At 39.0% G+C, this 576,716-nt stretch overlaps 15 protein-coding genes and 3 long non-coding RNA genes across 56 annotated transcripts in view; 8 read left to right on the forward strand and 10 right to left on the reverse strand.

The window, feature by feature from the left end:
• Positions 1-3,612, forward strand: part of NIPAL1 (NIPA like domain containing 1) — an 11,688-nt gene extending 8,076 nt beyond the window's left edge. For all 4 annotated transcript variants that reach the window (XM_051790058.1, XM_051790056.1, XM_051790057.1 and 1 more), the window contains exon 6: positions 64-3,612. In XM_051790058.1, coding sequence (XP_051646018.1) covers positions 64-668 — 605 coding nt within the window. In that variant the 3' untranslated portion in view covers positions 669-3,612. The remainder of the gene's footprint in view (positions 1-63) is intronic.
• Positions 3,613-7,234: 3,622 nt separating this feature from the next.
• LOC127472224 (tyrosine-protein kinase TXK-like) lies at positions 7,235-9,119 on the reverse strand. Its single transcript, XM_051790129.1, has 3 exons — positions 8,995-9,119; positions 8,665-8,767; positions 7,235-7,903 (listed from the first exon to the last, which is right to left on the reverse strand). The coding sequence occupies exons 1-3, from the start codon at positions 9,063-9,065 to the stop codon at positions 7,769-7,771; spliced, it is 309 nt and encodes a 102-aa protein (XP_051646089.1). The 5' UTR covers positions 9,066-9,119; the 3' UTR covers positions 7,235-7,768.
• A 369-nt stretch (positions 9,120-9,488) lies between these two features.
• Positions 9,489-59,519, reverse strand: TEC (tec protein tyrosine kinase). Of its 7 annotated transcripts, none has more exons than XM_051790001.1 (19): positions 59,359-59,519; positions 58,804-58,879; positions 45,526-45,708; positions 31,474-31,575; positions 30,413-30,494; positions 28,793-28,921; positions 27,473-27,513; positions 26,821-27,002; positions 25,841-25,906; positions 24,048-24,102; positions 23,806-23,885; positions 23,130-23,263; positions 21,855-21,929; positions 20,913-21,084; positions 20,532-20,748; positions 19,946-20,010; positions 18,791-18,909; positions 18,297-18,454; positions 9,490-15,021 (listed from the first exon to the last, which is right to left on the reverse strand). In XM_051790001.1, exons 3-19 carry the CDS (start codon positions 45,661-45,663, stop codon positions 14,944-14,946), a joined length of 1,893 nt encoding a protein of 630 aa, XP_051645961.1. In that variant the 5' UTR covers positions 45,664-45,708; positions 58,804-58,879; positions 59,359-59,519; the 3' UTR covers positions 9,490-14,943. The 7 variants fall into 7 exon arrangements, with proteins under 7 accessions (XP_051645962.1, XP_051645961.1, XP_051645958.1 ...); XM_051789998.1 differs by lacking the exons at positions 58,804-58,879; positions 59,359-59,519 and adding exons at positions 48,888-48,978; positions 49,803-50,039; XM_051789995.1 differs by lacking the exon at positions 58,804-58,879.
• A 10,337-nt stretch (positions 59,520-69,856) lies between these two features.
• On the reverse strand, positions 69,857-73,408 carry LOC127472240 (uncharacterized). The gene is made up of 3 exons (XR_007904933.1): positions 73,325-73,408; positions 72,082-72,244; positions 69,857-69,931 (listed from the first exon to the last, which is right to left on the reverse strand). It is a non-coding gene; the product is annotated as an uncharacterized LOC127472240 (long non-coding RNA).
• A 968-nt stretch (positions 73,409-74,376) lies between these two features.
• SLAIN2 (SLAIN motif family member 2) lies at positions 74,377-111,004 on the forward strand. Of its 3 annotated transcripts, XM_051790007.1 has the most exons (9): positions 74,377-74,833; positions 84,436-84,584; positions 89,349-89,513; positions 90,959-91,120; positions 92,335-92,694; positions 94,740-94,877; positions 99,870-99,947; positions 104,648-104,957; positions 108,345-111,004. In XM_051790007.1, the coding sequence occupies exons 1-9, from the start codon at positions 74,478-74,480 to the stop codon at positions 108,409-108,411; spliced, it is 1,785 nt and encodes a 594-aa protein (XP_051645967.1). In that variant the 5' UTR covers positions 74,377-74,477; the 3' UTR covers positions 108,412-111,004. The 3 variants fall into 3 exon arrangements, with proteins under 3 accessions (XP_051645967.1, XP_051645969.1, XP_051645968.1); XM_051790008.1 differs by lacking the exon at positions 99,870-99,947 and having other exon boundaries at positions 74,378-74,833; XM_051790009.1 differs by lacking the exons at positions 99,870-99,947; positions 104,648-104,957; positions 108,345-111,004 and adding an exon at positions 96,689-96,753.
• On the reverse strand, positions 93,793-99,845 carry LOC127472236 (uncharacterized). Its single transcript, XR_007904929.1, has 4 exons — positions 99,767-99,845; positions 96,985-97,139; positions 96,151-96,249; positions 93,793-94,057 (listed from the first exon to the last, which is right to left on the reverse strand). It is a non-coding gene; the product is annotated as an uncharacterized LOC127472236 (long non-coding RNA).
• Positions 111,005-131,111: 20,107 nt separating the features above from the next.
• On the forward strand, positions 131,112-133,691 carry SLC10A4 (solute carrier family 10 member 4). 2 transcript variants are annotated; one of them, XM_051790075.1, is made up of 3 exons: positions 131,112-131,512; positions 131,881-132,091; positions 132,762-133,691. In XM_051790075.1, the coding sequence occupies exons 1-3, from the start codon at positions 131,127-131,129 to the stop codon at positions 133,275-133,277; spliced, it is 1,113 nt and encodes a 370-aa protein (XP_051646035.1). In that variant the 5' UTR covers positions 131,112-131,126; the 3' UTR covers positions 133,278-133,691. The 2 variants fall into 2 exon arrangements, with proteins under 2 accessions (XP_051646035.1, XP_051646036.1); XM_051790076.1 differs by having other exon boundaries at positions 131,950-132,091.
• Positions 133,692-133,889: 198 nt separating this feature from the next.
• On the forward strand, positions 133,890-138,781 carry ZAR1 (zygote arrest 1). Of its 4 annotated transcripts, XM_051790069.1 has the most exons (4): positions 133,890-134,785; positions 134,871-134,963; positions 135,033-135,107; positions 135,187-138,781. In XM_051790069.1, exons 1-4 carry the CDS (start codon positions 133,931-133,933, stop codon positions 135,328-135,330), a joined length of 1,167 nt encoding a protein of 388 aa, XP_051646029.1. In that variant the 5' UTR covers positions 133,890-133,930; the 3' UTR covers positions 135,331-138,781. The 4 variants fall into 4 exon arrangements, with proteins under 4 accessions (XP_051646029.1, XP_051646027.1, XP_051646028.1 ...); XM_051790067.1 differs by having other exon boundaries at positions 134,871-135,107; XM_051790068.1 differs by having other exon boundaries at positions 135,033-138,781.
• Positions 138,735-298,588, reverse strand: FRYL (FRY like transcription coactivator). 11 transcript variants are annotated; one of them, XM_051789872.1, is made up of 65 exons: positions 298,413-298,588; positions 285,527-285,735; positions 272,429-272,557; positions 233,086-233,285; positions 226,912-226,965; positions 221,033-221,172; positions 220,529-220,625; positions 218,121-218,200; positions 217,545-217,625; positions 216,915-217,083; positions 215,967-216,059; positions 212,710-212,808; positions 211,256-211,357; positions 208,448-208,492; positions 205,287-205,390; positions 204,574-204,682; positions 203,506-203,592; positions 202,678-202,849; positions 201,809-201,941; positions 201,445-201,552; positions 199,991-200,228; positions 199,182-199,367; positions 199,005-199,091; positions 197,978-198,246; positions 197,366-197,561; positions 196,265-196,389; positions 194,406-194,463; positions 192,998-193,089; positions 191,214-191,386; positions 190,612-190,772; positions 190,002-190,112; positions 188,947-189,101; positions 188,611-188,710; positions 187,335-187,503; positions 186,325-186,584; positions 184,580-184,720; positions 183,111-183,279; positions 181,727-181,811; positions 181,067-181,179; positions 178,580-178,730; positions 178,139-178,242; positions 177,397-177,582; positions 175,871-176,075; positions 175,387-175,508; positions 174,723-174,913; positions 173,925-174,019; positions 172,310-172,917; positions 171,646-171,743; positions 170,504-170,674; positions 169,378-169,518; positions 167,637-167,834; positions 166,244-166,405; positions 165,926-166,000; positions 165,306-165,482; positions 162,488-162,691; positions 161,317-161,487; positions 158,024-158,277; positions 155,708-155,915; positions 153,641-153,790; positions 151,171-151,269; positions 146,928-146,996; positions 143,673-143,690; positions 142,597-142,707; positions 141,025-141,221; positions 138,735-140,688 (listed from the first exon to the last, which is right to left on the reverse strand). In XM_051789872.1, the coding sequence occupies exons 3-65, from the start codon at positions 272,505-272,507 to the stop codon at positions 140,430-140,432; spliced, it is 9,264 nt and encodes a 3,087-aa protein (XP_051645832.1). In that variant the 5' UTR covers positions 272,508-272,557; positions 285,527-285,735; positions 298,413-298,588; the 3' UTR covers positions 138,735-140,429. The 11 variants fall into 11 exon arrangements, with proteins under 11 accessions (XP_051645832.1, XP_051645834.1, XP_051645828.1 ...); XM_051789874.1 differs by lacking the exon at positions 272,429-272,557; XM_051789868.1 differs by lacking the exons at positions 285,527-285,735; positions 298,413-298,588 and having other exon boundaries at positions 197,366-197,558; positions 272,429-273,701.
• A 340-nt stretch (positions 298,589-298,928) lies between these two features.
• On the reverse strand, positions 298,929-302,965 carry LOC127472230 (uncharacterized). Its single transcript, XR_007904919.1, has 3 exons — positions 302,854-302,965; positions 301,316-301,384; positions 298,929-300,153 (listed from the first exon to the last, which is right to left on the reverse strand). It is a non-coding gene; the product is annotated as an uncharacterized LOC127472230 (long non-coding RNA).
• A 16-nt stretch (positions 302,966-302,981) lies between these two features.
• On the forward strand, positions 302,982-319,705 carry OCIAD1 (OCIA domain containing 1). Its single transcript, XM_051790103.1, has 8 exons — positions 302,982-303,067; positions 304,480-304,564; positions 308,049-308,102; positions 308,579-308,626; positions 312,426-312,555; positions 314,688-314,896; positions 316,301-316,450; positions 319,269-319,705. The coding sequence occupies exons 1-8, from the start codon at positions 303,023-303,025 to the stop codon at positions 319,304-319,306; spliced, it is 759 nt and encodes a 252-aa protein (XP_051646063.1). The 5' UTR covers positions 302,982-303,022; the 3' UTR covers positions 319,307-319,705.
• An 8,840-nt stretch (positions 319,706-328,545) lies between these two features.
• Positions 328,546-343,788, reverse strand: OCIAD2 (OCIA domain containing 2). Of its 2 annotated transcripts, none has more exons than XM_051790126.1 (8): positions 343,627-343,788; positions 339,854-339,982; positions 337,310-337,403; positions 336,453-336,506; positions 333,577-333,624; positions 332,468-332,573; positions 331,165-331,251; positions 328,546-328,752 (listed from the first exon to the last, which is right to left on the reverse strand). In XM_051790126.1, the coding sequence occupies exons 2-7, from the start codon at positions 339,911-339,913 to the stop codon at positions 331,170-331,172; spliced, it is 444 nt and encodes a 147-aa protein (XP_051646086.1). In that variant the 5' UTR covers positions 339,914-339,982; positions 343,627-343,788; the 3' UTR covers positions 328,546-328,752; positions 331,165-331,169. The 2 variants fall into 2 exon arrangements, with proteins under 2 accessions (XP_051646086.1, XP_051646088.1); XM_051790128.1 differs by having other exon boundaries at positions 339,854-339,979; positions 343,627-343,767.
• Positions 343,789-348,693: 4,905 nt separating this feature from the next.
• On the forward strand, positions 348,694-376,697 carry CWH43 (cell wall biogenesis 43 C-terminal homolog). Of its 2 annotated transcripts, XM_051789816.1 has the most exons (17): positions 348,694-348,893; positions 349,752-349,943; positions 353,641-353,761; positions 353,899-354,053; positions 355,388-355,589; positions 356,523-356,611; positions 358,550-358,804; positions 361,551-361,676; positions 363,827-363,906; positions 364,849-364,954; positions 367,701-367,836; positions 369,016-369,165; positions 371,454-371,598; positions 372,182-372,243; positions 373,288-373,443; positions 374,986-375,111; positions 375,829-376,697. In XM_051789816.1, the coding sequence occupies exons 1-16, from the start codon at positions 348,851-348,853 to the stop codon at positions 375,071-375,073; spliced, it is 2,106 nt and encodes a 701-aa protein (XP_051645776.1). In that variant the 5' UTR covers positions 348,694-348,850; the 3' UTR covers positions 375,074-375,111; positions 375,829-376,697. The 2 variants fall into 2 exon arrangements, with proteins under 2 accessions (XP_051645776.1, XP_051645775.1); XM_051789815.1 differs by having other exon boundaries at positions 374,986-376,697.
• Positions 376,698-382,213: 5,516 nt separating this feature from the next.
• Positions 382,214-385,167, reverse strand: LOC127472502 (collagen alpha-1(I) chain-like). Of its 2 annotated transcripts, none has more exons than XR_007905031.1 (2): positions 383,500-383,620; positions 382,214-383,359 (listed from the first exon to the last, which is right to left on the reverse strand). XR_007905031.1 is itself a non-coding variant. In XM_051790838.1 (2 exons), the coding sequence occupies exons 1-2, from the start codon at positions 384,765-384,767 to the stop codon at positions 383,317-383,319; spliced, it is 612 nt and encodes a 203-aa protein (XP_051646798.1). In that variant the 5' UTR covers positions 384,768-385,167; the 3' UTR covers positions 382,214-383,316. The 2 variants fall into 2 exon arrangements, 1 of the variants encoding a protein (XP_051646798.1); XM_051790838.1 differs by lacking the exon at positions 383,500-383,620 and adding an exon at positions 384,199-385,167.
• Positions 383,575-424,167, forward strand: DCUN1D4 (defective in cullin neddylation 1 domain containing 4). Of its 9 annotated transcripts, none has more exons than XM_051790837.1 (12): positions 383,638-383,645; positions 392,874-392,944; positions 393,938-393,977; positions 399,841-399,870; positions 401,191-401,305; positions 410,826-410,917; positions 413,173-413,243; positions 414,810-414,901; positions 415,660-415,768; positions 419,047-419,151; positions 419,588-419,690; positions 419,804-424,167. In XM_051790837.1, the coding sequence occupies exons 5-12, from the start codon at positions 401,235-401,237 to the stop codon at positions 419,857-419,859; spliced, it is 699 nt and encodes a 232-aa protein (XP_051646797.1). In that variant the 5' UTR covers positions 383,638-383,645; positions 392,874-392,944; positions 393,938-393,977; positions 399,841-399,870; positions 401,191-401,234; the 3' UTR covers positions 419,860-424,167. The 9 variants fall into 9 exon arrangements, with proteins under 9 accessions (XP_051646790.1, XP_051646794.1, XP_051646795.1 ...); XM_051790828.1 differs by lacking the exon at positions 383,638-383,645 and adding an exon at positions 383,763-383,904; XM_051790836.1 differs by lacking the exon at positions 383,638-383,645 and adding an exon at positions 384,079-384,164.
• Positions 424,168-429,424: 5,257 nt separating this feature from the next.
• On the reverse strand, positions 429,425-438,041 carry LRRC66 (leucine rich repeat containing 66). Of its 3 annotated transcripts, none has more exons than XM_051790841.1 (5): positions 437,859-437,994; positions 437,138-437,293; positions 434,634-434,803; positions 433,776-434,103; positions 429,425-432,603 (listed from the first exon to the last, which is right to left on the reverse strand). In XM_051790841.1, the coding sequence occupies exons 3-5, from the start codon at positions 434,766-434,768 to the stop codon at positions 429,926-429,928; spliced, it is 3,141 nt and encodes a 1,046-aa protein (XP_051646801.1). In that variant the 5' UTR covers positions 434,769-434,803; positions 437,138-437,293; positions 437,859-437,994; the 3' UTR covers positions 429,425-429,925. The 3 variants fall into 3 exon arrangements, with proteins under 3 accessions (XP_051646801.1, XP_051646799.1, XP_051646800.1); XM_051790839.1 differs by having other exon boundaries at positions 429,426-432,603; positions 437,138-437,635; positions 437,859-438,041; XM_051790840.1 differs by lacking the exon at positions 437,859-437,994 and having other exon boundaries at positions 429,426-432,603; positions 437,138-437,848.
• Positions 438,042-438,125: 84 nt separating this feature from the next.
• Positions 438,126-445,537, reverse strand: SGCB (sarcoglycan beta). The gene is made up of 6 exons (XM_051790843.1): positions 445,436-445,537; positions 443,787-443,996; positions 442,775-442,960; positions 442,471-442,662; positions 441,807-441,938; positions 438,126-440,935 (listed from the first exon to the last, which is right to left on the reverse strand). The coding sequence occupies exons 1-6, from the start codon at positions 445,457-445,459 to the stop codon at positions 440,732-440,734; spliced, it is 948 nt and encodes a 315-aa protein (XP_051646803.1). The 5' UTR covers positions 445,460-445,537; the 3' UTR covers positions 438,126-440,731.
• A 167-nt stretch (positions 445,538-445,704) lies between these two features.
• Positions 445,705-458,250, forward strand: SPATA18 (spermatogenesis associated 18). Its single transcript, XM_051790842.1, has 12 exons — positions 445,705-445,910; positions 447,948-448,053; positions 448,165-448,280; positions 449,651-449,772; positions 451,281-451,415; positions 452,055-452,289; positions 453,295-453,453; positions 454,007-454,182; positions 456,121-456,244; positions 456,594-456,662; positions 457,480-457,519; positions 457,996-458,250. Exons 1-12 carry the CDS (start codon positions 445,824-445,826, stop codon positions 458,001-458,003), a joined length of 1,377 nt encoding a protein of 458 aa, XP_051646802.1. The 5' UTR covers positions 445,705-445,823; the 3' UTR covers positions 458,004-458,250.
• The last annotated feature ends 118,466 nt before the right edge of the window (positions 458,251-576,716 follow it).

The raw sequence follows: 576,716 nt of genomic DNA on the forward strand, positions 1-576,716 counted from the left end.
GAATGTAGTTCTGGTATTTTGTCTCATGTGCATTACTCTTCTTCCCTTTCCTCTTTCTTACAGGATTTGTCACATTTGCTGTTCTCATAACAGTTGTTGCCGTTGTCCTGATTTTTGTTGTGGCTCCAAGGAGAGGTCAGACAAACATATTGATCTACATTTTAATTTGCTCGCTCATTGGTGCCTTCTCTGTCTCATCTGTGAAAGGCCTGGGCATTGCCATTAAACAAATGCTGGAGCAGAAGCCAGTTTATCGGCATCCGCTGGTGTACATTTTGGTGGGCATCTTGGTGCTCTCAGTCAGCACTCAGATCAACTATCTCAACAAAGCACTGGACGTGTTCAATACATCTCTAGTGACACCTATTTATTACGTGTGTTTCACTACGACAGTTCTGACATGCTCCATCATCTTGTTCAAGGAGTGGAATAGTATGCAACTGGGTGATATCATTGGAACCCTGAGTGGATTCTGCAGTATCCTTATTGGCATTTTCCTATTGCATGCTTTCAAAAATACTAACATCACTTGGAATCAGTTGATGTCCACTGTTGCCAAAGAATCATCACTACCACACCGTAGATACGAAACCCGTGACACTTTACTAGAGAGCATGGAAGATCCAGCTTTGGCATATGAGGAGGACGACATTTTATTCAGTCAATGAAACTCTCTAAGCAGTGCTCATCATCAAAGAATCATGAGTTGCCAACTAAGACTACCCATGTTTACTAAACTTTTTTTTTTCTGCAGTCCTCTGGAAAATGGTTTGTGAGGCCTGTTAAGTGTGGGCCGCTCCTCTGTGTGTCAGCTGTTGGCAGTAATGAATGAAATGAAAATGTTCAGTAATTAATATGACAGACAGAAACAGGAGGGTGATTGTATGTTAGACAATGAAAAACATTGTCCTTTTTTTTATGCAGCATCTCCTATTGGAGAATTTTAGCAAAAAATTAATAGTCTTTGTAAGCCACATTTACAAAATGCAATTTTCTTGTAATGATAAAGAGTAATACTTGCTGAAGTGACAAGTAGTCTGCTATTATCTTGGTGATGGCCTTAATATTTCAGGCTTTCTTTATGTTTTTATAATTTATTGCCAAGCAAGCATGTCGATATTCTACATGAAGGATATTTATTGGAGACACAATATGAAGAAAACAGTGTTTAACCCTTTTAGCCTTTAATATGAAATTTTATACAAGTTTTTTCCATTTTGGTCACCTACAAAAACCTTGAATAGATGTCATGAAAAGAATTTATCAAATACAGTTTTTGGTAACCTGTCTCCTTCAAAATCCTTTTCTACCCAAGGAATCCTGAGTGGATTGCAAATCCCTGAATATGCCTGTACCTTTTTATTTAAGATCAAGTTCAAGAAAAAGAAAATTCATTAGAGACCTGAAAACACTTACTATTGGCTTAAAAATTACATGAAATGAAAGAATAAAGTATTCAAAGGCAGAAGAGAAACAGAATGTACAATTAAGAATTTCTACTCTGTTTTATATTACTTTGAGGTTTAAGAAGGGACTTCGCTTATTTCCGTACATTTTCCTAATATTGCCAATTAAAACTCAGTTAAGCTTTTCAATTTTTTTCTCATTTTTCTGGAACACTGTCATTCTTTATTAATAATAAAGATATTTTATATTCTGTTAGAATCCATCTTACAGACCATGTGCTATTTCTAAAAATACTAGGATGGACTGTAAACAAGGGGTGAAAAATATCAAAACATCTTTTTTTTTAGTTTGGCGTTTTCATCATTTCTAAAAATGAGTTTTCACCTCTATTAAATGTTTAGCAATATGATAATCTACCAGAGACCTAGAAGACTGGTATCTGTACCACAGAATGCTCCTCAATTCTGGTCACTGATCTTTATCTCACAAAACCAGCTTGCAGAGTGGCTGATTTACTCATTACAATCCCCTTTGTTTTCCACTTTGTGAGCAAGAAAGTAGCTTCATCTATCGGATGTATGGGTCATTATGAGCTCACCAGAAAGTTAATAGTTCCAATCTTTGGAATCTTAAGTGTGAGTCTAGAACATTTTCCAGAAGTTACTAGCACTTCAGCAGTTAAAAACTGATTTTAATCATTTATATATGCCAAGCAGAACTCCCTCATGAAGCAGACTGTAGGTTCTCCGATGTTCAAAAAGTGTAGTAGAAGAGGACAGTTTGGATGGATAACAAATTATTCCACCAAAGAAAGCTCATAATTTAGATGTAAGAACAGAAGGGTTGCTGCTGATATTTCATATGTTTGCGTTGTGCAAACTTTCAGTACTTCCTTTTTTGAAAGATACTCATGAAACATCTCACTTGTTAATTATTTTTGATGATGCTTTAGAAGCTATCAAATACTAGAAAGCAACAGTAGGGATACTAGCTTAAAGTTATTTCTAAATTATAAGCACTTTTTTTTCACTTGGCTAGGTTTGTAGTTGACACGCCTACAGGAAGAAGTAGAAATTGTATCAATCCCCTGCACCTTCTTTCTAAACTCTCATTTTTATGATGAAGAGCATATATGGAAAATGTGTTACTGAAAAGTGTGTCCAGTTCTTCTTCTCATGGTAGTTTATAAAATATTGCAGGTAGTCTTGGTGTAAAGAGAAGCTCAGATAATGTCATTATGCAATGGGTCTTCAGTTGCCACCTGTGATTACCTAATTTGAGATTACATTCCATAGCGCAGGAGATGGCAGCATTGCTACCCAGCAAAAGAGACATTTTCTCAAAAAATGTACTTGCCTTGAAAGTATAATGATAGTCCATACAGCTTTGGAATATTTTTCAGATTCTTGGGTGATGAGACTTGCAGTAATTCTTTGCTGTTAAAATGCATGTGTCAAAGAAGCTTTAGGGAAGAAAATCTACAAACAGAGTTTCATTACTTCTTAGTTAATGTAGATGATACTGTGGCTTTATTGGCCAGATTCAAGCTTCAAAATCTTTGTTAAAAACAGGTAATGCAAGTAATAAAAAGACTGAAGATGGGGTTTTTATTACAGTTTGTCTGTTAACAAAAATTTGAATTGCTTTTCATTGTGAATTACTCCATTTAAAGAATAACTGAAGAAAATATTTACACTAAAAAGAGAAAAATAATCCCTTTCCATAGCTCGTGGTCCCTTTATTTGCTTATACAGTCATCACTGTGGTATGACCAAATGGGTTATTATTAAGAAAAAGCAACCAGTCCAGTTCCTGAATGAATGTATTGGCATTTTTTAAAGACAGGTAATATAATTCCTTTGAGAAGGGTCTGGACATTCTTTATACCAACTGTTGACAGTCAATTAACTTGTACCAAGCAAAAATTCTGTTATTTTCTACTGGACCTGTCTATCTGCTTTTATACATAAAAAACAACTACTAGTAAAAGAATGCTATGTTCTTACAATGTCAGAAAACCAAGTTAATGCTTATTTTCATGGTGTACAGGAAGTCTGTCATGTTAAGAAGTAAATTACTGATTAAGTTTTTGTATAAAAAACATTTGCTGTAAGAGATGTTATTTTTTAAGTGTTTATATTTAGTTTGGAATAACTTTGATTTTTTAGTGAAATTATGCTAATATTTCTCTTGTAATAAATTATTCATGGCTTATATACTAAATTATCTGTATTTTTTAAACAAGGGATAAAAAAAAGTGTAATTCATATTTTTAAACTGGAGAAGAAAACCTGAAGCTGTTGTATTAGGCATCTCTTTCTCACAGGCAGTTACAATGGAGAGTATTTCAGCGAGTTGTCAGGTTTTCCAGGCAGTGAAATGAAGGATATTATGTAAAGTAATTAGAAGTGTTTTGGTAAGTAGGGCGAATGATTAAGAACAAGAACAAAGAAGCCTCAGAGACAATACATTGCTATCAAAATTATGGCTTTTAAATGCTGATACAAAACAAATCTTGGCAGCTGCTCATTAATTACCATACCTCCGGACAAATTAATGGGTAATTAAGTTCCTTACAAAGCTGCACTGACTAAATGTAGGTAGGTCAAGAAGATTTGAATAGGTTAAATAATCTGTCTGAGTTTAGAAGGAGATACACCAGTTGTTAGTTTCTATAGAAATCTGTTCTCCCATCTTCCTCTAGCTGCCTTTCCAGCCACACTTGAAAGAGCTGTGATGTAAAAAATTTTCATCCCAAAGAATACAGATTCAAAACCTCAACCTCTGCTCATCAGAGTTGCATCCTGGAGCTATATGAGGAATTACATACTTCTAGAGAACATCGTTCTCTCGCTATTTAAATTCCTGCAAAATAAAACTGGCAAGTGTGTTAGAAACCATCCTTCCAGCAAAGCAGGTTTCCCATAGCTGACTCCTTTCTGGCAGATTTTAAAATGATGCTGAGGTTCAGAACAAGACTGGGAGGCTGAGCAGGATCCAGGCTGGTGGTGCATCGGGGAGGAGTGCTAGTGGTGACGTGCCTTAGTGTCTGCAGGGCCTCCCTGTTTGTGAAGCTTTAGAGTGGCAGGAGACAGGGGAGTTGGTCTGAAAACTAAGTAGGACTGGAGAGAAATGTCACCAGACCTGTACACGCAAATTATTGATCTGCATTGCTCCTCGGGAGTACCTAAACAAGGAAAGTAATTTCACTTTCTGAAACTACATTTCAGTTTGTCAACAGCGTGGGGTTTTTATAGAGATATATCCTAAGTGCTGGCTCACAGAATCTCAGAATTCTGCCTTTTTTCCTCCCATCCGTAACACAGACTTGCTCAGGTTTTCTGGTGTTTGATCAGGAAGCATCAGCTAAATTTTTATGAATGCTCAGCACTCCTACAGCCTTTGACCAGATGTTTCCTTTATGGAGGTGTTATAGTGTCTCCTTCTAACCTTTACTGCTCTTCTAGGTCTCATTTTTATCACACAAAATTTTGTTCTAAAAAAACAGCAGACATCTCTTTGTGGTCAGTGACAAGGGTGGCTCTCACTTTTCACCCATTTTTGCCTGTTTGAATAAGGTTAGAATTTGACCTAAGCTCACAGATGCCATGTGGACTAAGGTGGCCTACTCAGTCTTTAATTATGGGTGTAGCTGTTCCGGGAAGTAATTACACTGTAGATACCTGACCTTTGTCCTGTAGACCTTTCTTGCTGACAATTAAGCACCAGTTTCACTGAAACATGTTCTAGTGCATTTTCATTTGTTTACTGCCAGCGTGATGATAGCAGCTATTAAATTTATCTGAATATTAATAACAGCCTGCTCATAATTTTCCCAGAGCCACCTACAGAAAGATTTTATTGAGAAGTGGAAGCCTGGTAGGCAAGCATTATTGGCTCATAAAAATACAATGTCAATTTAGAAACAAGGAAATGATATCACTAATTTAGTATAAAATGCACACAGAAACCAATACTGAAAGCTATGCACTTAAAGTGATTTCTGTTTAAATGAATGATTTAGATTGTTTATGTTGGAAGAAAATATATTGATACCATCTGTAAGACTGACAGGATGGTTGTTATTGTCATCTTTTGAGTGTATATTGATAGGACACCATGGGCAGGAAAACCAGCAGCAATAATTAGTCTTCTTTTAACAGGATCCATTTTTCCAACCACTTGTTCCACACAAATACTACTGTTACTGCCCATTTTCACAGATATAATATCTGGGACATTGTTACCAAAGCAACACAGAAAGAAATGTTCATCACATTTGAGGCAAAAGTTTTTGTAGGGGCACTAAAGCAATTTTTTTTGCCCATGCTTATAGGAGCTAACCTCCCAGATAAGATGAAATTATGTGTCTAATGCAGGCCTTTATAGGGCAACACTTTAAAAGGTTACTAGTCTGACCCCTACACACTGAAAAACTCTGTGCACATTTTCTCAGTATTAACATTCCTGAGCCCACAACAGATGGGCAGGTCTCAGGGAAAGCATAATGCTTTATCATTTTAAAGCACCTTTAGCACCTTTTAAAGGAGGTCACTTGAAATAAATAATCTCTTTGCCTCATTTTCTCATTTTGGTGCAGGCACAGAAACATGGGAGGCTACTGAATAAGGAACATATGAAATACCAGCACAAAATAACCTGTAGTGGCAGTTGTGTGGGCTCTGAATAATTAGGTTGTGTTCCCATCACCTCTTCACAGTTTCCCCAGAAGAGTGAGTACCTGTCCTAGAGCCACACCACTGATCTCCACTTTTTGGCAACAGTGAGCCGTTCGGGTCCGTTATTCTCAGGCTGGACCTGACAGCCCCTTGGTCTCTTACTGTGTTTTCTGACTCATTTGGATGAGTCCAAACCCCTGATACTGATCTTATCCTTTTGGAGAACAGTGCCACCATGGTACAGGACAGACCTTTGAAAAACAAGTATTTAGTTATGAACTGCTAGGGTGTTGTAAGCCTGAGGTTAGAAACAGGAGGCAAAACCAAAGGGAAAGGTAAGCAGCATGGCTGTGCTGATCTCATGATTTGTAGCCACAAGATAGATGTCCCCACCATCTCCTGCTCTGAGCCACTCACTGCCTTTCAAGTTCATCTGCCTCCTAAGTGAGCTGATTCATTCTACTAATCCTGCAGAAAAAACAGCCAATAAAACTCGAAAGTGGAGAGCTTTGTGCTGGGCTTGCAGGAGGAAAGAAGGAAGGAGACAAACTCTCTGGGTAGCAGTCAGTCATTTGATCAGCTCAGCTATAAAATATGGCATGTCCTCTGAGGGAAGACTGTGAGGGCAGAGCTATGTTTCTCTGGCCAGTGCTTGTCAGAATACAGTGTGCTTTCTTTCCCCACTTTGGCTGCTGCTATCACTAACGAGAAAAACCACTTCCCTGCTAGAGCAGCATGCATCACACTTCCTGACCACCCTCCCTGCATCCTGCCCTCCCTGCGTCTTGCCTCACGTCCTCAGCCACAGCTGCCTCAAGAGCTCATCACCAGCTCCTGGTTCTGTCCCTAGGAACCTTCTGTCTCCACTCTGCTAAATCAGAAGCCACCCTCTTCATTTCTGGCCTATACAATGCTTTTATATGAAGAAATATAAAGTGTGTGCTTGCTTGTATATACAAAACACAATCTGTACACTTTCGCTAGAAATATGAGTTGAGAAAAAAGCATTTAAAGTATTTAAAGGAGAAATTTGAATGGAAAGGAGATGGTTATTATATAACATATAACCACTCCCAACATCAGAGTACAAGATATGCTGAAGAAAATGCAAAGGAGAAAGGGGAATAACATGAAACAAATATAAGTGTGAAAAGGATCCTAATTGAAGTTATCTAGCTCTCTAAAATACCGAGGTATTTTGGACCAGAGGTTTTATTTCAGGCACATCTTCATGATTGCTATAGTTTTGCAAAGTGTTTACACACATACACTCCATTGTAAAACACGAAGTATAGAAAGCTGGATTTGCACATGGCTCAGAACCCAGTTATTCACATGGTCCTCAAACACCCTTATGTTGCTTGTGAAATTACTGAGTCTAGGGCTTAACTCTGAATTCCCAGCAGATTCTAGATTCCCTGTCCATTTCTGGGATGCCAAACACTGCTGAAAGCCTGCCCGGTCAACCTGTGTGCCTCATACATAGCTGAACACTTTCAAACATGTCCCTAAATTGTCTCACATCTTGTTCTATGTGCCTGCATTTGCAGAGGTTGTTTTAGGCTTTTTTCTTTCTGTGTAGGGAGATTGAAATAGATGCCCACTCTCTTACCCATGTTGGTCTCTCACCTTCCACCAGTGGGGATCATTCTGTTCAAGGATAATGTATTCTTCTGACTTCTTTAGAGGTAATCTGAAGGCCCTCTAGCAAAAACATCATAGAGTGCAATAACTCTGGGTTTCTTGGTGTAGTCTTCCAAGGCCTCGGCAGGTAGAGGAGGTAACGGCTTGTTCTTAAACTGCAATTGCCTCTTGTGCTAGTGAAAAATAAAAGTATCTTTCATAACTAGTCTTTTCTCTCTACTACTGTTTGCTTAATTCCCCTGCTATTATACTCTCTCAGTAAATAAGAGGAACTCATCATGGTTGTTACTTCCTCTTGTTGGTGCAGAAAAGAAAATTATAATGGAAAGTACAGTGAATAATAAATAAGCTATCTACCTAATGGGGGTGACTTCTACACAGTAGGAATGCTGGGACAACTCCTCAGCTGTTGTTAAAGCAGAGCAGCATTAAAGTTACAATGTCTGGAAATTCAGTCATTTGTCTGGAGAATCAACACAGAGGACACTGCAGACTTTCTTAGCAAGTTATCAGAAACTTAGCAAGTTTTCTTTTGCATCAGGGGAGGTTCTAGCTTAGTACTTAGTTATGATTTGAAGACTCAGATTAATTGAACTAAGATCTAGTAAAACTGAGGTGAACATTTCACATACCAGCTGAGCAAGGCGAGCTTGCATCTGCCCATCAAGGCAGTCCCACCCTTTCCATCTCTGTGACCCAAAACAAAAAGTAGGAGAAGGAACCACCTTCTTCATGACAGCAAGCTTGGGAAACCTCACCATGACCCTGTATTTACATCAGTATGAATCTTCAGTTACTTTTACTCTGTAATTTTTATGCAACGAAGTACCTTATGTGCTCAAGAGTTAGTTCCTCCCCTGCTTGCCCTGGTACTGAGCCAGTGTATGTCAAATCAGCTCAATTCTCCCTTTTCACCTCCCAAAACATTACTTACCCTGCACTTCCAAGTTGATGCATAGGAAACATCTGGTTGTGAGGCTGAGTAATGGGTCTCCAGGCCAGTGTCAGGATCCAGGTTCACTTTTGTTCTCTTTGCTCTGCTTTTGACAAACATGAAGCATTTATGTGAATGCATATCTATAAATATTCACATAAAAATATCCAAGGATATACATGCCTTCCTTCATTAAGGATATGCAGAGTACAGTGTCTTTAAACTTCTGCATATTTAATTCCCACTGAAAATAGAGGGATTTTAAGAAGTCCTTTATGTATAGATATTCTGATCATCATAATCACTGAAAAGATTAAGCATTTCACATACCTTTCTTGCACTGTGCAGCAGCAGCAGCAGCAGAAAACAGACTGGATGGTGTGATCTGTGAACAAGAACATTTTCCATATTTTCCGTGTTTCTGTTTGTTTGTTCACAGAATGTACAGAATTAAGAATACCATATGTGCTTAGCCCCACTATTAGCTCTGTCTTCCTGTGAGATATCTAGCAAATATTAAGGCTGAATTTGGAGCCACCAAAGACAGCAGAGCTTTTCTACTACCCACTGTCTTCCTTACAATGTCTTAGCAATTATGAGGCCACATGTATGAGTTAAATCATCTTACTAAATCAGCAAAAATAAAATAAAAAAGAGACCTTGTCAGCCAGATTAGTACTGATCTGACTGATCACACCACCCTGCACAAGCTCCATCCAGTGCAATGAGGGGGATAAGAATCTCATCAGGGACAGAAAGTGGAGAACTGTCTGCTTCAGCACTGACAGTTTTTAGATCATTCAAGCCAAATACAAAATAACACTTGTATGACAAGCTTTTCTTTATTGCACGGTTTATTGCAGGAGACACACTTCATTCAGTTCTTTGAAATAAAACTGATTTTCTGTTGCTGACATTAATATAATAAATGCATTAGACCAGGTTTAAAGTGCTGACAGATATATGCTTTGCTCTTACATATCAAGCGTCTTATAATCCTGAGAAAAATACACTGGATACATCATCACAGACATCAAACATTTAAAGAGAAACCAACCCAATATATCTTGTATGTGCAGCAGGGAGGATATGATATTAAATAGGTCAGAAGGCATTAAGAAGATCTGAATGAGGTAAATAAATGGTTCACATCTCTCTGGACTTCTGCTACTCAGACTGAGACCTACTTTCCACAATCTGTGTTCACACAGCAGTTTGAGGCAAGTTGTAGCAGTTATGGTCCCATACTCTTTCCCTCTACACTGTTGTTCATCTCATTTCAACATGAGCAAGACAGGATGCTAAACCAGCAGGTAATCCCTTTCTGCTGGCTCAGCTCCCTGAACTGTCTCACCATCATGCATTGCCATGGGCGGGTGGGAGGTCAACAGCATCAGCAGGACAGGCTCAAGCTCTTGTATGCAATGTACAGTCTCTTAAGAAGCATGAGAGTCAAGGCTGGAGAGACAAGGTTCCTCTCATATTCAGTTGTACTAACAGAAAATAAACTTTATATCCCACTCCAGTGTGTCCAATTTTTCTCTGCCACAGAAATCGTAGTTTGCAGAGCCCTCAGACAGTTACTTGAAATAGGTTTCCCAAGGTTTCAGAATTTTGCTGCTTTGTATTTCACATATTTCTTTGTGTGGTCCCATTTAGTCTCTTCCACTTTATTTGGTTTTGCCTTCTGGCATTTTTGTGTTGTCAATCCCAATGACCTAATCCAGCCTGGAATAAAGAGAGTGTCTCTTCTGACGCCTTGTGAAACTTTTTGCCAGTGCCTGTTACCAACTGAAAAGCCAAGTGTGGTGAGAGTATGCATCCTAGCATTCAAAACATTAAGCAACCTTACTACATGATGAAAATGTAATTATTTTCTCTATTTAAGTATGTAACTTAGCAAATCTTGCACAAATAAAAGAAGTGAAAATGTCAGATATCAGACTGATAAGACCAATTCCAGTTCTTAGTTGGAAGAGACCCGTCTCATAAGTGTTTTGTTTAGGACTGTCTTTAAAGCCGTGGCGCAGTTTCCCTTAGACTGTTGCATCCTGTGATGAACCTATCATGTGGGAAACTGGTGGGCCTACAGTAATCAGAAGACACCATCAGTTTTTTTATCAAGTTCCCACTGACAGCTCTGCAAAATGCAGAAATTTAAAATACCACAGCCAGCTGACAGGGACAATTTTCTTCAAAGAAACCAGGCTTAAAAGATATGGGCAATGCAGTTTATTTGCTGCACAATTTTCCAGTGTACATCAAACTGTCCCTCAGCTGTTTAAAACTGTGTTTCATAAACAGTGAACCCTGTGGGTGAAAAAATTCTTGGGTTTGTTTACTTCAGCCAGTGACATGAAGTTTAATCAATGTTTATGAAGTATTCAGTTATTTGCAAAAAGGAATATGCATTTGAAAGCTTGTTTGTTTCTTCTAATTGAAACTGAAAGCTAGTCCCATAAGAAGAGAGAAGGCATAGTGAAAACACATCCTGGCCTAATACAGTCCCACAACACCCACAGTATGCTTTGGGCTGATAACATTGTCTGTATATGTGGCCAATTCCCACACTTATATACATACTTACATACATACAATCTTCAGTAGTAACTCACTCTAATTGGCAGCTTCGGAGAAGTAGCATCAAAGATAAAAGCAACAAGTTTAGAGATCAATTTTTATAATTTGGATTTTATCATTTTATTATTTCACAGGTTTCTTGACTTTTCTTTTTCTGAATCACTGTTTCTCAAAGCACTACTAATGTTGAAAGTGCTGTAGTCCATGTCTAAGGTTTGCACTCTTCTAGCATGTTTTGCAAGAAACTCTTGCTCTTGCAGTGAAGCAGCACATTAATTGTGTTCAACACTACAAACTCAGCTTCACCCATCAAACCCAGATCTTTGCTGTAACACATGGTGTGCCTCCTGATCTGGTCTGTCAATTTTCAACAGTACTAGAAAAATCAATAATCTGATAGAAAGCCACTGTACAGTTTGCTTCTAAAAACAACTTAAAATACAACCTTTCAGCTTTTCATGTGTGCAAGCTGAGGCTTTGTTTTTTCTGAGTTAAGTCTGCACTGGAGGAAAGAGAGCTTTAGTTCTACCAAACTTTTTACACATGTCTATGCAGTTCCTGCTCTTAAGAACTGTATGTGGAACATCTGTCAGTATGTAAAAGTAGTAGTTGCTTTGTTGAATCCATCGTACAATGGACTAATATTTGTGCATTAATTTTGAAAGTCAAGACAAGAAGTCTGAACAGAGATCACCTTAGCAGTGCAGAAAACAGGTTCATATTTTTACGGTAATATTTAAATACTTCAATTGCTAAGTACATTGCTGTTGTACAAAATAAAACTGCAAGATCAAAATATGCAGCCAAGTTTACTTACAGGTAGAAAGAATCATGTCTGGTTATCTGTTTATATTCAAATGAAAATGGAAACCTCTCTTCATGAGCTGTGCCAGTGAAACAGCCCAAGCTGAGCTCTTTGCTCTGATATGAAACATGGTAAACCACAAGTATTGTTTGACCATGCCTACTTACCTTTTATTAAAAAAAAAAAAAGCCCCAGAAGGGGGCCCTAGAAGGAGAAAAAAGTGTCTGCTTTCTAGTAGCAAACATTTTACTGCAAAAAAAAAGTTATTAAACTGTTATCATAGGTTCAAGTATTTCTTTTTAAAAAAGGATAAAAGCCATAATAGATGTAAATAACAGCATTTGGTTCTGTTCAGATGGATTTTTGACACCAACATTTGAAAAAAATCAGTAACAATAAGAAGGGGAGGAAGGACTGAAGTTGCTTAAGGGTGAGTGAGCTCATCCAGAAGAAAGGATGGTACAACATTTCAATCTGCCTTTGAATACATCAGGAGTCAGCAAGGCAGCTGCCTCCAAAGGCATTCTGATCCTTTCTAAAATTAGCCACCTAAGGCTACATTCAACTAAAAAAGTGCATTAATTGATACACTGGGTCCCTCAGAGTTCCTGACATCCTAAGTATCAAATCCAAAAGCAGGTAGGCAGAAATTATACTCAAGTACTGTGAAAAGGCAGGTGAAAGTGTTGGATTCAGAGCACCCATCCCACTGAGAAAACTACTGCCAGAAGTCCACATAGTTAGGGTGTGTTTTATCATACAAAGTAATGATAAATATTTAATTACTTTAAAGAAACAGGTTTAAGGTTCATTGGAAACTATTTATCTTCTGATTTTCCTATGCTTCGTTTGTGTTTTAAGAGAACATTACTTACTACTGTAAAATTCTTCATGATGTATTGTTGAAAGTGTTGGCAACACCATACTTTGCAGGATCTCCATGGTGAAAGTGGGGCTCAAAGGAGTCGTTAGGGAAGGAAAGATGAGCTTGGCTTACATTAAATGTTCCACATCATTTTTTCTACTACATGTAGAAACCCCTAGATTTTCCCTCTTAACAATACATGCTGTTGATATTGATTGGGGAATGGCTTGGACTCAAAAATTTGACAGATTGGATTGCATAGTTGGAATAATCTTCTGAGACTTGGTCATTAAGAAAAAAGAGATAGGCATTTAAACCTTTTCTGACAGTCTGTAACTTTTCAATGGAATACTGTCAGAAAAAGAAAGCACTTCTTCCAAGAGAGAGAAGGCTTCCTCCTTCTGAACATAAAGGTTTAGGCAAAGCAGTGGAGGGATTTAAGCATCTCCAAAACTGATTACAGAAATACTCAAATGCAAAAATGATAGAATGCATTAAGCTAACTATAGTTACCTTTAATAATTCAATTGGAAATAAAGTCCACCGTACTCCTCTCTGACTACTTGCAAAAGAAATTACAAAGGTTTTGTGCAATATATTTCCTATTATACATGGCACAAGAGTACAAGTAGCAAAAGAAAAGGAAGTGTAATAGAGCTACTCAGGAGGTAGCTACAGCAAAACTGGAGTGTAAATACTCCTCATATCCACTTGCACAAAGTCAGATTAACTGAAACAGGCTTCAGCAAGGCTGTGGAGACACTGGCTTCTAGCAGAGGGGACATGGCAGGTAACTTCTAAAGAAAGTTCAGGCATTTCTGCACTTAACATTTCACTATGGCCAAATTAATTTAAATATATATCCATTCGACCATTTATGTATTTAGTATAGAGTGTGTATACACACAGAAATATACACATACATGGATTATCATAACACTATAATCATGTGAACAATTAGTTTGATTTATGATGTACTGACAGTAAATTATTTGCTACAAATTAATTGGTCCCAAACAATAGTTAACATTCAGTTTATTTACACATGTGTAGTATGACATTTTTTTGTTATGAACAGAAGGGTTAGATCACTCTATGTACAGATGACAGAAGAGTTCTCCTTAAACACACTTGAAAATTTACTTTGTTTCATTTACAATCCCACATATAGAGTTGTGTATTCAAGTGAGGGTAGGTCAAATTTCAAGGCAAACCCCCCCACTTTATATAAATAAATGCATTGAATTTATATATTTACATTACATACAGCATATAAATTATTTTATAATTAATTCAAAACTTGGTACTATGGTACACTGACAGCCAGTTGTGCTGAGTCTTGGACTTAGTTTTCATTAGTAACATCAAGACTAACCATGGGAGGTCTCTGGTTCACCAAACAGCTTAGAATGACTTTAGAATATCACGGCTCAGTTCTGAAGCAAGGCTTTTAGAGTGTTACACTAAACTGAAGACTGTGCTGGCAACAACCTACTATGTGCAAATGAAAGAGACATGTTTTATCTTCTTGATGTGCTATAAAACACCCATCAACTGAGAAAAATAATGTTTCTGGAGAATCTCTGGAAATTTTTCAATGTCAGTAAATAGTAATTTATGGATACCTTCCATTTTTAAGCATGCAAATCACTACTAATACTACTGTCTGTGTAAAGAGAAACTCAGAAACGTGGACTGTATGTACATGAAACCAACCCACTAAATGCAAGTGAGGCTCCTGACCTTTGGTCACATTGTCTCCCTCCATAAAGAGTTCAACTTGCCAGCTAAGCAATGCTGACTTTTCAGAGAAAATATAGAGATTGTTAATATTGCTGAAGACACTGTGCTCATTTCCCAACATCATGTAAAACTCTCCTTTGTGCTTGAGTGGATTAGATGTTACAGGTTCCCCACATTGTTTAGCGACACCCAGCAGCTTACAGGATCAAGCTCTTTAAAAGAAATTATGTAGCCCCATCTCTGGAAAGTGGCTTTTTTTCTGTGCTTATGCTGCTGTTGTCTTTCTTCAGAAAGCATCTTCCCCCTCTGCAATCTCAATGATCGCACGAAGCAACTCTTCAAAAGTCGGGCGTCCCTCTGGTTTCTAAAAATAAAAAGCATGCACAGCTGTGATCAGAAATCAATAAAGTTTTGTTTATTTTGATAAAATACTGGTCATGATATCATTCTGTGGCAATGAATTTACCATTTCATTAGATATGAAATGCAAAAATATTTCCTTGTCTGGATTTTGGATCTGTCACCTAATCTCAGTAAGCAACACCTTTTCTTTATGCTTTGAAAGAGCATAAATAGCTCTTGCTGGACTACTCTTCATATAGTTTATTATTTTGCATAGTTCTACACCTTTTTATTTTTCTTCCCCATCCCCACTTTTCCCCAATGAACAGCTCTAATCTTTCTTTATGCAAGTTTTTTATGCTCCTAAGAGCTTTGAGTGTCATTCTCTGATGCCTCATTTACATCAATTTTATTTTTAGACCTCCAAAATGAGACCGTGTCACAGACTTACACAAAAGTATCTTTCATTTACTCTATTTTCCATACAGTTCCTCAATGTGTTTTATTATCCTGTTTGTTTTGTTTATTTAAATATTGAATCGCCATCCCTGGAAGTATTTAAAAGACATGTAGATGTAGCACTTACGGACATGGTTTAATGGTGGACTTGGCAGTTCTGAGTTAATGGTTGGACTTGGTGCTCTTAAATGTCTTTTTCAAGCTAAATGGTTCTATGATTCTAGGACTGTGGCAATACACTGAGGTAATCTCTTCGCTGACTGCAGGAGCTGCTAGACAGACAACAGTGGCCAGCTGGATGATGAAAGAAGAAGAATAAAATATTAAAGCAAAAATATTATGGTCCTGAGCCAGCCAGAGCTAAGATTAGTGTGTGTGAAAAGAAAGACAAGGTCAAGCTGGAAAGCCGCTTGAGGCATGATTGTTCTTTGTGACCGAAAGCAGTCACGTGCGCATGTGCTGATAAAGAAACATCTGGCCTGGCTTGATAGCTCGGACCACAATATGTTTGCTTTAGTATTTTATTCTTCTTCTTTCATCATCCAGCTGGCCGGTGTTGTCTGTCTGTCTGCTCCTGCAGTCAGCAAAGAGATGACCTCAGTGTATTGCCACAATCCTAGAAGCTGACCTCCCTGACACACTTAATTTCACATCTCCTGAGGGCCTGGATAGCTTGCACTTTTCCTCCCTTTAGTTACATTTAGATTTGTATCACCTGATGAATTTTAAAGCCTGAGTATTCATTTCAGTCTACAAACCATTAATAAATTTATTAAATGAGGACTGAGGTACCTACAGTTAGTCATATTTCATAAGAAAGATTGACAGAATCTTGCCATTACTTGTGCTCTGTTGGTGATTTGCAAAGATCCTTTCTGTCTCACATAATCACTGCTTAGATTTTAATGTTAATAACCCTTTCTGAAATGAACAAATTTTCAACCAATTTGTGGATGTTCATATAAGTCCTATAAATACATTCAAAGAGCATTAATGATAATAATAATAAAAGCATTAGCAATAAATTATCATTGTTTTGCTGGTAATTTATTATTCCATTTCAAGCTGGTTACCAAGTACAAACAAAATGTAATGCTTTTTTGAATCACAGACATGTCTGTCATTCCACAACTCTCTAGGGCACTGTTGCTTTTAATGTATTTTTTGCTGTGTAAACCAACTGGTTTGTAAGTTTTAGATCTCCACCAGTTGGTATGGTAAGTAATTGCTCTCTATTCCAGCACCTTCTTCTCCAAGACAAGTGTCAGAGAGTATGTCATCTTGATTATTTGAAAAGAGCATTTTTTCCACAGCTGACTCTGTGGCAAGGACTAACTGGAAATAAATCACAGAATGGATAAGGTTGGAAGGGACCACAGTAGGGTCTTATGATCCAACCTCCCTGCTCAAGCAGGGCCATCCTAGAGCACATTGCACAGGATTGTGTCCAGATGGCTCTTGAATATCTCCAGTGAGGGAGACTCTGCAACCTCTCTGGGGAATCTGTTCCAGTGCACGGTCACCCACACAGTAAAGTTGGTCTTCCTCATATTCAGGTGGAAGTTCCTGTGCACCAGTTTCTGTTCACTGCCTCTTGCCCTTTTGCTTGGCACCACTGACCAGAGTCTGGCTCCATCCTCTTGGTATCCTCCTTTCAGATACTTATAGACATTGATGAGGTCCCTTCTGATGTCTCTTCTCAAGACTGAACAGTCTCAGCTCCCTCAGCCTTTCCTTTTAAAAGAGATGCACCAGTCTCTTAATCATCTTTGTCACACTCCACTGGACCTGCTCCAGGAGCAACACATCTCTCTTGCCCTGAGGAGCCCAGAACTGGACACAGCACTCCAGATGTGGCCTCACCAGGGCTGAGTAGAGGGGTAGGATCACCTCCCTTAACCTGAATGTATGCCACGATCCCACTGGCCTTCTTGGCTGCAAGGGCCACTGCTGGCTCATGGACAGCTTGTTGTCCACCAGGACACCTAGGTCCTTCCCTGCAGAGCTGCTTTCCAGCAATTCAGCCCCCAAGTTGTACTCATGCATGGAGTTATTTTTCCTCAGGTGCACAACCCTGCACTTGCCTTTGTTGAATTATGTAGCTCTCTACACTCTTGGTTTCCTTGATTACTCTCTCAAAAATAGAGACAGCCCATTAAATGCACCTATCTTCTTAGAGATTTTCTGTTTCAATACTACAAAAGTTGTTCCATTCTAATTTAGTTTCTAAAGTATTAAATTTGAGTTAGCTGCCCCTTTGACTTCTGTGAGAATTGTACATTCAGTATCTTTCTGGGTTAGGAAAATTAATAGTAGAGTATATTTTCATCTTTCCTTATAAACGTTGGAATTTGTATTTACATTCAACTGCAGTTAATCTTTACTTCCTACAGAATTCATAATCAGGTAATGAAATATTCCTTTAAAAATATTTTCAGTCATTCTAACTTGGTTCTGTAATGACTAATAAACTGAGGCAATACAAAATCAGATTCTCCACCTCTGGGCCTTTCTGACCTTACTTTTTTTGGTACCACTATTTGAATGCAGATATAATTGCAATCAGCGCAGATTTAGCAATTATTTAATTTTGTTACTAAATGCCTTTGCATACTTAATCTGACAGTTCATTTATTTCATAAAAATGTCTTCAGTGCTTTTTCTTATCACAGTTCTAGTTCATCTGCAAACCAGGAGGAGATCTTTGTCTTATGAATAAACACATGAATAGCTCAGAGAGCTGGATACACTCAGAATGCTACTTTAGAGAAGATTAACTACTGTTGCTAGATTGACCTTTATTTCAATTCAAAGACAAAAAAATTAAAAAGTATATACCTCCTGCCAGCACATCATCATCATTTCATACACCGGCTTACAGGCTAGTTTGGGCCGATACAAACGATGTCCTTGGCTAACCATTGTTACCACTTCATAGTTGGAGCTTTTTTCAAAGGGCATTTTTCCTTCTGTAAATACTTCCCACATTAAAACACCTGGAAAAAAATTAAAGAAAATAAGAAAAGTCTTAAACATATGTGTTTATTTTGAGCCCTGGACTTAGGATTTCTGATAGATAAAAAGTTTGAGATCCATATTCTAGAAACTGTTCACATTTGTCATCACTGAAAATGCCTTATTCTAGTAGCATGGTTTTTAATAAATAACAGTACTAAAGGTGTCTGTGGAACTTTATCTGATCGTAAAACCATAGCAAATGGTTTCTCTCAGCTTCTTCTCAGTTGTCTGATTCCTTCCCAATAACTGGAGCTTAACGGTTATAGATAAAATATAAAACTGGTGCTTTCTCTCCATGATGAAACATTTCTTACCAAATGACCAGACATCTGATTTGCTGCTGAATCGGCTGTAATTAAAAACTTCTGGGGGGCACCATTTCACAGGAAATTTAGCCCCTGAAGAGCTTGTGTATTGGTCATCAAGGACATACCTAAAAAAAAAAAAAAAGGCAGACATATCCTTCAGTCAGCCTCCAAATCTGCAAAAAACCCTGAGATGAGCTCAACTGCTTAGAGCATGGTGCTAATAATACCAAGGTGAGGGGTTCAATCCCCCTATAGGCCATTCACTTCAGAGCTGGAGTCGATGATCCCTGTCTAAATCCCTTTCAATTCAGAATATTCTGTGGCTCTGTGAAATTATAGTTTAGTTTTGGATTGGAATATTAGAAGCTCACATTGCCACCTAATGGCCATGACGTTAGCATCACACGATAAAAATAGCTTCCCTGGGGCAGTATTAAGGCTTAAGTCAAGACACAGTTCATTTTTCATATTACCTCAGAATCCTTTCTTGTGATTTATTAGCTACACAGGTCTAAGCTGCCTGCAATTTAAACATCTGTATTACGAGAGAAAATGAGGCAAAAGCAGAAATTTCTTGTTCTTTTTTTTGCCAGCCAGTGTGAGTTCAGATGTCAGGGGACTTGCAAGCTCAGCAGCACAGAGAGGTGGCAAAAGCCAAGAGCATGGTCAAACCACGGTGCTTTAACACCTTTCTTGGAAGAGCTGCTCCCCACCACTGCCTCACCCACACATCACCCACGCCAGTGCCAACAAGGGCAGGAAATTAGCCTCCCCTCCAGATCTCAGCACCTCCCAGCCCTTCAGCTAGCACAATGCAACTCTGAACCATCTACTCCCCAAGAGGATCTGAAACTCACTGAATAGCCTCTTACTAACATTTATTTACCAAAATGCAGATTAACCATTATTTCTGCTGTCTAATAAAAGCTCTAATATGCCTTTTTTAAAATGAGTAGGGAAATCAGCACATGATCACCTAAAAAATAAGCTTTAAAGACACTGGGAAAAAGAAAAAAAAACACCAAAGGCTGTTCCCTAGAGAGGTCAAAAAAATCATTTTTGCAAGTAATTTTGCTCAGCCTATGTTGCCATTGGGCTAAATAGAAGGGTTAGGTGAATTTTTCCAAATTCCCATAAATATGTTGGTACACTCAGACATACCTTGTCATTCCAAAATCTGACACTTTGACCACTCCTGAGTCACTCACTAAGCAGTTCCTGGCAGCCTGCAAAGGGAATGGTTAGAGTTGGATGAAAACTTAGTCTTTTGCAGACAAATTACAACAATATTTGTCCTCACTGCAAGTTCACACATTTACCGAGTTCAGTGGTGTATTTTCATTATAAAAACTACATGTGCATCTCCACTTGATAGTACTATTTTGACAACTAGACCATTTTGTAAAAAATCACCAGAAAAAAAATTATTACCTCAAGGGATTCATGAGTGGTGAAAATGGCACCAATACAGAACAGAGGCTATTACATTAGCACAAATAGCTACTAAGTCTTTATAAAAATTTCAGACAGATTTTATTCCATTTTCTTGGGAGAGAAAAATGTCTCATCATTTTCTGCACAGAGCAGTTTTAGAGACTTGCTTAGACCCTAGAGAGCCAACTTCAGTCACTTAGAACTTTCTGCAAGAACAAAAGTAGTTGTTTACAAACAGGCTGTTTCAAAAAGGAATAGTAAAGTTCAAAAATAAAAATTTCAAAGAGGAGTATATTGCTTAATGGGATGTTACCAGGTCTCTGTGGATAAAGCTGTTTCTCTCCAAGTACTCCATTCCCTCACATACATCTTGGCACATAGTGAGCAGGATGTCTTTACTCAAAACTCCCCGTTTTTGTCTCAAGTAATTGAGAAGGCAGCCATGCTCCATGAACTCAGTCACGATGTAAATGGGTCTCTGTTGTGTGCACACACCATACAGCTGAACTAATTTAGGATGTGTTAACTTCCTGAAAAGATTGAGATCATGTCATTATTACTTCCTCCACACAGTGCTAGCTCTCCACCCCACAAAACTGCAAAAGTACCACCTACCCCAACTGTTTTATTTATAATCAGTATCTGACACCAGAGACCTAGAACTGGAAATAAAAGTGCCAAGCACACAACTCACATCATTACTTTAGCTTCTTCAATGAAATCCTCTTCGTACATTGCCCCTTCCCGTATTGCCTTGATGGCCACTTTATACTGTGCCCTCCATTTCCCAAGGCGCACTACTCCGAACAGACCACTCCCCAGTTCTCTCATGAAAGTCAGTTCCGAGGGATTAATTTCCCATTTTTCTATTAAAAAAACCAAGGAACAGCTAAGGAACTGGTAGGTGATAAGGAAGAGGAAAGGGAAACTGGATTAACAGCAAATTAAGGATTTTAGGGAGAACACGTTAGAATTAACTTGAAAACCAAACACTCCTATACCTCACAAAACAAACAAACTTTTAGATAGACATGACATTTAAGCTACTTCTGACCAACACAGCAGTCAAAATTCAAACTTTCCCGAGGCCAGCAATTACATTCTGATATTTTCAGTCGATTTCAACAAACTGCCACCATAGAAAATTGTGCCAAAGTGTAGAAGCTGCTCACATCTGATGTGGTACATTTAAAGAAAGCTTATTGCAAACTTACATTTTAAAAAATTAATCCCTCCACAAAGATCAAAGGTCCAAGACGGAGTCAGAAGCCTGGAGGCTAATGAAGGAAGTAAAGGCACAGCTCTTTAATCAGACAGAGCTCAAGGTATCCACAAAAGCATGGAGGAAAGTACTGAATTCCCCTGGAGTACCAGTGACACGCTCTGCCTCTCCTCACTGCTCCCCTTGGCACCACACACCTACAACCAGCTGTGGTGCCTTTGCATACTGATACTCCATGCAAGGGCTCAAAGATACACCTGGACCAGTGTAAGTTAGTATAGCAAATCACAGTACAGAATTGGACCTTTTCAAAATGTTTAGAAGATATTTTAGCATCTTAACATAAAATCATAGAAAATCTTAACATAAAATCATTAGAAAAAATATGTGTAGATGAATACAACATGCAATCACCATAGCTGAATCCTGCCGTTGTTGGTGCTGTCGTCTTCTTTGGGGTCACTGGGTAACGCAGCCTGGTAACAAGACCTGAGGTTCAATGATAAGACACAGTTTACTTCTGAAATAGTGCCAGGCAGCAACTCGGCCACTTGTTCACTGCAGACTCCAACCCTGATTAACAGTCAGCTTATTGTTATGTACAGCTTTGACCGTATTTTCTGTTATTGCACTGTCTTGATTCTAAGTGGCTGTGAGAATTACACAAGCCCTCACTACATCTAACTTGTTGCATCTTCTTTACTGGTGAGAGATGGATATGGATATATGCATACATATTTGTGCTTTACAGTTATGCTGGCACCAAAAGAGGCTGAGAACACCTTTCATAAAGCAAATCAGAAAGATTATCTAAAATGCACAATGTTACTTGATCATTTCTCTTTCAGACATATAAATCCCACATGTTTCACATAGGGATTTTATATGTCGCATGTTGAATTAGCTGAATATATTCTCATAAATATTTTCAAAACTTGATACGACAAAAGGAATGAAGCAATTAAAATATGTAGAAAAATCATTTATAATAAATGAAAAGTGGGCTTGTGTTTTTGTGGTGTATTTTTCAGAAAGGCATTTTCCAGAATATCATCAGGAAATGCTGGTAAAGATCTGGAAACCATAGGTCATAAGGAAAATTTATGCACAGACTGGACTTGAAAAAAAAATACTGTATCAGTATATGTGCCTTGAACTCAATTCCTAAACTCTTCTATTATACAGTGGGCAAACACCAGCACCAGCCATCAGCTATAGATTTGAAGTGAAATAGGGATTTCTTGAACAACACGTTACTGTTCTCCCCATCTATTTGCTATATAGGAAGGTTAGATCATTCTAAGTGGCAGCAGCCAGCAGGTAAAAATCTAGTGCCTGGAGAGTATTTTGGGGAAGTACCATCCCTGTCCATCTGCTGTGGGTTACAGGGAGTTGATAAAGGCACTATATGGGGCCAAGTGAATAATTCCTGACTTGATACAGTATTTCTTCTGTTACTTTGGGGACAGTAACATATCTATACATTTTATATATATATACACACACACACCTTTACATAAAACCTTTCAAATGATTGTCTGCATTGAAATAATGTGAAAATGCAGTGTTCCATGACTTCCCTTGAAAAGAAGGATCTACAAAAACCTAAAAATTTTCATTAAAACCCTAAAATGCCTCACTCTCCTTTTCAAATCAACCCTAAGTGACAGAAAAATCCAGTCCATCTACCTGCTGCATTATGTTGATGATACTCGATTATGTCTGGAATGGAGTTAAAGAGATGTTTTTCTGCCAGGTAGTACTGCTTTGGTGATGTTACTGTTTCTTTTATATGATAGTGTCTTACTCCTGATGAGCCTTCCCTGGAAAAATAATAACAATAATATAAATTAATAATAATACATTGCCATTTGTTGTGACCTTTTTAAGAGGAGCGCATTGACTAGGAAAACGAAGCTGAAAGGGCCCACAGAGATGCCCAGTGTCACACACTTTGAGAACAGCTTGAATGTCAAACATCCCAAGCACTGGTGACTCGCCTTTATCTCAGTGCTCAAACCAAGTTGAAGATTAACCCAGAATAGGTTAATTTTCAGCCCAGCAAGCTCCCCAGTCCAGCTCACACACCTGACACAAACACGGGCTGGAAGGAGGGAAAAGACCAAATGGGCTGAGAGAGAAAAACTTCCTTCTCTGGGTAGGGGTTTAGGTCTCCTCTGGTTTAAACCAAATGTGGCCTAACCATGGAGTTGAGAATTTCATTTTAATCACCCATCTTTTCTATCACATCAGCCCTTGTTTCTTTATTGAGTTCTTTCCTGGGCTTTCCCCCATCCAATGGATTTAGATACAGATACAAATAGATTCGGGCAAGACAAGTATGCAGAGCAGAACAGAAACTCACCCTCCAAATTTTGTATAAAGGGAAACTGTATACAGGCCAGGCTGACTGGAGTCTCTCACCACAAAACCACCTTCTTTATCCTGAAACACATGCACATTGACGGTTTTGTAAAACTGCTTTTAAGCTACATGACTCTTTTACTTGTTCTAGGATATGCACTTGCCAAAATAAGCCTCCGCTTTAACAAAAGAAGCTACTTGAAGCAAAACACACAGCTGATACTGCAAGGCTGCTGTGCTCACCTCATTTCTGAGGAGCTGTTCTGCCTTGCTTCTGTTCAGGTTTCGGCTGTACCACCTGCAACGCAACATCAGTAAATAAAACTTCTCCAAGGTGCATGATTTACGTAAAAAGCTTCTAGCAAAGTATTATGAAGCTACAGATTCAATAATTTTATGATTAATGAAGATCAAGAATTCAACCTTTGACAATGTGTAAAAATCAGTGTCTATTACACTGTGCAGTTATCCCATAAGAATGCCCTGAAACAAATCCAGAGAGATCCCACAGAAGCCAACAAAACTCAGGTAACTGATACACATTTTCAGAAAAAACATTTTTTAAACATTCACAGGCTGATGGCAGTTGCTGCGAACAGCAATCTGAGGGCAGGCTGGCAGCCCTGAGGAAGCAGCTGCCTGCACACTGGTCAAGCCACCTGTGGAGTTGGCTGCTAGACTGCTATGCCATTCAATAACTCCATGGTTGTGGGCTTCCAGGGAGAACCCACCTAGCAAAGAGGAGGCTGAAATTAAGTGTCACAGTTACACATCCCTGAGCTCTGTGCTGAATGGGCAGGTGAAAGCAGCCACAGAAGCACCAACATGTCAGTCAGTCGCAGAGAATATTAAAAAAAGGAAAAACAGGCAGCTCGCAAATGGTGTGGTGCAACTGTTTTGAGCTATGCTGTCATGGTGGTAACCAAGCAGGGAAGTGGCACAGCAGCCTTTAATCAGATTCTGCCTGTTCCGGAGATAGTGGTTTCTTGCAGTTGGTAGATGACCTGGAGTAATGCTCCCTGGATTGCGCAGTGACTCAGAATTACGGCCCCAAGTTGGTAAAAGCACAAAGTGGCTGGACCAGATAAGGCAGCTCAGTTCCTTCCTTCCCTTTCTGCTAGCCCTGAAGCCCAGCCTAGAGCAGAGCAGAGGTCTTATCAAGAGCCTCTAAGATGAGAAAGCAACAAAGAATTCCCTCTAGTGAAGCTGAGGGCAAAATCCCAGACAAAATTTCACCTTCTGTCAAAACACAGGAGCAGGAGCCATATGTAGCTGAGAGTAGAGTTCTGGAGCTACTAATGTAGTTTTCTAAACTGGTTTTAATTATTATTTTCTTAGAGCTCCATTTTATCTACAAGTTATTAAATATGTTGTAAGTTCTCAGGCACAACAGTTTATGCTGTACTGATATTTGAATATCAAGAATAACAGGCTCGGATACTTTGGTGTTAAATTTTATCCAGATGTTCTTAAGTAAGTGTTCCATGATTAAATATTAATGGGGAAAAGCATTTTTTTTAAAAAGCTAGACATCTATAGCTGTTAAGTAAATACGCTGAGACTTAAAATGCACTGAATTACGTATTTTCTTGAAAATTTGAGCTGCCTTCCAAAATCTGTTAAGTTTACTTTGAATGATTTCCACTGTTTTCTGCTTGACTATCTTACTGCCACAGACTTTGGATAGAGATGTCACTTTAATATTAAAACAACATTCAGCACACTTATGATGGGTGAATTTCCTTTAAAGTTTTCCTTTGTCTACCAGAGAATTAGGAGGGCTTTCTTTGCTTTAACAGTGATAGCCTAAGTACTACGTGCCTGATGGCCATCTCATTGACTTGATCTTACATTAAAAATCACAACATAATCAATGAGGAGAATCTCAAAAAAATATATGCCTATTTCAATTGTTTAACCTCTAAGTTCTATCATATGTAAACAATTGCTTCCAAAATGTTAAAAATACATTGTCATTCTTGAAGTATGGGTTTGATTTTATGACATTCCAAATTTTAATGCAAATATTCACTTACTCATATTGATCAAGGTTGTTGGACTTCTTTTCTGTTACATAGTTGCTTGGAATATATCCTTGTTTTCTAAAAAGATATATGATACATAATCTGAGTGAAAAAATGTAAAATTGCATGCCTAGAAGACAGTGTTTCATTCTGCTAATTACCAGAGGTCTCTCAATACAATTTATATACTACTGACCCACCCACTCTACTACTGATTATGCAGGAACTAATTTTCCACAGCAGCATTTCCACATTCACTTTCAGCACCCTGGGAGAAGTGACATGGGAAGCAGAAGTGTCCAACAAAACCAGCAGAAAGGGTGAAGGAGAGTAACCCTCTGCTGCTCTGTCACTTCTGCACTCAGAAGTCCCAGTCAGTCACGGGAAATACGTTTTGGAGCCTGCCACAGGCTGATAACTCATAATTACCTGTACCATAAGGCAACAGGAACCTGATACATATTGAAGCATGAAAACTTTCATCTTTAAAACCACAGGGAAAAATTTTAATTCAGGGAATGTAAAGTTGTAGTCATTACAATTGTAACTCTCAACTCATTCAAAGATTGTCTCTAAAGATACAGCTATTAAATAAAACTATGATGATTATTCAAGTCTGGAAGTCGGAGCCTGCTGAGCAGAGTGTTAACCGTATTGCTCCCTAATGAGATGGTCCTCAGGGAAGTGGGAGTACTGTACCAGTCTAGCAAGGTTTTACAGGATGGCTGGTGCCTTAATTGGGAAACCATAAAGTCAGATAGAAAACATAACTGGAAAAGCATCCAGTTCTGCAACCGTCTTTGCACACAGGCCCCAAAACCTATCGAGTACCGCACTTTTTAAAATTGGTTTCTGTGTGGGAATATATGAATGAGATTTCAGGGCTGGGGTCCAAAGTGCAGTTATTTGATGACATATAGTCAATATGAACTACTACAACATGGAAATAGCCTTATGAACTTTATAAAAAAAAATAAGGAACTCATCTTTACCCATATTTGTCTCTCGCCCTCCACCAATGAATGTCGTTCTTCTCAATCACTGTATATTCTTCACCTTTCTCTAATCTTAAATCATGATGTTCTGTAGGCTCAAAGTCATACATTGCTACCACTATCTCCTCCTCTTCATTGCCATTTTCTTCAACTGGAGGAACAGGTGGTGGAGGCCTTCGCTGAAAACAACACAACACTATTATCATCCCAATCTGCTCCATTTTTCCACCCCACCCACCTTTACCATCACACCAGTGCATCCTGGAGGCAAAAGCTGGGATATTCCTGAGTTGTCCCAGGGGGAAGCTGTGGTGGGGCCCGAGGAGGCAGCTGGATGCGTGGCAGTAAATCACATAGGTGGGTGGTACCCATGGGGCTGGTTTGTGCTGCAGCTCTGCAGATGCCAGTAAAGGGCAAAGCTGGCTGGCATTTGTTTTTTGGCCACATCTTCCACCAGAAGTACAGACACAGCTAATAGATACAGCTAAATTTCAATGGGATTTTTTTTTACCCTGTGACAGAGCATGATGTCCACTGATGTGTACAGGAAGAGACCTTTGCTCCAGGATATGGAAAGAATCTCAAGAAATTTAAGCACTGTTTCAAAAAGCAGCAATTATCTATTCAATGTTTTAAAGACTCTACCTACCACACTTTTTTCTGGCATTGGAGAGGACAATCTCATTACATCTAGAAACAAAGCACAGAAGAGGATTTATGTCTATCCATTTAGCTATAAATTTAAAAATTAAGTAAAAGGTTTAAATTTCAGATAAGGTTTTAATACCTCAACAAGCCTCCAGGATGGCTTAGAAAAGCAAAGACAACACCAGTTAAGCAAGAGGAAAAATGATTAAATATTCTTGTAAAAACATCCTAAATGAGTCAGCAGGTTGCATTCACCACAGATTCAGCAAAGTCTGTGCCACACCACAGCATGCCACAGAGAGCCCTGAACTGCTCTTCTATGCCCCTGACCCCTGCTTTGCTAAACAAGGCATAACAATTGTATGTATATTTTTATTACATCTCTCTGATCCAGAAGTATTTTTCTCCTGCACTGCCTTTTTTCAGCAAATACAAGGTTGAGCTGTATGTCATGCTTTACATTTTACTGAATAAGAACAGCCATGAGCCACTGTTTATTCTTTAGTCTTTTACTGCAACTAAATCCACAGGTCCCCACCCACTACCATTTAAGGCACTGACATAAGAAATCATTGAGTGCCACTGATTTAAATGGGAGATAAGCAATGGCTCCATTTCTTTTCCTACTATGGAATTTTCCTTAAACCAAGGACAAAATAATAACTATATCCTTTGTAGGACAATATTGCAGTGCTACAGCAGTGCATGCATGAGCATCCACTGTTGAATAAGCAGAATCTGCAATTTGGATGCTGGAAGATGCACATGCCTACAGAAGTCACAGCTCATCCCAGTTAATACTGGGACATTTACAAACCTCTGAGAAAATTCAGTCCTGTGTCTGTAAAAATATTAAACCTTCTTTTACTGTTTTTAGCCTGGTGTAGTAACGCTGAATGTAATACAGGTATTATTCTTTCACATGGGTTAATAGAGGTTTTAATAAATAACTGAAGAGCTGACAAGATTTCTGGCTGAATCTTTTCTACCATCAGGTTTTATCCTCAGTCTGAGATAAACACTTGGTCAAATAAGTTTGAAATGGGAGAAACAAATCAAGTGAAATGCAACCTCAATGATTCCTTTCAACTTTCTGTAAACATTTTTTTTTTTGGCAAGGACATTTTGCTGGTCTTTCTATTTTTTACAAAATACTTGGAAAGGAAACAAACATTTTGACTTACTTTATGCACAGTATCAATGACTGAATCTGCTCTATAAATTTGACTAATATCCAGGTCATTCAGGGGTGATGACAGTATCATATAAAAAAGCAGAAAAATATGCCAGAGCAACTTCATATGAAGACACATGTACTTACTGTTTTCAAAAAGATTGTATTTTTCACAGCCAGGAGCTAATTTTTCTGTCTGTCTGCAGCACTGATAAATTCCCTCTGTCCAGAATTTAGGATGATATTTTACCATTATATTGCTGTTGTTCTTTATTTCTACAAGAAGAAAAAGAACATACAATGAAAGACACCAAAAAAAAAGTTTACAAGAGGGTAATTTTTAATACGTATTACAATATCTTTGCCCTTACTTTAGCATTGCTTCTCTTAAGCGCTTTCTTGCAAGTTTATATGGAGGTGATACAACAATCATAGAGGATATTTTTAGGGTAATAACATAACTTTACTCCAGAATGGAGTGCTGTCCTCCCCACCTACAACAGCCATCCCAGCAGGGTTTTGGTGCACCCATGAAAGGAGACCCAGGTGCCCATCTGCACCGTACGAATCATTCAGGCAGCAGTGAAGGCTCTGGGAGCTCTGCCTGGTCCTTTATTACTGCTGCAAGAGTCTCAAATTCCTCTACAAACAGTGTTCTGGAGGGAAAGATAGCTGACATTTATCTCTAGTCCATGGCACAATTCCTGAGTTTGGTTTGAAAGGCTCCTTACCCCCATGCTAATGGCTTGCTGAGTTTCAGAAGTCACTCCTTGACCTGTGATCCCCAGCCCAGAAATCATTTCTTATTATTTTACAGACCATCTGTAATTAATGTGAGCATCTGATGGTGAAAGAGAGCATTAAGAGGCTCATGAAAATAAAGCTTTACTCACTGTGATAGAACTTATCAGATCACATAATTTTACATGGCCCACAATCTTGTCTAGCTGCATCCAAACAAAACTTTTGAGTGATGCCATTTACTAGCTTGGACAAACTTTTTGATGATTTACTCATTGTGCAAAACCAGAAAGTCAAATTCTGATTGCAGCTGGACTTCACAAAATCAAATCAGTCTGGATGTTTGATACTCCCAGTGCCTGTTATCACACTCTGTGTATGCAAGCGATGAGCTGGCCTAGTAAGAAATTATAATTGGTGGATATAAGCAACAGAAGCTCTAACATTTTATTTTTATAATTTGCTGGGGGTTGATGCTGGCCAGCAGCTAAGCATCCATGCAGTCACTTGCCCACTCCCCCAACCCAGCAGGGTGGGGAAAGAATAAAAAGAGCAAGAGATAAAAACTTGTGGTTTGAGATAAAGACAGTTTAATAACTGGAAGAAAGAAAAAACCCAAAAGGCAATCACTCACCATCTCCCACAAGCAGACCAATGCCCAGCCAGTCTCTGAGCAATGGCCAATATGGAAGCAAAAACACCCAATCCCTGTCTTCCTCTACCCCAGCTTTTGTTGCTGAGGACAATTTTATATGGCCTGGAATATCCCTTCCGTCAGCCCAGTTCTGCTGTCCTGACTGTGTCACCTCCCAGCCTCTTGCCCACCCCCAGCCTACTCACTGTGGGGACAGAGAGGGAAAAAGGCTGTGCAAGCACTGCTCAGCAGCAACTACAACATGGTATGTTTTCAACAGTGTTTTGGCCACAAATTCAAAACACGGCACCAAGTTAACTCCAACACATCCAGACAGCTAAAGCAAAGGCATCTGCCTATGTCAGATGTTACATATAAGCAATTCCCATTACCTTCTTTCAGGTTCTTCACCCACTGATCCCGGCTTTGTGCGCTCGGTGCAAAAATATAAAGCGTATTAGCGTCATATACAACCTGAAGGGAGGAAAGAAATAATCAAAATACATTTACCTTGTAGTATTAACTTATTTTTGCCTCAGGAAACAGAGGAAACAGAATAAGACTAATGACTGTTGTATTTAGCAAGATTAGTGTATTGAGGCAGAAAATGCAGAAACTGGGAAAGGTTATTAAGGTTTATTATTCATATATGATGCTTCCAGGAGAATAAGGAAGGATTTTGTAATGGTATCTATCTTGACAGCATTCCATAAAATGCTTCACGCTTTGCTTTGTTCATTCTTCACCAGGTGTTTTCTAAAAACAGCTCAATTCAATCATTACAGCTATTTAATAATCAGACATCCTTTGTTCCAGCCATTTCACAACTCCCTGCAATTCTGTACTGCCTGGGGTGACTCTTCCTTTTTTTTATTTCACTGCTTGTATTGCTCTGGAAGAAAGGGATCAGAGTCCCCTCTCCAGCAGTGGAATTCATCCTCACTCCAACTATTCCCTCTACAGAGGCACAGCATCCAACCCACCTTAGTTTTCTTTTTCCCCTCTAAGCAATTTGTTTTCTGTGTTTATTTCCATTCAATTCACAATGAAAATAAAGCAACAAGTTTTATCTTGATTTTCTTATTTCTAAATAATTTAATGGTAAAGTTAATTTAATGTGGAAGACTGAAGACAGAAAATGGGTTGCCAGCTTACTTGTTTTGGAGGATGACCAGGACTTTCCAGTCAAAACTCAAGCAGAAAGGATGGGGAAAAGAAAAAGACCAAGTGTATGAGGTACAACTCCCAAGGGAGGGGACTGCAGGGGGAGCAGAGCTTGCTGGGGATGGGTTTTAACCACTGATCCTGAACTACCTCCCACCAGTCCAAAAGAGACAGAAAATAGGCTCAGTATTTAGGAGTGACAGCAATTTTAAGGGAAGTTACATCCAAATGACTTGGCACTGTTGAAAAGAGCACTGTAATTTATATATTTTATATAAAAGAAACATACCTGAAATGGATATTTATTTTGACAGGGAATAATACCATCACTTTTTACAACTTCTACACATTTAATCCTTGAAATATCCACAGATCCTTTTCTGTACTTTTTCTAGAAGAGAAAACCAAAAAAATATTAGTAAAAAATAACCAATTTATTTAATTTCCTTTTCAGCAGAGACTTCTTGCTTTCTTTTCCATTTAAAAATTGATATTGTTTTAGCTGCAGAAGTCATTTGAAAAATATCTCTATAGAGGATATAAATATCTACGCTTGTGAAAGTGCAGAGTACAGTAAAATTGCTTAGTGAAAAATACCACTTCTTCATACAGAAAGTTTCCAATCAGTTGTAATCATAGGCTTAATCTACTCTTCTTTACAAAAAATAACTTGAGTACAGAAGAAGGAAGAGCTTCCCTTTGGCTGATTTTAAATTATGATTAAAACTGGTGAAGGAAATAGGTGCCAATGCATCATCTCATCTGGTCACTCACTCCGTTGCTGAAGTGCTACCACCATTTGGTGGCTACTGCTATGTTTCACCAAGTTTCCAGAGAAACTGGGATGCTAAACAGGCAATACAAGTCCCTGATGAGGCAGGAAGCAGAAGACAGACATGTCTGGGCCAAGCTGGGGTCTGTATTGAAGGAACTTCTTCGACCAAGGCTAGCAGAAGCCCAGAGAAGCAAGGGTGAAAGCAAAGATATCTGAGAAGATTTAGGTCACCTAAACTGATTTTTATGAACCTTTTAAAGAAGGCAAGGGTGTTCGGCAGGTGCTGCCCACAGCATAGAAATACACTGTAATTCAATGCTCTGGAGAGGCAGCCCCTTGGAAGAACAGCTCATAATGGGAGGGGAAGTGTACTGGGCTTTAGCCTACACTGAAGTCTCTAAGGAGACTGTATAGTGCCACCTCTCACTTCTGGGAGAGCCAAATCTCTAATAGGAGAGGAAGTTTCTTCTGGAATCTGAACAAAACAAAATCACTAGCAGCTCATGACTGGTCCTGAATTAACACATATCAAAAGTTTTGATTTGCAAAGCACATCCAAAAAACATCCAGTCCAGAGTATGGCTTATGAAAGATTGACACTGTTGACACAATGTGGACATAATCAGTAATTACTGAATTATTTGAGACATGCCAATCCGTACTCAGCTGCCCTCTTTTCTCCCAAGGTTGGAAATTTCAGCCCAATAGCAGAAGTCTGGTACAATCATAAGCAACTGAAAACACAGTCTTGTAAACAGAGACAAAGAGCAACTACAAATGTAGCTGTCATAATTCCATCATCCTAGAAACATGATAGTTACTACCCATGGAAGCTTGATCAGCACTTAAAATGCATATAGCACTCTGTCTCTTATGTAGGTTGCTGCAGAGAAAGCATGCATGAATAATTCATGCCTGTCATGGTCAGCATCAGGAAGAATGACAGGAGCTAAGTTCAGATAAAGCTGTAGCTGTTACTTAACGCCAAGAAAACCAACACACACAGAGGGATTGGGGTTTCTTTTTATGGTGAGGGTTTAATTAACCATAAAAAAAAAAAGTCAAATCATAAACATTACCACGAGTTGTACTACATAGATATATCATGTAATGCTGAAAAATAGTTTTCATCAAGTATGCAACACTAGATTTTTACATTTTAAGTCTTCTGTTTATTTTATGTGGGTCTCTTCCAACTCAGGATATTATATGATTCTATGGTATCCCCTTACTTGAACACTGGTTCCCTAAAGTAAAACACACATCCCTGCAAAAGCCAAAAACTGAGTTGCTGAAGTGTACAACACTTGGTACAGCAGGCAGTACTGCTTCTCCCTCAGTGACAAGGGTCACTGTGTAGCAGGCTTGGCAGTTTCAGGGCTGCCAGATTAGCCAAGACTGAATGGGAGACATTCAGTAAGTGCTCACTCAAACAGAGGATACAACTGCCAGGAGGATGAAGGACAAGAATCCAACTAGATAATCATCTAACATTTGGGGGGATAAAATAAAGGAAACCCAATGATTTAAAGCACATCATTCTTGTAATTGTATTTCCTAAATCATCCCTTTCTACATTTTTATGATTTAAGATGGCTCAGTCTGCTTCACCACAAGATGTTGAATTAAGCCACCTCAAAGTTGACTCACAACTCAATGCAGCAAATTAAGCCTAACATCAGAGATTATTCTTTTTTTGCGTATTTTATAGATTTTTCAAAAAAAGCTTACATATGTGAAATTAAATACAAATCTACTGTTCCAGACATGCTTCAGATTACATCAGAAGCAACAGTTATTAATGGTCACCAGCCTTCAAATTGCCAAGAGTGAAGCTCTGTTTTAGCCAGCATTACTCACTAAAAACTGAGGCACCAAAGCAGGAAAGGATGACTCAAGAAAAGTGCTAGAGAGACCACTGCAATTCCTCTCTCCTCCCTACTTAAATGATTTCCCTTTGTAATAGGACACCTAGCATACCATCACTATGTTGCATTTATTCTACCAGCCAAATGCCTTGCTCTAGACTCAGGCAAGCAGCAGACATGAAATGCAGAATTAAGGGAGAGCTCAAGCCCTGAACCAGTTGGGAAGCAGAGGTGCAGGCATGAACCAGCCCTGAGTAATCCACCCAAACCACTCTTTCCAACAAGTGACCTCTGCTACAGAGGCAGAATTAGTACAATTAGTACAATGGCTAATCATTTGCCAATGCCAAATTCTAGGAGGCAGAAGGCATTTTTAAAGTGGTGTTCTTTGGAAGGTGGAAGACTGCTAACATAGTAGAAAAAGGTTAGATGCACTGTAGAAACAGTAGTATTTCACCAGAAGATTCGTGTATGCTGTCTCCACCTCTTTTCCGAAGATAGATATACACCTCTAGAGGGAGGCCTACAGAAGCAAATATGGTTAGAACAGTAATAAAGGTATAAAAATACTATATCCAAATAAGGATAACAAATAGGTAAAATATGTGCTCCAAAGTTGCACTAAAGGTTGGGGTTTTGTTGTGGGTTTTTTTTAATGTACCTGCTTGCTGAAAATAACAAAAGGGAAGTGACTATATAGAAACTACTATACAAAGTTGGTCAAAATGCAAAATGCCATACATATTTGCCTATACTTCAAAAAATTGATTTACAGTCTTAGAAGCCCTGCTCCTTGCTCACAATGGGAATGGCCAGTCCAGGCATTAAGTCTTGGTTCCATGCAATCCAAACAGAATAAGTTATTTCTATTTTTTTTAAAACATATAAAACAGCAATATTAAGAAATCATAACACTAGACCTGTGTTTTCAGATATGGAACAAACATATCATTACACAATTCCTTAAAAGAAATAATCTAAGAATACAGGAAGACAAGAAAAATCTAAGTGTTAAATAAGTGTACAGTCACACAGCTGATCCTCTGTACACTTAGGATTACTCCTCTGCTGATTACAGCAGCTTTACACCTTAAGAAGCCCATACCCTCACTATCAGATAAAAATATTTCTTCCTCTTTGCTGATGAAGATATTGTGCTGTTTACCCTCACAAAAGTGTGTGTGTGTTGGGGGTGTTAAACTACACAAAGAACATTACATTTCGAAAAAAAAAACCTCAATGAAAACATGCAGAAGTTAGCCCAGTTGTCAAGAGATATCAAGATTTGTCTCCCCCATGCTGTCTCTTTCTCTCTTTCGTTGCTGTTCATATTTCTTTCTCCCGTGCTTACCCCCATGTAGGAACTCCTGAGGTCACCAGCATGTGACCCATGGAACTTGTGCTCTCAGAGCTATAGCAGGTCACAGCTTTACTGACATCTCCTTTTATGGAGCTGCTCTACAACTTTACAAAACCTCGAAAAGCCTGGCTAAATCAACACTGCCCGCAGACAGCTTCTGTGGCAGAATATTTGGCTCCAGAGCCAAATGTAAGGGTATTTTCATTTTTGGTTTTTGGTCGGGTTTGTTTTGTTGTTTTGGGGGGGAGAGGTTGGGCTTTGGGGGTTTTTTGTTTGGTTTGTCAGGTTTTTTAATACTATTGCCATTTAGCAATAAGAAGCACTGACTGTATACTGCTGCAGTTCACTCTTGAGGCAAGCAATTCCTCATTATGCAAATATAATGACTGTAGCTAGGTGTTAGATGGCCACATTTTCCATTCCCATATTTTCCAGTGTGTCAGAGGTGTTAAAGAACGCTCTGTCTCCTTTCAATTAATTTTTTAATATTATTTTAAGAGAAGCAAATATCAAATATTTTTATTTACCTTTCCAAAATGGCCAGAATTGATACAAAAAGCAAGACGTGACTACTATTCTGATCTCGACCTGATCCAATATCTGACTCCTGAGAAGAATTTAAAGGGGAAAAAAAACAATCAAACAAAAAAACCCCACAAAAACACCTGTCTTGCAAATTAAGAAACTGAGAATCCGTTACCATCATCTGGCTGCTCAGCAGATGTAAGCCACCAGCACTGGAGAGACTGAAAAGCACAAAAATTAATTATCCATCATAGAACTGATACAACTTCCTAACCATGACTATAATGCATTTTTTATAATTTACTCTTCTCCTGCAACTGAGAGGCAGTCAGTCAAATGTACACAACTGCAGTTATGATACATTGCTGCAATCACACAAGAGTAATGGACACAATAAATCAGCCAGGTCTCCATCCATATCAGGCCTTAAATAACCTACAACCTTCCAGCTGTCAAAGTAACCAGCACATCTCTTTAGATTCTTTCAAACAAATCTTCTCGTCTTGGTTTTCTCTGAAGTCCTCACAGAGCTCTGAGTCTGCCCAGCCCAGTTGTAGCATTTCTGGTCTGTTTTTTCCCCTCTCAGGGCCACTGCTCTTTCTGCTGGGTGACATCTTGCATTCAGCCACCCCCCTAACACAGCCTTCATGCTGTCTAACACTAGACTTGGACAACCCAAGCCAAAAAGAGAGGATACCCAAGTTCACAGGCATCAACAGGTGAGTGACCAGAACACAAGAGAGGACCCAAGAGGTCACCTAGTCAAGGCACCAGCACTCCAGGTGGGGTCTCACCAAAGTAGCAGGGCAGAGTCACCTCCTTGATCTGCTTTTGATGCAGCCCAGAAAACAGCTGGCTTTCTGGGTTGCAAGTGCACATTGCCAGCTCGTGTCCAGCCTCTCATCCACCAGCACCCCCAAGTCCTTCTCGGCAGGGCTCTCAATCTGTTCATCCCCCAGCCTGTATTGGTACTGGGGGTTGCACTTGTTCTTGTAAAACCGCACGAGATTCCCATGTGCCCACTTCTCAAACTTGTCCAGGTCCCCCTGGATGGTATGATGAGTGTCAACAGTACCACTCAGCTTGGTGTCATGTGCAAATTTGCTGAAGGTGCACTCAATCCCTCTGTCTATGTCATTAATGAAGATATTAAATAACACTGGTCCCTTTTGCACTTGTCCACATTGAATCACATTCTATAAAACAAAAAAAGTAAACAACCAAACCCACCACACACCTAATCCCAACATACCACTTGGATTTCTAGACTTGTTTCTTAAAATGCTTCTTCAAGTTTTATGTCACCTGAGAACTCAGCAAGTTTCTATTCCAACAAATCACTAGAGAAAATATTGCAATGTAGAACAGGACACCCCATTCAAGACAAGCTTTCAATCTGAAAAGAAGACACCAATGCTTATTCAACACTGTACCAGTTTCCCATGTGCTCTGCAATCAGATTTACATTAGGCTTTTATAGGTAATTTCTAATGTGAAGTACATGTGAAAATGTGCCATACATCACTGTCAAAAAAACCTTATTGGAATGAAAACACAGGATATCTGCTTCTTCTCTGCTACCCACAAGACTTGTTACCACATGGCAGAGAGAGCAGAAATGTCTGAGATTATTTTTTGTTTCTTCATTGGTTGGCGTGCAATTTTTGTATCTTCCAGGTAATTTCAACAAGCCTGGTTTTTCTCGCACTTTTCTTTAAATTATCTTCATAGATTACAGTTTCTCAGCTTCTCCTTTGCACTTTTTTAAAACTACGTCTTCTCTAGCCTTCTCTCATTTATCTTCCAGCACTTCCTTCTTAACCCCTTAAAGACTGATCCACTCTAGTCATAAGGTAAATATCCATGTCTTGTCTGTGTCTCAACAACTACAACTTATGTTTTTCAACTTCACCTATGTCTGATTTTTCTGACCTTTCTTTTGTTGGATGTTACAGAGAACAGGGAGTCATTACTACAACATAACCAACTTCTTTACAACTTAAGTTTCTTTATGAATTGCTCTTTACAAGTGAGTATTCCCATGCATCTGTTAAGCTGCCCCCACATGAATAGCTTTAAGTTATTTCTCTGACTTGAACAGTTTTCACTTGCCCCTGCTTAAAATTTCCAGTAAGTACAGCTTCAATGTGATTCATGTGGAAGTGTATATCCACTTCTGTTTCCTAGGTGGGAAACAGCAGACAACTCACAATCCTCTTCCAGGACTAGACAGAAAAAAATTACTGTGCAAACTTGCAAGCTCTATCTTTCTCTCCTTAAGAAAGCTCTATCATTATGACCTGTGACTTGGAACAAAAAAAGCTCTGTCAATGTACTCATTTCAGAAAAAATCTTACATTAAAAAACAAGAGTAAGTGATCAGAAGCATTTTAATGTGCTTTCATTTATATAAAATAATTAAATCACGAACGCAATGACTAATGAAATCACCTAAATCAGGGTAAGTAAGTTAAAAATAATAAAGGATAAGCACTATAGGAATAAACAACAGTAGAATGTATCAATATTCTGTTAAAAAAAAAAAAAAAGTAAGTAGCACAGCTTTTTGGAACTCTCTAATGTTGTTATGCTCCATAGGAAGTATTTGTGCAAGAGCAGTGTGGCAATGAAATTACACAATTTTACCCTGAAACCTGCAGCTTTACAGTGGGCCCCAGAGCTTTTATTTTTCCTTCCTTAAAATATCACCACAGTAATTTCAATAGGTTCTGTCTCCGCTATATTCAAATTACAAGAACCAAACACAACTCTTAGAGAAGAACCTTTTTTCCTTAGGAAGAGACTATCAAAATGGGCAACTGCCAAGAATGTTCAAGTTTTTATTCTGCCTTTTTCATTTAAAACCTGGTTGTTTTTTGGTAGTTGTAACAGTTCTGCTGTTTATACAAAAAGGTTTTCACACAAGTCTGATCCTGATGGCAAATACCACTACTTCCAGTGAAGACAAGAGCATTCTGCACCTCCCAAGATCAGCTCATCAGAAAGCCGCCTTCTACTTGACTGCACAGAAAAATCCTAAATAAGACTCTTAACGTTTTCCATCAGGGGCTATCCAATATCCTCTGTGCGTCCATTCCAGAGCTAGCAGGTATTGCAGCACTAAGTCTCCCCCATCTTGTCCTCCCTCTAACACCACAGACCTCTGTCCCTCCAAACACATGCAGGGTAACCACAGGGACCAGGATTAAGCCTATAATGTCTGAAAGCGAAAAATCCAGGATAAACCATTTATTGCTGTGAACTGTAATACATACAGTAAACGTGAGCAAACAATAAAAACACTAAAGCTTAAAGAAATTTAGTGTTAATAAACACTCAGCTTCAGACTCATGGTCAGTGCAAGTTGCTGTGGGCTGGAAAGGTTAATGCAAGCACGTGCTATGTGTGGGAGGACAGTAACCAAACCACACACATCAGCACACTTTCAAACTAAAGAGTATCACTGCTAAGCAAGATGAGAGACACAGAGAAATACTATGGTGAAAGGGAACATTCCACAGCTTCAATAGATATGAAGGATACTAACAGTCCACACATTGATAAGAATCTTTGAAATTATAACCAGATCTGTGGCAGTTTTGAGGAAGCACCACACTCATGAGAAACATACGAAAAGTTTTCAAACCAACAAACTAGAAGGACATCTCACTTGCGCAAACCAGCTCCTTTTAACTGCTCCACTGATGAGAAGTACTTTAACACCTACATTTATTATCTTTCCTTCATCTCGAAGAATTTCCCTTGCCTAAAATGCCAACTAGAGCAGAAACCTGTAGTCTGGTGGCACTTTTAAGTTCAAGCGAGATGCTCTGTCAGCATAAGCTAACTAAAACTTGTATGAAGTACACATTACTTACTATGATGGCTCTTTAATGAAGCAGTAAGCCTGCTCCAGTCAGGGCTGTCAGACTGCCCCATCATCTTCTCCCAATTCAGAGATACCTTCTCAACATTCATTGAGAAAGAATTCACAACAGTCAGACTTCCTGCCACACAAGGAGAAAGAGGATAAACCACGAGTACTTTGTGGACCATTCTGATGGGCATAGTAGCTTGGGTGCTATTTTTGTGTGGTCTGTCCTATTGGTTAACTCAAGAGGAATAAATGAGCAGCAAAGCCACTCTGCAAAGGAGTGTGTGGGGCACTTGCAGCGTGGGGCACCAGCCACCAGGCATACTGGTAAAGTGAGTCTTCCTTTCAATTGCCACTGTCCAGCTGACATTTACTGATGTATTTCAAATTTCAGTGATAAGGTGGACTCCTTGATAAACACTAAGGTTTGGTTTTCCAAACAGACACAGAGAAAGTGTAAATGCACCAATCCTTTGAAAATAAAGTCCAGAGATTTTAAACTGAATATGCAAGATACGAGGTCACTTTCAACAGAAAATGGTCAAATGAACCTAGGGCCATGCACATGTGCTGTTATTTCCACAAATGCCTCCTTGGATTTCAAAACTGCAATCCATTCAAGATGAAATTAACAATTTGGAAAAAGTCATATTAAAACTTAGCTAACTTTTTGCTGCTCAAAAATACAAAAAGCCATTCCAAATGAGATTTTTTATTATTATTATTATTACTTCATGAAATACTTGATTTTCAAACAAGTAGGTTCACTTCAAAATTGCTTAATTTTGCTTATTAATTTCCTACTGATTAGGATTTTTTTTGATTTCTTGGAAGAAAATACTTCAGGAAAATGAAAAGAAGCACACCTGAAGTATTATACTGAGCTTTCAAACCACACCAAATTGCAAAGAGATTTTCTGATTAAATATTTCAAGTTAGTGTTTCCTCTTTAGAAGACTATATGCCCTTGCTATACAACCAGATTATCCAGAGAAGTTGCACTGCAATCAATTACTCCAGCTGACACCAGTAAGAATAGTGCAGCAGTTCTCAAGAGCAAGGGCCAGTTTGTGAAAAAATGCCTACCAGCCCCCACTTTCAAATCGCCATAGTTACTACTGTCTACATAAATGTGTTTAAAGCTGGTTTGGTAAGTCTACAATGCATATTTGAGAACACTGTACATATCTTAAGTCTTTCTGACTGCAGCGTATTCAGTTTTATAGTACATCTGCATACTGAGAATAGGAAGATATTTTACTTCTTCCCTATTTTTATACATTCAGGACCAGTACTCTGTGCTTGGAGACCGATTGAGTTATTTCTTACTACAATGAACTTTTATCTTCATTACAAATGGAACCCATCACATTCAGATTTCATTAGCCACTTTTGCAACATTAAGGAAAAAAATACAGAAAATACTGTTTCTAATAATGACAGCAGCTAAACCATTAAGGGTTTCATGAAACAATATTAACACAGCTTTTTATATACTTGTAATTATTGTTAGCCCAATATTGCTCAATAGTGCAATGATGGCATTTCCCCAACAGTTACACTTACTGATTCTCAGAACTCATGACCAAAAAGAAAAAAAAAAAATCAAAACAAAACCAGAAGACATCCCAGTTTAAACAGAATATTCCTCTTTAATGACAGTAAAAGCTCATCTCCATGATGCTTAAGGTAAGTTTCTTCCTGATGTATCTTTATTTTCAAGCTTCTTAGCGTCCATCCTTTTAACAAACCTAAAAGTGATATTTCTTCAGTTTTTTTATCCAACAGCATAATGCCCAGAAGACATTAAACCATAAGAGCCAAGGTCCTACTGACTTCCTACACAAAGTAGGCTTCTCATTGCATCAATCATAATTGTAGAGCTTTGCACAGGTGACCTAAACCAGGACTCTCCTTCCTTAGGATTCTGTACTTTGAAATCAGTCTCGAAATTCAGCCTCTTCACCAATTGTGTAGTTATACTCCATCGATAGTTCACACACCTCCTCCATGACCTACAGTAGTGCAATATTTCTAAATGCAGAAACTATAATTCTCCTTCTCATAGCAGCAGTGCAGTTCCAGTTTCACTGTGGGTACTTTGTACCATGACAGGGAGCCTGATCTGCTTGAAAGCACATATAGAAAGATTTAAATTGGTTATGAGCAAGTTAAAACAAGATTTTAGCCTGCTGCTTGTAGTCATGTTTGAGAGATAATAATTTATTGCTCCAAGTAGGTAATATGGTACTTTGTCAGGACATAGGACAGAAGAAAACAAAGAATGCTTCTATAAAGTGCAGTGTTGGTCAAAGAGCAAGTGATGCTTGACTACCAGCTGCAAAGTACAATTAAATCTCTCTGCAGTGTTTACAAGAACAATATTTGTTATGGTTGACTGCTTTCTGTTGCCATAAATGTTCCATTTCTGTCATCAGACATACCAAATATCTAATTCTGTCACCTTATTTACAATCCTGACCAGCCCACACTTTGAGTATTGACTAATCTGGTTAACGAGATTTAGTTTAATCTTGGTTTTAAAAAGAAGGGGTATGATTATTCACAAGCCCACAAACCCTGGGGTTTTCTTGAACTTTTTACTGAACTCCCATAGAAGTTAAAATGGAAGAAAAGAAAATACTTCAGCTTGGCCAACAACCACTCTGGGAATCATACACTTGCCTAGAGGAGCAGAACTCAGCCACTCTTGGCAGATTGCTACTACTGCAGTGATGGGATTAAAATGAGGGTGTGGGATCCTCTTGGCTTGGGATTTCCACGCTTATTTTACCAATCTGGAGTTTGAATATCGCCAAGCCCGAAATGAGATCAGTCTGTACCCATCCTTTCATTTGTCATGTCTTTAAATTCAAACAGTATTCACATTTATTTCAGCAATAAACCCCCAACCATTCAGAGGGGGAAGAATTATTTTGATCTCTAGTAACTTTTTTCCCCTTTATATAAATTACCTCAGCCAAAATATGCATGTCTTACTGTAAATGTAAATTTAATGCCACTGTAACAGACTTTAAAAACCCCACAAACAATAACCAAACAAATGATAAAACCCCCAAACATTTTATCCATTTAAGTTGCCCAGTGACATAAAGGAATAACTACCACTGTGTCACAGAGATCTTAGTCACAGAGTAATTTTTTTTCAAACAGAAAAAAATATTCAGTATGCCTCCCTAGGATCAGAGCTCATTATTTTCAAACAATATTGTCAATAAAATAAAATGCTGACTAATGTTTAAAAGAATCTAAAATGAGAAGAACAGTGAAAATAAAAATGGTTTTAGGCTGGAAAGTTATGTGTCATGACTGAGCCAGTCTAGCAACCTGCTGATGTCAACAATCCTGTTCTCCTCCACTGCCTGGCACAGCCTCTGGCGCTTGTTAGATCCTGCACCCAGCTTATGTAGCTTGCTAACCCAGCGGAACACTAATCCAGAAAAAATAAAACCAGATCAAATATCTTTCTGCTGACCTAGTTGTGGCCTTCCAGTACCTAAAGGGGACTTTCAGGAAAAACAGAGAGAGATATTTACAAGTGACAGGACAGAGAGGAATGGATTCAAACTGAAAGAGAGTGGGTTTTAGATTAGATACTAGGAAAAAATGCTTTACTGTGAGGGTGGAACAGGTTGCCAAGAGAGGTTGTGGATGCCCTATCCCTGGAAGTGTTCAAGGTCAGGTTGGATGGAGTTCTGAGCAACCTGGTCTAGTGGAAGGTGTCCCTGCCCATGGCAGAGGTTGGAACAAGATGATCTTCAAGGTCCCTCCCAATCCAGGCCATTCTATGATTAGCAATATTTTTCAGAGCAGTATGGGTTCCAAGAAGTGCCAGGTCCAATTCAAGTCAATGGGGGAGGCTAGCAAGGCTAGGACATGGATGAGATGAACCTGCCTGTTTCAGCAGCAAACTGATGGCCTAGTGTAGGCATAATATTTCAGCCCAACTGTCTGTATCTTAAACTGGAACATTTTAAGAAGTTACTGCCTCCTCAGCTGAGGGCACTATGGGCAGCCCTACTCCATCTCACTGCAAACTAAACTCATAGTTCAAACCCCCTCTCAGACAGATCCACAAGTCAGTCTCTTGGAAAGGTATTTTAGCCAGAGGACATTAACCTGGAGAGGATCAGGAAAGCTGGAAGGGGAAAGCTGGAACTGGTAACTTCTTAAAGAGTGACAAGTAGACCTGTAAAACCTGTTTGTTGGATTTCTATTTGTTCTGAACATGAGCTGACACAAGATAAGTATGCAAGACATGTTTAAGAGGGCTTCTTAGCCCCCACCTCTTTATTCTCTGAGAGGGAAAGCATACATATCTCAACTCCACAGTCAGTAAAAACACACTGATTCATACTCCAGGGTTGAACAGCTGGACCCAGAGGGCAGAAAGTCTAGTCAGAGGCCCGTAACTAGCACTGTACCCCAGAGGTCCAGTCTTGTTCAATATCTTCCTTAATGACCTGGATGATGGAGCAGAGTGTACCCTCAGCAAGTTTGCTGATGACACCAAAATAGGAGTGACTGATACACCAGAGGGTCATGGTGCCATCCAGAGAGACATAAAATGCCTGAAGGGAGGGTGCAAAGAGGACAGAGACAGGCTATTTCCAGCAGTGCCCAGTGTCAGGACCAGAACCAGTGAGCACAAACTGAAAGACAAGAGGCTCCATCTGAACATCAGGAAAACAATGTGTTTTTTACTGTGAGGGTGACCAAGCACTGGCACAGGTTGCCCAGCAAGGTTGTGAAAACTCCGTCCATGGAGATATTCAACAGCCATCTGGACATAGATATTCAACTGCCAGCTGGTCCCAGGCAATCAGCTCTATGTGGCTCTGCTTGAGCACAGGGCTTGGACCAGAGGGCCTCCAGGGGCCCCTTCCAACCCCAGTCAGTCTATGATCTTGTTCTTAATCCCTGACTGTGTCAGAGAATGTCATCCTGACAGCATGGTGAATTCAGTTCTGGTGCAACCACAAGGTCTGGCAGAGACACATGCTTAGTAACCATTAGCTCTCTCCTGTACCCTCTTCTTCCACTAGAGGTAAAACAGCCAACACAAGAGGTTGTAGGGTTGTCTCCATTAAGTTTTATTGTTAAATGGCTTCCCAACATGTTGGTAACGGCATGTTACCCTAGCTTTTGTAGCCATTTGTGACAAATATGGAAAGGAGCCTCAGTTAAGTGGAAAATCGCACTCCCAGCACTAAGGATATGACAAGGTATGCTGGGGGTAGGTGCCCTTGATGAAACTGAGTCTGGAGCTCATTTGAAAAAATGCTGGTCTGAGGATTTGCATAGTTTACACTAGTTACTTCTCGTGTAACTGAATTTACACAGAAAGTGGTAACAGGGATGAATTGTTTGTGTGGTTAAAGATAAACTATTTCCAGCTTCACTTCAATCATTAGGTTGCATGATCCACTCTAATGGATCTCATCTCTGAGGAACTTGGTCTGCAACGCACTGCTCCTATCAAATGCTCCTCCTGTTCGAATCCAGTTAATTCCCAGATGTTAAAGTAATTGCCTTCACAGTAAACACAGCCACAAGCAACTATGATTTTTAAGTTTTTCCATCTCTTTGCCACTTTGTGAAAGCAGTGATTTTTCATCTCTCTGGAGAAAGAAATCAGCCTTGATGACCAGCTATAAATGCTGTTTTCTGTTATTTCTGCCATCCAGGCAATGTACTACAGCTCTGAGAACCGGTTCAAATTGACTACCAGATAAGTTATCTACACCTCTGTCAACCTGCATTGTAAATAAGAGGAATGGCAGCTCATGTTCCTTCCTGCCAATGACCATTTCCCCCATCTGCTCACGACAGTATGATATATAGTAGGAAAAAAGCAAATATTATACAAAAGCAAAAAGGAACAAAGGTACTTGGTAGTATAAATCTGTGCCTCTTACCTCTGCTCGACCTTCATAATATGTTAGCATAGACTTCGTAAGTACAAAAAGTCTCTCTTTGTAGTTTAAGGGGGAAGTCCTCTTCTTCTGCTGTGATCTTTTAATCAAAATCTCTTGTAGGATAGTAGTCATATTCATTTCAGCCCCTTGTCAGCTCTCTTTCTAGCCATTGAACATCAATTCCTGTGAAGACGAGAGGAATAAATCATTACATCTCTGGAGGATCACAGAGTTGGAGATTTCTGTAGTAAAAAGAGCTTCTAAATGAAACTGCCTGAATATACAGAAAGCTGGAGCTCATTGTCAGCATCTGGAAGTTTACAAAAGTTAATTATTAGACAAAAAAGTTCAGGTTTTGCTCAGCTGAGGTCTGAACTAGCGCATTCCCAGGAAGCCAAAAGCTGTACATGACTGGGATGAAATAAGGTACACTGCAGCCTATGTCACAGAAAATATGGGTGAGAAGTCTGAAATGTGCTTCAGGTAAACAGGAGTGTACCTTTGTGCTCTTTACCACAAAGTCCTAACCTGCATACAAGTTATAATTGCTAAGGTCTGTGTATGTATACATGCCATTTGCAAAAGAGTTCTACATATAAAATTGAAGATCATAGAATATCCTGAGCTAGAAGAGACCCACAAGGATCATCAAAGTCAAGCTTCTGGTCCTGCACAGGACAGCCTCAAGATCATACCATGTGCCTGAGAGTATTATCTAAACACTTCTGGAACTCAGACAGGTTTGCTGCTGTGACCACTTCCCTGGGGAGCCTGTTCCAGTACCCAATCACCCTTGGGGTGAAGAACCTCTTTTTAATACCCAACCTAAACCTCCCCCAACACAACTTCAGACCATTCCCTTGGGTTCAGTCACTGGTCACCACAGAGAAGAGATCAGTGCATGTCCCTCCTCTTCCGCTCATAAGGAAGCTGTGACTGCAATGAGGTGTCCCATCAGTCTCCTCCAGGCTGAACAGACCAAGTGCCCTCAGCCGCTCCTCATACGGCTTCCCCTCAAGGCCCTTCACTGTCTTTATTGCCCTCCTTTGGATGCTCTCTAACAGCTTAATATCTTTCTTATATTGTGGAGCCCAAAACTGCACACAATGTTCAAGGTAAGGCCGCACCAGTGCAGAGCAGAGCGGACAATCCCCTCCCTCGACCAGCTGGCGATGCTTTGCCTGATGCCCCCCAGGACAGGGGGCTCAGTAACATCAAGATGCTTTGAAGTTCTACAGCATGACTGATACCTGTAGCACAGACGTAGGAGTACAAAAAAAAAAATCTCACCCACAGTTACTTTGTTTGCAAATCTGGCTACAGGGTCCTGCCAGAGACATTGTCAGGCAATCTCTCTGTTCTTTGCAATGATGCCAACCTTCTCCCTCACCTGCTCACCACCACCCTGTTGTGCCACCCTGCCTTGTGCTGGTGCAAGCGTTCCTCCCACTGGGCTGGGAAGCAAGCTAGGGAAGGGATCCAACCAGACATTTCATCATGCAGCACAGACAGCTGCCTGCATGGACTCATCAAATGAGGTGGCACAGAGGCAGGAATGAAAGGTGTGGGAGAGCCTGTGGAGAAGCTGTTCCAGAAATCCTTTTCTCCCTTTCCCTTTTTTTCCTCTTTCTGCCAGCCCTGCCCATGGCACCACCTGGCTAAGCTCTCATATCCCATACTCCTGCCATTTCAACAACTGGATGTAGTTGTTCCCTGCTTTAAAATATCCTTTTCTTTTCAATGAATATCTCTGCATACGCTAAAAAAATTACTCTGCAGTTTACATGGAACCATAAAATAAGACCAGGTTAGGATGCATAAGTAAAAGACTAAAATTGGACTGGAAATTGTGATTGCTATCAATAATCTCTTTTTGTTATTTCTCTTCTTTTGATATGTATACACACATACATTTTGTTGGTCACATCATATTGCTGGGAAGAAGGCAAGATCTTTTTTAATAGTAATCGTCTTGAATATATTCTGTAACTACTAAAGCGGTCCAATTCTGATTTATTGCCCTTCTAAAAATAAATTGGCAATCTTAAAGGTAATTGTGGAAGGAAGAATACTACCACAAACTGAAAATACAAACACTGTTCAAAAAATTAAAAGTCAGTATTAACTTTCACACTAGCTTAATGCACACAAAACTTTAAGGGTTCCCATCACAGGCTCTCCTACTAAAAACAATTATTCTGTTCTCCATAGTAAAAATTCTCCATTGGCACTTAAGAAAAAAATAATTATTATTCATCTTAGAAACTGTGATCTCAGAGATCCCTAGACTGCTGCACTGGAGAGCACAAGAGGGATGCAAAATTAACTATGATTTCTCAATACTGATAATGCTAAAATATTTTATTTCCCATCAGCCCTCTTTGGTCACATTAACATTACACAAGAGAAAAAGAATCCTTTTGACAAAATTGGGGTTAAAAAATAAAAATACCAACAATGTAATTGGTCAATGTCTGCACCAGGTTGCTACACTGAATTAGCCCTGCTATGGAGATCTCAGCAGATTAGAACCAGTTTCCTAGGTCACAAGATCAGCCTTTGAATCTGCATTCGGTCACAGAAAGCTGTTTTGTTTGAGGTTATTTCCAAGTCAGTGGCTCCAGACACATTTCTGTTTCAATAAATAAGGCTCAGGACAACTGCACCCCCACTCATTATTCTGGAAGTTCTTTTCCAAAATTCCAATACTCCATTAAGAAGCCCCTGTAACAGTCACCCTTGCCACTTATCAAATCCATATGTCACTGCTTTTCTTCAATACAGCTTTAGACATTTTCTGCACACTTCCTCCCCAAACACTCCATTGTTCCCAGACATCCCTCAGAACATGAAGCTGTTTGCGTGACACGTTGTTATCTTGTTATAAACAGCTGTGGGAATTTCATGCTGACACCCATATAAACTTTTAACAGTATGACTTCTGCCAAGAACTTGCCCCGTTCCCTGCCAACCTTAGCTACATGATAACAAACATGATCTAATTTGCAGAGATGTTGAAGACTCAGAATTAGGACTGAAATCAGAAAGAGTTACAGATTCTCAGCTTTTTTTTCGGGTGGGAAAACATTCTCAACTTTAAGTATCGAAATACATGCATCAACTTGCACTATCTTCACATTATACAAATATTCACCTATAAAGTCACGAAGTCACCACGCACCTCTCTTAAAACAAATGAAAACAACTGTTCAGATAAATCTGATAGGTCAATATTGGTCAAGGTGCACAAAGTACATTTTCATTTGTACACAGAGCTTCTTATGCATGTCAGCTTTCCCAGTTTTCACTAGGGAAAACAGAGGCACTAAGTGATGTGGTAAGCTCAGGTGTTTCAACATTACCCATATATCTTCTGGTTCCCACTCCCAGCTCCTGGATTGTGTTTGTTTATTGAAACAATTAGTCACCGTAAGCTGGCTGGATGGTAAGCACCTGCAACATTCGAACAGTTCAATAAATGTATGAAAGTCCCAGTGGAAGTTCTAGTAAATAGAAAAGAGAAAGTGCATCCCAATCTGACCAGGGCTCCTCTGACCCAAATATAATAAGGTATTGTCACTTTTTATGGCACAAAGCTTTGTATCACACATAGTCAATGGAGGAGTTCACAAGAAAAAAGGCACTCTGAAAAACACACACCACAACAGCCATAAACCAAACACCAACAGGAAACATTTGTTTGTGGCTCAAAACAAAAATAAAATCAAGGTGTAACTGTTTTCTGAGTTTCAACAGCTCGTTAGTAATACTAACGTTTCCCCACGAATTTGGGTCCTTTAGTGCAAAGTCTTATACTAAGCTGATGAGCATTCAAGATGCCCATTCTAACAAATCAACATCCTCAGCTTTCTGACTTGGGTTTCATGCATCCTGCACAATAGCTTTTTTCAGATTTGGGACACATCAATTCAAACTAGTAGCAATTCCAGATATGTATATTTAACATTGAAAACTTATATCCTAGGGCAGTACATTAATAAAAATTATTCATTATTCACTAATTCAATTTTTAAAAGTATCAAAATGTCGATTTTAAATACACAGGTGGTGCCTTGTAATTCTGAATCAAATATGTAAGTCTTTCAGAATATTTTTTCCTCCTTCATTTAAATTAATTCAGATAAGTTTGCTGATCAAGGTCATACTGTGTCCCTGCAAATGGCTGCAGTGGGGTAAGTGAACAGGCAACAGGAGCTGCTCTGGGTAGAGAGCAGAAACATGCAGACAGAAGGAAGAAGAAAAGGAGAACTCCTTACCCTGGTTTTTCTGATGGAGCTTCTGTAGCTTTATCACGAAACTACAAACTGAGTTACATGTGAATATTTATGTACATAAGTATTCAGCACAGGCTTATTTGAATAATTACTACTCAGTGTAAGCAAGGGTTGCAAAATATACTCTTGTATTGTGTTTTTGCCCTACATTTAAGGTTGCAAATTCAAACTCCAAAAAAATAAAATACAACTGTTATTAATGCCTATTTGAAAGGTAAATTTCACAGAAATACAAAAGAAATATAACTTAGCAAAATCTGTCATAATTTTAAAATTCAAATTGAGGGGGAAAATACTATCATGATATTTGGAACATATCATATGCCAGAAAAAGCAGAAGTAAAAAAAAAAAAACCAAACTTATATTTACTTTTTTCCCCTTTTTTTTTTTTAACAGCAGACTCTCAGAAACCGAACAAACTTCTATCATATGCAAGTTTGGATTTTTTTTTAATTGAGAGAAATGCAATTTTGGGGTACTATTTTCTAATAAATTTCAAAATTATACCCAAAGGTTTGCAAAACCTTAGTCTCTTTTTGAAAAATCAGCCAAACAATAAATGGCTAATTTTATATCTAAGTAAACCCTACAAAAATTAGATTCATATTTGTCTGCACTAAATTTAGATTAAAAAGTAAACAGGTTAAGGGGCAACTCAGTGACAACTCTGACTGGAGATTCTGAGATAACCACGTGATGTTGCAAAATATCCTTTATTCAGCAGAAACGTACTCATGTAAGCACACAGGAGGAGTATTTTACTGCAACTAGAACCAGTTTTCCAAAATTCCTTGGAAAGAGGCTCACTACATTTTACAAAATACAAGCATTTGTTTCCTTTTAGCATTCTAACTTAGGTACTTGGGGTAAGCAGAGAAAACAATGATGAAAAATGATGGTCCCTCTTAGATAGGGTCAGCTGGCATCAAGGTGGTTCATCACACCAAACTGGAGGATCAACTCATCAACCATCGCAAAAGACAAGTAGAGCCGAAGTGCACAGAACAGCTCAGAAGGCACCCCAACACCTCTAATTCCTGCCCTCATCATAATTGAAACAACAAGCCTTCTCATTCGTCCTGGAAAAGTGGTAAGAGCACCAAAAGGATTTCTTTCCCCTTACAGTGACGATTTAGGAGAATGACACGTACATGTCTCCAAATCATTTATAAACTCAGCTATTGCTCTTTACTTGGATTTCCTGTAAGCAATACACTCCAATTACTACATTATCCTTTCACAGCTTTATATTGCACCTTCTTCCTGAATAAATTATTTAGGAAAGGAACCTCTGCTGTATGAAACAAAAATTACATTATTACCATCCATGATATAGAAAATATGTTGACATGGGTATTTTTTTCTTTAAATTATTTAGCAATAACTTTGAGTTAGCAACCAAATAATGGGATACCATACAAAGGATAGAATGATCAATTTTCACTAACTTCATCAACTTCTTGTATTTTTATTCATTCCTCTAGAGCCCAGTACTCATAGCTTTTCTTATTTCTTCCACATAAAGCTCTGTAATATCTATAAACTTGCATTGACTATTTTGCCTTCATTTTATATCATTTGTTCTTTGCTGCAAGACAATAAAGCTGAAAGTTAGTTTGGGACACATGAAAGTAAGGCACAAAAAAAGACTTTGAAACATCAATATTTGACATTAATCCTTAAAAAGGAGATGGCAGACTTTACCAGGTACAAACTTTGGGGCTCAGGTTTATTTTATTCTAAATACGGTGTATAAAGCAGAGTGGAAACAGCAGACAATTTTCTGATGACATTCAGCAGCTCTTGCCCTCTGTGATGCCATCACCAAGACTTCAGGATGCTGCAAGGAATTTGAGCTGGCCAGATGAGGCAGAGCACAAAGAGATTTGCTTCTTCACTTGTGCAGCATAAAGGTCTGGTGAAGAATATTGGTTTGGTTTACTCGTACAAATACAACTGACACTCAGCTGACAGAGAAGAGGTCAAAGATAAAGTAAGAACAGGAAGGGAAGGTCAGGGTCTGAACTGGGAAGAGACATATGGTATACCATATATATATGGTCCCCCTTACATGTTTATGTACCTTCGAAAGGAAAGTCTTTATTCCGGCAAGTTTTTTTCAAAGTAGTGTTAGAGAGGGAAATGGAAGAACTATCTCCAAACTGACATGGCATTGGTTTGGAGGAGCAGAAGCTCCAAAAGAGCAGTCTAGATACTTCGCTTCTACGCAGACCAAGGCTCCTCCAGCAGTACCCCGCTGGCCTGTGGGACTGGGTGGACTTTTAATAAAGCAGAGCGGCTGCTTCAGCCTTTTTTCCAAAAATCCCCTGCCGATAAGAAGGGAAGAGAAACAGTAACACCCACTTACTAAAGAAACAGGCAAAGATGAAATTGGCAAAGGAAATGGGCGATGCTTGTGCTAAAGCTTTTCCTAATTCTCCAGGAAGCCAGAGGTTTAGAGGGCTGGAAAAATAAAAGCTCTATTAAATCAGAGGTTGAACTAACTCTCTTTAGGAACCCTAAAGCTCACCATCAAGTAGGAGGACAATTGCTATTGTACACAAAACTGTAAATCTGAGCAAAACAAATCACATCTACGGGAAAGAAAAATATAAAAAGGAAAGAGATCAACAGTGCCTGAGGGTATCCTTCTTTTTAACTATAGTAAAGGAGTCTGTTTAATTTACTTTCTTCACAATTTGAGTTAGTTTTTTCAAATGTTATACAATCTCAGGTGAGCCTGTGATCTATTACACAAAAGATAAGCTTAATTTATTTTAGTATTTAAGACACTCTTTTGACATGGTCTAACTAAAAGACTGTAATACATACAAATTATGACTGGCTTTATACACAGGGAATGACTAATACTTCCTCAGTTACTTCTTTTTCCAAACACTCCAAGAACTTTTTTTCCCCTAAACAACTACTTGTTCTCCAGTTACTAAAGAACTACTTGTTCTCCACCCTCTAGACTGCATGGAAGCTGCCCAGTAAGAAATACTCCAATAATAAACTGGGGAATTTCTATTGAAGAAAAAGCTGTGAAGATGACTCAGATGATGAAGTTCTGGCCACATCTCACGTTGACTAATGGATATATTTACCCTCAAAGTCTTCATTTTTAGGTAGCATTATAAGGTCACTTGATAAGTGTTGCTTTTTCGCACCTACTGAGCATCTGACCAGCCCCAACAGACAGTGCTGATATATCTGAAGTTACAGGTCAGAACCCAAGGCAGTAAGTGGGAACAGGAAATACTGCAAGTTCCCATTTGTCAAGTTTCCCCTATATCGTTTTCACCGGGATATGTTCCCTCCGCTACAAAACAAGGACAAGAGACTGAACACAAAATAAATGACCATCCACATTTCAGCTGACATGTTGTACTACTGTTCCCACAGCTGGCAAAGCAGTGGCGTTCGCAAGGTCAGCATTCTTATCTTATGATTCCAGAGTCTCTTACCCTGTTATGTGGATTGATTTTGGCTGGGGTAGAGTTAAGTTTCTTCACAACGGCTAATATGGGGCTATGTTTTGAAATTGTGCTGATCACAGGGTTGATAATATAGAGATGGCTTTATTATAGCTGAGCAGTTTTAGGACAGAGCCAAGGCCTTTTCTGCTTTTTGTACTGCCACACTGGTGAGGAGGCTGGAGGTGTGTGGGAAGCTGGGAGGAGACATAGAAGGAGGAAGGGGGGGATGTTTGGAGTTATGACTTTTGTCTTCCCAAGAAACTGTTATGCATGATGGGGCCCAGCTTTCCTGGGAATGGCTGAACACCTGCCTGCGCATGGGAAGTAATTAAAGAATTCCTTGCTTTTACTTGCATTTCAGCCACTTACTAATAAAGTCTCCATATACAGGACTGAAAAGCCAAGCTATGACCTTAAGGAATTTTTTTTCCACATACAGTGCAGCCTAAGCAACAGGGAATACCCAAAGGACTTTACTTCACTCACATCAAAATATAAGTATTAATTCAGGGGAAAAGTTTCTTACTGAATCTGTAAATAAACACAACTGAGACAGTGCTGTAGTCTCATGTTCTCCCTTTCCTCTTGCTAATGTGAGCATCTCTAGCAAAGCAGCTTGTTACTCTGCTCTCCTTGATGTCAGTTCTCAGATGCTGAGCTGTTTCAACTGTTGTGAGTTAAACAGGGAATGAGGGCACTTGTCAGGTGTCACAAGACATTTATCGTCTCAAGGAACAACATTCAGCTTTAAGTCTTTGAGACATGCAACGTGGTCATTAATGCTTAATGGTATATAACTCCACTCTGGTTACTTACAGTGAGACATAGGGATATTACAGAAGAGGCATCACCAGAAATTGGGCTGCCACAATCTACTCCTGTTGAGGTCAAAATCACAAGGAGTAAAGTTAAGGCACTGCAAAGGTAAGATAAGACAGTCCTTTATGGCTAAGTCTCAGGTTTTCATGGGGAGTATTGGCATCACACTGACTTTCAGATTAATTTCAGCTTAAAAGATGCAGAAAAGTACTAAACAAAATTGAGGGAATTTTGCTGCTTGCCCATTACTTTTTTTTTTTAATCAGAGAACTGCAAGCCCCTTCATGCTTGGTGAGAGTGCCCTGGTAGGAAGAGAAAGCCACTGTGGTGACAGAGGAGCCATTTGCAGCCCCTGACACAGAACGAGGGCCCTCTTCTCACTGCTCTCACACCCCACAGCCTTTCACCTGTCATTCTCCCAAAGTTCCCAGTGATAAAACAGACTCCCACAGGGTCACACAATCCAAAGTGGGTGAGGCCCCCTCTCTTCTGCTCCTCCCACCATGCCACTGGGAATTGATCTGATTTGCGACTTCACCTGGAAAGAGATGCTCATAACTGGGGAGAGGAGGCAGGGAAAACACACACAGTTATTCTTTCTGCCAGGATATGGAGCTTGAGCCTGGGATATAGGACACCCTGTAATTCACAAGACAAGAAGAAACCTCGAATACATTAAGAATTTATGTATTATGATTATCTCACCTACCCCATAGGCTAGCACAGCAAACCTGATAAGATTTGTGCACAGGGCTGCCTAGGACAGATTTACAACATTCAGCTAAAACAAAAGGTTATTAGATATCACCTGGGTCTGATGGCAAGTTATGTGGCTATCTTGTGGAGAAGAAAAAAAAAACAACAAGATCCTTTTTTTGTTTAATAAACAAAAATGGTCAGGAATTTGTCTCAGTCTAACATACAGTATGCTCACTCAAAGGGTAGGGTCCCAGTCTCCTGCCCAGATGCTGCTTCCTTTACCACCCAAAGCCATTTTTTGCTGCCCCACATTCAGGTGGAAACAAGGCCTAGATCTTAAAAGTTAGTCAGATCACAGCTTGTAATAGGCACAGGGCTGAACAAAAACCCTCCTGACAGGAAACTCAGCTGTGACCTACTTGAGCACACATGAAGTTATGCCCTATGGGTGGCAAAGTGGCACCCATTCACAGATCTGCATGAATGAGGAAAAGCAAGAGTGCCAAGAAAGAGTTTGCCCAGGTCCCACATACCTCAGCACACTACAGGGCTTTTTCTTCTTTTTCCTGCATTTGTTTAATGTTGCACAGGATTTTTACCTTAAGAGCTGAAACAGGGTAGCCCAGTCGGCAGCCTGGTGCTTTGCCTAAGAAGAGGAGTTGTGACTGCAAACATGGCCAAACTTCTTCCAGTCACCAGGAGCTGATTTACATGGCTGGCCTCAGCAGATGGGGAACAGGTCCTGTACATCAGCTGTTGGCCAGGCTCAGATTCTCTCAGAGCAACTCCTCTCTCTGCAGCAGGCCCTGGAAAACCATGTCTCCTGCCCACCATACCAAGGCTGGACCACACTAAGCTAGGCATGATCTTCACTGAACCACCCAGACTACAGAACAGTCATCCAACCAAGATGTATCTTTTCAGCAATATCTTTCTTCTCCTAAATGTTTGAGTACTGTCAAAACCAAAGACTGCTCCTAGCTGATGTTGTTCTTCCTAAGAAAGGTAAACCTTGCCCATGATGGACAGATCTACTTCCAGGAGTCTTTTTCCCAAGATTTCACGATCCCATCTGAACACAGTGGCCACTTCACAGTGCTTGCAAGGAACAGATCTCTCCTTACTCCAGCCCACCTCTATGCCCAGGAAGTTGCAAAAACCTTCTCCCCTCCCTGCAAAGCACCTCCTACAATGCGACTCATCTCCCCACATGTCAGAAATTATCTATCTGTTTTTCAAGGTTCTATCTCACATGGTATTTTCCCTCACTCTGAATCACAGCCTGTGTGCCTCAGCTGGGGCAGGGGATGACTGAGAACTGCCAGCACTGTAATGGCCACGGGGCAGTGGTGAGTCACAAGCCTCTGCTCCCCAGTTCCTCTTCTATCTCACCAGACAAAAGGAACATGTGTCCACCCAAACATTAGTTTCCCTCAAATTGCACAACGCTTGCTTTCCTAATGCTTTTTCCTTTAGAAAATACACTTAGAAAAAAAGACCAGAAGCAGGAGAGCAGAATGCTCCTCTGCCTAACAGGTAGCAGAGTAAACTCATGATTTGTCTTTAGAAGTAACACCCTCTTAACAAAAATACTTTCTTGAGACCCAATTGACCATTTGTTGAAACACAGGTGCAATTTCATTGGTTTCTAGAGAGTTGTGCCCCCATTGTATCAGTATATATCTAATGCCTAGTGCTAGCATGAGGCCCTAGCCAGGATAACGAGGGTAAATTGAGCTGATACCTCTGCAGTGGGAAGGAGATCAGTCAGGATGCAGCTGATGTAGTGAGAGTCTTTCCCTTGCACTTTGCATAATGGAGGAAACTATGGGTATCCACAGGTCATTTAATGAACATCATCATTCTAATTTCCATGGTGCAAAAACAGACTGATCATTGCTGACAATTTTTAGCCAAGTTCTTGATAATTGTGTGGAAATAGAAGCATCTATATAATAATAAAAATATAGGTAGCACAAATGCAAAAATATATGATACATTTACTTCAGGAACACATACATTCTTTAAAATATAAAAAATCTAACACCTCAGGCCTTCTTCACCATGCCAACCTGTACTCCACTCTGTCCAAGTACTGCTTTCCATATCTTTCATTTTTTATTGTGGTATTTCCTCATCCTCCTTCTGCAGGAGAGCCATTGTAGACTGCTACAACTGATTTTTTTTGCATACACAAACCTGCCCTCTTTTAAAGCACAGTTCCAAGTTCAGCAGTGAATAGGTAATAGTTTAATGAAAAAAATTCAAACCATGCAAAAGTAGAAAAACACCTCAGACATCAATGGTTAACAAAAGCTAATTATTATTTTCCATGATCTTTGCATTGACAGCAGGCAGCACAGACTTCTATTGTTTAAAAAACAGAACATGTTTTGCATATTTGAGGTATAAATATTTGTATGAAACTTACACCATCGCACCTTATCTTCTGTATGCAGTTTATAAGCTAACACAACACAGAGGGAATTAAATCTACAAGAGGTTGCACTTCCATTTGGTGGAGGGGAACATTCTTGATGCTTCCAAGCAATTTTGTAGAAGTAACCACTTCCCAGTTATTTTAATTTTAACTACAGGATATCATACTATCACGGCATATCTGAATACAATGTTGTTTCAGGGCAAAATGAAAAAATATGGAGCTGATATTGTTTTATCAACTCTATTATTTTTCTCTCTTTTTATCCATTGTAGGCAGTCAGCCAGGTTACTGGATACATTGCAATGCAAAATCCAGAATGCCTACAGCTAAGAATTAAAATGTGACTTAATTTAGGACATAGTTCTAGCTGCCTCACAATCAATAAATTAAAAAAGATTTCAAAGACTTTAAAATTCTACATTAACATTAAAAAAAAAAAAGTGGCACTCCTATAAATTTTGAAGGGCTAATAAAATCAGGTCTTGCAGCTGAGAACTAGAGTTCCTTCAAGACAGAGAGCTAACTGACAGTATGTTTTTGATTTTCACACCTTTGACATTACCTTATTAAAACAAAAAAGGTGCCAAATATAACCATACTGCTCTGTTTTCAGTGGTTTCAGCAGACAAGCTCACATAGAAATAATTTGGTTCAAAACAATCCTAGTATTCATTCAGAAATTTAGAGGAATGTGTAAGGCACCCTTTCATCAAGGACTAAATGCAGAGATAAATGTGATTATTTAACGATAAGACGTAATTTCTCAATAAATAAAACACATAAAATAAAACCTAGAGAAACATGAAGACTATTAGAGGAGACTCTGACAGCAACTGGGCTCTTTCCTGCTGCAGTCTCCTTAAAAACCATAACCACCAAATGGCTATGAGTAACACCCTGTGCTACCTCCCCACCTACAAGAGCAGTACCCAGGAAACAAGACCAGGACACCTGAAGGGCCTCTTCTGCACAGGTGGCATGATCCGAGCAGCACAGCTGGTGTGCCAAAAGGTAAGAGGAGCATGTGCAAAGTCACTCCAGGCACCCTGTCAAGTTAACTGGGAGCTTGTTTGTATGTGTGCTGCTTTTGATTGCCCAAAATACTCTAAACATTTATATAACAGCAGTAAGTAATAACCCATTTTCCAGTCACTGGAGGGTTCTGAAAAATTAAATGAAACTTCACCCTCTATCAAAGGTGGGACAGTCAGATAAGGTACCAGCAACATTTACTCTAAAATAAAAACAAATGCTCCAGAAGCAAGTACGCACAACACACCTTTTTATCTGTATTTCTGCTACAGTCAGTTTTTCCATCTGCACAAGCCACAGTCTCGCTTATTTGACTCATAAAACAATCCTAAGTATTTCAGATGAACATTTGTCACAGTAAGGCACCCATCTATCCTACCAAGCAGGGAGCTTGTGGCCATGCCTACTCTAAAAGCTCACTTTACAAATTACAAATAATTACCGGTTCCAAGTTACAGGGGTGCAGAAAGGAAGGCTGCAGAAAAGCACCATGCAAGTCCAGTCACTTACTGCACAAGCAGCAGGTATGCTGTATCCCAGCACGAAGGACTGTAAGAGCATTCACCGCCAAGAAAGGATAACCCCGCTGTTGGATAGAAAGCAGGGGGCATTATTAGGATGACTGAACTCACACACAAGGCAACTTTTGCCTTGAGATGAGGCGGAACAGTCTTAGTAGAGCACAGTGGTTACATGGATGTAAGGAAAGAGAGAAGAAAGTCACATCAAGAAGGAAATACTCAGCAATGTTGGCTTTCAAATGCGTTTGATAGCCTAGATAACAACCCTTATATTACACAAATTACAGCAATTTTAAGCAAAGGTTTAAAAGGCAGCTTTTGTCATTGCTCCCGCTTACAGGTCCCAGTGACACCTCGACGTCGAGGAAGCGGTCCCTCTGCTCTTGTGGCGCCCACACTTTTGAAGTCGCAAACAGCGGCCGCTGCAGGGTGGGCTCCGTGATCCGGCACCCCCCGAGACAGGTCCCTGTGAGCGCGGAGGAAGGAACGGCCCCTCTGCCTTGCGAGGAGCGCCCGCTGCCCCGCAGCCCCGGCTCTGCCTTACCTGGCTGTCCCGGCCGCCGCCGCCGAAGGAGCCCTGGCGCCGGCGGCGTGGAGGGAGGTGGAGGGAGGTGGAGGGAGGCGGAAGGAGAGAGGGAGAGAGAGGCACCGCAGTGCCCCGCTCCGGCTCGGGAAGGCACCTCCTCTTTATCCTCCTCGCCGTCCCGCCGAGCGCGGCTCCCGCGGGGCAGCGGCGGAGGAAGCGGCGGGGGCGGCTCCTGCGCGGGCCCCGCTCCCCGCCGGGCGGCACCGCCGTCCAGGGCGCCCTCCGCGGGCGGGGCAGGTGCAGCACGGCCAGAAGCGCAAGTGAGAAGGTGTCTCACATCCAGCGCAGCCGGCGGAAGCTGCCCGGAATCGTGTCGGTGAAGTACAAGAAAAAGGCAAATTACACAGCTCAGTTGCAAACTCTCCCCCAAAATCTAGGTGCTTGGCACCAGCTGGCTTTAAACTGTGCATAAGCGGTGCTTCGGTCAGACATTTCTCGTTCCAAACCGCAGTGAGTGTGAGCGCTCGCGGGGCTGCGGGCTGGGCTGTAGGGAGGCGGTGGGCACAGCGCTCCCCCATCCCGAGTGGGCTGTTCACCCCAAGGCTGCTCTTCTTTAATGCCCTTCACAGATCTGCTCTTGCCCTGGTGCCCCCTGGAGTGACAATGCCTTCCTTCATAATTATCCATACGTAAGAGTAGCATTCAGCCACCCCAAACCTCAGACACTCATCTACAGCCAGAATAACTGAAGTGGCTTTTTGGACCCATCAGGTGCCTAGGTTGAACTTCAGACTTCAGGGTCTGTAGTGAGATGTTGCTCAGGCTGTCTTTTTTACCTCCTTCTTTTCGCCCAGCCTGACCTATAGAAATTGTCACTCTGCAAAACCTCATTGAGAATAACGTAAAGTTCATTGGAAATACATCTCTCACATTTCTAACTGTCAGTCTAGAGGAAAGCAAGCAGAGTCTATACTGCTTGCAAGCAAATTGTTTTGTTGTGACTAGTGTGTAATAGCTGGATCAACACAGATGTCTTTCTGTTCAGCTTGGAGGAAATTACTTACAGAGTCTTTGTTTTCACTTGGGAGATTTCCTCCAACTTAGCTTTTGGCAGTGTGACCACATCTCCTATGCCTGTCACACTACTTGTGAGCCCTGGGAGTCACAGGGCTGAATCCCTAGTGTGTGGGGCCTCTCTGGTGTAAACACACGGGCAGTCTCCCTGCAGCCACTTCATGATGACCAGTAGCACCAGCCCTGTCTCACCACCCTCCCTCCCCTCTATATCCACACACTTGTGGTAGCACACACACAGGAGTCCATGCAGACCCCAAAACACGCAACAATTGTTTCATTTTTCAAGCAATGGCAGATACAGCTTTCCTCACCCTGTCTGCTGCTCCTGTGGCACAGGGAAAGGGCAATAAAACTGAACAGTTGCTTAAGGAGGGACCTTAAATAGCTTTACCCCATAAGTTGGCATTTCTGAGCTCTAGGAAGAACTGTTGTCTAGCAGAGAGCTAGATGTCATTATGTGTTATACTACAATGTGACAACCAGCAGCAGCTACATTACTCCTGAGACTTCACTCCAGAGCTGCAGTAGCAGCAAAGGGAAAGCAGAGCACATCTCAGTGGTCCAAAGCATGTGCTATTGCCATGCTGAAGGTATCGTTCTTACAAATACTGATCTGGGGATAAACACTTAGGTGTTGATTGGTCAACTAACAGAGCATTTGTGGTGGATGTGTGGATTCCAAATTTGTTTCCAAGCTTTAAGGAGCTTGCGTTCTCAGTTCTAACAATGTTCTTTTTCCCCTCCCACTGTCTTCTACCACAATGGCAGACAAAGACATCAGCAGGACAGTGAGACCAAAGCAACTACAGGATGGCGCTGCTTCTGAGGACAGGGGTATGCCTCTGAGGGACTGAAGAGGGTTGGTCACTGCCTGAAAGTTGGGCTCTGACTAGCTGTGCTTGCCTTGGTTTATAACTGCTCTGGACTGGACAGCAGCTGTGAGAGCAATGAAAAGAACTCTACAAAGGTCAGGTGGTAAAAGATGAGGATGTACTTAGCAGCCTTCAGGAAATTCTTAAAGGTATGCTGAGCACATGCATTGAGGAAAGGCTCAAATAGTCTCAAGAGTTTTTGGAAAAACTTTGGGAAATCTTTTCAAAAAACTGTGAAGAAAGCAGTGCCCATTGTTCTGTGTGGCTTCTCATGGCCTGGTGAGTGGGGCAGCACCGTGCTTTTGGATTTCTACTGCACAGTTTTGGTTTCTTATTTGTGATTTCAATTTGAGAGACCTGACAACCCCTGCACTGTGTCAGAGTTTGCAGAGTTACTTGGGGAAGTTTTCATTTTGCAAGGAGTGTCTTATTTTCCTTCTATACTTCATAAATATCTAAAAGTATTCATCACCAGGGCTACTAGTACGTCTTGAGCTAATGTATTTAAAAAGCAAAAGTACTGTTCAAATATTATGCTTCCTTTATACATCTGATTTACAGCCATGAGAGGACTGAACTTTCCATTCAGGGACATGTTTTGGGTTCAGGATTTTTAAAAAAATCCACTTTGCAGAAAGAGCAGCAAGCTGGAACCATAAATTATTTCATTTCTCTAAAATTTCACATGCAGAACTATTATGCAAGCTTGGGGAATGCAAAAAAAGAGGAGATATTTTAGGACTTTGGTTCTATTTGCAGAAGAGCTTAGGGTTACTTCTCTCCTTCTTAGAAGTTAAGGGCCCCTTTTGATCAGGGCATCATAGCATCCATCTCTGGACTACAGGAATCAGAGCATTTATTGATTAAGCCTTTTCTTTGGTAAGTCCCTGGGGACTCAGTGAACTGAAATGCCCTAGTGATGTCTCTCATTTGGATTAAAGGCACTCAGCTCCCAGAGTAGTTGATTTTGCTCTACTGCAAAGGAAAGGATAGCAGTGAAGAGTTCTTGTGCCAAACTACCCCTCTCCAAGAGGAAGTTTCCACTTTGGGAAAGACTGAGGCTTGTGTAAAGTACCAAAGAGAGAAAGACAAATACACAAATTGAATGACAACTTTAATAGACCATATTTTCCAGCAATTATTCACCTACTGATGCTTTATCATCTCATGGTTCACACCCATTCTCTCTTTTGAGCCAGTGTTGTTCTTTTGGGTGAGCTCTTGAGTTCAAAAAGCCACTCTCTGCAATCTTTTTAGTCAGAGGGAAGCATCTCTGCCAGTTACAGAGAGGGTCTTCCTCTTTTTTCTTTTCATGCCTGTCAAACCCTCTTCAGTCCTTCTTCATTTCCTAGAGGCTTATGTGAATTCAGTCACTGGGCATTTCCTTTGTTTATTTCTCTTCCCTCACTTGTCATGGGCAGAGATAACAGACAAGAGTTTTTCTCACTTTTAAGAGGGAACCCTGTGAATGAGAAAAAAATTACAGTAATTCTTCATTGTCTGGTTTCCCTATCAGCAAATGTGCTGTTTTTCCTTTCTCCAGAACTTTGTACCAATTTTAAGAGATTCTGTGAGTGATAATTCCATTGTACCACTGAAAGTAACTCTAAACAGTGGACAGTAATACCATACCATACCATACCATACCATACCATACCATACCATACCATACCATACCATACCATAAAATATTCTTTCTTGTAGTCAATATTGTTGTCTTGAAGGTGGGTGGCGAGTCCAGCAATATAACTGAAAACCACAAGAACTGTATTTGAACATAACTTGGTTAGGAGAAGAGAAACCAAGTGTCAGGGAAGCCATGGGCTCTCTGGCAGACCGGCTTGCAAAGTGAGCTATGGATTGCTGGCAGACACTTTGAGCATGTTTTGGGGAAATTTTAACTGGGAGCATTAGGAGAGTGCGTCCTGCTGTACCATTTCATTACACAATCACAGTGTTTCATCTGCTTCCTTCTCCACTCATCTGCTTCCTCATTCAGAAAGGATGAACTTTATGAAATGATCAATTCTTCAGTCTTTGCCTTTAGATATTCCAAAGGCACCCCTATACTTTCTTTTTCTGTGTATTTTTTTGGAGCTTATTCCAAGGAAACATTTGATATGTTAATGGGACTTTCTGTGGCTTCTATCACTCCAAATGACTGGAATAGATCATCTCCAGCTTATAAGAGAGATGGTGTAAAGGGGATGCAATATAGGTCTGTGAAATCTTGAATGGAATGGAAAGAGTGAATCTTTTGTTCACTGTCTCTTCTGATTCAAGACCTAGAGGTTCTCCAGTGAAGCTGGTAAGAGCTAGATTGTAATCAAACAAAAGGACATGGTTCACCAGGCAGCAGCTGAAAGATGTGTGGAACTTCCTCATTTTCAAGTGATGTTACAGATGAAGCAGATCAGATAAGTTTCAAGACAGACACTTGGAAGAAGGATCTATTGAGAACCACTAGACAGATACAACACAACAGACCCAGGAAGCCTTCTGAGACAGAACCTTAAGGAATACTTGTATGCAGGTGTCATACAGGCTTGCCCTGTCTGTACCCCTCTGTGCTACATTTGATTCGGTCATAAATCCAGTATTTTCAGAGAACTATTTAGCTGGCACTGCTTAGATGCTTAATTATTAAAAAAAAAATCAACTGTTAAGAGCACTGAAAGTATTTTTTAAAAATAATAATAATGATATTCTTTGGAGAAACCTTAACGTTTTTCTCAAAATTTTCTTGCCAAAGTGTTTATGAGAAAGGAAGAAGTCTGTAAGTCCTTTGCCTTCACGTGTTTCTTTGTTCTAATACACAAGCATGTCACTAGTAAGAGATGCCTGTGCCATGACCACGAGTGGGCTGACGCATTACTATCTAGCCTCACATTTGGCTTGCGAACAATACTAGGAACTGAGCCCATAGAAAATATTTCACTCTTGCCAGCCTGACACATTGTTTGAGCTGGGAAATTGAGACAAACTGCTACATTCGTGGTTAAAAATAAGAGGCCTTTGAATTTTCTTTCTGTCTGAACTTTCCACCAAGGGTTGACTTTTGTCATTTTGGTACATCTTTTGAGGTCTGAATATAGCTTAGCTTTCATGTCGGGCTTTCTGCACTTAAAGAATTTTGCAGCAGTGGAACAGGTTCAGACCTGTTAATAGAGGAAATGTAAAATGTGTCTCAGTGAACCAGACTCCAGCATCCTACCATGCCCTAACGTGCAGGTTTGGTTGTGATGGGGGCCAGATGCCTCAGACCAAGACAGCTCCTTTCTCCTGGAAAGCGTAATCATGGTTCATATTTAGCTCTAGAGCACCACTGACTGCAGCCACACCTGCGTGGAATATATCCCAGATATTTTGATTTTGCATCCTCCACGAATCCCTCACAATGAATGACTCAGCCTTTCCACTAAGCAACAAAGGCATTTAGGAGGTCACAGCTCACTGGTACACTCCAAAGATTGTTTCAATATGATAATGACAAAATCAGTTAAATTGCATGTGTCCAAAATACAGTACTGCAAAGGATCAGGGATATTTACAGAGAAGGATTTGTACAGAAGGTAACCTGTTGTGCTGTGCTTGTTATTGTCAAGCCCTCAATAAAGAAATTCTCCATGATGGTAGCTACATGTTCAGATATTATTTCTTCATTTTAATTTTGGTAGAGAAATACAGTTGTTTAAAAGTATTATAAACCTGGCAACATAGTAAAATAGTTCCATTGCTGTTACTTACCGTATTCTAATACCTCATCTTAGCATTTTGATTGAAGTCAAATACATACATACATATATATATGTATATAAAAAATACAGAGAAATATATGTCAGTGGACACTTGCAATGTGGTATATGTACTGGCACACTCATAGTTATTACATGCATTAACGAAACCCAACACTGAATCTTGTAAGTTTGCAACTTACCTGAATTACAAAGGGACCTGAGGGATCCTGATGCTGCAAGCTTTTAATTCCCATTGATAATAGGAGTAAATAGGGAGTATGAGATCAGTTTTTGGTTATAGCATAGCACCAATGTATTGCTTGTAATGTATTGCTTGCATTGGAAATGTTCAGAGTGTGTAGAATTGCAACTTGAATGAGGAGGAAGCTAGAAAATATATTCCTGGGGCAATGTTCTTTGACTTGCATAGTTCTTCCTCCCCAGTGTTGACCCTTTTTGCTCTGTGAAACCACATCTGGTTTCATCTGGTTGAGCTCAACAAGACACTTTCTGGCCTATACTGAAACTATTGCTATTTCTTTGGTCATTTTAAGGTTCTCTTTCCTGAACTTCTCTGAGGATGTGTTATCTTTCTTCGCTGTGACAGACTTATTCTGAGTACTCTCCATAAGGTCTCAGCTTAGACAGTTGCATAAATATCTCCAGGTAGGCTTTTCTTTTCATCTTTATTCGGCAGCTGATGAACCTGGAGTTACTGAAGAAATTCTTCCTAGTCTCTTAAGCCCCTTGTCTTTATTGCCTTAGACTTCTGCTAATTGAGACCTTTTTTTTATGGCAGTTCAGTACTACTGTGCATGCCAGATATCTTCTTTCTATCACCAGTGTATTTGATTAATTATTTATTTTATTTGGACATAATAATTAACAGAAATTATAAATGGTGTCAGTCTCTAATCCACAGTTACACAAATCATCCCCTATTGCCTGAGCAGTCTCCTGTAAGTACAGCCATTGCTGTTGCTCTCCAGCTGTTTTTTTCCCTCTGATTTTCCTGCATCATCACACTGATTTCCATATAATATCATGTCAGTCACTTTACTGAAATCTATATGGATTTCCTTTATTGCAATTCCATTCTCTAAAAATATGGCATATTTTAGCAAAGGAAAATACCACGTTAATTTGGCACAATCCAGCTTTGGTAAGTATGTCTCCAATTTTTATCTTTCATATCTCTATTTCTTTCACAAAATGTTGAGTTCTTGTAGACAGTTGAAATCATCCAAATACATTTCCGTGCATCACTTTTTTCCTTAAATACTGCTACTTAATTTTTTATTCTTTTAATCATATGGTATTGCTGTCTGGTTTGTAAATGCATTAAAACTCTTACCACTGGATTTATTATTTCTTTTACTGGGCCTCCTTGAGAGCTGAGCTCTTTGCCCTTTAGTTTCATCTTGCACACAACAATTTTTCTTTCCACGCCCATTCTCGTGAACATCTTCGGTTTTACCTGTGTGTGCTGCAATATTATCATTACTCATGCTGAGCCAAATAATTAGCCAAATAGTTTGGGGTGGGACCAAGATTACCTTTAATTACGACCACATCTGTGATTTATAAGGCACCCACTCCTTTTTTGTTGTTTATATGGCCAAGGTACCTCTTACTATTTGCTTGAATTTCTTTGCTGTTTTAGTCATTATTGAAAAGCAAAGATCCCAGTCAGCTTGGTGAATGTTGTGATAATATTAGGAGGTAAGCAAATAATTTAATAGGGAAATAATGGAATAAATTTGTACTGAATTTTTTTACACCAAATAGTTCATCAAGATCCACCTACAATTAGAGGGGTGAATCTCAGTATCAAGCCTACTGACTTGTGGTTAGTGACCTGTCATTTCAAGATCAGGGTATTTTCCTTTGACTTTGCTGACAGCCACCATAAGAGGGCTATTTGTCTGCAACCCCTTCCAGGGAGTCTCCTGCCCACTCTTCCTGCATAGCTTGGTCTTATAATCCATTGAGGTTTCTAAACAATATTTTCCCAATTTGCCTCTGATTGACAAACCCTATAATAATCTAGCAGTGGGAAATCTAATGATGGTTCTTCTTGTGGACTTCAGCAAAAAGGTATGCACCTTAATTAGGCACTGAGAAACATGCTCCAGGAAAAAAATAAATTTTAATTTTCTTTTGGTTTCCCTGCAGGGCCTTTCCTTTTGCTCATCCTTGCTGACAGAGGCCACAGTGGCTAACTCAGCTCTTCCTTGGGGTTTGTTGGTTTCTTTGAGCAGGAGACCACAGAGAGAATGTTTTACTCAGTCCTATGCATTATTTATTATTTTACCACTTTTGGGTAAAATCAGCCCTCGTTTGATATAAAAAAATTTACCATACAAGAATTCAGAAGAAAAAAAATCATGACACGGAGACAAAAAATAATACTGGTCTTGAAGAAAGCAGATCAATAAGTGCTGGGATTGGTTACACCCTAAGATTTACTTTATGGTATTCTCCAAATACAAGAAACTTCTTCCACCGTGGAATGAGCAGGGGTTCCGCTTCAAGTGCTCCCAAAATCTCAGCAGGAAAATGTCAGTGCAGAGGTCAGAGCACGAACATACCTCTGCTATCTTCCCACTCACAGGTACAGCAAAAGCTGTCCCACTAGAAACTCTCTGCACACATTTGTACCCTCTCTGAGACACCTCCTCAGGGATGAGCCCTGAGCTACCAAAGCGGTGACCGAGGTCTATCGACCTCAAGTCCTTTGGAAGGACTTAAGTCCTGGTACAGCACCTTGGGAAGGCTCTTACGTGCTCGATTCCGACTCAGACATATCGTGATGCCACTAGATGGCGATGGATACCTTCAGTACTGTTCAAAACAGCCAAATGCTTTCTCCAAACAGAGAATATCAAGGGAAAAAAAAACCCCTACGATGTAGGTTTTTAATAATACAGTGATACGCCACTTTGCAAATGATATATTCTCGTTTTCTCTCCAGACTCAAGTACCAAGGTAATCTCACAGGTTTCTTTGGTAATTCTTTTGTTTGCATACAGTATTTCTATTACTCCAACCACCTTTAAAACTGGTCACACATCTTCCTTTCTTGACTGCAAATCTTAATTACTTTTGTTAGTATTAGCATATTATCTTCAGACAGAAGCAGAGCCTTGTTAAATACAAGCCATTAATAATTCAGCATAAACCTAATTTAATTGCAAAGTTTGGTCTATGCTATGTGTATACCCTCTCTCCTCTTCAGTAACAAATTTTCATACAAATCTAAGCAAAAAAATAGTTAAAACATACTAGCTTTTCCAGTATGCATGTAAATACAGCACTTCAAACTTCCAACACATTTGAAACTTGCTGACTTTTCATTTAATTTCATTCTGAAGAAGATTTGGTGCTTTTTCCTGCTAAAAAAGGTGCAGAGAGAAAACTGTCTTAAGAACTTCTTGAATGCAATGAAGTCTTTTTCCTTCCAGCATTGGCTTGTTAATAAAGGCATGTTGAGAGAGCTCTCAGCAAATTTAGAAACTTTTTTTTGAATGACAGAAGAGAAGATTGCTTCATACGGGTGGAGACATATAAGGTTTCACTCAATGTTACCCAAGTGAATGAAATCACTGCACTCTGCAAATGAACATTAATCATGTATCTTCTTGACAACAGAAAATCCTTTCCCAATGTTCTGAGACACTTCAGTTTCACCACAGCATTTTAAGTATGTTGAGCTCAGCAGTTTTTTCTAAAGAGCAACAAAGCTATTTCCAAGTGATGGATAAATGTGAAATACTGGTAGCTAACTCCATGACAAAACTGACCTTGCCTTTTTTAATGAACTATACACGCAGATATGCAAAAAATGGAAGAAGCAAAGGATACTAGGCCTGTGGAAAGTACTCAGATACCATGATGATGAGCTTAGTGTGAATACTCAAACATTATATGGGTTGTCCAGGCCCAGAAGGTGGTGGTCAGTAGCATGAAGTCTAGCTGGAGGTCAGTGACTAGTGCTGTGCTCCTGTTCAATGTCTTCATTAATGACCTGGATCATGGGGCAGAGTGTACCCTCAGCAAGTCTGCCGATGACACCAAACTGGGAGGAGTGGCTGATAGACCAGAGGGTCATCCAGAGGGGCCTTGACTGGCTGGAGAACCTCAAGAACTTCAACTAGGAGAAATGCAAAGTCCTGCAGCTGGGAAGGAACAACCCCCTGCACCAGTCTATGCTGGGGGCCACCCAGCTGGAAAGCAACTTGGCAGAAAAGGGACTGAGGGTGCTGGGGTGGACACCATGTTGAAGCTGAGCCAGCAACAAGTCCTTGCCGTGAAGAAGGCAAGTGGTATCCTGGTCTGTGTTAGATAAAGTATTGCCAGCAGGCTGAGAGTGGTGATTATTCCCTCCTACTCAGAAGGCCAGGTGTGAGGCCACATCTGGAGTCCTGGGTGCAGTTCTGGGCTCCTTACAAGGGACACCTGGACATAGCAGAGTCCAACAAAGAGCCACAAAGATCAAGGAACTGGAGCCTTTCTCCTGTGAGGAAAGGCTAAGAGTTGGGACTATTTAGCCTGGAGAAGGGAAGGTATGGAGGGTGGATCTTACTAGTTCATATAAATGCCTGAAGGGAGGGTGCAAAGAGGACGGAGACAGGTTATTTCCAGCAGAGCCCAGTGACAGGACCAGAGGCAGTGGGCACAAACTGAAATGCAGGAGGCTCCATCTGAACATCAGGAAACAATTTTGGTTTAACTGTGAGGGTGACTGAGTACTGGCACAGGATGTCCAGCAAGGTTGTGGAGTCTCCATCTTTGGAGATACTCAAAAGGTGCCTGGACACAGTCGACTAGGTGGCTTTGCTTGAGCAGGGGGCTTGAACCAGATGACCTCCAGAGGTCCCTTCCAACCTCAGCTAGTCTATTATTCTGTGATACAAAATATTTATTACAACAATAACATTTGAAAAGAGTAATCAGTAAATTAATTATTAAAATTATAAAGGTTGAAGTACATACTTGTTCACACATTTTCTAGCCACATGATATGGCATGAATACCAGCCTCATTAGGAATCTGTGCAGTATCCTAGAATTGCTCTGGCTCCAGAGCATAAAACACATGTTTTAAGAAGGTTGTGGTCAAGATGTTAACATCTTTTTTTTTCTGTGCAGAAAAAGAACAGGCATATAAATTCATGCCAAAGAGCTACATTTTATACTTGATGATACCAAAGATAGATGTGCTTTCAATGGCAGAACTTACTTGGAATTTTGCCTGCCTTTCAGGCAGGCTTGTAACTTGGTAAGAAGACTGATCTACTGATTGTGGGTCTCTCACCAATGATATTTTCAGCAGTAAATACTTTAAAAATTGTTTATAAATACTTTTAAGCATATTTACACACAGATGCTTTTATAAAGCTCACTGCTGTTTAGTTTCTAGAGGAAAGGTACTGACGATGTGTGCAGAGCCCCTGACTGTATTTTTGAGTTTCCAAATAACCTAAGTCAACTCTAAAGGCATAAATGTATTGTTTCATGACTGCTGAGGCCAGATGTACTCAGAGATATCTTTTAAAAATAACTGAAGTTACAATGTTGATTCTTTTAGTAGAACCAGACAAACAGTTTTGACACTAATTCTGACAGGGACATATTATGACAGGGGAATATTTCTTCCACTCTGTGTTCAATGTTTGCACATACTATACAGTAAAATGACAAATGATATTTTCTATTCTGTCAAAGGTTTAGATAAACACTGCCTAACACAAACATGTGTGGGCCTGCTGAACACCTTCTTTGAGAAGTCTGGCAGGCAACAACCCTTCTGCAGGAGAATAAACAAAGCTGCCTAAAACCCAGTCTAGTTTTCCAGGCGTGAAGTTAAATATTTGCTACAAATGTTAACTTCCCACCATGCATCTGCCCATCTTCATGTACTATTCCCCCTAAGGGATTGTTCTCTCAGGTGAAAAGTGAAATAAAAGTTTCAAAATCGGACAGTGTTACCAGATGTAAAGACAACAATTCAGCAAATCACAGCTGTGAGAAACTAACCACAGGGATGTCCATGCTAGGAAGCTCAAAGGCCATCAAAACAAGGCTCCTGTTGGCCTTTTTCTAGGAACCACTTGTCAGGGGGATGTGTGCTGAATTACTTGAGTGATATGGGAGCCTTGCTTAGGCTTCTTTTCCTTTGGAGGGAGTGCTCCTCATTTCCTCTCATCGCATGCGTTAAGAGCCTGCCTCAAGTCAGAGAAGAGAAGCACCCACGCAGGTCCTGAGATGTGGAAAATACTGCTGCAGAAAGGCTGCTTTTGCCTTCCCTCTGTGTGTGTGTGGAAAAGACAGCATGGGTGCAAATTGCAGATGTTCAGAAAAAAAATCTGCCAAAGATCTAATTTCACATGCAGAGGAACTTCTCTTGCTCTTGTGACACAACAGAAAGGTTTCATTTTTGTGACATTACAATCAATCAATGTTATTTGTGTATAATCACCATGGGGCCTCTGCTCGGGTGTGGTCTCTCACATCTGGCCAGTGCAGGCTTGGAATCTGATGACTGAGAAGCTCAGGGGAGCCTGTTATTGACTTGTTATTTAATAGGATGCTTCTGGTCCAAGACTTGCTGCTCCTCAGTTCCCGGAACATGAGGACACTCAATGAGAAAGCAGGATCATGGTCTTTGTTATTCAACCATAGACTGTGGTGACTATTAAGCAGTTACTCCCTTTGTTCATCCCAACTGCCTTTTCTCTTTGTAAAAATAGCAGATGATTTGGCCGTTCTGAAACCTTTTTCTCACATTCCCTCCCACCTCGTCCACACACCTATGGGGAGTGTATCTTGTAGGGAGAAAAAAGCTGCTGGGAGCAAAGTAATGGTGCCAGCAGGGGGCAGAAAGTTGGAGAAGGGAATCTGGGGGACAGACAGACCATAAAATGGGTTGAGGAAAGAGGAAGGGAGAAGGAAGAAAAAGAGGAGGGAGGATGCAGGCAGTGCACTGACCACTGAAGAGCTCTCGGAGCTGCCCCATGACATCCCAGAGGAGACCCTTAAACATGACATAATCACCACAGCTGCAGTTGGGCAGCAGCTCCCAGAAGCCTGTGTCTGTTTCTGGTCCTGGTCCTTCTCCACACTGCCTATGTCTCCTGGCAGAGCCCTTTGTCACAGCCCCACTTCACACTCTGTCACACTCCAGCTCCAGCCACCAGTCCCATCCTGATCCCAGTAGCTGCAGGATAGAAAGGATTAAACTTGTATTGCTACAATAAAAGCAAGATTAATGCAAGTGACTGAAGGTTTATTGTGCCACTGACATTTGGTCTGAGGAAGAATATTCTTAAAGACGAATAAGAATGCTTTATTGCATGGTCCTGCTATAAATGTTCTAATTTAAAATAAACTTTCCTGCATAGGTTAAGACCCACCAACCACTGAATTGTCAGCAGTGTCACTGAAATGTCAGTGTCAGAGAAGATCCTTACTGTCAAAAACCTTTATAAAGTTTTGTTTGCCTTTCGAAGGACTGTAAGTTCTGTTAATAAAGTAACTGTGCTCACAGAATATATCTGGATTTCTTTAAGACACTTGACTTTGTACCAAATTGTACAGGCCTAAGAAAGAATGAGCTGGATTTACAAACTGGTTTACAGACCAGTCTTCAAGAGTTGCTATTGATGGTTATTAATGTGGTGTCAGTGAGCAGAGTACCAAAGGTCTCAGCTCATGGGCCAAAACTGTTTTTTAGTTTTATAACTATGAGAATTATACAAAATCTGTGGCAAAGTCTGCTGCTGATAAAAAAAGTTTCTTTTTTGCTAGCAGATAATGAAGACAGATTACCATAAGAGTAATTTAAATTGCTTTATTAAAAGATACCAGCTTAGCAGTATTTTAATACTTAAATACTTAAGGTGATATTGGTTTTGGGGAAACAATGACAGAAATTGTATTTATGGATCAAAGGCTTGGATTTTGGTGAGGACCTAACAGTAACAGTGGATAACTACATAACTACCTCAGCATAAACTCTTGAGTAATGCTGTACATACAGAGACTATAATCTTTGAATGTGTAAGGGGAGAGTACTGCATAAGGCAAGGAATCGACCCCAGTCTTGTCCCCATCCATAAGGATGCTGTATGGCAGCAGCTCTAACACCCCAGCAGTGCGTGCACCATACCTAACACAACCCAAATCATTCGGAATTTACTGCCCCTAAGCTTTGCACCTTCTCAGCACACCTCACAGGCCTAAGCACCTCAGTCTTGTTTCCTTTCTTCCCTCCCTGAGCCTGGTAAATGCTACTCACTGTAGTGCCAGTCCCTGCAGAGCTCAGCCCTCCTCTGGCCCACGTGCTGGTTGCTTCCTCTTGCCAGCAAGTGCAGGCTCCAAAATGAAGCTGTTGAGTAGGTAGAGCTTAGGAAGAGGAAAAAACTTGTGAAGGGATGTCACAAAGGGCACTGTCTCTCAGTGGCATGGGGAAGTGGGACGCAGAGCATCCCCACAATGCCTGCAGATGAAGTTTGGAAACAGAATGTTCCAAGACGCAAAATGTCCCAGGCAATTAGACGAGGTGAAGGGCAGAAACTGATGCACAGGATGTTCCATGTTAATACAAGGAAGAATTCTTTACTCTGTGAGGGACTGTGCACTGGAACAGCTTGCCCAGAGAGGTTGTGAAGTCTCCTATTCAGGAACTGTCTGGACACAATCCTGTGCAATGTGCTCCAGGATGACCCTGCTTCAGCAGGGAAGTTGGACCTGATAACCCCCTGTCACTTCCAACCTTACCCATTCTGTAATTCTGTGACAAACCCCCTGGCTCCACTAATTCCTTAAACCCAAAAGTGTAAGAGTCTTGCTATAGATAGCAAGGTCATGTCAATTTTTAAATGAATATGCATTTATTTATGTAACATGAAAGGCTCAAGCGATATTCAGTTCACATGTTTGTCACACAGGGCGGGCCCAACACCACCACCAGGGCCTTGGACAAGGGCACGCCTCGTATCATTTAGAGGTTTTGAACATTTTGGGAAGGTAACCCGGGGCTTCCCGTACAACTCCCTGTCTGGGATCTGCGGCCCCCACGACACGGACGGGAGGCCCGGCCAGGCCAGGCTGTTCCCTCAGCAGCGAGACTGCCGAAGGAGCCTCTCAGACAGCGCCCGGCGGGGGTGCGGCAGACCCTGCCCTGATGGGCCCCAAACCGCCACCGCCACATCTCGCCTCCTCCCGTCTCGCCCCACCCAGGGAAGGGCGGCGCGGGGGGCGGTGCGAGCGGCGGCGGTTCCGGGGGCCGTACGGGGCGGCGCCCATGGCGGCGGCGGCCGGATGTGCGTCCTGCTCCCCGCCCCGGCCCCGCCCCGGCCCGGCCCTGCCCCGCCGCGGCCGCCTGGCCGCGTAGACGGGGCGGCGCGGCCGCCTCTGCCCGCGCAGCCGCCGCTCTGCTGGCGGGCGCCATGGAGGACGTCGGCTCGGGCGTGAACGCGGACGCGGAGGTGCGGAAGCTGCAGGAGCTGGTGAAGAAGCTGGAGAAGCAGAACGAGCAGCTCCGCAGCCGCCACGGCGCCCTACCCGCCGCTCCCGCCAGCCCCAAGCGCCTGCCGAGCGCCGGGCCCTCCCCGCCGCCCCCCGGCGCCTCCCCGTCGCCCGACGGCCGCTGCCTCAGTCCCCGGGCCGCCGCCCGGCGCTCGCCCCCCGAGGAGCCCGGCGGCGGCGAGGGCGGCGGCGGCAATGGCCTCCTGGACGAGGCGGCGGTGCTCAGGCCAGAGGAGCTGGAGCGGCTGGCCGGCTGCGATGAGGACGAGACCGGCTGGTGAGGAGCGGGCCGGGTGGGGATGGGGCGGGGGCGGGCTGGTGAGAGGGCGGTCAGGGCTCCGCGTCCCTTTCCCCCGCCGCGCCTGGGAGGAAGGGGCCGTTTCCAGGCGCGTCCCTGGTGTCGGAGGGGGTCTCGGGGCTTTGTGTGCGGAGGCAGCCTCGCCTTTTGAGCTGGGTGAAGGGATTAATTAGCTCTCAGAGACGTACCGAAGCCTGCCGGGGAAGGGTGTCGTGCCCTGCACAGCACATCGCATCTCCCCGCAGGCCCGCGGCGGCAGCGTTACAGCGAGTCCCTCGGAGACCAGAGCGGCTCCAGTGCTGCCGCAGGATCAGCCCTCAGTGTTTCCGCGAGTTCAGGAGATGTGGAGGCGTTGGGAAACTTGTGGGAAATTTCTTGGGTAGTTCAGAATTTGCCCACAGGTACTGTTACGCTTCAGATGTGTATCAGGCGTGTTTTATGCCTTGATTTCTTTTAGTTGTGAAGGCAGCAAGCGTAATACGCTTTTTCATCTCATAAACGTGTTGCCCTTAGGTGTTCTCGTTTGTTGCTAATGATGTAGGACCACGGCTTCCCTTAGATGATTCGTCTTTTTAAATGGACTGCTTATCCTGCTGCTTCAGCAGAAACACCTGCAGGTGGCTGTTCTCCTTGTCATTATTACACTTGGATGAGCTTTCACTGAGAATCAGGGTTTGCTCTCTCGAAACATCACGCTGTTGTCCAGCTGTCGTTTTGAAGTTTCCTATGACAGTTGTTGAGCAGCTTTAGAGCTGCAGGAGAAATAGTGGGGAGGAGCACAGTGTCAACAGAGAAATGCAAGGGAAGCATGTACAGGGAGGAAAAGTGTAACACAAGCAATCTAACTTGGGGCAGAACTGGTTGTAGGTTGATCTAAAAGGTCTTTGGAAGCAAACGTGCAGACAAATTTAAAAAACAAACAAAGATGTCTTTCAGATTTAGAAACGCCTTTAAAAATGCTGGAACGATTCCATGCATGAGCAATGTTTTAGTTGCTTAGGGAGGAGATAGTGTGTGCACTTCCTTGGAGAAGTCATTTGCCTGACTTCCAGTCTGATCCACTGGAGAAGTATGAGAGCATAAGTTTATTCTCATCCAACGCTAAATTAACACAAGGCATCATCTCCCAAATGACAAGTCTGTGCAAGGCAGCTACTCTTATTTCTCAGTGTATGCCTTGTAATCTGCTGGCTTATAGCCCTTGATGGAAATAGAATATAGTAAATTTGCACAGTAAGTTTAGAATGGGATGGCCGAGTTTGTCAGTGTCATGAACTCTAGTGACAATAGACGTTATAGCTTTATATGTTAATCCTAAATCATGGGCAGTATCTTGCATCTCTTCAGTGAGAGTTAATGTCATAACAGAGTGTGTGGTGACAGTGGTGCCATAAGTGCTGTGTTTTTGTTGACACGGTTCTGGACACTGGTGGGGCAGCCGCAGTGCTGAGCACTGTTTTGCTGGGCACTGCTCTTGCTGGTGTCAGGTGTTTGGCATGTTACTCATGCTGCCAGTTCTTGTGGCACCATCATGTTTCTGTGCAGGTTCTAGTCCTCAAAAGATAATAAAACTTAAATGCAGTCTTTTGCATGTCTTCATTTCTTTACTAGTGTTTTGGCAAGTATAATGCTAAAATATGTTTTAGCAACTAATTCAGTCTCAGATGTGGGACACTGACTGAGACACAAACACACCTAGAAAAGAGTAGTTGTTAAAATTTACTTATTGTTGCACACATCACAAAATATGAATGTGTAATTAAAAAAAATTGTCTTTTCCTACTCTAGTTTAATATGCAGTTAATGATAAATGTGGTTTGGCTAGACTGACTGATGGTTTTTTTGTTCTAAACTGCTCAATAAAAATGGAAGTCAAGCTCCTGGAATTTCTGAACACCTTTTTAATTCAACTATTGAGACACTAAGTACTTCAAAACCATTTTTGTTTCTTATGAAGGTAGGATGATTTTGGTTTTGTGCATTTGATGAATGGAGGTAATTGCTCTAAATGAAGTTTTCAGAGGGCTAGTGGAGCAATCAAAAAGAAACAAGCCTGTGAAGATAGGAGGGATGACGTGAGTAAGTGGATTTCACTTAAACTGTTTCATAAAGATCCTGCTCTTAAGGTCTTGGTTATGCAAGTTCTCTCAAAAAGTAATTGAATCAACTGAAAGGGTGAATGTACTTGATGAAATTTAAACCTAGTATGAACTCCTTCAGGTTCAAATGGATTTGAGTCACTACTGCTTAACCCAAAATCCTGTTTAAAATATAGGATTATACACTGTAAAGGTCAAAGATCACTTAGCAGCTGAGGAAATCTTTTGTGGAAACAAACTAAATTTAAATCATCGTTTGTGCGTAAAAAATTGATTAATCTTGCCTATTTTGCATATCTGCATAGAGAAGCTTAGATTTGTCTTTACTTCTGATTTCAGAAGGACCTTGCTGTGGGTGATAATAGATGATAAAGGGTGCTGGCTTTCTCTGTTCTTTTCTCTGTTTTGTGTAATACAGACATTTTCATACTCCATTACAAAATGGTCTGCAGCCCTGTAATGGCAGAAGAAATTGTTTTCTTCACCACAAAAATTACATTGCTTTACGTTAATGCTCACATGAGATTAGTGGCTGTGAATTTAAGCTGGAGCACTTGATACTGTGACTGAAATTGATACTGGAATGTGACATGGTTTTTTAAATCTACATTTTGGAGTTTATCAGCTCATTTTTAGCTTTTAGTTCTTTAAATACATTTAGATAAATATACACAGGACAGAAATTTAAAGTGAAAAAGTAGAGGAAAAGATAGAACTAGCTAACAAGCAAAGGAACTTTGATACTGCTGCTTTAGTAGCAGCATTAGCTATTAAAACAGCATTGCAGTATTGGTGAAATTTGGGACTGTTTATTTTTTTGCTCGTTTGTTCTTCCTCACTGTGGTTAGTTAAATCCAGATAGTTTTAAACATTTTAGCACATGAGACAATCTTCAAATTATGTGGTAAATTATTAACAATATTTCAGTGAATTTAGGTTGAGTTTCTTGTCCATATGCTTCTGAATCCTCTTTGATGTGCTGAAACTTTCTTCTTGATAGGGTTCCAAAGGTTGCAAATGGGCACATCTGCACCTGCATGCAGTACTGAGCTGTACCCAGTCCCATGGAGGCTTTGCTTTAGGACTGCTAATTATTTCCTTAAGTTATCCGTGACTTTCATAATCTATTTTATGGGTGTTCCTGTTTAGCTGTTCTTGAACCAGATTGGATCAAACTTAATTTTTTTCAAATTTCGATCTGAAGGGGTCTTTTCTTATTAATTAATTAAAAAGAAAAAAGGCCAGGAGAGGGGACTTCAGAGAAGTGGTATGTAGCTCCTTCCTTGCCTGACTTGCTGGGTAAGGTTGGGTGTGGATGTGTAGCATGTTTGAGACACCTGGGTAACAGCATGCAGGGTGGCTTCCTATGCTGCTTCTAAAAAGAGAGCTGTCTCAAGTTTATTGCAGGATAAATATGCACGTAGGCAATTACTGTAGATTAGTTAATGAGCTGTGAATCCACTGTAGGTTGCTTTGTGGTCACCTAGATTTTCTGAGATGAGTTCTTTTAAATGTGAGCAAAACATGCAGTGCTTTTCTTCAAAATTTACATGCAGCATGTACATAAAAGAGTATAGAGCTTGCTATGTATCTATTTTGTATGTGTAATTGCTCAGCAAACTTCAGGGCAGTTGTGTCCTCTTTCAATGACAGTGCTGTAAAACCTAGCCTGGCACTTAACAGTTTTCGTGTTGGTTTCATGTCCAGAGTCTCCTTGGTAGGGCTGAAATAGCTGCCGGTTGACTGAGCTTGTTTACAAACAAAAGGCAGCTATTTTGTGTTTAAAATTAAATTATTGGTGAACTGTTTATATTAACCTAGTAATTCAAAGTAATGGTTTCAGTGTTTTTTAAGACCTCAGTCAGATTGGTTGTGTATCCTGACTAGTTAAAATGAAAGGCACATACTTTTACTATTATACTCACTCTCATTCTGCAGCTATTTCTAATTTGCACCTCTTTATAATAGTTTATGTTTCTGTTCTAGCCATCCATTGTCTTTAGTTGGCTAAGTGGCTGTTTAGGGATATATGATTGTCATCTGTAATGATTGTCTTCCATCTAGTATTGCTTGATGTCCCTTGGGGACTACCATTGTTTTGGAATCCTAGTTTACCATAGTGAGCTAGTAAAGTATAGCATGAATATTTTAGGATAGAGCTCCACCTGAATGAAATGCCATTGCTGAAATTACGTTGCAGCATTTCCTGTTCAACTGCTAAATTTCATTGTATTAATGTGGTTTAGGGCTCTTGGAAGTTGGACAGGTTCTAATCAATATCTGTGCCATGGTCTAGGTAAAAGAGAAACTGATGCTTTTCATTTCAGATAATGTCTTCACAAACTAGGAAGGTAATATGAAAAGAAGCATGTAGAAGAACCAAGGATTACAGAAGTTGCCAGTTTAATCAAGTGAAACAACTGGTAACATCAAATAATATTCAGTAATGTCTTTGAGATATCCGTGTTTATCGTGTAACCGATACTTGAGGACTGGAGGAAGAATCCTGAGGAAGAACGTTTTTCCATTTCTAACTTCTTGTGTGATATTTATAACTTTTAAACATTCTTGATATTTAGATATAATAAAAGCTTTGATACAAGTTTCTTTTACTGTCTTAATGATATTCCTGAAATTTACTTCATAATCATATCTTGTTTAGATATGATTCTTATTTCTACTACTTGTAGGTGTTGTTAGAATTCTCAAGCCTAGTCATTAAACAGAATTTTATCTTGAAACACATTTAATAGGACACAGAACTTCTCAGCTTTTCTCTATTCCATGTAAATATCAACAATGCCACATTAGAGCACGTTTTAACAAATTCCTTATGAAAAGCTTCTCAGTGGACAGTTGGACAGTTTGTGTGACAATTCTAGGGAAGCTGCATGATGGTGTTTTTGAAGGCCCCATTTCCCATTCTGTGTCATGTCTTTCAGACAACAACATGTTCCTTTGGATGAGGAAATGAATCGTGCCTGTAATTTCCTATAACTAGCCAGGGCACTGCTAACTATCTTTAATTTTTGGGCACAGAAAGGTAGGTGTGTTCCAAATTGCACTTTGCAATCTCTCAAATATTCTTAATTCTACTTAAAAATCCCATCAAGTAGCTGAGATGTGCTGCTTTAATACGAAGATTTGATGAGATTGTCGAAGCATTTTTGTAGTATTCATATCCTGGACTTGATATGAATAGACCTGAAGTTTATTGTAACTGGTGCATCTCTGGGAACTAGAAGCATTCTTTGAAGTACATCTGAAAACTAGTAATTACAGGCTAAGTAATGTGTATCTCAACCAGTTATAACTGTTGCATAGGAACTTCCTGGGGTGGGAGAGAAGGAAAATCTGTGGGCCAGATATGTGCAGTAATGTCACTTAATTTTTGGATTGTTTTTTTTTATTTTTGACCAGAGATTCTCTTCAGATTTTTACCTGTTCATTCAAAATCCATTTTAAATTTTACTTATTTAAATTGCTTCAGGTAGGGTTTCCTGAAAGTTTTAGCTTGATCTAAAAGACTTTAGATTGACACTGTTGTGTTCAAAATGATCTGTTTCCAAGACTGCCCAGTATTATTGTCTCCTGATTTATTTATGTTCAGTTATTTATGTTTCATTGTGTAATTTCATTTTTGTATTTTAAAGGAAGTTATTACTGTTCTGTCCCTAGATTTCAACTTTTTCTCTTCCTTGTGTCTTCAGGTTTTTCATCCTGCTTTTGCCTGAATCATGTTTTGTCTGCTCTCATTTCATTACAACTGTTGTAGCTGTCATTTGCTTAAAGCTAATGTAGCTAAAATAAATGAGCTCTAACTCAAGTTCTTTCCACTTGCCATCTTTCTAATTCAAATCTGTGACTTCATGTTCATTTGCATGTTTCTCCTTCACTCTTTTACTGAGCAGTAGAAGAATTTTGCTACCAAGACTCTTCCTTTCTTCCCAATTAGATTATTGGCTTCTAGTTTTATGCCTGTGGCAACTAGCCTCTTGTATTTTAATGCATGGGGAGGTGTTCCTCAAGTGAGGTAATCCCTACACAGATATTCCATTTCTACCACAGTGTCATGTCCTCTTTCTTCAAAGCCCTTTCCAGCTCAGCTGCCCTAGTACAACATGCTACAGCTTGCCCTATTTGGCTGACATTACCGTATGTGCTTATAGTGACAGTAGTCTTTGTGCAGAAGCTCTGTCCTTTTCTGTGCTGCATCTTTCTGGAATTAATCAGTAGAGCCCCTGGCTGCTTTCAGCTTCAGGTTGGTGCTGCTGTGGCGTAGTTCACTAGTGACAGCCAAGGGAAGGAAGTATTACTGTGTGCAGCAGAATCATAGTGTCTGGGCTTCTTAATGCTGTTTCAAAATAGATCAAAGCTCCTGAGGATTGCTCCTTCTTTTTATATACTGTTTTCTTTTACTTGACCTTATGTCACTGGACTGTAGAGTCTTTACTCTCCTGTGGAGAATGGAGTGTAGGTTTCTGGTGTGTTAACATTTGTAGTATGGGTGGTAACTGTAAGTTGTCAGCTTCCTCAGTCGTTTTCAACTTCCTGTTTTGAGAAAGTGATTTATAGTGGTTAAAGATGTATGAAGTTATTCTGGTTGTCTTCAGTCTTGAAGTTGCTGTGCTGCCAATCTATGCTGTTGCATTGCTGTAGAATGCATTAACAGGTACAGAGGGATCTCTTCTGGAAAGCTCTTCAGCTAAGGAGGACTATATCTTTTGGGTCAAACAGTGGTCTGACAAAGATGATCATTTAGCTGTATGAAGTTATTTGTGCATACTTCATAGTCTATGTTCTTTTTCTGTTCCTGCTGTTGGGAAGAGAGTAAGAAGTAGTAGAGGCATCACTGATTCTTAGCCTTGTCCTTGGTCCTTTTGGGTTTTTTTAAATCCAAATTAGGCAAAGCAAGTAGAGTTAAGTCAGTCTCAAAACTTGACATTGGTTCTTCTTCATCAGATGGGAAATTAAGATCACTGCCTTGTAATGAGGTTTCATAATCGCATGATGTTCAAGAAACTGCCCTGAAAGAGCTGTTTCGTTACCACATCAATGTATATGTGCATGTCATGAAGCAGTGGAGTTGCATGAAATATGTATATCCTGAAGTTCTGTCCTTTCTTGAAGTATAAGTTATGAAACAAAGGCTGTTAAAGGAAAAGCAGTTGACTGGAAAGAGGTGGGAGAATATGCAATATATGTCTGGTTAGAAAGGAAGGTGGAGAAGTGGAAACTGTGAGCCTGGATTTGCTTCAATAAATAAACTATTTGTGAAACAAATGCAGCAGTTGGAAATTGCAGAAAAGAATGTGTTCAAGCTTAAACTATCAGGTGCAATTTTCATTAGAGCAATCTTGTAGGTTTGTTGAAAGTACTCCCTTGGTATGTCTCTCAAAGAGGACATGCACTTTAATGCCTTTTATACTGGATATTACTGTGAGCACTTCAAATGCGCATGGAACTTCTCAAAGACAGCAAGGCACGTCAGCTATCCAGAGAGCTAGGAGGGAGTGTGGCCTGTACAGGACAAAAGTTGTCTTTGTTGCCTTTGACACTTCTTTGTGTTATATAAACATACCTTAGGACAGAAAAGAGTATAGGCAAATAAATGCTAAAAAGACAGTAAATTCAGACTGTTAGAGAGATAGCATTTTTACTGTATGGAGATAATTGCAGAAAGTACAGAAAATTTTGTAATTGTTTACACAGAACTGTAAAAATTAAGTGATTCTTGTTCTTTTCAAGGATCTTCAGGGCTATAAATATGTGATGGGCTTTCAGCTCTTCTTGTGGGCAGAGTGCCTGTGAAGATTGTTAGGATTTCTACAAAATAACATGATACTGGCCAGAGCATAAACCACTTGAACTACAGTAGGTGGCAGTGGCTATTTGCCTTGTTACAAACAACTTCCTTTTTTGTTTGAAAACCTGGCAGCTAATAAAAATCTTGTTTCCTGTATTTGCAAGCATAGCTTGGTAATTCCAGTGTCTGAGGGCAGAGTGTTTCAGAGCGAACTCTAAACAAAGATCATGTTTTGGGTGAGATATTCGTGATGGTTTTATAATTATGCTTCTTGGGAAACTTTTTTAAGAAGTGAACTTAATGGTAGTAATTAAAAGAATAATCTTTTAAAGCTATTATAAAAGAAACAGTTCCAGTTCTAGAATTACAGAGGAAAGATCAGCTAATAATCTTGTAATGACAAAAGTTGTGGGAAATAACTCCTGTGTTACCGATGTCATTGGCATAAAGGAAACAATTTTTTGCTGTCTATTTTGTAAGGAAACATGACTGATTAGACTGTCAGATGTTTCTAAGTTACAGTGTGTGGCATACAGTCATATTCACTTGGAACATGAAGTCTGTCATTACTCCTAGAAGAAACACTCATTTAGCTGTTCTTGCATATGCGTAAGCTCTAGTTCTGGCTGTGCAGCTTGCAATTCACTGTTGTCTTTGCTGAAGCACATTTCCAAGTTTGGTTCTAGTCCAAAGTAAGGCTTAAGCTTCCCTATTTTGAGTGTGTGATTGGTTCTGACTTTTCTTTTACTCTCTCTGTTGAAAGAGGAGACTTTTCAGCTAAATTTCTTGAGCCTTTAAACTGGAACACTACTTTCTTCAATCATGGAATGTTGATGTTAAAAGAAATTAATGGAGATGCTGACAGACAAAGGCTTCGGCATGTCCTCAGAACAATATGATCTCATTGTTTCTCTCTACTCTATGTGCATTATCTCTTCTTCCTTGTTTCTGATGCTTGACTGTATACCCTTTAGGGTAGAGATAGTCCTTTTGTTCTGTGTTTGAAGAAAATGAAAGGATCAGGTGGTAGGATATAAATTATAAATAAAAATAAAATGCTTATTGTTCAAGGCTACTGAAATAATAGTTGTGTTTTGTGCACTTTAGCACCGCTCCTTGGCTGTTAAGATGATAATTGCTTGCTACATCTTTGGTTAGGAAAACAACAGTTCTCTATTGCATAGTGCTTTATTTCCTTCTTTCAGGTGAATGTTACTTAAATCTGAAAAGATAATCCCGGTTAGTGCATTTATGTGATATAGTGAAATTGTGCTCTATCTCATATTGGCCTCATTAGCCACCAGCGTGCCTGTAATAAATGTGGATAGAGCCTTCCTTAATCTTCGTTCGTGAAGCCCAGCCATGATGATGCATATACCTAACGTGTCTGAGAAGGCTTTTTTTTTCCTTGCATACCAGTTGGTATATCCTGGTATAGCAAGATAGGCAGAGCGCTCTTTGCCAGAAGTCCTTGAGTAGCCATATGTTATCACTTCTATGCTGTATCCAAAAAAGTTAATTGTAAGCTAAAATTTGTGCTTTCTTTATCTTTTGGGATTGTATTATAGTATAGATAGAGTATAAAAATAGCATAGTATGTGGTATTTTGTTGCATGCCTGATCTCATGCTCATTTTGTTTGTCCTCATAGATTATTTTTTTCCCCCTCTTTTCCAGGTTATATACATCTCCAAAGAAGAAACTGACTCCAGGGCAAAAATGTATCAGTCCATTAGTTTGGTGCAGGCAGGTACTGGATTACCCAAGTCCTGACGTCGAATGTGCTAAAAAGTCACTGATCCACAGGCTGGAACAAACAATGTCAGGTGAGTTCCTGCACACTAAAACCACTGGGTCGTATGTATTTACTCTGAAACACAGTCAAAATTAGCTGGTAGTTGTGAGATAAAACATTCAGCAGTTACTTGGGTCTTAAGTTTTTGTTATGTTTTACAAGGTGTAACTAATTCGACTCATTTTCTGAACTGTATGAACAAATGAAAAGGCGGCACAGATTGTGAGTCATGATTTCAGTTTTATACTATCTTCATAATTTGGGCAGACGTTTTCAGGAAGAAAGTGTTTTTAACTTGAAGGTTTTCTTGTCTTATTTTAAAATAGAAGCCTGTATTAAACTATCATAATTGTTAGGTGCTTTACAGCATGTTAACATGGTTTTCTGCTAGATTATCTATTTTATTTCATCTAAGGAAATGGAGGCTTAAGTTTGTGAATACTCTGGGGAGGTAATAGTTATTTCTTTTCCTCCCATCCCCAGTAACTTAAGATCTTGTTACAATCAGATTAAAAACCCCCAAAGTTTATGATTCTTCCTTGATACAAATTGCGTATGAAAACCTACATTCTCCATCCTTCTATTACCAGCATTTTTTATGTATGACCAGCAGCAAAATGCTGAAGGACTGATTAGAATTCTCTGTCCATCTGTTTTCTTGCTTTATTTTAATTTCTTTATTGGAGCCTATTTTTATTTTTTAAAATATTCTCCTGAGACAACTTACTTTCTTGCTATTAATAGCTGTTCTCTCCCTGTATTTCCATTTTTTTGCACTCTGCTACTTTTTTAACTGTTATGTTTAGTAGTTAGCAGAACAGCTGGACTTAAGCTAGGACTAAGTGAACACACACAGCTCCAGGAATGTTCCCAACTACCACCTTCTTTACATGGTTATATGTAAACTTTGTGCTGAGTTTATTTGACTGTAACTTTTTTCCCTTCCTTGGATCCTTTTCTGAAGCAATTCAGTCTTTTTTTCTGGTTTGTGCTAAAATTGTTCTTAATAAAATTTGAATCCATTTTTTATTCTTATAACAATCATAGGCATAGTGGTAAAAGTGCCCTCAATATGAGTCACCGTTGATCTTCTCCTGTTTCTTGTGCCTTTTTTATGCTGCCTGGACATCTGTTAACAATTTTCCTGGACAGTTAACATGATTTGCTACAGGCAAAGGCTGAAATTCTAAGCAAAGAAAAGTACCCAGATCAGAGGGATTTACAAATGATGATCCAAGTTTGGTAATTTGAATACTACTGAATATTTAAGACTGGATAGCAGTTGATTGACCTAATTCTTTTCATGGTTTACCTTCTTTTCATTAGTGAGTAGAAGTCTTCCAGAAGTACCACAAATTCTGTTACCCTTAGGGTATATCTTTAAAAATTCATAGTTGAAGCTGAATGGCAGGAAACTTCCCTATGAAATGCACATATTTGAAAGTTTGATCATTCAAACAATGTCTTTAGGTAACTTCACCTCATTTTTTAACTTAGACCCGAGAATCTGCCTCTGGCAGTGATACGTGAAAGAATATTACAATTCATCTAAAGTACTAATAGGAGAAAATACTAATGATAGAAGAGAAAGGCACTAATATTGCTGGTTGGAGCAGATTGCATGAAAAAATGAATTTGTAACAAAATAGAAAATTGTCCTTTATAGCAACCAATCTATTACAGATACAGGGTAGCAGGAAGCTCCACTGGAGGAGATGAGTAGTGCTGCTTGTAACCTTGTTTGTGTTTTCTACCCTACAACTTGAGGATTATCTTGTGACTCGCATTTTACATAACACTTATTCCTCATGGACCCATCACTTAACCTATTACTACCTGCTGCGTCAGTTTATCGATTTTGGTTCCAGTCTCTGTGGAGAAGGCTTTTTACACTACTGTTACTTTCTTTCCTAAATCCTTGCTGATGTTTCTTTTGCATTGACTCTTTTTAATGTTGTCAGTTCCTGTTGTTACCTCTTTCTAATTTAATATCTTTTCGCTGTTTCTCTCGTATTTCACATGTTCATATTCCATCCTATTTTCCACTGTGTGATAATAAAGGAGGGCAGAGCAGCTCTCAGCTCCAAACTACTGGGGGCAGTTACTGATGCACAGTGCCTTGTCACTATTTAGCTCAGGTTTACAGTTGCAGAGCAAGTCTTGCTCAGTGTTGGAAGCATGTTCAGACTAGAGGAAACCTTAGGTATATTCTGCACTCAAATTTTCCTATTTTCTACAGCAAGAGAGATTCATGACTGTTTTAACAAAATGTTAACTAAAAGGAATTAGATACTGCATACTGTTTCTGAATGTTATAAAAGAAAATTCATTAAAATAAAATTGTTGATCATCAACCCTCCCCTTTGGTATTTTGAGGGCTAATGTGTAATCTTTTGTAAGATAGTGTTTTATCCAATATAGGATCATTTAAATGTTAAAATGAGTTATCTGTCATGCTGATTTTGTCTGACACTCCTAATAAAGACCACATCTCTATTTGTAAAATAGCAGTGTCTTCCTGAGTTACAGAAATCCCTGTTGGAAAACCTTTAGGAGTTCTGGACCAGAAAAGAGTTTGAATCCAGCTTTTTTTTTCCTGGGAAAATGCTGAGGAAGGTAGAAGTTTACATTAGTTAGGATGAAAACTACTGTACATATCAAGGCTCATCATGTACCAGAGCAAACTTTTTATATGTAGCAAAAGTATACTTACTTTCATCTAAAAAAATCTGTGTGATCAAATATTTTGTATCATTATTGGTATGTACAAAGAGCCTGTTTTGAAGGTTATACAGTAATACAATTGTTTTCTGATTTGTGTTAGTATTTTAAAATACTTGTCTATGTAATAAGTACAAAAGAACTGTTGTGCAGTCTTACATTTTAGAGGTTTTTTTACTGACACTTTCTGCAAGAGATGAAAAGTAAATTATTTTTAGTGTGAGAAAAAAGATTCAGTTGGAATAGATGCTTTAGGATTCCTATGTGAACACCAGAACTTGCTATCAAAGGAGTGGCCTCTTGTAAGTCAACCAGAATACAACGAGTTGTAATTATTGGTTTTGTTAACTGAGCTTTGTAATAAAATGGATATTTCCCTTCTGAGACTCAACATAAAGTAGAGGTACCTCAAGAATACTTGCTAGAATTCACTGAATTCACTAATTGGTGAAATTAATGCATATTGTTTAAAACTTGCAGTGAAAGCTGAAATATAAGCATTCCATCCATCCTTCATCTATAACTGTCTTTTCACTCTAACTAAAATACTGGTAACATAACTGGTTTAGAAAGTACCTTTGCACAAGTTGCAGTTTGAGGAATTTGCTTCAAAGTCAACTTTAATTTCTACTGGTTTTGCCTCTGCTACATTCTGCCATTGGCTTGGTTGGATGACATTTTTTTTAGGGCACTACTAAAAACTTACTTAGTGATGCAATCAGTTAAAATACTCTAGATATTTTTAACTTAAATCCACTTTAGTAGGCCAGATGATAGTGCAGCCCCACCGTTGTTTGTACTGGACAGTTGAGGAGGTGTAGTGAGTAAGAACAGAGAAGGTAGGAGGAGCTAAAGCAGCCTTTGCTGCTGAAAGCAGCATTTCATGCAACTTCTTGTAATGTCAAAACAGCAGTGATTTTTAGTAAATAAATTGGAGTTCAATTCCTTTTTTTTTTTTTGTCCACTACTATCCATAGCCTAATTGCTACTGTGCTTATTGAAGCCCATCTTCACTAATAGAAATGTCACACAGCATTCTCTAAATAGCTTACTTTCTGTAGCTAGGTGAGCTGCAACTTAATCTAACCTAGATTTACATACCATCCAGTTAGGACCTCTAGCTTTCAGCTTAATGTTTTGTGATTTAATTTGATCTTTTATACACTCCTGTATAAATATACTTGCAGCAATGAAGGAACTGATTTTTACCAAAAGTGCCAGATTTTCCTTAGGTACCCACTTCCCCTGTTGAAATTCCATTTTCTATTATATTAAAATAAAGTGTAAAACTTCTGAACAAAATAATCAAATAAGTAACTATGCAAATCCTACACCTGGCAATTGGGGGAATTGCAGTATCATATGGAAAACGTTCACTAGTGGTTAACATTTATCTGAAAGTACTTTAGCATTGAAATATTTACAATAAATGGCAAAGGAAAGTACCCAATTTAGATCTTATATATGAGGTTGAAACCTGTGGATAAAAAGTCCAAAGTCATTAGAACAGAAGGGAATAACCCCTACAGTCAATTTGCTTTAGCCTGGTAGGTTCATGGTACCCAGAAATATAAGCAGAAGCATTTGCCTGACTTAATGCTTTTTCATTTTAGCATATGCTTAGGGAAATTTTGTAGGTGGTATTGCTTAGTTCTGTGGAAGTATTGTGTGATCTCCACAGGTCTGTGAGTTCTGGAGGACTCGACTTCGTGGTATGCTCTGGTTTGTATGCAATTGTGCATCGGATGTACGTTAACTACTTAGCTACTACTGTCCTCCTGCTTCACAGCACCAACACTGGACATCTTGAAGAGATCAGTTGTAGTGATCTTAGATCTGACTGCTATGATGAAAGTACTTATCACTATCTTGTCTTGTCCTCTTCTTCCTACTCCTTTCACAATGTGGTTATATCTAGGGGACGAAGAAGTCAGTTGAAAAACTTCCTGGTGTCTGAAATTTTCTACTTGAACTGTACAGAAATTAAATCACACTGAAGATACCATATAGTATTGTATTAATTTTTCATTGGTTCCTTCAGTATAATTCATCACTTTTCTCCTCTTTCTTACAGCTCTCAAGAGACAGAGTTTGTACAGCAGTCCTTTCAGTGCGGTCAGTTACGCAAGCTCCTATAGTCCAAATACCGGTAGCCCCTACAGCAGTGGTTTTAACTCTCCCTCCTCAACACCAGTGAAATCTGCTTTAGTGAAACAGCTCATACCTCCTGGTACCTCAGGTAAATGTCTGTGACTGTGTCTTTTGCTGTCTTCTTCCTCCTCTTCCTTTGAAAAACATGCTCAGATAGATGACTTTGCATTGAACTAGAGTAAGAAAGAAACCAAAACCTTGTCAGTCTTTTGTAGGATGTTTGCAGTACTTAAGCTTTTTAGGAAAGTCTTTTTTACAGACTTTCTGACATGAGATACTTATTAAAATGTTTTCTTCGGATGTCCACGTGCCAAAAAATCACTGATCTATACTGGCAGTTAGATTAAAACAGAACCTTAGTCCTGTGGAGTCCCAAGGTCAGTAAGTGCCTTTTGGAATTGACTGACATGTAAATTGCGTGGTAGGTATTCAAACCTTAGGTGCTGGTAGCTGCGAAGTCTTTGCAGCTACAGTTGCAATAGTTAGTAAACAGTAGGTTTACTGACTGAAACATTTGGTATGTAAAGTATCCATCAGTACTTCTGAGATGTGAACTATAGAATCTAAGAAGATGCATTTTTTAATTAAAGGCATTCCACAAGGCTTTGCAGCTATCAGTGTAAACACTAAATTCAGATGATGTTTTCTGCCTTTATTCTACACCGTAGATGTTTTCTTTGCGTGATAAAAATTGATGCCTGGAACATATCACTATTCTGAAGTCATACTGTTGGCTTATTGTATATACTTTAACTAAAGTTAGCTTACAGGGAAGGTGAAAAAAGCACTGCATTGACAATCCAATTCTCTGTAGTTCAGTGTGGACTTGTAGAGAAGCCTGCACTGCACCAGAGGCATTACTCAGGTTTTGTCTTCATCTCTCTAACTCTGCTCTGCATTATGTCCTACAATGGTGTGTCTGCCTGAGGAGGACAGAGATGTAACAGGCAATGGGATGTCAGCCAGAAGGCAGAAAACAGGAAGAGTTTTTCCTTGTTCTAGTTTCCATGTTATAGTTTAGCAGAGATATGTATGTGGAACAGATAGTATTTTCAGATAAACTGTATTTTAAGCATTCCAAACTGAATCAATATTCATTGGACCAGCATGTCCTTACCACTAAGAAAGATCTAGTCAAACTCATGTCTTACAAGGTAGTAAGCAGAGGTGAGAATGAAAACATAAATGGAACCAGGTATGCAGTTGCTTTTGTTTGTAGAGCCGTGCAAACTTCATAGCAGTTGAAACATGGTATGATAGAACAGACTATATGTCACTAATTTGTTTAGGTACCATTGCAATGATTTTATAAAGTTGCCTGTTTTTAGAAGGTAATGGCTAAGCTCTGCTTTTGTAACTTATATTTTCACCCTAGGTTAGCAATCAAATGTTTCAAATGGTCTGTCAGACTAAATGTCTCAGTAATAATCTGTTGTCAGATTGGTAGTTCTTTTACTGGGAAAGGAAATGCAGCTTCCTTTTTTTTCCTTTCTTTTAAGTAACATTTCCTGTTACCTTATTTTCTTTCCATAGGTCATCTTAAAAGTTCGGGAGATAGAAATCCTCCGCTAAGTCCACAGTCCTCTCTGGACAGTGAATTAAGTGCATCAGAGATGGATGAAGACTCTATTGGGTCTAATTACAAGTTAAATGATGTTACAGATGTGCAGATTTTAGCACGAATGCAGGAAGAAAGTAAGTGGCTTTTTTTCTGAAAATGAAGTGGAGCCATTGGGGTTTTTCATTGAATAATTCCAGTCGCACTTGCTTAGCAATAACGGAAAAGGGATGTACTGTGAATGTACAGGTGTAGGTGACCCAAGAAAGATGGTTGAGGGCTTAAGCCTCCAGGCTAAGGAAAGGAAGTTGCTGTGCAGAATTGTTCTTTAGGGACAATGGACAAAAAATGCTGGAGAGTATGAATCTGTAAGATAGAGTATTTGCTAAAAGGATGGTGGTTAGAATGGACTACTGCCTGTCACCATTTTTCTCAGGAGGTATGTGCCTTCCTGATGTAATCCAGTCTTGTTGACATCAGTGCTTAAACCGTAATTTAAATCACCAAAATGTAAAATCACTACGGCAAAAAATAGTTTAAAAAGCACCTATATAGATGTCTCTCTTTTATTATAGCTTTAGTTGAGACTGTCTTTTTGTCCCTCTGAGTTTGCAGAAAGTGGTAATAATTTCAGTTTTCTAACAGTGTGGTCTCCTGATTATTGTGCATCCTCATCAGTGAAAAAAACCAAAACCAAAGGCCCAATATATGTATTTTTTTATAAATTATGTACGTGTGCTACCCTAATATATTAGATACACAAAAATGCACAAATATATGCAACATTATAACTTTTAAAAGCATGAGATAAAGACAAAAATAAATGCTGTTTTAAAATACTGGTTGTACAAATTTTTGTCCTGTCCACCAGTGGATTCTTTTGTGTACTCCTGGGTGTGTGGGCACCACACTTCAGAGACCACTGATCTAACAACTCCAGTTTCTCTGGGGGCAGCTTATCATGCTGCTTGTTTGGTTACATTAACTGATCTATTGCAAGAGACATTTCATTGTGGCTGCTATAATGGTTATACGATGTTATATGATACCAAAACTAAGGTGTAGCCTGTGTTGCTAGAATCCAGCCTGGGAGAGGAGAGGAACAAGTAAGTACACAATACATCTATACTGATGATTGCTGTACTAGGAAATGGAATGTGCTCACCTACTTATTTCAAGTCATTATTAGCTGGTAGACAACTTTCTGGTACTAAACTGAATTCATGTAATGCTTCAAATAAAAGGTGAGCCAAATTTGAGTTGAGAACTGCATAGATATTTGTAGGCACTGTCTCTAGTGTGAACCATCTGTGTGCTGGAAGCAAGTAAACAATGTTCTCATTGTTGCCAGGCCTCCGGCAAGAATACGCAGCAACTGCTTCTCGGCGTAGTTCTGGTTCCTCTTGCAATTCTACAAGGCGAGGCACGTTCAGCGACCAGGAGCTTGATGCGCAGAGCTTAGAAGATGAGGAAGATGGCACACATCACACAGTGCACCCTGCTGTTAGCAGGTTCTCACCATCACCTCGCAGTTCTCCCTGGCCTTCACCAAAACAATCTCCAAGAAATTCACCTCGCTCCCGCTCGCCTGCTCGCAGCATAGAGTACAGTCGAGCGTCACCACAACCCATGATTAGCCGTTTACAGCAACCTCGTCTTTCACTTCAAGGCCATCCTACAGACTTACAGACTAGTAATGTCAAAAGTGAAGGTAAAAAACTGTCTCAAAGTTGTTACACAAGTAGTTTAGATAGTGTGCAGTACTAAAGCTATATGCCTATGTAACATCATGGTTTAATCTCTGAATTGTTGAAGAAAAAGCAGAGCAAACAAAGCATCAGTTCTGCTGGGGAACCCTTATAGTCAGATGATTTGATAGACTTATATTTATTTTAGATGTTATCCAGTCACTGAATATAATTGAGTTTCATGGTGACCAAGGTCTATCTTTGGCAGGCAAATGCACAAAAATAAAGCAGGGAAACTATCATTGACCACTATGGTTACGCCTTGCAGATGACAGAACAAAATGCAGAGGAAAGTAACTGTGGTCAGATAAGGATAACATGGCAATTTATGCCTGCTTGTAGCCTGTGAGACAGCTGAATGCTTTCTTCTGGCAGCACAGGACTCTCAACTCTTTGACAATGAATGTGGCCTTAAAAATATTAGTACTTAACTCACGCATTTGTTGGATATTTTAGATATCTCAAAGCTGTGTAAACTGCTGCATGATAAAAAATAAAGCTTGCAGTAAACTCAGTGTACTTATACTATATTGGCATAGAACAAAATAATGTAATCCTGATAGGATTTTTCTTGAATGTACTTTTTCCTGGTAGCAATCTGGCAGAAACTCGTTTAACTGGGCTGAAATTTTGCAAGCATATTCCCATTTCAGCAAGCATAGTTTTTATCTGGCAAATAAAATCTTAAATTTAGAAAGGATATACATACAGATAGTAAGAATTCCCCTTATTAGTAATAGTGGCTTGGGGAAATTTTAGGTATCCACAGCGCAAAAGGTAATCAATTACATTGTGATTACCTGTTGAGAATTCTTTTCCCGTTCTTTTCTGGGATTTTATGAAAGTCTTAATGCATGCTAGATGAGCTGCAACAGAAATATCCCATGAGAGGCAAGGTACCAAAAGCTGGTATCCCACATACTAGAAGGATCAAAATAGAGTGTGTGATCATGTGTTTCTGAAACACTTCCAAGGAATTCTTTTGCGGTGATTTTTGTGCAGCTGAATGTTGCTTGGATGTTCAGAGTTGATACAGCAGCAACCAAAAAAAGTTGTTCAGGTTTTCTTTTTTTTTGGCTAGAATGTTTGAAGGGAAATTTGGTTGACAGGGTTCAGCGGTGTACCCAACTGCAGTGCAAGTTGCTACTTGCCGAAAGTACACTTGTAGGAATATTCAGCTGCTGAAGATTTAGTTTTGTTTTCATCTTTAGTGCTTGTGCATGGTTAACATACTTCTTCCCTGCATCCCTCTGAAGAATCAGGTTGGCCACTCATCCTGTCAAGGCATCTGCAGTCGTCTGTCCAAAGTATGTCATCAACCCAGCTCTGCATGGGTTGGAGAAACACAGAATGTCATTAGACTTAGAAATATTTAATGGCATCTTTTTGTATTCTGTGAGCAATGGTACAAATGTTAGTAGGCCCTTGAAGAATCAGTATTAGCTGAGTAGATAGTCAAGTCATATGTGAAAGATGAAGCATAACTGGACACTTCAATAATTTTGAATGCTGTGTATGAAGAGGTTCTTTCCAAGTGGGTGGCTGATTTTTGTTGTATAATGGGCTGATGTGGGACTAGGCAGTCTCAAAAATTTACTCAAATACCTATGTTTTTACTCTTCAGGCAAGCATTCTGTTATAAACAGGTAAATAATTCAAAAATTGTGTAAAACTGCAAATTAGGTTTGTCTATCCAGTTTTCATAATAGTACAACAAAACTCAGAGAATCATAATCCAGTTATGTTTCAACTTCAAAACACAGTATGCTTGCCTTTTTTCACCACAGGTGAAAAATGTACATTCTTGCTTTTTTAGATGGATAAATATTCTGTATGTGATAGATCTGAGAAGAATTAATGTAACAAAATATGCTTTTAAATCACGGTGTAATTTTATGTGGCTAACATTTTGCATCAGTGAGATTTGGGGTTCAGCTACAGATTCACAACCTGACCTTTGTCCAGCATCACACTACATGTTGTGGTATCTTTGTATTATTTTGTACAGAAAAACTAAGGCGTAGTCTTCCAAACCTGTCCAGGACACCTAACATCCAAGCTGAGTCTGTGAAAAACAGCAGAAGTGACTCAAACTTTCAAGTGCCAAATGGAGGAATACCTCGCATTCAACCTCAAGCCTCAGCCAGTAAGTACCTTTAGTGCAAATTCAATGTAAAATTCAGAATTAAGTGATGGTACTCAGCTGTCTTCCAGTTTCATGGCAAAATGAAACATTGCATGCCACACTGGAGATGCTAGTCCTGATTTTTAATCAGACCTGTGTGAATCTGCTTTTTTGGTACACAAAATCTGGTACTCATTATATTAAAAAAGTCTGATTTCTTATTAAAGTGTCATTCATAGTTTCTTAAAAATATATACAGAAGTAATATAAAGAGTATAAATACAGTATTTGGACATTTCAGAAACTTTTTTTACTAGGCTCTGAAAAAACAGCTGTATGATATTTATGTTGTTTTTTTTTTTAACTATTAAAACCTGATCTTAAAATGTTAATTTAAGTTTAACCCATCTGCAGTTTCTTTTCTTCTTTCCTTTTTTTTTTTTTTTTTTTGGCACTTGGAAATTATATATCCAGTTCCTGATTTTATTTACTTTTTAAAGTGTCAATTACTTCCTAGAAAAGGTTTGGATGAACCTGTGTCCCATGAAACAAATTGGCCCGTTGCTGGACTACTGTCTGCTATTTTGTCCCAAAGTGAACTGCTGATATGAGGATACTGCTAATCTCACAAGTCTCTTAAAAATAGTGACCTTAAAGAAGCCAAAGCAAATGAAACTTAAATATTCAGTGTTTCTTTATATGCCAATATTGCCAGTTCCTGTTGTTCAAATGTTTACTGACCATTTTATTTTAAAACAAGTTTCTGAATTTAATAACCTTATGTGACATTTTAAAGGGAAGAACATATTATGAATATTATTATGTGAAAAGCCTTGAACTATAAAAGTTCTTTGATAAAAGTTCGTCAGTAATCTAAATATTTGATGGGAAATGTAAAATAATATTTGTGAATTAAAGTAGAGAGTTTTTTTAACCCAACAAACAATGGAGGCATACTGGTAAACCTAGTTGGGTCTCCTTAAAACTTTCAAAACAGTGTGTTGATGCTACCAAATACAGTTAAGTACGGAATATGGAATACAGACCATGCCAAACACTGCATGATTTCTATCTCTGTAGTGACTCAGACCAGCTGTAAGGTTGTGTGGACAGTTAGTCCCAGGTACATGATACTTACTGTAGTCAAAAAAGTTAGTGTGACTTTATGATTGTTCTTATAGGTTACTACAGCCTCCTTTTACCTTGTCCTCCTTCTTCCACCATTCACAAAGACTCAGAAGGTGGGATTTCCAACTGAAAGGGCATGTGTGTAGTTCAAAAGCAGGAGTGTTACCTGTTACTCAGGCTTATCAAACTGTAGAGTATTCAGAGCAGTTGGACAGTAGCTCTCCAGCTGTGCTATTTCTGTGATAGGAAGAATAATCAAAATGACCTGAAAGAAAAATGAAGGAAAATTATTTGTAGTAAAAATCTGTACAGATTTTATTTGGTGTTTTAAAATAGAGTGAATTGGGAAGGGAAGAGCCCAGAGGGCAACTTAGTTAGCTAGAAGGCTATTTCCAGAATGAAAAGTATATTCATGGTGAAACTCTATGGATAGATCAGACAACAGAAGTCTCAATAGTCAATATTTAGTCAATTACTTCATTGTAGGAACCAAAGTGGTGTGACTGTGGTTATATGTTCTTTTTTTTTTTTTCCAACTTGTGGATGCATTAAGAATCACAGAAATCATTAGGCAACTTTGCTTGCCTTTCATGGAATATTTCCCCAAATGTGAACCGCTCTAGACCAACTTACATTTAAATGTAAGTTAAGTATCATTAATAAAGGCCAGATTTCTAGCTTTTACAGTTTCCCTGCTCTTACAGATGTTTGTCAGAGTCTTGCTATTGACAATCGTAAAACGGTTTGTGTATGAAGTCAATGAGTAAGTATCTTTGCTTAGTCTGAATTAAAAAATTTTCTGCAAAAATGTACATTGTATAAAAATTTCCAGAATTGTGTCCTTTTTATTGTATACTTTTTGTTTTATTTGGTTTGTATTTTGTCACTTTGCACAAAGCACTGTTAAATTGCAGCAAATTTTTGTTTTCCCTTGGCATTGATTTCTGGGTCTTGGGATTTCAAGCTTCCTCATACACCTGCTAGTTTTGCATGAGCTTACCTTTGCAAGGACGCTGGCTTGCCACCCGAAGTCACTACTTTTCTCCTTGTCAAGGATTTGCGGTTCATAATTTACTTGCACATGTGCTGTGGCTGCAATACTGAACTTGCTATGGTTGCTGGCATTCAAAAATGAGCTAGGAATCCAGTAAGTTTCTGAAAAGATAATTCCTCTTACGGTTATATAGGCAAATTGAACACACTTGCTTACACAGAAGAGGGAAGACGGATAATATGTTTAGAAGTACAACTGTAAAACATGAAAATATTTGACATTTGAAGTTTTAGGTACAATGCAGTGAACAAGCCAAATTATTCTTGAAAAGAGACTGAGTGAATGAGATAAAAATTATAACAATTAGAATGTTCATTTACATCTGATTCTCCATGCCATTATGCAGAAAGTACTTTTTTATATGACAGTCAGTAAATATTTCGCATTAAAACCCTGGAAGATACAGTAATACTTGTGTCGTGCTCCCCGAGGAATAGGAATTATCTAAAGTGTTAGTGATGGGAAGTCTCTGTACTTGGGTCCTGCACCACATAGATTGTGCAAAGCTGTAGAATTTGTAGGATGGCTTCCATGTAGGAGCTGCCTGCTTTCTAGTGGATTGTGTGACGCTTTTGTACTTAGTGGCACTGTGAGCACATGGATTTTAAATCTTTAAGCAGAGATAAATACAATACTTTCTCAAAGAGCTGTAGGCACTTTATCAATAAAGTGACAGTCTGCTTGCCAAGATCCAACTGCTTGGCATGTTCAGAGCAAAAGGAGGAAGAGTAAGTTTTGAGGAAACTAACTATTCTAGTTTGGCTGATCAGAAGTAACCACTTGTATTTCAGTGCACACCATTTGTGACAGGTACTGCCACAGCATACAGAGCACTTCAAGAGCAGCAAATGGTGTGGATAAGTGTGCTTATCCACATGCTTATCTCAAACTGCATGTTTCCTCAGCACTGTTCAAAGTGTGCTGCCTAAGTTTTTTGCACTGTGGTTCGGTGCACAGAAATGTTTAGTTACTGAGTGTCTGTTTCATGGAGTCTCCATTGAGAAGGAAGGAATTTGATATATATGTATTTAAAATTCTTTCCATATCATCCCACATCTCTGACTTGCAAGAAGTGTGAATAATGATGGGGGAAGAAAGTGCCATGTGTGGTAGCATATTTAAATCTGAGTGAATTAGGGCAAAACAAATTCAAAATAAGAAGGAAGAAGCTGTTCATTATTTTGTGTGGTAAAACAAAAACACTGATTCAGTAAAAAAATGGTATAGTGGAATACTTGAGGACTGAAACACTCTGGCTGCTGGTCTGCCTCAGTACATTTCTAGGAACTGTGCTCATTTTTAAAGGTCTTACTGTCCTTTATTGGCTGTGGATGGGTATACCTTAAAAAAAGTTTATTGGAAGACCTTATGCCAGAAGTTGAATCAGAATTGCATATTGCCACATGCTGTTTTGTATTAGATTCTAGTTGGTAGAAGGAATAAGACTTTTATTCTTAATATACACAGGCAGCATTTTACTGTGTTTATGAACACTTTAATTCCTCTTTGCTGTTTGTTGAAAATGACAGTTTTAGTTAGTTATTAAGACTGAACTGAATAGACCCCCTAGTCATATTTTCAGCATGATGTTGAAACACATGATGAACTTCTTTTATAGTTCTTAAAATACTGTGAAGTTTGCACTAACTGAAGGGTAGGAAAGGTGATGGCAATTATATGCTATTAAGTTTAGAAAAGGATTAACTAATGTTATTAGGATTCTAACTGTTCTTCTCCTACCTTCTTTATTGTGATATTCACTGGTGATAGGATTACTGAGCTTCTTACTCAGGGTCAGGATCTTTATGCACAGCTGTTCCCCCATCTTTCTTCCTTCTCACTATGGAAATAAGCCTTGCTAGTGCAATCAATTTTATGCTAGTATAAAACTCCATACATTGAGGTGAGCAGAGATGTTTATTCACACATCATGTTACAAAGACTGTCTGAAGGCAAAGCTTTATTTCATTGACTGCTTTCCTCCTTCCCCCCTTAAAATATGCTGCGGTGAAAATACAGAGTCAATGCATTCCTTTTGGCAATAGGTAATTCTCTCCATGCCAAGACTCTGCAGCTCTTGGAACGCTGGCTTCTCTCTTGGTAACTGGTAGGTAGTGAGGTCATTTCAAGGCAATACCAGCCCTTGAATGTTACTAGAGAAAAGGCAGGACACAGGAGCAAAGAAGCAATAAAAAATAGATTCCATCATGTTGTGTACATGCTGGCAGCTGGTAATTCTTAACCTTAAGTCTTCATTTGAAGTTTGAGTCCTCTTGCATACCCTTTTGAAGAGGGGAAAAAAGATATCTGGCTAAGTCTCCATAACTGGAAAACACAATTTGTTTATATGGTGATCACATTCGACAAAGATTTATGCCTTTCTTTAGTGTTAATATATTTTTGAAAACACTATTAAAATGAAAAGTTTAGTCTTGCTAGGTCAAATATGACAGTTTAATTTTCATCTTTGTATCTAATCTTGCACTCATATTGCTGTAGCATGTTTGCTAGGTGGCTTGTTCTCCCTTTGGTGTATTAATTTTATTTTTTTTTTTGCATTTCTGGGCTTTTTGCCCTGCAAGAAGCTTTACTCTTACTGAATCTGCGCATTTTGCACTGCAAAATTTCTGACACACTCCTCTGTAACTTTTCGTCATTAAGAGCAAGAACCATTCACAAAACCCCATCACTTCCAGAGTCATAACTGCTTTTTGAGTGTTTAACTCACTCTGTTCCTTGATGCTTCACAAGTGGATGCAATTCTGAAACTTCCAGTAAATTTAGTTTCCTTATCTTCTTAGACAAATATAACACTTCTTGTCTTTCAACAGCTCTGCAAAGGCAGAAAAATTTGCCTCGTGCTGCCTTCAAAACCAAACAGTTTCTTCAAACTCCATCTGCAAAAGGAGGTAATTAACTTACAACCTCTTATCAAGCTCCATCAAATCTCAGATAATTGTTCACCTGCATTAAATCTCACATGTGCTAGATTAATAAAATTGCTGTTGCATGTCGAGATTAACCAAGTGGTCCTTGCTATACGAAAGTTAACTTTTTGGTCTAAATATTAAAAATAAACTCTGCATCATATAGGAGATTGTATTTTGAGATCAAAATCCAAGGATTTATGACTTTCTAGCATTAGGAAATCTGTATTAGAAAAGTACACTCCTAAATCCATATTCATTAGGCCTGTATTTGGATAGGAAGTTTTTTATTTGCAAAATACAGTTTTTAAAGCAAAAGTGGTAAAAATATACATACTTTGTGCTAAAACCAAAACCTAACAAGTTTATCCTTGAAAAGATGAACACGGAATATCAACTTGTTTTGTGTGTGCTTCTGGTTTCTCTTTTCCTCACAAAACTGGAAGGTTAACCCCAAGGTACAATAATTAGATTTCTTTTTTTTTTCTCAAGGAATTAGAGACTTTTGTATATAATATTCCAGTTTCCTAATGGCTGAACTTGCCTTTTTTTTTTTAAAAGAAAATGGAATATATTGAGTCTCTAATCCAATTAGACAAGTTTTATCTGATTTTTAATCAGCTCTGGCAGCCTTTTATGTGACACTGCCTCAGTTTCACAATTAAGAGAAAATAATTGATTTTGGTTTTAAGCATGTCTGTTAGAGTTTAGAAGATCTCATTTTAAGGATCATATTTCACTTGAGACCAATTCATAAGCCCTCTGGATGCTAGAATCCTTTAAGCACTGTAAGAGTCATTTGTGCAGACATGAGGGTGACTGACAGAATGTACGTGTTCCTCTCGGTGGTGTAACAATGCTGACTTCTTTGAGTCACCTTCATTCCATGCAGAAACTTTTAGTGAAGTACAACTGTGAAACAGATTCATATGGATTAATAGGAAGTCTCTACGTTTTTCCTAATACTTCATACCAAATAAAGTTCTCAGAGTGTTCTCCTTTGGCATAAGCCCACCATCTTGATTCCTCTGCAAAGCTGTCTTGCTTTCTTTCCGGCTGGCTATGCCTTCTTCTGGATGTCTGGAACACTCATTAGGTCAATGGTCTAGTCTGAAACTGTGGGAATGTACAGAAAATTAACTATTTGTAAAAATTTATTAACCATAGAGAATGAGGAACAGAGCATGCTGCACTGCCAGTTATGTATTCCAGTTAATAGCTGCTGTCATTCCTTACTGCACATGAGGACCCTTTCAGTTATTTGCTTTCTGCCCTTTCAGTTATTTGCTGTTTTGTAGTCCTTGATGTATTGATTTTCTTTCTTTCATCTGAGATCCTCATGAGTATAGAATTATTTAGCAGTAATGAAGCAAGACTTTTGTCTCAGAAGAATGAACAGCTGAGCAACAATTAATTTTAGTTTCTTAAAATACTATTTACTACCTAGCTTGACACCTTTCACACACACAGACATTGGCTTTTTTTCACCACTTTGTGTAAAAGACTTCAAAATACATTCAAATAACTAACTCTTACCTCACAGTATTTGCTAAAGCTTATACAGCAGTCCAGTATCACTCAGATCATAGAATCATAGAACGCTTTGGGTCATCTAATCAAACCACCTCCACCTTCAGTGAGCAGGAACATCTTCAACTAGACCAGGTTGTTCAAAGCCCTATCCAGCCTGGCCTTGGAACACTTGAAAGGATGGGGCAGCCAGCACCTCTCTGGGCAACCTGTTCCCATGCCTCAGCATCCCCACAGAAAATAATTTCTTCCTTTATATATATGTAAATCTATACTGTTTTGGTTTATTACCCCTTATCCTATTTCTACAGGCTCTGCTAAAAAAATCTGTCCTCATTTTTCTTGTAAGTCCCCTTCAAGTACTGAAAGGCCAAAATAAGGTCTCCCCAGAACCTTCTCCAGGCTGAACACCCCTGAACTCTCTCAGCCTTTCTTCACTGGAGAGGTGCTCATCCATTTTCTGTACCTGCTCCCATCAGGTCCACATCTTTCCTGTACTGAGATGACAGATCAGTCTATTGATTCCCATAGTTTTACCTCATCTGTTCTTTCCTGTTGGTCTGAATCATCTCATCGTGGTGATTGTGATTTAGAATTAAGAATTAAAGTTTAATCTGTTTTCAAGTCAGTGTGCAGCAGCTGGCCTTGGAGTACAAGTCACATAAGTTTGTAGCTTCAGAGCATCCTACTTTCCCACATGGAGATCTTGTGCTCCCTGCCCACAATCCAGGACAGAATCCAGAGAGAGTAGGAAATCTAAATGTCATGACTGCACAGTGCCTTTTTCTTTCTTTCTTTTTTTTTTTTTTTTTTTGGTTGCCAGATGTTATAGTTGTAGTTGGTTCTAGTTTAGTTTCTAAGGAGATGGAGTTTGGTGAAGTTATTAAGCACAACCCTTAACATGTTCACATGTTTTTACTAAACATGGATCAGCTCAATACTGCACATGGATACACAATTATCAAATAGTCTTTGACTGAGGCGATACCTCACTCTTTGTGACCCTGTCTTACAAATAGGCCAAACTGAGTTTAATGAATATCCAAAACTGCTCTAAGACAAAATTCTTTATCTGTAGAACAGAATTACTAGGCAGTTTGCCAGACTGCATCATGTGGACTGCTCTGGAAGACAATTCATTCCTTTATGTACAAGAATGAATACAGTTCTCAGCAACGTCTGCAGTGCTGTGCTGACAGGAAATGTTTTATGAATTGAGAGCTCAAGTTGGCAGCATGGTAGAATATGGTCAGCAGAAAGCTAGAGAGAATGGAGAGGACTAATTTACTGGATGCTTACTTTCACTGGGAATGTGACAAGCTTTCTTCAGTTACAGCTTTTTGTTGCTGATATTCTGTACCTAAAAACCTTTTCCCTGATGTGCCTGTAAGAGGCCCAAAGCTATATTCAGTTTTTATACACTGGCATTGCTCTGCTGGTAGTCACTAATATGGTGCTGGTTTTGTGTTTCAAGCAAGTATTGTAACAAGAAGTTCAGTGATAAAAGCTCCCTATATGTACACTGTGGAGTGACTTGGAAATTCTGCAGATGTGATTGCACCAATGTTACAGGCAAGGTCATGTTTTAAAAACTTCTAATATGTAATTTATCTTAGTCCTAAGAGCACTTTGCTGCTAGTCTTGTCCAGTCATTCTGTTGTTAATGCTTTCCTTAATCCATCCTCTGGCTTGATGCCAAGGTTTTATTTTAAGGTTTTTTACTTATTCTCCTTGCTACTTAGCAACTGTCATGTATTTTTGACCCCTCTGCCACCTTCTTTTGTCAGCTTTTCCCATGAGCAGCTTCGTGCTGTATTTGGTCAACAGAAAGGCCCTTTTGGATAGAAATCAAATCCAATTAACATCTGTAATGAGGCACATATTAATCTTCCTAGATATCCCCTATAAGAAATGGCTTCAAAATACAACCTGAAAATTACTACTTCCTCTGTACCCCATTAAGGATGCCACATTCCTGTCACTACTTGTCTCTTCTCTCACTCCTCATGTTCTTAGTGGATCTACCTTGAAAATGATAATAAAAGCTGTGTTAAGGACCAGCTTCTTTATGTACAACATCTGTCAAAGAGGATGCAACTTTGGTCTCAGTATAAAACATTTATTTAGTTGAGGAAAGAATAGTTCATGCAAATCTAATAAATGTAAATGTGATTTTGTTTTAGCTCCATAATTGATTTGATTGTCCTATGTTGACTCTGACCAATCTTAATCAGTTTGAAAGCTGGTGAAATTTCATGCAATTATTAAGATTATGGGTTAATTAAGTATTCTGTATAATTTGAAAATATTTCTCATACTTGTGAAGTATGAGAAACGACTTGATATCAAGACCTTGCATACTAATTTAGATACAAAGTATTTGAAAACAGGTATTAGTTATACTGATAATTTAGATAATGTTTGTAAGAAGAGAAAGGCTATAAATTGTTATAGTTGTCTGGTTTAAGTTTCATAGTAGCACCTTAACCTCTTTGGTGTTGGGGTTGGCTAATGTCATCCTTAATCCAAACCACAGCACTATACCAGTTATTAAGATGAACATTAACTCTATCCCAGCTGAAACCAGGACAGCTGACCCTAACTTTTTTTCTCCATCTGCCAGAAAATGTGGAATGTGACCATATCTTTAGATGAATTCTAATTCAGTGGTTAAAAAGAACAGCATAAAGAAACATCAGGATGCTCTGCACTCAGAATTTCATCTTTGAAGTCTAATGTACACTTTGAATCCATTTAAAGACTGTCTCACTCTAGAATACTGTATTCTTCAACATTTTCTTTCAGGATGAAAATTAGGTTCACATATTTCTGAAGCAGTTAAATTTCTTCTTAACCAATACCTTCTCCTCTGCTTCTTTTGATTTGATTGATATAATGGTTATAGCCTTATTAGGATTACTTACAAATCCAGATAAATAAATATTTGTAGTAAGCAAACAGGGTATTAGAGTTATATCAAAAACACATGACAAAGAAGAAATCTGAATTCCTGTTTCTCATTGCTGCTTGATTGGCTGTATTCCATTATACATTCCATATTGTTTGTATAATCACATAAAGTAATTTCCAGTTGTTAATTTCAGTTATACTGTAATTTAAGCTGAAAGTAATTTCTGTATTTTATTTTCCAGTACCTTCTTCAAGTAAATTCCGCTCACCTGCGGCACCGTCTCCCCTGGCTCTGCGACAACCAGTGAAAGCATTTAGTAACCATGGACCTGGTTCAGTTGCCTCTCCAGAAGTCACACAGCTGACGCACAGTAGTTCTTCACCAGGGCCTCTTGCAGCCCAGAGCTCAGGCTTGCCAAGCCCTGCCAGCAGTATTAACAGTACTACTCTTACCAGACCAGCAGGGATGAGGAGTGGTTTGCCCAGACCCAGTGCCCCTTCCACAGGGGGCATCCCAGTGCCTCGTAGCAAACTTGCACAGCCTGTTCGCAGGTGAGTCTGGGACAGGCAGTCTTAAGTTTTCATAATGAATTTTGTACATTATGTTTTTGTGCTGCTCCTTCCTGCAATAGTTATTTTGATCTCAAGGTCTTCAGAACAGATATGGAGACCTCCGTGTGAAGTATTTGCATGTGTTTCCAAAATAGTTTTGAATACAAACTGAGAAAAAGGATCTTGAATGGGAAAGTGAAGGTGAAGGAGTGAAAGTGAAATTAATAATGTAAGATATTGAACTAAGTAAATAAAGTCTTAGTATGGGCTGAGAAGGCAGCAAGAATTTGCCTGCATGTGGTAAAAAGTTATCAAAATATAGCTGGCAAGTGAAAATTCACTTTTGTCACTAAGTGACATACTCTGAAGTCAGAACTATTTGCCTTCATAACTCAAGCAGTGGTACCATGGTAAGAACAGTTTCTCTCCTTGGGCAGCTAGAAAATTCCAGAAGGAAGATGCACGAGGACAGAGGAGACATCCATAGCATTTGCTAAACTTAAAGTAAAAATCAATGCAGTTAACCCACAGGACAAAACAAGAATTTTCAACTTAAACATAATTGTGCTAGCACCCAGATGTAGGAGTTGCTAAATGTCAGTGTCTTTTCAAAAACAGCTGCAAGAGAGACTATTAACTGCGATTGTGAATTTTCACTGAAGGTGTCAAGCAAAAGCTGACACAAAGAAGCAGTCATCCATGAGAAATAGTAAGAATCCCCTTAAACAGAAAGGAAAAACAACTGGTCTCCAATACTGTAAAAAAGATAAAACAGTGCTAAATAGCAAAGTGGAAGAGTTCTGTTCTGCAGTGAGTGCTGGGCAGGGGAATGCCAAGTGACTGCCAGAGTATCAACTGGTTTTTTCACAGCATCGACTGTTTTGCAGTCTGAGTCTGTGCTTCAGCAGTATGGAACTTTGTGTAATAAAAAGTGATTGATTTGCCAGGAACTTCATAGTAGTGAAGTGTGGTTGTCCAAATCACTTGCCTTATAGAAACATGTTTCACTTATTAAACTATTTTTTTTCTAAATTTCCCTTTCTTTTTTTTTTTTTATTTAAGGAAACAGCCCCAGGTTGCACCAGGGGAGGTTTAGATTGGATATTAGGAGAAATTCTTCACTAGAAGGGTTGTCAGACATTGGAACAGACTGCCCAGGGAAGTGGTGGAGTCACCATCCCTGGAGGTATTTGAAAGATGTGTATGTGGCACTTGCTGATATGGTTTAGCGGTGGACTTGGCAGTGCTGGCTTAACAGTTGGACTTGATGATCTTAAAGGTCTTTTTCAACCTAAACAATTCTATGATTCTGTAATGCAGAATCTGTACACAAGGCAATAATGAAGTATCAGTAAGACAGGTTGTCTTGAGGACAACTGGCTTCTGGAGCTTGGAGACAGAGATAAGAAGCTGAATAGCCCCTCTGTAATCCAGGAGGAAATAGTTAGTGACCTGCTGAGCCACTTGGATCCTCACAAGTCTATAGGAGCAGATGGGATACATCCTAGGGTGATGAGGGAGCTGGTGGAAGAGCTTGCCGAGCCACTTTCCATCATTTACCAACAGTCCTGGATCACTGGGGAGGTCCCAGATGATTGGAAGTTGGCGAATGTCACGCCAATCCACAAAAAAGGCCAGAAGGAGGACCTGGCAAACTACAGGCCCATCAGCCTGACCTCAGTGCCTGGCAAGGTTATGAAGCAGATCATCCTAAGTGCAATCACACAGCACCTACAGGATGGACAAGGGATCAGACCCAGCCAGCATGGGTTTAGGAAGGTCAGGTCCTGTCTGACCAACCTGATCTCCTTTTATGATCAGGTGACCCACCTAGTGGACGAGGGGAAGGCTGTGGATGTGTTCTATCTGGACTTCAGCAAAGCCTTTGACACCCTCTCCTGACTCCTACAAAAGCTGGCAGCCCACGGCTTGGACAGGAGCACTCTGTACTGGGTTAGGAACTGGCTGGAGGGCCGGGCCCAGAGAGTGGTGGTGAACGGTGCTGCATCCAGTTGGCAGCCGGTCACTTAGTGGTGTCCCCCAGGGATCAGTGTTGGGCCCAATTCTGTTTAATATCTTTATTGGTGATTTAGATGAGGGAATTGAGTCCACCATCAGCAAATTTGCAGATGACACTAAGCTGGGGGGGAGTGTTGATCAGCTGGAAGGCAGGAGGGCTCTGCAGAGGGACCTGGACAGGTTGGAGAAATGGGCTGATTCCAACGGGATGAGGTTCAACAAGGCCAAGTGCTGGGTCCTGCACTTTGGCCACAACAACCCCATGCAGTGCTACAGGCTGGGGACAGAGTGGCTGAAGAGGGGCCAGGCAGAAAGGGACCTGGGAGTTTGGATTGACAGGAAACTGAACATGAGCCAGCAGTGTGCCCAGGTGGCCAAGAAGGCCAATGGCATCCTGGCCTGGATCAGGAACAGTGTGGCCAGCAGGAGCAGGGAAGTGATTCTTCCCCTGTACTCAGCGCTGGTGAGGCCACACCTGGAGTGCTGTGTCCAGTTCAGGAACTGCTTCTCAGTTCAGGAAGGATGTCAAGGTGCTGGAGCAGGTCCAGAGAAGAGCAACGAGGCTGGTGAAGGGACTCGAGCACAAGTCCTATGAGGAGAGGCTGAGGGAGCTGGGGTTGTTCAACCTGGAGAAGAGGAGGCTCAGGGGAGACCTCATCGCTCTCTACAACTCCCTGAAAGGAGGCTGTAGCCAGGTGGGGGTTGGTCTCTTCTCCCAGGCAGCTATCAGTAAGACAAGAGGGCATGGTCTTAAGCTGTGCCAGGGGAGGTTTAGGTTGGATATTAGGAATAAATTCTTTACGGAGAGAGTAATCAGGCATTGGAATGGGCTACCCAGGGAAGGGGTGGATTCACATCCCTGGAGGTTTTTAAGATGAGACTGGATGTGGCACTCAGTGCCATGGTCTAGTAACCACGGTGGTGTTGGATCAAGGGTTGGACTTAATGATCTCGGCGGTCTTTTCCAACCTGGCTGATTCTATGATTCTATCTGTGAATGTCAGGATTTTGATGAAAGCAAAATGTAATATTCTAAACAAGGATTTCCCTGTTTATATACGTGACTGAAAAAGTGGCCTATTTTAGATGTCAGCAGATTAAGCTTGCATTTTCACACAGTATAATAGCAGTAAGTTGTCTGCCTATTTATTCAGCCTTTTTTTCTGACGTGGTAGTTGCCAAGATACAACACATACAATCTGAAACTGAAAATACTTTGGAGTTTATCTTAAGTAAACTGTATTGCAGAGAATTAAATAGATGAAGTATGTATTCCAATTATTTATAAAACGCTTAAATTCTTATGTATTGTAGATGGAGACTTCAACAGTTATATATGAAACTGAAAAATATCTCATTTCATTTTAGATCATTACCCACTCCCAAAACCTATGGCAACGTGAAAGATGAGAGTTGGAAAGATGGCTGCTACTGAACTGCAAAGCTTAATGCAAAGTTCCAGTGCTCACGGATGCTTCCTCACCAGGCTAAAAGACAGCTTGATTAAACAAACTGTTCAGATGTGACTCTTGGGATTTGTAAAAATTCCAAACCTCTCTGTCTCTAATTAGCACAAACTGGCAGAGATTATAAAAGCAGCACTTTAATAACATCTAACATCAGATGTTTGGTGGTCATACAATCACTTCTACATTAAATTGCTATCAGTTCTGGGGGTTTTTTTCTTGCTTGCTAAAAATGTATCAGTATGAGCATTTATGAGAGTGGCCAATGTCTGGGCAAAAACCAAACAAATGCCAAAGAAATGCCCACCTTGAAAAACAGCAAGGATAACTGTCAACCTACATTGTCCAAAATATCATTTTCAGCCTTCTTTAACTCAGCAGAAAGATTGGTGAATATGTACTATTGAAACAAGGCTACATTAATCAGAGCTAATGTTCTGATTGCAGATTGCTACAGTGCTAGGGAAATGTTGCTTTTAACAATTGTATGAGATCCTGGTTGGGGCAAGTGGTACATATATCCTTCAAGAAGAATCAGCAGTTACTCTGGAGGATTAGGCAGAACAGTGGGTTGTAGCCATGGCTTTTATCATATTAAAAGGTTTGAATGTAGCAGACACACACAAATGCAATAGTATAGATTGCATCTTTCCTATGTTGATTTATTGGCTTTACATGCTCTTATATGTTTGATTGCCAAAAGGGCTTAATATCAGTTGTACAATCTTTCTAACCTTAAAGTTCCTGGCTCAGGAAAGATGGCCTTTGCTACTGTAGCCACATTTTTAACACAAGGCTCGATATTTGGGGAAAACTTTTTTAATAGCAGGTTTCCTTACAAAGGAAAGAGCAAGTGAGAATGTTAATTTGTTCTAATATCATACTGCTATGCTTGCAGCCGCAGCAACTATAAATGCTGATAGTTAAGGAGAAGGAAACACAACTATGCACTTGTAACATACAAATTTTAAGGAAATGAGTTGACTCTTGATGCCAAATGATATTCATTTAGGTGATGTTCCATGGTATGAGGGAGTTTTCTGTATCCTATTTTTTTACTTTCATCCATTTCTTAAATTGGTTTATTTTAAATTGTAAATATTTTTACAGAAGATATTGCCCATGTAAGTGTGTTTAAATATGTACTTTGCCTTACATATGTGTATCTTACATTACTGGTAACAGAGTATGAAACCTGCTATGTCTGTTTACAAGCTATTAAATTCCTCTGGTGGCTCTGACTTACTCTAACACATTTTGCTCAGAACAACTGATATATTTAGCATTTGAACAATTGTTTTCTGTTTTGGAAGACATCATGCAAACATCTGTAACTAAAGTTGTATTGGGTGGGACTAGTTAAATGGAAGGGATTTTTGTTTGAAGCTTTTTCAGTATTTTGGGTGTACAGTTGATTAAGTTTGAGAATGTGAATGGTATATCCTTTGTGCAATGACTGACAAACACTACAAATTGGATTGGATGGTAGGTAGCCTTCAACCCCATTAGTATCTGAGTTTGGGACTGCTGTTGTATTTTGACTCCCACCACTAAGAGGATAACTAATCCTGAAATTCTAGCACTTGAATTTTAGGCCAGCATTAACATATTCCTGGATTAAAAGCCATGCAATACTACTTGACTTGGAAGAAACCAAATAGAAAGGAGTGGAGACTTAATGTGCAGCTCTAAATACTCAAGCAGACTTTGGGTTGATGGATGACTTCACACCTCAGACCAAGATCTGTGCTAAGACTTTGAAGTCGGAGTATCAAATATACTGTAATTCAGTTAGATTTCAGCAGAAACTACCTTGCACCAGTACAGAGCAGTAAATACCACTAATCTAGCCTTGAGTCACCCGCTGGTACAGGCAATGGATGTCAGTATCTCATGTCACTGTTCAGCAGAAGAGAGAACTAGATCAAATGTGCATATTCTCACTAAAGCCACAGTTTTTATATTTCAGCATTTTACAAAGCAATGCTGCAGTCTTCATTGAAGAAAGGTGAATTTTAATTGGTGGATTTTATCAAACACTTGATTGACTTTTAACTTTTGAAAGTCAGTTTAGATGACGATATTGGGGGTTTTACCATGGCTGCATCAAATTGTGTACGTTTCCTTAAGTTAAGTAATTCATCGCTTGGGTAAATTCAGCTTAAGTTTTATAGGGATTTTTTTCTCTGCTGCTCCCCCCGAAATACAGCAAATGACTTCCTGAGAAGACAGACTGTCTGTTTACTAGAAAGCCTTTGTGCATTACCAGTTTATTAATATCAGGAAATCATGGGGCTCTGTGTTTAGAGATTTATTGCAGAATTGTGGAAACATGGATTTGATAAAATAGTGCCTATGATTTACTTAACTTATGTTTGATATAGTAGTAAGGGTTTTATGAATGTGGATTACTTTTTGTGCCAACAGCTTGGAATTGATGTATGTGTGTAGGCAGAAGGATTTGTTCTGCTCCCAAAGTTATTTAATTTTTTTCCTGTGTTTGAATGTTTTTGTAAGTGTTAAAAGTGTAAAAAAAAAATATAAAATATTCTTACCACAAAATACTTCCTGAATCATTATTTTAAACAAAGTGTTTCTAAAAGTTTTTAGAAATTTAGAGGATATTATTTTATGGCTTTTTGGTTTTTTGGTTGGTTGCGTTGTTTTTCAAGAACTGTATTTGCTTTTCCAGAGGTTACCAGCATTGACTTCTGCCCCCTGTAATTCATGAACTGAGTACAACATTGTATTTGGGTGAAATCTGTGATTTCATTGACAGAGTGAGGTGGACTTGTGTCTCTGCTTTGGAAGGACAGTGCATAGTTCAGAGTGGTGTGAAAAACTATATTCCGAATTCCCATCCAGAGTGATTTGTTATGTGCAGTTCTAAATATACAAGCTGCCTTCCATTTTTGCAGGATTCATGCTCACTTCAGACCACCACATGAAACAAACTTTTGATTTTGAAAACTCTGGAATTCATGCAGAATATTGAGCAATGTAAAAATGTACCTAGTAAGCCCTCTGGGAATTGCTAAGTACACATTTTTTTCTGGCTCCTACATGAATGCCTCCATCTTTGGCTCACATAAAAGCAAGAAGTTTGTTTTGAACTTGGTAACTTTCTGTAATCTGCATTTTGCTGCAAAGCAATGTATGCAATAGTAATGTGAATGCCATCTTTGTCTTATCTTTTTATTAATAAAATTAAGAGAGGTTTAATTCTATTTGGTAGCCACTTAATATTAAATTTGCTTAACAAAATTTAACCTATGAAGCTGGTAATTAATTGTTTACTGCAGCATAGGCCCTGTTTATTAATTAAGCCAGTAGGTTAAAATGTTTCTGCCTAGTTAGCTAACCTATTTATGTAAAGCTAGCTCCACACCTACTACTCCTAAAAGGTATTCACTGCCCCTCTTTTGTTGCTTCTTAGCTGTGCAGTCAAGTACCATTTGCCTCGCGCTGCTTCTGGAAAATAGAGCACTCTCAAAATCTCTGGTTATTAATAGTCTGTCGCCCTTCTCTTTTACTAGGTTTCTGTAACAAACTCTTCTATATTAAACAGTTGTTTATAATTAGCATCATCACCATATGGAAGGCTCAAGATTAGAAACAGTATTTCCTCAGTTCTCTTATTCTGGAGGAAGGTGTGTCAGCTCATTTGGGTTTGCGAGGTCCCGTTATATTTGATAGTGTATTCCCCTCTAGAAGTCTATTGCAGTGGTGAAATAAAATAAGAATGAACACATAAGGAGGCAGAAGGCTGAAAATGCTTATGCTGCTGGTCATGAGGTGACTGCAGAGCGCACAGTTTTATCATTTAAAACTTACCTTTTAATGCAAATACTTCTGAGAAAGAAAAACTGGTGTGGGAAACAAACATGACAGTGGTATGTCTTTAGTTCTCCCTCTTTTGGTTGGTAAGAACAGGAGCAAACTTGAGATATAATTTTTACTTATTAAAATAACTCAATATCTGGTCTCTCTTGGAGGCGTGGGTAGGACCACAGTTGACCATGTGATCTATGTCTGGGATTTTCTCTCCTTCTGCATATGAGGGGAGGAGATCTTGAACGAGACCAGGACCAAGATCGAGGTCGAAATCGTGGTCGAGACCATTCTACTGGTCTGTCTCTGTCATCTCTGTAATCTCTATCTCTGTAGTCATCCTCATATTTGTAAGGCCTCTCCATTCTCTCCCTAGGGTGACTGTGTCGGAAGTCAGAGGAGTCTTCCAGATTTTCTGCTATGCTTCATATCCGAGCGCACATCGTTTCCACAGTCAGTTCGGTCGTTCTTGGATCATATATTGTTATTAAGCAATTAACATATGATGCAGGGGCACCTTTAATTAACTTTCTTCCGCATTGGCTGCGTGCACGGAATGCTCTCTGGATCTAGCCACTGGTGGTAGTCTAGGTCACAATAAATGATTTCCAGCGTAGCCAATTCCCATAAGTACTGGATGCCTTCTTCTGCCATAGTCCACCTTCTTGGAGAACTCACCAGCTCCTCTCTAAATGGGTACCTCTCCCTCACAGCATTGAGGATCCAGAGCCAAAGACTGCGTGAATGCCTCTCTCTTCCAATTTCCTGTTCAATGACTCAATCTCGAGCCATAGATCCTAGCTGCTGCGCTTCAAAACCTTCTAACTTGTGGCTTCTAGCCCCATTATCCCAGCATCGTAACAGCCAGGTGAGAATTCGTTCACCAGGTTTGCAACTGTAATCTCTTCATAGGTCTCGGAGCTCTTCCGGGGTCATTGATCGCAAAATTTCACTTTCTCAAATGACTTCCCTTCTGCTTCTTCCATGGGGGACCACTTCCTCTCTCTCTCTGGTCTCTCACGTGAAGGTGGAGACCAAGTGTGCCACGAGGATGGGTAACTACGTCATCCCTCAGACTTACTAGTTGGAGGTAGGAATAATTCTCCCTCATACCAAGGGAGAGGCCCTAGCAAGCTCTCCCTTTCTTCCAAATCCTTTAATGTGTAGTCCGATTTCGACTTTGGCATATCACTGGCCTTCTGTCCTGCCACTCCTTTTTCCTTTGGACGTGCTCCTAGTTCTTTTGAGTGCGCCCCTTCTCTAGCAGCCGCTCCTTCTTTTGCAGCAGCCCCTTCTTCCCTTAGAGACGTGGACGGGGCAGGTCCTGTTGCTCCCTCTAACTCTTCTTCTTCTTCTTCTTCTTCTCTTGCAGCCGCCTCTTCTTCTGTTCTTACTGATCGCGGAGGTGGGCCTGTAGGTTCTATAACCTTCCTTATCCATGCCGCCTTCTTCACTATAGGGGCAATAGTGATTTCAGAATTTATAGTTTGGGTCCCCCTCTCAATCGTAACTTTGACTCTAGATGTAGTAGTTTGGGTTCCAATTTCCATGGACTTAACAGAAGCCGTGCTGGCTTCAGGTGGGGTGTGGGTCCCAGTTTCAGTGGACTCAGTAGAGATGGCACTGACTTCAAGTTGTGTTTGGACTCTGATTTCTGTGGACCCAATAGGGACATCACTGGTTTCAGGTGGCATGGTTTGGGTTTCTGTTTCGACCTTAACCTTCTGAGAGTGATCTACGGCAGCTCGATAAGCACTAGCCAAGCCCCAGTACAAAGCAAAGAATTGCATGTTTGGGTCATCATATGAAAGACACCCTTCCCTTTGACCATCCAGCTCAACACTGGTAATCGGGGTGCCAGGAAGAGCTGTGCTTCAGTACCAGTTACCTCTGAAGCTGCTCGTATGCCTTCATATGCTGCTAAGATTTCCTTCTCCATAGGGGTGTAATTGATCTCAGAACCTCTGTAGCTTTGGCTCCAGAAACCAAGTGGTCGCCCTCGTGTCTCGCCAGGCACCTTTTGCCCGAGGCTCCAGGAGGGACGTGTATCTCCAGCTGCAGAGTAGAGTACATTCTTTACATCTGGTTCTGTCCTGACTGGTCCAAGAGCTATGGCATGTGCAATTTCTTGCTTGATCTGCCTGAAAGCTTGCTGTTGTTGAGGACCCCATTGAAAATTGTTATTTTTATGGGTCACAAAGTAAAGAGGGCTCACAATCTGGCTGTACTCTGGGATGTGCAGCCTCCAGAAGCCTATGGCTCCCAGAAAAGCTTGGGTCTCTTTCTTGTTTGTCGGTGGAGCCATTGCTACAATCTTGTTGATTACGTCTGTTGGTATCTGGCATCGTCCATCTTGCCATTTCACCCCTAGGAATTGGATCTCTCGGGCAGGTCCCTTGACTTTACTCTTCTTGATGGCAAAACCGGCCTCGAGGAGAATCTGGATGGTCTTCTGTCCTTTGTCAAAGACTTCTTCTGCTGTGTCCCCCCACACAATGATGACATCGATGTACTGGATGTGTTCTGGAGCCTTACCCTTCTCTAGTGTGGCCTGAATCAGTCCATGGCAAATGGTTGGACTGTGCTTCCACCCCTGGGGCAGTTGATTCCAAGTGTATTGAACGCCCCTCCAGGTGAAAGCAAACTTTGGCCTGCACTCTGCCACTGAGGGAATGGAGAAAAACGCGCTGGCAATGTTGACAGTGGTGTACCACTTTGCTGTCTTGGACTCCAGCTCGTACTGGAGCTCCAACATATCTGGCACGGCGGCACTCATCGGTGGCATGACTTCATTTAAGCCACGATAATCCACAGTCAGTCTCCATTCTCCATCAGACTTACGTACAGGCCAGATGGGGCTGTTGAAGGGTGAGTGTGTTGTGCTGACGACCTCTTGGCTCTCCAACTTCCAGATCATCTTATGGATGGGGATCACAGCATTTTGGTTCATCCGATACTGTCATCTGTGTACGGTTGTCGTGGCTGTTGGCACTTCTTGATCTTTCACTCACAGTAGTCCCACTGTGGAAGGGTCTTCTGAGAGGCCAGGAAGGGCAGACAATTGCTTGGACTTCTCTTCAATCGCCATGGCTATACCAAAAGCCCATTGGTACCCCTTTGGATCCTTGAAGTATCCTCTTAGGTAGTCCATACCGAGAATGCAAGGGGCTTCTGGCCCTGTCACAATGGAATGCTTTTCCCATTGGTCTCCTGTCAAGCTTGTGTCAGCCTCTACCACTGACAACTCTTGAGACCCTCCTGTCACTCCAGGAATAGAAACAGTCTCTGTACTCTTATGCTCCAAAGGCATTAAAGTGCACTGGGCTCCAGTATCTATCAAAGCCCGGTATCTCTGAGGATCCAATGTGCCAGGCCATTGAACCCACACAGCCCAGTAAACCCAATTATCTTCTGTGTCCCTCTCCTTCTCCTGGCAGAAGGCAGGGCCCCTCTATTGGTCTTGGTCAGAGCATTTGTCGTTGGACTTTGGCTTCTTAGAGGCCTTTTTGTTATCATCGAAGTGGACCTTTGTCTCCCTGAGTCTCGGAGGTTGCAGTCTTTTTTTCAGGACATCTGCATCAACCACGGAGACAACTTTCTTATCGTCTTCCTTCTGTTTTAGTTCTCTCACTCTGGCCTCGAGTTCGCAAGTGGGTTCACCATCCCACTTCTGACACCAATATTCTGTAGCCAGTTGTAATTGCCTTCCTGTCAAACCCCACAGACTACAGAAGAAAAGCTCCCAGAAGAATGAAAAGAAAAAAACGAAATAGCAAAAGCTATATAAAAAATATATATATATTTTATGTATATTACAGATATACGATTAAGGTGCTATGTACATATGAACACAGGAACCCCAAATCGCTCCCAAAAGGGAAAGAGGGGAAAAGGAAAAAAAGGACAAAAAGGGACAAAAATGGACAAAACCAAAACAGGTATGCACAATTGAAAAACCCGGTAACCGACAAAATAAAGAACCAACAGAATCTCACCACTTCCCTTGAGAAAAGCAGGACAGCTGGACGCAGCCCAGCACTCTCCCCTCACGCGTGGCAGACAACAGCAGTCACTGCAGGCCTCGGCTCCAGATAAGCAACACCGAGACAGGGACCCACCATTCTCAAACCTCGCTGGAAGAAGAGAAAGAGAGGTCTCTCTGACTGGCTTTATTTATACCTCAGTTTACGTAAAGGAATAGCATGGAATACTTCCGGGGTCACTTCCTTAGTTCCTTCCTGGTTACAAGCTGGTCTCCAGGAAGGCGTAGACTGAAACTATCACAAATTTTTACTTTTTAAATATAACAGGTGAGATGCAAGGTTGCTTTGATTTAAAACAACAACAACCAAAAACCACAAAAACAAAAACAAAAAACCGAACCCCCAACCTGCTCCCAACTTGCATTTATGCTGCTGTGCAGTCTGAGTCTGACACCTACAGGCAGCTGTCTGTACTCATCCCGCTTCAGGAAGGTGAGGCTGGGATTCAGGTGCTCTCAGGGGCATCCATATTTTACACACAACTTCCCGGGAAAGAAGATGCTCTTGGCTCAAAGAATTAAAGAACTGAAAGGAGCAAATTCAACCAGATTCGCTTTCCAGATTTTTTACAACAGTATTTTCAGCTGCGATACCACACATAGTTGTTCTGTGTTGTCACTGTCCTCTTTGCACTAAATCATAAACTCTGTTGGGACCAGTTAAGCACTTAGAAGAACACAGAACGTAACTGTAGTGATTAAGCCAATTTGTACCTCTTCAGTAGGATTTAAAGGAACAGGTAACTAAAATGATTCCTTGCCAGCAAAGTTACTTTTGAACTTGGTGCTTCACCTGCCTGTTACAAACAGTGAATTAAAAAAAAATAATTATTAGATCTGAAAGCTGGAAAGCAGAAAAGCAGATCCTCTATGCAGTGTGGCGCTCTCACATGAGACAAAAGTGGATTTTATCTTTCACCAGACTAAGACTAAACAAAAGAAGATACTTCCATTATAATCTGAGCTCCTATCATCAGCATAGGTATAAGTAATAATGTAAATCCATTTTCTTTTGAAAATAGTTTTAATAACTTACAAAAATAAAGCTTAAAAGAGAGTGGCATGTGATGCCTTCTCCCCCAGCAAGTTCAGCCCTCCTTGCTGCTTTTAAATTATCCTTGAGAGCTTATTTCCACTGGCAGCTACAGCAAGGGAGATTCAAAAGAAATACACCTATTGGGGTTGAGTGGTATATGCATTACTGAGAAGGTGACTGTGTAGTCCAGCCCCAAGCAGTACTCAACTGCTGATGATCATGCACAATGAGCACAAGACAGACCATATATTCTTTTAATTCTGTTCTTTTTCATTCTCTTTGCCATGATTTTCTTGAGACTGTAGCCAAAACTGCAACTTTTCACAGCCCTGCTATGACAGGCTGATTAAAAGCCTCGCTAGTACCAACAGCTTGATCCAACGTCAGACAAACTACTCCCTCCCACCCAGCACATGATCTCCAGAAGCCTGACACCAGCTGCCTCCACGCTCCTCCAGCAACAGGGCTGGGGATTTTTTCATGGAAATCTACATAGTAACAGGAAGGTGGATAAGGACACTTGTGTTCTGTGTTGTTCCCAGCCTCTGGCATGCCCAAGAGAAAAAGGTGCTTATTAAATATGGGAGCGGGTCATCAGCGGCTTGACTTGGGATTCTCTGTGGCCTTAACTGCTTAAAGCCACAAAGGTGATCAAGAAATATCTGGGTTAGAATGTGATGGAAGGGTGGTCAGGGTAGGGGGACAGGCATGCTGGTCTTTCCCCAGCCTTTTACTCTTCCCAGGCATCCCAACTTGGCCATGGACAGAGATCAGCTGCTGGGCTGCACTGGGTGCCCTTGCTCTAATAACACCACCACCCTGTAACTCCTAGCAGTCTCCTCTGTTTGTTTCAGGGTGCTCTTCCTACGTTATTTGTTTCTCTTCAGACATTATCAGAAAACAAATCTGAACAACCCATCACAAAAGCTTAGTTATCTGACTGATCCTTACCTCCTTTTCACTCAGCAGGGTTAATACTGTGTGAATTTCACAGCTAATGCTGCTCTCTCTGTGCTGCACGTGGGTGCCAAAATGCTGACAGGAGAAAGTGATGCTGGACCAAGTTCTGGATTACAAGGAGTTTGGTTTGCATCCTGCTCAGGGCTGAGGGTAAGGCTATACTTCTGGCTGACTGAACCTGGGACACACCGAGTTAAAGGAGCCCTATGTAAGCTTTCTTGTTCAGAGCTGTTTGTCTTAATGAAGGTCAGCAGGACAGGAGTATCTTGTGCCACCATGAATACAGCTTTGTCACTCTGCTCCTTTAGAAATAAAAATTTCATTGAAGCACAAGCAGCTATTTTGAGTTCCCTCTCAAAGAAAAGGGGAGTGGGGGGAGATCAGGCAAACCTTCTACATTCATGCTTCTGCTTCAGCTCCTGTCTTAGCCTCAAATTTTTCAGTTCTACAATCATCCATTTACCCCTACACTTACTCACCCAGCTACTGAGCCCAGAGCAAGGTTATGTTGTTTCTGTTCATCCATTCCCCACCGGGCTAATGGAGACACATAAAACCTCTGTTAATGCTGCTTCGAGTGATTGGCCTTATAGGAGTTATGAAAACCTTGTCCTGATTCTCTTCCTTTTAAAGCCATGCCTGGATGTCAGTGACAGCAATGTGGCACCACCACCATCACACAGCCTCAAGAAAGCAGTCCAGAGCATGACCCTCCATCCATGCCCAGTCTTGCTGGCAGGAACCTGTGGCATCTGAGACGCGCAATGCCCCTGCCTGCACATGCAGCACAGGCAGCACGGTCATGGCCCCTCCCTGAAATCCTGCTGAGGGTGCAGCTGTGTAGCCACAGCAGCCACTGCTCACACCATGCACGGCTGGTGCAGAGCCAGCACTGCTGATGCAGTGCACACAGACCTCCTGTGTCTGTGGGATCAAAAAAAATTCATTATGGTGCAAGACTGGGCTATAGAAGACCCTCAGTTCCCTTCTCTTCCAAGGATGCCTCATTTATTTTCTTGAGGCTCAGTTCATCATCACTGAAATAATACCAGTCCTCCTTAACTCACGTGCTGGGAGCGAGGGGCAGGTGCACTGCTATTTAGAGAAAGGGCCAGCCAGTCAGTTCATATCTCGTCTGACACAGTGGGGTAAGTTAAGAACAGAAATTTGGTCGATCTCGGTTTATGAGCCCAAATGTCAGAGAGCAGGTAACGTCTATTGTAAATGTCAGAGTTGAGGGATTTTTCTTTTCCCTTCAGAAGAATATCAACAAAGATTTAGTGACTATTTATGCTGCCATTCACTGAGGCTCAACCTGAATGGTACTGCCCAGGTGCACAAACATACTGGAGGAATATTAAAGGGACTTGCTTAAAATCATAGATCTGGTAAAGCACCAGCTCAGCCTTCTTCAGCAGTAAAGCAGCTTTTGGCAACACAAAGCTCTGATAAGGGCTGGCAAATTCAGGCTACTGTCTCCAGAGCAGAACACAGGGATTTATTTGATATGTGGTGTACTTCTCATCTTTACAATTTATCCCTACATGAAAATTTGCCCAGGGGAGTGCAATACAGCCATCAGTGTCAGCTTTCCTGTCCAATGGTCCACTGAGTGTAGAAGAAATAGAAAATTCCATTTCCAAAACCACCTTGCAGCCTACTGCTCAAGACTTGCTACTGCTTAGGAGGCTCTGCTGATTTTGGACCTTATTTTCCCTTCAACCCCTTCACAGAGGTACCACATCAGCTTAGGGCTCCTTTCCCTGACCCAAGTGCCTCAGCGGCAGAACTGAAGTACAAAAAATAGGGGATTCTTGTTAGGGGCTCAAACCACATACCCTACGGCCTTGACTCAGTCCATCTCCCCCACTCCTTGCCCAGGCCATTTTTCTGTGCTGCCCTCCACCCTGAAGTGTCTCACCTGTTTGCATTAGCAGATTCTATCTGCATGCTCCCACTTTCTGCATCCTCTTCATTATGAAGGGAGTTAAGCCCGAGAGAGTTCAAGAAGCCTTTGGGTAATACTCTCGGACACAGGGTGTAACTCTTGGGGATGGTCCTGTGCAGGGTCAGGAGTTGGACTCAATGATCCTTGTGGGTCCCTTCCAACTTGGCATATTCAGTGATTCTGTGAAGTAACATCCATTACCAAAGCAAATCACTGAAATCTGCCTACCAGGAACCTTGTTTCAAAATTTGAAACAACTGGTAGGTTACATTTATAGCCCATTTAAGCCACTTTCCTTAGCCCTTCTATTTTACTGTCTTTTGTGCCTTTTTTACTCTTATAAATACTGTTGGGTTTTCTTTTTGCTCCTTGCTTCCTGCCCAGGATTCTCCAGACACTAGAGGGAGGTCTTGCTTTCTCTGTGCTTTTCCATCTAAAGTTCGGTCTAGTTCAGCTTCAATTCACCTCACTGTCCCTGAGGTTGCACTGAATTGTCCACAAAGTCCTGAGTGTAATTAACAGCTTCATTTACGCCAGGAAAGCCCTAGTCTGAGGGAAGATGGAGCCATGCACAGCTGGACATATAAACCACCTCTTGTGGTGTCTGAAATATCCTTGTTAGACTTTTTACTCAGTGTCAAGTGGATTTAAACCTCCTGAAATTGCTTAAGATTTCAGAAATATTTTCCTACTGGTCTGGGTTTTTCCAGCTAAATGTGGTAGCACCACACAGCATCATCTCAAGACTGGGATGTAAAAAGGCTTGTGTTAAGCTACTCACAGATGGCATGGATTACACAAGACATACACCCCTCTCTTCTCCCCATGGCAGTTAGCACAGCACTCAAGTATAGCCTACCCCCAGAGCAGCTCCTCCAATCAACCCAAGTGTAGCAATGACCCACCAATTCCATTGGCACAGCTGTGACATTACAGGAGAGGTTGGGAGCCTGTGTTGCACCAGGATTGTTTCAGCTCTGGGGCAGCAGCAGTAACTGCAAACCCATGCTGTTTCTACTCTGCAACAGGGAGGATGGACCACTCTCCTTTTTTTACAGAGCCTGGCTTCTCAGGGCTTCCAGATTTGGGCATATGATTCAAGAAATCTCCTGGGAAGAGCTCAGCTGCGACCTGAATTTTTGCACAAGCAACAGTGGAATTTGCATTGCTATATTAGTGCTCAATATGCTGGTTGGCCAATTGCTTTTACTGTTCCTTATGCCCTCAAAATTAAATTTTTGGTTACTTAAGGTCTTTCTAAAATCTCCTTCTTAGTTCTTTGATAATGTCTTTCCTTATTTAGTAAAGGCTAAGATCACTGCCAAAAATGTCTTGAATGTAAAAAGGCCTGGGATGCTAATGGTGCATGCTGGCATGCTGCAGGGACAGGGAGCTGCAAGGCAGCCTCTCCACTTGAAGGGACAAAAGTGCTTGGACATAGAATTGCAGAATCACAGAATATGCCAAGTTGGAAGGGACCCACAAGGATCATCGAGTCCAACTCCTGGCCCTGCAGAGGACCATCCCCAAGAGTCACACCACGTGCCCGAGAGTATCGTCCAGATGCTTCTTGAACTCTGTCAGGCTTGGTGCTGTGACCACTTCCCTGGGGAGCCTGTTCCAGTGCCCAAACACTCACTGGGTGAAGAACCCCCTTCTAGTATCTAACCTAAAGCTCTCCCTCATGGCACTGCCTCCTCCTCACCTGGTTGGCTGCTGAGGGCTTCCACATCCTCATGAGGCTGCTGCTTGAGTGTTCCTGGACTTGGGAACCCTCTGCACAGCCCAACCTCACTCCAGAACCCCCTCCCAGTCACCACTGGTGCAGCCTCACCAACTGACATCTTTCCTGTGCCACTGAATCAGGGAGTTTAAAGAAGTTCTTGCAATGAAATCCCTGTGCTTGGTTATTGCTGTTTCTGCAGGAAGGATGACTTGCTGGGCTCCTCCAGCAGTCTCCCTGGGAGCAGAATTCATGTGTGTCTGTAGAGACTGAAGGTGCCCATTGCTTACGGCACATCCTACTGACAGTCTCAGCAATACCACTCAAACACTTCAAGAAGCTACAAGTGAAAATTGATTCTGTGGATGTTTAGCAGTGGTAGAGAAACAGAAATTTTTTTGTGATGAGGGATCACACTGTACATGCTGCCTCCTCAGGAGTAGGGTACCTGCCGGAGCTTAGCACACTTGTTGCCAGTATGCAGCTTTGCCACTATTTTCAGCATGATCTTAAGCAAATTAATTACTCCCATGTATAGCTTCTCCAGCTCTACATGAAAACAATAATGTAATGACCCTGTATCTTTGCACTTGATAATAAACTCTTTAGGGAAGAGGGAAGGATCCTTCCCTAGCTGGTTTTGCTTAGCATCTTGCATTTTGGGACCTGGTTTTGTTTGGACTTCTTGGTGTCAGTTTGAAGCAACTTGCTTTGTGAGAATGAGTTTCCATATTTTCATGGGAAGTGGTGACTGTTATCTCCCTGACCACCCTCAGTGCCTTGTCCCACACAGGACTCCTTGCCTGGAGGGGTTAGGGCAGGGTTTGTTGGGGTGGACTTTCCTTCGGGGCCTGGGGTTACTGCACAGTACCACTCACACCTGGGTGGAAATGCTGAGCACTAATACCTTACAGACCCCTCTGAGCAGCTACTTCTTTGGTCCCAGGTGGCATTGACTTCAGCAGCAAGACTTTCCTACTGATACTTACTCATCACTTAGGCTGCCCAAGTATATATGGGTAAAATACGTTTCAAATATTTTATTTAGAAATTATATCCTTTAAACAGTATATATGTAATAAATGTTATATATTTAATTGTTTGTATTATTTTGATAATTTGGTAGATTTTAATATATTAAAATCAATTTACTAATATTTTGTTTTCTGATATTATAATAGACTGAGAAGAGGAAAGGCGCTCTTAAGGCGGCCCTTCTGCGTGTGTTTATTCTAATCTTTCGTTTTTCTTCAATTCTTTCACACTTAAATAAAGGGCTACGGATTTTTATTCCTTCCTCTGACTATCCAATCAAAAACAGCTCTGTCCAAGGCCCATTCTCTGGCAGGCAGGATGCAAGATGCTGCCAGCTTAATAAAATTTGCAAGCAGTTCAGGACACAGACTTCATTTCTGGGATGTGAACCACACCTGACGTTTCCAGCTTGGCCAGATCCCTGCGATGCCCACCGTGCTGGGAGCAGCTACCATCGTGAGCGCAGTTATGCCAAGGAGAGACACAAAGTTTTATCGATACCGGCAGGTGTCACAGCAGAGGACAAAGAGCATTTGCACAGGGTATCAGGGAACCAGGTAATCAGGGGCCAGGAGGAGCTTTGTGAGGTCACTCGGTCTTGCCATGCCACCCCAAGGCAAAGTCGGCAGCTGCAGCTCACCCTGCCACAGAGATGTCTGCCTGACCTTTCCTGAGAGATCGCCGCTGCCTGCCCAGACCATCCAGCCTTCAGCACCATTGCTCCCCATCAGTATCTAATCTGAACCTCTCTTACAGCAGCTTAAACCCATTGTATTTCGGGGACTTGTGATACTATTATAAAGAGACTACTCTCAACTAGTGGTAGAGTGGACACTCCAGGCAACAAATATTCCCCTGGCTTCATACCCAGCCTTTCTGCCTAGGCACTATAAAAAGGAAATAAAAGATCTTGTTGATGAACACATTCACATATTCATCTCCCTGGCAAATCAACAGGTATACAAAACCCAGGGTACATCTGCCTCAGTTGCAGTGACATACAGGTTCTACTGATATCATATGTTATTAAAAAATATTCTACTTCATCACAGTTTTAAAAGTGCACATAACACTGTGTCAAGGCTATTTTCACAGGATTAATATACAACATTAGCTAAAAGAAGTACTAAGAGATTCCTATTATGTTTGAGATTTATTTCTTCCCATTTGCCTGAGATTTCTTCTAGACAGCTTGAGATTTAATATAGGTAATGGTGCACCTATTTTGAAGGGTTTCTTATTTGCTGATCAGCATTACAGATACTCTTTTTTATTATTTGGTAAAAATTTGGCAGCAGGACAAGAAGCATTTTTACTCTATGTTTATGCAGTTACTAACACAAAACAGCCTTAGTCCACATCCAGGCACCTTCCATGTCACGATACAAATGGCACCTGAGTGCCAAAATGCTTTTTCCTGTAACCTGAGATACAGAATATTGATGCTATTAATTCTTACCATTCCCATGAGGCTCACCATTAACATCCCTTTTAATATGGAGAAAGCTTTGGCAGGTGGGGGATGTAATTTTTCTTTTGGATGTCTTTCTTCAATTAAATGAATACTTATGAAGCAACTGCTGCTGTAAATTATTAAATTTACTTCTGCATTTTTTGACACCTAAATTATTCTATGGGACAATGTCTTGGTATCCCTTACTCTGATCTGGCATTTTTTTGCAAAACCCAAAATATAGATTTCGCAGGCACAAAGCCACATGGAGATGTGATCTACCTCCATATTACCTCCCTTGATTTATGTCACTCATACCAGGTTCCAGCACAGGAAATTAGGAGGGGGCTGGAATCCTCAGTGGGCAATGGATGTCAAGTAAACCCAAATGGACCTGGACCTGGAACTACACACCCATCTTAGAGCCCCACCATTCACCAGGTTGCGTACATCCCATCGTCAGTGTGCCCTCTGACCTTGGTGACACCGCCGTCCCCTCACAGCTATCAGGGTCCCTCACACCTGAAGATGCTGAACAGGCTGTTCATGAAGCTCACAGGGGGGTAAATCAGGGCTGTGACATCCAAGACACACTGTCTCTAAAGTCCTAAGACCATCTGCCTGCAAGAACCTGTGCAAAGCAATAACTATGCCTGCAGTGCAAAATACCATTTGACTTTTAAAACTAAATCCACTGCTTTCAGAGTCATGCTCATCTCACCTCCTCTCCCTGCCTGGCTGTGCAGAATGCTAATTTTGGCTCTTCTGGACCCAGGCATGCATTAGTCATCAGGTCATTTATTTTATTATGACTTTTCATCTTAATGCTGATAATACTCCAACTCCACAAAAAGATCAAATGACAACAAAATGGAACAATGTCTGAGGCAGTATCCTTTCTTATTTGAATTTGGGTAAAGGTATTTCACAAAAAGGCATTTATTTGCTTAAAGAAAAACTTGCTGCTAGTAGCTGTTTTACAGTTGTAGGGGTAGAACTGCCTCAACAACTGAGTGTTAGCAGTCAATTTACAAAATTATTCTTCAACGATCCCCTGATTTAATCTCTTTTCATGGACCAGAAGCCTTTTTCTAATGGGATGGTTGGCAAAAGACCTTTTCATCTTGCTTCTAAAAGGCAGATCATGCAGCCTCAAACACTTAGTTCTAATTATGAATTATTGGAACATTGCAACCCAAGGCATCATGCCCTTACTGGTTGATTAATGGTCTTCAGACATCTTAAAAATAAACATGAGGGAACACCAAGTGTAACAGGAGGATTTTATTATAATAATTTCTGCCCTTGCCTGCTAACTCACAGTTTTAGTGAAAGGATCTGTTCCAAACTGCTCAGAGACTGAACAGATAGCAGGGACACAAAGGAGACAGCACAGCTCAGGCTTGTGCTGTTTCCCTTCCACACCGCTTCAATTTAATAAAATCTCAGAGGCTGTGAGTTGCAGAGAGCACTGCTCCCAAGGGAGGCATAAATAAGGAGCTGGGCTGGACTGAAACAGGCATCATTTGGAAGAGGAATCCATGAGAGAAGGGGACAGCACTCCCGAGAATGTAGAAATCACAAAGGCAGCAAGGAGGAGGGGAGGTAGACGCAGCGCAGCAGTAGAGGGAGGAGGAGGGTGCCTGGATGCCTTTACCACCTGAGCCAAGGAGAAGACAAGGATGGTTTGGTGGGATCCCACCTGTAAGAGGAGAAAATGGACACAGCAATGACTCCCGCTGAGGAGGAGAGGAAACATTTATCTCATTTTTTGCACTCTGAAATTCAAACCCAGGGTCTAGTCAAGGATGCTCGCCACGGGATAAAAGATGGTGATTATCTTGAAGGTTTAACAAGCAGGACTGAGCAGCGACACCCTGCTAAGGATGGGACAGAGGGGAGTTTAAGATAAGCAAGCTTAGGATGAGGCATGACAGGGCTGCGATGGGGCCAAGTGTCACACTGAAGGATAGCAGAGAAGCCTGGGAAGGAGGGAAGGCAGGTCTGTCCTACTCCTTCTGCACTACAGACATCTGTGGGATCAATAAACTAACAGGGAACCTGTGGCTCTTGTGTGTTCTCCACCTATATTGTCCAACTGCACTCTGCCTTTGAGTGAAACACAAGTGGTTCGGGGCAGGAGCAACGTCGGTCGATCGGTACATCCTCACCAAAGCAGCTTCTGTCTATGTTTGGCTGGGGAGGTTTTTTAGGAAAGACTTAATTGGACAAATCTCAATGCTTCATCTTATTTCAAAAATGTATTTTCTTGCCTGTTTAGTGACCCAGTTCCCAAACAATATAAAATTTTAAAAAATGAAAACCTCATTTTGTCTGCTAAGATCTTACAGTTGCTGGCTCAGTGGAGGTGGGCTACTGGTGGAGGTGCCAAAAGGTGCAAAGTCCCCTCTGTGCTGCTGCTATTGAGAGAGGGAGCGGGAGACAGGTGTCAGAGAGGGACCTACTTCAGCAAAAGACCAGCTGACGTGTTGTTCCTAGCAGAAAGATAACCATGGAAGAACAAGCAAAAGCACCAGTATCTCTGCACAATTAGGCTCCAATTCCCAACTCTCCTAAGCTATAAAAATAACCACTCTGAATCTACATCATAAATAAGATCAAGCATATACATTTCATGGAGTTTTACCACAAGATTACCTGAAACTGTGTGTAGGAGATCACACTATACACCTTAAGGAGTATTTTAATTCCAGACAAGAGCAAAGACTTTTCTTTTTCTCATGGAAAATTATTACTCTCCTACTAAGTCTTTAATTTAATTTTATTTCTATCCATAACCTAGGTGCATAGCAAGTAAAGTAGAAATGAAGGGATTGCACATCCCCTGAAAATCAGAACCTACTCCTGCTAGGTCTCACCTGCACATCATTTTCATGGCAGTATTTTGTCCCAGCCTCTTTAGTAGCACCACCACTCAAATGTGCTGACCAAAAGCTTTCCATCCTCCAGGACTATCCTTCAGAGGCCTCTCTTCCTCTGCAAATACTCGGCACAGCTCCACAAATCAGCTGGCACGGATGTGCAGAGAGGCAGAGCACAACTTATGGGTGGGTGACACCAGCCTGCAGCAGCTCAGTCCCGCTGCTCCCCGCAGACCCAGGCACAGCACACAATGAGCCAAGGTGGGAGGAGTAGGGAGCTGAAGTGGATACTGCACTGAAATGAGAAGAGTGGAAAAAGAGGGGGTAACCACGCTTTGCTTTCCCACCCCATGCCATTGTCTGCTTTCAGGTAGTGCTTATAACTACAGCATGCACACACCTGAAGTGCAACATGTTCAGGATTTAGGCCAGTCCAAGACTCTGATTTACCTATAACTCGCTTGAGATTTGCAAATCAATCCTTGCCTGAGGCTCTTGAGCATGTGGAGTGACAGTCATGACAACTGCACACACTGAATCTCCTCCTGCTGCCTCAAATTCAGCTCAGTGAACAACACTCTCAGCGAGTTCCCTTGGAGGACACCAAGGGGACCTTGTTGCATAGACACAGTGATTGCAATTTTGCAATAGTCCTGGGCTATGCCAGATGCTTTTAATCTCTGTCAGGAGAAGCAAGTGATTCCAAGAGCATCTCCACACAATGTGCTGGAGTAGTCCCTAGCTGAACGTACAGCAAGGTTGCTTTGCTAATTTCTTAAAGCACTATCAAAATTCCTTACAAGTTTATCCTTTAATTCCAGTTGAAAAACAGGAAGGCACAAAAATCCTGTTGTAAGACAGCACACAAAATTCCTAGTGTTTGATGGACTTTGCCTCTCTAGACCAGTTTATAGCACACATGCTCTTCTATGGAAATCAACCCCTTCCAAGAATAATGCAAGGCACTATTATTTATAACAGTTACAAACTACAACAAGCTTGTATCTCAGTGAGTCCTTTCCCTCCGTCTTCTTGCTCTTGCTAACTCTTATCCTCTCATCTATTTTTCAACAGAAGGACTAACAAGGAATAATTTGAAAATGATAAATGATCGAGTTTATTTGCCAAGTCTTTTTGTATTCAAATATTTAATTTGTGCCTTCCAATAACAGCAGCATAGGCAGTAGCCTTTCTCCTGCCCTCCACAAAAGAAAACAGAGAAGGAATTAGCCACGGGTTCACATACATCGAGGTGTTCACTATGTGTGAGCTGGCTGCCTCACAGCCAGATGCTGCAAAGCTACTTAGCATCACTCCAGACTCCAGACTGTGCTTTAATGATGACATGTTGGGAAAGCCTGCAGCAAGTTAAAGAGACAAGAACTGTGCCCAGCAGCAGGTACAATGTTTTTTCATTCTACATGCTGGACGTGAAAATATGCTGGGTGCCACTGAAGGTCGTGGTACTCTCTGGACAGACAAGTAGCAAAGCACATCGGCTGGGTTCAGACTTGGCTTTCCCTGAAGACAGCACTACTGTTCTCATTTAAAACAAGAGCTGAACTTTAATTTTAGCTGATAAATTATAAGAAAAATCTGAAGAGGTCTTGATTTCTTGCTATGCATTCATGGTATTTTCCCACTAGAAATGCTACAGCTCAGTGTCCCTTAAAACTGAAGTTTATGCTGACCGGGTATGCTCTGAAAGAGCACATATCTGCTTCATTGTATCCAGGAATACTGGACTCCTCCTGTAACTGCCTGAATGATAGATGTCACACATTATGACACAAAAATATCTTCCCATGACCAGCCCTGCTCCAGTAGGAAGTCTGGGGAGTGACACTTGGAGATAAAGTAGAAGGCCTGGCCTGTGCCCTTCACACCTGCTTGATAGGCAGCTGCCTTGAGCTCTGCACAGTGGATCCAGGCAGGCTTACCCATGGTGATCCCAGCTGGGCTGCACCGCAGGGAACCGAACAGGCATTACTGACAAACCAGGGAGGGTACGATAAGCAAATGATCTGCATGCTGTGAAGCCAAATATTGGCTACATGAAGGATGGAAAAAGATATAACAGTGGTAAGACTTTATGAAGCACGATAAATATATTGCAAGCACTTTTCTGCATATGCAAACCTGAAAATTGAGTTCAGAGAATGCTGTTGGCTCAAAAAGCCAACAAGATCCTGTGCTCCCCTCTTCTAGCAGTACACAGAGTCCAAAAATATGAATGAACTGAAGCAATCTGGATCCTATTTGGTCGTTCAGCTCTGATGACTCATCTTCCCTGAGCTCTCCTTAGACTAATGACAAGGAAACACAGGCAGAACAGTATTGAACTTGGTCTCATTCTGGCAAAGTAGTGTACCCAGGATTTTATCACTAGGTACCACTTGCACTTCTTGTGTTACCTGTACCCCAAGTAAGAATTAAAGGTTTTATAGGCAAACAATCTGTTTTTCTCTCAAGCCACAAAAAATTTTTACTTGAATCCCCGGGCAGCCCAAAATTTTACCCAAATAAATTTTTGAGAAACTTGCTGTCTGATGGAGCTTAAGGAAAGCACCCAGTCAGGGTAGCTCCTGTAGGCTCTCTCCTTAAATCCAGTGTGTCCCCTTTGAACTGTGACCCAAAATGCTTCATGCAGAGTAAAGCCACACATTAAGTGCAGAAGCCTGAGTCAGCTACCCCCAACCAGGAGTAGTAATGTGAAGTGGTGGCTGTGATCCTTCTAAATCCTCCAGGTGAAAGCAAAAAAGATAGTTACACTCCTGAGACACAGTCAGTAGCGGTGCCAAGAGTGGGAGTCACCTCAGAGGCTGCCCTCCTCTCTTGGGAGTTCCTGCCCTTGCGAGTCCAGTCTGGCATCCTATGCAGCCCTTTATTTTTGAAGGAACAGGGTGACACAATTATTAAATGAAAAGTAAATGCTGAAAGCACAATTTTATGACTGAAAACAGTATCACCCTTGGATGTGATTTTTGGTTGGTGGACTACATTTCTTACCCTGGATTGAATACTCTTGTGCCTGTGAGCTTGCCTGCTTCCTCTGACCACCCTTTAAAAGGTACCTCTTCTCCTTAGAAGCTTCTGGGACCCCATCAGCATAAAGCAGTGTCTCCTCGACCTCCTAAAAGGGCTTTCTAGCCTTCCTCATGCATTCCCGAAGCTTTCACATCAGATGGCCATTTGCCTGGAGAGGGAACAAGCTTGGCTATCCCTCAGCAGAGGGGTCTGGTGCTGCCCACCCACATCGGGTGACACTGCGACGCTAATTGACGTTAATTTTAATGTCGATGTCGAAGTAAATCCCCTGATACCTCAGTTCCTCCGCTGGAAGAGTCAACCCGGCCCTCGGGAGGATGCAAGTGGCTGTGCCGGCTCCAGACTCGGGCTGCCGGGGTCGCGCCGGGGAGGGAGTTTCGGCCGTGAGCCTTTCTGCCGCCTGCGCTTCCCTCCAGCGGGGCCGGGCGGCGCTGGCGGCCGGGAGTGCCTGCCGTCGAGGCGGCTGCGAGACACCGCCCACGCCGGGGGTGGCCCCGCGTGGGTCCAGGGACGAGCGGGCGGCGCCTGCAGCAGACAGCGGCGAGGGACCGCGGACGCAGCGCATCGGCAGCGCCCAGAGAGCCGAACCGAGCCGGGGCGGGATGCGGGCTCCGCCGGCCGCCGGGGCGAGCCGTCCCCGCATCCCGCACTGACGGCCCCCCCCGCGCCCGCTCCCTGCTCTGGGGCTTGGCCGGGAGCCGGCGGCTTCCCGGGGCCGCGCAGCCCATGGCCAGCTCCGCGCAGCCCCCGGCGGCCGCGGCGGGCGGTGGCCCCGACGGCGGGTCGCTGGCCGGGAGCGGCGAGGCCTTCGGGGACCGCTCCCTCAGCCAGGGCCTGAGCGTGCTGGTGGGGCTGGGGCTCTGCGTGACCATGCTGGGGCTGGGCTGCGCCGTGGAGCTGGGGCAGCTGGGGCAGCAGCTGCGGCGGCCCGTAGGGCTGTTGCTGGCGCTGCTGGGGCAATTCGTGGCTATGCCGCTGCTGGCCTTCCTCCTCGCCCTCATCTTCGCCCTGGACGAGGTGGCGGCCGTGGCCGTGCTGCTGTGCGGCTGCTGCCCCGGGGGCAACCTCTCCAACCTCATGTCGGTGCTCGTCGACGGAGATATGAATCTCAGGTAGGCGCCCCGCTCTCCTTCGCCCCCAGCCGGCCGGGCTGCGGCGGCCCCGGGACGCGAGGAGGGTTGGCTGGGCACCTGCCGCCAGTGGAAGCGGGATGGACGGATGCGCGGACGGACGGGCGGGCACGGGTGGGAATCTGCAGCACTGCTCTCCTGCTTCTCCCGGGGCAGATCTTACGCGGACCCTGACACACGCCTCCTGCCCCCTCCCCAAAAAAGCCTGCCCGCGCCCTGGCCGGGGCGGGAAGGGGGGGGGTCTCTTGCCGTGAGAAGCGCCCGGCCGGCTGCAGAGCCCTCTTACTGAGGCGGCTGCTCCCCGGGCGGGCAGGCGGTGATCCCGTGTCTCTTTGGTTCCCCCGGAGCAGCATTATCATGACGGCCTCCTCCACGCTGCTGGCCCTTTTCCTGATGCCCCTCTGCCTCTGGATCTACAGCCGCCACTGGATCAACACGGCCGTAGTGCAGCTGTTGCCCCTGGGGGCGGTGAGCCTGACGCTGGGCAGCACCCTACTGCCCATCGGCCTGGGGGTGCTCATCCGGTACCGGCACCCCCGCGCCGCCGACCTCCTGGTCAAGGTAGGCACAGGCTCCGGGGGGAGGTGGGCAGCCGCGCTGCGGGGGGATGCCCGGGGGCGGCACCGGTGGACGGGGGTCGGACGGCAGTAACCTTTCTGGTCCCTCCAAACCGATGGTAGCTTCACACAGGCATATTCAACTACTTAGGTGGAATACCAGGACTTACAGTCTTGAAATAAAACGGTGGGGCAGAGATGGAAAGCGAGGGAAAGGGCGGGTTACCCCCTATCACAGTGCACGGAAAGGAGGGCAGCGTGGCACTGCACCCTGGGAGTCATCCTGGACCCTCTACCAGAAGCATTCCCCAGCATCCCACTTTCTCCCCACTTCCGCTGCACCCAGGGCAAGTGAAACCAACCTGCAGGCATGGCCATGCTTCCTGAAAATATGCAACTAAATTAGCTTAATTGTGAAAGGAAGAGTGAAGCACACGCCCTGGCTCTCTTGATTCCCAGCAAGTCATCCCAAAGCACAATGATGGAGGGTGACCTCAGCCCCTTCCTTTCCTGGGATATGATCAAACACCACCAAAATCCCAAGCCAGGAGCAAACCCAGGAAGGGGAACACAACCATGTTTCGCAGTTTAGGCTCTCTTAGCAAGTGTCTACCTCCTATGCTTACCCTTTTAAACTAATAACCCATGTGTTCAATGTCTGTATCTGTTGCCAGATTTCCCTGTGGTCTCTCTTGGTGACTCTAGTGATTCTGTTCATCCTGACTGGGACCATGCTGGGCCCAGATCTGTTGGCACACATTCCTGCATCTGTCTACGCCATTGCAGTGCTGATGCCTCTAGCAGGGTACGCCTTGGGATATGGCTTAGCCACGGTCTTTAAAATGCCCCCACACTGCAGGAGAACAGTGTCTTTGGAAACAGGATGCCAAAACGTCCAGCTCTGCACCGCCATCCTAAAACTCACCTTCCCCCCGGAGCTCATAGGGGGCATGTACATGTTTCCCTTGCTTTATGCGCTTTTTCAGTCGGCAGAAGCGGGACTCTTTGTACTGGTATACAAGATGTATGGAAGAGACAGCTACAAGCAAGATACACTCGGAGAAGAGGAAGACACAGATATTTCCTACAAGAAACTGAAGGAAGAAGAGGTAGCCGATACTTCATATGGCACAGTGACCACAGAGGAGCACAACTCCATTCAGATGGAGCCAACGCAGACAGCGCTTTAGGCGAGATAAAGAGGTGACTCCCTGGGATGTGAATGTGTGTTGTGCTTGCAACTGGGCTGGGGCTGCGCTCACCAAGCTGCCCAGCCTCCATTGTTTCTCCAGCTGCTCCCATTGTACAAGGTGATGTGTGTTTATTACCATCAGTTCTACTTCTTCAAAAAGTAAATGGGGGAGGGGGGGAAGGTAAAAAGTATCGTTGTGATGCAGACCAGTAACTGTAAAACTTTATGTAAGGAGGCTGCTGCCCGGCTGAGTGCAGCAGGAATGGGTAGAAGGAAGGAGACAGCGTTTTACAAAGGCAAAGCCAACTCGGTGCCAGTATGGATGAAGGGAAAAACCACCTCGCGCGTGTATCTCTGTGCCTCCCACCTGCTGTAAAAGCATTGTGCTCGTTGTTCTCACCACAAATACATGGCGAAGCCGAACCAAACCCGTGTTCTCCTCTGTCTAATCCCGCGGGGGTAATTAAAAGCCGCGTGCCCGGTTCACCTGGGGCGCTGTGTGTGGCGTGGGGTGATTGCCCGAAGCCCAGCACCAGGCGGAGACGGGAAGGGGCAGGAAAGCCGGCGCCCGTCGGGGGCGGGGGAAGCCCATCCCCGCCCCGGGGGTATTTAAGGCCGCCCCTGTAGGGAGGGCACTCCGGGTACGGTGCGATGGCGGAGGAGGGGATGGCGAGTTACCTGTACACCGCCTACCACCCCTACTCCTACCGCTACCCGCCGCCCAAGGGCAAAGGGGGAGCGGCAGGCGGCTGGCGGCCCCGGGGCAGCGGCTACTTCTCGGGTTACGGGGACGCGGCGGCGGCCGCCGAGTACTTCGACAACTACCAGCGGGCGCAGCTGAAGGCCATCCTGTCCCAGGTCAACCCCAACCTGACGCCGCGACTCCGCAAGGCCAACACGAAGGAGGTGGGCGTGCAGGTGAACCCACGGCAGGACGCCTCGGTGCAGTGCTCGCTCGGGCCCCGCACGCTGATGCGCCGCCGCCCCGGCCCCGCGGCGCCGCGGCCCCGCGAGGCGGAGCAGGAGCTGGGCAGCCCCGCCACCACCAGCACCCGCGCCGTGCGCTTCCCCCGCACCATCGCCGTCTACTCGCCCATGGCGTCCCGCAGACTCACCGCCTTCCTGGAGGAGCCGAGCGCGGAGCCGGAGCAGCGGCTGCAGCAGCAGGACAAGGCGGCGGCGGCGGCCGTCGAGGAGGAGCCGGCCGCGCTGAGGGAACAGCGGGAGGCGGAGGCGGCCGCCGTGCGGGCAAGCTGGGAGAAGCCCACCGAGGGTGGTACCGAGGGTGGCGCCGAGGCGCTGGGGCAGCGCCCGGCCGAGCCCCTGGAGCAGCGCCCGGCCACCACCCCGGAGCCGCCAGCGGCGACGGAGACGGGCCAGGAGGAGGAGGTGGAGGTGGCGGTGGCAGAGGCAGCGCGGGCAGAGCCGGCAGAGCCGCCGGCTGAGCCGCCGGCCGCACCCCAGAAGCGGGAGCCGTCGGCGGGCAAGACCCGCCTGCGCTTCCAGGTGAGGGGTGGCCGGGGGGGAGTGGAGCGGGGCCGGGCTGGCCCGGGAGGTGCCCGCCCCGTCGAGTAACTGTTGTCCCCGGCAGTTTCTGGAGCAGAAGTACGGGTACTACCACTGCAAGGCCTGCAACATCCGCTGGGAGAGCGCCTACGTCTGGTGCGTCCAGGGCACCAACAAGGTAGGGCTCGGATCGTCCCCGCGCGGCCCCCTCGCCGCCGCCCCCCTGCTGACTCCGGCCTCCCCCCAGGTCTATTTTCGGCAGTTCTGCCGGACCTGCCAGAAGTCCTACAATCCGTACCGTGTGGAGGATATCACCTGCCAGGTAAGGGACGCCCTCCCTGCCGCGGGCCGGGCGGCCCCTGGGTCTGGCCACCCTCCCCGACCGCCGCCTTCTCCCTCAGAGCTGCAAGCAGACGCGGTGCACCTGCCCCGTGAAGATGCGCCACGTGGATCCCAAGAGGCCCCACCGCCAGGACCTCTGTGGCAGATGCAAAGGGAAACGCCTCTCCTGTGATAGCACATTCAGTTTCAAATACATCATCTGAGTGGGATAGGGTTTTTTTTTGGTTTTGTTTAGGGCTCTTCTAGAAGACTGCAAGTAGAGCAGATTTTTTTTGTTGTTGGTATTGTTGAAGATACTTAGTGAGGTGTAGCTAGGAAAGCATGAAAATAAAAGTACTGCAAAGCATACTCAGATGATCAGGTGGGTTTGTGCTCAGCAGAGGGTGCATATTGCAAATTCTGTAACTTGCACAGGGGAAGAGCCCACAAGTGTTTTGTAAATCGGTGATGGTTTTGGAAGTACCTGGCTCAGGACCTTGTAGCATTTCAGGCGGATACAGTTTCTGTTACTGCTCCTACTCTTGAACTAGTCAAACACTTGAAGTTAACATCAAATCAACATCTACAGTAGTTAGTAGACCATCATTCATGAACTAAACACATAATAGTATTCACTTACTGTACCCACCTCTAGTCCATGTAGAAAGTATTCTGCACCTGTTTTTCATCACTAGAAAATGATTGAGAAAAGCTGTGTAAGAACTAGGTCACTCTTACTGGTACAGCTGGTCTGCATTTAGCTAAGCTGGTATTCTTGTCTGTAGACTAAAACCAAAGAAAGCTTTTCAGGGATAGTTTTCACAAAATGCTGAGGAACAGAGTCACTGATATTATAGTCTCATAGTAAATGTATTGCTCATCTTTCTTGTGCAAGCTTATCAAGAGAAGTGACACTTCTGCCTGGCTTCTTCTTCAACTTGTAGATAAAGCACTAGAGCTGTGCACTTACTGGATTACACTTGAGGAGTTTGATCTAGTTATGGTTTAGATGCCTGCCACTAGGGAAGGATCAAACTCCCACACCCTTCTGGGGTTGGGTTTGCAACTAGGAATTGTATTCTTGGTGTTTGGTAGTAATGACAGAACCAGCACTGTTTACTCCCAGATAATGCTCTCTGTGGGCCGTTGGTGTTTTCAGTGGTGATGCCCTCTGTAGGGCCGTCATACTTCAGCAGTGTTACAAACTGACTGGGACTAACTACAGCATCACTATCTGAGCAGATTCAAAAGCTACTACAACCTACACTGCCACCCCCAGTCTACCCTTCAGCTAAGGAGTTGGGTAAACTTAGAGGAAAACATACTTTTCTGAGAATGCTACTGAACACTAATTTTGAAATAAAACACCATAATGCACAAAGCCTTTTGCAGGACTCTAGATGTAGCTTCTCTTTGAAAAGAGTGATTTATCTTGGTTATCACAAATTTGTCTACATCTGTACCTAGCTTACTTGAGACCACTGTTTTAAAGACTAAAGGGAGAACTATTCTGAGCCCATGCTGTACAGCAGCTTCAGGGCCAGGTGGTTTTGCATCTCCAAGTGGAAGCTAGTATATGGCTGGATAGGCAAACAGTATCCCTTGTACAAACATGTCTGTTTTGAGGGGCAGTGTTAATCCTATAGGCTTAACTCGTCTTGCTGTAAATTCCTGCTTTATTTCAATATACCCCTTGAACCTGCTGCAGTGACTAAGGCTTAATGCTTCAGTGACAATTTATTGCCAAGTAATTTTATTTATTCTTGCTGCGTTCATTATTATAGCAGCATGAGGCATTCTGGGAACAAGTAGACCTATCCCCTGCAGAGCAGAATACTGTTTTATTTCATACTTCTACCTGAAGTGTTTTTCCCTGTATGACAGTGAAAGTAAATATCCCTTGCTTTACCAGCTCACTCAGGCTTTCACAGCAAGTTTCATCCTTGCTCTGATCAACTTGAAAAGTACACCTGCAGCTGGGCAGTTTCCTGTAGGTGTGTGTGCCTTGTACTCACCTGTAGGTACTGTAATGAGCAGTGGCAAGTCTCCAGCTTGAGGAGGAATCAGTTGGGGCCCTCTCTGCAAGCCATCCAGCCACACTGCCTTAGCTTGCAGTTGCAGCTATGATCTAGGATGTCTTCTAACTTCTGAGCATATTCCCCTCTAAGGGTGTTCTTCAATACATTTTCCTATTTGCCTTCCCCATTCTAATGGTCTGTTCCTGATGGATGCAGTGAGAGCCTGATGGTGATGAATTTGTGCACATTGATAATGAGCCTGAGAACTGAAGCTCTGTGCCATGTCAGTATCAAATCATATGGCAATTAATGGCAATATGAGCAGTCAAGTGCTTCCTACTTTTACATGTATTCTCACAAGTGTTGCTTTGAGGTTTACTTGCTGTGAAAATGGTGACTCTTACGTGATTATTATCAGTAATAGCCCAAAGTGAAATTTAGTACAACTTCAGGGTTGTCATCCCCACTAAGCACAGCACTAAGCAGAGCAGCAGTTGGTTCTGCTTGATAAGATGTAAAACAGGCTGATGTGAACTTGGTGCTTCAGCAGCAACTTGTCCAAGCAAGCAGTTGATGAAGGCTCCCAGGGCAGGTAGCAGCAAAGAGCCACCCCTGCTTTCATTAGCTATTGCCAAGTTTTGTGACTTGGAGGAGTAGAGGGCAGTGGGCAGCCATATTAAACAAGTTTTCCTTTATCCTGTAGCATTCCTCAGTTCCATAGTAGCTCTACATGTCATCCCTCTTACAGAAATATATTCAATGCTTTTACTGCTAGATGCTAAAGTACAGTTCTGTATTTCTCTAGTTCCTTTTCAGTTTTACTGCCCTGTCATGTCCTTGACAGCACACACTGTGTGTCATGGGCACTGGTTCCCAGACTCAGCAAGAAAAAGGAAAGCAACTCCTGACCTATGTGATTATGCAAAGTGGAAAGAAACAGCCTTTGTGTTGCCAGTTCTTCAAAGATATCTTGAACTTGCCCTGTACGGCTTTTTCATGACGGGATTCTTTTGCACATGTTAGCTCAGTCAGTGCTATATTTGCTGCATCTTATTGGAGCTGTCTGATGTTTTGGTTTTTTTCTAGACAGCTTTACCATAGCTTCAATTTGGAACAGACCTGGCATCAGGTAATGCAGGGTGGCAGTTTATGCAGTAGTTGAGGAGTAATTTTTGAAAAGCTTCACAAAGTTAAAGCAATATCACACAGTCAGCTGGTGTTCTTCTGCTCCATTGGGCAGGTTCCACTAGCCATTATAAATGGAGAAAGATGTAAAGCATAAGGAATGACATATATGAATTCAGGTTTGAGTTTCATGAGAAATCCATTAACAGTTTCAGAAGATGCCTAGGAAAATGCTGCTGCAATGACAGGACATAAAAGGAAAAAACCATGACTTCAGGGCACCCAGGTTTCTGTTGTCAGTGTTTGGTCTGCTTGGCTAAAGTATTTAAACTCTAGCTTGTAAAAATACACAAAATGACAGATACAATGTCTTTTATTTTTACAAAAAAAGCTGGTAAAAGATGATGTAAATAAAAGTGTAATGTGCCCCTAAATAAAACTACTTATCCCTGGTAAATACTAATTAAATAATTAAGAACACCATCTACAGTACCACAAAACCATCAAAATAATTCAATTTTATCAGGGACAGGGAAAAAAAATACAGTGAATATGGATGTGCCTTGACCAGTTACAGAACTTGTTAGGATAACATAACTACTGTCAGCAGTCCAACAGTGTGCACAGTGCCTTCAATTAATGCATTTCAGCATAATTACATTTCTAGTGGGGTCTAATTCCCTCAAAAAGGCAGAGCTAAGAATTTCAATTCTACATTCTAAACTCTGGAATTAGAGCCCATTTAAAAAAAAATCACAGTGGGTAAGAGATGTATATAAAAATACTGGGTGTTCCTTTCAAATCACAGGAATAGTGGGACTACATTCTTTTTTTCTGGTTTTTTTTTGTTTGTTTTTTTTTTTTCTACAAAATGCTATTGGTTTCAACAGAATCCAGTTTGTTTTATGCTACAGACTTTGACACTGAACTATGAATATATTGCCTGTTTGCATGTTTTGGTAGTCAGTAATTTATTTTTTTTCTATATAGTCCCAATTCCTTAGGCTGCAGTTGAGTCATGAAGATGCATATACGTGCATTCAAACTCTTCAAACCCTGCAGACTACTCAGACTGCAAGTACTGGATGTGACTACCACGAGGGAACCCCCCTTCCCCTCATAGCTTTATACACCTACTGTTTTAACAGTGCATTGCACAAATTTACAAGAAAAATACTGGTTTTGCACTATACAGTTTCTAGAATATATACAGAATAAAATAAGTTAACTTCTAATGAGAATTGCTGATGGGCAGCATATATCTTTAATATACATTTTAAAGTCTCTGCAGGCAGCTACTTTTTGGTTAGTTGTTATCAATATTTGTAACATAAGCACTGGTCAGAGAACTGAGCAGCATTCCAATAAAGTTAACAGATATATTATTTCTTTTAGAAACACTGGGAAATCCCAGTTGAAAATATTATTAAATGTCCTAACATTTACACACTATGAGGATTAGATCTAATAAAATAAAATTTCTTCAAAAATAATCTTGCAGCTCTTTTAAGCATGCTCTGAGACCTTATTTAACAATCATCCATACCTTCAAAAAACAAACTGTCACCTAGCCATACATTCTAACTCACACACATAATTTCCTTATTACAGACAACAAAAGCAAATAAAACACTGAGAAGTCAATGGTTTTTGCAGTCGTAAGTCATTCTACTCATGTTGGACTGCACATTCTTCATGACATTGCAAAGTGTCTCGTTAGGTATTAGTTGATGATTATATCTACTACTGCTGGAAAAGCCAGGAAGCCTTGCAGGTCTTCAGCCAAAATAAACCAGCCTTGATTTTAGCATCATCCCACCTGCGATACTGATTCAACCCGTAGAGGCTGTTACTGCAAATATCATTTAGAGTTCTGTTACAACAGAAAATAATGCATATGTATGCATTACATTTAAGCCCTTTTCCTTTCATGTAGTTTTTATAGATAAATTTAATAAAAAAATACTACTGCCACACAGGCTGCTGTGTAGAAAGAGCAGTCAAGTAGGATGTTCACTTCAATTTTCAGATTTTTACTTCTGATGAAACAGTTTCTTGCTGTGATAAAATTGTGTTGGTTGTCAGGATTGCTGGAAGCTTGTTTTTATGTTTTTCATGAAAGGTGCTCAATAATAGTCTGAAGTGTCATCATCATCAGTTCTTTTCTAAATGACAGCTGTTCAGAATCCAGTGCTCACAAGATTTATTCCTGGCCTGATCTTCCCTAGAAGCTGATAGGATTGCACCATGCGTAGAGACTCTCGAATTTCTAGATTAAGTTCCATCAGCTTTGAGCTGGCCTCAGACATGTCTTGGTTGGAGCCTACAACTGCGAAGCTGCCGGTCTGGCCAAGCGTCTGGTGACGGAAATATATGTGCAGCAGTGTTTGAACTGGGTCATCTTCAGAACTGCCAAAGATGTCGTGGGGCCAAATAGATCTGTAAACACACAAATATGGATTTAAACATTAAAAAAATTACATGTTTACATATTCTTATTCTTTAAACAGACACTTGAACAGAAGACATCGGAAAATGCAAGAGAAATGTTTCTTCTGTAGAGTCCTGATAATTAACTATCATTTCTAAAGAACAAGTACTAGTATTGCTTTTTTTTTTTTTAAATTGCAAGAGCTTTAATGAAACAACAGTGCTTGTCCTTTTCAAAAAGGACATCCAGCAAGAGCTGAGAAAAACCTGGAATAGTGCCTATCCCTGTTTTTAATTTAAAAAGGTCCACTAAGAAACAACTGAAAGCAATCCTTAAGCACTTACCTGAAAGCCTTGACCTGTGCTACAGCTGACACAAACTCCTTGTTTCTCAGGGTTTCTATGAGAGAGTGAATAGCTGTTTCTGTGCTAGCTTGGGAAGCCTCTGCAATTTCAACTTCTTCAATACCACTGTCAGACGCAGCCTCAGCCTCTTTCAGACAGCTCTCCAAAACAGCAAGTTCTTCGGACATGTTTATGACCTAAAACAAGTATAAGTTACCTTTTCTTGTTTAAACTATTTTCAGCCAATTTAATTTTCAGCAGATCAGATTTACATTCCCCCCCTTTACATTAATAAATGAGAAACAGAAAAAGTACACCCAAATATTTGCTGCAGTTGTTCAAGTATATAGTTAATTTAATGTAATGGCCCAAGCGTCCATGTCAGGTATTTGGGCTTTCCCCCAATGAAGTTTCCTTCCTAGTTCTTTTAAAATTAATTTCAAAAAACACATTTCTTTTCCCCTACGTTACTTAATAACAAACTGACAAGAAAAGTTAAACACTACAGAAAAGTATAGGAATGGTGTTACTACAAGGACAGCTTAAATATGGAGAAAAAATCAAGAAGACTGGTAACCCAGCCAAGGAATTGTAATACAGCCTGTATATAATAATACTATCTTTGGCTTTAGCACCAGTGCATGAGTAAAACACAAGGGCATCTCTCAGAACATGATTCTGCATCTGACTAAGTTAGGCAAGAAGTGGGACTGCTGTGATGCCAACCTTCCACAACATTCTTCACATAGAAAAAAACTTATTTGCAGTCTCTACAAAAATCTGAAAATACAAGTGAGGAACGTACTATTTTTTTTTTCCGAAGCTACTCATAAGCCAAAGACTCTCACCCAGCTTTTTCATTTTCCTCCCTACTATATCAAGTAAGACCCAGCCTATTTGTTTTCCTGCTACCTCTGTTTATTGCATTCCAGAGCCAGAGGAGAACTTTCAGAAGATATTATTAATAGCATAATGCATACAGATTAACTCAATTAACTTCACGTACGTACCACATGCACAGCTGAAGGACACCTTTTACTTCTGAAGTTACTACAACTAAAAATCAGGCATAAAACATCTAGAACATGCTACTAACTGTGCTTGGGATGGGAACTCAGGTTGCAGAGGAATTGCATGGTGGCTGCAGTGACACAGTTAAATAAATCAGTTGGTAGCAAATGATGGTGTTTGTAATAGGAAACACCAGGATGATGGAAAGGGGCTTTGTCACAGAACGCTGTTGAGTGCAGTTGATAAGCCTTGATTGTAGCTTGATTAGAATACACCAGGAGCACTACTGAAATATTTAAAATCCTCATCACTGGACTCCCTGCATTCCTGTTTTTTTAAGAGCTTTGAAGATGTACAAAAATCAACACAGATAATTGAACATCTCAGAAAGTTCTTGTAAGGTCTACTTAAATCTCTTAATAATTGGCTATAAAACAGCTGGTACCCTCCTCTAGTTTCTAAAAAGATGTCCCACTGATGAAAATGTTATCCAAGTGTATTTTAAATTGTTTGACTTTAAAATGTCAACAATTACAAGCTAAATGGCATGATTTTCATTACCTCTGCTTCTTTTTTGATTGTTTTTACTTGACTGATGAGTTTGCAATAGGCTTGGAACAGAAGCAGCAACTGAAAATGCAACTTGTATAGCCTCCGACACAACTCCAGCTCCTACAAAAGTAAGCAACATTGTTATAGTGAGGAAGTGAAAAACTTCTACTATCCAATACAAGAAACAATAAGTCACAACTTCTTCAGTATAGAATGAGCAAAATTAGAAGTAGTTACTTGGTTACTAAAGAAAATGCCAAAAATGTTCAAACTAACATAGCAAGAAGCTAATGAAAAGCAGGTGAAAGCTTCATTGAGTTCTAGATTTACAGGTAGCCCCTCTCACACAGATTTAAAGTTTATGTTTTAGTATGTTGCATTTCCAAGAAGGGGCATAGGGTGGAATGTGAAGTGATTCAAAAAGCATTTTGAAATGTCTGGATCATTTCAAGATTTCATATCTTAAAAACAAGACAGTGTTTCATAGATCACTTTTATTATTGATATTTTACTGTTTTAAATTCAAAATCTAATATCCATAAGAAGCAGTTGTGGTCTGTAAGTATGGAGTCTTTCATAACCATGAGTATTTGTATTGTAAGCACAGTATATAACCTGGCCCTTAGCTTACACTGCCTGACGAATAAGGGGAGAATAATTCCATTCCTGGAGGCAAGAATAATGTTTCCTTTATAAAAGATAGCCTTTATTCTATTTTAGAAAATACCATGTCATATATTCTTAAGGAAATGAAATAGCAGCATTAACTTATACACTGTCTTGGTTCCATTTTTATGCATCTAAAACACTAGTCAAAAGTGCAGACAGTGTTAATACTGCTTTACATACAGACATAAAAGGTACTGCTGATGGAATAATCTTTATAATGTTCTACTATCTATGGGATCCTATTATCTACAAAGGACCAACAGCTCAATGGGTTAGATGATGCAAAATTCAAGCACACAGCATTTCTATAATAGTCTATGACAAGACACCATTATTTCACAAATGGACGAGACAGATGGACACAATTTGGTGACTGGCATGATTAAGTATTTGATAAATCAAGAACCATCACTTACTGCTAGAATTTCCATTTGCTAAGCAAGAAGATGAGCAGGTCACAAAAATACAAAGAAAGAAAAAAGAGCAAGAATTAGTGTAGGAAATAATTTTAATTAGGGTAAAAGATGTCCCAGGTAAAATGGAGGAAGAAATACAAGTAACATGCTCCAAATACACCCTGAATGTTAAAAGTTAATAGACTGAATTTGAGATGAAACTACTTGCTGCTATAATTAAAGATAGATAGCATTGGCTTTGATGTCCCACAGCATAAGTAACACATAACCCTGGTCTTTATACATTGTGTAGTCTGAAAGGTCACAAATTTAAGGTAATCAAAATCAAAGACATTTAGGTCTGGACATCTGTACAATGCTTCTTACTTGTTCTGTACCACTAGAGTTTAAGCACAAATAATGCCTTTCAAAATTTGAAATATAATGTTAATTTAAATTCTGAATTCAGTTTAGAAAATTCCTGGCTTTGCTAAACTCAATTCTCAACACCTCTGAGAGATTTCTGTAATGTAATTGCACTTGGTTTTTAAAAGCTATTTCAGAAAAATGTTTGGGAAAGAAGGAAAATCATCAGAAAATATATTTGTCAGACTTAGGGACATGAACTTCACTTCTGTGCTTTGTACAGCATTAAGTGTGTTGATGGCATTTAAGCACATACAGTGGTCATAGCAAACCAAATGACAGAATACCCTGATTTGGAAGGAACCCACAAGAATCATGAAAGTCCAACTCCTTGCCCTGCACAGACAACCCCACTGGACCCACACCATGTGCCTGAGAGCGAAACATATGGAGATGCAACAGACAGAAGCAGTTGAGCTTTACTAAGCACATGATTGTACATGATGTGTATAATAAATTATATACTATGTGATGAACAGGCTATAACAGGCTGTAACATTGCATGTTTGTGTTACACTGCATGTTTTTTTTCTGCACTCTGTGCTATTATATACACAGCACAATTATTATACAAGCAAAAACTTCTGATGCACAGAACACTGAAGATTTTGAACAGCTAAAGTCACCATGAATTTGATGAGTAACTTTAATGAAGCACAGAGAATCAGATTTGAGAAATGGCAGGGTTGACTATTTAATAATTTTAGTCATTAAGTTCCAGTGTTCTTAAAGCCAAGTCTCATTATTACTGTAAGCCATAATTAATCTCTTTCCTCCAACACCTTGATAGCGATGTTTTAAAAATTCAAGAGAGGTTTTCTTTTAAAAATGTCTTTGTGCTGCTTCAGTGTTTTTCACATACATGCTTACTTGAGAAATAATCTGATTTTTCTACCTGCCTGTCCTGTAGAAACAGTCTAGCCAGAGTCCAGGTGCATTCTTTCAGGCTTGTGTGTACTAATAGCAAGAACTGAATAATTAGATTTACTTGCAAGTCTGCTGGCAATGCACAAGCCAGAACAGAATTAATCTCACTATTTCTTAGCTGTAAGAACCACAGTGCTAAAAATTAGTAAGAAAATCTTATTTGTGTTAGTGAATGAAAAATATCTGTTCTCCTGAGCAAATTTAGAACTTCTGTAAATAGTGTGTATTTATGAAGCAGGATAAGAGGACTCTGCCTTCTCAATGGACACTATATATTAAAATGATTTTAGCTGAACCTGCGAGTACAAGCAGCACATAAAGAATTACCAGCATGCCCCGCAGGCTAGGACTGAAAACCAAAATGAAAACAGGTCCCCAAAAATAATCAGTGTGAACGGTCACATAAATGCTTTTTCAGAGGCTATCTTCAAACCCTGCAGAAACTGGGAAGAACAAGCAAAACTGCCTCACTTGGAATCCTGGATTTTCTCTGTACAAGCTATTTGAAAGCCTGCATGTTGCTTTTCTTCCATTTCTGAGTTTCCCTAGCTATACAGTGGGAACAGTAACATTTACCTTCACAGTTTCTTGGTGTATATAAACAGCATTATAAATATGGACTGAAATACATAAATGCTGCTTTTTTTATTAATATATAGAACATTTACTGTATTGTAGTAGTAAATGTTGCTTCCTATTTCTAAACACGTACCTGTCAGCATACAAAGATTTAAACCAAGTGTAAAATGCACTAATACTGTGTGTTCATAGGCAAGACAAAAATCCTTGCAAATGGTAGCAAATTATTTTGCTGGTTTTGCATTACCTATACTTGTATGCATGATTTCTTTTTTAAATGTGCAACTTCAATGCAGTAAAAAAATCAACAGCATATTATCACGTTTCGCTATTCTAAAAATTCAGGTGCATTTTGTGATTAAATTAAAACAACCCAAACATATATATATATATGACAGCAAAAGAAAACTGTATAAAAGAAAAAATAGTCCAAAGACACCACAGACATTTATGTTGTTGAAGACTATATTTTTAGCAGCAGAAACATGACCAAGTGCATCAATGAATAAAGTTGAATAAAATAAATAAAATTCCTCCTTTCTTAGCTTGGATTTGGGATATTTGCAAAAGATAAGTTCATCTGGTACCTGCAATTCTACTTTCTTACATCTTTCACTGTTCTTATTACAGGACTTAAGATGGCAGATTCCTTGTACCTACTAATGTCAGTTTTTGGATTTGCTTTTTTACCAACAGTGTCAATATTATGCAGCTATTCTATATTAAAATAAAAACAGTCCTAGTCCACTTGGGGAAAAGCCATCACTTACCACAGCAATTAGTAATATTAACATGGATGACTGCCATGCAAATACATAGAAAATATTCAACTAGTATTAATAGGTTACTGCACCTATTGTTAGATGACATCTTGAGAAGTGTTTTGTGAGCTTTTTGTCATACTCTTACTTTACTCCCTGTTCCTTTTCACCCTAATAATGGCTCCAGAAAGTCTTATGTATTTATATATTACTAATTATATTAAATTCTGTAGAGGTTTTTGGGTAGGACTGTTTATCTGAGCATATAATTAGAATGCTAATCTTTTTTCCTTCTAGAAACAGCAGCAGAAAAGCAGACTTGCTAGTACACAGATGGTATCTAGTCTGCTTATCTACTCAGTGTTATTAAGTCTAGAACCCAAGGTTGCCAACTTTTATTAAAAAGACCTGTTTTTATTAGACTACCACTTCATAAGATTCTGAGTTTCCAAAAGATACGATGATAACTGAAATGAAAAGCTTTTCATGCATTTTTAATCTCTCTACAAATATTGGAATTTTTGTGCAATAATGATGTTTTTTTAATGTCATATCCTGAGACTCACAAATGACGTACACCTACCTGGGCATCTGTGTTAGTGCCATGAATACCATCATCAGTACCAAATGTTCTTTTGCAATCTTCTAGCCACTGCAAAATAAATATAATCAAGATTAAACATCTTCTGAAACAGAGCAAACTGAAGACTGTGCTAAAACCATGTAAGACATTTCATCAAGTCTTGCACATTCTTGGATTACGTGAAAAATTGTGATATGAAATCAATTTGTTTACCAGTGCTGTTTGCAGTAATGATATCCACTCTGATATATCACTTGTATTTTTTTATTGTGTCCCTTCTGTTGTAAATTTCCTTCCTTATCCAAGATGGAGATAGTACACTTCAGCATAAATACTAACCCCCCTTTGGATACTGTTGCAGTGAGACGTGTGGGAGGGTGGAGGCAGAAACATCCCTTTTATTACATGAGATCATATTTTCTCTTTACTTGCTGCACAAGGTTTACCCCAACATAATTTATCAGCATTTAAAACATAGCACTAATTCACATTAGAGAGAAAGACTGTTCTATTTCTTCTGACTGCTTTAGAAATGGAAGGAAATAGAGCTCTCCTGTGTAAGTAGATGCAAGTGCAGGTTTACTGGATGGAGAGAAAAAACCCAAATGCTCAATCCGAGTTTAGCATCACCTCCAGTTCATACAAGCCAAGGAAATGAAGTATTCTTGCATTACACAATGTGAACCTGCAGATTCCACTCATGGGGTATTTAACCCCATTTCCTATAGCAGACAACAAGTTTATTAATTTCAGTGGGCAATCTTTTCTACCTTTACCCAATCATGCAAATTTATCAAAAACTAACCTCCATGTGTACTGGCATTCACATGAATATTGTGTTACTATAAAGCATTTAGAGAGTCAACTATGTTCTTGGACAATACAACCTGATCACCTCATTGACACAGTGCCCAGCATATTTTTCTGTACACTGTAAACAACTGCAAGCATGAGGTAATTTGTGTGTTACTGAAATGAGAATGTATCATATTGAGATAAAGTGCAAAATATCTTCTGAAATGAATAACAGCCTCTATACATCCAAGGAAAAATAATTTAGCATACTGTGTGTGTTTGATATCTTGAGTCTCAGAGGAAATCTTAGTGACCTTTTTCTAACCTCTGTCTGATGCAAGAAAAAGAAAAATGTGATTTCCCATCTGCTCAATTTAATAAAGGTTACTTAGTGAATTAACTAGGCCTGTGTGCTTATCAAGAGGAGAAATGGAATTCTCTAAACACCATGGTGTCAGTTCCAATTAGTGACATGGATACCAACATACACAGCAAATCTCATTTTACCTTTATCAGACAGCAGCCATCAGTAAGGATGGAATAGGTTTGCACTGGAACAAATAATATCAGCAACTGGGAAGTTAGTATTTTTTGTCACACACTGCCCTTTTAAGATCTTTTTTAAATCTTAAAACCAGTCTGAATAAAGGGTGTGCCCAGAATGCTATGATAGGCATATAACTTTATATTTTTTATTACATTTATCTGATTCAGTATCCTTGTCCCTAATACACACATGAAGTCAAAGCAGTTTCCTTGCAAGAAAACAGAATAGCTCCAAAAAGGTCACAAAATTAATTTGCTAAGAATTTTTACAGAATATCCGTTCAGCACGGTAGAAAGACCTAAATTTTCTCTTTGGGAACAGCAGTAGATTGTGTGACAAAATAACCTTCTTTATATGTTTGCTTTACATTAATTTATGTTTTCCCCATATATCTCCTACAAAGATATAGGGTGAAGTGTTGCTGAAAGCATAACACAGGGAAGTCTGGGATTGCTCTTGATCATAGCACAGGCTGGTTTGCCAGAATAACCCCTAAACAGATGTGCTAAACCATACCCTGTACAATAGGTACCTTTCTGTCTTAGCTTGGCACATAGGTAAGAGTTTCAAGCAACTGCAGCCCAAGCCTCTTACTTTTTCAATCTGATTCACGTGAATGCTAGTACTCCACACAGCACAACAGAGACAAACATCATCTATTAAACTTTAAAACAACAAGTTTCATTAAAGAAGATAACATACAGAACTTTCCAGTGGTTGATTCTAGAGGATACCAGATTAACATGCAAATTACATTTATTTAACTATCTGTTAATTTATATTTACTTTATTATATAGCAGCCAAACCACTTAGTTTGACCATTTTTCTGCATGTTTCTATGAAAAAAGCAAGGATCTGCAATAAGCTCATTAAGCATTTTGCCTTAATACTTTCAGATTGAATAGGATACATAGCACAATCGTCTGCAACAACAGAAATTCAGATTTTACTTCAGGAAGTCTCGCTGAATCACTCCCTATACTCTGCTTAAGAAGACAGAATAAAAAACCAAATAAAATCTAAAAAGGAGCTTTGGAAAAGTCTTAGTCTGCATGTGCTATATAACAGACACACCAAAAAATAAGGACCAACAGCTAAAGAAATACTTCTAAAAAGTTTTAGAAACATTAATTATCTGAGATAATTAGTCACTACTTCTAAATCAACATGCTCAATAAACAGTTAAATAATGCATGAAATTATCTAAATGACATTCTATCAAGAGTCAGAGAGGATTGGTGAAAGCTAAAAGTTTCTTCTTCTGCAGTACTGCTGCTTTCTATTTATAAATTATTAAATAAAAAGAATACCCTAACAAAATGTTCTCAGTTATTTCAGAACAATTCCTTTCACCCTTTGAACCTTCTTCCTGCTCCAGTCACTCACAAATCCTGTGGCAGAAGACAGGCTGACCACAGAAACATGTTACTGGACTCTCTTTTGACAGCTCCACTACAGAAAAACAACACTCCTTCACTATGATATAATGACAGAGGCCATCAAACTGATGCCCATATTTGTTTACCTAGTAAAATAAAATACAAAGAAGTTCTTATGTTGATATGATACACAGCAGTGCAAAATCAGCTAAAAATACATTTAGTGAATTCATGGCCATCTGAAAGGGAAGCAATTTAACTCGTCATACTTTGACAAATCAACCAAACAATACCATTTGTTATTGCTATGATAAATAAGGCTGAAGAGTTTATGTAAAATTCCTCCATGTTTGTATAGTCATCGTTCTAAGTACACACACGAGTCCCTTTTTACTCTGCCTCAAATCTTCATGTCTGACTGTGGGGCAAATCATTAGCCTCTCTGTGCCTCCGTGCTGCTCTCTAAAATGAGGAATAAAATACATCATTTTCTCTTAGGAATGCTGACAGCATTACGCATAGGAGATTGCCAGACATTAAATATTACATCAAGGAAAATAATGTTAGTCATTAGATGAGAACTTTGTTTCTGATTAAGCCTACAATGCAAAATGTACCTCACTATATTAGATCAAATAAATTGTTATTACCACAGAACAAGGCAAAAAAATGTAGCAACTCTTTAGCAGAAATGCTGGCCTGGATCCTAGAAACAGTTTATCTACACTAACAGGGCTGTGTGGCATACTTTAGCATTGGTTTCAAGGAAACTGTGTTTCTTTAAAGATCCTTTCCACAAAAAAGTGGATGTCTAGTCTATTCAACAGATAAGCTGTCAGCACTCTTTGCAAGGTAGAGGCCATAATTTCCTAATAAACTCAGCATGATCAAGAAACATGGAGTCATTCGTGCTGCAAAATACAGCTCTGCTAAGATATCACAGCTTGAATTCTGGTTCTGTTTTGCATCATTTAAACTTGCCTATACAGCTGTTGTCACAGCCTCACAGGCTGCTGAGATCAGTAAAATTCAGCATGTTCAAGTTTTCCCAGGAATCATCATCTCTACAACAAAAGCTCATATATTCTCTCTCTCCATCTATTTGCAAAACAGATTATAGATTTCTTTTGGCTCTTGAAATAGAAATCTTACCTGTTTCAGTTTTCTGAAGTTCTGAACTTCACACTAATGTTCACAAAAACAAATATACAGACCCTTGCTGCAGAAATTTTCAACTTTGCGGTTCTTGGGAAAAAGGATATAACTACCTACAAATACCTTGAAAACTAAACTGTATTATTCTAAACAACTGACATAAACGTCAGCCTCAATGAGATCTACCTGTAAGATGAGCCCTAAATTTATGCATCTACATATGACATAGCTGTTTAAGCCCCCATTACTGTCAGAAATGTTTTCCCACAGTTTACTTTTAGATACCTGTGTTGAGAGATAAGGACCTATAACGATTTCTTGATAAGTAGGTTCTAATATTTTTGTTTTGAAATGTAAGAGACTCACCTGTTCTGCTGCCTCTCTTTTGACATTATAGGTATCCAAGTGTTCTTGGAGCTCCAGAACACTGAACTTCAATGTTTCTAGCAGGCCACAAGACAGTAGCTGGAAGATAAAAGCAATCACTTCTGAAGCCATGGAACATCTAACTATATAGTTAATATCTAAACTATATAATACGAAATCCCAAGTCCACATTTGGAAAAACAAATTAAATTAACTGGGTACACATCATTTGTGATACCTTTGAGTAAGTGAAATAACACATGTGACTGTATATGTTAAATCACTGAAAAAAAGTTTTGATTCCAAAATAAGAAGAGCAGTACCTAGTTAACATCTGAAAGAGATTTCAAAGTGATTTTTAGATCTTTCATAAAAAAGAACATTTGATACATTACACACCACTAGTGTAAGTAAAACAGTCTGTAGCAGGAAAAAAAGGTACTGCTGCTGGTGTGCTCCTACAGCAACCTAAGGAGCATCCACTGAGGGTTACTTGCCCTTTTCAGCATACAAACTATACTACCAGCAAAGGCTTCTTCAGTCTATAGGAACCAGAACTGTCAAAGCAAGAACTGCTGGATATTTGAAGAATTTTCTACCATTAATGACTTTCTCTTTTTCAGCATGGTTTCAAAATCCCTTTTTCCCCCAGGGGCTGCCGCCTCAGCTTTGTTCCACAACATTTCTCCCTGTAGTTTTATTTTCACTTAGGTTTTTCTTCTTAATCCTTCTCCTGCCACTTCCTGTAATAAACACAACTCTAATATGATGCTTCTTTCCTCACACTGGTCATCCCTTGCACACATTAAGAGCTCTGTACTTTATCAGTGAGAAGTAATCTGACAAGCAGGTTCATTTCAATTAAATTATTTGGAAAGAAAAGATTTATTTACACAGTACTTGTTAATGTAACAACACTACTGTGTGTATGTGCATACATATGCACGTACACAAACACACAAGTCTATATACTTATATGCATATATGTTATATTCCTTATTCCTTTTAATACTTGTATTTTTATATATGTATTTACTTATTTATTTTTTAAAATACACATACTGTTCTAGATAGACACTAATGTAACTCTTCTTGTGGCTTCTTATCCCAAACAAATTTCTTTTTTTTTGTTAATTTGGTTAATTTCTACTGCTTTAAAGTGGCCTAAGTTAAACAAAAGACGTTAACACGCGGTTCCCTTGAAACACACTCTCTGTGTTATGCTTTTTAAGTCCTCATATTCTTAAGTGAGAATGTAAGAGTTGCCCCTCAGCACCAAGGTAGAAAAAGGTCAGGAGAAGACTCCCACACTGGGTCAAGGCCAAACATCCATCTACCTCAGCCCTGCAGCTGACAATGTCTAATGGCAGCTGCATAGAGAAGGGCAAGCATGTGGTGACCCACCTACCCCAGAATGCTTTCTTAGCCTCTGTCAGTGTGTTGTTCTACATATTCAGGAAATCTATCCAGGGCTATTTCTTTCATGAATTTCTTTAGTTGCTTCTTGAAAACATGAACAGACATTGTAGAAAATGACAGCATTTCACAGTTTGATTACTTACCACATGAAGAATCTTGGTTCTGTATGTTTTGTAAGTCATTGCTAGCTTAATTTGATTATCCTTAACATCAATTAAGATAAATTAAGATAAAATAAAATAATTTCTATCACTTATCCATGATAATCAAGACACCTATGCACAGATTTCTCTTCTGAAGGGCTGAAAAATCCTAGCCTGCATACTCATATCTTAGATGGAAGTCATTCCACATATTTTATAATCCTTGTGATCTTTCTTGAACCTTTTCCAGTGCAATTGCATTTCCTCTGAGATCAGGGGATCAGAACTTGACAAAAAATTCAGGATGTTGGTATATTGGGGATAGGTACATTAACTCAATGATGTTTCTTGTTTTGCTGTCTCTTTTCTTAATAATTCTAGTATAGCTTTTTTTATGGTTGCTGAATATTGAGCTGACTTCTTACATTAATGTTTTTGATAACCAAGATTTCAACTTGCATGGCAACAAACAATTCAAAGTCTTCATTGTATATTTGTAGCAAGAATGTTTCTCATGCATCACTGAATATATACATAAACAACACAATATAAAAAGGCAAACTGCTGCTAGATAAGTAGTCTTCCTTCTTCTCATCTGTGCAGACAACATAGAATAAACATGAATAAGCAGAGAAGGCAAAAAATAACAAGGGAATTTAAGTGATACCTACTATCAGTAAGTTCCCTCACTGTTCACTGTTACAGCTGGAGGTTATTTTGTGAGAAAACGCATTTCTCACCTGTGTTTTCACATGTTGATGATACATAGTGGCCACTTAACATTTTAATTCCTCTGTGATTTCAATTATAAAGAGTTTATTTTTTTCCCCAATGTTAACAAAATTATTTTGTATGTTACAGAAAACTTTTTATGCACACATTCCAACATGTAAGTTTGAGATTCTTACTGTTTCTGCATCCACAAAGACTGTTGGACATTCTGAACACATCATCATCACTTCCAGAGAACTTCTGAATTTTGTTCCAATGCGCTGCAGACTTTCACCAAGAAAGCTGACGGAATCATTTGTTATAGATACAAACTTTCTTTGAATGGTCTAGAAAACAAATCAGAAAAACATTTATTTTATACTGTATTTTACTACTCCTCTGGCTTTTTAGATTAAGAATTTCAGAGCAAATTTCCATCATGACAGCATGTATTTTTATCACTAAGTGACAAACTAATATGTAATTTGCTCTCAATATTCATGTAAAACTAGCTCCAGAAAATGCTATCAATCCTGGACCTATAAAGACAATTACTCCTTTCACATCTAGGCTTTTAGCCTTAGTATAGCTGGATGACTATTTGTCTTTATGCAATACAGACAGTTCAATTTATTTTGAAGTGTTTATACACTCTGAGAGTATCTAATAGAGTTTTACGAGTTAGCATACAACCTGTATAGCACAATCTGCCTCCACAACTGCCACCTGCATGGTTTCTATCTTCTTCAAAAATCAGTCCTATATATATCATGTTTGATTTTGCAGACCATCAGCTTGGCCTAATGTAACATTATGCACTGTTATATATTATTTCATAAATCCTAGAAGTTACATACTATAAATAAACTATATAAAGATTATATTTACAGCTGCAGAGTTAAACACAGTGTAGGAGCCAGAAGGCAAAATGGAAAGGTCCAATCAAACAAGGCCTCTAGAGTGTAATTTAATCATTTTAACCCTCCTCTGCACCCAGGAACAACTCCTCAGAAATGTTTCTTTGCCCATGCTTGAACCTTGGATTGCTATTGCACATTTTTCCACAGTATCCACCTTTCCAGCTGACTGAGGGCTATCCTGTCAAGCCACAAAATGTTTCAGCCTTCTCCCTGGCTCCCTGTTTAATGAACACAAAAGAATATGACCTCTCATTTTACCAATTCCAGGAAATGAATGCATGTGTGAAAAGCAACTGCTAAGCTTTGGTATAATACAGAGAAACCAAATCCCTGATGTGTAGATGAAGCAAAAAGACAAAAGTCTACATTCAGTAACAGGAATTTCATGATGCTGTGGCAAAATACTTAGTTCAACTAAAAATGGAAAATGGGTATAGATGTGCAAACAAGTTATTCCACGGATAAGGTAGAGCATGAATTCTTCAGATTTAAGTTACTTCATGGTACTAACTCTAAACCTGTCCATGCATACTGGATAAAATATGTGCTAGTGTGGGGCTTTCATTTATTATGACATCCCAAGAAGCAGGCCAAATTAATACTAGAGATAAGAGAAAGGGCTGGAATCATAAGGTCTTGGTCTGCAGTTCTGAATCTGCTCTTAGCTCATTTGGCACATTGCCTGTAAATAAAATGGATTAATTATGCTTCTCCTATCCCATAGGAATTTGCAAAGAATCCATCCGCTACACATAAGGAGGAGGGAGCCAGAAAAATTTGGCCCTAGGCATTTTGTGTTGGATATCAGATCTATGAGTCAAATAAAGAGAGGCATTTGAAACCTCCAGCTTTAGTGGCTCTCCTGGTGTTTCGATTACTTCTCTGCAGAAAAAAACCCTTTTCTCACAAGACAATGCAAGATAAATTCATTAATGTTTGTCATGCTGTGATCCCATCATAATAACTCCCACAAAAAAACCAGGAGGAAGACATTAATTCTGCAATCAACACAGAACTTGGGTGATGTCCAAAAAAACAAAAGAAGGGATACAACCTGAACTAAGAGCTTATAAGAAACACTGAACTGGTTTTTTGAGCCTTTTTTTTTATTTCCTGAGCAGAATCACTCCTAGACAATGACTACATCAGATATCACATGGAAAAATAGTGTACAACATTTTAATATTCTTCTAGCAATGTGTTTTTTGGTCTGCTTTTGATTTGCTTTCTAAGGCATCTTGCTACCATAATCTTGTGGCTTTTGCAGTTACAATGAGAAGAACAGTTTTAAAAGTAGGAGGGAAGGATCTCAGATAAGCAATCATGCACTGGCAATTCACTGACCTGAAACAATCTTGAGAAGACATGAAATGTATAGACAGCACATGATCCATCTGTATCAGACAGCATTTGATTGACGTGGCAGCGCCAAGCTTGCTCTTCATCATCATATGCCACTGGCTGGAAAGCTGCCAATATGGCAGAAAGAAATGGCGAAGGAGGTGGGGAGGTTTGTACTTCTGGGAAACCATCCTGTTCTTCTTCATCTTGGCTACAAATAACAAACAACAGAAATTAACTCCTCAGCAATTTTTTTAGCAAAAAAAACCCCTTCACTTTGGTAAAAAGAAAAAATAAGAATTTTGGATTCAGAGTAGCACTTGGTAAAAAAATAACAGATCAACTAAGATAACTATGAACCAGGAAAAGAGTTAACAATCAAAACCTTTTGCTACTGCAATATTAAAAACTGCATATACTCTCAAATATCTCCAAACTTTATTAAAACATGTAAGTTCTAAGCTTATCTATGGACAAAGGGCTATCTGTAGGTTATATGTAGCTATATAGAGCACTGTATATATATACTCAGAAACTGGCATTTTTTTCTTGCCCCCAATAACTGAATTAACATTCAATTCTTCAAATTTTTATTTATCTGAACAGATGGTCCACCAATACACATAACAAATTTTGGCCTTCCTTAAGGGAAACACAAGAGCTCATTTAGCAGTATAATACTATTTTATAACTGTTTAAAGTAACATAAGCAAATGGAGACAGATCGAAACACTTTAATTTTTATGGTCAATCAATTTAATGGAGCATTCTGCTGTCATACTTTCCATTAGGAACCAAACATCCAATAAAAATACCCAGCTATAAGTTAATCAATGCTACTACTTAAAATCATTAACTTAATGATTAGCTTAAAGTTTCTGTATTACACGGTATGATACATTTTGACATTTCTTCTTGTATAATTGAACTCCTGTAGCAAAAATATGTGTAGGAGGATTCTAAGTACACAGATAGTTTGTTAAAATAATTTTTTTCAACACAAACAGTATTTCTCTATAACAGCTGCCTCATTCACTGCAGCGCTAAGTACACCTTAACACTTAAACATGTCTTGAACAAGAAGTGTGGGTGCTGTTTTTAGATCCCTTCATTTGAGTAGCACAAAGCTCAAAAGCTAAGACACAAGTCTTTTGAATCTAATCTGTAAGCAAAGTTTCACAAAGATTTTCAGATATTTTCTAACTAGTGTTATCACCTATGCCACTCTTCAAACTAGAGCCATGGGGTTTTTTATTCACTGGCTTAGTGCAAATAAACTAAAACCTTAAGAGATTTTCCAATTGCACATGAGGGAATAACTGCTCTTAAATGGTACCAGCCTTTAATTCTCACAAGGCCTATTACCACAGGTTGCATACTGGAATCACAAGATTGAATTTCAACCTTTGCAAATGACTTGGTCTTTTAAATGTCCTGTTGTGTTCTTTTCTGTAAAAGGCTCCTAAAGTGATCTCTCTGACAGAATATATGCTAAGTCTATGTTCCTATATAAAATCAAGTCTCTGTATTATTGAGTCTAAACTTCTGAACAAATTTTAAGTATGAACAAGCCTAAGAACAATTTGGATTTTTTTTCTGTTTATTTTGGTTTGCAGTTTTTGTTTGGAGTTTTTATTTGTTTGTTCGGGGTTTCTTATTTGTTTTCCCTCCTTCTTAGACTGTTACCTTCAAGGAACTTACAGTTTCCTTTTAAACACAACTCACAGCTAGGACTAATTTTAACTTTTCCTCTCTATATTAAAATGGAAAAATGTTATTTTACTTTAAAACGTTTTAGAAATACACAAGAGACTGATTAATCTTAACAATGAAAATAAACCCTGGGCAAATTCAAAGACAAACTGATCCGATTTCTACAGAAGCTTTGATTCTAAAAAAAAATAAAAAAAAATACATTTTCCCCTGTCTTTGGGTGGTGCCATAAGTCAGAGCAGTTCAAGGGCTTTTCCATGTTATATTGCTTGCAGCTACTGCCTGCCAAGAAAATGGTCCAAAACACCCTCTGATCTCTTTTCGCATTTCTAAACCACTGATGATGATGAGAAGTGCTAGATTTCTTTTACTCAAGAATTCTTTTGTTTTCCCGCACAGCTGTTTTACCTGTACCAGAAACAACTGTTGAGCAAAGTACTGAGGCAAAACGAATCAACCAATTAGTCTGGATATACAAACCATCATTTTATATTCTTGTATTATGGAGATAAATGGAAAACTCCACACCATAAGAAAGCCTACTTTCCTTGATTCGTGCACCGATAACATGTAATTTCTGTTACTTATAACCAATATTAATCTTACCTAGACAAACCAGAGAAGTCAGCTTCTTCTTCTTCACATCTCTCATCTAGCTCTTTCAAAGCAAGAGTGACATCCTCTTCACAGACAGATTCGGAATAGCTCTCAGGAGCTGCTGCCTCTACCAGTTCTGGGGGCTCTTCCAACTCCAGAGACTCGTGACAGACCAGACAGTCTTGCTGTTCGTGTAGCAGATATGACCCAGTGTCTTCGCTAGCAGTGCTAACCTGCTCATCCCTTACTGCTGAACTGCCTTCCTGTGAATCACACATACTTTTATTAATTTTATTGTCAGGGCTTATGTATTCTAAAAATTGTTTGCAAATATCCATTTATCACAGAATATTCTGAGTTGGAAGGAACCCAGAAGGATCATCAAGTCCAATTCTTAAGTAAATGGCCCATACAGGACTCAAACCCATGACCTGGGTGTTACTGGCACCATGCACCAACCGAGCATGTCTCAGGGTTTATACTTTAACTGTTCAGCTCTTTGCCTTGTTCACAGAGTTTTACTTGAACAAAGACAGGCAGTCTACTTGTAATGCTTATAACTGGTAAACATTAATATCTTAGAATGTGACTTATTCAGAGCAAATACAACCTCTCAAATACACTCATTTAAATCTGCTAAGAGAATACTGACAGAAAAAGAAGCAAACAGCCTCAAACACTGACATCAAACACAATCAAGACTTTCATATTTTACTTTTCTAGGTAAGGATCAAAATGACTGCCTTGTGCTTGCCTTTGGAGTCTACAACGAGTACAGAACATTTCTTGTCCTTTCCACTCTCCATTTTAACAAGTTTCTAAAGCATAACTACTGATCAACAGTGTAATAGATGAACAATGGAAAACGGACATTCCACTGTTTTTATTATTTTTACATTACTTCAAATATGGGCAGCTTAAGGGTTTAACCCTGAATCTCTAAATGTAGGCTTTCAATCACTGGCAGTTACAGAGAGAGGATGATTAAACTCAGGTAGGTAATATCAGAATGACCCTTTCTCCCTTCCCTCTTCCTTCAATAGCATTATCATATTCATTAGCATCATTATGTTTAACAGAGGAATTTAGATTTATTTATTTTATGCTGAATTAATCTGAAACTTTTTATTGGATTTCTCTGTGGAATAAAAGTAACACTTGCTATTTCCTAAAGGCACAAATTATCACATATTTTCATTCTTAGAGTGCTGCTCTTCCTTTACTGGTATATCCAAAGCTGGTCAACAAACCTTTGGTCAGCCTCTAAGCAGAGACATCATTTTGTGGTTTTCATCAATCAAAACAGATCCTCTGACAGAATAAATAACTGTACATGTATTAGAAAAGACATTTCAGCTTTGAACAGAATGATATAATTTTCTTGCACAGTGATCCTAACCATCTCACTTCCACTGTGGTACTCCTTGACATGACACTGCTGTCATTTGACACAGCTAGTGACTTCACTTCTAATGCCTCTTTTGTTAAATTTCAAATTTTATTGCACAGTACAGCCATTTTGTCCTCCTGAGCAGCTAAGACACACAGGAATGCAGAACACTTTTACAAAACCACAGCAAAGTAATTTGGCTTGAACCAATGGTCCATTTCTGTTACAGACGTTAACACAGGATACAGACCTGCACTGGTCATGACTGGTAGATGTACATGTGAGGGGTACACTTTTTGAAAATACGCAAATTACTAGTTAATATTTGTGTGAATATTTTCACCTGGATTATAGAAATATAGTGATTTTATAAAGGGAACTGCAGAAGAATGATGAATCCTAAGGGCACGGGCAGTCTTGGAAAGGAGTATGAAAATGTAAAAACGAGTTACAGCTGAGAATGTCCCACAAGCAAATAATGGAGAAGACAAGTTCTATTGTGGTTAATTTTGTCCTATAAAATTCCATCTTATATACTGCTTCTTGCTTTTGAAATCTTAAACTAAAACATCTGTCCTATGTGGAAAAAAATCATCCAGATTAAGTGTTCTTGCCCACCAAAAATTCCATTGGATCAACAATGCACGTTGTAGACAAGCCTACGAAGCGACAATTTGTTGGACAATCTAAGCACAGGTATTCTACTACAGTTGAGACAATTTATCAACTGCAATGTAATAAAACACTTTATAAAAAAAGCACATAAGTAATCATAATGAGAAAATATGAAAAAATGTGGGGAAAAGCACTTTATGAAAGTCAAAATATTGCACCTTTAAAGGTGAGGATTTTTTCACAGGAAACCAGCCACTTTCCCTTTATTCTACTCCAAATACATCTTTTGTTCTTACAGTTTTCTTCATTAAATATTAGCTGCGTCTGTGGTGTGTCTATCAGTAAGTGATTTTTCTAGGTAGTGAGCAGGTAAACTACAACCTTTGTTTAGAAACCCCAGTCATTTGAACTAGTCAGTAGACAGTTTACACCAGGTTAGCTGAAGAGTCAAGTGTAAACAGTGCACTGGTTAGTCAAATACACATAGGAATGGCTTAATTTTCTGGAAAACTCAATCAAACTGCATGTATTGTTAAAGATGGGATTAGTAATGCTTATCCAAATAAAAATATGATTGCTAGTAGCATAAATAATTTTAACAGAAGAGACAGAAAGTCCATCTAAACCAAACCACCTCAAATTCTACAAAAATTGTAGCAGGTGAGAGTTTCGTTTTAAATTAAGGGTGTTTTTTTAAATTTTAAATAATTCCAAAGTTTTAAAAACAATAAACTGAAGTACTCACAGATTTGCAGGCCGCCATTAGCTTGAAAACTGTCTGAGTCCACATGGGCCTTTCCGAAAAAGTACACCACTAGCATCTGTAGTCCTTTTTAAAGGATTATTTAATGGAACCAACTCCTAACACAGCTGGCCTGAGGTTTTATTCCCATATAGCACCAATCACATTAACCCAAAGAAAGCAAAAAAAAAAGGGGGGGGGCAGGGGGGAAGGGAAATAAAAAGGTATTTGAAAGAAAATGTTGCTCAAGAAGGATTTCAACCATATCAGGTAAAAGCATCTTGAATATTAGCCTATTTCATTCTGCACCATGAAATGATCATGATCAGCGCCTTCAATAATATTTTTAACCTGTGGTAAGTTCCCTCAGTCCATTCAAGTAGTCTCCGTACTGAGGAAACATTTCGTAAGAACATGCCAACAGGTTAGAAATATTAAAAGCAAATCAACTAATCAGTGTAACAGATGAAAATTCAGTTGAAAAGAAAGCTGAAGTTGCTACTAGAACTAGAAGGAGCCCAAATCAGCCATGCACCAGCCCACATTTCTCCCCACCTCAGGCAGCTGGTTGCTAGAGTTATCTAGAGAAGAAGCCTCCAAACTTGGGGTCTCAGTTCTGATTTGAAGCACCTCTTCTGTTCCCACACTGCTAGTGGAATCTTGAGACTGAAGTGATAAACCAGCATGATCTGATACTGCTTCATCTATGGCAGAATCACTGATTAACTAAGACAGAAAAGGAAAAAAACATGAAATTCTTTATAGTAAACATAAATTACAGGGGAAAAATGCATTAGTTTCAAAATAGGCTGTTTCAGTATCATTAGCTATCTGAATTTATTTACATATTATGAATTTAAAAACTTTACACTAAAACAATTACAAGCATCACATACATTTCTGTAACATTTAACTCTGAAAAGAAGTTTTTCCGTTAAGGAAAATTATTTCCCTTCTTGTTCTTATAGCACTTGGCACTGGTTAAATGCTAGACCAAAACCACTGAATAGCAGAGCACTTTATTAGGGGCAACATTAACACAAACTTTGCCTAAAGTCTGAAAAGCAACATACCCATCAAGCTGCTCCCCATCAAGTCAATTTTCTCATAAATTCATTTATTGAGATTTCTGAGAGGCCAGCATTCTTAATTTTCCTCATTTATAAGTACACAGGCTTCAAAATCTGTAATTAACCGATTAACCAATCTCTGTGGTTAAACACAAGTTAGACCTCCACATGACCACTTAAATCTCTTGACCTTATTTAGCATTTTGGGGGTTTTTTTGAGCTAGGAATCCGCAAAGACACAAACTTACTATATAACACATGCAATTTTGTGCTTATATTTAAACAAAAATAGTAAGTGTAAAGTAAGTGTATAGACAGCATTAATAGTAAGTGTAAAAACATTAAGAAAATGAATGTTATACTAGAATGATAAATTTGTTATGTTCCACCAATGTGGTAACATAACATTTTTCCTTCACTGATGTTATGAAAAAGAAGATTAGCCACATTAATTTAGTTCCTTATTATGTCACTTAGTCTGAAAGTGTGAGCCACACTCATCCATTAAAAGTGCAAGGGAAAGCTTAAGTTCTCAGCCGGGTTGGAAAGGACCTCTGAGATGATCCAGTCCAAGCCTTGATCCAACACCGCCGTGGTTACTAGACCATGGCACTACTAGACCATGGCACTAAGTGCCACATCCAAAAATAACTTACCATCTGTGAACGAGACAGTATCTGACTTGCAGTCAGTGCTGCTTCTTCTTCTGAAGACTCATCAGTATCTTCCTGGTTGGTCAAGTTCAAGCTCGGTGTGCTACCGGAGTACTGACATTCCTGAAGGGACGGTGTGTCTCCTTTGTCAATGCTGTCAAGAGAGCGCCTACGAACGCCCCAGTTGAAGTTGTCCATGCTTTCACCCTGTAATAAAAAAGTTTGCATACATATGTATGTAGGAATTTCAACATAATTAAATTAATACACAAATGCAACAGAGAGAACAAAAGTACTGAATGCGTTATGAACAGAGTTTCAATCAGCCCTTTAATTTTATTAAAATTTTAAATACCTTTTAAAATGTTTATAAATAAATTAAAATATATGGCAAATGAAGTAGAAATCTTTTTAATATCTTCTTGGAAAGTAACTCAGTATATAATCTAGAACTATACCAGTATTGATTTTATAATCTGACTAGAAAAACAAACACATCACAGACAACAACAGATGAACAAGCCAGGGCACCAGGCTGCAACTTACCTGCAGCTCCTGGTTAGCAAAAAGGAAAACACATATAATTAGAAAGAACGAGGACAAACACTGAAAGATACTCTAGAACCAGGGAAAAATGTTTTATTACATAAGATTTGCCAACAGTAAAAGACTGATTCAAGCTCTGAAAAAAAGCTTTAGTCAAAAAGCTAGTATTTAATGTCTCTTTCTAATGAGAGATTGATTAAAAAAATAAACAAACTGATGACAAAACACTAAAACCAGCATGCTCATGATACATTTTCTCTAGCGTAACATGTAAAGCAACTGTTTCAACAACATTGATGGAATTCTTTCACTAACACACATGAATCTATACTGACCACATCCAACTGACAAAGCACCACCAACATTAATTATATACACGGTGTAGAAAGGAGGATGTTGTCATTAACTGTTTTACCAGCTACTTTGTGTCAGTTTTATAAAGTGCACCTGGACACCAATAGCTGGATCCATTTTCTTGGCACATTTTAAAGCTAAGGTATCTGGGTTTCAAATAACCACCATGCTAAGTGAAATCCATAACTTGAAGACATAGCTCTTTTAATTCTCAAGTACAATAATGATCTTTGATTTTCTCACACATTTTGTCAACCTTCAACAATTCATCTAAGTAATATGGAAAACCCAGTGAAGTTCACCAGTCTACAGACAGTTACTAAAACACCACATCTAGCCCCAAATGTGGCTCCAAAACTGCCCCAACAAAGTATCTTGTGGTGACTCAGGAGATCACTATGATGCATTAAATATGTAAAGCAAACTAAATATTTTGTAGTCTCTTTCTCTCTTAGTGATTTCTTTTGCTCAAAAAAAAAAGATGAAAAGTTATGGCAAAGCAAAAGAATTCCAACTACAACAAAGTACTACTACTGCAGGCTGAACCACTTAAGTTTAACCTGAATATTACTCAGATTTTAATGGAAAAGCCCCAGTTCATACTGTTGACATTTAATTATTAGCAATAAAGAATATTCTATATTTTTGGTGCAAAACTAGGCAGAGCTCTTATATCAAGTGCACAATTTATATGGAAGACCTACATATGTACAATCTGTGCTTTTACATTTTTTCCAAGTATAGTACTACATGTTTCATTCAGGTAAGTAATAAGAAAGAAACAGTTTTTTCTTAATTATGATCTGCTATTAAAATAACACAGAAAATGAAGTTAAAGGTTAACTTGGTTTGGCAAGTTTCCAGCTTTTGGCATCCTACCTGCAAAGTTCTATCTAGTATTTAAATAATGTTTTACTACTACTGAGCATCAATTTTGAACTGCTTTGACTACTTGTATTAAATACAGAAAATTGTGTCTGTGTAGTGTGTGGTTACATCTATGCAATAGACCATAATGAGCCTGTACTTTCCCTAGAAGGTACAAATATTAGCTGCAGTGAGGCAATACACAGGAAGCAGGAGGAAAGTGAGATAAAACCAAAGTATTAGGGGAAAAAAACCCCAGGATTTTGTAAAAAGGGCTAGATAAATCAGGAGAAGAAAAGACAGGCAGATATTCTTAGTAGCTTGTGGACTCATGACCAGCAAGGGTCTCCATTCTAATTCAATATTTTGCATAGACTAATGAAACCACTGCGAGAAACTACAAAGCATTTGACTTTTTTAAGCTTCAGCAAATTCTTGTCTGAAGCAAGTAACAATTGTTAGCAGAATCCTTACTATTGCTCAATACTTGAGAATTAATTTTGTTTTACTTCCCCCCTCTCTTTGACAGGAGGAGAAATGGAGGAAATGTAAGAACTGCAATAAACCAGATATAATGTAAAAGTCAGTGCAAGCAATTATAGAGAGCAAGTCAGTCATATATGATAAGATAGTGTATCATACAGTTTGTCACTTTGAAAGCCTTGTCATGTTTTCAAAATCCAGAAACATATCAGAAACAAAAATTATGCCATTTTCTTAACATATTGTTCCATAATTAAGTTTTCTACTGTATGATACCCAGGTGTTCATGCTGTAATTGGCTTTTACTGTCATATCTCTGCACTTTCTTTCACTTAACTCCCCCCAAAAAATCTCATCTCTTCCCCCAGAAACCATCCAACAATTTGCAACAACTTAACACTGCAAAGTTTGTGACACAGGTTTCTTTATCTAGATAAGCTCAATGATGTCATAAATTCTTCTGAATTGGATGAGTTAGTAGAGCTACCAATTCCTTAGAATTGCACCAACACAACCTTATTTTTAAAATGTTCTCAAATGGAAATATACAGAAGAAACCCCAAGGTCTCACCTCTGCATCTTCCAATTCAACATCTAAAAAGTCAAAGTCTTTAAAAACTCCAAATTGTTGTTCACTGGTATTGTCTTCTACAGCCACTTCCTCCTCTTGAATCACTTCTTCTGTTGCTGAAATTAGACTAGTTTGTTGATCTCCAACGTCCAAGTCTTCATTAGAAGAAAACACAACCTGCACATAAGATAAAAAATAGAAATAAAACCTTCCAGTTTCTCTAACTCCTAAAGTCAGGTATCCTGCTTCCTGCCATTTAATGGCATTACAGGCAGCCAGCACGAGTACAACTATACTGATAATACCAGGGCAAAACATATAGCCCTCTCCCTAGAAGACTGACCTAAAGTCACTGAGACAGCAACATTAGTTTTGGTTGAATTTAAATAGTGTTTTGAAGCCTAGTTAATAAAGAACCATGCCCACTGGACTTCTTGAGGAGTAACAGTAATTCATTACTTATGATTCCATCTCTAATTTTTCAATTGGATTTGTGAACTGCTGAACCGAAACTAGAGTTTGTCAAAACCTGCTGTTCACAACTTCACCAATACTTAAAAATGCAATAGCATTCCACTGCTCGAGTTTAAAAACCAAAACAAATCACCATCACCACTTACTGAAGGATTCTTGGGAAGACCAGATTCTGGACCACACAGAGAAAGTACATTCATTAGCTTCTCCCTAGTCCTTCTCTGAAAAATATACCAAAGGCAATCACATAAGCATGACATTTGCATTTTTACCTAGTCATAGTGCATGCTGACATCCTCTAAAAAGAATCTTAAAATTTTTTTCTTTTTGCCAGTATTAGCTTTTAGTTTATGCTGTATTCATTTACTGGTTTATTAAGACACAATACACTTCAGTAGGTTTTTTTAATACATTCATAAACACTGTCTCCAATATATGTATAAAGTGTTTGAGACACAATGTACCTGAGATAGCTGTGGTCTCTTCCAGCTGACAGGAACTAGTGCATTTGAATTGGAGCCTGAAGAAGTTGAAGAAGTGCTCCGGGTGACAGCAATGACTTTTGGCTTCCCGTTTCTACCAGCTGCACTGTGTTGATCACCATACTTATTCCCAATAATTGGTGTCTAGCAAAGGCAACAAACACTTTCTTAAAGTTCAAATCTATATTAGCAAAGAATACATACTTGATTTTAGAATTTAGCATTATATAAAATGTAGGAGGGCTTGTCCTGTTTGTAAGCATTCTGTAAAGCCCATGTCTAATCCACTGAACCTCAGTACACTGGGGAATACAAAGCTGAATATTTGTACCCTACGCAGCAAGCTGCCATTCTGCCCACTTGTGTATTTTTGAATTATGCACATTTTATGCTGAGGATCAAACTGTATTTTTAAGCACACTTTAAAAACAACTGTGTTCCAAGTTTAAAATATGCAAAGCTTCTCTATAGCTTCATTCCCTGCCATTAACAATTGTTTTCACAGACCAGCAACATCACAAACACATGCACACTTCTGAAAAACCAAAGATCAAATTCAGCTCTTTCAACAGCAAATGCTATCCAGTGAACTCTGTGGGAATTCATCTTGTCTCTCGGTTTTCTTGTATTTCAGTTATCTGCATGCACTGAAACTTCCAGTAGTGAATTTACTTACCAATTCCAGTAATGCTCCTAAGACATCTGTATCTCCAATCATTATCTGGGGTTAGTTTCAATTTCAATCAGAAGCTCTTACTTCTGATCACTTCTAAAGTTTCTACGATTTTCACAACTCTATATTACACTGCAGTCACTTGGCCACTCCCCTTTTCAGACACAGAATAAGTATCAGCTGTATTATTCTCAGTTCTACTGAACCCTTATAAGGGGTGATGTTTTTAACCACAGGAGGTTTTTCTCCAGTTGTGTCCCTCTCACATTGAGTTTCCTGTATTTTGTATCCTACTCTCTTCTATATTTCCTCCCCCTTCCAAAGTCATGCCAAAACTGTACTGGGTTTTAATCCTCTCAGTCCTTGAATGCACAACCCTTCATTTGTTGAAAGCCTGCAATGTTCAGCTGCAAGTAGCAGCCATCTGCATTATTTTGCTCTCTGACATAGCTGAAATACCCTTGAGAATAATCTTATTGACTTCTAGTAATTAACTCTCCAGACATTCAAAAGGGAGAAAAGGCAAAAACGCAACATAAAAGAATTCAAAGTTCATCTTCCAGTATGACTCTAATTACGAGTATGAAAAATTTCAACCTCTGCCACTCTTACAACATGTAAACATAGAAGGCTAACAGAAAATAACACCTGAGTTTGCAACAGCAAGTCATTACTGTGTTGTTATTTAAATGTAATAATTACCTCTGATATATCAAAATGAAAATCTAAGGTCTTCCCAGGTAGCTCCTTCGAGACATTATTAAAAATTTTCGTGAAAGAGATTTCAGGAGAACCTATGTCGCCTCCATAAGACTTCGGAATATCATTAGGCACAACAAGGCTTGCAGATCGAGACACTACCAGCTTCAAAATATTAAGGGCTTCCTTCCAATATGGACTCTAAAGAGAACATACACAAATCACAAAACAATCACTTCAACCAAGACAGCAACTTTCATGTACAGTAGGATTTTGCAAGAATCCTCAAATCAAAACCTGTGATCCTTTACACGTGGCTAAAGGTACTAGCACAGGTGGGAAGCTTCAGACCTTGAAGTGCCAGGAAAGCAGTGGCAAGGTACCAGGCCATCCCATGTGGGTGGTCAGGGCCAGCCAGGCAGGCTCATTAGCTCCAGGTCACGATGCCAGCCTCTGTCCCATGTCCCTCAGTCCCTGTAGTTACACTGGTTTTTACCACTGCCTGAAGTATCTGCATTTCATGCCCCAGGAGATAAAAATGATAGTATTTAAAAACTTCCACTTCTTGGTATCTTTAATTATTTTACCTTATGGATAGAGTGAACTGATTTTGAAACAAACAAAACTATTTTGTGCTTGAAATCATGAGGAAATATAAAAGATCTTAAAAAAGTGAAAACATTCACAAATCAAAAGTGAAAACATTTACTCCATCAAACCAATGGAGTGCTTAAAACAAGCCAGGGAAAAAATATGAGAATATGAGAGGCGGAGCCTGAGTTAAGGTAACTTCTCTGGAATATTTTTTAGTACCATTCTTTTGAAAGCTTACATCTTCTAATTAAGATTACATTCCATGGTAGTGGGGGCTTGCACAGAAAGCTCAGATAAAGGTCAGAGGTAAAGCAAGCAGTTGCCAGGCCATAAAAACTATAGTTAATGCTAATCATTCCATTTTGCCTAATGTACTCTGACAGGAGCACAATATCTAAAGCACATATCCATCAGTAACAAAACATCCAGGGACCACTACTCTTCCTGGTTAATTATGATTAAACCATTTGACTGAAATACATTTGGCAATAATGGAATTCAGAGAAAAAAGAAAAGGAGAGGATAAAAAAAGAGAATGTTGTGCACTGAAATGGTTTTATGCTCCAGGCATTTTTATAAAATCTTTCAGCAAGATGCTAGACTTTCTTCTGTGAAACAGATTTTCAGTGAATTTGTGTTCCATGTACAAAGGCTCAAATTACCTTGGGCAAAACACTATGGTTCATCTTTTGGGGACTTTATCTAACAAAAAATGAACTCAATTTTGTTAAGGTGCACCTTAACGTTCCTCGCAGATGTATTACTGAAAGTGGTTTAAATATGCATTTAACCATAAAACTTTCTTTTTAAAACAGATACACATAAATAAAACATTTTTGCAGCTTAGCAGTAAACATTTCCTTATATTTTAGTAGTTGAAGGATCATCTCCTTTAAGTGCATATGAGGAGTAGCCTGTATCTGTGAACAGATGTACATTCAACTAGATAACTTGTCCCACATGATGCAAATCACACTGGACAATACAAGCATCTAGTGAATAAACTACATAGGAAAAAAACCCCTATGGAATCCTACTTCAAACAACTATTTTTATATCTGAAATAAATTCTGCCCAAAATTCAAGCGTAATTTTGATACCACTTTGATAATAAGCAGAAAAGCCTTTTACAGTTCTTCAGAGTACCTACCTGAACATATTTACCAATAACTTTTATGATTTCCAAATTAAATTGCTTCACTGGTGCTGTGGATAGGTCAATATGACTCAGAAGACTGTAAATGATCTGCAGCAAGGACTGTTGCATACTGGATAACCCTTTCTCTAACAGCTAAAAAAAGTTTTATAAAACACAAAATTTAATTAGGGCTTTTAATGGTAACAAAAAATGAAAGCAAACATTAAAACTATAGCTAACTTTCACACACATTTATTTTCCCCTCCAAGAAACTGAAATGTACCACTTCCTGTTTTTCAAACCTTTGTTTTAGCATTAAAAACCAGTAATGCAATAGAACAATGGGTTTTGTCCTGATTAATTTTCCCACCGAATTTTGACATATTTGTTAGCACAGATCTAAAGCACCTAACAATAAAACACTTCTCACTTAATAGATGTGTTCATACAAATTCAAAACCTTAAAATTGTAGGAAAAACAATTGCAGCTACATCTTTAAGAAGGTTGGTTAACACAGTTTTATGAACAAAAGAAGTACATATAAAGTCATTCGTAAGAATGAACACATATTTTAAAAATATCTTCATCAGTTTGAAATTATACACTTCAAGGACAAGCTCTACAAGCTTTTCACACAAGGTACTTTTTAAAGGTAATAACAGCTTTCCTGTATGAACAGCTGGCAGAATTCTACAGTGATTTCAGTAATTTAAATTATCTTTTATATATTATGCAATACTTACAACTGAACTTTGCAATTATTTTTTTAGATTGTGATAGAGACATCTTTAAATGTGCACTTGGCTAAAAAAGGTCTCTTAAAATGTGCATTAAGCATATTTTGCAAAAGCCAAGACAGTGTATATTCATGTAGTACAGAACACAAATTACTACTACCAAACACTCCTATCACAAAAGGAGCTCTTTCATTAGATTAGAGGAATTATCAATGCAAGTTACATTTAAATTACTGCACTCCAAAATGGCAGTAGTCATTCCTTTTCCATCCTAGAACATTTTAGTATTATTTTCCCATTATGGAAGATGTACTTTATTCCCCCCAGTATTCAGAATCATAAAAAGTAAGGAAATGGCAAGAAATTGTCAACATGAGATACACATTTATTAAAAATTTACCTCTGCAAGGTAAGTTATGAGGTTAAATGTGGCATCTGAGAAAGAGTCATGCAAATATCTACACACTACATTAATCCAGTTAGAACAGTCTCTGGAGTAACTGTGTGTACTGTATAAACTCATCATATGAGCCAGATTGGCAAGAGTTGGTGACTTTTCCTCAGCACAAACCTGAAAAGCAAAAATATATTTAATCATATTAGAAATTATAATTTTTTTAATCCAAGCATTCACAAGTCATTATGCACTCTTTCCAGATTTCACTCCATTTTCTAATAACTGAAATAGAACTAATCACACAAGCATGACTAACAGTTTCTGTTAAATTTTGGTACTGTGGCATCCATGTTCCAAGTTTATCTATTAATCACACCAAACACACCTCAACTAGTATCCCTAGCTTTAGTAACACAAGTATTTCGGGGACATCAGTAATGTGTGGATTTGCATCAGGCATGTATTCCTTTGAGATAGCTTGTGCACAGCTTAGGGGTTCACATATGACAGTCTGGGCAGCCAGAGGCATCTCCTATTCCAGACAGCACTTTCTTATTCCCCTTTCCACACTCTTCCCTAGAAGGCAGATTGTCAGGCCAGCGCAACACCATCCTGGCTGGCGACTGCTGGTCTGCACCATGTACTGCTGTAACAGCCACTACAGTTCAGAAATATTTCAGGGTTAATCACTATGTACAAGTAACAGAAAGAACAGAAAACCTAGTCTTCTCCATCTACTAATCCGAAAGGTGAGGATCACTTCCTTCTCATAAGTAAATTAGGAAATAAATTAACGCTTAAAATGTGATTATGTTTACATTTTAAATGACAAATGGAAAAATCGGACAAGTGAGAAAAAGTAACTGATATCATCAATAAGAAAATTTTTTCTTGAAATCTAAATTTTATAGATAAGCTAAATGTGTTTTTTCATTGGCAAACAGAAACTCAGGGGTTGGTATGACGTCCAGCTATATAAATTAGGGTTGGATCACATCTTTAAAAAATAACATTTCATAGTTATTTGTATTACTATTAGAATCATGTAGAAGTATTACATGAACGGAGCCAAAAAATAAAAACCCAAAGCAGAAACAACACTGGTATAACCTCCTGGGTACTTTTCCAAGCATCATGTTACATACCTTTGCTATCCTGTCAGCTGTTTCTTTACAAAACTGTGTTGGGTTATCAAAATGTTGTATCAGATGAGGAAGCAGGCACAAGATGTTTAGGGGAAATCCTAAACACATACATAAACACAGTTATATGAGCCCTAAAGATTTTTAATATTACTTAATTTAATGTGGAGTTATGCGGTATTTAAAACCCTTAAAGCATGAAACATACATTCACATAAACATATAAACTATATATACACATATCTAAGTGTGTATCTATGAAGAACATATATGTAGATGTGTCTGTGTTAGGTACAAAAATAAACTCATCACCGGACCAATTAAGCAAAACTACCATGAAACTGGATAGTTTTAGGAACTAGACACATTGTTTCTAAAAACGTGTAAACAGTACTAATTGAGATAGCACAAGATCATGAAAAATAATACACTGCTCTTGAAACTCACTTGTAAGCAATAGCCAATACATAAAGTTTACGTGAAATCTTTCTTCTCAGACAATCATGGTCTGTAATGTATTCCCACTATCCAGCAGTGTTAATATCGACAACTGCAAAAAACATTTAACTGAAGTCTTTCTTTAAGGCAAATGCCTAATTACTACTGATTTTGATTCCACTTAATTTGATGAAAAAAAGTTTTTTTATTACATATTTGCAAAAGATACCTGCTAACTGAGAAGGATCCACCAAAGCATGCCGGGAGATTGTGATGAGTTTACTGAGGAGATGAACAGTCATTTCTTGGGTTGATGCTGAAGTAAAGCCTTTCAGAAAAAGCTGCTGAAGGCCTGGAAAGTTATTCCATTTCAGTTTATTCTGCACCTTTTCTATCTTTTCCCGACTCTCTGATTTATCCAGAGGCATGTGAATAAGAAGCTTGTTGAGTAGCTTGAGAGCCAAAAGGTATTCATACTCATAGTCTGACTCTAGCAACGAAGCTGCAATCCAAAATATAGTGGCCATCAAGTTGACAGGGTCAGTAGTGGGCTGCACATCATACATTCCTCCCTCTCTCAGGGAGGAAAGGCTTCTAGTCCTGGCCAAACTTCCACCATGATTTATCCTTCCATCCATTATATCCAGCGTGTTGCTCCGTCGCCGGTCGCCTCTCCGTTCACTGATTAAATTCAGTCTCAAGGAATTACTCCTTGTATTGCTGTAGTATCCCAAACAACTGCCACTACTAATGGGACTTGTGCTTAGATTTATCTGTCCAGTGCTTTTCCTATTAGCTGCATACTTGTTTCCCATTACAGAATCATGGTATGAGGTTCTAAAATAAAAATCAATATTACATATTATTCCATGCGAAATACTTTAATAACATACAGTTTAGTAAAAAGAAAGAAAGAAAAAACACGTTACACTAATCACATACACATGCAGTGAATATTCTGCTTCATCACCATAGGAGTATTATAATATATGTAAACACAAAACTTCTGTATCTATTATTAAAATATCCTTACAACATAAGGACAAGACTCTAGCATCCTGCTATCTCTTCTACCTAATCTATTTGTTACAATCCCAGAATACAAAAAAATCACAGCAAAATCAGAAAAATTAGCCTATAGCATGTAAAAGATTACCTGTAAGTGATGAACTAGCATCCCAACTTACTTATAGACACGATAAAAGTAGAGAAATGAATGAATTTGCTTATTACCATATATTTGTCTGAAGTATCTGACTTAGGAAAACCAACACCTTCCAGTTCTCATACTGAGAAATTGAATATATTCCAAGAAATTTCAACATTTTCAAAAACTTTGCAAGGAAGTCATACAAAGAATAGATGTCTGTACATTCAGGGATATTTTTCAGTTCGATAAAAAGCCACTGAGCTAATCACTCCCAACTGTGATGAGACACACAAATGGCTCAGACTGTTCAATTACACTTCTCATACATGGACAAAAAAATTGAGGCCTAAGACAGACCGGTATTTGCAGTGCCTGTATTTTTGAGAAGCTTCAGAAGAACTGACCACACATTTAAGAACTGAGCCATGAGGAGCACCTTGAATACCTATTCTGTAAAATTAAATTTGACCCAAGAGGGTGAATTGGAAAGGTAGCAAAGATCCTTTTCAGGAAATCTAGAAGTTTTGTTTGGGGCAGAATAATAAAAACATACAAGAGCAAGCAATTTCGCTATATGGATACAACTATTCTGCAAAGAAAACAAGAAAACATTTAATTACATTTTTAATACAGATTTTTAGTAATTCAAATGTATAAATAAGCATAATGTAGCTTGACTAATAAAAGAACTTACTGAGAAAGGGCAGAAAGCAGATCGTAATGCTTCATGGTTTCAGCCAATGTATCAATAGCAGACTCTAAAGTCAAAAGCAGCTCTATGACAAAACCCTGGGGAAAGCCACAAGCCATTATAAATTATGCAGTATGCACAAGGAATATCACAGAAAATCTACTGAGTAATAATATAAAAATAAAAAAAAAACCAGTATCAGTAACTAAATTGTTTCATGTTTCAATTAGAACACAATCCTGATGAGCCTCGAATTAGCAGTACAGCTCCAAGATAAGGAAAAACTTCCATTTATTTTTAAGTATTCACCAAATTCATTCTGGTTTGCATTATTTTTAAAGATGAACTGAAGGATGGAGTCATTTAGACACTCATTTTGCAGAATTAGAAGACCAGATCCACTCTTTGGATGTACAAGGACACTAAGTTGAATGATTGTTAACACTTTTTCAGGTGAAGTTCTTCCTTAAAGAAAACCTAAATTATTTTCTATATGGCTGATCTCAGTATTCTCCAATAATGAAAGAGAAGGTGTTTTCAGAAAAGAGATGATTAAACCCTCTGAAAATTCCTATTGCTGTAGAGGAGAATGTGCACAACTCATCATTTCCTCAGCCAATTAGGTGAAAATTCAGAAAGAATCACGATTAAAACTGTTTTGACATTTGAAATATTTAAACATAAAAAGCAACTGAATAAAATAATGCTTTCATATTTTGCTGTCATTAAATACTAGTAATGCAAGCATGCCCTTCACGCCGACTTAGCTTTCTAATAAAATGGAGGGAAAATTTCAAGTACCTGAGCTTCTTCTCCAGCATCGCCAACAGTTTCTACTAGTCTGGAGAGAACATCAGAAAGTGTAGATGGCGTGAGAGGCTGCTTCAGAGCCCTGAAAATCTGAAAGGACCTCCCAGCATAATGTCGAGAGGAGCATGAAAGCGCAGTTTGCAAAGCAACTTCACTGAGACGGCGTTCCAATTGATATCCTCCTGCAAAAGCAAATAAATACTCAAGCAATGCTGCTTTATAAAAAAACAAATCCACTTGAATTTACTGAAGAGTAAATTGCCAAAGTCATTCCTAACTTTAAAATACCCTCATATCCTCTATATTTCTCTCAAGCAGTAATATTTTCAAAAATCTTTACAGGAAAATAAACTTGTATACTTAACACTGAAAGACTTTCAGAGAATAAAGCATTTATGACTTGAATATTATGTGTTCACAACAAATTAATAAGATATTTTATCTCATTCCTAAAAGATTAGATTTAAATCTGTCATAACAGATACATGAACCTGAAATGTGCAACACATAAAAAAAATATATTTTTTAGAAGCAGTAAGCAATTACTTACAGTGATTTTATAGATAACCTGTATGTTTACATGCATTAAAAAAAATATTTATTTAGTTTGCAGACTTGGACATTCGATCATGCACTGACTTGTTTTCCAACATACCTGAGTTAGACTGTTTAAATATGGATACCACATGCTTTAAGAACACAGTTAACTGTTCAGCACTCTTTATACTAGGGTTCTTGGCCGAAACATCTTCATGATTCCACAGTGGGCCTCTTTTCCTAAAAATATAAAAAGAGAGTAAACAGAACATAAAACATAGCCTTTGTCATTAATAGTACTTAAATTAAATTTGAACTTTAAGGTTAACTGCAAGAGAATCTACTACCTGCCACGTAAAAGAAACCATCTAGAACTGCAGACATGAATAGGAAAGAAGTTTGACAACTGCCCAATATTACACAAATATACAAGTTGTTAAGACAAAATTCTCAGGAAGTGATGGAAAGTTAGAGCTGTATTACATAAAATCACTTACTGGTGATAAAACAGAAACAGAATTAGACAGTATGATGCTAAATAGTAAGGGGTTTGCCATTTTTCCACAAAATACATATGACAAAAATGAAAATTGATATCTTACCTTGAGGTAATAAATTCTATTAGAGTTTTCACTTTTTCATCCTGCTCTACTGAAATGTCAACCTCGTTGAGGATTGTGGTGTGCAGTTGAGAAATGGCAGCACTTGTATTTCCTAAACTGATGCTAGAAGAGGTAGAACTTGAACTAAGCCCTGAGTCTGTCATTGGGGAGGGCTGGTAATCAGGTATAAAATCATGAACACCTGCTGAAATAAAAACAAGGTAATTATGAGCTTTTAAGTTGACAGTTAATATTAAACATATCAAAAGAAAAAACAGCCCTCTAAAAAAATCACTGACTTAGCAAATGTAATGAGAATAATTTAAAGAGAATAAATTAACGGATGCAGTAATTTCAATGAAATCAACAAGTCTGCTATATGAGAAGTCTTCACTTGACTTACATGACTTTTAATAGGGAATTGCCTGTTTAAAACCACTGTATTATGTTTGATTTTGTACTAGTAATATGACAGCTCATCAGCTTCTGAGGCATCTCAACTCAATAAGTTTAAACAAATTATAGAAACTTACTTCCTAATAATGAGCAGATAATTTTTTTGTTAAGACCCATGCCTTGTGCTAGGCATGCATATCTCTAAACACCTTATCTTAATCACCAGCTGGAAATGTTTGATGCTGACCTTATTGTAGTTTCTATCAGACATTTTAGTTTTAGTAATAGCAAAATATCGTGTCACAACTAGACAGTTTTACCCAAAACTGCAAATATTATGAAGGAAATGGTTTGTATACATCACTGTACAGATGCACCAATGAAGTTCTGCCAAACCCATTCACATAAAGGAGTTCTTCCACTATACACTTTTTAATTCCTCATTGCTACAAAACCCAAATTCACAAATCAGATGAGTATTTTTGGTTAGTAATAAAACCACTTCAAATGTGAACAAGAGAATGAACAATTGTGTGGCAATATGCTGCCACCTACTGAAATAATATGAAATACTACATTTCAGAAAAAAAAAGAATTATTTAGATTTCTTTAGAAACTACAATAGGTTCTCATCATTAAAACATTCCCTTCATAAAGAGATACATAGAAAACATATAGTGTTCTGTATAATTACAACATTGTAATGTTAATGTGAACATTAGAAGGTAGTATGTCAAAAAAGTATTCTGGTAACCAATAAACAATGCAATTACAGCTGACAAAAATGAAAAAATTCAAGTTGCTATAAACAAGTAAGGAATGTACTTTCTTGTTTTTTAATTTCAAGGGCATCACAAAAACTGCTGTACTAAAGATCCAAAACACAGAGCTCCCCCTTTGGTTTCCACTACTATTTAATCATTCAACTGTGCTCCCTACTTTGATGACTGGGCACAAAGTGCTTATGTGACCTGTATTCATTTTGACTTCATTAAAATCCAAAGAAATATATTTTAATGCCAAGGGCTCAGGAAGATATTACAAATAAGAGAATTTTTAATAATGCCTGGAAGAAGAGATAACTTCCCATGTCATTTTAACAAGTAAGACATAATAAATCAAAAGCATACCTGTGAAAGTATAATCTAAATGGGTAGTTTGCTTGACAGTGAGCACCCTGGACTCATTGAACTCTCTGTTTCTGAGTAGGACAGAAGCAACAGACTGGACATTACTGCCAGATCCCATCACTATCAGTAGATGTAAAAGTAGTCGTTTACAATGCTCATAGACTTCAGGGTGACAGTGGTCAAAACCTAACACAAAAGGAAAATGGCAAGGTTTTATTATATTCAAAGGGCACACTGAATTACATTATTTAAAAAATTGCAGTATTCAAACTGGTCTGTTATACTTTACCAAATAATAGATATATAATTCACTAACCAATGTTTTTTCAGTGCTTCAATATAGAAACAAGAGCATACAGTTTAATGAACTGTATAGGGATCAGACCAAAAAATATATGATAATCCCATGCAGGGTTAAAGTACAGAGTGATTTTAAGTAAGAACTTAATCTGTGCTCTGTATGAAAATTATTACACATAGAAAGAAAAAAATTGAATTTTACTGTGCCTACAAGGAGAAAGAGGTAAAAGTAAATCCAACAGAAAGTGCCTTTAAACAACTCCAAAAAAATCTTTATTCATACTAATCACTTTGAAAGATATTTAATTGAATTCTTAAATGTACTGTAAATATCATCAAATTAATGAGATTTCAATCCAATGGCAAATATTAATTTAAATATCAAAAAGAACAGCTAAGAATTCCTAAGTTACTATACATATTTCTGTAAGAAGTTAGTTACCTAGAAAAATTGCATGAAGCAAAAGATACAAATATCCTCCCCATTCCACCTTTACACTGTGGTCAACTATCAAGTCCGTCAAAAGAATCACTGCTATGTTGCATCTAAAACAAACAAAAATAAATTAGTTAGAAGAATGTAACATGAACTTTATGAAGAGCTGCAAAGAGCTTCATATGCTTCTAGCCTGTATTCATTCTTAAGTCTATAAAGATTCACTAAGTTGTGTTATAAAAGATGAACACTCATAACTAAGATAGAAAAACCTCCATCCTCCAAATTAAAAGGTTGAGTAATCCTAAATTGCTAGACCTGTCAGTAAACTCACAGAAAACAAATGTACTATCTACTGTCTTTTAATCTGCTATCTTCAAATTACTCTATTTGTGCAACACAAATTAAAACACAATGAATTGCCATAAGCTTTGTCAAAATAGTTACCTGTGAAGTGACATGCCTGGAGGAGAAGTTTCAGGCAAATAATCCACCAACGGTGACCAGCAACCTCCAGAAGGTGGGAAAGGTAGAGGCTCTCCTTGATTGTGCTCCATCACCTTCAACCGCCAGTTTGAATAGAGAGGCATTGAATCACCTAACACAACAGAAAATTAAACCAGAAATATACATAAAATACAACATTCCGTATCATATAGTCTTCTAAAGAAATATTTTTAAATTCTTGAAAAGCTGAGATAGGGGACAGGGAAAGGTAAACCAGCTGTAAACAGTAGTAGTTGGACAGAGTTTAAAAAAAAAAAGTGGTTATTTCTTTTAGCATAAGGATGATTCTACAGAAGACACACCCATAGCAGAGTAAGATTTTGTTGAATAGGTTTGTAAAAAAAGATGAAAAAAAGGCAAAGTGATCTAATGTAATTTCCTTGAATTTCAAACCTCACGTCAGATAGGGAGTTAGTCAAGGCTGGCACCTTAGATGGTACTGAACTCACTTTTGAAGAGCATTCCACTATAGCCTAAGGAAGTGCTTCTCAAGAGCACCTCCGAATACGTCTTGCTAGTAAAAACCCACCACGCCAGACAGTAAAAACCTACATGTCAGATAACGCCAGCCTGATATATGGGGTAACTCAGAAATTGGCACTTCTACAACAGCATAGCCCAATCCCACTGCTTTACAAAAGTTACTGCTCAGAAAATCAGTAAATTTGTCAAGAAAACACAAAAAGACATTTAGTTTTTGATGAAGCAAGCTTCAAAATTGGAGGAAAACCAGCTATTTGGTATGACAGTATACTGTGTTACACATCCAAGATACTTTTCTGTTTTTAAAGGAAATGTTTTGGACTTCAGAACAATCAGTCAAGGACAGAAACAAGTAAGGAAACTGCCTCAACAGTTCAATGTTTCAGTGATTCTAGCAGCTGTCCTTTTGGAAGTATAGCTGCAGAAGTCTCACATGTTCACACGTGTATTAGCTCATTATCACCTTCTCCACCGGAAGTGACAAACTTCTTACTGATGGAAGATGTGAGCTATCTTCTGCTTCAGGATACTCAGTGTTGCTACCACAAATAGCAAACAAAAATGGAAATTACCACAGCTGTGATAACTGACCCACTGCCTATCTGAGCAATAGTAAACACCTGGCTGCCCAGAAGGTTACTGACCCAAGGTTTAGCAGATTCTGCATTAGGATGCCCAGCCTTTACAACAAACTCTGTAATGGACATAGGTTTCACCTTCTTGACAGAGGCACTAAGAACCACATATTCACTCTAACCTTCATAGCCTGCACAGAGTCAGTCACTAAGGAGTGCCTAAGGAGATCCTAATGGACGCTCGTTGCTTCAATAGAGCATGGAACATGCTGTGTTCCAGACTGACATCTAAAGCTTAAAACAGAAATTTACATCCTGTTGTTCAGGAGCACAAGAAAAGTAAGGAAACTGTAACATGCTCAAACAACTTAACTCACAGCAAAATCAATTGTCAACAAAAATTGAATCAAAGCTAAGAAGACAGCCTGTGGGAGTACTCTAATGATCTGGATCAGAGTGAAATATATCTGATTATCCCCAGGGTTAGAGTACAAAGTCATTTTAATTACTAACAACCTCTTAGCTGAAACAAGAGTTTCAGTCAAACAAGTACTCTGGCCAAGTACACAGAACCCACTAATGTAATGCATCATTTACTGTCTGACCATTGTCCTCATTTTTGCCTGATGACCTGATCTGTTTAGCTTTTCCTAGCATTGTCATGATGATTTTGTATCTTAGGCATTGGTACAAAAGTAGCCACAGTTAACAAGCCTCTGTTAAAAAAATATCTCCATAAATATAACGGAGACATTTTTACCTCTATCCTTACCACTGCGTCTCAGAAAAAAACAAAACAGAAATCACATAAAATAACCAAAAACACATTTTCAAAACAAGCTTGAAAATTAGACCTACATAATGAGACCCTTTTCCCTTGCCATATTTTCTTTTGCTATGCCTTCTAAGGAAGTTTTGTACCCATTTTTTTTTAAACAGGCCAAGGAATGCTATAATTTTAAGGAACAATTACTTCTACTTTTCTTCTTTTTTTTTAAACTTCTTTTCCATCACCTTTTTTTAAATCTCATCTTCCTCCTGCTTATCTCTCTCTGTTTCGTCTGCCTAACTGTCAAGGGAAATAAAGTAAAATAATTTAATTTGGGAAGATGTTCACGACTCATTCCAGAGGACAAGCGAAGGAAGAAAGCATATTAACTTCCTTGTAAACTTTATCCTAATCAAATACATGCCAGACTTCAATAGTAGTACTAGGATGGAGGGAGGCAAAAACTCTTTTTAAACAGGTTTATGCAAAAAAACACTGATAATGCCCATTTCCTTATGTTCCACAACCTACAGCAGAAGTATTAACTTGAAAAAATTTGGTTTTCTATTCATAGAAGTATTTTAAAATAAAAAATGTTACTTTTTTCCTCTTCATATGATCCTCCAGAACTGCTGCTGTAGCGAGATTCTAGTCTGTGGTGCTGGCGGTTTAAGTTACTGTTCAACCCGCTGTAGATGTCTAGATGCCCGTAACTGTAGGTACAAAAAAAGCAGCACTAGTAACTGATATTCTGTGACAAACATCAGTCAGGGTATCTCAGTAAAACTGTATTTCACCAAAAACGTTACGCAAAAAACAATTCATCTTACAAGGACAATCAACATGACGTCAAAGGATCTCAGATGTATAAGACACATCTCCTCTAGTAACATTAGCTAAGGGGATTCAGAGAGATTATCCAATATATAAATTATATTTCTGTTCATATTCCTCTGTAGAGGAAACTGAATAAATTATGGGACCAGGCATTTTATTGCTACAGCTATATTGTTGTTGATGGCTAAATTAGCTACTCTTACACTGGACTGTGTAAGAGCATGTTTCCTCTACAGTTTTTTGAGTTCAAACTACATTTGAGACTGCTACTGTTAATCCCAAACAGTATTCCAGTTTTGCTGATTAAAACTGGCCTGTAATTCCTACAACGTAAGCATACCTGGAGCCACTGAGATGCAAGTATAGTACCTACCAGGAATTCCTGTAATTCAACTAATAACTGCTCTTTGAGGAGACACTTACTTCTCTTCGATACTGTCTTTTATGTGTTTACTATCAGAGTTGCCATCTGTGGGAGCTACCATCGTATTGCTACTAGAAGTGGTACCTGTGAATTATATTCAAAGAAAAAAGTTGGTCAATAAAAAGAAAAGTAGTCTTAAGCATTACATGACGACTCTTATTTACTTGTCCTTGCCAAAAGCCTTAATCAGGTTTACTCCACAGTGACTGGCACAAATACAAACTGAGCTATACAAATTACTTTCATATGTAGTAAAAGATCGTGAGCTGCTACCATAATTTCACTAACTGGAAAAACTAAAAATAATCCATTCCAGGAATCTCTGAGTCTTCAATTTAAATTAAGTAGAAAGGTCAGTTTTTGAAACAGAACCTAGAGACCTATTTCTTCCTTCCCTGTATGCCACACCTCATCATAATCTGTAAAATGTAGCTGGACTTTGAGTATGCACTTAAGTCAAACCACAAACAGATTAAGGATTAAAACCTAATAGCCTACAGTAAAGCTTTTATCAATTTCCTTTTAAGAGAAATTTATAAGCATCACACTGAATTGATGACCACAATTGGAAACAATTTCGTGCCCCCTTCACAGCCTTCGCTATTCGAAGTTGCATTAAGTGCAAGAGCCATGGAATTTTTATCATATTTTTAAACACTTTCAAGAACAAGTGCCAACGCATTCACTTTGTCATCCAGAAAATCCCCATGTGATGGGTCCATGCTGCTTCATAATATTGACAGTTTGCAGCACAAAAGTTAAGTCCTTGCTTAGATACCCTCCCCACACCAACGTCTTTTGTGGCTCACTTTGAAAGACGCTGCACCAAAACAAGACAGCTTTTCCCTAGATTTCTCAGTGTGTTCTGGGATTGAAGCATGAGGTAGACACTTTTGGTATTCTCAGTGGGTTTGGGTTCTTTTGATGACTGATCTATTTCTAATTGTTAATTATTTCTAAATAAATTCTCCTAAGTAAGTGTACTTAAATCCTCTTGAAACAATTTAAGATTGTGCAGCTTGTATCTATAACAGAACTTGAAATTTAACAACTGAGATGGACTTAAAATTATATACATTTTCCCAGTTGTTTGACTGAATAGACATAAAAGTCATACAGTGAGGGTAAACAGTGCAAGGCCTGAACACAGACAAGTCTGATACATATACTAAGACAAACTTGTTCTATATGAACCTATCAGACACTCTTTAATAAGAACTCAGATCGTGTAAAAACGAATTTTTTACTTTATTTTTAGAAGCAGAATGTTGCACTCCTGTTGAATATTTACAGATGAACTCCAATAGTATAACTGATTGATAGCAGCATGTTTATAACTGACAATAATACTAGTTTAAGTTAGTTAAGTTAGTAAATTCTTACCTGAAGTGACAGAGGGGATTTTGTAACTGGATGTAATGCGGTAATATGGTGGATTATCCATATGGGTGACTCCTGAACTGACAGGATCTGTAAGCTGAAGTTCACTCACCAGCTCTTCTAGTAGTTGCATTGTTTTATCTCTACCCAAATAAACAATAACTTTCTTTACCTGCCATAAAAAAAGTTACAAATATACAAAAGACTTGAATATCACAACTTGTTAAAATTAGTATCTACTTGCACTGCAAGTGAGGATACATGAAACTTACTCTAATTCTAAAAGCAAACAAAATTGCTTTCTCAGCTGTCAAGAGCAGCAAGCATCGGAAACATATCACAAGAGTAAGAAAGTAAGTCTGAAAATAAAAGTCTGAAAGTAAGTCTTCTGGAAATTATTTAAAAAGCAAAAGATTTTCTTAGAAAGGTTTCAGCAACATTTGAGATCAACGCTGGCACGAATGTATTCCGGTATAATTTCTTTTCAATACTTCACAGTTCTGTTCTACACTATTTCTTTCCCTGCAGTCATCATATTTTTCCTCATGCTATCCTGAAGTGCTCTCACATACATTTTGACAAAAAATAAAATTGGTTTTGAGGGGGCTTGGGATGGTTGGTGGATTGTTTTGGTATAATACTTGGTTATATGAGAATGACACCCCACATAGTTTAACAGGTGCTTTATTTTACTATATTATCTGTCTGCTTTTTAGGAATATCCTAAATTACAGCACAGGAAAGACCATTTAATTCTTCAAATGCTCGAGACCTTTATATAGTCTTATAAGAATAAACACCCAACTTAATATTTTATTAAGCATACAGCAATTAAGGATTCTCCAGTACATCTCGGTTCCGCAAAATAATCCCGGTCATTGTTAAGCAGCAGTAGATGGCTGCTAGTCAGCAATTACTCTAGACATCAGTAAGTTCATATTTTTTCTTCTGACATTTTCTTGAGTTATTTACTGCTCAATGATTTATTTCCATTCTTTTATGAGAACTCAAAATGAATGGCAAGCAAGTGATGCAGGAATGTTTGACTCGAAGATTGTTTTGTCACCTTGTTCAATCCATACATGCAAAGATTTTGGGCTGCAAACATTATTTGCAGATTTCCTGATGAAAACAACTGCCAATCTATGAAGAACTTAAGCTGCCCTTAGGAAGAACTTAATAAAATTATAGGTCCTGATTTATTATTAGCAAAATCAATAATAATTTTCTAATGAAAATGCTGAGTTTAACTAAAATTGATACTGTAATTTTGACACAGATGTCCAAAAGTAACTCAAATGAAAGAGTTGAATTTGATTTGTTCATAGTACTTAGTGGTCATAAAATATGGGGTTGGAGATTTTGATACTAGAAATCCTACCTCAGACTTGTTTGGTGATCTTTGCTTCTAGACACACTCCTAATTTTTAAAACATCAATAAGCACCAAGGAGAGACATATCACATACTCACATAAGGCAAAAGGCTGGGTTCACTGTTCACTCCACAGATACTGATCAAGAAGTGTAAAATTATTTTCAGATTCTTTGGCCAGCTGTCTGCTAAAGTAGTCCAGACATTTTCTATCTCTGACCAAGCCACTTCATCACCATACTAGAAAACAAAATAGAGAGATCTTCTGAAAACTCCATCAGAAAACACTGTACTTGAACGTGATCTGTACTGACCAAGTGGGACATGTTCTAGAAAAAGGAGACACAAATCCTGTAGGAAACTGTTGCCTTTTTAACATTTCAGAGTGATGCTTTCACCTATATTCATGTTTATAAACACATTCTAGAAATAACTATTTTCTTTTATAGATATAAATGTATATATATACCTAAAGATATATGCTCATACTATATTATTTTATTGATATATAATACATCAGACTGCAAGACCTGGGCCTGTTTAGTCTAGAGAAGAGAAGACTGAGAGGAGATCTCATTAACGCATATAAATATTTCAAAGGCGGGTGCCAAGAGGTGTCAAGACAGACACTTTTCGGTGGTGCCCAGAGACTCTTTCTGGTGGTGCTCCTCATCCCAGGATGAGGAGCAATGGCCATAAACTAAAACATGAGAAGTTACACCTCAGCACGAGGAGGAACTTTGCATTGATGATGGCAGAGCACTGGAACGGGCTGCCTAGGGAGGTCTTGGAGTCTTCCTCTCTAGAAACATTCCAAACCCACCTGGACACGTTCCTGTGTAACCTGTTCTTAGATGACCCTGCCTCGGCAAGGGGGTTGGATTAGATAATCTCTAGAGCTCCCTTCCAACTCTTAACAATTTTATCATTCTGGGAAATTTAGTAGAGACCCATTCTCTCAGATGCTGACGACTTTGAATAAAACTCCACAGACCACAGACTGACAAGAGTTTTTAATTTATAGCTCAAAACATGATCTCTCATCAGCAGGATTCATATATAACATAATATGATGAGAATTGGCAGAAGCATTGCATGTGTCCAATATTAACTTCTCTGTTGGAAACAGCTATGACAGGAAGAAGGAGAGTCAATTAGCCCCTGGTAATAAGATCGGTTCCAAAACTTCACTTTGAGATCAAAGGTATACAGGCAACTTGGTATTCTCTATCCAGCTAGACATCTATACTGCAAAATACTAATTATATACAGTTACTATATATAACAATTTTGGGTTAAAGAAAAGATACAAGGACTCCCTAAAACAACATCTCAGCCTTGGCCATATTGATCAACATAACTGGTCTACTCTGGCCTCCAGTCAGGAGGCCTGGAGACACACCATCTATAATGCTGCTGATGCTTTTGAGAAAGCACGCAGGATCACTCTTGAGGAGAAAAGACAACACAGAAAGATTCGTGCCCTGCAGAATATACCACCTAAGGAGTCTTTCTGCTGTGCCTTTTGCAACCGGACATGCCTGTCTCGTATTGGCCTTTTTAGCCACCAATGCGCTTGCAACAAACGTGGGTAGAGCCCTTCTCAAATCTTTGTTTGCGAAGCCTAGCCATGATGATAACAATTACTATAACATTTATATTACATATTTCTCAGAATACCTCAAAACTAAATGGTATTGTTTGGGTATACATAAGCAACTCAACATATCTGAACAATAATTCTTGAAAGTTTGGTGACAAAGTATCTCTGAACAGTATTTTCTTATATCCTAAACAGAACAATCCACTGGAAGAAGATGAAGAACTTAAGTAATTATTCTTACCTTTGCAGTCATGTACATCAGATTATTCAGAACCATAGCTGTAGCCTGTGGCGATCCCCAGCCTTCTCCTCGTAGCCATCGTCTACTGTTCACCATCATTTCTCTGTCTTTCAAACAATCTTCTTCATCTTCATCTTGCCGACGAATGGTTGGCAAAGGTTTCAAGTCTACCAACTCAATATTGTTCATCCATGGCAGCAGATAATGCAGCATCACCTGTCTCCCAGCTGGGTGAGCTGTTTGGATTCTCTGACTTACTTCTGCCATTCAAAAATTAGGTACACACATGAATTGCAAATCAATAATGAGAACTGGTTTGCTAATAACAACCATCATGAGCCCAGCATACCACACTGATACAAGGTAATGGTGATACTGATGCCATTTTTCGGTGAGATGACCAGTGCCATTTCATAATGATAAAGTCTGAAGTCTTCAGCAGAGCTAACTGAAGACACTGCTAACAAACAACACTACATTGAAGAAACCACATTACTATGCACATATATATGAATTCCTGTAACTGGAGAAGGGAACTGAAAATCTACAGTACAAAAAACATACTAACTTCGGTAAAAAAGCACTTAAATTTGTTTCTTCATCATCGCAGTCCTAGTAGTGGGTTCTTTAATCAATGTAATAGGTTATTATTCTGCAATTCTTAAAAATGCTACAGAATGATGTATTTAAGCAATCTACAGTAAACAAGAACACAGTACAGAGAACAATGAAAGAATGATTTTAAAAAAACACTTGCAAATTATTTCTCTAATGTGAGTTTTCATGGTTATTAGAAAGTAATTAGGAAAAATATTTTTGATTCATGTTGTTTCCCCTTGAATATATTTAAAACACAAGTGAACAATAACTGTAACTCAGTAAGTTCTACTGTTCCATTAGCTATGATGATATTGTTGTCCTGATTTCAGTGAATTACATATAAATTAATTACTGAATAATAAGAATGACAAATTTTGTACAATGCTTTTGACTTGACTTTAAAATCGTACCTGAGAAGATAGCAAGCGTCAGTTCAGGATAAGTCCTTGCTAATTCTTCTGACAGCTGATAATATGACATAGAATACAAATGTGGTAAAGGAGAAGGCTGACCCAAAACCCCATCCGTCCGCTGAACTTCCAGTTTGTGAGCGTAACGGAACATCTTTGGTTCCAAGATCTACAACAATAATGTTCAGAATTTGAAGCTAAGTATAGAGCTACTATGAACACCTTTATATAAAAATCACTTCTTGAAGTATCTACTCTCATTTAATGCTTCTTATCCATGAGGATCTCTGTACATCTAAAGTATCTGCTAAAATTGGTAATTTCATAGAAGACTAGTAAGATATACTCCACTTGATGAGTTTCCAGCAATAAAGTTCCAAAATATGCTTTCACAAAATACCATATTAAATATAAATTTATCTATGACAAAATGTGAAATACTATTTAACACCTGTATTTCCAAACAATACCAATTTTTGCTCATCTATGAGACATGGACAGGAACAACATAATCTTTGATGTGGCAGAGGTGCAGCAGGAGGCTAAAGGACTCTGACACTTGAAAAATCAATTTGGGCTCATCTTAAGCAGTGGTGTCAACTTGAGAAGAAAGATGGGGCTGACATATCAACAGGGGTGTGACTTCAGTGGGGTCTTCAATGCTGAATTTAGCTGACAAGTAAAACCTCTGAAAAAAACCCCAAGACTTACAGTCTGAGCCACAAGCAACACAGATTTATTTAAACACTAATGCTGCCTGTAAGATTAAGCTTACCCCTAAATGACCTCAGAAAGAAATATACAAAAGTAAATTACATGGCTAAGATTTCACTGTCATCTCTCCACACAAACAGCTGAAAAAATGTTTGGTTCTAATGTCAAAAACACAAAACTGACTGCTATCCCAGCAGACAGAGTGAAGGCTTGGGAAGCAATATGCTTCTCTCTGACGTGCTTTTGGACAAATGGAGCTATATATATATATATATATATCTGTTTCAGGGCCATATCAAGAGAGTCTTGATTTAGGTTTTGTTTCTTGAAAAAGAAGGTATTATGAAAATACAGGTCTTAAGCGCTTAGTTCATGGAAACAGATACACTTCCACTGAAGTCTATTTGTGCCAGGTAAGGATCTGGCCTAACTATGTACTGAAATAGAGAAGAAAAAAAAATACAGTGTATTTCATTACTGAAGAGAAGCAAACAATAACAAATTTTTTTTTAATGTACAGGACAATTCTTATTTAAAAAAAAATCAGAATTAGTTTACAAACCTGTAATAGTTGCATAGCAACTTCATAGATAGCCCTAGTAGAATCAGCTGCTTTAAACAGTATCAGATTCAGGAGGGTCACTGTATCACACTGGTAATCCCTAGGGATAAATTGCAAGTGTGAAAAAAGTAAAATTACATTTGGCTTTTTAAAATTTGAATTTAAGTTTAATTTACAAGGGATATAATATGGGATAACATTTTGAAAAGTTTCTCTAGTAACACATACACACAAACAGTGGTGATCTTTTCTCTCTAGGGCACAAAAAAGTGCAGTTCTATATGAAAGCACACTTTGAAAATAAAAGCTTTAAAGTTCTGAAAAATGCTGTAGTACCTGTTTTGGAACACGTTGGCTATGGCTTTAAAACAGCCAGCTGCTACACGCTTGGAACCTGTGTAGCACCGGTCTACAGCCCAGTACATGAGGTTACTCTGGTCAGGGTTGAGTTCCAAGAGCAGCATGACTGCCTCACAGCCTAGCTGGTGAACCTGTATTCCAAGAAAGTGTCAATACATATTTGAAAATGTAGAAAAAAAGACTAACTTACAAAACGGCATAAAGTAGGGAAATACATATTTAATAAAACCCAAACCTTTTGAAACATAAAATGTGTTCTATACAAAAACAATGACACCACAGCTTAAAGTAACAACAGATAATTCTATCAACACTGTTTAACGTTCAACTTGCACACAGTTATAAATTATTGACATAAATAACTAGAGAGCTCTCCTCACTTTTATTCCCCTCAGTTTCAAGGCTAGCTTGAGCTATTTACTATTTTCACATCTTACACTGAACACTGACCTGAAAGCATCAGATAGAGAAAAGCACTTAAACACATGTAGGAATTCCAGCTGGATACAAGGGACAGATCTACCTGGAGACTTGCATCTTCTCTTGAATCAAAGCAGCCCACTGGAGCTGTATTTTTATACAATCCTAGCATTATAGGGCAATGGACACCCTACCTTTTAAATTGAAAGCTTGCCTTACTGTTTAGATGAAAAGCTTGGTCTTCCTAACTCTGCAGGACCCCAATGGACTGTACAGTCTCAGTTCATGTTCAAAATGTCATCTCCTTTCAATTTCTGAAACATCTGCTTATTATTACAACTTAACTAACTGATTAGTTTAAAAATGATACACAGTGCTTCACCCCTTGCCCTTTCCTCTTCCATCCTGTTTCTCTGTTCTTGAACTGTGATGAGGGATTACCTTCCTCAACAGGATGAATACACATGAAGGAAGGACAGAGCAAAACTACGCACTACTACAACAGCTTTGAGCTTAAGCCACTCTAAATCATTGAGGCCAATCTGACTGCAAGCTCATTAAAGCATGTATGTTTGAAGGCGCTGACAGCTACAAACCATTGTCTGTATTACCTTTTTATCTTGTGAATCCAAAATATTATCCAGCCATTTGTACAAATAGCCATCAGATGAGAGCCCGACGTTGTCTGCAACAGGGCCACAACACAGTACAGCAGACATAGCCTTCAGAAAGCAATTGAAAACCACTACATTTTAGTAACTCATATACAACTCTTACTAAGGTCATTAAAATATCAGAAAACTAAATTCTAACCTCTCAAGGGACGAAGACCAAGGCTAATAAAATCTGTTTAACATTTTATTCAAGAAATTATCAAATCATAGTTTTCTCAACTTTGAAATACAAGAAAGAGTCAATACTGAAATGCTAACATACTGAAGAGTTAAATACACCAGTTTCATTGTTAACGTACATTTACATGAAAGCCTTTCACCTTAGGCAACTGAGGATTAAAGTCATGGGAAGTGAACATTCAGTAGTAGTTTTAAGAAATTTCTATTGCAAGCGCAGTAGTTCACAGTTTGGAAAAAGCTGAACTGTCATAAATACATGCAAGCATATGAGAAAAAAAAAAACACTAAGCCATGAATGGCCTAAGCGTTAAATTTGCTTAGGTCAACATAACAATCTATTTCCAAAATTCAAAAAGTGCTAAAATACCTTCAATGCACAGTATTGGTGTCTGTTTATTCGCATGTTTCTATCACTGTATCTGTCCAGGGGAGTAAACATGATACTAAAAGGACCTGCCCAATGACTGAACAACATAAATAGACTGTGGCGTAGACTCTGCTGTGGAAAGACACTTCTTCTCTGGTGTACTGTAAGAAAAGCCCAAAGTTAGACACACTCCTCTTGTCATTCTTTAAAATAAAGTATGTAACACAGAAACAGACCCAAACAATGAATATAAAAGGAAAAATCCATGTAAACGCACTATTTTAACATCATAATTGTTGGACGTAGCTTTACTATTGTCTTGTTTAATGCCACTAGTGCACAGGAATTTATTCGTCTATAGAATTCAAATGCAACAGCCAACCAACAAAACTTTACCAAATAGTACCAAAAATCTCCCTTAAAACTCATGCTTTTAAAGTTATATTCAAAACTGATGTCATAAATTATTTTAATGAAAGTATTCTGAAACTTCAGATAAAAAATGGCTTTTTCTTTAGTTTCTGTTTCGTTGGTTTTTGGTTTTTTAAATGTACTTTGTATTAAATATAGTCATCAAAAGTTACTAAAGCATTTTTACATACCTGGAACATTTTGTATGATATTTGCCACTAAGGCACTAAAATGGCATCGTATATCTTTCAGTGTATCAGAATCCTTTTCATTTTCTGCTTCTAGGAGTTGTCTTGTTAGATCGACATACTCAAGTAAAGTGTTGTTGAGGGAATGTGTTTCGTTATCAAGGCCACCACTTGCACTTAAAAATAAAATAAATTCAATAAATCAAATAGCATGATAATTACATACATTTTTTGAAAACAAATTTTTTGATCTTTAAAAAACCCTCATCATTGCAAATATTTATTTCAAAGTAATTTCTTCATCCAGCTTCAATTTCAGTTTTAAAATAAAGAACTCCAGTGAAAGCAAACTAATAATCAAACCTCACTATCAGAAGTCACTCATCCTTCTACAGAACTAGTTCTTATACTGGGGACATATGTTAAAAATAATAAATACCGCCCCAAAAAAGACCCTCCCACAAACCCACACAATTTGTAAACTAGAAAAAATAATTACTGCTACTTGATGATAGTCATCTTTATGCCATATTGATTTTTGGAAGTCAGTCAAGATGTTTGGTACCTTGTGACACACTGTTGATGGCAAGCAGGTGAAAGTAATTTATTCATTTTATGTATTCATTTCCCATCCTCATGGTTTTAGCATCTGACTAGACGTCTGTACTAAACTAAGTAAGGATATTAAAGACTACATGATTCAAAGCTGCCCTACTTTGAAAAACAATTGGTAGAAGGGTGATTCCTTTCCCCTCAACTCCTTCCACCACATTTTCACATTTGCACTAAAGACATCTAAAAAGCATTCCTTGCACACCGAAGGCAAGGTGATGCCTATGGCAACCTGTTATTGTTTGTTAGCTTCTACCACAGAGTCAGACTGGCCTCAGAGAGAAAAGCTGACAAAGTTTCAGGGTGCAGACTGTGGTTAGGGCATATTTTATACACGCTACTTAAACATCAGGGAGAACCTTAAAAGATAAGAAAGGAGAGTATGATTTTAATGGCTGGGCTCTGAAATTTGACCATGCTGAAAGACATTTTAGCAATGCTTCTGAAGTAACATTCAAAAATATGCTGCAGCAGCTTGCTTAAAGATTGAGAATGTCACACTGACTATATCACTAAGGTTGATAAATACATGTCTAAGTATTGTTTGTCTAACAGAATGGGACCATTTCCTAGCCTACTTGCTCTTACACGATTCCACCAACTTAGAAAAAACTTTCCAACAGACTTGTAAAACATATGCCAGAATTTCTTTTTTCAAAGTGTCCCTACACAAGTAGGATAAACTGAGGAAAAAAAACCTCAATAACCCAGTTAACATTCTTCATTCCTCAGAAATAAAAAAAGGTCCAATATTAATGTGCAGCAGCCTTCTCTGTATAGGATGTGCTGACTAGCATCAGCACTCCAGGTGAGGAAGAACTCATCTGGTTGATCACAGAATAGTTACAATTTGCACAATTGGTGCAACCTTTAAGAACACACAAACAAGAAGGAACACGACATACTGCCTGTTCAAAGCAATGTCCTGGAGAATAGTAGCATTTTAAATAAAACACAGAACACAGTGACAAAGAGCACGGGAGAGGAACAGATTAGAAAGCCAGTTTTATAAAACTGTCAGTTTTATAAAATTCCAAGTTTTATAAAACCACATCTATCTATTTAGTGGTATACTAAAACTCACAGATGAATTTTGCAAGCTTGTTATACTGGGTCATAAGAATACCAATGACAATTCACAAAAATAAACAACTTCTCATCAGTGCTTCCCCTACCTGTGACTAATGACACCAGCATCTGCCAACAGTTCAAATATTCGTACTAGTTGTACTCGTAAAATATCTCGACGCCTGCGTCGTTTCATGTTCTATTCAACAGAGGAAACACAAAATTAAATGAAGCAGAGGAAAAGCTAAGTATAACACCAGTGTGGAACGTAAAAGCAATATATCTTTATTACAATCAGCATCAATTATCAGAGGTGCTAACCTTTTTAGAGGTGTTACCCAAATTGCTAACAATTTCTATAACCAAAAAACAAACAAAATTTTTCCCTGTTGCGACTCTTGAGATATACCAGGTTTGCTATTACATGTATTATCAAAATAATGAGTTTGTCAGTCTCCTGTCACAAAGTGCAACATATAGAACAACGAAGTACAAATGGCAGTCTTTCTACATATTTTGAAGGAGGTGATTCTGTCCCTCTGCTCCACTCTCGTGAGACCCCACCTGGAGTACTGTGTTCAGCTGTGGGGTCCTCAAACACAACAAAGACATGGACATATTGGAGTGGGTGCAGAGGAGGGCTCAAAAATGGTCAGAGGGCTGGAGTACCTCTCTTATGAAGACAGGCTGAGAGAGATGGGGCCAGTCACCCTGGAGAAGAGAAGGCTGAGGGGAGACCTCATTTGCGGCCTTTCAGGGCTTAAAAGGGGTTTGTAAGAAAGATGGGACAAACATTTTAGCAGGGCCTGTTGTGATATGGCAAAGGGCAATGGTTTTAAACTAAAAGAGGACAGATTTAGACTTGATATAAGAAAGAAATTTTTTGGAATGAGGGTGGTGAAATACTGGCACAGGTTGTTCAGACAGGTAGTAATTGCCCCACCCCCAGAAACACTCAAGGTCAGGTTGGATGGGGCTCTGAGCAACCTGATGCAGTTGATGATGTTTCTGCTCATTTCAGTGGGGGTGGACTATATGACCTTCCAACCCAAACAATTTTATGATCCTATGACTTGCATGCAAGACTGACAAAATACACTTTGGTCTAGTAACATTTTGAAACAGAAGAGAGCTCCTTCCCATCATCTGTAATTATAAATTTATTACTTATAAAAACATTACAGTTACCATAAAAAATACTGAGCACTCATCCCTGACTTTGTTTTTGCAGAGATTATTATTTCTATGAATACCTACTAAGACTTCTAAAACTTTCTGTAAAACAAGTTCTTCATTAGAAAATTTTTAGTATTTAAGAATAATACAGAGCTTGAAATAAACATAAAGCTCTTCTAATGTAAACACCTGACAATTATTTAAAAAAGTAACATTTCACATTTTTATCTGGTATACTGACAGTTTTTACTTGCAGAAATTAAAGAATATAACTAATATTCCTGCTCTGTAAGAAGACAGTTAAAATTGTATTGAATATAATGGAAATTATCCAATTACCTCTGGCCTTCTTTCAAGTGCTTCCTTAATTATAGGATGTAATTCTTCTATTAGTTCCCTGAATTAAAATAATTAAAAGGATAAAAACAAACATCAAATTAAGATCTCAACTGAAAGATGTTTCTCAGTAACTAGTGTTACAACACAAGTGAAAACACCCACAGGTTTTCCTTCTTTACCTGTAGCTTTTTAAAGAAAAGTTTCCTAGAAAGATATTTTCCTAATTTAAAGCAGATTACTAAATGGATGTCTCAACAACTACCCCTACATTTGCATTCTCCAAGTATTATGGCTTTTTTCTATCACAAACCATTGTCATTAATTTTCATAATAAGGGTTTAACAAAGATGTGCAAACAGGTATTAGGGAGGGAAAAAAGATGTTGACAGCTTATCATACAATGCTCTTTCAGCTGTCATGATGCATTTACTTGTTAGTAAAGTTTGTTCTTTAAGTCCAGCAACACTACACTGACAGAAGTCAGACCAGTCTCTCTGAAAACTGAAACAGGTTCTGACACTGTGCTTACATTCCCCATTTGTTCTGAAGCTCCACAGTCTTTACTACTACTCAGTTCCTTCTGCCAAACTAAGACTCTGTTACTTCTTTAAAAAGGGAAAGGTGAAGGAGATCAGTAGTAAGGATCTATGCAGACAAAATACTAAGGTAAAAATATATTGGTTGTATTTACAAAGGAGAGCAAGAGATACCTAGACAAGTTCATGTGATCAGTTGCACAAAACAAAAATAATATTCTATTAAGTTTAAGTGGATTGAGTATACATATAATCTATGATGAAAAAGTTCCTGAGTAAACATACAAAGTGTGGAGGAAGAGTGCTTAAAAACTCAAAAGCTAAACAACAAATCAGTGCAGAGCTGTAATGCTAAAGGGTGGGTTACAGCTGGCATCTGGTGAGAGCACATGTGTTTTGAGAAACAAAACACATTCTGAATACAGAAATGGTCAAACTGTTAAGAATCAGATTTTTTTTTGTAATTTGCTGAATGAGTGCCTTCTAATTTAGAAAACAAGGATTTAAGGTGAAATTATCTCTGAAAGCATTTCTGGGCTTTAGAGCACAATTACGATTTAAACTTTTAAACAGATCTTCAGGGTCACGAGACAAAGTCTTGCTTTGCTCCTGGTAGGGGAGCAAAGTCAGATATTATATAAAATTATAAGATTATAAAGGGATATAAAGCAGAATATGATAACTGAGGACTTGGCATTACATATTCAATATTGGCTCTTCATCTGCAATAATACAGGACACAAGTGACTGGAGAGAAACATCATCTCATTCAAAACCAACAATGTAAGTGATCCCTGGTTCTTTCTGCAGAAGCACAGTTGGTTGCTAGGCACAGTACAACTTCATAACTCTCACTATACGAGGTTGGCTGGTGTCACAGAACACCTGATGGCCTTCCCAGGAGGTTTTCTTCCTCTCAGATGTTCTCACTCTTCATCCATCCTCCATAAAGAGCAATTGGCAATACCAATAAGGACAGTTTATCTACTCTAATAAACTTGAATATAAATAACATTTCAAATGTTATTACTGCACACAGACTGTTCTTTAACAAAATGGCAGCTTTTAATATCAATAAAAGTTAGCTGTTTACAGTTTCAACTAACTTCTTTTTCCTTATGCAGGCATGACCTCCACATGAAATTCTTTCAAACCTCTAACAATCTATATCACGCCTCTAAATGCTAGAAAAGACAAGACAATCAGTTGTCACAGCTTTTTCAAAATTCTTGAAAGAAAAAATAGTGAATCTTTTTCTATGAGCTCTGATTCCCTAGCTTTATAATCAACTGGCATAAAAGCAGAATCAAACACAATAGTTACCTAAAAGCTCCTGGGTTGGTCCTGCCAAGTCCCAGGACAAGGGATTCTGTAATTTCCATGCTCTCAGAGCGCATCATTGGAACTATGTGCTTAAACAGGGAGGAAGGGGATGGAATGCCAATAATCTAAAAAGAAAACCAGAATAAAACAGAATGAAATAGTTGCCAAACAAATGGTGACATGAAAATACCTACTGTAATTTCTCTGTCTTCTCACATTGGATCAGTGACTCAAAATGATAAAAATGAAAGTTATATTTGACATAGAAAAAGCTTTTCTGAAATAGTAAAGTAGTATTAACTATTTCTTGCATTACTCAATTTTCATTGTCAGATGACAATGAATGACTCAACACGATATACAGATGCTATGAACGTTTGGTGTATCTGCCGTCCTTGGGGAAAGTAAGTGGATTTTTTGTGTCCAACTCCTTGAGAGTCCCTTGCAGCTCTCAAAGAGATCACAGCCTTCAGTCTACAGTTTTTCAGATTTAGGGAAAGTATCCTGATAACAAGATGGAAGTGGAACAGGCTGCTTCTGCCAAAAATCTGCTGCACTGTCCAAGAATTATCTTCATGTCTACTGTACCTTTTACAGGAAGCCAAAAAGGAGACGAGCAAAAAGCAGAAAAGAAGGGGAAAAAAATAATCTGCAGGCACTATGAAGCTAGGCAGACAGAAAACTGTCTGCGGTTGGGAAAATATAATGAGATACATCATGCCTGAATAGGTTGCTGTTTCAATTACTGAAGTGAGAGGCTTTTTGCTCAGAACTGCAGAAGTCTACTGACAGCAAAAACACCCCCTTAACAGTGAACAAAACATTTCTTTATTACAGCTAGCTAAGACTTTGAGACTGGGTAACTGTTTTTATTACATGGTAAGATTTGCCTTAAAAACGTAAGCAGGAAAGCTTCTACAGCACAGACTGGGAAAAGTGAACTAAAACACTCTCCCCTAAGCAAATGAAAAACTAACGTATACTAAAAATATTCTGAGATAAATTATCCCAGTTTCTAATCATGACAGTTATTATAGGCTCTGGTGTTTCTATTTCCAAATACATGTAGACTTATTTACAATAAGCATTAGAAGAACCTACTCTTGAATCAATGCTATAACCACTGTCAGGAGTAGACGCCAGCGTCTCAGGAGGGGAACATCTCACAGAGCCTGTGGAAGTGGAGGAGTTTGAAGAAGACGCTGCACTGCAGCAAAGAATCAGGTAGTTTCTCCAGAGCCCAATATAGGAGTCACTGCTTGTAGTAGTATTCACTTTCTTTGCATTGATAGGGCTGCTATTAAAAAAAAAAAAAAAGCTCAGCAGAGTAAATGAAGCTTACCACATTTCACTTTGGTTTTCTACTGAATTTATTTTTCCATTATGCATATGCCATTGTTTCCAATATTGTTAACATAGTAAACTCTCAATAAGTTTTTCAGAACAGACCTGTACATCAATAATGTACGCTTTTATATTCAAATTTGTTGAACTACAATATGGCCAAAGGCATAAATTAATCTTCACAGCAGATAACTTTTTATCCAGATAAATCTGCTGTAATTTTTTGTTATATAAAGCTGAATTAAATCCACAGAAAATATCAAGAGCCTACATGTCACCTCGCTCAAACAATAATGACTTTACAGTGATGATAAATCTTGAAAGAATACCCAATATAATATACTGCACTTACTTTAGAAATCAACTTACTTGATATCCACTTGTGGAGACAGCAGTTGGAGTCTGGTATAAGCAAATGTCCAAGCATAGCTTACAGCTGTTGGGCAGTGTTTTGGAAGATTTTCCTGCTTCATGAAACTTGAGAGGCTTATAATCCATGGATCTTGGCCTTGAGTCACATGTGCAAATATCCATATATGTGAGGGACTGATCACATCAAACTGGTGGCTGATTGGGGAGGAATTCCAGTCAGCCAGAGTTTGTAAATCTATTGAACTGGGACAGTACAGTAAAGTAGTCTGTGTGCATAGAAAAGAGAATAAGGCAATACTTAATATCCATGTGTATTAAATAACAATCTCTTAATTGTTAAATATCTAATAAAGTATCACTATCAAAACCACATCTGCAACAGATAAAACACATAATTTATGTGGGTTTTTTACAGAAGTTCTTAATGTGAACAGTTATATAAACATGCTGTTTGGGAAGGAACTGGAAATTAGGAAATAGCAAATTCTAGAAAAAGGCCTTTTCACTCATAATGATTTCATTCTTAGAAAATATTTGTACTCAAAGTCTTATCACTGAATTCCAACTTGTTTCCTAAACCTAAAATCAGAAGGGTTTCCTTGATACTTAAGAGTTTATGATAAGTACATAGGTATGGAATTCAGTTGTTATTCACTGACAGTTATTATGGCTTTCATCACGGATAAAGGACACACCGACCAATATGAAACTATACTGCTGCAGAAAAAGGCAGTGCCCTTTGCTTCAAAGAAATTGCAATCAGTAAGCAAGGTAAGAAAAACCAGATAGAGTTGTCAGCGTTTATACAGTGGTGATAATGACACACTATCGGTCAGAAAGTGTACAATGGTGGTGTCAGCCTCACAACATTTGTCAAGATTTTTGCCTTTTTCTCTTTGTTTGTGGTGCTAAATTGTTGACAAACTTAGCATGAACATAGTGACGCTATCATTTAAAACATATTTGGGACAGTTTTGCAGCATTATGTCATCTTATAACCAACTTAATATAAAAATTGTCCTACCTGGTCAGCCCCAGTGAGATGTATGAAACTTTCCAGGATAGTAGCACTTAGTCTGTCCATTACATCTATAGCCAATTCATCATCACTCTACAATATACAAGGCATAAAAAGCTCAAAGAAAGTCAACATAAAATCAGTTTCATTAAGCAGTTGTAAGAACGGGTCATCAACTCTTACCTTCGAAATTTCTAGAAGTGTGAACAAGGCCCTTATTTCTCTCAGAATACTGACAGCTAATCGCCTGGTGGCAGGCCTGGTGCTGCAAAGGATGACCAAAGCAAAGCCTTCCACTACGTGAAATACACTGGAATAAAGGGTCCTCTCCAGAGGAAGGGTATGGGCAGCCCCATTGGATACACCACGCTAAGAAAAAAATCACAGAAGTTAAGCAAATGAAGAAAAAAAGTAAACACAGTTAAGATATAGTTCCACTACTGGAGATGGCAAAATAATCATAAAATATTTAGATCTTGTTTGGCTACTGGTCAAATTTGCATTATGAGAATAACACAGTATTAGCCATTTTGTTTTTTTATTATCTCTCTGAATTTAGTCCAAACATATATCACGAGAACGTCTTTATTTCACTTTCTCAGGAGAATGATGCAGTGAGAGCAAAATTAAAAAAAAAAATATGAATACTCTCATGTAAAAGACTGTATAAAATCAAACTACTTGACCTCGTTCTACTGGCTAGTAAAAAACGCTGGGTTTTCCCTAGTTCTACTGTTTAATAACTCCTATTTATTTCCAGTTACACATGATGACTTCTGATGTAAGCCAAAATGTAGTCATGAATTAGCGTTTTTGAAACTAATTTTGTTTTGGTAGAAATGCTGATTTAAAAAATAGATCTAAAAGTCTTCAAGCACTGTGAGAAAGTTAGCTGAATTTTTATTACTTAACAAAAACAATGAAGTCCACTAATAAAATTGTATGTAGATTCAAACTGTGTTCTAACATCAAAGGACCTTATATAGATATACCTGAGAATCTTGAGTTTTATTGTGCATTTGGGCTGCTTGTTTCCACTGATTTATGAGCTGCACTAACATTTTTACTGCATTGTCAAGAAGCGTTGGGTGGACGTCAGTCACTTCACGCACAATAAAATATACAAATCCTGAAAGAACATCTTCCCGCCAATCTGGAAAATCAAGCATTAATGCTTGAAGAGTATTGAAAGCCAAGGCACGAAGTTCTTCATCCATATGAATTGTCAGCCTGTTTAGAAAAAATACTGGTATCATCACCCTAGATACACACACTCTTAATCAGCCTTTATCATTTAAAGTTCAGTGTTAACTCTTCCTTCTTTGCTGTACAATGTAGAACACTTCCACATAGATGCATTTTCAGCACTGAATAGACCTGAAACTGGTTACTAACAGAAGGTGCTTCTACTATAGCAAAATATTGCAAGGTTTCACAAAACTTAATACAAACAATTTTCAGGAGAGACTGCCAAGTCTTTCACATAGGTACATCTTTGCATGCATCTGAGCAACCACCTTAGAGCTCAGTACACAGGCACTCTGTGATGCACAGGTTCTTTTCTTCAAATTAAAACTGAAAAGAACAGATAATTTTTGCAGTTAAAGTTTTACTTTAGATATGAGAAAAAAACTCACAAAAAAATCCCTTTGCATACATACTTAAAAATATGTCTCAGCCCGCTAAGGTAGAAGAAATGTATCCCAGTACTGTATTATTACATTTGTATCATGTCTTTTATATGCCTTTTAGCACTGAAGAAAAATTGGAAGTTAGAAGAACCTTATTCTCTCGCATTATTACTAACTTAGTATGTATGTAACTCAACACATTATATTAAAAGAAATTTATAATTTCAAAGCTAAAAGCTATCCTGTGTTTCTGTGCCAAGACCATTCTTGCATTAAGAATAAAAAAAATATCTCAACTACTTATCAGGACCAATAAGGCACATTCAATTTTAACTGAGATAAGAAACAGAAGAGTACGGGTCATGTTGGATCAAAAAAAAATGGAAAACCAATACAGGATTCATAGAGAAAAAGAATAGTTTCCCTTAAGTGCCTGTCTCACATTTTGGTAATGTCAAACAAGAATGACTTTATGAAGATTTATAGTATTAGTAATAGGAAGAGAAAAAAAAGGGGGGAAAGTATGATAGTTGTAAAAAAAAGATAAAACACGTTCGAAAAACCCCCAAAGCAACAGAAATAAATTCCCGCTTCTCAAAAATTATCTCTAAAAATAAGTGCAAGATCTGCAGGATACATTTACCTCCTGCTACTCTGGCCAGTAAAACTTGACCAACTGCAGAAGGTAGTCAGGAGCAGGAAGGATGGAATCTGTATGCAGTGGACTTATACTGCATAGTGAGTGCACTGACAAACGTGCACATGCAGCATTTAAAAAAGAACATCCAATAAGAGCTCAACTTCATTTCTCTTACCTTGCAAGCAATTCAATGAGGTCAGTCCTACTCATGCCATCTGGAATCAGTCTTGGGATAGCAGCAATGCAAGTTCTGAACAAATCTATCTTAGGTTTCCTCTCACCCCTATAAAAAGAGTGTATAACCAAAAAAACAACAGGAAAATTTACTTCAGTACACCATATATATTTATTTTCAATTTCGTGTCAAAACTAAGGAGGTAACAAACATTTTTAGCTTTAATTAATGAAATTACCATTCACTTATTAGTCAAGTAAAAAACCCACTATTGTAATGCATTAATGATGGCATCTGCAACATTGCAGCATAAAAATAATATGATGCTACTGTGACAGTGAAAATACTGTAGTGCAGTACATACGTAATCATGTCTTCTGGTTCTTTATTGGACATCTGCACGCTAGTCATGCACATGGGCCTTCCAACTTCTTTGTCCAAATGCCTAAGAATGCTATCCAGTGCTTTTCTGACTTGAGGATAGTATATGGACATTCCTGAAAAGTCAAAGAGTTCCATCACCTCTTTCATTTGTTCTTATTTTATTTTACATTTTAATTAAAATATCTGCCACTTATTCAGTTTTGGACAAATTTCTTATTGTACAACAGATGACATAAAACATGTACTTTAACTGTCAAAAGAAATGCATGTATATATAATATGTATATATATATATACAAATATACAAATATGAGGTGGTATATGAAAATAGTGTATTTCAGAAAGAACATAAACACTGAAGCAACCATTAGTTGTTTCTCTGTTTTCTCAATTCCAAGCTTTTTAGTTCTAGTTTAAATTTTACATGTTGAAACAACCCTTTAGAGATTACTACCTCATTCACAGAATATCAGTAGAGCACAGGGATTAAAATTGTCTTACTTCACTCAGCTGTGAGACACTTGAGACATTTTAGAGTGACATCAAGGGAACAAAACTTGCCATGCTATTTTACCACACTAACTGCACTCATGCTTCTTTGTGCTGATTTGGCAATGCAAAACACTTTAAGAAAAGCCATGGATTTCATCTCAGACACCAGAAGGTCAATATTGTCTAGTAGCCCTCTCAAAAGAATCAAAGCAATTCTGTTAAAACAGGCTCTCATTAGATTCTTGTTAACAATTAAAATAAATACATAATTAAAGTTACACAAATGTACTGCTTGAGAATAATTGAGAATATAAACACGCATACTGGAATGCCAACTCACAAAAGAATACAACATACCTATAACTTTTGCTTCCTCATCTGTCAGCGTTTTATTAAGAAAAATTTTCTTGACACGCAGAGTATTTCCTGAAGGGAGAACAACTCCTGTTGTTGGCATTGGTGGTTCACCATCTTTCTGCTGCAAGCTATCTGCTATAACAAGGAAGACTCTGAGGCCAATATTCATCCTCTTCAAGAGCAAAAAAGGGACAAAAAAAGGAAAGAGAAAACAGAAGAAATTATACTATTGAAGTATAATAGAGACAAAATACAATTTGCATTTTTCCTCTCTTATGAATAGGCAGCAGTACAACTCCAGTAGGACAGGTATTATTTAAATATTACATATTAGGGTAGTGAAAGCAACAAGAATAAAGTTCAAGTTTTTCATGCCTCCCCACAACTCTGTTTCAAATAAACTGACTGGGCCCAGGCTAAGATACTGAATACTTCATAGTGTTGAGCACTAAAGGAGTTGATGAATCTCTACAGTAACACACTGACGACATACATTGCTTAAATGTCTCCTCTGTTAGACTGGGTCTTGAAACATAAGGGCTGGGTATGACTTTCCTATAGAAAGGTTTTAGAGTTATACTGTAAAAAACCCTCATACTTTCTGAAATTTTTGTTGAAATAAGTCCCAATTGCAGAACTGCTGCTAGCTTATCTACTGGAAATGAAACAGCAATTGTGCATGACTACAACTACTTCTTTAGTTTTAATAGAACACACCTTCAGATATTTATTAATCTGCTTTTATCCTGGCTCAAAAATAGTTAAGCACTTTTCCCCAAAATCCCCCTATGTTGTTCTCATGGCATGCAAGTAATGAGCTTTTTTTACCTCTGGATTAATAGTGAAGGTTTTAGGTGATTTTCCAACACTAAGAAGATCAAATATTATTTCTTTCATTGCAAAATCCAAACGTTCCTATAAAGTAAAATAGATTCATATGATTATCTCTTTTCTGTTAATACACACAATTTCTTGGCTTTGCAGATGCTGGGTATCCTGTCTTAAAAATTTAATAAATAAAAATAAAGAAGTTTAAAAAATATTCTTTTTTTTTTCATATTTATTCTTATGACTTAATTTTTATTTTTTTTAATATAATACAATTCAACACAGCTCCTCCTCTGATACAGTTGAACCATGTCTCCTGAAAAAATTTCCAGACAATTCTGCTCAGGTCAAATGCATTTCCAAAAATAAGTTGAACTGTTTTAGATAACTAAAAATTAGGGATAAAGAAAAGCTCATGGAAACAAAAAAAAAACATTAAAATACAAATATAATAAATATAAAAAAAATTTAACAGTGAAGGGTTCTGTGTCCTACCTCATCCCTATATGACCAAACACAAATCATTTTAGGAGTTGAAGTACAAACAACCAATTTCTAAGACAGGAAAACATGTCTCTAATCTATAATGTTATAGATGAATGAGAGTTTATCTTGTGAGATTATATCCTGCAATTCAATATTAGGATAACAGAAGCGCCTAAAATAATACAAATCATAATGCAATAATAACTACACACTACTGCATTAACTGTATACTTTTTCTATCTACAGAGGGCAGTCTCCATATATAACTGGATACTACTGCTCTAATGCTTTGTCCCTTACAAAAATATCATAATGGATACACTAATTTTATCACTGTACTTTATATATATATATATATATATGTATAACAGTGCAATGCAAATGTAAATACTAATCATCATAATGTTCATACACAACAGTCATTGAAGTTTAAATAGAATAATTTAGCCACTATTAGAAACACAGTGAGTTATTTCATTTGTTATACATATTCAGGAAAATTCTAAAAACTAACGTTAAATTTCCATTTCTTCCAAATAATGTTCATTCTATTCTTATAGTTTTAAGTAAATATATTCTTACCTGAGCAATGAACTGAATAATCTTCACAAATATATTCAGAGGTGTGTCTCGTGGGACCACGCTACGTGATCCTTTTGGAAAAAGTGCTGATACAATGCTCATGAGACGGCTATGAGAATTTAGAAACAAAAAGAAGGAAAAAAGCCTTTTAAAAGTAACTCCTTATAACAGCAGAGATGTTACAGTTCAAATCTGGAAGTGTGTTGGTGGGGCTACTACAAAATAATACAGAAGTATATGACAGTAGTACCACCTACAGGAAGTACAGCCCCAGTTGTCACAGGCAGCAATATCATGGATTCATTTATAAAATGAACAAGATCCTGTTTTAAACTAGTTACTGACAGTCAGGAGAAGGGGTAAAATCTGAATAACTATTCCAAATTCTCATTATGCACATTCATAAAGAAAAACTTTTCATTTCCAGTCCACACTTAGTGATGGCCACTTCATACCCTATTTGTTCTGGTACCATTTTAACTTCAATAAATTTCCTGCTTATCTCTCTGCCATCTTCTATCCCTGCAAAGATAATTCTAGACTCTATTCCTTCTCTTCATCAAAATAATCAAGGTCTTTTTGTTTTCCCTATTAAGACAAAACCCTGTTTACTCAACTAAGCCATCCCTTAGCTGGCTTCAAGATCTCTCCTACTAGGTGGGAAAAAATCCGCAACAATCAGTAGTTTAAAATCCTTTGCATAATGAACTTACCTTTGAGTTACAGTGTTGCTTTCACATTTTATTCTAATAACATAAACCCACAATAACCTATATAAAGATTCCAGTGCAACTCGGGACATTTTGGGATCTTTATTCTGTAAAATAAATGAAAAAATACAGTTACTGTTGCCTGTGAAACACTGAGAAAATTTCTAGTTTCCACTTTTGAAAATATTTTCTTTTTTTTTAAAACAATGAAAGATGATATGTTTAATATTCACTACAAGTTTTTAATATTTTTCCATAAAAACAACCCTGTATTGCACATTTTCAGTATTACCTAAATTTTTAACTAGCAATTCCAGCTCATTTTACATGTCTCTCATTCTGAGGGCAGAGGAGTAACTACAAAGCAGATATTCCTCTTGAGATGAACACCAAGAGCGTATTGCTTCCAAGAACTTTTCTCAGAAAGCCATTGGTAACGAATAGCTACTTAATAGCAAACTAATTTATAGTTCGCCTAAAATCCTGGAGTAGCTGCTTTGGATCAGGAACAAAGTCTAATTCCATCACTCAGTTTGTGACAGCAGACAGTAGCAGGTACAGAAGAAAAGAATGCAAAACAGGGCAGGCACACAAGGATGCTTCTCTGGGTATGGCTTCACACAACTTAGCCATCTCCTGCAGGCTGTAATAGTGTTTACCTACTTCCAGTGAAATTTTATTTTAACAATTAAGCTACCTTTTCTTGAATTAATGTAAAATCCTGCAGCATAATTCAGTTTAAAGTATGCACTGGACAAAAAACAATTTTTGTCTGAAAGCTGCTACTAGGAGTTTAGCTTTGCTCCTCTGAGCTCTTAAACTGTGTAAAACAGTAACTAACTAATATTCTTTTTACCAACTCCAGAAATCTCCTTTCCAACTACGGATTCTTGGTGTATGTATTATCTAGAAATGTCCAGCAAGACTCCTGGATTTGGCCATAAGTATAAACTTCTGAACGTAATAAATGATTCCCAGTTGTCAACTTTTTAGGTATTGTCTCAATTCAAACTAATGAACCCAAACAAACCCAACAGAAAACCCAACAACTTTGTCCTTTCACAACGGGTTTAAGTGGACCTAAGACCATACTGTTCAAAAAGAGATGGTCTCATCCTTGGTTCCTCCACAACCTCAATGCTCCCTCTGCATTAACTCTAGCAGTAAGAAAGCCCAACTTGTATCAGTAAGCTGATCAAAATAATTTCACGTCCATGTCTGTGCAACAGAATACACAAAGGAGAGTATTTCTGAATGGCTTTAACAGACGTAGGTCAGGACTACCAGTTTTGCCAGCAGTTTACTTTAAGAGGGGCTGAAGGCCTATCACAGAATCACAGAGGCAAAAGCAGTACTTTAAAGCAGTACATACAAGTAACATACATGACTGACTACCACAACATTAGAGGGAATTACTTAACCCAGTTTACATCAGTGATAATGCTCTTCTACCCTCCCTTCCCACTCATCCATGTGCTCTGCCATCACCTCTGGACCAGCACACCTCTAACTAGGCAGTAGGTAAATTTAGGAAGGTGATCTGGACAAAATCTAACCAGTAAAAATTACACCTGTCCCTGGTCAGTATTCACACAGATAATTGTCCCACTGTCCAGTTAATTTACCAGCAGTGCTACCGTGAGGAAGAAGCAAAGAGAACTGTATGAGAAGGGGAGACTGTGATAACTTTCATTTTAATTAACTCAAACAGCAAAACCCCCATGATATTATTATTCACTGTATTTAATTTACAGGTCAACAATTACTGATGGTCAAAGTAGGTTGGGTAATTCATTGGTACATGTGTTATCAAAGTCTATCTGAAATGAGGTGCCTAGAACTCAGTAATGCTTTCATTTTCTTATTTCTGATATTCTACAGGGGAGCTTAATTTACAGATCCAGACATAAACCAAAAATTTATTATTGGTTTTCAATCATTGAATAAAAAATACGGTAGAGGTAGCAAATATTTCACAATGTATTAACAACATTCTCTTTGCAGGTGTATCATCCAATATAGCTACTTGTGACTAATTATGACAAAGTTTGTTATAAAGAAAAAGTAGTGCATAAGGAGGCATTCACTTTTTAAAGAGTTACAAAATAAATCCAGCAGTACTTTTAATATCTGAAACATTGAAAATTTTTGTTATCTCTTCCTACAATGAGGAACTAAACAAATATGCTGTAAGAAAATAGCTTTTTGATCTGATTTATGGCACACTTCCTGTACACTTGGTGTTAATATGTCAGTATTTCCTTTCCTCTTTGACATTACAGCAATTAGAGTAGGGTGTGTAATTCAACAATTTTGCTGAATTTTAATCTTTTTTAGCTGATATCTCTCAGATTTTAAAGTACTCTTATCTGTTGTTTTTAACACAGCTTTGTTTAAAATCGTAAAACTTTTAACATAAATTATGATATCAGCACACTACGAAATAAGCTGTCAAGAACAATATCTCTTACAAAACCAAAAAAGGACCATTTACAGTGGTTTTACACAACACACTAAAATGACTCAATGAAACAAATCTCAATGATGGCAAGAAACAAAACAGCATTTTTCCATGTTAGTCAAATGTAATCACTTACTGAAGAAAGTACTTTTTAATACTGATGTTAAACTTTGATGTTAAACTTTTCTTCTGTTCTGAACTAAAACAATTTCTACTTTTTAAAACCTGCAAAACCAACAGTGTAAAAGTCTTTCAAGTTAGTGCACTGCAAGTTGTTATAGTAAATCAGTTTCACATTTTTTTATTGTGAGAATGTTTTCAGTTTGCTCGCATGCAAGACACTTTTTGAAATGAATGAACAGAAAAACCCATACATCTGAATAGGTAGTTTACTTCAGCGGAAACATGCACTGCTGTTCAGGAAAACCAGCTGTGATATTGATAATCAATCTCATAAAGCCACATTTTTACCCCCAAGGAAAAATTTGTATTAGATAATTTTCTGATCTTTCTCCTTTACTTACTGGTAAGAAAAACAGATCTTTGAAACATTAGCTATTCTTAGTCCTGTTGCTTTTTAACAGTACTAACAGCAATTTTACAAAGAAAGGAAAGCACAAAATAAAACAAAAAACATTAAAAAAAAAAAAGTATTTACATGAGACAAAGCAACATTTCACTGAGTTACAACATATTAACTCACCTGCAGTGTTTCTATTTGTTTTCTGATACTGTTGTTAGATGGCATCTAAATAAAGCAATGTGAGACAGCAAAACATAACAAACATGAGAATGGAAGGCACATGCATGTTAGATGAAAAAAAGCACAAAACCAACAGATAGCTGTCTAGCAAGGACTCTATTCAGTAGAAATCAAGGTTTTGCTATAGTGGCAGAAAACTTCCCTTCAGCTTTCAAGGTTAAACTGTGATGAACAAAATATTCTTTTTCCACACAACAGTGGCACAGAATGATGGACACTGTCTCTTGCATTTCAGCAGTTTTCTTAAATGTTCCTTCCTCTCCCCAGAAGAGGTGGTAAAGATACTATAACAACTCAGCTTCACCCAAGAATTTATCAACTTTCTTACAAACTTGCTAGAATTAGTCTGTTTAGATACTAGTCAAAAAAAGTAAGGAAAATGTTTTACAATACTGATCCAGCACTGTAAAACATACTGTCTGCTGAACAAATTCAGAATTTTGTCTACACCGCTGTTTGTAAAAAAACGCCTACTAGGATCAATGCTGAAACAGCATCCCAACTGTACAACAAAGCCAGCTATACATATACCAAAAAATACCCTTCGGTATGCTTCTGGTCTAAAGAGGCTCTTACAACTCGCTTATCTGCTATTTTCATCAGTCCAGACCACTAGGTTTCCTCCTTTCAGCAAGGCTAGGATGTTTTCCCCATACACTAGGCTTGATTTTGAGGATAACTAAATGTAAAGCACACTGAAACCCAGCATGAGGAGTTTACAAGGGCCATAAGTATCACTAGGATTAGGATTCAAAGTACTCTTGGGTTCATTATCAAGTACAGCATAGCACCAAAAGGTAAGGCAGGGTGTGAACATACTGTGCATCAGGTACTATGGAGCAACAGCAAGGATGTGGGCTTTCACACCATGGCAAACGGGAAATCGCCCACTTCTGTCATTAAAGTGTGACATGGTGTTCATGGCTAGCTAAGAGCTTGCACTGGGTAGTCACCAGGGAATAAAGTGAGCATCATGAATCCATGTTACCTCTTGGTGACTTGCTAACGTGCCTGTACTCTTTAAAGAATATCCCTGTGACAGTCTAAGGGTTGTCATTATTTCAACTGATAATTTGTTAACTGCAAGAAATACAGTAGGGGTAGGTGAACCTTTTCAGTGTTTTAAGTATCTTCCAGTAACTCTCCAAATTACGTTATTAAATAACAAAGACAGTAGTGACAATGGATTTGGAATTCCTTAATTCATTTTACATTTTTAAGTAATTGCAAATAACTTTAGTCATTAGGAAATCAGGAAACAAAACGTGAAAGGGGAAATCTAAAAGACTAAACTGCTGTGAAATTCAGATTTGTAAATTAATGAGATTACTAATTTCAGAGTGCATGCATTTAATTAGCTTCGGAAACAAAGGAACACATTAATTTGTAAGACACATGAGGACAGTGGGGTGTATTTTTCAAGATTAAACTCAAAAAAGTTTCTGAACAAAGTAGGCACCAAAAAAATCAATAGTATTTGGTGTGCCAAATTAAACCAAGCCATAAAATATCCTAAATAACTCATTGATGGCAGAGCATCATAACACTGCAAATTCTGAACTGCAGAAATTCATATATGGAATTTCTGCTGAATAGAGCCTTACAGTAAATGTGTTAAGCTGTTAGTGGTTAACAAAATTAAGTAAAATATAAAATGCATGCTCAGCAACTACCAGTCAAACTCACTGGCATTTATAGTTTTAATATATCCATTATCAACAGTGGACATTATGCCAGAAAAAGGTAACTCCTAGGTTGTAAGAGTTTTTTTAAAAGTTTTAAAAACAAAAGCACAAGCAGCCTCCATAAGCAAAGTAAACCACAAAACAAAAATCAAGGCAAATATTGCAAAAGAACTGCAATGTTAGATGAAAAATATACAAAACCCAACAAGCAACAGAAAGGTGTGAAAGATGTTGTGAGAACAAAATGACCCTTAAAAACAATCCAAGCAGCTAAACCGGTTTCCTTTTGACTTCATGCTGGTCTACGTATTTTACTAATACGCTTCGGAATTGTCTCTCATACCTAACCAGAATCAGTATTGTGAGCAGGATCAAAGAATTTACTAACATTTTCAAAATTAATGCATTAGGCAAAATCATGATTCTGTTAATCATAATTAAGGAAAGAGCATGTACAACAATTAATGCTACGAGAAAGTCACTTTAAAAAAATCACCAGTTTCTAAGTATCGTGATGTCTTTATCAACCAATTGCTGTTTACAATGCTATCAATGGAAGTCATCAGTTAAAGGGACACTGTAATTTTTTCTTAAAATACGTATCACTGGCTGTAGATATAGTGTCTTTTATGGCCTTGCAATTAATTTTCTATTCATTCAACTAGTGAGTGAGAGAAATTTTGCACTTCCTATACATTCTACTTAAAAGAGCAGACAAGTCACTTATTTTCTCACAAGTAATTTTCACATGAAGAATTACAGTCTGTACTTTCTCTGGCATGAACAGTCCTTATTAGCAGATGCTTCTGCAGATTTTACTCAATAGAATCGATAGTCCCCAAAGGGACCACATCTATTTCCAACATGACACAGCATCACAAAAACGTACTGAGTTTAATACAAACAGAGACTTGAAACATTTACTTTTTTTTTTTAGAAAAATATTTCAGTGTCCTTTTAAACAGCCAAATATTCATTGTTTATTTGGCATGTGAATTCTGAGAACATACTGGAATAAATACTAGTGATTTGCAACAGTTCCTGAATTGAAAAGGATTCTTACCTTTAGATGTGACAAACAGTTCTGCAGGAAAACGTGCCAGTTATTTAAAAAAAACTGTTTCTGACTGACACACAACAGGCAGGTGATCAATGGATACAAAGCCTATGAGTAGGGGGGAAAAAGAATTGATCAAATGGCTCTTTGAAGACCTCCTAAGTCTTGTACATTGAGACTGAGACACACAGTTGGTCCTTGCCTCTCACTCTCACAGTTTTAGCATTGCACTGTGACACATGTGCCAGGCACAGTGCCCTGGGTACAACCTTCGTGCTGTAAGAGCTCGGGGTGTGAGATCGCGGCAGTGGGACCAAGGTGAAACTCATCCCCTAGCAAAGTCTGACCTTAAACACAGACTGAGAGCAGGTCTCACTCTTTGTACAATAACCTCTTTTCCTGCAACCACAAGATTCAGCTCATGAAGTCCCACATGCTGGACAAGTGAACTGCCTTTAAGAATATTCAGGAAAAATATCGTCAACTCAGTAAAAACTGAGGCAGACTTCAAGTTGTCAGAAATGTTACTTCTACTTTTAGTGAGGAAGGAAGAAAAATTTAGTTTCTCTGAATATGCAAACCATGACTTTGCTTTGCTTTAGTAACATAAGATTTAATAATTTAATACATAATGGTGATTAATACCAAATCTGACTGCAGATCATCATGTTATGCAGCAAAATTAAAGAATGAGGATGAATAGGTAAACTGTAATCTTGATGCAAACAACGTTTCTGACTTCATAAATAAAATAACATTTCGAATACTAACATCAACTACTTAATGTTATTCTTAAATAAGGAGTTTAATCACATACAATGATATGTGCTATATATGTTTATATGTTTGTCCCTAACATGAAAGTGAGAATAAAACATTATAAATTCACTTGCATTTACTGAATATGCCAATTGAAATGAAAAATTTAGCTCTACATCTCCAGCAAAGTGAAGTGAATCAACTTGAAATATGGCTGCCACAGTCAACAAGAATTACCAAATACTGCATTATTAAGAGATAATAAAAAAATGTTCGAAAAAGTGTATGAAGAGAGAAGAGAAACAGGCAGGGCTATTAAGAGGCTGCTGTTTAGCTGGGAAAGTCTTGTCTGACACCTCCCTCTTTTAATTAAGCATAATTTCAGTATACAGACTCCCTGAATGCAAGTTCTTTGTAAGAGACATTAGGTTAATTAACTGTGCTAAACCCCACTAAAGTAATCAAGAACAAGCACTGACTTCAAGATAAATCTCATGTGTGGGATAACAAGAGCATATATCTACATGAGGAAATAAAACAAAACTAGAACAAATGCACATAAACTATAGGAATTTAATTATACTTGAACTGAGATGTTAAGATTTACATTAACACAGCTGTTAGCTTTTCCTCACATAATGTGCTAGCTTAAGAGCCTAAGATGAGCAAAATGGAGAAGTTGAAATATTTCTTTAAAATACCAGTGAATGCTTCTTTCTTGAGCTCAATTCAAAGGTAGTCTGATAAAGCATCTCCACAAAATTTTTCAAACATGGCACATTCACTTCATTTTTAACAGCCTATTAAAAAAAATACACACATTAATGGGTTTAAAAACTTATACAGGAGGCAATTTAAATACAAATTAAGATGTCCATGAATTCAAGACCATTCAAAAGTTAAATCTCATATTAGGTAGGTATTTGAGTGTATTTATCTGAAATATAAACAAAAGCATAAAAAATCATGCCATATATTACAACCATACAGTTAAAACAACAATTAAATCAAACAAACAAAAAACCCTCAGCCCAACAAAACATAATACATGTAATTTCATATATTTTAAAAATTATTTTTCAGAACTTTTACACTGTTCCCCTCTTCACTGCTCCCCTTTTATGTCCTCCAATACTGAAAAATGAAAATTTAAGAAATTATCCATGGGATTGCCAGTCAACCAACCATTCAAGTAGTCTTTGCTCAGCTTTCAGAATTAACGAAACAGATATGTGGAGCCCTACACCTTTTTTACCCACTCTGTTCTTGCATTACAGAATAGGTTTCCTCCCATAACCCAGACAGCTACATTCTTTATCAAAACCTCTGCAAGTCTCTTAGGCTTCTCTCTGGATACTCAGGATGATCCATTTAAATGTGATTCTCAACCTACTATTTTATACGGTATTTCTGCTTTATTTATCAAATGGAGGGTTAGGGTGTTAGAGAGGGGATTGGCTTTTTTGGAAGAGATCCTCTGTACTTATAAACTTCCCTACAACATAAGGTAATCTTTTGTTAGTTTTATTACTTAGAGTTATTAATATTATATAAACATTATAACTATATGTATTAACATTATATTTCACATCCATCTTGCTAAGAACACTCTGAAAACATTCATGATGGGGAAGCATAAAAATAGTATGTATCTCTGTAATGTGTGCAAATCCAAAAAGAAAGAACTGAGAAAGTAGTTATGATTTAAATTACTTCCTACATACCAAATTATTTATCTTTTGCTAGTCTTAAGCTAGAAGTTGATCAGTACCCTGCTAGCCCCACAAGAGAAATCAGTCAGTAGTTGCCAGCACCACACTGTTGCTTTGGGATATAATCTTAGGCTTACAGATCAGCCTTAACTTCCCTGCTGTAAAATACGTAAAATATGCCGTGATTTGTCATACCTGCAGGGTCCAAATCAGGATGGGTTTTTTAAAATGCCTGAATGACTAAGCAAGAGAATGACAGTAAAGAAGTCTCAATGCTGAAACCTAACAGCTTCCTCACTTAAGCCATTTTCTGTATCCAAGATACAGAAAAATCTACATTCAGTTCCCTCCGTTGCTTCAAAAATATTCAAACTTGCATCTCACATCTTCCAAGAGAATGACTAACCTGCTCAACCGCATCTCAATCTGGGATGAGGTTCTTTGCTTCTATTTAAGAAGCTCCATTTGTACGAAATGATTAGAGACTCAATGAGTCAGAAGGAAAGATCAAGCCTCCCTTACCAACTGTTTAAAGCGCTGAGTCAGGCTGTGCTTGTAGGAAGCGCTGCACACACCACCACGAGTGCCCTGCACAGCCTTGTGCGTGCCTCCGTGCCTGCCACCAGGGAGTCCCCATTCCCAAATGCTGCCTATGTCTCATCATTGTATGCACAGTTTTCATTATATTTATGACTCTCCAAACTAATATTTGCATTTACCTAAATGTTAGGTACTTTCACTTTGTACCCCCACTCCAACTGCCAAGCAACTATGGAGTTCAAAACGACAAAGTGAGTTCCCTCTTTAACAGGATAAGAAATTCTTCTCTAGGAGAGTGTAAGTATGCCCTGGAAAGATCAAAACTTCATCAAATGAACAGCTACCCATGAGCTTGCTCAGATGGGATCTCCACCCAGTGTGCTAGTCCTTTTAGATCCCATCCTACGAAACGAGACCTACATGTCCCAATTCTCCACACACAGCAAGATATGCCCATATAATCAGTTGCAACATGGAGCCATGACCTGCCATTTTTTGGGACAGCGTGCCAAACACACCTGTTTTAGCCTGTGCTAAAACACACCATCTGCTCATACAACTAACATTTTAGACAACAATCACAGCAAGTATCAATCTACTAATCAATCTAAATTATCTGAGCTTGTGATAAATGGTCAATGTAAGGTATATACACTGAGGCACCATAATTTCACGTTGACCTGTTGAACAAGCTTCACATAACTGAGCAAAGTAACCTGGGAGGAAGGAGAAGAGCCTGTCTTGACTGAAAGCATTCTCACAAGAAGCATTTACACACATTACACACGCTGTACATCCAAACACTGTGATGATATTTAGGGTTTTTTTTCTTGTTCTGGGCTGCTGAGTGAAATTTCTACCTTTAGCTTTAAAACACACACAGGAGACAACTCACTGCTCTTCCACTTGAAGGAACAGACATATGAATTATCTTTATTTAATTAGCCAAAACCTACATTCTTCCTTCTTGCATAGGAGACCACACTCTCCTTATAAGATGTTACATATCTCAGTTTATTCTAGAAAGAACTTAACAAGTTTCAGCCAATAAAGAAAAGTCAACAGGACCCTTGAGCAAATACTAAACCAGGGAAATTTCAAATTTTTAGAGCATGTATAAAATTACACAGTGCTCTGGTGATAAAGGCATCAAGCAAACAGATAATTTTAAAAAGTTCTGAAAAAAGATTGTAAACTAGCTAATACAAACCAACACATTTCCCTTTAAGACTGTGTAGGTGCTTGTAATCTACTTAACAGTCACAGAATCCTAGAATGGTTTGGGTTGGAAGGGACTTTAAAGATAGACTAGTTCACACCTCTGCCATGGGATATTTTTCACTAGAAGAGGTTGCTCAGGGCCCATTTCAACACGGCCTTGAACACTTCCAGGGATGGGGTACCCACAGCTTCTCTGGGCAACCTGCACCAGTGTTTCACCACCCTTATAGTAAAGAATTTCTTTCTAAAATCTAATCTAATCCTACCCTCCTTCAGTCTGATGCCATTTCCATTTGTCCTACTACTACGTGCCATTGTAAAAAGTCCCTCTTCAGCCTTCTTGTAAGCCCTCTTTAGGTACTAAAAGTCTTTTTGAATCTGTAAAAATATATTATTTTGAGGATTAATTTTGAAGCAACTTTAACAATGAGAGCCCAATTGAAAGTGGGAGGAATAGTGGGGCAGGGGGGGATTAAAATACTTACAGCAGCCACAGGTATGAGAATTTCCACAAACAAACCAGCAAGGGCATGTTTTATATCTTTATCTTTTACTTCCAGGAAGTATTGAGCACACTCCTTAGTAAGAAAACATCAGAAAAAATATTTAGAAAAAAGAATACAAATGTAACTATGCCATAAAAACCGCTAGTAGTATAACATTAATTGCCTGTTTGAATTTAAAAGAAGCAATGTGTCTAAGTCAGTCTTATATTCCTTGACAATATCAGCTTTACAAAACATCATAAACCGTAAAACCCGTTTCCCCTGCAATTCACCTCAAGAAATTGAAAGGAGAACATTTGTAATACCAGATAGCTATTTACTTTCTACTCAGAATATAAAGAATATTCAAAATATAAATATAAACCTTTTTCCTCAGGTTATTCTGAAGCTTTTAAAAAATTAACACTTATCTCTATTAAAATTATTAGAAAATTATACTTTATTTTTATATATTCATTTTCATTTTCAATATGACTTTGCTGCAAAAACAATGTTACAGAGAATATTCCAGACACTACAAATAATCCATATAGAAGTTTGAACATGCAGCCTCTGAAAACTTACTGAAGTGGTTTAAAAGAAAAGTGTGTCTTGGCACCTCAGTTGCTAAAAAAGATATATCAAATAATTTTTTTTCTTTAACATACTACTTTCATAAAGAAAATTATTTGATTGCTACCCATTTTCATTTAGTCTTAAATAAATTCATATATTACAGGTTTGCCACATTACTGAGACAATTGTGAAAGGTTTCTCCTGCACAGAAACCAATGATTCACACCTCTGAAAACTTATGAACTGAACAGAAAAGGATGAAGGACGGCACAAAAGTAGAGTGAGTGACTGATCACTGCAAGTGTCACTGCAGTTTCATGAGTTAAACAATCAAAATCATGCTCATTTCAGTTTTCTGTACTATTCATTTACCTGCATGAACTGAAATGATGCTTCAAAATCCTCCACGGGATACATCTTTACTCGAAAAAACTTCATTCCCATAATCAAACTGATGATACTTTGTACTATATGAGGACTCTGTTCTTTTTGTCGCAGCTCCTTTAATTCAGTAACAAATTTCTTCCTAACAGCTTGAAACCTAAACAAGGGATATAGACAACAATTATCTGCATTCTTAATTACTTTTATATGAGGTCTATAATTTTGATAGGTTTTCTTTAATCTGTAACAGTAACAGCACCTATAGTAAGAGAAACACAAGATGAACTCTATACTTAAAATCTAGTCATTTAAGAGTACCTATTATGATCAGTACATTAGAATATATGTGTAACTAAACAACAATGACTGACTGATACAAGACCTCCTTATCTTGCACCTACAAGCTGACTGCAAAGCAATTATACTGAAGATTATTTCTTGATTTGTTCAAATTTATTGCGCCGGAACATGAGATAGACACACCAGACTACACCTGACTACACTTGAAACTTACAGTATTAGTTACTGGGGACATTAATAATAGTCACTATATTAAATAGTCTTTAAGTCTAGATTGTTTTTTCCCCAAACACAAGAAGAGTCAGAGACTGAGCTTACTTTGATTGAGCAAGAACCCCTGTCACTTCTGCATATAAGTCTGCAATAATATGCACATTCCCAGTGTTGGTTCCTGAATACCTAAAGAGAAAAAACAAACAAACAAACAACCCACAATAAAAGCAAAAAAAAATGTTAAATACAACTTTGTTCTTCTAAGCCCCAAGCAAGTTTTTAATTACAAAACAAAAAGGTTGTTCCATAGCGAGGTAGATTATTACCACACAAACAATGAAAACCAAACCTAAAATGCATGGGTGATATGTAAAGTGATGTAGTCTCATTTCTCACTTCATAAGAAATGTATTCTGGATAGGAAGTTATTCAAACTCAGACTTCTTATTCTGTCTGGCTGTGTAAATCATTCTGTATATTCTAAGCAAAATAAACTCTGCCTTATATTGAATACAGTTGTGTTCTTTCAAGATATGTTTTCAATCTAAAGATATCAACCAGTGTTCATTTACAGTATTATCACAAATGTGTTACATGTGAGGCAAAGGAGAACAATCACAACAATCAAGCACAAGCTGGAAATACACACCAAATATTTTAAAGTATACAAGTTAAACTTACCCTTCCTTATGTTTAAAGTGCTTAAAAGCCAAGTTTAGAACTTCATGTACTAAAGGATCTGGCACTGGATGAACAGGTATCTGAAATGCAAATATCATTTATATGTATGTATGAAGCAAGTAAACAGTACTGTGAGATGCACCATAGAAATCTCTCCTGCTAGTGTCATCCTCAGTTGGCACATGATAAAGTTAATTGTGCAATACATGAACATTTACATAATCTGGATTGCCATTTTCCTAAATTATTCTGCATGATGGCTCTTAGGGATTAAATTAATGACAAAATAAATCACAGTTAACTAAATACTATGAATTTGTCATCAAAATTTATCAGACAAAGTTAACTATGCATCTTTTCACGCTTGCTATTTTGTGTGGTGTTACTACAGATTTAATCTCAAAAAACAATTCATCTTGATATAAACAAAGAAAACAAAACAAACCAAAAAGAATGTAGAAGTGATGATCATCTCCATTTCACACTTTCTGCAGATGAAAGCATTCAAAATATATACAAATCTTCCTAGCAATAAGTAACAATTTGGTGAGAACAAAAAGTAAGCATTTATTAGAAGGCCCTTTTTTTACTGAGGCTCTCTTTGACATCACCACCTTTCTCAGATTTAGAAGCAAATATTTGTTTTAAAAACCAAATGTAGTCTTTAAAAAAGCACTATATATGATTATGAAGTCATAATATCTTGAAAGTTTCAAAGCAATTCAGGTAGGGATTAGGATAACCCTACTACACATTACTGTTTAAGTGTTTAAGATTTTCACTAAAATATATTAGATTATTCTCTTGTCTATAAAAAACTAAGCACTTACTGATTGAGAACTTCATACTCTTCTGCATCAAGAAAGCTTTTTGTTCACAAACTTCTGGTTACTGGAACTGGTTATTTACATGCATATTCATACAATGAGCAAAATCTAATCCAAACAAAAGATTTCTGTTCCTATATAGGTCATGTCTGTCACCCTCTCACCATCTGCTCTGTGCCTATTACAGAAAGGGTTGGATCATATCCTTTGGATCCTCTAAAACCAGTTGTTAAGAATCAAAGAGTGACAGGACTCCCATGAAGAGAGGAAGATGGAGGTAATGTGAATGTAAATGTATTTATTGATAAAAAGCCATCTTTTCTGGGCTGTTGGACTGCCTAATTGCAGATTCACATTAAAGGTAGAACACACAAACCCTCCTTTAGATAACTTTTAATACTGAATTGACCAAACATTTCTCTTAAGTGGTGTATCTATGTTTAGTGGCCCACTGCAGATCCTTATCCTTACCAGAAATACCCTCATCAGAAAAATATCTTTCTTGTCTGGAGTACATGTATGAGAGATTCATCAAACATGTCTTGAAGACCAAACTTTTGCACCTTTCCTGACATCTGAATCACTGGCAACATGGTTCTACTCAACAGAAAAAGTAGTACCCGTTCAAAATACAGAAGCCACCCATACAACTCTGCAATCCTAAACAATCTATTCCATTTCCATTTTTCTTTTGTACTGATTGAAAATTTAGACAGGGAGAGAGCATGAACTAAAGATTTTCTGTAAAACACTAACACATAAGAGTTTGATGGTTTTACTACTGTTCTCTGCATATCTGTGCATGCAGTATGGGAACATTATTTTGGATGATTAGTGGGTGTCTCAGAGAAGGACAGGCAGCTCTTTCATTTTAGTGTTTTCATTCTCCCCCTGTATCACAAACATACCATACACAACCACGTAAACACAAATCTACAAATTATTTGCAAACTAAAACAGCCCTTGCTTTACTTAGTAGAGAAAGTCATTTAATTTTCGTGCACCTACACTTAAAAGACACAAACTACTTAAGTACCTCAAGTTTGCTCAATTCCACTCATGTTTCAAAACATTTCTTACATTAATGTTTTTCTCCACTCAAAGAACGGGAGAAAAATGTTGCTACTTGAAGCCAAACCCTATCCTCTTGTCCAAACACCCATGCAAATATTATATTAACAGAAATTGTAACATTATCTAACACACTATAAGGTCAAGCAAAATAACATGCCCTTTCTAATATTTTTGAAGTGACACTTTAATCTTGTCATTCAATGAGTGCCCACTGTATTTCAAAAACATTTAAGAAGACAAAAGGTACCGAACATAAACTTATTTTTTACAGTTTTTCTTTTTGCAGCACATGCAGTTTTCCAAGACACACGAACTGAGATAATGCAGACATGTAAAGAAAAGACAGGAGAAGTCAAAGGCTTTATGTAGCTGAGAGGATAATGACAGCCTTGCATATGCTCATCACAGATATGCTCTAGTTTTTAATATAAAAATTTAAAGGAGACAATAAAAATCAACATTAAAAGCAAAATATTAAAATTAATTTGCCAAAGCAAAAGAGCTTACCTGTTTTAGAACCTCTATTAAAACTAAACAAAAAATGAAATCTACAGCTAAGTCCCTCCTTTCAAGTAGATAATCTCTTTCACGTTGTTGCTCATCCCTAAAATAAGAAATCAAGAACACAGGTATCATACACAAGACTGAACACAAATGTTGCAGAGACAATTATTGCATTGCCTTTCATGTAATCATTGTTGCACATGGATATAAAATGGATAGCTGGAAAGGGACCTGTCAACAACCAAAACAATTTGAAAAGGGACAAAATAGCCTGGAATTACCAGTATCCAACTTCCTTCTGTATATCCAAGCCAAAACCATTAAGTCACTTTATGCTTATCACCAGGCAAACTGAATACACTACCTCAAAGAAGTCTGTGCTCTTTCCACATGGATTTAGGTAATGACAGGTCCAAATGCAACATCCTTGTCACAGAAGTCCAAAGCACACATTTTTTTGAGAAAGCACACAAAAATCGAGCAGACTTTTGCAAGGAAAACTCTTACCCCTTCGATTTTGTGCTTGACCGAGGTCTGTATTCGTAAGATTCATCTTCTGTTCCATTCTGACGCCTGTACCAGTCAAACAAGGTGCGTAGTAAGGAGGGGAGACAGTGCTCTGCTACTGAGCTCATGGAGCTTATCAACTGAAAAAGAAGTAAAAAAAATACTTTAGCACAATAAAGCAATAAAAATCCTAGAGTTATAATCATTCTTTCAAATTGTTTTTTTAATGGAACTTCACAAAGTAGCAACTTTATGTTCATTTTCACCTGGGACAATTACTGTAAATATTACACACTAAGTCCATTATTATAATAAATATATGCAGACAGAGTGTTCCGAAGGTCACAGGGATTACAGAACAACAAATTTATACAGATAATCTGCATAAAACCATTGAGAAAACAGCAGAGGTTTTAGGATGTCCCTGAATGTTGCTGTACGTATCTCTGAAGCATATGTACCTCCACATTACAAAGGACAGACAAGACGTAATCCTCCTAAACTGAGGAGTATGTAACCTTCAAAAACCTGCTTTTTTAGTTATTATATAAACAAAAATGAGAGCCTTTTATATATTCTAAACTAATTTTAATTCATTTGACTGATGTAGATCTCAAGCTACATTTACTTTTGGCATAACTCCCCTATCTAGTGCTTTCTTTCAGAAAACCCATACAAGTAGTAAACTTATGTATGAAACAAATGTGGCAACAGAAACCATTATGGAAGGAAGACTTCAAGGTGTTATGAAACCTAAATTCTCTAAACTTCCTTTAACTAACAACTTTAACAGCACTCCTAAGTGCCCAAGCTTGGAAAGGAGAAGAATGACTGAAGACAGCATAATGCCATTATAAACTCCCTTCTAGGTGGCAGCAGGGAGCAAGCCCATCCCCAAAATACAGGCTGGTAAAGGAGAGTTACCATTGCTCACTGACGCCATGTATTAATTACCTCTTGCATTTTTCAAATAAGAAGTTTCAACAGAATCCATCCTCTTACTATAATTTATCTATTACTCACTATTCCAGAAAACTAATATAAGATCAATGCCATTATTTCTTTGTCCTCACTTGAAATATCTTGGGTTTTCTCACTTGAGGAAGGGATGGGGACAGGTTAACCCGAGGGAAACCTCAGGAGAACCTCTTTCAACCTTCTGAATGCTTTACTCAGCTTGTTAACCAGTCAACTAGCTAAGTCACAAGAATTAAATAGCATTCTTGACTCTCTGAAAAATCCTTTAATTATATAAACAAATAGAGAAGTTTCCTCAAAATAAGTAAAATAATATTCTTATTCTGTAAACTCATAAAATTTTAAATTTGAGTATACAACACAAACTACATTTGTTCCAGATCTGAATACGAACCAGGTTTCATTAAGATTTTTTTACAAGAATGATTAGATTTTTTTTTTCCTATTATTATTGTCTGCCAATAGGACACTAACTAGAAAAAGATTCACTGGAAAAACTAGGCATGCCTGTTGCAGAAGGGTCATGTACAATGAGCTAACTGCACAAAAAGACGCAGGCAGTTATTGCAGGCAACACAAAACTGTACAAAGCCTTTTTAACATAGGAAAAACCCAGAAGGTAGAAATATTCTGTAGGATTATTATAATGCCTCAGAACAAAGGCTAAATGTTAAGAATTCCTTCATTCTTATACTACTATATGTTGAAATCTTTATGACTGCTTTGCAAAGTGTGTTTTAATCCTGTTTCTTTTGCACCAACATCCGTAAAAAATAAATAATCAACCAATCAGCATACATCAGACTTCTAAAAGTGGACAGTAAAAACTACCTCAATATTACCACTTAAAAAATATTTTATGATCTGAAATAAATCAGTATATGGTGAAAATGAATGTGGCTAAATTATGAGAATTTTTTGATGTGGCAGGAGTCTGACAAACCTCCTTGGAAAAAAAACAATAGCAAAAATCTGTGAAGAAGGAGAAGAGCAAAGAAAACCAAATTTGAGACACTTGTGGGCTACTATTAAAACATTTACATTTTAGTAGGTGGAAATATCAGAAAAATAGAACTTAAATGACTCATTTGTACTGATCAAGCTTTGAAATATCTTCGCTGAGATTTCATGCGCAAGGGGCCTGCTGCTTGCATCAGCTTGGGATACTCAAAACATCTCCACTGACCTCACTCTAGCCAGTAGCAGCAATCACAAGTTAAAAGCATTAGTATATTTTAGGGGAAAAAATAGAAAACAATAGAACAAACCCTTCTCATGAGTTACTAAACTGAAGACATTAGACTCAGCACAAAATCATCAATGTAACTGGAATTCTTAAAATAAAAGCTAAACTTGATGAAGAGATCTATCACAACCACACCAATCCAAAATGTATTTTGCCTTCAGAATTTACTGTCAATTCCCACATCCCAAATAACCTAAACACTGGGTAACACATTAATTTCTCTTTCTCTAAAACTAATGGATTCTCTTTCCCTAAAAACAATTATATATCCCATACATTGCACAGAGCTATGTTCATATAGCAGCTACACACACAACAGGACAGGAATACATAAAGTGAACACTTAAGTTACCCTGTGCTGCCAATGTAAAATGACTCCACAAAGCAATTCTAACTCCCTTGCCCTCCTTCTGAACTGATAGGTTTATTAGCAGAATAAAAAGAAGCAAGCTGCATTTTAAGCTTTACTAAACTTGGGTTTTGCTGCAAGTTTACAGAGTTTATTAATATTACTACCATTCACAGATGTTCCAGTACTTAGACAATTTACCTTGTCTTCCACAGAAACAAGCTGTATCACAGGCACCGAAAAACGTGATTGGTAAAGTTCTAAACCCAGAAACTACTAGCATTATAATACATTTACCTCTTGAAAAGTCAGTTTTATATAACAATTACTTATTTCCTGACAAGTTTTGCATCCTTAACATTCTAATGAAGACACTGGAATTATCAGGAAGATGACATCTTTGCTCATATTATATAGCTGCTAAGCAGAACATAAGCTATTTTTTATTTAAAATAATTACCATACTGCTTGGATACTAAATTCAGGATCATCATATAAAAACAAATAAGAATCTCTTATATAAAACATACTTTATTTCTTATATATTTCTATATTATGCCTACGTTGAAATCAGCAATCCAGACAAAGAGCTCCTGCAATACCCAAGAGGACAGGGCTGCACTAGTCATCATGACATATATTTCAATTCCTCAGAATTAAACAGCAAATCCTGCTCCAGTCTTAAAAGGCCACAACACATTGCTAATTGCTGCACATAACACACCCAGCAGCACAGTGAGAGGTAAAAGGAGAAAGATGAAAAATTACAGTAAGATGCTAGTGCCCAAATGCTATGGCCAAAATCCTGATCCTGAAAACATTGCTCAAGTTGTGCCTAATCACGATCAAGTCTGAACCTCAGACACATCTGCTTTCAGTTACTGAGACAGCCAAGATAGGCTTCTGTGTGTTCATAAAGTTTTAATGTCTTAGGACAAGAGTAGGAAATTGCCAAGTCTGATTCCTACAACAAACAAAAAAAGAAAAATACAGGCTATTTCAGTTTCAAGCTGTACAAGCAAAAATATTTTAAGAACTGCAATATATGCTCTATCAAAAAATTCCTGTCCGGTAGCTTCTTGATGTGCTAGGAATGATAAAGGGAAAGTGCTGGTACTAAAATGAAAATTTTTAACAGTTCACAAGTGAAGCAATATACAAATTTCCTTCTCATTTTCCAAAATTTCATTTTAGCTAAATACAAATTTTTGTTCCAAATAAGACCTCAAACAACAAATAGAAGAACTGTAATGTTTGAAAATTAAATACTACTGATTATGTACACTTGGTTTTGATTGCAGCCCTTTTGGTCTGGTTCTGTTTCAAAAATTACTTATAATCCCATTAAAAAGCTATTTTACTTTTCCATTGTAGGAACAGGTAACACGTCTTCCTCCTCCATCCCTCTTCTCCTTGCTTACTGAGCTGCGAGAACAAGTGTTAATTAGATACTTCCTAGTCCCTGAGTCCCTCTTGTGTTCCAATCATGTTCTCTTTATTCACAAAGTACAACAATTACTAGCTCAGAGACTGTATCAGTAAGCCACTTTTTGGATCTGAATTCCTAGCTCCAGGAAAACCTCTGGGTGAACAAGGTTGGCCCAGCAACAGCTCTAGCTTCTCTGCTGGATGCTGTGGCCATGCACTCTCGATCCTCCTCACTCCCACACTTTGCCAATCTCTTTTTTAATCTGTAATCTTCTGCACTGCTGGAGAATTGTTCTTAATAAAGGTTTCATACATCAAGCAATGAAGAGAGAAGCAATCTTAATTCCTTTTGCCAAACAATGTTCAAAATTCCCTATCAAAATTCACAATCCTTGTCATCATAAGGCAGTCATTCAGCTCTAACTCTTTAAAGCACTTATTCAGTAGCATTAAAATTCAGATCTCAATGAATCCAAAGTAGATTACAAATACAAAAGAACAAAAAAAGAACTCATACACATACACACACACATATAGAGAGACACAACTAACACAAATTTTTTTAAAGTACTGTATTTTCAGGAAAACTAGTTTATTTCTATATTACAAGATTTTAAAATTCACATGCTTTATTTTTTTACTTCTCTTCATTCAGCCTATTTTTAGAACCTCTATGTAGTTTAATACATGACTACTAGTGATTTATAAAAAACAACCTTAACTGAGGAAAAACATGGCAGTAGGAAGGGGGAGCCAGAGTTAGTAGAAAAATTAGAAACAGTACTCATTTACATATTTCCTTAGATAATTCTTATCATTCATATTATTTAGCTTTTGGTCATCTTTAAAACAACTACAACATACTGCAGCTAACAAAGAACTTAGAGCCTTCCCCATTACCCATTTCCCTTGCTTATGAGTAAACATTCATCTCAGAAATAAAGGCAGCAGGTTAGGTTAGAAGATATTAAAAGACTATGTGAGGCTTGTGGTGGTGGATTTATTTTTGTTTTTCTTTAAAAAGAAAATTATACATCAACTATTACATGTTACTATTAGATTCTCTTTTGGGAGAAGGGAAAAAGGTGCATGGATGGTTGTTCATTGAAAAGTAAAGGCAGGTCCACAGATTTCACTGTGATGTCTAATACTTATACCCAACTAGTAATGGAAAGCAGGAAACAAAAATTCAGTTACAGAAGATATGGACAGAACATTAAACTTCATACAGCAGATGTTATTCAGGAACAGTTAAGAACAGGAACAGGCAATTAATGAAGCTTCATGTGAATGATGCCTCTCCACTGCAAGGAAGTACTTATGGGACAAAATCATGCCCATACTACTGAAGAATTAGAAATAGAGAGAATAAACAATAAAATGAGTGAACAGTCATTCCAGGTACAGTTCCCTTATAGTAAGTGAAATAGAATTGCTTCACAGTGTGTTTATATTTGCAGTAAAGGACAAAGTAACATTTTGAATCTAACTTATGCCTTCTGCCACAGAATCAAAAAGTCTTCAGTAAAAACCATGTTGCCAAAATTAAATTAACAGTATTTGTTTATAAAAACAGAACCCCAAAGTCTGAAAAAATAAGTGATAATAGAAATAAATTAAAATGTTTTGTCCCCTACCACATTTCAGCATCTTTCCTCCACCAGCTTTCACTGCCACCTTCAATTAATTATTCTAGCAGTTTCTTTCTTACTGTTATATTCTACAATGGAAAATAAAGTCTAACATTCAAGGTCTAAATCTTCTGACACAGATTCAGACGTAGATGTTCCAAGTTATGACAACAGTGGAATCACTATCCTGCAAAAACAGAGCCCACATTAATCCAATAAAAGTTGTCTTCAATTACATGCCTCCTACCTGATCAAACTGAAGATCTTCACCTCTTTGAAGAGATCTGGACAAGAGCTTTTCCTGTTAAAAGAAAAACAAACATAATTTTCACAATGCAATTGACTGCTACAAAAGCTAGATTCCTTCTTTCTCAGTTATATTACAGAAAAAAGAAATAACTTCTAATGTAAATGTTTGCAGTATTTTTCAGCTAGAACCATTTCAGAAGATGTGAGGTGTACTCACAAAAACTAATTTGGTGGCTAAACAGTAATAACATTAGACTGACAAACAGAAGATGTCAAAGGCCTCTCCCAAACAACAGGGCCTACAGCAGTGTGCTCAACAGGGGTAGCTGGTGGTGGGTGCCATGTGTAACTCAGAAGGAAAGCCATCGCCATCTGAATTAACAAGTGTATTTATGTTCATATAAGGCAGCTCTTCTAAGTTACAATAATAAATTTTAAAATGTCTTCACAAAAGGCAGAGATAATTGTTCAGTGCATTTCTAATCCACTCTTTCCTTGAACTGCAATGAAAAATAAGTAGAAAACCTAGTACGAGAAAAAGGGAATGTTAATTATCACTTGCTTTACATCTGAAGTAAGTTTGTAAGGTACAGAAAAGTACTAGAATTTAATTATTACAATACTTATTGTTACCAGTATCATAAGACATACTGCTCTGCTAAAAGCAAAGTTAAATTATATTCTTGGCAAAATAATTTAGTGAGGATTAAAGCATTAAGGAAACAAAATACTCATGAAGTGTAATAGTAAACAGCAATTCTTACTAGTCACAGTGTAGAGTACCAAATTATACACTTAAAAGAAATTCAAGTTCTATACCTTGCTAGGGTAATATGGAAAGTAAAAAAAAAACCACACCAAAAAAAAAGAGAAAATAAGAAGGAGGAAGAAAAGAAGAAAAAAACAGAAGGAGAAAATAAAAGGAAAAAAGGGAAGAAAAGGGAAACAAAAAAGAACACTGAGTCCCACACACAGGCTCTGAGGGTCAATGATTTACAGTAAGCCAAGAGCAGCAGTAATGGCTTTAAGGGAACATGGAACACTACAAAGCAGTAAGATATAGAAAGATCTGATGAGCATTTCTTGCTATCATAACAAATTTTTCCCTACTCTTCACTTTATAATAGTATAAATAAGTCCAAAATGTTATCTTTGACAAGGAAAGTAGAAAAAGTACTCAGGGTAAGGAGTTAATAGCTCGCATGAGATTGCAGTAAAGCAAACAAAGAAGTTTTACGGAGCAAGGTGAGTCCAGTAGCAAGCTGGAAAAGCTGTTAGCTTGCCTGCTCTAGAATGTAAAAGGAGGCATCAGCAACACTGACAGCCAGTACTGCTCTCAACAGTTTGTGTCTGGGTTAGCACAAAGTAACTCAGTAGTTTAGTATGAGACAACACTCATGCTGTCAGGTTGTTGACAAAAACTTGGAAAGCTAACACTGCTTGGTGACAAGCACTTGCAAGGCTGCAAGAAACAGACTATATCTCAAACAGATAAAAATTCATACTGCATGCACCAGATCCAAGATTCCAAATGGCAGCTTATTTTTTATTGCCCTAATTGTAATCTTGAAAATACGACACAATTTCTGACATTTTCTGCTATGAATGCAGCTGCATTTGGTGCTCAAAAAGACACAATATCTGGCAAGTATTACAGCCTCTGAAAACTTGAATTCAACACTGCCCAGGTAAAAAGCATCTGCCTACTCTGAAAGTACAATTTGAAATAGTATAGATACCAATTCACAGGCCAACTTCACTTCCTATAATCCAAAGAAAGCCACTTAATTATCTAGGAAAACACTACCATTTATGTACACTTCCAGTATGCCCAAATAAATATCTTAAGAAGAAGGTGGTTTCAGGAAAATGCATTTAATATTCTGAAATAGCTCTATTTGTTGATCGACTGATTTATTAGTCAATGTTCCTTCACTGTGTATTCAAAAGCAAGGGGGGAAAGGTTTCATTTTCTTCTTTCAAATTCATATTATTTTACACGTAAAGTCTGTTCTAAATACTGTTATGAGAATTGACATTTTGAAGCTGATACTAAAAGCTCCAGAAACCGCTCGCAAAGTAGAATTCTCTTCTAACTAGCACTCCTCCTTCCCTTTTTTAATAAGGAAATGCCTACTGCAGGTGAATTCATGTTATCTGTACTATGCTTTTAGATAAACTGCACAAATAATTGTTATCTACAAAGCAGAAACACAAGAAACGTTCCACTCTAGACAAACACTGTATCATTGCTAAATAAGCTGAAGGAGAATAACTAGAAAACTATTTCCTGAGAAGACGGATAAGTGATTTTCCTGTAAAAAGATGGGAAAAGTCAGGTTTCTTAAGTCTTCTTAGGATATGACGCCTCAACATAACATATTTCCAACATAATACTACAAAACTATAGTACAGGTGAATAAACTGTGCGTTTATTATACCCATTGTATGTGTCTAAACCCAAACATTACTAAGGAAAAGAATATCAAATCAAAGAAGTGAAATAATAACCTGTAAGTCTTTAGGCAAAGAAGTTGAAAACCATGTCAATGGATAGCAAATTATTTTTAAGATAGTTCTGGAAGTTTAGCTTCCCTCACATAATCTACAATAATTGAGGTACTTCTGTACATGAATTGTTGATATATTTTTAAGAGTTTCAGTATCAGAAAGAATGAAGACCTTACAAGTTCATAACCCTCCCTATTATGTTTCCTCAGCACTAAGGATCTTAACTGTTAAAAGGTAAACATCACTGTAGTTAATGTAACACTGACCAAACAAAGCTGACATAACCAAACAATACTCTTGAACCCAGTCACAGGTTTATCAAGCCCTTTGAATTATTTGTATGGCTTTAAAATTTATTTTCTTATAATATCTTCTTTTACCTCTGCTTTGTCATGGCCCCAGTCATCTCATATGATTTACAAAAATCTATCCAACAGCATAACATAGAGGTTTGGAAACTTTAACTGAATTAATAATTTAACATTTATTTTCCTGGCTTCCTGAAGTTCAGCGAGAGATGAAAACAATGGGTCTACATTTATCTTTTACAAGTGAAATGAAAAAAACCCAACACTACTCCATTAGCCAAAGGGCAGTTTGCATCCATTGTGTACAGGAGAAATGTCAACATAAGGCAGGCAGCAGAGATCAGGATGTAGACAAACGTGTGTGTGCTGTGCAAACAACTGCACCCATGGAAAAAGGTACCACCTGTTGGCCCCTCTCCAGTATTCCCTGGCACCCATCCTCTGGTGGTTGGCACACCTCAGCAGGGTGGCTCGGGTGTACACAGCAAACTAGTGTACTTCTTTTGTCCTCTCAGCTGCAAGAAAGAAACCAGACAAGGGATGCTGCCTTGCCTCTTGCAGCTCACAGGCTGGGCAGCACCTGCATCCTTGCCCCAGTGGCAGTGCAGAGCACAAGAAGCACCGTGCTGAAGAGATGTGGTGTGCTGAACTGTACTTCAGACAAGCTTTTGAAAGCACCTAGAGAAGATCTGAAAAAGCGTATAGTGCTAGTCAGGGTTTTCATGATGGAATAAGATCGCCTGTATTTGCTACAGCTTTAAATACTCTTGCTAGTTTTGACTTAAACATGAGACAACTACAATTTGGTAAGTTAGCAGCTTACTAAACTAACTTGGCACCATGTTAAACTCTCTGCTTAAATTCTAACCATCCACATTGGCATGCACTTGACAAAATACAAAATAATGGAGTTTATCGCTAATCTTTTTCACTGGTATAGTTTATGTCACATTTGGGGAAGGCTGGTATCATTTCTCAGTGTCATCCTTGTCAGCTGAGAAAAGAGTATTTTTTAAGCAACAATACACTGCATTTGAGCCCTTTTTCCTTTAAAACTATATACTACTGCAAAGGATTTAGAATAATTGATTTTTTTAAACAAAGTGGGTTTATTTCATTTATTCACTAAAAGGATGATCTTCCTTCCTGTCATTACACTTACTACTTTAATCATTTATTTTAAGCATTTGCTGATAAGCTTTTTCTGTAACTTTGGAAACTCTTCAGGTATTACAATTTTGCAAGCAAAGAACTTTTAATTAAATTAGTAAAAGGAAAGTATGTAAGTAAATTTACAGCCAGAGAAACCGCTCAGTTACTTTTAAAAATCACAAGTCAGTTACTTCTAAATGAAACCCATACATCTAGCCAAAATTATACCATCCCCCCACACCCAGGTGCTGTGTTGATCTGCAGTTACTTTTTTATTTATTTATTTTTTAATTAATTTTTGGTCATCCACTGGCATGTTCATCTTGAAGTTTTAAAAATGTCTAGCTCCTAACTTTAATTGGCCTGGCTTCAAATTCTCTCTAACAGCTTCATCCAACAGCCTAGCTTAATCTAGCACATTAAAGATTTATGTAACACTATATATATATTCCAGATTTTTGTTTGTAGCCAAGTCATTCCACAAAATCAAATAACGCTAAAATGATAAAGGGCTTTCCTCTCTTCCATTAAGGTCTTTTTTCCAATCACAGTCAGTGCCTTTCCAGTGCCCCTTCACTCTTTTATCTTTTTTTTTTAAAATTTCATACACTAGAACTGAATATTCAATACTTTAATACAGAAATAAACCTTTTTTAGTACTTTTAGTATTTCCTTTCAGTGAGACACTTAAGGATTTCCTTCTACCTCTTTATGTTACATAGGCTCAGACTGTTTCACTTTTCCGCAGCTTTTGGTACCTCTTTTAATTTTCTCATTTTCTATATCGTCCTTCCTTTCCACCAATATAAAATAAGGAAAGCTGGTTATACATATAAATTACATTTGATTCCATTAAAATACATTTTGTTTAAAGGAATTCGGCTTAGCAAATGAACGCTGACAGAATTGTTTAAAACCTTCAGAAATGACTACTCTAGCCATATCATTTTCTTATTTTAACCCAAAGAATTTTATACATACTGTATACACACAAAATATTAATTTCAGAATCTTATTAGTAAAAGATTCTGACTAAGGTAGACTTCATGTAATCACCATAAAACCTCAGCAGACAACAGAGCTGGGAATCACTCTTTGAAAAGCGCATTATTTCATTAGTTTCATGGGGTTTCTAATTTCTAATCTGCCTGGTTGTGTCGATTTTGTATGATTAACAGATTTAAAAACATTTGTTTAATTAACAGTCAACAGTGTGGCAAGGAGACACAGCCTGGGATCGTTGTCAGAGGATTTATTTAATGTGGTCTAGGCGCAAGTGAACTCTAGGGCTATTATACTTACCTTGCTACCAGTATTCCACTTAGAAGATTTAATGCCAAACTATCTGTGTCTACAGAAAAAGCCCTCTTCAGCTTATCTCAGTTACAGACAGTCTGTGTCACTCTGGCCAAGCACCACCCTGCCAGTATGTTTAGCAGATGAATGGAAAAGGAGCTGAGGCAGCAGCATCTGGCACACAGATGGAGAGTGGAGCTACCGGCCTCTCCTGCCACAGCATCACCTCCCCCACAGCTCACCTCTCATTTCTTAGCCAGGTACTACTTCTGTGTCTCTTTTGCTACAAAGTTTCTGTGCTTTCTCAGGAAACCCTCCCGAATACATGACTCCTCTGGATGTCTCTAAGCAAAGAGACAAGCTATGTTTAAGTTGTAGGCTTGCCTGGTGCACAAAAACGTATGTATACTGAATAACTAAGTAGGTGCATATAAAGAAATGTTTCATTTCCTTCAGCTTTTGATCTACTAATGGCTGTAGTTGAAGATAATTCTATCAGTGACCCCACAAAACATGTTTAGCCCCATTTTTGTGTTCTTTTGGACCGCTTCTTAATAACATTTTTTCCTGAAGTTTCAAAACTGGGGCTCAAGTGCTCACATGCACTTCTGCACAGGAACACTTCAGAAAGCAGGAGTTCCAAATAGAAGCCTTCTGCAAGCTACAGTGTCTCACCTACTCAACAGATTTCCAAGTTGGAAAAAAAAAAAAAAGTTGGGTTTGTTGTGGGTTTTTTTCCCTCAGAGATTTCCAAATTAAAAGAGGTCCATTTATTTCAAGATCATGTAGTCTGGATGACCAACAGAATTTTGCATTTTTGCCTTATCTGCAATATATTCTGACTACTTTGGAAAACAAACCAAATGCAGGACAATTTCAAGGGATACTATGAAAAAAGGACTCACCAAAGGTTCAGCCATTACAAGTTCAATTTTCTTTTCAGCTTGAACAGCAAATTCAGCAAAGAGGCTTTTGATGACATACTCGCCAGGTTTGACATCTGGATCAATAGTAATGTTAGACATGATGATGCCTCTCTTCTCCCAGGTGGAAACAGCACTTGGAGAAACTCTACGTTTATTTACTCTGCTGGGTGGCGCGGAGGCTACAGAAAAAAAAAACAAACAAGAAAAACACCAAGCTATAAAGCAGAGCTTTTAAACACAATGCTGTTACTTTCCTGTTCATCACAGACACATTTTCACACAGTAAATTCTCTAAACCAGAAGAAGGAAATAACTAGTTGTAACATACAACAAGAATTTTTTTTGTTTGTTTTAATTATGTGGGAATTTCTACTCGAGTTGCATGAGGGTTTACAATGTAGTTCATTTCTGTTACTGATAAAATGCTCTATGATGACCATGATAAAGATTAGAGCTTTCAACATATGACTAAAAATTAAAAGGTTCAATGCAAAGGGTTACATGGAAAAAAGGGTTACAATATAGGGTCCCCCTATATTGTGAGAGGCATATGTTTGATTCCATTTTTATAGATCACACATGAAGTTCAAGTTTCTACTTGGTGTTCAAATATCTTCAAGAGAAATATTTCCTTGGCAGTTTATGTCAGTAAGCTGATTTTCCCAACAAGAATGCAAACCCTTTCTAGACATGTCATGCTAACTAATCTTCTTACACTCTCTAGTCATAAAAGTTTAAAGACTTGTTCCCTATAAGAAATATTAATTAATCAGTATAAATAATTCCAAATACATTAGTCTCATTTGCTAAGAATTAATGCTTTCACCTTTATACTGAAATTGTCATATATGAAATTTACATAGTTATCCACCTTTAATTTTATTTTTCTTCTTAAGTACTCATTTATCATCAAAGCTGCCAGCAATGTTAATTGTAGCACTGAAAATCATGTTTCAGAACACACTCACAACACATAACAATGAGAGTAAATAATTGCAATTCTTGTCTTGTACACTGTAAGTCAAAATAACTGTTGACATCTCTTAAAGATGATCCTGATGTACCCAAAGAGGTCTGATATTTCTCTAGCATATTCCATGACAGCAGAGGTTATTTTTTACCTGATACTAGGAATTGATATTAACAATTCTTATCTACTGATATTAAGATTTTATTTTCCTAAGACAGTCATAGTCTGAGCCTGGTTTCAGTCTATTTTATTGTATTACATCTCACAATTTGCTCAGGTAAGTTTTTTTCAGGCTTTTTGCAGGTAAAGTGTGAGGAGATGCACTTGGTCTATTTTGCTTAACTTGCCAATTTTTTTACATGTTCCCAATTTTTACATGTGCAAACCCTATTAGCTAAATATTATCCACAACTTTTAAACATTTTTTTTCAGTGTTCAATTTATTTATATTTATGAAAATACTGGTTGCCATGGAGACCAAACCTTTGGTATTTCACATCTGCTCAAGTTTGAGTCTCTGCCATTTATCATTTCTTCTCTCAATTTAGAAATATATCTTATGTAACATATTGCAACTTCCTCAACTTCCATTGAAATGTATCATTTATCAAATGCATTAGTGAAGTGAGCAATTCTGCAGGAGTGAAAACTGAACCTCCCCCGCCAGCTACCTTCTCTTCTAATCAAAAAGGAAGGTTACCTTGCATAATGTTGGGAGTACTACATATGTCCTGGTTTTTTCTCTATGTTAATGTACAAACTTGCTGTTTCCTTGGAGGAATGTATAGTTTTTCCTGTACATAAACTGCAGTATGCCTTCTTCGAGGCTGGAAGGACTTGCCAAGGTGACACAACTGAGTCCCCAGGATCTGGGGGTAACACCAGAACAACACACAAACACCGCACATGCCATAAAACATTTCTGAACATCCTCAAACACTTCAGTCTAGCACTCTGATCTCATTAACAGAGATCCTAAAAGACACAGAAAAGCATGTCCCACATAGCCCAGGCAACAAGACATCACAGACACTGCTATGACTAGATCCCCACAGTGGAAGTTCACTAGATGGAAGTACACAAAGCATTAAGAAACAGAACAAAGTACATGCTGCAAAAGAAAAATGACAACTCAAAACATCTAATTTCAAAGAAAATTCTTTCTCATCCCACATCTGATGATTGGCTCATCCCTCAGTACAGAAGCATAAATGTGTCAGGCATTTTAAAAATATTTCACTTCTTTACAATGTCTACATTCTCCAGCAACTGTACTCTTGTCATCCTTAAGACCCAATTCTTCCAAAGGCAGCCCAGGAAACAAGGGAGATGCGTTGTGTGTCAAGAACGAGAGCACAGAGGTTTGAGAAGAGGTGAAAAGAAGGAATATATCCTTCCCTGCCATAGCAGGTAAGAAACAGAAATATCAGCTATGAGATAGGCAAAACAGAAAAATGCTTCAACATAGAGATTTTGAACAACTCTCCTTTCATCTCCATCTGTAGATAAACAAAATAAAAATTTGAGTAGTTAATGACCCATAACAGATATCACACATTTCTAAACAGGCAGTTGCTTCTATCCTAAATATGAGAGTTTGTAAGAAAGCTTTAGTTTTTTTCTGATCAACAGACAAATTGGATTCTCTTATTTTAAATCACAAATTGAAGCAAACAGACTGGAAAGACATGAGAGGGTTTAAATCTCCTTTTTAACATCATTAGCTATGTCTGATCAGAAGAAACTTAGCAAAGCAGCTGCTCCAGCTCATTCTAGACTTACCTACTGGAGTATGCCATAATCCTCCCATTATCCAGATGGAAGGGAATATGCCAGAGTTCCAATTCATTCCCACTCCTGAAGAGTGAGAAGCTGATACTCACCAGTTGTTTTCACTCTATAGAGAAACTAAGAAAGACTATTGTGCTCCTTAATTTAAAACTATATTTAGATTTACTTTAAGTCTTAGTAGTGTGTTTACACAATACACTTCTATCTTCAGTTTTCAAAATATCACCTTCAAAAAGTCGCTGTCATTTAAGAATCAAGAAAACATTGACAGTCAATTATCTTTGAAATACTATCTTTACTTCATGTTAGTAAATTAATCTTCAGTAAGGGACCATCTTAGTGTGTTAACTTTCAAAACTATAAAACAGTTTCTCTCACTAAGGATGAAACCCCAAGGTTGTCTACACTGATCTAAACCCAGGCAAATCCTCTCCCCAGGCTCATGGGACATCATAAGGAATGGGTAAACTGGACAAAAATCTAACGTTGGCAAGAAAAAAAGAAGCAACTAGACTACAACCCAACTAGCTCCCATAAGTGCTGCAGAAATTTCAGTGCAAGGCAGAGTGCGTGACCATGAAGCCAAAGAAATGTGGTGACAGGACAGCCTTAGATCCACCAGCAATGCCACGGACCCCACTCCTCAGCTACAGTTTCACACAGCCCCCTTCAGATGGCATAAGCTGCAGTTCTGTTGAGGGATGCAATCCCTCCCAACCACCTCACTCCCTGTACCACCCTCCTCCTGTGCAAGCAAACACAAGTGTGCAGCTGTGCAATGAACTGAACTGGAAAAGCAGCATGAGTGTTAATTATTGTCCCCACATTAATTTGACACCATCAGTTGTACAATGCACATACCACACATACATGTGAGCCAGCACAAAGAGGAGAGTTAATATAGGAACAAGAACTGCCTTCTTACTCTTCCAGCAGCAAAACAGAGTCAAAGCTATCCTACAGTCATATGTGTTCCTAATCTAAGTGTTCACATGCAGAAACTCTTCAGGTAGTAATAAACCTATCCTCATAAAAAAACAAGGGAAAGCTGTCAAACTGAAGCAATTATGAACACTGCCACAAGAGTATTACAAATATCTTAGTTTTGCTAAAACGCCAGAGTATGCAAAAGGCAGAAAAAATTACTAGAATGTACTTCCATCCATGAACTTGCTGAGGACTCTAATTCATGAGAGCAATAATGGTTCACATTAATGACCCTTGCCTTGCATATGCCAATGTTCATGGTTTTATCTGCTTTGTAAAACTACTAAGTTAGTTAAGCACACACAGAAAACAAACATGCAGGAGGGAAAACAGGAGGGAGCCTGACAGTGTTTAATATGAAGATATATAACAGTTCCTAAGAGAAAAGTCAAAATCTATAATTGGATTTCTTAACTAGGTCAAACAACAATATTATTTAGTATAATTATGTTCAGTGGGATTCATTTACTCATGAAGCTGCAATCAATAACATTGTAGGAAGGGTCTATGTGGATTTTAAATATGTTTAATGGGAAAAAAAAATCTCATTACAGGACAGGATTAAGTAATTTCTGCTACTCTTTGCCATCACAGTATAAGCCATTCTTTACTCTTAGCTGCCACCGAAAATGTTTCAAACATTGTTTTGAATCTTCAAAACATGGACTATTCTACAGAACTTCAGATGAAATCTGGAACCAGAAACCATACCACTTGCAACACTTCAAAACTAAAAAACTATTTTCATAAATCACTTGAAAACAGTGAACATTATTCACTTGAAACAATATCCTGTTTGTTTGCTCTGATGTGAGCTACTGCTACGTGGGAAATCTGGGAGCAAGTGCAGTAAGGAAATCTTTGTTAAACAGTATTGTTTGGTTGCTAAGGCCACACCAAATTGTTTGGATAGTTGCAAGGAACAGTAAAACAATACAAAGGATAATTAGACAGACAACACACTCCTAGGTCAAAGGCAACACGCCCTGATGTATGCTAAATGAGAAACAAAGTTGTTTCATGTTAAACACAAGTGTCCAGAACCAGGAAAGGTTATTTGACACCAAATCTGGTATTAAATAATACTATTTTTATCAGCCTGCTTCTCTCTGCATAGCCCAAATGCACCAAGTATTTGAGGATATAAGGAGCGTCCTATTTACCAATGAGACTATTCAGGATTCAAATACGCCAAGTGGGCATCGAAAGCCAACAAACACACCCCAGCCTCTGCCAGTTGATGAGTCCATTTTACTTCATAGCTAATACAAAACAATGAGTTTTAGCTTTCATACGTATTTTTGGGTACTACTTTACACTCAGCTGAGTGTTGGCACTTCATATGTTCTTTAAATAGTATTTTCTAAGTTAGTCTTGTTTTTTGCTTTAACTGAAATTTGCTTTCAGTTGCTGCTGCTTCTCAGGAAGTTGAAATGGTCAGACAAGCAAAACTTCTATCACCTCTTTAAAGATATCTGAAAATCCATCTAGAATTATTTTATGCATTTTTAAAATAAAGTATCCAACTATAAAATAAGCATACTCAACACGCTTTTGAGGGGCCTCCATAATTTTCATCAAGCAGATTATATTCTTGGTTGCTATTTTTAATTCATTGCTAAAGCAGTAGATAATTTTAGACAGCTCACCTTTAACAATTAAGTTTTTTACTATTATTTTTGCAGCATGTGTACTTTCACAGGTACTCTATATTTCCTGTGATACTTGTTGCAGATTAAGGCTTGAATGTCCAACTGACAATAAGAAAATTTCCAAAGACTAAAAATATTATGTGTGGTTACTTAAAGGATTTTTAATTAATCTCCTTGTCTTCTACTCTGATAACATCTAGAACATGTTATCCTGCCTCACAGAAGTGATATTAATATACATGGAAACGTATCTGTAGTGATTGTTAGTGTTTCATAACAAATCTTTAGTTATTTTACCAAAGGAATCATTTTTTCCTAATAAAGATGTCAATGTTCAAAAGAGACAGCAACCTATCCAGAATCATCCCAACAAATTATGAGCAGAACCCAAATGTTAAATCTAGGTTTCCTGTGTCCCAGACCAGCCATCTGTTTTCTAGAACAGACAACTTCTTCAGAAACTTTATCAGTATTTCACAATTCTAAAATTCCTGTTGATCATCAGTTTTCTATGTTTCCAAAGTCCTCTTACTTCTACCAATGAAAAAAATCTTATGACTTGAATGATCAAGAAATGGTGAACAGCTTTATGAGCACAGTGAAGTTCAACATATACTGCTCTAACAACTGGTGCACATTCCAGATCTCAGCCTCCAACCTACAGACAAATATAAAAAAAGAGCCATTCTGACTAATATTTCTTGGATTTGCTTTCGGAGTGTTGATGGGAGGATGCAGTTGCTATCCTTGATCCAGGTAGTTTACCTGGGTTGCTGAAGCATGGTGACAGCACATCAGACCAGCCAGGTCTACTTTACTGGGTATTGTCCAAAGTATGTAACACTACCAATCACTGCATGAAGCCTGTCCATAAGCTGGATTCATCTCTGCCCTACCAGCTCCAGCTGTACTGAATCCCTGCTGACCTCATGCTCAGCCAGCACCACAGCACACGTGGCTCTCGCTGGTTTCTTGGTTCACCAGCATCACACAAGTGCTGGAGTCACCAGTCATTGCAGAGATGGTGGATACTTCTGCATTACACTGCATTTATCCAGACTTTCCCCTTTATTTCATTAACACTCATTTACCAGCAAGATGTTACTAACCTTAAACTGTACTAAGAGATTACAATAAAAGAGAAGACATTGCAAACCTGTAAAACATATACTCATTTTAAGCACATCTGATTATATACAAATGCTATTCTGATTTTTTTCAGTCATATAAATTACTCTCAATAATGTGCTTAGATGGACCAAGACAATGAGTTTCTGCTCAAGACCATTTTTTGAGGCATTCTTAGAAGGTGCTTAAAAAAACCCATACCCAATACAAATATTAATCTTGATACTGGTATGAAAAAGTGAAAGTGAAGGGACAGGCACAGCAGGCTCCTGAAAATACAGCCATGTCACTTTACAACATAACCTAAATAACGTGAATAAAACCCACAGCTGTTGGCAGTGAAATTAAATATCTATTAAGGGCCACTGACCACACATTTTCATAGTGTGATACCTAGATATTCCTTTGCTTTACATAAAACACACCTACTGATTGGTAACACCACAAATACAGATACAGTGGTAGAAACAGAAATCAGTCCAAATACATTAGAATATACATGACCAAAAAAACGAACCTGCTCTTTCTCCCCTATTTCTCATACCTTAATCTGGATATATAGTTCTTGATGAACAAACATATTATTTTCAATTCAGACCACATGACTCACTTATCCAGCAACATGAGCTATGGAATTCTCTCCTACTTCTATGTTTGCAGTATACAGTGAATTTTCTTTGGAAGATGTTTAACAAAGACTATGGTTCCACATTTGTCCAATTACACTACATGAACAGTCAAAGAAGGACTATTATCTCATTAACAGGCCATATGGACTAAGCCCAGACTGCAAATCCTTACTCACCTCTCTCTCTCTCATTTACTAATTTTAAGTGATTTTGATGAAACTAATTAAATAACCAGCAATAGTAGCTGGTACTTCTGTCATGCATTTATGATTTGTCACATGTTTGTAAGACGAATGGATTACCTACCTGAGAAGATGAAACAGGTTTACAACTGGCTTAATTCAGCAATATGGTTCAGCGTAAGGTTTGTAAAGCCAAGTCAAACCTTTCAGTGAAGAGGAAGTTATATGTGTATTGATAACTTCCCCCCATGTCTAAATCAGAACTTATATTTTACTTCTGCAGTAGAAACACTTCCCTATTGACAATTTATCTATGGAGATTCAGATATGTTTATATTCATTTTAGCTGAACTCTGGAACAAAGAAACATAAATGAATGCTGCATCAATAAACAGAAGATAAATTTATTTCAACAAGTAGCTAATTAACCATATGGCTGTAACATGAAGGATACCCAGAGAGAGAATACAGAAAGTCTTTTTGAGTTTATTGTGGGAACTGGTACTACAACAGCTGAGCTTTCATTTGGACAAAAAAAAAAACAACAAACCACAGAACAAAAACTTCACAGAAATCTTTTGAGTTTTATCACGAAGATTAGTTTTCTACCCCAACAAACCTGAACATCCTTTCTTTACAGAAAGTTGACTCAACTTAGAGAGCAGCTGCTATATTGTCTAGCTACAAGTACTCACATGAAGCTTGTTTTCTCCTTTCAAAACCTCTGAAAAAACAGGCAAGAATAGTAATAAATACGTTACTTCCTGCCAACACAACAATACAGCAGAAATTCGAAGGCATAAAACGCTTATCTGGCAATATCCAGTTTTCTAGGTATCTGGGTCAGATTACAATCCCTTAGCAGTCTTGCTGCTACAAATGATCCTCAAATTTGAAGCTTTGCCGTATAACTTATGACACATAGTTATGTTCTTCCAAAGATTCAGCAGTCTTTTTCCCCACTCCTGTTAATATCTCTGATAATTTCATTCTTAAACTGTGATTTTCAGATTTTCCTTTGGCATAATGTTTTCTAGAAATGTAACCAGTCTCCCATAAGGGAAAAAATGAAAGAGAAGTACTTTTCACTAATATAGCATCAAACTTAGAAGTGATATTTTTGTTATTAAAAAAACCAACCAGCCAACCAAACCCCAAACATTTAAGTTTAGAAGACATTTTCTCCTCCATCTTTTCTGTTGTCTGAGATGTATGAATGTCTGTGAACATTGTCTGACATGTATGAAGTGAGTTTCCCGTGTGACAAACACAGAAAGTCTTTGAAAGGTCTCTTTCCCTTCTGAAGTCCTCCTCACCATAATCTTCTGGAGATGTTTTGCTATATTCTCTGCCATGTTGCACCTTTTCCCCTTTTTCATACTAGTATTCAGGCACTCTTTGAGGAATTATTGTGAAAAGAACAAGACATTCTTCTTGTCTAGCTGCTTTAATGGCTGAGCAAACTCTAACCAGCAAACACTCCAGTCCCTGTACGAGACTTCATCTCTTGTAGTCCCTTCGCTACTTCAAAAAGTCTCAAATTAAAATAGGTATATAATTTCCTCCCTGAAACTCTAGAACAGACAGAAAGATAAAATAAATTACAGAGATAAAATCAGGAAAATACTTTTAAATACTTATTTTGCCTAAATTCAGACACATGAGAAGAGAGAAACTGGGCTATGAATTTCTCCAAGTAAATCCTACTGGCTTTGCCACTACGGACTATGGTAGTTATTTCTCTTATCTTTATACATAGGTGAGAAGTACCAACTCCACAAAATGTTCTTTCTAAACCTCCATCCTCATACTGTATGTAGAGAACCTGTTTCTCCACAGAACTGGCACTGAACACGATAAACAACAGCCATGTGCATAATGTACAATCAACTAAATCAGATGAATGAGTATTTTATATTGACAGAAGAACACACAAATACTTTTATTAAGAAATTTAATGATTGAAAAAGAAGTCAGCTCTGATTTAATGATTGAAAAAGAGGTCAGGATAGTGTCATGATATCCAGGGCAGTCAGTCAGAAATAGACTATTAGTCGTTATTGGGCTCCCTCTGTCTACTGACAATGCTGGATTTGACAGCAGCAAAGGTTGCTGGAAGCTACAGTCTCAAAGACATTGCTGAAGCTCATCTGATCTCTAGTGCTGTGTAATTCTAACTTAGTATGGGATGACAGGGCAGAATGTCCTACCTATGGTGCAAGCGACTACCACAGCAAACAACAAATTTAAAATAAAATTTAAAAAAAAAACCACAAAGATGAACTTAAGACAAATTTTACATATTCACATTTAAAAAAAATCCTTAAGAACTTAACAGTTAGGACATATATGGGAAATACTGGTTGAAATTGCTATGAGCATATGCAAAAAGTACAACTCATTATGTGACTCACTTTACAGAGCCTTCTATGGTAGACCATGCACGTAGATTATTATCAGACAGGAAAAAAAGAAAAATTAAAAAGTAATTTTGATAGCACAAGATGCCAAAAGACCAAACCATACACACTGGAAAACAATGTGATACAGCACAAAAACTGGAGACGGAAGAGGAAATCAGTTTGAACTCAATTGTCTCAAGTCCTACCCAGTCACTCTTGATTATGGCATGCCATCAGGAAATCCTGACTATTAAAGTGTCAGACCATTAAAAATGTAGCTTATGTAATTCCTCTTCTAGAACAATTGCCAGAATAAAAAACCTCTTCAGATAAAATATTTTAATTAAAAATCATATTTTGCATTTCATAAAAATCTTTACTTAGAAAGAAGTGAGATTTATTTAATAGCATACTTCCAAACTACTAATATATTTAACATGTTTTGATTCACTGTCAGAAAGCTGCTCCCATGATGCAAGATCAGCTTAAAAGAATGTAAAGGATAAGTCTCATCTGTCCACCACCTAGAACACAATCCGTCACATATGGAAGCAGGACAATGGCAGGAATATAAAGGTTCAGGGCTATAAGTTAAATTCTCAGTGGTAGTTTTCAGAAATGCTTTTACTGTCCTGAGGTTTTATACAACTGTAGCTTTCAATTCAATTTAAGGCTGCATGTATAATAAAGCAAGTTCGACTTAATATATGAATTTCTGCTGGAAAACAGTTCTGTAATCAAGCTGCAAACTTCATAGAGAAACGATACCAACTCAAGCACACACCTGTTACCCACTGTCTCCTTTCCCAGTAGACCTTGTGATGACTTAACATGACCCTACTGTCCAATTACTTTGCACTGCACCAGCAAAGTATGTAGATATGAATCCTGGTATCTCAGTTTCCTTCAAAAGACTGAACTATAACAACTGAGCACATATAACCACCAAAGTTCACTAATTTACAAATTTTGCATTCTCTCAAAAAAATAACCACATAAACATAAAAAAACCCTGAGGTTGTTTCTTTACCTCCTATCCTCAACATTAGGCTCCTACAGCATTGCAAGTCATACCTTCAGTAATGATACAAATTCAGAAGAAATTCTATTCCAGTATGATTAAATTGCCAAAAATAAGCTTACAGTACTAATTTTAAAGGGTAGTGTCTGATGCTTATTTCTTATTTAGCTTTATTACTGCAACAGGCACAAAGATTTCAATTTCCCATTGAATATGGAGAGCAAGGATAGAACTGCATAACATTGGTTCATTCTGTTAGTTCTTCTGATCCACCTGCACTTTGGAAAATGTAAAACAAGCCACCACTAAGTCTCAGCCAGTAGTATTCCCTGGCTTTCATGGGGACCTATAAGCTCAGGGTCATCACCATACCATTCATAGTTATCATGGTTTTAGATGGTACTGTGCATTCATGTAATGGCAGAGAGGCCATAACTCATAAGAGCACCACATAGCTTTCCCTCAGTTCTAACTCTTGGAGTTTTTTATTTTTTAGAAGAAGTTTCCAAGGGGGATGCAGACTCCTATTGCACAAATTTAACCTTGCTGGGGGCACTTTGGTTTCTCTTCACTCTCTCTTCTGGCTGATGTGACTCCAGTTTGAGAGCCACAGAATGACAGTCAACTTCTCAAGCAACAGGTAAGTGTCCTGGTAAACATGCATTCACACTTTCTGCCCCAGGACCTTTCTGACTGGTACAGAAGGCATGCCCTGCTCAGCCCACAGGGGTGAGGGAAGCATGGCAGAGAACAGAACATGTGCTGCTACAAGGAAATCCATTTTCACTTTCCTAGACTATCAAATTGAAGGCTGCACCAGGCTGGAAACACACTGATGCTCTGAATCCTATATTAAGCATGAGCTTAACAAAGGCAATAAAATTATATCAATGCTAAGTGATGTTAAACTAAAAAGCAGAAGGGAGGCAAAGGCAGCAGTGAAAAGATACATCAAAATGACCACAGTCTTTGTTAACAGCAAACAGAAACTTAAACACCTTATCTCATCTTTCCTACTTCACATTTCACTGGAAAAACAAAACTCCACATCCTCAGTCTGAAGACTTGAGGATACAAAACTATCCTATTTGTGCACTGACCTGAAAGAAAAAACAGTCAAAATGCTCGACAAATTTATGCTTGATATTATTTCCAAAAAGATTGTGTCAGAAGCCAAAAGCTTTTGCAAAGAGTTCTTTTGCAAAGAGTTCTTTTGCAGAGCACAACCCAAGGTAGTTTGTTTAGCCTTCCCTCCCTTCACTGCCTACTTATTCTTTCCTTGTGAGAAGAGGGCAATTCCAGCTCCCAGCTGAAAGAGGAAAATACTTTTCCTCATTATCCTCATTATGCTCATTATCCTCAATTATCCTCATTAATGTCAAACTGATACCTTTCCTGAGCAAATGCAAGAAAGTAATGAATGCTGGCAGTTTTGCAGTAAAAGTCTATTTTGGAAAAGGACTCTGGAACATCAGTTAGAAAGTAACCAAGAACTTCAAATCATACTATTTTTTTTAAAAAAGGAGAAAAAAACCACTCAAAACAACTTCTTTTAAAAAATTTATAGAGAAACCAACAGAATTTACTTTAATATGCTCCATTAGTATTTCAAATGAAAAATATTTCTACAAGTTAAAGCTCAAAACCCATACATTAGACCAGACTGGGTCCATTTACAGAGCATTTTCACATCTTTGTAAGTAACTGTCTAATGAAGTACTCAGAAACATTATAATAGCATTTCTGATATCAAGGTATGGTTTGAAAATTGAAGTGTTAAAGCTAGACACAAGGATTAAAAAAAAACAAAAAAGGAATAAACTAACAAATACAATCAAGCATTGGAATATGCTCAAGCATAAAGAGATCAGGGATAGAATATGTCCATGCATTAAATATCAATTTCAGAAAAGAACAACTGTTCTACGCTCAAGATTCTGTCAGCTTTGCCACGTAATACTCCATACAAACATAGAGGCTGAAAAGGAAAAGAAATGAGACTTAATCTGTCACATTTAACACAAACACATCAAGGAGGGAAAAACAGAAAAAGAGAAATCAACATTTTCAAAAGCATATTCTTACAGTAATTTTGCTGAGGAATCAAACAAACAAACAAAAAAAACCAACCCAATTTTTTGCACATCTAGGTAACTACCTAAATTTAACGGTAAAAAAAAATAAATTATCTGAACATTCCCCGAATAAAGATTTCTGCCATGCACTGAAGGGATCAGTTCTTCTGAAAATTCAACTCTAATGGGTTTCAGCTCCCAGCAAAAGTAACCAAAGAGTTATCAGCACATAGGGGAGGCTGATTATTTTTTCAACTAAAACATAAATGTGCTTGTGTTGGCATACACATATCTTACAATGTGGTTGTAAATTCTGTTTTTAAATTAGGTGTAGTTAGTTGTCTGTGTTTTTCTGTTTATCAAATACACTATTTGGAGCTAAGTCCTTTCATTCATCAAAGTCTAAAGAAAACCAGCAATATCAGCTGCTTAATTTATTGATGGTCTGGGATGTCTATTTTCAATTTTTCTTGACGAAAAATGTTTGATGAATATGAAAATTAACAGATACATATAAAACTTAGGATTGTTCACTAGGTCACTTATCCAAATTTGCTTTGCTTCTGTGGTTAGTGTGAGTATTGTATTTTGAGGCTTCTCAGCACTTTTTAAGTCTTTAACAGCAAAAGGTAGCATTGAGTTCACATGAAACCCTAGTTAACAATATTATTTTAAAAACAAGCATGAGACTCTGCATTTCTAATCAGACTTCTGACTAAATTTATCTATGCTTAGTGAAAATAAAAGTAAATTTAATTAGCAAGAATCCAAAGTTGTATAACTCCTTAGGATAACAGATGACAGCCTTCAGAGCTTTAAGTCTTCAGATGAAGCTCAAGGGCATAGCACAAACCTGTCAAAAAATCTCCCACAGCACGCAGACACAGTCAGTGCTCAAACTGGACTTCTGTAAGAAGACAATACTAAGTGCCATGCAGAGCTATTCTTAGCCACCATAAACACACCGAAGTTTCAGAGTTAACAGCTTCTTTGTCAGTTCCATGGGAGGAGACTAGTCACATCTGAAATAAAAATAGGTTGTCGTATGCTTGTCCATGCAACTCCAAAATACACAGCTAAATTGGTCATTTAAAGATTTGAGCTCTATATATTGGTATGAGGAAATACAGGCAGGAAATATCTCCTACCTTCCTCAACTTTCATTTTAACTTTTTATCTGATTCTGATTTACTTCAAAACATAGTTTGCTCTCTCCACAGTAAGAACCTTTATCTGGTTTCAATACATTGTTATAAGTTCTAAAAAGCATTACAGAGAACTGTAACTGAGAGGTCAGACTGGTGTGAATGGGAAGGTTTGGCTGTGGAGACCCCAGTGGAAGTGAGGCTCTCAGCATGTCCTGCATGAACAACACCGAGGTGAGCAGGTCCTGGACACACCCCCTGCACCCATCTGCAGTTTCACAACCCATCCAGATCCGGAGACTAAGAACCATGCAATGACTCTCAGAAGAGGGACAGGATGGAGACACGGAACACTGACAGCTCCAAACACACATCTCCAAAATCCATTGGCAACTGAAGAGGAACCTGGGAGATGAGGAGAATGTGGCACCTGGCATTCTTGGCTTTCATACCATGGCCAGGGATTCCAGATGTAAAGCTTGACACAAGCATTGTGGTGCCTTTTTGCTGGACAGACACCTTGAGCATTCCTGTCCTGGTGCCTGGCTGCTGGATGGACCTATTGGACACACAGCCTTTGTTCCCCTCAATTCTTAAGTAACATCTGCTTTCCGTCTTATAAGATCTCACATTTACATCTGCTATGTGGTTTATACAATATGGCCACAGCATTTCCTATGCTGTTTTCTGGTAAAAATTAAAGAGTAGGTTTTGTATTTTTGTAGGAAGACATGGAAAATATCCACAGTCTATCAGCAAAGTAACAGAAATGCTTGCCTACAAAATGAAGTATGGTAAAATCTATTCTGACTCTTCCATGTTGATGGACAGGAATAAAAACATGTTTATACATAAAACCATACTTTAAAGAGAGCAGCCTGTAAGGATGTAAGACAACTGTGTCACAGCTACATTCAGAACTGCAATCATTCAAATACTACCAGGTTTTGAGGCTTGAAAAGTAACTAAGCATTTAACCACATGAGTTGACACCACCTATGGCTTGGCCATTAATGACAGTAGTATTTGCATATCTAGAAGACTACACAGTTCATCACAAATATAAAAAGAACAAATATACTGGGAAAAAAAATTAAAAACTATTTAGATTCTGCTTTGAAAATTCTCCAATGTTTGTCCCTCTTCAGGAAGAGAGGGTAAAATTTCCTAGTAGAGGATATCACAAAATGGTCCGATAATCTGTAGCACTCTCTAGTACTGCTATATAATTAATAAAAAGGTCACTTAGGTTAACGACCAAAATCAGCACAGACAGCTAGTCAATGCTGTCATCTCCCAAGCTGCAATATGTAAATATACTGGCAGCATTATTTTGAAAATGAAGCAATACTTCCTTCCTTCTTGCTCAGGTATACTGTTACCAGAAGGGATTTTATGCGTTGCCCAGTTATTCCCACTCAACCCCAGAAATCTCAACCTCTCTGGTCAAGGTTTTGGACTTCAAGCTTCCTCAGCATGTCAGATACAGAGGCAAATTCTGCATGTATCCTAAGATAACTCTACCTCAGTAATCGTTCTACAGTAATAAAACACAGATGAGATAAATAATTGAACAACTTTTGAGGGGGAGAGGAGCAGAGAAGCAGTTTGGCCATGGTGGGACTGTGCAGTAACTATGGAGCTCAGTTGGGGGTTAGGGCCTCAAAGCAGGGAGTGCTCTGGTCCTGACACCTGGAAGGAGACCAAATGCAAACCACAAAACGATAACAAGCTCTGGCCTCTGCCAAGTTACACTCTCAGCCAATGACCTAGAAATATGAGTTTCACATCCAGAGCTCATCGCTCATCTTTTTCCATGAGGATGTGGTGTTTAAGTTTGTATGGACACATATTAACACCAACATAAAACATCAAGCTGTTTTAACCATGCTATAAAAAGCCCACTTTTCTTCTGAGCTGGCTATAAGTTTGCTTGATCCGCACAAGAATGAGGTTACAAGTTTTCTTCCTCTGCAGATGGAGAACAGAAGGCAGTCTGACCAGCAACACAGCTACTCCACAGCCACAACTCAAAGGGAGGACAGGGTTTCATCTCCACAAATATGTTATCAATACCCTGCTAAAGCAGCTGTCCTTGGGAAAAAGCAAAGGAGAGGAAAACAGAGAAAACTCAAGAGAAATCTATCAGGTTTTTTCCCTAATTGCAGATGTTGATGAAAACTTGCAATCCTTCATGAGGATCTGCCACCTCACTGGAGTCACAACACAGACTGCACAGTAGCAGACATCTTCAAGTTAACAAGATGGACCAATACATTTAAAGGTTAGAAATATCCCATCCCCCTTCTCATGAGACTTTTCTAGTTAAGACACACAAAACACACACACATTACATTGCCACTAACTCAGAAGATTAACTCTGGCCTAGTCTACAGCTTCTGAAAGTACTCTCACTCATCAGGAATCAGTGACTGAGGCCCCTGAGAATAACCCTGCAGAGACAATCCTGTCAAGACAGCACAGCTGCTCTTTTGCCCCTCATAGGTCTCTGTCACTTCTCCCAGTCCCCAAAGAGCTAAAGCTATCCGATATTCACAATCACTTTCTGGCAGTCAGTTTCCATAACCCCAGTCTTAAAACTGCAAATAATTCTCAAGGACTTGAGACCATTTTTCTCAGCACCATTAAGGTAAATGGTCTCAGCAGAAGGAATCCCAGAAGAGATATAAAAGCTTGACAAAGAACAACAGAAGTGCAAGAATATATCTAACAGACCAGTAATTAAACTAAAATTAACCGAGGAAACAGTATTTCTTCACTTCAAGTCTTCAGAATAAGCAGTGCATACTATATTCTTTTACCATTCTGAAAACTTGCATCACCAGGAAGACATCAGTTTAGCACAGTGAGATTCAATTTTAGTGATGTTGAACTTCACCTCAATATGCTTCAGAAAGTTTTCATGCTCAGTGGCAACCTAATTCTCACCCTTCATCACATTTTAGATACTGAAATTGTGCAAGTTTGCTTCCAAAAATACAGAACTGATGTTCACACCCTCCCTAGGGACCTCCCAGGCCCTGTCCCACCATTCTCTCCCCTACTTGATTAAAGGTGGTTCTGTTTTCCTTGTTCTCTCCAAGATAAGCCCTCTAGTTTTCCAGTTACAGTATCCAGTTACAGTTCCATCCAGTTAGGGATGATGTGGCCATAAAAGATAGGCACAAACTATGGATTAAAATATATCTGTAAAATTTGGGTTTGACAAGTTTTTTTTGCTTAACGTAATTCTTTCAGAATTAGTGATACACTGGTGGGGTTTTCTTCCTGTGGGGGAAAAATTATAGCTTGAAGTACCTTTTCAGGGTTTTTAAAATTATTATTAAAGAAGAGTTTTAAAACTAAGAGAAGACTCGAAAATATTTCTTATCCATGCACTTCTGCTAGGTTTTGGGTTCCTCCTTCCTCTTTTACTATCCAGTTAGTTTCTGGAGGGGAGAGAGGTTCAAGGATAAGAACACTCCTACAAGCAGAACAACGTATGACTGCACCTTAATATCCCCAGATCAGTCTGCCATGAGTTTCTGGACACAGTGTTCAAACAGCTACCAAGAAAACCTTTGAACTTCTCAGCCAAACCTCAGCACACTTGGGTCAGCTTCCTCCTTTCTTCATTCTGCTGTCATAAAAATGAAGTGCCAGTTGCCAGCCGCTCTTTTTTCAGGACAAGACCTTATGTGTAGCTGAAAGAACAGTAAAAATCTGGTGATATTTGGCCCAACTGCTATGTCCTGCTGACATCCAGCACAAAACAAGACATTAAGAGAGAAAAAGGAGGCAGGTTTCCACTGAGATGTCAGACAAGCAGTTTCCTAAGCCCGACATCGGCTGCATTAAGAGCTGCTGAGTTCTTACTGACCAGTGACCCTGGCGCACTGGCAGCCTCGCAAACACCACTGTTTCCAACCTGAAGATCTCCAGTTCTAGTTCAGCAGGGTGAACAAAGGAAACAAAGAGGGATGATGAATAAAAGAAGCAAAAGGAAGAAAATCAACAAACCCTAAGGCTACTTACACTGCTTTGATAGCACTGTGAATGTAACAATTCTTTCCAAAATCCATTAATTGGCTAGCATTGATTCGCAAGGGCTTAAGGCACTCATACATCTTTCTAGACTACTGTTCTTGTCTGTACCAATTGTCTGCAAAGGAAACTTCAAAAAATAAAGTTGAAAATATCCCCAAATTACATGCCAGCTGTGCCTGATGGGCTGAAGCAGAGGAGTTATTTATACCTCCCATGCTGTGCTAAGATGTCTTTAGGAAATTAATTGCTTCTAGAACTTGAACTAATTCCTGAGCAAGAAATCTATAAATATTAATGTTTTAAACTAAAATTTTTATTTTAGAAGTTTGAAATGGTTGGGTTTTTAAACTCTTAGCAGTCTGTTTCTGAGGCTATGTAAATCTGAAATATCCTGTCTTTGGATTTTCAAATGCTTGATTCTTAGAAGAATGAGAAAAGGTAAAGAATGAGAAAAAAGTTTTATATGCCTATTGTTTTCTACTACTGTTTTGAAAGCTTTATATATTCATGAGTAGAATTTGTTCTGAACTGAGCAAAATCTGTCCTACACATAATGCTTTTTTTGTTTGTTCTAACTATGCCTACTTAGAGCAGCAAGTTTAAAATACGATTAATCAAAGACTCATAAAACAAGTAATTCTGTAACTGTATTAAAACATTTTCCACCTCTTGCTTTTTGACCATCACTGTATTTTAAATACTTCTAGATCACTTTATAAAAACTTCTCAATTTGTCTAATGAGAGTTATCAATGCAAACTCAATTACAGGAAGTTTATTCTTTTATGTACCTTAATTTTCCAATAGATATTATTCTAATAATAAAAGTAATTAAAACAAAGCAATTCTATGCCTCAGCATTTTATGTTCTTCTGTTACTGCAGCTTGGTAGGTTATTATACAAATCATATTTAACTCCCATGAAATCTCTCACAGCATGTAGTTTCTATCAGACCTACTAATATAAACCTCTGCTTGTGGCATTCACACAGGTGACTGGGAATGTTAGGGTTCAAACACTTAATTCACATTTACAGTAGCATGGCCTGGTATCTTTCAGGTTGCACATCCCCTTTTATTTAGAATGGTCTTTTCCTCTTTAAGTTTAAATTCACCCTTTATTTTGGACTGTACCTAACAAAATTTAATAGCTCCCTTTGACTAGCATCATTACTCTTTGTATAGAAATGAGGAAGAATATTTCTTTCTCTGCAGGGGAAAACCTGCATGCACACAGGATATAGTATACAACAGTTAGCAGTTACCTTCCTAAATAAATAAATGCTGTTGTGTCAGTGATCTCTTAAATGCTATTAAACCCCTAATGTCTAAACCTTTCCCCCTCAAATACAAAAGCACCAGAGCTAGAGTGTAAAAAAAAAAAAGTCAGCAGAAATGGGGTATTTGATATGGGTTGCTGCAATTGGTTTATCTGGAGCTTTCCTGAAGTCCCTGCAGAGCATGCAGTTTATTCCAGCAACAGTAGCTGACAGAGTGGTTTGCATTTGGTGCACTTTCTCCTTTCAACGGCATTCTCTTCCACGATTTGAATCATTACAGAATGTAGCAAAAAGTTTATTACTTTAATAGAAAGAATGTCCCAATGGAAAGCTCATTTTAGTGCATCTATGCCTGATGAACATAAACAATGTATATCCCAACACATAACGTACTTCCAACAAAGCAGGCATCTTATTAAAAAATTAATATGAAGAACCTCACACATGACACTCTTCCAAAAAAAAATTATATTTTTTTTTTTAAATCACAGTTCAATATTTTCCACATTTATGTGCAGAGAAGTCCAAGGTAAGGCCCAAAACATCATACATCCTTAGCTGGTAAAGGATATGACTGCTAAAAATCTGGATATATACACTTCCCTAATCCACGCCCTAACGCCCAACCTACACACAAAGTGTTACAGTACAGACTGCAGGCATCAAACAGATAAAGCAGGCAAAAAGTATACATGTAGTTATGAATGTTTACTAGTAGTTTAAGCTAGACCAACCCCAAAATACCCAAAACCCCAATCATACCACCTCAGTCATACAGAAGAAAAATGAGAAAATATAAAGGAGGCTTCTATGCAATATACATGAGAGTAAGACTCGATCCAGCTGAGTTGAGACATCCATACATGCCCAGGAAAAGAGGCAGTCAGCCTCTCACTGCTAGGTAGGTGGTCCTGAACAGTCTTTTACACCAGTCTCAACATCCACCCTCCTTCCCTTGAGATGATTCAGTTGGATAATTTCACAACAAAAGAAAATTTGCCACCTTCCCAAGAAAATTTCTGCTGAAGCAATAACCCAAAACAGCTCACTAAAAGGATGAGACAAGTACCACCGTCAGCAGCTGAAGTGCACCTCCATATATACTTCAGCTCACTCTATCTCCTCCCAGAGAATAAGACTGACAAGGAAACATTTGTTCCACAATTCTTCATATGGTCCTTTTTCATATACATTCCTATCATGGCACTGTAATGTGATCTCACCTTTCTTATTTAAATTATAGCTTCATTGCTGTCATAAAACAAAAAGTCACGGGATAAAAATGAATCCATTACAGTTATTTTGTTAAATACTGCACTATCAGAGCAGAACCTCTCTTGAGAGCCAAGAATTCATTTTTGGTTGGTAAAGGAGGAAGTAATCTTCAGTCAGACTAATCCTATGGGAAGATAAGGGAGTATTCAACTTCAAGAGCTTTTTTTCATTCACGGAAAGAATGATTCAGAAGTATCTGCCAGGCAGCATCCCAGTTTTCACATGCTTGTCAGCACCTGGCAGCCACAGCTCCAATAATTCACTTGTTTTTAAAGTTGCTCCATTTCTTTCTGATTTTATAACACAGTTTCAAAACCAATTGCTGTACAGGCAGATGCAGCTCGCTTTCCTGGCAGGACTTTGTTCCCAGGCTCAGAAGTAAAAGTAACTTCAAAATCACTGTCACAACTCTTATCAAAAGGAGGTCAAGGGCAACGACCTCAGCGTAGCTTTGGCAGGCACAATGCTAAGTGCAGCCCTGTCCTTTTAACCAGCACGGGTTCTTGAAATATATGCATGACTTCTGAATCAAGCTGAGCAAGACGGTACCAAAAATCTCATGAATCACCCCCAAAACTGATTTACCAGAAGAAGACAGAGACGAGTTTAAGGACAGAGAAGCATCCACAGGACAGGTGTACCCTTCTGTTTAGTCCCTTCTGTTAACCAGACAGAGCACAACTGCAGCACAGCAACAGAAAGTTGCATGTTAGTAATTAGAAAGACAATACATACTACTAAAAAAATTTAAAAAAAAATCCAGAAATAACTCTTCATTTTCAAACAGGATATGACTATTAATACAGTATATACTGGAAACACATAAGAGCTTTTAATAAAGCAGTAATGGGTTGTACTTGTGTTTACTGGAAGCAGTTGTTCCTGTCCAGACTCTAAGTCCCAGAAATACATGCCTAGTTTTCATTAAAAGTTGTTTTGTGTCTTACCAAAAGGTATGTATTACATAATGCTTTCCACTATAAGCAGCACCAAATTTGGTTTTTGAACCCCCCCCATACTGCATTAATAATAGTAATTCTCATGGCATCCAGATCTCCTTAACCTTAAACAAAGGAGTTTGTAGACAAAATCTGAGAGCTTTCTTACTCTGTTCAATATAAACAATAAAAATGAATATCTTTTCTACAAAATCGAGACCTCAGAAAAATAGATAAAGAGACCACATATTGAAACTGCAATGGACTGAACAACAGAACCCAAGAACACTGAGATACATTATCACAACTAAGATTCCTTAAATACTATAGAGCCAAGCAACCTAAGGACAAGCCAGTATAAAGCCTCCATTACATCCACAACTTCAGTAAGCAAATAATTCTTAAGCAGGAACATCCTCACTTCGCTGTTGGATTAAAAGAACATTCCTGACTCCATTTAAAAAGAAGTAATGCCTAAAATTGTTGGCACAGAGACAGCATTCTGAAACTAGGCCGTATGAATGTCACTTCATTGTTGTTACTGAAAGAAAAAAGATCAACTACAATAAAACCTTATCCAGCACTGCAACATTATGCCAGCTTAGCAAGTCCTTAACCAGACCCATGGAGCTTTGCTGTCTTTCTGTTATACACTTAAACACTCTCTGAAGATGTTTATTTTTATGTATATGGAAATGCATGCAAGCATACACACTCCTCTTCTGACATCCTTTAGCATACAAAAATCTTAAGTTATCGTAAAAACCATAAAAAGTAGCATTTGCATCTAAAAATTTTATGAAAACACAGCAGAAACTTTTCTCAAGTAATTTCCTAGCATATGAATGTTTCCAGAATTTCCAAACACATCCTCAACATAAATACTGCGTAATTCCTCACTCTGCACACACTGCATCACTTGATTAGAAAATGATTCAGAAAAAAGCAACCAGCTTGCCTGCTCCAGCTCAACTCACTAAGGTATCCCTGTGAATCACAACACTTGGAGCCGGCACAGGCTGCACAGAGTGGTCTGCTCCTGGCCAGTGTGCACAGCGAGCCATCAGGATGCGACTCTCGCACGCTTACAGAGCAGACATGCACCTATGCCACGATCACAGCAGTTTTCACAAATGGAGCGACAATTGGGGAAAAAAGTGAAATAAACCTCAGCTATCTAATCAGTGTGCACAGAAAATCGGTTTGTTGGTGGATGATCTAAGTACCACTTCCTGATGAAAGAATCAGGAAGACCTTATTCCATTGTGCTTACATAACAGAGGGCATAAAGGAGAAAACATAGCATCATATATAACCTCTTGTCAGACACCCTTTTTGTTATTATTACTCTCTATCTTATTACAGCTGATAATTAGCTAGTCTAGATTCTGCAATTTATCTCCTTATCTATTCCAGAATTATTAATCTAGTTGCAGATAGAATTTATTGTAACTGATTTATCCTATAATTTTATTTAGTTTGGAAACAATATACATGAATTAACTTTAAAGATTTTTCATCGTTGTCATAAGACATCTTCAACTTCTACTACAAAATATTAGAAAAATCCTTCTGGTTATCTTTACTTCAACAAAAACATTAGAAACCACCAAGTATGATTACAAGGTATAATTTGGAACAGATATAGTTGATTTGCAAGACACAAACTAAAAAAAGTAAAAAGTAAAACCTATAAGGATGCCAATTTTGAAATATTCATTGCTTTATCTTATAAGTCTAGAAGTTATTAGTTCAAATCATGAATTACAGCAGGTAGCGCAAAAGCAAATCAGGTCCGAATGAGCTATTAGGACAAACTAAGTAGCTGCATAAACTCCTAGCACTGATTAATACACTGTACAACAACTAACTTGTTACTAATTCCTTCAAACAAGACAGAGAGGTGAAACAAACCCTTTTGTATTGGGGTAAAAATCCTAACGCAGGTATTTTTATGAAGTGTTTGGTGAGTGGAAACTGTGCATCCCAGTATACCTCAAGCAGCAATTAATGACACATAAAGCTGAGATACCAGATACCTCTACCTTTTGACCTTTTTCATTTTTAAAAATACAAGACACTTAAGAAATATGAAATACTCAGCTGATGTTCAAATACGTCATCTTTATCACCTCCTGGCGACCTGTCATTAAGTTGTTGTGCTTACGTTAGCACAGCCTGCTACACAGCGCAAGCAGCGCCCGGCCCCAGACCCTGCATTGAAGCATGTGTGAAGGGGTGATCTGAGGACAGACTGGTTCTCTGAACCAAGAGCAGCATCCCTGGTTTGCCTGGTTTAATCAAGAAAAGAAATCCTCCTAGAAACTCTAGTTTCAAGCCATTTAGAAGATCAAAGTGGGCACTTCTTGCAGCTTTAATAATAGGCTTGAGGCACAAAAATACTGCCCCCTGTAAAATACACTGTCTAAGGGTGACTGATTTGCTTCAAAGGAGCATTTGGAGCTTGACAGAACTAAGACACAGCGTCAGCATCTGGTAACTCTGCAGAGACGAGCATCTACTTGTCACCTCTCTTGGACAGCAAAGGGTGCAAAGGACTTTATCAGACAGACAACTGCAGCATAAGAAAATAAAAAATAAATATATACATATATAATCTTACACAAGAACTAAGAAGCGGATAGTGCACTTTGCTCACCTCTCACCTTGGTATGCCAAATTGCACCAGCACACAGCACTGCTAAAAAGCTGCTTTTTAAAGGGCAATTTCACATAGCAGCATGCAATAATCACATAAATAAATAAATACATACATATAAACATACATAAAGTAAGATATCTGCTACGCTGCCGTGGTTCGGGGTGCAGCGACATACTTACTGCTGCTGCCGCTCCAGGATTTCAGCAGCGACTTGATACTGATCTCGAAGAAGAGGGAATCCTGCAGGCTGAGCATGGTGCGGGCAGGGCGGAGCGGGGCGCCGGCCGCGCCGCCGCCTCCGCCAGCATCCGCGGGAGGGCCGTGCCGGGCCCGGAGTGACGCAGGGCCCGGGGACGGCGGGCCGGGGGCGGCTCCGGGCGGCACCGACCCCTCCTGGCCCGCCGGGCCCCGCCCCGGGGCCGCCCCCGCCGCAGGGCACCCGCCCCGCCCGCTGCGGGGGCTGCGCGCTCCCGCCCTCAGGCCGTACCCGCGCTCCTCCCGAGGGATGCTACCAGGCACACGGGCAGGGTGAGGGATCTACCCACCCCCGGCAGCCAAACTACTCGACTACTTGCAGTTACGACCAAAAGGGGCTATGAAAAGCTGTTTGTGCTTTACTGAGTTTTAAATAAACTTCCAACCGATCTGTTAAGATCGGTGATGAATTAAATAAACTGCCCAGCGTTGCTCTGCACGGTGCCAAAAGCACAACATGCCTTCTACGCTAGGAGATCAGTAAAATCACAAATGTGAAAAACAGAATCACAGTGGAGGACAGGGAAGCCATAGGTAGTATTCCCAGGGCAGATGCCTGCCAAAGAATCACAGACGATTTAGCTCCAACACCTACAGCCAGTAGCAGATCTGGACATCCCGTTCCTGCAAGTGTTCAAGGCCAGGCTGAACAGAGCATTGAGCAACCTGATCTCGCAAAAGGTGTTCCTACCCTTGCAGGGGGTTGGAGCTTAGATGATCTTCAAGGTCCTTTCCAACCCAAACCCTTTTATGATTCTCCTAGCTGTTTGAGATTGGTTTGTGGGTTTTTTCTTATTTTTAAGGACTTAACACAAATTAAGTCTGATAGTTTATCCTGTTCAGTATCATCTCAAACACCACAATGGAAAGTCTCTAAGGTGTGAAGTGTTTGGATTCCAATGACTGCAATGCAATACTGCCTCAAACAGCATTCAGGCTTTGATGCCACTCTTTCAGGACAAAGTAAGATAGCTCGCCAATAGCCTTTGCCCACTTCAGCACAGGGTAAAGCAGTTTGAGACAAACCTCCTTCACTCTGCCCACACTACCAGGTACAATCAAAAGGTGGTGGCTCTCTGTCAGCTTGAGGTGGCATATTTACAAAGGTCAAAAACACATCTGAAGGCATTCCAAAATTTTATTGGACAAATCTAAAAGTAGTCAAAAATTTCAGAAAGATTTCTACATACTGACAGGAGGCAATGACATGGAGAAAACAATGCTTGTTTCCACAACTGCCACCAAACTACACATGTAATGCTATCCTTGGGTCAAATACAGAAATTGAGAGAACTGGATACTGAGATTACTGGGGCAGTGGCTGCTAACAGTAGACCTTAGGTCTAATGACTGTTAGATCATTAGGTCTACTTAAATTATAACTTGACCCACACCATACAGATGAACCAAAAAATTAATCATGTGGATCCAAGGCAGACTGATTAAATCTGCTTGAGGGTAATTTTTAAAAAAATCTGGATCATTCAGAACTGACACCCACCCTGTACTAGGAGTAAACAAGGCATGAGGAAGAAATAAGACCTGTACCCTCAGATAAACTGAAATTATCTGAAGTTGTTGAAAAGATTTAGGAACAGTGTACATCAAATACTTTTAAGGTTTGCAGGTTTTTTTGTGGTTTTGTTTTTGTTTGTTTGTGTTTTTTTTCATCTATATCCCCCACCCCAATAAGACAACATAATTATCACTAATAGGGAGGTAACATAAACCAGCTGATGTCCAGCTAAGAGGTTCTAAATGACAGGTCTAACACGCCACACCAGCAGGACACTGGAGAAAGGGCAGGAGAAGCCCATCACTCTCCTAACTTGGTTCAACCACCAACAGAGCCGCTGTCATTCGGGAGAAGAACAGTTTTATTAAAAGAGAGAGACTGGTAACATCACTCGGTTTTGACAGACTAAAAATAATCCCAATTTCCCCCTGCAAAAAATATTTTTCTATAACAAGATACTAAATTGCTACCTATATCCAAACAGTCCTTTTTTCTTCCCAGACAGGCATCCACACAAAGCAACTCTTTGGGACATTGCATCAAACTTTCTTTCATAAGCCTGTTTCAGGTAATACTGCCCATGTAGTAGGCAGTATTACCTCATATTCCTTTTCATCACTCCTTTATAAATAAATTCAAAGTTGCACTTCAAACATTCCTTTTTCCTCTTACTAAGTAAGATACAACAGAGGTTGTATTTTGTTATGAGTAGGATGTAAAGGTCAGATTTTGGAACTGGCTGATGAATTTCACCACTAATTTGAAAGACTGTATTAATTATGGTTGGTCTCTGACTGCTTTTAACACTGGGCTACAGAGAGTTCTTCAAAGGAATCGTTGTTAACAGTGTGCATTCCAAAATCATGAGCCAACTCTCTCAGCACCTCAAAAATAATGACTTTTTAAAATACAGTTTGGGTTCTTTGTAGTTGTCCTTCTTCCCCCCCTCAGCTTTTATTCTTTAAGTTATTAGCACCAGAAGCTTATTAAAAAACAAATACCCCAGAAACCCCAGGAGATATACTAAAACAACCCCACAGAAATACTAATCTCCATGTTCCACCTTCTGGAGTTAAAACAACTTTCAACAAACAGTGAAGTTGTCAGTATTTCTGTAAAGTAGTGTTTTAAAATCAAATGAATGTTAGGAAATATTTTTCAAAATTTGTATTTATTTATGACATTGAAGCATTTGGCCAAGCAAGTTACATGGTCTTCTGCCATGACATTTGATATTTTGTAGCACTGTTATTTATTCACACTACCACCTAATGATCACCATTAATTGGGCTTCCTCAAGGATACTAGCAATTAATTTTAAATGCTCTTAGCTCAATAGAGAGTATTAGTCCATTAACAACTTTTAAGAAGTGAGAACTGTATGTACCAAGAGTATAAGGTTTTCCTTCCAAAGATTCAGTAGATGTATTGAAGATCAGGAATATTAGGAGCAAATATATTTTCAGAAGAATGTTCTTTTAATACTACCTGGATACATATGCTTTCATACATACATGCACAGACATAACAAGTTTGATTAAATGGACATAATTAATTTAAAAGATTTACGAACAGCTTACACAAAATACTTTCACCAGTCCTCCCCTCCCCCCTAAAAAAGGAGAAAACAAGTTATCAGTACAAGTTATAAGTCCATTTAGCAAGTGGAGTAATCTGTCAGTATCTTAGACTTATCATAAAAGCATCATGGTCATAAACATTATCTTACTGTATAACTGTGCACAAGCCTTCCAACATTTCTTTTTTCTCACAACCCAATTTAAATGCTCTTATAACCAAAGATGACAACTGCCATTTCAGTCTTTTTCAGTTTGATTTTCCTTTGATACTAGCTAATGAAATAACCTACCAGATACTGGAATAAATAGAAGATTTCAGGATAAACCACAGAGTTTGAAATGTAACTTTTTGTTTTATTTTTCATCAAAACAAGAAAAGTAGAAGCAGGAAAGAAAAACTATGGATTACAAGCCTTTGAACCTTGCCAAGCATGGAGGAGGCTCTTTCACTGAGAAGAACCCAATAAAACTCAACACACAGAGTTACAAGATATCATCGTCGTGTATTGCTACAATTGTGTTAGAAAGTGTCATCCACAGTATGGATTCTCTTCCAGTTCCTTATTCTCAGAAAGGAAAATGAAACGGAGTTCTGGAAAGTACACTGTGTTTAACATTGAGAGCAACAAGTATGACCACTAAAAATAGCTATCACTTTTGCGTACTTATAAGAGGAGGCTTCCGTAAGGTTAATATTTTACTATTTTACATAAAATGGGAAAGAAAGCACTTGCATTTAAATATAAGTCAATAGCTCTGATCTGGAGCCAGTTTACGTATGAAAAAAAAATCCAAAAAGAAACTCTGGAATTGATGATTTGTGCATACTTTCATTAGTAGACTGGACATTACACAGTTCCCATAAATACATAGTTTACATATGGATGGACCCCCAATATCTGCACAGCTTTTGATTCTGGACCAGTTATCAATTTCACTACTAAATGGAGCAGACTACTATAAAGTCTATCTCTTTGATACTGTCTCAAAAATCAAGGTGAGGTATGCATGAATGAGCACACTGGTATCAGTAATCTCTGAACAGAAAGTGGCAAGAGTAGGACTGTAGGTGCTGTAAAGCAGAAGTGCTCAATCTGCAGACACAAGTTGTTTGCACTGCACTGAAACGATTAATGCCAGTATCCAGTCCACACTATGCATTCTGCTCAGATATGAAAAACTATTAGTAAAGAGGATGGTTAGAAGCAAATTGCTCAGGCTGCTTCAGCAACCTCATTCTGCAGAATTCAGGCTGCAAATAGACTGGTACATTACAAGATTCATGTGTCCTAAGTCCAGTTGCTCCAGGAAGTATTAGACTGTCCATTCATGGTACCATTCATCCATAGCATACTTGACCTGTACAAGCAAAGTCTATTTGGCACTTCAGCACATACCTTGTAGATACCTTCAGCACATGTATAGTAAGCCCAGTCACACGACAGGTAAGATTTGCCCTGAGTGTTTTAAGTAGCTAGAGGACCCAAGCAATATAAGAGATCTGAAACTATCATAGTGTAGATAGCACAGATAACAGAACTTATCTTTATTTGCAGAATTAGGTCTTTAATAAAAATATTTCTAAAAGGAACACTATACACAGTAGATCAATACATTTACTACAAATGTGTATGCAAAGGCTGTTTGTACAGCTCTCCTTTAATTCAAACAGCATCATGCCATTTTCTTGGAGCTGCCCAGAGACATTGCTGGCAACTGTTTTGAAAAACGTACATAAAGTAAGTGCCACATGCATACTAACTGCTGCAGCTTTGGCCTGTGGCAAACACTGGTATGCAAGACCAAAACAACTCATGGTTCACAGTGTTCTTTTACTTCACCTCTACAGGTTGAAAAGGTGTGTGCGGGAAAGGGGTTGTTTCAGGACTGAAGATATTGCTGTATATGTTATCTTTAGAGCAATATTTAACTTTTTAAAGTTTGCTTTTAAATGACAGAGAAACAACATAAGTCATACATATATGTTTCACAGGGAAAACATTACAGATTTCTAGCTTCATTTCCTTCCCCGCCCCCTTCACCTCATTTGAAGTATTATTCCCCAGTTTTACAATAGTTTTGTTTCTCTAGGAGTATATGCATATCATACTACCTTCCTCCCTCAAACCCCCAAAGCAGCTCTTGCTCTTTTCTACCAAGATGGCCAAAATAAAAGAATATGATTTGTTTATTCATCCCCCTACAAAATAATTTACATTAATCGTTCCAGCATAAACACTCAATTTTAAAACCACAGCTAAAGGCATTCTTTTAAGTTACATAAAAAACCTGCAGTCACTGTTGCTTCCAAAAGTTTCTTTGCAGTTTTCAGTTCTACTACATTCATTTTCAGGATGATATAGACTGACAGAAAATGCATTCAGGGAAAGAACTACAAATATTTCCCACTTAAAGTAAATTCCAGCTCATTTTGGAAGGACATTGAAGATGCACGCCTTTCTTGCAGTCTTTCAGTAAGATCAAAGAGGATATAGTTAATATTTACTTTTACAGTATGTTAATACTGTCTTTATTGAAGAGTAAGCCTGCCTCAAAAGAAAAAAAAAAAAAGAAAAAGAATTCCCCACAACTTCCAGGAAAGGATAATTAAATCCTGAACAATTAAACAGTTTTCAAGGTAGTTTAACAAAGACCTTACCACCTTTGCAAGGATTTAGACTAAACAGGTATGTGGCCCTTCCTGAAAATCTAGCTTTCCAGATCAGCAAACATCATAAGATTACAAGGAAACAAACAGGTAACAAAAAGGTGAAACATCTCAAACACCGCAACAGGCAGTTCTGAGATGATATTTAACCAATCTCCCTCCAAGAGGAAATGAGACAGGTAAAGCAATACCCAAACCTAAAGCTCTTACCACATCTTAAAAGCCTTACAAATCCAAGTTTCTCAATTTTCACAGGCACCCCTGTTATTAAAATTCTAGAAAACACAGTGATTTACTCACTCTAAGGTGCTCAATTTCAATCTTCAATGACTGCACAAAAACCTTAAACATATAAAGCCTGATTAGTTATGTTGGACAACCTAAAATAACTGTATCAGCCTCCTCACTGTGCTTCAGCATTAACATACCAACACACTAGGTTTGGGGAACCAGCTCTTGGGTTTTCACCAGCCTTTTAAATAGAACCTGGAAATAGTTACGGAGCTACACAGAAAATCCCTGCTTAGTTGCTGGGCGTTTAAATGGATAGAGTAAGGAAAGGCTTAACTCTGTTACCCTACAAGGCCTTAAGACAACTGCTACAAATCAGTTATGTTTCTATTTTTGTTGCTCCTCCCAAGCTGCTGAATGTCTGTGCCACTTTTACGGGAAACATCATATTTGTATCATGCGAGGATCAGTTACTCTATCCTTATCGAAAGCATCGGAGAAAAACACCACTGAAAGTTTAGGATTCATCTGGGAAAACTTTAAAGAAAAAATGTTAAAGAAAATCACTTATAGGGGTAAACTCTGCAAGGCACGGACAGGCAATTTTCTCTTGAGGTTTCAGCTCCTGCAATTGCCTTTCCCAATGTTTCAGTTACACAGGGTAGGAGCATGTGGAGCTCCTCCACTCAATATCAGAAATAAATAGAATTATTACATTAATATGGCATTCTTCACAGTTGAACTAAACTGGCATATTTCTTCATTCCAGAGCCAGCAAATACTTACAGTGTATTTTTTAATGCTTTAGTTACCAGGATTTAAACAATTAATTGCTTTTAATGCTGAATTTTACAGCTTTTGCGTCTCTGTGAAACAACAGATACCCTTGTAGGAACCTGAAGCATACATACAAAATAAAGATACTTTTAAGATTAAAAAAGGTAATTAAAAGGTAAAATACACATTGCTTTGCAAGTCAGAAATAACAGAATTTATGAGTATCATTTCTGAACCTTTATCTTGAGCAAGTGTGCTGTTACACAGAAGAAATGCAAGAAAAGAAATAAAAAAAATCAGAAAGGAGAGAACCAGAAGTAGTAACAAACCCAAGGGCAGCTAAATGCAACACCTAAGATAGCAAACACCTAACACACACTAAAAGTTTAAAACAAGGTTGCATTTGTGTGAAAGTTGTGCAAAGAGTTCACAACACAAAGTTCCTTAAAGTGCCTTGGCTGGTGGACTACAAAACAGCCTCTGCCAGCAGATGCACATGGGGCAGCAGCTCCAAAGCACAGCACTCCCCTGACACACAGCAGGCAGCTCTCCATCCCTGCACCCGCATCTGGCAGAGCAGATCAAATGCAAAGGGACAGTATCACACCAACACAATCCCTACGAGTTAATGAAAAATGAAGAACTGAAATCAGGGAGTAAAAACATGTTCACATAATGTGAAGAACATGCTTTGGCTTTTTCCATTCAGCAACTGGCTGCTCTTTATTTGTCAGTCATATTATCTACTGATACAGAAGATGGATACTGTTCATGTCACTTAGTACCAGTAAGTGACATGAACATGTCAATTGTCCAAACATACAATGCCCCTAATAAATGTATATGGTATAACTTCATCAACATCTGGGCAAATTAAGCTATTCTGTTCTACGCAGCTCCTTCCGTGAAACAGGAGTTAATGGAAATTCCAACCAATAAAGAAAAAACATTTTTAAACTAATTCTAATTAACTGAAAACAACATACTAAATAATACAATATTTTTATACAAGTTATGAGCTGCTTTTATATGTATTATTTCCTAGGTATCATGTTTCAAGTTAGAAAATATTTTGAAATTAAAAAACATCCTTCCTTCAGCCAGTCATCTTCTCAAAGAAGTAACTGAGACAAGGTTCTCACTGGATTTTTAAGAGATGCCAAGAGACACCAGACAGTTTTGAGTCAGTGTCTAATATGACTGTGCAACAGTATCCTGATGTTAGAGTATCTGAAGTTTATATTTGCCATACTGGTCTTAACAATGAGGACTGAAAGTCTCACAAGCAATCGGGGTCCACCACCCATGCTTGTCACTACAGAACTCATCAGTACTAATGCACTAAAGAATTATTATTATTTATGTAGTATCTCCATATAAGGGGTGCTGCACAGCTTATAAAGTGAGGATATACCAAGTCACGAACATCCAGAGCATCTCATGAAAAACTGCTGCAGAAAGAAACTGAATCAGAAGGTACCACTGCTAAAGTGATATGGCTTTCTGAAAGTTTTACCTATCTCTTCAAGTCAGTAGTGCATTTGGATTTTTCATAACAAAATCTTTCCTTTATAAATAAATGCAAACATCAAGAACCTTCAAGCCTGAGCCAAGAACCCTCCTGTATGGGTGGGTTTGTGCTTGAAGGGACCTTTCAGAATTTGGCTGGAGAGCAAGAAGATGCATGTCAAGTAAAACAACCACCACTAACAGCACTTAACAAACCACAGGTATTCTTCAACAGCATTTACTAACTGAGAGAACATATTCCCAAATGAAGACAATACTCATGACATTTTCTTATTTAAAGAGTAACTAAAGGCTATTCAGTGATAAGTTAGAGACACAAAGAATGACATTTACCGAAAGTGGAAACACTTTCCAAAAGTGCCCTTGATTAAGAAGTAGTTGAAATTACTTTTCCCTCAGTTTGGATCCACATAATACTTCTTATAAGGAACCCATATAAAGTTAGCACTCACAGGGGAGGAATCAGTCTGTTGTTGGAGAGCTTAGAACAAAAGCAACTAGAAACACAGTTTGCAAACCAACACATAAAACAGTTAACAAATGCAGCCAACAGAAACTACCAAGAGTCATCAAAAATATAATAAATTACTGAAAAATGTCTTATCTGACTCTTCCATTTACTAGTCACATTTTCACTAGAAACAGAAAAAAAAACCCTAAAGGAGATTAAGACTAGTCATATCACCTACAAACTAAAACTTATCCATTTGAAACACAGTTCTTCCCTTTTCAACTGACAAGGGAAAAACTGTTTAACAAAATGTTCCAATTATAATCTTTCTGTAACGTAAATCTGAATTGTTGATATCACTAGTGTAGAATCTTCATATGCAACTGCTGACTTAATCCTGCTAGTAAATACTATAGTGACCTTACAAATGCTTTCTTGAACATCAGGGGTGATATTATTTTGGATTTTTTTAGCCCAGTGATAGACTTTGATGTGTTTTAAAGGATAACAGTTTTTTATTTCAAAATGGCTCCTTAAAAATAAGGTGATATTTTTATTTTACATGCTGTTCAGCATCTTATATACTCTATCCTGGCATCACTAACAGACGTTATCGAAAATAGAGTAAGTTTTAAAATCTGTTCTGCATGCAAGATATTTACAGTATAAATCAAAAAGGAACAACATGTTAAACTCTTCTTTCCCTCTCAAAATGTCCCTTTCAAGGTCTGTGGACAATTTAGACACAAAGAATTTAAAAGAATATTTTTATGTCCTTGTATTACCAGTATATCACAGAAAGAATAGTTTTACAGTAGTAGATATCATTATTTTCACAAGTTTCTCCACATCTTGTTGACTTTAGCACTTCACAACTCTCCTTTATCAGCTTTTACAGAATCTTCTGAAGACTTGCTTGGTTTTCTGTCTATGTTAAATTTTCTTTCATCCCCCACGTGTATCATGTCTCTCCCTCTCTCCTTCCAAGTTAAAAGCTTTATTTTGTCCCTCTCACAACTACCTTAAAATAACTGTGGTTTGGAAAGGTCAAAAGATATTTACAATTCCCCACTAAGTTTTATCTGCACTGTTTGAAAGAATTAGCCCAATGTTTCAAAGAATATTGGCAGCTAAATATTGTTCAATTTCATCTTTAATTTTTTTTTCCCTTAATAAACTGGAGTTCTCATTACTTCTTACTCTTCAGCTCACAATCTGCAAGATAGAAAGTCAAAAAGAACAGAAAAACAAAGTCCAAACAGCAGGGTTACTAACATTCACTTCCTAAATTTGCTGTTGGCTCCTTCTCACAGTGTTCCAGTTTGCTGCCTATCCGTATTGGAAGGAAAGGGGTGTTTCCTATTGGTTTAGCCAGATAAAGTCTCACCAAAGATAGATATGCAACAGGAACACTAAAAATGAATAAATGAATATACAAGACAACTATACAGATGGACAGGTTCAATCTCTTGTTGACAGCACTGAGCCATTACATTGACTCAGCTGTCATATGACACCTTACACTAATACACCAATGCCTGAGAAAACCTTTAAAGTGCCAGCAGATGCAGACGAGACCCTGCAAATGTGATACAAAGATAATCTATTAAGTGAATAATAGCAATAAAGAAACAAATGTAAACTCTCTTCCCCAGAGGAAAACAAGTGAATTACCTCCTTATATACATATATTCCACATGAGTACCTGTTAAGTATGAAGAAAAGGTAATTTTAGATCCACCTTTCATTTGTATTGATACTCACCTTGAAAGAAGCACTAAGTTACAATTACTTCACAAATCAACCAAAGTAAGTTCCTGCATGTTTATTCTTCTGATGAAACCCTAAGACAGCTACAGCAAAAGCATACTAGGCATACAGTCAAGTATACAACACAATTTTTAAAAAAGATCTCAAAAAATAAGGTCAAAAATAATATTTGAGATGTCTCCTAAAACTAAGCCATGCCATAACGTTTTTAAAAACAGTTAAATATAACTATAGCCAATTTTCCATATTAAGGTAAAATAAAGAAGTCAGAAGCATACTCTCTTTGCACTTGGGCTTACTTTTAAAAAGATTTGCTGGGCCTTATTTCAGTTCTTTATTGACTCCATCTGAAGGTAATGCCTTACTTAAAAAACATTTACCCAGTGGTCATTGTATCTGCTTATAAGCAGTAATAATAAAACATATCATCACTGCACTTAAAATAAAACTCAGGAGGCATGCTTGTGTTTCCATTTATCTAAAATATTAAAGAGTTTGTTTTCCACAAATCAATTAAAACAGAGGGTATCCAGAAGGTGACTGCTACTTTTGGTGATGGTAAGACATCTAATGCTGCCCCCACTAGTGACCCAAAAGGCCCTCTCAGTGAGTTAATTCCCCTTGCCAATTCATCTCAAAAAAACTGCCCCCAAAATATTAGAACATTTTCTGCTGGCATTGTGAAATTAATCAGCTCAGGGAAAAGCCACACCAGCACCCAACAGGAGATGGGGAAGGGCTGCACAGCTGGGAGTCAGATTGCCCTTTTCACTGACAGCAAACTGTTAGATCAGCCTGATCCGCTTGTAAAAATGCACTCAAATCAAACCAAAATCTCCTTTCCCTACCTTCTGTTTCAAAGAGCTTCAAGAGCAGGTTCTAAAGGCCCTTAGGAAAGGTTCACTTATTACTTCTTATGGAAAATATACACAGAAAAATTTCCTGGGGTATTACTCAAGCAAAACAATGCTATCTCCAGTGATAAGAAAACAAGGAGAGAGGGTTAGAGATTTTTATGTAAATAGTATTCTGGATCCCAAACAGTATTATGGAGCAGTCTCTGAATACAAGCGAGCAGTTTGTGTCGGACGGGGGGCAAAGCCACGGTACTTGGTTGTCCACCAACCCCCCCAGTCTTCTCTGACTGAAACTCTGAACTTGGGCACAGAAACCAACTTCTGTTCCACACAGGCACTGGGGCCACGGTCATCCTTTCCTGTACAAGGCTCATCAGAGATGCAACTCAGAGCTGAAAATGGCCTGCAGAGCTGCTGGTATTACAGGGGCAAGTGCTCCCAGGCACTAAAATGCATATCCAGCCCCTGCTAATAACCCCGAGGCAGTTACAGCTCTATTATTCATTTCTTTACCACAAAAGAACACATTCCTGTTGGCTTAGTTTTGCTCTCCTAGCAGGAGCACTTGAAGGGAAGCACATTTCCCATACACAGAAATAACATGGACACTGAACAATGAGAATACTCATGTCACTGATAAAATTAACATCTCTTATGCAGTTCTTGCAGATTTGACTTACACAGTCGGCCACTAAGACAGTTCCACGTTATTAGCTACCCTGCCTTACAGCACAACCGAAAGCACAGAACTGCAGCAGAAGGGCACATTTCACACACCACAGGTACAGCTGCCATTTGTGAGTTCACACAGGGCATGGTGTTCCCTTTCTTTAATGCTACAACCTGAACCTTCCAAGCTCAGCTTTCTATGTTTTATTTGAATTGTAGCTTTTTGGAGATAGAAATTTTTAAAACTGAAAACCTGTGAACTCTTAAATGCTACAGCAAATTTTAAAAAACTGACTGTTCTTTTACCAACATCTATTAAGCACTGTGATGCATACAATCAATATGCAAATACTACAACGAGTTATGGCTTTCTTCTACAGTTCTAACAACCCTATACATCTAAAAAGACAGTTACAAAAGATTTCTAAAATACACTGGAAACCATTCTGACAGAAACTATGTATTTTAAAAAGGCACATTAGAGAGCATGTATTTCCAAGGTCCTATTTTCAGCTTTAAAACAAAGTATATACTAATTGAGTTAACATTTTGAAAGGTGATACAATAAATGCTTTAATAACCAAAAAACCAACCAAACAAAAAACAAATCCCTCATCACTTGAATTCCACACAAAATTTTTAGGCCAGATATAGTCAAACCCAACTAGGTGGTGCTATAAAAATAATACTTTTATGCTTTTGATGCCAGGAGTAGTTTTTTTGATTGGTTGGTTAGTTTGAGATCTTCTATAATACTTTTGTACTTAAAAATAGTTGTCAGACTCAGTATTTCACCTAAATTTTCACTAAAGCAAAAATATTCCTAAAAAGTATCAGTAAGGAATAGAAAGTAAAAGAAAAAACTAAACCCCACCTACTTTCAAATTCAAACATATTTACAGGACAAACCACCTTAGGTTAAAAAAACCTATTGAGTTCCTCAACATTCATTATGTTAAATTCTGTGGTTCATTAATACCACATCTGCTGACATTAAGCAAGTAAATGTTACAATTTTTTTTCAAATCATTCTATTGTTTTATTACCTGTTTGGTCGGCACCTGCCTTCTGCAGCATACCCAGCTGGTAAACACAGTAGTTCTTTTGCTCTATTCCAGCAGAGCAGTTCATTCCATTACCACGATACAAAAATAGAAATAAGCAGATAATTTAAAGAGGATTCAGCTACTATCTGCTATTGTAAAAGCATGATCCCAGAAGAGACTATAAGTCTGCATTTCGCAAATGATGACATCACAATATTAAGTGACACTAGTCAGGCACTGCTGATTTCCACAAAATCACTCCTAATAATCACCATTTGACACATATTTAATAACCAAGAGAGGAAAATTCATCTTCAACAGCAGAACTGGTGTATTCTATTTTCTTTTAACCTGGCACAAAGATAATTCCATTTGTTCTGAAATTATAACATTTGAAAAAAATTATTTAGAATTGAGAACTGTAAAGAAACCAGAATAGAGCGTAAAAGGAGGATTAATGAGCTACACCTATGGAGACATTTAAGTTGTGCACACCACAGTGATATGAGGCTAAAAGATGTTCACCATCAGACACCATGAGCTTCTGATCAGAGTTTTCAAGCACATCAGGCAGTAACAGCCTTAACAGACCTTATTCTGTAAGCAGCCTTCAGTAGCCTATACCATTACAACATTAACTTGCTCTAATTAGTTCTGCACAGGAACAACTTGTTTAACAAAACAGAACTGTCACTGCTTTCCTCATTTGCTCATGCTACTCAACCTGACATACTGAAAAAAAGTAGTTTATAATACAATCAGAAACGCTAAGAGAAGTCTTTCCAAGGAAATCCCTTTCTCCCACCACCACTACAAGCTTAATTCCATAGTTAAGGCTGTAAGTTCACCACCCAGTAAGATGGACAAATGCCACCATCTCCCACCTTTGCAGGTAGACACATAAGGGAAAAAAATTTAAAAGACATACTAATTCCTGAAAATAGCCAACCACACAGCAAATAGTGAAAACTGCGACAGCCTTCAGGATCCAAGATATAAAGGCTCAAGACCATAGTATTTTAGCTGAAGACAAAAAGAAAAAAAGAAACTAAAATTGAATTTTTCCATTGCCACCCAGCTGTACTATTCAAAAGAGGAATATAAACTAATACTACTTTTTATTAGCACAATACACCATAATATTTAGACATTAACAGGTAGTAAAAAAAAAATTAAAAATAAAAGAAATCTTCATACAAACAAGCTTACTCATGTTCTTAAGTAAAAAATTCTCTATACAATGTCCATATTTAACCTTGACTTATTTATATATTTTGTTTATTTAAAATGTGCAATCCTCAAAACACTAAAAAAGGAAAATGTATACAGTTTTGAGATGAAAAAACTGTTAAAAGGAAAGTCTTTGAAATCTTAGTGGATTTGAAAAACAGGGAGAGAAAAGGTGACACAAAACTCACACCCTGCACTGCAGTCACAGATCTGTGTAGCACTCTTCTGTCTAGACAAGTCTTAGTGCCTAATCTTAGCTCCATTATAGTTTAAAAACTTTAACAGAAATTCTTATCCCAAAAAGAGGAAAAAAAGTCACACAGGAACACAAAGACATGGAGAACATTAGAAATCCTGTAAAATTACTTCCAAATAAGTCACTAACAAATTACAGTGTGACAACAATAAAACAGTTCTAAAGCTAAAGATGCCACTATCATAGTGACTTTGATAAAAAAGGCTTTTTTTTAACCAAATTTGTCAATTTAGCAAAATAATCATGATCTGAAGAAAAATATTAGAGATCAGTTTTTACCAGGTTGATGACATGGATACATACTGTAATCAGGATGTAAAACATGTGTCTCTTCATCTTCATCTATTGTCTGCCCCAATGAAAACAGTCTGACACGTCTCATCTTCAACAGCCTTGGAGAGCTTTCATGGGCAGTACTCCCAACATTCGGAACTACATCACCAGAAACAACAGTTGGAACAATTTTTTTCAGGAATTCCATTTTCACATGCCCTGTGTTCTCAGCATTTAACTAAATTTAGCAGTTTAGCTCCACGTTAGAGCGTGGCTCCCACATCAACTTCCTTGAGCACAGAGGTAGAACTTCTAGTGATGTCACGCTAAACCTGGGTGGTGCCAACCCCAGCACGTCAGCTGGCAGCCAGCTGCTCCAAGGCAGATTCTAAAGACGTCTAACTGTGTGGACTGATAAGAAAACCAAACAACAACAAGTCTATATATTAACCATGTATGCTAAACTCTGCACGCCTAGAAGAAACTGTATTTAGCACCGCAACATTTTAAGCACTAAGAAAATTCACAACACATTTTCAAAGTCCTATCTGACAGAGTTCAATAGCTCTTAATTTTCATGAAGTGTACAGTATTCATCTGTATTTGAAAGATTACACTTATCACTCAGAATGTCTATATGCCAGCTTAACAAAGCTTCTAACATCACCATTTGCATTCTCACGTAGTTTTAACTACTAAGATATTCTGTCTTCTATGAAGTTTTGTTTTGTAGAGACTCTGATGCTATTTTTACCACTTAAAATACTCACACCATCTTCCAGAAAACTACAAGTACAGAAATAACCTGTCAATTTTTGTCCAAACATCCACTTTATCCCTAGGGCTACTTCTCCTTATGTACCTGGTTTAGCTGAGCTTTTTATTTGGGGAAGTTTAAGCGTTGTTTTATATTTAGCTTAAAGAAGACATTAAGAAAGATGCCTTGCATATAGAGCAGAGAGTTCATGAAGGAAAAAAAAGGGATATATTAGCATAGAGGAGCATTCCTTAAGGCTTTCTACAATTGGGAATAGAATATGTACCATTTTTCAATTTAAGTATTCTTTTATTTACAAGAGTTGGAGTGGAGATTCACAGACAGAATACCAGAATACAGACAGAATTCCCACCTCATTTGCCACCAAAGATGGCAGACTTAGAGGAAATCCACCAATACTCAACAGGTCAGTGGCAGCCTACATGCATCTGTTATTTTTATGAAAGCAGCTCGGTGTCCAAGGCATTGCTGAAAGCATTCAACATAATTATCCAAGCTACACATGAAGCATACATACTACATACAGTCCTTAAAAGAAGGTATTTAATCTGAAATTCATTACTGTTGTCTAGGTCTTAAAAAGAAAAAAACCAGAATAACCTGTTTCAGATCTCAGAGTTTCAGTAGTTCAGTGCTTACAAGGGGCTACTCAACTGCATTAAGTTATCAGTCTTACTCTGTCATGTCTGTGGTTCAGAATGCCACAACTTGAAGAAGTTCACTAAAGTTGCCACCTAAGATATTTTTCAAGTTCTATACAGACTGATAAAATAGGATAGCTTTTCTATTCAAAACTGCATTAAAATCCCCCAATGTTCAAGTCAGTCCATAGTCCACTTGTAAATGAATAAATGTCTACACAATTTTTTCACTGTAGATGAATACAAAATTCTGACCTTATCATAAGACACATTGCTAGAATATTACTTCCTACAGAGAGATCAAGCAGAAAATTCTCCCTATAATGATTTCATTCACAATACATTCACAATACAAAAAGAGTTACACAGAAGAAAAGTGCTTTATGAGTTTTCAGAACAAATAATAAATATATCACAAAGACAATTTGTGATTATAAAAGATCATAAGTTATTACAAGCTCAAGCAATCATTTATTCATAATAGCATTATTTTTTCAATAGAATTTCTTTTTTTGCCCTTGAAATCTTGCCACAAACCCACTTTGCAGTTTCTAGCATTTGGGAACAAGAGAGAAATTCAGATGCTTCTGTGAGAACGAGAATGCTCCAGCCATCCACCTGCCAAACTACGGTTTGCAAAGACGGGGCAGTAAGATATTTTGCTTTGTACCTAACAAATACACTCTGAAAGGTTCAAACAAGTGCTCTTAACCACACTATGAAGGTTTTATTACACATGTGGACACAGGGTGGAGTTGACAGGTGAAGTGCAAGTACCTCATTCATCACTTGCATTAAATGCATAAGGTGTGAGTTTTTACACAGCATGTAGCATATGTGAATTAGCCATGAATTTAAAAAAAATTAAGGGTTTAAACTATACTTTTTTAAATGAGAAAACTTAGCAGCCTTTCAAGTAATAGGATATACAAAAAAACTACAAGCAAGGAATAAAAACCATTCTCCATATACGTAATTATATTTCAAGAACAAACTTGATAAACTAATAAAGCTTATACAACACGGATGTATCACAAAGCTTTTGACTGATTTTTCCTTCAGGATGGCTTTTGTTTGACTTCTAAGAGAAGGACATCAAGAAGTTTTCTACAGAAGACAGTTGGGGATATATATATATATTTGTATATGGATGGATGGGGGCCAACTCCAGGACTTCCATACTTCATTAGATTCTATGAAAACAGCATTTTGTAAAAAATGAAGCCAAGATACAAGGCTTATGTTTTTGCCTATGTCATTTCACATCCACTCCTCCTTCACACTTACTCTTAGCATCTTCTTACACAATTCAATGTACAATTATGGTTTTTATATAATCTGAGCAAGTTTTACAGATAATTTGTCAGGAGAAAACATGAGAAGTCTTACAATTGTTATATCTAAAGTAACCTTTAAACTAAATAGAACAGGTTACAAAAAGACTTATTTGAAAAATTTTAACAGTTATTCTGGAACCTCTAAATAGAAAAAAATAGGAGACTTGCTCTTATATAGAATTATTATTTGCATTACAGTAAGTCCTTTGATGTCTTTATGTGTATTTCACTTCTGTTACACTCAAAGGTGGACTGATTTTGCACTGAAGTGCCTCCTGAGGTCATTCAGGCTTCCCTTGCCACAGTTCTTGATGTTTATACCACTTGCTGTGCAACATAATGTCTGAGCTCCACATCTCTCACTAACGGGAATCCACATTAGCAGGACTTGGCATCATAAGGGATTACAAACAGATCATGAAACATGCAGAAACACCACACTGGGAGACCCAGGGAGTGATCACAGGGTAACAGCACTTCTCAGAGCACTGTCTCTTTGGGTTAGATCTTTCAGGACACAAACAGCCAAGGTGTTTGACAGGGGTGCATAGGAAGAGCACCTACATGGGAATTCCACCGAAGCAAGTGAACCTGTTGATGAAGGAACATCCCAAGAATGAGAAACACTTAAAAAACAGAAGACAATCAATGAAAGAAAGATCCACGTGAGAGGGAGTTACTTGCAAGTCACTTGAAATTCACGCCTAGAGAATTCTTAGAATTGGCAAAATTAGCCATAACAATACTAAAAGACAATTACAAACCTGACAACATACTGGGAAGTACAATTTTAGAAGACAGCCTAGATACCCTATAGGCTACCATAAACAATGCATCCTTTGACAAGCCTCTTCCCGACCAGGCGTGCACTGGAAACCCGCAGCTTTGTAGCAGGTTGTTTCTTCAACTACCCCACGCCGCCAGAGCAACGCCAGCCCAGCCCAGCCCTACCTGCAGTCGGAGAGAGGGCAAACTCTTCCCTTATATCTAACGTACAAGATGGCAAAACAGGTCCCGGGGGCTCGGAGGCCGGGAGGAAGCGCGGTGCCCTCCGGGCTTGCCCGGATCGCTGTGCCGGAAGGGAATGCCGAGGTCCTGAGGGGGAGCCCCGCGCCCCCCGCCCGGCTCCGCAGCTGTGCCCGCAGCGCCCCCGCCCGGCGGCGGGGCCAGGCCGCGCCCCCCGCCCTCCTCATCCTCCCCCAGCTCCAGAGCTCCGGCCCAGCCCGGCGAGCCGGAGTCAGCAGGGATGCGCCTGTCGGTGCCGCACAGACGGCAAGGGCACAGGAGAAAAGGGAACTGCGCCCGACTTCACGGACCCCTGCAGCACGGACAGAAGACAAGTTCAGGCTGGCCTGGGTGGCATGGTGGGAACACGTGTTCCAAAACACAGCCGCGCTAGGGAAACTTCTGTCTTGGACCATCCAGGACCTTATACTCCGGCCCTCACTCTCGCACCACCTGAGCTGGGACCAAGGCCCCTTCGGAGCTACACACCCCACACTCACACTGTCAGATTAGGCTTCCTTAGGGCTCGACCCCAGGTTTTCCATAGCAGAGTATCAGACCACGGAGTCCAGATCCTTAAAACAATTTAATCATGGTCCAATAACTAAGTCACAAAATAACAGCTGGAGCTGGTGCCTCCGAGGAGAGACCCGGAACTTTTACAGCCTCACAGTCTAATCTGGGGTTTTCCAGCTGAGCCCTCGGCTCCTGCTGTGTGTTTGAGTGTGTGGGTCACCACAGGTCCCCCTGCCCTTTGTTATGCGAAGCGTCGGGAGTTCACAGCCTCTTGCCTCGGGCTCCTGTCCCCCCAGAGCTCAACCCGCAGCTGCACACTGAGCTACCTGCGCTGAGTGTGTTCCTCGACAACCACTGGTATGACCCCGCCGGCAGAGAAGGCAGCTGGAGGCGTTCCTGTGCCGGCAAGGTAGAAGTTCACGCTGCAAACCTTCTGAACTTGATGATGTAAAGGTCTTTTCCAACCTGAACGATTCTACAATCTCCGCATTTAGATAAACACTGCTATAGTGTGGCACATCTGTTGGCACACAGAACCTGTGTTTTCTCCCAGGTTCTCAGCAACTGGACCACGTAGGTAGGACAAAACAACACATCAAAATTATTCTTCCTCCAATAGTTAGAAATTGAACCTTCAATCCAGTCTGGAAGTATAAGTTCACACACCTGCATTAAACTCATGAGAGGTAACACAGATACTGGACATCTGTGTTATACCTGCTAGCCAATTAGCAGGACATTATCATAATTTCACACAAAAGACTGCTGAGATAGGGAAGACAAATCCCATTTCTTCTGTATATGCTACATTTTTTTTAAATGGCAGGCTTTTTTGCTTTAGAACAATAACACTCGCATGTATCTTTTAAATACAGAAAACTGAACAAACAACATAACCTAGAAAAACACATGCACAGGGAGAACACAGTTAATTTGTCATTTTGTGGTGTCATCTCACCTTTTAGCAGTTTGCAGTAGCCACTTGTAAGGAATATATTTAAAGGAATTAACTTTGCATGTCAGAAAGTTTCAAACTTTTAAAATATATTCAAGGTAAGAGGCTATCTTACATATAACTTCAACTCATACATTACAGTTAATTCCCAAGCTACTTGGAATTAATGGTTTTCTTGGTTCAGTTCAATTAATGTAGTTTCACAGGAAAAAACCTAAGGACCAGTATAAGCAGGGACAAAGCAACATACAATTTTGCAACAAACTATCTCTAAGTCAGTGTAAACTTCTTGTAGCTCTTATTTTGTATACTAAATACTTTACAGCTAAGTAATTTAATCTTTCTGTAGTTTCATTTTATTGCTTCTTTAATGTGAACATGCAAATAGTTTTGGTTGTCCCCATGCTTTTCTTAGAGGAAGTCTAGCTGTCTCCTGAGAAATGAAACTAACAACTGGCAGCTCTTGGTAAAAAGTTTTGCTTTTCTTTCCATCACTTAAGCGGTATTTGCTGTGTAGGGGGGGCTGGAGATCCTTTTTTAGCAAGTTGTGGAGGCTTTTTCTTTGGAAGACTGAGGATTTCTGCAGTGATTTGAGTTTTTCAGAGCTTGGCTCTAATTATTCAGCATTAGCAGAAGTGAAATATAAGTAGAAATGAAAAGCATCAAAATATACCCATCAGCAGCTGAACAGGAACTGTTATGTTCACTGACTGAATACAATATTATTCTGTTTAATAAAAAAGCCCCAAAACTTTTACCATTTATATATTAAGTTTTAACTGTTCTTATCTTGAACTTGCATGCAAGAATACATGCTTTCCTGAACTCATTAGGAGTTCCTGAGAAGATCAAGGTATTGTCTATCCCACAACTTCTACAATCCTCAGTCGGGATAAGGATCTGGGCTTCCTGTTGCTAACCTCTTGCTTGTTCCAAGTACTGATATATCCCACAAGATCCTCCAAACCTATGAATTTCTCCCACTGGGGGATTTTTCTTCAAATAAGAACTTGCAGCAGCACATAACCTGAATCATACCCATTTCCATGCAAGAAGAAACACCAAGAGAAGACATCATTACACAATCTCATAACAAAGTGGCCAGATTTGTTTCCCTTACAAAATGATCAAAGTGAATGATGACAATTATGATGTTGATATCTCCATGCAAAGGGCATTAAAATAAACAACATTTCAAAACCAAAGAGTCTGTGGAACAGCTTCCAGTAAACCAGAACAGCAATGGCAACACTGCTATGAAATTGGATCTCTAAGGAATTGAGACCTGAAAACCTTTATCAAAAGCTTTTTAAGTGCTTTACAGAAAAAGAATTGCCAAGCATTAATGCATAGAACAATCAGAACACAGACAGTAAGTGATAACCAGAGACCAAGCACACACATACATTTCCAGAATTACTCAAGGACAGTACTTCAGCATACACTTCTTAAACAATATTTGGCCTATTTAGTTGATGGTTTTCACAGTCACTGTCACTGTTTCTGTTAAAGAGTTTCTCTCACATTACATGAAAGCCCACCTCTGTAGAAGAATTTTTGTTTGAATGGTCAACTTTTAAAATCATGCCCAAAGCATAAAAGTCAAATGGCCAGGGAAAGCCCTGTTCAAAATAACCTTCATTCCAATCCTAAAAGCACATACAGCATGTTTTTATCTTGCTTCCCTTACCAAGCCTGACCTAATCTTAGTTTAGTGCTTAAATTTTATACAAGGCAGGCATGTTTAAAATGTTACTGACCTGTGGAAATTACCATCCTTTTTTCATTGTGTCTTTTCTCCATAGCTTCTATTATTAAAAAAACAAGCACATTTACCAAGTTCACTGCATAAGCTCAGTTTTTCATTGAAAACTTCTCAACATCTACATTATCTCAACATCAATGAAAAACTGCTCAACATCTACATTAAATACAGGTTCTGTCTTGGTTTACATAGCATTCATCCACTCTCATCTATTTTAGTTATTCCCTTTCAAAAATAGAGTTTTTGAAATGTGGCCACAGAAAGTTTATATGCATGGTAAAAAAGAAAAGTAGAAATTTAAACTCAACCTAGTAAAAAAAAAAAACCTTGAAAAAAAAAAGGCAGGGAATTTGCACTTTTATAATTTCTATAAAGGAAAGAGAATAGATATAATTTAGGTTTGGCAAGGTTTGGTTACAGGGCTTTGAGCACAGGAGAGGAAGTTCTAACTTCCAGTGTAAGATGTTGGATGAAATCTTGTTTAATCTTCCTATTTGGAATGCTGCAACATACTTGAGATGAAACAAGTCCAACTAAGTTACGTACTAAATTAAGGTCCAAAAATGTTTCTAGTAAGCAAGAAAGAAAAAAAGGAAAAATAAGTTTAAAACCCAACAATTTTTTATTATTAGCAAATAAGTAAACACAGATGCTAAATGCTCTGGTAGAATTACAACTCCTCAGTACATCAAAGTCACTAAGTAAGCAAATACATAGAAACAGGAATGAACCTAACCTCACAAATTGTTGAGCCACCCAAGAGAAAACTTCCATTTTTATGCTATGTGGAATATTTACATACTTAAGCACACCCACGCAGGTTTGCTTGCTAAATATAGTCATATTATCACAGTAAAGCTTTTAAAATTGCAGAAAGGTAAATAAGACCACCACAAATAAATAAAATTAAAAAAAGAAACAAGAAATGCACAGCACACTAACTGTGCAGCTTCAGAAGGCAAGCGAACACTTTCCTTTAAAAGACAGCAATCAAGGCAAAATTACTGCTGCTACACACAAGCTCCACTGCTCAGGCATTCTGACAGTCACCTGGGGGCAACAGAAAAGCTCAAAGAGCACCTCCATGTATTAGTAGTTCTTCTCAAGTACCACAAATTAAGGTGGATCTATAGAACAGACAGACATGAATGATAATTTCAAAAGTACAGATTAAGACAAAACAGCAGTGATGTACATTTAACTCACACGCATCATCAGATTAAAAAGTTTATTCCAATTTCTAATGCCAGAAGAAATGTATGTGAGATTAGCATGCATTATAAAAGATTTATGAAAAAATTCCTTATTTAGATTTGGAAGAGAACTGCTGTATTACACCTATCTGAAGGAGAGGTTAAGCCTGTTAGAATTAGAAGCAAGAAGAAAAAAAAATAACCTGCCACTGAAGAGCAGAAAGAGGAAGTCACTGAAATTTAAAGACCTAGCTGAACATGATCACCAAGAAAGGCAAAGAATTCCTTTATTTAAAGAAAATTTGATGCTCCAGTCATCTGATGAGAACAGAAAGACTACAGAAGCGCTTTCTTCACTTGTGACTTTTAATAATAAAAGACTAATAATTGTAATAGAGCAAGACAAGAGGATTATTTAAAAAAAAAAAAAAAAACACAACAACTTTCAAAGGCCAGAATTACTTCCACCTTTTGAAAAAAGGCAAAAAATCCAACTCTACTAGTTTCAATTTCTTAATCATTAATTTTAAAAATAATCCATTCTTTTCAAGCTAATGGTGTGTTAAAGAGGAAAAGAAGTCTCTGAAGAAAAAGTTATATGTACATTTTTAACACACACAGGTCAGCTTACAGTAAAATTGTTTCAAGCCAGCAGACTGTCTACAAATGTAAATACACAGTGGTCAAGACTCTCATTTTGTCCACGCCAGAATTAGCTTTCATCACTCACACAGAAGAGCCAATGAAATATGGTTAAAATTAAGAATAGTAGCGAAGTACACCTAGAAGAGAGGGCTCCTTTCTTCACACAACACTGTTACTCCTTCCTTGACTCTGCTGTACATTTTAGACTGAATACTTACATTCTTTAGCATGTGGCTCAAATCAAAGGATCAGGTCTGCATCAGAAGTGAGCCTTGCTGCACTTCATAAGGCATTTCTGAGCCAGAACTTTACTGAGAATGAGTTAAGGACAGCAGAAGCAAGAACTTCACAACCAGTGGTACACTGTACATGGAAAGTGCCCTGGGCCAAGTGAGGCAGGATATGTTAAGCCAGGCTGGGCAGAGGCACAAGGGAGGGGAATTTACAGAGAGTTTCCACAGGAAAGCTCTGCAGCTACGTAGGAGATATCAGAACTAGCTGCATCACTTGTGCTTCACCCAAATCTCTGAAAAAAATGCCTATTATTGTCTCCTGGTCTTTGAAGTACTTGTTTTGTTTAAAGACATACAGTGTTTTCATTAGTTACGAGCCAAGGGATAAGCATTGTCCAGTTCCCTAAAGACTTCTGGTTTCCATTCCATTATATATCATATATTTAAACTGTAATACAGGCTTTTAACTTGTGCAGTTACTCTAAACCTTGATGAATAAGTCACTTTCTTTTAAATTAAGCACTTCTCCAAGTGAATTGCTTTCAAGTAAATAGTTGCTGGCTGCAAATGGAGAACAGCAATATCTCCGCAACCAGTAGTATAAGAGCTGTCTGATCAAAAAGAGCATTAAAAATAAGATTTAAGACACATACAGATACAGAGAGCTGTGTGTGTATGTCTCTCTATATATGTAGATAGATATAAAGAGCTGTAATAGTGCAATGTTAACCAAAAGCAAAATTACTTAGCATACAGAGTTTCTTTCTCCACCACCTCCCTGCTGATGCATAGAGAGACTTCTAAAAGAAATCCACAACAGGTCTAGCCCCTTTGAAGGCCAAATGTATTTCATTTTAGGTGTTAAAAAACACCACTGGAAATGCCTTGTATATTATGTTTAATATAGAAGTGGATTACATTAAAAAAATAGGGTAACAAATATTTATCAAATTAAAATTTATCATTGTCAAGATACATAGCTGTTTCTTCACGCCAAAAAGTTCAAAAAGAAAAAGCTTTAAAAAATGTTGAAAACAGAAATTTTATGCATGTTGAATGTTGCCTAGAAAAGCCCCTAACAAACAAAAAACAAAAACAAAACCCATGACCTTCTAGACAGCAGTAGCACAAAGTCCCAAGAATCCTGCCAAAGGTAAATTCTACCAGACAGGTTCAACAGATTTTTTTCTCCTCTGGTCTGACACACACAGCTTTCCCACTTCACAGATTAAGCAGCTCTTCTGTGTCCCTATTAGCATTTTCATCTTCTGGAGTTTTTTTTGGTAGATGTGTCTCAGATGTTCCAGATCATTTGAAAAACAAGGCATCGAGTGAGGCATTCTGCAAGTCATTTGTCACTACAATTAGGTATGGTCTTCAAAGCTCCTCAGCAGAAACATCCCTCTCTATTCAGGCTTCAGAGTGAGAACTAATGTCCAAATGAAGCAGGAGGTGGGGGAAAAAAAAAAAAAAAAGCCCTCTTAAAAGCCACTGAATCCCACTGAGCTATATCTTAATAGAAACTTTGTAATAAGGAGAGAACTTAAATGCTTCCATTTAGTTTTGCAATATCCATTTTACAATTTAAATAGACATAGCTAATGAAACTGCTGACCAGGGTCATGAGTACCAAGTACTGCTTTAATCCTAAATAATTATTTAAGGAGAAGAAAAAGAAAGAATAAGAACAAGGAAAATTTAAAATAAATAAATAAATAAAAAACCCCACCACACTTGTCTACTCTTGATGGACCTTTATTTCCTTAATTATGCTGGAAAAAAATTACCCAAACTTATGTGCTACACTTGCAAAAATGCTTGTCAAGTATTGACAGGTACATTAATTGTTCTGAATACTGTTCAGCAATTGCATTTACAGACAGAAATATGCTTTTCAGCATAACGGATGCTCCAGACAATTTTACAGAGAAGGCGTGTAAGGTTTTCAAGACCTGACTGGATGAAGTCCTGAGCAACCAGGCTGATTAGGGAACTAATTCCAGGGAGTAAATGAGCAACACAGAAGAATGGCAGTTGGCACATTTTCCCAGCTATATACTATTTTTCCTTATCACACATATTTTTGAAGGAAAGCACTTGAGATAAAACTTGCTCCGCATTCTTTGACAGGAAAATACACCCTGACAGATGATTTGTCTTTACTTCTTGCTGAAGCGGGAGGGGAAAAAAATGCCACACCAAAAAAACCCCAAAGCATGTTTATTGCCCACACAAAACACAGTAGGCTTTTAATACAGAAGACAGACAAGAGATACAAAAGCTATGGACCCAATGCTAATAATATGTGTTTTAAACCTACTACCTGATTGCCTTCTAAACGTTTAGCAGGAAGCACAGAAAGCACAATTATTACTGAGAAGTATTTCAAAAACTAGATTAGCACTGAACAGCCTTGTTCCCAATAAGGAAAACCTACATAATTCAACCTTAAACACTTCATGTTTGTAACTGGAGCACATTTTCTATATAAACATACAGACACGTAGAAACACAAATAATCTCTAAAAACTTTTAAAGTGAGGTAGAACTAGAGTTGTCCAAAGCATGATAAGCCTCCACAGGAGAACAACTTACAGTAAAAAATTATACTGTCCTCAAACTCTCTGTCTCCATTTTTCTATTTCATTTAAAAGATAGATTTGGAGTTCCTACTCTAATGCTAAAAAATGTATTTGCCTGCCTTGAGCAATAGAAAGATATGGAGGTTCAAAGTAAACTTCCACACAACAAATTTATTAATTTGTGAGAGAAAGAATACACACATCAGAACAAAAATTATTACGGTATAAAATTCTAACAAACTACAGTGAAGCAAGTCAGCATGTTATATAATTAGAAATGAAAATCAGTGACAGAGGCAAACAATAAATATGATACACTGGAGATGATTCAATGGCAGATCTTAACATACATTCAGATTCTATTTTATTATATACTTCTCCTGTAAAGAACACATACAACAATACAAAATAAAGGAAAGTCAGAGCTATGAGAAAATATTATAGAATATATAATATTCTAATTACTAATGACAACTAGATAATAATAGAACATAAAATATTCTATTACATTCTATAAAGTAATAATATAAAATATATAATTAATTACAAAATGTCTTGAATACTGAAGTCCACGTAGCAAACACCATATAAACTACTGCACATCAATATTTTCCTCCTGTCACATCAACGCACTCTCTGTTCTCAAAGGTCAAAAAGAAGTACAGTCTATCAGTTTTACTACTTCCCTATAGAAGAGCAGTGCATTACATTACTTTTGATGGACAGTTTTGGATGTTGGTTGGATCTATTCATACTCATTTCAGCTCAAAAGTGCTTTAATCGTCAATAGTTGCCCTGTGCTTGACATCAGTGCATATCTATTTCCTACTGGAATCCTTATGTGAAAAGCAGCAAAGAAAAAAGCATCTATATAAGGCATTGACTTAGGAATTAGAACGCTGACTAAGGGACTGGGTGATCTTTTAAGGTCCCTTCCAACCCAAACCTTTCCATGATCCTACGGCTGCCTTTGCTAATGAACTGCAGTACCGGGCTTCACCCACAAGGGAGCAGAGTGCAGACGCCCGCCCGCACATCCCAAAGGAGGGAGGGCTCTGCTCCCGCTGATTCCGATTTGCTCCGAGCACTGAAGCTCGTGAAAGAAACCTGAGAGAATTGTTGAACATACAGAAATTACACAAAACAATTACTAAGTGTACAATTCGAGATTTACTAAATGTTCAGAAACCACACTGGCTTTGGAAGTCCCCAGGCTGCAGATGACTGGGAGGCTATTTGCCCTGTTCTTAACCTCTTCCTTAGACATTCACTTTTGGCCATGGTCACTTACTACACTGTGTTAAATCAAATATTATTTGATTTAACAAAATACAGACAGTCTTCTATTGAGGTAATCGATATCTGAAGCAGTAGTTCAAAGTGTCTTAACAGTGCAATCTAGATAACAAAGACCTAAGCAAAAACGGGAAAAGGTACGTGAAAATCTATTTATGACAGTATTGTGGAAAAGATCTTACCACTTAGAAGCCATTGTTAACCACTGAGGAGAGCTGTTGGCCTATCACACTTAGGATGGATCCATCAAGACATTTTCCCCCGAGTCCAACGGGTGCTTAGAGATGTGATAGCAGACAACTAGATGTAAACAGCTGCAAGGGGGCTGGTATGTAGGCAAATACTGGAGAAAGGTCTCCAAACACAGTACAAACAAATGAAGTACAGAACCCTGAAAAGAAAGTGGAAAAAAAACCAGTCAAACCTTAGATATTTACTCCATAGAGAAGTCAACATTTTCCAAATGCTTTAGAATTCTGAATTTTTCATTGAAAACTTATAAGCAATAAAAATCTGTTACATGTGTCTTCAGAATTGCTGTTCTGCTCAGAAGCTAATGATTCTTAATGATTTCTTCCCCATAAAAGAAAAATTAAAATTCACACCAAAATAACACTTTCCCACACTCAGTATATTCTGTGTGTCCATTATTTATTTTCATTTTAGTTGCACTTTAATTACAAACATTTTTATTAATTGTATTTATAATCACTCTCAGATGCAAGTCATCCTTAATAATTTTTTTTATATTAGTCCTTTTACTTAGTTCTTTTGCGATTTTTCTTGGTTTGTACTTTTTTTTTTCCTCTGCTCAGTTAGCACAAGGATGTGGTTAGAAAAAGAAACAAATAATATTTCAGCTGTGTCTCCCTAACAAAGCCTTGAGAACTTCTGGAGATTCCTTCACAACAGAAGTATGTATGCAAGTGACATACTTGCCACAACTTGCCTAAGCAGCAGTCTGGTTTTGCTCTCCTATAGCACCAAACTATAGCAAAAGCACTTTAGTATTTTTAATTCCACCCTGAAGGTAGATCAAGCACTTTTCACTACTCAAGTTTCAACGTGCAGCAGTAATCCACCACATCAGATCAGCTAGTTTATATGGGGAAAATTTTTTTTCTTCTTTTTAAAATTCATAGCCTGAACAATTCCAGGTATGTAAAAAAAGCCTGGTACATCCAACATGACTTTATCAGTGCTCTGATGCAATACAAATGTACTAGTTTCCTTTAAGGATGTGTGAACCATTCAATCATCACCAATTCTTTTATGTACAATTTGTTCTACTTCTTAATTAGTGTTTCCAAAAATACAAAAGAGAGACCCACATAAGTGCAATCTAAAAGTAAAAAGCCACATCCTGAAGATTTTAAGATATGAAAGAAAGCTTAAAAGTGGGACTTCTGAGACAAGCAAGGAAATTATATAAACTTCTGCAAATAGAATGCAAGTTGATGTTTATATATAAATTGGGAACATATTACAAAATTCCTTGAAAAAGCAAGTTAAATTTCGTAACTCTTTCATAAAAATATCAACTGTTTTCTGCAGTTTGTGCAATTGACAGTGCAGTGCATCAAGTGAGCATCGTTTTTACCTCTTCGGACAGTTAGGGCAAGTCAATATTGCTGTCTGAGCAGCAGAAACATATGGCCTTTCATCCTACCTACATCAATAAATTGTACTGTTCACTTTTTTCTCTTCTTTTTGCCCTTTTTTAGAAAGGGTAAGCAGTAGTTTAAATCAATTCATGCCAAACCTTACATCCCCAAAGTGTGTGTCAGTTGTCCTTTTAACTCCTCCCCCCAAGTACACTCACTGTGAACAGCACTTCAACAAAATCAAATCCATGACATATTACCCTCCATAAAACTGAAAGAATACCCAGAGAGAAATCCACCCTGGAGTATGCTGACATTTTAGCTCACTCTCTCAGGCAAAACATACATTCATAGATACATAATCCATTCAGTTTACAGGCTTCCCTGCTTGCTGCCTTCCGAGCAAGCACATACAACCACATACATCTTCCTTCTTCATCCCACCAGACTGAATCTCCCCCTTCCCATCCCAACACACCACCCAACAGCCCAGCTGCTTAATGGAGGGCATAAAATTAAGCTGAAAACTGACTTGGCTGTCCAAGCTTCAGGAAGATCCTGTCACTTCAGCTGGCAGGGTGTTCGGAAAGACCCCAGAGGGTGGGACCCACATGAAAACCCACTCGAGGTGCTCAAGAGTTTTGGTGGTACATAATGAGCAATAACGAATTTTAAAATGCAGCTGCTGTCCAGAACTTCAAGTACAACTAGAGTTGTATTTGAATACAACTTGAGGAATCCCATTGAATCAATCTGATCAGATTAACTCTGACTACTGGGAAAGTAAGGTATCAGTAAAGGCAGCAGTAAGGTCAAAAGTCTCCAACAGACACAAGTGAAGCTTACAGTAAATTACAGCGTTTTGCTGGTTCACTGGGCTTCATTTCCTAGCTGCAGCCGACAAGAAGTTAAAATGTAACTATACCTTATCAGGTTTGAAGTCAAAGGTATCACACAGGTGGAGGTTTGGTGTTTGGGGTTCCCCCCTATGAAAGACTTATGAAAATGCAAGAGGTAGAACATGAAAAAAAATACATAAAGTTAGAAGTAAAAGAGGTCTGCTATCATAAGGTTCAAAAAATAGTTCAAAAAACACAGTTGCTACGTCTAAATTTTCATACCTGAAAAAAAACCAATCACAACTCCTCTAACATCCTGAATTGGAAAACACAACTAAAAATCCAAACAACCTCAAACCTGATAAAGTAACAGCATATGTACCTTTTACTACATGAACTTTTTTGAGGGGGTGTTTAAAAGAGCACTTTTATCTCAATTACATTCAAGTTGATGTATTATATTCACAGAGTAGCTGCTATAATGCTGCCTACTATGCAAGACTGAACTGAACTTTACTTTTTGAGCAGCAATTAGATGTTTCAGTTCAGCACATTTTACGCCATCGGTAAGCATAGGAGAGGTGGTACAGCAGATCATTCCCAGAAACTTCAGGGATGGGGATTAAAACTAATGCTGCAAGAAATCAAAGTGTAAGCACCTGCATTTCAGATATGTACAACACACTAAATTAGGGCCTTTTTCATAATTATTGACCCAAAAGACTTAATAAGATGATACTTCAAAAGAAAGAAAAATCCTAATAGTCTTAGCCGACTGCTAGAAGTGGTGTTTCCATGCTACCTACCTCACAAAATTGGATTTCATAAGAATAAAATGGGGAATGAAGCTTTCCAGGTTACTGATACCCAAATTTGCCCCCTTTCCTTACTGAAGCTTGGTACACTTTGTCTCAACAGAAGATTTTTAGTAACAATTTGGTTCTTTTGCTTCAGTAACAGTATTAGGTATATTAATAATATAACAATAATCAACACCACAAACTAAATATGGTACATGAGGAACTGAGTGTTACTAGATGCTGTCAAGAACACAGTAGTCATGCACTATTTTCCCAGTTTCACCAACCATCTTGTTACTGAAACACAGCCTTTTGCACTCCACTGTCACACAACTAGTGAGGCTGGGTGGCTGCTGATCAATTAAATACGGGGAACCACAAAAATCATAAACAGGAGAAACACAAGGGTCACTAATGCAAAAAGCAAGTCTTTGCAGGGCTTGTGCAGGAAGAACTTCATTAAACACAAATATTGCAACTGGAAGATGCATAGATCATGAGCATTAAATTGATGTGGGTTCAGTTTTTACATAACTGATATGGAAATGAGTTAACTCACAAGACAGATCAAGATCACCTAAGAGGATTCATGGGAAAAGAAAAAACAACTGCATATCTCTGTCATACCAAAACCTTGGAATACAGTCAACCACCTGCACGTGAGAACTACATTTGTTTCACTGGTTCAACATTTTCTCCTCCCAAGAATCACAAAAAGCTCTCCATTTACAAACTAACAAAGTTCAATTGAAAAGACTCCCATTTGTAGTGGAGAAGGACTTGCAAGATAAAATTCAGAGGAGGGCTTGGCACCAAACATATAGTAATTTGACCAAGATAACTCAAACTTAAAAATGGGTTATTTGAATTCTCTTTTCCTTAGTTAGCATGAAGAGGGACTAAGAAAAGTAAGTGAATCCCAAAGCATGTACATTGGACCAGGGCCACAAAACCTGCTTGTTCTTTAAATCTTTACTACAAGGTTTTATCTTTTAGAATCTCATTTCAGAGTACTCAAAATTCAAACTGTGTTTTTACCAGAGCAGTGGGTATTTCCATCTAGGCCTAAAACCTTTTCAGTTTCTCAAATTAGTCTCTTGAGAAAAACTGCCTTTACTAGTGCCACAGGACAAGGAACCCACTGCCTTCAGAAACCAGTGATGCAATTACACCTTTCCTCAGTGCTAATGCCCTCTGATCACTCCTTTACCTCTGCTATTTTCTGACTGTTGATTTAGAGGAATGTTTCCTCAGCTGTAGTACAGAACCAATTATTCTGGGCCCCTCAAAAAGTGACCCTAGCTATTTTGTATTACACCAACTATAAATTGGGACTACTAATCTGAGATAAAGTATTTCTGTGCTGCTTTTCAAGAAACTGCAAAATAGGAGTGTCCAATCTGCAAGTAATCTGCAGAGAACCAAGAAATTACAGCTCTCTCCTGTTAGCAGAGGTTGTAAGCAATCCAGATGTTCGAGCTACCTGAAAGAAATGTTGCTTCTACCAGGAAAACTGCTGAAACTAAGTCTGTGTAGTATTTAAAATTTTGTGCTGGCACACAAGTATTTTAAGAGAAAAAATGAAAATAAGACTTCAGCTTGCCTAATCTTATGTCTTCTAGACATTTATCATCACCTGTGCCTTCTTATTTCATATGCACAAGGAAGGGAAAACAGCAGACCTTAATCAAGAGCAACAACCATCACCTTCCTCAGATGCACTGCTGCCTGCAACAGTAAAACACAACAGTGCTTCTGGGGAGTTTGCATTGATCTGAACAGCATCGTTCATCATATCTACCTTAACAAAATTTCAGCAACAAAAAAGTGAGAACTTCCATGAGTGAGCAGGGTATGCAAGAAGCCCCAAACTCTGACCTCTGCACCACCACCACAACAAAAACTGAGAAAATGCAAAAAATGCCAAATGGCTTTAGAAACTATAACTCATTTTTTCCCCTTTAACAAAATAAATTGCAAGCACAGCTAAACTAAAAATCAACCTATAAGCATGAAACCAAAACCAAATATCCTTTGTTATTCCATCAGCTTTTGGAGATCAGCATCTAGCAGGGTTCAAGCACTTGAAACTACTGAATGAAAAATAACCAACAGCTCATGTACAACTTTTCCTCCCCAACAGATTGTTAAAGCTCAAAATACATTCTCTTTCTTAAAAAGTGCCAAAAACTATAAAACACTGACAGTTCTGTTACTGTGTCTGTACAAAGAAAAAGAAAAATGTGGCAAAATTCTTCTTAGCTATTATATAACATTAGGAGGAATCAACATGAACTTTATGCACAGTCTACATGGATTAAATAAATAAATACTACCTCCCCTCTCCCCCAACCCCCCAAAAAGCCACACCACTTTACTCCCTTGAACAAAGCAGGAAGCTGTTTTCCCCACTTCCTCCCCTCAAAGCATCTTCAATAGATGCTTCAATAAACTCAGGTCCCATATATAAAACACTAGCACTTCTTCAAACATGCTGACCAGACAACAATGAAGTATAACATTGATAATGTACAATACAGCAAGTATAACATCAGTTAGCAGATTTCTTACCAACTCAAGCAGTTTCAGAAAAACATATTTAAAGTGATATATCCCAATCTAGTGCAATAATCTCTGACCTCTGGAAATAGAATACAAATGCTATATAAAAGACAGTAATGCCAATTGCTTTTTAAATACAACAATCAGAATGGGGACGGACTTTGTTGTACTTGCAGACCATCTCTACCCATTCTTTCTTCTTAAAAGTGTTTAACCTGAAGAGCTCATAGCATCTGTATTTACACAGGCTGAGATATTAACTTGCTGCTTTACTTTAACAGAAGTTCAGATGAGGCCAGTGCATTCTCCAGCATAACAATAAGATAAACAGAAAAGTAGTTGAAACATTATTCTTGTTTCTGGACACAAAACATTATGAAAGCCCTAGTGTTTTCTCTTATGCATTCTACTCTTCCATAACAATTACAAAGTAGTTTTCAAAGAGCCATCTGCTAAATTCAAAATTACTTGTGTCCCTAACATATGCCAATTCCTAAACTTGGAACACCTGCATCATTTACCTGGAGTCACACAGCAATAAAAGCTACTTTAAAATTATGGAGACTAGGAAATACTTGAAAACAATAATTTATTCTTAATTTAAAACCACAAGACGAGAACAACACTTGCACTACAGCATAACATGGAACTCACTATGCAGTACCTTCTTTAGATATCCTCCCAGGAGACAGAAGGTTGGGCTTCAAATTGGATTGAATCAGTCACACACAATTTACCTCACTTCCACAAAAATACAAGTGTAATCTGTGCCTAACTGATAGTTTGTTTACAGATTTTGAATAACAGACTGTAATATCAAAGCCTGATCATGACATTTAAGAACAAGTGTTCTTAAATGCTTTTAAGTAAGGTTCATTTTTCCCTAATACAGCAAATGCCCAAAAGTATACAAAAGTGTTGAAGAAACATACAGGTAAAAACTCTCAGATTCCTGCCCCAAAAGCTTGTTCTATTTATTCTGTTTACGTAACTTTCTGTTCCCATGCTTGCTATCTACCATTTCTAACCAGCTATTCTACAGCTATTCACCCATCAATTTTGCAAGTAGGTACATGTAAATATATAAATACACACACACACACACACACACACGTATCAACTCCATCTGAAGAAATATCTCTCATCCCCCAATTTTATATGCAATATCTACCACCAAGTAGTTTCAAATGGGGAGGCAGAGGTGAGGTCTAAACTGAAGGAACTGAAGAAACTTCATAACCTCTGTGCCAAGAAACAGAGAAACAGGTTTGCTATATCCAAGTGAAGGTGTCAGGGAGCCCTACATAAACTGCTACTCCTCCCAAGAATAAGTGCAGTCATTCCCAGCTCCTTCTCTTTATAAGCTGATGTGGGGTATCCTCAGGAGCTCCCTGAGTCACTGCCATCACAGGACCAGCAACTACTCATCACTAAATCCCAGGGAATAAACTGGCCAGTCACAGTGCACAAGGCAGTGATTATTCAGCTTTTTGGATACAGCTTTTTGGATGATATCTACAGAGGTAGAAAACTTAGCATTTTTGCCTACAGCAATCTTTTTATTAACATAATCAGCATTAGTGGCAGATTAGATTAGTTCAATTTAAGATCATGAAAATTCTGTCAATGTCAAAATGTTCAGCTGCCACAGGCACAACCCTAACAGTTCTTTCTGATTTAGCACAAGAACAGAAGTGGTGTTGATAAGGACTATTCTCATGCAAGACAGATAAAAATGACTAGGAACACTGCAACCTATCTTCCATGCTAACACCTCCGCAGAGAATCAGCCTTTGTACAGGTCTACTGATAACTCCAAGTCCCCTTAAGGACTAAGGACATGGCATTTACAAAAGACGATGCTTCTTCATTTTGCAAAACTGGACAACAAAGTCAATCTTTGCAATACCAGCTTCAAATGTGAATTCCTGAGACCTTGTTTCATCATAACATTTTCAAGGCTTATGGTAATGAATTAAAAAAAGTGAAGGAATATTTATACACTTCTATTCTCTTTTAACAGTCTCCCACACTGAATTACTAGAGCCTTATCTTCTGGATCAAGTACAACAAAATTATCTGTATTTGTAGTTTTCACCACTCTCCCCAGTTCTTATTTTATAAACATATCCAACATTATATTCAGTTACTCCAAACAAACAAACTTAACTGCATAGGGCTGGCAAAACCTACACAATTGTTGCCTTTGAAACTACTACAAAAAACAAGCAGTAAAAGATCAACAGCATTAAGTTTTCTGTGAAAGGCTAAACAAATGGGGTTGCAAGTTGCAAGGCAGGTCTTACCCATAATCTCACAGGGATCTTTTTAGCAAATGGGGGTTTTCTTTCTGCTCTTCTCCATTGTTTATTCACACACTGCTAAGTTATCTTTGAGCTCCTTGAATATTTTCTACACAAGTACAATTAACATCATTTACTGTGACCTGAACTACAGTAGGCCCAAGGACTGTTGGAAACAGTGATACTTCCTAATGCTGCATTTAACCTATAGCATCTCTTCCCACTTAATGTAACATACTTGAGCAGTCATATTTTTTGTTATAAACTGCAGTTTATGAATACACAAAGCAGAGAAACCTTGAGAGGACTAAGGAAGGAAAGAAGGATCTTAAGGTTTACCAGCAAGATATATCTACCAGAGTATTAAAAGACCTTTATAAAATCCCACTGTAACTGTCTCCGGAATACTTCATGCAAATCTGGTCAATGCATGCTAAAAAGCATGCATATTTCATATATGAAAGAAGGCAACGATGAGATTTTTGGATGATCACATGAACAGGAAATATCTCACCCAAGCAAGAAACAGTCTGGTTTAGCTGGTTTAGCAAAATTATACTACTACTCTCTAAAAACACACTGAAGATAAGGGGGAAAAAAAAAAAAAACATTAAAAAGAATTGCTACCTAAAATAAAAAATAATGTTGGCAACTGCCACTGCCATAAACTGCTTTAGCTTACAACTGGAAAATTACAAATACTCCTGAAAGTATCGCTTACTTAACTTTGAAGTACTCTTCCAACAGCTAGCTGACAAAAGACACAAAGCTGGTTTTATTATCATCACCATCTCATGTAACTTCAATTAAAAAAATTTTAAAAAGGAGGGGAGAAAAAGGTCCAACCCAGCAGTCTTCCCTCATTTTCTGAAAAAGAGGGCAAAAGAAGAAAACAGGTCACCACACTAACTCCAAACTGACCAGCTGCACCACTCAAGTGGCATGTCAGTAGTCCCAAGCCTATTGCTACAGACTCTGATGAAAAGTCAGCTATTTCAGGCTAACCCAGCCCCAGCTCTTGAAAGGTAAGGTTCTCTAACACCTGTATGGACCACCTGCCAAAGCAGCAGCTGGAACAGCAAAAGAAAGGTCCTCCTGTGCCAAGGTCTGTGTGAACTCCACACAGCTCAGCTTTGACTAGCGTCACTAAATGCAAGAAACAATTCACGTTAGAGCTGGTGACAAGGGCAAGAATACCCATAGAATACCCATGTAAAGAACAAACCATGAAACCCCCAGAGCTTACAGGAAAAGCTTCTGGGCACTAGGCCATTGTATCAGACCAAATATTTAGACATTTCAGAGAACCTCAAACTCAACTTTAGAAGTTTGGTTTGGATTTGTTTTTAATATTTGCTCCTCTTCTATTTTTGCATGCAAACATTAGTCACTAGGAAGAACTAGGGATAAACACAAAAATCCCTCAAAACTGAAGCCATGTCAAGAGCAAACACTGTCGTTCAACTAGCTCGAGAGGATTTTTTCCTTTCTGATACCTTCCAGTGACAGTATTGGACACTTGCTATCTGAGACTGTATTTTGTCATTCTTCCTGGGAGGTGTTCATGTCAGAGGGAATTAGGGATTATAATAGATTTGGGGGAGGGGAGGAGAGGAAGGAAGGAAGGACAACACATGTCTTAGAAGAGACAGAGCTATATGGCAGTACATACATACTTAAGACACTTCACTGTCAAACACTGAAGATAAGCAAGCTAAATACTAGAAAGAACTGCTTTTTTAGTCAATATAAAAGGCAGAAGCAACCCTTTCTGAGTCAGTCTGGCTGTCTATTACTTAAGTTTACCGGGTTTTAGAGCAAGACCAGACAAGAAAACGCTGAATCCTAAAACCTCCTAACATTGCAACACTTCTCCAGTCCACTGTTGTTCCTGGGAGGATTATTACAGATACTGAAGTTGTAAAGGTTCAAAGTTGTTTGGGTGCGAGCATGCAGAAGCAGTACAAAGCAGTAAACAACAGCCAGGCTGTGTGCTAGGCCAGCTGCTCTCCCTCTGAGGGATAAGCTACATTGAATTTCCTACTGGTAAGGCAGGCCAGTGACTACAGATAAAGGTCACAAACCCTGAACTATTATCCTCATTTTTGTCACAGTAACTCACATAACCCAAAGGTCCTTCCTCTGACATTATGTGCACATGACACCGATAGTTTCTGTTAACCTAAAGCTTAAATATAGACAAAAACTGCTAAAAGCTCATGGCACTCTAAGACAGAGGGAGCATATCAGACACCCATGTTCTGTATTATGGAAGTCCACTGAAGTGGAAGGTTTGTCTATATGCCTCTTAAGGAACTCGGACAAAAAAAAGTAAAACTGTCTTTTGGTCTCTTTCACAATAATGAAGGGGTCATCACTAGGCAAGATGATGAAGACAAAGCCCCCTGAAATACAAAGCTAGATATAAAATAAGTAACTCCTGCTTGATGCAGAATGTGTTCTTTTCCAAGTTGTTTTCCTTGATGCATAGCCACTGGAGGGAATTATAATCTTCTTAAGTTCTTAGAAAAAGTAAATACAGACAGCATGTTCTCAATTGTGTTAGCAAAAACTTTCAGCATACCAATTAATTTTATCCCCCCAAATTAGAAAGACAAATATCCACAGTGAAATAAAACATGTGAGGACCACTCGTGAGCTCTGCAACACTCCAACTTCCCTCCTCAAAGGAACCATGCTATTACATGAGAACCAGCTATCACCATGCTTTGGTTCACTTAGGCCAGCCAAACAGAAACAGAATTAGTTTAATATTCCAACTTTACCTTAACTAACCCCACAGAAGAATTAAACAACTTTTCCTTTGAAATGAAGTTCAGCAACAGTTTTCTACAACATCCCAAAGCAACACACCGCTGCTCTGCTCCAAGGAAACCACTTCCAGAGAAGTCAGCACAGGCTTTAACCAAATCACATTTGGAATATAAATAAGGAGCCATTCACAGCAGCAGTTTGCCCAGGGAAGTCAGTTGTCTACTGACAACCACCATCAAGTACCACTAAGGACCTCTACAAACCACAGATAAAGGAAGTTTTTGACACAGAGAGCGTCATTCTCATCTTTAAATATGTGACTTACTAAACCTGCAACACAATTTTTACCGAGGGGTTTGTTTCCTTCCTGCAGTAGTGTCACAAGATAAGAATCAGTGTGTGGTTTCATAGCACTTGGTCAACAATCTTCCACAGAGATTCTGAAGTATTCAGCACATATCCTCAGCATGACAGTAACAACACAGAAGCAAAGCGACTGAAACACCCTACCGAGGAAACAACACATTGAGGAAATACTTAAGAAACGTTACCCAACGCTCAATCACCAAATCATCTTCTTTACCACAATATTCTATATGCTTCATATCTCTTGCTCCTGCCAAGAAGTGGGCTCTTCACCTAATGCCTCAGTAACATATAAACACCTTGCTCTTTCGGGTCTGCATTTACAGGAAAGTGGCTTACCATCCAAGTCTTTCTCACTCCATGAAGACTGCGCCTGGGAGATAGGCAGTGCACAAAGGACTAAAGAAGAACTTGCTTTCTGGTTTAGTATATTTCTTTCCTAACGTTGATTTTAGATTTGTAGTTCTGAAGGAAGTCTAGGTTACATTCTTGCTACCTCATCTCCAGATTTTCTTACTATTCCTTAAAACTGTATCAGTAAACTGCTTTTGTAACTCACTCGGTATGAGCAGCCACCAAAATATCTGGGGTTTTGTTGAGTTTTGGGGTTTATTTTGTGTTTTCCGTCTGATTCCTTAGGATTTTTGACCTAGAGCTACCCTGATTGCCAGCCCAGTGATTTCTAGTCAAAACACAAAAATTAATTGCTCACTGAGCAATAAAAATTATCACCTTACCAAAATACTAGAAATATACACATGGAAGCGGAGAGGGGTAAACTAATTAAGCCCCTCCAATACTTATAGCCACGTTAGTACGTCCATGTGACGCTTCAAGAACTATAAAAGCCAACCTTCGTCCTAAGAACACCTCAGAGCGACTCCTTCAGCGAGGCACTACACACCAAGCGCAGGGCGCACACACACGTCTCTTACTTTGCCGCTCCGAAATCCCAAGTTTCACCCAAAGGCGAGGGAGCGGGACAGCTGCGCGGCGGGCGGGAGAGGCAGCCGGGGGCGTCGCTGTCCGCCCGCACCGCCCTTCCCACCCGGAGCCGGGGCACACGTTTCTCCGTCGGAGCCCCCCGGCACCCGCCGGCGGGGCGGGGCCGGGAACAAAGCCCGGCTCCGTGCCACCCTCCCCGCTCCGTCCCGCCATTCCCGGCCGGCCTGGCCCGCTCCCAGCGCTGCCAACCCCCGCGGCGGTGGCGGCCCCGGCGGCTGCGCGGACCCGCTGCCGCGGGGGGCGGCCGGGGCCGGCCGGGCGGGTGCGGACGAGGGGCGGGGCGGGACGAGCCCGCCGGCGGCCGCCGCTTTCCGCTCGGCCCGCGGGGCCGTGCGAGCGCCGCGCCCATCCCGAGAGCTCCGGGGGCCGCCGGCTGCGAAGGCTGGGCACGCACGGGCGGGGCCGCAGCCAGGGAGGAAGAGGCGGAAGAGGGCGGGAGAAGACGGGGCGCGGGCCGCGGAGGGGCTGGGGGAGCCTCCGTGTCCCTGAGGCAACAGGGCCGGAGCCCGGCGGGGGGCCGGCCGCCAGGTGCCGACCGCACGCAGCACCGCCGGCCCCTCCTCACCTCTGTCCTGCGCGTCCCTCCGCGGTGGCGGCGGGCAGGGCCGCCCGGCCACACGCTGCCCTCCCTTCCTTCCCCTCCCTCCCTCCCTCCCTCCCTCCCGTCCCCGCCGTAAACAAAGCGGCGCGGGCCGGGGCCGAGCCAGCGCCTGGAGCCGCACAGCACAACCCGCGGGCTCCGTCCCCGTCGGGGCAGAGCACCCCCCTCCTCCCCCCGATCAGCCACGACCGGGTCCCAGGTCCGCTGCCTCACCTCTCCCGCCGGTGGAAGCTGCCGCAGCCCCGGGCGCCCCTCCTCCTCCCCAGCGCGGCTGCGTCTCCCCCCCGCCTTCAGAGCGACCCTGCTGGGAGCCGGTGAGCGACTCGCCCCACCGGCATCCCCCGCCGGCTTTATCCCTCCGCCGCCGCTCCCCTACGGCTCCTCGACGTCCCGGCGCGGCGCTCCCGCCCCCCCCGCCGCCCCATTGGCACGCGCCGCCCCGCCCGAGCCCGCGCTCACTGGGGCAGGCGCGCGGCACTCACGCGGCACCGCCCCCTTGCCCCCGCCCCGTTGGCTCCCGAGAGCCCGGCCCGTCCCCGGACCCGCCCCCGCCCTGCGTCCCGACCAATCGCCAGCCCGCGAGGGGCGAGCCGAGACTCCGATTGGCCGCGCTCGCCCGCTTCCCGTGGCCGCCATAGGCCGAGGCAGCGGCCGGTCCCGCCCCCCGAGAGCGCCCCGGGGCACCGCCCCCCCCGGGCCGCCCCTCCGGCTCCGGTACCGGCACCGCGACCTCGCTCGCCCCGGGCAGCGCCCCGGCCCCCCGCTCCGTGCCCCCCGGCTTGCCTGGCAGGAGCGCGGCCCAAAGAAGCCTTCGCGCCCCCGGCGAGAGCAGGACCGGCCGCTGCCGTTAAGAAGGCCGGTATCAACAAGGTAGCCGGGAATAAAACCGCCTTCCAGGCACGCAGCGGCAGCGTGGCTGGGGAACATCAAGGAACTTTCCTGGCTACTGAGGCGATGAAGCCCCGCAGGGGTCCCGCCGCGCCGTGCCCGTGCCGTCTAGGCGCTCCTTTTTCCCGTAGGAAGTGGTCGGAAAATCCGCCCTTCCCCCAAACGAAAAAGGGCAAATACTTGTGTCTCGGCCAGCTCCACAAATGCTCAGATACCGCCTTTTTGCCAGGAATTATTCGCGTTGTTCTACCAATGCGAGCCGCCGGGCTCCCCCGCAGGAGCAGACTGGCTCCCGGGAAGCCTGCGGGGCAGGGAAGGGAAAGCTGTCGCTGCCCCTGAACAGCACATAAAACACTTGGGCTACTCTGGCCATTGGAACTTCACTTTGATTTCACGCATTTCCCCCAGGCGCCAAGCTGCAAGGTTTATCGCAATGCAAGTGACACTGGCAGCAAGGCAAAGCAATAAGATAATTCACAACATCACCCTGAGAAAATTCAGCTGGCACTGGGTGGGACGGGCCAATATTTCACTAATACAACAGGTCTGGTGGCTGGATGTAACAATGTATTTCTAAACAATCCAAAGATTTGGGAGACAATGTTAATAGAAACAGTACCAACATTAACATTTTAAGTAGTTAAAAAGTAACTATATTTTCTGTTGAATAGCCTCAAAGCTTCCAGGCTTGAAAAAAAACAAAGGGGAGGAAGAAGGAAAAATAAATACACGTCGAGCATGATAACACAAGATCTGCAGAACAGTAGTAGAAAGACTACTAAGTCACCATTTTCCCAATGTTAAACATAACCCTGTCTTGCAAGTACCGTATTATAATAAGCATATCCAACAAAACCAGAACTGAGTGAAAAGTATGCTTTTTACAAACAACAAATGCACCAGCACAACAGTTGGTATAGTTTCTGGTAGGAGAAGTTCAAAGTTCTGTTACACGCTTTGTACAATTCTAGGTTTTTTGGAGTAAAAAGTCCCTTCATGCTAAACTACTTATGTCCATGGGCTGCACATCCTTAAGGCAGACATGTACATCAACTTGCAGAAACCACTAGGAAAAGAAAGCAGGAGAGGAAAAAATAATGATTTACTGGTAGCTGAGAAGAGGTTAACTCTTTCCTGTAGATTTAAGAATTTTGTGGAGTATTTTTTATTGCATTTTAACAATTGTACCGCAGTCTAAATGCTGGGTGATAGAGCACCTAACGAGAAAAACAGGATTCATTGCTACTGGTGTTGTACATCATTTCAGATTACGTCACAAGTTGGTACTGATTTTAAAGTTATCCCGAGTTAGGAGCTCAGCCTGATCTTCCCACTAAATGCATATACATCCATGGAATAGAGAGGAGCAGCAGAACCTCACCACCAGTGAAAATTAGACCCCCGGTATTTAACCCTGAGCACCTGAACTTTATAGGATGTACAATGACATGACGCTACTTTCAAAACCCAAATTCTCCCGTTACCTGCCTGCTTTACAAAATAGCCTAAGGACTGGTTAAAATGTAAAGTACTTCACAAAATACATTACAGTAGCAGTTAATAGCAATTATTATCTATGTGGGTAAAGTCCTTACTAATTGAGGCTTTGACTATCAGCTCCACAAAGACACCCACTCTTGTTTCTTGCTGATGTGCCATAATGCTTCAGGCAAATAACTGATTCTTTGTTTGCCACCAGTTATAGTAGTTACAACAATGCTCTTTTTTTGGTATGAGACGTTGTTATTTTCTCGTTAGGGAGAGAGTGATTTTTCCAACACAGTCCTGTTGACTCTTGGCAGCCACTGAAGAACCAGAACCTCTCAGTTGTTACATTTTACTGTATTCTCCAGAGCACCAAGCAAAAAACAACAGCAACAAAAAACCAAAACAAACAAACAAACAAACAAACAAAAACCACCCCAAAAAAAGGCAAAAAACCCCAACCAACCAACCAAAAAAAAATCATCATTCCAGCTACGTACTTGACTACATAAACTTGCAGTACTTGTTCTGTGACTTTCCTTACCAGATCAGCTTTTACCCCTGCTCTTTTACACGTCTACTTGTTTAAGTTATGTCTTATACATTATCGTAAAACTAAACTGATTTGTTAGGCCACTTCTTTGAGTGGATTTATAGAAAGCCTTACACTGTTAACAAGGGCATAATAAAAATTATCAGAAAGATAAGCTTTTAAACCACTTGACAGACTGCATACAACTCACCTTACTTATTCTTTGAGCTCTGGCTTCAAGAGTTCTGAATATTCACCAGTAACTTTGTTTTGCAAAGTACTGCAACTAGAAAACAAGTGACTTTCACACCTTTCAACTTCTTGTTAACATAAGTAATCAGTTCGTTTTAAAAGAATCTTATCCTTTGAAAGTTTTCCTTTTTCCTTCTTTGAGGCATCTCCTTCACAAGAAATAACTTCCAAGTTCTAAATATTAACTGTAAAGTTTCTGTATTACAGTATTTTGAATCTCAAATATAGTTTTCATTCTTAGTTGATACTAAGTCATAAAAGATAAAAAGTTTAAAAACATAGATGAGTTTTAATACTTCTAAAAATAATTTTGACTCCTAAAGCAGTCCAAAAATACATGACTTCATGCTTTCAACAAATTGTCCATCAGTTTTGTAAATCTGGCCTTATTAAAGCTTGCCAGAGAGCAACATTTTATGTTTATTCAGAAGGACTTGGTGATACCATGACCGATTTTAAACTAAAGTTCTCATAGTTGCATGAAGGATGGCATGAGTATAAAGGAAGTCATAGAAGTAGACCAGATGGCAGAAACTGTGTCCTTGTTAACATTTCTATGTATGAACTTCAAAAAAGAGCTTGAGTACAGAGAACAAAGTGCTAAGGATGTGGATATGCTCTATCCTGCGTAGCCAGGTGAAACCTTTAAATATCTCACAAACAGGCTTTACTAGGTAAGATTTTTGAAAGGACGGTAAACTCACCAGTTTGCTGTATGATTGTAATTATTTTTTTCCCATTAGAAGTCTAAGAGACTTGAAGACAGTGAAGTGAGAAAATTGAATGGATAACTATTAATTTTACAACGGAGAAGCAAAACAGCAGCTCGTTATTTTCTTCAGTGAAGGAGACTGATTGCTATTTCCTCCCCATTGAAGCTCCATGTTTAGAGGATGTGCAGTTCTAAACATGCCCTACCCCACAAAAGTGTAGGCTTTAAAAACCCATTGTACTCTTTGCCTAGAATGTACTGAAACATAAGAGAAAAAGCATGAAATAAATTGCCTTAATAAGTGTGCTAAATTCCAGGGTAAAGCTTGCTCTAGGAATGGCTAAAAGGGAGTGGTGCATTCCATGAGCAAGTATGGGCACATCAGGATGTGGTGAATTCAAGCCATAGTACTGCATGTTTACAACAAAATGCCAAGGCATACACTGCACTCCCAAAACATATTTTTATTTTTTCCCTCAGCTTTTCCTGATTTCTATAAACAGCAAGCACCCTCTAAAGCTACCATTTCCACAGCATCAGCTAGAGGCAAGCACCCTCCTAGTCTTCCACTTCAATACAATCCTAACCACCAAATTTGTATCACTTTCGAGCTCAGAGTTGCCCACCACGCCCTTGCTTAGTCCTGATTCAGATCAGCTCTTTTTATAGGCAAGAGACCCTTTCGTTTCAGGAAATTCTGGCCACGCATCTTTAGCAACCGGTTAACAAACCTGTGGGCAACATACCTATTCGAGCAATGCACGAGCAGACAAAAGCTTTACTACCCTCAATCAAGACCAACGAGCCGGCCACCAAGCCGAGCAGTGCCATGCCCGTGTTATCCCTGTGCCAAACCAAGCGAGCGGGGAAGGCCCTCCCTCACCGGGACTCACCGCTCCGCGCATGCGCAGCGCGCCCCAGCGGCGCCGCGCGCAGTTCCGGGTCAGGGCGGCCATGGAGGCCGGGCAGGGCCCGGGGCCCGGCGGTGACGCGGCCCAGGTAACCGCGCTGCTCGGCCGCGCTGTGCTGGGGACACCTCTCCGGGCTGGCGGTGTTCCTGCTGGGGTAACGCGGGGGGCTCGGGGCCGGGCTCGGGGCCGGAGAGCGGGGTTTCCTGTCAGCCGCTCGGCCGCCCCTGCCCTGAGCTTCTCGCAGGCACGGTGCCCTTGAGGCCTCAGGGGCCGGGCAGGGGGTCCCGGCAGGAGGTGAGGAGGTGTTCGTGTCTGAACATGAGCCAGCAGTGTGCCCAGGTGGCCAAGAAGGCCAGTGGCATCCTGGTTTGTGTCAGGAATAGTGCAGCTAGCAGGAGCAGGGCAGTGACCATCCCCGTGTACTCGGTTCTGGTGAGGCCGCACCTGGAGTGCTGTGTCCAGTTCTAAGCCCGTCACTTCAACGACATCGAGGTGTTGCAGCGTGTCGGGAGAAGGGCAATGAAGCTGGTGAGGGTCTGGAGCAGAACTCCTGTGAGAAGCGGCTGAGCGAGCTGGGGTTGTTTAGGCTGGAGAAGAGGAGGCTCAGGGGAGATCTTATCACTCCTACAACAAAAGAAGTTGTGGCAAAGTGGGGCTTGGCCACCTCTCCCAGGCAGCTAGTGACAGGACAAGAGGAAATAGCATCAAGCTGTGTCAGGAGAGGTTTAGGTTGTACATCAAGAAGAATTTCTTCACAGAAAGGGTTATTGGACATTGGAATCGGTTGCCCAGGGAGGTGGCTGAGTCACCATCCCTGGAGGTGTTTAAGGAAGGACTGGACGGGGCACTTGGTGCCATGGTGGAATTGACATGCTGGTGTTCAGTCTTAGGTTGAACTCAGTGATCTCAGAGGTCTTTTCCAACCTAATTGACCTGTGATTCTGTGTTGCCCCGGTGCCATTGGCCTGCTCACAGTTCTCCCGGCTAGCTGGTGGTCTGGAAGCGTGCCTGGCTGCACGGCTCTCACGGTGGGAGAGGGTCACACACCTCCAGCACAAACCTTTCACATGCTGGGGAAACAGCTGGTCGGCTCTCACTGGATACATACGTGGGAACCAACAACATGTGTTATGTCACTGAAACCCTGAGGAGTACTTAAAGAAGGCACTTCCTGACCTGTCAGATTTCATCTGTTTGGAAGGCTGGTTGCAGGGACCAACACAGGCTTTTCTGGAGAAAAAGGAGTGAGCTGAGTTGGGATCTGACTATGCACAAAGTATTTTCTGCTCTCTCATATGGTTTGTAGAAGCGCTGATTTTTTTAGTGATATATTTCATGTGACATTTATGGTCAAAAGCCACCAGTTCCTTACATATAGAAAGTGGGTGAAACTACAGAAACTGCAAGGTGTGAAAATTAGGCATTAAGTTTTTTTGATTGAAAAATCCCCCCAAACCGTTCCTTTACTCATTCTTTTCTAATTTATTTCTTCAATGAAAGAGGGAAGTACCCAAGCCTTATGTGCCGACAGAGGAGGAAAGAAGACTCCTCAAGGAATGTGCTGAAGAGAGTGCCCGCTATAGAGGTAAGTTCAGTTTTTTGGTAAACTCGTTTGCTTTTCTTCTACCCTTACCTCTTGCTGTTATCTGAGGCAGTAAGGAAGGCCTGGGTCAATATCACAATGATCCATTAACAAGCTTCATATGGTCTAAAACTGCATCCCAGTAAATGCTGATCCATGTAGTGTTTACCTTTATAAAGAGTTTCCAGGCCAGAGTTTTGTGAAAGGTGCAGCATAATTTCTAAGTTTTATTCTTGACAACAAGATCTCTTCATATTTTAAGTTAAAGTGCTTATTGAAAGTCTGAAAATAGATCTAATTAATGAATCTCTTGTTTATTTATGTTTCTGATTTTTTTTGTTATTTCTACATTTTTATTTTCAATTTTTATTGTTATTTTTAGCATGCAAGAATAAAACAGTTTAACTTCTAACCATTGCTTTCCATCTTTATGAAGAGTTGTGAAGAGAACAACAAGTAGTCATTCAGCTCAACTTTTGGAGAAAATTTCTGTGTCTCTGAAAAGCCGACGTTTGGGCATAATTTCTGTTGTCCGTGGCACAGTTGGTTTTTGTACACTTGGTCACACGGTTTGAACAAGCCTTCCGATGCCATTGTTACCTGCTGGTTTATTGACACTAATAGACTACTCCTGATAGGTGGCTTGACAGAAACCAGGACAGGTGAAGAATTTAGCAGCTGATTTGCTAAATTTAGCACACTGGGGTTCTGATTTCTCCTGGAAGTCAGTACTTTCAGAGGCATCTTCTATGGCACTGTGATTTTGAATTAATGAATCAGATATATGCTTTGTCCTTCTCCATTGTTTTGGCATTCTCCTCTTCCACTTTTGTCCAAATACTTGGAAACCTTCAGCATGTTTGCTAAAATGTAGCCATTTTCTGTATATTTTTGTAAGTGAAAAGAGCCATGTTCATTAGTGGAATGATCACGATTGGTTATGGCTTATTGATAATCTCTCTTCTGGAAGACAAAGAGGAGAGGGAGCTGTTTGCTGTTCCTGAGGTGTTCAGCTGCTTGGCAGTGTAACTCATTGCCCTGTGAGTCTTTGCACAGTCAGTGGGAAACAACATGAAGGTCCTGTTGAGAAGCCCTAACTTAGTTTCTTGAGTCATTTCTCTTTAGGCAGTTACAACAGAAACTGAGAATTTTTGGAGGGGGTGGGAGGGAGGGAGTGTGCACTGTGCTGTTATCTCACTGGGCTAGCCTGAAGCCCATCACTGTTTTGTAGGCCTCCTGTCTTTGTTTCTGTAGATTGTTGTATTGGCTATATTAAATACCTATTGCTTGAACTTCCCTTTGCAAGAGGTATGAGCTGTCTATGATTGCCTTGAAATCCTCACTTTGTAGTGTATCAGTTTTTGTTATTCACTGATGTTACTATAAATTTGTGTATTTTCAGTTTGTTTATTCAAATTTCAAGCTGTAGCAAATTTTTACCCATTCTTACAAACCCTCTGTGTTTTGGCATCGTTTCTATTGGCAGATTCTGTTGGCAGTCATTTCATACTCCAGTCTAATACATATATATATATAATATATATGTATCTAGTAATGCTATACTGGAGTAACTAAATTTTAATCACAATATCATATGATATAAATTCTAACACTGTTGAAAATTCACACTACAATCTACAACTTTATCTTTTGCACTTTTAACCTCGCTGACAAAATCAAATCATATCGATACAACTTTTTCCACATAAAACCATTTTGATTAGGGTACATTATATTCCTGTCCTTATTTGCTATTGATATTTTCTGCCTTCCATTATTTTCCCTAGGTTTATTTTGTTCCTGAAGCAGAAAATTACTCCTTGTCCATAGCAGTAAAAAGCATTCATATTTTTTAATTTATAAAGCTTGTTTTGTTGGTTCTTTTTCCTTACAGTTGAGTATTCATATTAATTTTTATGTATAATAAATTTTCATTTAGCTATTATTCTTTTAATTTCCAGTTACCATTTCAGGTCACTTATATGCACACATACTAGTGGCTGTTTCCAAGTGTTTAACCTGTCTTTGGTGTCCAGAATATTTGTGTTGGGCCTATAAATCATTTCAGACTTATAAGAATTAGGCTGAAGTCCTCTGTAATAAATTCTTTTGAATATATTTTTCTTAACACACCCTCCCTCCCCTTGTTTGTTTTTTAATTTTACAGTTCAGCTTCAACTCTGTACTGTCATTCTATATCTCAGAAAATCTAGAACCCTAAATTTTGGAAAAATCTAGGTCTGGAATCTCTAAAAGCATGAGATTTTTAATCTCTAATAGATTGGAAGATTTTATTTTCTGGTTTTGAAGTGTTGCTCTAATCTTGCCTTAAGCCAAAGAGCCAATACTTTTTCTTAAAAGTGACATCCAGTCACATTTACCCTGAAATGCTGGTTGGACTCCTTGCCTAGTTTAGACTTTCAGAATTTATGAGGGAATAAACTGTTTATTTGCAAAGCATATTTTAATACTGTGACAAATATCATTTATCTTCAGGTATGAACTTAATTAGCAAATTGTGTGCATCAAAATACTATAAACATCTAGTGCTGTTGCCAAAATTTCTCTCCTAGGTAACTTCTACATTTTCAGACTTGCATAAAATTAAATTTCATTATGGCATATCTAAATCTTTTATGTAGTTAACTTTAGTCTTCTGTCATGTTTGTTATTTCATTGTTCCTGTATCTTGTGTAGGGGTAGTGATCTTTATGAATAGTTGCAAAGTTAATTTTCATGATATAATAATTATCATTCTTGAAATAAGCATTCCTTTTGTTTCTTGCGATCTGCAAATGCTTCTTGCCACCTAAAGTCTTTCCATATGATAAAATTGACATAAACTGTTAAGCTGATTGTGATAGGCAGTGATGGTCTTCAATATTTATTGTCTTCTCTGCATTCCTGGCCCTAACCCCAAGTTGTATAGTTTGACCCATAAGCTACAGAAAAAACTGCCCTGTTTGCTGGTGAATAAAACATGTTACTTAATTTTAATCAATTTCATTTATAGCTCTATAAGAGTTAAACTTTTTCCAAAGTTCTTATGTTAAAACAGTGTCAAGACTTTCGGTTATCAAAAAATTTTAGGGGCACTGGCCTCTATGCCTTCTGTCCTGAAGAACTGTGTATGCCTCTCTAGAGTTCTGCATGTTGATGCTATAGGAGTTGTAGCTAGACCTGGAGTCTTATCTGTAGAGCTTTATCCCATCTGACACTGGCTTTTGTATTTTAGAAAGTATGAAGTCTAATGCTGACAGGATGACTCATTAACCAGAACCAGATAATTTGTAGTAGGTCTTAAAAACTGGAGTTGAGAGTGTTTGATAATTTATATACAATTTGTTAATTATATATATCCTTATATTCTTATACAAATGAGCTTAGTAAGTAAGGCATAGCAACTGTCATTTTATTGCGTATTTTGTTAAATGTGACTGAAAATACTGAAAATCATATTTTAAGCAACTTCTTTTCTTCTTCACAGCTTTTCCTTTGGCTGCAGTAAGCATGCTTGGTACTAGTTTCTTAATTAGAAAAGGTAAAGTGTAAAAATACTTTGGTTTTGTTTGGATTTGCTCAGGTAAAATATATTTTTGCTGTTAGTGAAGTTACTATGATAATATAATGTCTAATCTACTTGTAACTAAAAGAAGTTCAGACTGTGCAGCTACATGATTTGAAGTTCCTCAAACTAAAGAAGGAGCTGAACTTAAAATGAAGATCATGTGCATTTTATGCTGTGTGACAAATGCATTATCTCACTGATTATGAAACAATATGTTCTACAGTGTGTAATAACACTATGATTAAATATGATTAAAGGGATAATTCTTAGATTTGTTACTTTTATGGGGAATTCAGATGTTAGGGGGTTTTTATTTTTCTTTAAATGTAAAAGAGTAACCTGCTACCTACAAACATAGCTACAGAGTAACTTACACACATAACTACGGTTGAAGTTTTTCAGCTTGATTCTTAATTCTGATTGCTAATTACTTTCATTCTCATTTTCAGGTGTTCTAAGAGATAGCTCAAGATTTGGCTCTTTTATGAAAGTTGCATGTAAGTAAAAGCTACATATAAATTCAGCTTGTATTCATGCCCTATATTCTGAAGTCTTACATAGGTGTAATTCCCATGAGACCAGCTGGCTGATTACTGTGACTGCATTCTAGTAGAATCATAGAATATCTCAATTTGTTAGGGGCCCATAAGGACCACAGAGTCCCAACTCCTTGCTCCTCACAGGTCTACCTAAAACTAAACCATATGACTAAGAGTGTTGTCTAGATGCTCCTTGAACTCTTGACAGTCTTGGTGCTGTGACCACTTCCCCAGGGAGCCTGTTCCAGTGACTGACAACCCTCTCAGTGAAGAACCTTTTCCTAATGGCCAGTCCGAACTTCCCCTGATGCAGCCTCATACCTGTCACTGGTCACCAGACAGAGATCAGCACCTCCCCCTCCACTGCCTATCTTGAGGAAGTTGTAGATGTAGACTGTGATGAGGTCACCCCTCGTTCTTCTCTTCTCCAAGCTGAACAAACCAAATGAACTCAACTGCTCCTTCTAAGTCTGGTCCTTGAGACCTTTCACCATCTTGGTCACCCTCCTCTGGACATCTGCCTGATGCCCCCCTGGACATGGTTGGCCCTCCTGGCTGCCAAGGCTCTGCTGACTCGCTCAACTTTCCCTCAACCCAAACACCCAGTACTCTTTCTGCTAGGCTGCTTTCCAGAAGTGGGCCTGTGGGAACCTCATGAGATTCAGCAAGTCCAAGTGCAAGGTACTGCACCTGGGTCAGGGCAATCTCAGATGTAAGTACACACTGGGAGAAGAAGCCACTGAGAGCAGCCCTGCAGAGAAGGACTTGGGGGTTCTCATATATGAAAATCTGGACGTAAGCCAGCGGTGTGTGCTCACAGCCCAGAAGGCAAATGGCATCATAGGCTGCATCAAAAGAGGGGGGACCAGCAAGTGGAGGGAGGTGATTCTGCTCCTGTTCTGTGCTCTGGTAAGACCTGGAGTGCTGCATCCAGGTCTGAGGTCCTCAGCACAAGAGATGAACTTTTTAGAGTGGGTCCAGAGGAGGCCATGAAGGTGACCAGAGGGCTGGAACAGCTATGAAGACAGCTGAGAGAGCTGAGGAAAAGGGAAGGCTTCAGGGAGATCTCATTGAGGCCTTCCAGTACCAGGCTTATAAAAAAGAGGGACAGTGACATTTTACATGGACAGACAGTGATAGGACAGTGGCCAGTGATTTTAAACTAAAAGAGGAGAGATTTAGATTAGATGTTAGGAAGAAATTCTTTACTGAGGGTAGTCAGGCACTGGACAGGTTGCTCAGAGAAGTTGTGGATGCTGCTGGAAGTGTTGAAGGCCAGGTTGGATGGGGCCCTGAGCAACCTGGTCTAGTGAAGGGCATCCCTGCTCATGGCAGCAGGGTTGGAAGTGAATGATCTTTAAGGTCCCTTTGCAACCCAAGCCATTTTATGATTCCGTGATTTATTCACCGTCTTTGAATTTGTACTGTACCTTTTGTACAACTTTTGTTTATAAGCTTTGTATAAAATTGCTTGATAAATGTAGCGTAATCATATAAGATAAAAACATTGTAAATAGATACTGTACAAGCTTACTTTAAATTACATTGCCAGAATACACCCACCCCTCCCTTCCTAATTTGAAGGTCTTTTTTCTTGTATCTCACATGTCCCATTCAAGCTATTTTAATTACTTTTTTTTCCCCCTGGACATTATGTATGTACAATTGTAGGAAAACAGCAATTTCTTGTGAATGATTTTTGGATTAAGTATAATCAAAAATAAATTAATAAATTAACGTTTTCAATGTAATAGAGGACAGTAAAACAGGAAGTTGCCATCTTGCCAATCTGCTCAGATATAGCCAGTTTACTTCACTGGGAAGAGGGTAAACCCCATGATTTGTGGTGAAGGAAGTTTTGTTTAAGCAGATAAATGAATGTGAGAGACTAGAGCTCCCAGTTGTTTATGCTAAAGTCTGCTTACTTTCTCTGAACACCAAACAATGGTATAACACAAACATTTCTAATAAATAAAAGAGTTGCAACTTCCCTGATCACTCCTACACATTTCTTGTTAAGGGCCACAGTCCCCCTATTTAACAGAATTAATTTTTTGAAATAGGGGAAAAAATAAGGTGCAGCTGGACTAGCCAGGATGTTCTGCCTATAGGAATTACTATACTTTTCTCAGTAGTCTTCTAGGCACTCTGCCAATTTACTGAAAGTTCTAATTAGTCAAGGCTGATATACTACATTGATAACATCCCTTCAACATAGCACAGAGCTATTGGTCCTCTCTCTGACAAAAAAGGGGAAGATTCATATGTCCTTCATGTTAGTCTGCTCTGGGACCTGGCCTGTTTTATCCTTCTCTAATCAGCTTCTCTAAGATCTTGTCACAGTGAATGCAGAAGAAGCAGAGAACAACAATATCTGATTTACTGTGCTAACTTCAAAAATAGGATCATCTGGCTGTTAGTTCTGTAATAAGAGAAAGCAAATATTTTAGCCAATAATTACTTTGAGTAAAAGATCTTCCAGAGGGATGCTTCCACTTTTCTTGACTGGAAGGCCTCAAGAAAAGGAGACTTTCTCTTTGTAATTTATGCAAAAGATTAATCACCTTTACTGCTTAGCTTTATATTGCTAAGTATTTAGTATGAATTCTTCTTAAGCTGATTTAGCGGCTTGTAATTTTTCTCTTTGCACATATTTGTAGTATTTGAGGTGTGTTTTTTTTGTTTACCTGCTAAACAGCTAAACCCTTGTATTTCTCTTTTGTAAACTTCACTCACAGTTGTGGCTGTTTTTCTCTTTTCCCTTGGAAAAAGATTTTTAACCTCCTCTTGAAAATACAGACATTAGAACAGGAATCACAATTTCAGTACCAGTACAGCAGGCTAGGGTAAAATCCCCTTTTCTATTGATTCCCAGGTAATGTAATCCACAGTGTGAGAATCACAGATGATTAATGTTACTGGTAATTAACTGTGTCTTGACTTAAAGGTGATTGAAACTCTTTAGTCTTTATATGTAGGAAATACTCATTGCATATGAAAGAAGGTCTAGTCATTTTCTCCTACAAAATCAAGAAAACTGTTAATTGCCATAGAATCCTTCATAGTCCATTTGACCCACTCATAAAACTTGAAGGAGCCAGCTGATGCAAATCATAAGTTTTAAGCCCAGAAATAACTATCTTGATAATTTAGTCTTATGTCTGTGCAGCAGATGGAGATAGCTCAAGCACTAAATTGAAAGTGTTTGCCTGGTGGTTGCAAGGGTTCAGCTAATTCAGTTGTTTGCCCTCTGGCAGCCAAACTGTAGAATACTCTTCAGAAGATACTGGGCCTAAATGCTAAGCTTATTTAGACCTCTGTTCATACCAGTGAAAGCCTTTGCAAGATCTGACTGTTCTACTGGATTAAATTAGCAGAATTTACTACCTTTATTTATTCCTAACTGTTTTATCATCTTTGATAGTTAATTGTGACTTCTGGATCTTAGGAAAAAGTGATGCAATTATTTTTCTTTTTTTGTCACCTTTCATCAAGTACTAGCTGAAATCATCTGATGTTCATGCCGTGTCTAAATCATTGCTTTCTGTCTCTCTTCAGCTGTTGCATTTGGTTTTAGTACCCTTTGTCTGCAGAAGAAGCAGAGATGATTACTGCATGTTTTTGGTTCAGATCTAAACTGTTGAGGTTTTTTTCTTTCGTTCAAGATACTATATAATTTATTTGATATCATTATTTTTAAATTATGATGAATATTATGATATGGCATATAAATCCATCTTTTTTTCTTTTTAAAAAGTTGCTGGAATGTGTGGATACCTGGCTGGAAAGATATCCTACTTGCCAATCTGTAGTGAGAAATTTAAGAAACTGAAGGATTCTCCCATAGGAGATGTTCTACGACAAGCTCAGAGACATAGTTCACCTAAGTAAGAATTTAATTCTCTTTTAAATCTAAAACTTATTCTTGAATAGGGCGTTTTAAACATTAACAGATCAAGACTAGATTTGCAGCTTTCAAAGACTTCTGGAGCTGCACCTTCCCTCATTTCCCATTATCCCAGATCTACCACTTTCAGGAAACTGTATCTGTATCAGTTGGCAAGCTATAAAACATGCATTTTGAGCTCTCTGCATACAACCAATCATTTTGAGGAGTAGAAAAATGAACATTTTACTTAGCACACTATATTCCTTGTAAATTAAGAGTTTTTCCCATGTGGAATTTACTCACAGTAGTGTGACAGCACAAATTGCCTCCTTAGTTCAGAAGTAAACTAAGTTAACTGAAATAAAATAGTGTTACATTCTGGCAGTTTTTCCCATAGTTCAGTTGGATTAAAGTAGGAAAAGGATGGAAATGATTTCAGTGTTTATCAAAGGAAAGAACTCAGTAAACAATATCAGTGCAGGAAGAAGCATGGTGGTCAAACCTTCTGCTGTTTGTTTAAATCCTTTACATCTGTAACAGCATTATGCTGTACATATGAGAAACTCATCAGGTTCTTAAAACTATTTCCTGTTTTCTTCCAGAATGTTTTCTACCTCAACTGGTTTTTAATTGCAAGCTGCTTTCAGAATATCTCAATTAAACCCTTGATTCAAAACTGGGCGAATAGTGTTTGGATAGTGAGTAGTGGTCCTCCTATGTATGTGCTAAGATTTGTTAAATGTTTATAAAGGATTTGATTAAATTCTTAAAAACTTTATAAATTCACATTTATGACAGTTTTTATTTTGTCTGCAAGGTTTACCTTTATTCTGAAATATTTATGGTTTTATGACCCCAAACATAATTTTAGGAATTACCTCTTCATATGTTTACTGTGTAGAATCAGCTGAATTGGAACTGGACTTGTTCCCTCACCCCCCTCCAGTTCCTAATATGAAATTGTCATGATTATTAACTGTGTTTACTCTATGTGAGAACTTGTTTAAGTGCCATCTGCTGCACCAATAAGTCCCTTCAACCTTAAACAGCCCATGCCATTTTATTTCCTAAGTAATAAATTCCTTTTTCTTGGTTGAATGATTAATTCAAATTCATACCAATTGCATTATTATCCTTACACGCTACCCTTATAAAGTAGCAACAGAAATCATTACACTTTCATGGTCATTATATATCTACTAATTAATATATTTTGGTAATTTGATTTGCAGCTAAAAATTGGTAGGGAGTTAAAAGATTAGGTAGGTTTTTAAACCTGTCTTTTCATATATTTTAGAAACATAATTGAGGCAGTAAAATGGCTTTGCTCCTTATGGTTATTGTGAGAATAAAACAAACACTAATTGCAAACGTTTTTCACAGGAAGCTAAGCAGAAATTAAAAGATAAATAAATACTCCAGAGATGTTCCAGTGGCACCAAGTGGTGGCATTCTTGATAGAGGGACATGGTGTGTACTGGTTGCAGGGCCATACCATGAGTATAGCAAATGCTTTAAAATATCTGCCACCAGTTTCCAGACTATTCTTTATATGATTTTACCTTTCTCTCCCAAGAGAAAATTCATTAGTGTTTCTGCAGAATTCAGCATCTTCATAAACTTTCATAATTTAATTTCCCCAAGATAGCTGTTCATTCTCCTTCTGTTTGATACTGAAGCAGCTTCTAGTGATGACAAGTTTTAAATTGCAAATTCTTCCTAAAAGGCCTTTAGTTCATACTAGCACTAATTACATGGGCACACCCTGTACTATTTGTGTCTGATAAGGGTTTTTTGTCTGAAGAGTCCTTGGGGGAAGGGATTGTCATTTTAGTCTTGTAAAGTGCAACATGCTTAATCTCTTTTCTCTCCTGTTCTGGAGATTTTCAGGTATGAGTTAAGATTCTGTGAGGAAGGGGAGAGTGTTGGGGAAGGAACTATAGAGATCTTTGCAATGTAAAGGAAAACACCCAAAACATCCCAAACTTTTTTTAAGATGATGATTCAGTTGGAAACTAAACCATTTAAAATAAAAGAGTATTTTCTTGAACTGCATGTATTGTTACTCTTCTAGTTCTGTTTTTAACCTTAGTATTTTTGTATTTAATATTTAATTGTATTCTTTTCCAGCCGTTCCAGTCGGAAATCTGAATTTTCAGACTTACCTTCTCAGTCATTTACTGAATCTTCTTCTCCAAGACCTGGATTTGCACCTTCTTCGAGCTATTCAGATGATTATAGCTCGACAGATAGAGGCCTCTCAAGTTACGAACCTATTCCATTCAGTGCTTCCCTGAATGAATCTTCACCTACAGGAATTACTGATTACACTGTTGAAGGTGAGTTTTGTGTTAATGTTTAGCAGTTTGTACTACAAAGATTCTTGCCTTTCTTATAGGTACTGCTCTTACTAAACTATGTATTTTCATCCCATGCAAACATACATGGTACAATACAGTGGTTTTGAGTGAAAGATCCTGAAGTTACCAGAATTGTTTTTTACACAGAAGAGAACTGTATTATTTTGTGTAACTGTAAAATAAATTCAGAGTTTTTTCATGTTTTGTAGCTCTAATGGCAAGTAAAGATCTTGAATTAACTTACAAGGTGTAATCTGTTGTGGAACTAACCCTGCAAAAAACTCAGCCTGACTGGAAGTTTTTTTTGATTGAAAGAGGGGCGAATACACCATCCTTTGTACTGAATAAACACAGCCTGCCAATTCCTGTTGGCCCTTCTGAGGTGCCTGCAGTTCCACCAGCCGTAGCGCTGTAACTGGATACTGCTGTAACTCTGTGACATTAAACTATTTATTTTATTTTTTATAACGTGATAACATTTAAGTCTCCTGGGAATTGAATGGATATTGTGTTCTATCTGGCAACAGTCTGATTTTCTCACAGAGAACTAAAATGGTTTTCAAGTACCATACTGTACAGCTGTTCCCTTCCTTCCAGTATGAACTGTGGTCAGCTGTTGCAGGGGAAATGCAGGATTCTGAATTCAGGTGTCTCTGGTACACAGTGGAGGAAGTTACTGTCAAATGCAGACTTTTTTACTTTGGTTTGCATTTTGTCAACTCCTTTATCAAAAATGTTTTATTTCACATAAAAAGCACCTTTGTGCCACTTGATTATAATTATATGAAAGTATCAGATGTAAATGTGTCAAGGAAATTGTAATTGCACTTCATAAAAAATATCAATATTTGGTAAAAACCCTAATTATAGAACCAAGATTCTACGTTATAAATGTAGATAAAAGGATAAAAAGTTTATCAGGTGACAGATGATGGTTACTAATTCTTTGAAAGCAGAATTTAAAGCCTTAATGCAAACCCTCAAGCTTCACTCAGATTTCTTTTCAGAAATCATATACATATAAAATGTAATTATAATAAATTTTACATAAATTTTACATATAATAAATTTTACATATAATAAATTTTACATAAAGTGACCTGAACTATTTTGTCTGTCAACTACCACATGGATGTTAGAATTTCCATTGGATAAAATTAAGAAAATGAACTAACTTCAGTCTTTCAAAGCAGTTTGACAAAATTAAAAGGATAAAAGGAGCAGATTAACTAAAGACCATATACGTTCTCTTTTGTATTTAGAATTGCAGCTTCTTTTAATTTGGGATTGACCAGTAATGAACTGGTATTCTGAACACGTTGTAGCCAAATTTTGGTATGCTATGCCATATTTGGTATATTTATAAGTTTGTTTTCTTTTTAGAACCTGCTCCAATTCCAGAAGAAACTCGTAAGAAAAAAGGCATCACATATGAGGAATTAAGGAATAAACACAGAGAGACATATGACATAATGCAACCACCAAAGGCAGAAACTCCAAACAAGTTTTCACAGGAAAAACCAGCTAAGGAAGGTAATATACTGATTTACAGAAATACTTAGTAAAGTCAAATATTTGCCATAATGTTAAAAATGGTTGCAAATACAAGGCTTAATTCTGCATACAAGCAATTTATCTTTACAGTATCTTCAGGTATCTCATATGTGGTCTGTAGTTTCTTATTTCAAAATAATTATTTTTTTCAAAAATCCTGAACATCCAATAGCAAATTATAATTCTTTTTCTCTAAACATATTGCTTGGTTCCAGACTGAAAAGCTCATAACTTTTGCTTGATTGAGTATATCAAGTGACCTCTTTTAACAAAGAATTCTCTGAGCTCAGAGTTATACTGAAAAGTTTTAGCTATGGGAGGGGGGTGTGTTTTAGATAGCATTGTTCTCTCAAAATAGAGCACATGGTTGATGGTTTTGAAGGGGAGGGTATTTATTTTTATTAATTGTTTCATGTGGAATTAGTGGATTTCTATAGAGGCATTGTTTGTAGAGGTTCATTTTCTACATTAAAACCCAAAGGAAGGAAACAGTATTTGGCAGCAATATTGGGATTTGTTTTCACAGTGAAAAAGAAAACTTTACAGAGCAAAATAAGAATGCAATGTCCTGAAGAATAAGATGCCATTCAGAGAACTTTTTGACTCAATCAATTTCTTGAAAAGGATACACAGAAGCAATCCATAACTGCTCGCTCTAGAACTTTTTTGAATTTAATGTGGCATCTGTGAAAACAATTTTAGCAAGAGGAATGTTTTCCCATTTAACACACTGCTGGACTAGTCACCTTGAATTGTTTGGGTTTGTGTGCAGTGCACAGTCTTGGCAGCTATACTAAAACAAGACTTGTAGAAACAGCTGTCATCTCCTGTTAGGCATAACGAGTGGTAGTAAGTACATGAGAGTGTATTAAAGCAAAAGGTTCTGAAGCAGTAATAGTAAGCTTTGGAACAGTGTTGCTTAAGTGTCAGTCTATTTGATGTTGTGAATTACTTTCTCCAGATCATCTATCTTTGGACAGATCTGCAGTCTTGAATGAAAAATTATAAACAATTATTGTGTAATGATTTCAATCTGTTATTTCAAGGATAAAAGGCTTTTTCTCTTATCATGGGACTATGCCAAATAAGACATTGAAAAATTACTGAAGCTGTGGTTTTAGATTGCTTTTAAATTCCATCAGCTGACACTTTGTACATTTACACAATGGTTTTTTTTCAAGATACTTCTCCACAAATAGAAAGCCTAGAAATACCCCTTGAAAACGATACACAGAAATATGAAGCAGCATTCTGCAAACCTTGCTGTATTCCATGGCAAATGTTGTGGCTGTGAAAGGAGAATGTAAATTTGTTATTTTATTTTTAGTTATTTGAGGTCTATAAAATGTTGATCAAATAATGCATTCTGTCTGTTATATTTCTGTGTTCTGTTTGAAGGCTGTACTGGGGCTTTGAGAATAAAACCACTCTCAGTAGTGCATGAGATTTGTAAATAAACTTTTAAAACTATCTCTTTGTATTTTGAGGGAAAAAGAGTAAGGAGGAAATACAGAAATTCAGAAATGCTTTACTCGTGCAAGTACATTTAAATCTACAGTTCAGACATTACACTGATATTGCTAAGATCCAGTTTAGCTTCTTGTGTTGTGCTGGACATGTTACTTGCTGTGTGCCTGTTCATACTCTGAGTCACTTCTGCTTGGCTCATCCTCTTATCTTTGGTCCCTAGCAAATAGGAGACAGTGATTTCTGCCCTCCCTTGCAGGGACAGAGGGGAAACCAAACCATGTTTAAACCAGCTTTAAGCAATCTCTAACTTCCATCTGCCAGGGCCTTCTCCCTTCATTGTAGCTGTACAAATACGTGCATGTTCATAGTCATCTAGACTGGCCCATTTTCCAGGGAATGAGTGCAGCCTGTTCAGCTGCCATAGTTAATAGAAATGGAAATCAAATTGTACTTACAGAGAGCTTCTCATTGTGCCTCACTGCAGTATCAGTCACTCCAAAGAGATTTGTCAGGGTATTATGATCAGTTTGCTGATAACTCAGTGAGACAAGGGTCAGGCATTCTGCTCTATTCCATGGGTTCTGCTGCACATAATTAGTAATAAACAGTGAGCTTAGTAATTAATTTGCAAGTAGATTTATAAAGGGTTGCCTGACTAGTGTCAGCATTCCTACTGGATCGTATAGATCCATCCTTAACCTTTTCAGTGGTGGCAGTCACTTATGGACTGCTTTGCAGATCACTTTCCAGAGAGCCTATTTTCACTTTCTGGTCAGTTATGGGTGACATATTTCTGGACAAAGCCGTTAGACCAGCACCTTGTTTTTTTACTCTCTGACTCACTCCTATGCTAAAGGAAGCTGCCAAATAATAATGGCTGAGTAGTTTCCTAGTAGGGATTACTGATTTCTTTTTTTTGTCTTTGAACATGTTTTTAACTATCCTGAATCCATCCAACTGTACATGTAACTAGATTATGTAGCCTCATTATTTATTGTAACATTCCTTGCCTGTTTCCTCCAATTGTCTTTGTTTCATCCACATGTTACATTTGTTTAGAAGTAATTACAAATTCTATAGAGCAGGAATTAGCACAGTAGGCCTTCTGATTGAATATTAATTCATTGAGGAATAATGATTAACAAACTCCTCTCCCCATTTATTCAAAAGTAGCTTTAATTAGATGTATGTTATGCTGTGAGTGACACTCCCCCTACTCACCATTTCAAATGATAGTGCACTTCATCATACTTTTTGGCATTGTTTATATGATAAACTTTTGCAGTTAAACTGTCATATATGACTACTTTTTTTTCCTTTTCTTTAGTTAAAGTAAATAAATACGGAGATACCTGGGATGAGTAAGAGTCAAAAGAAGAAATGAAGAAAATTACCTCCTGTCTGCTAACTTGAACTTCATCTAGATTAGTCACAAGTATCACCACCTATGGTGTGTTCTGCCAGGCACAGCTATTAATAAATGAGGAGAAAATCCTGACTTGCCAGAAGATTTTAAAAAAGTATTTATGCTTAATTTTTTTTAATTTTGCATAAATGGCAAATGAGGCTACTGTGACATGTCATGACTACAAACCATTTCTGCTGTTGTTTAAGAATAAAAAGGGTAACCGAATGTATATGAATGTATAGCAAAAGGTAAAAATACATGTAAATAAATGCAATCACATGTATTGAGAAGGGAAGAATATCAGAGCCTTCTCAAATTTTCAAAACTTGCATTAAAAGTTACCTGTAGAACTCTCACTTTGTTTTGTGTGAAAGTGATATGCTGGAAACTTCAAATTGTTGTCATGCTTGGTTTGTCATGTCAGGAATAACACTGAACTGTCAGGAATAGCCCTTCAGGGGGGAAGGGCTGAGGAGCTGAGGCAGACACAGAAGTAACTGTACTTAATTTTTTCAAAACTGTTTCATGGTGCCAGATGTATTTTGAGACCGATGCAGTGACTTGCCCACAGTGGGTTTCTACAGGCACTCAGTTCCAAAGAAAATGATTGAATGAAACTGCAGGTATTTAAACTAGCTACATATAAGTGCAGAAGGCTGAACCTGACAAACTTTGGTAAAAGCTTGAACAATATTTTGACTTTTAATATCAGGCTCTATCTATTTAGCCTTATTTCTCAATTTGTGCATGTCATGACAAAACCCCCATGAGTTTGTGGAGAAAAGATCCCAATTAATGGAATATTGTGTTATAATGATCTGTAAGAAAAGAGTTACATTGGCAAAGCTATGAAGAGTATTTCCTGCTGTTTGCATCACCTGCTCTGTCTCAACCAAAATGTTGCCCTCGCTTATGGATTCTCATATGCTCGCCTGTGCAGTTTCTTCTCATAGCACTGTGTTTATTTCAGGGTTTTGGCTATAAGGGAGCAAAAACCATGAAGTTGATAGCATAAAAGCATTCCTGACATCCTTGTTGGAGCTGAAAAATAACTTGCCTAACAAGTTGAAAATTCTCAAAGACTTTATTGATTGAGTGGACTTGCAGAAGAATATCATAAATGAGAAGATAATGGGAGGGGGTACAGAGCAATCAGCTGAAGTGAGGAGGAAAATGGGGAGAAGAGGAGGATGCTTAAAGAGCTAAATACTACTTATAATAATCGAAACAGGGAGATTGCTTTCAGAAAAGCTGATCTTCTAAAAAAATGAATGTGCTAATCAGATGATGAAGTTGCGTCAGAAATTTACCTTTTAGAGAATGCTTCTCATGGCTGTGATGGGTGAACTCTGAAAATACAATGTCCATGAGAATTACATTGCTGTGGTGTTCAATGTGCTATTCCAAAGCTGATTAGCTTTATCATGAAAATATTCACAGAGTTTCTTAGTTGTGAGTTATCCTGCAAGTAAGAAGATGTAGAAGATTTAGATGATAATAGTGGAGCAGATTCCTGTGATGGTGCCTTCCTGCAAAGTGTCTTGCCTCAAATTAATATTTTTGAGCGGACAAGCACAGCATTTTATATAAATTGTATTAAGAATTTTTTTCCCTTTCTTAGAGGACAAAATAAAAGGCATGCTAATTAATGTTGTTCTACTTGAGGTAACATTGTGTATACACAGGATTTCTAAATTGAATATAAAGCTTTCATTCTGTTGCATCTAGTCAATATCTCTCAGAGGACATACTTTTTTTTTGTACTTGGTAACAAATTTGGCTTGTCATCAAACAATTTAAAATTCTTTCGCTCTCCATCAAATCCGTAATAAATATTAAATACAGGAGAGTTCACAATCATAGCTGTTAATTTAATAGGGTAGTGGGAACTGATGTTTTGTCAAACTTGGGTCATGTTCAGTTTGCTGTGACGTGTGTCTGGAGCCCCTCATTCACTAAACAGCCATGGGAATTCAGTCTTCTTCCTTCCCTTTTCCTGCACATCTTCTGTTAGTACCACCTTGTTTCAGAGTGGGTTTTTACAGTCTCATGATTTCATAGCATAGACCCAGTCAGCCATGAGCAGCTTGCTCATACTGCACTTCCATGACTTCTGGGAATTTTTAACTGAATCCCAGTGCCTTGGAGCTGATGGCAGGGTTATTGTTGCTGGAAGCAGTGTAACTAGGTGTAAAGGGCTAGTAGGAAGGGGGAATGTGCAAAGAAAGCATGACAGACCCCCTCATTTTATGTTTACATGTATTTCCAGCTAATGCATGCCATATTTTTCTTAATTTGTTAAACAGGCCAGCTGTTTTCCTGGAATATATGTCCCTTACTCTCTTTCAGAAAACACAGTAAGAATTAACTTTGCATTATAAATTGTATTTCCAATCACATATTTTTACAATCTGACATAACCACAAAGACAATGACATTAAAAAAGACTTGAAGTAGTCATATGGGCCATCATACCTGTATGTTCATCGATAATTGTGAATTAACTCAATGTTTATGGTAAAGCTAAGTAAATTTTCTTTTCTTCCTCAAAATAAATTTTAACTACATAAAAAAATTAATTCTTATACCTTAAATCAAACACCAGGAAATGAGTCCGAATACTTCCCTATAAACATTTCTAAAAAAAACCCTAAAAACCTGTAAAGTAACTGTTTTCACAATGTCTTAAAACTCTTAAAAATAAGCAGGCCAGTTTAAAGGAGCTGGTCACATTATCCCCAAGTTAGTTGTTTCTAACAAGCATGAACAGAGAGAAGAGGGTTGCAAAAATATGCCTCAGCTCTTTTACAGCTGGTAAAGCTCTACCAAAAATCCTGATGCTGAATGCTTTTGTGTTTCCCTAAATTAGCAGGCATGTTTAGAGCCCCAAGTAAGTACCAATCTGACCTTTCCAGGGTTTTGTTCCTGCTAATGTTGTTTGGAACACATCTACACGAAAGACAGAAGTGTAAATGAAAAGTGATTTGATTTGCTTAATGGAAGTTAAATCGATTTGCAGAAGCCTGGGGAAATCATTAATATTCCAGACTGAACCCACAACTTTTTTGCCTCCTTGAGATTCAAGAAGAAATCCTGACCTGTACGCTTTTTGCTGGAAGCTAAAAGACCTGTTTGTTCTCCTCATGCTGGACTCTTCCATTTGTGGCCCTGAGTGAGGACCTTGTCCAGCTGCAGGAGGCACATCTAGCTCAGTTCCTTGGCTGCCACACACACACCAGACCTGCTGTGGCAGGTAAGGCTTTGCTTGCAGCCCAGTCTTTATGACTTGCAACTAGAATAAATTCTCTGTAATCTCTTACATGAGACAGGGGGCCTACAAATATCCCTTTACTTTTTGCAGTTTGGTCTCCTCTTAAGTTGTTTGTAGAAATTCACAAATCATGTTTGGATTTTAATCTCAAGGCAAGAAATGGGACAATTTGCATCTCGTTACTATTTCAGCTTCTTGCCCTGTGTCTGTTCATATGGGTTTGCATTCAGCATAGCCAATGCAGGCTTGGACACAGATATGCCTTGAGTTTATACTTTTAAGTATTTTCTTTGCTGATGTAAGAGCTGGATATAAACCACCAGCACTAGACAGAAGTTTTGAGGCATCTTTAAGTACCTGCATTAGAACATCAACCAAGAAATACCAGGGAGTCTTCATTTGAACAACTTTGGCCAGGGTACAGATTTACAGTTCATAAGATCATAAAGTGTATTACTTTTTCTTTCTAAATAATGAGGGAAATAAGAAACTAGTATTTTTATTTAACCAAAGTGAAGCAATATAGCAAAACCAGAAATTAGCTGTTCGGGTTATAAGATATGGTAAAAAATAAACAGAGTCTTGGATCTAAAAGCTATTGAGAGAGCTGTGGAAGAGTATGTGATAATCCCTTGGGAACATAATTCGTATTTACCTCAGATAAATGAAAACCGTGTAATTCTAAAAGAACTAGTCATTAACAGCCATGATTCAAAGTATTTGTCTCTGTTTGTTCTCTTTGATATTAATGGATACCAGTTACTATGCTACTTACATATTAGTGATTTAATACTTACCACTTGTTTACTCCTTTTTACTAAGTTGCTCTTAATTTTTTGGTTGAGCAATACAAAATTTCCTGAGATTTTAAGATACATGGCAGAATGGTAATATACATTTTCAACATAAGGTAGTCTTCTGTTTAGCAGAAGTGTAAGTTTGCAAAACTAAAAAGCAATAGTCTAGTATGAGCTACTTTCATAATGTGATGCCACAGTAAACAAAAAAAGGATGTATGATAAAGACACTGCACAATCATCTGATACAACAGATACTCAATCAAATAGAACTTTCACTTAGCCTTGAAAGGAAAAAAAAATCTTAAGGAGAAATGGAAATTCAAAATTTCCTTCATCAAAACTTGAACTAAATTATTCAGATTAAAAATCTTTAGTGTATGACCTTTGTGTTGCTGTTCTTCCAGTTGCTCAGTGATGATGCAGGACTCCATTTTCAGGATATGCAATCTTACATGAACAGCTTCTAAACACCAAAATTTTCAGTTCATTCATTACAGGGAATGCTATACATTGTTTTCTACTCGCTCCAACCCACAGAGGAAGCTCATTTCTAGTGCATTAGATTTTTATTTTTAATTATGAAGCTAAAATTAGTTTCTATATAAATCTGATGCCAAAACAAATAATTTAGTTTGGCTTAATTCTGTAGTTTAAATACAATTGTTAACCTGAACTACTTTATGATAACTAGCATTTTAAAACAGTGCAACTGATTCAGGTAAGGGTGAATTTGGTTGCAGTATCTAATGCCTAAACATCAATGATGGATTATTAACAATGTAAAAAAAAATTTCTAAGTAAGCTGTGCTAAGTAGAAAATGCTTTTGCTGGTACAGCGTCATGCACTCAGTGTATATGGCTGTGTGTTTGCATTGAAGAGCTAAGTGTGTTTTTCAGGGTCCCCTGAGGATTTTATGAAAGCCTCCATTCATTTTTCCTCACTTACCCCTCTACATGCCAGAGAACGTGCAGCTGTCAACCCCCTGTGAGGCCACGCTGCAGACACGAGTCACGCACCATTCTGTGGGAGCAAGGAGCCCCTCCAGCCTGGGCACGCTCCTGCTGTGCCAGGAGAAGCAGAGGAGAGTGTGGAAGGGGAGAAGGCCGGGCCGGTGGAGCGGCTGGGCTGGTGGAGCAGCTGTCTGACCATGCGGCGGCCGCCCGCTGGAGCTGCCAGCTGTGCAGCAGCGTGGTGGGAAACCCACCGAGGCACGGGCAGGCTCTGTGCCTGGTAGTGGCCAGAGGCAGCTCCTGAGGCTGCTACTAGATCTGTCGGATCTGTGGAGCTGATTAGGGGAATGGGAGTGAGTAAATGGCAAGCATTTGCTGCTGGGATAGGTTTCCTATTTGTGTTTTGAAGTCCTAGAGATGCAATAGTGTAGCTGGGGCATGTCCAGCCCAACCATGTCTGACCTCAGGCTCCAGCTAGCCAAGGGAAAGGCAGATTTAAAATGTGCCTCTGGGAGGACTTCTTAAAAGGTGTTTCCTGCTCGGAAATACCTGAGCTTGCCAATGTGCCTGAACAACAGAGCGATGCTGCAGAATGCTCAAAATGCACAGAAGCGAGAAGTAACACTTAAAAGTTTAGGTAAGTGGGGTTTTTCTATGCAACAAGTTGGAAGTGCCATTGCTCTCAAACAGTCTGTATGTCAAAGACAATGGGAAAAACATCCATTCCCACCTTTGGTACTTTTTTACCCTTCATCTACAGAGAAAGTCACTATACCGTAATTAAAATAATTAAAAGGTGTGTTTTCTCAGGAATCTTGAATCTTGTGCTCTCTGCACATGATTTTCCATTTCCAGGTATGAGCTAGGTGGAGTTTAGTTCAAGTGGCAAGGCTCTTAACATGTTTTTTCAATAGTTGTAAGAATCACCATAATGGTCACCCTGTCTTCCAGGCTGCCTAGTGATCCTTCTAGAAGGAGATCCTTCACCAGGGCACCCTCCTGTCCTTCTCTGATCAGAGCTGAGAAGTTTCCTGACACAAAGGTTTGGATTGCACAAATGTAGGTGTTTCACAGCCACCAAGTCTCTGTGTAGGTTGTGCCTTCTGGAACTGTTTTGTTTGCTTCTACCATATCTTGTGTCTAGAATCCCCCCAATGTAGCTGTGCTGTATAAAGATGAGTTTCTTTTCTGTTTGCTTTAAATCTTTCCCTGATTTCCCTGAGTGCTGATTAGTTCTGATTTTACAAAACCAGCAATTACTTGTTCCCTATTCATCTTTCACATGGTTACAGATATTGTATTCCTCATCTTGAGGTGTTTTCAGCCTGGAAAGTGAATTACCTAATCCCTTTTGAAGAAACCACTTTGTATCTCTGATCATTCTAATTTGTATTTCTCCTTTTTCTGTCTCTCAGCTCTGTTGCACACTTTCTGAGCTGCATTGGAAGCACCATAATATTCAAGATGAAAGCATGCCATAGAATTGCTCTGTACTGTAAGTCTATTTTTTCTCCCACTTTTTTCTCAGGAGTTGTTAATGTTCTACTTGCCTTTTGGCTGTCATAGCCCACTGATCTTATGTCATGCAACTACGCAAAATAACTCCCAGATCTCTGTACTGAGAAAGTCAGAGTAATTTAAAACCAACTGTGTGATGCAGTTAGTATTTTTCCCCATGACTATGAAGCTTATTAGTCAGCCTCTCAGTATGGAGGTTTTTCCCCCAGCTCTGTAATTTTGTCATCAAGGAACACTCGTGTTTTCCTTCATCAGATTATCTGTTAATATGTTGACCAGATGTCCCCTAGCATGACTCCAGAAGGCTTCTCGAGCCTTCTAGATTTTTAACTGGCCTTGAGAAGAGTCTCATTTATTTCCTGAGAATCTAATTTTCTTGAGGGCTTTACTCTGAAAAAAAAAACCAGAACCAAGACTCCAAAGTGGCATTGGATTTCCAGAATGTGGAACGACTGCAATACTGATGTCAGAAGCTGGATCCTTTTTTTTTTGGCTCTCTCAAATGGAGTTTCTGTGTGTGATGCCAAAAGCAAGTTGGGCAAGTGGGACAACTTACCAGCAGCTCTTTCACTGGTAGCAATGGTCATGAGGAAGAGGCTGCTGCTCCCAAATTAGCGTTGCTGTCAGAGGTACCAGAGTGGCGCCCAAGCCAGCTGCCTCTTCATACTCCCCACTTGGCCTGGTCCAGCATGCTGCTGTCATAAATCCTGCCCCACTCCCTTCTTACCAGTCCATCCCAGAGCTTCCTTCCCATTACCTGCCATTTGATAGCATGCCCTGTTCTTTCACTCTTCTCTCAAAATGTAATAAGCCCCAGATCTTGTTTTTGATAGGGATTTATAAAAACTCAGATACTAAGCTTTCATCTCCCCTTGATTTCCATTTTTAAGAGAGAATTATAGACCAGCTGGCTTGCCTAGAGTCCAGCTACTAATGGTTTAAACAGGAATGTGCTGTTTTCAACCTACAATTGCTTTCTCTTCTAAAACACAACATTTATTTTTTTTTAATTTGGAGTGACTACTCTATTTGTAAACTGATTTCAAACAGCTAATACAAACATTCTCAAAGATAAGAAGTCTATTGCAGTTGTTTGAGGTTAATGTAGCCATAGCTTTCCTCTTTGACTAGTCATAATTTTTCCAGTCATAATTTCATAAAGCACATTGAGGCTTCCATGCAGCTACTTACTTTATGTATTACAGCTGAAGGATGTATTTTGTTTCCTGATTTTAACAAGTATGTGGACTTCAACTAAACTGTGATATGCCTGAGCACACAGAATCTGACATGAAAGGTCCTCTGTCACATGCATCACTCTCCTTGGCATCACCTGGATGTAGGAATGGTTTACCTCAGATAACCCAGGCATAACTAACCTCGGTGCAGCTTCTTGCTCTTATTTTGACAGCAGATGTCAGATGAAGGGAAAGTAGCTAAGACATGTCACCATACAAGTTTTGCTGGCTATCACAGTACACTCATGACAATTACATTATTTTCACAAAGGAGGTGACTTCTCTGTGGTTGTGTAACCCCTCTCCCTGGAATCCCTGTGCAAGGCTCTCCAAGGCTTACCTGCCTATACACAGCATCAGCTGGGACACAGCATCGCTGTGCATCCCTGACTCCAGTGGCTGAGAAAGAGCTGTGGAAAAATTCTGTAGAAAAGTAATAAGTGTAAAATTAAAGTCCCTGTTGAGACAGGAGTTCTTAGTAGCTCAAGAATTCAAGAGGCCAAACACCAAGTGGAAAAGTATAAAATCTTATAGGAAAAAAAAGAAAATGGAGTCTAGTCAGTCTAACCCTTCTTCTGCCTTGTGTCCGTCTGCCTAGGAAAGTCTACCCAAGTGCTTTGTCAGGGAGTTGAGTATTCAGTCTAATAGTTTTGTTAAATCCAGAATGTCTCTTGTGTGTAGTAACCATAGTTACTTTATACTCTTCCATGCTATATATCCTGCTTGCAGAATCTCTTTGGATTCAGGTAAGGATGCACAAAGAAGCTAGTTCAAAAGAGGGGCACTAATCACAGGTATAGCATAAAAGGCATTGTATAAAGCAAACAGAAAAACCCCATGAAAGACAGTCTTCATCAACTGACAGTGAAGCCCAAACTTTTCATTGGTGTGCACTTGATTTTCATGTGAGTACCATCACTGTGTTTGGGGAAAGTGTCTGCTTTTGATTTCCTGAGATGTTCCATGGAGGTTTGTGTGTCCTGCTGTTCGTAGAGCGCACGTGCCATCTAGGTGTCTTTTTTCATCAACATCTGGTGGCCTCAGATTGTGTACAGACCATAAATTGTTCCAAAATATTGTGTTCATGAATGTGGCACGTGCTTTTGGTATCCCTGGCAAAGTGGACCTTTGTGTAAAACTAGCCTATTAGAAGTTGGTTCAGGACAGTTACTGCAGTGTGACAATACCCTGAACTCCCTAACCAAGGAGTAGCTCAGAGACTGGATAACTGCTTAACTCTGCAAATCATTTAAACAGCCTTGTGCTCTTTCTGTTTGACATAGGTGGCAAACATTCCAACATATGGCATTTGGCTTGCTACTTAAAGTCTTGCTACAACCTAAGTACAATAGACAAATTTAATTTTTCAGCACTGAGAGCTAAATTGCACCGAAGAGAGGAAAATAAACCAGATCATGTTGAGAAGAGAGGAGTGTATTTCAAAAAGTGCATTACAAGAAACTGGTATTTAGCATGAATAGAACTATTTTACAATATGCAACTACTTGAAGTAAGTCAATTTACACCAAATCAAAGTCATAGAATCACCAAATTATTATTTCTTCTCTACAGAAAAGTGCCTTGAAAGAAGCTGGTCCATAAGATCTTTATCGTCTTCACCACATCTGTAAATGGAATAAAAGGACCCATTATTTAGCTGAATGGCACCTTGCTTTCAATGAGATATGTGCAGCTTCTTGGTGATTTCTCTGAGAATGCTCCGAAGTCCCTGAGGATAAATGACATTACCTTTGGACACATAAACATGAGTATAATTTTATCTGGGTGGTCCTCCTAGGCATTGCCAGAGCTTGTACCATATGCTTAGCATGGATAGTGGCAAGATGTGCTCAGTAGGGTCTCTGTACCTTTTTAGAGCACAGCATGATAAATTAAGAATTTTTACTTGAACATAAAAGAGGTTTAACAATACAGAAAACAACACAATGCTTACAGTATTTATTTTCCTAAGTTTCTAAAACCTGTCCATCAAAACTGATTTCTGGCAAATTCAAAATACCAAACTGGCCCAAATATAATGGCTCTTTCCTTCCAGCAATTAAAACTTCAAAGAAATACACTTGCCTTACATTTGGTTTTGGACTAAGTTTCTGACTAAGCTTTCAAGCCCTTTTAAAAACCAAACAAGAAAACCTAAGTTGCTGTTAAAAAGTGCAGCAATCAAGGTCTCTGATGAACATGTGAGCTGGAACAGGAAACAGGTTCCACAGCAGAAATTCCAGGAGGAAAACAAAGAGAGGGGCCTGTGGCATCCTGCATTCTTCCCCTCTTACAGCTGCAATACTCCTTTGTATTTGAGACAATCTGCAATTTATCTAACAGCTAATTGGTACTCATACACGAGATAAATATTGTCAGCTCACAGTGGAAGGTTGAAAAAGAAAATATGTTTGGAGTTAAGGTTCAGCAAGGTGCAGCTCTGACAAACAGCAGAGATAATTCCCACCATATACATTTGATTCCACTACACAGGTAATTGCCAGTATGTGACTGTCTTCAATGAAATATGCTTTGGGCTCCCTTTTTGAAACAGGTGAGGACAGTGGCCTACATAAGCATTTATCTAAGAGAAAATCTTCAAAAGCACTTAATCAGCACAGTAATGCAAGGGCTTAATTAGGTTCACAACTGCTGATGGATTGAGGGTATCATTCATTCACAGTTATCTAAGTCTGGCTCACTCCCTCCTTCACACTGGCACTAGCAAGAAACCTTTCAGAAAGGTTTGGGGGCTTTTTTACCCCTTCCCTCACATGGAGCAGTGAGCTGATCTGGCACACCAATTTGCTTCATGATCTCTACAGCTGGCACAAAAGACATGCTGCCCCTTTTGGCAGCAACCCTTTTAGGTGAGGCTAAGCCAAACTGCATTTTCTGCCAGTGGCTGAGCACTTGCAGCACTTGATATAAAACGCTCAAGCAGTAACAAAATTGTTTAAAACCAGGACTTTATTCTAATGGCTTCTTTCAGGACAATCCTCACTGCCATAATGTATTGCTGCATAGTAAAAATCCATCTAAATCTCTCTTCTGGGTAAGTAAACAGGTTCTGATAGGATACTCCTCGTTATAGGCTGTCTGCAGGCAAGCACTTTAGATTAAGAAAGGGACCATTATCAATATCCTTGACTAAATTCCTACATAATATATGCCAGACTCAATCCAACAATTGCTGCATCAGACTTCTGTTCCGAGCTACACAAACTAACATGGCAAGATTTCAAACAAGCCCTCTGCTCTCCTCTCTCGCAGGCAGCCAAGCTATTTGCAAACACTTTCACACATTCACCTGCCTGTGAGAAATGTAGGCCAACTCACCACAAGCAGAAAGTGTGAAAATGTTCTTAAAAAGCCCAGCTGCTGGCCTGTTTTTCATAGACAGAGTACAAGTGCCTCTACCTTGCACCCTCTAAATCCTCCTTTTTCGCAAAGGGAACTTTCCCTTTCTGGGGTGAGAACACCACATGAGCAGTGTCCCTTTCCCCACCACTTTTATACTACCCCACTAAAGCTCTAGCCAAACTATACTACTGGATGCAAAAACCCCACCTCCACCCCCCTCAAATAAACAAACCCACACCCAACTTGTCTGCTTTTAGTTCTGAATATTTCAATGCGCTTTTAAACATCCATATTTATTTGATTCTTAAGTAAAAAGGTTTGAAAAAAAAAGAAAAAAAAGTTTGAAATTAAGAGGAGTTATATTTGTTTTCATACAAGCAGTTGTCCAAATTAATTCCACTTAGGTGAATAAGCAATACCCTGCTACAGCTAAAGCAAAAATTCCTCAGAAATGGGGGATTTAAAACTAGCATGAAATGTATGTAAGCTAAAAGTTAAGAAACAAATTTAATTAGAAACCACAGAATAAATAATATTTCCTTAAGTAATACTCAGATTTTAATCCATTATTAAAATCCATGATTTTCACTATATTGTTTAAAGGTTTCAAAGAAGAATACCACTCAACATGGAAAATAACATGAGAATTTATTTTAAATTTCAAGGTTGCCTACCTGGACTAAGATGCTGAAGGAATTGAACCTTCTTTCTCACTCGATCCCCCTTTAGCTTTACATTCCTTGCAAGCATGATGACAGTGCCTAAAATATTGAAAGCAAACAAAATATTGAAGAATGTTGCTGGACGACTTCTAATACAACCAAATAGCACAAAGGCAAAAGTTCTTGACAAAGTAATCTCCTGCCTATATTCCCCAGCTTTTGTAACCGCTTTATGGGACATAAACTGCAAAAGATGACATCTAAATAAACCAGCCAATAAAACCCTATTAATTAGTGTTAATCCCCTCCCAGCAATTGCCAAAATATAACAGGATTTTCTGTGCAGTAAAAGGCAGTCCTTGCCATTGTACTTATGAGCAAACCAAGGAAGGAGCAAGATGTATAACACAAAAGAGGGATGAATAGCCATTTCGTGTAATACCAAGTGAGGAAAGTAATAGCTTTGTTACATGGGGGGAAAATGCAAGTAGAGAAATAGATGAACAGTGAAGAAGCTTCCCGCTATCAGTCAGGCATTTTTATAAGCATAAAAGCTCATGCTGGTCTGAGGAAAAGATGTGGAAAGACAGAGGCGAATGATTTTGTGGATAGGATCTTTGGAAATGTATTTTGCATGTGAAAGGTGCATACCAGAAGCCGTACTGAGAATGCAAAGTAGTACAGGCAGTTGAAGGAGGAGCTTGGAAGGAAGTCAGAGACTGATTTGATGGGAAGGAGCACTTTATGTGAACAATGACTAAAATATGGAGGTAGCAGGTGACAGAAGTCAACCATTGAGATCTATCCTACGGTTAGGGTTGCAAAGTAGAAAAAAATACCCTTGCAGTTTGTGCTTTTCATGATTTGGTATGACAGGATGAAGTTAGGCAAAGCCACAGAGGAGGAGGTTGGAATATGGGTTGAGACTGAAATTGTTGTTAAATACAAGGACACTGTAAAAAAATCAGTAAGCATATTTGGCCTGCTGGTCTAAAGGAAGACTCAAAAAGCTGAAGTGATAACATGGATAACCTTAGTAGTACGATACTAGATGAAAAGAGAACTAATAACTGTTGTCACATCATACATTAAAGTACAGTAATTTCATTTAAATCATATCCTAATAACACTGAGTTTAATTTGCATTTTCTGAAGAATGTATAGTAGTTTCTAATATTGCCATATATAGCCTAAGACTTTGAGTAGTACCTCATGACCTGATCACAGAATTTAAATTCCAAGTCTTGCTGCATATAATTTTTACTGTGTTTTAGACTATTTTGATCTAGGATTAATACTTTAAATAAGAACAAACCTTTTTCGTTGTGGACCAAATGGTGCAATACCACTTTTCTCAAACTTTTTTTGGCATTCTCCAAAGTATGATATCTTTCCAATAGCAAAACCTAAGACACCAGCAACTATAAAGAGAGATAACAAAACATTGTTAACACAAGGGCTTAAATCAGGAGTCTGCTATTAGCTCATTTTAATCACATGACACATTGCATGTCACATGCCTTCTTAAAACATGTCACAAACACATGTGAAGTTATACAGGGATTACAGGCATGATTTCAACAACTACTGAAAACTGGCTACCTAGTGGGAGAGATAGCAACTGGTCCAAAACAATGCATACAGGAAAAGGGTATAATATTCCTGCATATAGGGTATAATATTTAGAAGAACAGATTGTGGAGACAGCCCACAGTAAAATTAATTCACAATGTCAGCACTAATTGCCCTTGTTTGCACACCATTGTTTCTTTCTAATGATCATACTTTTAACACCGACTCCTCTGGACTTCTAAGTAGAAGCTAGAACATCAGTCTGCCATACTATCACATTGTGGCTTTCACTCCTTACAGAGTCAGAATAAAAGACTACTTCAACATTCTCAAGTTCCTGCTGAGTTTCTGCTGAAGAAGGAATCAATTTAATTTCTTGCTATCTAAGAGCCACATCACTGTACAGTACAATTTCCATGCTTTTATTTGTTTTCTTTATCAATCCATGTTTATGAATTAGACAGCTGAGATCAACCAAATGAGCACATGAAAAGGAACATACTATTTTATATATTATAGTAACATGATGCCTTAATACCATAAGCTGTGCTAAGCACGGCTGATCAATGAGGCCGACATAATTTATAAAGCAAAGCTGAGACTGGAGTTTTTAGGAATTTTAAAGGTTGTATTAAGTACATATAAGCTGCTATTGGAAGTGTTTACATTTAAATAGTCTTGTTTCATACATTTATTTTTAAACACATTAGAATTCTGATTTCCTAAAGTGCTGGGGTAACATCTCATAAATTCCAAAAGAGGAAGAGTTTGGAAAGAAATTCAGAGAGATGCATCTATGGTCTGCATATTGCCTGTAAATAAGCTTTCCTTTCAGAATTGGGTACAACTTACTTGCCATCTTGGGATATGGACCAAATCTTGGGCTTGCTGAGAAAATGCCTACAATAAAAGGAAATAGTCAGCAAACTTATTCACTTGAGGAACTCACCAGCACTAAAAACCAAGGCAGTATTCCTCCTATGAGCTTTTGCATTGCTCAAGATGAAGACTGTATGAAAACCTTAGAAGGCCACTAACTCAGATTTCAGAACATCAGGGCACTTTCCATTCCACTAGTTCCTAGCGCATGTGTTTTGAGGCAGTCCTAGAGTCACAGGGGGAAAAGGATCTGGACTTTGCAGGATTCAGTTCAGGCAGGAGTTCAGAGCGTAAAATAACATGAAAACAGCACATCTGCCACTGCTGACACCTGTAGCACTGCAGGAGAAAGAGATGGTGGTGGCCTATGGTTCAGCACAAACCAACCCTGAAAATATAATAGTGAAATTAAATCCCTTACTCGGGATCCAGCTCCCTGTGCTGCAATAAGTATGACAAGACCGTTCTTCAGTAGTTTTCTGTGGCTATGGATTAAAACTGTACCACTGGTAGCTAGCCTGCTCCTCTGGAGAGGAAAGATCACACATTTTGGCCTTTCAGAGAAGAGCAGTGTGCCAAACTAGAAAATAAAAAAATTATCTTTAGTTTTTTCACCAAAATCCATCTTCCCCCAGTTAACCTGAGGAGGTGGAACCAGTATTCCTCTGAGAGCTATGTATCTGGCAGAGGAGTGCCATGCTGTGGAAGAGAGCTCCACACAGCAAGATTACCATGGCAAAGGGAAGGGAAGTGAACACTGGTTGCACTGTTATGTGCATTCAGACAGTAATAATGAGGCTTAGAAGCTCCAGTTTCTTCTAGAGGCAGGGTACTGTGTGCAGCCATAAAAAAGGAGTCTTCAGACAGAGGAGCATTCAGCCTATGTTAAGCACAAGGGCCTTTGCACACTGGCATCTATGTAATTTTAAACTGGGTCTCTCGGGGCAGGAGGAACAAAAGTGTTGTTTGTTTCTAATCAACCCTCCCCTCCAATTGTTGACACACAGTAATGATTATTTAATAAGGCCATTTGTTATCTCACAGCTAATCAGAAACATTCAAGTACAATGAACAGAAACTGAGAAGAGTACCAGGTGCCAGAGGGTGTAGCTACTGAAACAACCCCAGAGCACTTCCTATCACTGCTCAACCTTTTTTTAATATAATCCTTTGCCTTCTCTGACATTCTCTCCCTTGCTCCTTCCCTCCCTTGTCTGCCTACAAGCTCATACATTAAGGATGCAATAGGGAACCCACGTCAGCCTCTTGCGGTATTGCTGAGATTTTAGGTTAAGTGGCTGCAACAAAACAAGGGGCTTGCAACCACACACAGTGAGAAATGGATGAGCCACTTCCACCACCTCCATTTGCTGTCTCCTACCACCCATCTTTAATAGCCCTGCTTCTTGCTTCAGGTCCTACGATTTTTTTCTTCTCCTGCTGTAACCAGCTGCTGATGCAGGCTGAAGGACTGTCTTACTTGCTCCTGTGGGATATTTCCATCTTAGCATTCTTCAGGGTGGATGCCCTTCGCTCTTTACCCAAACGCTAACCTCAAACTTATAAGTAGCCAAGACCCCCAGCAGGGAAACTCAAGGTGCCATGTGTAGAACCAGGTTCATCCACCACATAAACAGAATACAATTATCTTTTGTGTTAGTCTGCAGATCACAAGCCATCACTATAATAAGCTCTCCATCTCCTCATTTTGGCAGTATTCCCTGTCCCTTTGCATCAAAGCTGTAGTCATATTGGTACATGGTCACTGTAAAAACATTGCCAGCATTTTTCAAATAAGCCAACAGTGTTATAGGTTAGAAATCCGAGGGGGGGAATTTTTCTTCCCCCTGCCTCCACTGTAGGAAAGATTGAGTTTGAATGGAAAGGGGAGGGGCGATTAGCTTTACAAAAGAACCTTCCTAACTGATGGCCCATCAGAGGCTGGGGGGAGAGGGGAGGAGTTTTGGGGGAGGGGTTTGCTGGGCTCTTCTCGGAAGGGAGAGGGCAGTTTTGCTGGGTTCTCTCTATGGGACCGAGATGGGGGTCTTTGTGCGGGCATTTTTGGAGAAAAGGCCTGGAAGCCAGTCTTTCTGGCTTTTTGTCCTGGTGAGGCCTGACCTCCAGCCTCGGTCGGCTCGCACGTGGCCTCGTGACTCCAGCCGGGACCTACTGGGTTTCCATCGGAGAGTTGCGTGCTCACTTGGAGAAAAGGAGGAGCCTTGAGACACCATCTCAGCAGTGAGTTCCGTGGGGGGTGGACTGTTTTCCTTTCCCCTTTCTCCCATTGGGGGAAGGGTCCCCATTTTTCTTTTCGGCTCCTCCCGCGACCCGAGACCAACCCCCAGACCCCTCCCCGCGTGGTGACCACCAGTGATCCAACAGCGCCCCCTGCAGGACACACAGAGAACTGCAGGCCCTGCACCTCCAGCGACCCAACAGCGCCCCCTGCCGGCCGTGATTGGAACCGCGCTAAAGACAGAGAAGTATTCAGACTTTTTTTTGTAGTCATATTGGTGCACGGTCACTGTAAGAATATTGCCAGCATTTTTCAAATAAGCCAACAGTTAGAGCTACAGTACTGATTCTGATGCCTCTGCTCAGGCTGTACAATAACCTGTCCTACAATTTGCCCCAGCAAAGACTCTACTCAAATGCATGTGATCATGGTGACAGAATCCAGCCACCAGTCTTTGGATTTGCAAATTCAGTTTTCAGTTCATGCTCTTTCAAAAGAATGACTGTGGCATCGCATATATAATGATCAAATCACTCTAACAATGATGGTGATGAGTAAGAGGAATATTGATCTTGAAAAACAGCACTTTAATAATGTACTTTTTTATCTTTACCTTTTGAGATTAGCCCCTGGGTGACAAGCATGCTCCCAAGAGACAAAGGAAGAGCTGTGAAAATAAAAAGGAGGTGAGTAGCTGGTATCAGCCAAAATTTGTATTTGGTAAATACTTTACTCTCTTATACGTTACATGTTTTATATGTTTCTAATGTTAAACACATTACATTAACTTTGCCTACTGTCCTAACCACTTATTACATATGTTCATTCAGATTACATTCTCTTCAAAGCAAGAATGTGCTCACACAGTGCCAGACATCAGCCATGTTGTAACATCTGGAGCTAATGCATTATGTATACTTATTAAATAATAGTTTCCATAATCTGAAAAACCCCTCTCACTACTGCAGCACTAGAAATGCCAGCAGCGCTGATGAAATGCTGAAATCCTTTTCAATATTCTCCATTCAGAAAATATGTAATTTAGATACAAACTGACGTGGTGGACTTAAAAGGCACTAAAACACTGAGTAACTAATCTTTCAGATGTCCTAGTACCTGAAGAATGTCACAAATCCAAGACACATAGCCATGCCTGCTTTCCATTCAAAGGCAAGAATAAGTACATAACAAAACATTCCTAAGGTGGTTGTATTAATGGACCTCAAGAATAGAACTAACTCTACAATTGTTAAAGAAAGTTCATATTAAACAAGAGTTTAATTCAACCACCCTTACTTACAATGATTATGCAAATAATTCAATTAACTCTATGATAACACAATGCTTAACTTAACCTAACAGAGTTAGCCCACAGCAATATTCTGACAAAAAAGCATTTTGCAGTCGGTTTTGCATATGTACATCAAGAAGTCATTCTCAGTGTGGTAAGAATAACTTCGGATCACCCACCTCTGTACCAGAAACTTTCCTGTTTGCATTCCTTACGGATCCTTGCAAATTCTCCAGCATCTTGAATTTGGGAGGTGGGGCAAAAGAACATTGGCTGAAAGCATAAACCTGGATTAGTTTACTGAACTTCATTGCACAGGAAGAAAAAAAAATAAAGAAGATAAATTATTTAAAAAAACTCAAATACAATACAATGCAAAAAACAACCAACCAAGCAAAACTCCTTATTCTGTTCTAGGCAGTGTGACGAAATACTTGATACCCCAATACAGACACAGAAAGAACTACACAGGTTTTATGTTAAAACCACTCACCCTGTTGGTCTGTTTTCCTAAAATAGCTCAGCTGCTGCTTACCCCAGAAGCATATTGCTTTATTTCTGCAAGTCATTTCATTCTCATGAGCTACCTCATCTTTCTGGGAAAGAAATGACAGGAAATAAAGGCAGAGTGGCAGTTTCCAAAAATGAAATTCTGCCCCATACAGAAGTCAACTGAAGTTCAGTAAGAGCAGATTTTCCAAGTATTCAGAAGAGGGTCAACATAAACTCCACCAGATTCCCCACTTGCAGAACTTTCTGAGCAGTGTAAATGTATTCATGGCATTAACTGAACTCAATTACACTGGCTTCACCCTTATAATAATTAGCTCACCAACAGACTCCTTTTAGGTTAACAGTAGCTCTTTTTTTCCCCATTTTGATTGTGAGAAAAAAGTGCCAGTATTCTCTCCTGCATTCTGCCATCCAGGGTATTGACATGCAGATAGAAGTAGATTATTTTTCTTTAAGAAAAGACTCGGTTATGAGTGTTAGCAGTTGCAGTATCATTACTGGACATCTGAAACATATGGGTGTACTGGTTTGGACTGGGAAAGAGTTTATTTTCTCCATAGTAACTGGTATGGTGTTAGGTTTTGGATTTGACCAAACCAGTGTTGGTAATACAGGGTTGTCTTAGCTACTGCTGAGCAATGCTTACGCAGAGTGAAGACCTTTTCTGTTTCTCAGGCTGCCCCACCAGAATATGGGCTGGGGGTGCACAAGAATTTGGGAGGGGACACAGCTGGGACAGTGGACCCCAACTGACCCCAGGGATATTTCATATCTTATGATGTGCTCAGCAAGAAAAGCTAGGGAAAAAAGGAGTTGTCATTAAGTTAAAATTAATTGAAATGTTAACATTTTTCTGTAAAAACATCACATCTACAAACACACTTTTTCCTAAAAGCAAACATCACAGAACAAGCAGTGCCTTGGGAAAAAGGGCACATTCGTCTCTTACAGGATTCTATCTCATTTTATGCCTGACTGATCCATGATTTTGTAACCATAATAATGAAATGCATATATTGGCCACAACCACGGGTTTCATATTTTAGCTAATTAATATCTCAGTCCTTCTTCAAGCACTGCTCCTACGGAAGTTAATGGTAGCTCTGCTTGGATAAACAGTACAGAAGTGACTCCACCCCAGACCGTAGAGAACCCCTCCAAACTGGTTTCAGAGCAAAGTCACAGCAAACAGAGTAAAGTCCAAACAGGCTGAGTGAAAGGTAAGGAAATGAGTGTCAGGGCCCTACGTGCACCAACAGGCTTTGCAATCTTTCTGCCTCCATACACACCCTGCCAGGGATTTAGTTGCTTGGGTTTAAAGTCAGCCCTAACATGGCACAGTTGTGTAACACTGAATCAGGTTGCTGTGAAAACAGCAAAGCTGGGAGAAAGAGCTGCAAGAAGCTTTGCCCAAGGCCTCTGCCCTTTAGCTCAGGAGCTGCATATAAGCACAGGCCCTTACCCTAACTGTGTTGTAGGGCCTGTACCTGGCCCTTTACCATGAAGATCCTTACCTTGCCTTGCTAACTTCATCTTCTGGTGTACCATAAGACTTGCCTTATTCCTATGGAATGGCCTGCCAATCACTGAACTGACTGTAGGCTGTCCCTGGTCAACATCATTGGATCTGCTCTCCTCCTCTATTTTGGGTACTGTGGGACTGCGCTCCTTATCTCTGAGGTCCCAGCCCTTGCTGCCTTGCTGTCACTCATGACTCCAAGGTCCCCTTTCCTTGCAGAAAAAAAAAACAAACACTTTTGCTGCCCTCTGGTAAAGACTGATTAGCAACAAGGTCATACCACATTTAAATTACTCGATTTCTCCATTGGAGGAAAATGCTCATCTTCTGTACAGCTGGAGGGCAGATTTTTGTGCAGTACTGTTCCCTTCTCCCCTTCTGAATACTCAGACACACACATGCACAGCTTGATGGGGACGGGTTATACTGGCCCTGTACTCACACACTATGGCTCTGCCAGTTCATAACTAGTTTAACTAACATAGCATAAATCAGGGCCTTAACCTTAAGACTCACAACTCCTATCCCTCTGAGCATAGTGAACCTGGAAAAATAACACATAGCCCTTCTCTTCATTTATATGCTTAACCTAACAGACATCTGTTTCTGTCTTCAATAAAAGCAATTGAGGCAAAATCCCAGTTATTCACTAGCAGTAAAATCAAAATAAAAGGGAGGGAACCCAGCTTACCCATTTAGATTGCTTTATTGGAGATGTCTGACTGTTCTCTTGGACTGCTTCAGAAGACATTGTCTCTTTCCTTGTACTCCTTGTTCACCAAAAGCTCCGCGTTTTATGCTCGGCTACTTCCTCTTTCTGCTATGTACAAAGGTAAAAGAACAAACTATCATACTGATACTGTAAGTTCAATGTTCATCTAGAAATAAAAATGACCAAGTTGAAAGGAGTGTATTTTTGATAGCAGAGAACATCCAGTCACCTGATATGCAGTTCACAGCACAGTGTATCACTTATCAGCAACGCAGAGTTCTGTGTAACCCAACTCAAACATGCTGAATCATGACCTAACACAGCATGCTCAGTGATAGAGAAATGAGAATAAATGTGAGCAAGTCATCTAAAACCTTTCTAATTTTTATTGCAGGTCAAAAAAATAGCTTCTTTAGTGTGCTGTCTGGAATTACTGCACTGCTTCAATCCTCACTGCTGTCATCTAAAGTCTGGATTACACAGGACCCACAAAGCAAGCTTACTGCAAACCATATTTGCATTTTTCCAAAAAACACTATCCAGTTACAAACACCCTTAAAAAAAATTAATCTAGAAGCGTAAATAGATTCCAAAGAGTTTTAGAGTTGCAATCTTCTGTGCCTGAGAATTGGGATACTAGGGAAAAGCAAGAAGGAATCCCATTTATTTCTAAACTGTGATTTGTACCTAGCACTTTGCTGCATGGTCTGGCATTTTATTTATCAACATATAGGGCACTGCTGCTTTCCCAAAAGTACTCTCTGAGAATGGTGGCACTGAGCAAGGCTAAAGTGACTGTGAAGGGCAGAGTTAAACAGAAAAGATAAGCAACAATTTAATAACCTAATTTTTTTTTTTGCATTCATAATATTACCATATAAACCACTTTCTGCACTTATCTTGGAGTCAGTTACACAACTATAAAGTTCAAACAATGTCTGCTTCACACACGCTATATATTCAGACAGCAAAGCTTAAATAATGGAACAGAAGCAACACTACCTCCTCTCTCCCCTTGGTAAAAAAAAAGTCCTAATTGACTATTGCATTCACACCAATTTTCACTTTATTCTCAGATACTTGCAAAAATGACAGTGACCACTGTGTCTTTGAAAAAACTTAGGTTTGAAAATAGACATAATATCAGGAAAGCTCAAAGCTCTACATTGTCTGCCTCAATCTGAGAGCAATTTAATTTCCATCAGTCTCTCGTCACTTAATGCAAAAAAGGACATAGAAGATGAGAAAAATGCATAAAACTTTAAAGAGGTTTGTGTCAACCAAAGATCAATCAAATTTTTTTATTCTTATTTGCTTTCTTATCTACTCACAAAACCTACTTGTGTAGATGGTTGCATAAAAATAATCACTGGAAACAGTTTCTAACTGCTGCAATAGATTTAAAGTGCTTATCTTTTTCACAAGGATAAAAAAGCTGAGTCACTGGAGAAAAATAAATAAAATAAACCAAAAGAAAAAAACAAAGGAGTATAAGCTAAGATTATAAAAATTTGCAGCTTGCCATTTACCTCCTGTATTGTCTTCAGCATACATTTCTCCTGAATCATAAGTTATTCAAGTACACTACTGCCTCAACATAACAAAGAATCTCAAAAATATTTAGCCCTTTAAGCAGCCTCCTGGTACATCTCCCACATGGGATGAAAGCTGAAAGCTACACTGGCAAGAATGAAACAAAGAGACAAAGTTAAGGTCATCAAAATACTATGTAACTGAATTATTAATATTCAGACTTAGTAGACTGAGGAATGTAAAAGTGTTCCAGCATTTTGAGGCCCTATGTCTCGGAAAGACAACCGTCATCCCAAAAAATAACTTTATTTGCATTAACCTACTAAAGAAATGTAGCTTTCTTGTAATTTTCTGTAATACTTATTACTGTTTTCTCAACGTACATATGTAATTCTTAGTGTAACAATTAACTGTATATTCTCTTAGCTGCCTTAAGAAGAATTCTCAAAGATGTTATTCTTCTGTTTAACTGAAATACCTATGGATCATTTATTCATCTACAGAAGCAAAGGCTAATATCAGGCTCCTGAAAGATCTCATGGTTTCAATACTTCTAACTGGATGATAAAGAAGCAGTATCCAAGAAGATAGCTAAGTTTTTCAAGTGTGAGAATTGTCAACTTCACATACTCCGTTTACAACAAGACCCCTCCTTCCAAACAGGAATGGTGATGACATAATAGGGTTACTTGGGAGAGAAGGTGGGAGCCAAAACTGCATGTGTTAACTGGTCCCTGCAGCGGACTGTGATCTGCAGTGAACACTGGACATCTGCCCAAGGCAAGCACCACTCATCACTGAGACAACTCATTAGGACTTCAGAAAGGCGCTTTGAGGACTGTGTCCGTTGTGAAGAATGGGGGAGATTCACCATGATGTTTCACACCCCTCTGAACTGGCTCTTTGTTTTAAATCCAGGCTCTTATTTCAATGAGAGTCTACAGAGCAGCTGCACTAGGTCTTCAACGAAAAGCTGCCTACCAGCACCTGTGCCCACAGCAGGGAGCAGAGGAACGCTCCACATTTGTCTGGCCGTGCCTCCACAGCAGCTGCTCAGTGCCCTCACCCTGGGTACAGCACACCCAGCCAGCACAGGGTATTGCTTTCACTGCATCACAGAATCAGTTACGTTGGAAAAGACCTCTGAGATCATCGAGTCCAACCTTTGACTGATCACCAACATATCAACTAGACCACGGCACCAAGTGCCCCGTCCAGTCCTTCCTTAAACACCTCCAGGGATGGTGACTCAGCCACCTCCCTGGGCAGTCCATTCCAATATCTAATCACCCTTTCTGTGGAGAAATAAAGGAACTAAAAATAAAGGAACTAAAGTATATGAGAAGCATTAATTTTCCATAACAATGTTTAAGCTTACTTTTCTATTTAAGGAGCAAAATCTCTCCGCTATTATACTCTCTTGGTTTTCCTTGAAATACAATTAAATTTTATATGATAGGAACATCTATAAGTACAAAACTGTCAAGTTTGTAACTTCATCAGACCTTCCTTTCTCTTACCTCTCACGCCATCATCTTGCATTTCTCCTAAAGCTCATAGAAGTAATTCAGTGTTGACATTCAACTACACCACAGGAGTCTTGAAACAAAATTTCCATTGTACTGTTGTGTTTCGTTACTTATTTGACCACTGCCTACGCATTCAGATCTCTAGTGATTTGTGGGGTACTTTCAGCCTACTGACAAACTTTATTTTCCTTTCTTCCTGATGTCCAACCTAAACCTCTCCTGGCGCAGTTGAGGCCATTTCCTCTTGTCCTGTCACTAGTTGCCTGGGAGAAGAGGCCAACCCCCACCTGGCTGCAGCCTCCTTTCAGGTAGTTGTAGAGAGTGATAAGGTCTCCCCTGAGCCTCCTCTTCTCCAGGTTGAACGATCTAAGCTCGCTCAGCCGCTCCTCACAGGGCTTGTGCTCGAGTCCCCTCACCAGCCTCGTTCCCCTTCTTTGGACACGCTGCAGCACCTCAATGTCCTTTCTGAACTGAGGGGGCCCGTCCCCGGCGCTGGGACAAGGGGCGAGGGGCCCGGCGCTGGCAGGAAATGCCCCACATGAGCCGTCGCCTGCCCCGGGCCGGCTGTCGAGAGACACACCCCGGCCTGCCCCCGCCGCGACGCCGCAGAAATCTGGCCCCGCGGAGCTCAGCCCCTCCGGCAGAGAAAGCAGGAGGATAGCGGCTCCACCGGTCCCAAGCAGCGCTTACCTTTCTCCGGCCGCCAGAGAAAGCGGAAGGAAGTGGCCCGGCCCGGCCAGCCCCGGAAGACTGTGAGGGGGTTCGGCTGCGTCGGAGCCACGGCCGGGCGGGGACCGGCTACGCCCCGCGCCCGCCTCGGCTTCCCTGGAGCAGCGCCGACCCACCGCCACCTCCCGGCCTCGCTGCCGGGCTCCACCGCCACCTCCCGGCCGCCGGCCGCAGGGACCAGCCCGCAGTGCCCCGCTTGGCTCCCCTCACGCCCCGGCCCCTCGGCCCTGCCAGCATCTCCTACTACGTGAGCCGTTCTCGCCCCGCCGTGGTCTGTTCCAGCAGGCGAACAGCGAGCGCGTCGAGAAGGTTCCGCGTTCTCGTATTTCCTGAATGAAGTTCTTCACGCTTTTTTAGCAAGGGTATTTGTTAATGAAGTTAACAGAACCATTAGGGTTGGAAGGGACCTCTGGAGATCATGTGGTCCGACCCCCTGCCGAGGCAGGGTCACCTACAGCAGGTGACACAGGAACTTGTCCGGGGGGGTTTGGAATGTCTCCAGACAGGGAGACTCTGTGACCTCCCTGGGCAGCCTGTTCCAGTGCTCTGCCACCCTCAATGTAAAGTTCTTCCTCATGTTGAGGGGATATTTCATATGTTTTAGTTTATGGCCATTGCTCCTCATCCTGTCGCTGGGCACCACCAAAAAACAGTCTGGCACCATCCTTTTGACACCTGCCTTTGAGCTGTTTTGATGCACTAATGAGATCCCCTCTCAGTCTTCTCTAGACTAAACATGCACAGCTTCCTCAATCTTTCCTCATGAGAGATGCTCCAGACCCCTAATCATTCTTCTAGCTCTCCATTAGACCTTCTCCAGTAGGTCCTTGTCTTTCTTGTAGTGAGGAGCCCAGTGTATGACACATGGTGCTGGAGGCTGTCCCATGAATTGAAAATATTTTTTGTGGAAATGAAATCTTGTTCTTTAAAGAAGAAGTGACAAGATCTATTTTGACCATGTTGGAATGAAAAGCCCTGCTTATCTGCTTTGATTTTAATACTATGATGGTTATGTAAGTATATAAATAAATTTTAATATTAGCAAGAAGAAAATTAAACAAATAAAAAAGGCACTTTCATCAATCAAAAATAATTTTGCAAGAAAAAGTTATCCTGAAAATGTCAGTTGGGGGGGTGTTCCTCTAGGAATACTGAAAAAATTGTTCCACTTTCTCTGAAATTAAAAATGCAATGCCCTTCTTTAAGGGTAAGCTTTCTAAAGCAAGGAATGTAAACATGAATTTTATTTTGTATTTTGTCTTTAATTTCTGTTTCGTTTTGCTTTGTTTTTTTTCACAGTGAAACATAATAGTTTTAGAGTATCCTAAATGGTGATATGACACCTCAGTACTTATGAAATCAACAGCTTGTGAGATCACCATTAAACTTCCTCCTTTTACATGACTTTGGCATCTCAATTAAATAGAAAGCATAAGTCATGGTTTATTTTCTTGAGTCCAAAAAAGCTTTCAGCTTCCAGAAGTCTTGGCTACTTGAAGCCCCTTTCACCAGACAATTCTCCCACTCCTGCCTGACAAACCAGAGGATTGGGCTTTGCTGCTGCATGATGTGCTTGTCACGTGGAGGTTGGGCAGGAATGATGTCCTAAAAGAAGTCTTAAAAGTGTACCTAATAGCTCATGTGCTCTAAAATGTATTCTTGAAATCATATGTAAAACTGGCTGCATTGTATTCTGAAAAATACACTACATGAGAAAATCCCATGTGGGGAGAGTACTTAATAACCTTCTTAACTGGTAACAGTTAAGAATAACAGCTTAAACTGGACATAAAGTGAAAGAGCACTGGAATGACAATTTCCTCATGAGGCATATGCGTGCCTGGCAATAGTGATTGCCTAGGGACAGGACTGTTTGGATTCTTGCAGCTTCCTGTGCAAAATTGCCTATTAAAAATCAGATTAAACTTCCTTTTAGTTTTAAGTTGGTTATCACAATTGAGTATGTTCTTCAAATACTCCTTGTTTCCAAAATTTACCTGAAAGTACTTCATAGTTATAAAAAATGGAGAGAGGTAATGGACAGAAATCAATAAATGTTAGTGATTCAGAAGAATAAATACAAACCAAAAGAGAAATTCTTACCCCTCCCAGAATGAAACCAACTTTACATATCAAAGAAAAAAACCCCAAGAGATACCAAAAATAAAACAACCATTATGGAGTTGAATGTTTGGCTGAGGAATTTTCTGCTATCAGAGTAGAAGGAGACTTCACAAACTCAGGGAAGGTTTGCAGGTTCTGGCTGCTTGTCTGAAAAACCTCTTAGAAAACACTGGAGGGTTACCAGGGTCCTGAGGTTCACTACATTCACTAAAGGCAAAGCCTTCACAGTATTTAACAGGTATTTAACAGAAACACCCATGTATACATATAGCACATTAGAGAAGGAGGAACGTATCATAAATATGATTATTTGTCCATTATAAAATTAAACAGATCATTAATTGCTTAAAAATTCCCTGAGAAACGAAGACCTGGAGTAATGGAAGCACAGTGCAGCTACAAAAATGTATCAGTCACAGAAATATTTAGAGCATGGAGAACTAAGTAAGAATTACACTATAGGATATTGTTCTCATGCTAATAAGAGTAGGAGTTAAGGGTGAATGAAAAGACATGAAACATCACAGCAGGAAACAGTCAACAGGAAACAGTCAACGTACCTCTAAGTAAAACATTAAACTGTCCTCACTACATACAAGAAATCATGTAAGTTTTCTATGTCCTGGCTGATCCTTGGATGTACTTATTTTTATTTTACACTTGGTCTGGCTTATCTTCTAGTAGAAATGAAGATCTGACAATTATCAGATATTCAAGAGTTGGGATTTCCTCTTCTCAGTGTAAAGAAGCTAGTAAAATGGTTGAAGAGACCTGCATGTGTTTGTGTTTCCACTGTGAGAGTGACAGGTGCCTAACTGTAAACTCACCCACACCAATTTTTTTCTAGAGTCACTTTCTTAATCCTAATCTGTGCTCATACTTCTATGCCTTTTTTTTCTTCCATTTTTCTGTCTCTTTCTTCTGCTTCTTCATCATGCCCATTCAGGCCCATCTCTGCTGGGCTATATGCAAGGACAGGTTCTTACACATGTCTGAAAATTGTTTTAAATTTCATGTGTTTACTTTGGCTTTCAAAACTTTGAACCCAAATAGTTTGAACCCAAAAAAGGCTTTTTTTTTTTTTACAATCACTAGCTTTAGAGAGATTTACCCCTGTCAAGCAATATAACTGTGGGGCTGAAATTTATTTTCTGTTAATCTCAGCTAATTTTGTATGTCTACATTAGGGTATGTTAAATACTATTCTAAAATGAAAATACTCTTTTTTGTGTGAGTGGAAACTCCTAGTATAGTATGTTATCTCAGCTTTGCTGATTTTCCTTCGTTATATTCCTGTAAAGATCAGCTGCTTTTGCTGTATTTTTTATCAGCTACGCATGTGGCGCTTCAAGATTAAAAAAATATAGTGAAAGGCATTCCTACACATACATGTGTTATGAATCACCTTGTAAGCATTGGCTTTTGTATTTAAGAAATTACACCTGAAAACTCTCTCCTCTTGTGCCCTGATGCTTATATGTGTGTCAGCCCTATGGAGAGCACTTCATTACATGTGAAGCCAAACTTAGTAGTTGCTAAGAATCTCAGAGAGACTACCCAGAATATGCTGGCTAAATTTCTCAGGATTTGCATTATCTTCATTGCATTATGAATTTGATGGAAGCCACACAAGCATGCCAGGTTCATGAGTTCAGCCATGTCTAGTTTTACTGGAACTCCACCTTGAACCATGAAGCAAGACACTGTAATTGCAAAAAGTATTGCAAAATTGTTTCAAATATTTATTGGCTGAATGCATACTGTGAACTTCATACTTTTCCTGTGCAGCTACAAGAGCAGCCATGTTCCAGACTTACTCTAGCCAAGGATCTCATCTTCCAAGTTCCATTTGCGTCACACCACAGCAAGATGAAATGGTGTCATCACTTACATAATCCTGAGCCAGTAATAAGTGAACTTGGTGACTATTCTGGTATGACTTTTCTTAAATGAAGAAAAGGAAAGATGCCTTTAGTGACATGGAACTTGGAGAAGACAGAAAGAAGGTAACTAAATCTATGAATCTCATTTTTCCTCCCCTAGTGAGGTTGACTTTTCCCTCAAAATACTTCAATTCTTTTGTGGACATTTAAAAAACATGTTTTCAAATAGTATCCAAAATTCAACAGTTTTAGTAGCTAGCCAAACCCCATTATACTGTGGGGTAAATGAATCACTTGACTTTGAGACTACTGGGACAAACTTTTGTTCCAAACGTTTTGACTGGAATTTATTGCTATATGTCAGGTATTCATAGTTTACTCCTATGGATTTGGAGTTTCACAAGACAAGGAAAGAAAATCATACCATGAAGTTTAGTTAGAATGGGACAATAGTTTTAACACAAATGAGAAGATACAGCTGGCAGTTTCATAGGGTGCTGCATGAAGATTAATAAAACTTAAGAAGATGACATATTCCAACAGCAAGAGGACTTCTTAGTTACAATTTTACTTTTCATGCCAAAAATGAAATTCTGAATTTCAGATTTTGCTTATGTAATCCTTTTACCATAACTTGGCAGCTATGCTCATGGCTGTGTCGATTTAACTCAGGATCTCTTCTAAAACTAGCAAACGTAACGACTCAGGAATCTCAGCCAACTAAATGCTTCTTTTGATGCTTTTTGCAGACAGCATTGCTTGTCAGAAGGTAAAACAACACACATTTCGCTAAGATGAGCACAGCACTAATCCGGACACCTCCGAACCCCACATAGTCAACCAAGCATTTATACAAGCAGCAAGTGGGTCAGCTCCTCTTTTCCCCATCAGTCCGTGGGATGACAACCTTTTGCTTTTATTTTCCTTGCTGGAGTGACTGTTCGGTGGACAAGTGCTCCTTTGCTGACAGGTCAGCGAAGGGGCGAGACCTCCTCGCCGTTCCGCGTGGCGGGGCTGTAAAGAACAAGCTCCGGCCGTGCGGGCTGCCCGCCCCCGCCGCGGGGACGCGGCTCCCCGAGGCGGGACGGGACGGGCGGCGGCGCCGCGCCCTCCTGGGCACTCGGGACTGGGCTCCCGGGAAGAGAGAGGAAGCCCCCGCCGAGCCGGGCAGCGCCGCGATGTTTCCCCTGTGGAAGGCCATTCTGTCGGAGAGTCTCCTGGGTAGGTGGCGGCGGTGCCTCCCCGCGGGGCTGGGGGCGAGGGGCCGAGGCTGAGGGCACCGGGGGGGGTTCTGCCCGGACCGGCCGGCGGCCGCGGTGCCGCGGGAGTCACCGACCGTGGCGGGGTGTCGCCGGTGAAACGCTCCTCCGCTAGAAATGAGCGAACAGTGGTCGCTGCTGAGTGTTCTTCTTAGGGCTCTCTTTTTCCTCTAGTGATGGAATGCCTTTTGTCCCTTGGATCAGCCTAGGATTTATTGCTGTCCTCGGCCAACTGTTGTGCAGGTGTTGCAGAGCCGGTGCTGTGCTGCCCTGAGCAAGTTAGGGCGCTCAGGGCAGACCCCGACACCCTCCGCGCTGCGGCTCGGCTGCTCCCTGCATCTCCTGCAAAGCGTGTGGAAACTCATAGCGCAGTGCTGGCGTGCCTGGACAAGGTGTCTCCAGGAGAGACCACCACACCGTTTTACTAGAAAAGTTCCTTTAGCCACATATCTGCCTTTGGGGAGCCCTGAGGCTGTGGGTGGACTGCTCATTTAGGCAGCATTGATCTCTCCGAACAGTAACCCTTTCCGAGGCTGACCACTCCTTCACTGAGGATCAAAATAGGAACTACTGTCTAAAGGGGGGAAGAATTATTTTATTCTCATTGGTTTATTTCCTGGGAAAATGTGTTTGTTTAACTTCAAATAGCAAATATTTCTTCACAGAAAGTGCTGTTGTTGAATTACTTTCCAATATGTTTGATAGTCTACATGTGGAAGTACAAAATCATAGTTTTTAAGTAATCTCCAGGAAACCTTGCTGTTGAAAATACATGACGGGATTTTCCTTTGTTGTTGTTGTTTGATTTTTTTTTTTTTAGGCTACATTTCTTGGTCTCTTTACCATGCACTGCCACCGATGATCTACTACTTCCCCCTTCAGACACTGGCACTCACGGGCCTAGAAGTTTTTGCTGTTGCTTTCTTTTCTCCAATATTCTTGACAATTGGCCCTTTTTGGAGGTTGGCTAACAATAAGTACGTCTTAGTCTTTCTGAGGTTGACTATGGTTGGTAAGTATGCACTGTAGTGAGTTATAGATTCCATCTTGTTATCAAGGCATAAGAACAAACCTTCCAAATTGCCTTAAAATTCAAATAATTACAAAAAGAGACAGCAATAAGAAGTTCTCACTCTCCCCATACTCATGTTTTGTTGGGATTTTTTTCTCTCAAGCTTTTAGCTATGTTTAGAGGAATATTGCTTACAGCCATTGTGTTGGGTTGCTGCATAATTAAAGAAAAATCTCCTTTCACTTCTACCTCTAGAAGCTTTTAAATCAGTATAAGTCACACCCAATAGGAAAGATGTTTTCAGTATCACACAGAGATCAGCAGAACAGGTGTTTTTTTGTACAGCAGTTCTGCATCTGTGACAATGGGTAGGGACAAGACATCATCTTGAGGCTATTATAAAAGTAATCTGCTATGAGTGAAACATTCTTTTTGGTAGACTTAGTTTCTGAGGCAGTTTTTTTTCTTCTAAGAATAGATTTTTAAATTAAATCTATGTAGATGCCTGTAGTATATTGATGGGGTTATGGCTCATCCTAAATGTGAAATGACTTATATTGTCAGTTGCACAGGAAAAAAGTGATCGTAAATTCAGGAAAAAGCTGCCCTGCTACCCATCCCACACACTCCTACTAAAATGAAGATTTGCTGGGATTCATGCTTTGGTCTTCAACTAACTGGTGCAAATCTTACCTTTTGTTGATTTTCTGAAAATTTGTTGGGAGAAGGTTCGGAGCCTACAGCCGCATTCAGAAGCAAGTTATTGCTGACTAATTTGCAACACCCGGATGAACTCAGGGGAGACAAGGGTCTCCACCCTGTGTAGAGATGAAAATACTGTTGCTGAGTGATGTGTTTCAGAAGCAGCAGTTCCTGGTTCCTCGTTTGTTAATCTAAAATGATAATCAGGGAATCATTTTCCTTATAGTTTTTCTCTTTTACTGTTAGAAGACAGAATAAGATCATCTTATTTACTTTCTCTACATATTTTTTGAAAAGAATTCTTGTTCTTTTAACTCTAGAAAGATACTGGAACTGAAGCCAGTTTGTTGGTGTCATTGGTTTAGATTAAGAATAGTCTTACCATGTTCTTTTCTTTTCCTACTCTTCCCATTTTATCCATCCTAATACCTTTTTTTTTCTGTAATAAGTTTTTAAGTGAGCAGAATCTTCTACTTCAGCTTCCTGCAGCAGTGCTCAGTATATCTCTTTCTGCAAGATTTTCTAATTTAAAAACTAGTAATGAGTGGAAGCATTTAAAATTGCACCCTGCATCCCTTCAGATGTCACAGTGACACAAAATCTGCCATGTTTATTTAAGATTAGTCCTTCAGATCACCTTGCTGTGTTTAGTAGTTCACTTTACCAAACGAGATGGAAATCACCTAAAAGAGTGTAATTTTTGTTCTGCTAAGTAAAGAGCAGTAACAGGCAGTAATGGTGTGTAAAGTCTGTTGGTTCATGCCTGTTTGCTTCACCTGCATCAGAAGCTCCTGAAAGTATTAACTCCAAATAAAAAGTTAGCTCATTCAGTAGTAATCTGGGACAGAAATGTCTTAATGTAGGTGGTCATAGAAAAACTCAGAGGAGGAAGACAAAAGCTGTGCTCATCCTCAGCCAGGGATAACCTGAGTGTTGCTGTATGCAAATTCAGGAACTGTCCCCTCAGTGACCATATCCCCCTGCTGTTTTCACCTCTTAAACACTCTGAATATTGTCCACCCTTTTGCAAGTCTACACCATATTGTCTCCCAGCTCTATTGTATATACTCTGCATTCTCTTTACCTGTTGCCCTACAGCGAGCATTAGCATTTGTGGAAGATGTAAGAGCATGTTCCTCACTCTCTTTGTTTCCATCAAGGAGTTTAGCAGCCAGTAGTAACCCTCACTCTACTTGCCTCCATGCTGCAGGTTCTCAAATGAGCCAGATGCCCTTGCACAGGCAGCACTGGGCTTTAGGACTTTCCATATATATCTTTTTACTTAGTTCTCATCACTTCATTTTGTCTTTTATGTTAGTTCTGTCCCATCACACTGTGCTGCTGTTTCTCCTGTTTCTCAATTCTTCCTGCTTTTTTCCCCTCCTTCATACCTAGACACTTCATTCTCTTTTTGATCTTTTTTTTCCTCCTCAGAAATGCTATGGCCTTCCTCTGGGGCTTGTTGAACAATCAGGTAGCACAATCTACCCCACGCATGCTCCACCCCATTCCACTGGAAATACTCAGTCCTAAATTTCACAATCAAAAAATCTGAAAATTCTTCATGCTTAGCTAAAACCATATTTAGGGGCATGTTTTTTTTTTTTTTTGTTTCTTTTTGCCTTTTCAGGAGGCTTTATTTTCTCTGAAAATTTTAGTTCCATAGTACTTGATTTTGTGTTCTATTTAAAAACAAACAGCAACCAACTACCCCCTGGTAGTGTCTATTTGAATCTGTGTCTTCAGACAACACACAGTAAATTTGGGTGTTTGGACAGATATATTTAAGTTTTGGGTGTACTTGCTCAGCAACAAAAGGTGTGTCTGTTGTAAATTGGCAGACTCATGCTAGCTTTAATCAGGGGAGTGTAAGTGATGAAAGATTTAAGAGGCAGGTTTATGGATTGCCGGTACGATTTAACGACAGAAATCTGTGTGCATTGTACATGCACCCTCTGCTGAAGTTCACACAAGTGCATCTTCACTACACACTGATTTCATTTTATCATCTTTGTGCTAAGCTTTGTATCTTCTACTGTGAGCCAAATGAGCAGGTAGACAGTTGGAGAATTCCTAGCATGTGTTGCCAGAATCTGGAGCTTTTTTTTCTGACCTTACTTGCTTAACATCTCTTCAAGTTTGACTCATACTCATTTAGCAAATGGCTGGTAGCATAACAATGTTGCTTCTCCTGATGTTTGATGTTGGTCCTGGGCCAGATTTTGCCACACTGAGTGAGGTTATGAGAATGTATGTGATCCATTGTCACTTTAATTGGAAACCTGCTAGCAGAATCTAAAACTGCTGATAGGGTGAGGTCACTGTGCTGTGAGAACTGGTGGAGATGTGTGTGCATGCTCTGTTTCAGTGACTGGGAGAGTGACGGTTTCCAGTAATAAGATGACACAGGCTGTTGGTGACGACTCTGAGATCAAATACTGGGTCAGAGAAAGCCTTGTTCACACCTACTAATCCCTGAGCAATGTGTGGTGACTGCTCCTGTCTAATAAAGAATATGGCTTTTGCCACAGTGTACTTACTTTTATAAGTGCACTTATTTTAAAAGTGCACTGCGGCAAAAGCCATATCCTTTTTAGAAAGGAGTAGTCACCATACATAAAACTTTATGGCTTTTGAGTTATGTAAGTGCATAGTTGAGGAGTATCTGTATGCTTAGATATTTTATCCATATATCATATTTATGGAATCAATCACCATAAGTACTTAAATTAAGGCAATCACTGCACCGTTGGATAATTGCTTCATTTATCTTTTTCCTTGAAAATGATAACTGCTATAAAGTCATATATACTCACTTGCTATCCATACCTACATTTCTTTGCTTTGTTTAAAAATGGGTAATGTCATGTGTTTTCAGATGAATGGTGTAGCTATTCAAATTACAGACAAGGTTGAACTAATACACAGGAAATCCTTATTACCTGATCTCTATTGCCCCTTAAAACAATCTCTGTCTGTGTGTGTTTCTTTGTAGGAAGCTTAGCATCATACCAGGCACCAAATGCTTCAATTAGACTATTCATCTTGGCTGTTGGTGTTTCTTCTTCATTGCTGGTTCAAACAGTAACATGGTGGTCAGGAAACAGTTTACAAAGGTATTTTCTTATTCTGATGAGATTGGAACTGACATTTCCTTGTATTAGAAGATGTTTTCTTTCTTTTTTGTCCCCTAGAAGTTAAGATGTTTTCTTTTCCCCTAATGCCTTACTATTTCAAAAACTGATTCTTACAGGTTCATCAGGATATGGGGCTTCATGCTAGGCAAGATAATGCTCCTTGTTCTTCGCATCTGGTACACATCACTAAACCCAGTCTGGAGCTCACAGGTTGCCAATACTGTCATTATGATAATGGGTTTTATAGCAGCAGTGGAGCGAATTTATTCAGGTAAGCATGTTACAACAAAGATGGCAGCTATGAAAACATCCTAAAGTATACTTATCTATGTGCCACTGGGTTTTGATTTGTTGATTTGTTTCCCCAGTATAGAGTCTGTTTTTAGACCTGATGCATGAGCTTTAGAAGCCATGGGGTACTTCCATCTACCCATAACATGTCAGAACTGGTATCACAATTCATACAAGCTGTAGTAAGTTGGTGTTGGAACTGTGGACTAATTGCAGTGTCAATAATGTGACAGTAACACAAACAAAGGCATAAGCTAGACCAATAAAAGCAGAATGGTCATTGTCATTCCATCATGAAACATCTGTGGTATTTCTCTTATTTTCTTAATTCAGTCTGCACTTTGAAGTTCTCTGCCAGTGCATGTCTTTTGACAGAGAAGGGGAGACAGGACAAAGCTGGGGAACAGCTGATGTGTCAAAATAAACAGAAAGTATTGGAAGAGCGGACAAGTTGTCCTGGTCAAAATTTGCCTGAGTTCTTGAAGTGTTTGGAGAGAGTACACAGCAGTGGGGGCTGGCATAGGCTAAGCTCACTTAAAAACTGTGAAGGTGATATTGCCAAGGAAGACAGCGAGGTTAGTTAAATTGGTTAGTTAAGGCAGCTCATGTTAAATCCTCAGGAGCTCCTTCCTTCTCAGTATAGCCTGAATGAATTAATTGAAAGATAAAACCTTATCTATGTGTAAGTGGGTATAAATTATCATCATGCATATTGTTTGTAGACTTGCATTACATAATATAAATTAAGTCTGAACTTTCATCAGAATTTAGAAAGGGAATCTACTGCAAGAGATTAGGAAGGAAATATGTCTCCTTTGTGGATGACAAAGTGATATGTCTATGCAATTAAAGGTGTTGCTTTCTCCTTAGATGAGAGAGGATCTACAGTGCCTGGAAAAAGGAGAAGGAAGGGAGTTTAGTTCTGGCTTATTTGGAAGTGTCGGGTTTTGTTCTTATCAGAGCTTAGAGTTTCAGAGAACGGAATCCTCTGAACAAATTCCAATAACTTTTCTGCTGATTTTCAAAGCCAATTTAATTATTTAAATTCCAGTATTATGAAGAATAATCAAATGTGCAGGTTGCCATTTTTGTACACTTACTGTGAGTAGCTTTTCCTGGCAGACCTAGGATTGTTACTAGAGACTTTGAGGTTTTTTTTGTGTGTTATCAATTTCCATGAATGATCAGATAAGTTAGCTTTTGTGTCTGTAATTTATTCTGGTAATTTTGTGATCTTGGCTATTTCTTTTTCTCAGTAACTCTTGTTAATGGAATTTGACAGTTTGCTTAGCTGCATTTCTGTGCTTATTCTAGGTGGAGACAGGAGGAAACAAGAAGCAAACAAAACTGGTAATGCGGTTAGAGAGACTGCTTCCCATCCTTATTGGCTTTTATCTGGGGCTGCTTTTGGCAGCCTCATGTTCCTCACCCTGTGGATATTTGGGGAGGTCTCATTAATTTCTAGATGGGCAGTAAGTGGACATCCACATACAGGTCCAGATCCTAATCCACATGGGTAAGTGGATTTTTATTATTATTATTTAAACAAAACAGTTCTCAAAAGCCAGTGCTATAGTGGAGGATGAATTAAAACTCAACCAGATGATGGTATAATAATTTAAATAGAAAAAAGTGGATACAAGATAATTCACACAGAGGACTTGTAGATTTATTCTAGCTTTCAGATAACTCTGAGCATTGTGTCTAGACCATGAAATCTTAAAATTTTCTAATACAGAATTTGCCACATTGCAAAACAATATTTAGATTAGGATTGAGATTCAAGGACTTATGAATGCAGTCTATCTATTATAGGCAGTAATTAGTCTAGCAGTTGACTTCAGAGAGGAGATGGTCAGAGATGCATGCACATAAATAAACTGTGTGCAATATTAAAAGATATACTTCTGTAGACGTTTGTAGTCTTGATGCTGTGTGCTGTTCACTTGGGTTCCAAAACCTAGGAAGAGACCAGATTAGTTATTCTGAGTCCATTATGTGGAATGGCAGGTGAAAGAGTTTATAATTTGGAGATGGTATACAAAAGAGCTACCCAAGACTGGTAGCAATGTTAGATGCTCTGGGATCCCCTATTTGATGTGAAGAAAATGCTTCTTTTTGCACTGGATTCCTCCCTCTCATTTTCTCTGGGTTGTTTTTACCTTTTGTTCTCAGGATTTCAGTGGGCTGCTTCTGGTGCTGAGCATAGCTCACTTATACCTTACAATAAACTGCCATTATTTTCAACTGGAGGTTTTTTACAGAGGGGAGAAAATACAGCAGGGTGTGAAGTAAAGGTATTTTGTGCTCAAATTAAGCTCTGTTTAAAGTAAAAGGATTATTAATATTACCAAACATCCTGGCCTATGTTTAGAAGTTTCTTTTTGAGTGCCAGATGTTTATAAAATCGTATTACTGTATGATTTCTTTTTCCTTATTATTGTATTAGAGGTACAGTTCTGTTGGGCTTGGCTCAGGGACTGATGCTTTCATTTTGGAGCTGGTCTTCTGTCATCAGTTTTGCCTGGTTTCTCATAGGTAGGTGCAAATCCTGAGCAGAATTTTTGTTTCTGTTACTTTATTTCTTTTACTCAAGTCCTCTGACCTTACACCACATCTCAGAAAAGTGTGGCTTATCAAAGCCTCCTTTTCTCTGTCACTGACTGTAGTATACATATGTCTGACCAGTTGACTAAGGACTACAGGCCAAATCTCCAGACCATTGCAGAGCAGTGTTACTCTCTGCAGAAGCCCCTGTTGAGGTTCTGTTCCCTTGAGCAGCATCTCAGTTCTGACCATCTGCATTGTATAACACATTGGACTTGATGATCTTAGAGGTCTTTTCCATCATTAGTCATTCTATGATAAGGCTACATGTGGGGTTATGGGGTTAAGGTGACACAAACCTCTTAATTCTACAGGAGGCAAAATAACTTGTAATTTAGTGTGCATTTCATCTGGAGGCAAGCTTGCCTCCTGTCTTCTTAGTTTTCAAGATCTCCAGGCAATAAAATAATATGAACATCAAAGCTGTCTACTGGAGCAATATGTTTGTAAATCAGTCTGCATACAGTGGGTCTTAGGTGGTGGGAAGTGGGATTCAAGTACTGGATCTGGGCACCCGTTTTCAGGAGAAAGGTATAACTATGCTGTGGAGCAAGTGATGTGTGGAGCAAGTAGGAGGAGATGAAAATAATTCTGCTCCTGAACTGTGGAGAGGTGTGTTTTTCATGCTGTCTCAGCATGGATGGATAGATGCTGCTTGGTTTAATCTGTCATCCCATCTGAGTGAAATATAGTGATATAAATGCTGTCTAAAAAACCTCTAAATCTGCTTCTGTTTTTGGCCTTTAGATCTTTATATAAAGAAGACACAGCAGGTCTTCCAACAAATGTTTGATCATAAATTAGGAATACAAAATATGGTGACCAAAGGAAATGATGAGTTATGTTTTGGTTTTTTTTCTCATTCACCTTCTGTTTTGGAGCACTTAAGAGTGCACTTTCAAGTCATTTTCCACAACCTTGAAGGCAAGAAATTTGGTATAAATTGAGTTTCTCCTAGTCAGGAATCAAAATAAAATACCAAATATTAGGAGCGTCACATTGAAGGCACAAGAGTTGCCAATGCTTAAACCATTGGTTGTCCTTTTGGGCAATTTACCTTCTGGTGTAGGTGTTAGTTTTAAGAAATGTGTGTGCAGATTATAATGTGAGTATGAGCATCTGTTTTTTAATGTACACACATCACTAATTTGAAACAGGTACAGAATGGTTCTTTAGTTGATTTAGCCATTGTATTTTAAAATACTCAGAGCCTTGATGTATAAGTAAAATATTAAAAGCATTTCTATACATTTGCTATGAGACTGTGAAACACTCTTACCTGCAGTAACATTTGAAAATGAGATTGTCCTGTTATAGAGAGCTTGTGTGGTTGTTAATATTCGCTTTGGGGTTGAATTCCCAAATCAAAGACAGTGTGGGAAATAAAAACTCTTGGGGTTAGTAAAAGATTAACAGTTTTCTTGCCTAACCTGTATATGGTTATCTACAGGGAAAAAAGATCAGGGAAAGATATGTTTGCTCTTCATATTAACCTATTTGATTCTTTATTATGGTAAAGGAGGTTCATAATAGGCAAACCTGATACTGTCTTAAAGAGTGCATCATCCCTCTGTTGTGCTGGGAGAGCTCAATGTAAAAAAACTGTTTAGTTTTGGCTCTTGATGATGTTTCTCTGCTGTCTTTTTGCTGCACTGTTTTCAGCTGACTAAGCAATCTTTAAAAAAATGGGATGTTAGGAAAAGTAAGAGACTGTCTTTGGCAATTGTGAGATCCTAGTGATGCAGTTTTCATGGCTGCAAAGAACAGTTATATTTCCCAGACTGTATTTTTTTCCCAGACAGAATGTGAAAATGAATGTGGCAGATAATATGACTGAGACTTACTATATTCTTTTCTATACCTTCTCAGGTTTGGGATCTTCAGCTGGTCTTCTTTATTTACACACCTGGAGTGCTGCTGTTGCAGGCAACATTCTTGCTGTCTTTACTATGTCTGTGTGGCCTCATCTAGCTGGACGCTTTGCTAGCTGTCTGCATCCTGGGAAAGCCATGAGTACAGCCATGTTTGCCTATGTTCTTGAATTATTCTTCTGTGTATGGTGTACAGCTTATAAATTTGTACCTGGAGGAGTTTACATTAGAGAAAGCTCCCATCTTCTTTTAGGTACATTTCTGATTATGAACAAATACAAATACACTTGTTTTAGCCTCAGCCAGACATGTGAAATGTAGCTAGAGTATAAAGAGTCTTTCCAAATGCTCAGTTGCTGTTAGATTTACTATGGTAAGAATGAAAAAATTGAGATATGCAAAAAAAACCCCAACTTGTTTCTTTACTGTTAGAAATAGTCTAAAATGTGGACAAAAAATGGAATTCAGCTGGGGGAAAATGATGAAGTGAAAAAATGTCTGATGACTCAGTAAGCAACTGAGGAAGAGATCTGTTGATCGGTCACCCTAAAAACCTGGCTGCAGTCCAGGTTGTGAATGCACCTGTATGCTAGCTACCCAAAGTAGCAGTATGGTACCTCAGGTAACAATGTAGTTACTGGGACCGTGACATAATTCAGTGCATTATGAAGTCCTACTCTGAAGAGCAAAGTGTATCATCCTGCTGATCTAGCTAATCTACATTTGAGACCTGAGATTCTTTTCTGTGTGGCTCTACCTTACATTTTGTGAACACACCAGCATGTTTGGAGGAATGTTATTGAACCTGCAGTGTCAGAAACATGCAAACAGGAGAGGAAGAAAAAAAATTGTCAGGTATTTGCAAATGAGGAACAACCGAGTTGAGCAAATATAAAGGGTTTAGCCAAATGGTCACTTGTTGAGGGTGGAGAGATGGAAATGAAACCAACCCTTCCTGGTTTTGTCTCCAGAATTTTTTTCTCAATAGGTACTAAAGTGTTTCAATAACATATTTCACTAACTATATTTAAACAATGTCAAATATTGCCTTGAGCTGATTGCGTGGCACATTTTAAAATGTGATGTATGAGCCTGTATTTTGTTTGGAAAGGATTAATGAATGCTATGCTTGACTTGTTGCTCCACTGGTTTTAGATTTCATAACTGTTTTTGCAACCACTTTCTGTCACTCCAGTTCCTTACTCTCTATAAGCATTTCTTATATTACGTCAATGGCATGAGGGATTTCAGTTTGTTATGTTTTGAGGAGAGTTCCATTCCATTATTGCGTTATTTTCTTTGTTCTCAAAGCACTCTAGGAGGTCTGTAAAAACAGTATCTTAGTTAATTAAATCTTATTCTTTGAAGTTATATGAAGGAAGCACGTGGTAGAGGAGTGTCAAATGCTTTCTTGAGTAATGCTGTGACAAAGGAAAACTTTTATATAAAATCCCTCTCTGTTGCTTCCTTTGAAATACAGTTGTGATTAATTTACATGGCATGATCACAAGTAGTAACACAGAGATGGCCTTAACTTTCTCTTTGGTAAAATGAAATCTGCGAACTAAACCCATCTCGGTTGATGACACTACGTGAGTTTAAATACCATCTGAGAATCCAGTCTTTTTAATGCCATCCCATTGCTTATCACAGATTTGCAAATTATACCATGAGACTACATATTTGTTGCTGTGCTTCTACCCTTACAGTTTGGCTTTCTGGCGAACTGCTTGTTTTCTTCTGGTTTCTTTCAGGTGCAATTGCTATTTCTTGCTTTCTCCTCCTGTCCAATATCCTGCCTTTCTCTTGCTGCAGTTTGGGTAGGGAGCTGCACCAGGAAAACTGACAATGGAAGTAAGATCATTATATTCAAAATTTCTGTGCTGCTTTACTGTGATGTGATATAATGCTGAGGGTCAGATTCCTTTAATGGCTGTGAATCAGCCCTTTGAGGAAGGTTTGTGTGTGCCCCCTTCATCATTGCTCTAGACCTAGCTTGGTTTGCAAACTTTCACTACAACTAATGTAAGAAGTAAGGGCAATAAAAAATACTGAGTAATAGTAATTTCATCATCAGCTATAACTCTGAAGTAAAACACTGCTTCTATAGTCAATTAACGGTGCCCCAAAGATATTAAGGACATATATCTTCTTCAGCAGAGCTCTTACCCAATTCATTATCCTCCCATGTCTTCTTTGAAGGTAATTGGATCCTTTATCTCATAAGGAATGGGAAAAGACCTTGTACTAACAGTCTGAACTACTTATTGAAAAGATACCTTTTCAATGCAGCGCAACAGTTAGTGCATGAAGTTGTTGATTAGTTTTTAAAATGTATCTACATGTGTGTTTAGTTGTCTATTCCTAAAATGCAGAGCCCTTTTTGTTGGCCCTGGAATGCAAGAATACAAATTGCTGCCATGTTAAATTGGCCTTCCAACTACTGCAATCTGCTTATGCTGTTTTAGTACAAATCGATGAGCAATTGCTTTTGTAGTTCTTATACAAAAAATGTGTTACTTTTATCTTGGTGACAGAGCAGTTAATTTGTAGATAAAACATATCTACAATCAACAATGTATTTTTTCATAAAGCTGCTATTTTAAGGTTCTGTAATATGTGGGTGTAACTTAATTGCTCTTGTCCAGGTTGATTTCAGTAAAATTTGAAAACAGTGGACTGAGCTGGGAGTTGTATCCATCAACAGGGCCTGGAAGGATTTTAGCATGATTTATCTAACTTGTGCTAGCCTTTTTACATAATGCCCTGGAACTATACTGCAAATCAGTCTTTGCTTGAGAGTGCTGTCAATAATCTTATATGTCCTGCATTGCTACATTAGGTACGGCAGTTGTCTGCATTTGTGCTTTGAATCATCTTTGTTGTTGGAGCCATAAGGTTGTTGTCTCATAAGCTGGAAGTTTATAAGTGTTGTGTTTATGAGCAATGTTTAATGTATTAAGGCTCTATGAAAAAACTGATTACTTATATTTTTGTAGGTTTTATCATGTTATGTATTGGGCTAGATTTTCTAACAGGACCCAAGAAAGACCTTAGCTCTACCTTTGAAGTGAAAAGCCATCAAAAACCACTATTCAAAAAGACTAAAAACTATATTAAACTATGTAAGTATAAATTTACTTCCTTTTTTCCCTGACTGTAGGGATATTGTCTGAGGGAAAAGAGTAACACTGTGGAGCTTTTTGCTCAGATGTTTTAGAAATGTGGTTTTTTTGCTAGTTTTAGAGACAGACTTGTAGTTAGTATTGCCCTGGTTCCAGTTTAAGGATGACATATTCTACTGGAGGAGCTGACTCACTGTGATAACAACTGACAGAAGCTATTCCTGATGGAGTGTGTTAAATAGAGACCAAAAACCAAAATGTGTAAATGGGTTGGACTCAGCAGCATTTGTGCTTTTATTTTAGAGATTGAGGAAGAGGCCTCTCTGGATCTTGAGATTTACAACGAGTACACAAAAGATAGGAATAATTTCTTGGCCATTTTTTATGTCGTTTTTGAAGCAGTTCAGTGAGACAGCCTTCCTAAGGCTGTGTGAGCTGGCTGGCAGTGTGAGGGGACTTGGCTGGCCCAAGACCTGCTCTGTAATGTGACACACCTCCTTGTGTGAGGAGGCAGTCCTGCAAAGCCTGTTGAGGCTGACATCACAATACAATCTTGATGCTTTGCTTCGTGTTAAGACCAGGCCTATGCTCAGGAAATCCTTGTCATCATTTGCCTGTGAACTATGCCTGGTGATCCCAGCTTTCCAGATTGTATATATGCTTTTTTCCCTTGGGTTTTGAAGAGAAACAAAAATCAAATGTTCGAGGTTTTACTACTTTTTGGCTTTTAAACCTCAGGGATTCATATAAATGATGCTTTTGTTTTCATTGTTAGCTTGTTTTTTCTAAGGAAAAACATGTGTCAATATTGTGAAGTTTGGTAAAGGAAAAAAAATGCTAAATATTAGGGCATGCTAACCCTACAGCGATCAGGATGATGAAGGTTCAAATTCCGCATCTTTTCTTCTGTGATTTGTATCAAATCACTTGCCATTTGTGTACATTTTGCTGCATTTAGAAAGCAGAAACAATAGCACTTAACAACTTTTCAGGGCTGTTTCTGGAATCTTTATGGAGGACTTTACCCTGTATACTCAGGGGCCAGAAGAATATGGCCCGTGAGAGTTTGTGTGTCAGAGGCAATGTGAACACCAGTTCAAGTGGTTTGAATATTGCTGCTCAGAAACATTTCACAAAAGTGAGTGAATATTTCAAAATACTCCTTGTCACAAAGTACAGCCCTTGTTCAGCTAATCTGGTGACGCTGCAACAATACCTCTTGTACTTCCTCATCGTGCCCAGACTTGTATTTTTTCTCAGCTTCCCCTTTAAGCACCTTTGCGTCTTGCAGAGTATGAAATTACTTGACATGTGCTAATTTAAACAGCATGTCCTTTCTTCTGACATAATCCATTATCCTATTTGTTTAAATTTTACACAAAATTGTTCCAGAAAATTTGCATTACAGTAATTTCATAAGTGCTTAAAGATATGAAAGAATAAACAGGAGTTATTGAAGTCATTGTAGAGAGCATATGTCATTGCATAAATGAAATAACTGAGAAGGGCTTTGATCATCAAATTAGAATGTGCCAAATGCTGAGAGCTCTTAAGTGTCCACTGTATTTATTTGGAAGGCTACTGGAGCAGTGGGAAAACTCTGAATATGCTTTCTGTGAAGACAAAGTGCCTTTCCAGGAACATGTCAAACAAATGATCACTCTGGAAATCTGGCAGGAATCACGTTTTCGACATATAAAGGCTTGCAAAGTAAACTAAATTTTATTCCATGCATTGTATTAATCCAAAATAAAAATTGTGTACTACAAATGCATACCTGCAACACAAAGAGGAAAACACTGAAAGGTTTACATGATCCTCTTACTCATCTTCTGTAGCAAATTCTTCAGCAGACACAATTTTTACATAACTATTTCAAAGAGTTTTGGTATATTTTATCTGTTCAGCATGTTGTGTTTTGGAGAATGTAAGTGTATTTGCACACATACAGATATTCTGGATGCATTTAGATACTCTTAAGTACACTACCTTGGACTGGTGTTATCCCTGGCATATGTTGAAATTTAAATGTACACATTTCTCATCTTATAAATAGTGCACCTTAGAGTAACAGTGTACCCTGTTCTAACTACAATAATGTTATTTTTTCTTGCTCTAAAAACATAATTTTTGTATTTTTCTATTTCAAGTCTTGTGGTTGTTTGTTGGTGTTGGTTTGCTTGGACTGGGTTTACGTTATAAAACTTACCAGAAGAAACTGGGCCAAGGGGTGAGTAGTGTATTTGCAAAAATGGGAACTTTCAAATAGACAGTAAAATATATACAGCATGTGATACTTCAGGTGTGTTAATCGGTGCTGAAGAAGTCTTTGTATCAGTATCCAAGTAATCAGAAAAACTAACACAAAAATGAAAATGCAAAAATTTAATTTGTAAATTCACGTTGAACATGGGAAATGCTTGGGTCTTTGGAGATTTAAGGTGCTGCTGCAAAGGAAAAAAATACTCTGAAAAAATGAGAGATTCTTGCCTCATATGTTAAATTTGAATGTTACTTTTATAAATTTATTTATTTTAGTTGTATTCAAACTTGACAATGCTGTTAGCAGCCTGATCTCAGGTCAGGGAGGTCTGAGCAGATAACATTCTGAGGTTCCTTCCAGATGAAGGAATTCTGTACTTCTATATTTATATGCATAACTCTGAATCTAAGCTCTCTGAAAAGTTGGTTGATCTGGATTAGAGTAGTTATGGAAATTGGATAAAAATCATAAGATTCCAGTTTTCTACCTGGCCAAAAATTATGTGTTGCGATGATTGTAACAAGATGCTTAAGGCTTGCAAAGTTTAGTGTTAGATTCGCACATGCATGCAGACATATACAATTGGCTTTCTTTTTAGAATTAATTCAGGTTTGTGGTTCTTATAGTGTGGAAAAAGTGACTAGTTACTCTTAGAAAGACAAAATAATCCATAATCTCTTTCACGTTCATTTATTTGCAAATACATTTTAATTATGATGACTCTTCTCCACTTGTTAATAGCAGATTAACTCTTTTGTAATCCTGACATCTTTATTAGGAAAATGTGTTGGTTAAAACTTCTCTTCTTGCATGTCTTTTATGGCACCATGTATCTGATGTTGTTGGCTGCAAAGCTATAATACATAAAAGTTAAATTGCACTTGACTTTTTTCAATTTTTTTTTTTGAGGCTCCAAAACGAGACTTCTCTGCTATGATCTGGCCTTTTAGATTTGCATATGACAATGAAGGATGGTCTAATTTGGAAGGATCAGCTAATTTGCTTAATCAGACAGGTAACTATTTTTTTTCCCACTTCATTTATATTTGAGAGGGTTCATCTAAAGAGAAAGAACACCTGCTGGGTGACTGAGTCCATTTTTGCATTAACACAAGAACCTGTGTTTAGTGTTTTTCTTCTGAATTGGTGAGCTGTTCCAACACAATCACTTCTGTTAGAAATCCATTTGCAGAGGTGATAACTTGTTCAATGTGTTTTTAAAAAGGTTTCTAGTTGGAGAAAACACTTGGTTTGTTATTTGGATTTTTCTTCTCATAATGCTGATGAGTAACTTGTCTATAGAGAAACTCTTTGAATAAATAAAATAATGATAAATATCCTTTTAGATAAAATACAATGCTTTGTAACTTCTCTGTGGGTTTTTTTTAGATGTGAAGCATTATATAATGCTGAAAGTGTCTGAAATTAAAATGCTCTAAGCAACAAATAGAGAGGAGAAACAAATGAGTGCTTCCATCACTGAACCAGAGCAATGTATACAAGAAAGATAACAGTTTTGGCTTAGTTGTCATGATTTTGTGGTAAAGAAGGATGTCTAACCTGTTGCCCATGGACAGGATTTTGGTTGGAAAATTAGCTATAGGAAATTAAGAATATGGACTCAAGATTAGTGCTGCTGCAGAGTGCATTGAAAGGAGTCAGCCAGTGGTGCTTGTAGGTGTTACCTTTTTTTGTGATACTCATGAGATAGAGTAGACTGGGTTTAAAGCAGCTCAGGAGATTAGGAAGTGTCAATGCTGCTATTCCACCATTTGTTTTCTCAGCTCTTCCTATGGTGTGAGTGCACTGCAGGACTTTCCTGAGCAGCTCAGGTTTGACAGACCCAAGCAGTGGGAAGGCACTGACAGATGCTCCTGTGCAAGGCTTGATTTTGTGGCACAGATGCCCAGGAGTTAATGAAGAGTGAACAGACTGATTCGAGCATCATTCATTCCATTGTCCCATGAACCCAAAGGTTCAGAGGGCTGAGCTGTGTAGGCTGTCTAGTGATGTGAGAAAACAACCAAGACATTAAATGAATTGAAATTTGGAGTGATCTTGTACATTAGTGATTCCATAGTTCCTATCTGGGTGTTTATTTAATCTTTGCATGTTTATTTATGAATTAAAATAAATGCATTTATTTCTGGTGACCATAGTTTAAATTAATGAATATTAGAAAAATATGGTTATGTCCACTGAGCATTTCTTTGAGGTAATGAAGTATCACTTCAAAAAAAACCCCCACCCTACCGTTAAGTCAAAAAGGCAGCAAATTCCAAAATATAAATTAATAAATCTTAATTCCAGGTTGCAAGAAACAGTATTCTGGAGTTTTATGTTATATACATATTGTTATATAAAATACCATGTTAACATTTCCAGAAAATGCATTCATTAATACATTTAGAGTTAAGGTTCAAATTCTTAAAAGATTTGTTTTCTAAAAAAGAGTTCCTGATTTTGAGCCCCATAGAAGAGCGACTAACTGCTTCAGCATAGGGGTTGTCTTTAAAGATGTGGTGGTATGCATTCCTTGGGCTCATCTTCTCTCTGTTGGCGTAGTGAAGATGCAATGTGTAATGGCTTTTGTGACTGGAACTTCTGTCTGCCCTGAAGGGATACAACATCAACCCTTCTTAATGGTTTCAGTTACTGTTTCTGTGATCAGCATGTATGCTAATGATGTAGAAGCAAAAACCTGGGAATCCACTTAAAAGTACTCTGAGCTACCATTTTCCCTGCTGGCATTGCTTTCACAGTGCTAAATAAGACATTTCAAAAGCAAAAAGTCTTCTATGTCAAGAGTGGTGCTGGATGGAGTGGTCTAAATTCCTTGAAGAAGAGCTTTGGATGAAGTGGTGACTCGATTGCCTTCAGGAGTGAGAGAACACTCCAAGGGGGGCATAATTGCAGCAAGAAGGGAACACTTTCTGCTGCAGCCATATGGACCTGCTGCTCAAGCTGAGCCTGGATGGTTCAGGCATCCTATGGCCAGCTTGCAGACTCCCACCTTCCTTCAGGCATGGGCAGGTCTTAGATGCTTTTCTTAGGTTCCTGGAGAGACTGCATAGTTCTTCCTGTATCCTGCAGTTAAAATATGGGGGAACCCGTCCTTTTCCCTTGACAAAACCACACTTCTGCATGTAAACAAGGAGGGACCACAGTGCCATGAGAAAATGAGGTGGCTGCCAATGGTCATCAATTCATTGGAGCTGGGAACCCTTCTGTTACCATGCCTTGGGGCTAATGCTGGCTCGCTCAGGGTTGAGTAATTGCTTTGGCAATAACAGCCAGTTCCATCTTGCACAGGACCCTTTGGAGCACAATAGGATCTGTTAGATGAAGGTAAGTGCAGATGTGCTGTGTAGTGCTTGTTCATCGTTGAAAGCAGTAGAGTCGCTATGTGCTGTTAATCAGTGTACTCACAGTGTCTCTAATGCTTTTGAAATGGTCTGCACGAGGTCTGTGTAGGCCAGCTTTACTGTGCAGTCTCATGTCTCTGGTTGTGCACTAGGGAGGAGCTGTGTCAAGCAGACACTAAGTATGCCTTTATCAGGGGTTGTGTGGCCTGCAGTGGCCAAAAGTTTGGGCATGACTTTCTTGAGAACGTTAGTTTGCCCTGACTGATTCCTGAAGGACTTGTGTCCACCCTTGTGCAATCAAAAGGGAAATTACAATATCCTGTAGTCATTTAGTTACATTCATAGGTAACAGTTATAAATTTGGAAATATTTTCGTTTTTTCCCTTCCTTTTTTAGAAGCAGATTTTATCACTATTATAGAGAGTGATGCCTCTAAGCCATTCATTGGAAACCACGATCCAACAATGTGGCTAGGAGAAAAACTAGGATTTTACACAGATTTTGGTCCAAGCACAAGAGATCACACTTGGGGGTGAGTCATCTTCACATGCACAGTGACAGTAAATAGATGTAAATACACTGCCCAATACTAACTGTGCTCGAACGTGAGCAAAGAATAGTTGGAGTAATAATCCCCATAATCGCTTGTTGGAGCTCGTCTTTTAGGAACAGGCTTTGATTCCTTAGTGTTACAATGTAATGCAGATGCAGTTTTCTCATTGTTAAACATGATCAGGTTTTGGTGCCTGCCTCTGTAAGCTACTTTGGTTTTGGTGGAGTAGAGAATGGCGTCCTGTACAGATTTGGACGCTCGTCATTCTAAGTACTGTATCTGATTCCCTTTTCAAATTATTTTGGTTTAGGCTATGAGACCTTTATATTTTGGACTTAAACATGTGATAGCAGTTGGAAAATGTAACTGCACCTGGAGGTATTTGAAATCTTGAATTCCTTAAATCCAGGTTGAACTCTATAGTGGGAAATGGGCATAGAAAGACACGTCTGTTTGACCAGATTTTTTGTGTTGATTTTACTTTAATGCTTGACCAACTACCAGTTGCATATCTTTCAATACCTTTGCCTTCTGGAAAAATAGTTGCTTACGATGTGGCTTTTTTTTTCAGGGGGATATATAGATCTCTGTGGCAGATAGAACTTTCTAGTGATGTTGCAATGTCTATCTAAGTATTGCCATGTGTGAGGGGAGTTTAGTAACTTTCCTCTTCCAGAGTCTGTCTATTTAAGTGAGGCAGAATGGGGCAGAAAAATAATTCTCTGAAATTTTATTCATGAAATATTTTCAAAAACCTGATGCAAAATGTCTAAACAGAAGCTGAAAAATGAGACATCTCATACTTGGAAGATGTATTTCTCTCTGCTTCTGATTCTAATAAAATATGTTTGAATTTCTAGTGGTATAAAATTTTGTTTTGTCTGAAATACAGATTGTGAAAGGCTCAGTGTGAGAATTCATATATACAGAATATTTCTTAGTGTAGGAATTAAATTGATAATACAGTTTTGGGCATGTACTCAAGTAGTATTTTAGAGGGAAACCTAAATTCAGAAAAATCTACTAGCGATGGTTTATATTCTGGTCTGATGGTTTGTGTTCAGTGACTGTTAGTCTTCTGCTCACATTTATCTGCTTAGTTCACACCTGTGATTCTTGTGAACTACAAGATGTCACTTTTCGCCTCTTCTCATTTAGGATTATGGCGCTATCAAAGTATCCAATTGTAAAATCAACCCATCACCTCCTTCCGTCTCCAGAGGGAGAGATTGCACCTGCCATTTCCCTGACGGTCAACTTCACAGGGAAGCTGATTGATTTCGTTGTTGCCCACTTTGGAAACGAAGAGTGTGTATTTTATTTGTTGTTACACATATCGTACAAAGTTATGTAATGTAATTTGTGAATTTCTGGGATTTCTTTTGTACCCTCTAAATATGCCGCTGTAATACTGGTTCTAGCAAGGCACACTTGAGGAAATACTGTGACTTAACTACTGGTTTAAAATTTTGAAGTACTTTTTAAACAGGACAAATGTGTCATGCAAAACTCAGCTGAGCCTACTATCTGAATTACTAGGGATTTAAAGATCTTGTTCTAAAGTCACAACAAATGATAGGGCTAGAGATGCATCTCAGTGCAGGATAGCATCCTTCTGACTTTATGAACATGGAATAGATCTACTATATTCCACAATGAGTGCAGATAGTTGCAGTTACAGATAGATAGTGTTAATGGAAAAATGATATTTATTAAGACAAAAAGTAACAAATCTGAAACTTCCAAGAAAGCACGATGTTGAAACAGCAATAAAAATACCCATCAGTGTCCTTCTGACTCTATGCAAGTGGCAATATGAAGTCTGATCTCTGGATTTGGAAAGGCAAAATTATACCAATAACTCAAATATGTGATGGAAGAGAATAAGGTGTATATTTCAGTTCTTGAAAAACAACATTTTGATTACTTGTGTGTAACGAATATTAATAAGAGATAGTTTTGTGAATGCTCCATGTAGCTGTATTTTCTATTACATTTGCTGCAATATCTAGTGTGTTTGTGGCTATGTAGTAGGATTTGGAATTTTTTTTAAAATTTGTTATAATTCATGGAGAGGCAAATTTATGGATAGAGTGCAGAATATAATAACACAAAGAAGCTGCTCAGGAAACAGCAAGAATTCTCCTTATCCCATTTCCTTCCCCAGTGTAGAAACTGTGCTCCAAACCTACAAATTTTTTATAAATTTCCCATTTATTGAACAAATATAGTTGTGAGAAATCACTCCCGATTTGAACTCTAGAGAGGAATTTCATTCTATACCTCACACAGGTGATTAGACTTGCCTGTCTGAGAAACAGTTTGTCAAAGCAGATGAAAATAGCACTGTATTCCCCCCTCAGAGAGAGGTGAGATAAAGACGAAGGAGAAAATGTGAGGAGACATATGGGAAATGAGTGCAAATCAGATTGTGTTTTTGAGGGGAATGAATTTGTAATTAAATGTTGCACACAACTGCTTGGTTTTAATCTTTTTTTTTTCCTTCTACTGCTTAGGATGACATAGACTATAGAATACTGGATAACTAGGGATGTTTTTAAATACTGTTTTTAAAATGTGGAAATATAACCATGCCTGTGTCATTTAAAAGATCCCATCTTCTGGAGAGGTGTCATTCTGGAAAGAGCAACTAGCTGAGCAGGCAATTTCACACATACCTAGGTCAGGTTTCTATTTAAATGTTTGGGGTTTTTTTGTCTCCTGTTTCTGTGCTCTTTCTCCCTAATGCATTTGCTTCAGTCAGAAGTATCACTGTTTATAAAGCATAGCCACACTAAAATTCTTGTCTTCTCTTGGGTTTACAGATTCCAATGGTATTTAGCTCCCTTTCTCAATGGCATTTAGCTCCCTTTCTCAATGGTATTTAGCCCAGCCAACCAAAACATAGAACACGACATGATTTACACAACTATTTAAAGTTATAAATATGAAGAATCAGAGAGAACTGTCTTTGCGTTATTTTGTGACAAATCCAAGGACAAGGAATGGGATTCAATGCAGTATTTTACCAGGCTCCACCTATGCTATCATTTTTGGTCATGTTGTAACTGTTGTGTAAATTTCATTAGAGATGGAGAACACCTGCCAAATATAATTAAGTAAAGTTAATGGGATGACGTAGCTCAAGTCATATTTCATAAATTACGTGAACCAGACTTTAAGACTATATTTACCATGATCTGTCCATCATAAAAGTTTTGTTAGCATGTGAGCTCTTTGTTATGTATGATACTGTGCACAGTTAAATTTAAAGTGCAAGCAGAGACAAAGCCTGAGATAACCAAAGCACGTACATTCACATTTCCTGGTGATGAGGTCAGTATTAAAGACAAAACAGTAATAGAAAATGTTGTTCTTGTAATGGTTAGAAAGAGAACCCTAATTACATCTACCATGATCATGTGGCTTTTATCAAATTAACAATAACTTTAAATCACTAGGCTTGCTGTAAACTTTCGTTCTCTCTAATACTGAGCAAAAAAATGGTACCAGATTCATTTGTGGCTTGCTATGTTATAGCACAAAGATTCAGAGCTAAAATGTACATGTGTTAAAGTCTTTTCCATTTCTTTCAGAGAGGACTTGGACAGAAAACTCCAGGCAATAGCTGTTTCAAACCTATTGAAGACTAGCTCTAAGCAAGTTGTATTTCTAGGGTACATCACTTCAGCTCCTGGATCCAGAGATTATACTGAATTAATAGAAAATGGAAATGTCAAGGTAATGTAAAAATAATGCATCTTTAGAGAAAAAATATATTGGAAATAGCATAATATTTTAAAGTGATAACTTGAAAATAGGCGTAGAAGAAAATATGCACATGTTCAAATAAAGAACAGGAGGCAATGGACAGTAGTTGCCACAAAGGAAATGTCATTTAGATAACAGAAGAAAAAAAAAGTCAGTTAGGGTAGTCAAGCACTAGAACAGGGGCCTGGTGAAGTTGTGAAATCTCCATCCTTGAATATATTCAAAAATTACCTGGGTAAGGTCCTGAGCAATCTGCTTGAAGTTACGTTGACCACGGGGTTAGGAGTAGGTGACCTTCAGACAACCCTTTCAGCCTCTAATTCTGTGGTTCTTTTGTTTTAAAACTGAGCTCTGTCTTTGGTGTTCTATTAGGAGATGGCAAAAAGTTATGCGATTTGTCTAAAAGTGTTTTTTTTTCTTTCTAGCTTATTACAATGTTTTAGGCAAAACATTTTTCTTAGCACGTTTACACATTGGTCCCGTTACTGATTTAAAGCCTATCTAAGGGAAAATTTGCCTTATTTGTTTGACTTTTTTCCCCTTTCGCTTCTAGGATATTGACAGTACAGATAGTGACAGATGGTGTAGCTATATTATGTATCGTGGAGTAATAAGGTATGATAAAGTAGATTATTTATTCATTGGTTTAAATATCTTAATGGTAATCAGTTTTATACTCTTCTGTAGGTGATTGTGGAAGACTCTTATATCCCTAAACAATTATGTATAGACAGCTCAATCATGAAGTAATGTGAAACACTGTATCAGGATGAATTGGTGTATTTCTGAATACAATTGCAAAGACAGTATTACAGGTTTCATCCTTCTGTGTAAAATGTCTTCAGACCTAGTCTGCTTTGGTAATGTAAAACTACGTTTTTCCAAAGCTCTGGCTTTGCAGCTTCTAAAATGTGAAGGCTAAGCCCTAATTTGTATGTGACACAGAAGCTAGACATTTTGAAGTATGATTGTAGGGTTTCTTGAAGCAAAATGCTGATCTAATCCAGCCAATCTTTATGCTGGGTTTAGTGGAAACTTTAACTTTGTAAGCCTATATTGAAACACTTTTCTCTTAGGACCTATGAGATCCATATCTTTCAAAACCAAATTGCTTGTAAATTTGGTACATACATCTTGGTGATGTATGTACCAGAATGGAATTAAACTTATTCTGAATAAACTGTGCAAATTCTGCAGTGTTCACAGGAATAAAACCTGTAAACTTGATTACTATCTCAACAGTATTGAATAAAAAAGAAAACCACACCAAAAAACCAGGGTAACAAACCACCCCCATTTGCAATCTTAATGTTTCTTATTATTCATTCCATTGATGCCTGAGTTTCTTTCTTGAATATTGAAATCTCGTCAATGAAAGAAGTTGGTAAGCTTATATTCTGAAGTTGTAATTTTAAAAATAAGTTTCTATCTGTAGAACTTATTCTCAAACACTTAGGCTTTCTCAGTTTTTATACTTGTGACGTGTTAGGATTGTGTTCATGGAGCACTTTCAGTTTTTTGAAAGTGAGATTCACAGAAATGGAAAATTATGCTGGTAAGTTAAAGAATAACTCCTGGAAAAAAAAAATACATGCATTAAGAATGTGGTGAAATTGCCTTGAGTTTTTTCTTCAAACTAACTCTTCTCATGTTTGATAGGTTGGGTTATGCCCGCATATCTCATGCTGGTTTAAGTGATTCAGAAGTCCAGATGGCCAAATTTAGAATCCCACATCATGTGGATAGCTATATTGACAATGACAGAACTGTCACTGATCCCAGCCAAGTTCCTAAGGACATCCGTTTCAATCCCAGGTCAGTGTATCTCATAAGAAATTAAGGTGATAGTGTATGTGACATCTTGTAAAACAGAGGTCTAGAAACAAAATTTTTCTTGAGTTGGGGGGCACTGATCAGTACCTAATTGAAAAGATTAGGAGGCAAGAATTTCTGATTTGTAATTCCATTTTTTTTTTCTATTTACTTGGCATGCACCTTGGGAAAATCAATCTGCTGTGACGTAGCATATATTGAAAGTAATGCTTATTTACCCTGGTAATTAATTTCTGAGATTGCTTGATAGGGATTTTTGCCAAGTGGTGTGGTGACTCATTTTATAGATCATGAAAGATCTCCCATATTTCTTAGGACTTCAGAGGATTGGGGTCTTAATACACTGTTACTTAGAAGACAAAATACAATATATACATTAAATACTCTTTGCATAAACATTTTAAAATATACCATATAACTGGAGCAAAAATTAAAGAGGATGCCTGAGGCAGTATGTTACATGTGTTGAAAAATAAAAATTACTAGTTTTATGTAAAAAAGTTATTTTTTTCTAGAATGCTGTCATTTTTCCACTGGTATTGCATAAGGAATAGAAGTATGGAGGAAAGCATTTAGTCTAATATTAATATCAGTGGAAGAGTCATGAAGTTTGAGATTGCTTCGATGTGGCAATATCTATTTCCAGTAATGCCATATTTACTACTCTTAACATGCATAATATAGGATATGTTACTTTCTTATATACACCTAACAGTTGAGCTTACTCACTTTTTATTTCCCACTCAGTCACTGGCTTCCTGTTTAAATGGGAGTTTGCTCAGACTTTTCCATATGATGAAACTTGCCTAAAGTTAGGCACATCTTGCCACATTACTTAAAGTTAGGATTCACATTCAGATTTTTCTCAGGTAATTTCAGCACAGAGTATTATCCTAATTATTTGTATGTCTGCTTGTAAGCAGGAAAGATATAGCCTGTAGGAATAAGTTTAACTTTTTCCAATCAACTGCAATTCTTTAGAAATACAATGGCACTGCTCTTAAATGTTACTTAGCACTGATATTTTGAATACGTGTTCCATTTTACTTTTGCAAATCTATCTACCATAATAGTCAGTTGTCAAATCTTTCAGATTTAAATATGGTGTGAAAAATTACAATTTTCACCATAATTTTCAAAAGTAAGATGTGCAATATTAACAACACTGTTGACAATTTTGATACTATGGGGGTTTAAATTATATCTCCACTGAAGTCAGGACTAAAAATTTAAAAAGCATGAGATTTAAGCAGATAAATGCACCACTCACCTTTGTCAGCTGGAGTTCCAATTATAGACTGCCTAAGGCATTAATGCAATTAGTGTAATTAAATGTCTCCACTATATTCAAAGACATCTAGTGAGAAAGGGTACATAAATTATGAGTTACATTTAAGTAGAATTGGGTCCTGTTTCTGAAATAAACTGTCTAGAACATTCAGAAGTAGTGTAGTAATTGTATGATTTAATTGCATGGGTAAATATTGTTGTAACAGTTTTGCTTTGTTGAATATTTTTCTTTAGGTTTGGATCTTATAAAGATGGACATAATTATGAGCATATTCATCACTTTCATATGAGCACTCCTAAATATTTTAAACAGGCAAATTAGAGTGAGAAAATAACATACTGTTGGGACCAGCAAGAAAGGTTTGTTGCTTGAAGCTGAATTGACACTCAAAAAGACTATGTTGTTTAAGGATGAGCAGTTCCCATGCTGCATAACACTATGAAAGTCTGTCTAACAGTTGGTGACTCTTCTCTTTAATGAGTTGCCATCACTGTGAGAGAGGGAAGATGCCTGCATTTTGATAAACTGGTATCTACCTGGGCCAGATACCTGCTTTGTATGCAGCAAAGCAAGGGTGGGAACTTACTTTGGCAATAAGATCTTCAACTTTTGTGAAGGTATCCTACATCCTGCTGTTTCAGAGTTGAATGTGTCTATGCACCTTTTTTTAAGGTCCAGATATGACCCCTTTCCTCTCCTGGACAGTCATTGGAACAGTCATGGGCAAGGAATTTCAGCAGACTTACACACTTTTTGATGACTGAGGCAAAGCAAAATAATGTGGTAGTGTAGGTCACCTGTTGATACTTGCTGCAATTTGTAGTCCTGCTGCTATGGCAATAAAAAGCTTGGCCTTAGGTTTTCAAAATAGGAATAGGACATTTTTTTAATTGGGAGATATGCTGTAAGTATGTGTTTGAATTGTGTGCATTTTTGACTTTCTCAAACAGTGTTTACGTCTGCTGCTATTCTACATTTTATTCTTAAATGACTTTTACTAGAACAATTTGTGGATGATTGATGTTCATAATACTGGAGAAAAGGCAGTGACTTTTACAAACTTCATCTTTTTTTAGCTGGATATTAGCCTCTGCAATGCTCTTACAAAGGGAAGAGTAAAGTACCTCTGAATAGTTATTTTTGTAAGACACTTACCTGAACACACTGCCAAAGAATTAAATACAATTGTCTCAACATAACAAGGTTTCTGAGAAGAAAGAAGGATTAGCTGTAACTTTTATTTAAAATGAACTGTAATAAAACAAACAAATAAAAAAAGCATTGTTCCTTTGCTAGCATTATACTTTAATAGGACTAAATAGAAGTGGGACTTTTTTGACCTAGGCAGTGAATTCCCTATTATTTAATGCACATGTAAGATAATGTGAAGTGTTGTGTCTTCTCAGTGTCTCTTCACGATATCTTTTACATTTGACTCCTGATCCTTCAGTATATGTGCAGAGCTTCCTTTAAACAATGAGGACATCTTCAGTGTTGTCCAAAGAAACTTTCCTGCCTGTGAGAAACATGTTGGGTGATTTGTTTAAGTGACCCACTCAACTTGAAGAATGCATTTGTGATTTTGGTATTTAGTGCTGTGTGTCTTTCCAGTAATACCTAAGCATACTGCAACTGAAAGGAATAGGATATGTTGCAGGAAAGTGGGTGGATTTTTTTTCTCCCTCTAATTCTTCACCATGTTCTTTTGAGAACAGCTTCAGCGTACTCAATTTTATTGTTTCTCCATTTAAGCAAGAACAGGATGTGCTTTTACCTAGGGTTTTTTGTTCTGTGGAGTCAGGTAATTGCTGTCATCACCAACCTTGTCACTTTATTCTGGTCACCTATCATTTTGCTCCCTTGTTTTTAGGACTGTGTTTCTAAAAATGTTCACTGATCTTTGTGGACAGAGAATATTTGGAAGGCATTTAAAAGTTGCAGTGGTTACGTAATAACGTCGCGACGGAAAGCTCTAGACACCTCAATATGAGAATCCAGGAACTTCGTTTATTGTAGATTGACAGTAGCTTAATATACACTCTATAATAGGTTCATGAATATTACAGAAATCAGGCTCATTATTGGTGCTCAGTTAGGTGGTGATATCATCTTAACTGCTTCCCACTGTTTACACAGGTGGCTCGTTAAGTGCCTTTGTTTTGGTAATGCCCAGCTCCTGTTTCTCAGCTCAATTTAGGATACCCAAGGACGCTGCTGCTTTCTCACGGCCCTGCTATCTCAGACTTTCTCATGGGCCTAGTGAAAACTGCATCTTATACTTTAGCAGTAGTCTTGTACTTTAGCAGCTCATCCATAGCCTTAGCCATGTTCATATGTCCTCGCATTTCTAACCAATCCTCTACAGTTACGTATTCATCATCTGTGATGGTATAACCAGCCATTATTGAACTAATTTCTCACCTACAGCTTCTGTGTTTGTCTTTGCAAGCCCTCTGAACTTGTGCTCTCTGTGACTTTCCAGTAGGACAGGATAAATTAGGTTTTGGAGTGATGGGAGTGACTTTCTTGCACTTTCAACAGTTTTCTTCTGCAAACACCAGTAGCCCTTGTCTTTCCCTCCTCCCAGCCTGCAACAGCAGCTGACTCTGGCACCAACATTGCACAGTGGCTCTGAGTATCCTCACTTCTTTGCAGCATGCTCTCATGCTGGCTCTGACACACATCCAGCCACAGTTTTGCCTTTCCACGGCCTGCAGAAAATATAACATTATCTCACCATGTTACTTAACATTCTCCACAGGCTAACTGTGCAAATACCTTGTAATGTGAGCAGTTTATTAATGTGAAATGCAAGAAGTTATACTCATATATATAAAAAGATTGAAACCCCCTTATTTTTTTAACAATTAAAATATAGAATAATTATTTTTCAAGAAGTCATATAGCAAAGCATGACTTGCATAATAGATCAGATTATATGTCATCTCTGTGTGTAATCTTCAAGGTCTGTGAGCATACTTGGATAGATTTTTACAGGATTTAGAATGTTCACCCCATTTGAAAGGTTCATGTGGACAGTGACAAAATCTAAACTTTGAATATTCTCTTATTCTCTTCTTCTGAGTAGCTTGTGCGATTTAATGTTGGTGTATCCATACCTTGTGTGGTTTAATATCAAGAAATTATAGGCAAATATAATTAGTAGCAAGCATTTGTTGACATTTGCATTATTTTACCAGAATGATTAAGAAAAACTATGACCACAAGCTGTTTGTATACTGCTTCTCTTACTGTGATTAGAATTGGGAAGCTAAAACTAAACTTATTTGTCCATAAATTTGCACGCTGACCTAATCTGTGGTATCTGACTGGTTTAGAAAAATGTGCAGTGTGTCTCTAATGAACAATCACTATGTTTCAAACTATGAAAGAAATGTGCTAGAACAGGTTGTGCTGCAGGGGTGTGTTACCAATCTTCCTGTTTTCTAATCATACTCTGTTCATCTCAGCTTTCATAAGATAGTATGTTACGAAAGAAAAACTTTGTGGATATCTTTATACATTCAGAGATAGTATGAAAAGATAAAATGTATAAAATAGACATTATTTTCTATAAGTTTGAACTTTTTCTGGTGGTGAAAGGACTAGATTACATATATCTGACTTCTAAATAATATGTATTCTATGTATATAAATACATATTCTTATCTGTATAAACAATATGTACTCATAATGTTATCCTCTGACATTCTGTGCAGGTCAGTTAAGTTTCTAGGAATGTACAGGAAGAGACAGCTGTACATCAGGAACCTACCAGTGTGTATCTCAGAATAAAAAAGGACTCTAGGTAACATGTGTAAGACCAACTTCTGAGAGTAATTGTACTGTATTCTTCAGCAGGGTGAAGACTCAAGTTTTCTCTTACATATATATATATTCCTGCTTTGGGGTCTTGGCTCAGGCATTTCTATGTGTATTGGAAGCTTACCTTGAGGAGCAGTGGCTTTGGTGTTGCCACAGAGCACTCCGAAGTCTGGGAGCTGCATTTCAAACCTCTTGGGCTAAGAAACACCTGAAATTGTTATTTCCCCTTTTCAGAAACAGTGTCACAGCTTCAAGCTGGGAGAAAGTTAGACACACCCTTTGGTTTGGAACTGGAGTTATGTTACTGAAACAAGTTGTTACAGCTTAAGTGTGCAGGTAACCAGTTCCCACCTGTCTCCAAGAAACGGAACACTGCAAAAGTTCAGAGTCCTCTGCTGACTGTGAGGGAGCTTTGTGGCTCAGAGAGAGGTGCTGGTTGTTCTGATGCATCTCTAGAGTTCAGGCCGAAATTCTAAGCTATTGTCTTAAGCCTGGCTGTTTAGTTGCCTAATGATGAATGAAGACGAGTTAAAGTTTCAAACTGAAGTTGAAAAAGACCCTATAAATCAAACGTAGGGTTTTAAATATCAGCCATCAACAGCCCTAAAATGTTTTTTTCCTCATCTATGTAAAATGACATTTGTTTGCAGGGTGTTACAAAAGAACATTTGGGGCCAGAGTAGTATGTTTGAGGAGCAAGTGTAAGAGAACAGACCTTTTCACTTCAACGGGGAGCACAGTATGAGACCATGGGACACTGCAATTAAAATGACCTGAACTGTTTAGTGAATAGTGGTTTGAAAAGCAGTTCAAATAATCTGCAGCTGCCACCTTCTGCCACTTGAGGTCCTCTTTTTTCCCTGATTAGTACTGTTCTGCTGAGACCATGCAGGAATAACTCAAATTTAGGTGTTTATTGAAACTCTGAGGCTGAGAAATCTTTTCAGAAGCATTACTTAAAGCTGTTTGTGTTGACTTGGGTATCAGTTACTTTTTCATATCCACAAATGATTTAGGACTGTGATTGCTGGGCTTCTTGTAGACAATTTGTTTATTTTCTTACAATACCCTGTACTGTGTTTTGTTACTGCATTATCTGCTTTCTTAATGTTCAGCAGATTCTTCTTTGGTAATGTGTTTATTTTCAGTACAATTCCCTTTCCCCTCTGACTTGGAAAACACATGATGGCTTGTCATCCTGGTGCCTAAAATTAACGTTCAAGTTTGTTTCTAAGCAAAGCAATCAAGACGAACAAAGATATTTGAGAAATGCAGTGGCTTTAGCCTTTGGGAGTCTGATGTCCTTTGGAAATAGAGGAAAAGAGTTTCCTTTTGGAAACTCTCAAAGATGCTTCTACATTATGTTTCTGATAGTGAAGAAGATAAAACTAAGTAAATTGTTCCTCTTTCTCTTGTTAGCCAGTATTTTTCACAGTCTACAGTAGTTTTGTGGGGTTTTTTGAATTGTGGTTGCCATTTTAGCTATCAATTTAAAAAAGCAACACAAACATAAAAATGTGAACAGTGACAGTCCTCTCAAAAAAAAAATTTGAAGTTTTAAGATTGATCTAGCAGTGTGTAGGCTGGTATTTACTGCCACTTTCCACATCGTGGTTTGTTATTCCTCTCCTGTGTATTGATGGAAGCACATGTACATATGTGTGGTGAGCCAGATCAGGATATTCAGCTGACTGGGAAAACAAAAAAATGGACAAAACCAAAAGAAGAGTTCAGCGTTTTCTTGTCTTGTTCTGGGATTTTTTGCTTTTTAGGGGCACTGGGGACAGTCTTGCTCTTGGTATCTAGCTGTCCAAGTGGTTGCACTGTCACAAAAGAAAGAATGCCAGGAGGGCTAGGATTAAGATGCTGATGCTGGAGCTGCTTAAACTGTCTCTGTCCATGTGGTAGTTCCACCCTGGCTGGATGCCAGGTACCCACTAAACATGCTCTATCACTCCTCTCTGCAACTGGAAAGGGGAGAAAAAATATAACAAAAGGCTTGTGGGTCGAGATAAGAACAGGGAGAGATCACTCACCAGTTACTGTCATGAGCAAGACAGACTTGACTTGGGGAAATTAGTTGAATTTATTACCAACCAAAATCAGAGCAGGATAATGAGAAATAAAACAAATCTTAAAAGTACCTTCCTCCACCCCTCCCTTCTTCCCGGGCTTTGTTTCTGATTCTCTACCTCCTCCCGCCCAGCAGCTCAGGGAGTGGAGGTTACTCCATTGCATGTTTCTGCTGCTGCTTTCTCCTCAGAGAAAGGAGTCCTTCCTCTGCTCCAACGTGGGGTCCTTCCCAGGGAAGACAGTCCTCCATGAACTTCTCCAGTGTGAGTTCATCCCACGGGCTACCATTCTTCACAAGTTGCATGACCGTGGGTGCCTTCCACGGGGTGCAGTCCTTCAGTAATGAGGTGCTCCTGTGTGGGTCCCCCATGGGGACACAAGTCCTGCCAGCAAACCTTCTGTAGTGTGGGCTCCTCTCTCCATGAGTCCGCAGGTCTCTGCCAGGGCCTTGTTCCAGCACAGATTTCTCATGGTGTGACGGCCTCCTTTGGATGCATCCACCTACTCTGGCATGGATCTCCTACACAGGCTGCAGGTGGATCTCTGCACCCCGGTGGTCCTCTGTGGGCTGCAAGGGGCATAGTTGCCTCACCATGGCCTACACCACGGGCTGCAGGGGAATCTTAGCTCCAGTGCCTGAAGCACCTCCTCCCCTTCCTTCTACCCTGATCTTGGTGTCTGCAGAGCTGTTACTCTCACATATTATCACTACTCTCTTCTCTGATAGTAATTACTTCCATGCAGTGACTCTTATTTTTTTCCTTCTTAAATACATTATCCCAGAGGCATTACTACCATTGCTGATGGGCTCAGTCTTGGCCAGTGGCGGGTCCATCCTGGAGATGGCTGGCACTGGCTCTGTTGAGCATGGGGGAAGCTCCTGGCAGCTTCTCACAGAAGCCACTCCTGGAGCCCCTGCAGTACCAGAACCTTGCCAAGCAACCCAATAAAATGCTTGATCAGCCATGACTTGATTGATCTGCTCTGTGTAAAATGAAGTATTTCCGCATTATGGAAACTCAGGCTTCAGAAAGAAAATACAGCCTGATTTCGTAACATCTGCCAGCCTGGAGATCTGCATAGTGGTTTACAACTAGTGGTAACAAAGGGGATTATTTATACCTTTTTGAGGTTGGAATGAAGGTGTATGTTGAAATGGGCCTTGTTCTCACAGGGCAGCCTTTTCTGCTGAAGCATACATTCCCTGTAGCAGGCAGAAGCAGAAAACAAAGTCTCTTTTGTGTTTCCCTACGGATTTCTTTGCAGATCTAATTTTTAACAATCAGAGATTATACTTGTGTATTGAAGTATTCAAAAATATATTGAATTTTTGCTTGGCAAACCTAATTGCCTTACGTTTAAGAATAAAAGTTGTTACAGAAGCTGTAGTCTAAGGAAATATCTTTAAAGCCAAATAGTATTTTTCATTTTAGACTAAAATAGATGGGTGAAAAAATACAAACCTTTCTGCCTTCAGATACAACCAAATAGGGTTTTTCTGTGCCACTTTTCTTTAGATCTGTATCAATTTACAACTATGTAAGGCATGGAAGAAGATTTCTTTTTGAATATTTTTTATTCTGAACTAGCAGCCTATGTGCTTTTCTATGGTCAATGTGAACAAACAGATATCCCTAAAGGGATTGTTGCTCTGAATCCAGAATTAGATCAGATGAATTGCAACTCGGTGCCCCTATTGGGTATAAGAGCTTGGGATGACATGCATAGATGTGAATGTCTGGCATGTGGGATGTTAGAACTACCCAAGAAGTGAAACCTTGCTCCCACTGCTTTATTATTTTTGTAGAGGTGGTAGTGTAAAATTGTTAAGGTAAAGAAAAGATGGTGCAAATCGGAAAATAACTGAGATACAGGCAGGAAGTTCTACAGAAATAATTTTAAGGAGTTAGTGAACAAGTAAGAACTTCAGATAAGGGTGTCTTTTATTGCTCTGATGTGGTTTTTAGTATATAGCTTTCAAAGAGAAGATTAATTTCCTTATGAACTCCATTCTCCTTCTCTGTAAAACAGACAGTTGAAAACCTAAGATGTGGCTCAGCAAAATAAATTGTCTGCACTTGTTCATTCTGACTGGTTCACCGAATAAGACAAAGCTCATAAAAAACCCCACCAAACCCAACAACCTCCCCCCCCAACAAACAGAAAGGCCTGTGATCACTAAATTCAGGGCTGCATGCTAATGCACTGTTCCAAAGGGACAATTACCTTAAACCTGACACTACTTCAGTTTTGTAGTCCTTGATTTTATTTTAACTTAACCTCTTAGAGGAAAGGAAAGGTTGTTTTTTTTTTTCATGGCTAAGTTCTGCCTTAATAATCCTCCACTGTGCACAAATGCTGCTCCAGCAGTCTCTTCTCAGCGAGTGCCAGGGACGGCGTTTATCCCTGAAAGGACGCAGGATACTGAGCTCGCATGCTAAGCAGGAATGACCAGCAGGGTGTCTTTCTGTATTCCTCCTCCGGCTCCGGAGCGGCGAGATCCTTGTGCGAGGAGCGGGGAAAGGAGCGTGTCTCCATGCGCTAGATTCGTAGGACCGGGAACAGCACCTCAGGGCAGTGAGCCAGTCCCATCGTCCCACACGGAGCAGCTTTCGGCCGCAGGTCTCCCCACCGCCCATCCCGCTGCTGCTCTAGCAGTGTGGCGCTTATGTGCGTTCGGCTGCTGTCGGCAGCCTGCCATTTTTTCTCCTTAGGAAGAGCGAGATGGGAGAAATCAGGAAATGCCTCTAAGTCAGCGGGTGCCGAGCGCATCCCGCGGCGGCATCAGCAGCCAGAGCAGCCGCCCAGCCCCGCCCTCCCGCCCCGGGCCCGCCCCCTGGCCCGCTCACCCAATCGTGTCAGAGCGTGGGCGCGGCCCTTGGCCCCTGCAGCCAATCAGAGCCGCGGGTGACACAAAGTGGTGCACTTTGCACGCGCTTTAAAGACCGGTAAAAACTGGCAGCGGCAGCGCCCAATCAGAGCGGAGGGAGGCGGGGTGAGCGCAGCCTGGAGCCCAATGGGAGGGAGGGAGGGCGGTGCGCAGCGGGCCCGGGGAGAGTGGCAGGAACCTGGTCCAGTAGAAGGGCGGGATGCGCGGCCTCTCCCGGCAACGCGGACCAATGAGCGCGGGCGGGGGGCGGGGCGGCGGTGTCCGTCCCGGGCTCTGGATCGGGAGCGGGGCAGGAGCGGAGCCGGGCCGGGCCGGCAGCGTGTGCAGCGCCGCTCGAAAATGCACTCGGATGCCGCCGCTGTCAGTGAGTAGCGCCGGAGCTGCGCCTGCCGCCCGCAACCCGCGCCGCCTGCACGGCCGGTAAAAACCACCCGGCGGGGGGCGGCTGCTGTTGCCCCTGACCCGCGAGGCTCGGCCGAACGCGCCGCCGGGGCTCCCGGTGCCGGGGGAGGGCTCGGGCCCGCGGGTGCGGGGCCGGCGCGGAGGGGGCGGTGCGTGTGCGCCTGGCTGCGGGGGCCCCGCGGGGCGGCCCTCGGCGCAACCCCCGGGGAGCGGGGGCTGAACGTGAGGGGGCGGGGACAGCTGGGGGGAGCCGCACCGGGGAGGGCTGGGGTCGCTCGGAGAGTGTGACGCAGTTTGCCCGACCCGCCTGGCGAGGGGGTGAGGCCGTGGCCGGCCCTCGTGGCGGGCTGCGAGGGAGCCGGGACTGCCGCGGGGAGGGCGTGCTCGGGCCGTGGAGCTGCGTGTGCGGGGGGAGGCGGGCAGGGGTGAATGCCGCAGGTCGCGCCGGGCCGGTGCGGGAGAGCCGCGCTGTGCGGGGACGGGGCCGCGGCGCATGGCGGGAGCTGGAGTCCCTGCGCCGCAGCCCCGCGCGGCGGGAGGCGGGGAGCGGACTACAACTCCCGGCGGGCCGTGCGGCGGTGCCCGCTCTTCCGTGCCGCGCGGCCCCCCCGACCGGAGCTGCCCCTCCCGCCCCGCGGGGAGCGCGGGGGGCGCGGGCGGCGCGGCCGCGGGGGAGCGGAGCGGAGCTTGGGCTTTGTGTCCGCTTCTGGCGCTGCGCTCAGAGCCCCGGGACCGCGTGCTGCCTGGCACACCTGTGTGGTTGTGGGGTGACCGGGGTTCGGGAATAGGCTTCCTGCCCGTCCGCCAGAGAGACGGGATTGGCATCCCCAGCGCAAAGCTGGGGCACAACCATGTTCCTGTGAAATCTCCCAGGAACGCGTTCTCGGCTCCGCAAGGAGTTGCAGCTCTGAGATGCTTTATTACCGTAGAACTCGTTCGTGGAGAAGATAATGAAAACGGAAGCTTTGATCATATGTTAATGAGTGATGGCCTGACTTTTGGACAAAGTCTTGAAAGCATTTATGGAAAGAAATGCTGCATAAGGCCTGGATTTTCTTGAATCCTCCCATGTCTCTCAAAATGAGATTGGCTGGCCAGCCTGGTATAGCCTCTAACTCGTAAGGTTATGTCATTTCTTCAGTGGTTCTGGTTTATTTTACTTTTATATTTGGAGATCGTGATATGTTGGTGGTTAAGTCTGCCATTAAGGCACAAATAACTGCCTCATGTTGGAAATGGAAGGATAATGATTCTAGAAAATGCCTTCTGCTCAGTGTTTTTTGTCATGTGTCCTGTCCAAAAAAAGATGCAGGTCCTCATTATACACATATAAGGTACAGTTGCAAATATTCCAGTGCTCCCTCATGTAGGATGTTAATACTATGTAGTGATTTTGAAAGTTTTTTAATTTTAACTTATCTTTAGGAAATAGGAAGAGTACCGTTTCTCAGCCTTCAGCTGTTATTGACTTCTCATTAAAAATGTGCCTTGGAATGATTGAATCTTACATCTCAGTACTTTTTTTTGGCAGTTCATGGGCTCGTACATGTGTTATTTTAAATAGGAATGTTTTCCTAAATTAACTGACTTCACTGTCTGTAGCATCATAGTGGTTGTTTTTTTTCCTCACTGATTTAAATACTTGAACCAAGGAGTGTTCATAGCATATCTTTACAGAAGCTGGATCTTGACTGAACATTTGTTTTGAGCCACCTTTTTGATCCTTCTTAGGTTCTTATATGTTCTTGTGATATAAACTCCCTCAATACATTTTTGCTCAGTTTCAGTTTTACTTTCTGAAACTGAATACACACATTTCACATTATATGAGGTACATCGACTTTCAGTTTTCCCCATTGAAAGTGTTTGCTTAGAAGTTTTTGCGGCTGCAGTAACTGTAATTGTAAATGTCTTGTCTACAAGGTCATGCAGTAAGTTGAGTCAGGCAGGTAAACAGTCTTCTTACTGCTTCTCTTCATTCTGTTGTATTGGGGTAAGATCTCATTTGTGTAATTGCAGCACTTCATTTAAATTTATTTTAGTCCAAGTAATTTTTGTGCTGAATGCGAATTATTAATTCTGCATTTTCTTTACTTCCCCTCCTCCCCCACTTGCTTTGCAGATACTGAAAACAAAGACTTTGGGCTATTTCAAAGCATTATTTCCTAGTTTTGTTTGTGTCTTCAAGCAGAAGAAGAAAACTTGCTTAATTTTTCTATCCTGTGCTTGCCAAAAAGCATAGCATGGGAAAGTACAGTACATCCAGGGAAGGTGTTCAACTCTTGTATCCAATTTAAGTATTAGAGCATCTAATAGTGTGGTTATTTCTTCTACAATAAGTAAAACTGCTAACAAGGGCTTGAAGCGGAACCATTAATTTAAATGTGCCAGTATTTTTGTCATACTGTCCAGTTAATTTGTTCTATTTAAAATCGTAGGTCTGAGGTTAAACAGAATTTTTACTTTTGACTCATAAAGACATAGAAGCAACTACCAGTTTGTTCAGTAGATAGTTGTGTGTGTGTATATATATATATATATATATATATAGTTAGAGCTGTAAGGCTTTAGCTTGCCCCTGGGGAATAGACTGGTGTGACACACTTGATGCAGATGTGTGGCTGCATAGGCTGTGGGACTCCATGGGCTGCAACTGCTTATTACTACTGCCCATTAGCTGTAGGTTACCGCTTCCCTTTTCTGCTGGTAAAGTGGGCTGTAGGAGCACACTCTGATCCACTCGGTGAGATGTACCTGGGTTAGCTCTTGCCAGTTTTACTTAAGTTGTCTAAACTGACAGGGTTGATTTTATTTTTTTTTTTTTTTGCCTGAAATGAGTTAGGGAATGTGCCCCTGGCCTGTGCTGCTGGCAGAGCTGTGGGGTCAGGAACTTTTGGCAGAAAGAAGCAAGCAGCTGGAGCAATAATGGTTTTGACTGGCATAGCTGTTTCTGGGCTGTTGCAGATCCACCCTGATGTGTACCAGATCTGCATGGTGCTGGGATACCCTTGTAGTGCGTGCTTGACTGGGTTGTGTTTCTGCTGAATTAGCTGGAGCACAAGATACAAAGTTTTTATTAACTTTATGGCCTTTGTAGGATGTCAGATGACATCTGGCATGAAGTTAGGAGCAGTGCTCTCAAACAGCTCTCAGGCAGCCAGTGATGCAAAACAAACTCACTGACTTTTTTGAATTAATCTGGTGGTGGAGTAGGAGTTAGACTGGATGAACACTTTTCATCAACAGAAGCAGATCTTTTGCACCAGAAATACAATTAGTGTTAGGTCTTTGCTGTATAGAACAAGACACCCAACCAAAACCATCCCCTACAAAGCAAACCCTAACCTCCCCATGAAATGCAGGGTACTTTAATCTATGTGTTAGTATAGGATTGTTAACCTGGCTCTTATTTGTTCGATCAATTTAAGGTAAATGGAAATGTATTCAAACTAAACTGACAGTTACACAACTTTTGCACTGCTTAAATTACTCTAAAATTCTCAATGAACTCTAAACTACGGTAGCTCTATTTGCAAACAAACCTTCAGAATAGGGTACTTTAAAAATACATTGGTAGAATAAGGATTTGTTCCTATGGGGAAAAAAGAATTATGCTTTTTTCCCTATATATGTAGCATGCAGAGATCTTAAAATATTTTGTTGCAGTGAGTAAGTCATTCTATGTGGTAATACCAAATGTTAGAGTTGAGTGTGAATGTTTACCTTAAAGTAAGTGATTTTTAGTGTGTTCAGTAATTTCAACCAGATTTTGTTGCTTGAGCTGGGTTTTCTGTAGAGTTGTTTTTTTTTACTAGCTTAAGTCACTCTGTGTTTTATTTCAGAACATTTTAGGCTTTGGGATTAGGCGTTTAAGTGTTGGGAAAATGTACACAAATTTGCGACTGTGGATTTGGATACCACTGGTGTCAGCAGTAGCTCTGAGATTGGTGCAGCTCTGAGTGCACGTGGGCAAGAGGAACATCCTGTAGCATCATGTCTTTAGCTTTAATGACTAGGTCCTGTTGCTCTTCAAGATAGGTTGGATTGTCCCATTTAATTGGATGTACTTACTTTCCAAGCTGGAATTCACTTCTGTTTCCCTTACTTTCTGAATCATGCCCTTTAAGGGGCACCAAATTATGGGAGACCCTGCTTTTCAAGCCTTTTCTTCTCTTCCTCCCCTTGCCTGAATGCTTGCTGGCACATCACGGACCAGGAGGTCTCTTTTGCAGGCTGCCTCTGCTGTAGGGTGTTACTGCCTGCACAGATACAGCTACAGACACTTTGGAAATGGATTCTTAATCCTGTCTTTGACAGGATTGCAGTCAGCTCCTATCTTCTCTGTACTGCAGTCTGAGATTCTCAGTTTTTAGGTGTATTGTGATGTTTTTTGTGTAAACAGGACTGACATACATTTTTCCTTTGCTTTCTGCATTTAGTAATGAATACAGAAATTCTGCTACCTGAACATAAGTGTTGAAGGCTTTCACCAAATATAGGTTTCAGACCTGAACTCCTAAGTTGATTAATTGATTAATAATTAATCAATATAAATTGTCTTGCTCTTTGGATAATTCTGTAAACAGACTACTGAACATGAAATGGTGTATTTCTTAGAAGATTAAATGATTCTTTTTTGAATAAGTAAAATTTATTTAAAGCTAACTAAGACAACAGTACTACTACAAGTTTTTTCCAGTTCTATTATTTGAAACCAAGGGAAGCAATTAAATATAAGTAAAGCATGATCATTGCATTTTAATTTTTAGGAATGACTCTTCCTGGTATGTGTTTTCTGTCTAATTTTTTTCTGAGAATGTTACAATAATCTTAGCAGTAATATGAATTACTATTATATTAATATTTCTGCTACCTCTATACCTCAATTTTAATATTGTATTTATTATTGTATCTATAGCATTTATATGTTGGATTTTTTTGGTTTTTTTTCATTGAGAGGGTATAGGATGTTTTTTCTCTAGTTTGTTATGAAAGTAAGCCCGGTTGTTTCTTTCACCTCCTGGTAACTTTCAGGTCCATAGTTTAGACCTCAATCTATAAGTTTAAAAGTTGTTTTTAAACTGTTTTCTTTTTACTTTTAAAGTGTATATGATTGTGACTATTTGACTAACCCAGCCTTTAACACTTAACATTAAGTGTTAATGGCAAACTGCATGCAAGATTTAAATTCCATGAAACTAGATTGGCTCTGGCATTTCTTTTCTTTTCTGGATTCGCAATGATTTTATTCTAGGTGTGGGTTTTTTTTTTTTTTTTTTTTTTAGCTATTACATTCTGAATTATTGCAAAGTATTTAATACCATTTGGAATTTAATCAACAAAATACGTGCACTTGTTTGACATGTACCTCTTAAAGTCATAGCAAACGTTCCAGCACGTCTTCCTTCAGTATTCACGAAGCAAGCAGGTTTCCTTCTTGTGATCTGGGATCAGTTAACTGTGTGGTACTTTAGAATTATAGAATGGCTGGAGTTAAAAGAGACCTTAAAAGATAATCTAGTTCCAATCCCCCTACAATGGAGAAGGGACACCTTCCACCAGACCAAGTTGCTCAAAGCCCCATCCAACCTGGCCCTGAACACTTCCAGGGATGGGGCATCCACAGCTTCTCTGGGCAACCCGTTCCGGTGCCAAGCTGCCCTCACAGGAAAGAACTTTTCCCTAATATCTAATCTAAACCTACTCTCAGTTTGAAGCCGTTGCCCCTTTTCCTGTCACTACGTGCTTTTTTGAAAAGTCCCTCTCCAGATTTCCTCTAAGTCCCCTTAAAGTACTGGAAGGCTGCTATAAGATCTCCCTGGAGCCTTCTGTTCTCCAGGCCGAACAGCTCCAGCTGTCAGCCTGTCCTAGGAGGTATTCCTAGGAGAGGTATTCCATCCCTCCAGGCTTCTTCGTGGCCCTTCTCTGGACTTGCTTCAACAGGTCCATGTCTTTCCTATGTTGAGGATCTGGATGCAGTTTCTGTAGGAAAAAAAATTAAAGTGTTTTCAGACCGTTTCATGTGCTTTGAAACTCTTGTATTCAGGTGAAAAATAACTTCATACATCACGATTTTCTCCATGTAGAACTGGTGAATGTGGAGCTTCATGTGATGTATCCCTCCTCTCACAGTGGGCTTGGATGGACAGTTGGATTGGTCTGACACATTGCTGCTGCCACAGGAAACTATTTTACTCCCAATTCAGGAGACCTTTCCTGTTCCTTACTTTAACTCTTGCTCTGACTTACCTAGTGTTGCAGCTCTTTTGTGACCTGATTCAAAACATGGGGCTGGCAGGATTTTTTTGTTTATTTTGTTGATATGATTCCAAGGGTAGTGGGCTAACCAAGGCTGTCAGGCAGGGACAACTTGGAGGCTGCATAAGCTTGCATGGAAGTTTTTTCTGGAGGTGGAGGGGAGGGAGTGTGTTCCTGAAGCATCCAGTTGCAGCCAGCTGTGGAATCACTTGCTTGCCATGTTGACCCTTGTTGACCATTGTCCCTCTGCTAATTTCCAAAGTACTGTTATTTGAGCATGGGAGGTATTATTTTTTGGATTCTGTTTCTTCAAAAAATTTTTTTTTACGAAATAGCCTTTTCACAGTGGCATAAGATACTTTGTGTATCTTCCTTGAATATACATAAAGCAAACACTTACCAGTTCAGAGGATGACCTGGGCTGTAATTTAACTTCCCTAATTTAATGAGTGCTGCTTGTATTTACTTTTATAACTGTAAAAGAAACCTGTTTTCAATTTTAGATAATATCTACACTTCACAAACTTCCCCTGTGGAAGAGAGAAAACTTTGGACTCTGGTCGTCTGTATTAATACCGTGTATAGTGTGATGTTTGTTGTATAAGAATGGTAAAATATAATTATGTAACCCTGCTAAGTCCATCATAATTATGTAACCTATTTTGGAAGCAGCAGCTTAAAATTGTAAGGATATTTCCAGTGGATGTGTGAAACACACTGACATGAATTATGTGTTTTGAAGTGCCTAGGAATGTTTTGTTTCAAAGCTGATACCTAATATACATAGTCCTAATTTTAAAGTATTTTTTCTGTTGTTTTTAAGGGTGGTATCTAGAATTATCCTTAATGTTAGGTTAGTCTGGTATGACAGTTAACAAAACAAATCTCATCTTTTAGTCTTGCCCTCCTGAGAATGGCTTTTATGTTCCCTGTTTCTCCTTCCCCCCCTCCTTTTTTTCTCATTGCTTTATGTTGAATTGAAAGTTGGACTAAAAAACTCGGGGTTGTTTTTTTGCAGAATGGTTCTGCTTAGTATTGTTTGACTAGCAAAAAAGGAACTTTATTGAGCACTTAATGCAGGAAAAATTCTAGCACCCTGTTCAGGGTTCAAGATCTTCCTATTTTATCTGGGTAAGAAGATCTGGATTGTCTTTGACTTCATATAGATAAGTATAGCTAAAGTTGGAAATTCCATCTTTGGTACTTCTGACTTCAAGCAGTTGTATTGCTGTGGTGGTGGGTTGTGGACAACATGTTAAGAAATAGGTAGCAGTTAATAAAAGGATACTCTAGCTAACATAATGAATGAAATATATGATTCCTAAAAGTATCTTCTGAATTTTTTTTTTTTTGATTCATCATGAAAAGAGAATTCCACAGTGATGAGTGTGACAAGTACACGTGCAGCAGCCAGTTCCTTCGGTTTCCCTTGATAACTTCATAGCAGTGTGGTTCACTGATTTGGCAGTCTGATATTTAGTGAAGACTCTTGTTTATCTGGGTTTTCTTAAGTGTATTTTGAGAGTATTCCTTTAAAATACTCTGGATGGAAATGTGGGAATTATGTCTTTGACCTTTCTTGCATCTTGCATCAGCTGCTGGGCAAAGCCAAATTAAATGTCTCGCAGTAGAAATACTTTAATGCATTAACTAGGTGGTGACACTAGGCACATAAAATATTTCACATAAAGAAGAAGTTGGCTTGAAATACTTTGCTTGTCATATAGTACAGGCCTGTAATTAGAATGTTTTTGTGCCTGAGTTCTAGCGGGGTAGCTAATTTGCTTTTAGTTTAAATGGAAACATTGTATATTAGTTGGCTGTCTTTAATCCCTGTCAACCGGTTTGTGTCCAGCTCCTGAGATTCTTGCCGGTTTGCCTGCTCTCTGGCTGGATCACAGCTGATCTTTTGTAAATTATTTATTTTCCAGTTTTGTCCTTGACACATTTCTAGCAAAAATAGGAAATTCAAAAGAATATAGAAAAATTAGTTTGTCTCTCTTTTGCAACTGAAGCAAACTCAAGTGTTTTATATTTGGAACATGGAAACAAAGTTAACATCTATGCTATGGCTTCTTACATGAGTCAGAATATTTCATTTTCAGTTTTGTTGGTGCTTGTCTTAACAGCTGCTGCACTGTGACCTTTGTTTGGTTATACAAAACCCATGTTTCAACTGTGTAAGTGTATTCCAGTCACTTAGTTTTGCAAGGAAATAAGTATAAAGGCAAGTACATGTGTATTAATAAAATAATCTTTGTTTTAAAACTATGATTTTTAGTAATGATTTTAGAATGTTAAATGGGACTTAAATTAGTTTTGGAATAGATGGAACAGAAGGACTGGATAGCATGGAAGTTATAATGATTCCCAATGTAAAGGAAAAAAAATTGTATTTTTTTTTTTTTTAATTCAGCTACAGTTAGCTATAATTGTTTTGTTGAGGGTCATTCATGCCTAAAGAAAAATGCATATGTTAGATATCTTTTTGCAGATTTCTGTTTTTCTACTCAGTGTTGAAAATGTTGATGCTGAAAAAGTGTTGAGATGACTTTTATTTTATAGATGTGTGATGATTTTATTAAATGACCAGAACATAAGAAGATCTTGGTTGCTACATCGGGAAACCAGAGAGTTTAAAAGGTTGTTTGTTCTTTCTTTTTTCCCCTCTAGATTTTCAGTTGAATTCTCATCTATCAACGCTGGCAAATATTCACAAGATTTACCACACCCTCAATAGGCTGGTAATGACTTGCCATTTTCTCTTAGCAGAATAGCCAGGGCTTTAGTCCAGAATATTTTGTGATTGGAATCATTAAGTGATTACACTTTCAAAAATTATAATTGCCTTTTTGTATGAAAGGCTTTTGGTTTTGAATTGGTGAAGAGATAAGCAGTATTAGTAAAAGGTGAAAGATTATACTTCAGGGGTCAGAGTGGAGTTTGAACACTGTCCACTGCAACACTGGATTTAGATGTTGCTTCCATACAAACAGCTTTCTTAGGTATGTCAAATGGTAATCATCTTAGTTATCCAGTTTCTTACACTTCTTATGGAAAACATATTGAATGAGCAAGCTGTCCTCTTACACCCATGCAAAAAATGGAACAAGATTTTTTTGAAGAACAATCTTTTTTTGAAGATTTTTCTGAAGTGAAACAAGATTTTTTTGAATTTAGGCATTTTTTTATGGCTACATACTTCCATTTTCTATATTGCAAGCATAGCTGGAAATGATTATATGGCTTCTGTGTGTACACTACAAATTTAGTGAAAAAGACCCTGCCTGCAAAAGGGAGTAACTTTTTTGCAAGATTTCAGTTGATTTTTAATTGGTTTTCTTTAGAACATGTATTTGTGTTTATTCTTAAGTAAAGCCATTTTTGTGGTCAGTGGTAAATTCAGTCTTTCTAATGCTGCATTTATTGGTGGAATTGTTCTATACAACAATGCAGAATTCCCCATCCAATGGATAGTTATTTGCACTTTTGAAACAGTTTGATATATTTTTGATTGGAAAAAAAATTCAAATTAAAGATTATCCTTGAACTTTTTAGATAATTTTGCAAGGGTAACTTTTTAGATAAATCCGAGCTGAAAACACAAGACACTACAGTCTCAGGTGATGATCCTTAAGTAATTAAGATGAATAGTAATATCAAGTAGAGGTTAAAAGCAGTACTGAAGAATGAAGGTCACCATCATGTTTAACTGTATTGTTCCTGTTCTCTTGCAGAATCTGACAGAGGACGTTGGCCAAGACGATCACCAGACAGGTATTTACTAGGGATGTAGTAGAAATAGATTGAAACAACTGAAACATGTTTTGTCAACGAAGTCTCTCTAATATAACTGAAAATTATATTTTAGAAAGCTAAAGGAGCTTTAGGAAACAAGTGCCAGGATTTCTTAAAGTTTTCTTTGAAATAGATGTTCGTGCTTATAATTTGTCCAATTATGAAGGACTTGTACAGGTTTCAGCAGTATCTGTCATTTTACTGTTTCTTAGTTTAGAAGACTTAAAAAATTTCTCTTACTCCTTGGACTCTCAACCCATTAGACTGGCAGAATACCCATGGTCTTGCAGTGTTTTGACTCTTGAAGAGCGTTAGTGAGAACACAGCAGAAGCATGACCTCTTGTGGCTGCTGTGATGCCTGTGACCAAGTTTAAATGCTGTGCTCCAAACAAACAACTTTTTTCTTGAGTGATTTTGATACAGCTTGTTCCTGTTCCTTGTGCAGATTATCAGTCAGTGCCTCAGGGCTAGCTATTTATTAGTCCAGAGCTGTTTTTTATTCAATAAAATGTCATTGTTTTTCAAGGCCTTAATCTCAGCTGCCTAATACTAGCTTGCTGCCATTCTTGATTCATCAGCATTTGAGCTTTGTGATTTGATGTCTTGCAAGAGTTGTTATGTCCTTTTGTGCTCGTTACTTGTGAGCTGGCACTTTTCCTTTATTTCTTTTTCTTCCTTCCTGTGTTTCAGGCATGATACCTGAGGAGGAAGGAAAATAACTTACTGGCTTCAAGCCCTGATCATTCAGCAGAAGTGTTCTTTGAAACTCACCATATCTGTCCTACCATCTTGACTCAAAGCTTTTTGCTATCCTGAGGTGCTGACTATGTTTGCTGGTGTTACCTTGAGCGTTTAAGAAAATGGAGAGAGCTGTCAGCTCCTCCTGGAAATTTCTGGGACACACTCAGAAATGTAGCACACTCTTAGCCTAAAGCAATGAGATGAGATGCATAGGACTGCATCATTTGGGATCAGACAGAGCTCACTTAGGGATTATGTACCCTCCTCTATACTGTTTCAGGTGACTTTGTTTCATAGTTGAACTCTTAGCCACAAAAGGCTTCTCTGCAATGTTTTCCTTCAGTGTGGTTAGGGATTTGGTACTTGAAATCAGTTGATCATGTAAAAGAAAAACCTCTGCAAAAGAGGTTGAGGCAGGTGGTTCATTTCAGTCTGAGATTTTACTGTCCATATTTTAGAACTGGTACCCTCTCCCGTCTCTGGATGGAGACTTGAAATTCTCCCCTTTGTGATTCAAGTGCTCAAACTAAACACAGGTACATACTGATTTCATGTATGAAAATGCATTCTGTAATCTTTTACTTTTGATCACAAAAATCTATTGTGAAGCATTGTCACTAATCAACCAATAAGTGTTGATGTACTTGAGGTATTTGGAATTTGTCTTATCTCTTGCCTAGCACTTCTATCATAAAGTATAAGAAATTAGCCTTGGACCTCTCATTAGCTCTATTAGGTGGTGCTTCAGGATGTTACTGGCTTTGATGAACAGTTTTATACTGACACTGATGGTTATCCTATTGCCTGCATTTTATTGTTTAAGTTAAGCTGTTTCAAAAGCTTAAGCATGCCTACTGAATGAGTTGGGCACAAAATCTCAGCAAACAGTGTAATTTTCTGCAATAGTTGTGAAAGAACCTTTCAAATCAGAAACAAATACGACATGAGAACCAAAAGCAGAGGTTGATAATGGCAGGTTCCTGCCTCATCTTCAGATTTTATTTTTATTTCTTACGCTTCTGCCCTGTTTTCTGTATCCTTGTAGAAAGAGATGAAGCTTCAATGTTTGCATAAGTTTCAGGCATGCTCAGTTGAAGTGTGTGCTTAATTTTCCTCGTGTGAGGACAAGTACACATGCAAGGAACTATTTTGGCCTTTGTCAGTGTAGCACAATGAAGTCTCCTGTTTCCATTTTGTATTAGACTTGACACTTCTGAAACATCTTACTTGGAGAGACTTAGGTAAATCTTTAAAGAATTACTTTTGCAAATTGTTCGATTTCGATGTGCCTAAACTTTTGGAACTTAAGTTTTCCAGTGAGAAGTTGTCAAGACCTATTAATTTTGTTGCACAATTTATAGAACTGCATAGATGCTCTGAATTTGAGATTCTGTGTCTAGAAGTCATTTGAAAGTCAGATTAATAACTGTTGCAAAAGATTTTTTGAGTGTTGCCAAAGCCATATAAAGAAAATTTTTTTAATAGTTTTAGATTATTTTTTTTAACACTCTGAATCTTTTGGACCAGGCTTTATTCTTAAAGATTACTATTCATTTTCTGACATAATTTTCTTGGTTGTTATGCCATTGTGGGCCTTGCTTTTGGGAAGACTTAATAAATATATATCTGAATTTGGTTGAGATTTCTAAAAGCTATTTAAAAAAATCTGAGTTTTAAGTTAATATTTATAATTAGCTTTAAATGCATATTACATTTATTTCAAAGCAGTTGCTTCTGAACTAACAATAAATGTATTGGGCATCTATATCATGTTAAACAAATTGTATCTTTTCTAAGTATTAGCCAGATTTCCTTTTTGGAACCAGGCCTTAAACACCTAAGAACTAGAGGGAAGTGGCAGTTTCAAAATTTCTTGAGTGATTTGAGAGCTAAGATGGACCTCGCTTCAAAATTCTAGTCACCTATAATGGTTGCAATCTCATGTGCTAGTGTTGTGTGTGTATATATATATATGAAAAATGAGGTAGACTTCAGGTGTGTCATGGGTCTTTTCATCTGTTTGTAGGTGTAAGAACAGCAGGCATTCAGATTCTGTAAACAATTTCTTTTTTTTTTAGTACGTATATGCATTAACTTGGAAAACTCTCTTGAATTTGAAATAATAATTCTTTTTATGTCGTATCTACAAATCTAGCAATTTGTTAATAGCTTAAAGTTATGATTTGGTTATTAAATTATGACCTACCTATACAGACTAAAAAGTCTTCCTGTTGTCACTTGGCTTGTTTAAAAGAGTGAGGTCATATCTTCCAGAAAAACAAAGCTTCATTGCTGTTCTTGAAGCTTCAGGGCAGTGCGGAGATTACTTTTGCCTCTTTTTTTTTTGTTGTATTAAAGAAACCCCTCTTGAGTCCAAAGCAATTCTGTAGTGTGGAATTCAAGATAGAGAAGATGATTTTTCCTTTTAAAGGAATTGCAAGTTGTTTCACATTTTGCTGAGTATCTTAGTCTTGTATCTGAAAATTGATGATTGTTAACTGTGGTGGTCTCGTTGCATCATTAAGTGAGCAGCGTTAAGCTTCAGCATTCACAGTTTCTAATTATTTTTCCTTTGAAACATCCTTCTACTCAAGCATCAGAAGAGCAGGATTATTCACAAGCTTTATCTAGAGAGAAGGTGAAAATTACATGCCTGTAGATCATTTCTGTAGGGACACAGCTTGTAGAGTTCTTCTTTATTGACCTCTGTTTTTTTTTCTTTTTCTTTTTTGTTTGTTTTGGTTTTATTGCTATTCAAGGAGTGTCCCTCCCTTGTGGGTTTTATCTTGCATATTGTTTTAAATTTCTTAGGATGAATTTTAGCTGTTGAGGTGATACTTCCCTTTGGAAGCTTTGTCTCCCGCACATTTGGAAGTACTGAATAGGACATTTGGCAGACAACATTTACACTCGGCAGGCTTTTGGCTGGTGGTGGCCTATTCAGCAGCCATCTGTAGGCTCTACATGGCAAATGCTAGCTTCAAGTGTCAAAAAAACAGAATTAGGAGGGTTCTGCCAGTCTTGAGTTGAGACCCGGGAGTGAGAAACTTTGAAGATAATCACATCAGAGAAGCTACACTTGGTAAGTAAAATTCCTGTCAAACTTTGCATGATATCAGAGGTAGCTGCATGTTCATTTGCAGATGGTCAGACCTCTGGGAAGTGAAATTAGTTGTGAAACGCTAGACCTAGAAATTACATTTAGAATTAGAAAGCTCCGTGTAGGAAGGTTAATATTTCTGCTACTTATTGAACTATACTGTAAAATAGAAAGAGTCCAAACTGAAAAAAACAAACTGATAATTTTTAGTTTTATACGAAAATGAAAGACAGAAATGTTTTACTGGTTTAACTTTCAGAGTTTATTACAGAGAAATTATAACTGCCCTTCAAATTTAATATACTGTTTTTCACAACAAAAGGAAATACTTTTAAAGTAACATTCTTATATCGTGGTTTTCGGTAGTTTAGAGATCGTTCAACAGTTAAAGCATAGTGAAGACTTGGTCCAAACCTCAGTTATTAAGATGTTAAATCTCTGAAAGAATGTACAATATGTTTGTCCCTTGGTGTCTGTGTGCTGTCAGTGCGTGAGGGCGGTGTACATGTGCATTTAATAGCCACCTACCAACTTCTGAGCTGTCTCTTTTCTTCACTTTTCTGTCAGTTTGAGAGCTGCAACTAGATACATTCAAACCAAGAAAGGGTACAAGTTTTTCATAGGAGTCATTGGAGAAATTGGGTTACAGTGAATTCTGCTATCAGTTTAAACCTTTAATACAAGTTCACAGATCTTCCTGAAAATATATTTTAATGAGGCAGAGATTCCAAGCAGGAATTCTTGAGTTAAATTCTTTGGTTTGTATGGGTTGCAGGTCTGGCAAAATGATTTCCCTGTCCTATAACTGTTTTATTATACTTTTATTTATTTTATTTTCATCTTTTGCTGTGCTTCTCTTTTCACAGAGGCCTTGCAAATTTCTTTTCACAATCAAATGACCAGTAAACTGGACAAACCCGGAGTGGGAGTAGTTTTTCTTGTATTCTGTCAGCATCCAATGCCTGTGGCCATCACAAATGGATTTTTATTTTTTTAACAGAAAGGCACTTGAAAACAATCCATTTGCTCTCAAAAGAATGAGATAGCTACAGGTTGTACTCAAGTACATACATATTTTCTAAAATAAGGTATTCACTAGCACACATTTTCATTTATTAAGTTCAATGTGTGTCTTGAGTCTGTTGGCTGTTTCTAGCCATCTGTTACATTCTGCTGTCATCTTAAGTGTTTTTAGTTTGTGTAGGTTTTAAAAAAACTATTACTGGCAGAGTCTTTAGAAATTTGATCTAAAAAGCGATAAAGTATCACACTTTCAATAACTTAGGGGAATACAATTTTCCAGTATCTTTAATTTGCAGGCATTATCAGATAGAACAAATGACATTCAGCAGGTCATGTCACTTAGTTTGTTTAATCTGTAGTAAAATACATTGGGTGTACTGTGAGGTTTTTATAGTCTCTGGCTTAACTGTTTCAAATATATCGGTGAGAAGAAAATATTATTGTTGTTAATTTCCATTTGTAATGCATTCTGGACAGTGCTTCTGACACAACCATTATGATTTTTTCGTTTGATAATAATCTATGGAGTGTAATACTTGAAAATTTTTTTGATAACTAGTTAAATTGTAATTTCAATTTACAATACTCTTAAAATTCTGTTTCTGAAAGTTAGTGTAGGTATGGCCATACTTTCCTGGGAGAATGCTGGGGAGGGAGCTTCAGGGTAAAAAGAGAAACCCAAGTAATATATAGGAAGCATTTTTGAATTGGAAAGAGTATTTCTTGAAGTAGAGAAATTAATTTTCTTCTTAATAGAAATGAATATAAAGATAAAACCAAACAAGGCATACTTAGTGCAAAAGCTTTATTAGTTGAAACTAAATTAGTTCATCTTGGTGTAAAAACTGGTTTGAACATCTTGCCTAAAAATCCATACTTTCTAATGTATAAGAGTTTCGATGCATGTTTAAAATAATGTACATGTAGCAAAGCCTGTGAGGCTCTAAGGTTCCTTACATGTGTTTCTCCTATAACAGGAGAGAGCCTTTCAAAGATACGAAGAATAGGTAAGCAAAAGATTGCCATTAGTATTTGTTGGGAATTGGGCCTCTGGTGTCAGTCTGCTCCCTTGGTGTCAAAAAGTAGTCAAAGTTTTATTGCTTGTTTCTGTGCTATAATTTAAAATAAAAGATTTTGTGGGCATCGTAATAAAGCATAGCTAAACTTGGATGCTGTTGTGGCAAAGAGAAGGTAGGTTAGGCATGCTGGAGGTCTTAATATTTTCTGGCAAGTCTTTGGCATCACTTTGTGTCTGGATATTTATACCTCTCCTCTCTCTTCCTTTTCTTTTAAAATTCTTCGTGTAACACTTAGAGCTACACTTAGAGCTTTGATAGCTCTTTGAGTTGCTCTTACACACACCTTTCTCAGCTGTCAGTGTGGCCTTCAGTATGTGAAATTAGGACAAAATTTTGCCTGAAGTATTAGCCTACTGTTTTCATGAGGCAGCAAAGGCAATTGAATGACTTGCTGTGGTCAAAAGGGCTGGTCCTCTGCTCTTTCTTGTGCTAATGTACAGAAAATTGTTATTCTTTTTTTCTTGGGTTAATTATCAACAGGTTTGGTGAGCTGGATAGGCACAATGAATAGTTACCAGAGACATGGGAGTATGTAGCTTAGAGAAGGGGATGGAAAGACTACCACTTGATTGGCATCAGTGTCTTCAATTGACTCTTTCCTACTTGGGGACCCTCATTCTTTGGGAATTTTTCAGTGCAAGTGATACAACCAGACACTTATTTTTTCCTCTAGTCGTTTCTGAATGTCTCTTTCACTCCCTGCAAAACAAAAAAACACACCCCCCCACCTCCCTGAAAAACCTGAAAAAAAATCCTCACCACAGAGAAACAAAACCTTTCCTACCTTTAGCTCTCTGTCACAAAAAGCCTGGGCCTTGAAAAGGAAAGGGTTCTGTTTTCTAGAGGTAGGTGCTCTACTTTTTGAGTCATATCTGTATTTCAAAAGGTAATTATCAACTCTTAGAAGTTCTGAGTTGAATAAATGACTAAAAATAAAGATGACTTTTTGCGGACTTAAATACTTCTTCAGGATAGTTTCAGTTCTTGACTGCTATTAGACTGAAGTAACACTAGCACTACTGTACATTTTGGTGTAGTACTTTTGACCTTGATGGAAATCTGGTCATAGAATACCATGTAAAGTGAGATGGATTTTGCTGTTGAAAGGAGACCGTTTCTTTTGTAATTTTTAAATCCACTAATTTCCTTCCTTCCCTTCCCCTTGTAATATGCCTATTAGTGGATGCAGTTTAACTGGCCTGCAACAGTTTCATTTGTTTGTACTGGTGTTTTTAATTCCCTCTGTAGGAAGTCTCCGGTCTTGCAGTTCATCAGACTGCTTTAGTAAAGTGATGCCTCCAAGGAAAAAGAGGAGACCTGCAGCAGGAGATGATTTATCTGCTAAGAAAAGTAGACATGATGGGTATGTCATATTACCATGAGCTAAGACTGATGGAATATCTAAAGTTAAATAGCTGATATAATCATGTTTTTAAATACTGATGGAAATGGTGTTGAAATTTGCTTGGTTTCTCAATGTGGAACCATAGCCGGTAATTGAACTGGGGGGTATTGATAAACATATATAGATTCAGTTTGCATCTCACCTTTCTCTAGTTGTACAACAAGCATGTAGGGAACTATCCTTGCTCTACTTGTCAGCTGTCAAAATACATACTTGTTTGTTCAAGAACAATTGGAAGATACAGTAACATCTTCCCATATACATGCATAAGATCTGGATTGGGCGTTGTCAGTCTCAAGCCTCTCAGAAACATGAATGTAGTTGTAGTCCACTCAGCTTTTACTTGAGATCCTGCTAGTCTCTCCCTGTCATGTTGTGATTTGATACTGATCATGTAAGGAAAAGGTGAAAATTGCCCAGGTAAGGTGATAGCCAGTGGTGCAGTGGTGATTGAGGTAGTGCTGCTCAGCTTCCCACTGCAGAACAGAAGCCAAGTGGGTTATAACTGTGTGCACGAGCAGTGTATTCTTTTGGCATAGGTGTTGATAGCCGAGGCTTCTGCAGTTGTTGGATTTCCAGTATGTGTAGTACATTCAGTCAGTCTCAGTCATTCAGAAACCATTGAATGTGCTCCTTGTGTGTAAGATAATTGCTATTTATGTGCACTAAATTCAGAACTTGGAGTACAGAACTGTACACTCCTGCATGATGTGTGCAGGACTGTCCTGATGTTGAAAAGTGGCGTATACAGCCAGAAAGTTTGATTACCACTGCATCAGTCAGTGGAATTTGAGCTTGATCACATTCATGTGTTACCAGTCACTCAGAAAACACATGCTTCCATAGTGAGTACCTTCAGGGAGGTAAAAAGATGCATTTTTCTCCTAACTGTCAGCCTGAAATCAGGCTGGGTGCTTTCCTTTTCATTCTCCAACATGAGTAAGAAAAATGCTGGTAGCCAAATTAAGCCTCTGGTTATGCCTCTGTAACTCCATTGTGTTTAATAGGGTTGCACAACTGTAATTGCACTGGAATTTATTAAATGATCTGTTGATGCAGAAGAAAGATTTCAACTCCCTTTCATTGCTTTGTAACACTTACTAGAACAAAAAAGCAGTTCATGTTCTTAATATTTTTTGTTGCTTTTCAGAAATAGTAAAATATAAAAACTAAATAATTAATAGAGGACATTACAGCTTATTCAAAGATGCGCATAAAATGTGGAAGTGATATGAGGACAGAATATTTCTAGAATGTAGGTAGAGAGGTTCACAAAACTGAACTCTACCTGCCTTAGCCAAGACACTCATTACAGAAAAAAGCAACCCAACCCCCTTGGAAAGTAAGCCTGTCTGTGAGAGATACTGGTTTTGTGTAAATATATAAGAAAATTATAACAAACTGATTTCCTGCTCTGTCAGTACTATCTAACTATTTAATAGTTTTTAAGAGCTTGTTGAAAGCATTATTTGAAGGATTTTTTTGTATCTGCCTTTCAGTTTATAACTGATGGATCTAGTCTTCATTCTACTGCCATGTAAGGCTTTATTAAAAGGAAGACTCAGCCTGCTTTTAGAATTAGTGGTGAAGCCAAATCTGCTAGTTATGGGCCACAGGGGAATATCCTTCTCTAAGTGTGGTTCCAGTTTTTATCTGACTTCCATCTTCTAAAGGTTTTTGGGCTTTTTCTGCTTCCTCGTGTATAAGTTTCTTTTTTTTTTGGTCTTCAAGAAAACACTTTATTTCAGCATGACTGGCAATATGAAATTATTTGCTGGGCATTCAGACCAGTCTTGAAGCTCTATTTTCTTTCAAGGAAGGATTTATGCCCCTGTAACCTTCTGTGAACAGGTTAGGCAAAGAGCATGCTGTTTCCTACTTCCGTGCTTGGTTTGTCAGATGAAGTTCATGCCTGTCACATTTGGTCTTTGGATCAGACATCTCATTTTGTCAAGCAGAAATCAATCTGAAATCAGGAAACTCTACAACAATGTGTTGTAGCAGACCTAGTTACTTGCAAAGCCATTTCTGCTTACATTGTGTGCAGAGAATGCTGTATACCATAAAACCAGTTGGATAGTGGAATGCCAGTTTATGGGATAAGGGGCTTCTAGGCCTAGTTTTTTTCCTATTGTTTCTGTCTTAGAGACAGACTTCCTAGAAGCTGCACACTAGTAACTCATGATAAGCATTCAAGGGACATTAGTCTGTGTGAATTTGGTATTAAGCGAAGAAAGGTAGTCAGTGTCTGAAAAAGTACGTGTCCCCTCCAAAAGAGACTACTTCCTAACAGAGGGGATTTGTTGCCTCCTCTTTGTCACCTCAGACATTTAATGGAATGATATAAGTTTTGTATGTTTCTCAGTTACAGTGGCATACTTATACAGTCAACATTAACAAATAAATTCAGTAATTGTAAATCTCCTGTTTGTTCTCAGTGCAAAAATATTAGGTAGTAGTCTGAAGATTTTCAAAGGAGTGTCATCATTAATGGTGTTACCACAGCTCAGAGTGAATGGTGATGATTGCTCCTGGTTTGTCCATAAAATAATGTATTTTTTTAATCTTTACGTGGAGTGTTTTGTTGGGTGATATTTTCAGTCTTCACTATTTGTGGTTCTTTCCTATAATCTCTTCAATTCTGATAGTAATATTTTTGAGATATGTATTCTTTCCAGAAAGTTTCTTTCAGCAGGACTCTGCTGAAGGAGAAGATGATTTCTAAAGACTCTTAAAGTCATAAACTTAAACCTATCTTATACCCTTAGTTCCAGACTGTTAGGAATACAGCCTCATTGTGGAAGGATTAGTGGAATAATGACTGGCAAGTGAGGAAAAACATTCGTAGAACAAATCTAGTTGTTAGTGAAGTTATTTGAAAATGCTGATCTTGTGTATGGACTGATTATGGAAGATTCCAAACATGTTCTTTAGCATCCCACTGTTGTATAAGAGTTTGAATTCTCTTAATTAATGGTCACAGTGTCACCTTGAACCATGCATGAATGCAGTGTTTCAGTGGGAGGGAATTTTTATACCAGATGATGTATAATGAAAAGAACTCAGTGTTTTAATTTATGGATCACAGCAAGATTTTTCCTGGCTTCAAGAATAGCTGTTGGAAGTAAACAGTTTAGCACATGCTAACCAGAACATCATGACTTGAAGACTTAATTTGTATTTTCATCTCAGCATCACAGTCTTGACTTCATTGTACTTAAAACTGTCACAATATAGAGTATTCTCAAATTGAGGTTAAAATTATGTTTTCTATACATTGCTTTTCCATCACTGTGTTAAGGGTCTTCAGAAAGGTAAAGCAAGATTCATGTAAAGATACTTGCTAGGTAAAAATATAGTCTTCTCTGTCTAATTGTCTAATGCTGTGTATCTGTTACACAAATATCTTCTTCTTCCTTAGGGAAAAATGAGCTACATAATCGAATGTCTTCTTTTTCTGACAGTCTCATTTAAAAAATAATTCTACTCCTTTCTCTGGAATCATGCTGAGGGGGCAAAAATCATACATTAATGGATATTGTCACCTTAGGAGGATGAAAACTAGGAATATTTATCTACTTCCCTGAAATTTATGTTTTCAAACAATTAGATCTAGAGTTCAATTTATCTTGGATGTGTGTAGGAACCACATGAGGGCCTATTATCATGAAAAATAGATTTTCTTTTTTGAATAATAAGCTCCATACTCCATAATGGGAAAATGTAATTTTTGAAAATATTTTTAACATGGGGTTTGCTAACCTTGGAATTTTTCAAAACCTTCAGTGTTGAGAGTTGATTTGTTCTTGTTCTGTTGTTGTTTACTGACTGGCTCGGTCCTGCCCAGTGCAAACAGCCCTTGTTACCAGCTGTCATAGATGTCTGGATCTTCTTTGAAGTACTGATTTTTAAGTACACACAAGTGTAATTTTTCCTTTTTCTATACCTTTTCAGTGAACTTCAGTTAAACCAGACATGTGACTATCAGCATGTGCACTGTTACACATACTGCTCATTAAGTAAGCCTGATGAAGTTCCAAACGTTTATTTAACGTTTTAGTTATGATTGTAAGTCTTTAAATAGAGAGAGATAAGGCATATTCATTCATAAAACTTGACAGTCAAGTAAATTGGTCCCGAGGTTACTTTAAACAGTCTTTGTCATGCATCACCAATTGTAAAATATCTCTTCTCCCACTCCTTTATTTCTACTGCAGCTTATATGAAACTATTGCTAGAATCATAATTGTGAGTGAATAGGTAAGACTTTATTAAAAATACTTTCATTGTGCTGCATTAGTGAAAATTCTCAGCCAAAAATTTAAATTAATTAATTAGAATTAATGGAAGTAGTATAGGGCATCTTCTTCAATCAATAGTTTGCGTGTTTCAAGATACAAATAATCTGAAAGCAATTTGTTGTTCAGTACAAAGCACAAATGAAATCAGGCAAAAGTTTTGAATAAGTTGTGGTTGTTAGGAACAAAGCTTCTGTTGGTAAATTTCTCAATGTTTTATTCAGTAAACACTGTCCATCTGAAATGACCAGCTTGTAAATCTTCATGAGAGGTTAACTTTTGACTCACTATAATCAACTGTAGCTTTTTTTCTTCCTTTTTTTTTTTTTTATTTACTCCCCTTCATTGAGCTGTTACCAGCTTTCACCATGAAGAGAATGTTTTGTATGACCTAAACTCCATGTTTTTGCTAATCTTAGTTTGAGTATTCTGGAAGTACACAGCCCAGAGGTGCTGTGGTGGGAGGGGCTGCGGGTGGAAGTCTAACAAATTCCAGCATAGTTTAAACACGCTCAGAGCAGGAGTAGATAACCCAGCTTTGAAGACTGCAGTAGGTTGGAGAGAATTACCCTTACTTTGTTCTTTTTCCTTGTAGCAACCAGGTACTCTTATGATGACTTTTCTAGTCACCCCACAATAATAGCTGGATAGAATTTTCATGCTTTTACTTTCCTAGCAAATCAGTTAGGAAGGGAGGAAAATAATCTGCAAAAGATACGGATGACTTTGTATTTAAAGAAACATGAAACGCTTAGACACTCAGTTTTAAATTTTGTTTTGTTGATATTGACCTATAGCACTTCCACTTATAAGCAACATTTGTCTCATCTTTATTGCTGGCATATTACAATTCCCTAGCTCATAGGAATATTTTAAACATAAGTTTAAACGTGGGTGTTATGAGTCAGCTATTAGGTCATGATGGAAATGCAAGTATCTCTGAGTTAAGTAACTGGTACCACTTTTATAAAATTTAGACAGGTCATCTCATGTTGCTTTTTCCATACCCTGTCCCATATTCTTTCCTCCCTTTAGTTGGCAAAATGGCTTTTAGAAAGAGATAATAAAAAAGAAAAAGCTAAATACTCCTTACAGGGATATTTGTTAAAATATAAAGAAATGCTTTTTGAAGTCTGCTGTCACTTTCCTGACACACTGTCATGCTAAACTAATAAAACCTAATTTTTTTCAAATGAAGATTTTTCTGAATTATTGTAGCTGCATGTGTGTTTCATCTGAGAGGTAAATATATAGTCTTTACCCAAAGGTAATGCTTCTTTGTTTTTCCTTGCTGTTCTTGATGCATAGCATGTCATGGTTCAGAAATGGAAGGGTAATTCTAAATGCAAAGGCTCGTAGTTTGCTATTGTCCAGTAGTGACACGTACAGTAGGTACTCTGGGAAAAAGTTGTGCATGCCCCTTTCTAACTCTGATGATGAAGAAAATGTCCTTTAGCAGTCCTGTTTCAGTGTCAGCATTCTCTGACATTGGTACAAATTCTGGTAGCAAAAGTACCAAATATTCATTTGCCCTTCCTTTATGGAAGGTATCCTTGGGGTTTTCACTTCCCCCTGTCCCGTCCCAACCACCCTACCCTCCCCTGCCCCCTTTTTTTTTCTTTTTTCTTTTTTTTCCTTCAATTCTGAGCAGTGTGTTCTTTTGTGGAAGCAAATTTTCAAGAAGAACTTGGTTGACATAATGGTTGTGCATCTCTTTGAAGGTACTAGTGCTGGGCATCTTGAGGAAGCTGTAAGCCATTGAGGACTTGCTGTTTGAAACTTGGATCTATTCAGGAGATGTTTGGTGCTCCCAAAGTATTCAGATATCTACCCTATGCACTCTGGCAGTTTGTATTTGTCTGCATAGCAAGAGATGCTGTCCTTAGAACAAAGACAAGGCACATAATCTTGGAGTATGTGAAATTCCAAAGAGATGAGAAATATTGTAAGATACAAAATGAATGCCTGATGTGCCTGGCAATTTGTGTTTTTCTCTTCTGCCCATATGGTTCTTGAGACAATCAAATCTGTATTAACGATAGTTAACACTATCTGTATTAATGATAGTTCAGTGGACATAGTCTGTGGAAACACTTTTACCCTGTGCTGCCATGTTGGGCTTGCTGTGATAATTGAACTGAGTTCTCCTAGCTGTGCTGTAATCTCAGATACTTGTCTGCTGACTTGTTTGAATCTCTGTGCTCTTCTTGCTTTACCAGGCATTTAAGAGATTGCTAGTAGAACTAGCTGGCTTGGCTAGACTGGGGCAAGAAGCTCATTTCATGTTTGGAGTAAGCAGGGAGAGAAAAGGGTTCATCATCATACACGAGAGATCACTAATACTGGGTTGGTATTGGTGTTACTTATTTTTGTCATACTCTTTCTTTTTTTCAAGTGATCCTTGTCTTGTAGAATATGTAATCTGTGTTGGGGCATCCAAGGCATCAGCCATTTTTGTTGCATGGTTTTATACTTCTGGCCATGCATAGTCTCTTTTCGTTACAAGTGTTATGCAGTGTCACCTGCACTTTTAATGAATGTCTGGCTAATTAGTTTGTGGCAGAGACTGGGATAGCTCAAGATTATAGCTCAAGATTATATCCTTTCTGAGTTATCCACCACAGACTGGAAGATCTGTAATCAGTTCTGGTTTCTCAAAAATCCAACTCTACTGGTCAGATGTTGAACTTCTTGCACAGTCATAAGTTTGAGACTAGAGAGCTTTCACTGGAGTTACTTGGTGAGATTTTGGGCACATGGACTTAATGAATATTGTTGTTTCCTGAAGTTCCTAAACTATGACCTTAGCCTTAAACACAATAAATGACTTTCAGTCTCGTAAAGTTGTCTGAAAACTTGCTATGCACAGATGAAGAGAATGTGTAAAAAGGACTGGTTTTTTTCTGTTCTCACTTACTGTTCCTATTACACATACTGCTGTCATTGGTGTCTTGTTTCAGTTTACAGTATTCAGCTCTGCTATTTGTAGATGCAGGAATCTTTTTTTTCCTGTAGGATGACCTACAGCTCTGTCGATCTGTTTCTTGAGGGTTCTTTCTTAAAACCACTGTTCACATACTGACAGCTTAATGTGTTGGTGAACATGAACAAGCAGGGCAAGGCAATTAGTTATCATCCCTTTGCAAGAAAAAACCTTAAGTGTTGTGAAGAATATCTGTCTTTGGAACCACATTAGCTTTGCGTGTCCTTGTTCCCAGCAGTGCTCTTACAGACTTGAATAAATAGAATAGAATAAGATGTTGAGTAGCTCCTGCTACAGTTTCCAGCTTGGTATTCTAGTTGGTGTTTGTCATGTTTGTTTGCGACAAAAAAGAGGATAATGAATAATCAGACTTTTGCTAAAGTGACAGAATGCCTCCTTTCTTTGTCTTAAGGTACTTTTTTGATTCCTCTGAATTCAGAGTAGGTGAAAATTTATTGGATAGGTCTTTCATAATCATCATTCTGCAAGAATGAAAATGTTATCAGACCTGATAAAAAAATATAAATTGTTCCAACTCAGACTTAAACCTTCTGGATTAGTTCTTTACTTACTGGACAGTGCTGTCGGCCTTTTCCCTTTGCAACTGCGGTAAGGCCTATACAAAGTAGGTAATTCAAATGGAAAAAAAAGTGATTTCAAAATGAAAATAACCCATCCTAAAATTGTTCATATATTAATATATGTGTTTGAGACTTGTATTGCTGGCATTTCTATACGGTATTCCAGTTGGTTGCAGATCAGTGTGTTTCAGTACAGTGTCAGTTTTTCTTTCCATCTTGAAATTTCCTAAGAGCCTCATTTGTGTTTGTTTTCCACTTAGCAGTTTATAATTTTGTACTGACTACTATTACTTTTCTTGAGGTAAGCTGCATTAAAGGAACTATGGCAATAAACATGAAATAGTTCTTTGAATTCCTGCTAGGATGATCTGTGTGCCATTAACTTCTAGCTACAGTTCCTCACAGCTGACAGCTGAGCTAGGTGGAAGGTAGTGGGATCAGTGTACTCTAGGCTCATGAGTCTAGATGTCTTTTACATGTCTTTCTCGAAGGACAAAACAGTGATGAAATCAAGTCCAAATTAATTTCATCAAGGAGTTTCAGGATTCTCCTTGGACCAATCATCCACTTTGGTGTCCTTCCCCAGCAGGCTTTGATATTATAAGAGGAAGGTCTGCGTGCTTGGAACACTTACAGAGCTGTTCTTGGCTACCTCCTCTAGACTAAGCCATTTATTTGTTGCTCTTTTCAGCCTTTCAGCCCAAGCTGCTGCAGAGTGGCGGAAATGAGTCAGAGAATGAATGTACACCAATGGACAACTACTTGGATTGCTAAGTTTCTTTCCTCTAGCAGGCACAAATGATATGGTCTCTGTTTCAGAAAAGTCTAAACAGGGTAGAGTAACTTACCAACTTCTACCATGGCTTCTGTGCTTCAGGTGTTTCAGATGTTAAATTCATTTCCTTAGCGTAGTTAAAATTCCTTATGCTTTTTGTCAAAGGAGAAGATCCCTGCTGGCAATCTCCAGGGGCTAGCTTTTCAGATGACTCTTTACCTCGTGATGAATGAGGTTCCTTGAGTTATTGTCATTGAGGATTTGGAACCTTTTCTCTGTGGTTTTTTTGTGTTACCATCTTCCTGGCTTTAGAATAAGTGTGAGTCATGTCTGTGTTGGCCTTTATGCCTTTGATAGGACTTTTTGAGGTGGCAAAAAGAGCACAGTTCTCTTTAGTTAATAATTCAAAGTGCACAAAGTGTGTATGCATCTAGAGGTAGGACTGTGTTGGCTGTGACATGGAATTATTCTGGCTTTAAACCCACAGCTAGGTTGCAGCCCATCAGTTCATTGTGGTAACTGATGGTGTGAGGTACAAGCCTTACTTGAACTTACACAGAACAGTTTGAGGTTGAATTTGAGCTAACCTATATTTGTTGTAGGGGAAGGTCATGTATGTGGATAATGTTATAAATCAGTTGAATTGTGACAGACTGTGCACACACAGTATTTAGGGTCAGTGATTCTTATTCTGTTATCCAGGTGGCTGGACATGAGGGCAGAATGTTGAGGAAACTGATTCATTAAAGGAAAAACATTTCTGCTTACAGTGCTATTGTCTAAAAGACTGCTTTAAAGAAAAGTTGATGAATTAATTACTTATTTCTCTTTTTTCTCTAAGTATGTATAGAAAATATGATTCGACTAGAATAAAAGCAGAGGAAGAAGTTTTTTCAAGTAAGAGATGCTTAGAATGGTTCTATGAATATGCAGGTAAGTGTGAAATTTAAATTTCCTACTAATAAAAATTTAATTTATATTGGAATGCAAAAATTGCATTAACTGAACTTTCCAAAGACTGAATATAGAGGCTTTTTTGTAAAAGTGTCAAAGAAACTTTTCTTATATTCTGTGCAGTGTGAAGCTGAAGAGTTCAAGGTGCAATTTTGTCTATCTCTATTCTATAAAAAAAATACAGAAGGTGCCATGTTAGTGCTGAATAGAATTATGCTTCAGAGTTATGCTTCAGGTGAAGTTGTGTGTCTTTAATTAAAAAAACAAAAGGTGAGGGAGGTATTAACATTTGTTTTGTTCCTGCTGAATTTACTTAGAGTTTCAAGCAAAAAAATGAATGAATTCAAGTATCCCATAGTAGTTTTATCACAGAGTTTTCCCTCACAATATATAGGGAAGGTAGGCTGAATTATTTATTTATGCTCTTGTGAGGGACTTTCTCCTGGCATTACTTCTAGGATTGTTAATTATCTGTAGTTACAAAAGGTTATCCATTAATAGTGAAGTTGGTTGTTGTATTCATTTTTTACATGTGTTTTTCTGAAAGGGAGAACTTGAAGTGTGGGGGGAAATGATCTTATGACTGTAAAGACCTAAAGGAAGTGAAACAGTTGTTTAACAAAAAAAATAACATCATCTTGCAGTTTTCTGGTGCAGTCTTGGATAATGTGGCTCACAGTTTGTTCTGTTTTGTCTGCTTCTTAAGCATAATGAAGAGTGACTTAATCTGTGTAATAAAGCATTTTTTTCCTTCTAATAAAATTATATAAATGAAATTAAATACTTTGAGATCTCACTTGTCTGTGGCAGTCTGTGAGAGGAGATTCAGACAAATTCAAGCCAAATCTAACCTGTTAGATTCTCTGCCTTTCTGACCAGCTTGATTTATTTTTTCGCTCTAGCAACAGGCATGACTCATTTTTGTCAAGACTTTCATGGAAAGAAAGGATGAAAGGAAGGCTGTATGTGAAAGAACTTTGGGGTTTCCATTGGATGCACACACCAAGATAAAACAGAGAAAAGTGGAGAGTACGATTCTGTTTACAGTATTGAGTAACATTCTAAAAACTGAATTTTCAAGGAATAATCTCTCGTGTTCTTGCTTCATGAGTCTTCTCCTTTATGTATGCAGACGGTTGACACTGCATTTGTTTTTCTCCCCTTGGTGTGTTTTTGCATTACAGAATGAGTCTTTAAAAAGACTTGTGTACACTCTGAGAACTGAGAGTCTGTCATGAGAAGATGGGAAAAGATATAATTAAACCTTGTTATTTCTAGAATAGTGGGTCACCTAATAATAAAACACAGATTGATCTTCCCTTTATAAAGCCTCTTCTTCTCACACATGTGATCTTTATATTGGATGAAAGTAGGCATTTCAGCTTGTAATTTTTTTTTAAAAATGAGCCCTTTTACCATGAGTAAAAATTCTAACAAAACGTTCAAATAAAATGTATTTGAAAGTAAAATTGCACAGGACAATTCTTAATGCCTGTATAATTTTTTCAGTATTATGAAAATGACAAGTATCTTGATTTAAGAGCAAGTTTTATTAGTAATGCATTTTAGTAGCATTTATGTTTTTTCTTTTATTATTATTTTTTCCTTTTAAGTATGCAAAGAAATAGGTGTAATTTGTCTTCCTGCTGCAGTTAGTATTATTCAGATAGTGTGTGGCCATGGTATAGCAATATGAATAAACAGGAGCATGCATTTTTTGGTTTGGGCTGTTTTTTCTAGATAACATTATATAAAGATACTATATGAGACAATAAGGAATGAGATTTTGGGAATGACAGTGTCCTGTATCCTGTATAGCTATACATCATGTTTTTATGTGATATGATCTTATGATAAAATAAGAGATTCAAACCAAGAAATTAGTTTCACTAACCATTGTCCACTTATTTAAGTGTGGTAATATTATATGCATGTTTTACTAGTCTTAAGTACATTATTGAAAATCTTATTCATTTACACTTCCAAGATTATATCAGAATAATTGTAGAATAATTGTCAGGAATATAAAGTGTTTTACAGTTTCCCTGTTTCCAAAGGTGAGATAAAGGTTTAAATGTATCCAAGTCTGATAGTAAGTGTGGAAATATTTATTGCATGTCAGAACAAACAAACTGTTTGAAAGTTAAGTTGTGCTGTGTGATTGCATTTCTCTTGTCGGTAAATGTCACCCTATTTTAATTTTTAAAGATAAGTAAAATGCATTTTGTTTGCAGGCACTGATGACATTGTAGGGCCAGAAGGTATGGAGAAATTTTGTGAAGACATTGGAGTTGAACCAGAAAATGTAAGTTCGGAGTCCATTCAGAGTCCATTTAAAAGATGCCTAATCTGCTATACATGATCCAGTCTTATAGCTCTTATTTTTCCATCAAAAATTAAAAAAATCTTGAGTTTTTAAAGAAATTCAAGAAATACAAACAAGGGAAGTTTGGAAACACGTTTGGGAACAACTTGCCTTTATTTAAACTGCAAACTATCAACCTGTAAAACTTGATTTGTCTTTGCTGCCACCTTTCACTTGACCACCACCACTCCACTGCCCCCCCCCCCACCCCCCCCGGGAAAGGATTAAGGAAAAAAAAAGCTGATGGTTGTCTTTTCTGAATTGATGAGTTAACATTCAAGGTTTAGTACAGCAACTGCAAAACAACAAGTCATATTTTCTTTGGATTTTCTAGGAGAGAAAGGGATTTCAAATATTGTGAGCATTAGGGGCACTCCCATTATACCATTTCAAAACATAAATATAGAATATACATAATTACATACATGTATTTTATATGTGTGTGTATATTTATATAAGTAAATAAAATCTAAAAAAGAATAGTTGTACCTCTCACAGGCTTTTTCACAGTGCCTAATTTTTGCTCTTTAAATGTATTTGCAAGTCCCATCTTATGTAGAATTCATGAAGCATCTTCTACGTAAAATGAGAATTGTGGCTTTGAAAGATTTACTGGACAAATTAAACGTAATTTGCTAATTTCAGTGTTTATTACTATAATAAATGTTGTGATTTATCCTGACATTTGAGTATATAAGCTGGTATTCTGATTTCATGTTAAAAACTGTATAGAGCTGCTGCACTAACATTAGCTAGTTAATGACTGAGTTGCAAATTTAAATTACTTGATTATTTTTTTTTTCTTCCAGTCTGCAGGGTCAGTTGCCCTGCCAGATTTTATTGTATTGTCAAAAGTGGCTTCTTAACTTCATGAGTAAGATAATAATAATCTTATGATATCACTTTATCTAAAATCTTTATTGCTTTGGTCTTCTGTGTGCGATGTAAAAAGACTGGTTCCTTTTGGGCAAAACTGCAGTATTTATGTATCAGCTTCTGTTTTGATGTGCGTTAATGTTAGTTCACCTGGCTTTACTTAACATCTGCTTGTGTTGTGGGGTCTTTATTAGCTTTAGAATACTTGGATTTCAGAGCTTGTGGATTGCAACTGATGTTCATGCAGATGAAAGTTTAACAAATGTCGGATGTAACTTGTCAAATTGGTACTGAAATTCTGTAGTTGTTTTGGGAAACCTTTTCTGTACTTTTTGCACCAACTCATCTTCCTCACTGTATGGGTCACTAAATGACTGTACAAGCTCGCTTGAAGTCCCTACTGGTAACTCAGGTGGATGTTTACATATTTGCACCGTTACCTTCTCTTATTTTGGATTATGTGCAGGTTTGTTACTTTCAGGGTTTTTTTAACTTCTAAAGTAGTGTAGCAAAAATCTGAACTTCCCATTTATACAAGTAAAGCATTTTTAGCCTAATAAAAAGTGATTATTTAAAAAATGTAGTTTTTGTTAACTCTTTTCAGCCTCTGTTTTTTTCTTTCTAACTCAGGTAGTTATGCTCGTGCTAGCATGGAAGTTGGATGCACAAAACATGGGCTACTTTACATTACAAGAATGGTTAAAAGGAATGACATCACTACAGTAAGTGCTTTGAAAATTCTCTTAAGTTTGTTATAGTAAACACAGGCTTTTAGAAAAAAACACTTTGCTGTAGGTGTTATGAGTCAAAACATTAGAGAGCTCTGCTGTGGAGTAGAAGTCATATATTTTTGGTCTGATTCATGGTGATATAGTCACTTAGAGAAACACATTTAAATACAGTTGGATTAAAATGTCTGCAATCTCAAGGATACAGAAATGTCATGAGGTTTGGTGCTGTTTCTTCTCCAAAGTCACTGGATTGGACCTGTCTTTTAGATATTGAGTTGAGAGCTTATCTTCATGGCATAATTAAAATAAATGTAGCTGAATAATCACATGTTTCATAGAGAATTAGAGGAAACAAAGAACTGTGTTTTGATTTATCTTCCAGAACAGACTGGAAAAAAAAACCTGTGTAGGAAGTTCTATAGTTTCAGCAAGACTGTAGAAGAATTTTTTCACTGCTGTGGTTTACTGGTTGTTTGCCATGCTTAGACAAGCTCTTAGTTTAATTTGTTGGAGAGTGCGTTTTCTACAAAACCAGTCAATTTTTTATCAGAGTCCCGGTGTAAGACTTTGCTGCTTTGTTTCACTCTGTGGGTTTAGTAAGTCATTGTATGCAAACTCATAAATGTACCTCTGTACAGAGTGATGTGTTTTGAACAGGTTGATGGGGATATGTTAGAGATTGTTTCCTAAGACATCAGGCATCCATATAAGAATTCAGACTCTAAATTCACTTTGTGTTTGTCTTGTAGATGTGATACTACAGAAAAATTGAGAAATTCTCTGGATTACTTGAGATCTTTATTAAATGAGCCTACCAATTTTAAACTTATTTATAGATATGCATTTGACTTTGCACGGGTAAGTACTGTGCATCTGAAATTAAAACCTTTACTTTCATAAATAATAGTTAAAAGACTGTACACTTCTAAGTATGTTTCTCTTAAGGTAATGCTCAAGATAGCTTCTGACAAATGGAACTGTTATGTTCTAAAATGAAATATGCAAGATGCCATAACTGAAAAAGAAACCTATATAGGATGTGTGATGTTTAGTGGTGATGTTATGACTTTAGGGAAGCCATTTAGGCCTGATTCAGTTGCACATTGGAGCTTTGCCTCTTACTCCCTCTGGCTTTATAATTACTGTGGTTTTTCCTCTTACACTTTGAATTTGGTGAAACAGGAAGACACATCAGGCATTTCAGTAGGTGGTAAAAATGGCTAACGTGATAAAAGCTGGGTATGATACAATGTAAAAACATTATAAATGTTTTTAGAAAAACATTATAAAATATGTATACAATGATAAAATTGTATCTGTAATGGAACCCATAGTAGACATAAGACTATTTCTACTTAAAGAAAGCAGTAAGAGAACTTTAATTTTCTAAATTAACATTTTGAAATAGAATTTGTACATCCATCTTGCTACCATGATGGAATGTACAGAAGATTTTACATAAAAAGGCAAAACTGAAGCTCAAACTTCAGTGCAAAAGAACTAAGTGTATCAAGAAAATATACAGCAAAAAAAAGGAGCATAGGAAAATTAAGAAGAAATCGAAGTGATAGCAGTTCTGATAAAGTCTGTCCTAAGCAGCTCAGATTTTTGATATAGCAGTGCTTTCTGCATATCAGCATGCAGAGATTTACAGTAGTTCACTTTTAGACAAGGAAACTTAGAGCTGAATGTGAGAAAATGAATGATATTAGCATGAGAGGAAAAAAAAAGGTGTATCAACCTCTTAATTCTTCCTTTGCTGTATGAAGATTGATTCTGCCAGTTTTGCTCAGTGTAAAATGCAAAGACATTGCCAAAGAAGTACAAGATACTGATGAAATATTTGGGATAGAGAGTAAACCTGTGCCAACCAATGGCCTGTCAAAAGTAAGTGCAGAAACTTAAAAGGAGAATAGTGGGTGAGTTTTTTTCAAGAAGTTTTTTTCAAGAACCGATGGTAGTGACCTTGAAAAAGAATTTAAACGTTGAGACACAGATTCTGTGATTTCATGTCATAATACAAAAATGCCGTTGCAGGTTTGTTTTTCAGCTTTGTTACTAATTGAAAAGCTTTGTTCATCCTGGAATTTAATTTTTTTTCTCTAAGTCCCTCTTGGATTTAGTGCCCAGAATGTAAAACAGCTTCTCAGGTTTTCAGAGTTGTTAGTCTCCCCACTCTTTTTTCAAAACAAATATGCATTAAATTCTGTCTACACAGTTTAAGAATTGAGGAGTGTTTTGTATGAAATGAGACCTTGTGACTAAAGCATTCATTTGTTGTCTGAGAACTGGGATCTTGCTCTACCACATCCTTCTTACATGATAAAAGACAAGTCAGTTTTGATTTGAGCTTGTTGTTTTTTTTTTTAATAAAGATGTGTATTCTAGAATACATACAGCTGCATTTGTACAGGTTAGGCATAGGGCTCAATTTCCTTTGTCTTGGGTAGCTCTCTCTTTTAATGTTCTGTCGTCTGACACTCTCAGTATCCTGAATGTCTCTATATGGGATGTGTCCTGGTGGACTACAAGCTGTCCATGAGCCAACAGTGTGCTCTTGTGGCCAAGAAGGCCAATGGGATCCTGGGATGCATTAGGAAGAGCTTTGTCAGCAGGTCAAGGGAGGTAATCCTGGCCCTTTACTCAGCCCTAGTGAGGCCACACCCTGGAGTGCTGTGTCCAGTTCTGGACTTCTCAGGACAGGGGAAACATGAAGCTCCTGGAGCAGGTCCAGTGGAGAGTGACAAAGGTAGTTAAGGGACTGGACCATCTCTCGTAAAAAGACAGACTGAGGGAGCTGGGCCTGTTCAGGCTTGAGAAGAGATGACTGAGAGGGGACCTCATCAATGTCTATCAGTATCTGAAGGGAGGGTCTCAAGAGGATGGAGCCAGGGTGTTCTCAGTGGAGCCAAGCAGTAGGACATGAAGCAATGGGCAGAAACTGATGCACAGGAAGTTCCACCTGAACATGAGAAAGAACTTCTTTACTGTGTGGGTGACTGAGAACTGGAACAGGTTGCCCAGAGAGGTTGGGGAATCTCCTTCACTGGTGATATTCAAGAACCCTCTGGATGCAATGCAGTGTACTCTAGGATGACCCTGCTGAGCAAGGAGGTTGGGCTAGATTACCCACTGTGATCCCTTCCAGTTACCCATTCTGTGATATCCCTGTTTTTTTGGTAATTTAGACTTTGCAGTCTGCAATCGTGAGTGTACATATAGAGAAATCAGGGTCTTCAGTAGCGCTAATATGGAACTTTATTTTTTTGGAATTTCTTTAACTTCTGATTTGTAGATCAGTGCTATAATCGAGGAATAAAAGGGCAGGGGGTTACATCCTGTCTCTCACCAAAATTTGTTTAATTTCAAGACAACAAATGAAGATGGATAAACTACTTAAAATAACAAAATTGAATCTTAGGTGTACACATGTTACTTTTGAGATGTGCAGAAGTTGTGTTATCAAATATATTAACTTTGCCACTGATTAGATGTAACAAACCTGTTGAGTACAGATGCTATTGATTTTTCTTAGCAGAAACAAATTACCTAAGCCTTAATGTACTACTGCTATGTTGAACTAAAACTGGGACAGTTCTGAGAGGAGCCTCAATGTGTATTATGTTCTTCTCATTTGATAATTAATTTCATGTGAATTTCATGCAGTCAGAATAACAGAATAAACATCCTCCTTGGCTTACTCTTGCATTCTTAAGCAACTGTCAAGTAGCACTGACTATCTATTGACAGTCCATGTAGCTGTAATAATACTGTGGAAAATACATACAGCAATGCTATTTTGAGATGTGTGGCTGTGCAGAGGCCTATGTACAAATATGAGTGTGGATCTAATGACCATTGCTTTCTGGTGAGGTCTGAAGTCAGAAACGGGAGTGTATGCCTCATCTGCATGAGTGGTGATGTTTTTTTGGGAACGTCTATGGAAAGCAACATCTCTGTATAGCAGACTGTTAGCTATTAGGAAGGAAGTTTTACTGGGAGGTTGTGTTTTATTTAAAAACACTGCTATATACTGCTATATATTATTTATTTGTTAATTTATTTTGTATATGGGTGAGGTGTGGGGGAAGTGAAAAATCCTGGAATCATGCGCTTTTTCCTTTCTTTTCATGCAGGAAAAGGATCAGCGCAGCCTAGATATCAATACTGCCAAATGTATGTTGGGCCTTCTTTTAGGAAAAACATGGTCCCTTTTTCCAGTATTTCATCAGTTTCTAGAGGTATGGAGTTGGAAACAGAATTAGTTGTTTTTTTTTTGATTTGTCTTCTCTGATACTTTTAACTAGAGGTAGAATGAAAATAGCTGAGAATTCTGTGTTATGATTTAGAATATAGTAACCACCAAAGCAGCACTTATAACTGGTTCCTTTTACCCAAATCCCTTTTTTAATGCAGGGCAAAGTATAGAAAATCTTTAATTTGCTTTTGTACTTGCATTTTATTGCTGTATTTTTGACCACTAAAAGATGTCTTAATCAAAAACATGAATTATTCAACAGTAGTTTGACTACTTGGTGGTTTCTTTACTCTTTAGTTTTAGATGACATACCGATTAAAATAATAATGCATTACAAGGTTTAAATTTTCTTTAAGAAAATCTGAGTTTGAGACAGTTGAAAATATGTTTTAGTAACTTCTGTTTCTTGCCTCAAGCAGCAATCAAAATACAAAGTTATCAATAAGGACCAATGGTGTAACGTTCTTGAATTCAGCAGAACAATTAACCTTGACCTCAGTAACTATGATGAAGATGGAGCCTGTAAGTACTACCATGTGTTGGTGCTCTAAAATAATTTATTTCTTTGAGCTTAATAATCATTCTGTGTGCTTTTACGAAACTTTGTAAAATACAGTTATGTGATCTCTCTACAGGGCCAGTGCTGTTGGATGAGTTTGTGGAATGGTATAAAGGAAAACAGATGACATAGGAGTTTAACTATGCACAGCTACTCAAGAATCACTGTTACCACAGTTATGTCAACCATTAGCCATAAACTGCTATTTGTATCAAAGTGCATGCTGCTTTTCTTGCACTGCGTCCCTTTGACAGGGAACTTTTGATGTTTGCTATTTAACAAGCTAGCTATGCTTGCTCTTTAGCATTGTTCTCTTTGAAGGCTGCTTTGCATTTTGTATTTACACTACAGATTGGTGAACTTGCCAGCGTCTTCACTGTGATGATGTGTATATTGCTGTCTAAATTTTGTATATGTGTATAAAAAAAAGCTTCACCTAGGGATTATTTCTGCAGAAATGTATTGTAAAATAATTTTGTGGCATATTTCTAGTCAACACTTACATGTCTGTTGAAACTTTAGTTATTTTGTTTTTCTTTTGGTCTCAATTGTAGCATTTCAGACTGCTTGGACATAGTTATGTGAAGAACTATTGTCGATTTCGATGTTACTATTTGAGATGCCAGTTTCTGAGAGAAGACATGCTGTGACTTTCTTCACCGGAATTAGCCAAACCTGACCTAACGCTTTATAGGAATGAAACATTGGTGTCTTAAAATATAAATATGCATATAAATATTAAAACACTATAATAGTTGTACATGCCACAGATGATTTCCATTTGAAGAAGAAAGTACTGACTTTTTAATGTTAAAACTGCAGTAGTCATTACAGGTACAAATGAACAAATTAAAGTACCTTTTAAAAATGGGTTTTAGACTTTTGTAAATTGCCTTTGGCATACTCCTTTTAATTTTTGGTGTACCAAGAGTGTTTGGTCTAGGTTCTGATCTAGTGAAATAGAAAGTTCTAGCTGAAATTCGTGGTTTGGGTAATGAAGTATGCTTACCCCTAGCATATAGATAATAAAGATTTGGGTTTTTTTTTTTGTTTGTAACTTTAGTCTTTCCAAGGGCCTCTAACTTCATGTTTCTAAGTAATTAAAAATATGATATTGGAAAAAATATGATCTTGAATAGTCAAAACATTACTTTTTCTTTCATGCTGGGGATTAGTTTCCTGGCAGAATGTCCATTGCAGGCAATGGGCATTTTAAACACCAGCATTAAATGACAGTACTTTTTAGTAGGGATCACTGCCTATTTCACTCATTTCTTTATCTGCATAGGATGGTTCTAGTGATTCTTTTGGGGAAAAATGGGTGAATGGAATGATGTTTAAGTTCTGTAATTTTGTCACATTGTCTTTGCCTTACCCTTCTTTATTAAGTAATGAGTGTTGATTTTTATAAATAGGTCCTTGAAGTATCCGGTGCTATTAAACTTTGATCTCTAAGGATTTATTAAAATGTTCCATATTGATTCACGGAGCATTTAACAACAAAGGGCCAGTGGATGTTTTGGAACAAAGAATAACATTACTTTTCTGTAGAAATATTTTCCAAGGTATTGACAGTTTTGTTATCTCCCTAGAATGCAATCCAAGGGAAGAGGAAGGAAGCATTTTAGGTTGAATGTGAAATTTTCATCTGTGTTGAAGGTTTTATTCTTGCCATCAAGTCAGGAACAACTGTCATGAACTTGACTCCTTTCAGGATTAAGCCCAGTTTAGCAAAAGCACATTAGTTTGCTGCCCTGGACCAGGAGGTTGTAATTGTGGTGCTACAGGTGGTCAGTTGTGTTCAGATCTGTTTGTTGTTGTCGTTGGTTTTTCAAACTCAGCTGCCAAAGACAAAAATCGTTTGTGTCTGTTTGTGTATATTTGTATATAAATAAGTATACAATATGTATGCATATACAAAACCTGGAATTTCATGATGCGAAGAAGAAAATACTACCTTTCCCATGAAACAATTCTGTTCGTATTTCCATGACACTTAATAGCACTCTTTAAGGTTAGTAGTGGTAAAACATACACAGTCAGTGCTTTCTCATTTACTAATATGCATACCTTAATTCCATGTTTGATGCCAGTTTGCACAAAAAATTAATTGAGTGGAGTGTGGTATTTAATGTTTACAATAAGCCTCTTACAAAAACACACATTTTACTAAGACTTCTGTTGTAAATATGTTTATTACCATAGTATAACCATGAGGAAGTATCAGTGGAGATGCTGGTTTAGTTCTTAAAAGAATGAATTTAGAAGCAATATAACTTTTAACATTAGGCTAAATTGTGATTGCCAAGATTTTAAGTGAAATAGTGTAATTGCTCTTAAACATTAAGCTAGTTACTGACTCTGGAAAACTGATCAGCACAAATTGGCATGAATCCTGCAACAAATACAAGTTTGCATAAAAGATTTTGTATGTCACAATTAGTTGAGCTTCCAATAATGGAAGCAAGAGCCAAAGACACATCTAATCTATTACTGTTACAGGTATAGCTTTCATATAACAGGGTCAACAGAAATCTGTACAGCTCAACCAGGTCCTTTTTTTCCAAGTTTTGTTAATGTTTATCAGAATACAAAATTTAATTGAAAGCAGAGAAAACAGAGGAAAAGAAACCTCAGGAGGTACTCATGCTGTATAAGTAAACAAACTTGTTTTCTTAATTTGGGTAAAAGTAATTGGAAGTGATGGAAAGGAAGGATTTGTTTGGAAGTGAATCAGATAGATGCTGCAAATTTTTTTCTTCCACTTGCAAACAGGGTGAATCTGTAGCCTTCAGCAGGTTTATAAACATGCATCTTCATGAAGTAAAGCACAGATTCAGTTGCAGATAGTAAACAGCTTTGCTGACAGTTATGGTGAACAGACAGACTAAAATGGACCTGCATGGCTCGATGAGCTTCCCTGTATTATCCGTTTTTCTCATTTTGATATATGTGCAGGTAAGCAGAGGATCTGAACATTGCCTGCTCCTGTACTTTGGAGAAATTCCCTCTCATTTTTAAATAATTGTGGAAAGTTAGTTAACCTACTCAGTTAAACTTGCATTTAGTACAAGTTCGGCATTTTGTTTTTTGTTAATTATGCCATGAAATAGTTGATGTAGATAGGGGGTTTTTGTTGTTGTGGTTTGGTGGGTTTTTTGCCCCTTTTGAAAAGTAATGTACAGAATATGCTGACTTCTTGGATAAGACACTGAGAGGTCATTCCTGAGGAAGTGTCATAGGTCATATGCTAATCTTTCTGAGGTGCCATTACTGTACTTTCAGCAGAAACTTGATGATCAATGTACAATTCATTTTTGGTATTTAGGAGATGTAAATTGGAAAGACAGTTAGTGAAAGGAAAACAGCATCTAGAGACTGTAGCAACTGACATTCTTTGATAGATGACAAACTTTTGGAGCCCTTTGGACTCAATCTTAAGGATCTTTTTCAACCTAAAAGATTCTATTAATATTAGTAACCAAAACATTCCACAAATCAAATTTCCTTCTACAATGAAGTGATATTATGTATTTAAAATATTAATATAATTCTGTGTTACTGTTGTTTTTTGACTTTTTATCTTTTTGAAGGAAAGCAAACTGAAGAGTGTGGAGTATATTAAAATCCTCTATGTACTTGAGTTTTCAGTTAAAGCCTGTTTACAGTTGTCTTTAAGCTACAATTAATACTTGAGTTATCTTTGTGTAACCTTTTCTAATATTGTAGAGGCTTTTCTTCCATTTCACCACAAAGACATGCATTTTATTTCACCACAAATATGCTCACACAATCAAAATCAGTTATAGGTTATTGCTACTTGGTTAATGTTCCCAAGTTACTTTTTTTGAAGGGCAAGAAATGTACTTCAGTTGTGTTAAGCTTTTCCCAGATTTCTGTTGACCCTTGATCACAAGTCTAACAAATTGTTTAATACTCTTGGAATTCATATAGACAGCTTTAAAGGTTAGCTTGTGCCCTGGTTTTAATTATAACTGCTAAAATACCTCTTTCTAGGCCTTATATTTTGTCCTTTCATATTGTTGTAAAAGTGTACAGAATCTATCCACAAACTAAATAGTTTGTTTTCTGTAATTGAACCCAAACCTCAGCTTGATATTTTTTTGTTTGTTTTTATTTTTTAAATCCATCCCCCTCTTTGTGTGTATGTGTGCACGTGTACGTGTGTTGTCACAAAATAGTACCTACCCATACTGCTGTTGCAGGAACAGCAGTTAACCTGTAACTGTGAATGCTTTACGTCTTAGTTATTTGGATACTACATAAATGAGATGTGCTACACTCCTGTGACTCGCAATCTGATGAAAATACTATTATGCCACTTAACATGAGTTCATTCAGTTGATTTTTAGGTCCCTTGCTGGTGTTGATGTAAAATGGCATCCCACAAATAAAAAGTATTCGTGTTGGTTTCAGCAACTGATTTCAGATTTTTCTGTGATTCGTACTTCAGAAATTCTCATATCTGAACATGCATCATGTCATTGAGCAACCTTTATTATTTAGTAGCAGAGAACTTGTGTGTAAGATCTTGTTGCCCTTACTTCTAATAGCAGGGTAAATTAGTATTTAAAACTGTTGAGAAAAGGTATGCGTTCAAAAAAGTTGTGTTTCAAAAAAGTTGTGTTTCAAAAAAGTTGTGTTTCAAAAAAGTTGTGTTTCAAAAAAGTTGTGTTTCAAAAAAGTTGTGTTTCAAAAAAGTTGTGTTTCAAAAAAGTTGTGTTTCAAAAAAGTTGTGTTTCAAAAAAGTTGTGTTTCAAAAAAGTTGTGTTTCAAAAAAGTTGTGTTTCAAAAAAGTTGTGTTTCAAAAAAGTTGTGTTTCAAAAAAGTTGTGTTTCAAAAAAGTTGTGTTTCAAAAAAGTTGTGTTTCAAAAAAGTTGTGTTTCAAAAAAGTTGTGTTTCAAAAAAGTTGTGTTTCAAAAAAGTTGTGTTTCAAAAAAGTTGTGTTTCAAAAAAGTTGTGTTTCAAAAAAGTTGTGTTTCAAAAAAGTTGTGTTTCAAAAAAGTTGTGTTTCAAAAAAGTTGTGTTTCAAAAAAGTTGTGTTTCAAAAAAGTTGTGTTTCAAAAAAGTTGTGTTTCAAAAAAGTTGTGTTTCAAAAAAGTTGTGTTTCAAAAAAGTTGTGTTTCAAAAAAGTTGTGTTTCAAAAAAGTTGTGTTTCAAAAAAGTTGTGTTTCAAAAAAGTTGTGTTTCAAAAAAGTTGTGTTTCAAAAAAGTTGTGTTTCAAAAAAGTTGTGTTTCAAAAAAGTTGTGTTTCAAAAAAGTTGTGTTTCAAAAAAGTTGTGTTTCAAAAAAGTTGTGTTTCAAAAAAGTTGTGTTTCAAAAAAGTTGTGTTTCAAAAAAGTTGTGTTTCAAAAAAGTTGTGTTTCAAAAAAGTTGTGTGAGTCAATTTGAGCAGGAATGTCTCTTGAGGTGAAATTTTACAAGAAGCATGATCATTACCCCCTCATCTTGATATGCAGGCTTTCGACCCATGAGGTCCTCATAGAAAAACTGTTGGTTTATGGACTAGATGAGCAGAAGGTAGCCTGAAAAGTGAAAATTGTAGGGCCTAGAGGGTGGTGATATGCAGAGCAAAGTCTAGTTGAAAACCACTAACTAGCCCTGTATCCAGTGGTCTGTACTGGGTCCAGTCCTGTTCAACATCTTTATTACTGACCTGGATAATGGGGCAGAGTGTACACTTAGCAAGTTGGCTGATGACACAGAACTGGAAGTAAAGGATGGTAAGCCAGAGGGTCATGCTGCCATCCAGAGGGACCTCAAGAGGCTGGAGAAATGGGTGGACAGGAACTTCGTGAACTTCAACCAGGAGATGTGCAAAGTCCTGCAGCTGGGGAGGAACAACGCCCTGAACCAGTATATACTGGGGACTACCCAGCTGGACAGCAGATTGGCAGGAAAGGGACAGGGAGTCCTGGTCCTGGTGGACACCAAGTTGAAGGTGAGCCAGCAACGAGTCCTTGCTGTGAAGAAGGCGATTGGTATCCTGGTCTGTGTTAGATAAAGTATTGCCAGCAGGCTGAGAGTGGTGATTATTCCCTCCTACTCAGTACTGGTGAGGCCACACCTGAGTACTGTGTTCACTTCTGGGCTTCCCAGTACCAGAGACACTGCGACATACTGGAGAGGATCCATCAAAGGGCTATGAAGATAATGAAGGGACTGGAACTTTTCTCCTATGAGGAAAAGGTGACAGCTACTACTGTTTAGCCTGGAGAAGAGAAGGTGCTGTGGGAGGTCTTACTAATGTATTTAAATATCTGAATGAGGAGGGCATAAAGAAGACAAAGCCAAACTCTTTTCAGCAGTGTTCAGGGAAAGGACAACAGTCAATAGACACAAACTGAAACACAGGAGGCTCCATAGGAACATGAGGAAACACTTTTTTTTTACTGTGAGGGTGACTTTGCACTGACGCAGGTTGCCCAGGGAGGTTATGGAATGCTCTGCCCTCAGAAATACTCAAAAGCCATCTGAACATGGTCCTGGGCAACTGACACAATTTGAGCTGCCAGTCCAAAGGCTCCTGACTTAAAGTATTATTTGAAACTGAATGTATTTATGTTACAATTAGAATATTGTACTACAGAGCCCAACTTAGGGCAGTTTTTCTTTACATTCATGTTGCTGATGAAGGCCAGGATTGCCTTTGCCAATTCTCAGATTGTAGGCTGTTGCTTGTATTTATTGGATGGGGTGAGTCACAGTCTTCTGTACCATGAAAAATTTAATATTACTATGCAAAAAGTTTCTTATGTTAATTATTTGTATGTGCATGTCTTCTTCTTATGTTCAAGGGTTTTTTCCCAGCCCTGTTTTCAGCATAGTCAGGAGAGATTGAAATGCTTTGTACTTAAAGTAAACAATGTGATAATTATCAAACTGTTACAGGTACATGTTTGAAAAGGAGAGCTTTGTTTCATTCTGGTTACCGTATCTGAAGATCTGCTCTTAAGACTTCAGGTTTTTTTCCTGTACTGATTCACTGTATGAGAGATACTGTGTCCTGTTGACAGCACTCCATTGCCCTGTGAGAAGGGTGTGCCCAGACTATTTCCAACATCCTCTTGGCTGTTTCCTCATGCTTCATTTACAAATTCATACACTCAAGTACCTTTTATATCAAGCCTGTTCTGTGACTTTGTCTGGTTACCCCCCATCAGTTGGGATAGTAACAGCAACCGGTTTTCTACTAGTACAGGTATCCTAGAAAATATTCAGTGACCAAACAAACTGAATTGGTGGAGCTTTCAATGTGGACACAAGACAGTGGATTGCTACCAACTGAAATGTAAAAAGTGAGTGGACACAATCTCAGGGTCAGTATGTGTGGCACTGTGTAACATATACAGAAGGGCACAGCAAAATAGAGTGGGTAGGCAGGAGCAGAGTATGAAGACCTACTACATGAAAGTCACAGAAAGTATAAAGGTTTTGTATTAACTGAAAGAGCAATTGCTAATGAAATGAACTAATATGAAGGAGAAGCAGATGAGTGTTTGGATTTGAATGAATAATAAAAGTGGAGAAATCAGTAGCGAATGACTGGCAAGATTAGGCAGAAATCTGAAGGTAAGTTTGAGATGGAACATCAACAATATTGTGATGTAGAATGAAGTACTTGGTCATGTGTTAAAATCTCATGATGAAGGAGCCAATATATTTTCTCTGATGAGTACAGATCAACTTTTTCTGTGACTTTATGGCATAAAGGGAGGCTTAGAAAACTTGCAGCTTCTAACAAGTAGTGTACTGTCTGCATTGCCACTGCAGCGTTCCCTTGGTCAGAAAAAAGATGAGAAAATAATTTTCCAATATATATCCTGAAAGACTGCCAGACTGGAGCAGAAACAAATGACAAAACGTTGCTATGTATTGTACATCAATGGAGCCACTCAAGTATTTTATCCCCCATGATCCACAAAGTTGCCTTGCTTGTGTAGTTAGATTTCTTTAATTGTTAGCAGCTGGTACAGCCAAAAGGTGGCTGACCATGAGAGGTGTCAACACAGTGTTTGAAGACTCATAAATACCATAAAGAGCAAGTCAGCGTTTTTTTCAACTTTTTAAAGTTGCTTTGGCCACAAGTAGCTTGTGTGGATAATGAGCTTTACTGAAAGCTGGCTGTGGGTGCGAAGAAAAGTGCTGGTCATGAGGAAATACTGTTCTGTTTTCTGCTTCTAGTGGTTCTGTAGCTGTTTCTACAAGGAACTGGTCTTAAATTAACCAGTTCTTCACTTCTAGACAGCCTGTAAAAACAATTGGATTTTATGTCACACACTGTTCTCAGAGAACAGCAGCCATAAATTTAGTAGAAGCCAAGGCATTACATGACTGTTGCGATTATGTGGGGATTAGGAGAGAAAAATTGCAGTAGAACAGTAGCATTTACAGACACTTAATAAAGGAATGTGTTGTATTGGGAAACATACTTTATTTCAGATTTACTGTATTTTTAACCTTTCTGGGACAGTTAAATGTGTAAAACTTTTCCTCGTGTTTGAAAAACAGAAAACAAAATCAGACCCTTTAAAATAATGAATAATTCAATAATGAATTATCAGTTTTTTTCAGAAGATGATTTTGTCCATGGTTCCTGAGCAGACTCCTACAAAAGGAATGGTACCTACTCTAAATAAACTTATTAGTTACCAGTTTACATATCACTGAATACTGGAGCATAAAGAAATCCTTCAGGAACTAATTGGAAAACAAGTTCATCTGTGTGAATGACAGCAGATTCATTGCTTGTAATTGAATTACAGATGTTACTGACTGCAGTTTTTTGCAAATATTGTAGTGACCTAAATCAAATCTGCAAAATACCTACCTGAAATTGCCATATGAGAGATTTTGAGTAAATTGGCCAGCAAAAAAACCCAAAAGAAATCAACAGGAGATTTAAGCATAGATGATTTGGCTCAGTAATTCTATAACAGATAATTGTAATGCTGGATATGTAAAATAATTATTTAAAAGGAACTCAAGGCTCTAAAGAAAATACTTTTCAAAAGGTCAAATAGTATAAGTACTGGTCGTCTTCAGTTGCTTTTACTTGCCTCATAAGGTTTGTGCAATAGCTTTCTTTTTAGTTCCAAGCATGTGAAGCTAACAAAAATCACTAGCTTCTGTCAGCATCTCTTTGTTCTTGCCTAGTTTTCTCTTTAAAGTTTCAATGACGTAGCATGCCATTGAACTTGCTCCTCATTGGATGGAATTGAAACGTTGTTCCTTGTTTTGGTGTTTTCAGTGAGTTGTGTCTTCCCCAGAGTTGCTAGCCAGCCTCTTGCATTTTCTCCTAACTTGGGTCTGCTCCCCCTCATGGTGACATTTCCCTTCAAGGACTGTGTCAGGGGTACTGTGTATGTTGAAAGGGCTTTGTGCCATATTCAGAGAAAATTTTACTTTACAGTTGTTATCTTTTGGCTTAGATTAAGTTACTCTATATCAAGCTACTAATATTCTAATACAGCAGTTTTGGAACTGCTCTTGATTTGCCCCTCTTAAGTAAAATTCTGAAGTGGGTATAGGATCCTTTGTCTTTTTTTTAAATTACCCTGCCCATATCATCTCATCTGCAGACTACAAGTGATGTCCTGTCATAGCTACATCTCCATAACTGACTTTTCTGCAAGGATTGAATTCTATAGTGTTTCTTTGAGAAAAGTGATTTTCATTATTCTTTATGTCTTGCCAAGTTAAAAAGTAATTTTTTAAATGTAATCGAATACTGCTTGGACTTCCCTATCTTTGCAAAACTGTGGGAATTCATAGACAATCCACAAATTTGGCTCAAAAAGCAGAAGACAGTAATATGTACTATTTCACTGTATAGGGTGAGTCCCACAGGAAAACACAGTAGTAGTAATGATGTCACGATAATTTCAATGTTTACATTTATTTTAGACAAAGAGAGACAAAACAGTGCATATCTTAAGCAAATTCCAATGGAAAACAATGTATTAGAACTATCAACAATGAGAAAGTAAATATATACTATAACTCAGCAAAAACTTTATTATCTAATGTTCTAAAGTTGTTTTTCATAAAATCTTTACTTTTTTTTTTTTGCAAGTCCCTTTCTAAACAAAAGCCACTTCACTTTGAAACAAAATAATTTTTGCACTTGCTGTAATGACATAAACACTGTGGGAGCTTAGTATTACAATTCTATGTCTCAACTATTGAAGTTTGTTTTCCTGCTTTGCAAAATATTAGAGAATCCATCGAACGCTCTTTTCTTCTTAACAAAAAACTGCTCCTGTCCTATATTTGTCTGACTTTCTTGACTGAGATTTTCACTGGAAATTTGGAGGTGTTCTACAGTTGTTGTAGAATTATTTCCCAGTTCTGTCAAAGTGGTGTCATCCTCCATCTTGCTGGAATCAGCGCTTTTAGACATTATATTTCCTGTAAGCTTTTGTGGGAATGAATGTGAACTGTATTGTGTGCTTTCATTGAAGAAACCTTGTGGGACTGAGAAGGAATATGCATCCTTGTCACTCTGATCCAGTTGGAAATGACCATGTGTTGTGAACACTGACTGTGTTTTCCCAGAAGTAGGAAGATGCAGCAGATCTGCTGTGAGATTATAAGATTGTGTTTCTTCAGGCAGACTGCAGTTGCTGGTATCCTGTAGTTCTGTGTATCCATCACAGTTTTTTTCATCAAAACCTCTTTCCATTTTATCTGCCCAAGCCTTAGTTGTGTTTTCCTGCTTCCCCTGTGGTAGCAAGTCTTCTTGCTGTGTAATGACCATGAAATGTTTTTCAGCTCTATGTTCAGACAGCGACTGAAGAGATGGTTCATTGCTGGAATGCAGCAGCGATGTTTTTCTAACAGTTTCATTCAAACCAATATCAATGGGAGCAAAAATAAAGTCATTGTCCTCAGATGTATGCATGTCTCTTCTTAATGTAATATCTGTTTCTCCATGATTCTTTTCAGGGGAGTTCCTGGCTATGCTCTCATCTGTACTTCCCTCTGGTGCATTTTCTTTTTGTTCAGTGGGACTGAAGCTGAGGGAATGCTGTAATCCAGTGGGAAGTGGATACAGCTGCAATTCAGCCTCTTTAGGAGTGTGCTCTGTGTCATACGTGGGAGAATGTGTTAGTGAAAGTACCGTGTTACCAAACTCCATACTTTGACTGTGGAGAGAATCAGAAATAGAGTTTTGTACTGTCGACTCTGCATTAGTAAAATAATCGAATGCCCCTGTAACTTCTTGACTTGAAGAACTAATTGTATCTGGGTCTGACATGCTTACGTGGCCACCACGTTTATCAGTGTAAGGGGATGTTGTTTCACACGTGGTGGTATCTGATCCATAATTAATAGTGGTTTCAAAATATGCAGTGTTCTCATCTTCATTTTTTCCAATATGCTGAACTTCAGCAGCAATGTTTGGAGACTCTGGCAGTGTTGGGAGCTTCTCTGTTCCACTGTTTGTATTGGCTTCCTCTAGTGACGACTGACAAACTGGCAGGTTGTCACTGACATCATCACTGACATCAGGTTGTTCCAGTTCAAAGTCTTCTAAAGAACTACAGTCACTCAGTGAGAATGGAGTCCCTTCATCTGAAGAACTATCACCAAACATATCTGCTGAAGCATCTTTTTCATTTGAACATATCCTTTTACAGTCATACTCTGTAACAGGAAAGTTTTCTGTTGTTTCACAGCTGCTTAAATTCTCAATATCTGTATCACTTTTGGAGACATTGGGTAAAGTAAAATCTCCCACATCACTAGGTATATTTAAGTTGCTGTTTAGACCAAGTTGTTCATCACAGTCTTGCTTTCCATGCATAAATTCTGTAGTGTGTGTGGGTTCATTATGCGAAACTATACCTTTTCTTTCTGGAGAATCTGGTGTAGCCTTTGTGATCTCAGAATACAACAGACCAGAGTTGTTGCTTACTTTGCTGTCTTGTGCAACTGAATGTGTTTGTACTGTGGAAAATGGAAAGTCAGTTTCTCCCTTCTCTGAATTTGAAGAGTCGTGATTTGAGTAAGGGTCAGCATTCAGTCTCCTGGGTATGGGAGGGACCCTGCTCTTCTCTGAGTCTCGGTTGTTTGTATATGTTGAATCTTTCCAAAATGCAGTGGTGTTACTCATTAATTGTCTTGGTGTTACTTCATTGATGTTCTGGTACTCTGTCCTTACAGAAAACAGTCCATTATCATAAACATCTACACTTTCATAATTGTCAATACTAGTTTGAATTTCTGAAAATACTGGTTTTTTCTTCATGTTGATCTCAGCATTGCTTTGTTTCTGGTATTCTGCACCATTACCAGTGACATTTTCATATGAAGTAGAAGTTTCTATAGGAAAAATGTGTGTGTTTCTTGAAGAATTCTCATCACAAATTAACACATTACGCTGTGTATTTGTTGGTTTGCTTGCAGAAAACTCTCTGCTCAAGGTTTCATCTGAAAAAGCTTGATTAGAATATGTATGTTCTGAACTCGAATTTTTATTCCTGTGCATGTGTCTCCACAGGCTCACCAGGTAGGGTCTGGCAAAAGCACCCAGACAAAAAGCACAAACAAATGTAATGAGCACTGAGAGGGAGACAGCCAGTGCAAGGTCTGACTCCGCTTTTTCTTGTCTAAAAACAGTGTTAGTGTCCCGGGCTTTTCTAGCCAAAAATGTTGAAACCTTTTCTTTCACCTCTATATTGTAAATGAGATATTTCTCCTTTGTTGTATTAAAAATACAGAAATATAATCCTTCAGCAGTTTTCTCAGCATTGTATATCACTAAATTATTCCTTTTATTCAGTGTCATATGAGGAAGACTGTGATTTTTTGAAATTCTACCTTTAGGTGTCCACCAAGAGATTCCATTATCTGAAATAAAAAAAAAAATACAAACTCAGTCTTTCTTAAAAACAAGAAAAATAGTGTGGGTGAGGGAGGAGGTCACTGAAATCATCTTAAGTATGTTCTGGGTTGTACTAGAAATAGCTGGTGATCTTCCTTGTGGAAGAGACATACTAACAACCAGCTGCTTTCCAGCGTGGCCATGGTCACTGAATGCAGCTGTGGGATAAAACTTCACCTGTTGACTGTCAGAGTTTCAACCACTGTGATTTTCTTGTTACTGGTTTGACTCCAGCAAAAAGGTCTTAAATCAAGTATATTTGTATTGATTGAGCAATTGTTCCAAACTTTACCTAGTGTGGGCCATGGCTGGTTGTTGGCTTTTGGAATATGTTTCAAGGTCATATGTTCACCTTTGCCTTAGGTTTTGTTCCCAGTTGAATTTTGGTGCAATCCACTGTGTTGATTTTAATCCAAGTTTCTGTGACTTTTCTTGTAAATAGACAAAGTAGGTGGCATTTCCAATATACCCAACATATTCTCATTTGGGGATGAAGTGTTCCCAGGGGCAAGCCTTACCACCCCAAGTGCTGTTATTCCACTAGAGTTAAACCATTTTGCCTCACTGCATATGACACATACACCTTCTACTCTAAGTCTGGTCTTCGTTTTCCATCTGCATGGAAAGTCTTGGCTCTGTAGGTTTTGTCTCTTGTACTTTCAGTGCTCTGTATTAATTGTAAAGGTAAGTGAAGTTTGCTACAGTAGCTGTACTTTTTAAGAAGGAATAGAAATCCTTTCCCTTGCAAATAAACTTTGATTTCCTTTTGCGGTTAGCTGAATACTGAAAACTATTGCATCCTTCTCAGTTTTATGCATGCCCTGCAAGTGCCATCTCACTGTTTGGTACTTTGTTTCAGTCCAAAATGAACTGATACATTTGCAACATACTACTTACTGAAATTTGTTTGTGTATAACTTGGCATCCTTATTAGTTTAATGTAAGGAAGGAGATGAAGCCTTTTTTGGGAAACATGACTTTCAAATATTCTAACCAGTATATTAATTGCATGTTAAATTGTTGTTCAGTTATTTTTAAACAGTATCTTTAAAACCCCACTTTTAAACCCAGATTTCTTTGATCATTCTGCATGCATTGGGATTTTAGAGGATTTAGATGGAGTCCCTGATGTACATACCCCTTGTGTTGTCCAAGTTACAGTTCAGCACTGCTGTGTTCCCTGTTGAGATTGTAGCCCTCTTGAACAAAACACTGTCCTTGCAGTTTAAATGGAAACTTGAAAGATACAGCAGAGGTTTCTGTGAGCTGGCAAACTTATTGTATGAAAGGCTCCATTTTTTCCTTGTGGAGTCAAAAGGAAAATGAATTAAATGTTTAAAAGCATTTAGCCTGCAGTTAAATATCCAGGCATTATTTGACAAATACACTTCAAGTTGAAAGAAGTTCAAATTGATCAGTATTTGTGGCAGAGGGATTGTCAGAGGATTTTCACGGAGATCCACAACCTATTTGGGAATAATTCATAATTAATTTGATTAGTCTTACAATGGAATCCTTATTGCAACATCTACAATGTTTCTTTTAGTATACAAGCACTTTTGTAGTTATGCAAACAATACATCTATTTAGGATTTCAATAATTGTTCTAAGGTTTTTAATGTACATGAAAATGATAAATTGTGGTACATTTAGAATTCTTCCATTGTAGACCTACCTCTGTGTGAATGAGAAACTGCAGGACTCTTGCCATGGAAGGAATTGGGGGTAGAAAAGTGTGTTTAAGGCAATTATGGATTGATTTGTGGCATAGATAAATAGCGAATTGATGGTTATATTTTGTATATTTTTGTGCGTGTTTTCCTATACATGAAAAGCAAATATATAAAAATATTATTGTCACCATTTGCTTTGGTTTTTATAATCGTACACTAATATTATAATTAGAGCAATATAATCATGCTGAAGAGTTGATAATTAATATCTTTAATGATGATTAACATAACACATTGAAGCAGTTGTAATATTGCTTTACAACCTGTAATTTGTTGAGATCCCTGAAGGCGTCTGGATGAATTTTAGTTATCTTGTTGTTTTGCAGGTCAATGTCCTTCAGCTGTGAACAGTTTTGAAAATCCTTTGGGTCAATCTGTTGTATGCTATTGGATGACATATGGACAGTTTGTAAAGATTGCAGCAGGCCTAGTCCTAGGAAGAACAAAACTATGTTACATTTCGTGTTCTTGTTTTCCCAGTTGCATCAAGTGTCTTTATAAAATTCTTTGCAACAAAATTCCTTCCATTCCTGTCTATTGCAATGAGTGGCTGCAGCCTTTGTGTTATTATGCCTTTCCTAGTCAGTGGTTGTCCTAATCTAAAAGTTGCATAGGATCAACAGCAAGCACATTAATACAGTCACTGTCAATGCATGCTTTAAAAATTGACACTTCCATAAAAGCAGTAACATTCCTGTGATCTCTGTACTTTAAGCATACTTCTCTGAAGAACTGGAGGTAGGAAAGGAGGAGCGTGAAAAGGGTGGAATATATTCAGTTTACAAGATCTAAATATGTTAATTTTAGGTAAAAGATGGAGATACAAAAGGTGATACAGTATCTCCTATCCATTGCCATCTGCAATTTCATGGGAGTTTTTAATAAGTGGAATTATTTGAATCATATTCATAGGATGTAAAATCTGACTGAAAACAAAAATGTGTTGCTTATGCTTGTCTGCCTGTGAATTATCCAGCATGGCAGTATATTCTTCAGTGTATCTTACTTATGATAACATCTGTCTTGCACGAGGAGCCTTTTTGAATGCTGGAGATACCTCATTTTTCTCAGATGCTATATAGGCAGCCCCTGAGTTCAGCCTGCAAGTTCCAGTGAGAAGGCAGACACTTGAACACTCAGCATCACCACAGTGTGGAACACCTGACCGTCACCCTGAATTGATTTTTGATCATACAGCATTGTTGAGAGCTACTTGTTCTTAAAAATTAAAAATTTTGCCCTTGGTGTCAGCTGCTTTACTGGAAATCTCTTTTCTCAGTTTGCAGTTCTGTTTGCCAAGCAATTGATCTTTGGTTTTATTGTGAAAAGCAGAGGGAATGATTCATTCCTGCAGTAAAACTAGAGGTAGCTGATAGGAAAGGTGTTCAGAAGTTCTGGCAGTTCATAAATCCTTCCTTGCACCTGCATGAAGAATTGTACTTTGGATGCTTCCCTGAAGCTAAACTTGTGCTAAAAGTATACATTGGTAGGGTAGCAGTGGGCAGCAGCCTGACTCCTGGGGTGGCACCTGTGAGAAGGGTTTCTGTGGGAAATCTTTGCTTTAGAACTGCAGTTTGTGTTTTCTTACCTGAGCTTAAAAACAAGAATGTTAGTGAAGTATTTTGGATGAGGAAAATAAAGTTCTAAACATGTATTTAAATGAATATGGGATTTAAGTATAACTTGAATTATTGTGGTACCATGCATAGCAATTTGACCTTTAACACCTAAAAACTGAGTCTCTTATAGAAAAGACTGATCTGTCTGACCCACTGAGGCAACCTCTAATGTGTAGTTATATCTATCTAAATTTGCATCAATGTATTTTATAAAGTAAGCTTTTCTATATTGTTTGTATGACCCTACAAATACTACAACATGATTAAGTGAAATGGATTTCCTGCATGGCAGAGAATTAATACCATAAAAGGAGAAAGCCAGAACTTTCAGGACCCTGTGTAGGTGCACATTTATTGCCTTTGTCTGACATTATGGGATAAGTGGGGGTTTTGTCATCCTACATCCTCCTGTATTTTCAAACTCTAGAGCTAATGAATCTGATGATGTTATCAGAGATCAATAAATTCAACACATTATATAGGATAGGGGTGCTCATTCAGCACCTTCCGCTTCATTTAAAGAGTCAGGACAATGGGAATCATCCCTTTATGAGGATAAAGGCTAAGATGCCCCACACAGCTCAGTGACCAGCAAAGCCTTTCTAAAACTCTGTCAAAACTTTACAGCCCTCTCCTGTTACACCCAGGTGTCACTTTCATTGGGTGTCAGATGGCATAGAGCAAAATTGTTTTGACTGAACAAAATATAGGTTTTCCTGTCTTCCTAAAATACTAAAATTGGAGCAAGTTTTATTTAGGAGTGTTGACTTTCTTCTGAAGGGCAATATAAAATTCATTATCCGCCATTTTCTTAATGTTACGGTTCATGACTGGCGAGGCTGGTGTTTTTCCAAAGATCCTTCCCTTTCTATACAAAAAGCAAAAATACTGCTTGGGCTCTTACGGGATAAACTTGGTTATATTTGACTGATATTAAGGCATTAGAGTTGCAAAGACTGTATAAAAAAAAATCCCCAACCTAAACTGGAACAATCCATTTCCTCTGTATTTGCAGGTGGAACTTTCCCTCACCTTAAGTATAACTAAATGAGAAAGTCACATCCTGAATTCAGTAAAATGTGTGAATTATATCCAAAACCAACTTACCCCTGGGAAGTCAGGTCCTTAAAGATTTTTGAAATTCTTACCTCTTGGAACTGTATTAAGATTATTTCTTTCAACTGACAATAGTTTCAAAGCAGGCAGGACGCGATCAACAGTTCTGTACGTTTTAGACCCAGGTGCAGGCACAGGTGTGTCCAGTGTGAGGGTGTGGATGGCATTACCATTGAGGTTCAGAGTTTCTAAAACAGGTAAATTTGTACAAGAAGTTAAGAAGAGTTCAGAAATCAGGTTGTTACTGAGGTTCAGGTGTTTCAGCCTCCATTCTTCATTTCTTCCATCAGTGCACAGAAAAGTTTTAATATTATTGTAACTAAAATCAGCTACTGTTGTTCGTGATATATCTTCTGGAATAGCAGATGTTCTGGTAAAAGAACAATTCAGTAGGAACTCCCCATCCCACTGGCATTCTGAATGGTGATGTGTAGCAAGAAGAAGCTGCTGTGACTTGGTTCCCACTGATCCAGGAAGATTAAAATAAAGGACCACAGCTATGACACTCAAGTGACGGTTATCCATAGTATCTATATGTAAAATGTAAAATTATAGTTAAATTCAGCACAACAAGAATTCAATAGAAAGCGGAAATACTTTGATGTTAAAAAAAATCAACAGCAAATGACCAAAGCATTACCAACATTCTGCCTTAAACATTCAGTCTTGGAGTCTTACGTATTTTTCAAAAAGAACATTCATAAACTGGTAACCTTCCCCCTCCCTCCACCTCTCCCAAAAAACAATTAGAACCTTTTCTTTCTTTTCCAACCCTCTGTTCAAGAAACACAACTTCTCAGGAGCTTGTGAACTAACAACAGTGGAGACTTTTGAACTCTGCTTCAGGTATCATACACAATTACCATTGAACAAAGTCCACTGGATACAATCCATGACAAATAGGTGTGGATTGACTTTCATAATTACAGTTAATAAAATACCAGTTTCCCTGTCAATAACACAACAATGTATTTTTAATGAAAAACTATATTCTTAGAAATAAGAACTCTGAAGCACAGCTGCATCTTAGAATTTATTGTTTCATTTCAAAACAAAGATTAGAAATTCTCTTGTCTTTCACCCATTGAAACAACTACCACGTTTACATATGCTGAGAACTCTTCACATGCAAGTTGTTTCAGCATACCCAGTATGGCATTTTACAGAGGCATGTAGAATGCACTTTAAACACACAGAATCTTAAGCGCATCTGTGGGAGTGAAATAATGTGCCACGCAAAATGTTTTAAATACATATAAAAAAATGTACCTTAGGCAGTTAGTTAGAAGACGTACAAGTAAATGCACAACACAAGGCGTGTGTTGCCAACATTTCTCAAACTATGTAATATAAATATAAAACATATTAGCAATACATAAACAGTGGGTAGCAAATTGATAATTTATTTCATTTGTTACTTATATTATTGTTTTTGCTACATTTTAACCAAAAATATTCACACTTCAAAAACAATTCTCCAGACCATGATTTAAGAGTACCTTTGTGACAAATCTTTAAGCTACACTGCATACAGTCTTTTAAAATGAACTCTTGATAATTACAAGAATCCAATACTAGCATATAGGCATGTTAGTATTAACCAGGGAAGAGCTTAAGTATGCTCTTTGTGTGTAACCTACTTGACCGAGGCAGTATCTGTCATTTGCAAGATCTATTTCAGCTTTGAGGATACTGATCTTTTTAAAATGTATTTATATATATATGTATATATATATAAAAATAAAGTGACGAACTTCCATTAGCATGAGAGTGAGAATTATAAAAATGTTTATTTCTTCCTCTTAACTGTAACTAAATGCTAAATGAGGCACTGCTTAGCAGTAAAGATAAGTGCACGTTTTCAGCAAAATGGGTGTGAAGTGTTTAATAACTATTAACTCTAGTAAAACTATGAAGTTCATGAAGGCATTATGCAAGATGTTAGTACTTTCCCATAATCTTTAATGTGAGCAACTCAGTGTCTTTTGCTACATTTTATTCTGCTTATTCTGATTTTGTCAGAACAGTTCCAGTGCTGTGCAGCCTCAAAACCCCAACAATTACTGAGCATCAAAATCCAGCTTTGCCTTTGAGCAGTGACGGAAACACAACCCCTCTGACTTCCCGTGTGGTATAATACCTGACTTAAGGATCCCCCTCCAGAAATCAATTTCTCCCATACACATCCTGCCTGAAGACTTGCTGACTCCCAGTAAATTTGGGAATTGGGACCTTAGATGTGAAGTTCTTGTTACAGCAGAAGCTAGTTCGTATTTTATGGAATTCTATGTACTTTGAGTGCTGTAAAACAAGGGTAGATAGTTTATCTTCCCAAAACAAATGACCAGTTCTGAAGTTAACTTGTAACATTCACACAACATTTAGGAAAAGAAGTGTGTTCTTATCTAGAAGAGCTTGTTGCAAAGTCACCTTTGTGGCCTCCATTATTAAGGTTATTTGATGCTGCTGCAAAACATTAAAAAGCTATTTTAAACTGAAGAAATATGTGGGATGGGAAAAGGAGAAGTCTTATAAATAGCTGGTCTATTTTTTAGCACAAAACACCTTACTGCTGCAAAAGCGGTTACAAGGCTGCAATAGGCCCCAGTTCACCACATTTCCACTGCTGAGAGATTCCAATACACATGTATATACTCTGCTGTCATACCATCACATTTAGAATTACAGACCTGCAGTTTAACTTCAGAATTTAATTCTGAGGTTTTGAGTAATGCATCAGTAATGACCTTTATGGGGAAAGAGAGATGATCTCAGACACTTGCTGCAACAGTGATGCTTTAGGTTATTACTCAAGACACTGTTCACATTAAAGCACCCAGGAAAACACTATTTTTGGGTAGTGAGCAAGTTATATCTTTAAAAATGTATTTCTAATATAAACATGTTTTATAAATACTTCACATAAATTAAGCACCTGCAGAATGCCTTAACAGTACAGAGAGAATGGGAGCTCAAGCAACACTTGAATAACTGCAAGACTATTTCAAAATTCAAGTGACATTTGCACTCTTGGTATTACTTTGCAAATATGATTTATGATTTTTTTTTAATCACATGAGAATAAATGGCAGAAATAATACGATATTTTACAGTGAATCTGCCATTACCCCTCACTTAGTATGCATCTGGTAAACCATGTAAGTTTGGGGGAAATCATTGTATCAACAGGAAATGGAGAGAAGACAAAAATCTGCCACTTCAGCCATCCTAGGCAAACTCACTTCCAGCAACAAGTTGACATTCCTCTTGAAGTACTTCAGATCACAGTCATGTTGTCAGCAGTCCTCGAGGTCTTGGGACGTAGGACAAAAACCTCTAAAGGCAACTGAAGGCAGTAAATGTTGTTGCTAAGATCATGTTCTTTAAATATATTCAAGAAGGTACTTCAGTGTGCATGTACCCTGAAAGCTTACTGAATCAGTGCCACTCTTGCAGCCAGCAAGATGAAAACTTAATACTTCTGACTGTAACAGCCTTTCCTAAAAAATGTTATGTAAGAAATGTTAGTATAAACTGCTGTAAAAACAGAAATCCTTGAAGGCATGCAATTATTTCATACAAATACATGTAAACACCAAAGAGAACTCTCCTGGCAGTGGTTTGCTTTAGTGTGTGGCTCCACATGGATTGACAGAGGTCTGACAGCCCATGTTATAACCTGTCACCTGAACCTTGAACAGTGTCCCATCCGCACACATACAGAGCTTGAAACGCAGCCAGTTGCCATTATTGAACTGTTCCCCATAGGAAGAGCTTGGAAGTCGTGATGGGCTGACCATCACAGTTCCATTCAGGATAATGCTGTTTTCCTATTAAGGAGGAAAGAAAAAAAAAGGTACAATTTCTAATTCAAACAAGGTAGGTTATTTTTGAGAAGGACAAGCTGGTTTAACAAATAAATGACATCTTTAGCACAGCTGCAGAACCAACATAGTAAAATAGGTATGTATGAAAAAGTTTAATTTTTTAATGGAAATTATAATAATGCTCATGGATTTCTCAACTATGCAAAGCAACTGTGCTTTTCTCACATATTTCTCAACTATGCAAAGCAATGTACTTTGCTGTTCCAGTGGTAGATCATTATTGAGACAGCAGAAGTGTGGCTTTTCACTTTACAGACCTATTAGCAAATGTAGTAAATCTAAAAATATGGATGTGAAATGGTAATCAGTGTTTGAATTCATGTAGGAAATTCATTTGCACTTGAAATGAAAGTGCCTATACCTCTGGTTTTTATCCTCCTTTAACCTTTTTCATCATTCCATACGCCCTGCAGTCTCCAAAAATCTTAAAGGAATGGTAATGAGTCTTACTGTGGCAGCACAGAGGGTAGTGCTTCTAACTGGCAAAGGTTACTGACCCCTGAAAAGCTTCCAGAAGAGAAAATTAATTCCCTTTGGTATTTTTTCCAGGGCAGAGGCCAATAGCTTGGCTTTAATTGTATTATGGGTTTTTTGTGTCTTAACAGTAGAAAATCACTGTTACCTGAAAACTACTGAACCACTACTTAACAGCAAAGTAATAAGCCACCTATTTAAATCCTGCCAGGTATACTGACTAAACTTTTATGCATAACTACTTAATATAAAATCTGAAATCATATAAAGCTACATCAGTTTACTATCAGCCTGAATTTGAAACTAAACTATTCAAAAAACGCTGATTTGAAATACTTACTGCTTTAAGTTCCATGTTACCACCCATCCGAAACTCAATGGTCTTGCCTGTAATGAAAACACCTTCATTTCCACGGACAATAGCACGGCCATCCACCTTTATGTTCAGATCACTGGTTGCATTGCTGGTAATCTAAGAACATAGCACACAAAAAAATGTATTGCAGAACAATGAAAATGTGTCACTTCTATTTGTCTGAGTAGCTTAATTACCTTAAAAGTATTGCTACACAATTTAATAAAAAATGTCAAGGTACTTCTTGCCCTTCTGCTATTATGCCTGCAGACCTTCTGCCTATTTATTATTTTCCACAGTCACATTTAAAACCAGAATTACTTAATTTTGTAAGGCATGTAAAATAGTTTATTTTTGTGGTAAAAATAACAATTCATATGACAATTTCATGGCATACATGGCTAACACTTGTAGCAAATACATGCTTCCTTTTAGGACTGATTATGTAAACTTATCCCTCTGTTTTCACTTAATCTGTTCCTTCTATGTATTTATAGGTTTGGGGTTTTTTTTTCTGGAACAGGGCTGCTCAATGCTTCCTAAGGCACACTTAACCCTCTAAAAATAACTAGTGCTACTCTCCTGTTATACAAACGAAGTATGCACTGTATTCTCATTAATTATAAAAAGCAAGTTAAGAGAGACATACCCTCTCTGTAGAGGCCTTTTGTACATTCAAGATTTTAACTCCATTTGGCAGATGAAACTCATGAGTTTCATAGTCTGTGCTGAACAAGGTATTTTGTGTCCGTGGGTCAACAAATTCCATGCCAATATCACTGGTTATAGAAGTTTTGTCTTTTTCCACACTAAGCTTGGTTGTTCCTTGCTGAAATACAATCTTCAGAAAAAAAGTCATTAGGTTAATAAAGTTTCAAATATAACATTTATTAGTGAGGTAAGTGTAATTCCCTAGTGTTGCTCATAGACTTTCAATTCATGGTAAAACTTACAGGCTGATTATTCCCAGTGATCACCAAGTCTTCATTCCGTCTCCCTCCTACAGTGCTTTTATATAAGGGATGTATAACACCCATGTCAGACACTTGCTTAAACCGCAACAAGCCACTCTCATGGAATTCCATACTGTCACAACCATTGGGACCGATTCGAATTACTGCCCAGATAACCAGGGTAATCTGAAAGAGAAATATATTTTAAAAGATTAAGTTGATTGTATCTTCCCACAAGAAGTATGGTATTAACTATATGTTTTATTTGAAACAATTATTAATGCTAGTGTTGAAGTGAGCTTTAGGTGTGAATTTACTTTAGTCTGTTTAATTTCATCATAACATTTAATTATGAAAAGCATTTTACATTAATTTTAGACTTATCTGGAACAGTAACTAAAATGATTTTTATATATATATGAAAATATTAAATCCAGAATTATATCTTTTTTTCTGTTTAAGGGTAATCATGGTAGTATTGGCTAAGCAAATTTCCTGAACAGCTCAGCTCAGTACATACTTAATCCTGAACTAGAAGAATGCACCCTCCCAGGTGGTCATGCAGTTACAAAAAACAATTCATTACTTCTCCTTGACCAAGCAATAAGGAGGTGGTAATTACAACAATGAAGCTTTAGATTGCAGTTGCTGGTTAATTCTGAATGCTCACTGCAGCTCTGTTATGTAAAATGTTCCTGACATATATCCTGAATGCATTTGTACTAATAATACTTTGCATGGAGTGACACTTTGGAGGTTTCTAATTCTTTCTTGCATAAACAGTAAGTTCCTTGCTGAGATCTTGGTAACTGAATTTACATGGCTGAATTTACAAGATTCTTCCATCTAATCTTGTTCAGGCTACAAAAGAACAAGAAAGGAATGAGAAAAATGAGAATCTCCTTCAGTACATTTTAAGCCCTCAGCCATACTAGAAAAGTTTTATTTCTCTAATAAACCATCACAATGAAATATGACCTAATGTTGCTTACAGTGTAAGTATTATACTCACAATCAGATTGATGACGGCCAAAATAAAAAGAACAACAATCACACATATGGCCAAGTTGCCTTTCCTGCCACGTAACCCTGTCTTATGGAGACGGTCTTCATCAATTGGAATGTATCCTGCTTTGAAGTTACTGTTGTGCTCCTTATTAACATTCCTGCGTTCCACAGCCTTCTCTCGCATAGACTTCTTCACCGGGCCATTAGAACTTTGCTGTAAAACAAAGCATGGATTAGTTTTAAAAGGCAGGTCAGTTCACCAAAATGACACATGTATATGTATGCCAAAAATATAAATCTGAATTGACTAGTGTAACATAGTAGATGTTACATTCAATATTAGATTTCAGTCTGCCACTCTGTACTTAGCATACATGCTTAGAACCACAGCAATCTCTGCTAACACAATGACTAAGTTTAAAATCCAGGTATTTTCAGACAATATATGGTTTTATATCTCATTTTTATTATGGCAGATAGAAATTATTAATGACACTGCTGCAGTAAAAAACCCCAAAGCAGCTGTAAAAGAACTCCATCAAGTTTTTGCCTCTCAGGGAAGATAGAGGAGATAATCCTGCAGGTCATTTGCCAATATATAGGATTTTAGCTCCCTTCATGCTCACGTATGCCAGACTCTCAATTAGTCTATTCAAAAGGTGTGTGGTGAATACAGTTTTTAAGTTAGTTTGATAGCATAGGGTTTGTATTGAACTTACATTGCTTGCATTGAGAAAAATACTGTGAGGCTTCGAACTTGTCATGGGAAACTTGGCCTGCCTAATTAAATTTAATAATCTTAAGTTACTAGTTTGCAAAGGATATCCTGTCAATGTAACAATTTATTAGAGAAAACTCTGGTAGGTATTCCTAGAGAAAGTCAACTCGATGTTTTTTTCTAGCTGTCCAAAATTTTGTTCCATCTCCCTTGAATTGAACAGATTGCTATTTAAGGATTCAAATCTTCACAGAAAGGACTTGATATTTCTGATGTTATTTTCTTCACCTGAAATGAATCCCTAAGCTTACTGCGCTTGCTCGTGTCTATGTCGATGTAACGGGTAAAAATATCTTGTTTTCTTCTGTTGCCGAAGCACAAAGAAATGGTGCTGAGAAAGGTGCTTGACCTAGACAAGTTTATGGAGAGGTGCCTGGGCGATGTTCGGAACCACTCCGACCCAGCACAAGCCGTGCGGCCGCGTACGCGCCCACCGCCGCCTCCCGCCCCGCTCCTTAGTGCCAAGCTCCTTAGTGCCAAGGGCAGCGCCATTCCTGCAGTGCAGAAATGCCACGCGCTTTATTCCCAAGGCAGAAAGTATTTTTGTTTGTCACAGACCCGCGCCTGCGGCCAGGACGGCACAGCTCCGGGCCCCGCATGGCCGAGCCCGTCCTGCCCCGCAAAGCCCCGGGCACGGGGCGGGAGCGCCCCCCAAGCGCCACTGAACCTCCCCGGCCCGGGCAGGCGGCGGGGCTGGCGGGCTCCGGCACCGCACCAGCCTCACACACGCCGCGAAAATGGCGCCCTCGCCAGAGCGCCCCGTGCGCAAGCAGCACCCCCCGGCCGGACCGGCCGCTCCCCGCGGCCCCGCTCCCCCCTCGCTCCGCCGGGACGGCGCCGCCGCCTCCCCGGGCCGTGTCCCGGCGCGGACGGACCTGCTCGGGGGCGGCCGCCGCCATCTTCCCCCGCTGCTGCCGCCGCCGCTGCAGAGAGGCCAAGGGCGCCCCCTGGTGCCGCTGAGCGGGCGGGTCCCCGCGGCCCGCGCCCTCAGGCGTTACCCGGCGGCGCCGCCCGGCGGCCGCGGGCCGGCCCCGCTCCACGGGCGGCCGCCGCCCCCCCGCAGCGTTGCCGTGGCACCGCCGCCGCCACGGGCCGTCCCGCGAGTCACCACCGCGGCTGCCGCGGCCCAGCCCAGGGCAGAGGGTCCGGGCCGGCTGTAACATCTTCGTTCCACCCGCGCCGCCCGAGGAGCGCTCCCGGAGGGACAGAAAAATCAGCGCAGCACATCCCGCCCCACCTCCAGGAGCGAGCTGACCGCCGGCCATGGCCGAGGACTTAAGGAATCTGGTGGGCACGGGGAGCGCCCGGGCGCTGCAGGAGAAGCTGGAGAGCTGGCAGCAGGACTTTGAGGTGGGTCCTGCAGCTCCTCGGGGCTGGGTTCCTGCGATGACGGCGGGACGCGGAGCGGGGAGCGGCCGCCGCTCGGTGTCCGAGGGGCCGGTTTGGGAGCGCTGCCCCGCACGCGCACCTGGTTACCACGGTTCCAACACTTCTTAAGCACTTCCAGCTTCAGCTGTTTGGCTTTTTGCCCGTGACAAGGTTCCGTGAAAGCAAGAGCTGCAGGTTAAAAGCAAGGTTTGAGCGGCACTGGCTGTGTCGGAGCATAGCTGAGCGTCGTGGTGGAGACCGGCAGGTGGAAGGACCGCGGGTCAGGGTGTGTGCGAAAGGAATCGCTCGTAGCCCGGGAACAGTCAGGAGAACGTGAGGAAAAAGGGTGCTGAAAGTGAGAACGGGTTATCCGGCATCCAGCTGTTCTGGATGGGAAACCTATTAGAGCTGAGAGGCTGCTGCAAGACAGCACGGCTGCCAAAGAGTTTCTGAAGGGGGGAAGTGGGCGTGAGTGAAGAGTTTCGGGTGTGGGTGAGGAGAAGGCTGTAGGTGGCTCCTCCACGGAGGAGTCAGCGGTAACAGGGGACTGAGGAGGTGCAACAGTAGAAGCAGTAGAGAAGATGTAAACTTAGGGAAAGATGAGTTGAAGGAACCCCAGACTTCACAACTGTGACTTTTCTCAGTGGAAAAAATCTTGTCAGAGTTCTCACTCATTAGCTTCAGGAGACAGATAGTTGATTTGGTCATGAGCCTTTAACCATCTACTGGGTACTATGGTTGGTAAGAAAAGGTGTTGAGCAGATATGTAGCCTTTTCAAGGGAAATCAAATATTCTTTTTACTTTGTGGTGGGTAGGAATTATAGGATGTTAATAGCCGGTGTAACTCTCTGCGGGATTCGTGGCAAAGAAGAGTTTTAAGTATTTTGAGAGTAGCTGATAAAGCTACCACAGAGAATGCCAGAGCAGGAAGAGCAGTGGCATGCGTTTTACAATCTTGCAAATGGGTGGTGCAGGTAGACCTCGGGAGGGCTGAGGACCAGTGGGAGCTGAATTCTCTGTGTTAAGTGAGTTGCGGGTAGTGTCTGAGGTCTTGGGCAATGAACATGAACAGCTTCAGGCTGCTGGTGCAGAAAAAGAGGAGGTGGCAGATGGAAGCACCACGGGTGTTATGTGACTGTAATGAACTGGAAAAATGCACTTCGCAGCCGTGTTCTGGTGGAGATGAGCAGGTTGACTGTGCTCCCCAAGGCCAGAGGAAAGCATGTTGCAGCAATCAAAATGCAAGCTGACAGAGGCATGAGTGAGAATTTCACCTGTTTTGGAAGCTTGTAAAACCCATATGGAGTCATTAGAGCCTGAAAACCTACAGGGTGATCTGTGTGGAAGGTGCTATGCAGGTTACAGATAAAGGTTAAGGAAGCAGGTACAAAGTATGTGCTCTCCTGGCAGGTGCAGTAGTATCCTAGTCCTTTTCAAAATTGCATTTCCCGAAAGTGGTGTCATTTTGCTGTTTCCTAGACATAGTGCTGGATTTTGTCCCTACTTCAGTGGTTTTTCAGTTCGTAACTCTTAAAAATCAGATGAAATTGCCTGGAAGCCTCATGTGACTGCTGACAAAGCAAGATAATAGCCTTATATGTATTATTTTAGCTAATATGGAAAACCAGATTTTGGACTAATATGTTTTATTTTTCATCCAACAATCTACTATATTGTTATTTTAATAACTGTTGAACGGTTTCAACTCAGATTGACAATTATAATGATTCTTCTTTTAGAGGCATTTGCGATTGCAACTTGCTTCCTTCCCCATTCATAAAGAAGTTTTCTCAGGTAGTGAATTAACTGGGTGATAGAAGTCCTGATAGTGATAGAAGTTTGATGTTGTTTGTTTGCTTGTTAACAATGTGAACCTTAAAACAGATGAGTATTCTAGAGGATGTAGTAAGAAAAGGTTGTGAAGATGCAATTATAGGGGAAAAAATGTCATGATCGTAACAGGAATAACTTGAAGTAAGAAAACCCCCACAGATATAGTAATACACATTACTTTACAGATTAATTCCTCTGGTGAGAATCTGAACCGATGCTGTGAAATGTTAGAACTGAACACTGCGATTCAAAAACAGCTCTTCACAATTCTCAATGAAACATCTCGAGAAGGTAAATCAGTGCCTTGTTTAATTACTAACACTTTTCACATGTGACATTTTTTCAAACTCTGGCTCTTTCTGTAAGTGTTCTCACAATTTCTTAATGTATGTATTTTCTTAGATGGTAATAATGAAGGTGCAGAAACAATAAAAAAACGTCTCTTGCCACAGCTAGGGACTTGTTTTAACTGTGCTACTTCAGGAAAGAGCTTTGAGAACAACTTCTCCATCACTCAGGTATGTATATTACCATGTGAATTTATACCTGCAGAAGAACTTTAATGACTTCTGTTAATAATAACCTCCCTAGCAGATTTTGCTTAGTGTAATACATTCTTAGTTGCTCATGGAGACATCTTTGGAGACATGCATGCTATTATATAGGAATTTGCATTGTAAAAAAAGTCTGTGTTATTGTACTGCTTTCCTTTCCTCAGTAAAGATTTGCTATGTTTACATATGCAGAGACATCACAGAAATATTTAGGCCATATCTGTATTAGAAAAACCTAACACTGTGTGAAAATACACATGTAAGCTGAAGGTGTGCATACATTAGTCTGTGAACTCTCTTTATTTTTTTTTTGAAGGAGAAAGTCTTGGACTATCTTAACATTATTTCCAGAAGGGTTAAATAAAAAGCGCTCATGTCCTTCATGATACCACCACATTCCTGCTGGGATATTTGGAGTTAGTATGTATTTGATATTTACTGAAAGGATTGTAGTACTAACAGTTTGGCAGAAAAGATAGATCTGTTGTGGTTTTCTGCTTTGAAAGAAAATAGGAACATTGGCCAATGTAGACTGTGGGAAAATACTCAGAATCCTGAGGTTTGACAGTGATGTCTCCATGTTTTCTAATTTCTCATTTTTTATACCTCCTCTGTCAAAATATTTCACAGTTAAAATAAGGACAAATGAAAAGTGATATCCCATAAGAGTCAGATTCTAGTATAATGCAGGAGCAGGATTCTGCCCAAACCCCACAAAATATAAAATAATGATGTTATTAAATGACAGTACACCAGGTGTACCAGTTACAGGTTTGTCATTGCATGTGACATTCAAAATTTAAAGAAGAGCCTGCTACACAATTACTTATTTAATTCCAATAGTATCAGGCAACTTTATAGGTTGTTAAAGACAGAACTGCATGTGTAGTAGTGTGCTTTCTGGAGTGACAATACTTGCCTTCTCTAATAACTTTTTCTGTTCCTTTGTGTATGTGAATTACCAAAAAGTTTACTTGAGTTGGTGATATAGCCAATCAGAAGTTGACTAACTGTGCAACACATCTGCAAAATGCTTTGTTCTGATGATGTGTATACAAGCAGTAAATCTGCATATGCAGACCTTCCATAAGTTCTATCATGAGGTAAAAAAGAAGTGAATATTTTTCTTAACATAATTGAGTCTCTGTTTGGTGTACCTGGAAGGGATTGCTTATGTCTCTAGATGGTATGCGACTGCTTTTCTTCTCAGTTTCTTTAGAAATGGTCATTACTGAAATCTTTAGAAATACATCTGCTAATAATTCTCTAGTATATTGCTGAGGGATTCTGTAAGGTAGTACATTCAAACAGTGTGACTTTGTGTTTCCTGGTAGGATTCAGTTGGGAGTGAGATGCAACTGAGAGAACTGGACACCACACCTGAGACTTGTCCACTGCAAGACCTGGAGGAAAAACTGTCTTCAACTCGTCTGCAGATCAACCAGATGGAACAAGAGTAGGGAAATTAACTGTGTTTCTTTTATTTACTTTTTGTTTTTCAACAAGCCACATTTTTCTCTTGACATCTAAATACTGATGGAGATTTGTAAAATGTTTCATGTCTGGCTTACAATCAGAGCTTCAAAATGTATCTAGGCTGTATATTGTGTTTATATGTATCCAAAGTGGGCTACAAATGCTACAGTCATACACATATTTATAAATTGACTTGGTAGGTTTTGCTAAGTGACTAGGACTGAACAGTTTTTGCCTAATTGCATAAAATGTATTTTGTGGAGCACTATAGTCTCAAAATTACTAAATTGCTTCAGATACAAATTTGTGCAGTTAATGCCAGTTCCAGGGCCATTTTAGAGATAGCTCCAAGTGGCTTCTTGTGCATCCTATTAGCATGAGAACAATAAATGTTCACAGGTCTTGGATCAGTACAATAGGTGATGTAATTTCATGTCCTTATGAAATGTTTCCAAGACTATCAGTTTGAATTTTCCCCATACCTACCTTTAGAACTCTTCTTTCAAAATCTACTTTTCTGTCTGAATTGTTCTTTATAGTAGAATTCTTTAGCCCTCTTTTATTGGTACTCAGCTAGAAGTCCTTCCTGAAGGAGCTGACTAAGGGTGTCCATGGGACTGGACAGTCTTTCCTCTTAGCAGATGTTGCTCGTCTTATTACTGTGGTCCTCTCAGTCAGCCTGCTCCTTAAAAAGCTGGAAGAGGAAGCTTGTTGACTGATAAGTGTTACAGCTTTCATTGGTTCAGATCCTCAAAAATCTCACCAGGATCCTTTGGTAAAGAAAAGGACAGACTGAATACCTTCAAAGCAAATAGAAAGCATCCTTTTCCTCCCTACACTTTTGGAAAGAGGAAACAACAGTAATACCTGTGTTGGGAGAGAAAGCAGAGACGTTGAGATACTTTTTACTACTAAGTAAGAGTAAAGGACAGAAGATAAACTTGCTTAACTGGTTGTCTGCCGATGTTGAAGAAACAGCGCTTCTCTTGGGGCCAGCAGGAGAGGAATCATTAGCTTTTGATATTACTTGAATAACTTCATTGGTGATATCCTTTGACTGACTACTATATTCCAGCGAAGGAAAGAGCCCTAGTACCCCATGGAGAAAATACTTAGGTTCTTAATCTTCCTTTGGAAGGAAAACTGAGCTGGTTTAATTAAAATTTTAAATATGAGAAAGAAAACAGTCTCTTTTAGACCTCATCATCTGAGCTAGCATAAGGACACCAAATGTTAACCAGTGATTTCTCCTGTAACAGAGTGTAGTGTATCCACTCTCCTGCTACAGTACACTTTTACATTTTTAAGAGTCTACTTTGGAGTATGCTTTTTTGAATTCTTGATTTTTCCTGTATTTCAGCATAAGGAGTTTGCTCAAAAATGTTCTTCTTTTTCTGCTCCTTTTTTTTTGATGATGAGGATTAATTGATAGATGGTTTACATTCATAGAAGGGCATCTTGTGACTGACTTTATTCTGTGTGATTAAGTCTGAACACTTCCCGTGCTGAAGAGGAGGATGCCCTGAAGAAGTTAGAGCGTCTGGATGACTATGAGCAGCAAATTCAAACGCTGCGGGATGAGATTACTATCCTGGATGCCCAAAAGTCTGTTCTTCAGAGCAGGTAGAGGCATTATTAGAGAAGTCACTGAATTATAGAAATTGTTCATGTTAGGTAGCATGAATTCCCTCCTCGTTTGAAACTGAAGAATAAACAAAAGTTGAGCTTTTGCACTTTGTTATGAGGGAACATAAACTCTGGTTGATTTCTCCTAGTGCCCAAATATTTTAAAGCAGTTAAGTTTTAGACAAAACAGCAAATAGTGCAACTTTGAAAAATACATTGACAGCAACTGTATGGAATAAAAAGAAATAGTTAGGGTTTTTTTTATGAGTCCTCTGCACACTGTACCATTACAGGGCAGAACTTGTTATATTCTCACTTGTTTGACTTCAGTCAAAGTGTGGAAAGAGGAACAAATCTCCAAATTATTACTTGTTAGAAGTGTGTTTCCCCAGAACAAAGTGCTTGTCTGTACACACTTTAGGAAATACTTTATTTTTACTGTTTATGCTTTAACCCATAAAATATATTGACACACATGCCTTCACATTAGACTAAACAGCTGCAGCTTCTCTAATTGCATTGGCTCAAAATCTTAGCTCAATTTGATAAAAATTAAATTGACTCAAAACTCTATGCTAGGGAAAAACATCTGAAGACGGTGAATTGACCTCAAGCTTCTTTACATGTCTGTTGTAGGCTGGCACGGAGCCGCTCTCCTTACAGGCGCAGCGGGGCCAAGTCAGAGCGTTCCCTTCGCCCCAAGAGCTGGTCACCCGGCCGAGCCAGGCACATCAACGCTTCCCGGCGCGCCTGCCTGGTGGCTCGCTTCGGTTTCATTTATGCTCAGGAACGCTTCGATGCAGAGACCCTTTTGAGGACTTACATCAGTGACGTGGAGATGGTGCAGAGGATAATATACACTGCAGCTGTGGTAAGAAAGAAATAATATTTCTTATTTTACAGGCCTGAAGTGTTTTATAAAATATTATGTCTGCACTGGACTAAATTGTGGGTAAATTAGCATTTCTAGTACATTCAAGTACAGAGAAGAAAACTTTTCGTCCTTTTTTCTTGTTGATTTTTCTTTCTTCCCCTCACACTTCTATATTGAACTCCCAAGTTAGTGTCCTGACTGACCTGTCCCAACACTGGAACAGGGTCAGTGATCTGTAGTATGGATGCTAAAAGGAGTGTATAAGAAGACTGAATGGCTCTGAAAAGAAGCTGATTCCTGCACTGATCAACACTGCTTTATTTAGATGAATTCTTTTGGGAATACTACATTATATACTACAACAGTACAAAGATAAAAATTTTTCCATAGCATGCTTTCTTTTTGCCTGTAGCTGTGTGCTTTTCTAGTTTTGTTGGGTCCCTTGAAACTACCTACATACGTCATATTTACTATGAGCTCAGTCTGAAGAAATTTGTTTTCATCTTTTCTGTACTTGATCTTCTTTTCTATAAAAATGATGTAGTACATACCTGAGTCAGACAGACAGTGTGTCTCTTAATGTGTGTGATCACAAGCACATTTAACTTATTGGAGGTTTTTTCCAACTGTCATTCAGTTTACGCTCTCTAATTCAACCTTTTTTCCTGACAAACAAAAAGAGTTCCTGTCTGTGTTGGGCTGTGGCTTGTAAAATGCTATTACTCTTGATATCTTTGAATGTGGTTGTATTGATCATGGGTGTGTGATGGAATCCTATGCAAATATAGATGGTTAGATGAGAATCTTTTCAATCCTGTCTTCTGCAAAGAAGTTACACTCAATCAGAGAATTCCTTCCAGATGAGTTAACTTTCCCTTTTATAGCAGTGTTTTTTATTCCTCCTTATGATGGTGATACTGGGTTAAGTTCATTTTCTCAGATAACTGATAAAAAATTAATTTCAGTCTCCTGGATTTAACTAGATGTTCTTTATGTTTACAGGAATCTTTTTATGCAGCAAAGATGGCCTACTGGAAGTTCAAAATACATGTAAAAGAGGCTCTGTCTCTAAGTCACTCGGGGCCTGAGTCACTTGAAGACACTGTGCTGGATTATATAGTTTGCCACAAGGATGAGTATGATGTTCATGCCAGTGTCAAGGTAGGTCAAGGGCAGTGGGGAAGCGACATGTTGATCTATTTCAGGAGCTGTTAAATTCAGAATGTGTAAACTAGAAATGCACTGTTACCTGAAGAAGATAAAAGTTATCATATGGATTTTGCCTTGTAGCAGTGTACTTTCCAAAATAATCTTGCTAGGAGTGGTATAAGTATGGGCTAGTAATTGCTTGTTCTGTTTTTCTGTGACTGGAATTTCTCTGTCTGCAAGAATAATATTTTTGAAGATACAGTGTAACTCTTAAATAAATGTAAGCTAAATTTCACATTTTTCTTGAATTTTGTTTTCTGTTGAAAAACTGCATCTCCTTCCTAAGATTTATGTCAATAATGTAACTCATACTTAATTTCTGAAATAACAGTACATTCTTTCTGAAGCTATTATTTTCTGAAATAGTCTAAGGCAATTACTGTGAGCTTCTGATACTGATTTTTAAATGTAGAAAGCTGAGAGGCATATTTAGGATGGCTTTCCATACTGTCCTGTGAATGAAATTGTTAGTGAGTGAAAATTACTCAAATATGTTTATTTTCAGGAAGTAATTCGCTCCATGAACATCAACCCAAAGATTTCATTTCCACCAGAAATTGATTTCATTGTGCTCAGCACTTTGATTCAAGAGTTGTGCTGTTTGGCTTTTTCAATGCAGACACTCATTCCTCCTCTTGATGTTGCCTTTGGTATTGATGGAGAACTTTTCAATGAGACCAAGTAAGAACTCTTAAAATTCAGTTAGTTTCTTATTATTAAAAGAATCCATCAGGTTGTATGGTCTACTTGTTCCTTAATTAATATAAATGTTTAAGATTGCTAATCCTGAATTTTGGGCAAATATCCCTGATCTATAGTTAATTTGGTATGTCTTTAAGGTTTTCTGACAGTGTGTAAATGCCAGGATGTAGACAAGTGTTAACAGTTTTTTTTTTAATGAACAGCAGAGCGATTTTCTGGATAAACTTCAGTCTCTAGAGCGTATTTAATTTATCATTTAAGAGAAAAATTATTATCAGCTTTCCTTTTCCTGTTTAGTCTCTACCTGCCTTTTAACAAATATTTGCATCTTTGTTCCTCCTTTCTGGCCTATTGTGTAAAAGTCATGTTTACTGAGATTTGGCAATTGGTGCCTGCTACCAAGATCATCAGTGTGTTTTCTGCAACCTCCAGGCTGTGGCTGCTGTACAGCATATGAATGCTAATATACTCCCATCTCTTCTGGTTTACAGCTGAGCAGAAAGAAGAATGACTTTTAAGAAAGAGAATTTTGTTTTTAAAAAAAATCACACCATAACATTGTTTTTTCTATAGGGTCAGGTCTTTGTTAGCTGCCAGAGAACTATAGGATGCTTCCATGCCTTCTAGAAAATTAATAGGATTGATAACTCAAACAAAAAATGCTTTCAAAAGCAAAAAAAAACCCCTAGATCAATAAAAAGGTTTCTAATAATAATTTAAAATAGAATGGAACACAGGTGGGGAAGTGCTTGAGAAGCCAATGAAAGAAATAGAGAAGATGAAAGTAGCCTTTCAACAGGAAAGTGCAAAGTCATACAGGACTGCTCAATGATCCTGTCTGAATACTGGGCAGTTAGCTTCTTGATACCCAAAGCTATTGGCTGAATTAAGAAGGCAACAAAGCAATGGTATAGTCTGGGGATGCTTTCTCCACCTACTTGCTGTGTGTGGCCTTCAAAAAACAAGTGTAATATGTTTTTATGTGCTGCTGCAGGAGACACATACTCTCATCTATCCATCTATATAGATAAATGTGGCATATATATGTTTACATGTATAGTGTGTATATGTGGTACACAGAGATGGAGCAAAACTTGTAGAAATTAAAATATCTCTGTTAGTTATGTGTGATACCATTCTATAAAGGGCTGCCCAAACCTCATCACACCCTATGCCTTGCTTCATGCCTATGTTAACAATATTGTTTTAATATAACTTGCTTTGTAATACATTGCTGAAGTGTAGATGCATTGCTATTTTTTACTTCTGTTATTTTGTATTTGTTTTGAGCTTGAATCCACAAAGCCAGAGACTTCATTATTTAGCCAATATTCCAGACTTATTGAGGTAATATATATCTGGTATGTTAACATAGGCCCTTGAATTAATTTTTCTTAGCTAAAATGTCACCATTTCATTATCAGTATCTGAGGATCTTGCTAATAAAGTTGCCTCATGTCTCATAAGATACTAAGATGTACCTTTATAGTTGATATAGAGTATTTCTATAATATCCTTTATAGGAGTCTTGTTTTAGCAAGATATTTCAGGAAGATGGGATGACTATGCCTGCCAAATTGCTGCTCAGAAGATTTGGTATGTCAGTGGACACAGGGGCCCTGGCTTGTATTTGGCTTATGCAAAAATATGGTCTGCTGGTCTCGTGAAGTGTGAGATGGCTTTATTGGAGTGCCTGTCAGTATAAGTAAACAGTAGGTCCTGATAAATCTATCTTACAACTACATTTCCTTTACAGGATCACTTAAAGAATACTTATTTTTGACATATGGAAAAATTGTCAAGAAAGATATTAGAGCTATAGCTAGTATTCTGCTTTTTATCAGCTTTTATGATTTGAAACATATTTATCTTTTGGCACTTATATGCAGACATTTCTTGTACTCTGTGTTTCAACAGGTACTATCGTAGTCCTGACTCAGATTTCACAGCTGCCTTTGTGGCCTATCACGTATGGCCTGCTCTGGTGGAAGATGGTGTTGTAATTGTGAAGGGAGAGGTAGTCACTAAAAGGGTGTCTCTGGTACGTATTTTGTTAAGGATTATGTTAAGGGAAGTCACTGGATTTCAGCACTGTTTTTAAAATTTAAAAAGATAAGTTCTTAACTGTTCCCTGTGTGGGTGGAGTTGTATGTCAAGTATCAGTTAGGTTTTAGTGCCTCATCCTTTATTTAGGATGAATAGTTCCATTTTCCTTAATGTATTAATTATGCAGATGTATGATTATTGGCAGAGCCTGTTCTAAGGAGAAAGTTTACTGTGTTTCCTCTCTGTCCTCAAACCTTGTCTCCAGCATGGCAAGTCTGCTTGCAGAGTCTGTCTTTATTAAACCCTCTCTCTCAAAAGGAGTTTGTCAAACTCTTCTCTTGTAGTGCTTTCGCAGAAGTAAAATTAGAAGCAGAAGCTGCAGCTGTAGCACCCGTCGTCTCCTATCTAGTCATGTAAGCCTCAGCTGAATGCTTATTGTATTAACAATATTAAGTATTTTAACTAGGAATGTAGGCAACCTATTAAAAATGCTGATGTGCCACATGTACATTTTAACATTAGGAATAAATGCCTTTGCTTGAAGGTCTTGAATGAGGTGAAGCTGAACTGACAGATAGCTGAACTGATAGATATTGATCAGTGGAGATACACAGTTGATACTTGTGAGAATTTAACTGTGATCTACTTCTCATACAGTATCTTAGAATGATTTGCCCCTACTGCCCCTTGCTTCAGTTCCCTTCAGAATAACTGATTGCATCATTTGGAAATGTTTTAGTCGTCTTGCAGTACATATACAACACATAATTTGTGCCTCCCGGCATTAGTAACCTAAATTTACTCTCCAATGCCAGAGTGGAACAGAAAATAACTGTAGGGTGAATAGAAGGGGAAGACCTGAGGTGGTACTGATAAGATATGTGAAACCTTAGCAGAGTTCTGTGTATGGTATAGTTATACAACATTTTTAATTATTTCTGTAAAAAACACATATATTTTTCTAATTGTTAGCCCATCTTATTAAATTGACATGGGTGCCCTCAACTTAAAATACGAATATTGAAAATATGAGAGGCTTTGGGTATGGCTCACTGTTTTGTGCGTGTGTGGGGTGTGAAGAAAACTAGAAAGTTGTCAAACTTGACTTTGTAGCTGTGGAGCTGCACTGATAGACATGTGCAAGTTTTCTGAATGTTGATGGGCCCCCAGGTGGTTTTCTTGGGTGCAGTTTTTTAGCATACCTGAGTGTCCTTTCTCTTTGTGTTGCAGTCGTTTCGAAGCCGCAGTTTTTCACCACTGAGGAGCAGAAGTAAGTAGGCATATTAGTTCATAAGGACTCATGGTTTTCACATTAAGTCTTTGAATGATTAAGCAAAGAGACAAAATAACATGCTGAAGGTCTTGAACTCTAAAATACTTGTCTAAGTCTTATTTTTAAAATGGGTAGTCCCTTTCTTTTGTGTGTGTGGAAAAAGGCTGAAATTTCTGACTCGGAGGAGAGCTTGTTTTTTCACTCTACTCAGACCACTGTCATGAGTTCTCTCTGCTGGTTGCCTTCATTGTGGCCAGTTCTATAGTAAGTAAAACTTGCTCCCTTCCCTACACAAGAGACAGTTAGCTGCACACCTGCTGGCTACATGCCTTTCAAATTCCAAAGAGATTGCTAAGTGGTGACATTGAAGTGATGGATTTCAGACAGTATGAATGTGTGCCTATCTTGAAGCCAAGTCAATTTAGAGATTTAGAGAATATAGTTGTACTGAAATGTACCTTTTTCTTCCATAGGGTGTTAACTAAATATGTTCCTGTGGTTCGGTACATCTGGATCCAACAACTTCACTGGTGCCTATTCTCTTCAGGAATACCTCAAATCTCTCAATAATATGAATGGCAATTGTCATTTCAAATAGAGTTTGTGTTCAGTGTGTTTTTTAGAATTATGGAAGGCTTATTTATAATTTGACAAACTAATTTGAACCTTTCAATTAAAAAAAAAAGGTGCAGGCAATACAAGATCATGATCATTTGGCAAAATTTGCAAAGCACTGAGGAACCCGTGATGTAATCCTGCAGGTGGAGATTGAATTATTGTATCTAGAAGGTTGTCCACAGATTCCAAATGTTGCAGTTTACCGTGATAATTTTGATTAAACCTGATGTTTAATATAACCTAAATGGGGAATTTTGCAGAATGTTGAGGTAAGCTGTTACTTGAAAATGATGTAATTATTTGGGACTTCTTTACAATTTTAGAAAATAGCAATAATCTAAGGATGTGCAGGTCTCACACATCAACCTTTTAAATATGTCCATGGGGTAAACTGCATTTTCTAACTACAATGCAAAAGTTGCACAGAACAGTTGTGGGAAAGTCACTGGGGGTAAAAATTAGAGGAAACTAAGAAGTTATATTCACATCTTAAAAGAAGTTACAATGGTACAGAAATTATATGGTAAAATGCAGCTGCTAATTGCTGGATGGAATGTGGTGAACATGCTCCATGATAACTCTCCATACAGCAAAAAGTACTTGCTATGAGGGCTGGAACGGAGCGTGGAGCGGGGTGGAGATGCCATGACCTCCCTCCATGGAAATCCTTGCAGAGAGAGGAACATGGTGGTACTTTGTAGTTGATAGGACCACATAACACCTGTCAAGCCAGGGAGATAAAAGGAGATGTCCTGCTGCTGAGCCAAGCCTTGTGGCGAAATCTCTCTCCTCGGATGAACTTGTTTCATTAAAGCATAATCATAATATTAATACACACCTCTATCCCAAATTTATCCACCTCCAAGGTACGACTATCCTGCTCTGAATGTGTACCCTATATTTTTTTTACTGTATCTTTAAAAGCAAAGCTTTTAAAGCAAAGCTTTTAAAAGCAAAGCTTTTAAAGTCACTCAAGCTCCACCTAAACATAAAGAAATAGTATAAAAGTAAGTTGAGAATGGGAAGAAAATCAGGGAAGACTCCATCGTGACTGCTGAGATCAGTCGACTGGCTGAACCTGTCTTCTCCCCCATTGGGATTCCTTTGGGTAAGAACTATACGTGTGCTGAATACTTTTATTTGGATTAGAGCTTGCTCGTGTATTGCATTAAATACATTTTTGCAGTCAGATATTATGACTGGCAATCTTTGAACCTTAACCTGTCACAATTTTGTATTAATAAAAGGTGTTGTTCTGTAAGCTGAGTGACTCCTTCACAGGTGCGGGCAGGTGCCAGCAGCGGGTAACACATTCAAATAAAATGGGAAGACTCACTGAGGGGACTTCCTTATGCTGTTGGCTTAGACCCCTGAAAAGGACAGTCGAATCACCCTCTGATCCAGTGGGACTGTTTGGTGAAGGGTCCCCATAACAGGATGCTGACAGATTGATTGGGCACAAGGGTCTCGGCTTTCCTGGGGCACTGACAGACAAATAAATTGTTAAGGGTCGAGGAACTCTCCTGTTTTCACGTGACAGCACTCATAAACTACCAATACTCCACCAATTCCCAGGACTTTATTGACGTGTATTATCGCATATGTGCATGCTTTAGCAGGACCGTAACAGTTCTTGTGTCCACTGTTACTTAGAAATGAATATAGTAAAAAAAATATAGTTTGGCACTAAAAGTATATCTAAAGTGTTCCACAGAGTAGTTGTAGGCTTGAAATATTTGCTTGAGGCCTTTTCAGTGTCAGAGTTAAATGGGCTTTCATACCATACTGACAGATTAGTCAGTGTTGAAAATACAGTGAAAAAATCCTGTCCAGTTATCTCTTACTATGGGCATTTATTAAACTTCAAGTGTAAAAATTAGACCTGAAGAGATTTAACAGTGATGAGATGTGGGACGACATGTCATCCCACTCGTACCAGTTGGATGTCCGAGCCAGCAAGAGATGCCCAGGGCCTGGAGAGGGTATGCAGGTCAGCAGGAGCACACTTGAAGGACAACACCAAGTGATTTTATAGTAAGGGTCTGCTACAGGCCACCTGAGCAGGAAGACCAAGCCGATGAAGCCCGCTACAGACAGACAGGAGCAGCCTCGTGTTGCCAAGCCCTGGTCCTGGACTACAGTGACCATGACAGGGTAGAGTTTGAGATCCTTGGGGCAACAAGAAGGGTGAGAAGAAATCTCGCTCCCCTGGGCTTCAGAAGAGCAAACTTTGGTCTCTTCAAGGATCTCCTTGGTAGAGTGCTGTGGGATAGAGCCCTGGAGGGAAGAGGAGTCCAAGAGAGCTGGATGATAGTCAAGGATTGTCTCCTCCAGGCTCAAGAGCAGTATATCCCTACAAAGAGGAAATCGAGGAACAACGCCAGGAGACCTGCATCGATGAACAAGGAGCTCCTGGACAAACTTAAACGGGTAACTTATAGAGGATGGAAGCAGGTAAAGGTAACCTAGGATGAATACAGAGCAATTGTCCCAAGAGCCAGTGATCTGATTAGGAAAGCTAAAGCCAAAGCTAAACCACTACCAGAAGTAAATCTGGCCAAGAACATAATGGATAAGCAAAAAAGCTCCATTAGGTGCATCAATGATGAAAGAAAGACTAGGGAAAAATGTGGGTCCTCTCAGGAAGGACACAGAAGACCTGGTTGCCCAGGACATGGAGAAGACTGAGGTATTCAATGACTTTTTTGCCTTGGTCTTCATCAGCAAGTACTCCAGCCACGTTTGCCAAAGGTGAAAGCAAGGACTGGCATAATGAAGAACTGCCTGCTGTAGGAGAAGAATGGGTTTGAGAACATCTAAGGAATCTGAAGGTGCACAAGTCCATGAGACCTGCTGAGATACATCCACGGGAACTGGCTGAGGATATGGCTAAGCCACTATCCACCATATCTAAGAAGTCATGGCAGTCCAGTGAAGTTCCCACTGACTGGGAAAGAGGAGACATAACCCCCATTTAAAAAAAAAAAAGGGAAGTAAAGAAGACCTGGGAAACTACGGCCTGGTCAGTCTCACCTCAGTGCCCAGCAAGGTCATGGAGCAGATCCTCCTAGAAACTATGCTAAGGCACATGGAAAATAATGAGGTGATTGGTGACAGCCAACATGACTTCACTAAAGGCACATCATGCCCGAGAAATCTGGTGGCCTTCTACGATGGGGTTACACCAGTGGTAGATGAGGGAAGGGCAACAGATGTCATCTACCTGGACTTGTGCAAAGCATTTGACAGTGTCCTGCATGGCACCCCTGTCTTTAAACTGGAGAGACATGGATTTGAGGGATGAACTAATCAGTGGACAAAAAATTGACTGGATTGTTGCACTCAGAGTGTGGTCAATAGCTCAATGTCCACTTGGAGACCAGTGATGAGTGGTGTTCCTTAGGGGTTGGTATTGGAACTGGCACTTCTTAGTATCTTTGTGACATGGACAAGTGGGATTGAGTGCACACTCAGCAAGTTTGCCAGTGACACCAAGCTGTGGTGCAGTTGACAGGCTGGAGGAAAAGGATGCCTTTCAGAGAGACCTTGACAGGCTTGAAAAGTAGGCCTCTGTGAATCTCTTGAAGTTCAACAAGGTGAAGTCCAAAGTCCTGCACCTGCGTTGGGGCAATCCCAAGCACAAATACAGGCTGAGTGGAGAATGGATCAAGACTAACCCTGGGGAGAAGGACTTGGAGGTGTTTATGGACAAAAAGCTCAATATAACTCAACAATGCGCTTGCAGTGTCATATTGAAGAAAGAAAGCAAACCACATCCTGGGCTGCATCAAAAGAAGCATGACCAGCAGGTTGAGTGAGGTGATTTTCCCCCTCTACTCTACTCTCGAGACCCCACTTGGAGTACTGCATCCAGCTCTGGGGACCCCAACACAAGAAGGACATTGACATGTTGTAACGAGTCCAGAGGAGGGCCACCAAGATGATTAGAGGGCTGCAGCACCTCCTCTGTGAAGACAAGCTGAGGAAGTTGGGGTTGTTCAGCCTGGAGAAGAGAAGGAAGGCTCTGGGGAGACCTCACTGTGACCTTTCAGTGCCTAAAAGGGGCATACGAGAGAGCTGGAGAGGGACTTTTTATAAGGGCATGTAATGATATGACAAGGTAAAATGACCTTAAGCTGAAGGACAGGTTTAGATTAAGTTTTAGGAAAAAGTTCTTTCCTGTGAGGGTAGTGAGGCACTGAAACAGGTTGTTCAGAGAAGTTGTTGACACCCCATCCCTGGAAATGTTTAAGGCCAGGTTGGATGGAACTCTGAACAACCTGGTCTGGTGAAAGGTGTCCCTGCCCATGGCAGGGGCATTGGAATGAGATGATCTTTAAGGTCTCTTCCAACCTAAATCATTCTATGATTCTGTGATTTTATTCTGGCACTTTAAATAGTTTGTTCCCATTATAAATGTTTATTTTAATATCAGTATTTTTGTTTTTGAGGGAACTGATAATGTCTTTCTCTCAGAGCCAGATCTGTAGGGCCAGCCTTAAGTACAAGCCACACAAGCAACTTCTTGGGAGTTTGTGTTTTTACACAGAAACATAGGATTTCCCATAACAGAGCTGATATGTGATTCACCAACTCCACTGTCTCATTCCAGTGAGATGGTTCAAAGGTATGTGGAGCTTTCCACAGATTCATCTCCACAATTTTGGAACATAAAGAGGAAAAGTTCCTTTCTACATCCATTTATTCAGACTATGCCCTGGAACAGGACGTCTCATTACTACTACTGTAATAACATGAGCAAAAATATTTTTATTAGTTCTGACACTTTTTAGTCCTTGAAATTAAGTTACAGAAGCAGATTTTGTGATCCCTTTCCAGGGATCTTACACAGATTTACACATCCATACACTTCTCTACTTGTGTGGCTTAAGATTTTGTCATAAGGCTCTTTGGCACAGGATTGGACTTCAAGTAGACTTTAGCATTGGTTCCCATGAGTTGACTCCAGTTCTGCAGATATATTTTCATTGGAATTAGGCCCATTAGTAACCAACAAGGGCAAAAAGAGATCCAGTGCATAGGGAATTATTCACAGATCTACTGTGACTGAGCTAAGGGGGCACAATGGCACATGCATATATGTGGTGTACTTTGTTTTTATCTAAGAAAGTCACAAGAGAAAATAAAAATCAATATATTTCCTCTTCTAAGAGTCTGTTGGTCACAGCTATGGATCTTGAAGTACACCTCCATATTTTAGCACTGATCTCATGACTAAAACAAACCACCATAGTTCTGGAAAAACTGAGCAACTGCAACTTGTGTGGTAACAGAAGACAATTAGATGTCCCAAGTATGGTTTTGAGAAGAAAATGGAAGATTTTCTCTAAACCTTGTAATTACCAAGGACCAAAGAGATGTAGTTTTTTTAAAAAAATGGTGTACATTTGTCTTCTGCATATAATTACCAAGACATGTCTGTGTTATGGAAAAACTGTTTCCATACCAACTGTGAGAAAGCTCAGACTACATGAAGGGTATATGTTTTTCTTGGCAAGCATGAGAGGCAGGGTAGTTCCAGATTTGCACACACCTGTGATGCCACTAGGAACTAGTATTCTCAAAGATCTAAAATTGCTGTAATACAAATTTGCAGTGCTTGGTGAACCATCTCATCTTACTCCCCCAGCAAGTACGTAGAGAATGAGTTAGTCTCAAAGTAAAAGAAAAAAACCAATGAAATGACAGCCAGTGACTAGTTTTGGCAATGAGAAAACAGCTCTAGGATTATTTTTTCCATAATGTTTCAAAGCAGAGCAAACCATTTTCAGAAATATAGAAGCTCAGTCCATAGCATGGTAACAGTTAAACAAACCTTACTCCTCTCAGTTGTGCTCTGCAGTCCATAGTCTGTTTTTTTTTTTGTGATATACTGTTTTGTACTTGTTGCCTGCACTGCTTATTTATAGCCAATTAAATCTATAGGTCAGATAGAAGATTGCTTTTGGTGTCAAGTTAGACAGTAACAGCTCCTATGCTGCTTTTTATTCTCAGCAGTGCAGAGAATGCATACCAATAAAGATTACATAGAATTAACCTGAAAATACAAAATAACTTATTAAAAAGGGACTTCTGCAATTGCTTGTAAGACCCTATAAAAGAACAGATCATGAATGTGAAATCAATGACTTGCTATTTTATGTTAAGTAACATTTTTCTTCCCCTCTAAATCACAAGCCTGGATAATGCCACACTTGTAAATACAGCAAAGTAGAAACAATAAGGGTGAATTCTAATAGATGTCAAAAAGCCAGTAAGACTTCTACTACAAAATAGTTTTAGAACAGTATGATCATGGAAAAAGAAGGCTAGATTTTGAGCCAATTTAAACTCTTTTCAGATTGGACTGGCAGAAGTGAGACTGTATGGATGTAAAAAAGCACCGCCTTTGGGCTAAGGTGTTAATGTAGAACATGTTTGTGAGAGATTTTGAGATTGCTGGAGAATTTCTCTTGCATGTCAGCCCTTTGAAGGCTGATGTTGTCTGTCTCAATTCAAAGCAGTCCCAGAGTCAGTCTAAACATGTGGATATTTTATCCCCTATTTCACGGAAAATACAATGTAATCAAAATATCTTCAGTCTTTGCTCTTCAATGTTTGCAGCTCAAACATTGTGCAGAGTTAGCAGATAAAGAGGATAAATGGCTCATCTAGATTTGCTACTGCACATTGAAGATTTAAGTACAGAAATTGTCTTAACTAGATTCTCCCAGCATAGGAGACAAAGTTGAGAGCAGCAGCTTGGTGGAGTCCTCTCAGCTAATCTTGCTGGCAGTGAGATGTGATGCTGGTTCAGTCTTGTAGGAGGCTTTGGAGATGAGTGGTAAGTTAGAGCAAAAATACTCCACAGCCTGAAGAAAGTAAACATGAAAGACAAAAATTACTAAAGTGCTCCCTGGAAGATATATGCCTGTACATCTTCCAGGATTGGATCCTTCTAACTTTACTTTTATATTACATCTATGTACTGCAGAAGTTTATCATCCCATAAAAGTGCCATCAGAATTAAATCCTGTCTTTCAGCTTTATCAGCCATTTTTGATTGGTGTTAAGTACACAATGATTTTCTTACTGTACCATTAAATAGTTTAGATTTGTATTGAATAAATGAAAATCTGTGCCTCTTCGCAAACCTTTATGCATGATTGTATGTCTCAATCAGAAATTGAATGTTGTGCTCTTTAGAAGTCTTTACACATCACAAGTGTGTGATTTGCTCTTCAGGCTGAGGTGAGTTTCTCACATGAGGGCATGTGAACTATTAGCTGGTTCAGTGTAAAGTCCTCCCCAAGGCACACTGTGAGGCCTTCAACTTCATCCTGAACATCACACCTGTGCTCAGAAAAGGAAACCCAATTATTTCTTCATGCTGCTATAATTTGGGTAGAAATCTACCCAACTAAAACCAGACACAGATAGAACTGTCCCAGTCCTTTAAGATAGAAATATGATTATTATTTTCATTTCCAGACACTGTACGGTGTATTGCTCAACCCAAAGAACTTGTGATTTAAAGTAGTACTGTTTTCAAATAATTCAGTTATTAAATGAATGAAATGTGTATGAAATTTTGAATGTAACTGTTTTCAGTTGATTAATACCAGCTAGTAGCATATATTTTTCTCGCTCAGATGCAAACTTCAGGAATGACTAACTGCAGTATAAATAATGTGTCCATTTTGAATAGACTGAATAAACAGTGTATTTTAAACTAGTACTTCAAAACTGGAAAGCAGTGCTGTGAAAAGGGACCTGGAGGTCCTGGTCAATGGCAAGTTGAATATGAGTCAGCAGTGCCCTGGCAACCAGGAGGGCCAACCGTGTCCTGGGGGCATCAGGCAAAGCATCGGCAGCCGGTTGTGAGGGGATTGTCCTGCTCTGCTCTGCACTGGTGCAGCCTCACCTTGAATATTGTGTGCAGTTTTGGGAACCACAATATAAGAAAGATATCAAGTTATTAGAGAGTGTCCAAAGGAGGGCAACAAAGATGGTGAAGGGCCTTGAGGGGAAGCTGCATGAGGAGCAGCTGAGGGCACTTTGTCTGTTCAGCCTGGAGGAGACTGAGGGGAGACCTCATTGCAGTCACAACTTCCTTGTGAGGGAAAGAGGAGGGACAGGCACTGATCTCTTCTCTGTGGTGACCAGTGACAGGATCCAAGGGGAATGGTCTGAAGTTGTGTCAGGGAGGGTTTAGATTGGAGATCAGAAAAAGGTTCTTCACGCAGAGGGTCGTTGAGGACTGGAACAAGCTCCTCAGGGAAGTGGTCAGAGCACCCAACCTGAGAGAATTCAAGAAATATTTGGATGATACTCTTGGGCACATGGTGTCTTTCTTAGGGATGCTGCTGTGCAGGGCCAGGAGTTGGACTTGATCCTTGTGGATCCCCTCCAACTCGGCTTATTCTGTGACTCTGTGACTCTGTGATTCTGTGATGCTGAACAAAAAGCGTGATGGAAGTACCAACCTGACATTCATTCTTCATCATATCTTGAACCAGTGAGTGCAGATTGCAAAAGGAAACTTGCTGTGAATACAGGATCCTATATAATTCCTGTTTCTGGTTAATACCTATCTGATGGCTCTGTAACTGACCACCTTTATCAGGGATCTAGTAAAAAGAACTGTGCTGAGATTTACCTTTATTTACTTACAAAGAAGAGGATTGACTAGAGCTCAGATGGGCTTACAGCCTCCTGTGATTTTGATGAGAGAGCCCTTAAAGCCTTTGAGGAGTCACAGAACACCATCATGGTGGTAGGAGGAGAAGCTTTGCAGAAAAACCTGGAGTGTGAAGCAGGCAACCTGTTTCTGTTTAAACCTGCCTTGTGCAAAAGGAAGGTGATTTGGGTCAATTAGTTTTCATCTTCAGCAAGGAGCCATGCATGTGGAGTTTGCTAGATAAAGGGGCCTTGTTTCTAGCACACTTCTACCACTGCTTGTGGAAGAAACAGATGCATCCTCATTGTTTTGCCTCTGTAAGACAGATGGCATTTTGAATGTAAAAAGGATTATGGTGTTCTCTGGTGTGTGAGATGCTTTTTGTGTTTTGGCTCTGCAGAGACTGAAGGAAAAAACCATTACAAAAGTAAAGAGGCACAAAATCATATTAAATGATCAGAAAATGTTGACAGGAGAAGCAGGGCTAAGATGTGACTGGCAACTGAATGTGTGTGTAGTGCATGTGCAACAGAACTGAGGACTCATGGCATGGACTTGGACAGTGATCTTGGACATCTTGCTGGATGACGCAGAAATACAGAGTAGCATTGCTCTGTCTGCAGAGTTGGAGTTGGGCTTCACGCTCTCCCTCCTGGCCATTGGACCTTTTTGTCAGGATGCAGGACTTGGGCTCCTCTAGGGTGTACCCAAATAGGATGCTCGGACCATGTGTTGTAGGACAACACCTTGGAGCAGAGCAAAAACCTTACAAAACCTTTCCCCAGTGCCCAGAAAAGTAGGCATTTTAATTGAAAGCTTATTTGTTAATCTGAGGGAACCAACTTAAAAAAAAAGAAAAAAAATCCTCTATGTTTTCTGAGGCGTTTGGGTGAAGAGAGGCTTCGGGTTCCTTTGCACGAAGCAGAATGTTTTCACGAGATGGCGCTATTGTCTTAAGAATAGAGAAAGAAGGTGTTTGCTTCAATTGCAGTCTTAAAACCTGATTACCAAAGCGAGGTTTCCAAATAAATGTATGAAAGTCACAGATCCGAACAGTATCAACAAATGCTAAATGGAAAATTGGTTTGCTGATTGATCTTTTAAAGGTTGCTTCCTGATAAGGACATGAAAATCCTGACGTATGGGGTTTAAGATGAACATCACTATCAATCCATTATTGGAGAAGTTGGTTTGGATTCAGGTTTTGGGGTCAATTTTTCAAAATTCATGAGTCTCTTCAAAGTGGATGGTACTTATATTCTGACTGATCTTCTTGAAGAACTTTTACGATTATAAAAACACATCCCTAACTGAAAGTCACATTGAGAATTAGCTACTCTTAATATTTGTTCTTTTAAAATTATTTCTAGTTCTTATCTAGTTCAAGAAAATGTCAGCTTGCAAAATTGTTATATTTTGTGTGATTGATCAGTTGGGATGGCTGACTGACAAGCTGCTCCACTACTCCCTTTGTCTCTGACTGAGATGGATGTTTTCTTAATACATTCTGCAAAGTCTGTGAGTCAGGAACATACTCCTTGCTTTTAGCTGCACTTTCTGTTCATTTTCTATTCAAAGACAGTCAATTGCACCTGCTGAACCTTCAGGGTACAGCTGGATGGAACCCTGTTGTCACAGCCATTGGTTTGGATAATCATGTTCTTAATTTTATTAATTACTGTCTTAAAAGCAAGTTTCTTTGGCACCACACTCTATCTTGTATTGCAGAGTTGTTCCAGAATTTCGCTTCTCTTTTGAATCCCATCCCAAGAGTATTTGTTTCCAGGCTGTATCTCTTTGTTCTTCTGCCAGTATGATTCTTTATCTTTAGAAGTCCTTGTTACCCCCTTTGATATTTGTGCTACTGATGAGAGCATGATATTTTCTCTTAGTTTTTGTTTCTCTTGATTAAAACCACCAAATCTTTCCATCTCCTCTGAAGAGAGGCTTTTCATTCCCTTGATTATCCTGTTTGGGTGGCTCTGGGTATGTTTCTGTTTCAGTCCGTCTTTCTTGAGCACAGATGACTAGAAATAATGCACAGTATTCATGAGAAGGCCTGACAAGATCTTTGTATCATACATTTATCAATTTCATTTCATACATTTATCAATTTCATTGTACCATTGTATTTTCTCTATGGGAAGTGGATCAATATCTGTAATCAATTAATAAGCTTTATTGTCCTCAGTTGTTTCAAACTAACAAGTCTTTTTTCCCCTAGAACACAATTCATCAACACATTTTTTGTGGGCTCTTGATTTACCAGATCTAAATGCTTTTCGTATGAGTGGCATGGTTGTTGTAGAAATTCTGAACTTTGGACATCCATTTGTACACATAACATGACAATGATGTCTGTGAATGCTGTAGTGCATCATGGTGTGTTCCTCTATTGCTAAAACTTACTGCAGGGTGCTACCTTGTGTTAAGCTGTTTGAGCAGAGTTTAATAACCACCCTTACAGAGTTTCAAAGGAGCTGCCTGGAGCTTGATGATACAAAGGAAAATATCTTAGCTTTATTTATGTCCACTTTGTCAAGAGAAGAAATAGATGCTAAGAGTACCACTATAAACTTGTTGAAGTATAGGGTACCATTCAATGGACAGGTCTGTCAGTATTAGCAGAATGAGATACTAGAAATTTTCATGAAAAAAATGGAATTTGTGTACATGACGGTTTGCAGCAAGAGCTTTAAATAGAATCGAAAATATTTTATAAGTTGTCTAACTCCTTAGCTTTTGAATGATTAATAACACAGCTCCCATTTCTTGAGAAATACTTTTTTTTCTCAGTCATATTTTCCCACCTTTTAAATTTGCCAAGGGCCATAATAGGCATCTCCACAATACACTTGTTAAAGACAAAATACCCATAGGCATTTCCACAATACATGTATGGCACTTGTAAAAGGCAAAACACCCCTGGGAAAGTACATTCTGCCATACTTCTGGATTTGTGCTGTTTATCTGTAAGTCCCAGGTCCCCCAGAGCTTTGAAATCTGTTCCCTTCATTGGGTGAGGCTTTCCCCATGCTGGGGATGATTTGGTGCCATTGCTTCTTGTCTGAATCATGCAACCAGTAAGCGCCAAGCAGTCAACATGTATGGGGCTGCCTCTGCCATTGAAAGATCCTGTTAATGTATCTAAATCTCTGTGCACCCACAGGATGTGGTGATTGTCCCCATGGTTCTTCCTCCATATTTCATCTACTGTACAGCTCCTTGCCTCTTGCAGACTAAAATCTTTGGGTCAGGGACAGTTTCTTACCTCTTCATGTGCAGCAGGGCTGGATTTCATGGATGATGTGTCTGTAAAGCAGATGCAGCCTTACCATTATCACTGCTAGGTACAATGTACTTCTCTAGTCCCATGAGATGGCTGTGGATCCATCCACCTTCCTGTTGCATAGCATCAATTACTATCTCTGTGTAAGTATTGTGCAGTTTGAACAGCTCTGTCACCTAGTATAAATAAAAAGAACCCAGGCATCTGGATGAGTGTTTACATACACAAATACCTGTGAGCAATAAAAGCAGGGAGGGAGGATTAGAGGGAATATGATCAAAAGGTAGATTGCCTCTTACACTAAAAGTCTCCCTAAGTCACCCTGGAAATGTAAGTGGACCTTTAAATGTTCCTGAAGGTAATCGTACACTTTCCTCTGATTTTTGAACAGGCTTAAAGGGAGCTTCCTCCTTATCTCCCTGAAGCATGGAGTGCATGCAGGAAACAAAACTGCTTGGGAGATTCAGCTGGGCCAAGGACGGGAGGTTTCTCACAAGGCAAGCTCTTCCCCTCCAACTGCTGTCTAGGAGACTTCCCAGAACCTGAATAGATGAGCTGTTCTTATAGTTTATTTATTTTTTTCACCCGTCCTTGTAATAATATCAGATAAATTAATACTTCAACTAATGGTGAAAGTTGCCTGAGAGAAATTGCTTTTGGCAACCGTTCCTTCTAATTAAAATGAAAGTCTGAAAAGCTTCAGTCTTTGGGAACAATTAATAAAATGCCAGCACTAGATAAGATACACATAATTCTTTGTGCCTCAATTAGCATGAGTGTGTTCAGCCAAATGCAGCCTGACCCTGGTATGGTAGGAAGGAGGGTTCAGATTGAAACGAGGACAGCACCTGTTGCTTGCTCTGCTGAGCAGGCCAGTGCTTTCCGACCTTCCTGTTGGCAGTGATAACAACAACTGATAGAAAGTTTCAATACTGAGAGACTTCGAAACTGTCCCCAGGACCCTGCAGTGGGCATCAAGGGACGTTTTTCTGGTAGCTTAGATGAATCTCTGTAAGTATTTGAGTGTAGGGCCAGACAGAAAAAAGAGAAAGGAAAGAGAAATTCCCTCCCTCTGGGGTCCAAGGTACCAATTTCCCTGCTGGAAGCTTAAATACTGATCCAGAGTAGTTGAAGACACAGATGTGCAGGGCCTCCAAGCTGTGTTTATATCTACTTATTTCTCAGTCTGTTAAAGAATTAGAAGTTGTGAAAATCCTGAGGAAGTCTGTCCTTTCTGCCTCCTGGAGTGGCAACCTCAAGGCCAGGACAATTGGGCAGGATGGGGCACACTCTTCCCTGGAGAGGTGGGGACTAGCAGGTGGAGGTCCTGGGGGAGGGTCTGCACCCTCAGGGACCTCAGAGGATGTGCCTGTCCTATGTTGCATCTTGGAAGGCCAAAAGCGTGTTGAGAAAGCACTGAGCAGAAGCAGCAGACAAAACACGTGTGTGCATGTGTGCAGTGCTTGAGTGAATCACCCAGGAAAAAACATGCAACCAGAGGCTTTGGGAGGCAATGCTGGATTTATGGCAGTCCAGCATTGGGAGATATGACCCCAAAACCTGAGAGAAAGTGCTGTGTGTGAAAACACTCAGGCAAGTGCCTGGATGAAGGCTCTGGAGGACAGGTGTGAATCCACATATGGGGAAGGGATGCACTGCAGCCTGTGGGATCCAGATGAGATGGAGCAATGTGAAGTTTTGAACCTATTAACTACATATGGAGAATGAGTGAGTGGGTGTGGGAGCTCTGAAGATCCACATGTGCATGCATGAAAGGGAGAGGGGCAGGGAGTAGCCAGCCTGCTTGGCTCAGAAACAACAGGCACAGGGGACCCAGGCAATACCTCCTAAGTAAACCCAACTTTAAGTAGTGTTTCAAACAGCACAAAGTGAGAGTTGAAGGTGACAGAGCAATGTCATCATCTAGGCTGGGGCTGCAGAACTCACCCCTGGCAGCTAAAGCATGGATATATAAACCAGTGAGCACTTGAGAAGATAAAAGTACAGTACAAGATAAAGAGGCTGGTTGGTATATACATTCCAAGCAGGGCAAAATGCTACTGCATATAGGGACATCTGAGTGTAAAACAGGGACCATGTTCTGGGGATGGCAGCCCTGTGGGAAGACCTGAGCCACACCTGGAGGAGCTCAAGTTCCATGAGAAATCTTACCTTGCTGTTTGGGCAGCAGCCCAGGCAGAGTTCCTCAACTGAGGCTCAGAGATGGGTAGAAAAACTGCAATTAAGCAAGCTACATACAAGTATTCTCAGAACTTGCTCTAACCACTGCCACAACCTAATGGTTTCAGAAATGACTGCAAAGTAGTTGTGCTGCTGCTCTACTACTGGGCTTTGTTTTTGAGGGAGGGATTTATACTTACTGTATTACAGCTCAGGGGGCCTGCACAAGCCCATTTTTCCTTTGCTTTGTGTGCAGGAACGAGGGTCTGGGTCCACAGCCGCACTCTGACTAGGCTCATTCCCAGAATAACTCCTCTCGCAGCCTTCTCTGCCTCACAAGAAAAAAAAAATTCTTAAAAAATGTATAAGCACCGACAAACTTCAGGTTTGTGTGTCTTTCTGAGCCTAATTTAAATGAACAGCAGATATTTTATGGGCTTTTCCAAGTAAACCTACAGGGGCTTATTTGCTCAAGTCTGACTTTCTGACAGCTTTCTACAAGCCTAATCAAAACCAGACTTACCTCTCATGCGAAGTAGAATAATATGTATTAACGTAGCTACAAAGAACCAGGCTAAATGTAGTAAGTTATAAACCACTACTATGGAGCAATCATTCAATCATGTGCATGTACCACACCTGGATTTTGAAACAAAGAGTGCATTTGTTTTGTTCCCATTGTACGAGGAAAGTTGTGGTGGCAAGGAGACGAGTAAACACGCCTTGCATCTAAAAAATCCCTACATGGGTAACTTGGAGTTTGTAGCTACAACACAAAGGGTGCCTCTTCACTTCTGTCTCCACAGGTGGGAATGCTGAGTTGATACCTCTTGAGGTGAGTGCAACCAGTTCCTTTATGGGAAGCTGCAGACAGGGAAGACGCTCCCTTTGAGCTGGACAGGACAAACTCATTGTTCAACACACAGACCATATTTCTGAAATGTTCACAAGACTTTCTTTATCTTGATAAATTCTGGGTGTTATAGTTAGGGTAGGGAATTTTGCAGAGACATTAAATACTTACAGTTTCTTGACAGCGAGTTAAACACTGCCCTCTAAAAGAAGACTTTTTTCTATTTCTAATTGTCCCACAGTATTCCCATCACATCATATCACCTCTCTCTGTACAAGGATGTGTTCATGCTCAGTTCCTGACATCTGGAAGAAATTACTCCTTATCTGGCATGCTCATTTTCAAGTGAAATGTGAAAAGAGGCGCTGAACTGATAAAGCAGGGATTTACCTTTGGTCTGGACCTGTTGGTGAGGGACTGCAAGCAGAAGGCATTCTGCCCAAAACAAGGAGGAAGGGGAAGGAAATCTGCAGGACTGGGCCAATCTGGAGAAATAGTAAAATCATCTGCCATCCAGGAGGTGTAACTTTGTTTAGCGTTCCCCTTCTAACAAAGATATTAAGTTTGTCTGAAGCTGGAGAGACATCAAGAAGCTTTAGACTGTGAGTTTTTTCTGTCTAATTTAGATTTCAGTGTTTCCAGTTTCTCAGTTCACCTACTGTGTGACTGAAAATCTTACCTGTTAGCAGACAGCCAGCATTGGCCACAGTGTGTATAGTATGGTCCACCTGGTTTCCTTAAACCTTTTACCACCCCATAAAGATCAGTTCTTCCATGCTGAAGCCACAATTTAGCCCTTTCTGTATTGTCTTAGTGATTTTAGGGTAATGATGGTTGCTTTTGCCTAAAAATTCCACATTATTTGCAACTACCTTTTGCAATTTCTCTAGAGGAGAGATTCCAGCTCATTGGCTGAAATTCCTTCCAACATTGCTCTTGTCTAAGGGGTGATTATTGATGTGGGGGTTTTGACATCGCCCCTTTGCTGTATCCCGGTGATTTGGAAGGAAATGTCTGACCCTAGGGAAAAGTTGCTTTGTCTGACTCCAGACAAGCTTGGGCTCCAGCAGACCAATATTTTTTTAATTCTTGTCCCACAAGCATACACCTGTCAGTTGTGCAGAACACATCAAACTGAACTGTTGAGATTCAGTGGTATTTGAGATCCATGTGGCACAGGATGCAGGAGAACATCTCCCATGGAAAGCAGTAACAAAATCAAGACATGGATTTGCATCGTCTCCTACATGGTCATGTTTCATAGCCATAGAGTGTTTTGGGTGGATGTAAAACTGATATAAACGTCATTTTTTTTGTTTTTTAGTGACTTGCACTGACTGAAAGATGAAATTTTACTTGATCGGTGTTGAATAGACCAGGGTTTTTTTGCAGACTCTCACGGTGTTCAGATCTGCAATTTTGCTTCAGGATCTGTTCAATTGAGAATTTTTTGGGGGGGTATTTTTGTGTTGCTGTTTGTTTTATTCTTTTTGTTTGTTCTCTTTACTTTGTACAAAGCCAGTACACAGACAAATGTCATTAACTGCATGGGCCAGGTATTCGATTTGAAGTCATTATTTTTCACTGCTCTCTGCAGAGCATAATAACTGATTTTAGAAAAAATACATTGTAGCCATTTGATAGGTTTTCTAGGTTTAATGTCTCTTAGCACAATGGGTTACAGTATAACTTGCTTTTGGAAGGATGGATGACTATAGATAAAACACTACTTTAAAAGTATGGAAATGCCTTTTATTCTTGTTTTTATGAGTAATATCCATTTTTGGCATCAGAATAATACAATGCAGTATAAATCAAATTCTTTTAGATACTAACCTTTTCATCATTTTTTAAAAATGTAGATGTGTTGACAATTTATGAAACCACCTTTAAAGTATTTTTGGATAGACCATTTATACTGCATTTTTTTTAGGCTTTCATTTTAATCTTTCAGCCTGTCCAGTTTTATAGGTGTCACAGTGAGTCTCAGAAACAGGAATTTCTGTTTTTTTACGTTGGTGTTACAAACAGACAAAGCGATAGTAATAGCTGGCTGAAAAACATCAGAATTTGGTAGGTGGTTTTTAAACCTTTCTGTGTAGATGATGAAGTAATTGGAACCTTTTGGATGGCTTTATAGCAAGACTATGGACAGGAAAAATTACTCAGACAGAAGCAATAATGTTACTGTTTTATTGCATAGACTTTTAGGGGGTTTAATGGTGCCTGTTGCACTGGATTGGAATAAAATGGAAATGCTTTTCTAGGAAATGATTATTAAAATTGTAGTGCTTGGTTATGCATAAATTTGGTCAATATTTGAAGAGTCTCAACAGGGACTAGCTTCTCTTAGCTCAACACCATCCTGGCTTCTGGTGCCTTCCTGTTGCTCAAGAGGCTAGGGCAGTTCAGACAGCAGAAGACATTTTTACATCTGTACACTGAATTTTGTGTCATGCAGGCTCATGGAGTGCAAAAAGCCTATAGATGAAAAGTCTATACGAAGAGAAAAGCCGTTTTCCAGGAATGTTGGAAGAGTGACACTCAATATATTAAGGGTTTCATTTGCAAAATGTTGGTTGGGTAGGAAATCCATAAAAATGGCTGCAGAGGAGAATATTCCACATGCATATGCACCTGGCTTCACAGAAGACTCCACTGACCCTTACCCTTCCTTTCTGTGAGAGGAAACAAAAAAGCACATTTTATGTACTATTATACAGAAAGTAATCGAGTCAATCTTTAAATTGCCTTTCAATGATAAATTAATAATTTTGCCTGTGCACTTGTATTAATGATGAGTATTCAAGTTCTCTGTACAACTGAGGAAGTGGCTTTTTTTTTAAACCAAATACCTTGCCTAATGGCAGCATAGTGAAAAATACAGTAATAATACGAAATCAGGTTACATTGAAAAAAGTGTATCTACATCACTCAGAGAGAGCAGGTTCATTAATGAAGGAGAGAGACATAATAATTCACCATATCAAATTGATAAAACCAGAAACTCTTGGCCTGTATTTAGGTATTCCTTTACTCAGTTACTTCTCACGGGAAACCCTGATCCTGCAGAAGAGAGTGCAGCCACATGAATGAAGTGTGAGTCAGTTTGCCCCTTGCCAGCAATAGCAATTATTTCTTTGTCTCTTTAGTAGGTGATTTTGAGATCCTGTCTGGGTAGGTTTTTTCCCTTCTTGTGTAAATAGTCTTCTACTTTCCCATTGTACCAAATCTGAGTCACAATATCAAACTCCAAACTCAGTTTTCTTGCATGTGGTGCCAGCAGTCTTTATCAGGGCCCCTAACTACTTGTGGTGATGTAAATACCACCTGGGTGCTAGGTGTCACCCACAAATCACAGCCTGGTGAGGACCTCATAAGGGAAGCATTTAACTGTGCCTTTCATAAAAGGTTGGTTAGTGAACAACAGTTAAGGTTTCTTCTGGACATAGAGCATCAAGGTATGTGATTTTTGGACTCCTTATGTAGACATACTCCAGATGTGTTCCTTGCTGCTTGGTAGTCATTGCATTCCTCAGATAACTCTGTGATAATGATAATACTACCAAATTCTAGTTATTAGCAGTGCACAACAGCTTTCAAGTGTACAATAATTTTCTGCTTGAAAAGAAGGAGGTTCAGGGATATATTTTATTTATTATCTTACTAGGAGGATTGTCTTACAAAAGAAAACAGAAGGTGATAAATACATAGACTGTATTTTTGCTGCCTCTCTCTAATTGCCAGCAAAATGTAGCTTTCACTGCTGCTATGCTATTTTTTTATATCTGGATATTATGCCAATTTTTTTTTTTTAAGTAAGGTATATATAGGAGAAAATTGAAACTTACTGCTCAGTTATTGCTTGCCAAGATTTTTCAGCTGCAGGATATAATGGAGGCCAAACTCTTTGGAACTTACAAGGTCTGTCAGTATAATCAAGGAGAATTGCATGGTGATAAAGTTACGAAATTATGCCATAGTGCTCACGTGTAATGGATGGCTGTAGACATATATATATTTATTATGCCAGTGTGCTGTAGCATAGCTCCATATTTTTCTTCAAATGCAATTTCTCTGGATTGCTGTATATGGGTGTACATACACAAACACAAAGGAGAGAGAGAAAAAGAAATATCTCCTCCCCCTACATTGTTTAAGTCTTTGAAGACAGCATCTGCTTATAATGATCCAGTCATTGACAGGCAGATGTTCCAAAGCTGGGTTTAACTGTAGCATAAATCAAGATTTCAACAATTCCTTTCTATTTTGATATGGCACTTTCAAAATACCATGTAGTTTGAATTTATGATAGATAGAAATATAAATGCTTTCATTTTGTCTTATACCTAAACCAGTGGTGGTTTGGTTTTTTTTAAAGGATGAATTCCTTTGTCAGGAGCCATGTTCTATGGCAAACCCACAGTTCCTAGGCGAAAATATGAAAGGAGGCATTTGTTCAGAGCTGGGGTTTTGCAGGCTTTCTCCACCTTGGTTGATATGTGCCATGCACCAGCTTCCTTGCAGTAGTTCACAACAGGATTTGTAAGGAGGTTTTTGTTTACCAAAGAAAGACATAGCTTTCATTCAAATATAACATATAATGACACTCACAGTCACATCAGCTTTTATGAAAATAATTTTAAAGGTCCTGCTTACAACAAAAGCTGTCAAGAAATATGTGTTTGAGTCAGAAAGCCCAACCTATTCTGTTATGTCTGTTGCCACAGGAGGGGAGAGAGACAGCCAGGGTGAAATGTGAAGGGGTTGCAGGAGGATGTTGCCTGTGTTACATCATTTTCCCTTTCCCAGTGGTAATCTTCCTGTGGGGATTATACAAGCATCAGGTTTCAGGCTGTGAAAGGTGACAGATCCCTGACCATGGCTGTTTGCCACTGAGCTGGGCTCTGAGCCTTGCCCTGCATCAGCCACCTAAGTCCTGACTCCCTATCTTCCTTGGGTTGCCTGTTTTGTGCTTCGAGGGGAAACTCCTGCCCACAGCTCAGCTGGTGCTGGGGTGACACGTGGGATGGGCACACAGACAGGTAGAAAACATCTGAGGGACGAGCATGTCCAGTTCTCCCAGAAGCCTGTGCTTTAGACCAGAAGCTCTCTGGGCTGCTCCACAAAGCTGAGTGCTCCACACTCAGAAGGGCATTATCCTGTGTGATTTCCAATGGATTTTGATGAGATGAAGATGGGGAGCACCTCCTTCTGTAGGACAGTCCGCTGGCCAAGGACATGTTCTGACCAAAGGAGACATGCACTACCTGGGATCTTGGGCTCCACTCTAAGGGAAGTAAGGTCAAAAGACTCTCCTCTTCTTAACTTGAAGTTTGGGGCACTCTTGGTTTCAAGGTTTGACTCAGAAAGTAAGCCCTGACAAGGCAGGCAGTTTAATTGTAAAACTGCTAGAGTTTTCCAGAGCTACAAATCTATATAGGACACTGTGGTTCTGTATTCTATAGCTACAGAGAACACATGGTAGGATTCAGCTGGGTGAGCTCCAAAACAACATTTTGTCTCTTACTGATAACTATTTGTCATAGACAGATGACGGGAACAGCCCCCTCAACAAACCCTGGTTAGCTTTTCAGTCTGGAAATTAATTTGTTCATAGTTTAACAGAAGATATTTATAGAGACATTAGCTGGTTGTACAAAATACTTCAGAAGTTTGTTTAGAAGTGATTGAAATCAGCTGTTGCTGAACTGAAAAAACAGCCACACGAACTAAGTCTACAGTCTGTCTGTTGTCTGTTAGCCTAGTGCTTTCTTCTTCAAGCAGCATTACTAACTTGGAGAAATAACATCAATCTTCTGCATTTCGTTGGTGGGTATTAATAATCATGGATTAAATTCATCATTGAAAAGGGGCAATTTCAGCGGATTTTAATGAGAAACTGCTCCAGCTCTTATACTAAAATATATTTAAAATGTTGCCATGTTTGAGAAGTCAAGCACTCAAGCGTCAGGAAAACCAGTGCAGCCCCCAGCCAAAGCCCCCTTTGCCTGCAGTTGTAAACCTAGTCAAAAGTGAATGATGTGGGAGATAACAGAGGCCCTTTCCTTGTCAGAGTCCTGCAGGTCAAAATCTACTATTGCAGTGAACCACAATTAAGAAAAGGATGAGATCAGTGTGAACCAGGCTGATCTGCCCTCGTCCAGCCCTGCTGGCAGACACAGAGAAGTGCTGATCACTTCTGTTCTGGCAGACCCTCTTCTACCCCTCAGCAGGTTGTGGGCCGAAGTTCACTGGTGTGTTTTGTACAAGCTGAGTGAGCAGAACAAAAAAATTTCCTTGGGCCAATGAACTTAATATGTTTCATGTGAAAAGGAGCTGTCCAGACTATGCACTTCCTTCTCACTAAAGGCAACTACGCTCTACTGGTACCCTTCTGTTAGGCCATTTCTGTACTATATTGGTAAACAGAAGCATTGCTTTGACTCCTATAAAATACTCAAACAGATCACTGATTTCAGGGAATTAATTACTATGTTGATAAGCAGCAAGTTGGTGATACTTCTTTTTTTTATTTTTTTTCCTGCGTATAAGTAATCTCCATTAGTTAAATAGCATGCTTAACTTGCCATTATTAAATAACCTAGGATAATGCCTCTTATAACATCCTCATTTATGTTGCAGCAGCAACACATCCACAGCTCAAGAAGACCTTGTCAGCTCTATTTAATACCTGAGCAGCTCAGAGCTGTGCTCTTCCTTGGCATATTCCCTGATGGGAACAGCACAGCCTTAATGTTGGGGTTGTCCTATGGTTTGATGTCTCCCATTACTGGATGGGTTCCTGGGGACATATTTTCTTGATGAATAGTATGAAAAATGCTTTCATAACAAAAAATGCCAGCGATACCTCTAAAAGATTTTGATGCAAGGCACCTGAATATGGGGTAAAAGGAAGACTCTCCATATTTAATCTCAAAGTTTGAGGTTTATTGCTGATGTTTACACAGATACCATAGAGCTGGAGCCACTGCACATCTGGGGAGTAGGTGGCTAAATCTCCCTTTCAGTTTTTACTGGAAACACAGTCAGTGGAGAGTGTCTGACGGCAGGAATAAATCAACATGTTGTCCACAGGAAACAAGGAGATAGCTGGAATGAAGCATAAATAATGTAATACTAACATGGAGAGATTACTTCATACATCTTTTTCAGAGGACTATAGTGAATGGTCTGCTGGAAAAATTCTGAAAGAGCAAGAGATCTGCTCTAAGTGCACCATTATAAATGATCTCTTAACCTCCATGCAAAAAGATGGATTAGCAGGATTCCATATGGCCACAGACAGAAAGGCAGGGAAAGATGTGGTAAACAGAAGACAACACAGAAAGATCTTTTGACATATTCTGTCCTCTCTTTGACAGGGGAGTAAAAGAACAAAGACTTTTTGGTTTCAGCGACATGAAAAAAATGATTTTTGTCTTTTCCATAAAACTTTCCAGATTATAAGAATGAAGAGGTGTGCAGGTTTTTTGTCACCTGCTTTCCCTCTAGAAAAAGTTCCCGTGTCTTATCTTTGACAAGAATAGAGTTGCTAGCTTAGTCAAAACACTTACCAACTTATTCCTTCCCATTATTTTTCTTCTCTGAGCAAAAGCTCTGCCACCCCCAGTGTTTACCACTGAAAAACTTGGCTGTTGTAAACAGAAGAGGTAGTCTGATGTAGCCACAAGTGCTACTGAGGGCACTGCTCTTAGCAGTCCTGTCAGTCAGGGTTGGAGTCAGTTTTGCCTTGTGCCCACACTACTATGTACTGCATGGTGGGGTTACACTGCTTACAGCCTTGAACCCTGCAGAACACCTTCTGAAAGCACTGACTTGCCAGGTACTTCAGGAAGACTCACAGAAGCTCAGGAAGACGGTGACTGGAGAGCATAAGATCCTATGAATCTTGTTGTTTCCTAAGAAGCTCCAGTAGTTTCCAGGAAAATCAAATCATTGAGGTGATCAGATTTTTGGTCATTGCTGAACCAGAAGAGGTCTTGGTGTTACCACTTTGCAAATCCATTGCAAGCCAGCTGAATAGAGATGTTGGTTGGAGAGCTAAATCCCTGAAAAACGTTATTGCAAGAAGTTAAAACTCCAATTTGAATTCCAATTACTTCCCATTGGATTATGGATATATTGTTGGGTTTCTGAGGCAAAATGATTAAAGGAAAAAGAAATCATGAAGTTTTCGGAATCACTAAGTTCTACAGTCCTATTTAATGCAAAGCATATGCCCAGTCTAAGGGAGAATGCATGGAAGACCCTGGGATAGGTACAGCATTAATTCATGAGAGTTTCAATGGCTGTCAGGGTCTCTATTTCCCAGTTTCTGTGTTTGGTGCTTTTTTTATTAAGTAGCCAATGATTGCTAGAAAACACCAGAGGAGAAATTGGCAGGAGTAATTTCTGGTTCTACAAATAACGTCAGGGGAAGGAAGAACCATTTCTTCTCAAATCTATTGGTTCCTTTCTTCCTACAAAAACACCTTTAGCTCTTAACAATGCTATCTGGCTGCTTCTGCTCATGCCAAAATCTTTATATGACTCTAAAATCAAAGTGCTACAGCTTTTCTAGAGAAGGTTGCAAATTGTCCCTTAGTTCGCCTGAAGATATAGAACACTAGCAGGGAAAGAAACTCTGTCCTGAATGTAAGACTGCCGTAAGAAATCTGTGCCAAGGTAATCTATATTCAGATGCTTCTCACGAGTGACGTAGTTATTTATATGTGAGGTCTTAGATTTTTATCGTACCAGACCACCATTCTTTCATGGTTTTTTTGTGGAGTCTTTTTTGTGTTCTTTTGTCATAATGTGGTCCCCAAACCACATGCAGGAGTTTTGAGATACAAAAAGAGGAAAACAGGAGGGGCCATGAGGGACTTTTAAAATTCCAGAAAAGTTTCATTGCATTCAGGTGACCAGAGAAATGCTCTCCTGTTTCCACTAACTGTACGCAGTTTTTCCAGGATCCTGTAAAAGCTGCAAATGAACTTCTTGTCATGGCAGAGCACTACAAAAGCCTGCACATCTGGTTTTGCACAGTCTTATTTTACTTTTGTTGATGGAAATCCGATCCTTGCTGATTATGCTTCTCTGTTGTTTGTTTTTGGTTTTCTTTTATCACACAACACATTTCAATTTAGATGCAGCAAAGATGGTTAGAAAGATCTCTCACCTATTCCAAGATGATCTCTGTGTTCTACAAGCTGTTGCAACCGCAGTCTTTTCTATTGACTCAGACCCTGTGCTATAGGCTTTCCCCTATCTCCTGGGTTCACTTGTCATTGCTTTCTTTTAAAATCCAGCAAGGAAAAATAAGTGGGTCCACTCCTGTACCCAAGGGTAGCATCTGTGTGTCGTACAGGATACGATTCCTTCACAGTGACTTTGCTTACTTTTCCATGGCCAGCCCCTAGATGGTCTCTGTCGTCTTTGTTCTTTGCTACAGGATGGCGACAGGCTCTTGGAACAGTCTTTAATGGCTTGTAAGATGATTGTGTCCTTTGCAATTACCAAATGGCGACGTGGTGGTTTATTGAGCCTCTTCTCTCTGCATCAGCCTTTTCTGGACTGATGCTCTATGATTGATAATATCTGAGATAAAGACAGTTCCTAAACAAAACCTATCTTCAAGTTGTGTTGAAGGTATTAAAGATCCACCCCACACTATACTGAGACAAACTGAATCTAAATGCAGAGAGCTCCTAGCCTGAAATATTCTTTATTTTTTTATATCTTCTATTGTTAGCATCTTCAAGATGGAAACACTCTTCTGTTAATCTTCACGACAATTTATGTGGCTGGATAACTAACTGAGAGAAATAAACCTCTTAGCAAACAATCCTCTTAAACTAGCAGATGTCTTCCTTATTTGAGCTGAGACAATCTGAACTTACATCCACAAAGAAACTAAAGACCTCAGTCAAAGGCCACCAACTGAGAATGAATTGGACCCACCAGAAAACTTCGCTACAAAAGGAATTTTGCAACCTTTTTGCAACCTGTAGAAATTCAGGAAGTAATGCCTCTTACCTCCATCGTTTATTGGCAGTTCTTCTCTGGCATATGTGCAGGGAAGCCCAGCAGACAGACAGGCTGAGGTTCAATTTGTAATGAAGACAGAAGCAGGGAGACCAGGAGAGACATGAGCTCAGGGACAGAGCAAGGAGGTGGTGGCCATTAAGCCTGAAGATGAGGGTGTTAGACTTTGCAGTAAAGGGTAAACAAAGCCTCAGTCCATGGAGTCAGGAAAGTCTGATGCACAAAGGCATTTGGGCTGAAGGAAAAAGGTAGAAGGGCAAAGCAAAGAGACAAGGTCTGAGCAGACAGAGAGATTTCAAGAAAATTCATTTGGCCATTGTTAGCTGTGAGCTATTATTTTGCAGAGGATCACTCCTTGTATTAAAGGTAGAGGAATGGCTGCCTGAGGTATCAGTCACTCCAGCAAGACTCATGTTAGCAACTTCCGTATCAACTTAGAAGCTCCTGGCTGCTTCTGTTTCTTGGAAACAGAATGCGGAAAGTTACAATGCCTACTTGCCTTACCGCTTTCTCAGGTGAAATCCTCTTATGTTTAATGAGCCAACAAGGCTCATTGGTTTTAACATGAAAGTAGTCAAAAACCAGATGACTATTTCTTTTCTTACAGTAGCAAACCACATTTCCCAGCACCTACCCCAGAAAAATCTCTGGTGGCTTTCTCCCAGTGTTACAAACCAGTGGTTCTGTGACTGTGCCCGCATTACCCTGGCCAAGCCTGAGAAACGGGCCCATGGGAATCTCATGAAGTCTGACAAGACTGAGTGCAAGGTGCTGCAACTGGGTCAGGTCAACCCCCAGTATCATCAATATTGGCTAGGGAACAGACAGATCAAGAGCAGGCTGATGAGAGGGACTTGGGGATGCTGGTGGATGAGAGGCTGGACATGAGCTGGCATTGTACACTTGTAGTCCAGAAAGCCAATTGTGTTCTGAGCTGCAGCAGGTCATGGCAGTTGATTCTACCCCTCTACTCCACTCTGGTTAGACCCTGAGTGCTGTATCCAGCTCTGGGGTCCCCAGCACAGAAAGGACATTGATCTGTTGGATCAACTCCAGAGAAGGGCCACCAGGATGATCAGAGAGATGGAGCACCTCTTCTGTGAGGGAAGGCTGAGAGACTTGGGTTAGTTCAGCCTGGAGAAGAGAAGGGAGTGACCTAACTGTGGCCTTCCAGTACCTGAAGGGAGCCTACAAGAAAGATGGAGAAAGACTATTTATAAGACCATGTAGTGACAGGACAAGGGGAAATGGTTTCAAACTGAAAGGGAATAGGTTTAGATGAGATATCGGGAAAAAATTCTTTACTGTGAGGGTGGTGAGGCACTGGAACAGGTTGCCCAGAAAGGTTGTGGTTGCCCCATTTCTGAAGGTGTATACAGCCATGTTGGATGGATGTCTGAGCAACTTGGTCCAGTGAAAGATGTCCCTGTCCACAGCAGGGGTGATGGAACTAGACGGTTTTAAAGTCTGTTCCAACACAAGCCATTCTACGATTCTATGATTCTATGATTATGGTTGCACCCTTTCTCTGTGCTTCTTTTACTGATGTTAACACACTGGTAATGCCAAGACCCTATATCCACATTTCAGATTTTGGACTAGCATCTCCTGTGTCATTACATGGGCAGGAGAATACGTGCTCAGACTTCAGGCAACCTCTATTGACTACTTATTTCCAGAAACAGTGCTTTCTGTCTAAATGACAAGATGCTATAACTGCCTTCAACATCATCACAAGACACAGTCATGACATAAAGACATGAGAGAATGGATTTACTCAGCAGCATCTATCCATTGCACCACTGAGCCTTTTTATGATTATGTGAGCCTCCTCAGTTATTTGGGGAAAAGCTGAAGACTACAATTGCCACACTGGATGAAACCAAGTCTGGTCTGGTCTGGTCTCCCTGTAATCATGTTTCAAGCAGCTACCTAAACAAAGGGAGCATGGTAGTGGAGTAATTCTTCTCCTGTACACCCTTGCAGCCTTTGGAGTCTGCTGTCTCAGGTGAGCCAAAGCTTTGGGGAATCAGACCCTTCAGGCCTAAGTGAAATTCATGGAATATCCTACCAGCCCTGGTATTTCCATATTACTGATTTCTCAACCATGGTATGAGCCAACATTCTGTAGACTGTTTAGTGACCTGGAATTCATGTCATTACTGAGTTAAAGTCAGACTCTTAATTGTGTTCTGGGTTGTGGTTTGGTATGGTTTATACGAGTTAGTGACCATAATCCTGATGATGAATTATTTTCTGGTGGTTTCTATGCTTGTGTTGACAGTAATGCTCTTTCCTGAGAAATGAACAATAACTATACTTTATATTAATTTGCTTTGAGGTATTAGGCCACAGCTAATAATTCTGCCCTCTCTAGGCTTTTGTTTTCTTTAGAAAACAGTTTAAAGATTGTTTGGTGCTCTTGTTCTGCTTTTGGCCAAACTCCAGCAAAACAAAGTCTAGAAGTTACACTCTAATTAAAACAGTCCTTATTGAGATCTATCAAGCCATGAAGCATATCTGTGTTTTCAACTTTGAACTTCCTTCCCGAGGACATTATATGTTTTAATGAAAATGAACATGATTCCTTCAGCATCTTTTTCCTCTTCATGAACCACAAAGATAAGTTCTGTCACATATGTTGTGTCTCAGAGAAGCACTCAAATGGTTAAGAGAAAACCAGAACATTTCAGTCAGCCTGTTTCATTTTGACGATTTTTTTATTTCTCTAGCAAAGGGGGGAAAATAACTGACATTAGCCGCAGGCCCTGCCAAAACAGACATTTGTTTCCCATTAGCTGCACATATCTTTTCTTAAGGGCTTACTATGAATTGAGACACAGCTCTGGGCAAAGGTCTGGTTTATGTAAGGCATTTTTGATAAGGATAAGTAAACTTCACACTCAGAAGTTTCCTGTCTCTTCTAATTCTATATTGATTATCTCTCTACTTAGCATCCAAAGGCTCTGAACCTGTCTCACCTGGAGACAGGCGTCCCAGAATAGGAGGGAGTGATGTAGTTAGGTGGTCTTCAGAGGTCCTACAACAAATTAAGGAATAATACACTATTTAAATCTTTGGTGTCATTCTCAAGATTTAAAATATGCTCCACCTGGGCTCAGGTGGGTCCTGTAGAGAGAGGCATAATTCCTCAGCACATCTACTTAGTGATCTACATCAAGTGGAAGAAAAATTTGTTCCAGACATCTTTTATTTTTAGCTGAAGTGTGGACTGGAAGCAATTCATTGGGCAGTCTGTTACCAGCAACCTACTCCATACGTGAGTAGTAACTTTTGAAATCAGATTTTCACATGTTCCAGGTGCAAGAAGCAGTTCATAGCCACATGGATGCCAGAGAACTCCAGAAGTAGTTATTATGTATACTTTTAGATTGAACACATTTTTTGTAAATAAAACTCACAGACTTCAGTGGCTACGTTTTCTTTGGTGCTAGGCAACACAAGTGCCGTGAGAGGTCACTGTCTCTCAAAAATCAGGTCACTGATTCTTTGGATAGCACAAAACCCAGTATAAACAGCAGAAGAGAAAGCAAAATGCAGAGTTCATCACGACCACAGACTCTGAATGAAAGTGAATTGCTGGAAAGCTGAAGCCCAGAAATAACTCATCAACCCACAGGCTCCCAGGCTGTACTGTGCTCCCCAGAGGGAGGAAAAAGTAGGTTTTTCAGCCTGTTCTGGAAGTCAGTGGACTTGCGAGCCCTTTTAATTAAAGAAGTACCTAAATTATCCATGCAAGCTGTACCTTGCCAGCAAATCCCTCCTGAGAAAGCCCATGGCAGGGTCCTGTTGCTGACTGGAAAGAGGGCAGAGGAAAGCAGACAGGAAGTGGGTAGTGCAGTTCAAGGTAGGCAACGTGCTTGGCAGGGTATCTGGCTTTAATCACATCCCCCAGGAGGGATGGAGGTTAGTAGCCAAGTTTGGGTCAGCTCTAGCCTGGAGAGTGAGCAAAGGAACTTCTGCTGTTTCTGTCTATGCCATCTCTCCACAGAGGTTTTGGTTTTGGGTTGGAAGGGTGAACACCAGAAAATAAGGGGTGAGACTGTGGCTGAAGGGAGACAGGACATCATTATGGAAGGGTACTGTGCAGAAAGACCTGAAGGATATGAGCATGGTCAGAAATGCCCCCTTCAGGAGTGCCTCTGCTGGGAGCAGATACATTGGCTTGTTGGCAGCCCTCAGGAGTCTCCATTCACAGAGCATAAAGAAAATGAACTGATTGAGGAGTTAGTTATTTTCCAGTCTTGCAAAGGAGACACCAGGAAGACATAAATGACCTCTGTGATGAGGGAAGAGATGAAATGGGAAAATCCTTACCCAGAAAAGTGAAACATTTAGCAATCTGTAATTCAGGTTTCATTTAGGATGGTATAGTATGATATAGGCAATGTTGCCTAGATGGGGTTCTTTGCTGTATAAAATTTTAGTGGGGCTGAAATTTGACATGCTCATGCCGCATGTGGAGTAGAGAGTGAAGTAAGTTAGCAAAATCACTGAGATATCATAGTGGCTCCCAAAGCAAGAGAATTCCACATTAATAGTATTTTGATGATTCCTTGTTTGTTGGATTGATTATTTTAAATGATCATCACAATGTGGAAAAAAAAAAAGAAAATCCTTCCTTCACCAATCTTGCAACATGAAATTAAATGAGAATATAGTATTTTCTGGAATTTTAAATTTTAACTTTTTTTCTTTCTTTTTTTTTTTTTTAATTTCTCTATCACAAAGTCTGCTATAGTCACCAAAAATGATTCAGGCTGTGAGATCATTCAAGAGTCATATGTGACTGAAATACAACAGCTAAAGACTGACAACCTTCTTTCTTCCATAGAATGTCTGAGACTGAGAGGAGGAGATACTCCTGTTTATATTTGGTGAAATCACTTTGGAAAAAAATAGGACATTGATCCCATCTCATAAGTGACCTTAACCATCTACCAGTCCCCACTTAGACTCTGATGCCCATCAAGGGCCTGCCTGCTGTGACTTGTGCTGTTTCTCTGATTTGGCTGTGCTGGCAATGGACTTAATCTCCTGTTCCCAAGGACTAGAGTCTACAATGCTTTTCTTTGCATATGCTGTGGCAATCATCAATGTCTCAGTGCAGGGGACAGATTCTGGGAGCCTACAACCAAACTAACCTCTGCAGGTAAGCTAGTCCTGTGAGAAAATGTGGAGGACATGTAAGCAAATTGCAGTTCTTGTGTCTAGGCATATGAAGAGGGAAGATATTTCATAGGCAAACTTGGACAAGTATAACTTGACATAAATTCCTCGGATAAGCCTAGCTGTTCAAAAGCAGCTGAAAAGATGTTTGCTAAGCAATGGCAAATGTTTATTTGGGGATCCAAACAGAAACAAATCCCCTTTTTTCATGAAAGAGAATATTTAAAGAAATATTCTGTTTTCTTCAGTGTTTGTTTAAGCTTTAGTCAGCTATATAGTTATTACCAAAATAGGCAATGGATTAAAATTCTCTAACGACTGAATAATTTTAACTTAAGAAATTTTATTTCATCTTTCAATAGGTTTTTTTGGCAAATTATGTTTTCCTCCTATATTCAGTAGCAAAGACTCTCTGCTTTTCCAGGGCAGTAATTCACATAAGATGGTCCAAATGAGATCATGAAGATTTTGTCTATGCCTTTTTTTTTTTCCTGGGTGCATATGCTCCCTTTCCTCACACATGTTCATTTTGAATAACTTACGGCAACTCATCTTCTGGCCAAAATGAATATCATAAACTTATTTCAAGATTTTAACTTTTCTTTAAAACTTAAATCTTTCTTTGATTCTGCAGAAGAACGTATATTGTATCATCTAAATGCATGTGGAGACTTAGTTTCTACAAACACTTAAATCAAGTGTTATTTTAACTCAGTCCTCAGTTTGTCCATGAGGTGCAGTTTCATCAGTGTCCCAGCACTGGTGGGAGCACCAGAGCAGGAATTAGAGGCCATGTCTGGTGTTTGTTCTTTAAGACACCTTCATGAGCATGTCCCAGGCTGCCACTGCTGTGTGCAGGGATGGTGCTGTGGCCTGCTGGTCAGCCCTGTTGTCTCTCTTTGCCAGACCAGCTAGCATGACACACGGCAGGGATTTTGTGGGTGATGTGCTCCTAGAAACTCATGTTGTCAGAGGAAGACCTGACACAATGAGTTGTTTTTCTGAATCAATACTGGGATTTCCTAGACCTGAAGAAAAGAGGAACGATGTTTTTAGAGGGTCCCACTGAAACACAGTGCTGCCCTTTGGCCACCCAAGCAGGATGGAGGCAAACCCAGGGCACGCTGCCAGGACCAGGTTTTGTTCCTAAGCTTGTACTAACCTCTTTTCTTAGCATGAACCCTTTTGCTTAAAGACATAGCACTTGTAATCTGTGCATGGGGCTCAGGTTGCATACAGAAACTACCTGTTCCTACTTGTAAGCCCACCTTTATGCTATCAGATCAGAGTGGATGGTCTCTGTTGGACAGCGAAGCTCTCTTCACTGCTTCCCCATGGAGGAGGGCAGTAAGCTACCCATTACCTCCTGCATGTGCCTGGGGAATGGGGCAGAGGAGCAGATGGCATATCTGCAATACTGGGAACTCCTGCAGCAGAAGGGAGTCAAGATGACTGCTGCCTGGAAAGAAAATGTGAATGGGGATCCTCGAGGGTGTCTGCAGAGCAGCGTGCCTGGCATTGGGTCAGTGCACTCAGCAGCTTGTGCGTGCAGTGGGGTTGCCAGCTACCAAACTGACGATCCCCACATCTCTGCCAAGCAGACATCTGGGCATGCTGGGCTTCTTACTGCCTGATTTCATCATCTCCTAAGGTGTCCCAACAGATAGAAACCTTTGGTGGATGGGTGAGGAAATATCTATAATATTCTCAGCCTTTATGGAGAACTGTCTCCCAGGGAAATCCCTTGGCAATGGTGGATCTGGGTAATGAGGAAGCTACTAGATATGGAGGTTGAGAGGGGATTCTGGCAGTGATTTATTTTTCCTTTGCTTTTGCCTTTGTGGCGTAGGCTGTTGCAGCTAAAATTGTACGTGTTGTGATGACAGAGACTTTCAAGGAGGTGCGCAGTGAGTCTGGGGGACTGGTGCTCATTTCTGTGTGCTGCAAATTCTGCAGAGCACTTCAGGGCTAAGACACTAACCCTTTTTGGTTATTGCCTTAAAGGCCAGATCACCACATAGGCTGTCCTTCTCTGGGTTATCTGCCCTAGTCTCATCTTGTATGGATATCCTTGAAGCCTTACAGACTCAGAGGGGTTCCAGGTGGCCTTAGCAGTGTGGGAGTGGTCTGTCTAGAAGAGTGTACCCATGGGATAGGCTCTACCTAGTTTCTTTTGGCCAGTAGAGAATGTGCAGCTGGCTGTGAGCATATATGCCCAGCTGTATAGACATCATCTCACTGTTTAAGTTTGCATCTAATCTGAGCTGGCTTTGGCGAATAAGTGTGGCTGTAGCCAAGGACTCCATGCCAACTCCTCACCACCAGCCTTGGTGCAAGGGCTGACCTGTGTCCTCTGATCATTTGCATCCTGGTTTCTGAGGCAGGCAGTCCCCACAGTATTTTGAAGCGTGGAGTGACTGTCTGGACTCGTGCCTTGCCAGCAGCCTCTATGCAAGGCTCCCACAGCTGCTTTAATTTGGCAACATAAAAAGGTGTTTGCAGCAGTCAGCAGTTAGGTATTTTTGTGTTTTAGAATATGTATATGTTCTCTAGGGTGAGTGTCCTATGTTTAGGTGTGTTACACCCTTATTGTCTATGGACTGCAACGTGTTCAACTCATCTGCATTCAGCCTTTGCATGGGCAGCAGATCCACATGTCCAAGGGCAAAAACGTAGTTTGTGTAGGAAGCAGGCAGCCTCTGAGAGACTGGGACATGACCTGGGAGGAGAAAAGATTTGGTTTGGGATTGGTTTGATTTGGGATTCAGAATAGCTGGCCTGCAGTGCTTTGGCTACAGAGCCATTTTCCTCTTCCCTCACTTGGTTGCACATGCAAATATGTTGGGCAGAATGTGCAGACCTGTGCATGCCCTTCCTCACACAGCCCTGTTGCTGAGAAGTCTGACTCCAAGAGCTGTCTTTGATTCCCTGGAAAATGTGCATGAATATACCCTTTCCAAGCACAGTACAGAAAGGTTGGACAGGTCCCAGTGCAGGCTTCATCTTTGTCACCAAGAGATGGGAAGCACAGGAGGGAGCAAATGCTGTGTCTGAAGATGGTCTTGGTAAGCAGCAGCCCACAACACCTGCCCAATGGGACAATGGCCAAGGGAACAAGGAGAAAGGGGCAGCTAAGGAAAATGGATGGGGAGACAGGTGGCAAAGAAATTGAACTAGAATATTCTTGGGATATTCCTGTTGAGATGAGGTGGAACAAAAAATGGGACTGATTGCAGCAATCAGTGAAGATCTAAAGGAAGGAAACGGCATGTGAATGACCTGGAGCTTTGCAAAAGTAGTTAAGGCTAGTACTGAGGCAGAGGCCTTCACAGGACTGAAGAGCTTTGAGTTTTGGAGGTTTACCAGAAAGAATAGGCAAAATACTTCCAGGCACAATAAAATTTTCTATTTGGGAAGGAACAGTTAAATAGATGGGAAGTGCAGTTGTGACACCTCTGGCCTACCAAGATGAACTCATGAGGTGATCAGCATCCTGACTGCTGTGGAGAGGAAGCTTTTTTAGCAAAATATGATCAAGTTGGCTCTAGCCAACTGTGAGCTTGTCAGCTGATGTGAACAAAGAGTGAAAGAGCTAAATTTCAGCTCCACACTGAAAGAGTCAAAGACGAAAGAAGAAACCCTCTCTGCGGACATGGAATTTAGCCAGCTAAAGGACTTGGGTGAGACATGACACTTTTATAAATTTCCTACTCTATTTATAACATTCCATCCTGCAGAGAGAATTCATATAGTTACAACTCATAACTCCTTAACAGGTTTTTTTTAAACTACATTGCTAGAGCTTAAATAAATGTGTAGGCGGATGGAGACTTTTTGAGAAATGAATGTGACTCCTAGAAGGAGCTGCAGATCATGGCTCTGCAGAAGTGACCTCAGCTCTCCAAAGAAAGGCAGAAATTTCCAGAACAAAAACAGGTTTTTGAGCTCACCACTCCAGGAGAGGCTGCCTGGAGGGATCTCCCAGGTGGCAGAGCAAAGTCTCAGGGGCTCAAGGTGACTCCTTGCTCAGTTTGATTTCAGAAAATTCAGCAAGAACTTTTTTGTACTTTTTGAAATACCATTTCCCTTATGCAGGAATTTGACAAATTTAGAGTCTTCATTCCAGTTAGTTAGGAAAACTTAGAAGATTTTTTGAATTTCTGACAAACTGGAAATCTCATTCCTCATGCTACAAACCTACTCATAAAGTATGAATCAAACTTTTGTCTGTAAAGTTAATGGCCAAAATAGAATGGATATTTTTCCTATTTGGTGTTCCAGACATGAATGATTTTACCTTGTGTGCCATAGTTACTATGGCAGTCCTTTACCCTGAGCAATGAGCATCACAGTTGTCCATCATTCATCTGTAATTGCTGAGGTAATCTTATGAACTGCTGTTCCTCCACAGGTATAGTCACACCTGCATTAAAAATTTTTAAAAACATTTTTTTCTGAAATATTGGAAAAAGAATAAAATAATGAGTGACAACTCTGATATATCTGGGACAAAGTCCAAGTTTTCAACACTTGAGGGAATTGATGAATGAAGGAGACATCCCACATCCAAATGCTCTCTGTTATCAACTAGGCCCTTTCACTCCAATTTTTCTAGCAGTGATCAGCACTGTAAGGATGGGGATTTAGATCCAGCTGAGCACCTTGGGGTCTCACTTACACAGTCATGCACCAGAAAGGTCTAATTAACGTAACAAAGGAACTATAAGAGGCAGCTGCTAGCAAAGGTACATGGAAAAGGGCAGAAACTAATCAGAAGCTGATGATTTACAGATAGAGGACTGAATATATTTTTACTTTGTTTAACAGCGGCAGTGAGCCCACTTGCCAAGCCATGGCACCATTCCTGAGCCAATGGTCTAAATGTGGGGTTTGTATTTTTTTAAACTTCCTGAGCTTTGGGACTTTTTCCTTGCTTTTTGTTGCATCCTTGGACTACTACACCCTCTGTTTTCTGCATCCTCTAATTATTTCTTTTTTCATCCTGTGCTCCTACTAAAATCCTAATAATATTTGCATAAGTGACTTGAAATTAATTGATATTAACTATGATAATTTCTCTTATTTTCAGTATTGGGTGATGGACATGAGTACTGAGAAATGGCTTCTGAATTACATTTAAGTTTTATTGTTAGACAGTACTAGTGGTTACGGATGCAGAATTGCAACAGGCTTTTACAATGGTCTTTGTCTGCTTGGGGAAAGTTATCCACACCTGGAGAATCACTGCCCTGGATCTTCTTGTTTGGCTTTTTTTGTTGGATATTTTCCTGTTTGAGGGTTTCTGTGCAGCTGGTCTTGTGCACTTCCAGGGATGGGGCATTCACAACTTCCCTGGGCAACCTGTTCCAGGGCCTCACCACCCTAACAGTAAAGAATTTTTTCTGGATATCCCATCTAAACCTACTCTCAGTTTGCAGCCATTCCCCCTTGTCCTATTGCTACATCCCTTGTGAAGTGTTCCTCTCTGGCTTCCTTATATATAAGCTCCCTTTTGGTACTGGAAGCTGCTATAAGTTCTCCCCAGAGCCTTCTTTTCTCCAGGCTGAAAACCCCCAACAGTCTCAGTCTGTCTTCATTGGAGAGGTGCTCCAGCCCTCTAATTATTTTGTGGTCCTCTTCTGAACACACTCCAGCAGGTTTATGTCCTTCTTATGTTGGGGGCCTCAGAGTTGGGCAGAGTAGTCCAGGTGAGGTCTCACCAGAGCAGAATAGAGGGGGAGAATCACCTCCTTGACTTGCTGGCAACACTCTTTTTGATGCAGTCCAGGATACAGCTGGCTTTCTAGTCTCCAAGAACACATTGCTGGGTCATGTCAACCTTTTTGTCCACAAACACCTTAAGTCTTTCCCCTCAGGGGTGATCTCAATCCACTCTCCACCCAGCCTCTATTTGTGTTTGCCCTGACTCAGGTGTAGGACTTTGTACTTGGTGTTGTTGAACTTCATTAGGTTTTCACAAGCCTACCTCTCAAGCATGTCAAGGTCCCTCTGGATGGCATCCCTTCCCTACAGCATGATGACCACACTGCATAGCTTGGTGTCGTCAGCAAACTTGCTGAGGGTGCACTAGATCCCACTGTCCATGTCACCAACAAATATGAGACTTCTCTGCCTCCCTGTGCTCTCAAACAAGGCAAAGTAGCCTGATAGTGCCTTGTTTGCTTAGGATTTGCAAGCCCTGAGACCTTGAGCTGGATGGTATGACTTGCTCAGGGGACTTCTGTGCTATGCAGTACAAGTCAAAATGGAAATATGGAGCCAGCTGACAAAATCTGAAACAGGACCTTTGATCCTCATGACAGTGTCCTGGAAGCTTATGTATGCTGTGTGTAGCTGTCTGGCTCAGGCCCTTGCCAAACCTCAGCCCTTAAAGAAAATTTTAAATGAGGGAAAAGTAACTAGTTATTTTTATGAAAATGAGTGCACATACCTAATTTTTTATTAATCACAAAAGAGCAGAGATTTCCAGGATCCCATTGAAACTTCTGTTGTAATAAGAATTATTGTTCTGTTTTCCTTTCTTATTTTAGGCACAGATCATATGGATTTCCATAGCATCTGGCATGCAGTTTTCAGTGAAATAAGAACTATAAAGGACTTTATTTCCCTTAGGAACTCACATACTAATTAAACCTGTACTGCAACAGCTGATCTGAGCCAGATGAAATCAAAGCTTTAGGTCCATACACCTTAACTTTGAAGGGCTTCAATTCTCAGGGAACGGACCAATTTTAAATCTTCAGAAGCCAGCTGTGGCTCCTTGAAAGTTATAAAAGGTGAGGAAAAAAATATGATTTATGCCTGCTGAACAAACCATAAACTGACTTAGAATTTGCCAGCTGTCATTCATTTTTTGAAGCTGTCTTCAAAGAACTGCTAAATCTACCCCTCTCCTCTTTCATTTTCAAGAAATGTATGTTTATCCTTCTTACTATGTTTATCCTACTTATCACAACAATACTATGTTGTGATCATCATGTTCTTTAGGATGCATTGCTACTTTAAGTTCTTATTCTTCTTAGCATTGCAGACAACTGGTAGCAGAAACATTTCTAGATGCTGCTAGAAATAATGTCTTGGCATTATGATTTGTCTAGTAGCATTTACCATCCTTCTTTAAGTGGACTCATAATTTCTCACAAGCCTAAGGCTTTGAGTTTTGAACTGTAACTCTAGTGTATAAAGTCTACATTACTCTTTGGAGAAATAAAGCCTCTGTAAGTTAAGTTTGGTTAGCAACTGTTCCACAGTCACTTCTAACCACACCTGAATACCATTTGATCCTGAATAACAGATGTACCCATTACATTGTGCCACAGCTGGTGCAGAGTGACCAGCTGAACTGAAATACAGATTCATCTCAGTAGGGTGACAAGAATCAAGTATTTTGGATGAGTTGTTTAGGGCAGGGTTCACCAAGCAAACTATGCTGTTCTGTTGAGTTGAAAAAGCCTGAACACTTCTCTGTCAGGATACCACATCATCTTGCTGCTGCTCTTCCAATGTGCAGGTAGGAAAGGTTCACATTTTCTCTGCTCTTGCAGGTAACTTTGGAAAGCCTTAAGAGTAGTGATGTTTGGAATGTAATCATAGTGTATTTTCTGAATATCTTCCCTTTTAAAATGACAAGATAGACAGAAATGTCATAGCATGGGGCAATTAATAATGGAACTGTATTTTAATTTGATGTTAGAAGGTAACAGGCAGAAAAAGTAAAGAGAGAGTGTGAGAACTAAGAGGGACAGTTTACTCTGTGTATAGCAAAACACATTGAAATGTGGTCCTGTTTAGGGACAGCTACAGAAGTCTGATTTCAGCACAAGCTGTGCATAAACCACGCTGGAAACAGACCCTCAGTCATGTCAATTATTTTCTGTATGAAAGTGCATCACATCACTGTGCTTTTGAATTGCTTTAAAGAAGTGTTTAGAGTAGAGGTTTGAAAACTAACTCCTCCGTCTTCTGTCCTGCTCCTTATTTTCATGAAGCTAAAAGTTCTTTTACTTCTGTGAACCATATTCCTATATGGAAAATTGCAATAATGAATACCTCTGCCTTCTACATTGTGCATATGTTTTGATGTATAGAAAATCATGGCATTCCTGAAGCCTGAGCTAATGATACCAAAAATCCATAATATTCAATATTTCGTCCCTGGATCTAACCAGTACGAATGATTTACTGGAAGCTGTTTGAAGTGCTGATGTACATTATTAAGTCCCATATTGAATTTTAGATTTAGCTTAAACCTTCAAATGAAGAATGTAATAGTGTAAAAATATTTAATGGCTCTAGCTAAATAAGTAACTAAAGGAAGTTCTGGCTCTTCATAGTCATCCAGCTTCTTGAATTTTTCTAATTGCTTGGGCACAAATTCTGAAGATGAATTATGCAATATACAAACCGTGTTTGTTTTGGTTGTTTTGTTTTGGGGTTTTTTTGGATTTTTTTGTTAAATAAATTTTCATCCTTTAACTTGACTGAAATGCCATCATGTTCTTTAATTCTCATGTTCTTTAGCAACCCTCACATAAGTGACCTAAAAGTGTACAAAACCGCTTTCAATGCCATATCCAAAGGAAAATGCTGGAATCCACATTGCAAACCTGCAGAGTTATGCTTAGACTTGTTCTTTTTTGACAATATAGAGGAGAGAGGATGTGATAAAGATGCAGGAAAGAGAAGAGGAGGATTTGAAATAGAGGTAGTGTGACTGTTTTGGAGGTATACAGCTGGAGAAACCACTGGACCTGCTTTAATGCTGGTCTGTAACTACTGTGCTGCTTCTGCTTTGCAAGGGTCATACTTTGAGATGACAGAAAATGTCTCATGGGGCTTTGTTGGCAAGCGAAACTCAATCTTGTGTTTTATCTCTTTAATGTTAGCAGACACTGACAAAAAGAAGGGGCAGTCATAATCTGTCAGGGTCTTGAAAGGCTGTCTCCCTGTTTGTACAGCCGATGATATTCAGATGGGATGTCAAACTGCGTGCAGATCCTACAGAGATTTTGTGACTAATGAAGTTAATAAGCATGACATGCAAATTTAATCTGAAACAGCCTTCACAACTACTTGTTACTGCTTGATAGTACTGAAGTAATTATATTCTATGAAGCAGTTGATCTTTGGACAGCATGGCTTTTGTTACATCTTCCTGCGTTAGATTCTGAGATTATTCTTGGCTTTGCAAAAGACAAGGTAGTATTACTTCAGGTGCAAGCATCTGTAAGTGAACTCTGGTTCCCTGGGGACTGGTTCTCTTCAAGCTGTCTGCCTGCATTTGTCTCCCTTGGAAAAGGAAGATTTCTGCTGAGTCCCTTTCCATTCCTGCCTGCCCTGTGGCTTCTGGCTCTGATATCTGTGAAGAACTGCTGGTTCTCATCAAAGGACCCAGCCTTTGTAAACAAATGAGTGGCACTTTAATTTTGAGTATTTGGAATGATTAAGTGAAATATGACTAACTTAATAGAAAAGTCAATTCTGATGCAGAGTTCTCTTGGAGACTCCTGCAAACATCTTGCACAAATCTCATCAAAAGCTGGAATTCCAGATCTCGGTTACTTTCCTGGGGCAAAGCAGAATCATAATATTAGTTTGCTTAGTCACAGGAGTCAAAACAAAGCACTCAAAACAGGGTATGGTAGGAAGAAAACAAAGTTATTAACTTGTCAAAGTTATTAACTTGATCAATTACTGCAAAGAGAGAAATGAAACTGTTCAACCACACAGAAATGTTATGCAATGTTATGAAACAGATGTTGAGGAACTGATTAAATGCACATATCCTTTGTACTTAGAAATTATTTCTGGAAGTTTCCAACCCTAGTCACGGCATATGGCAGCTTAAGCATGAATCTGAGATCTAAATATAGCGAGCCAGAATCTCTTGCTCATGACAAAGGGCCTGCTGAGCATTAGAATACCCCTTTCTGCCTGTTCCTTCTACAAGTGCCTTGTGAATTACTTATTAATGATATTTAATCATTGATGACTTAGTTGTTTGAAAGCCTGTTTATATTGATGATTATAACTGCCTTCATATCTTGCCAATCTGCAAACATATCTGGGTTTCAGATGCAGCTTATTAAATTTTAACATGTGGTTGCCCTGTGAGAGGAATCACTAACACTCTTGTCTGTAAAACGGCACCATCGGTCAAGGACCATGCACTTCCCTTCTGCAAGAGGAAAAGTTCCCTGGAGTGAGCTGACTGTTTTTCAGCACACTCCCTGCTTACCACTGAGATGCAGAGGCACAGCTGCTGCTGGGAACCCCACTGGTTCAGGTGTACTTCCATGACAGACCCTGCCATCCCTAACATGGTGCACTCCAGGAGCAGCAGGTTGTGAGACTAAAAAATTATTTTAGCCGTCTAGGGTCTTCTAAGACATAACTGTCTAATTAGGTAAGGGAAGAGTGAGGAGAAGTAAGCCCCTAAGTAAGGGAAGGGTGGGGAGAAGCCATTCAGCTTTGAGTTCCACAGCCTCGCAGTAACAGCACTGAGGGGTCATTTCTGAATCAGGTCATCGGCTTCTTCCCACTAGAAAGGTGACAAGTAAGGGACCTTAGTAACCCTGTTTAATACAAAGTATAGAGAAGGGATTTTATTAAAGGTTTTTCTCTGGAGTAACCTATTTGTGACCATACAAAAAGCAAGTGGTTTTGTGTGGTATCTCAGTGTGTAAGGGATGGATGACCAAGGCTCCCCCATGGCTTAGGGGGCACAAACCGTCCACACAGCTGAAGTGCTACAGACCAGCAGATAGTTCTCTAAGACAAGATGTTAAGAGGTACTTATGACTGCATACAATATGGTATGGTTAATATGGAATAAAGGCAAAATAAACACCCCTTGTCACTCTGAATGTGTGGCCTCTTGGGGTATGGAATCAAGGAGATACTGCACTCTTGCTTATCAGTTCTCAAGGCAATGAATATTGGAACAGCTTTGGTTTCCAAGTGGGCTGAAGGTATGGAAGCACTTCCTACTAAAGCAGCTCTAGGTGCACACAAATGTCTGTCTGAAGCAGGAGAATTTCCACTGAAGTCTACATTCACTGGAATTCTTGCATAAATGGTTATTTTTCAGAATAAATGCTACATATAAAACTTATGAAAACAGCACTATTGAGTGATCTGACTGGATAATTAATAGGAGGTTTTATTGTTCAGATTTTTTTGTTTGTTTGGTTTTTTTCTTGTTTCTTTTTTTTTTTTTTTAAGATTTTTTTAGATATTCTAGTCAAGCGAAGGCTGAGCCACCATACATTTAAGGATGAAAAAAAAAAAGAAATAACCTTGGGAAGGACTAAACTCTTGCAATGATACAAACTGGGTACTGACTGGCTGAGAAGCAAGCTGGGCATGAGGAGTATGCTCTGGGCATGAGTATGCTCTGGCAACAAAGAGGGGCAACAGCATTCTGGGCTGCATTAACAGTGGCATAGCCTGACCCAGTAGATGATTGTTCCCCCTGTTCAGCACTTGGTTGATCAAATCTGGATACTTCATCTAGGCTTGTTTCTCCTTTGAGCTCCCAGCTAATGCAGAAAAGATATTAACAAGCTGGAGTCCAAGGGAGAGCTACCAAACTGGCCATGCAGGGGCACTTGCCCAGTGAGAAGAGGTTGGAGGACTAGGGCTTGCTCAGATTGGAGGAGAGAGAGTTTCAGAGGGAGCCAACTGCAGATCCACAGTACCTGTGGGGAGGTGAGCTGAATGGATATAAGGAACACCATGGGGACAATAAAGGGTTGCAGTGGGTAGGCTCCCTCATTGGAGATTTTGAAAACTCAGCTGGACCAAGCCCTGAGCAGTCTGGTCTGATCTCAGCTGGCTCTGCTTTTGCAGAAGGCTGGGCTGGAGACCTCCTGTGGTTCTTTCCAACTAGTTACCCCATGATCATATGGCCAACCTGTGTTTTATGTTGACATCAGTAACACCTCTGAGTCAATAGCATCTGGTTATTTTGCCAGATCTTTGAATGATGGATTGAAGTCCTTCAGATGTGGTACTCAGTCATGCTTGGGTTGATGGCAGTGCTGTCTCAGGTGACAAATATGAAGCCCAGCCAGCCAGTCTCTGAGAAGAAACCAGTGCTCTTACAGTTAAAGAACCATGAGAATATTCTTACAGACTATCTATATATATAAACCCCCCTTCAGCTGGAGGCAAGTAACTACAATGAATGGAGAACAGCTAGAGTATAGTCTTGGCAGAAAGGATTGTGCTTTTTCCCTTTAATGTGGAAAGCTGTATTTGATAAAAAAAATTCATACTGTTTAAATGGTTTATATATGCAAGAAAAATCAAATAAGACCTTGACTCAGAGAAGAAAAAGCTTCAGCTTTATGAAAGGCAAAAACTGCTGTTAAATTAGCTGCAATGACAACAATCATGTTGTTTGTCATGAGTTATAATTCACTCAAGAAAGAAGATAACCTCAGTGCAGTGTCAAGTTTATTTTATTAATATGGCTTAACATGGCTTTCATATCTGACATATCACCTTTACTCAACTACCTCATTGCAAGGTTTTCTGAAAAAAGGGAAAGGGTCAAGAGTTGAAATGGGTTGTTTAGGTTGCAATGTTTACAGTGCCAACAGGTACTGATGCCTTCATGGATGTATCCAACCAGTATTTGACATTGTGGGCTCTGTAAGTGCATCATACACACAGTAACCCCTATTTCAAAAAAATATAAATAAAAAACTATCATAAAGTGGTGATCATTCTGGCTCTGGGCATATTATCGGTTTGTTGAAGGTACTTGGAGATTGCATGCAATCTCTCTGCCCAAATGGTCAGTAGCAAAATTTTGGGAAACAAGACATATAAATACAGCTAATGTCCTGGTGGCAACTCGTTTAACTTCTGAATTTACCTGCTTTGTTAACTTAGGAAGTAATATAGCATGGAAAACCTTCAGCAGCTTTCGAGTGTGTGACTATTTTTTACATGTCTTGGGGAGGTTGTTCAGTGTCATTAACCTAAATCCATGTGCTTCACCTGAAAGTATTAATTTCTGTGCTGTTAATGCTGGCTTGAATTTTAGTCTTCAGATTTTTTTCTTCTTGCTTATAATTTAAACCAAAGGAGCCTTGGTAACCTGTCACATCTGCCAGGCTCTTTCACTTGCTTGCCATTCACACTGTCTTTCAGGCTGTTATCAAATGTACAGTGGATGCTTTTCAAAGTTTTATAAACACATTTTTTTTCTTGATTATACTAATATCAATATAATGGACATACAAAATCTTGTTCTCTTTCACTGTATTTCCTTGCCAGAGGCAAGAAAAAGTACCTTGCAAAGCAATTACCTGTGTCTCACATCTGAGATCTCCTCCAAGTGGTTTTCTTCTGTGTATCCCAAGTTTGTCTTTGTAATTTGTTTTTCCCTCACTTGAAGAGCTTGTTTAAAAAGAAAACAAAGTTTATGCACACACACATGCTCCCAACCTCCATCCAGTTTATTTCAAATGCTTTCCTTAAGTTACCTGATACCTTATCTGTGTTCAGGATATGGCTGTGAACAAATTCCTGACTTTTATCAGCCCATTGCTCTTGTTCTAGGCATGGTAGGTTCCCCTAAATATTGTTCAATCCCCTGCATATTCTCTATCAAATACTGCTCTACTATTTACTAGTTTGTCTTCAGAAATAGCAACAGGATGTATCAATGTGTCCTTGTTTACAGTTCCTGATGCTGTCAGTGGGCTGAGACTGCTTTTGGAGCATTCCTGAGCTTTTGGAGCATTCCTTACGGACTGGCTGCTGTGGTCACCATTGTCCATGGCAATCAATATTGTGGTCTTTTCATCCAATGCTGTTGTGACTTAGTAATTTTCTCATCACCATGGGAAAGACAGCTACCTGTTGAATATTTTCTCCCTTTCCATCTGTCTGGGGACAGCATCTACTTTTTTACTTCTCTTTCTGAATCTTTGATTTATTTCTTCTCTACTATCCTGACTTTCTAACTTCACTTACCCGCAGAAAGCTGTTCTTGTCTGCCATCCCACTCAAGATTCAAGGATTAAAAATAAAGAGGCAACATGAAGCATTCAGATTATATTCTTTTCTCTCCATCTACTTTCTAAAGGCCTTCCTTCAAATACTCACATGTAGTCCTGGGTCTCTAGCTGCTCAGACCCTTAGAAAAGTGGTAAGGAGGCCCAGGGTCCAAGGGAGTCCAAGACTTTGGCAGGCACAGCTAAGTTTGCACTGGGATTGCTCATTCAAATTTCAGGCACTGTCTGCCTCTGCCTAACAGTGCTGCTAGAGGCATTTGAAGTGATCCAAGAGGTGAGTGAATGCAGTGCTTAACAGAGGGAAATACCCAAGTACAACTGGCTTGCTGTTGCTCCCTCCAAAGCCCTTAGATACACAGTGAGATGCTTCCCTGCAAGGCAGCTAGTGCTGGGATTGGAGAGGGTCAGTCCCCCTCCTACCTCTTGTGTGGGTAGGAGAGCAGATCTTTGGGGGCGCTTCAGGTCGGATCCTTCAGGTCAAGAACAGGAGACGATAGCTTTGTAGTTTGAATATATTCCTTCCTTAAGGAATAACAGATGACCCTTGATCTTAATGAATTTGCAGTTCCTCCTGTAAAGCAGTTATTCAAAACAGCGCTGGAAAACTGTGAGCCTGGGGCATACTACCAACCAGTAAACAGGGCTGAGTAATATGGGAACGTTGAAGGAAAGGACCAGTGTGCTACACATACAGACTTTTGTTTTGCCCTTCTCTCTTCTCTTCCCTCCTCCTGCCTGCAGACTACTCAGTGCCACTGAGACTGAAAAACAATAGAAAGGATACTGTTTATTTCAAGCCTTGCTTAGAGCAATAAATGAGGAAATGGAGGGAATCTGATCTGCCTGACTTCAGTCCTTTCATTAGCTTTAACTGTTAGGGCTGAAGGCGGGGCACAGACACCAGACAGCCCCCTCCTCTTAGCTGGTAGGGAAGCCATCACATAGATATGTCATGTCTCCCAGTGCAGATCTGCAGAGGTGCCTCCCTCCTGCTCCCATGGCAGCATATGGGTTTGAGACATCTCCTGGAGATGCCCTGGCTCTTCTGAGGAAGAGATCTAGCTCTCAGTTTACAGTGTGGGGAACTGTAAAATATGGCATATGTCTGTTCTGATGGGAGCCACTCCATGTGATGGTGAGGTCATTGCTTGTCTCTAGTGTACTAGAATCACTGGTCAGAGCACTTCGGCTGACTCTAAAGTGAATTAGATCTATCTGTCTTCTATCACATACTGTATGGGTGCCCTGATCTCCAGAACATGGTGAAGTGCTGCTCAGGTGTCTGTCTGCCTTGGACTAGTTTGCAAGCAGTTTCAGGCAGAAGACAAGTGTCTCCTAGTGAGACAGCTAATAGATTAGTCACCTTCACAACTCTGCAGTGATTTTTAAAGAGACCAGACTATCACTTAGGATGTCAACATAAGTAACTAAAATCTATCCTGTCATAACTGTTATTCAGGTATTCTGAATCCTTCCCCATAAACTTAAATTGGTGAGTACTATTGTTATGTTTGGCAGCAATTCACCTAGCAGTTAATTTTTTCAGCTATATATGAGTTTAATGTAGTTGTTAAGTTGTTACTGCTTCCCTTGGATTGATGAATTTAATTTACAGGCAGCCTCAACAGCTTCACTGAAAATACAAGGAATTAATCCTGTACTTAAACAAAGAGCAAATAGTTACTATTAACTGATTGCTTTCAGTTTTGAAGTTCTGACCAAATGTCATGTGTAAGAACTGAGCTCTATCCTCTACAATTAACCTTAATTTGAAACTTTACCACCTTAGCAGAGAAAGTTAAATACCAGTTCTTAAAGCTATTCTTGGCAGTGAAAAGTGTGGTCATCCTGCCAGACAGCTATATCAGATGATAAACTACATAACTCTCCCTCCTCCCATAGCCCTGCTGTGACTAGACCATTAATGATAACTACCTAATTCTACCAAAGGGGATTTAGTTGTCAGCAAACAATCCTGGTCAAGGGCAAAACTTTAAAATGCAAATGTAGATCTAATTTATCTAGTTTTCTTTCTGTCTGTACCACAAATCTCTAACTCTAGGCAGCAAAAGTTTGTCTTAATAGAAACTAAGTAAGAATCCAGACCTACTGCTATAAAAATGTAGAGACTATCACTTTGATGCTTGTTCTAGCTGATCACATTTTTTTCCTATCCGTTCTGTTGTGGCAAGGGAGAACTACAAACTGAAGCCGGTTATAATTAACCTGCAGGTAATAGTGTATAATTCTTTTAAGTCTTCAGGTGGTTTACATCACAGGATTGACTGGCTTGGAGCTACCTGGTCCTCTTCCACCTCCCTGCTCAGCACAACTGAGTGTCTATTTTGCTTCTCTTTGTTTCCATGATGCTCTGAGTATGTGGAGGAACCCTTCAGAATGTGGGGTTTTATTCCATTTACAGTTGAATTTACCTGCATTTGTGTCAGAGCTGCAAGCATGCTTTGCTCCTGTGATGTGTTCAGAGCACTCACAACACATTGGAGCCTTCAGTGGGAGCCACTGACTCTTGCCTTGTCTTAATAGTTATCACTTACTGAGTTCCTTCAGTAAACATAGTAAATGGTATCGGTCCCCCAGCTTGTGGCCCAAAGGGCAGTAAACTATTTGTTTCTAAAATAGCCTGCTGATGGGCCCCTGACTAGTGTGCACTAGGGCAGTGACAGCCAGAGAGAGGGATTTAAGAGAGGCTGAGCCTTTTCTGGGTCTGAACTCAGTGAGGACCAAGAGCTCCTGGTATCAAGCTGTTGCTGATGAGACCACGTATGTAAGACTTCTTATACATTTCTGTCCAAATTATGGACCTAAAACTAATTTTGTCAGGCTTATACATAGTTTGACTGTGGTGTGGGTCATTTTACAGCCCTAGAGTTTCTCTCAACAACAGACAGTCCAGTATATATTTGATCATGAACTTCTCTGCTGAGATCTTAACCAAGACTTACAGATTTCCTACTGGCAAAGAATTCTCTGAAATTAAAGAATTAACTGAAATTGGAAACCAGAAATATTTCCAATAAGGGTGTCTTCCCACTCTTAGAAAACCTGAAAGGCTGATCTGTTTTTTCATTAGTTAGAACATTGGTATGAGTTTTCCCAGTCACAATTACTGTTTGAATTGCGAAGAGAGATGCCTGCTGAGCAGTTTGCTAAGTAAGATACAACCTTCATGTTGTATGTGAATTTTTCAGGTTTTTTTAGATTTCTAATCACTTCCATATCTTCCTCTGAATTTTCTGCAAAAATTTGCTCTGTTCCCAGTAGGAGCTCTTGGCTGAGTTGCTGGGGGAGCCTGTGACAATCTGCAGAACCAAAGTATTAAGACATTGTTTCCAATATAAGTTGTAAGTTGTGGTAACTAGCAGGATCTGTGGTGAAAAGTTTCATTTTTAATGATCTGAACAATCCAGACCTTGGGCTGAGTTCTAGGTAATTTGAAGAAAATTCATTGATTATTAAAATAAACTTCTTCAAATGGAGGGAGGCTGTGCAAGAAAAACAAACTCAGAATCTGTACTTCTTCCAAATTGCCACCAAGTGGCAGTGTTCCACTAGATTTCAAATTACGACTTCGGCCTTTGCTGCCACTGGGAGACGGTGTCGCTAGATCGTATTCCTTGTTTTGCTGTCAGTCATTCGCTAACAGACATCTGAGTTAAGATTCTATTCAAATTTCCACTACAACCCCCTTCTATCACATGTTGGTTTATTTTAAAAGAATTATCAACCTAAGAATATCTTAAAAACAAACTTGAACAAAATTGATTGCCTTTAAGCTCTGCAGATCTGAAAAAGAAATACTCTTTCTGCCCAGTCAAAAAGCAACTCAGGTTCTAAAGGCTAGGACTTCATGGTAATCTGAATGTGTCCCATATAAAATGTTTCTAAAGTTTTGAGTCTTAATGCTGCATTTCTCATCCTGAAATCTATAACCTGGATCAGTTCATTAAATATTGATGATTTCATGTTGTTTCATCCGGAGATTCAATGTAATAATTGTTCAAATACAGCATTCCCTATATTATTGGTGTCAGTCTTGGCAGCAGGCTGTCTTGAAGATAACTGTCACAGGAAGAAAGAATCATGACTCTAGATGCTGCTTGAAGTTGTTGAGAAATATGTGGATGCAAGTGCTAGTCTTGCCCTACAGAAGGAGAGATTTCAACCTCTGAATGGTGTTAGCACAAATATTTATACATACACTCGTGTGACTTGAAATCATCAATTTACAAACAGGATATTTGTCCCAATTTGAGAAAGAGTGCAAATGCTGTTGGTTTTGTCTTGGTGCAGGAGCATGGATTAGACTAGAATTATTGTCTGTCATTCATGGGCTTGTGGTCAATGAAGTATCAAAGGTGGTACATAAAAGCACTGCCATGAATTGAATGCTTAAATCATAATTCACTGTTACAGAGAGGCAGCATTGAGAATGCTATTAAAATATTTGTATTAATTGCATTTGTAATCTTATTTATAGGAATGAAAACATGACTGTAAAATAGCTCATTAGTCTTAATTATGCAATTATCTTTCCTGTGAAATTTTAAGCAATAATATATGTCAATTGATTTGATTAAATCAATTAATAATTTCACCTATGTTCTCTCCCAATTCAAAAGGTCAGTCAATTCCCTTAAAAAATAGATCAATGTCTTAGGTGACCTCTAGAATTTTCTTTCATCTTTATTTTTATTTGCCACTGTGACAATTAATTAATCAGCAAACAAGTCTAAAGTGAAACATTAACTGCAAGAATTAGTGGAAAGCTAAGATACTAAAAATTAAAGTTAACCATACACATATGAATATTTCTACTAACCAGATGATGAAACATCATTGCTATTATTTTTGCTCTCAATAGAGCATACATGGTCTTATTTTTCTGACCATCAGTCTAAAATAACACATTGAAACCCTACAGTAAGCCCATTATGAAATGGGTAAAAATCCTGAAGTCATAAATTGTAGCACAATCCTTTAGCACTGTTAAGTGCTGCTTACCTTTCCTTTCTGAGTGGGTAGATTACTGGGTTTAATTTTCAGCTAATGTCTACTGAAATTTGCAGAGACAGACCTGATATGTTTGGGTAACTATAGAATGAAATACTCAATTCCCTTGACATCTTTCTTTCTTCTTAGAGGCCTGATTTACAGAAGGTTCCTGTTTCTGCTGAATAGGCAATGGATATTTTTGAATTCTTTTTCAGAGAACCACATAACTTCAAGTCAATTACAACTGAGCCTAAAAAGGCTAACATAAAGGCTGTGTATAAAGCATGTTTTATTAACAGAGCCCTCCACCCCTTAGAGTACAAACCATCTCATGATGCCTGCAATATCAATTGACATTGTCAAGGAAAAGTGGTTGGAATAGCACTCGGGCATACATTTACTTATAATCCTATCTTTAACAACCACCTAAACTAAAAATAATTCAGCCCAGTAAATGACTCATGAACATTAGAGGAAATGGATGATTTTTCCACAGTGAAAGTAAGCTCTCCAGTGAGGGCATTTCTACTTTTCTCCAAGCATCTTTCCCCCTTTATTTTACCTACAGCAAATTCTCCAATGACAAATTTACTTGCAGATCTTTGAGGCTCTCCAGGGATAGAGCAGCCTGAAGCACTAAAGACAAGCTCTCTGAGAATAGATAGCTGAAAAATATCAGAAGGTCTGGGAGGAACACTGTCTCAGCTGGCCGGAGCTGTCTAGCTGGAGAGTTCAGCTTTCTGTGTGCATGGTAACAATTGACATGGTCTCTTGTTACCCTTTGTGTTGGTTTTAAACCACTCCAAAAAAGACTTAGCAGCCATATCAGCAGCCATCTGAACCCTTCCCTTCCAGACTTTCTCTCTTATAGGCTTTCAAATGCTGGAATAAGAAGCTGTCACTATGCAATGGTTACAATTAATTGTTGGCTGTTTTAGTTCCCTACACCTGTCCTGACTGCTGCTTGTGTGTCTAAAGTTTTTCTCTAACCTAATCCTGCTGTCTCTTTTACCCTCTTTAAGCCCTTTTTGCCCTCAAAAAGATGACATCATGTTGGTCCTCATTGTTACAAACAACTTTAATTTGGTACAAGGAAAGACTGACCCGAGTATCCGTATCTGTCTCCAGAAACTTCACTAACAAAACTTGAGGACTGATTTTAGACTTAAGACATCTAATTTTGAATTATAAAGGTGAAAAATCCTTAATCTTGTGTGAAGAAAGCGAACAAACCAGATTTCTTTCGTCGTAACAAATGAGGTGTTCCTACTTGGCCTCTTGCCTTTCTCTGCTTTGAGCCACCACTAGCATTTGCTGGGATGGAAAGGCTGGGCAGCTTTCTCTGACTCTCCCCGAAACTTACTATCTTGATGAGAACTGACCTCAGGCAGCAGAAGAACTAATGGGTCTACAATATTTTATATTGGGATTTCCAAAATGAAATTTTCAGGCTTTCCAGGCAGAAAAAAGACAGTTGACAGCACTAATTCATGTCCAAGTATGAATAATTAAAAAATCTTCCTTGCTTTCCAGTCTGTTTTTCTTCATAGCCAGTATTTATTCCATACCTTAGCCAAAGGCTCTTTTGCCATGCCTGAATAATTTTGGTATGTGTGTGTCCCTCTAGGCACAAAAACCTCTTGAGTTGCCTGTTTATCTATAGTTCTCACCATTTAGAAATCAGGATTGAAATTAAAACCTTTATAGGACGACTGGTAACTGCTATCCTGCTGCTGCATGAAGTCAGTCCCCTGGCATAAAGCCAGCCAATATTTTTGGCAGTTTTCCTGGAGCAGCAAGAGGACTTGCTGACCCTGACATCTGGTGCACCTTATGAAATCCTAGCAATTAATCATGATCCAAGGTAGAATCTCTCTAGACTGGCTAAGAATGTCTGTTTAGCAGAAACCTTGTGGTATTCATTAAGACCCTTCCAGATAATTTCCAACAGGTAATTCTCCCAGCCTTGAACAGCATTAGGTAATATGTTATCCAGAGCTCATTCTAACATTCATCTCTGGTGTTTTGGAGGGTAAACTGGGGATTATTTACCAGGGAATATGACTGACTGAAAACAAGACTGAGGATAGAAAACAATCTTTGTGCTATTGTCTGAGATGCCTTTAAGTTTAGAAGTGTTGAGGAACAGTGTGAATCTTAGTAGCGTTTCCTTTCTGGAAAATAGGTCTTGCCCCTTATTGTTAGCCAGTCACATTGGATATATGGTCCCTGTAGCACTGTCACCAGTTTGCTGGGAATGGACCATAGCCATCTTTTCAGCAAAGTTACTTAAACTCTGATGGTGAGCAAAGAATAGCAAGTGCAAATTTCATGTCCTTGAGTTTGAATCTGCTTACCAACTCTAATGGAGGAAGGGGAAAAGCCCGTTCAGGTAGGTGTGCAATGCTCCAACAAGCCACTTACTTTGAATGGACATGGCATGTACATACATCGCCTAGAAATAAACAGGAACCCACAGGGGAAACTTAGCACCAGTGTAAACAGACACAAACCAGGTGAAGTTAAAGGAGTTTATCTTATTTACGCTACAACTGGATTATACTGACCCAGACCCACTGTAAATTATGCCATGTTGCAAAATGGTGTTGAAAATTATAAATTTAGAATATTATTTTAATTACCTTGCATTGGGACAGGGTCAAATTGGTTTTGTTGTTTGATCAATGTTTACAGGAATTTATTAAAAGGTGTAACTGGTTGACTTTATACCTGACCATGTAAGACTTTTGACTCCTAACTCCCAGATGGTAGTTATGCCACTTACGGATAGTCTAAATACAAGCTTCTAAATAGTATCTGGTCCTTAAAAGTAGGATCAAGACAAAGTGGAATTGATTATTCCACAGTTAGTGCTTCAACTAATTGTCAATACCAAACAAATAAGCACAACTTGCTCTGGTCAGGCTTGGAGATCTTGCAGTGCAGGTGCTTGCTTAATCCAATTGCTACACTGGGAATCATGAAATCCCAGTTAATGTGTGCAAAAGCAACTCATCATGCAAAGAAAATTCCCAGCTTGTAATAAAGCATGGATTTTCCGGCATCTGAGGTTAAATTGTTCTCAATAGGACACTAAAGAAAAAAAATAAGTGCTTGGAAAAAGTGTTTAAATTTCCTGTCCATTTCAAGTAGGTGTCATTTCACAGTCCCAAAATTAATGATAGGCATATTTGTTGGCACTGTGGTTTTAGCAGTCAGGTGGGCTTTAAACTTTCTTTCTCTTGCAGAGGGTAATCTGAGGCTTTAGGGAAGGGCCACGTATAAAACCTGAACACATTTAGATCCCACTTAGCCAAACAAGAGCTAAGGATACCCAACGCTTTGAAGAATATTGCCCTATACCCTTGCATACATAGTTTAGGACAAAACAGTGTCCTTTTTCATCCATGTCCACTTTCTGTGGACAAAAATGCTTAGTGTTTCTCTCCTATTAACACTTCCACACTGTGGTGTTCATTTGTTAATCCATTTACAAGTGATTTGGTTGGATATAATACTAGTAAAGTCATAGAAGACCACAGCAATAGTGAATACTGTTTTGAAAGTGGGAAGAAGGTCGCTCCCATTTTGCTGTTTGTATGTAAGGTACTTCAATCGCAGCTTGGGGCATAAATTAATTAATTGCTGTCAAGAACTGGGACAGCCACGCTGATTGGACAAGGGTTTTATAATTTTACATTAAGATGTTCAAGGCCAAGGGATAAATGAAAGGAAGTTGAACTGGAGCTGCTGTAGGTTTGGCAGTTAATGCTTTTTTATTTTGAAGAAAAGTGTTACAGATCTGATTTTGAAAATGACTCTTTAACACCAAGGACTTCAAATGTGTGACTCCTGCCTTGTGCTGTTACAAGATACAACAGAACCAGGACCTGTATGAAAAATAAAACAGCATGTTCCCTCCAGTATAACTGCAGGACTCATTGCATGTTCTGTATTTAAGTGTTGTTGCAGACATCATACAATACAGACAATACATCTTTGTCAAGGTGACAGGTCTCCTTTGGAAGAAAGAGTTTTTCTCCTGCACACTATGAAGTACTGTATGTTCTGTATTTAATGTGCACAACACTGTCTGAATTCTTGAGCTTTGTAATTCCCTGTGTGCCATCTGTACGTCTTGTCGGAGGATGGGATGCCGATGAAAACTCTCCTGTGCTTTGCATCTGCCAAAATGGCACCTTTAAATCATCACCTCTTTACAAAGAAGGCAATTCTTGGTGCTCTGTTCTGTTGCAAGCTTCACATCAGCATTGCTTCTCTGAAAAATCTTTCTAATGCTGTAGTGGGTCTGTCAGGCACTCCACAGTTGCACATGGGTAGAAGGTTTTCCCAGATTATAAAGGAATTATGATGCAAAAAGAATATTTTCTTAAAGGAAAAAACACCTAATACGCATGTGTTATGTATTTGTGTGTTGAGACAAAGAAGTATTAAAACAATGTTGATTAAGTGTGAAACTATGATCCAATATCAGGAATGGGAGAAATTAAGGAGGTTATTTAAAAGATAAGACTTTATTTCTACCTATATGTCTTGTAAATATTTTGCATTAACAATTCTGTTGACTACAGGGGGACTGCAGTAGGAGTAAGAGACCCAGAATCTGTAATTCTGCCTAAAAATACTTTGTTTAAATAGTGACTGCTGAATAACAGAGGAGCCAATTGCTTCTCAGTTTTGTTTTGTAAGGCAGCTCAATGATGTGAAGCTGGTAGAAAAGGGCAGGGAAAGAGGAATGGCAACAAGGAAGGCAGAGGTACGTGTCTGCCAAGGTCATCGAGGAGTACAGAACAGAGGCACAGGGAGACACGAGAATATACAAAGCTGGGCTTTAATTTTGCTCAGGCAATTCAAAGTTGCCCTTTATCTTATTACTTGGCAGTCGTGTATAATGAGGGCCATCTTTCAGGAAGTGTTCAGTCTCACAGTCACTTTTGCCTTTCAATCTTCATCCACACTGGGTTTTTTTCTAACGGAAGGAATAACTTCTAGCCATATCTGTTTCTTTTGGAGAGCTATGGCTTCAGTCTGATTTTTTTTTTAATCCATAGAATTTAAAGCATTTTACAGAGCAGGTCGATACTGAGGCAGAAGCGCAAACAGCTGCTAGTACTGTGTGTGACCAGAGGCAGGCAATGTACAGGAGGAACACAACTGGCTCAGCGTCCTGGCATGTTACAAGCAGATGAGCGATGTTCGGGGAAGAAAGTGCTCATGTATGAAGAAGCTAGAGTAAAATACATCTACATTTCCATTTTAGCCTCAGAGTATGTGAACTGCATCCCTTCGGGGAGAACGGATGTGAAGGTGTGCACCGGGGGAGCACTTCTTGTGCTGCAGCCGCTGGCAGCTCTCCTGTCCATGCAGCTGGTCTGCTGGACCTTTTCTGAGGTTGTCCCCCATGAACTGGGGATTGTATGGATGTCATATCCTTGGGAACAGCTATTTTGAGATACAGACCTGCTCCTGTAGTACAGCTTTACTTATACATGTGTGCAAAGTCCCAGTGAAGTCACTGGGTTCAAACCATGAGAAGTGTGTGGAACACAGGATGTTAAATCTTAAAGATGAAGAATTCCTTTGTGGTAATTTTCACATTCTGCGGGCAACTTTTGTTGATAGAGTGAATTAATCCAAGAACTTCAAGTGGGTTGCATTTCAGCAGTTCATTTTTTTAAATGTTTGGGCATTTACTGAACTTTAGGAACCCAAGGAATAATTACTATGTTATTTTAAGGTGATTGGATACTGCCTTAAGATATGCTTTCAGGAGATAGGAAAAACCACTCCACTTCTTTGCAACAACTGCACATTATTTGGAAGACCTAGAACTCACATGGAGCCAGTTCTCAGAAGGATTTGTGTCTTTCTCTTAATCATCCAGTAATAGAGCTGAGGAAAAGTTCTCTGGAAAAATAGCACAGATTTTTAAGCAAGGTGCTTGTAGTGACTTACTGCAGCAGTTCTTAAAAGTGGGGGTAGAAGCCTGAATGCCATGTTAGAGCTTGAATTTGGAAAGAAAGCATCCATAAAACCTGCAGAATGACCCCTTGCATCTGATTTTGTGCTGTGCCTGATGTATCCTCAGTACCTGTTGTAGCAAATGTATTCTTCAGGGGAGAGCATGGGGGCTGGTTGGGGTTTTCCTATACAATTGGCTTTTTGAAGGCCTCATCCTGCAGAAAGTTCTTAAGAGGAAGCAAATTCATTCTAAACGTTCTGTTAAGAAATAAAAAGTCCACACACACTTGCCACTAGATGTCAGAAAATGTACATGGTTCAGCTGGAAGATCTAGCTGAGGGGTTTTGTTGGCTGTTTAAGCACTTGCATAACACTTTGGACAGGACCCAAGGAAAACAATTAGACATTTGAGTTTATTTTTGTTTGCATGAAATAGTAAATATGCTGTTGGGTCAGATTCTCCTCTCATTTTCCCCAGAGGAAAATAGAAATAAACTTTTTGTCCGGAGTTATGGCACCATGGAAAACAGAATTGCTTTCAGTTTTGTCAGCAAAATCTTCTCATCTAGAGTGCTGTGGACTTGTACTCTTTGCATACAGCTGGTCTCTGAGTTTTAGGCAAGTCTAGCAGAAATACAGGGGAAGGTGAGTGTGTTGGTCCCACTTCAGCTGAAATAAAAACTGTTGTTGGGATGCTTGTGCATGTGGAGTAGACATCGGATGTAATACTTCTCTTTATAGGAACATATTCAATTCTAAGTTTGCTAGGATAAAATTGATGCAAATTGGAAGTATTTATTATGAAGAATAATGCCTAAAGCCTCCTGCAGAATTGTGATAAAGGATATGCAGATTCACCTAAAACTGTGTCTGTATCTCCACAACACAGTTCAACCCTAAGAGGACAATTTGCCCTTTATGGCTACTGTTCTGCTGCTTTACTGATGCAGCTGCAATGTTTGATTTGTACAGCTGGCTGCAATTCAATACATAAATGAGTGGTCAAAATTATATTTTCGTGTTGTATATAATGTGAACAGGCAGGTCACTGTTTTGCACATAAATGCATATGTATCTGAATGCTTTACAGGCTAAAATCCCTTTGGAAACAGCACAGAAGGTCATTTTCAATGTATTGATTTTATATGCTAATGAGTGCATCTCCCTCTGGGAGAAAAGAATGTTCCAAAGAAAAAAAGAATATGGCTTGTGAAACATGAAGATTTGTGAAGCAGTTCCATATTTCTAAACTCTTGATGTTTACTGGACACGCATACTATTCAGTATTTAAGGATCAGACTGTGACCTTTGCCAGGAAAACTAGGGGGATATTGGGACAAAGAGAAAGAGTCTGAGGAATGAGTATAGACACATCCAATTTACTCAGTCTTGATTTTCTATCTAAATGTTTGTACTTCCTTATTATCTATGAATTGCTGTATATATGCCTAAGTAACAATATTAAAAAAGGTGTATGAGTTGAATACAGGCTGCTTTTAAAAAGCAAATATATATTTCCACTCTGTATTAACAATTGATAACAAAAATAGCATTAACACATGAAATACAAATGTAAATATTCTTAAAACAGTTTCAAGATCTTAAGCAGTTTCAGATACTGTATCATGGGCAGCAGGTATTTAAGGACTGATTGATACAAAATGAGTTTTGAAAGATTTTTGTAGTTTTCCTTCTGATTCTGAGCTGTTAAAAAGAGTACTCTTCACTGTGAGGTTTAGAGTTTTACATTTTGTAACAAAATCTAAGGTTCTTTAATGCTGAATGACACCAGAGTTAGAAATATCTTTAAATGTGATAGACTTATGATGTAATTGTGAGTCAACATAAAAACATACCGAGGGGCCTGTTCTTCAACTGAAGGGTGCAATTTGAGATAGCTCCATAAAACATCTGATTTAGCATCATAAATTGCCTTCACATTCAGAAATAGAGTAGCCAGTGGTGGGGAGAAATGTGAAGGCAGAAAAGGCTGTCTCACACCTTCCCCACTGCAGCTGCCAACCAGCAGGAGGGACGTGCATCTCTGGCACCTCTGCAGGGACTATTCTTTCCCTCAGGAACCTGGAAACAGTTGTTGACTGGCTGTAACCTAGCACAGGCGATTAAATAGTGTCTCAAAAGCATAGCCTGGGACCAAGGATTCTCACTGGATCTGACATTCAGGTAGCCACAGACTAAATATGAACTGCACTGAAACTCACTTGGAGTTAATTCCCCAGGTGGCTCCTCCTTAGGCTTTCTTTTCATCAGTGCAGAGCTGAGGGCAAGGCACAGCCAACCTTAGGATTGTCTTGTGTTTATTCCCTCCCTAAAAATTGTGTGTGAGACACTGTGTGATATTTACACTGACTTATTGACTCATACATTTGTGACATTTGTAGTTATGTTTTAGTGCAGAAGAGTTGTCTTTAGGCTTCTATCCTGCATTTTGATGGTTTTTTTTTCCCATGTGCTCTGCTACCCTCTGTCTCTTGAACAGAAAGAGCAGAGAAACACAACCTTTTCCTGTTCCACATATATTTACAGTGCCTGCTTTTGCCTTGCTAGAAGCAACAACCAAATAGTTACCTCTTCTACTGCATAACAGGGAAAAACATTATTAACTTGTGCATCAGGCCCAAGTGGAACTAGAGTCATCTGGTGTCTGTGTCACTGTTGGTTGAAGAAAATGAATTTATTCAGGTGTAAATGGATACATTGCTAAGCCTAGGTTGCTACAGAAAGCTCTCCAGTTGTAAGAAAATTTTGGTTGGAGTGAGATTTTCAGTACAGAATACATTGCACGATAGCAATGGTATGTGATAATAATTTAATACAGAAACTGCAGTCTTCTAACTCCTGTGATCTCCAGACAGGCTCAGTCTTTTTTGCCTGATGTTGCTGTATGAAAAGAAAATTCACTGGTGATTTATAGTGACTGCTTGATGCATTGATTTATTCTTTTTTATGTCTTGCCTACTGTATTATTTTCTTAATATAATTTTAATAAAACTGTCATTGTGGCTCCTCTGTTAAAATATTTTACTAGAAGGCTTCTTCTCACTGTTGTATGGATTTTTTAATGAGAAACCTGCACTAGCTTTGCAACAATATATTTAGAAATGCAACAATATATTTAGAAAGTTTTACACAGGGGCATTTTAAGCATCTAATTGGGGTGCTCAGAAATGCCCCCTCTAGATGCCTCTCTCTTTTGATTTGTACATTCACATCTTAAGCATTTTGAATTTTGCCTAAAACCTGCAACGTGAAAGCCATGTCTTGAGAACCACAAATGTAGTATATGGCAAATATACAGGGAGATGTTCCACACGGATTAAATGAGAAAGCTTCAAAACCTCTATAGCTCTAGCTTCCATGACAGGGTGGAATTGCTTCTGTTCCTAAGAGCTCTGATTTGCAACAGAAGATTTTTACTATTCCATGATGTTGTGGGAAACAAAGAAGATTTCCTTCTTTTATGCCACTATATCCATTAATTCCTAACCAGTGTTCTGGGTAAGATATAAACTGTTGCATTTAGACTTCCTTGCAGTAAAACAGATGTTTCTTCTTGGGAGTTTTTAATTTGTGAGGACACTGGTCTGAACTTTTTATTAGAATCTAGATCCAGTTGGCAGATGATTATGTGGGGTCTCATTGTGAAAAATATCTTATATAAGTTAACTGTCATGTTTCTCCTGTGCAAGTGCACACTGACTTGCGTATAGACACACACATGTCTGCGTATATTTTTTATTTGTTCATAAAGCCTCTTGTTTCTCTTAGTTAGCTCTTAATTGTGCAAAACTGACCTGACTGAAGCAGAAATGAACTGTTGCATGTATCACTACTGATAAGAAAAATCTGAAAGTTAGAAGATGCTTTTGGGTGATATTTTTACCACAAAGATCAGTTGAAGATATCTAGGAAGAACATACTCCAGCTCTTGAGTTGCACATTGGACACTTGTCATGGTTTGTTGTGTCAAGGACAGCATGGGTGAAGAAGAGCAAAAATGTAATTTGAATCCTTAAGTTACCAGAATGTAATTTGAATGTATTGAGTAAACATTCTTGTTAAAAAAAGTCAGTAAAAAGGTGATCTCTTTCAAGATTTTCTCAGTTTGAAGAGACTGGAATGTTTACTGAAGAGGATGAGTTATGAGACAAACCAAATTCCTCTCTCTCAGCAATTGTAAATTCTAAATTAAGGGGCTTTAATCGAGGAAGTGTGGGAAAAAACAGAAGAAGTAACAACCCTTTATTAAAAGATATATGTATGTTGGCAAGAACAGTAACAGAACACACACAAAAACCTAGACAGTAGTCCTGTACCCAAAGAGTCCCCTTCAAACAAAAGAAAAGGTCTGAATACTTCTCTGTCCTTTAGCGCGGTTCCAATCACGGTCGGCAGGGGGCGCTGTTGGATCGCTGGAGGTGCAGGGCCTGCAGTGCTCTGTGTGACCTGCAGGGGGCGCTGTCGGGCTCTGGCGGTCCCCACACGGGGAGGGGTCTGGGGGGTGGTCTCGGATCGCGGGAGAAGCCGAGAAGAGAATGGGGACCCTTCCCCCAATGGAAGAAGGGGGAAAGGAAAACAGCCCACCCACCATGGAGCTCACTGTTGTCCTCAGATGACGGTGTCTTGCACAAAAACTCTCCTGTGAAAACGCAGCAGGTCCGAGCTGGAGACAAAGACGGCTACCCCGTCTCCGTCCCAGAGAGAGAATCCAGCAAACTGACTTCTCCCTTCTGAGGAGAGCCAGCAACCCCCCCCCAAAACTCCTCCCCTCCCCTCTCCCCCCATCTCTGACGGGCCATCCGTTAGGAATGCGGTTCGGCCAGCTAGGTTCTTTTGTAAAGCTAATCTCCCCCCCTTTCCATTCAAACTCTTTCCTACAGTGGGGGCAGGGGGAAGAAAAATTCCTCCCCTCGGATTTCTAACCCATAACAAAGATGAGAGACACACTTTACATATTGTACATCCTTTTCCAAAACATCTTAGAGAGACCAAAGTCACTTTAATGGAAGATAACCACAACAATTTATCATTTTTAGGAGGGGGTTTCTGGAATAACGAGTATGCCTAAATCTAAAATCAGAAATGGTTGTTGATCTCCTCCATCATGTTTAGTAGCAGTGCAGGATTAGACACCTGCACCCTTGAACCCCTGTAGCCTTGAAGTTACTTTTCTGAGAGTCAGCTTCTTGAGGATTCTAGTCTAAAGTTTTCTGAACCTTAATATGTACTCAAGGAAGAGGTGCTTCTGTGGGAATAAATAAATTCTTAGGTATATTTATAATAAATACATAATACAAGACATGCTGCCAAGAACTGACACGCTGCCGAGACACTGAGTACATTTCTTGCTTAGCATTAAATTCACACTCTTCTTTATCTTCAGATGTTGTAGATGTACAATAGCCAGTGACTGAATACAGACTCAATACAGACTCCTTATTGCTGTTAGCCTTGCTAAGTGCAAATTTGAAAAGTGGAGAAATAGTGCAAAATGGTGAGACCCACACCCAAACTTCCTCTGAAGATGCTAACTAAAGGGATGTGAGAATTAAAAAAGCATGTAAAATCAGTCCAGGAAAATAACACTGCCAGTAGCTGTGTAGTAGTTCCTGAGTTTAAATTCTAGATAGTCCCTGGAGACAGCGGAGAAAAAAAAATTCTGCTGTGATTGCAAAAAGAACAGTAACTGACTAAAACCAGATCTGCCTTGAATGTGAATGTCACTTTCTTTCTCCAGCTTATTTTGTACCTGAGTCAAAATTCTAAATTTCACCTTTCTGTCTCTGCGTATAGAAGATAATCTCACATTAATCTATTTTGGCAGACATATAAAATGTATTCACAGGCTATTGTTCCAAATATAAAATTTAATTAGATCTTGTAATATTTGTAGCTGTTGTAAATTCCATTATACAGAACATTCACTGAACCATGTACCTATAGGATTTAATTATGTCAGCTATTATTAAATTGTGGAATGGGATAGGCATGAACAAAGATGTCCTGTATGCCATCAAGACCAGTGATGACAGTCACAAATTTTACCCCTGCAATGTCTTTGCATTATGATGGCATCTAATGGAGTTAATGATTCCTCATAATGTTAAAAATACTATTTCCTCAGACCTTACAGTGCTGTAACTGTAGGGAGGAGCAGGCAACCTTTTTTGAATGAAGGAAACCTAAAAGTAGTGAAGATATCAAATGCTGTCATGCATCCTGAAAATGCTAAGAGGATTTTGTGTAACTGTCCCAGTTGTGACCTGAATCCCTATCTAGACAGTAAGTCAGCCACTACTTTTAATGAGGAAAAAGAAATCATCACAGCTGAAGATGGAACAGAGAAGGCAAAGATGTAGGCTGGGGAATAGGAACAAATAAAAGAAGTGACTGTGTCCATCACATTCCCTGAAGAGACTGCACTGCGTGTTTTCTTGGATACCTCATGTAAATGTGACTTCATGGGTGCTCTTCAGACACCATGGCTGGAAATAACTCTTTTAGTCAACTCTTTCAGCCTGCTAGGAGAGTGAATGAAAAGTTTCCTGTGAGCACAGGTAGATAAGGTTTGCTGCCTTCCTGACATATTTCTAAAGATGCCATGCTTGGCTTTTTGTCAGTTTAGTGTGTATCTGTCCTTTCAACAGCCTCTGTTCGTTGCCAGTACATTCAGGTTTAGTTTATGTGGCTGTTGCATGCATTGAGATTAGAAGTGAAACTACCTGTGTAAATAGAAAGGTAAATGCAACTCCTCCAGCAGGTTCAGAAGACACCTCTTGCTAATAGGCTAGAACGCTTTTGTCAGCACTTGCTAGTGTCCAGCAACATTCATTCACTACTCCCAGCATGAAACAAACTCCATGCTGAAGTTAATTCTGCTGTGAAATTAAATTCACATTAAATAACCCAAGAAAAAACAATAGGGGAGATATACTTAAAAAAGAAAGAAGAAAAACAAAAAGGAAAAATAGATAGTATGTATAAATTATGCGCTTGAACCTAAGAAAGAAACACCAATGGAAAGGAAGGTAGAAAAGAAGGTTGATGCAAGTAGGAATTCAACAGATCTCTAACTAGTGAAAAACACAATAATAATCTGGGATGCAAAGCAAAACACCATAATAAAGAACAAATTATTAAAAATACTTTCTTTCTTCCTCTCTTTGCCAGGATAAGTAAACATGAACAGATATGCTAACTTGTTCCTGCCATGTGTTTTCACAAGTGTGTTTTTGTTTGATATGTAAGAGATGCTTTTCCGTGGAGTGATTTGATTTTTATGTTACTGTATATGAATTTAACCTAAGATCTGATTATTTCTTGGGAAAGGAAAATGAATCTACCCAACTGTGTCCTTTGTGGAAACAGAGAGGACAGTGTTGTTGAGTTCTCCTATTACTCCTGCAAAGGGTTTTGCTATCTCCTTGAGGTCCACACTTTCCCTCTGCCAGCCCTTGGAACTGTCCTACCTTTGTTCATCCTTTTACATGGTGAAAGTGGTCTTTTGACTCAAATTAAATCTTGTTCTATGTAGATCAAATGTTTCTGCTAGGTCTGTTTAGCTCATTGTAATAATAAACCAGAAACGGGGTCCAAAAAAATGTGCCTTGCATTTCAATTGTTTTCTTTTAACATAACTTTAGAGACTAGAATGTAAGATGAAACGTAAATCTGCTTTTGTTGGCCTGTATCCGTGGTGTATTATGACATGTGAATTATTGCAGGCTTTGAGGGAATACATTATGGGATATATTATGACCCTGAGAGTCTGTAGAGATCTGGAGGAAGAAAGAGATTTAGCTATTTAGTCTATGAATTGTGTCAGGACGCACTGCTTGTGGCGTAGAATGTCTTCTGTGTGGAAGCGCAGGGACCTCAGTGACACATGAGCTCCTTCCTGGCCTCATGCTGCTGAATTGAAATACTAGATTCTTGGTAGTGAAACCTGTCAAACAAGTCCTAGTGTCACCAGCATCTGCTGCTCTACTGTGGGTGACAGTCGCCTCCCAAACCGGTGTCTGCTAAATGCACACATCCCAGTCACTGCAGCAGACGGTGGCCTGGGAACGTGCATGTGCAAGTCCCTGCTCTCATGGACAGGGGACCTGTGGTTTGGGGTGCAGGTATAACAGATACCCACATCAGGGAGAGGTCGAGTTACCTCACCACTGTAACACTGGTTATTTCAGTGTGATTTTAGGTAGGTTGGCAGTCGCATTTTACCCAGGCTGTTTTATCCAGTAAAACTCTGGTTTTTGTGTTCCACAACTTTTCCAAAACTTCATTTAGGAGACTTTCCATGCCTTTGGCAGGTTTCTGTTTCTGAAAACATCAGTCAAAGTGGTTCTGCTGTTTATGAGAACAAGGCAAAGGGTAAACAATGCACTGGTTTCCAAAGCTAAAAAAGGTTAGGTAACCTTTTCTTTAGGAAGTTCAAACGTCTTGGAGCTTTGCAGTGGGGCTCTTGGTTTGGCACCAGAACTGCTTTTCTGTCGGGGATGTGCTTTTTGGTCCTTGAGGGAAAACCCACTCATGCTTTGCTAATTCATAAACAGTTGACAAATTGCAATTTATTCATACTCAGAAGAATTTAACAATGAAAATCTTTGTGAAGTCTTGGAACCTCTACAGCTTCCTGTGCTAGACAGACCTGGCATGGTATGCTACAGGCTTAGGCTTCAGGGATGCTGCCAGAAGGACTTTGTGATGCCCATTACTCACTGCTTAGTCTGGACGTGGTCAGAGGGGTTGCACACCTGTCTTTCTAGTGACTCCTCTATCCTTTGCACCCAGGCAGGCTGGAAGAGGAACAACAGTATAGACAGAGAGACCAAAATCAGGTTGGAAGGCTGACTTGTCAGGATGTAGGGCAAAAAAGGGACTAGCTGGACATGATGATTAGGATGAAATGCTGGAGAAGTGAGGATGCTGAGGAGGTACTGGATCTTAAAGTCAGGTGCTATGGCATGTATCTGTGGGAGATGTCTACCTACCATGCAGATACATTTCTTCAGCAGAGCAAACTGTGCTAATTTATACTCCTTCCAGAAGCACCTTCATGTTGCTGTTTGATGTCAGCTTGAAAAGATATATCTAGATGATAATGTGACTATTAGTATTATTGTTATTTATTATTTTTATTCTCCTACTACTGGTGATCCGTAGAGTATTCATGAAGGTACAGTAGCCAAGGTTTTTTCTTGCTGTTTCTCTCATTGACTAACATATGATTTTATGATAGACATAACAACCTCTTTCTTGTTTTGGCAGTGGGAGATTACATTCATACATGACTTACTTGGCATATAATTAACCACTGATAATTGTAGTATTCACTGCTGCAAGAGCATCACCAAAGAGCAAGGTTATAAGTAGAGTGTGTGGAATCTGTATGTACATGGTTTACACAGGCACACATTGCAGGAGGGAGAATGGACAAGGTGTTGCACGTCCTTTGCAAATTCTTTTGTGAATTTATAGCAGCATGGATTCTCCTCTAGCCCCCCCATTTATTCAGGACACCTGCACACTGCTGTGTTTATTTTGCATAGGCACTAAAAGCTGAAACCCGTTACTCAGTGTTGTGTTTCCCAGGGCTGTGGTGGCAAGCTGCTGGACCTTGATCTTTGGAAGGACATCTCCAGTCTCCTCTGCTTTACCATCCTGAGTGTTTTACAGTTCTTACTGTCTGTTTGTCAGTCTTTTCTTGGCAGCCAGAAACCCACATTCCCACTCTGGGCAATGGTCTGCTGTTTTGGCAAGGCTGCCCCTGGGGCTAATAGGGGCCCTGTGGGAGAAGCATTGGCTGGCTGCTGGGGAGCAGGAACAGACCCAGGCAGGAAGTGCTGACATCAGCAGCACCACGGGAAGCTGTCTATGGGCAGACTGAGCTGGCACATTGCTTACAAGTCTGTGGGGCCTTGTCCAGACAAAACAGAGCTGCTGTCAAATTGCTAATTGTAGTTCTATTTTTTTTGCCTCCTGCCTTCACAGGTTAAGAATGGAAATTCACTCCTTTGCAGAGCACCCTGCCTTCCTGTAGCTCTGGGGGGACTCTAATCCACTACCACCTCCTGTGGTGCATGGCTAGCTGTCTGACAGTTTTCAGCACCACTTTTTAAGACATTTGTCTTTTTTTCAAATGCTTCCCTCACCTTGGCCTGACATATGTTTTTGCTTAAGGAGTAAAATGGTTTTCCATAGGCAGCTGGTGAGGTCCCTGAACACATGTTCCTCCAAAACACAAAACCCTAGAAGACATCAATTCCCATTAGAAAGGTTACTTACATACAGCTGCAGAGCACTGCTTTAAAGTTTTTTGACAATAATATTGTAGTCAGCTGACATAATTTAGTCACTTTGACTAATTTCTTGTGCCTGATTACTGAATATCCTGAATAAAGACAAATGAGGCTCCTTCGAAGATCACATCTATATACACTTAAGTAATAACCAGAAAATAAATCATTTGTTTCAGAGCTAAAACCAGGGAAAATGGCCTTAGGATATAACCAGACTAGCTGGACAGCATTTAAAACAAATGTAGTTACAAAATACAGGCATTGTAGCCAAAAGTATTGTTTGAAAGGAGGATTCTTCTGTGCTTTCCAGTCTTAAGAAGGAGGGGAAAATGTTCTTTCTGAAAAGGAAATAAGGAAATTAAAGAGACAAAGACCAGCTTAAGAAACAAAACCACATCCATTTACCCACAAGTTTTCTCTTTTTTGAATGTGTGTGGAAGGATGGGCAGGTTGCAAAGTCAGAAGAAATCAATTTGTTTCTTCCTGGCAACAGGCACTGGATTTGGGTAAACTGATGCAATTCCTAGGTCTATAGACAGAAAGTGTTTTTTTCTTCAGGAGCACTGTGGCTTCCTGGGTGCACTTGAACTCTGGCCTGCTGTAGAGTACATCAGGCCCATAGCACATGTTGTCCTTTGCCAGACACTGCTGAGCTTGAGCATTAGAAAGTGGAGGGGGAGCACTGGAGCTACTCTGGCATTTGGTAGGGGGCATCTCAGGAGCACGCTGTGGAATCCTTTCTATCAAGGAATGTCAGACCTGACTATTTTAGAAAACTCTATTTTTGGTTCTTCCCCTGCATTAAATAGAGCCATTCATGACAGTCTGCTCACATGCTGTGTCTTTCCTGTCACAATTGTATTTTTAAGTGACTGTTTGGGCCAGCCAGCACTATTCCTTTTCAAGTGTAGCACTTTTGGTTTTCTGTTCAGTTTCTTGTGATCTTTAATGTTTGCACTCACAGTATATAGCCAAGTCCCTAACTAGAGTCATAAAAAGAAAGGGAAAGAAAAAAAAAGAAGTGCTCCATGGGTTGCAGTCCCATCTGGTGGAGCACCCCAAAAGTCAGGAGGTCACTCTAGGCACATGCACTTTTTCTACCTGCAGGTTGGACGTACGTTCTAGTAACCTAAATTTTCGCACTGATGAAGCAGCTCAGGCCAACAAATTACAGCAACAGTACTTGGGAGAAGGCTTCATGATAGCATGATTTGCTCCTTTCTTTTCTCCTGCACTCTCAGGTGATGCAGAATGTGGGACATACGTGGCCGTACTTTCATGGCAGGTCACAGTCAGTACTGCAGCAACTGCTCTGGGCCATCAGATAATGTAGGACCACCACACATGGTTTCCTTACTTCTTTTCCTCTTTCACCCTGAATGGAAAGCAGAATTCATTCATAAGTTAGTGTGTTCATATTTCTGTCCCACTCTCTCCGGAGTCTTCTCGGCTTGATGAGTTACTATTCAAGCAACAGCAAAGCTATGCCTACTTCTTTTTTAATCATGGGGTTTTCCATCTACTTTTTTTTCTTCTTCCAGGTTATTGCTAGTGGGAATGCTGAGAGATCCCTAGCTCAGATCAGAACTCTGCTGGGAAGATACTTTTCAGCCTGTGAATAATATGTAACCTGGAGACCAATACCCAGCTATGAGAGCTCATAGATGCTAGCTCGTACTATTGGGGTAGCAACTTATGCTTGGAGCTGTAGGCTTTGCTGAAGAGACTGCATCCATTGCTAGAAGCAAGAGGTTAGGAGTGTCTATAAAGGTGTCATTACAGTTTATTTTTTTTATTTTGTTAAGGTTGATTTGAATTTAAAAGGAAACTATGAGAAAGCAGGGCAGTATTTTTCTTAGCCTTTCACTACTGAGCTTCATTTCCTTTAAAGCACTGCTTTGAGATAAATGGAAAGTGGTTTGGTTTTATCTGAAGATAATTTGGAAGTATTAGTAAAGGCTTACTTGGTATTTTGATATTAGCAATTTGTTATTAAACTGCATGGGGCCATTTTAATTTTAATGCCAAAAGTTCATGAATTTATCTTGTCTACAAGCTGGATAGTAATTTTTGCCATGGGCACAGGCAACATGCCAACAGCCCAATGATCTGTTTAAAAAAACCGAGATTTTTCTGCCTTTATTTTAACAAGAATATGGACCTGCTCAGCTTCTTCTATTAAACAGAAGCCTGACATGCCTAAATCTTATTTTTCAAAATTGTTGAGGAAATAGCTAGCAGTTTAGGAATTTAGAATATTAGATTATGCTAATCCAATGTCAATTTATCTTGAAACGGGAACAAATCCCAACAGATCTTGTTGACAAAATGGCAGATCCTGATTAATTCTAGAGTAATGTTTCTTTTCAGTGGTATCAAACTTGGGTTCTTTAAGTCCCTTCTTTTCAAAGGTGCTGTGTTATGTAAAGAAAAATAATAGGAAAAATGCACCACAATTTCTTGAAGTGAAAATCTCCAAAGAATGGCTCAATGGCTTTTCAAACCTCTGTTAGGAAAAACTGCCAGCCATTCTGGACTGAATACTTATGTTTTGAAATTATAAATGAGATTGCAAGGCAATAAAATCTGCAGGATGATTTTTAGACAGGAAGCTGAAATTCTTGCGTCAGAAGTGCTAAAATGTGATAACCATTGCATTATTTTTAAACAAAGAGTGAAAAATCACAGCTTTCTGCTTTCAATAAAGAAAGAGCAGGAAATTCACAATAAAACAATAAACTGTAAAATATGCACATGGAGCAGGTGCTGATACGTACAACAGTATTAGAATGCAATAAAATGTCTCACTAGTGTTCAAAAAGAACTGTGGCTAAGATAAGGCATTTGGCTACATTCTGCCCTTCACTTGAATTAGTTCAGATATTCAAAGCTAACATGTGTTAGATAAAGAGAGGAAATTTCTTTGAGAAAGACAATGGAAAATGTGTTCTGGTTCAAATCACTTGCTTTATTCCATTGAGAGGTCTCTATTGTTTCGGATTTTTTTAGCTCTTTTTTCCTAATGTGAACTTATCATCCTTTCATTCCCAAGATTTCTGTGACTATGACTAGCTGCTAGAGGTGCTAGTGAGGTGAGGACTGTATGCATCTTACCCACGGTATGAAGCAATGGAAACAGGCAGGCTTTGGTTTCCTTGTCTGTGTGAACTCTATCCTTCTGCCGTACTCCTCTTAGAGCCAGCCTGCTTTCCTGGCATCAGCAGCAATTGAGAACAGAGCTCAGCACATCTTGTGGCCTCCTTTTTTGGGACAGAGCATGAGTGGTGTGAGAGCACAGAGGAGATCCACTCAGTGAGCATTCAGGACAGTGACCATCTAGCTGCTGAGAGCTAGGCTTGGAGGGGTGAAGATCTGAGCCCTCCTTGTCTTTCTCTCTGAATTTGGTTTAGTATGTAGCTGAAGGGAATGTATCATATATGGACACCATGAAACACCAAAAGGAAGTCCGGAAAAAGAAAATAGTACTGCAGTCTCTTACTATCCAGGCTGATTAATTACCACAGAAACATTGTTAAAAATGTGACTGCAATCTTCAGAATTACCTTGGTACTCCTTGGCATTGCTCACTGAAAGAACAAGTTCTCTGCCCACACCCTAATTTTCTGGGCAGAGAGCAAAAATTCCTGAAAATGTGTTTGGTTTTAAAAAGAATGCTGGTGTCAACCAGATATTCTCTTGCAGATCTCGAATCTAGGCCACTCAGTTTCTCTGATTCGTCAGCTGGTCCAAGGTTATGATTTAGGTGAATAGAGACCTAGGAACAGATCAACTGCTGGTGCAATATGCAGCTCTACATATAGAGTGGAAGCAGCTGCAAAGCTTTTGTTTGCAGATTTATATGCATTTACTTTGTATTTACTTTCAGAAAACCTCAGTTATGTTTTAGGCTGTGGGACCACCTAGATCCCCCAGACCTAGCTATGGGTCCAATCCCTTTCCCTATTCATTTATTCTGCATTTCTAAGCTTACCTTCTGGCCTATACCATGGGGAGATACACTCACATTAAGTATAACCAGATACCATATAATAATCAGCCTTTTATAGCCCCTTGGTCTTGGGTGAAGTAACAATCCCTTTTATGAGCGTTGTGTTTTCTTGGCCAAGACATTGCCAATTTCCTTTGTAATAAAGAGAAGTTAATGAATGAAAAATACTTAAATAGATTCGATATTGAAGTACGAAGTGAGTAGCTGTGTCCACTTCCTTTAGAGATGTCCATGTGTCTCCAACTACCTGAAAGGAAGGCAACTTCTCCCAGACAACTAGTGATAGGACAAGGGGAAATAGCCTCAAGTTGCACGAATAGAGGTTCAAGTTGGATACTAGGAAAAAGTTCTTGCCTGAAAAAGTGGTTAAGCATTGGAACAGGCTCCCCAGGGAAGTGGTAGAGTCACCATTACTGAAAGTGTTCAGAAAATTAGTGGATGTGGCACATCGTGATGTGGACATGGTGGTATTTAAAAGGTTGGACTTGATCTTGGAGGTCTTTTTCAACTTTAAGGATTTTGTGAATCCATGTCTCTCCTGCCCATGAGAACTAGGCTTTGTATTAGAGACATTTTTTGTTATAGCTGAAACAGTCATAATTATGACTTAGATATTTTTAATTTGAAAGTGTTTATGAAATATAGTGTGAATGTTCACCTTAAATGAGGAGCAGATGTATGCAAAGAGGTTAATGATGGAAGAGGTGCTAATAGACTGTTTCCTGAATACAGCATTATATTCACATCATGACTAATCCACTGTTCATTGAGTTAGGGTCCTGTATTGGTGGACCGTAACTCCTCAATTATTATGTCTGAAGGAATTATAGAGAAAAAAGAGACTTCTACTTGATATGAAACATTTGTAAGGAAAATAAAGTTCAGAAGATGAGGGATGAGATATTTTGCCTTTTCAAGGTATTTTGTTTAATCGAAGGAGACTTTAACCTTCAAATCACTGTCAGAAAGTACTGAAAAAAAGATTGGTCAAAAATATTTGGTTTAAATTTCAAATGTTTTTCCTTTCTTTATCTGAACTACCTGCTCAAGATCACCTGTATAATTTCAAGATGGAGGCAGTGCCAAAGTGTTCACATGCATACTTCACTATGTATACTTCACATGCGCATGAAACTCCTCTACCCCATTTGTCTCCCTGTCTCCCTGTACCTGCATGCTTCATTTCCCTTAACTCCAAGTGAAACAAGGCTTTCAGACTCCTTTACACTGAATTGCTTCAGTGGAATGTGGTTAAAGCAGTTTATATGGACATAGTTATAAAAGCTGTTGTGCCTTCTCACAGTTTTTGGTGGGATGCCATGCTTGCCTGAGCACTAGTACCATGGTAAAACAGCATCTACACTGGAAATTTTTGCCAGTGTAATTATGCAGGACCTCTCTGGTGCACGCTATAAATAAGACTCAACAAGTATTCTATATTATAAACAGATTGAGGACCACCACAGGCTTCCCCCCTCCCACAGATTTGTTCATTGTTTCTCCATTACAATTGCCAAACCACTGACTGTAAAACTTCCTTCAGTTTCTGTTTTATTTTCATGGTGGATGCCACAGCCTTATCAACGTGTGTCATATGAACAGTGGCAGTCACTACTGCTTTTTTGCCATTCCCTACTCTTCTGCTACTGTAATCCATCAGTATTCCCCTCTGCACAGGAGCAGATCTGTGTTTTTTTTCTGATCAGCAAAAAGCAAGGATTTTTAATGAGAAAAATCTGTGTGAGAAGGGAAGCGATGTGACACCTTATTAAGAAAAGAGCTTGAGCTGAGGACAAGAATCTCAAATTTCCATTATTCCTTTAATACATCCCAAACTGTCTGCGCTAGCATTTGTTGGCAGTGAAACATCCCTCACCGCATTGGACTCCACTCTAAAGGCTGCGACAAATTTATTTGCTTTTTCCTTGAAAATGTTAACATAACTGATACTTTATTTTACAAGAGTTAGAGTGGCATTTCTCTTTTGGATCAACAAGCTGGAAAGTACACCAGTGTGAAACAACATTCAGTGCCTCAGCAGTGGGGTGGGTTTTGGTGAGAGGGTGTGATGCACATCTGGTCCGCAGCTCCTCTCTGGGAACAGCTCTAGCCACACTTTTGACACTTGGTGTGTGTTGACTTAGAAGCTCTGACGTGCACATTTGAAGGGCAACATGGATGAAAAGGGCAGGGTATACTTAAAAAACAAAAAAACCCCAAAACAAAGCAAAAAACCCCCCAACCAACCACCCAACCAACCAAAAAAACCCACAACAAACCACAAAAAAAAAAAAATCCACCCCCCCCCAAACCCAAAACCAGAAGGGAGTTTTTTGCCTGTTTTTTCAATAAGTTTTGAAAGAACATGTATTTTGGCTGGCAAATTTGAAATTCTTACATCAAGAAAGATGATGCAGTACAAATCAATGAAAGTAATAGCAGAAGATCATACTCACGGCTTTCCAAAATCAGCAAGGATAGGTGATACTTTGTCAGAAAACAGACCTATGATGTTCACATTTCATATTCCATGTTTTCTCTGTCTTCCTATCATTGCTTTAATGCTAGTTTAGACACCTGTTTAACTTCTTCCCGCAAACAACTGCAGCTTTCAATGCTATTTCTGTTGCAAATTTACTCCACGTATGACTCTCATGAAATGAAGGTTTACTCTTTGGCATAGGGTAACAGGCTTTCCTTGGTTACAAACCAGAATGTCCTCACTTCAATGGATACTGTCAAAAGTGTTTAAAGCTCCTGGTTTGTAATATTAGGGCTTGGGAAAAGTATGTTTATCTAAATAACATCAGTGGGGGTGCAAAACTCTAAGTTTATATGTAAGCTTTATTTTATTCTCTCTATTTTATTTGTTTTTTTGGCTGGGAAAGGGGAATTTTTAAAAAAGAAATTGTAGATTGGATGAGTCAGTTTGGGAAAAATTAATTGCAAAATTGCAGCTCTATTCCTCTCTGAAAGAAGAAAGAAACAGACAAACATTTAGATGATCCAGTATACACAGTAATTGAGAAGCTGATTTAATAGAAAACACTGGATTTTCACTATCAGCTTGTAAGCCTCCATTCACTGCAGCAAGTCCTAAGTCCTATTCACCAAATAATCTTTCTGGCCTTGATGAATGCTCACTTTGGGCACAGTCTATATGCTATAGAGCCACTGAATTACTAGCATTTGTTTTACAAAGTATATAAGAACTGCTGAGTCACACATGGTATTATTTTAGAGGACACCACCTTTTCATGCAGTTAATTTTACCCATCTGTGTGGTGGGGCATTGCAAGAGTGAATGCATAATGGAGATATGCAGATTGTTTCTGTCTTCTGACATTTAGAGAATCTGACACTTTAAAGCTTCTTGGTTTCTCCTGAGAAATAATTCTCATGATATCTTGCCTTAGGTAGGAAGGAGGAAAGAATGTGCTATACAAGTGCAGCTTGAGGTGGTAGAGCCTCTTGGATAACATATTGAAGAAGGGAAAAAAAGTTACTGTGCAGAATCAATTGCAGCAAGAGAAGCAACTCTGCAGACACCAAGGTCAGTGAAGAAGGAGGAGGAGGAGGTGGTCCAGGTGCCAGAGCAGAGATTCCCCTGCAGACCATGGTGCAGACCATAGTGAGGCAGGTTGTACCCCTGCAGTTTGTGGAGGTCCACTGTGGAGCAGAGATCCACCTGAGGTCCCTAGAGGACTGCTACACTAGAGCCCTGTGCAGGCTGTGACTCTTTGGGAAGCCCAAGCCAGATCAGCTTTGCTGGCAGGACTTGTGACCCCATGAAGGACCCATGCTGGAGCAGTCTGTTCCTGAAGGACTGTACCCCATGGGAAGGCCCACACTGGAGCAGTTCATGAAGAATCATAGCCTGTGGGAAGGACCTACCACATCATCGAGTTCAGTTGTGCTCTCCCATGGACTTTGAAACATCTCCCACCTCCACCTCTTACTCTTCACCAAGAATTGCCTTTGCTCTCACCTGCATGTGATCCTTTGCTCTGCCCAAACTAAGAATCATCCCATCTTTCACATAGTCCCAAACCTTCACAAAGTGGCTTCTGTGCTGGGATACCCATCCCTCTTTTGCTGCATATCATTCTCAGCATATACTTCTTCCTGGCAGGTACAGTATCATTAATTACCATGAATGAGTAGTATGGGCATATGCTTAAACCGAATCTGATTTCTAATGGATTTGAATTTCCTCATTCATCATGGTTTCAACAGGATTATGCTGAGTCTGTTGCAGGAATATGCATCAGCACTCCTATGGATCAAGACTTGATGATTATTGCAACACACTGCAGTAAACAGCTTCAACCTGGTTTTTGGACACCAGACAATCCATAAGGGTGAGAAATTTTAAGAGCTGGTTTATCTGGTGATTTATAAGAATGATTCTCTAGCATTTTATAAAGTGTAAACCCTGACTGAAGATGTTACTGAAGTTAGACCGGTTGTAATAATGTTCTTCTTCTTGGGATGCTCTGAGTTATGCTTGGGGGTCACCCTTAGAGCATTCATTTTTTCCTCTGCTAGAGGTCAGAGGGATTTCATCCTATGGGTGTCTTCCACCTCTCACCAGCTACCAACAACATCATTCTTGTATTGGCTAACAAGGTGAAATCTATTGGTATGAGATGAGGAGAAAAGTTCACCTCTTAGAAACAGACAAGTAAATAGAACAGGATTCCTAAGGAAACTGGGCTGAAAAAATACGAGTGACCTGGAATGATAATAAAGTGGCCCATCTCCAGCACTTTGTTTTGTGTACAATATTGTCTGTGCTGCCTTCTTAGTGTAAACTTTTTGGAACAGAAATGTCCACTTATAATTCCACAGAGCATAGCAGAATCTTTGCATTCATTAAACAAATAGAAATATAGCAAAGTTGAATGCTGGTCATTTTCAAGTATGAGAATTTCTAGTTTAAATGAGGGACACCAAACATTTTAAGGTCATAGCCAATATAAAATCTTTTTTGCTAGAAGACTTGAAACTTCTTAAAACAGTTATTGATAATTTAGAATTACATTTGAGTTGGATGCCAACTCAACTGGATGCCAGTTTTCTGTGTTCCAGACCTTGGACTTTCGAGTAACTCACTTTAATTAGTCACCACTGTTACTTTGAAAGAAATTTTTTTCCACTTTCATCTGCTGTCAGTGTTGTCAAGTCTTTACATCTCATAAATACTGGGCTTTGCATCTCATAAATGTTTGGTATAGTAGCAGAAATGCACAGCCATTTACCAGGTATGGTGAATATTGAATCTCAGAAAGTGTAACTTTCAGTCTTTAATAATCTAAAAATATCTGCTTGATTGAAATGATTGATAGTGCTTTTCTGAGAAAGTGTATTGTCTCACTCCCACTGAGTTCAAAACATTACAGCCAGCTATCTCCCTGCTGGAAAAGGCCTTGAACAATAGTGGAATAAATAGTGGAATAAATCATGGGAAAAGCACAGCTTTTCTGGAGGATTCTTGTTGTTGGGTTTTTTTAGATACTTTTTCCTTGTACAGAATTAATAAGCAGTTGTGGGGCCGGGATATACTTGACTGGGTGGCAGGATTGTATCCTGCAGGCCGATGGATTTCTTATTGAAAAAGTTCATTCTCCTTGTTCAAACTTGGTTCTCTATGGGTTTCAAACATGCAATATAGTTGGTAGCAGGGTTGTCTTCTGTAAAATATTTCTTACTGAGGAACATTGGGAAAAAGAAGAAACAGTTTCCTAATGACTGTGTTAAGAAAACCGGTGAACAGCATCGGTCCTGCTGGAATGAAGTCACAAATTAGCCATCATCAAAGTTAATGGTCATTTTAGTAATCTACCGAAAAGAAAAGCCTTAAAAATTTTTTGTCATAATGGTCATAATATACACTAACATTTCAGAGGTTATTTCATATTATGGACAGAAATCCAGTCAAATTCTGCTTGCTTTGTGAACAGTTTATATCACTGGGATATAAACAAATAGCAGAAGAGAGAAAAACTGCCTTGTACCATAATTCAGGTCCTAAAATTTTATCTGAGGGACTTTGCTTCTGACAAAAAGGAACAAAATTATTTTCTTTCACTTAAGAGGAATTCTTTATGTGAATCAGAAAGATACAGAATCAAAATATGTTTCTGCCTCCTAATTCTAATATAATCAGGGAGGAGCTCCACTTATTGCAGGCTTGCATTAAGGTGAATTAGAAAAGCATAACATCACTCTTCTGTTTGGTCATTGTTAGACATACAGTCATCTTTTTGTAATATATCCTTGCAACACTAGTACTGAACTGAATCTAAGGCTTTGAATTCTGATTTCAGGCTTAACGTATTGTTGTGTTAATTTAAATCTGGAATAGAAGCCTTAGGTTACTGACACTTTTTTATGAACATGTTAATTTTGATAAAATTAATTGATAAAACAATAGTTGTTGATTAGACAGTTGCAAATCAACATGATGAAATTAAAATTCATAACTTCAATTTGAATCATGTATCATTTAGCCATGCAAATGGTCCCCTTTTTTCGTGCTTTATCTTACCAAATCTACTAATGTAAATGTAAAAAACTTGAAATGTAAAACTGTGAACTTTATAAAACTGAATCTATTCCATATTATTACAATGCAGCAAACTACACAGTAATACCAATAAAAAAACTGTACCACTATAATCTACCACTATGTAGACATGCAAGTCTCTTGTTCATAACAATTCAGGGGGAAAGGTAAATGGCAGGTCAGAGGGGTACTTGAATAAAATTGTTGCTAAATTAGGTGGTTAGTACTTTTATCACTAACTTTGACTGCCAAAAAAAATCTGCCTGTCAGATCTTGTCTTTGAATTCTGATCTGCAGGCATGAAATGGATACTTCCTCTTCAAATAAATCCTTTTGTATTCAAACAAACCAGAGCCTGAATGGGGAGACAATCAGGGCTCTTTCAACAATAAAACTACTAGCCCTGCCATATTTTTGCTGGCTCAACAAACAGCTGAGAGGGATTTATTTGCTGGTAGATGGAGGTGACTAATGATACAAGCAGAACTTTTTGCATGGGCGAGCTCCAAATGTTTAGCTAAATGATACCTAACAGTAAAGGCAACAAGCGTCAGATCCACATGTTAAAAAAAGGACCATTCTTTCATATTTAATGCTTTGCTCAGTTTTTTTTTTTTTTTGCTTTTCTTCTTTTCTTTTAGTCTTGCTTTTTTAATCTTTTTTTTTTTTTGACTGGACCCTAGACCTCCCTTTAGGCAAAGTGTTTGCTTAATACAAATTCAGTGGCATGTATCCATCTCCAGTTATAGCTGCATGCAGTTACTCTGTTTGAGAACAAAAGGGAGAATGTTCTGATGAAACAGCTCTGACTTGGTCTGGCTGAAAGGTCCAGAATACATTACAGAGACCACTGCACTTTATTGACTGTACTAATCCTGCTTAATTCAACCACTTGCTTAAGGCTGGCATCACAAAATTTGTGAACATGTCAATCAAAACAGAACAAAACAAGGTTTCCTATGGTAATCATACATCTCCACCTAGAACTTGAACCCTCTAAAATGAGTCAAACTCTATGAATTTTGCTGTTTGAACCCATTTTGAAGCCCCTGCAGCCTTCTTATCTGGCTTCAGCTGGCTCTTTAATTTTTTCTGTAGACTCTGGAAGCTCTTATCTTTTATCCAGAACCTTCATCCTTTCGATCAACAGACATCAAGCACTTTTTTCAGGGGCATTCTATTTTCTCACATGATCAAACCACCCTTTGGATGTTCTTCTAGAGACCCTTATTCTCCTGAGATACTGCCCAGATCCTCTGGAAGAGCACATTGCTGTTCTTCAAAGATACTGTTAACTTGTTTCTATTCAAAGGCCACATTACTGAAATCAGTGCTAGGGCATGTAGGACACCCCTCTGTGCTGGGGAGGCCACCCCACCCCTGTCTGTGAATCTGAAGCACAAGGACAGTGGAATGAGGGCACCTGAACTCCAGCCCCATGGCAAAGTTGTGGCTCATCATTTTCTGTGAGCAGCCACACTACTCTGTACCCTGACCAGTGTAATAAACCAGAAATGAATACAGATTTTGGAAACAGAAAAAATAAGTGTTTCAAACCTGAGATATGACTCTGTATTGTGGACTTGTTTACCATGGAGATTATCAGAACTACAAATAACTTCAGCAGGACTGAGATCAGTGGTGCACATGTACTATATATCTGCCCTCACTTCTTGAATGTGAGTATAATGTCTATTGTTGATGCTTCACGGACTGTTCAAATCTATTGTTTTTCTTGGTTCTGACCTTCGTTAGTTTCCTCATTTTTGAGCTCTCCTTTTGTATGGCTTAAAACAGCTGTAATCAGTTTGATTAACATGCTGAAAGCATTTATGCTACAATGAGTTTTGCTTTCCTGTGTGTCCTGAACTCACTTTTGTGCATTGCTGATGTAACAGCTGCTCCGTGGGTGATCCCTGTATTTTCAGCACCTATGAGTGCATCTGAAGCCAGCTATATCTATCCTTTGATATTCTTGAATATTGTGCTCTCAGTATTTTTTCGATTAGGAGATTAGGGAACATAAACCTATGGGTATATTTATATTTTTGTCATGTCTTTATGGGGAAATAAATCCTCTCTGCGCAGACTGATGATAAATTTTAAAATATCCCTCTGTTCTTCCTCCTCACACCATTTATTAGGATGCTTGTCATCTCGAAGTCACTGTCATTATTAGATATTTTATTTTATCAATGTTAATTTATGATTTGTATTTTCTTTAAAGGATAATTTTTCACATTATTTTTAACTGTTCCTGTTCATATCACATTTTGAACTAGGATTCATATCAGTTTAATTTTCTGTGCCCAAAGAGCACCTCAATTTACCCAAGTACCTCTTCTCACTCAAGTCTCCTTGGCAAGTCACTTGTAGTGTTCCTTAATCACTGGCTAAAGAGTCTTAGTCAAGCTGAAACAGCATTAGTTTGGGGGTCTTTTTTGCCATATACTTTTCTGTCCTCAAGCTGTCTCTCAAGTTCTGCAGAAAATTCTGTCCTGAAATGATGGGAGAACTTTGTTCAATTACACAAATTTGCATTACTATCTAGAAAAAATATACAGACCTATATCAAAGCCTAATGAATTTGGTAACTATCTTCCCATTTTGATCTGACTGTGAAGGACAGATGGGAATCTTTCAAGTTAATTTCAATCATTTCCCCAAGTATTTGCATTTTCTCTCTAGGCTTAAAAACATATACCCTTCCTGGGGGAAATAAGGTCCTATCTGATGTATTTTTTTGTTTGAGGAAATAATTTAAAACCTTTGACTTGTTTATAGCTTTCCCTCATAAACTGATCTTGTTATGTACCATCTGAAAGAGAGCTTCTGCCAAAACAAATCTCCCCAGGGATGATCTTGGAGAAGTAAGCATATGGCAACACAATGAGAATTTCGCAAATTTTATTAAACCTGGAATGTAAGTTCCTGATGAGTTAGAAACCTCCTTCCCAATTTATTACTTTAGACATTTGTTGTATTCCTAAAATGGCACCAGATGATAAACCATTTAACTTTCTTCCTCAAAGTCAGATGAATAGACTTGAACTAGAGCAAAATCCAGCCTATATGTAAGGGAGCACAGCCCAGCGAGCAGACACATCCCACAGCGCCTTTTAGTGTAGCCCCAGGCTGTTACCTCCTTAGACTGTGATTAGAGGAGAGCCTGTCAGTCTCCCTACTAATGCTGTCTCAGGAAAGACTTCTTATTGACAAGGTAGAGGACAGAAATGATGATGCCTCTTGGGGGAATGCTGCAAATGGCTCTGTGCTCCCTATAAGTGATTAGACTGTCAGGGTGCTACATGAGGAGATAAAATACCCCATGCTGTTTGTTCGAAGCAACATTTTGCTGTGCTACTAGAAGCATTTGTCTTTCTTTCTAATGTGAGTGCAGTGTTTACTTTTGTATCTAGGAAAGTGGAAAAGCACCATTGGGCAAGTGTGCCTAGAATACATGGTACTCTAATAATATTCTAATTAAATTTTTATGTGAGATCTTCAGCTAGTTCCCATGATACCATTTGCCCCAGCCCAAAATTTCGCATAAAAATTCAGTGCATGGAGAATCAAACAGCCAGCCATTCTACCATTGCAAATCCACTCTGCCTTATAGAATTGTAACAGATTCCTGCAGTAGGAGCTGAATATTTGAAATCTTTGGACTAAGAGAAATAGTTGTCATTGTTTTCCTGCTGACTGTAGGCTCCTGTTCAGTGTTCATGACAAAACTAAAGCTTTAGGGCAGAAATCATACAGTGTCCTGCCTAAGGGTCATTATTTCCCCCTCAGCTGTGGAAGTAGGAATGTGGAGGAGTTGAGTTATTTGGCCAGCACCTCAGAGGTCAATAGCATTGCTAGGAATAGAAATGAGATATTCTTGTTCTACTAATTTTTATGGATTTCTATGTAGCTGTTTTAGAAGGTGTTTAGCAATGTTTTCGCTGTTCTTGTAGCAATGTAGTGCCCTGAGAGAGCAGCTAAGGCAACTTTATTCCACAGCGGCTCTGTGCTGAGGTGCACCTATGTTTAAGCCCATGTGAAACAAAAAATAATAAAATCTAAATCTTGAGTGCTTGATGTGAGAGACATCAGTAATTTGTTATCTTTATGAGCCTTGAAGTGTCCCAACTTGTGTCCCCAAAGGGATAACTGAAAAGAGCTGGAGGAAGTCCTATCACCTTCAGTAAGAGCATTTACAAGACACATTTCATGACTGCACATTCATGTTCAGTGAATTGTAGCTCTAGTGAGTAAGATAACAATAGTTAATTGCCAGATACTAGTCTAGGAACACTCTACTGAGGCATGGAGTTGAAAACAATGATATATATAAGCCTTAAAGGTTAAGGCTTGTTAACACCGATTTTTTTGCTAATCGGCGTTAAATAGTGACATTTACTTATGTGTCACAAGCTGTAGCTGAGCTAAACCCTCGAACACTCTACAAAAGAATAATTGATATGTTTGTTTAAAAAAAGTACTCCAAACCTGAACCCTTTGGGAATCTAATCTGTTTTGAAAAGGAGTTGAAGAGGTTGCCCCCCAACCTTGCCCCCTGAAGGTTGGAATAGGAGAGGAAAACAGGAAGTTTTATTCATCTTACTTTCTCGATTTTCCAAGTTATAGTCTCCAGCTGTTTCCATCAACTTTGTTTTCTGAAAAAAAAAGACCTCTATAGAGCTCTTTAGCTTTCTTTAAGTGACTCTTTGTTGAGACCTGCATTGCATTTTTCAATAATTCCAGAGTAGTCTTCTTTCTTCCTTTCCCCAAAAAAATTTGTCTTACCCGGCTCCTCTTCAGCCTGAAAGAAAAGAAACAAAAGCAAAATAAAAACAGCGGGCTGCGGGGGAAGGGAGGGGAATGGTGTCTACAGCAAGAAACATGGCCATGCAATGTCAGACCTTGAGTGTCTGTTGCAAGTGAAAGCCTACCTGTAGATGATCAGCAAGGGTGCCTTCCACTTCAGCTCAAATCAACAACTTTTTACATAATGTTCCCGGATAAAGACTGACCATAGCACTTAGCAGCTAGGGACTGATGAGCCGGTATTTTAAGTGGCACTCATCACATACTCTGCATCCTATTTGCAGGGAAAGTTCTCCCAAGTATGTCCATTCCGAGAAGCGCATTACCCCACATGAACTGTAACATGTGGAAACTGGCTGCTCTCATTACTTGCCTCTTTTCGTACAGGAACAGGGGCAGAAACTCCTGCAAATGCTGGAGATCAATTAGCCATCTTTGATGAGGTGGTTGAAATAACAGTCACCTCTGTTCCTTTCTTTCTTTGCGTTTCAGGGAAGTGAAATTATTGAGTGTTTTTTGTAAGGTGTCTGGAAGTAACTGTGAACTAGAGGGGGATATTCTGCAGAGGTACCTTTTTATTTTGTAAGTCCATCTCATGTACAGGGGCCATGTGGCGGGAGGTAAAGCAGCAAATGATATTTACGGGCAACTGGTATTGCACTGTTAAGGCCAAATTATGAATACTCTTGCATAAGAATTTTAATACAGTCTTTAATTCTTTATCTTGTGTTGTTTCATGGGGTTTTAGTTTTGTTTTTGTTTGGGTTTTTTTGTTTGTTTTGAGTGTTGTGTGGTTTTTGGTTTTTTTGGTTTTGTTTTGGGCTCTTTTTGTGCTTCATGTTAGTGTAACTATCATCAGTACGGAGTGTTTAAACAATTGGAGATATAATGCCAGGTTTTATGCAACCAACTTTTGTTCATATTGGAGATAGAGCTACTCTTGTCTCTGGAAAAATTTCCTGGTTTTCAGTCCCTTATAATTTTGTAAAACATTTACCACTTTGATGGCAAGAGTCTGCTCTGGACTGATTTCTCCTGGAAAATTTCTGTAAAGCTGTTAGATGTTGCTAAGAATGAAGAAATTGGAAAAAAATTCTTTTGTTGACTAAAGATTTTCTAAAGGAAAAGTGATGAGTTTCAAATCAAAGTCCATAACAGGAACTTGAGGACAGGAACTATGTGTGACTGGCTGAGTACTCTGTACAGAGTTCTGTATCTATATGAGAAGAAATGGGTCTGGCTGAAGGAAAAGAGAAGGTCTCAACAGGGCTGAGACAATTAAGAAGAGGCTGGTGGAGAAATGAGCCAGGCAATCAAGGTGTGTGTTCCAGCTTCTGGCAGTGGTCTCTGACACCTATCACCATTTTCTGCCATGCCATTAACCAAGCAACAGAGATCTGTGCAGTTTATTTTAAAGGCCCCATCTACTTTCTGGTAGTGGATGGCAGCGCAATGTCAAACATGGGAATTTGTTCCTCTTCTTGAAAAATAAGCAAAATATATGCCAATTAATGAAAATATTATCAAGTATAAAAACTTTGGTACTTGTGTTTATCCAAGTTGTCTTTCATGGCAAAGTTCATTCTATAATCAGGACAGAAAGTTCTAGAAAGTGATCACAGAAAAAGACACTATAAGAACTGTTCCCACTTCACTGGTCCCAGAAATGGGAAAGAGTATAGAGAATGAGACAGAATTTGTAAGAGAGCATATGGCAAGGGGGTGATGTTCTACCCTGGAGAGTTGGATACTGTCCCTTTTTCTGTCAAACAGCACCCATGTGGTGATAGCTGAGTCACTCGAGCCAATCTTTTGAGAAACTGTCAATAATTTTACATTGCTTTTATTCTTAGTGCAGGACTTGTAGGCGTGCTGAACTTTCTCAGCTGCAGCTGAAGTCAGGGGAAGCCGTGCTTCGAACATGAAATAGTATTTAAAAAAATCTGGTTTGGGGAATTTAGAATTGTGTCTAACAGTTATGTTTGGCCTTAAGCTTCCTGTGACCATCAACTTTCAGCATGAAGCCCTCTTACTTCGAAGTGATAGTGCGCAGAAAGTTCACTGTGAAGCGCTCTGTTATGGCAATGAGGGGTATTGTTTTCAGAACAGGTTTTGAATATTTTTCAGGAAATAAGGCAAGTATAAGTTGTGTTGAACTGCAAGAAGAAAACAAAAGGGAGAATAACCTGCTTATCTCACTAGCATGCCATCTTTTCTGTGCAGTGTGGAGGTACTAAAGATATGTCTGTATATAGGAGTCCTGCTGAGTCCTACACATGAATCACAACACCCTATGCAGTGCTGCAGTCTTGGGAAAGTGGCTAGAAAGGACCTGGAATGTCGTTTGACAACTGGCTGAACATGAGCCATCAGTGTGCCCAGGTGGCCAAGAAGGCCAATGGCATCCTGGCTGGTACCAGAAATAGTGTGGGCAGCAGGACCAGGGTGGCGATCACTCCCCTGTACTTGGCACTGGTGAGGACACACCTTGAAACCTGTGTTCATTTCTGGGTCCTAGAGGAAAGACATTGGGGCACTGGAACGAGTCCAGAGATGGGCAACAAAGCTGGTCAAGGGTCTGAAGCACAGGTCCTATGAGGAGAGGTTGAGGGAGCTGGGGTTCTTTAGCCTGAAGAAGAGGAGGTTCAGGGGGGACCATATAGCTCTCTAAAGCTACCTGAGAGGAGGTTGTAGCCAGGTGGGGTTGGTCTCTTCTCCCTGGTAACAAGTGGCAAGGGTGAAAGAAAATGGCCTCAAGTTGTGCCAGAGGAGTTTTAGATTGGATATTAGGAAAGATTTCTTCACTGAAAGGGTTGTTAAACATTGGAATAGGCTGTTCAGGGAAGGGGTGGAGGTGTTTAACGAGGAGGACATGGTTTAATAGTAAATATGTTGGTGGTTCTAAGTTGATGGTTGGACTCAGTGATCTTAAAGGACTTTCCAGCCTTAACAATTCCATGATTTTATGATTCTGTGTCTTGCTATCTACAAATTACTCCAAAATCTCATCTTGCTAACCGTATTCCATGAACATTTAGTAGATTAGAAGGAGTATAAATGAGGAAATAGACAATTTCCCCAGTTTAGTCAATTTCTCAAGTAGGGAGACAGCACCTTTTTCACTTGCATTTCAAAAAATCAGATTGTCAGTATTACAGCAAGTGGTCTCAGTCCTTTTCCAAGTCTGATAGTGGCAGCATTTTCTCATGACCTACTCTGATGAAAAACAAGGCAAGTACAAGATGAAAGAGAAGACACTGAAACACATACTCACGAACACTCTGCTCTGCACTAGTGACTCCTGCTTCATTACCTGATGGCTTCATTAGCTTGTCTGAAATCTTCCTGAACTACAGATCTTTCAGTGTTAAAGCAATAGGTGTGTTAGAAACGTAACTGACTGCTGAGCTGGGTGTGCTGTTTTAGGGGTAAATACAGCAGTACTATCACTTTCTGAGGTGACTGGGTGTAAACTTACGTAAGTTTGGGCCAAAGTTTAAGTAAACTTAAGTAAAACTCTTGTGTCCTAGATTGTTCCATAGAGGGTTCCATAGAGGGTTCCAGCTAGGAAGAGAAATTTATGCTTTCTGAAAGGAGGTTTCTCTGATGCAATCCCATTGAATTGTAAAGAAAGTACAAAGCCCTGTTTTTCTTCACACAGCAAGAGCTGCAGAAGAGGCATGGCCTCTATTTACAGCTCAACTCTATTTTCCATTAAACACTTAGTATAAAAGCTCTTTTGCCCTTTCCTCTTAGCTTTTCTCGGAGACACATTCCTGGCCCTTATTATGTCTGTGTTGTTGTCTTTTTCCTTGCCACCATCTGTCTCTTCCTTTGATCTTTTTGTCTCTCTCTCATAGACGCCCAACTGATCACAAAACAATGGCCAGTAAAACCTTTCCACCATGTGTCTTGCAGGTGCTCTTTTTTTTTATAGTGATGTGTGCTGTGGTTGGGAGGAAAGCTATGGTACTTCCAGCTGTCTGCTCCCATAATGAACTGAACTGTTTCTTAAAGCTGACTGTTATAAGGGTAATGTTCATCCTGATTCAGAGAGATTTTACCCCCAGGGCTTATGAAACTGTTGATGAGAAATCAGACTGTTTCTCAGCAACATTGAAAAACATTGAAAGGACAGCACTGAAGGCTGTACCAGAGAGAACAAAGGTCCTTTCATCTTCTTCTGGTTACAGTCTCTATGCTTCATGTAGTTATAAACTTGATGCTCTTTCTCAAAACTGTTCTGACTTAGAAGAAATGTACTTCATGCATTTAAGCATTACCATACTTCTTTTTCATACATTGCACAGTTGTCTTTATTTGGCTAAGTGTGAGTTGTCTGAGAAAATAATATCTAGATGTAATATATTGTTTCTCATCGGCACTACTTCTAGGTGGCTCCTGAAGTTTATTCAGTGAATCATGGAATCACAGAATTGCTGGCTAGAATTTCTTCTGTAGGTTTCCAGTCCAACCTCTTACTTATAGCAGGTCTACTGAAGTGAAAGTAGGTCAGCCACTGATTTGTCTAACGAGCTTTGAAACTGTCAAGGGTAGAGAATCAGCCTCCCTGGACAGCCTTTTCCAGGGCTGCACTGCTCTCATCCTGGTGAAGCTTCTTCTATGGCCCTGCCCAGTGCAGCAGGTCCATCTCCTTTGTAACTGCTCCATCTCCCCAGGTGTCCTTGGAGTGTGAGGCTCTGTGAGTGGAACCGAACAATGACAAGGATGACGGTTCATATAGCATGGAGGTGTCACTGAGGTTAAGTAGGTGTACGTCCTTCAGCAAAACCACTTCCATTAAGGAAAAAAAGACAAGTCACTGTCATAGGAGACTATCCTATGGAGGGAACAGAAGACCAAATATGTAGACCAAACCCACTAAATGAAGTCTGCTGCCTCCCTAGGGCCTGAGTTGAAGAAGTGAAGAGAAAGCTTCCTACCTTGGTACAGCTCTCTGGTTGCTGTCCATGACTGATTTTTCAGGTAGGCAGTGATGATGTTGCAACAAGAAGCCTGAGGGAAAAGAAGAGAGACCTCAGGGCCTTGGGATGTCTGTAAGTAACATGATTGCTATGCATAGCTAATTTTTGCCAAGTTCCTTGCTTGGGTAAGTAGGGAGTAACCTGCACATGGCACTGTTTTGTTAATTTTACAATACATATAGGAAATGGCCACCTCACTCTAACAATGGTCATGAGTAAAGAAGTCTTGTCTAAAGCTCACTGCAGTCTTTTTTTGAAACATTCTAGAGTTTTAAAGGTTTTCTGTATTAAAAAAATAGCATAATGTTAGATCCTTTCAGAGACAAGATAGACAAAATCCATCCTGTTGCAGCACCAAGACAAATTACTAATCTGAAAAGAAAGTCTGTATTCCATGTACAAAGAGCATACAGCAATCACCAAAAATTAAGACTTCTTCACTTCTCAAAATAGAAAATTCAGACTGTTACTAATTAGCTCATATAGGAATCGTATCTTTGGTTGGAAAGAGCAAAACAGAACATAGAGATGATGAAGATTTCAAAACATCTCTTTCAAATAAGAGTTTTAATCCCACCAAGAGCTGATTCCTTATGTACAAATAGAGTGACAGTGATACAGTACCCTTCTGCAAGCTCAGTGCTTAGGAGTGTGCTGGGTATTGCCTTTTAGGCTGAACTCAGGATATTTCAGGGTACAACTGGTTGAACTATTTTCCTGGTATAGCAAATTTGAACTCTTCTGGAGTCCACATGTTTCAAAATGAACATTGTTGAATTGGAAGTTTCTTGGAAGAAAAATGCAGGAATGATTCAATCTGGAAAGTTTTCCTTATACTGAGAGATTGAAGAAAAAGTTAACAGATCTCTGTCTTGGTCTCAAAATACTTATGTAAGGAAATTATTTTTTTCTGCGAATAGATGACAAGTTATGCAGCAGCAGAAGGAGATTTCAGCTCTGGAATCCAAACCTAGAGAAAATTATACTGGGAAAATGGTGCATGCTTTTAATAGCAACATTCATATGATGAATCCTTATTACTGAGTGTCTTAGAAGTAAAGAGAATGTCTTTCCAACCACTGCACGTTAGCAAACATTGGTAGGGACAGATGCAGGAACGACTGGTAGAGACACTGGCCAGAAAATCAAACTAATGAGGTAGTTTCTAACAGCTTTTGCAGCCTGACTTTCCTGCTGCTGCCTTCTCTTGTTCTTTCTCTTAATTCCTACCACCTATTTTCTCTCCTGTCAGCTCCAGTTACTGCCTCTTGCCCTCCTTGCATTGCTTCCTTGGCAACACCATCCCTTGCATCTGCTCTGGCTTTGCCTCATCTCTCACACTTGGCAACACCATCCCTTGCATCTGCTCTGGCTTTGCCTCATCTCTCACACTCTCAGTAGCCCCATGACTGACTTGGGTAATGTTATTGGCTTCTATTAGTTGCTGTACTACTCAGTAATGCTCCCTGAGATGCAACGTGAGATGTCCCACTAGGCAGGTGCTCACAGCAACAGGCAGCCCAGAGGATTGCAAACAAGCTTTTGCCTGTCCATCTAAAGGCATGGAACAGTCCTAATGGCAAGATTTTAACTACCTCAGCACTTCCTGTAGCTCTTCTCTGCCATCAGTTTCAGGCTGCATCTGAATAGTGTGCAGAAAAAATTCTTATTTGGTTCTGAGTTTGATATGAACAGTAAGGTTATGGACATATGTGTATTTGATGGATGGATTGCAATAGTATCTGTGGCTGAAGATCAAGAGAGGTGGTTTAAGGTTATTGCTATTTTTTCCTGCTGTCTGTGACCATTTAGAAAATTCCACAAATCTACTTTTCAGGAGTCTGTTTGTGGAAAAGAGGAGGGATATTCTGGCACAGAAACACAATATGTTCTGCCATATCTAGTGCAAAGTAAGGTGGATTTTTTTCACTTTGATTTTAAACAATGACGGTGAAAACAGATGGATACATGAGAGGAGACAGTACGCTCTGTGATGTGGCACTAAACCTGAGGTTTCACTTTTGATAAACCACATTACAGAATCCAGGTCTTTCACCATATAGTGAGACCTAATACAGCTTCAACATGTCCATGGTCTTTTTAGACAAAAAACCCCCAAGAACTGAGGACTTAGCAATACAAAGATGTGACTGAAAATGTGTGTATTATTAGCATGAGAGTGCTTTTGGCAAGCCTGTGTTTAGTATGTGTGTTATAGTGTTTTACTGGCTACTGTAAACAAATCTGAAAGGGGAGGAAGATTTAGAAGTGAACTAGTGAGCATGAATGCTACAGGAAGGAAATGAAGATGAATGGCTATTGACCCTGCTTTCCCTCATTAGACAGCAATTAATTTTTCAATTGATAAAACCACTTCATCTTATCAGATCCCCGTGGTGGAATCAGGCAGTCAATACCTGGGGGCCCAATAACACTACAGACACTTGATCTTAGCCAAAAGACTGAGAAGCGACAACACCCACAGGACAAGCCTTTTCCAGCCATCTGTAAGCCTTGTCTGGCTTTTTCTGTCCTGGATTCCTCTGCTGTGGTTTTAGGATTAGCCTTTCCATTAAATTGTCCATTGGAGCAATGTTAAAGGATGCTGGCACTTTTGTTGGCTCTGCTTGATTTTGAAACATAGAAAGTGGAAGGCTGCTTCTTGGAGCCAAAACTCTAAGAAAAGTGGATTTTCACTTCCAGAACATAATTGCAACTGATTTTCACTATAAAATGGAAGGCAATCACAACATCATGTATGGTTTGTCTGGAGTTGATTCTCCAGATGTTGAAACAGTATCTTTTTCATTAAATTAAACCAAACTGTAGCCAGCATCAACATCAAGCTCCAAAAATGTAATGCTATAGTCTTTTAGGCGAGATGCTGATCTCCCAAACACTGGTGTGAATCTAGAGGAATTACAGTTTTACATGAACGTATGAGACCAACGAGCTTATTTTGCACCAGTGATCTGTTTCAGAGTTGCCTTACTTTTAGATCTCTTATTTTTAGGTGTCATCAAACTAATTTCTCCCCATAATTCCAAAGCTGTTGGAAATTAAAGACAAACATTGCTTTCTTGCTCAATTAAATACTAGCTAAGGAAAAAACATTTCTGGAACATTTTCTTTTTATCAATCAAAGTCAAAATAAACTGGCAGAATACAATAAAAAATGCTGTTTCTTAAACAGAAAAACATTCATACAAGCTTAATGATTGAAACAAAGAACTGTGTTTTGTTCACTCTCTCTTTTTTTTTCCATCATGTGTAAATCTTCAGGTTTTATTAAAGACAACCAAAAAGTTGGTTCCATCTCACTCCCTGTTAGCTTAGCTTAGCTTTTGTTGTGAGTATCCTTGGGGAATTTGGTGAGAAACTATTGTTCTGGTGGGTTTTTTTGGTCAATGCCAGACACTCAGCAACTGAGGGGAGAGGAATGGAATTATAATAAAATTTATTAAACTAAAAGAAGTGTATATATGGATGGGAGGAGTGGAGGGCTCTGTTTTACACTGCTACACCTCAAAGTTAGCTGAGGGGAATTTTCCAACAATTTCCACATACCATTCACAGTTCATTCCTGGACTGGGACCAAACATAGGAAGGATTATTGCCCAAAGGAGAATTTGGGAGTGTTTTAAATAAAATGTGAAAACAGAGAGTGATAATGGAAATCTACCCATAAACAGAACTTTTGCATCCTATGTTGAATGAAATACAACCTTAAGGAAGTGTTTTTTCAGTACACAATCCCATTTAAAGTGCCCAGGTAACACTGTCCCTGCCTCTTGTCCTCTGTGTTCACACCCGGTCCAAAGCCCACACAACAGTGGGCTTGGCACATTTGAAAGCAGAGCTGCACCAGCCCCGTAGTGATTCCCAGGAATGTGCTGGAACCATCCTGGGGAAACACAACTGAAGCATGTTACAGCTCCACGGAAAAATGTGTGCTACAGCCTTAGCTTACATTCACCACCCAAACTGTAGTTCACTGACCAAGAGTTCCACCCGTCCAATTCGCACTTGGGCATTGCATGTGGGGACAGTGATGCTCTTAGTGATCATCACCTCTTGCAAAAGGCATTAGAGGTTTACCCAGATAGCCAGTTTACCCAGACTTGGAGAAAGGAGCAGAAATCCCATGGACAAAATTCCTTAGCAGGGTAGGATTTAAAATAAACTGATCCACTTGAGTTGGGGAGATTTGGAGAAAGGAAAAATACTTTTCTATGTTCCTTACAGAAGAAAATCTCCCACTTTTCTACTAGATTTTAATAAATACAGTCCACCTAATACTATTATGTATTTATGCATCAGCTTTTCCATTTTCTGTCATTTCAACAAAAATAAGCAAACAATGGAATCACTTAAGCCTTTAGTATTTGTAATTTAGTAACTCTTCCAGAAGAGTCCCAGTGTGTTGCAAGACAGCTTCATGTTTTGCCTCAATGATTTGTTTTACTTATTAAATGGTGACATTTTTATCTGTTTCATAACATGAGAAAAAGCGGAACTCGTCGTTTCTCCTCATTCTTTTCCACCCCAAAATCTATTCTTACCTTTTGATTTAGCAACATTATATGAAATATGTGAAGCTTGAATCCACAAGCACAGTCTCATTGATTTCAGCATGAATTACACATTGCAGGTTTGTATGTATAAATAGCAACACTGAAACCAAAATGCTTTCTGAACCAAAACTCTTCAAGCAACAGAATGAATATTGTAGTCATAAAGAAGTCCAGGATAACATGATACCAGAAATTCAAGCCAAAGTGCCCTTCCATGTGCATTAAAAAATTTACATATTAAAATAAATGACTCCCTAAGTCATCTTTATTCTGTTTTATTACCCTTCTAGTAATGCCATACATAGACACCTTGGCTAACCTCATTCTTATTTTGTAGAGATGCACGTGCCAAGAATAGCTGGCCAACAGTAAATTCTGCACAGCAACTTACCCTAATTCACAGGGTATACCCAGCCAGTTAGTGATCTGAATGATTCATGTGTAAATGTCAATGGCTCTATAGAGGCCTAGTGCTCTGTTTGCAATATTCTTTTGTTGCATATTTTCATATAGAGTCCCTCTTGCCTAGGATAAACAAACACAACAGCACACTCCAAAAGCAACAGGAAACGTAGACTGAAAATTGAGACCGCACATGAAATAAAATCTAACAGAAAGCAACATTAAGTTACACAGTGTAGTATTTTTTCTTCAAATATATGTTATATATTTGTATTATAGCACTGCTTAAAGGCCAGGGCTACTTTGTGCTAACCATTATGCAGGTTTAAGTAAAAGCCTAAGCTCCAAGGGCGGGCCTGTCTGTCTCTACGTTTACATTTGCTGGTTTCATGTTGCTCATTTGACTTCAGAACATCAAAGCTTTAGAGGAAATCTCATCCACTTCCCTTTCTTCCAGACCTGAAATGCCAAGAGCTCCAATTCAAATCTTGCCCTGTATATTTATTGCTTACTAAATGAGATACAGAAAAGGATTATAATTCAGGCTGCAAAATTCTACCTTTCAAAACAAGGAAATGCCACATTAAATATGTAATAGCAGTTCAGTCCTCTTAGGTATTATAAACATTAAGATATAAGGCATAATTTTTCCTTTCCCCTTCATTCAGTGCTGGCAAACAAATCAATGAGCCACGGCTCAATATTCCTTTTGATTCATGTATGTCATATGCCTCCTTCACTGCATACTAGTCAAAGTCCTGGGTAAAAACTGAATATTTTTGTCAGTTTTCTGTGGTGGTTCTTCACCATTTCAAAGTTGTTTTGCTTTTTTTTCAGAAAATTCCTTTTTACCTTACAGGCAAAAAAAATCATCCGTGGGCTGGAACACTTCTCTTGACAGATGGTGTAAAGGGTGGTTACTTTCTTTAGAGAAATAGAGATATTGGAGAAACTGAGGTAGAAACTTTCCAAGATCTGAAGGTAAGTATGCCCTCAGAACTCATTCTTCACCACTCTGAAGTTCTTCACCAGTCTTCTTGAATTCCAGCTCTTGACTAACCCACCTTCCTCTCTTTGCTTCCCCAGTCTTCCTTCCTCAGGCATTTAATGACAGTACAAGTACTTCCAGTTCTTAAGTTTTCTTCTCTGAGCTCACAGTCTTGGTGACAAATCATACTCCTCACCACCCAATCTCTCCCTGTCCCATTGTCTTGGCTGTACTAGACATCTACTGGAAAAAAATATGACTGGGATTTTGCCAGGAGGGCTCCAGCACCTAAAGGGCTACATCCTATTTCCTGTAGTGCCTTTAAAACCAAGGTTCTGAGCTTAAAGTGTGTTTTATTGACATTCAACTAACACTCCAGGACAAGTGGGGCCTTCTTGCAGGTATTCTTTCCTCCTTGTAAAATTCCCACCTTTTCTGAGGAATGCCTGATAAAAAACTATCAAAGAACAAGCTATCAACACTCTACAGTGTTGTAAAATAAGTATTTCCTTGCCCTAAAGTACTTTACACAATTTTGGGGAAAAAAACCCAATTTTCTAGATTGTTGCATAGGAGTTGGAGTCTCCATCTGTGCTGAAGAGTGTTTTAGTATTTGGTGACCTGCAGGTGCTGCTGTAAGATTCACTTATTTCCCAATGCCATTTTCACAGTAAGAGATACCAGTGAGGTAGGATATATGATAGAAAAACAACAGTGGGAAGTCTGCCAGGGAGAGTCTTCAATGCCACCTGGGCATGCTGTACCTTTAGTTACAGTCAGGCACAAACATGTTTTGTTTTTTCATCTAGAAAAACCTTGACACAATCAAGATTGAAGATGAAAATAATTGTACCAAGACTTTCAGTGCTATCTGCATCTTCTGTGGGACAGGTTGGCTCAACAGTGCTTTGTAATACATGTAACAGAGCAGATATCAGAATAAGCATTTAAAGAAACACAAATCTTGTTGTGGAGTAATCCAGCTCTTCATGCAAGTCCTTAAAGGAGCATGAAGAACAAGTGGCACCTGAAGCAAACATGAGGGGGTGAACCAACAGGGTGCTTTGGTTGTGATTGCCTTGAGGTGGTTTCTTCTGCATCTCAGTGCCTGCTTGGTGCACCTTGGTGACATGACTCTAAGCAATATCATGGGCTGGCCAGAGTAGCAAGAGAGCTCACACTGAGTCCATAGGTGTTCAACAGATAGTCTCTGAGTACACTCATGCATTTGGAAAGCATTTGAGAAATATCACTGAAGTCTCAGCTCCGCTCAGGCTAGAGGTTTGTTACTGCAGATATAGCGCATTTTGAGAAAGAGGTGACTGACCCAAGAGATTCAGTACACTGAGTTAACGTAATAGTCAGATTGTCTTTGATTACAGTTGCCAAAGGTGAAATTATGATAATCTGAACTTCTTGGATTCAATTATATTTCTATATTTCAAAACCTTTGAAACCATTACAGTTATGATGTAGGACTTTATATGAAGAGCCAAGATCCTACAGGTCCCTTGGCTCCTGTGTGCTTTACCTTCCCAGATCAACGCACAGGGCAAAGCCAATGCACAATGTTGCTTGCACGTCGGATCTTATGAGTGACATCCCACACCAAAAAACATGAATAGAGTCCCACAAGGAGAAACTTCAGAGTTATTTCACGGCAACCAGTTTTTCAAACCCTGTATTTGGTTTCCTCTACCTGCTTGGCTGCACTTTAACTGTCGTTTTTTTTCTTCTAGGGTAGATTTTTTTCCTTCGGAATGACAGCCTTGGTGTAGCTCCTCCAGCCTTGCAGCCCTCTCCGAGCCACCCCTGCGTGTGACAGCAGAGGGCAGCAAGAGACAAAGAAGACCGTTTCATAAATTGGGTCAAATTCCACTTTCTGACATTTGCTCTGCGAATACAGTGGCTGCAAAAGCTGCCCGCGGCTCCTCGGCTGGATCCCAAGCTGGTGGGCTGAATGCTGGCTGCGGGCCTGGGGCTCTGCTCCTGTGCCGGCTGCTCGTGCTGTCCCAGGCAGGGCGATGTGCTCCATGGGGCCATTGCAAGCAGGGACATGGCCTTGACGTCTCTGCCTCACCAAGTGAGTTAGAAAGGGAATCATGCTGATTTTGCAGACTTTGCCCAGTTACAAGAGCACCATATGGCATTTTATCATACTCGTGTTGAAAAGCTATAAAAATCTGAAATTAGCTATGGTTAGCTTTCACCACACAGCAAAATTTAGCACTTACTTTATGAATAAATAATTTCTTACATAATGACAAGAGCTGCTGGGCTGCATCCCTTTTCTCCTCTACTCTGCAAATCTCTAAAGAGAGATGTATGTTTGGAAAATGTTTTGTACTGAAGGACAAAGTTAATGGGTCACAGCTACTATGGGATTTTTAGCAAATACTATTTTTTGCTCTACAGGTTCATAGAAATGGACCTTTTTTGCTTGCTTAGATATTGGTTGGGTAAAAAAACTCTGGGGTAATCCAACTTTCTCTTCACTGTTCTGCCAGTATGTACCCAAAACAGGTGATGTAGGTGCAGGGTAGAAACCCAGCTGCTGGTGTCCTTTCAGGTGACAGCATAAAAAAATGTGGCAGTCACATTTACTGGAAGTGAGAGTAGCTGCCCTCAAAAGAAGGAACTGAAACTGCTGCCACAGTTGGTCTTCATGCCTACCTGTAAATCACCATGTTGAAAACATGTAAACATAGTGAATACGACTGTCAGTAGGTACAAATCAGCACTGTGATCTGGAATAAGCAAGTGAAGTGAGGTGGTGCCTCTGTTTGCTTACCCTTAGCCGGACAGCAGCAATATCCAGCTTGTATGCTCTCTTCAGTAATGGTCTCATTATCTGAAAGGTGATAGGCTTTAAGCTGTTTACATCATTAAGCTTCTCTGAACAGATGATTTATTTCCATGATGAACAAACATTTGCAAAATTCAGCATAATCCTCATGTTAGATAAACTTACATCAGCAGAATGATTGTGGGGGTTCTCTCCTATGCAAATGAAAAAAAAACATTTGAGTTAGTAGACTTAAAAAATCTCTATTTCTCTGGTACAGGGTCAGAGATGTTAAGAAACATGGCAAGTGGTTTGAAGGGATTTGAGAACCGTGCATGGGGGGTGATAGAAGAGGAGACAGAAGATGAAAAACAATCTGAAGGGACCTTCACTTCTAATAAAATATGTTTCAGAAGAAGAGAGCTTTATGACCTGGTTGTGGTTTTAATTTCTTTTTAATATTGTAAACTGACTCAGAGCACTGTCATGTAAGCATGTGGCAGAGTGAAGCTGTCTGGTTTAGTTTTACTGAAACTTCAAGAAGCTCATCCTAGTTCAGATTCTCATTAATCAGTTACTACTTATCATTGTTCCCACTGAGTAATCACAAGTCTGCCATAGTACCTGTTTTATTTTTTACAGTTACTGTCAAGCAGTATGCTCCTCCACTGAGTATGGGGCCAAACCCTGGCATTTTCTCCTGCTATCACTGGCTGGCAAAGTGATAAGAGAGTACTCAGCATGGCAGAGAGCATTTTAGTGTCATTCAGCAGATGAGACAGACTGCCAGTTTCATGCAGTGAAACTATACTTATGTTCTTTTGCAAGGTTTGGTTTTGGTTTTAGTTTTTTTTAACATCTTCAGTTTGGACCATCTTCCATGCTAATTTCATTTTTCAATGTTAAAATAAATTCTCTGATAAAATTAATTGTACTCAGCGATGCTGTAATCTGAGAGCTGTACAGTGCAAAAGAGGGTTGGTTTCTGTATAATAGAATTCTCTCTTTTTTTTTTTTTTCTGTTAAATTCAGTCAGAGCAGGATTTGGGCCTAAAATCTAGGGCAGACTCTATGTTGAAGTCAAAACAACTACAATCTTTTCATAAACAGGCTTTGGTCACTTATATTCCACAGAAATGAACACTGTACAAAAATTGCAGACAGACACAACTTCAGGAGGCAAAAGTAATGAAACTCTGGGTGACAAACACCATTCTACTCCATCTCCAGGAGCTCTTCTTAAGAAGTTTTTATATAACAGTCTGCTAAGAAATGTCATGTACTGATTTTTTTTGAGTTCAACATTGTTGTCAACTGAGAAATTTTCAGATTTTGGAAGTACTCCATCTTCCAAGAGAGGGGTTTTTGTTGACCAAACCCACACATCATGGAGCACATTCCACCTTGCATTATTCATTTTAGTTGTGATTTTCCAAAGACTTCTAGGATCTAAAATACATAGTTGAAATTAAATGTAATTTTAAATTAGAAGAGAATTTCGAACATTAAAAGGTTCTAACATAAGAGAGGTAATAGACTGAAAGTTCTATTCCTTTATTTTCTACACTGGAAAGCTCATGCTTCTCATAAACTTGGAAATAAGATTTGTGGGTTAAATTACATATTTGGTGAACAAAATACATGTACAGAGTCAAAGATGAAAATTTCTTTCTTTGTCAATGTCCTCCCACTAATCAGAAATCTAGCTCTAAATGAATTTTCACAGAATTTAACCCACTCTAATGTTTTGTAGAAATCTATGAAAAATAATGCAGACTATATTTTCCCAAACTGCCACATTTCTCTGGTGATATTTTCCTTAATTTTTTTCACCAATTGTTTTCACCTGTTTCCTCCCTGGAACACTGCTGCATAGTGAAAGTCCCTACATGCTTGTTAGTGAGCTGGAAGAAGTGCCGTATACCTTTGCCTTTAGGCATAACACTGTAACATCATCCCACACAATTAACCACTTACAAAATATTTCTTTCTCTTACTGTTCATGGCACATATTATGGACTACTTGCTGAAATTTGTCTCCTCACCTAGGGCGGGAATCTGCTGCATGGCAAATTTCCAGAACGTGTCACCCAGGTGTCAAGATAGACTTACACTCCTTAGCATGAAAAATCTTTTCCCCACCTGGATTTTCACAGTGATTGATTTCCTACAAAGCCTCTCACTCCAAAGTTGGTTAAGGATTGGACTCACCTCCTTCCCGCTTCAGGAGCCAGGAGTATTTCAACAGCCAAATCCTTGTGCTAAGCTAAGTTTTTCCCAGAAATCTTGGACCAAGTCCACTGGACATGGCACTATTGAGGTGTGACCGTGAGTTCTAGTTTTAATCCTTTGCTCACTCCTGCACAATGTGGGCTTGATCAAATCATTTGGGGGAATGTTTTTAATCATTCCTTCATTTTGACATTTCCCAAAACTGACATTTTCTTAGTAGACCCTTTCTTCTTTCCTCCTGCACTCTGTGCAGGGTTGTTTTTAGAAGTGCCCAGTGACTCTTGTAGATGTTGACAAAAAACTTTGTAAACCAGGTCATAATTCATTGTAAATTCTATGCAAGGCTGAAAGTCTCTTTCCTTTTTCTAACCCCCTAGTCCAATCAGTGGTTCTTTTTTTCCAAAACTGTAATCTGTCTCCCAGCAAGTTGATTTCTACACTAAAACTTCAAAAGTATGTTTTTTTAATGCAATCTGTTAACATCATGAGAACAGAAATTTCCAAACATTTTTTAGAGATGCACATTCTCCTTGTAACTATTTATCTATGAAACATGAATTACCTCTCCTATATTTATTTTGTTAATGGTGCCTAGTTACAGCACTGTTGGGTACATTGGAAACAAACCTCAATAGAACTGTCCTGGAGAATTCATTTGGAAAATGACCGAAATCTTCAGAGATGAAGGTGTCATCAGAAGGGCTTCTTAATGGGCTCTATTTCAATATAGAGCATTTTGCAATTGATTTAATACCTTTCTGGTACATTTCATTCTGATTTTGTTAAAAAGTAAACAGAAAATGTTTGAATAAAACTTTACAGTGGAAATTATTTAATGTATTTATTTTAGCAAGTAAAGGGAATTTGAAACCTAAGAACACACATGTAGATGGCAAACGAGGGGTGATTAGTATGACAATCTGGCATATGTGATAGGCATACAATGTTTGCAAAGCAGTCCCAGAACCTTGGTATTATAAAATTCTTTTTTGACGCAGGTGCCTAACCAGTAATAAGAGTCTGCAAGTTGTTCCTCTTGTCACGAGAAGACAATGCAGGACCTAGACACTTTCTCTGATGCAGGACTTATAAACTGAGCACGGGACAGACCAAACAGGGGAATATTTCTTTACTGAGAAAAGTTCCTGATCTGTTCAAAAGGTGATGGAAACTCATCTGGACTGCTGTGTTTGAGGCCTGAACTGTGGACTTACCCTTTTCTGTGCTACTCTTCTTTGTCCCAGCAGACACCAATATGGAATTCTGGTACCTTTCCAGTGTTCTCGCTGGTCATTCCTGTGTACCCACTTTTGTCTGCACACTTGTTTATGATTTATAGCTTTTGTGACACAAATGTTTCTAAAGAAGGTTTTTACTTCAACAGCCTGAGGACAGTAAGGACCTAGAAAAAATGTTTACACCCATGTCCAGCCCCATTTTTCTCAAAACCTGAGGTGGCTCTTTGGCTTCAAGCAGTCCCCCTTAGCTGTGGAAATCAGCTTCAGTAAAGGCCTTGCCTGATCTGGCAACCAGTCACCATCTTACCAGGGCACAGGTTTTTTTTTCTATCTTCGCTCTTTGTCTCTTCCATGAAAACAGGAAACCATCATAGTTTCTGTATGTCTCCAGCACTGAATTAGTACTGGTTGTGTGATTTTTCTTCATATTTTTTGTGGTGCTATAGAACAGCCTGGAGCTGTTTCACAGTCAGCACCATTTAAAGAACCTGACTGTATGAGTACATTGACATTCACAAATCAGTGACAGCTAGCCCTTAATCCTAAAGCTCTCCATCAGCATTGATACCAGATGACACACTACATCTGTCTGTATATGGTGTGTCTTTGCTGTCTTCATTCTCTGGTATTTCTTACTCTTTTCATGGACACCTGAAACTCTTTAGAAGAAGAGCCATGAGTTTTCCTTGGGTGACCCATGCCTGCTTTGTGCTTTTTGGGGAATGCTGGCATGTGCCTGGTTCTGGCAAACTCTGATTGTTTCAGCTGCATGATTTTGAAAGGGAGTTAGAAATTCTTGTTATTATTGTTATTATATCAGTAGTGCCTCCTATAATGCAATCTCTTTCCCTCTTTTCAAATCCCATCTACTCTTACATGAGCAGATTTGAATCAAGGGGCTGAGTGCTGAGGGTTACAGGCATTGCTTTGTTTTATAGTCAACAATGCGCAGTTCAGCATTGAGGCAGTCATTTTTGGATATCCCCTCAACTGGACTGTTTAGTCGCTGCAGTGTACCCTATATTCCACTGATGCAGAATGGCACCGCAAGGTTTGCCATCTGTTGTTCTGTCATCATCTCAAAGAAACCAGAAACTAGAAAGAGAAAACTACTAGGAAAACGTACGTTTTCTGCATTAAGACATATTCAATTCACATGGCATATTGCGTTAGAGAGAATTTTTTGATAAATAGTTTGAAAAATCTAAAGATTGAATATTAACTATTGAAATTTCTCTTCTCTCCCTCTCGAAATACATACTGCATTCTACTTTGTTCTACCAAAAAAAGACCACAGAGCTGGGGATCAGTGTGCTCTTTGGGATGCAAGACCGTTGTTTTAGGATATAAAACACTGGGGCAATTCACAAAGCATGAGGCTCTTTGGCTCCTGCATGGCATTCCAGCACAGGCAGTGAGCTGTGGGGAGCATACCAGGTAATTCATACCCAAAAGAATTCAAAAGGGAGGCAGAAAAATCTATTTTTCTAAAGAGCAGAAGTTCTAATCTTAAAATAAAAGAAGGAAACTATGCAAACAGGATTTGCCCACAAGAAAATCACATGCCTTGGGTGTTCCATGGGGTTTGTCCCATGGCCCATCTGCATTACAAGGCTGTGTAATGCCCAGATTGTGGCATGCATTCATAGGCCTTTTCAAATCAAATGGGCTTGATGCTGTAACAATGAGGCATTTGGACAGACATACCTCTCACTGTTCCATGCCATTTAGGTGAAGCTAATCCTTTTACAGTTGAGATTGTAAACAGCTTCCAACCAAAAGCCTAATTTAGGTATCAACATTTCATTCTGTGTTTATACAGAGCCTGGTGCAAAGAGATCCTAATTCATGACTGGGCTTCTTTAACAATGCTGCAATATGATTAACGGATCTCTCCTTTTGTACCAAGAGCACTATGGGGCCAAAGGAAAATGTCACAATACAAGAAATAAAATGCCTATGGAGAAAAAAGAGGAATTCGGAGTATGCCTACTCTTTATGGTCTAGTGATTAGGTTTCTACTGATGTCAGTGGTATTGAATTAAGCTGTTGGTGGTTGACAGAAAAACACACAGAAAAATGGAAATAATTATTTTAAAATCCAGAATGGTCATGCTGCAAGATGATTTCTCTGTGCTTATGCATTTCTGAATGCATGAAGGAAAGTTCTCCTTTCAGATATGAAATTTACAAACCTGGCACTTGAAGTCTTGCAGGTACTCCTGCTGCACTGAGTGGATTCCCTCGGGAGTGTGGAGATACATTGCACTGGACTGTGAAAATATCTATATTTAGTAAGTAGTACTCCAGATGTACTACAACTATATTCTATCCTTTCCACATCCAGTGTCTTCTCTGCAGAAAATTTTGGTTTATTTATTTGCTTTGAATCCAGGATGCACACGTTTGTGTAGTTTTAGATTTTGAGTTGCATTTTGCCTCTCCTCTCTTTCTCCTATCTCAATTCTCTTGTGCTCCAGGAATTTACAGATTGCATAGAGATTAAGGTGAAGAAGAAAGAGTAGTTTATGACTCCTTTTGTATAAGAAACTTCAGCATTTTCATTTGTTTTCATTTTAGTCCAAAGACTTTAGGCTGAACACTTTAGACTGAAACTTTTAAGACCTCATGGATGAAATCATATGCCCCAAGGTGAAAGCAGATGAGATCTCTGATCCTTGTCAGTATAAGCTGAAGAAAATTCCTTTCTGATCCCAAATCTAACACAACTGCACTCTAAGCAGATAAGGAAGACATACAGCAGGTTTTAACTGTCAGTGGTGCTTGATCACAGCCCTTGAAGTGAGGGGAGAAAGGCTGACACATCGAGCCATGTTCGTGGCGTTTTCGGTCCATGCTGTACCAAGCCCATTGTAGTGGCATCCTGGTCCACGTCTGGGTCTCTTTAACAAATGGCTTAGTCATTGTGCACCACAAAAATACCTTCTGAGCCCCTCAGGAGGCCGACTCTGATTTGACCTCTGGAAGAGTACAGCACCTGGCTAGGCCAGGAATGGTGTGAGTATGTCCAAGCTGGGCACAGGGAAGAGATTTGTAACAGAGGGAGTCCTGGCAACATGGAAGAGAGGCTGTGGTGAATGCACTGACCTCTATCCACTGGGGTTTCTCCTCAGAGCAGATTAACCTCCTCCTCTAAAACAGTGTCTGATCCTACACCGAACCCTGTTAAGGTGAGATCCCACAGGAGGTGCCCTTGGGAATCTGGGACAGGCAGAAGGCTGGCCGATTTCTGATTGCTGTGGCTGCAGAACATTGGAGTCCTCCATACCATCTGGAGACCTGGCTGAATGCCCCAGGGCATCTCAAAATACTACTTGCTACCTATGTTCAGGAATCTGATTTGTGCACTTGGTAATAAGTTCCCTCTTCCCCTTACAGGCTGTTTCAAATTATAAATAGTCACATATATCTAAGCTTAACTCTCAAACCTTGCCTTTTCTAGCATGAGTAAACCTGTACTCTCTTTCTCTCCAGACTATCATAAATTTTTTTATGGTGCGTCATGTCTCTTTGAGAAGCTGGATAAGTTAAAAACATTTTTTGTGCTGCCTCCTGTATTCCCACATCCTCCTCAATGTATAAGCTCAGTATCTTTACCCGGGCTCTGCACAGGGCCAGGCTCCCTTTGCTACCTCTCTTTGTTATTTCTCTTTGTATTTATTGAAGGGTCATGGCAACCTTTATTGACAGTATTTATGGTTACTTTCAACAATATGCGAGTAGTGTCTGCTATACAAGTCTGAGACTAGTTCATGGCTATCATCTGTGTCCCTGACTCCTAGGTGCAGGTTGGATGTTGACCAACAGACCTTGCATTTCAGATAACTCAGCCTCCCCAGTTCTGCTATTCCAATATTTTTGTTTTAATCTACACTGAATGCCACCAGCAAATATTCCATGTTCCTAAATGATTGATAAACTGCTAGTGTTCGCTCAGGGACAGGTCTCTATGGACCATGCTGGAATGGCCTTGGTAACAGATATGTCTCTATTAAGACATTATAAGAATCACCAATGGGACAGTTTTTAGTTAATTTAATACGTACTTTCTTATTTTCCTTAAAATACTTTTAAACAAAATATCACCTGTTCCTAAATCAAATGCCTTGCAGAAATCAAAATAGACTGTATCAATACACATGACCTTCTCAACTATGTCTGAGATTCCCTCGAAAAAAAGTGTATTTAATGCCTTGATTTTCTGGTATATGGGACAACATGAGTGCCATTTCATCAAGCATATGAAGTACAGCCTGAGGCACTCATAGTTAATGGTGTGTGAAGATAATGCACTGCTCTCAAAACTTCTTTCTAACCCTGATTAAAGAGTGATATTAGTGCTTTGATGAATGGCTGGAAGTAACTGGTTTTTTGAATAGACTGAAATTATATTTGCATGCCATGATTTGCGTTTTGGAAGGGTGATATATGAAAAAAGACCACTCATTTACAAATAATTTGGCTTTTAAATCAAAAAAGGCCAGACTTGTCACAAGACTGACATGTTTGGTCTGGCCAGCTTTGCTCAGACCCTGTCAGTCATTTGGTTTTAGGACTGGTTGGCATTTTTTTCCATTTTAAGTGCTGATGATCCCATAGTCAGAGAACATACAGAGGACTATTCTTCATTGTACTTGGTTTCTTCTATCTGATTTCTGGTTTTACTGCTGTTACCTAAGAAATTATCAGCTTCAACGCAACTCGGCTAATGTTGTGGTTCTTCAAGCATAAATGCCAATACATTTTAATAAAGTGTACAGAAGGTTTCAGTATAGATTGGTGAGTCAAATTCCACTTGTCTCCTGCAGACCTGCAGTCTGGACCATTACCCAGCTAGCAATTAAAATTCCAGCGAGGCAGTGGACTTCTATTCTTAGGACTGTGCCTGCAATACATTACTGTGTGTCTTTTTGAAGACGACCTTTGAAATTAGAATAAACTTTATCCTAAGTAGACCTGAAGATTTTAGCCCAGAAGATATAAAACAGATGAAGATATGTCTTAGTTTTTCTTATTCAATTACCTATTTTTATCCCAGACACAACTTGCATAGAGACAATGTAAGTGAACTAAAATGGGATCAAAGAAGAGTCAAATGGAAGGTCATCTTATTGGTGAGACCTCAAACCTATTTATTAACCTTTTGCATATTAAGCAGTTTTCTAGAATGCTTTTTGTTTCTTCTTGTGCCTATTTCTGTAAGGTGGCATTTAATCAAGCACAACAAAACACTGGAGTAGGCTTAATCCCATTTCTCTTCACTTCAGAACTGGAGAAGCTCAGCTGAAAGAGCTATTGCTAAAAGTTGATACAGAATCACAGAATCACAGAATATGTTGAGTTGGAGGGACTCACAAGTGTCATAGAGTCCACCTCCTGGCCCTGCACAGGACCATCCCCAAGAGTCACACCATGTGCCTAAGAGTATCATCCAAACACTTGAACTCTGTCAGGCTTGGTGTTGTGATACGTCCCTTTCTCTTCAGATTGGCTCTTCAAAATTTGTAGTTTATAGAGAATCCTCTTTCCTGCTCATATTTCAGGGTCATATGAACATAGAGATACTGTAAGGGGGAGACTGAGAGGAGTGACCACTGCTACTCCCTCAGAGATGGGCTCTCACTGTGGGGAGCACCAGCTGCCCAGGCCAGGCAACGTGGTATCCTGGGAGCTGCTGGAGGAGATAATGGCGACAACTGCCTCGTGGTGTCACCACAGAGGTAGGGAGAGCTTGGTCTGACCACCTATGCAACATCATTGTGGTTCTTGGTGTGGGGTAATGGAAGAGTTCTGCTGCCCAAGTGAAGCTTCACTGGTCAGTGAGACACAAGAGAGTGGCTCACAGCTGGCAGCGCAATTTCAGGAGCCTGGCAGAAAAACAGCTGGCCCATCCCATGTCCTGGATTACACTACTCTGACCATCAAGAGATTGAGAAACTACTGTAAAGTTACAGAAGACTGTGATAGGAAGAAGAAAGTCAGAGACTGAAATAAAAGATTGAGAGGTTTTTTTGCCTTTGTTTACCCAATGTTACTAAAATAAATTGGCAGGTTAGCTCATTCTTGCAAAGACACATTTGAATAGTTAGCAAAGACTTCAAACTCTGCAGAAAGCATTTATCAACACCTTTAGTAAGCTGTTGCTTACCCAATTTTTTGCTGGATTTTTTTGCTGCATTCCTTGCAGTCATTCAGTAGTTTCACGGTGCTAAGGCACCAAATTGCTGCCTGTGAAGGCTGAGACAGCACCAGGAATTTAGCAAATGACTCTGTGCTTACAGTCTGCCCAGGGAATTTGGTCTCCTAAAGCTCTTACGAAGTCTCGGGAAAATCCCATATTCAATAGGCCAGTTTTGCAGTTCTGTGCCCCAGTAGGTCTAAAGAGATTCCGTTGCTTCCTCATCCACGGGGCTTTTCATGATGCCAGAAGTGCTGTCCCAAAGAGATTTACTTGCCTAACTGGTTGTGGAATCATATGGGAGTTAGAAATTAGAGCAACTGCCCCGCTTCCTGAGCTGAAACGAAAGGGATTAAACAGAGAAATTCAGCAGACAGCATATTTAGCAGAGTGAGCAAGTGCAAAGAGTTCCCCTTGGCATTCTGGCTTTACCAGCTCCAGTCTGGTTAGTGGAAACCATGTGTTAGAAAAGTCAACAGTGCCCTGGCAGCCAGGAGGGCCAACTGTGTTCTGGGGGGCATCAGGCACAGCATTGCCAGCTAGTCAAGGGAGGGGATTGTCCTGCTCTGCTCTGCATTGGTGCAGCCTCACCTTGAATATTGAGTGCAGTTTTGGGCACCACAATATAAGAAAGATATTAAGCTTTAGAGAGTGTCCAAAGGAGGGTAACAAAGGTGGTGAAGGGTCTTGAGGGGAAGCTGTATGAGGAGCAGCTGAGGTCACTTGGTCTGTTCAGCCTGGAGAAGAGGAGACAAGTGAGACCTCATCACAGTTTACAACTTCCTTGTGAGAGGAAGAGGAGGGGCAGGCACTGATTTCTTCTCTGTGGTGACCGGTGACAGTAGTGACAGGGGAGATTTAGGTTGAAGATTAGAAAAAGATTCTTCACCCAAAGGATGTATGGGCGCTGGAATAGGTTCCCCAGGGAAGTGGTCATGGTACCAAGCCTGACAGAGTTCAAGAAGCATCTGGATGCTACTCTCAGGCACACAGTTTGACTCTTGGGGATGGTCCTGTGGAGGGCCAAACATTGGACACAATAACCCTTATTGGTCCTTTTCCATCTAAGCATATTCTGTAATTCTGTTATTCTGTGAAATGTGGCAAAACTTAGTGCTGTTTTCTCTGGACTGTGTGTTTCCTGGATGTAATTACGTGTCTGTGGGAAGGAGTTTACTTCAGCCTTCCTGGCCAGTTATGGGAAAACATGGATGGCGTGTTGAATGTTATTTTAACCATGAGGTTGCTGGTTCAAATACTATCTGGAATGGCTTGTAACTAAATATTGTTATGCTTTGATTAGAACTCTGTCTTTATTATCAATTAGCCAGTGAAAAAGAAACTTGTGGGTTTACCTTGATCCTTAGTAGACAGATACCCATATCATGTCAGCTGAACCCCATGCAGCTCTCCTAGAATGGACAAGTGCGGCATTTGGGAAAACAGCTAACCATAATCCTGGGAGAAGCCTTTAGATATCATGATTATTGAGTGTTGCTGTACTCTTTGTGGTAGAATACTTGACTTTCTGGTTCTTTCTGCTTTCACATACAACAACCTTCTTGCCTCTAATTAAGAATAGAAAGAAAACACAGTTGTAGTAAGAGACTCATCCATCATACAGTTAAGGACAAATCCTTTTCCAAAAAAAATTGACATTGTTCTAATGGTTAAAGGGGAGCTTCAGTAGACTGAAAGTCTTCCCCATCAATTTGGATGAGTTAAGCCCATAAGTCTGTTGCAGTCCACAATATTGATTAGCATGCAAAAAATACTGGCATTGATCTCTTGGCAATGATGCTTCATTAAATTATTCAAAGCCAAAGTTCAGGGAATAAGAACAAGTCATAAGAACAAGTGCAAATTCTGTTCTCTATTTTCTTACAGCTATACCAGGGTCTTCTACTGAGGAAAAAATATCATACCTTACTTGGATGATGAGATAACAATGTGAAGAATAATTCCAGAGATTTTATCTTCGTTGCCTTATCCTGTATAATCCTCAACTCCATAGCAGGAATGCTGTGATCAGAGATCTGCCTCTTTGAACCAAGTACAATATAAATAGAGTTTAAAAGGAATACAAGGAAAATAGGAGTTTCCCCCCATAATGTTAATCCATTGTTTTATGCTTTTTTTTCCAACCATCATCTAGGGTGAGAGACCATCTCCAGGATGCTCAGTTGAAAAACAGAACACTCTCTTGAGCTGCAAACATCAAAGAACACAGTGGAAGTTTTTGAGTATTTACTCATATGTTTCAGATTCATGATGTAGATTAGAAGCTGACAGGAGGAGAAAAAACCCACAAACTCCAGACCACTTAGTAACTGGTTCCAGTAAAACCCATCAAGGTTTATTTTTTTCCTGTCCCAAACTCTTCTTTAGTCAGAGTCCCTAAAATCATTTTATATGTTGGAGAGAAATATTATTGTATAAACATGTGAAGAAATCTTTCCCTTCATAAGTAGAAAAATATGGTCTTTTAAAAATGTTGACTTTTCTTTAGGTAGCCTATAATATATTAGTGTTGATAATAAAAGTAACTAAAATCTGGTACAAAGAGCAACTGGGTGGTCTGGAAAGAAAAAAAAATCATTATGGATTGATTTACTCTTTTTTTTGTGGAGTCTGTGACAGAGTGAGACTCTGTGAGATGTTTTAGTTACATGTCAGTTTGACTTTTTTATGTCTCTGATTATTCAGTACAGGATAGTAACAATGGATGAGATATCTTTGAAAGCTTTGTTACAGAGAAAGATCTGAGATATCCCAATAAACTCAGTTTCCCAGTGTTTATCAGGACGGCAAACCTATTTATGGAACCAGGCCAATTATATTGCAGTAAAAGAGTAAAGGAGGTTTTTGAAGACAGGCTAAAGATTTTGCAGGTGGAGGAAAATCTTACCATTGATTTCCATTTTATGTATTCAGTAGCTGATGCAAATTCACAAGAGCTACAGCAGTACTAAAAGAAAAAGTCAAGTATGAACCAAACAAGATAAAATCAGTTGCTTTGAATTGTTGACCTTGGTTAACTACACTGCAGAAAGAGGGAAGAAAAAAGTAACTCTCTCTCTGTGACTAGGTAATTCCAAGGGGTTTGTCTTGCCAGAGGTGATAATGCTGCTGCTCAAGAAAGGACACTGGGGAGTGCCCAGGGCTACCAGAAGGGACCTGAACAGCTTCTGCCTGCAACTCAGATCCCTTTCGCTGGCTGTTGGGGATGTTGTTCATTGAAGAAAAAAACAGCACTTGTTTGGTTTTCTTCTCCCCAGAGGAATGCCCAGGAAAGTGTAATGTATTCATAAGAAAAATATAAAGATAACTCTCCTCTAACCTAGGAAAATTCAAGCAACAACGTTTGCATGATCTATGCATTCTTGCCCATAATGACTAATTGAGGAACTGCCTGAATTTTGGCTCTTGAACGTTACAGTGTAGGAAGTATTAAGGAACAAAAAGTGATGGTATCCAGTTACTGCCTGTCCTAAAAGAAAGTATGTGCAAAAACATTGTTTGGCAAACAATATTGTTGTTTATTAACTGTTAGACTGTTTGATAGACTGTTTGATAAACTCTTTGATACATAGTTTAATGAAAGTTGTAGAAACTCAAATGTCTCTTTCCATATTCGTTATTTATGCCCATCATAAGTGTTATTCAAATAAGTTAAAGTAATTTGTTGAGTGATAGGTTTAGTGCTGACGTTTCTTTGGTGGAGCTGGATCCTGAAATCACCAACAATCAAACAAGGTAGCACATCTAATGTTTAAAATCCACCATTTATTGAGAGGTGTTGAAGACCAGTGCAAAGCCAGGGTTATACCTGCAGAGGAGTACCTTACAAGCCCATTGAACATCTTCCCCCTATATTCAGACATCAGAAGACTAAACACATTCTACAGACACAGGAAATGCTGGAGATTACTCCATCTCTGATGCTTTTGTTATTTTCCTCTGTCCCAGCGACATTTCCTTACATTTGCCAAGCGTGTGATCAGGGCATTCCCAGTAGTATAGCTGCCCTTGATAACATCTCCCATGACTCGAAAATTTTTGCATGGAGACATGAGGGTGAGTGCCTGCAGGTGGATGAGGAAGGACAACTGGTAAGTGAGGAACTTACCTGGTGCCTTCAAAACATGTGGGCACTGCATGTCTCAGGCACAGCTTTTGTTGGCAAGGTAACATGTAAGCTTGCCACTACCTCTTGCAACTCCGTCGTGAGGGCTGGTGCAGTGAAAGTCCCTTGCACAACTCTCATATTTTGCAAAGGTGAACCAAGTTTTCAATATTTGTTGTGATTTAATACTGCCATGTAACCAGAAGAAAATTCTCATCTATTCTATTTAAAATTGTCATGCTTTAGTTCAGGAAGAAATTGTTGTGGGGAATCTCCCATTCTCTTTAATATTGTCCATGGTATAATAAAAAACTTCAGTAGTATCATGGGCATCAAAATTTATTACTCATTTTCACTTAATTGTACAGGGACACTGGGAACTAAATTAGACAAAAATGTAGACCTTGGAAAGAAGCAGGACAGTTACATAAATCCCCAGAATTTCAGTAATAAAATCAAGTTAGAGTGTTAGATAGATCCCATCAGCTCCCTTTTAAGGAAGCTTAACAGACCACATAGGTTTTTTTAATCCCTTTATGTTTTATTTGAATGCTGGGTAAACATCTGAGCTCTATAATGCATGTAGGCTATATGAAAGATTAATGTGCAAAAAATAAGCCACATTTACATACGTCTGAAAATAATTATTGCACACTTAACACTGGGTCTAAATATTGTCATAATTCCAACCAAGAAGGCACAGAAGACATGGGAGCTCACTAGATTTTTCCCTTTAGAGAAACATGTTCAAAGCTTGGTTTCCAACAAAAATGCAAAGAGGTTTGTTACTCTTGCTTATTTAGCATGTGCTTGAGTAGTCGCATAATCTTACTGTGGTATTTTGGGAAGTACGTCCCATTTCCTTTCTTGCAGTTTTTCAGTTCAGTCTTGCAGCCCCTCCATCCACACACCAGCGTGCTGGTACCCTGCTGCCTGCAAGGGCAGAGTGCATAGGGCTGACTGACCGTCTGCCCTCCACTCAAAACCACTGCTGGAGGCTTCTCTTAAAACTGGGACACTTTTCATAGTGGCTGAATCAGTGACCTGAGTGCTGTAAATCAGATTTTACAAGCAAAGCCTGCATCCTCTGCCCTTCTGCCATCTGCCCCTGGGGAACTAGAGGAGCAATGGTGGGAGGGAGGTGGCACACCTGGGGGGAGTGCCGTGGTGGCTGACACTGACCTCGAGTTTTGGGTGGTAGCACCACAGAGGAGATCTGCACAAGAGGCTTAACTAGGTTATTACAGAGTCATAGAGAGGTTTGGATTGGAAGGAACCTTGAAGATCATCTAATTCTAACCCCCCTGCCATAGGCAGGGACACCTTTCTTCAGAACAGGTTGCTCAAAGCCCCTTGAATGTTTCCAGGGATAGGGCATCCACAACTCTCTGGGCAACCTCTTCCAGTATACCTTCCTGACCTAATCAAGATCTGCTCTCTTTCAACATGGAAACATCAGGGGTAAAAAGAGTGGCTGCATTTTGGCCAGGAGAGGTTGACTTGGAACCGCTCAATGGTACGCTTTTTTTGCATCACACTAGTGATGAAGAAAGTGGACATGGGGTCATCTGTAAGTCCTCAAAAATTTTGGGACAGTGAAAGACAATGTTGGCAGCAGATTTCAAAAATTGGTAAGAAAAGCACCATTGACAATAGTTGGAGCAGCGTATGGTCTCCTTGGTATCCAGTCATTCAAGCCTAAACATACCCTTACACACAAACAGCACAGAAAATGAACACTTTGTAGTGGTTATGTATGTAGGTGGTTTAGAACAAGTTGGTTCAAAGGGTGTGTCCATATTTCAACTACAGTTGACATGACAAATCTTCCTCTTGTTTTCAAATGCAGCACTGGCAAGGACATGCTTGGAGCTCATTTATTTCCCTCAAGAAGCAACAGCAACTCTTGTGGAAATTTTTGGATCCTGCTGCAATTCATCAAAAACAACAATTATGCCCATGGTCTTTCATGAGGAGATGTGAATGTTTTCCCCTTGAGGCATCTGAAACCTTGAATCAAATTTAAAATGAGCAGAATGCTATCTCATGAAATAAAATAAGACACCAGGAAAGACACATGAAGGGGTTAAGTGGCAGGGTCAGAAGTAAGATGAGAAACCATGTATTGATTTCATGATAACAAAAATGATGGGTTTCACAGGAGGGATTAATTACTCTGAACTTCACAGTCTTGGACAATAAAGGTTTGGCTTTAATCTCAGCTGCAAAGTGAAGAAATAAATTCACAGTTTCATGTCCCTCTACCCCCAGAGTTGTTGACTTCAGTCTGGATTTTAATTTATCCTGTAATGGGAATCGAATTTGGCATAGAAATTTGGATCTTGACCCAAATATGGTGCAGAACTGGACCGTATAGGAAAAAAAAACTGTGGTCAGGTTTTTGATTACATGTAAAATATGGGAACAGATCTTTTTATATGTTTGTTTCGAATACCTCAGAGGGAAGAGAGTAGTCATTTGATTATGTACGGACAATCTCTAATGTCCTTCCTCAGCAGGAAGCAAGAAGCAATTGGCACCTGCAGTGCCTGCTGGAGGCCATGAGCTCTGAGGGGACTCTGGAAGTCCATGGCATGGGTCTAGTCACAGACTGATGATGGCAGAGAAAATGAGGGTTCTCAGGTCATCTCCTATGGTCACTAGTAGATGATGTGAGGAGCCTGTGAAATACAGAGTCATGGCTGTCGGGGCCGTGGATGAAGAAGACATGCAGCTTGGCATCAGGCCTGCAGACAGCCTTTGTAGACCTTGTTCAGAGCAATCTCCAGCTGAGCTAGAATCACCAAAAAGATCATTGAACCAGAGTAGGAATATGAGATCATTAATGGTTGTTCTGTGTGTGCACAAGTGTGTATATATATAAAAAAATTACAACACTTGTATCTGGAATGTGCCAGGTTTAGGAACAGGCTGACTGAACTGCGTATGCACAGTATCTGTTCCTTACCACTCATTTCCCATAAAGCATATCTGGAAAGAGTTTATATGACAGGTTCCAGTAAGCACTTAAATGCTGTCCTTGGGAACCTGGGAAAGGATCATCACATATGGATGAAACCTGCTAGAGGCTGCACCTCTAACAACATCCTTGAAAATATGTCTTAGTCCTGAAGCTAGTGAAACAATTACTTTTTAGAGTAACTGCATTGATTTTAGCTGAGTTTACTATAGGAGGGAATCTGACTAAGTTTTTCACTCCTGGAATTCTAAAACTTTGCAGTGAATTGAGATATATGTAACCCAGAACATCTTCTTAAAAGAGTTTTAAAAGTTTTGGTCCCTTCTCTTTTCATAACAAAGCCAGTTTAAACTTACCTTCACATACAGTAAATGCAGCAATTAACTAGTCATAGCATGTTCCAAAGGACGTGTTGTTCCATGACTGACCACTAAAATACTAAGCCAATTATGCTCCATTTATGTATCATTTAGGCAACACAGAGCATTTTATAAAAAATGGACATTTAAAGTGAGTTTTATATAGTTTCCATGGTGATTGTACTAAAAGCAATAACAAAAGGCTTAAATATGTTTTCATTTAGAATATCTTGAAAAGAACTTGTTTGGTTCAGACATGTTTTGTTTATGCTATAATTTGTTCCAAATCACTGATTACTATAAAATGTAGATAAATTGGCATGGCAGTACTGTTCAAACACTTCAACAGAGCACCAAAATAGTTCAAAGCTTGTTGCTCAATATTTTTGTCACAGCTGACATGCACATTAAAATGGAAAAAGATTCCAAAAAGGCAGTAACATTATGATTTAAATTTGTTGCCACAGTTTTGCATTAGGCCATCTTCCAGAGTACATTTTGCTCTTGCTATTTTATTATGGAATTCAGGAGCATATCCAGAGCTAAGGCTCTGGACTTAGAGGAAGAGGGGAACAACATACCTCTGAACAGCAAATTGGGGTGAGAATTGAACAACCTAAACTTGGCCTCTCAGCTGAGGAATGGGATGGGTTAAGGCTTTCCAAAGCTTTGGCTTTCACTAACTGTTGTAAGGTCACAGCATGCATGTAAAAACCTTGTATACTTTTTAAAAGTCGGTCAAGTTATGGTTTTCTTCTGTGAATTATAAATGCTGCAGCCACAGTTAGCTTCCAAGACACAGATCAAGCTGAATGACATCTGGACTCTGAGGTAACCTTAGATGAAAATGGTCCTTCTGTATTCAACTCAATCTTCATGGAAGCTGCTCCTCCATAAATGTTTAATAATGCACAGTAACTGCAGATACCTGCCAGCTGGGGTATGGATGCTTTTGTTTGTGTGCAACTACTTTGAAAAGTTGAGACAACGCTGGGAAGATAACAGGGTTTGAACCAAGAAATATTCGTGGTTGTTTCTCCTTGACTCTCACTTCCATACTTGACTTTTGTCTGTTTTTCCTCAAATCTGCATGGAAATCTGCACTTTACAACAGAGCTGAGTACAACTGTGTGCAGTCATGTGCAAATGTACAAGGACAGTGGTTCAGGAAAATGTGTCCCTGTGTTCTGAGACAGCACAAGAGGAAGCAGTAGCAATGTTGATTTAGCAGTTGCTACTGCAATCCCAGCTTCTTGCTGGAAGGAAGTTTGTGTTTAGGTGAGCTCTGAGATAGGAATTCAATTCTTCTGTTTCAAAGCTGTCTTTTCTTTAAAGCACATTTACTCAGGGTCTTCCAGAGAAAGACATGGCTTAACTTTTACATGAGATGTTGGATTTTTGGCTGATGTGCTTCAGCTGATTATGATGGCGTTTTGTATGCAGAGACTCACTTCAGTTCATAAAGAAGGCTTGCAAACTACTGCAGAGAAGGAGCTACTATTACTGCATGAAGTTCTCCTTTCCAATGCTGCAGAGGTCAAATAATCAAATCAGATGATTTTTGCCAAAATTTCTTTTCTTATTTTATTTTTTTAGCTTGGAAAAAAGAAGAAATGATCACACAGAGATTTCAAGCCCTTTCTAGTTTTCTGTATCTCCCTGGCCTTGGCCACAGGTTTTGTCTAAAAACTGACATCTTGGCTCAGGTTTTCCAGGCAATACATCCTGCCTTTAGACAAAGACCACCACTCTTCACATCTAGGTTTGTCCTACACCCGGGTTGACTTGAAAAAGGCAGCTCCTTGCTCCTTTCCCCTACGTCCCCATCTCCCCTGCCTTATACATGGTCAAAGTAAGAATTTGTAAGCTTAGCAAAATTACTGGAGAGAGCTGTTGAGGATAAAAGCAGACCATATTTTGGCTTTCTTAGGAACACCTGGTGTTTCCCTATGTCATCAAGTATGCCTATGCACCAGGGCAAATGGCCTCAGTTTGGGATAGATTTGACTCAGATCAACATTTTTTTGCAGCTCTAGCAGCTACACCCGTGAGCAAAGCATAAAGATGGTCAAGAAAACTGTCTACTAAATGTCAGAGGGTTGCAGTGACCCGAAGGAAAGCCTGCACTACTAATAACTTGCTTAGCTGAGAAGTATCTGAGGAGTTACAAACAGCCTTTGTTTCTTTTATAGAGGGAGAAAAAAGGAAACCTGTGATACTTCAAGTGCTGCTGTGTGTGTGTGCGGTCTTCTCACACAGTTTACCTGCAAAGTCAGTGCAGTCCTATGTTCATAAGCATCCTGCAGTTCTTTTAATCTCTTTTTCTTGGCTTTAGTTCTAATACACCTTCTGCCCAGATATCAAAGTATGCCAAACAAAAGTAACTACTCAAACAGCAAAGTGGGTTATCTCAGACCACACAGCCAACAACACACATGCTGTTTTGCACTCCTGTCTCTAACACAGGCAACCTTTGCCTGATATAATACACTTTTGCTGTAGATAAAACTGACATACCTTTAATAGCTGATGGTGACTTGCAATTAACTGTAAAGTGCAAAGCAATTTTCCTAATTAAAACACAGGAAAAAAAAGGACTTTTAGATCTTTACACAGCATTATACATACCCTGAAAGTCCTTGAATTAGATATTCCTTGGAAATTACTTGCTGTCTAATTACAATCAGCATAATCATTATACTTCTTATAATGATACACCATTGCTTTCTAATCGTCTTTATAACTACATGGTAATAGGGCCTCCTGCTTTGGTTATGACATCTTCAAAAAAAGTGTGTCTCCAAGCTCTATTTTTCTCTCTTTTCACAGAATCACAGGATAAATAAGGTTGAAAGGAACCACAGTGGTCATCTGGTGCACCCTCCCTGCTCAAGCAGGGTCATCCCAGAGCACATTGCACAGGATTGTCCAGATGGTTCTTGCATATAATTATTACTGGGAAGTATCACAGTGCTTTGTGTGTGAATGCTGAAAGTGAACAGTGAGTAGATGAAAGTAGCTTGTAAGCCAAAATGTAAAAGTGTATTTTTGTTGCTTTCACCATCTTTCAAAAATACTTTAAGTTTTACACTAAAAAATATCCTCACTCTTCCTTTCTGTTTTACTCACTCTTGTGCTGGGTTGAGGGGACAGATCAGACTCTGCATCAGACTTGTGAAATTTTTGAATCTTCCAGGAAGCCATTGCTATGATTCTCAAACAACTCAGAAGGAGCCACTGACCCGACACATTGCAACCACCGTCAGTGAGTCTGTGAGTGCACCCACCGCTGCACAGAGGTGCTTTGGGCTGTTTAGGTACGTAATTTAACCTGCCATATGCAAGGAAAGAGCCTGCAATCAGATACATCCAGAAGCTTTTGCCAGAGGTGTGAACCACTGCAAGATACTTTCCCCTTGTAAAGTTCTCGTCAGATAAATAAGTAAAAGTATTAGGGTACAGATAATAAGCTGGTACAGAAGGGAAGCAATTGAACTTGTGGAGCCTGAGGCTGCCTGCGCTTTAATTTGGCCACTTTCCTTGATTTTCATTTCAGCCAGTACAGAAGAGACAATACTGTGACACACAGAAAATAAGTTTACCCTTTGTAAGGTAGCCTGGGTTCAATAAGACCACATCAGTTCAGCTCAGCAGAGAATTTTACATATTTCTTCTCCCTGATGCCATTATCAGCCCTCCAGAGCCCTGCGTTATTACTGTTTTCAATTGCTTTTGAAACACTGATGCAGTTTCTCAAAGTAATGAGGTCATTTTCATTTATGAGAAGATTCTTTTCCAGACTATGATACAGAAGAGGTTTTCAGAAAGCAATAACTGAAACGCAGTGCCTTTAATGTGCTTGTAGTTTTTTAAGTTGAGTACACACTACTCTCAGCAGCTTTTATGCCCAAGGAATGAGGCAAAACATTGCATGTAAACACACTAAAGTCTTTAAGGGGAAAGGAATAAATGGAAACTATGATGGTTGTAGGATTTTGATGGTCTATCTTTAAGAAAATTCCTCTTTGTGACAACTCCATCTCTACAGATATTCCCCACCAGACAGATTACTTTTGTCTGCTAATCAGACATATACATGCTAAGAATATTGACTTCTTTGATAACAAAGCAAAAATCAATTATGCTGAAGTCAGGAATAGTTTGGTTTCTAGTAGAGTTTCAGCATGATGCAAGATGAGTTTTCTTTTACTGATGAGTCTGAAATTTTGGTGATTTATGTGAGGGGAGAATTTATTGTTTTAATAATCATATTATGTATTTAGTCTTCCTATGTCTTCATTCTAATTTCAGAGGAAATGATGCTGAGATAGGAAAGATATGGCTGCCTAATGCTGCAGGCAGAGGCGATTACTTCTATACTTATTTTTCAAGTGATGCATCCTGATACTGAACTTGCTAAACACACTTAAGAGAAGGAAACAGGGCAAAAAACCACTCACACACTTTAAAAGAGCATTGTCAAAATTCCCAGCCATTAAACTCTCTGAAAATTATGAAATATTATTGGAAAATTAACTGTTCTACAGACCTTCAGATAATATAAATTACTATCTTCCTACTGTAGTAGCAGCTTATATCACTTGAGGATTTGTCCCCTGTGTTGTAAACCAAACCAACAGACTTCTCAAGCAGTTCAAGCAACTTGCTGGTGAGAGGTAGGACCTGAAGTAGTGGTCACAACATGAATAGTCCCTCTTAAATTCAAGCTCTGTGTATGCGCTCACTTATCTGAAAACCTGAAATCACTTAACATTTCTTATCTTGGTTCTTTCTCTTCTTTTTGACCAGTAACACCACCAACCAATTATTCCTGAAGAGAGATCCCCTGAGAGAAGGTTGACATCCGTGTTACATATTGATGGCTCTATTGGGAGTCCACTGTTATACGCTGTCGGTGTCTGATCAGATTTCATGTGCCTCGAAAGACAGACAACCTGCAACAGGATACTCTTAGGCAGTTAAATCACATCGGATATTTAAACATAGGATTTGACGTCATCCATTAGGTCTATTAAAGAGTCTCACTTCTTGCTGCCAGAACTAGCCACACGGCTTACGAATTGTATGACTTTTAAAATGACTAACACTTTCTGCTTCCTATGTCTTCCATGAATAATTTTTTTGGTAGTTTCCAATGTTTCCACAAGGCTGCCAGTAGTTTCTATGAAAGTTTTTAATCCTATTTCCACTGAAGACAATGTAAATAAAATTAGTTTTGCACTAATTTAAAGAGAAGGGAGAAAGGAGAAGCGAGGTAATAATTTACAGTACAGAAATTGATGAACAAACCTGGATGAAAGAAATAAAAAGTTGTATTAATTTTTCATTAAAATCTGAGTTTGTCAGGCAAAATACTAAATTGCAAGACCTCTTCGGTCTAGTACCAAATCACCAAGAGCCCCAGAAGGGAGGCTAGCAGGGCATTGCCAACTCCAGGAATGAATTCCAACATGAAGAAATTCAATAACTTTCTTGTGACCACATCAGATTACAATGGCAAAGTTGAGGGCTGCAACCAGGTTTTGTGACTGTCAGTGCTGTCTTTAGATTGGTAAGGTTGTTTTCTATCTTTGGAAAATGTTACGGTATTCTTGCTCAAAACATTCACCATTGCTCTAGTTCTGCTCCAGCTAAAATCAGTTAAATATTAAGCCCATACCACATACATAAAGTAATGGTACTGTATTTAAACTGTATTTTACTTTCCTAGAAAGATTGACTCTACTCTAATAATCATGAAAGCCCTCTGCACTGTGTATTTCTTTGCCCCTTAAAATATTTAGGGTTTGTTTGATGCTTTTTGGATCACCAATTCTTTCCGTGGCTCTAATTAGAGAGAAAACTCTGTTCCTGTTTTGTCTTATTTCATAATCTTGTAGCAGTATTTTTAGGAATACATTTATTCAAGAGAAAAGATTCCTTTATGCATATCCCATTATCTATTTCTGAAAGCTGTTCTCTTCTAAGTTTTTGCAAGGTTATGGAAAAAAAAACAACAACCCAACTTTCATAGTGTTTGCTACACATTGTTATTAAATCTGGGCCCCCCTGGTGGTCTGGTGGTTAGGATGCGGCACTCTCACTGCCGCGGCCCGAGGTTCAATTCCCAGTCAGTGAACCCCTCCGGGCAGATGGAGCTTGTCAGCCCTGTAAGGCCATCCATCTAAGAGAAGGTCACTCTAAACAAACCTGCATCCTGAGGACCTCGCTGCCACTGTCCAAGCTCGCTCGGCCCCGGCAGATGAACCTCAGGATTAAAGGGTGGGCTCAGTTCAGTGCACACTGTGTCTCACCTAAAAAATCCACTGCACAGGCTTGAAGGGTAAAAGACCTTTCCCAAATCTTCGTTCACGAAGACTGGCCATGATGTTATTAAATCTAGTATCTGTTCTAACTTAATGTCCTGATAAGTGATTCTACTTCAGCAATTGTTCAACTTCCTTTATTCTGTTATTATTTAAGCCATTTTGACTTTCTGATTTCAATAGGATGGTAGTTTAAGTAAGAGCTAAATACCACAGTATTTTTGCAGGATTTGCAGTAGTCTGCTGATGTGACATTGTGATAAATTTGAAGTAACATTGGCGCTGAAATTAACATTTTCAAAGGTAAGAAGAAATTTCTGGACACAGATTAGTGATAAGATAAATAAAGTCATGTTGAAACAGAGAAATATCTTTGGTCAA

Source organism: Manacus candei, unplaced genomic scaffold (assembly GCF_025592945.1).
Source record: "Manacus candei isolate 608988 ecotype Guabito, Panama unplaced genomic scaffold, ASM2559294v1 h1tg000028l, whole genome shotgun sequence".
Taxonomy (NCBI): Eukaryota; Metazoa; Chordata; class Aves; order Passeriformes; family Pipridae; genus Manacus; species Manacus candei.

Excerpts from the sequence above, each read along its gene's own strand:
- SPATA18 (XM_051790842.1), top strand. The coding sequence starts at position 445,824 with ATGGCCGAGGACTTAAGGAATCTGGTGGGCACGGGGAGCGCCCGGGCG. Across the intron at positions 448,281-449,650 it reads ACAACTTCTCCATCACTCAG|GATTCAGTTGGGAGTGAGAT; the intron begins GTATGTATATTA and ends GTTTCCTGGTAG. Across the intron at positions 456,663-457,479 it reads GTCGTCTCCTATCTAGTCAT|TCGTTTCGAAGCCGCAGTTT; the intron begins GTAAGCCTCAGC and ends TTTGTGTTGCAG.
- SGCB (XM_051790843.1), bottom strand. The coding sequence starts at position 445,459 with ATGGCGGCGGCCGCCCCCGAGCAG. Across the intron at positions 443,997-445,435 it reads CGGCGGCCGCCCCCGAGCAG|CAAAGTTCTAATGGCCCGGT; the intron begins GTCCGTCCGCGC and ends TTTGTTTTACAG. Across the intron at positions 441,939-442,470 it reads AAAAGGCCTCTACAGAGAGG|ATTACCAGCAATGCAACCAG; the intron begins GTATGTCTCTCT and ends CTATGTTCTTAG.
- OCIAD1 (XM_051790103.1), top strand. The coding sequence starts at position 303,023 with ATGGAGGCCGGGCAGGGCCCGGGGCCCGGCGGTGACGCGGCCCAG. Across the intron at positions 308,103-308,578 it reads TAGTTTCTTAATTAGAAAAG|GTGTTCTAAGAGATAGCTCA; the intron begins GTAAAGTGTAAA and ends TCTCATTTTCAG. Across the intron at positions 314,897-316,300 it reads TACTGATTACACTGTTGAAG|AACCTGCTCCAATTCCAGAA; the intron begins GTGAGTTTTGTG and ends TTTTCTTTTTAG.
- LOC127472224 (XM_051790129.1), bottom strand. The coding sequence starts at position 9,065 with ATGTTCTTGTTCACAGATCACACCATCCAGTCTGTTTTCTGCTGCTGC. Across the intron at positions 8,768-8,994 it reads TGCTGCACAGTGCAAGAAAG|AGCAAAGAGAACAAAAGTGA; the intron begins GTATGTGAAATG and ends TGTCAAAAGCAG. Across the intron at positions 7,904-8,664 it reads CATCAACTTGGAAGTGCAGG|CACAAGAGGCAATTGCAGTT; the intron begins GTAAGTAATGTT and ends ATTTTTCACTAG.
- FRYL (XM_051789866.1), bottom strand. The coding sequence starts at position 272,606 with ATGGAATTCCTGAAAAAAATTGTTCCAACTGTTGTTTCTGGTGATGTA. Across the intron at positions 205,391-208,447 it reads AACAAATAGAAACACTGCAG|AATAAAGATCCCAAAATGTC; the intron begins GTGAGTTAATAT and ends TTTATTTTACAG. Across the intron at positions 167,835-169,377 it reads TTATTGGTAAATATGTTCAG|AGTCCATATTGGAAGGAAGC; the intron begins GTAGGTACTCTG and ends TGTTCTCTTTAG.
- ZAR1 (XM_051790066.1), top strand. The coding sequence starts at position 133,931 with ATGGCGGAGGAGGGGATGGCGAGTTACCTGTACACCGCCTACCACCCC. Across the intron at positions 134,786-134,870 it reads AGACCCGCCTGCGCTTCCAG|TTTCTGGAGCAGAAGTACGG; the intron begins GTGAGGGGTGGC and ends TGTCCCCGGCAG.
- LOC127472502 (XM_051790838.1), bottom strand. The coding sequence starts at position 384,767 with ATGCCAATCCCGTCTCTCTGGCGGACGGGCAGGAAGCCTATTCCCGAA. Across the intron at positions 383,360-384,198 it reads AGCGACCCCAGCCCTCCCCG|GAGAAAAAATGGCAGGCTGC; the intron begins GTGCGGCTCCCC and ends GCTCTTCCTAAG.
- DCUN1D4 (XM_051790828.1), top strand. The coding sequence starts at position 383,880 with ATGCACTCGGATGCCGCCGCTGTCA. Across the intron at positions 392,945-393,937 it reads ACCACACCCTCAATAGGCTG|AATCTGACAGAGGACGTTGG; the intron begins GTAATGACTTGC and ends GTTCTCTTGCAG. Across the intron at positions 401,306-410,825 it reads AAGAAAAGTAGACATGATGG|TATGTATAGAAAATATGATT; the intron begins GTATGTCATATT and ends TTTTTCTCTAAG.
- LRRC66 (XM_051790839.1), bottom strand. The coding sequence starts at position 437,630 with ATGGATAACCGTCACTTGAGTGTCATAGCTGTGGTCCTTTATTTTAAT. Across the intron at positions 434,104-434,633 it reads GGGATCTCAACAAATTACAG|GTTGTGGATCTCCGTGAAAA; the intron begins GTTGTAAAGCAA and ends ATTCCCAAATAG. Across the intron at positions 432,604-433,775 it reads TAACTTGGACAACACAAGGG|ATAATGGAATCTCTTGGTGG; the intron begins GTATGTACATCA and ends TTTTTATTTCAG.
- SLAIN2 (XM_051790007.1), top strand. The coding sequence starts at position 74,478 with ATGGAGGACGTCGGCTCGGGCGTGAACGCGGACGCGGAGGTGCGGAAG. Across the intron at positions 99,948-104,647 it reads AACTCCATCTGCAAAAGGAG|TACCTTCTTCAAGTAAATTC; the intron begins GTAATTAACTTA and ends TTTATTTTCCAG. Across the intron at positions 104,958-108,344 it reads CTTGCACAGCCTGTTCGCAG|ATCATTACCCACTCCCAAAA; the intron begins GTGAGTCTGGGA and ends ATTTCATTTTAG.
- CWH43 (XM_051789815.1), top strand. The coding sequence starts at position 348,851 with ATGTTTCCCCTGTGGAAGGCCATTCTGTCGGAGAGTCTCCTGG. Across the intron at positions 353,762-353,898 it reads TCAGGAAACAGTTTACAAAG|GTTCATCAGGATATGGGGCT; the intron begins GTATTTTCTTAT and ends TGATTCTTACAG. Across the intron at positions 372,244-373,287 it reads ATGTATCGTGGAGTAATAAG|GTTGGGTTATGCCCGCATAT; the intron begins GTATGATAAAGT and ends CATGTTTGATAG.
- TEC (XM_051789995.1), bottom strand. The coding sequence starts at position 45,663 with ATGAATATGACTACTATCCTACAAGAGATTTTGATTAAAAGATCACAG. Across the intron at positions 31,576-45,525 it reads ATTATGAAGGTCGAGCAGAG|AAAAAGTACAGAAAAGGATC; the intron begins GTAAGAGGCACA and ends TTTCTCTTCTAG. Across the intron at positions 24,103-25,840 it reads AACAACCTTGATCAATATGA|GTGGTACAGCCGAAACCTGA; the intron begins GTAAGTGAATAT and ends GTTGCGTTGCAG.
- OCIAD2 (XM_051790126.1), bottom strand. The coding sequence starts at position 339,913 with ATGTCTTCTGAAGCAGTCCAAGAGAACAGTCAGACATCTCCAATAAAG. Across the intron at positions 332,574-333,576 it reads TCCATATCCCAAGATGGCAA|TTGCTGGTGTCTTAGGTTTT; the intron begins GTAAGTTGTACC and ends CTCTCTTTATAG. Across the intron at positions 331,252-332,467 it reads TTTGGTCCACAACGAAAAAG|GCACTGTCATCATGCTTGCA; the intron begins GTTTGTTCTTAT and ends TCAATATTTTAG.
- SLC10A4 (XM_051790075.1), top strand. The coding sequence starts at position 131,127 with ATGGCCAGCTCCGCGCAGCCCCCGGCGGCCGCGGCGGGCGGTGGCCCC. Across the intron at positions 131,513-131,880 it reads GACGGAGATATGAATCTCAG|CATTATCATGACGGCCTCCT; the intron begins GTAGGCGCCCCG and ends CCCCCGGAGCAG. Across the intron at positions 132,092-132,761 it reads CCGCCGACCTCCTGGTCAAG|ATTTCCCTGTGGTCTCTCTT; the intron begins GTAGGCACAGGC and ends ATCTGTTGCCAG.